Source organism: Mobula hypostoma, chromosome 21 (genome assembly GCF_963921235.1).
Source record: "Mobula hypostoma chromosome 21, sMobHyp1.1, whole genome shotgun sequence".
NCBI classification, from domain to species: Eukaryota; Metazoa; Chordata; class Chondrichthyes; order Myliobatiformes; family Myliobatidae; genus Mobula; species Mobula hypostoma.
In genome coordinates this window covers 14,044,872-14,572,199 of record NC_086117.1, presented here as the reverse complement: position 1 = coordinate 14,572,199, position 527,328 = coordinate 14,044,872, and the positions used below count along the sequence as shown (strand labels likewise).

At 41.6% G+C, this 527,328-nt stretch overlaps 5 protein-coding genes and 1 long non-coding RNA gene across 23 annotated transcripts; 4 read left to right on the top strand and 2 right to left on the bottom strand.

Annotated features, from left to right (window-relative positions):
* Positions 1 to 45,106: 45,106 nt before the first annotated feature.
* On the bottom strand, positions 45,107 to 158,459 carry LOC134359804 (gelsolin-like). Of its 5 annotated transcripts, none has more exons than XM_063073466.1 (18): positions 158,441 to 158,459; positions 118,102 to 118,304; positions 109,048 to 109,202; positions 101,931 to 102,092; positions 97,688 to 97,837; positions 95,769 to 95,858; positions 94,059 to 94,191; positions 90,772 to 90,860; positions 89,139 to 89,354; positions 86,409 to 86,542; positions 77,732 to 77,822; positions 76,101 to 76,130; positions 64,941 to 65,111; positions 58,762 to 58,936; positions 57,351 to 57,472; positions 50,968 to 51,045; positions 48,602 to 48,662; positions 45,107 to 45,452 (listed from the first exon to the last, which is right to left on the bottom strand). In XM_063073466.1, exons 2-18 carry the CDS (start codon positions 118,292 to 118,294, stop codon positions 45,280 to 45,282), a joined length of 2,223 nt encoding a protein of 740 aa, XP_062929536.1. In that variant the 5' UTR covers positions 118,295 to 118,304; positions 158,441 to 158,459; the 3' UTR covers positions 45,107 to 45,279. The 5 variants fall into 5 exon arrangements, with proteins under 5 accessions (XP_062929536.1, XP_062929538.1, XP_062929539.1 ...); XM_063073468.1 differs by lacking the exon at positions 158,441 to 158,459 and adding an exon at positions 145,801 to 145,938; XM_063073469.1 differs by lacking the exon at positions 158,441 to 158,459 and adding an exon at positions 145,787 to 145,884.
* Positions 158,460 to 179,392: 20,933 nt separating this feature from the next.
* LOC134359803 (ras-related protein Rab-14) lies at positions 179,393 to 211,577 on the top strand. 3 transcript variants are annotated; one of them, XM_063073465.1, is made up of 10 exons: positions 179,393 to 179,552; positions 180,946 to 181,039; positions 181,208 to 181,414; positions 194,847 to 194,905; positions 196,976 to 197,029; positions 201,123 to 201,300; positions 205,045 to 205,111; positions 207,269 to 207,356; positions 209,143 to 209,173; positions 209,514 to 211,577. In XM_063073465.1, exons 4-10 carry the CDS (start codon positions 194,854 to 194,856, stop codon positions 209,689 to 209,691), a joined length of 648 nt encoding a protein of 215 aa, XP_062929535.1. In that variant the 5' UTR covers positions 179,393 to 179,552; positions 180,946 to 181,039; positions 181,208 to 181,414; positions 194,847 to 194,853; the 3' UTR covers positions 209,692 to 211,577. The 3 variants fall into 3 exon arrangements, with proteins under 3 accessions (XP_062929535.1, XP_062929533.1, XP_062929534.1); XM_063073463.1 differs by lacking the exon at positions 181,208 to 181,414; XM_063073464.1 differs by lacking the exons at positions 180,946 to 181,039; positions 181,208 to 181,414 and having other exon boundaries at positions 179,396 to 179,552.
* A 22,995-nt stretch (positions 211,578 to 234,572) lies between these two features.
* Positions 234,573 to 356,257, bottom strand: cntrl (centriolin). 11 transcript variants are annotated; one of them, XM_063073454.1, is made up of 45 exons: positions 356,157 to 356,257; positions 355,842 to 355,888; positions 354,879 to 355,116; positions 346,724 to 346,857; positions 345,267 to 345,397; positions 344,844 to 344,985; positions 343,961 to 344,147; positions 341,067 to 341,260; positions 328,623 to 328,742; positions 328,184 to 328,406; positions 327,620 to 327,729; positions 326,784 to 326,978; positions 311,235 to 311,388; positions 310,814 to 311,034; positions 310,195 to 310,371; positions 308,517 to 308,651; positions 306,905 to 307,050; positions 306,609 to 306,816; positions 303,903 to 304,082; positions 302,392 to 302,571; positions 302,153 to 302,269; positions 301,017 to 301,161; positions 295,629 to 295,771; positions 294,889 to 295,081; positions 294,246 to 294,556; positions 293,851 to 294,059; positions 292,051 to 292,243; positions 288,362 to 288,492; positions 285,244 to 285,384; positions 282,791 to 282,917; positions 282,209 to 282,373; positions 281,131 to 281,290; positions 280,611 to 280,726; positions 277,975 to 278,192; positions 276,099 to 276,256; positions 270,382 to 270,455; positions 263,447 to 263,635; positions 262,609 to 262,834; positions 261,634 to 261,839; positions 260,247 to 260,387; positions 258,193 to 258,468; positions 254,322 to 254,384; positions 249,038 to 249,208; positions 242,051 to 242,150; positions 234,573 to 234,944 (listed from the first exon to the last, which is right to left on the bottom strand). In XM_063073454.1, the coding sequence occupies exons 3-45, from the start codon at positions 355,093 to 355,095 to the stop codon at positions 234,931 to 234,933; spliced, it is 7,041 nt and encodes a 2,346-aa protein (XP_062929524.1). In that variant the 5' UTR covers positions 355,096 to 355,116; positions 355,842 to 355,888; positions 356,157 to 356,257; the 3' UTR covers positions 234,573 to 234,930. The 11 variants fall into 11 exon arrangements, 9 of the variants coding, with proteins under 9 accessions (XP_062929524.1, XP_062929527.1, XP_062929526.1 ...); XM_063073457.1 differs by having other exon boundaries at positions 281,131 to 281,287; XM_063073456.1 differs by having other exon boundaries at positions 294,246 to 294,553.
* On the top strand, positions 277,878 to 304,038 carry LOC134359802 (uncharacterized). Of its 2 annotated transcripts, none has more exons than XR_010021208.1 (4): positions 277,878 to 277,924; positions 293,282 to 293,368; positions 299,527 to 299,656; positions 303,917 to 304,038. It is a non-coding gene; the product is annotated as an uncharacterized LOC134359802 (long non-coding RNA). The 2 variants fall into 2 exon arrangements; XR_010021209.1 differs by lacking the exon at positions 303,917 to 304,038 and adding an exon at positions 299,931 to 299,979.
* A 3,608-nt stretch (positions 356,258 to 359,865) lies between the features above and the next one.
* Positions 359,866 to 463,474, top strand: c5 (complement component 5). Its single transcript, XM_063073453.1, has 41 exons — positions 359,866 to 360,002; positions 361,677 to 361,869; positions 367,291 to 367,453; positions 369,922 to 369,992; positions 372,577 to 372,668; positions 373,986 to 374,068; positions 376,686 to 376,776; positions 381,544 to 381,652; positions 385,409 to 385,535; positions 386,549 to 386,664; positions 390,272 to 390,469; positions 392,797 to 392,985; positions 405,528 to 405,737; positions 407,162 to 407,311; positions 408,274 to 408,403; positions 409,828 to 409,896; positions 411,467 to 411,664; positions 414,347 to 414,437; positions 419,081 to 419,163; positions 419,255 to 419,394; positions 420,505 to 420,735; positions 427,367 to 427,427; positions 427,521 to 427,610; positions 427,861 to 428,073; positions 429,175 to 429,253; positions 431,200 to 431,359; positions 431,460 to 431,555; positions 432,793 to 432,964; positions 434,577 to 434,776; positions 437,321 to 437,473; positions 437,615 to 437,677; positions 441,254 to 441,338; positions 441,761 to 441,812; positions 444,115 to 444,217; positions 444,317 to 444,391; positions 445,658 to 445,763; positions 450,749 to 450,835; positions 451,599 to 451,688; positions 456,270 to 456,353; positions 460,902 to 461,037; positions 462,931 to 463,474. The coding sequence occupies exons 1-41, from the start codon at positions 359,938 to 359,940 to the stop codon at positions 463,067 to 463,069; spliced, it is 5,043 nt and encodes a 1,680-aa protein (XP_062929523.1). The 5' UTR covers positions 359,866 to 359,937; the 3' UTR covers positions 463,070 to 463,474.
* Positions 463,475 to 468,852: 5,378 nt separating this feature from the next.
* Positions 468,853 to 526,734, top strand: LOC134359611 (TNF receptor-associated factor 1-like). The gene is made up of 7 exons (XM_063073102.1): positions 468,853 to 468,986; positions 494,688 to 494,780; positions 505,955 to 506,020; positions 510,418 to 510,828; positions 513,323 to 513,500; positions 518,260 to 518,408; positions 523,378 to 526,734. The coding sequence occupies exons 1-7, from the start codon at positions 468,951 to 468,953 to the stop codon at positions 523,618 to 523,620; spliced, it is 1,176 nt and encodes a 391-aa protein (XP_062929172.1). The 5' UTR covers positions 468,853 to 468,950; the 3' UTR covers positions 523,621 to 526,734.
* The last annotated feature ends 594 nt before the right edge of the window (positions 526,735 to 527,328 follow it).

Below are 527,328 nucleotides of genomic sequence, written 5' to 3'. Positions count from 1 at the left end.
CCCTCTAGTTCTGGATTCACCCACCATAGGAAACATCCTCTTTCCACCCACCCTATCTAGTCCTTTCAACATTCGGTAGGTTTCAATGAAATCCTCCCACAGCCTTCTAAATTCCAGTGAGTACAGGCCAAAAGCTGCCAAATGCTCTTCATATATTAACCACTTCATTCCCTGAATCATCCTCGTGAACCTCCTCTGGACCCTCTCCATTGACAACATATCCTTTGAGATATGGGGCACAAAACTGTTGGCAGTACTCCAAGTGTGGCCTGACCAGTGCCTTATAAAGCCTCAGCATTATGTCCTTGTTTTTTATATTCTATTCCCCCTGAAATAAATGCCAACATTGCATTTGCATTCTTTACCACAGATTTAACCTGTAAATTAACCTTCTGGGAGTCTTGCACAAGGACTCCCAGGTCCCTCTGCGTGTCTGATGTTTGAACTTTCTCCCCATCTAGGAAATGGTGTGCACTATTGTTCCTTTTATCAAAATGCATTTTCATACATTTCCCAACACTGTATTCAATCTGCCTCTTTTTTGCTCATTCTTCCAATTTGTCTAAGTCCTGCTGCAATCACATTGCTTCCTTGGCACTACCCATCCCTTCACCAATCTTTGTATCTTCCGCAAACTTTGCCACAAAGTCATCAATTCCATTATCCAAATCATTGATAAACAATGTGAAAAGTAGTGGTCCCAATACTGACCCCTGAGGAACACCACTAGTCACTGGCAGCCAACCAGAAATGGCCCCCTTTATTCCCATTTGTTGCCTCCTGCTTGTCAGCCATTCCTCTATCCATACCAGTATCTTTCCTGTAATGCTATAGGATTTTTATCTTGGGAAACAGCCTCCTGCATGGCACCTTATCAAATGTCCACTGAAAATACAAGTAAGTGACAACCACCATCTCTCCTTTGTCCACCCTGCTTGTTACTTCCTCGAAGAACTCTTAACAGATTTGTCAGGCAAGATTTCCCTTTACAGAAACTATGCTGGCTTTGACTTATTTTTTCATTAGTCTCCAAGTACCCCGAAACCTCATCCTTAATAATAGACTCCAACACTTTCCCAACCACTGAGGTTAGACTACATTGTCTATAATTTCCTTTCTTTTGACTTCCTCCCTTAAAGAGTAAAGTGACATTTGCAATTTTCCAGTCCTCCAGGACCATGCCAGAATCAAGTGACTCTTGAAAGACCATGCATCAATTTTCTCTTCAGCAACCTCTCTCAGGACTCTGGAATGTAGTCCTTCTGGTCCAGGAGACTTATCCACCATAAGATACTTACTCCTTTGTAATAGCAATAGCACTCACTTCTGCTTCCTGACATTCACGGACTTCTGGCACACTGCTGGTGTCTTCCACAGTGAAGACAGATGCAAAGTACCCATTAAGTTCATCTGCCATTTCTTTGTCCCCCATTACTAGGTCACCAGCATCATTTTCCAGTGGTCCAATGTCAACACTCACCTCCCTTTTGCTCTTGATATAACTGAAAAAAAACTTTTACTATCCTGCCATTGGCTAGTTTGCACTCATATTTCATCTTTTCCCTTCTTAGAGCTTATTAGTTTCCTTTTGTTGGATTTTAAAAGCTCCCCAATCATCCAACTTCCCACTCACTTTTGCTGCCTTCTATGCCCTTTCATAGAAAACATTGGAAAAACTACAGGCCCTTCAGCCTCAATGCTGTGCCGAACATGTACTTACTTTAGAAATTACCTCAGGTTACCCATAGCCCTCTATTTTTCTAAGTTCCATGTGCCTATCCAGGACACTCTTAAGAGACCTTATTGTATTCCCCTCCACCACCGTTGCCGGCAGCCCATTCCATGCACTCACCACTCTCTGTGTTCAAAACAAACGTACCCCTGACACCTCCTCTGTACCTACTTCCAAGCACCTTATAAATGTGCCCTCTCAATTTAGCCATTTCAGCCATGGAAAAAAGCCTCTGACTATCCACACAATCAATGCTTCTCATCAGCTTATACAACTATATCAGGTCACCTCTCATCCTCCATCACTCCAAGGAGAAATGGCCAAGTTAGCTCAACCTATTCCTCATAAGGCATGTTCCCCAATCTAGGCAACATCCTTGTAAATCTCCTCTGCATCCTTTCTATAGTTTCCACATCCTTCCTGTAGTGAGGTGACCAGAACTGAGCACAGTTCTCCAAATAGGATCTGACCAGGGTCCTATATAGCTGTAACGTTACCTCTCAGCTCTTAAACTCAATCCCACGGTTAATGAAGGCCAATACACTTGTATGCCTTCTTAAACACAGAGTCAACCTGCGCAGTAGCTTTGAGTGTCCTATGGACTCAGACCCCAAGATCCCTCTGATCCTCCACACTGCCAAGAGTCTTACCATTAATACTATATTCTGCCATCATATTTGACCTACCAAAATGAACCACCTCACACTCATCTGTGTTGAACTCCATCCGCCACTTCTCAGCCCAGTTTTGCATCCTATTGATGTCCTACTGTAACCTCTGAGAGCTCTCCACACTATCCACAACACCCCCAACCCTTGTGTCATCAGCAAACTTACTAACCCATCCCTCCACTTCCTCATCCAGGTCACTTATAAAAATCACGAAGAGTAAGGGTCCCACAACAGATCCCTGAGGCACACCACAGGTCACTGACCTCCATGCAGAATATGACTTGTCTACAACCACTCTTTGCCTTCAGTGAGCATACCAATTCTGGATCCACAAAACAATGTCCCCTTGGATCCCATGCCTCCTTACTTTCTCGATAAGCCTTGCAAGGGATACCTTGTCAAACGTCCTGCTGAAATCCATATACACTACATCTAGTGCTCTACCTTCATCAATGTGTTTTGTCACATCATCAAAAAATTCAGGCTCATAAGGCACAACCTGTCTTTGACAAAGCCATGCTGACTATCCCTAATCATATTATGTTTCTCCAAATGTTCATAAATCCTGCCTCTCCGGATCCTTTCCATCAACTTACCAACACTGAAATAAGACTCACTGGTCTATAATTTCATGGGCTATCTCTACTCCCTTTCTTGAATAAGGGAACAACATCTGCAACCCTCCAATCCTCCGGAACCTCTCCTGTCCCCATTGATGATGCAAAAATCATTGCCAGAGGCTCAGCAATCTCCTCCCTCACCTCCCACAGTAGCCTGGGGTACATCTCATCTGGTCCCAGAACTTATCCCACTTGATGCTTTCCAAAAGCTCCAGACATCATCTTTCTTAATATCTTACATGCTCAAGCTTTTCAGTCCGCTGTAAGTCATCCCTACAATTGCCAAGATCTTTTTCCATAGTGAATTATGAAGCAAAGTACTAATTAAATATCTCTCAAATACGAGGAAATCTGCAGATGCTAGAAATTCAAGCAACACACACAAAATGCTGGTGGAATGCAGTAGGCCAGGCAGCATCTATAGGAAGAAGCACAGTCAATGTTTTGGGCCGAGACTCTTCGTCAGGACTAATTGAAAGAAGAGATAGTCAGAGATTTAAAAGTGGGAGTGGGAGGGGGAGATCCGAAATGATAGGAGAAGACAGGAGGGGGAGGGATGAAACCAAGAGCTGGAAAGTTGATTGGCAAAAGGGATACAAGGCTGGAGAAGGGAGAGGATCGTGGGACGGGAGACCTAGTGGAGAAAGAAAGGGGGAGGGGAGCACCAGAGGAAGATATAGTGAGAGAGACAGAAGGAGAAAAAGGGGGCAAAAAATAATAATACATAACAAAATAAGGGATGGGGTAAGAAGGGGAGGAGGGGCATTAACGACAGTTAGAGGAGTCAATATTCATGCCATCGGGTTGGAGGCTACCCAGATGGAATATGAGGTGTTGTTCCTCCAACCTGAGTGTGGCTTCATCTTGACAGCAGAGGAGGCCATGGATGGACATATCAGAATGGGAATGGGACGTGGAATTAAAATGAGTGGCCACTGGGAGATCCTGCTTTCTCTGGCGGATGGGCACAAGTGTTCAGTGAAACAGTCTCCCAGTCTGTGTCGGGTCTCACCAATATATAGAAGGCCACACCGGGAGCACCAGACGCAGTATATCACATCAGCAGACTCATAGGTGAAGTGCTGCCTCACCTGGAAGGACTGTCTGCGGAACAAGTGCTACACATGCCCTTACACTTCCTCTCTCACCACCATTCAGGGCCCCAGTGAATTGAATTGATTTATTTCTTACATCCTTCACATACATGAGGAATAAAAATGTTTATATTATGTCTCCATTTAAATGTGCCATGTGCAATCTTAGTGATTTATAATAATGTATAGTAAATAGAGCAGTCAATGTAATATAGAGCACACTCAAATCAGTATGAGTTCATCAGTCTGGTGGCCTGGTGGAAGAAGCTGTCCCAGAGCCCGTTGGTCCCGGCTTTTATGCTGCGGTACTATTTCCCGGATGGTAGCAGCTGGAACAGTTTGTGGTTGGGGTGACTCTGGTCTCCGATGATCCTTCAGGCCCTCTTTTCACACTTGTCCTTGTAAATATCCTGAATCATAGGAAGTTCACAACTACAGATGCGCTGGGCTGTCCACACCACTCTCTGTAGAGTCCTGCAATTAAGAGAGGTACAGTTCCCATACCAGGCAGTGATGCAGCCAGTCAGGGTGTTCTCAATTGTGTTCCTGTAGAAAGTTCTTAGGATCTGGGGGCCCATACCAAACTTCCTCAACCATCTGAGGTGAAAGAGGCACTGTTGTGCCTTTTTCACCACACAGCTGGTGTGTACAGACCATGTGAGGTCCTCGGTGATGAGGATGCCGAGGAACTTAAAGCTGTTTACCCTCTCAACCCCAGATCCATTGATGTCAATAGCCCATCTCCATTCCTCCTGTAATCCACAACCAGCTCCTTTGTTTTTGCGACATTGAGGGAGAGGTTGTTTTCTTGACACCACTGTGTCAGAGAGATGACTTCTTCCTGTCGGCTACCTCGTTATTGTTTGAAATAAGGCTAATCAATGTAGTGTCCTTGGCAAATTAATTAGTAGATTGGAGCTGTGGGTGGCGACACAGTCATGGGTATACAGAGAGTAAAGGAGGGGACTTAGTACACAGCCCTGAGGGGCTCCTGTGTTGAGAGTCAGAGGGGCAGAGGTGAGGGAGCCCACTGTTACAACCTGCTGGTGATCTGACAGGAAGTCCAGGATCCAGCTGCACACGGCAGAGTCAAGGCCGAGATCTCTGAGCTTCTTGTCAAGCCTGGATGGAACTATAGTTTTGGAGGCTGAACTGTAGTCCAAGATCAGCGTTCTCACATAAGCATCCTTCTTCTCCAGATGCGTAAGGATGGTATGTAGAGCAGTGGCTTTTGCGTCATCTGTCGATCGGTTGTGTTGGTAGGCAAATTGTAGAGGGTCCAGATTGGATGGTAGCAAGCTGCAGATGTAATCCTTGACCAGCCTCTCAAAACATTTGCTTATTATTGAGGTGAGTGCGACAGGACGCCAGTTGTTCAGTCACGTTACCTTGGTCCTTTTTGGTACAGGGACAAAGGTGGATAATTTGAAGCAGGAGGGCACTCTACACTGGAAGGTTAAAAATACCAGTAAACACAACTGCCAGTTGAGCTGCGCACATCCTGAGTACTGGCCCTGGGATGCCGTCCGGTCCTGCAGTCTTGCGACTGTCCACTCGTTGGAAACATCTGCATACCTCAGCAGTGTATCTCTGTGTTACATTGACTGTTCTATTTATTATAAATTACTATGATTGCACATTGCACATTTAGACGGAGACATAAATATTTTTACTCCTCATGTATGTGAAGGGTGTATGAAATAAAGTCAATTCAATTCAGTTCATTTCATAGCACTTGGCAGAGTCTCTGAACCTGCTTTGTTCTGGGCTAATTAGAGTTAAATGTTCATTCTGGCCTTATCGCCAATGATGACATCTCCTCCATCAATGGGCGAGGTGGGGGAAACACACATTTCCTAGTTTTGTCGATATTTTCATTTCCAAGCCGAACTCCTCCTCTGCCGGCAGACTGTTTCACGCTCTGAGTGATCTGTGCTGTTCCACTTATTTGTAACTAGATGCAAGTTGATCTATAAGAGCAGCACAGAGGAACTTAGTGTTCCTCTGAGCTATTTTTAGCGCACTATTCCATATATTCACATCTTGTTTCCAATATTTCAGCAAGAATATTCACCCATTTAAAAATAAATGTTAACCAGCACACAGAGATGAATTTAAACTCTTTGACCTCCTGACTTGTGTCTTTCTGATTGGTCTGGATTGAGCAGACACAGAGAGGGTGCTCCCATTAGTAGGGGAGTCTAGGATCTGAGGGCACAGCCTCAGAATAAGGGGGCGACCTTTTAGAACGGAGATAGGGAGGAATTTCTTTAGTCAGGGGGTGGTGAGTCAAACTCTGAGGGGTGTGGTGGCCAAGTAATTGGGATGTATTTAAGGCAGAGATTGATAGGATCCTTACCAGCAAAGGGGTTAATAAATTATGGGGAGAATAGAGTTGAGGAAAAAATTAGGCAGAACACTTGACGGGCTGAATGGCCTCATTCTACTCCACTGTCCTGTGATCTTCCTTCCACTACCAAGTAGCCAGTGCTTTCACAACTTGCCCAGTGGCCAGAGCAGGGGCAGTGATCCTTTCACCTGTGTAATCCAATCATCAAGGCAGCAGGACTTCCAGTTCCCATTCTGACATGTCTGTCCATGGCCTTTTCTACTGTCATGATGAGGCCAAACTCAGGTTGGAGGAGCAACACATCATACTCCATCTCATCTAGGTAGCCTCCAACCTGAAGGCATGAATATCAATTTCTTTAACTTCTGGTAATTACTCCCTCCTCTCCCCTTCTCTCTTTTTTCCATTCCCCATTCTGGTTTCCTCTTGCCTCTTCTCAGCTGCCCAACATCTCCCTCTGGTTCCCCTTTTTTTCCCTTTTATTCCATGGTCCACTATCCTCTCGTATCAGGTTCCTTCTTCAGCCCTTTTCTTCTTCTACCTTATCAACCTACCCTCCCTGTCACTTGAACTTGAACTCAACTTCCCCACCTCACCTGGGTCTCACCTATCACCTGTAACATTTGTACACCTTCTCCTCCCCCCAACGACTTATTCTAAGTCCTGCCCTCCTCCTTTCCAGTCCTGATGAAGGGTCTCAGCACAAAACGTTAACTGTTTATTCCACTCCATTGGGGTCTCTCTTCCATTCATCATAGATATTTATCAGGAGCGCTACGTACACAGGACCCTTAGCATTGTCAAAAATCCCTCTCATCCATCCAATGATCTCTTTGACACCCCCCCCCCCCCACCATCAAGCATGAGGTACCATAACGTTAGGACAAGAACAAAGATGGTAAACAGCTTCTTGACTGAACTCCTTGCCTCTACCCAGGTCTCATCACTTATGCCAGTAGCATAGAACAGCTTACTTTCAAATAGTCTTGCAAATTATTATTTGTTAATTTACTAGTAGTAATATTACTTTGTGTTTTGCATGTGAGCTAGATGTACCGTGTTGTGTATTGAATTGAATTGACTTTATTTCTTACATCCTTCACACACTTGAGGAGTAAAAATCTTTACGGTATGTCGCCGTCTAAATGTGCAATCATAGTAATTTATAATAAATATCAAGCTGTATCGGCCCTAGTGCCCTTCCCTTGGACAACATCGGTGGTGTGGAGAGGGGAGACTTGCAGCATGGGCAATTGCCGGTCTTCCATACAACCTTGACCAGGCCTGCGCCCTGGAGACCTTCCAAGGCGCAAATCCATGGTCTCACGAGACTAACAGGTGCCTATAATAAATAGAACAGTCAATGTAACATAGAAATACACTCAAATCAGCGTGAGTTAAGCAGTCTGATGGTCTGGTGGAAGAAACTGTCCTGGAGCCTGTTGGTCCTGGCTTTTATGCTGCGATATTTTTCCTGGATGGCAGCTGCTGGAATAGCTTGTGGTTGGGGTGACTCGGGTCCCCAATGATCCTTCGGGCCCCTTTTCACACCTATCCTGGTCCAGAGGAATGTTTTCTCTTTTGGCGGTATACATGTGAAAGGTTGAATGACAATGAACTTGCACTTGAACTCAAATTTAAACCTGCTGAGTGTCTCCTGCATTCGTGCGTGTTGCTCAAGACTTCCACATGGGTTAAGAGGTCCTTCCTCCTGGGGCAGAGTGTCACAGCCTCTGTGTTTGGCATGTATATTTGTGGCCCAATCATTCTGAATGGGGTGGAGACACATCTCTACCAAAGGAGGCATAGGGTACTGCTTCCCTCCGCTGGCCTGCAGCTCAGGGTCATGTGAGGTCATGGGAGCAGGTGGTGGATGGCCGTATAAGCAGCTGGTGCATTTCACAAGTCCTGATTGTGCAATCATTGACACCAGGCAGACAATCTCTGAAGAGTATTGACAATGGCTGGGGTCACCCCTCTTGTAAAGACGCTGCCCAGAAGAAGACAATGCAGACCACTTCTGTAAAATTTGCCTAGAACAATCATGGTCATAGACCATGATCACCCACATCATACGGCACAACACATAATGATGATGAATTCTGAGCAGCCGAATTATTACCGACCTTCGCCAAAGTGAACTGGACAGTCTGTACAGCTGCTGAGCAGATCTCAATGCGTCCAGGTTATGGTAAAGAACTTTCAGCAAGTTAGACAGCATCGGCGAAGGGAAACCCATTAACTGTTCTGATGGAGTTTTATCATCCTCTAATGTTAGTCTGTTTCTCCCTCCATAGATACTGCCTGACCTACTGAATGTTTTCAGCCCCTGCCTTCATCCCAAATTTCCAGCACCGCAGTGCTTTGTGCTGGAAAGCCAACTCTCCTTTTCCACCACCCTCGAATGCAGATCGGATTCAAATGTAAATTCATTTATTTATCACAAGCACATCGGAACACACAGTGAAGTGCATTGTTCGCGTCAGCAACCAACACAACCCCAACGTCAGGCAGCAGCGCTAGAGCAATTGACATTTCAGGCCAAGGCCCTTCCATCAGGAGTGGAAAGGAAAGGGGCAGAAGGTGGACCGAGAGAAAAGGAAGACATATTGGAGCTGATAGGTGACGCAAGGTTAGGTCGAAGGTGGTCAAGTGTGGAAGGGGGGGATGATGTGAGAAAATAGTGGAAGAGAGAAAAAGCTGAAGACGAAAGAATCCTGATAGGAAAGGACAGAGAACCACGGAATGAAGGGGAAGGCAGGGAACCACAGGGAGGTGATGGACAGGTCATGAGGATGGGAGAGTAGGGGTGAGAACGAAATAGGGGAGAGAAGGGTTTGGTTACCAAGAGAAATCAATGTTCATGCCATCCAGATGAAATGAAGTGTAAACACGAGAGTCTGCAGATGCTGGAAATCCAGAGCAACACATGCAAAATGCCGGGGCACTCAGCAGGCCAGGCAGCATCTATGGAAATGAATAAGCAGTTGACCCTTCTTCAGCACTGGAAAGGAAGGGGGAAGATGCCAGAATAAAAAAGGAGGAGGGTAAGGAGGATAGCTAGAAAGTGATAGGTGAAGTCAAGTGGGTAGGAAAAGTGGAAGTCTGGAGAGAAAGGGATATGACAGGAGAGAAGAGTGGACCATAGGAGAAAGGGAAGTGTTGCTTCGTCAACCTGTGTTGGGCCTCATTGTGACAACAGAGGAGCTTATGGACGGGCATATTGGTGTGGGAATGGGAAGCAGAATTGAAGTGAGTAGCACAGGCAGATCTTGGCTGTTGTGGCAGACAGAGTGAAGGTGTTTGAGATTTCCTGCAACAGTTTGCTTTTTGCCCCAGATTCCAGCATCTGCAGTCTCCTCTGTCACTAATTTGATTTAACTGTGGTAAAAGCAGAGGGATATTTTCTAATTTCCACCTGATCATTAACAGATCTTGCCAATTGCTCAATCTCTGATGAATCAAGATTCTGGGTTTCATCAGCTTCAGATGAACATGAGCAACTAGTTTGCAACTCCATGACCCCTCAGTGAGGAGCGATAAATGTTTCACAATTATTATAATACATTTAAAAATGTATACATTCTGTGCTAGGGTTGACAGCCATTCATTTTGAATATGCTGAGAAAGAAGAATATTGAAAAGCGTAGACAGAGTAGATATGGAGAAGGTATTTCCAGTAGTGGGGGAGTCTAGGAGCAGAGGGCACAGAGCCTCAGAATACAAGGACTTCCCTTTAGAACAGAGATGAGGAGGGATTTCTTTAGCCAGAGGGTGGTGAATCTGTGGAAATAATTTCCACATTCAGCAGTGGAGGCCAAGTCATTGGGTATATTTAAAGCAGAGGTGGATAGGCTCTTGATTAGTAAAGGCATCTAAAGTTATGTTGAGAAGGCAGGAGAATGGGGTTGGGGGGAAACATAAATCAGGCATGATGCAATGGTGGAACAGATTCGATGGGTCAAATGGCCTAACTCAGCTCCTAGGTCTTATTTTCTTATAGCGAGGATTAAGACAGCCCAGGTTCACTCTGCAGTAAAGAACTGGGGTTTTTGCTATCCTGAGCTGTTTATCTGCAATGGATTAGCAGCCCAGGGTCCTCCTCATGGCACAATCCCATTGCAATTTGCTTATAGCATATGGCAGTTGTGAGACTAATTTAGCGAACATTGGGGTGGGGTGAATTAGTTAAATTAGACACAGCACTGTGCTGCCTTATGTCACTTTTCAGCAAAATGTCAAATAATATCTAGTTTCCAAATAGATTAAAGTACAGCATTCTGGCAATGCTTGTATTTCAATGTCACCGATTACTACCTTTTACCTTTAGACAAGATGTTTTTAATTGTCTCTTCCTGCCCAGCAAGCTGGCAACGGATATCTTGTTCTGCTGTTAGGAACTTGGCACCTCTGCCTCTTTTCTTCAGCAATTTCAAATATGACTAAATACTGTAATTACCTTCTGCCTTTTGAAACAGGAAATGTTTCTTTTGTGTGTAAAGTGGACACATTCTATGGTTTGTTTTCACGATTAGAAGAATTCTAATTCAATGTGTGAAAAACGTGGGTGGACAGAAACGTTACTGGGTAAGGCCAAAGCCTTTCTCATTCACTTAACTGGCTAATATTGAAATGGGCGGTGGAAGGGGGATGTGATTTACCATTTATACGCAGCAAGACCCCAACAGTGGGTCTTGACCCGAAATCTCAACTCTTTGTTCCTTTCCTGGAGCTGCCCCGTGATATACGGGTGGTGTCTGACCTGCTGAGTTCCTTCAGCATTTTGATGTGTGTTACTCTGGATTTCAGCATCTGCTGAATCTCTTGTGAATTTTGAAAAGCCTAGATAGATAGGATATTGAGAAGATGTTTCCAACAGTGGGGGGAGGGGGGGTTCTAAGACCAGACGGCGCAGCCTCAGAATACAATGGTATGCCTTTAAAACAGAGACAAGGTGCAATTTCTTTAACCAGAGGGTGCAGAATCTGTGAATTCGTTATCACTGGTGGCTATGGAGAAGAAGTCATTGAGTATATTTAAAGCAGTGGTTGACAGGCTTTTGTTTAGTAAGGTCGTCAAGCATTACGTGGAGAAGACAGGATAATGGTGTTGAGGGGGATGATAAGTTAGCCATGATTGAATGGCAAAGCAGAGTTGATGGGCTGAATGGCCTAATTCTGCTCCTTCCTCTATCTTGTGGTTTTACAATGATCATAAGATATAGGAGCAGAATACGGCCACTTAGCCCATCGAGTCTGCTCTGCCATTTCATCATGACTGATCCATTTTCCCTCTCAGCACCAGTTTCCTGCCCATCCCCGTATACCTTCATGCCCCAACTAATCAACAATCTATCAACCTCTCCCTTAAATATACCCAATGTAAGCGCAGCCCTCTGTAAGAATGAATTCTACACTCTCTAGCTAAAGAATTCCTCCTCATCTCTGTTCTAAAAGGATGCCCCACTATTCTGAGGCTGTGTTCTCTGCTCCCCAATAGGAAACATACTCTTATTTCTCTTCCTTCTACCATCTGCGTGAGATGGTGGGACTTTCGAGAGACTTTGAGACTTTTTTTTACCGTGCCCATGGTCTGTTCTTCATCAAATTACGGTACTGCTTTGCACTGTTGTAGCTATATGTTATAATTGTGTGGTTTTTGTCAGTTTTTTCAGTCTTGGTCTGTCTTGTGTTTCTGTGATATCTTTCTGGAGGAACATTGTATCATTTCTTAATGCATGCATTACTAAATGACAATAAAAGAGGATTGTGTTCCTCATAATCTGATCTAATCTAATCTAATCTACTCTCCAGAACCATTCTATTGAGGCTTTTCAACATTCGATATGTTTCAATGAGGTCACCTCTCATTCCTCTGAATTCCAACAAATACAGGCCCAGAGCCATCAAATGCTCTTCATATGACAAGTCATTCATTTCTGGAATCATTTTCGTGAACCTCCTTTGAATCCTCTCCACTGTCAGCACATCCTTTCTTATATAAGGGGCCCAAAACTGCTCACAATACTCCAATACTCAACAGTGATTTATAAAGCCTCAACATTACATCCTTGCTTTTATATTCTAGTCTTCTTAAAATGAATGCGAACATCGCATTTGTCTTTCTCAGCACTGACTCAACCTGCAAATTAACCTTTAGGGAATCTTACACATGGACACCCAACTCCCTTTGCACCTCAGATTTTTGAATTTTCTTTCCAGTCAGCAAATAGTCCACCCTTTTAGTTCTTCTATTTGTATGACCATACACTTCCCAACACTGTTTTCCATCTGCCACTTCTTTACCCATTCTCCCAATTTGTTTAAGTCCTTCTGAAGTCTCCCTACTTCCTCAAAATTACTTGTCCCGCCACCTATCTTCGTATCATCCACAAATTTGGACACAACATCATCAACTCCAGCATCCAAGTCGTTGACATATAACGTAAAAGGAAGCAGTCCCAACGCAGACCACTGTGGAACACTACTAGTCACCAGCAGCCAAGCAGAAAAGGCCTCCTTTTTCTCCAGCCGATCAGCCAATGCTTTATCCATGCTAGTATCTTCCCTGTAATACCACGGGCTCTTAACTTGTTAAGCAGCCTCGTGTGCAGCAACTTAAAGAAACCATGCTGACTATGGCCTATTTTATCATGTGCCTCCAAGTACCCCAAAACCACATCCTTAACAATCGACTCCAACATCTTCCCTACCACTGAGGTCAGATTAACAGGCCTATAATTTCCCATCTTAAAGAGTGGAGTGACATTTGCAATTTTCCAGTCTTCTGGAACCATGCCCAGAATACATTGATTCTTGAAAGACCATTACTAATGCCTCCACAATCTCCTCAGCCACCTTCTTCAGAACCCTGGGGTGTACACCATCTGGTCCAGGTGACTTATCTAACTTCGGACCTTTCAGTTTCTCAAGCATCTTCTCCCTAGTTATAGCAACTTCACACAGTTCTGCGCTGTGGCACTCCTGAACCTCCAGCATACTGCTAGTGTCTTCCACAGTGAAGACGGATGCAATTGATAGGAAAGGATTGGGGCCAAATGCAGGCAAATGGGAGTAGTTTAGTTGGGAATCTTGGTCATTTTTCATGCTGAATGAATGCATGACTAGCAATAGATCAGATTGAAGTCCGGGCAGAATCTGGAAGGTGAGCAGAGCAATGTCTAGACACATGTTGTGAAGGTGGGTCAGAACGGAGGATCAGAATCAGAATCAGATTTAATGTCACTAATATATCTCATGAAATATGTTGTTCTTCACCAGCAGTACAATGCAGCACATCGTCTTAAAAAAATATAAATTACAATAACAAACAGAAGGAATATAAGTACTTGGAAAGACCAGGACTGATTAGGGAAAGTCAATATGGCTTTGTGCACGGTAAGTCATCTAACCAATCTTACAGAGTTTTTCGAGGAAGTTACTAGGAAAGTTAATGAAGGCAAGGCAGTGGATAGATAGATAGATACTTTATTGATCCCAAAGGAAATTACAGTGTCACAGTAGCATTACAAGTGCACAGATGTACAAATATACAAATATTAGAAGAGAAGTAAGAAAGAATTTTTTTAAAATGTTACCTTAAACAGTCTAACAGAGGGGGGCCATCACTTCCCCAGCGATAGGTTGACTCATTATAGAGCCTAATAGCTGAGGGTAAGAATGACCTCATATAGCACTCTTTGGAGCAGGGCAGTTGTCTTAGTCTGTTACTAAAAGTGCTCCTCTGTTCAGCCAAGGTGGCATGCAGAGGGTGAGAAACATTGTCCAGAATTGCCGGGATTTTCCGTAGAGACCTTTGTTCTACCACAGCCTCCAGTGTGTCCAGTTTGACTCCTATAACAGAGCCAACCTTTCAAATCAGTTTATTGAGCCTGTTGGCATCACCTGTGTTGATGCCATTGCCCCAGCACTCCACCACATGGAAGATTGTTCTGGCAGCAACAGACTGGTAGAATATGTGAAGGAGAGGCCTGCATACTCTAAAGGACCTCAGTCTCCTCAGGAAGTAGAGGCAACTCTGGCTCTTCTTGTATGCAGCCTCTGTGTTGGTGTTCCTCTCAAGTCTGTGATCCAGGTGCTTGTAAGTTCTCACCATATCTGTCTTTAGCAAGGCCTTTGAAAAGATCCCACATGGGAGGTTGGTCAAGAAGATTCAGTCACTTGGCATTCACGGTGACATAATAAGTTGGACTGAACATCGGCTTAGCAGAGGAAGCCAGAAAGAAGTTGTAGATGGTTCCCTCTCTGACTGGAGGCCTGAGTCTAGTGGAGTGCCGCCGGGGTCGGTGCTGTGTCCGTTATTGTTAGCCATTATATCAATGATCTGGATGATAATGTGGTCAACTGGATCAGCAAGTTTGTGGATGACACCAAGATGGGGGCGGGGGGGGTAGTGTAGTGAACAGTGAGAAAGAATATCAAAGCCTGCGGTGGGATCTGGGCCAGCTGGAAAAATGGCGGGTGGAATTTTAATGCATGCAAGTGTGAGATGTTGGGCTTCAGTAGGACCAACCAGGGTAGGTCCTACACGGTGAACAGTAGGACACTGAGGAGTGCGGTAGGACAGAGGGATCGGAGAATACAGATCCGTAATTCCTTGAAAACAGCGTCATATGTAGATAGGGTCCTAACAAAGCTTTCGACACATTGGCCTTCATAAGTCAATGTATTGAGTACAGGAATTGGGATGTTATGTTGAAATTGTATAAGACATTGGTGACACCTAATTTGGAGTATTGTGTGCAGTTCTGTTCACCTACCTACAGGCAAGCGGTAAATAAGACTGAAAGAGTGCAGAGAAAATTTCCAAGGATGTTGCCAGGACTTGAGAGCCTGTGTTTATAGGGGAAGGTTGAACAGGTTAGGACTTTTTTCTCTAGAACGTAGAAGATTGAGGGAAGATTTGATAGAGGTACACAAAATTAAGAGGGGTATAGATTGGGCCAAATGCAAGCAGGCTTTTTCCACTGAGGTTGGGTGAAACTACAACTATAGATCATGGGTTAAGGGTGAAAGATGAAATGTTTAAAGGGAACATGAGAGGAAATTTCTTCACTCAGGGAGTAGTGAGAGTGTGGAACCAACCACCAGTATAATTGGTGAATGAGGGGTTGATTTCAACATTTAATCGAAATTTGGGTAGGTACATGGATGGGAGGGGTAAGAAGGGCTATGGTCTGGGTACAGGTCAACGGGACCAGGCAGATTACTGAACAGGCTAACTGCCTCCAAGAGGATCACAAGCTTGTCATAGGGTTTGGAGGCTTGCCTACCTCAATGGCCCGGAGAGCTATGTGGCTAGAGTCACTTTGGCTCTTGGTAGGGTCACCCATGCCAGGTCAAAGGTCAAAGGTCAAAGTTAGAGGCCAGAATAGAAGTGGTTCACTGGTCCTCAACATCCAGGGGTTCGGCTCAGGGCTAACAACCCTGACTGGTAAAACAAAATTGTGACAGCAACAACGATAAAGAACCCTTCACGATCTCTGTGTTGATGTCAGCATTTACTATTGAACAAAAGCCCGAAGCTACTTCGTGATTGAGCCTGGAAAAATGATCCTTTAGTGCGCCATTGTCTGGTAAGTAAACATACACCTAGAGTCAATTATCTGAATAATACGTCACATTTTTTGTTTCTAAAATTAGCACCAAAAATCTACATGTTATTGCCACAGCCACACTCGTGACTGGTTTGTGATTCCCTTCAGTCAATGTTTGGAGCTGCAGAATCTTATTGATTAAAATTTATCATTATTTCAGATTAATGTTTAGCCTTGACTGCAATGAACACGGAGAGCGATTTAACATTTTAAAGGTGGTTAAATGGCAACTGACCCTGAGAAAAGACATGGATCATATAAATAAGCCCTACCCATATATCACAGGGAAAATGCAAGTTGTTCATTTGAATGATTTCTGAGTCAAGCCAGTGGCTGGGTAGAGAGCCAAATGTACCGGGTGGCTGGGTGTGGTTAAAGTTATTCTGCGCAGCTTGGAGTTTGTTCCTTGTAAAGGAGAGCTCTGTTATTTCTGAGTCAAGAGTAGAGAGTAGGGTAAGGGGGAGTAACCTGAGCTGGCTTACAGTGAGAAAAGGCAGAAAAGCTAAAGAGAGGACAAAGAGTTCAAATAGTAGTCTCTGAAGTTTACAAGATTCAGCGGGTGACCTTATTAAGGCATGTAAGGTCCCAAGGGGGAATGATGGATAGCTGTTGAGGTGTTATCTTGAGGAAGGGGACATACACCATGTGGTCACTTCATTAAGCACCTCCTGTATTTAATGAAGTGGCCACTGAGTGTATGTTCATGGTGTAGCCCATCCACTTCAAAGTTCGACATGTTGTGCATTCAGAGATGCTCTTCTGCACACCACTGTTGTAACATGCAGTTCTTTGAGTTATTGTCTATGGTTTGATGTACAAATAAAACTAATTTTTATATTGGCTGAGAGCAACTGGCATGGGTTAGTGATGAAAGTAGTGCAGATCAGCCATGATCATACTGATTGGCCGGGGCAGGTTTGATGGGCCAAATGCCCGTTCATGCTCCTATCTTGTGCTGGCCACAGTGTTGTAATGAATTTCTCATCTCACTAGAGGGGTCACTGTCCAAGTCGCATGTCCCAGTCACTCAGTGCATTCTACCTCTGTCACCCTGTCAATTTTGACTCAACATTCAACGTTCATACAGTCCACCACACACCTCACACACATCTCATTGGCTTTCACACAATGCCAGCTATTCAACTGTGACAGTCACATCACCCATATTACAACATAGAACATAGATGAGTACAGCACAGTGCGCACCTTTTATCTCACCTATATAAATCTACTCCACTATTTAAACCTTTCCTCCTACATAGCCAATAAACCTCCCTTTTTTTCTACGTCCACATATCTAAAAGTCTCTTAGATGTCCCCAATATATCAGCCTCTCTGGCAGTGCAATCAGACACCTACAACTCTCTGTGTAAAAAACCCACCTCTGACATCTCCCCTAAATGTCCCTCCACACACTGATATCCCCTGACATGTGAACATTGCCACCCAGCGAGAAAGGTGCTAACTGTCCACTCCGCCTATGTGTCTCATGATCTTATACTATTAATAATCTAAGAAAAAGTAGATATTGTGCAATACCTACTGCCACTTCCCTCTCTCCAACAAAACCGGGTAGAGCACAGACAGAGAGGACAGGAAGGAGATTCCCTGTCCATTATTGTTGCAGTCAGGCTGAATCATGATTTCTTCTGACTGCCCTACCACCCAGGTCATGCTCTCTTCTCGCTGCTGCCGTCAGGAAGAAGGTACAGGAGCCTCAGGACTCACACCACCAGGTTTGAGAACAGTTATTACCCCTCAACCAGGCTCCTGAACCAAAGGGGATAACTTCATTCAACTTCATTTGCCCATCATTGAATGTTCCCACAACCAATGGACTCACTTTCAAGGACTCTTCATCTCATGTTCTCAATATTTATTGATTATTTCTTCATTATTATTACACCTTTCTTTTTCTATTTGCGCAGTTCGTTGTCACGTTCACGATGGTTGAACATTCAAATTGGTGCGGTCTTTCATGGCTACTAACCTATCGATTTGGGGAGTATGCCCACAAGAAAATAAATCTCAGCGTTGTATGTCGTGACATTTTGATAATAAGTTTACTTTGAACTTTGAACTCTGACTGAATCCTCCTCCTCACAATCTCCTTTTCTTCTAATTCCTTCCAATTTGCAAGCTGCAGCTGGAGTAATCTGTAATCCTTTCCCTTCGACGTTCCTCTGGGAGGTGGCCAGCGGTGAGGGAGCATGGAGAGAAGGGGGAGCATACGGTCACTCTCTGACTCATCAAGGCGCTGAGACTGGGTGTAATTCAGAGCACAGCTTGAAGGATCAGCATCTGACAAGATGGTGGTGGCCAGGACAAGGGTGTAAGTTCAGAGCTGCTTCCAGCTGGCTGGAGAGCAAACTTCAGAGTCAGATTTACATTCATTGACTTATCGTGTGTACGTTGAAAGAGAGTGAAATGTGCCATTTGCTTGAACAGTCAGCACAACATAAGGCTGTGCTGGGGGCAGCCCGCAAGTGTGCCACACACTCTGGCATCAACATAATATGCCCACAGCGTCCAGCAGAACAACCCAAGCAGCAACAGCAGTAGAACAACGACGAACAGCAACAGCAAAACAAGCTCCTCTCCTCCCCCCACCTAACACACACACACACACACACACACACACACACACACACACACACACACACACATCCAACCCCGGGCCTCCATACTCCATCCATCCACGTACCCATCCAAATTTCTCTCAGATGTTGCCACTGAACTCAGATCCATTACTCACCACCCTCTGAATAAAGTTCCCCTTTAATAGTCTATCTTTCATCCTTAACATATGACTCTAGTTCTGTTCAAAAGGTTCAAAGGGACATCTAAACAAGCCTGATGCATTTTGGAAACAAGTCCTGTGGACTAATGAAGTTAAAATAGAACTTTTTGGCCGCAATGAGCAAAGGTATGTTTGGAGAAAAAAGGGTTCAGAATTTCATGAAATAACCCTTCTCCAACTGTTAAGCACAGGGGTGGATCGATCATGCTTTGGGCTTGTGTTGCAGCCAGTGACATGGGGAACATTTCACTGGTAGAGGGAAGAATGAATTCAATTAAATACCAGCAAATTCTGGAAGCAAACATCACACCGTCTGTAAAAAAGCTGAAGATGAAAAGAGGATGGCTTCTACAACAGGATAATGATCCTAAACACACCTCAAAATCCACAATGGACTACCTCAAGAGGCACAAGCTGAAGGTTTTGCACAGTCTCCTGACTTAAACATCATCGAGAATCTGTGGGTAGACCTCAAAAGAGCAGTGCATGCAAGGCGGCCCAAGAATCTCACAGAACTAGAAGCCTTTTGCAAGGAAGAATGGGTGAAAATCCCCCAAACAAGAATTGAAAGACTCTTAGCTGGCTACAGAAAGCATTTACAAGCTGTGATACTTGCCAAAGGGGGTGTTACTAAGTACGGACCATGCAGGGTGCCCAAACTTTTGCTTCGGGCTCTTTTCCTTTTTTGTTATTTTGAAACTGTAGAAGATGGAAATAAAAAAGTTTTCTTGCTTAAAATATTAAAGAAATGTGTCACCTTTAACTTTATGCCTTTTGGAAATCAGTTAATCTTTTACTCGCTTAGCTATTCACAGTAACAGAAATTCTGCCCAAACTTTTGCGTGCCACTGTATGTGAAACGTTACGATAAAAAAGCAGCATCCATCGTCAGAGATCCTCACAGCCCAAGCCATGCTCTTTTCTCGCTGCTGACAACAGGATTAAGGTCCGGGAGCCTTAGGCCTCACACCACCAGGTTCAGGAACATTTACTACTCCTCAACCATCAGGCTCTTGAACAAAGCTGGATAACTACACTCATTTAAGGACTCTGTTATATTGTTATTTCATGCTTGTTATTTATTGCTATTTACTTACAGCCTCTCCCCAGTTTATTCTCCCTGGCTGCCGCTGCCCCAGCTGAACTCGAGCCCAAGGCCATGTTGCTCGGCCCTTCCTTAGGCGGAGGCCTTGGCCACGGTGCACCGCCCAACTTCATCATGTCTCTTCTAACTAGATGCATAGCGTACGATTCATAGATACGTGGTGAGGCTTTAATCTTTTCCACGGAAGATGGCCGTTGGCTCACAAGGAGCTCATCCGTCCTTTATCAGGTCTTGTTGTTTTTAGTCCTGCTGGGTGTCCTCACACCCTCCTCACCAGACTAAGTCCGGTGGGGGGAGCCGGCCCAAGTTGCCGACCACTCGGCCATGGCCCCCGGCCGAGCGCCGGACGCCCACCTCCCCGCCGAATCTCTCCGAGCGTCCGGCGCCTGACCGAAAACCATGGTCTGTATGTCTCCCCAAAGAATGCATGGGTTTTCCCTGGGTGACTACTAGACATCCACCTCAATGCAAACTTTTCAAAAGGGAAGATTGTAATACAAATGTAATTACACCAAAGAGGCCACAGAGTTACAGAGTCGTAGAAGACTACAGCACAGAAACAGGGCCTTCAGCCCACCTGGTCTGGTCTAAACTAATAATTTGCTTAGTCCTGTCAACCTGCACCCAGACCATGGCTCTCCATACACCTGCCATCCATGTACCTATCCAAATTCCCCTTAAGTGTTGAAATCAGATCTGCCTCCACAACTTTTGCGGGCAGCTTGTTCCACACTCTCACTACCTTCTGAGTGATGTATTGATAAATGTTTAGATACACCCAAAAATGCGGCTTTAATATAGGTCACCTTGCAAGAAATTCTTCCTGTGACTGCACAGGTTTCCTCCGGGTGCTCTGGTTTCCTCCCACATTCCAAAGTCACATGGGTTAGCAGGTTAGCTGGTGACATGGGTAACTGGGCAGCCCAGGCTCGTTGGGCTGGAAGGGCCTATAAATTAAAATAAAAATAATTAAAGTTACTCATTCCTGTCTCTCTATTGTGTCTTCGTTGCCATGTGCACATTATCAAAATTCAAAGTGAATTTTATTACCCAAATACATATATGTCACCTGTGACGAGAATACACATAAATTAAGATGTTTGCTGGCCTGGGCTAGCACCGGTGGCATCAGCAGTTGGTCTGCCACCTGTCCTCAGGGGAGGGAGAGATAAGGCACACAATGAAGCAGCATTTGGAGATGTTAATGAAGGAGCCATCAGTCTGGGTATTGTCAAGAGCGGCTCCCCCTTTGAACCCTGAACTGTTTGAAGTGATGGACAGGCGATACCCCAGCAGGGGGATAAAAAGGGACAGGTTCGCTAAGGCAGCACACACACGACACCCGAGGTAACGAGACCCTGGAAGCGGTGCGCCTCTCACTAGTCAGTGGGAAGTACCGGGCCACAAACGCACAGGGTGGAAAGGTACGATCAGCGGGAAGCCTGGTGTGTGTCCGCCCTTGCCTGGGGTGCCAGGTTCACTGCAGAGGATCGACCGCATCTGGAGGAGGGGTCACAGTCGGTGACCTCAGGTGACATCACAAAGGACTCGCCCAAAAGCTGCTTGTGAGCAATATCGCAAGTCTGTGAGTGGAAGCCGTTCTGAATGATCAGTTGTTCCTGTTCTCTCTCTCCCACCCCCCACATTGTCCATCGCCATGGCAATGATTACTGCAAACTGAACTAAATTGAACTGGACTTTGTGTCACTTTGAAATTGGTCATTTACCCCTAGACAACGATAGAGCTTGATTGATCCTGTTATTTTAATTCTGTGCACATGTGTGTTTATCATTGCTGAACTGTTGCATTTATTATCCTTTCGATTACTGCGTTGCTTGTTTCTTTAATAAAACTTTCTTAGTTCTAGTAATCCAGACTCCAACTGAGTGATCCATTTCTGCTGGTTTGGCAACCCAGTTACGGGGTACGTAACACACCATATACAATCCTGAGATTAATTTTCCTGTGGGCATACTCAGCAAATCTATAGAACAGTAACTATAACAGGATCAATGAAAGATTAACCAGAGATGAAAGGTCAAGCAGATACCAAATAACGCCTCTCAAGATCTGGTGCAAGATTGCCCCATTACCAAGCAGTCTGCTGAACATACACAACTTCCGGGCCGTCTACTTTAGTGCTGGCGGTGAACTAACTGCAGTCTCTTGTCAGGTCAGTAGTGTTATGCACCTTGCACTTTCACCTCTGACGCCGGTGGCATTCAGAGCTCCTCTTGTGGGCGTGAGAAGCAGGAGCCTTTCCTTATCTCTGAGCAAACCGTGGGCTGAAATTCTCTATACCAACCATGCTGTGTTTGCTAACAGAGCCTGGTACATATGCCAATTTCTAAATTACAAAATAAGCTTAACTCATAATAGAAATATTCGCATGAATAAAGCATGCAGCTCCTTTTCATTCTTACATTCGTAGACATGAGGGTCAACATAGTCAGACGTTGACCTCTGAGGTTGGATGAGACTAGAACTTAGAAGTCATGGGTTAAGGGTGAAAGGTGAAATGTTTAAGGCGTAATTGATGGGGGAACATCTTCACTCAGAGGTTGGTGAGAGTATAGATCGAGCTGCCAGTGGAAGTGTGGATGAGGGTTCGAATTTAACATTTAAGAGAAGTTTGGATTGTAAATGGATGGCAGTGGTTTGGAAGGCTATGGTCCGGATGCAGGTCAATGGGACTAGGCCGCATAATAGTTCAGCATGGACTAGAAGGGCGGAAGGGCCTGCTTCTGACCTAGTGCTCCGTGACTCTATCACTCGGTGGCAATGTGTTACAGACTTACTTACTGCCTGTTAGGGCAGCAATGAAGGTCATCCATCTCTGGCAGTGTTCAAGTCTTCCTTCAGCATGTCAGCAGCTTCCCCTCGGTTTTCACTACTATCAGCCACGTAAGCCCCAGGTGAAGATTCAGAGATACCGTCACACACAGATCAAGAACGGTTCTTCATTGCTGTTTCCATAACAGTTTTGTTTGACCATTCGGGGTTGTTAGCCCTGAGCTGAACCACCCCCCACCCCCAATCTGGAGGACTGGTGGACCTCGCTTAGTCTGGCTTCTACCCTTTGACCTGTTCGGTATGGGTGACCCTACCAAGAGCCAAACCACAAAGCCCTGACTCTAGCCAACACAGCTCTCCAGGTCACTAAGGCATGCAAGCCTCCAAACCACAACAAGTTGTGGGTCCTCTTCAAGGGACAATGTGTTAAGTATTGTTAACTTACATTATAAAACTATGGAACCGTTGCCAGTCTCGTGACCTGCAAGTCGACAATTTTATTTATAACAGTCTGCTTCACATGGGCAGTGTTGCAGAAACCAGAGAAAACCAGGGTCTGGTTTCTCTGACACTGAGGACAGGGCTGCCCACCTTTCGGTAACATGACCTGAGGTTTTCGTAATTTGTGGGTTTCCATAGTCAGCTGGTTTCCGGCCAGGATGGCCCATAATGACCTGGTGACCAAGTCCTGATGCTCATAGCTGTAACCACTATCACTACCACGTGGCTGTGATCACAGATAAACTCCTTTATATTCCTCGATGTGTGTGGCCGGTAGGGGAGCAACACTTGCCAGTTAACCCCAGCACGACCGTTGCTGATTTGATAAGACCCAAACAAGGCATCTCATTGCAAGTTTTGATGTATGTGTGACAAATAAAGCTAATCTTTAAAAATAATGCAATCAAAACTTCAACTTGCCTCGCCTTAAGGCTTTGGCCTTGGAATTGGAACTGGAATTGGTTTATTGTCACATAACCGAGATACAGTAAAAAACTTGCATGCTATTCATAAAGAGCAGATTATTACACAGTGTATTGAGGTAGAAAAGTAGGATTAGAAAGGTCATGGGTCAATTGCAAGCAAAGGAGATCTCGGTGAGTTTGGACCAGTTTTGCCGAAGATCCTGTTTCTGTCCTGTACAACTATGGACTTGCAATGGAATTAGAATTAAAAGCCCAGGGTAAACCACAACATAGTGGGGCAAATCTTACTGATGCTTGCATAATAATTGGCTCTCTGTCATGTTTCAAAAAGGCATTGTCAAAAGATAATCAAATTATTCTGGCAGGTGTAGTTAAAATATTCAACTGCAGTAAACTTCTGACCAAAAGGTTTTCCAGACAATTGGATGATACTCACATACATTTATTATAAGGCCATAAAACCATAAGATATAGCTGCAGAATTAAGCCATTTGGCCCATGGATTCTGCTCCGCCATTTTGTTATGGCTGATCCATTTTTCCTCTCAGCCCCAATCTCCTACCTTTTCCCTGAATCCCTTCATGCCCTGACCAAGCAATAATCTATCAACCTCTACCTTAAATATACCCAGTGACTTGGCTTCCACAACCATCTGTGGCAAAGAATTCCACAGTCAGCACTCTCTGGCTAAAGAAATTCCTCCTCATCTCCGATCTAAATGGATGTCCTTCTATTCTGAGGCTGTGTCCTCTTGTCTTAGACTCCTCCACCATAGAAAACATCCTCTCCACGTCCACCTTTCACCATACAATAGGTTTCAACTAGGTCACCCCTCATTCTTCCGAATTCAAATGAATATAGGCTCAGAGCCATCAAACGTTGTTCACATGACAAAGCGTCCAATCCTGGAATCATTTCTGTGAACCTCTTTTGAACCCTCTCCAATATCAGCACATCCTTTCTAAGATAATCTAAGGCCATCAAACCTTGCAGCTCCTCCCGTGGAGGGTCAGACACCCTGAGTCAATAGGCTGGTCCTGCGCTTATTTCCATCTGGCATAGTTTGCATTTTGTTGTTTGATTGTTTGTGGTTTTGGTATTGCTATATTTATGCTCTATTCTTGGTTGGTGCGGCTGTAATGAAACTCAATTTCCCTCGGGATCAATGAAGTATATCTATCTATCTATCTATCAATAAGGGGCCCAAAACTGCTCACAATACTCCAAGTGAGACCTCACCAGTGCTTCATAAACTCCCAACATTACATCCTTGCTTTTACACTCTAGTCCTCTTGAAATAAATGCTGACATCGCATTTGCTTTCCTCATCACAGACTCAATCTGCAATTTAACCTTTAGGGAATCTTGCACAAGGACTCCCAAGTCCCTTTGTGCCTCAAATTTTTGAATTTTCTTCTCCTTTTAGAAAATAGTTAACCCTTTAATTTCTTCTACCAAAGTAAATTACCATACACTTCCCGACGCTGTATTCCATAGTAAACACAAAATATTCTGCAGATGCTGGGGTCAAAGCAACACTCACAACACGTTGAAGGAACTCAGCAGGCGGGCAGAATCCGTGGAAATGATCAGTCAACGTTTCAGGCCGGAACCCTTCATCGTTTCCACGGATGCTGCCCGACCCGCTGAGTTCCTCCAGCATGTTGTTAGTATTACTGTATTCCATCTGCCATTTCTTTGCCCATTCTCCTAATCTGTCCATCCTTCTGTAGCCTCTCTACCTGACCCTCCAGCTATCTTCATATCATCTGCAAATTTTGTAACAAAGCCATCAATTCTGTCATCCAAATCGTTGACATATAATGTAAAAAGAATCGGTCCCAACACAGACTCATGTGGAACATCTCTAGTCACCGACAGCCAGTCTGAAACGGCTCCCTTTAATCCCACTCTGCCTCCTCCAAAACAGCCACTGCTTTATCCATGCTGGAATCTTTCCTGTAATATCATGGGCTCATAGCTTGTTAAGCAGCCTCATGTGTGGCACCTTGTCAAAGACTTTCTGAATATCCAAGTATACAACATCTACTGATTCCCCTTCGTCTATCCGGCTTGTTACTTCCTCAAAGAATTCCAACAGATTTGTGAAGCAAAATTTTTTCTCTTGAGGAAACCATGTTGACTATGTCCTATTTTATCATGTGCCTCCAAGTACCCTGAAACGGTATCTTTAACAATTGACCCCAACATCTTCCCAACCACTGAGGTCAGGCTAACTGGCCTATAATTTCCTTTCTTCTACTTGTCTTCCTTCTTGAAGAGTGGAGTGACATTTGTATTTTTCCATTCCTCTAGAACCATGCCAGAATCAATTGATTCTTGAAAGATCATTACTAATGCCTCCACAATCTCTTCAGCCCCCTTTTTCAGAAACCCTATGTCATGGTCCAGTCCGAAATCCGCATTCCGGTTCATGGTCCGGTCCACGGATTCCGGACTCCGGGTCTTCTGGCTGTCCTTGGTTTCCCTTGGACTTAACAATAAGCACCTGATGCTCATCTTGGGGCTGGGAATATAAGTGGCCCTGGGAGTGAGTGTGGTTGCTGGTCTTGTCAGTGTCCCCTTGGAGCAACCTACTGGTGGAAGGTTAGTGCAGTCATTGAGATATGGATTTGGCTGTTCTGTAGCCTGCTGAGGTGATTGGCTGCCTTGAGTCTTGGAGCCACCCTAGACCTAGCTCCCTTCCTGTCCCTTGCCTCTGTTGGGTAAGCCAGGCTGTTTCCCATTACCCTGTAGTTGGGTCTATCCCTCCCTGTCCTTGCCTCTGTGGGGTGGAGTCATGATTTTGCCTGGCCTCCAAGGACTGGAGCCTTGCTGTGTCTTTGCCTGGTTTTGGGGTCTGAGCTGGAGTCAAGACCCAGGTTCTCTCCAGTCTCTGGCTTGGAGTCCATGCCCAGGCTCCTTGTTCCCAGTATCTTATCCTGGTTCTGCTTCCCTAGCCTAGTCTGTGTTCCTGTCCCTACTCCTAGACTGTGTCCTGTGCTGTCATTTAGTTTTGTCTGTTACTGTTCCTAGTACTTCAGTGTCTGTGTCTTGCATTTGGGTCTGTTCCCAAAGCCCCCCCCCCCCATGACACCCTAGGATGTACACCATTTGATCCAGGTGACTTATCTACCTTCAGACCTTTCAGTTTCCCAAAGACCTTCTTTCTAGTTGTGGTAACTTCACACTTCATGAACCCTGACAACTGGAACTTCCACCATGATGCTAATGTCTTCCATTGTGAAGACTGATGCAAAATATTTTTTTGGTTCATCTACCATTTTGTTGTCTGCTGTTACTACCCCTCCAACATCACTTTCCAGTGGTCCAATACCCACTCTCACCTCTTTTACACTTCATGTATCTGAAGAAACTTTTAGTATCCTCTTTAGAATTACTGGCTTGCTTACTTTTGTATTCTGTCTTTACCTTAATAATGTTTTTAGTTGCTTTCTGTTGGTTTTTAAAAGCTTCCCAATCCTCTAACTTCCCACTAACTTTTGCTCTATTATATACCCTTTGGCTTTTATGTTGGCTTTGACTTGTTGCCCACGGTTGTATCACCTTTCCTTTAGAATACTACTTCCTCTTTGGGATGTATATATCCTGTGCCTTCTGAATTGCTTCCAGAAATTCCAGCCATTGCTGCTGGAATTATCCCCTCTGATTCAAGATCCTGATGGCTGAGGGGTAATAACTGTTCCTGAATCTGGTGGATTAGGTCCTAAGGCTCCTGTACCTTGCTGATGGTAGCAGAAAGACGAGAGCACGAGCTAGGTGGTAGGGGTCCTTAATGATGGATGTTGCTTTCCTGTGACAATGCTCTGTGTAGATATGTTCAACGGTGGGGCGAGCTTTCCCTGTGATGGACTGGGCCATATCAACTACTTTTTGTAAGATTTTCTTAGTGTATGTATAGTTTTTTTTGTGTGTGAATTCTATTTGTATATTTTTATCCCTGCAAATGCCTGCAAGGGAATGAATCTCAAGATGGTATAGGGTAAGATGTACATAATACTGCAATAATAAACTAACTTTGAACTTTTGAATGTTGAACTGGTCCATGCTGACCAAAGTGCCCTCATCCAGGGTGCAGGGCACAGAGGAAGGTCATGGAAACATTGGAGCTGGTGGGTAAGAACAGCACTGAAGTCTGACCTTGATGCAGGCCAACAGGCATTTGAAGTAATACAGAGAGAGACAAGATAAAAGAAGATATGAAATGTTTGCTGGCATGGATTACAGACCCTCTAACGGTGGTGATGCTTATGGAGAGAGAATTAATGAAACATTATGTGATATCCATGGGGGACATTAGACCCCATGCAGGTTGGGCTAATCAAATTGGCAACTCAATGATGAGTTCGTAGCTACGTTCTGGGTATTTTTCTCAATCAATATTTCATGGAGCCCACTATGAAGACAAGCTATTTTAAAATTGGAATCGGGTTTAATATCACTGGTATATATTGTGAAATTTGTTTAACGAGGCAGCAGTACAATGCAATACAGGATAAATATAGAGAAAACAATCACTAAGTGTATATATAGGTATATTAAATAGTCAAATTAAGTAAGTAGTGTAAAAACAAAATTTTAACAAGTAGTGAGGTAGTGTTAATTGGTTCAGTGTCCATTCAGAAATCAGATGGCAGAGGGGAAGAAGCTGTTCCTGAATCATTGAGTGTGTGCCTTCAGGCTCCTGTACCTCCTCCCTGACAGTAGCAGTGAGAAGAGGGCATATCCTGGGTGGTGGGGGTACTTATTCATAGTTATACTTTATTGATCCTGGGAGAAATTAGTTTTTGTTACAGTTGCACCATAAATAATTGCATAGTAATAAGACCATAAATAATTAAATAGTAATATGTAAGTTATGCCAGGAAATAAGTCCAGTACCAGCCTATTGGCTCAGAGTGTCTGACCCTCCAAGGGAGGAGTTGTAAAGTTTGATGGCCACAGGCAGGAATGACTTCCTATGACGCTCTGTGTTGCATCTCAGTGGAATGAGTCTCTGGCTGAATGTACTCCTGTGCCCAACCAGTACATTATGTAGTGGATGGGAGACATTGTCCAAGATGGCATGCAACTTGGACAGCATCCTCTTTTCAGACACCACCGTCAGAGAGTCCAGTTTCATCCCCACAACATCACTGGCCTTACGAATGAGTTTGTTGATTCTGTTGGTGTCTGCTACCCTCAGCCTCATACTTAATGATGTCCTGGATATTATGGAGGCTCGTAGCCGTAATGGGTTCTGTTCTAGAATCATAGAGACGTACAGCATAGAAATGGGCCCTTTGGCCCATCTAGTCTATGCCAAAATCATTTAAACTGCCCACTCCCATTGACCTGCACCAGAACCATAACCGTCCATATCCCAACTATCCATTACCTAACTTTACAACTCTCTGCAGCTTACTTTGATCCTGTGCAGTAGTCCCCCCACCCCCATCCCATACCAGCCAGTGATACAGCCCATCAGAATGTTCCCCACAGTACATTTCTTCCCCTTATCTGGTGGGATCAGTCAGGAGTTACAAAGAGTAAAATGATCTCAATATGATGCAAAAATGACAAGCCACAAAACAATTTAACAATGGATACTCATAACTATTGTGTTAGTTATGAGGGTTTTGATTGACTACGGTAGATTGGGAAATTAGTTTCAAATATCGCCAGCTGATAACAATGCAAACATTCAAAGAATGCTGTTGCGAAATAATAACTCCAATGACAACAATGATTCACCCAGCTCTAACTATGATGATTCGGGACAGTGTGCAGTTGAAAGAAGAGGACTGTAATGCTGCCAAGAAGAACAGCAAGCCCGAGGAGGAGGAGGAGGAGGAGTGTTTTAGCAAGTGGGCCAAAAAAAAGGAATGGTAAAGTGGGCAATATTTCATGGGAAAGTTTGTGAGAAAACAATTGTAGGAGTTGCTACATTGTCAAATATATATAAAGAGACAGATATTATGTCCCATGGAGAAAATAATAGGTGAAACTGTAGAACAAAGAAGGCTGTGACTTTAAACAAATGGTTTGTTTTTGTCTTCACTGTAGAAGGTTACAAAAGAAATGGAGGTCAACCAAAGGTCAAATGACAGTAAGGAACATCATAGTCGCACAGGTCTACTTGACCACCTAGAAATACATTTTCACTTCTTATAAAACTATTCTGGTTCCACTTTGCCCTCCCCACAATGCTGACAACTCCCCCCACCCCCAGATTGGCTGTGCACCAGGGGTATCTTCTCAGGGTGAATTAACCTACAAACACACACCTTTGGAATGGGAACAGCGAACATACACAAGCACAGAGACCTCCACACGGCCAGTACCCAAGATCAGGAGCAAACCTGCTACCAGGTCATCTTCCCAATTATGATTAAGGATTTATCTAAATTGTGGGAAGGACCTGAAAAGTAAGTCATGAACAGGTCCAAGTTAAGTACCAGTGATGTTTACCTCGCAAAACACATTCATTTGAGACCACTCTCAGGTTGGAGGATTTTCCATCTGCGTAGCTTCCAACCTAATGCATGAACATTGATTTCCCTAAATTCCAATCATTTCTGCCCCCCCCCGTTCTTCTTTCCATTCCCCATTCTGACTCCCTCTCACCCCTCTTTTTCTTGCCAGAAATTCTGGAGGACCTCCTTACCTTTCTTCCATGGTCCACCGTCCCCTCCTATCAGAGTGCTTCATCTTCATCCCTTCACATCTTCCACCTATCACCTCCCAGCTTATTACTTCATTCTACCTTCCCCCTCACCTGGTTACACCTGCAACCTGCACTCCATCCCCTCCCCACACATTCTTATTCTGACTTCTTCTGTCTTCCTTTCCAGTCCAGGTGAAGGGTCTTAGCCCACAACAGACAGTGGTTATTCCTCTCTATAGTTGCTGCTGCATCCACAGAATCTCTTGTGTTTAATATTTACCTTGCAGTAACTTGGAATTAAGACCATAAGATATAGGAGCAGAATTAGGCCATTTGGCCCATTGAGTCTGTTCTGCCATTTCATTACGACTGATCCATTTTTCCCCTCAGCCCCAATCTCCTGCCTTCTCCCTGTATTCCTTCACACCCTGATCAATCAATAACCTATCAACCTCTGCCTTAAAAATACCCAATGACTTGGCCTCCATGGCCACGTGTGGCAATAAATTCCACAGATTCGCCACTCTCTGGCCTAAGAAATTCTTCCTCCTCTCTGTTCTAAATGTCCTCTATTCTGAGGCTGTGTCCTCTTGTCTTAGACTCCTCCACCACAGAAAACATCCTCTCCACGTCCACTCTGTTGAGGCTTTTCAACATTCAAAGTTGCTGGCCGACCTATTGTCTCAGCTTGCTCCTGCCCCACCGAACTTGTTTCTGCATACCTCGACACTGTTTTATCACCCCTTGTTCAATCCCTTCCGACCTATGTTCGTGACACTTCTCACGCTCTTAAACTTTTCGATGATTTTAAGTTCCCTGGCCCCCACCGCTTTATTTTCACCATGGATGTCCAGTCCTTGTATACTTCCATCCCCCATCAGGAAGGTCTCAAAGCTCTACGCTTTTTGGATTCCAGACCTAATCAGTTCCCCTCTACCACCACTCTGCTCCGTCTAGCGGAATTAGTCCTTACTCTTAATAATTTCTCCTTTTGCTCCTCCCATTTCCTCCAAACTAAAGGTGTAGCTATGGGCACCCGTATGGGTCCTAGCTATGCCTGCCTTTTTGTTGGGTTTGTGGAACAATCTATGTTCCGTGCCTATTCTGGTATCTGTCCCCCACTTTTCCTTCGCTACATCGACGACTGCATTGGCGCTGCTTCCTGCACGCATGCAGAACTCGTTGACTTTATTAACTTTGCCTTCAACTTTCACCCTGCCCTCAAGTTTACCTGGTCCATTTCCGACACCTCCCTCCCCTTTCTAGATCTTTCTGTCTCTGTCTCTGGAGACAGCTTGTCCACTGATGTCTACTATAAGCCTACTGACTCTCACAGCTATCTGGACTATTCCTCTTCTCACCCTGTCTCTTGCAAAAACGCCATCCCCTTCTCGCAATTCCTCCATCTCCGCCGCATCTGCTCTCAGGATGAGGCTTTTCATTCTAGGACGAGGGAGATGTCTTCCTTTTTTAAAGAAAGGGGCTTCCCTTCCTCCACTATCAACTCTGCTCTTAAACGCATCTCCCCCATTTCACGTACATCTGCTCTCACTCCATCCTCCCGCCACCCCACTAGGAATAGGGTTCCCCTGGTCCTCACCTACCACCCCACCAGCCTCCGGGTCCAACATATTATTCTCCGTAACTTCCGCCACCTCCAACGGGATCCCACCACTAAGCACATCTTTCCCTCCCCCCTCTCTCTGCATTCCGCAGGGATCGCTCCCTACACAACTCCCTTGTCCATTCGTCCCCCCCATCCCTCCCCACTGATCTCCCTCCTGGCACTTATCCGTGTAAGCGGAACAAGTGCTACACATGCCCTTACACTTCCTCCCTTACCACCATTCAGGGCCCCAAACAGTCCTTCCAGGTGAGGCATCACTTCACCTGTGTGTCAACTGGGGTGATATACTGCGTCCGGTGCTCCCGATGTGGCCTTTTATATATTAGTGAGACCCGACGCAGACTGGGAGACCGCTTTGCTGAACATCTACGCTCTGTCCGCCAGAGAAAGCAGGATCTCCCAGTGGCCACACATTTTAATTCCACATCCCATTCCCATTCTGACATGTCTATCCACGACCTCCTCTACTGTAAAGATGAAGCCACACTCAGGTTGGAGGAACAACACCTTATATTCCGTCTGGGTAGCCTCCAACCTGATGGCATGAACATTGACTTCTCTAACTTCCGCTAAGGCCCCACCTCCCCCTCGTACCCCATCTGTTACTCATTTTTATGCACACATTCTTTCTCTCTCTCCTTTTTCTCCCTCTGTCCCTCTGAATATACCTCTTGCCCATCCTCTGGGTCACCCCCCCCCGTCTTTCTTCCCGGACCTCCTGTCCCATGATCCTCTCATATCCCCTTTTGCCTATCACCTGTCCAGCTCGTGGCTCTATCCCTCCCCCTCCTGTCTTCTCCTATCATTTTGCATCTCCCCCTCCCCCTCCAGCTTTCAAATCCCTTACTCACTCTTCCTTCAGTTAGTCCTGACGAAGGGTCTCTGCCTGAAACGTCGACTGCGCCTCTTCCTATAGATGCTGCCTGGCCTGCTGCGTTCACCAGCAACTTTGATGTGTGTTGCTTGAATTTCCAGCATCTGCAGAATTCCTGTTGTTTGCTTTTCAACATTCGACAGGTTTCAATGATGTCATAGAAACATAGAAAACCTACAGCACAATACAGGCCCTTAGGCCCACAGGGTTGTGCCGAGCATGTCCCTACCTTAGAAATTACTAGGCTTACCTATAGCCCTCTATTTTGCCAAGCTCCATGTACCTATCTAAAAGTCTCCTAAAAGACCCTATCGTATCTGCCTCCATTGCCGGCAGCCCATTCCACGCACTCACCACTCTCTGAGGAGAGAAAAAAACTTACCCCTGACATCTCCTCTGCATCTACTCCCCAGCACCTTAAACCTGTGTCCTCTTGTGGCAACCACTTCAACCCTGGGGGAAAAAGCCTCTGACTATCCACACGATCAATGCCTCTCATCTTGTACACCTCTATCAGGTCACCTCTCATCCTCCGTCGCTCCAGGGAGAAAAGGCCGAGTTCACTCAACCTGTTTTCATAAGGCATGCTCCCCAATCCAGGCAACATCCTTGTAAATCTCCTCTGCACCCTTTCTATGGCTTCCATATCCTTCCTGTAGTGAGGCGACCAGAACTGAGCACAGTACTCCAAGTGGGGTCTGACCAGGGTCCTATATAGCTGCAACATTACCTCTCGGCTCCTAAATTCAATTCCACAATTGATGAAGACCAATACACTGTACGCCGCCTTAACCACAGAGTCAACCTGCGCAGCTGCTTTGAGCGTCCTATGGATTCAGACCCCAAGATCCCTCTGATCCTCCACACTGCCAAGAGTCTTACCATTAATACTATATTCTGCCATCATATTTGACCTACCAAAATGAACCACTTCATGCTTATCTGGATTGAACTCCATCCGCCACTTCTCAGCCCAGTTTTGCATCCTATCAATGTCCTGCTGTAACCTCTGACAGCCCTCCACACTATCCACAACACCTCCAACCTTTGTGTCATCAACAGACTTACTAACCCATCCCTTCACTTCCTCATCCAGGTCATTTATAAAAATCACGAAGAGTAAGAGTCCCAGAACAGATCCCTGAGGCACTCCACTGGTGACTGGCCTCCATGTAGATTATGACCTGTCTACAACCACTCTTCGCCTTCTGTGGGCAAGCCAGTTCTGGATCCACAAAGCAATGTCCCCTTGGATCCCATGCCTCCTTACTTTCTCAATAAGCCTGGCATGGGGTACCTTATCAAATGCCTTGCTGAAAAAATGTCACCCCTCATTCTTCTTAATTCCAGTCAGCAGAGGCCCAGAACTCTTCATATGACAAGCCTTTCAATCCCAGAAGCATTTTCGTGAACCTCCTTTGAACCCTCTCCAATGTCAGCACATCCTTTCTTAGATAAGGAGCCCAAAACACCTCAGTCCTCCAAGTGAGGCCTCACCAGTCCTTTATAAAGTCTCAACATCACATCCTTGTTTTTATATTCTAGTCCTTTTGAAATGAATGCTAACATCGCAATTTCCTTTCTCACCACCTACTCAATCTGCAAATTAACCCTCAGGGAATCCTGCACGAGAGCTCCCAAGTCCCTTTGGAGCTGGGCTCACAAGAAGTGTCACACAACATTTATTAGTGGGAAACATAACCTACTGTTCATTCTTTTTTGCTAACGTTCATTAAGCACTTCACTCTTACACCCATGTCCCTTGGTGTACTGAAGTTCAATGCCGAGTGAGTGGGGCTTTTCTCTTGGCAGAGGAGGATGAGAGGCAACTTAATAGATGTATATAAATGATAAGAGGCAGAGGATAACCAGCGCCTTCTTCCCTGGGCAGCAATACAAGAGGCCACACTTTAAAGGTGATTGGAGGAAAGTATAGGGGTGATGTCAGAGGCAGGGACACACTGGCAGGGGTGATGGTAGAATCCGATACATTAGGGACATCTAAGAGACTCTTAGTTCAAGTTCAAAGTAAATTTATTATCAAATTACATACATGTCACCATATACAACCCTGAGGTTCATTTTCCTGTGGGCATTCACAGTAAGTACAAGAAACACAATAGAATCAATGAAAGACTTAACTTGACAGGACAGACAAACAACCAAGGACACGATAAAAGGCCTGTTTGGTTGACGTGGTTGAAATCATTTTCACAAATTTTTGAAGCAAGTTGGGGAGTTTTGTAGATTGTCATGTTTCTGCACTTACAGCATCAGCACTACCCTTCTCGCCGTATGCTTTCTTGAATCTAGTGATTGGCCTTGGAATAGGTTAAAAGGCTGTCATAACATTGTGGGCTGAAGGGCCTGTGTTGTGTTGTGGAGTTCTACGTTCTGAGCCGCAGCTCATTAAGGTGAGGGGTGAAGTATGGGACTGGGGACAAAGCGACGCTGCAGATTGTAACATTGAAACAGCGAGCTGTTGGTCCCCCTCTCACTGAGGCAGGAGCGATGGCTCCCTCTCTGACGTTAGTGAGAGAGACAACCTGTGGGTGCCGAAGTGCTGGAATAGACGGTGGCTTTTTTTTTGATGGTCTTTAGATCATAGTCTCTTTGGAGGGTTTTGCTATTGCCTGCATGGTGGGTGTTTGGGGAGGTGGGGTGGCTGATCCTTTTGCTCAGGCAGGTGGGGGGAAGGTTAATGCTTTTCCTGAGGCAGGTGAGGGGAAGGTTAATGCTTTTCCTGCGGTTTGTGCATGGGAGTGGAAGAACGCTTTCCTGTCTTTCATTCTTTGCTGGTTTTGTTCTGTTTCCTGAGGATGTTTGTGGAGACTACGAATTTCAGGTTGTAGACTGCATATATTCTCTGACATTAAATGGAACTGTTGAAGCACCAAGCCACTGCTCTGGCAATCTATATTACAGGGTGGCATTCACTGTCCAGATCTCCCTGGTTTCTGCGGTATTGGCCGATTTGGAAGATATCAAATGCAGCAGAGTTACTGTATGCCAGAGAAAATCCCTGGGGAAATAATAAAGCAATAGGAGAAGCTGGGAAATTTTTAACAGGTGATGAGAGGGTTTAAATGCCGGTGGACAGGAGCTTAAAGTGATACTTCATGAGGTGCAGGAAGCAAGCAATGCAGAGGGCACTTGATGTCCACAACTCATTTTTCAGATTCTTCCTGAGATCATAATCCTTAAGCAGTGTTGTACTTCCTAACCAGATAGTCAGGATACACAACCGTTCCTCCCTCCCCATCATCCTCGACACAGAGCTGTGTGCTGAGCCCACTGCTCTACACGACTTACACGACAGTGGTGGGGCTCATCACCAACAACGATGAGATGGCCTGCAGAGAGGAGGTGGAGGAGCTCGAGGCCTGGTGTCAGGCAAACAATCCCTTAATATCAACAAGATAAAGGAGATGGTTATCGAGAACTCATACCACTGTCACCCCATCTCTCCTTTACATCAGTGGCACAGCAATGGAAACTGCAAAGAGTTTCAAACTCCTGGGAGTGCACATCTCACACAATCTCTCATGGTCCCAGAACACATCCTACACAGTCAAGAAAGCTCACCGATTCCTCTATTTTCTGAGGAGACTGAAGACAGCTGGACTTTGCACATCCAGACACAGTAGAGAGCATCCCAACAAGATGCATCACTGCACTGTGGTAGACAGGAAGGCTTTTCAACGGGTAATCCAAGCTGCCCAAGGCATCAGGGCACCTACCTACCTGCTATCAAGGGCATATGTACTGAGTGAGGCCTTCATCAGTCAGGGTCAACCATGATACGCAAACCTGGGCAGTACAATATGGAGAGCAAGCTGCTGTCCATGTAGCAAGCTCCCCCTCTCCACGCATCTAGTGAACACAAAGGAACAGCAGACACCAATACAGTTTGGTACCAGCAGCATTGCAGGAGTTGCCAGTCAGCGTTGAACTCAGTGCAGGACTGCCTTAGGGATTCCAGCTCTGGATTTACCCCTCAGGTTTTACTCCCAAAACCTTCCCCATGAGTGGGTACAGCAGCAAGGCAGCAGAGGTTTGAGATCAGAGTTTTCCTTCTAGATGAGCTGCCAACCACAGCTGATGAGCCCCATCTGCCCAAAGTGACTAGTTTTAAGGTGCCAGTAATCTGTTTTCTCCTTCCATTGTCAGTAGAAACGTGAAGACCAGGAGCTGGACTTGATTGTCAGAGGCTATTTGAGGCGCACACCACTGGGAGCATTTAATAGGTTGTGGGAGCTTGTCCCTGTTACCACCCCAGGCTATTAAAAAAACTTTAAGGAACCAAGGTGTCAGAAAAGGGCCAATGACATCATGAGGGATCCCACTCACATCAGGGAGGAGGCTATGTAGCATCCACACCAGGACCATTAGACTCCAAAACAGTCACTTTCCCCAAGCAGTAAGGCTGATCAACACCTCCACCCACTAACCCACCCCTGCACACTCCCAACCACCACTACTTTATCATTTCCTGTCAGTCACCTCCTGTCACTCCAGTGCCTAGTGTCACTTTATGGACAGACAACGTATACAAGTGATTGTATGTATTTATATTTATTGTGTGTGTGTTTTTTATTATTGTGTTCTTTATCCTATTGTGTTTTATTTGTGCTGCATCAGATCCAGGGTAACAATTATTTCATTCTCCTTGACACTTGTGTCCTGGAAATGACATTAAACCATCTTGAATCTTGAAAAGATGATCTGATAGCACTTTAATGCTGACCTTGACCTTGGGTGCTGTCGGTGTGGAACTCCCCATTTGGACTACAAATATTAAACTATATTTAGAGTACCATGTGTGGTATGTGTCCTTAAATAAAGGGTATAAAGACATTCTGAAGGTTTTGAACCATCTGGAAAACTTATCTCGATATCTGGATGATATCTGAAACCTATAGAACATTGAAAGGCCTAGATAGAGTGGATACAGAAAGGATGTTTCCTATAGTGGGGGGGGTGTCCAGGTGTCTAGGACCAGAGGCCACAGCCTCAAATAAAAGAGTGTCCCTTTAGAACAGAGATGAGGAGGAATTTCTTTAGCCAGAGGGTGGAGAATCAGTGGAATTCTTTGCCACAGACGGCTGTGGAGGCCAAGTCATTGGGTACATTTAGAGCGAAGGTTCATGATTAGTCAGGGTGTCAAAGGTTCTGGGGAGAAAGCTGGAGAATGGAGTTGAGAAGGATAATAAATCAGCCTTAAAGTAATGATGGAAAAGACTTGATGGGCCAAATGGCCTAATTCTGCTTCTATGTCTCAGGGATGACATGTTCCACCTCCTGCAAGAAATCATCCTTTGCTTGACATGGTAAAGTGAACATCACATAGAGACTAGCTGATGATCTTCTCACCTTTCATTGGGTTGGTGAAGTGGATACCCTCATCTCTCCCCATAACATAGAACACTTCAGCCCAGTACAGACCCTTTGGCCCACAGCATTGTGCCAACTGTTTAACTTACTCTTAAAATCGATCTACTCTAATCCAAAGTCTTCCATTCCGGTACCATATGCCAAACGCTTCATTGAAAGTGCCCCAAATTCCCAGGCAGGACGTAGATGTCAACAGTCCACCTTGAATTGGTCTCAAGTGGCGTAACGGCCCACCACAAAAGACAACCAAGGCAACTGCAGTGTTACAGGTCTGAAGCACCAGTTTCTGGAGCTACAAACTAGAACTCTGGGGAAGGGTCTCAGACAGAAAATATTAATTGTGTCCATCAATAGGTACTACATGACCTACTGAATATTTACCTTATAATGTCAGGAGGTCCACTATGTGCAGTGTTGATATTCCCCCCCCCCCACCCCTCCCAGAGTTTCACTGCCCACCACATGTGAATGTGAAGGCCAAACATTGAGTGTGGACCATAAGACCCATAGCAACTTCAAATCAGAAATGGAGCGAATGGGCAATTTCAAATTCTAGGGTGTCAATATCACTGACAATCTAACCTGGACCCAACATATCGATGCAGATACAAAGAAGGCACAACAGCGGCTGTATTTCATTAGGAGCTTGGGAGGATTTGGTATGTCTCCAAAAACACTCAAATTTCTACGATGTGCTGTGGAGAGCATTCTGGCTGGCTGCATCACCGTCTGGTATGGTAAGGGGGGGCTACTACACACGATCGAAATAAGCTTGCAGACAGTTGTTAACTTAGTCAGCTCTATCATGCGCACCATCAGAATCAGCTTTATTATCACCGGCATGTGACATGAAATCTGCTAACGTCAGATCCAGGACATCTTCAGGGAGCGGTGCCTCAGAAATGCAGAGTCCACCGTTGAGGACACATCACCCAGGACGTGCCCTGTTCTCATTGTGACTGTCAGGGAGGGAGGGAGGTGCAGGAGCCCGAAGGCACACACTCAATGATCCAGGAACAGCTTCTTCCCCTCTGCCATCTGATTTCTGAATGGACACTGAACCCAGGAAAACTACCTCACTACTTTATTTCTATTTTTGCATTACTTGTTTAAATTTTATATGCTGGTGATAATAAACCTGATTTTAAGAAGTGGAATTGGGCTATTCAGCCCATTGAATCTACTCCACTATTTGATCAGGCCTGATTTATTTTCCCACTCAACCCCACTCTCCTGTCTTCTCTCTCTAACCTTCGACATCCTTACTAACCAAGAGCATATCAACCTCCCCTTCTGATGAATGTTCTCAGCCCAGAATATCGGCTGTTCATTCTTCTCAATAGATGCTGCCTGACCTGCTGTGTTCCTCGAGCATCTTGTGTGTGCTGCTCTGGATTTCCAGCATCTGCAGAATCTCCTGTGCTTGTGACTTGCTGCTCCACTGTAAATATACCCAACGACTTGGCCTCCACAGCCATCTGTGGCAATGGATTCCACAGATTCACCAACCATTAGCAGAACTTCTATAGATGTGTGGTGGAGAGTATATTGATTGACTGCATCACAGCCTGGTATGGAAACACCGATGCCATTGAATGGGAAATCCTACAAAAATGTGGTGGATGCAGCCCAGTGCATCATGGGTAAAGCCCTTCCCACCACTCAGTACATTTACGTGGAGCGTTGTCACAGGAAAGCAGCTTCCATTATCAGGGACCCCCACCACCCAGGCCGTGCTCTCTTCTCACTGCTGCAACCAGGAAGGAGGTACAGGAGCCTCAGGGCTCACACCACCAGGTTCAGGAACAGTTACCACCCCTCAACCACCAGGCTCTTGAACCAGAGAGGATGACTACACTCAACTTCATTCGCTCCATCACTGAACTATTCCCACAACCTATGGAAACACTTTCATGGACTCTGCATCTCATGTTCTCAAATTTTATTGCTTATTTGCTTACTGAGTGATTGATTGTATTTGCACAGTTGATTCTTTTGCACATTCATTATTTGTCCATCCTGTTGGGTGTGGTCTTTCACTAAATCAACTATCCTTCTTGGATTTACTGTATGCCTGCAAGAAAATGAATCTTGGGGTCGTACATGGTGACATATATCCACTTTGATAATACATTTACTTTGAACTATTGTATCTCATTGTGGAGATTGGCCACTGCTTGATTGGCAAGTACACCAAAAAGAGACTGACAATAAGCCATTCTAGCCTCCCAACTCAAAAACTCAGGAGAATTTCAGGTTTTGCAGTGCCAAACACCTCTTGCCATCTGGGACATTGCTCACCCAAGCAGCTGAGCCTAGTTTGGTGGATTGGACTTGTTTATTCCTTCACCACTCACGGTGTCAGCTGAGGCTCAGTGGCTAACAGTCCAACTTTGGGTTGAGGTCCCGAGACACCAGTGCATTATGGGCCAACGCCCTGGCGCAGCACTGAGGGAGAGCCACATGGTTGTTATCGTCGCATTTGGCTGATGCATTAAATTATTGCCCTCTGGAGAAAAAAAAATCCCACTGCAATTCCACCACCTGTTAACAGTGAACGTTTAAGTCCTCGCTCAAAAACAGATTACTTCATCTTTGTTTGTGAATGGCAATTGGCAGTCCCAGTAGTGATGCTTCTTCAAAAAATACTCCAGCCATTGTTGGGGTTCATTTTTATGATCTAGGGGGTATGCCTGATGAAGCGAGCTGGGGCTTTTCTCTTTGGAATGAGGGAGAATGAGAGGTAACTTGATAGACGTGGACAGGACGATGTGAAGATTAGTTAGAAAGGATAGTCAGAGACTTTCCCGGGGTAGAAATAGCTAAATACAAGGGGGTATAATGTTAAGGTGATTGGAGGAAAGTATGGCCAACATCAGATGAAACAGAGATTGGGGGGTTTATGAACACCCTGCCAGGGATGGTTGCAGAGACAGATACATAAAGGGGATTTAGATGGCCACGTATAAGATAGAAAAATGGATGGTTATGTAGATCAAGACCAGGTTTAATTGTCATTCAACCATAAATGAATGCAGCCAAATGAAACAGCATTCCTCTGGGACCAAGATACAAAACACAGTACCAACAGTCATACACATCACAAGGCACATCTCAGATAGCAGTAAACATACAATCACACAAAAAAAACATATATATCCCAATTCCCTGAGTAACATGTCCTGTAAATTATTGATGGTGCTTGGGCATTATCAGCAAGAACTAGCAGTTCTCAGACGAATGCACGCATGCATGTTTTCAATCCAGCTTGTCATTCCATCAATCAAACACTGGATGGCACTACCAACAGGAAGCACCCAGCCCCTAACCCAGCATGGACGCCGTGCTACACTGCCTCCGGCATCTCCTCTCCTGGACTGCTGCAACAAGCAAGCCCACGGCTTGAGGCCTAGTCCTCCCTACAGCTGAGGCCGTGCAGCTTCCCTGCCGCCTGTCGCACCAATAAACAGGGGAAATGGACTTGCAGCACTTTACATTGCCAATGTCCAACAGGGTCTTGCAGTCACAAAAGAAACATCCGAGGTAATCACTCGCTGGACTGCACACCACCTTCACACACCGACTCTGATGCTTTCCTGTAGCAGGCAGTAACATGGTCTGCACCGTCCAGCTCCTGCACCTAAAAGCAACTCGCAGCTGGGGTAGGCCTGCTCTACTTAAAGTTCTTAATGTCCTGCAGTGCCTTGCGATCTTTAAAAAAAGATACACATTTAAAAAAGATAAAAGCACCTCTGGATGGCCCCTGTGAGGTTGCTCAACCCAGACATGCTGCTATCTTACCGTGAGGAGGGAAGGGTTAAATTAATTTTAGAGTCATTTAAAAGGTCGTGACAACATCGTGGGCTGAAGGGCTTGTACTGTAATATGTTCTTTGACGTTATGGAAAGCATTATTATGGATTAACAGAAATGAGAACTAATCTTCTGGAAATAAGTTAGGATTAGAATGTATTTAAATCTTGCAACGTGAGGGAGTAAAACTCTTTGCGTTATGCCTCCTTTGCAATGTACAGGCATTTGAATTTAAAAGTCTAATGGCTTGTGGAAGGAAGCTGTCTAGTAGCCTTTTGGTCCTGGCTTTAATACTGCGGTTGTGATTGTGGGGCGACTGGTGTCGCCGGTGATCTTCCAGGCCTTCTTTCTGCACCTGCTGCTGTAAGTGTCCTCAATGGAGGGAAGTTCACATCCACAGATGCACTGGGCTGTCCGTACCACTCTCTGCAGTGCCCAGTGATCAAGGACCAGGTGGTGATACAGCTCCCAATGGTGCCCCTGTAAGAAGGTCTGGATTTGGGGGCCTATGCCGAATTTCTTCAGTCGCCTGAGGTGGAAGAGATGCTGTTGTGCTCTTTTGCCGCAAAGCCAGTGGGTACATTCCAGGTGAGACCTTTGGTGATCTTCGGTTTCTTCGAAACATGGGCAACTGGGATTGGCTGGATGGGCCCCATGTTCAGCCTGGATGGTGGGCCCACAGACCTGTTACATTTCTGACTCTAAAACCCGCACACAATTTAACTTCCAACTGATGCTTTGCGACTATTGAAACCAATCAGTGATCCCAGGCACAAAAAGGTTAACATACCAGGAGCATTTGATGGCCCTGCCTGTACTCCTTGGAGCTCAGAAGAAGGGGGAGGGCTGGAGGGAATCTCATTGAAACCTATGAAATACTGAGAGGCCTAGAATAAGAGTGGGCATGGAGAGGACATTTCCTACAGAGGAGGGAGTCTCAGACCAGAGGGCATAGCCTCAGAATAAACAGATGCTCCTTCAGAACAGAGATGAGGTGAAATTTCTTCAGCCAGGTGGTGGTGAATCAGTGGAATTCGCGGCCACCGGCGGCTGTGGAGGCCAAGCTATTGGGTACATTTAAAGCAGAGATTGACAGGTTCTTGATTAGTATAGTATAGGTGTCAAAGGTTACGGGGAATAGTAAGTCAGCCATGATGGAATGGCAGGGCAAACTCGATGGGCCAAATGGTTTAATTCTGCTCCTATGTCTATGTAGGTGTGGGCCATTCTGATTCTGTCCCACTACAACTATGTAGGGAGAGGCATTTGATGAGTGTTCCTGTCATTAGCACATTGTGAAAGGTGTACTGTATTCCTGCCACTTAAGGCACAGTTCAAGACAGAGCTTTTTCAGTCATAGTCATACTTTATTGATCCTGGGGGAAATTGGTTTTCACTACAGTGGCACCATAAATAATAAATAGTAATAAAACCAAATAGTCAAATAGTAATATGTAAATTATGCCAGGAAATAAGTCCAGGACCAGCATATTGGCTCAGGGTGTCTGACCCTCCAAGGGAGGAGTTGTAAAGTTTGATGGCCACAGGCAGGAATGACTTCCTATGACGCTCTGTGTTGTATCTCGGTGGAATGAGTCTCTGGCTGAATGTACTCCTGTGCCCACCCAGTACATTATGTAGTGGATGGGAGACATTGTCCAAGATGGCATGCAACTTGGACAGCATCCTCTTTTCAGACACCACCGTCAGAGAGTCCAGTTCCATCCCCACAACTCACAGGCCTTACGAATGAGTTTGTTGATTCTGTTGGTGTCTGCTACCCTCAGCCTGCTGCCCCAGCACACAACAGCAAACATGATCGCACTGGCCACCACAGACTTGTAGAACATCCTCAGCATCGTCCGGCAGATGTTAAAGGACCTTAGTCTCCTCAGGAAGTAGAGATGGCTCTGACCCTTCTTGTAGACAGCCTCAGTGTTCTTTGACCAGTACAGTTTGTCAATTTGTATCCCCAGGTATTTGTAATCCTCCACCATGTCCACACTGACCCCCTGGATGGAAATAGTGGTCACCGGTACCTTAGCTCTCCTCAGGTCTACCACCAGCTCCTTAGTCTTTTTCACATTAAGCTGCAGATAATTCTGCTCACACCATGTGCCAAAGTTTCCTACTGTAGCCCTGTACTCAGCCTCATCTCCCTTGCTGATGCATCCAACTATGGCAGAGTCATCAGAAAATTTCTGAAGATGATAAGACTCTGTGCAGTAGTTGAAGTCCGAGGTGTAAATGGTGAAGAGAAAGGGAGACAAGACAGTTCCCTGTGGAGCCCCAGTGCTGCTGATCACTCTGTCGGACACACAGTGTTGCAAGCACACGTACTGTGGTCTGCCAGTCAGGTAATCACTTAACCTTCTGCTTCGTAGCGTATCCTTCGACACTGAACAAAAGGGGGTGTATTTTAGGTGTCTGGCTTTTGGAACAGACAGCTGTGTTGAATACTCTCTGCTAGTAGGAAGTGCTGCCATTGTAAATACATAATTCTGTACATTTATCTGACTACATTCAAAACGTTAAAGTACAAGTAGGTGAACAGAGCAACTGAAGCTGTCGTTTATTGTCATCTTAGAGTTGAAAAAATACAAAAAACATTGTGTTCAGAGAGTGAGATTCTCTTGCATTCTCCTGGAGGTCTGCTCTATGAATAAACACTTAAAATTCACAGCTACAGCTTTTGTGCGGCTCAGCTTTAGTCAGACGCAACAGCCATAATGATTTCAGACATTCCAAAATTTTATTGAACATATAGCCTTCATTCAACCAATAGCACTCGATGTTCCTGTTTGCTGCTGTTGATGTCTTACATTTCATAAGTTAGCTGGCCCGTTTCCTGCATTATTGCAATAACACAAACATCACCGGGCAGAAAGTGCTTTAGAATGTTACAAGTAAGAGTTATGCATTTTTCTTTGGCAGAACTACCACTGACACATTAATGTCAAACTCAAATCAACCCAACAGAAACAAGATCCCAATCTGCTCCAAACTTTGCAACCTTTATTCGGGAAGCATAAGATGCTGTTTAACAAGTGCCCGTGCGTGGCCTAAATATTGCACAGCAAATTTCTTTAAAAATGTGAGGAATAAGCAGTGCTGTTGGCTGACAAAACCTTTGTCCGCATCCAAAGCCGCCCAAAGCGAGAATGAAAGTGTGAAGTACGGACAATGCAGCTGGCAAGTTATGACACTTCAAGGTCCGCCATGGCCCGCTCAAGAGGATCCACGCTCCAGTAATCATAATCCCAGCCGAGGAACCAGCCTGTAAATGACGGAGGCTCAAAGCCCTGCTTGACAATCACAATGGGTGTCCGCCGATCCCTGTTGGCTGGATCAGTCTCGATATAAACTTTAGCTGCAAGAAAGGGGGGAAAAAAATAGAACATCAGTCTAATCCAGTCTAATCGCGGCCCCCCCCCCCCCCGCGGTCTCAGCTCACTAAGACACGCCAGTGAGCACATCTACAAGGAGCGGTTTCACAAGAAAGCAGCTTCCGCCATCGAGAACCCCCACAATCCAGGCCCTGCTCTCTTCTCGCTGCTGCCATTTGGGGGGAGGTACAGGAGCCCTAAGTACCACACCGCCAGGTTCAGGAACAGTTATTACCCCTCAACCAGTGTGGACAACTACACTCTCCACAACTCCGAGCACAACCTATGGACTCACTTACAAGGACCCTACAAACGTGTAGACCCTACAACGCGTGTTCTCAGTTTATTTTATCTACTATTCAGTTATTGTAATTATTGTTTCTTGTGCTTGCAGTTTGTCTTTCGCACATTGTTTGTTTGTAGTCTGTATGTAGCTCTCCCCCTCTCCCCCATTGACTCTATTGCATTTCCTTGTTCTACTGTGAATGCCTGCAAGTAAGTGAATCTCAGGGCTGTATATGGTGACACAGAAATCTAAAGCACATTACAGGTGCTTCTGCCCACAACGTTGTGCTGCCCATGTAACCGACTTTAGAAGCTGCCTAGAAGTTCCCTGCCCTATAGTCCTCCATTTTCATATGCTCCATGTACTTATCCAAGAGTCTCTTAAAATAGGGTCTTAAAAGACCCTGCTGTGTCACACATGTACTTTGAACAAGCTGGATTGAACAACAGAGAACGAGATTGCAACCAGTGGGATCTTCTCCAATTTACACTTAGCTGCAGCAGGAGATTTTTATCTGCCTATTGGCCGGAAGCGAAGGACAGGGAGCTGTGCAGACGTGCTCCATTTCCACTCCCAACTCTTCCGTTACATCTCAGTTTTACAGCATCTAACATACGGCTTGCGGAACAATGCTGCGCTCACAGTGAGCGGCTAACCAACTTCTGTGGTTACCGAGGGGATTCCCGAAGCAGAGACTCTTTTACAAGGGACTTGAGTGCTACCTTGCACACACCAAGGGAGTCACCAGTGGTAAGGGAAATGAGGCCTCACAACACACAGGTCAGTTATTTACCGCTGCAGTGTCGAATTGAGCAGGTGGGTATTAATGGGCAGAGGAAGATAATAAATTACAGGGAAACAAATAGAGGACTGGGGTTGTTGTGTGTCACATTTTGAACCCCATGGCTCAGATGGACTCCAGCATTACCAGGTAACAATGCAAAGTGAAAGCAGCTGACGGGAGTTGTGGATGGTGCAGAAGATTGCCAAGTGGTACAGCAGGAAGCAGATCAGAAGTTTAATCTGGCTTAATGTGAAATGTTGCACTTTGGGAGATCAAACGTAAATGACAGCATAATGTTAATGAGCAGAGGGACCTTGGGGCCCGAATTCCACAGCTCCCCGAAAGTAACTGCACAGGTCGACCGTGGTTAGGAGTGGCATACGACACAGTTGCCTTCATTAGTCAAGGCATTGAGTTCAAAGGTCAGGAAGCTATGTTGTAGCTTTATAAAATTCTGGGTGAGGTCACATCTGGAGTGTTGTATTCCTTTCTGGCCATTCCATTATAGGACGGATGTGGAGGCTTTGGAGGAGTATGGAGGAAGTTTCCTAGCATGCTGCCTGGATCAGGAGGCTGGACAAACTTGGGGTTGTTTTCTCTAGAATGACGGGGCTGAAAGGAGACCCAATAGAATGGTACAAGCAACACAAATCGGGTAGACTGCTGGCTTCCTTCTCATGGGGGTGAAATGTCTAATACTAGGGTAGAGGGCATGTTCTTAAGTCTGGGGGCAGGCTTGAAGGAGATGAGTTGGGCAAGTTTGTTTTATTAACAGTGTTGGGAGCCTGGAATGTACTGACAAAGGTGGTAACAGAGGTGTAATAAGATGGAGGTGTACGAGAGGCTCTTTGATAGACACACAAATGTGTAGAGAATGGAAAGATATGGACACTGTACATTGTTAAGTGTTTGATTACAAGCTTCACACATTCAGCACAACATTGAGGCAAAGGGCCTACTCCCATACTCTGTTCTAGAGACAACGTGCACACAGAGGCCACACTGGGATGTAGTAACCCGTCTGATCCATCCTTGGCGAGACAAGTGGGTTTCTGGTCTGTGCAAGGGCTACATACAAATACAATGCCTCTCACACCACCAACCACAATGTTTCACAAAGGTTTAATGGTCTTCAAGGTTACAGAACCACGTATCATTTCGAAATACCCCAGGTCTCAGGGGGCCATTGTGGGAAGTAGTGAGAGCTAAGTGTTTGCAGACGTGTACTGGTCGATCGGCTGAAGTGTTCCAACCCACAAGGTCCTTGTGCAAGAAAAAGCCACACTGTCCACCAAGACCATATTTAGTGCTCAGCCTGCCCTTTTTATATATACATGAAAAGACAAAGTGCCTGAAGGTTCTTCCACCCACATTAGGAGGTAGCAAGACTCAGGATGTGACCACCAGCCATGGGGGCTGAAGCAGGTCTCCTTTCATTGGCATGGGAAGTACCATACCGCACCCGACTTGGCACTATTCAACACTGAAAGAGAGACTCCCTACCCAAGTCGTGAGAAAAACTCCAAAAAAAAAATCATCATATTTAATAGATGCTACAATAGCTATTTATCAAATATTTATCAGGAGCACTACGTACCCATAGCATTGTCAATGATCCCTCCCACATCTGTTCTACGTTAATGTGCGAACTCCACACAAACAACTCAAATCTCTAGAGCAGGGGTTCCCAACTTGGATTCCACAGACTCCTCATTTAACGGTAATGGTACGTGGCATTAAAAAAAAGAGTTGGGAACCCCTGTTCTAGATTAACCCATTGGAACTGGCTGCATATTTCCAAGCAGAGAGATTTTGCTGTGGCTGAACTCGTATCTCCTTCAACACCCTTCTAAGTAGGGAACATTCAGAGCAGACCACAGTCTCACCGCTTCCCAGATGCACATCGTCTTCTCCACAGCAACCATTTTACCCCCTGTGAATTCAATCAGGCCGTCGCCCAGCAACTTGGCCTCCACCTGATCACATGACCTCAACCCCTCATTCCACTAGGGCTGCGCCAAGAGATGGACACGAGGGAAATCAAGTGATCCCAAAGTCCTCACCTGATGCCAGAGCCTCCGACTTTTCCTCTTCCTGTGCATCATTACCAATCCAGACGAAGACCTGGAGAAGAGAAAATGTAGGTTAAAAAGTTGGCATGACATCATGGGCCAAAGGGCTCGTATTTGGCTGTACTTTTCTATGGCCTAACACTTGTTAATCGGTCCCCACCATCAAATATCAGAGCCCATTGAAACAAACAAAAAAAGAATGCTACCTCAGGTACCAGGAGGGAGATAAACAAAGAATAAGACAGACTGCAATGTAACAGGCCCTTCAGCATATCGAGTCACAAAAGCTTTCAGTTCGACTTGGTCTTTTGGACCTAAAAATGCAATTAGTTGCAATTTAAAAGGATGTTCTACGAGTCTGTGGTGGCCAGTGCGATCATGTTTGCTGTTGTGTGCTGGGGCAGCAGGCTGAGGGTAGCAGACACCAACAGAATCAACAAACTCATTCGTAAGGCCTGTGATGTTGTAAGGATGGAACTGGACTCTCTCACGGTGGTGTCTGAAAAGAGGATGCTGTCCAAGTTGCATGCCATCTTGGACAATGTCTCCCATCCACTACATAATGTACTGGTTAGGCACAGGAGTACATTCAGCCAGAGACTCATTCCACCGAGATGCAACACAGAGCGTCATAGGAAGTCATTCCTGCCTGTGGCCATCAAACTTTACAACTCTTCCCTTGGAGAGTCAGACACCCTGAGCCGATAGGCTGGTCCTGGACTTATTTCCTGGCATAATTTACATATTACTATTTAACTATTACTATTTTATTATTTATGGTGCAACTGTAACGAAAACCAATTTCCCCCGGGATCAATAAATTATGACTATGACTACTATGAAAAGGTGCCCCACCTGTAGTCCAACCATTTGCTCTGGAGATAGGTCACCTTGAACTTGGGGGAAAAAAAGCAATACAGACAATGTTGGTTCTTGCAACATGATCTTCTCTAGAAGTTTAACTGAGATATTTCATTGCAACATTCACATTGAATGTACAGTCAATTTTCTTCATCACCTCAATAATGAAGTGTGGTCCTCGTAGGAGACCAACCCTTTGGAACAGAAATATAGCACTGCAACTAAAGCAAGTTATTTTATTTGTGGGCAGGATTTAAATTGGTGATAGGAGATCTGTTCTGTTATTGTACATCTTTCCCAATTTGGGTGAATGACATCAGATATTACGCCACAAAGGACAAGTTATAGTTTATGGACTGTCAGCACCATTGGCTCCAAATAGAACAGCCCTCACCTTCCCTCTCCAACATCTCATCTATCCAATTGTTTCCTTGAGTGGAAATGTCGAGGACCAGAGGGCACAGCTTCAGAACATAAGGACATCCCTTTAGAACAGACATGAGGCGCAATTTCTTTAGCTACAGGGTGGTGAATCTGTGGAATTCATTGTCACAGACTGCTGTAGAGACCAAGTCACTGGGCATATTTAAAGTAGAGGCTAATAGGTCCTTGATCAGTAAGGAGCCTCAAAGGTCATGGGGAGAAGGCAGGAGAATGGGGTTGAGAGAGATAATAAATCAGCCATGATGGAATGGTAGAGCAGATTCAATGGGCCAGGTGGCCTAATTCTGTTCCTGTGCCTTATGGTTTTAATTTCATTGATCTTGACCACTTCCATTTCCACCAATGCCTTCCTGGTCCAAGTCACAGTGATGAGTGAAAGAGGTTCCTCCTCATATCTCATGTTGGATACACCCCACCCCTGCTACTAAAGTTTCAAACCTCCATTAGCTACTTGTTGAACTCTACACTGGGGAGATTTTCCCCTCTTCATCTTCCAGTCCTGATCTCTACTTCAACCAGATGTTCCTCTTTAGGGGGACAATCCCTGTTTCCCCACAATAATCCTACAGCTGAAATCGCTCATCCCCGAAACCTCTGCAGTCAATGTTGAGAAAACATAGTAGTTAACAACATGACCTATTGAATTCTAGGCAGATACGAACCCCACATGCCACTGAACTTTAAGCAGATGATCCTTTTATGTTAAAATGCATAAGCTATACAATGGATTTTTTGAGGCAAGTACTCGAGTAACCAACCTGTGTTACTCCTCAATGCAAACAGATCCTCCTGATTTAATCAATATCCGATATATTGCTTTTAAAATTTCTTGCATTGCCAGAACAGGGCAGTCTGTGACAGGGGCAGATCCAGTGTTGACAGGGGATCAGATCTTGTTTGCTCCAAGTTCACAGTTGGTGCCCCATTTGACCCAGAGAGCAAATCCGAAGCTTTTCGCTTCTGAAGGACCTTTCAAAGTCTGCCCCATGTAGGGGGAGGGGGGGCGGGGGGGGGGCATATGAACAAGTCCACAAGTCAACATTTAACCTCACCTGGTCCCACGTGTCAAGGATCATGACGTCATCAGTGGCCAAGTCGTCTTGTGTCTGCTCACCAGGAACCTCCTCGATCTAAGAGAGTGCACAAAGAGACTGAGAAATTACAGACCATTTCCAGACAGACCCCTTCAATATTTTAGGAACAGCTTCTTCTTCTCTACCATCAGATTTCTGAATAGCTATGAACACAACTTTGTTATTTTTTTTCCTCTTTTTGCACATAGATTTTATAGAAACATAGAAAACCTACAGCACGCTACAGGCCCTTCGGCCCACAAAGCTGTGCCAAACATGTCCCTACCTTAGAAATTACCTAGGGTTACCCATAGCCCTCTATTTTTCTGAGCTCCATGTAGCTGTCCAGGAGTCTCTTAAATGATCCTATCGTACCTGCCTCCACCACTGTCGCTGGCAGCCCATCCTACGCACTCACCACTCTGCATAAAAAACTTACCCCTGATATCTCCTCTGTACCTGCTTCCAAGCACCTTAAAACTGTGCCCTCTCGTGCTAGCCATTTCAGCCCTGGAAAAAGCCTCTGACTATCCACACGATCAATGCCTCTCACTATCTTGTATACCTCTATCAGGTCACCTCTCATCCTCCATCACTCTAAGGAAAAAAGGCCAAGTTCACTCAACCTATTCTCATGAGGCATGCTCCCCAATCCAGGCAACATCCTTGTAAATCTCCTCTGCACCCTTTCTATGGTTTCCACATCCTTCCTGCAGTGAGGCGACCAGAACTGAGCACAGTACTCCAAGTGGGGTCTGACCAGGGTCCAATATAGCTGCAACATTACCTCTCAGCTCCTAAACTCAATCCCACGATTGATGAAGGCCAATGAACCGTATGCTTTCTTAACCACAGAGTCAACCTGCACAGCAGCTTTGAGTGTCCATGGACTCAGACCCCAAGATCCCTCTGATCCTCCATACCGCCAAGAGTCTTACCATTAATACTATATTCTGCCATCATATTTCTACCAAACTGAACCACCTGTTATGTTTTATGTATTGCACCGTTCTGCTGCCACAAAACTTTTAGGTTTGTAGGGATGGTTTAGGGGACCAAGAGGAGTTAGTAGTCAGATTAGGGATTAAATTAAATTAGATTATGAGGACATGCAGTCCTCTTTTATTGTCATTTAGTAATGCATGCATTAAGAAATGATACAATGTTCCTCCAGTGTGATATCACAGAAACACAAGACAGACCAAGACTGAAAAACTGACAAAAACCACATAATTATAACATATAGTTACAACAGTGCAAGCAATACCGTAATTTGATAAAGAACAGACTATGGGCACGGTAAAAAAAAAGTCTCAAAGTCTCTCGAAAGTCCCATCATCTCACGCAGACGGTAGAAGGAAGAAAACTCTCCCTGCCATGAGCTTCCAGCGCCGCAAACTTGCCGATGCAGCATCCTGGAAGCACCCGACCACATTAGGATCAAAGATGTGGAGGCCTCCGCTCTGCACTCGAAATCCAGTGACACGGACAGGTGAAGGACAGACGGGGTCCGGCAACGTGGACGAGTGACGAAGGTGATCCACAGTCCAGGCATCTGCTCTGCGCTCGAAGGCCAGTGACGGGAAAAGATGACGAAAGACATCCAAAGTTACGGCCTCCGCTAGGTGCTCAAAGGCCAGCGACATGGATAGGTGAGGAAGGGCGTCAGGGTGCCCCAGGATCGGACATCTGTGTGAGCAGGCGGCAGAAGGGCTGGTCGGTCAGCGCGCCTGGAGTTGGAGTCTAGGGTTCAGCATCCCATTGTCAGCTAGTCCAGGGGTGGATACTGAAGATCGGAACCCAAGGGTTGATTGGAAGTTTGAAGTCGAGGCCTGGGAGGTGGAGCCCTGTACGCGTACGTGGGTGGGTGGGAGGGAGGAACAGGGGCTTGTTTTGCTGTTACTGTTTTGTTGCTTGTTGTGTTCTGCCGAGCTTTGTGGGCATGCTACGTTGGTGGCAGTATGAGTGGTGACACTCGCAGGCTGCCCCCAACACATCCCAAGATTGAGTTGATCGTTAAGGCAAGTGACAAGTTTCACTGCATTTTGATACATGTGACAAATTTAAATCTGAATGACCAGCATGTAAACTGTACTAAAGTCAACACCACCCTTCCTGTTCAGGAAGATTATCGTCATGGGAACATGCTGTAATCACAACACACTTTCATCACTCTAGTTTACTGCAAGTCATGACAGAGACCATATTCTCCTTTCCAGCCAAACTGGTGTGAGTTACTGTTAAACTACAGCGTGAAGTGGAATAAACCCTTCAAACCACGCCGCCCAGAAAACTCCCAATTTAATCCCAGCCTAATCATGGTACAACTTACAGTGACCAATTAACTTACCAATCAGTATGCCTTGTGACAGTGGGAGGAAAGTGGAGTGCAGAGGAACTTAAGCCCGATTTATACTTCTGCGTCGCCACAAACCCTACGCAAAGCCGACGCGGATCCCTACACCAGAGCCTGCATTGCTGCAACGCGCACCTCTCCCAGAATGTAACCGCGCGTCGCGGCAATGCAGAACGCAACAGCTATGATTGGTCCGCTTGGTAGCATCGCATTTCATCCTACGCTGCAATAGCTTCCCATTGGGTGACTGAAGGGCAGGGAAGGAACTCTGGATGCAATGCTTTCCATAAAGCTTTACAGACCTCCGAAATTATGGAGGACACATCTCGCTTTCATGAAAAAGATGTTCGCTGCTTGTTTACCCCGAGAAAGACTACCATGACCATGAAGCCTTGCACGGGCAGGTGTGTGCGCATGCGTAACCTGTGCGAATTGCAGAGGGACACAGACACACCAACGCACAAGTATAAATGCTCACAACGCACAAGTATAAATGCTCACAACGCACGTAAGTCACTTGCGTAGGTTATAGCGTCAAGTTAACGCAGAAGTATAAATCAGACCTTACAGGCAGTGCCAGGAATTGAACCCTGATCGCCTGTACTGTAAAGCATTGTGGTAACCACTACAATACCGTGCCACACTAAGTTTACACACAGTCACCAGAACTGAATCATCCCAGTAACAAATCCTTGCCCCATATCTCTCGAAGGATGCAGCCCCAAATGTACCACCTTTACTAATTACGATGGAATGCGCCTCTTTCTGAAACGTCACCAGACCAGAGACGTAGTCAATATCTAGCAAACAGAAAAGCACCTACAAATTACCTCAATGATTCCACTACTGACGTCAGGTAATTAGGCCCGGCCCGTGTCTCGGCGGAGTTCCAGCCTAGGGTTTGCCTCTCCTCCAACTTGTTCAGACAACGAATCAGCTCAAATTAACACACGCAAAATATTGGAGGAGCTCAGCAGGTCGGGCAGCCTCTGTGGAAGGAAATAAACAGTCGACATTTTCTGCTGGGGCCCTTCATCAGGACTGGAAAGGAACCCTTCTTTTTCTCGGCCCAATACATCAACTGTTCATTCCTCTCCACGGATGCTGCCTGACCTGCTGAGATCCTCCAGCATTTGGTGTGTTGCTCAAGATTTCCATCACCTACAGAATCTCAGTCCAACAGCCCCTTTTTTTTTAAATTTCCAAAATAAACTTTTGCTTTTTTTTAAAAAATGAATAAACAGCATTTCTTTCTTTTTTTATGAGAGGTAACATCATTTTGTAAAAACCACACCACTGCCACCTGGGATGATAAATCACTTCAACCTTCCCCACTCAGCCCCTTCATGGGCAGTGGAAGGAGACAGACTGGGGTCCTTAGCCATGGAGCCTTTGCTTTGGCTACGCAGCGTTTCAGTGGGTCCATCAGCACGTCCTCCTGTAGTCTGGACCGTGCCAGCCAACGGCATTTCCTTACGGGCATCTCAACGTGCAGGAAGACCATCAAGTTCCGAGCAGGTGAAGGGAGCCTTTCACTGAGTCGAGGGTCTTTGTGTGACCCCGGGAACAGCCCACAGATTGGAGTCCTCTGTCCCACAGTTGCTTGGGACGAACCAAGGCGAAAAGGACCCTCACATTCTTCTCCACGCCCTTCTAGCTAATCCACAGTCCGGAAAGAGGTGGGTGACCACCGCCTCCCCAAGGGGGTTGCTATTCCATCCGGACTTCTCTTCAGTAATGGCGGGCAGGCTCAGTGCTCACAGGCGTACGGAGGGTAACTTACAGCTTGCCCCACCAGACTGGATAGGCTCACCTGCCAAAAGGTAGGCTTCCCACCTATACTGATCTACCTGTGCATCCGGCAGCCGCAAGATAAATTCCACCCCCCCCCACCCAAAGCTTTATCTCCCTTAGCCGCATTTAATATTCACTCTACGTGCTTGAAGCCACTACCTTCCTGCACACCATGGGAACCAGCCTCTCCACTACAGACTCTGTCTATACTTCTCGCTGCCTCTGCAAAGCAGGCAGCATCATGAAATATCCCACCCTCCCATCGGGCAGAAGACACAACAGTCTGAAGGGACGACCACCGAGGTCAAGCTCAGCTTCTGTCCCACTGTTATCAGACTCTTGTTCCATAAGGTGGGGTCTTGGCCTCAGACTCCTGTGTGACAAGTTGGACTCTTGGCCTCACGATCTACCCCACTATGACCTTGCACTTTATCCTTTACCTGCACTGCACACTTTTGGTGGGTTTTACGCTTTCTTCTGCAGTGTTATTGTTTTACCTTTTTCTAGCTCAATGCACTGTTACTCTAGGACCAGATGCACAGCCTCAGACGAGATAAGGGGTTCCCAAGCTGGGCTCCACAGACCCTTTGATTCATGGTATTGGTTCACGGCATTAAAAAAGGTTGGGAACCCCTGGACTAGAAAGACTTCCATTTACAACAGAGACGGGGAGGAATTTCTTTAGCCGGGGGTGGGGGGAGGAAATGAATCTGAGGAATTCTTTGTCACAGTCGGCTGTGGAGGCCAGGTCTTTGAGTATATTTAAAGTGGAGGCTGGTAAGTTCTTGATTACTCAGAACATCAAAGGTTACGGGGAGAAGGCAGGAGAATGGAATTGAGAAGGAAAATGGCAGAAGACTTACATAGAACATAGAACATAGAACAGTACAGGCCCTTCGGCCCTCAATGTTGTGCCGACCCTTAAACCCTGCCTCCCATATAACCCCTCACCTTAAATTCCTCCATATACCTGTCCAGTAGTCTCTTGATGGGCTGAAAGACCATATGGTCTTATGGTTTGATTTGTATGGACAGATTGCAGAACAAGTTTTCCAATGTATAATAAACTGATGTGACAAAAATAAACCAATATCTGTGCTTCATTTCCTCTTACCTCACCTGAATTCATGTACCATCTGACCTTGGGACTTTGTCCTGCTCTGCTATTTCCTACTGCACCCTTCGTCCTGGCACCCAAGTTATGCTTGATTACCATACTGCCTCCTTAACTGAATTCCCAAAAATTGCCACAGACTCCAGGCCGGAAGACGGGAACAACAGTCGGCGATCCGAATGCAGCTGGGGGAGAAGCAATAAGCCCGAGCTACTTAGGCCGACCTTACATGGAAGTGAGGGGCTTCTCCCATCCACACTGCCTTGGGTTTGAACTGAAGTAGTTCCAGATGGCACCAAGCTGTAGTTGCCATCAGGCCATGGCTTCGACTTAGCTGCTTTTTCAAGCTTGTAGGGATAGTTTTGGGAACAGAGGGGGGGAAATCAGGGGTCATGTAAGGGTTTACGTACAGGGATGCGGAGGAAGTTAGAGGTCAGGCCTCCGCTCCACACTCAAAGTCCAGCAACGTGGGTCTAGGGCTATCCCAGGCTGGTGGTTCCCAGGATCGGCTGTCCACACGAGCAGGAGGCAGGAGGAGGCCCAAGGACCAGCCAGAGTTCGAGCCTGGAGTCTGGGGTCCCCATCATCGGCTAGTCCAGGAGTCAGTACCGAAGATCTAAGCCTGAAGGTCAATCAGAAGTCCGGAAGTCAAAGCCCAAGGACTGGAGGCACAGAGGCCTGCCCTGGTGTTGGAAGACTGTCCAGCTGTCTGGGAGGTTGAGAAGAATGCGGCTTGTTGATTGTGTTCTGATTTGCACGTGTGGGCTGCCCCCAGTATATCAATAGTTTGTGTTGGTTAACACAAATGACACATTTCACTGTAAATGTGATCAATAAATTTGAATCTGAACCATTATGTCAATGCCTCAGGCCTATGACGGGCAGTGTGCACAGGGAACAGTGGACAGCTATCTGCTACATGTCATATATAATAAAAATTTGGATGAGAACACTTGGTCTGATTAGCAAGTTTGCGGACAACGACAAAAATCGGAGGCCCAATGAAGAATGAAGATTGGCTGTTACCATAGTTACTACGGCATCACACGGGCAACTATCAACAGAAACCCCAAGAAGCGGAACGCAGGTCAAACTCACAATGAAACGGCCCGTTTTGTTGGAGCAGGCAAAGAGACGAGGGGGATGAACGTCCATCTTGTTCTTCAGTCTTGGTGACGTGCGATACTCAGCCTTTCCTCCCAGGATGTCCCAGAACTCACCTGCCATCAATCACAGGAAAACCAAGAGTGAGAGACCCGGGGAATCAACACACCCGGCACACGGACTGCACATTGGAAGCCGTGAAGCACTAGGAAATAACCAAAATAAAACACAGGGCATCGAACATACACCATAACAGCACAGTACAGATCCTTTGGCCCACAATGCTGCTCTGACAACTTAACCTACTCCAAGATCAATCTAACAAGATGATCGACGTTACAAATATATAAACACTTGCATCTCATGGCAAATTCATGGGCATGTAGGTGGGGAAGGTCAGAAGAACAAAATGAATTGGGTTTGTAGTAAAATTGAAGGGTGATACAGGTTAAAAAAGGCTTAAGGTTTATTTCAGCTTCCTGCTCACAAAGTATAACAGACAGTATACAGTATTATACAATGTTATTTCCATAAATAAACATCCAGGCTTTTTCCAAGTTCCTGAGTGTCAATATCTCTGAAAAGGTTTTCCAGGCCCAACGTACTGATTCAATTACAAAGAGGGCAACCCAGCTGCTGTATTGTGTGAGGAGTTTGAGGAGATTTGGCACGTCTCCAAAGACATGCCAGCAAGTTTCTACAGGTACACTGTGAGAGCATTCTAACTGGTCGCATCGCCGTCTGGTCGCTGCACAGGACTGGAAAAAGCTGCAGAGAGCCGTAAACTCAGCCAGCTCTATCAGGGGCACTTGCCTCCCCGGTGTCTCAGACAGGCAGCATCCATCATTAAGGACCCTCATCACCCAGGACAAGCCCTCTCCTCATTGCTACTTCAACTCTGAACTGACTCCGCAACCTATAGGTTCACTTTCAAAGACTCTACAACTCATGGTCTCAATATTGTTTACTGATTGCGTTTTTGTTTGTATTCACACAGTTCGTCTTCTTTTGCACATTGGTTGTTTGTCAGTGTTTCTGTGTAGATGTTCAATGATTCTGTTCTATTTCTTCGTCCTACTGCAAGAAAATTAATCTCAGGGTAGTATATGGTAACATATGTGTACTTTGTTAATAAATTTACCTAGAACTCTATTATAATTTTTAGGTCTTGTACTGTACTGCTGCCTCAAAACAAACTTGACAACATATGTCAGGGATAATAAATCTGATTCTGGAGTAAGTTTTCTTCATCACCTTCTATTGGGAATGATTGGTTTGATTCCCCCGCCCTTCATCGTCCTGCCTCGAGTTCTGGCAGGGGAAGACATTGGAAATAAAATGGCCATCCATCAGGGTGAAGGGCCCCGGTTGGACAAGCCACGGGACCCACGCGCTCTTCACCTACCTGGCTCGCTCCCCTCGGCCACCTCCGACGCGCTGACTCCCAGGATGTCGAGGAGCTGCTGCGCCCCCTGCTTCTCGGCGTCACTGGCTCCCTGGCCCACCCACACATAGGAAGAGCCGGGGGTCTTCAGGACAAAGACGTCGTTCGAGTTCAGGTTGGAGGCGGCAGCATCGACCTGCAGGGGGACAGAAGTCGTTCATAGGATCACCATAAACTCAGGCGCAGTAAACACACACACACACACACACTTACTTCAACTCCAAAATCTTTGGCCTCGAGACAGCTAGCCCTCGTTGAATTCAGGAACTTCCGAGCTCTTCCCCATTCCCATGATAACTGCATTTCCACTCAACGCAAGGGCTGCTCCACGTAACCAAAACCCTTTCATACACCCCGAGGACTCAATCCTCAGGGTGAGGGTGGATGCTAGTGGGCTTAAAACGTAATCCAAGTGGAATGGAGCTGATAGTGAAGGAACAGGATTGGGCTGAAGGCAGGACAGTAATTTTGGGTAGCCAGTTGAAAACTGGTTAGCATCCCCCAAGATGTGAGAATTGGGGGCTGATGGGGGAGGGGTGGCAGTGAAAGACACAGGATTGTGACCACTTTTCAATACAGTTGGCAACCGCTGTCCTGTAGACGGGGACCTAGATAGCTGACCACACCTTCTATTTAAATTTACACGACGTGTCCCTGGCCTGGTGACCCCCACACTTCTATTGTCCTCAGAGGCAGGCAAGGTGTGACAACATCCAACCAACAGCGGAGCTATTGCGAGACGGAGAAAGAGTGAGCGGGGGGCTCACACATATGAGAAAGGACAAAATGCCTTTCACCCGAGGAGTCATTGGTCATTGCGTGGCAGCGGTCCCAACTGGAGGGTGGAGTTCTGTTTTGGGGAAGTAGCTGGAACTGACTCTTAAAGAACTTCCTTCCTCCACTGGTCAACTATCCCATGCAGTTCCACCAGGGAAACAAAGACGTTACTAGCCTGTGTGATCTACAAGGAAGGGCCATTAGGGACCTCCAGCACCCAGGCCAAGCTCTCTTCTCGCTGCTGCCATCGGGAAAGAGGTACAGGAGTCTCAGGATTCACACCACCAGGTTCAGGAACAGTTACCACCCCCCAACCATCAGACAGCTGAAACAAGGTGGGTAACTTCACTCTGAGCTGACTGCACAAGCTATGGACTCACTTCCAAGAACCTCCAACTCATGTTCCCCATGTTATTTATTTACTTGTTATGGTTGTTTGCACAGGTTGTCTTCTTTCGCACATTGGTTGTCTGTCAGTCTTTGTGTCATTTCCCATTGATTCTATTGTATTTATTTGTCTTACTGTGAATGCCCGCAAGAAAATGAATCTCGGGTTAGTATATGGTGACATATACGTTCTTTGATAATAAATTTACTTTGGACTTCCAGGATATGCTGTCTGTTCAAACTTGACTTTAGAATTTAACTCCTAACTAAACATTTCAGGAAGAACCTAACTTGGATTCAACACACCCTTGGATGTATCACATGACCTCCCCCCCCCCCCCATTAACCCAATCACCTGTCCCGACTTTGGTTGGTTTCTTTACCTGCTCCTCCAATGGAAGGCCTGCTTCAGGGCGCTGTTACCTACTTATGTCCAATGAAAAGCAAGACTCCAGCAAAAGCCCAGAGTCACTCTCGGTCCCAGCCCCTTCCTGGAGATTAGTGTCTTAGCAACCCCTGAGTCATCATGGTCAACACAAACTGTGCCTTAAAAACAAAACCACCAACGCCTGATGCCCCCCAAGCTATTCAGAAAAATAATTACTTTAATTCTCTCGGCCTGAAGGCTCTCACTAAAGAGCAAAGAGTCATGTGCAGCAGAGGGAGAGCAGTGAGACTTCCAGCGATTTCTTCCCTTCTCTCAGCCATTCTCCATTCGGGCTCCCCTCTCACCCCTTCTCTTTTCCTCGGCTGCCCATCACCTCCCTCTGGTGCTCCTCCTCCTTCCCCTTCTCCACTCTCCTCTCCTATCAGATTCCTTCTCCCTCAGCCCTTCAGCCAATCATCTCCTTCCCCTTCTCCACTCTCCTCTCCTATCAGATTCCTTCTCCCTCAGCCCTTCAACCAATCATCTCCTTCCCCTTCTCCACTCTCCTCTCCTATCAGATTCCTTCTCCCTCAGCCCTTCAACCAATCATCTCCTTCCCCTTCTCCACTCTCCTCTCCTATCAGATTCCTTCTCCCTCAGCTCTTCAACCAATCATCTCCCAGCTTCTCACATCATTCACCACCCCAGCCAACCACCTCCCCACCCCCCCCAACCTGGTTTCACTCCTCCTCCTCCCCCTACTTTCTTACTCTGGCTTCTTCACCCTCCCTTTCCAGTCACAATGAAGAACCCTGGCCCAAAAGGTTGTCTATTTATTTCCCCTGCTGGCCTGCTGAGTTCCTCCAGCATTTTGTGTGTGCTGTGAATTACTTAGAAATAATTATTCATTCTCGATGCCCAACTCACTGTCTGCAATAAGGGGGAGCTGGCAGGAGGGATGGGAAGGGAGGTGGGGAGTGGACTGCCATAGTTCTCCTAATCCCTTTTTAAGGTGGAGGGAAGCAGGATTTGAGACTAGAGTTGGCAAGTAGGTAACAGGAAGCAACCTCCTCCATCCAGGATTAAAAAGGGAGCATTGTTGAATCTACTGTTTGGACCAAGAAGATCAAAAGACATAGGAACTGAATTAGGCCATTCAGCACAGAATCTGCTCTGCCATTCGATCATGGCTGATTTATTTTCCCTCTCAACCCCATTCTTCTGCCTTCTCCCATAAACTTTGACGCTCTTACTCATCAAGAATCTAACCACCTATGCCCCAGTGACTTGGCAATGAATTCCACAGACACATCACTCTATGCCTAAAGAAATCCCTCCTCAATGACTTGGCCTCCACAGTTATCTGCCACTTCCGCGGCGGGGATCCCAGCAGAGTAGAGTGGACCTGAAGTTTCTGCGAGGGATTTCACTCAGCGTGTCAGATTACGCTGAAGCCCAGGCCCACAGGTGTAAGGGAGCCAAGTGCAAACCAGCAACAACGACAAAAAGCCGGGCTCTTCTGGGACACCAGCTACAACAAACAGCTGCCTCCCCATTCTCTTTTGGGATTCGGAAAGGAGATGGGAAGTTATGACTCGGTTATGTGGAAAACAGGGAAGCTGTGACAGGAAGGCCACAACCTATTCTGCCATGGGGAAGGTGTGGCTCGCCAGCCGGGTCAACCAAGGAGTCTACAAACATGGACACACAAGAGATTGTGCAGAGGCCGGAAACCTCGAGCAGCACACAAAGTGCTGGAGGAACGCGGTCGATCAGGCGACATCTACGGAGGGAAATGAACAGTTGACATTTCGGGCCGAGGTCATTCATCAGGACCAGAAAGGTAGGGAGCAGGAAGACGTACAAATTGACAAGTGATAGGTGAGAACAGGTGAGGCACAAGGTGGATGATGTGAAAAAGCTGGGAAGTGATAGTAGGAAGAAGTAAAGGGTTGAAGACCATAAGATATACAAACAGAATTGGGCCATTCAGCTCAAAGCCTGCTCTGCCATCCCATCATGGCTGATTCATTATCCCTCTCAACCCCTTTCTCCTGCCTTCTCCCTGGAACCTTTGACGCCCTGACTCATCAAGAACCTCTCAACCTCTGCTTTAAACATACCCAAAGACTTGGCTCCCACAGCCACCTGCGACAATGAATTCCACAGATTTGTCACTCAAAGGCTAAAGAAATTCCTCCTCAGCTCTAAGGAATGTGACAGGAGAGGACAGTAGACCATGGGGGGGGGGGGAGAAAGCCAAGGAGGTGGGGAACCAGGTGGATCGATCAATATGGATAAAGACCTGCATTTAGTTCGCTCTCTCCAGAGCTCTGCAGTCAAGCACAGAAACACTGGACCCAGTTTGCACTTCGAAAGCTTCGATGGAGAAGAACACATTAATCAGATTGGTTATTCCGTCATACTGGCAAAGGGTTAAGACAGTGTCACAAAGTAAGATTCAGCCAAGAGCTTAGAGTTCCCAGTCTGAAGCAAGCTTTGACCTCTCAGACTCAGATGGGAATGCCACCCGTCAGGTTTTAAGATTGGGGAGGTGGGCTGTAGAAGAGGGGGTGAGGAATTAGAGGACGAAATGTAAAGCTCCCAGCTAGGGCGGAAGTTTGATACCCGCATATTAACAGTCAGTGCCTCTCACGTGAGAGTCAACAAGCCCAACATTACTGAAAGGTTTCTCACGAGTGTGGAATGTGTTGGAATTGAGGAAGTTGTGATCACGCTATGAAGTTGTGATTGCTGCAAGAGACTCTGATCCAGCTGATACATGGCCCAGAAACGCAAGATACGGTAAAGTTTGAGCACCACACACAGAACGCTGTAGGAGCTCAGCAAGTCAGACAGCATCTATGATGGGAAATAAACAATCGAAGTTTGGGGCAGAGACCCTTCATCAGGATCAATACAGGTCCATGCCAATGTGTAACTCCCAAACCTCTTTGAACTCTAGTGAAGATTCCAATCAATATTTATTTCACAATCCTCCAATCTGATTAGTTGAGGAGGTACACTCAGATCCAAATGCACAATTTTTTGACTGGGAGATTGCCAGTTTATTATCGAAGTATGTACATGTCACCATTCACTACCCTGAGAGTCATTTTCTTTAAGGCACTCACAGGAAAAGGAATACAGTAAAATTAGTGAAAAACTATGTATAAACCAAGACTGACAAAACAAACCAATGTGCAAAATAAGGCAAATTGCGCAAATATAAAAAAACATAAATGATACTGATAACACGAGTTATGAAATCTCTGAAAGTGAGTCAGCAGATTGTGAACTCAGTTCAGAGTTGTGGTGAGTGAAGTTACCCACGCTGGTGCAGGAGCCTGATGGCTATAGGGTAATAACTGCTCCTGAAACTGGTAGTGCAGGATCCAAGGCTCCTACACCTCCTGGCCGAAAGGAGGAATTTATATAACAATATAACATATAACAATTACAGCACGGAAACAGGCCATCTCAGCCCTTCTAGTCCGTGCCGAACTCTTACTCTCACCCAGTCTCACCGACCTGCACTCGGCCCATAACCCTCCACTCCTTTCCTGTCCATATATCTATCCAATTTAATTTTAAATGACAACATTGAACCTGCCTCAACCACTTCTGCTGGAAGCTCGTTCCACACAGCTACCACTCTCTGAGTAAAGAAGTTCCCCCTCATGTTACCCCTAAACTTTTGCCCTTTAACTCTCAACTCATGTCCTCTTGTTTGAATCTCCTCCACTCTCAATGGAAAAAGCCTATCCACATCAACTCTATCAATCCCCCTCATAATTTTAAACACCTCTATCAAGTACCCCCCCCCCAACCTTCTACGCTCCAAAGAATAAAGACCTAACTTGTTCAACCTTTCTCTGTAACTTAGGAGATGAAACCCAGGCAACATTTTAGTCAATCTCCTCTGTACTCTCTCAATTTTATTGACATCTTTCCTATAATTCAGTAACCAGAACTGTACACAATACTCCAAATTTGGCCTTACCAATGCCTTATACAATTTCAACATTACATCACAAATCCTGTACTCAATACTCTGATTAATAAAGGCCAGTGAACCAAAAGCTTTCTTCACCACCCTATCCACATGAGATTCCACCTTCAAGGAACTATGCTCCATTATTCCTAGATCCCTCTGTTCTACAGCGTTCTTCAATGCCCTACCATTTACCTTGTATGTCCTATTTAGCTTCCTGATGAAGGGTCTCAACCCAAAACGCTGACTGTTTATTCCCCTCCAAAGATGCTGCCTAGTTTGCCGACTTCCTCCAGCATTTTGTCTCCAGCCTGCTGCAGATCAGCTCATCAGTGACGCCTGCTGGCAGCAATCAGTATTGCTGCAGCTTCGGATCAGCCGAAATAATCATTTGCATCAAAACTAGTTTCAAAGTAATTCTATTATCGAAGTCTGTATGTGTCACCATATATTACCTTGAGATTAATTCAGGCATTCACAATAAAACATAGAAATATAACAGAATCAATGAAAAACTACACGCAGAGAATGACAATGTACAAAAGGCAAACAAGTGAGAGTGACCCTACCCTTAAAGATGGTCGAATTCAGGAGACGAAAAGCAAATCGACTAACCTCTACTGCTCGGGTGGAACCGGAGCTGCTGGCCCGAACTTGGAAGAGGCGGTTGTCTGCGGGTGTACTCTGGCCACCGTCCCTGGAGGTCCCGCCTTTGTAGACCACCAGTGGCTTCCCTCCGAACATACTCATCAGGTGGGCTGGCTCTTTCCCCTGGATCACGCGTATCTGGTAAGGGAGAGAAACAGTTATCGGACGCAGAGGCCAACGTGGCAATGTTCACATTTGGTCACCTTCCTGTCCAATGAAGAGACCCAACGCCCCCAAGGACAAATTTTTTAATGATTAGATTAGCTTTATTTGTCGTACATACATCAAAACATACAGTAAAAACGCATTGCTTTGAATCAATAACCAGCGTAGTCCGGAGATGTGCCAAGGGCAGCCCGCAAGTATTGCATTATTTCCAGCACCAACACAGCATGCCCTCAATTTACAAACCCTTACTACTCTGTACCTCTTTGGAACTGTGGGAGGAAACCCGAGCACCCAGAGGAAACCCACATGGTCACAGGGAGAGCGTACAGACAGCAGCGGGAATTGAGCCCGGGCCTCCGGCGCTGCCAACCGTTACACTATCCCGCTATCCACTGCGTCTCAATGCCACGGGTCGAGAATAAAAATGGGAGACTTCCGGTAGCGCTCATGGAGTGAAGTCGCGTTCTTGACTCGCTCCATTACCTCTGAGTTTTTTCTCTCTATGGTCAGCTATACTTTAATTAACTATTAAGGCATCAATTTTTACAATACTTTGAATTAAACTGAATTCTCTGACAATTGGATGATACTGAGATCGGCTATGTCTAAGAACGGGAAAGACGGCAAGGATGGTAAACCTCCGGTTAAACCGAAAGCTACGGATCTCCCTCCGACTGAATCACCGGTGACTTTGAAAGCGATATCGGAGTTAATTCAGAGGGAAATTTCAACCTCTGTTAGGGAGATGATTCGTACAGAAATTATGGGCTTTGTTAAAGACCTGATTCATACGGAAATCTCAACTAAGTTCCAGAAAATTGCCGATTTAATTGATAAGATGCAAACATGTATTGCGGAACATCAGTCGGCTATATCTGATCTTCAAAAATCCGCGCAACAAAGTGAGCTTAAGATGGGGAAAGTCGAAGAAACAATTAATGTAATGAAGAAGAAACTTGACTTTTTGACTTTTAAAAATTCTGACTTGGAATCTAGAATGCGACGGCAGAATTTACGAATGATTGGCGTCAGGGAAGCCGTGGAAGCTAACAACCCTATGAAATATTTCTCCCAACTTTTAAAAGATGCATTCCCTACTGTATTTCCTGACCAACCACCGCTACTGGATCGTGTTCACAGAATCCCATCATACTCGTCTAGGTCAGATAGACCGAGGCATGTTATCTTACGTTTTCATTACTTTCAAGACAAGGAGAGACTGTTTCGATTCGCTCGATCTAAAGGTTTCATTGATTTTTCGGATCTTAAGTTCCGATTCGTGGAAGATTTCAGTAAACCAATCTGGGACCAACGGGTCCGTTACAGATCCGTGATGTCGGAATTCTATAAGATGGATTTAAGACCAGCGCTGCTGTACCCTGCACGTCTAAGGATTCGCATGTTAGATGGAGCCCTTCGTTTTTTTGATTCTCCATCGGATGCCCAGAGTTATCTGGATCAACTTTCATCTTCAACATCTTAATTGCCTTTTTTTAAATTTTCTCCGTTGATCGGAGGCTGTGAATTGGTTGGTTTTAACTTTTCTGTGCCCTATTTGGGCAGAAAAGTTTACTTTCGATTTCTTAATATGGCTGCTAAACTTTCTTTTTAACTGCGTCATTTCTTTCTTTTCCCAGGGGATTCTGAGTGGTTACTTCCCTTTTGTCATTTTACGTATTTCCTGTGCGGCCTTAAATTTTGTAGTTTTTTTTAAATTTTATTCTGTTTTGCTTTTTATAATCATTTTATGTTAATAATCCTATTTTTTTTTTGTTGCTGTGTCTATTCATGAGTTTGAGGTTTATTGTGGTTTTTTTTTAATATATACTTTCCGGCTTTTGTTCTGTTCTGTGTGTATTTTAATTGAGCTAACTTTTTTTTACTTATTTTTTTACTGTTTTACAATTAGCTGACCCTTTTCATATTTATACCTTTTTTTTAGGGAGCGTATACCGGAAGTCATGGGGGTAGTTTTAGCGCTTGCTTCTTTCTGGCGGGTCTGCTTTAGATTTCGCCTTGGGGTCTTGGGGTGGGGGGTGGTGGGAGGGGCTTCACGTTTTAGTTTGTTTCTCTTTGGGCTATATACATTATTGAAGTATTGGTTGCGTCCTTTTCCCCGGTATCTTTTGTATGTTCTGTTTCCTCTCCGGGTTTGTGGGTCGCGCCTATTGTCAATCCTCCTTGTTATGGGTTGACTTTAGGATTTATGGAGTCTATTATTAATTTTGTCTCCTGGAATACTAATGGTCTTAATCATCCTATTAAAAGGAAAAAAGTTTTTAAAGTGTTCCGGAGACTTAAAGCACAAATTTTATTTTTACAAGAGACCCATGTACGGAGGGGGGACAGACTACGTTTTTTCAAATTCTGGAAGGGACAACAATTTCATTCGAACTCCAATGCTAAGATTCGAGGCGTCTCTATTTTTATAGACTCCTCAGTTACTTTTATACAACAGGATATTATCTCTGATCCGAATGGTAGATTTTTACTGGTTAGTGGTTTACTATTTAATAAAAAAGTAGTTTTGGTTAATGTTTATGCTCCTAATATGGATTGTCCGGAATTTTATAAATCATTGTTTGATCAGTTTCCGAATTTGAACGAGTTTTCATTGATTTGGGGCGGAGATCTTAATACCTGTTTATCTCCAGCTTTGGACCGTTCGGCTCCTTTACGGACTTTACCTAATAAATCTGCAAATTTGATTAATTTTTTCCTTTCTGATTCTGGGTCGACGGACATTTGGCGTTTTCTGCATCCTCAGGAAAAAGATTTTTCCTTCTTTTCACATGTTCATCATTCCTATTCAAGAATTGATTATTTTTTCATTGATTCTCGTCTCATTCCTTCAGTGATTAAATGTGATTATGATTCTATAACCATTTCGGATCATGCTCCACTTAAGCTTTCTATTAAAATTATGGCCAATATACCAAACAATAGACAATGGCGTTTTAATTCGCTGTTGCTTCAGGACTCGGACTTTGTTAATTTTATGAATGAACAGATTGAGCTTTTTTTTACAATTAACCATACAGAAGATATTTCGGTTAACACTCTTTGGGACACTTTTAAAGCCTATATTCGGGGTCAGATTATTTCGTATTCCGTTGCTTTGAGGAAGAAACAGAAGCAGGAGGAGATGGCAATTGTGGACAAGATTAAAGAAATTGATAAGAAATATGTTATGGCTCCTTCTGAGGAGCTATACAAACAAAGAACTGAACTTCAAATGGAACACAGTTTACTACTCTCGTCCTCGATTGTAAACCAATTAAAGAAAACAAGAAGTGATTTTTATGTTCACAGTGATAAAATTGGCAAGCTGCTGGCTAATCAATTGAAATCTAATTATGTTAAATCTCAAATCAATCAGATTTATAACCAAAATGATCGATTGATATTGGATCATGTGGGGATTAATCAAACCTTTTGTGATTTTTATTCTTCTTTATATCAATCAGAGTCTCCTCGAGATTCTAAATATATGAATGATTTTTTAGATAAGTTAGACTTCCCTCAGATTTCACAGGATATGTCTTCTTTATTAGATACTTCCATTACAATGGATGAGATTAAGAATGTTATTTTTTCTATGAATCTGGGGAAAGCTCCTGGCCCTGATGGGTTTACCGTTGAATTTTATAAATGTTTTGCTTCTTTATTGATTCCTTGGCTCTATAAGGTTTTTGAGGCTTCTTTGAAACTTGGTAAACTTCCGGAATCTTTTAATAGAGCATCAATTTCTTTAATACTAAAGAAGGATAAAGACCCTGCTCAATGTGCATCTTATAGACCAATATCTTTATTAAATGTTGATTCTAAAGTTTTTTCTAAGTTATTAGCAAATAGACTAGAAAAAGTACTTCCTTCTATTATTTCGGAAGACCAAACGGGTTTTATTAAAGGTCGTTACTCTTTTTATAATATTCGTACATTGTTAAATATCGTTTATACTCCCTCACAAAATGTTCCTGAGTGTGTTATTTCTTTAGATGCCGAGAAAGCTTTTGATAGAGTAGAATGGCCTTATTTATTTAAGGTGCTTGAAATGTTTAATTTTAGCTTGAAATTTATATCCTGGATTAAACTGTTATATCACTCCCCTGTAGCCTCGGTTCGTACTAACTCCTTAAACTCACCTTTTTTTCCTCTCTTTCGTGGTACTCGACAAGGCTGTCCTCTTAGTCCCCTATTATTTGATATTGCATTAGAACCTCTTGCAATTGCTATTCGAGAATCTTCAAATATTACTGGGATAACTCGGGGATTAAAGTCCCATAAATTATCACTCTATGCTGATGATTTACTTTTATATATTTCTAATCCTGAGAGATCCATTCCTGCTGTTTTAGAGTTATTAGCACAATTTGGTCTTTTCTCAGGTTATAAATTAAATCTTAGTAAGAGTGAACTTTTTCCGATTAATAAACATCTTCCCTTATATTATAAATTTCCATTTAAATTGATTAATAATTACTTTTCATATCTTGGGATTAAAATTACTTGTAAACATAAAGATTTATTTAAGACTAACTTTTTACCATTAATAGACCATATTACTCAACTTTCATCTAAATGGTTTCCCTTATATTTAACTTTGATTGGTCGTATTAATGCAGTTAAGATGTTTTTTTTGCCAAAATTTTTATATGTGTTTCAGGCATTACCAATTTTCGTTCCTAAATCTTTTTTTGATAAAGTTGACTCTAAAATTTCTTCATTTATTTGGCAGAATAAGAATCCGAGACTGGGTAAAATACATTTACAGAAAGCTAAGAGAGATGGAGGTTTAGCATTACCTAACTTTAGATTTTATTATTGGGCTATTAATATTCGACATATGAAATTTTGGTTACTTGACCGGGACATACTATCTATTCCTAAATGGGTAGCATTGGAATTACAATCTGTTCAGGGTTATACACTTGGTTCTATTTTAGGTTCCTCTCTTCCTTTTGATTCGAAACGCCTTAAGCAGGTCTCTAACCCGATAGTTAAATATGCTTTGCGCATTTGGTTTCAATTCAGAAAATTTTTTGATCTTAATCAATTCGGGTTAGCGATTCCTATTTTAGGCAACATATTTTTTCCTCCCTCTTTTACGGATCGCGCTTTTCAAACTTGGAAGACTAAGGGTATTTTACGGTTTTTGGATTTATTTTTAGATGGTTCCCTTATGTCTTTTGAACAATTATCTAATAAATATAACTTATCAAGAATACATTTTTTTAGATATTTACAAGTTAGAAATTTCCTAAGTACTATACTTTCTTCCTTTCCAATGCTTCCTCCTATATATATTTTAGATTCGATAATTAACCTTAATCCATGTCAGAAAGGTGCATCGGCTATGATTTATAATATTATTATGAAACTTAGGAAAGCTCCATTTGATAAGATTAGGGTAGATTGGGAACAGGAATTGGGGCTTACCATTTCTGTGGATGATTGGGGGCAGATTTTACAATTAGTTAATACTTCCTCTATTTGTGCTAAACATTCCCTAATTCAATTTAAAGTGGTTCATAGAGCACATATGTCCAAAGATAAGTTAGCGCGTTTTTACTCGCATATTAATCCTTTCTGTGATAGATGTTCGGGGCAGATAGCCTCTTTAACTCATATGTTTTGGTCTTGCCCTACTTTGGAAACTTTTTGGAGAGATATTTTCAATATTATTTCTAAGGTATTAAATATAGATATCTCTCCTCACCCTATTACTGCTATCTTTGGACTACCTAAAATTTCTAGTAATCTTTCCCCTTCAGCCCGTAGAATGATTGCATTTCTTACTTTAATGGCGAAAAGATGTATTTTACAACATTGGAAAGAGCTTAATGCTCCAACTACCTTTTTTTGGTTTTCTCAGACGATTTTATGTTTGAATCTGGAGAAAATTAGAAGTAACCTTTATGATTCTTCATTTAAATTTGAACAGATTTGGGGACCTTTTATTCGATATTTTCATTTAATGTAATATTTACCCTTCTTGTTTTTTTTTCACTGTTTTAATGGAGGTCGGGATTGAGGACGTGATTTTAAGTTTAACTCTGTTTGGTTTCAAGTTAGCCCATTGCTTTGCTTTGCTTTTAGGTAGTTGCACGGTGGGATTTTTTTGGGGGGTTTTTTTTTCTTTTTTTTTTCCATTGATATATATAAAATCTAGTATACTATTATGTTATCTTGGTTTCTTATGCTTAAATTACATTGTTTGTAGTATTTTCTTTTTGGTATTGTTATCTTTTGGAATTTTATTGTACTTTAACATTGTATTAATGTTTATATGGCTTACCTTTTTTGTATACTTACTCAATAAAAAGATTTAAAAAGAAAGAGAATAAAAATGGGCCTTGCCCCATTCCCAAAAATCTTGCTTCAAATGGCTGGCACGGGGGAAGAAAAGGTTTCGAGCCGCACATCCCTCTCAGAGGGTGCAAGCCTGGCGACAAGGACAGGAGCTGTGACCACTCTGCAGCTGGTCTCAGATATCCCAGAGAGCATCATAACCACAGCATGAAAAGGCAGATCCCCTCCACTGATGTGCAGAGCTCCTCCAGAATTGCGCGCGTGTGTAACGAACTGTCAAAGGAATTAGTTGCTTTTTATCCTCCAAAAACTCCAAAGTGGGTCCCATTTATAACACAGAATTAATTACACAGGACAGAAGCAAGCCCTTCAGCCTGGCAACTCTGGGCTGACCATTCCAACACCCATTTACACTAATCCTAGTTTTATTCTTCCCATCACCACCACCGTGCCCCGGCCCAGATTCTACGCGCTAGGGCCAATTGATGTGCCAACCCGCACACCTTTGGGCCGTGGAGGAGGGCTCGAGAATCCAGGTGGTCGGGGGAAACACGTGCAAATCCCACACAGACAGCTGTCTCGTTGGGATTGAATCTGGGTTGCCGGAACCATGAGACGGAAGTTTTATCGCTGCTGGAAAAGCCTCAGGTTTACAGATTACGGGCCGCAGTATTTTTGTAGCCAATTCAGTACATAAACCTCCTTTCGTGATCTTAAAACCAAGAGTTGGAAGCCTCCAACTTCTAAACTTTGGGATGAAAGACTTCCTGGAATACAGGAAAGTGCAACATGCTGGGAACAGTCATGGTCTACAAGTTAAAATTTTGATGGACCCTCCACCACACAGTTGGAATAAAAAACAGGAAATACAGTGGCACATATCAAAGTTGCTGGTGAACGCAGCAGGCCAGGCAGCATCTCTAGGAAGAGGTGCAGTCGACGTTTCAGGCCAAGACCCTTCGTCAGGACTAACTGAAAGAAGAGATAGTAAGAGATTAGAAAGTCGGGGGGAGGGAAGAGGGGGAGATCCAAAATGATAGGAGAAGACAGGAGGGGGAGGGATGGAGCCAAGAGCTGGACAGGTGATAGGCAAAAGGGATACGAGAGGATCATGGGACAGGAGACCCAGGGAGAAAGAAAGTGGGGGGGGGACCCAGAGGATGGGCAAGGGGTATAGTGAGAGGGACAGAGGGAGAAAAAGGAGAGAGAGAGAGAGAAAGAATATTATATAAATAAATAACGGATGGGGTATGAGGGGGAGGTGGGGCGTTAGTGGAAGTTTGAGAAGTCAATGTTCATGCCATCAGGTTGGAGGCTACCCAGATGGAATATAAGGTGTTGTTCCTCCAACCTGAGTGTGGCTTCATCTTGACAGTAGAGGAGGCCGTGGATAGACATATCAGAATGGGAATGGGACGTGGAATTAAAATGTGTGGCCACTGGGAGATTCTGCTTTCTCTGGCGGACAGAGTGTAGGTGTTCGAGGAAGAGGTACGTCGACTGTACCTCTTCCTAGAGATGCTGCCTGGCCTGCTGCGTTCACCATTAACTTTTATGTGTGTTGCTTGAAATTCCAGCATCTGCAGATTTCCTCATGTTTGTGAGGAAATACAGCAGAACATTTTTAGAATGGCGGTATGGTTCCACATTGTACTGGACCAGTTGGTGCAATCGCTTTACTGTGCCAATGATCACCGATTGGGGTTCAATTCCCATGCTGTCTCTAAGGAGTTTGTACAATCACTGCAGGAGTTTCCTCCAGGTCTTCCAGTATATTGGCGCTGGAAGCATGGCGCCATTTGCGGGCTACTCCCAGCACACTGCTCACTGATCCGACTTGGCGCAAAAGGACACGTGACTACATGTTTTGATGTATGTGTGACAAACAAAGTTATTCTAAGCTTTTAGGAATTAACCAGAGCTCTTCCCTAAAGTGGAACCCACGTTAGACATTTCTGCCCACTTGCATTTTCAAAAACAAATGCACCACCCAACATCTGAATGCATTGAGTTTAGTGAGTTTAGTGAGTCAGCAGGAGTGGGACAAGGCACGGCCCTCAAGGTAATTTTTTTCAGAGGCTCCACTGCTCCATCTAGTGGGCAAAGCCTAGAACTGCATGTGTCTCAAATCGTGCTTAAGGACATCCCAAAGTAGGATTCAACACATTACTAGTGATGCGTGTGCTCAGACAGTGTTCCTATTGGGCAATACAGCCACACATGCCTGCTTCTCAACACAACAGCCTCACAAACAAGTAGGCAGAAAAAGTTTGGAGACCTGACAAGATAATAATTAGGTGCTATTTTGAAAATACATACACTGTATTACGTGTTCTGAAGGCATGGTGCTGGTACGTAACAAAAGCCATCACTGTTAGTTCAAAAGTTGCAGAGCAGATGGTTGGCACCAGATTCCAGGCTTGCCGGTTGTCACCCAAACCCCAAAGTCAGGATGAACCAACAGGCACCAGAGGTACTTAGTAAACAAACTCATAGCAAAACTCAAATTAAATTAGCTACAGAGCTTTTAATGCAGGGATGATCACAGACTTAAAAGTTTACTCCTCCTGCCATTGCAAGAGGTGTTAATGCAATTAAAAAATAAGGAGGGAGGAGAAAATGTATTAACTCGAGATTGAGCACTGTCACTAGTTTCTTCATGCTGTGGTAGTAATCTAAACCAGTACCATCGTAGCAAATACAGAGTTAGTAACGAGGAGGGAGGGAGGGGAGGGGATTGGTATCCTTTAGCGAGCTGCCGGTGGGTTTCAACTGGAAGTTCCAAGAAACACAAGATATCGTCGCTTTTGCCAATAAAAAATACTCCACCCACGTTAACGTTTGAGGGGGCTGTATGCATGCAAGCAAGTAAAAGGGTTCAGGCGTTGACCCCCGACACGCCAACGGGCACGGAAACTTCGTACTTTGGAGCCTTTCGCAAAGCAGAATGCACCAAGGCAGCAGAGTGGAGAAGATGAACTGCAGACTGTTGTGTGAGTACCAGTGAAAAGTGTGCTGGATGCCCAGCAGATGGAGGGTGAGGAAGCAAATTCCAGGAACTGGAGTAGATCCAAAGTTTAATGTAAATCTGTTATCAAAGTATGTACTGTATACCATACACAACCTTCAGATTCATCTCCTACAGGCACCCACAAGAAATACGATAGAATCCATGGAAAACCACACGTAAATGTCTCTCTCTCTCCGCCTGGATGTGATTTATAGATCAGACTGTAGCTCAAATTTAACTCTTTCAGTTTTATATTTTTATATTCTGTGCTTTCTTCCCATTCTTTCTTAGTTTGCACAATGTGTTAGTTATTTTTGTGCGGGGGGGTGGTATGATGTTCTTATTGCTGTTTGTGCCATTTTTTTCCATTTGGGGGGTTCTGATGTTCTTGTTGCTGTTTGCATGATTTGTTTTTTGTGGGTGGGGGGGTGCATTTGATATTCTTGTTGCCGTTTGCACGATGTGAATGTTTTGAGTGGGGGGGTGGGGGTGGTTCATGTTTTTTCTTTGAACGGCCCCCATGGTTTTCCTTTGTGTTTTGTGGCTATCTGGAGAAGACAAATCTCAGAGTTGTGTACTGCATACATACTTTGATAATAAATGTACCTTGAACCTTGACTGACAAACATTCAATGTGCACGTAAATCAAAAGTACTGAGAACAGGAGTGACAGAGCCCTTGAAAGTGAATGTGTAGGCTATGGAATCTGAGCATGCCATCACGATTCCAGAATCTGAATCCGGAGGCTATGACGGTCTGGAGCCTCGAATTAGCTCTGAGCCAACTGAAGCCATTGACAATGGTCCAGGAGCCGTAGGGCAACAGCTGTTTGAGTCTGCTGGCATGGGACCCAGGAATCCTCCATCTCCCACCCAAAGGCAGTAGGAGATGGGCAGAGGCAGGCAGATGGGGTGAGCCCAGGTGAGGGATCTCGGCTGGTGTGGTGTACTGGGACTAAATCAATCAGAACAGTGCCATTAAATCCAGGAATAGCCAAGGGCCTGGACTGGGAGCACAGTGGACTGTAGAGCGGGCAATTACAGAGCCAGTGAGGGAGATTAACCCATGGAGAGTAAAGTCAGACCTTCCGGGAAAAACAAAAGGTATTGTTGAAATCAGGACTCAATACAGGTCAAGAAGTACGGGGGCTGAACAAGATCAGTGCCAGGACGTGGAGCAGGAGAGGGTAAAATGAAGGAGGTCACCAGTAATTCACAGGAAAAGACAAAACACAAGAGTTAAATGTGGGGTGACGAATGACATTCATGTACGTTAGGCTGTTCCAGGTCAGTGAGGCCTGGGATTGGATGTCTGCTCGAGCAGAGGCTTGGGAAGAGAAGGGAAGAAAGGCATTCTAGGTCTAATATTTGAGAGCAGGTGAGACAGAGGGGTGTTGGGAGGGGGTGATAGAAGCAGAGGAACTCAATAGGTTCCGAGTGAAGTGAGGCACCCAGCTACAGGCACCAGTCCCTACTCAATATTGTTGTGAGACGGCCATCCACTTTGTGCAGAGCAGGCAAAACCAAGCAGCAGCACTGGACACAATCTGGACGTACACTACTATCTTAACACACAGGCATTTCTATATTCTCTACAACGTTCTGCCTCACGCACAAAACCACGATCTACGTCAATACCTGGTTAACGATTCGGGAACCGTCAGGCCCCTGTGGGGAATTAGGAATTCAGTCAGTTAGCAAAGGAGTCTGCTTCAAGCGCAAACAATTAGACAAGATGAAATGGAAGCAGGAATAGACCAGTCAGACATCAACGCCCCCCCCCACCCCCGAAGCCTGCCCGGCTAATCGTAGAGTACTGCAGCACAGAAAAAGGCCATTCGGCCCATCTAGTCCATGCTGAGCCATTATTCCATCCATCGACGGGGGTTATGGCTGATACAACTTCCCAAGTATAATGTCTTTCCTTTCTCCCCCACCCCACAACTCTCAATTTTTAAGGATTAATATATTCCAACTTTGAACATATTTTGATGAGCCACTCTCAGTCTTGCTGGAAAGAAAAATTCCAAGGGACACAAAACACTTGAGAAGAAATTCCTCAAGTCTCAAAATGGATGCTCTGCCCCTCGATCCACGTCAGAAACACTTACCTGCTGGGAAATTCTTCCCAGCGTTTATGTCACGCTCCTGGGAAAGGCTGTTAGTGAAAGCAGGTCATTCCTAGTCTACTCAGAACAGTACAGGAAATCTGGTCATTACGAAATCTAGACTGTTGTAACAGAAAGATTAAGTGCACTGCACACTTGGAAAGGAAAAAGAAGCTACCCTGTCATAACGTTCGAGTTCCAACTGTCAACTTCCCAATTATTTTGTTCCACAAGACCTTATGGATGTTATTTACAACAATTAAATCTTTATTCCAATAAATGATGCTCGATGGTAACTGAACCTCCAAGCATATCGAGCACAAGAGTGTTAGCAGCTCACAGCCATCTTCAGTGTCAGAGAGCTACATCCACATAACCAGGGAGGAGCTGTGGACCAACGAGTGACATCCCCAGGGACTTGGTTGGTCACGACTTTGCCCACAAAGCAGAGATGTTCAACTGTTAACTGCTTCACACACCTCCCCGTTCGTAATTCCCGCAGATACACAGCTGTGAATCGAAGTGCTAAGATTCGCGAGACGGCCATGAGGGAAATGGACAGATACTCCAACTACGATGGAAGAACACCGAACTACAAATGATTGGTGGGAAAGCAAAATATTAGCCAAGATAACTCGAATCCAAACAGCAAATAGTTTAAGTGCCAGTGAGAATTCTTTTCATTCTGGAATATTCGTAATGTGAAATCAAATTACACATTAAATATATTCGACTGTGTGGTTGTAGACAGTACTGCCTTTTGCTTTTTTTTTTCAAATCAGTATTTGGCAAGTTTCATGCAAAATACCTGAGAATTAAAAAGCTGATGCCAGTACAGTCAAATAGCCAACTCTTTTGGACTGAGGGACAGGGCGACCATTCGAACCAAGAGGAGGAGTGAAGCAGCCCTTGTGATACCCGTGCCCACAAAGCCCAATCGTGCCACCGGTGCTTCACACAAACAAACAGCAAAAACTCAGGGAGCTGTTCTCGTCAAGTTGTCACCAAGGATTGCTGACACCTTCTTCCACACCAGAACAGCTGCCTGAAAATTAACAGCCCACTTTAAAAAAAAAACTCGATTTTATTAACCAAAGTGATCTGGCACCTACGTCCAGCGTTAGCTGTTCGACTCTTTGATCGAGAAGGAGGGGAGCTTACCTGGACTGGGCCACCTCCCAGCTCCTCATCCAGCTGGGCCGTCAGGATGGCCGACGCACCAACTTCATCCGGGGAGGAATCACTTCCCTGCCTGGATGGGAAGAAAAATAAAGCACCCACCAATTAACAAATTATACTCCTACTGTCCCAATAACACAGAGAGCAAAACCTCTATCAAATATTACAGACGAGATGGGAAGGCTGACATTATCACATCCCCACCCCCCATCAAAGACATCTTCAAAAGGCAATGCCTCACAAAGGTGACGTCCATTAACAAGGACCTCCTGCATCCAGAGCATGTTTTCATCCCTTTTCTCACTGCTACCATCAGGCAGGAGGTACAGAAGCCTGAAGGCACGCACTCAGTGATTCAGGAACAGCTTCTTCCCCTCTGCCATCTGATTACTAAATGGACATTGAACCTTTGGACACTACCTCACTTTTTTTAAATATACAGTATTTCTGTTTTTTGCACGAATTTTAATCTAGTCAATATACGTATACTGTAATTGATTTAATTATTATATTTTGTGTTTTTTTTCTTCTATATTATGCACTACACTGAACTGCTACTGCTAAGTTAACAAATTTCACGTCACATGCCGGTGATAATAAATGTGATTCTGATTGTCTTCTAGCTGACGGTTCAGGCTGGGACCCTGGCTGTTTATTCCTCTCCGTAGATGCAGCCTGACATGCTGAGTTCCTCCAGTATTCTGTGTGTGTGTGTGTGTGTGTGTGTGTGTGTGTGTGTGTGTGTTTATAGCACGTCCTCTTCTCATTGCTACCATGAGAGAAGTGGTACAGGGGGCATGAAGACACACACTGAATGTTTTGCGAACAGCTTTTTCCCCTCCGCCATCAGATTTCTGAACAGAAAATGACCCTGCGGACACCAGCTCACAATTTTGGCACTTTAAAAACACACACCCTCACCCTCACATTGAGTGGCCACTTTATTAGGTGGTGAGAGTGTGGAACGAGCTGCCAGCACAAGTGGTGGGTGAGATTTCGACGTCAGTGTTGAAGAGAAGTTTGGATCGGTACATGGATGGGACGGGTATGGAGGGCCACAGTCCGGGTGCAGGTCGATGGGACTAGGCAGTTTAAATGGTTCAGCATGGACTAGATGGGCTGAAGGGCCTGTTTCTGTGCTGTAAGCTCTAAGTTAATAGGAAGGTGACAGTAACTCTAATAATACATTATAAGAGTGAGGTGCAGACTCTCATCTCTGAGCGCACAACACGTCGAACCTCAACATGGATGGGCTGGAGCAGCAGGAAATCACGAACAGACCTCAGCGGCCATTTTGTTACGGACAGGAGGCTGCTCACTGGATGTTTTAATGCACTGCACTGCTGCTGCAAAACAGAATTCATGACATATGTCAGTGACAATAAACCTGACTCCGACCGATGGAAATACTCATTTACAACTGTAGAATTGCTGCTGAAAACAGCAGAAGGTTTGAGAATTCTCAGAGGAGTGTGCCCCAACGCCTCGGTCTCCCTACTGGGGTAATGTGTCTACCTTCAAACTGCCTTCATTGCAGCAGCCGATCGCTAGGCTCGCTCGGCATTGGACAGAATATGACGTCACTTTAGCCAGAGGGTGGTGAATCTGTGGAGTTCACTGATGCTGTGGAGGCCAAGTCATCGGATAAATTTAAAGTGGAGGGTGATAGGATCTTGATTAGTAAGGGTGTCAAAGGTTACGAGGAGAAGGCAGGAGAATGGGGTTGAGAAACAGAATGTAAGACCATAAGATATAGGAGCAGAAGTAGGCCATTTGGCCCATCGAGTCTGCTCCACCATTCAATCATGGGCTGATCCAATTCTTCCAGTCATCCTCACTCCCCTGCCTTCACCCCATACCCTTTGATGCCCTAGCTAATCAAGAACCTATCTATCTCTATCTTAAATACACCCAGTGACTTGGCCTCCACAGCCGCTCATGGCCACAAATTCCACAGATTTACCATCCTCTGACTAAAGTAATTTCTCCACATCTCTTCTAAATGGACGTCCTTCAATCCTGAAGTTGTGCCCTCTTGAATTCGCTACCATGAGAAATAACTTTGTCATATCTAATCTGTTCAGGCCTTTTAACATTCAGAATGTTTCTATGAGATCCCCCCTCATTCTCCTGAACTCCAGGGAATATAGCCCAAGAGCTGCCAGACGTTTCTCATATGGTAACCCTTCCATTCCTGGAATCATTCTCGTGAATCTTCTCTGAACCCTCTCCAATGTCAGTATATCCTTTCTAAAATAAGGAGCCCAAAACTGCACACAATACTCCAAATGTGGTCTCACGAGAGCCTTATAGAGCCTCAACATCACATCCCTGCTCTCATATTCTATACCTCTAGAGATGAATGCCAACATTGCATTCACCTTCTTCACCACTGACTCAACCTGGAGTTTAACGTTTAGGGTATCCTGCACAAGGACTCCCAAGTTCCTTTGCATCTCTGCATTTTGAATTCTCTCCCCATCTGCCCATTTATTTCTTCCACCAAAGTGTATGACCATACACTTTCCAACATTGTATTTCATTTGCCACTTCTTTGCCCATTCCCCCAAACTATCTAAGTCTCTCTGCAGGCTCTCTGTTTCCTCAACACTACCCGCTCCTCCACCTATCTTTGTATTATCGGCAATTTAGCCACAAATCTATAAATCCCATAGTCCAAATCACTGACATACATTGTAAAAAGCAGCGGTCCCAACACCGACCCCAGTGGAACTCCATTGGTAACCGGCAGCCAGCCAGAATAGGATCCCTTTATTCCCACTCTCTGTTTTCTGTCGACCAGCCAATGTTCCACTCATGCTTGCAACTCCCCTGTAATTCCATGGGCTCTTATCTTGCTAAGCAGCCTCATGTGCGGCACCTTGTCAAAGGCCTTCTGAAAATCCAAGTACACCACATCTACTGCATCTCCTTTGTCTACCCTGCTTGTAATTTCCTCAAAGAATTGCCATAGGTTAGTCAGGCAGGACTTTCCTTTCAGGAAACCATGCTGGCTTTGGCCTATCTTGTCGTGTGCCTCCAGGTATGCCACAATCTCATCTCTAACAATCGATTCCAACAACTTCCCCACCACTGACGTCAGGCTAACAAGTCTATAGTTTCCTTTCTGCTGCCTCCCACCCTTCTTAAATAGCAGAATAACATTTGCAATTTTTCAGTCATCCGGTACAATGCCAGAATCTATTGATTAGAGACATAGAAAACATACAGCACAATACAGGCCCTTCAGCCCACAAAGCTGTGCTGAACACGTCCCTACCTTAGAACTACCTAGGCTTTACCCATAGCCCTCTATTTTTCTAAGATCCTGTATCCATCCAGGAATCTCTTAAAAGACCCAATCATTTCCAACTCCACCGCCGCCGCCAGCAGCCCATTCCACACATTCACCACTCTCTGCGTAAAAAACTTACCCCTGACCTCTCCTCTGTACCTACTTCCAAGCACCTTAAAACTATGCCCTCTCTTGCTAGCCATTTCAGCCCTGGGGAAAAGCCTCTGACTATCCACACAAACAATGCCTCTCATTATCTTGTACACCTCTATCAAGTCACCTGTCATCCTCTGTCGCTCCAAGGAGAAAAGGCCAAGTTCACTCAACCTAATCTCATAAGGCATGCTCCCCAATCCAGGCAACATCCTTGTAAATCTTCTCTGCACCCTTTCTATGGTTTCTGCATCCTTCCTGTAGTGAGGCGACCAGAATTGAGCACAGTACTCCAAGTGGGGTCTGACCAGGGTCCTGTATAGCTGCAACATTACCTCTCGGCTCTTAAGCTCAATCCCACAATTGATGAAGGCCAATGCACTGTATGCTTTCTTAACCACAGAGTCAACCTGCGTAGCAGCTTTGAGTGTCCTATGGACTCGGACCCCAAGATCCCTCTGATCCTCCACACTGCCAAGAGTCTTACCATTAATACTATATTCCGCCATCATATTTGACCTACCAAAATGAACCACCTCACACTTACCTGGGTTGAACTCCATCTGCCACTTCTCAGCCCAGTTTTGCATCCTATCCATGTCCTGTTGTAACCTCTGACAGCCCTCCACACTATCCACAACACACCCAACCTTTGTGTCATCAGCAAATTTACTAACCCATCCCTCCACTTCCTCATCCAGGTCATTTATAAAAATCACCAAGAGTAGGGGTCCCAGAACAGATCCCTGATATACACCACTGGTCACCAGCCTCCAAGCAGAATATGACCCGTCTACAACCACTCTTTGCCTTCCGTGGGCAAGCCAGTTCTGGATTCACAAAGCAATGCCCCCTTGGGTCCCATGCCTCCTTACTTTCTCAATAAGCCTGGCATGGGATACCTTATCAAAAGCCTTGCTAAAATCCATAAACACTACATCTACAACTCTACCTTCATCAATGTGCTTAGTCACATCCTCAAAAAATTGAAAGGTCATTGTTAATGTCTCCGTAATCTCTCCAGCTACTTCCTTCAGAACCCAAGGGTGCATTCCAGTAGTTCCAGGAGATTTATCCACCCTCAGACCATTCAGCTTCCTGAGCAATAAATACACTCAAAAACTTCTATAGTTGTACTGTGGAGAGCATTCTGACAGGCTGCATCAGGGGCTACTGCACAGGACCGAAAGAAGCTGCAGAAGGTTGTAAATCTAGTCAACTCCATCTTGGGCACCAGCCTACAAAGTACCCAGGACATCTTTAGGGAGCGGTGTCTCAGAAAGGCAGCATCCATTATTAAGGACCACCAGCACCCAGGGCATGCCCTTTTCTCACTGTTACCATCAGGTAGGAGATACAGAAGCCTGAAGGCACAGACTCAGTGATTCAGGAACAGCTTCTTCCCCTCTGCCATCCGATTCCTGAATGGACATTGAAGGTTTGGACACTACCTCACTTCTTTAAAATATGCAGTATTTCTGTTTTTGTACATTTTAAAAAATCTATTCAATATACATAATTGATTTACTTATTTATTAGTTTTATTTTATTTATTATTTTTCTCTCTCTCTCTGCTAGATTATGTATTGCATTAAACTGCTGCTGCTACGTTAACAAATTTCACGTCACATGCCTTGATAATAAACCTTCTCAGCTGTAATTTTCACAGCACAAACTTCACTTCCCTGACACTCCTGACGGTCCGGTATACTGCAGATGTCTTCCATTGTGAAGACTGATGCAAAATACGCATTCAGTTCCTCTGCCATCTCTGCATTTCTCATTACAGTATCTCCAGAAAAAAAAAATGCCCAGTCCCTATATACTTCCATCCCCCATCAGGAAGGTCTCAAAGCTCTACGCTTCTTTTTGGATTCCGGACCTAATCAGTTCCCCTCTACCACCACCCTGCTCCATCTAGCGGAATTAGTCCTTACTCTTAATAATTTCTCCTTTGGCTCCTCCCACTTCCTCCAAACTAAAGGTGCAGCTATGGGCACCCGTATGGGTCCTAGCTATGCCTGCCTTTTTGTTGGCTTTGTGGAACAATCTATGTTCATGCCTATTCTGGTATCTGTCCCCCACTTTTCCTTCGCTACATCGACGACTGCATTGGCGCTGCTTCCTGCACGCATGCAGAGCTCGTTGACTTTATTAACTTTGCCTCCAACTTTCACCCTGCCCTCAAGTTTACCTGGTCCATTTCCGACACCTCCCTCCCCTTTCTAGATCTTTCTGTCTCTGTCTCTGGAGACAGCTCATCCACTGATGTCTACTATAAGCCTACTGACTCTCACAGCTATCTGGACTATTCCTCTTCTCACCCTGTCTCTTGCAAAAACGCCATCCCCCTCTCGCAATTCCTCCTTCTCTGCCGCATCTGCTCTCAGGATGAGGCTTTTCATTCTAGGATGAAGGAGATATCTTCCTTTTTTAAAGAAAGGGGCTTCCCTTCCTCCACTATCAACTCTACTCTTAAACGCATCTCCCCCATTTCACGTACATCTGCTCTCACTCCATCCTCCCGCCACCCCACTAGGAATAGGGTTCCCCGGTCCTCACCTACCACCCCACCAGCCTCCGGGTCCAACATATTATTCTCCATAACTTTCGCCACCTCCAACGGGATCCCACCACTAAGCACATCTTTCCTTCCCCCCTCTCTGCATTCCGCAGGGATCGCTCCCTACGCAACTCCCTTGTCCATTTGTCCCCCCATCCCTCCCCACTGATCTCCCTCCTGGCACCTATCCGTGTAAGCGGAACAAGTGCTACACATGCCCTTACACTTCCTCCCTTACCACCATTCAGGGCCCCAAACAGTCCTTCCAGGTGAGGCAGCACTTCACCTGTGAGTCGGCTGGGGTGATATACTGCGTCCGGTGCTCCCGATGTGGCCTTTTATATATTGGCGAGACCCGACGCAGACTGGGAGACCACTTTGCTGAACATCTACACTCTGTCCGCCAGAGAAAGCAGGATCTCCCAGTGGCCACACATTTTAATTCCACATCCCATTCCCATTCTGACATGTCTATCCACGGCCTCCTCTACAGTAAAGATGAAGCCACACTCAGGTTGGAGGAACAACACCTTATATTCCGTCTGGGTAGCCTCCAACCTGATGGCATGAACATCGACTTCTCTAACTTCCGCTAATGCCCCACCTCCCCCTCGGAGCCCATCTGTTACTTATTTTTATACACACATTCTTTCTCTCTCTCCTTTTTCTCCCTCTGTCCCTCTGACTATACCCCTTGCCCATCCTCTGGGTCCCCCCCCCGCCTTGTCTTTCTTCCCGGACCTCCTGTCCCATGATCCTCTCGTATCCCTTTTGCCTATCACCTGTCCAGCTCTTGGCTCCATCCCTCCCCCTCCTGTCTTCTCCTATCATTTTGGATCACCCCCTCCCCCTCCAACTTTCAAATCCCTTACTCACTGTTCCTTCAGTTAGTCCTGACGAAGGGTCTCGGCCTGAAACGTCGACTGCACCTCTTCCTAGAGATGCTGCCTGGCCTGCTGCATTCACCAGCAACTTTTATGTGTGTTACAGTATCTCCAGCGTCATTTTGTATTGGTCCTTCGACTCTCTTTTACCCTTATATATTTAAAAAAGCTTTTAGTATCTTCTTTGATATTAGTCACCAGCTTCCTCTCATAATTCATGTTTTCCTTCTGAATGACCTTCTTAGTTTCCTTCTGCAAGTTTTTAAAAGCTCCCCAATCCTCTGCCTTCCCACTAGCTCTGGTTTCCTTGTATGCCCTCTCTTTTGCTTTTACTTTGGCTCTGACTTCATTTGTCAGCTACGGTACTGTCCTCTTCCCTTTGAAAATTTCTTCGTATTTGGAATATATCTGTCTTGTACTTCCCTCATTTTTTGTAGAAACTCCAGCCATTGCTGCTCTGCTGTCCTTCCTGCAAATGCCCCTTTCCAGTCAACTTTGGCCAGTTCCCCTCTCATGCCATTGTAATTTCCTTTATTCCACTGAAATACCGACACATTGGATTTTATTTTTTCCCTCTCAAATTTCAATGTGAACTCTATCATATTGTGATCACTGTTCCCTAAGGGTTCCTTAACCTTAAACTCTCTTATCACCTCCGGATCATTGCACAACACTCAATCTAGCACACCCAATCTCCTAGTGGGCTCAGCAACAAGCTGTTCTAAAAAGCCATCCCTTAGACATTCTATAAATTTTCTCTCGAGGTCCAGAACTGGCCTGGTTTTCCCAATCCATTTTCATGTTAAAATCCCCAATGATTATCATGATATTGCCTTTCTGACATGCCTTTTCTATCTCCTGCTGTAATTTGTAATCTACATACCGGCTGCTGTTTGGAGGCCTGTATACAACTGCCATTAGGGTCCTTTTACCCTTGCCATTTCTTAACTCAACCCATAGAGACTCCACACCTTCCAATCCTATGTCATCTCTTTCTAATGATTTAATATTATTTCTTATACACAGAACCACACCACCTCTTCTACCTACTAACCTATCTTTCCAATATATCATATATATCCTTGGACATTCAGCTCCTAATGGCAGCCATCCTTTAGCCAAGTTTCAGAAATGGCCACAACATCGTATTTGCCAATCTGTAGCTGAATTTCAAGATTGTCCATTTTATTCCTTATGCTGTGTACATTCAGTCCAGTATTTGTTGCTTTCTGTTTTAACTGCACTATGCCTCTATTGCCCTGTAACTCATCCCAATGGCTGTGATTAAGCCTCGTCTCCTGCCTGTTCTTTCTATAATCTCTGTTGCAAGCTATCCTTGATTTATTTCTGTTTTCCCCTTCCTCATTCCCACCCCCTGCCAAATTAGTTTAAACCCTCCCTAACAGCTCTATTAAATGTGCCCACTGGGATATTGGACACCTTTGGGTTCAGGTGTAACCTGTCCTTTTTGTACAGGTTGTACAAATGTGTTTGAGAAGGATAATAAAATCAGCTGTGATGGAATAGTGGAGCAGAATCAATGGGCCGAATGGCCTAATTATACTCCTATATATTACGGTCTAAAAATGGAACACAACATTCAACTTAATTTCAACCCATCTCTGAAAGACAGTGACAATTTAAGAGCACTTTCACCAGACTAAATCTACTTCAACCTCTCACTAAGGAGAGGGAACCTCTGCAGTCACGAGGAAACCTCCAAAGCATTTGGACAATTTACAATGAAGCAGCTCAATGGCTCACCAGAAGTAGATGATGTTCCCATGCCTCCCGCCGAAGGTGTAGGCGTACAGGATAATGTAGCAATCCCCTCCGTAGAACTGACCGTGGGTGCTTGGATCCACAAGTGCTTTGTCACTGCCTTCAACGCGCCAGATCTGAAAGGGTTGGGAGGGAAAAAGAAAGCTCGTAATAGAGGCCAACCAAAAGGTTCAACTTCCCCATCCACACCAAAGGTCACCATCCAAGACATGCCATCTTCTCATGTAATAGAGGCAAACCAAAACTATACAGGTTCAACTTCCCCACCCATACCAAAGGATTTAACTTGAGGATATCACCATCCAAGGCATGCCATCTTCTCATTGCTACCACTGGGGAGAAGGCACAGGAGCCTGAAGATGCACCATTAACGTTTTAGGAACAGCTCCTTCCCCACCATCAGATTTCTAAAAGGCCCACAAATACCACCTCACTTCCTCCTTTGCACTATTTTTTATTGCAACTTACAGTAATTTTTGACTTGCACTTGACTTGACTTGACCACACAACAACACTATCCTCCTATTGAAATGGTAATTCCCTTCAGACACATAACTCAAAGGTAATAAAGGGAACTTACTTCACACATTCCTGACCACGGAGGTCACAAGGAGCTGTGATGCGTAGCTTCCCTCCCCACCAGATAGTTGTGAGAGTTTGCTAAACTGCCCACTAATTTACTCCTAGGTGTAAGCACGTGGCCAAGTGATTAAGGCATTGGACTAGCTACCTGAAGGTTGTGAGTTCGAGCCCCAGCCCAGGGAACATGTTGTGTCCTTGATCAAGGCACTTAATCACACATTGCTCTGCGATGACACTGGTGCCAAGCTGTATGGGTCCTAATGCCCTTCCCTTGGTGGCGTGGAGAGGGCAACTGCTGGTCTTCCATACAACCTTGCCCAGGCCTGCGCCCTGGAGAGTGAAGACTTTCCAGGCACAGATCCATGGTTTTGCAAGACTAACGGATGCCTTTAGGTGTAGGCAATTAGCAAAAAGACCAGAGGAACTGATGGGCATGCAAGAGAATAAATTATAGGCTGCAGGGAAAAGTAGTGAGACTAATGGAATTGTTCTTCAGCATGGACCCAACAGCCAAAACAATTGGTTATCTTATTTAGACCACAAGACATAGAAGTAGATATAGACCATTTGGCCCATCAAGTCTGACCTGCCATTCCATCGTGGCTGACATCATCCCTCTCTATCAACCCCACCCTCCTGCCTTCTCCCTGTAACTTTTGAATCAAGACCCTATCATCACCCGCTTTAAACATACCCAATGACCTGGCCTCCACAGTCATCTGTGGCAATGAATTCCACAGATTTACCACCCTCTAGTTAAAGAAATGCCTTCCTGTTGCTGTTGCAAAGGGGCACGCTTCTATTCTGAAGCTGCATCCTCAGAAGGTGCAAATAATTCTTAATTTTTAAAAAATTTATCCATCAATTAATTTTAACAGAGTGAGCCATCAGCAAGGTGTCCTGAGGCAGTCTCCTGATTCACTACCCGAGGCCTAGTACCCGAGGCTTAGCAGACATCCCACTTCTCCCGGAAGTTCCGGGAGTCTCCCACATATTAATAGTGGCTCCCTGATGCCCGCAAATTATATACAATATCACGGAAATCAATTTTTTTCAGAGCGAGCGTGAGAGAACACGCCAGAAAGAGCGAGAGAGCAAGCGCGAAACAGCGAGTGAGAGAGCGCGAGAGCAAGAAAGCAAGCGCGAGAGAGCGACAAGAGAGCGTGCGAGAGCAAGCGCGAGTGAGCGACCACAAGAGAGAGCGCAAGCGCGGGAGCGACCACGAGCAAGAGAGTGCACGCGCGAGAGAGCAAGCGAGAGCAAGAGTGTTCCAAAAAAAGAAATATGAAACGTACGTCACCCTAGACTACCGTAAAGTGTACCCCCGCCTAATAGGGGTCAAAAATAATGACAGTGTTGCTCGCTGCACTGTTTGCAACAGTGACTTTTCTATTGCCCATGGTGGGTTAAGACTGTAAAAGACATGCTGAGGTGAGTTCAAACAGGTGTCATTCATGCATTTTCATAGCTAACGTTATTTAAACTAGCTGGCTAGCTGCTAAGGAGCTACTCTATTGCAGACATCCCACCTCTCCCGGAAGTCTCCCGCAAATTGATGGTGCTCCCTCCCTGAAATGAGTTTTTGCAGGGTGGAACGTCTGGCTTAGTTGCCTCCCATTTTGTAGGGAGCAGGGTGGTCAGTGCCTGGGAACCGCGCAGGATTAGAACCACCACAGAACAGCATCAGTGGGGGAAAGCCGGGATGGGGGTTGAAATAAAGCGAAAAAAAACAGGGGGGCCGAGAAAGTGCAGCCTGCCCAGACAGTTCTCAGAACTCCAACATATTGGAGTTGGACAAACACCTACCCACAAGCAAAAAGATTTAAAAACTGCTGGAGGAACTCACAGGTAAGGCAGCATCTGGGAAGAGCGATGGGCAATCGACATGCAAGGGCAAAATTGGGCAGTGGAGGGAAGTAATTGATGAAATTCCTCCAGCGATATTTTTGTTTTGCTTCAAATCCCAGTATTTGCAGTCTGCTGTTGTCTCCATTTAACATAATCATTACCCACACCCCCCACCAAAGTTCCTCCAGGAATATCTGACTGCTTCCTACACACAGACTTGTACCTCAGATGAGTTTGTCTCAAAACAGAGATCAAAGCTGTGGCCGTGGCCGGAGTCCTTACCGTTTTCTCCCCAGATCCATCGTCCACCATTCCGTGCTGGGCAGCCATGGCGGGAGACTCGTGCAAAGTAGCAGCATCAAAGGGCACCTTCTTGATCTTGGCGATCTGCCCGGAGATATAGCAGGTGCCCATTCCCTGTGTCTGATTCAAGTCAACCCAGTTCTTGAAGAACTGCTTGAAGAGTGGTGTCTCGCCAGACTCGGGCAGAATCTGAACCTGAGGAACAACACAAGTAGAGGCTCGGCCCATGTTGCATAAGAGACCGGTTTAGTTGGCCATTTGGATTACTAATTTAATTGGTTAGGCTCAACACTGTAGGACGCAGGGCCTGCTCCTGCACTATAACCCATGTTCTATGTTCTATCCTGTTTGTAGGACCGCACAGGATTGGAAAAAGCTGCGCAGGGTTTCAGACTCAACTGGCTCCATCATGGGCACTAGCCCATGTCCACCATTGAGGACCTCTTCAAAAGACGAGGCCTCAAAAAGGCAGCATCCGTCATTAAGGACCCCCATCACCCAGGACATGCCCTCTTCACATTGCTACCATCGAGGATGATGTACAGGAGCCTGAAGACACACGCTCAATGTTCTAAGAACAGTTTCTTCCCCTCTGCCATCAGATTTCTGAACAATTACCTGCACACAATACCGCACCATTTGTACTCTTGCTTTACACTGCTTATTTTTAATATGCACATTTCTTACTGTAAAATTAAAGGTTTACGTATTGCATTGCCACAAAACAACTAATTTCATGACTGATTCTGCCTCGACCCTGCTCCAAGTTCTAAGCATGACACTCAGTGAGCAAAGCATTCTTCCTGTCCAACAGAAAACTTCACAGCCACAGATGGACAAACTCCCAATGATAAAGAAGTCTTTGCTGAATAAACTGTATTACAGTTACTAATGAGTAACTGTCTGTTGCTCCCAAGTAAATATCGCTGCCTGTAAGGAGTTTGTATGTCCTCCCTGTGACTACGTGGGTTTCCTCCCACAGTCCAAAGACATACCGGTCAGTAGGTTAATTGGTCATTGTAAATTGCCCTGTAATTAGGCTGGGGTTAAATCGAGGATGGCTGGGCCTATTTGGAAGGGCCTATTCCATACCGTATTTTAATAAAGAGGTATATTTCTAGAAATAAACAAACAAATAAATATAAAACACTTCCTTGCAGCAGAACAAATTCTCCCTAATAATATCTTTAAATGTAGAACGTTACAACACAGTACATGCCCTTGGGCCTACGATGTTGAGCCAATCTTTTCAACCTACTCCAAGATCAATCTAACCCCTGCCTCCAACATAATCCTCCATTTTTCTATCATCCATGTGCCTTTCTAAGAGTTTATTAAGTCTCCCTAGTTTATCTGCCTCTACCACCATCCCTGACAGCACATTCCACACACGCACCACTCTCTGTGCCCTCTGATAATTGGGCCTATACTTTCTTCCAATCAACTTAAATTCATGCCCTCTTATATTAGGCATCTCCCCCCTTGGGGAAATGTCTCTGGCTATCCACTTGACCTAGGCCTCAAAATCTTTAGCAAATAACATTAAGTAGTTTAGGTCCCAGAAGGTCCAAGTCCCCGCCCACATTAAATGAAGTACCCCAATACATCTTACCTGGGTGTGTTTAGGATATCCCATTTGTGAAATAAATTGTTCTGCACCTTTCAAAGCAGCTTTGCGTTCTTCCGGATCAGCTTGTTTACCTTTTACAGTTCACAAAAGAAATCAGTGACATTGAGAATTCCTTGCACATCCTCATTCTCTTTCCCCCGTGGTTCACTCTTCCCCCCCATCAGACACCTCCTTCTTCAGCACTTTACATCTCCCATCTGGTCCCTCGACACCAGCACTTTGGTCAAGAAAGCACAGCAGCATCTCCATTTCCTGAAGAGATTGAGGCTCCCCCACCCCATCCCCCATTTTAACCATTTTGTTTAGAACATCAAGAGAAACACCTTCCAGAGTGTATCCTGACCAGCTGCCTCACTGCCTGGTACGGGATTTGGAAGGCATCTAACAGCAAGTCCCTGCAAAGAATTGCAAGGATCATCGGGGTCTCTCTTCCACCCATTAGAGATATTTATCAGGAGTGCTGTGTGCACAGGACCCTTAGCATCATCAATGGTCCCTCCCATCTTTCCAACAATCTCAACGACCCCTTACCATCAGGCAGGAGATACTGTAGCATTAGAACAAGATCTGTTAGAATGGGAAGCAGCTTTCTCTGTTATATGTTATTTCATGCTCGTTATTTATTGCTATTTATTTATATCTGTATTTTGCATAGGCATCCGTTAGTCTCATGAGACCATGCATTTGCGCCTTGGAAGGTTTCCAGGACGCAGGCCTGGGCAAGGTTGTATGGAAGATCAGCAGTTGCCCATGTTGCGTCTCCCCTCTCCACGCCACCCATGTTGTCCAAGGGAAGTGCATTAGGACCCATACAGCTTGGCACCAGTGTCGTCGCAGAGCAATGTGTGATTAAGTGCCTTGCTCAAGGACACAACACGCTGCCTCAGCTGAGACTCGAACTAGTGACCTTCAGATCACTAGACCGACGCCTTAACCACTTGGCCACGCGGCAACACTAAAATATATCATTCGGGGGGCTCGTCCGGGATTTGAACCGGGGACCTCTCACATGCTCGCAAATTCAGACCCAAAGCGAGAATCATACCACTAGACCAACGAGGTGTGGGCACGTGGCCAAATGGTTAAGGCATTGGACTAGCGACCTGAAGGTTGTGAGTTCGAGCCCCAGCCGAGGTCACGTGTTGTGTCCTTGAGCAAGGCATTTAATCACACATTGCTCTGTGACGACACCAGTGCCAAGCTGTATGGGTCCTAATGCCCTTCCCTTGGACAACATTGGTGTCATGGAGAGGGAAGACTTGCAGCATGGGCAACTGCTGGTCTTTCATACAACCTTGCCCAGGCCTGCGCCCTGGAGAGTGAAGACTTTCCAAGCGCAGATCCATGGTCTCGCAAGACTAACGGATGCCTTTATTTGCATAGTTTACAGTTACTGTTCTATAGATTTGCTGATCATGCCCACCAAGTAAGATTCTCAGGGTTGTATGTGGTGACACATACATACTCTGGTAATAAAGTTTACTTTGAACTTTGTATTGTATATAACACCTTGTTATTTGTTAATTTATTTGTGGTGATATTCCCAAGAGCAGAGCCTCAGAATACAGGGACGTCCTTCTAGAACGAAGATGAGGAGGGATTCCTTTAGCCAGAGAGAGGTCAGGGCATGAAGGGATATGGGGAGAAAGCAGGAGATTGGGTCTGACCAGGAAATGGATCAGCCATGATGGAGTGATGGAATGGATTCAATGTTTCCAATGGCCTAATTTTGCTTCTATATCTTATGGCCTTTATGTGCGAGTTATGTGTACTGTGTTGTCCACCCAGATCCAGAGGAACGTAGTTTCGTTTGGTGATAAGCGTATATGTTTGAATGACAATAAACTGAACTTGAACTTCAGCGATCAGTGCAGAGGATAAACCTCGGAAGTGCTGCACGAAGGAGAAAAGAATTTGCACATAGACACACAACTTTCCAGGATGGTAATCATCCAGTAGGGACCGGAGAATAAATCAACCCATTTCACTGACAAGTTGAGTGCTTCAAGTTAAAGTTTTAGAAAGCTTTGTTTTGCCCTGCTGTCCAAATTCATCATCTTCTCCCAACCCCTCACAAAACACACCCACTCACCACGACACAAGACCTTCCGAAGTTGTCCTGAACGAAACATGTCCCAAATTTACAAGGGCAGCTTATTCACCCCAATGTTCTATCCCACCCTTACCCCGTAGAAACCTCCTCCCAACCTGTATCAGCACATCAATAAAGCAGCCATGCCTCACTGCACACAATACTTTTGGACCAGTGATACTGGCCAGACTTGCTCCATCTAACAACCAGCCATAAGTGTCTGAGATTGTGGTGCACAGACAGCAGAAAGGAGGCAGCTCAATGCAACCCAATGACTGGACAGAACTTCATCTCCTGCACAGGCCGTGGCCACAGAGGCATTAAACTGGAAGCTCCCATATTACACATTACAACTGGTCCAAGACTTTTTTTTAAATAATACTTTTTATAAGATTTAGATTTGTACTTTTTAACAAACTCGTGTATCTTTCACACTGACTGGCAGAAAGCGGTAAAGCAGCTAAACTAACAATTTATCACCTTTCTTATTTTTCATTTGCTTAGTATGAGCACATTATCCACATGATGTAATTGTTTTAATTACGCAGCCTATTAACTAATTCATCTCTAAGAAATTTCTTTATCTCATCTATAAACGTGATAGACTTTTCAGAACCGCCATCTTTATTCTTTTGTCTTACACCCCTTAGCATTAATTCCCTTCCTAGCATCATTTCTCAGATCTTTATTTAGTTTGCTTAGTACTTGCATGTTTGTTTGTACTCTAAAATAAACTGAAATCTTGGAATTCAGACTGCTTGCCAGTTTTTGACTTTCAGAAGCCCAAGGGTCAGAAATTAAACAGGGATACAACAGCAACGGTTCTACGGTCAATATTAAACTGCTCAGCCAATGTACATAAAACTCCAAGAATCTGCCACACTCCAGACTTTACCAGACTGGCAGATTTTTCCCACACTACTTGATATTATTTTCGTTAATACTGCTCTTAATTTTTATGATAATAAATTAACCAAGCAATTGGATGCAACACAACTTACATGAGGAATTTACCCTGCAAGATCCAATTTTTCTCCCAGAATTGGAATCCAGAAAGAACAGCAGACAGAGAACAATTTGATGCACATTCCCTAAAGTATTACCGTACGTTTGGGGAAAAAACCTTCACACCCACAATTAACTTCCCAGCATGACTAGTTGTGGAACTGGTTCTAACCTTTCCACACAAAGATCATCCCATTCGATCCGTTGTCCAGGATGAAGCTGTCCTCAGATTGCAACATGTCCTGTTTGAATGGGTTTTCCGCAGACACCAGGGAAATATTGACTTCTCCTGAGGCATTCGAAACCTGAAAGAGAGAAGCCCAAAAAAAAATCTGGTCAGTATCTGTCAAGTACTGCACTCCAGAGAAAGGGAAAGTTAGTTTTATGATGCAGCTTTGCTCCCTCTTTACAGGCCAAGTGAGAACAACTTTGGGTAGGAAGAAACTCTACAGAGACCATCAAAATGTTTTACGAAGGCAATGGCACACATTCCTCGGTGGGTAAGCATAGCAATCAGAGAGTTAGAATGCAGGAGGAATGGGGTTCCAGCGGTTCCATGCTGTTTTCTGTCCTACAACTATGAAGAGAGCCCACTGTAGGAGCAGATAGAGTCATGATGGTCTCACAAGGACGACCACCTGAATGCCATTCTCTCACACCAGAGAGATGGTGGAATACAAAAGCTGTAGGGCTGAAATTTAAAAGGAATGCAGAAGCAAATCAAACATCAATGCTGGTAGACTTAATTAGCTGGTCTGGTTAGTGATCAGAGCCGGGAAGATCCAAGTAAACTCGCATAAGCACCTCGCTCGGCAGCAGAGCCTACCACTAACAAACCTTTCCAACTAGGCATCTGTCCAACGTCAAAACCCCACCCACTCTGCCCAAGATCAACTTTCACATACCAAGTGCAAAGCATGACAAAATGATCTTCATGGTCAATGTGACAGAAATGGTTTAACTGCATTGCAGTGGTTGGGACACAAAATATCCATTATAAACAGTGTGACAGAAATGGTTAAACTCAGAGATTCCTAGACTTTATGACGTGGACCAATATCATGAAGCAAAGGGTCAGTGGACGCCACGTTAGAAACCCCTGGTTTAACTGCATTGCAATGGTTGGGAAATTCTGTTGCTACCGGCAACAGTATTACAGAAGAATGTGAGGTCACTACACAGAGTTGTTTGCTATGCCTCCGCTCTCACTGTGAAATGGAGACACCTCTTTCTCCCTTATTAGGGAGAGAGAGAGAGAGCCTGTGGTATGTCGAATACTGGGTGAACATGTAGTCTTTGGGGTACTGCAAATCTGTGTCTTTGCTGTTGCTTTGCTCATGCTTGAGTGCTCGGTGGCGGGTGCCGATGCTTTTTTGCCGGTGGCAGGAGGGGGGATTATTGCTTGCTGCTGCTTACGCGCAGGAAGGAGGGGAGCTGGGGGGGACTTTGGGGTTCTAACATTTAATTGTCATTCATTCTTTGGGGGCACTCCTCTGTTTTTGTGGATGGTTGTGAAGAAAAAGCATTTCAGGATGTATATTGTATACATTCCTCTGACATTAAATGTACCTTTGAAACCTTTGATTGTCTATATAAAACCTAGAGCACAGGCAATTAATTGAGAAGATCCAGGCAAAGATCTCTAAATTGCCATGCAGCTCAGAGAGTCTGAAGGCTTAGTCACTTGCCAAGAGTAAACAGTCTTGTCTAATGGGTGCTCCAGACTACCAGACTAGACAGATCACCTTGATCTTAGTGTCCCAACCCCGGAGGAATGTTTGAGACAAGGAGCTTCACAGTTCACAGGGGTGATCTACACAGACACATTTGCTTATCCCATTTCCAACAATCTTTAGGCACCTCAAAGAATTGTGCATCACACCTTGTACAATTTAGCCAGTTTTCTGTTGGATACGTCAGCCTTAAGGTCATCGTCTGTGCCTTCGGGCAGATCTGGCTTTGGTCCAAGAATCTTGAAAATAAAACAGAATAGAACTGACAGTCACAAACTGGAAACAAATGAAGCTAGAAGAGCCAATGTTAAAACACAATAGTCATGCCTCTTCATCTCAAATCTTTCCACCAACACAGATATAATGACATGATTTACCAATATCTTTCACCCTGGGGTCTCCACTCTCTGTTCCACAGGGCCCAGCCTTCCACTGAATGAAGGTGCAACCAACCTGGGCACTGTCCGTGGCACAGCTAATAGAGCCACTGCCTCATAGCATCAGAGACCCTGGTTCAATCCCGGCCTTGGGTGATGTCTACATGGAGTTTGTGGGTTTCTTCTCACATTTCAAAGATGTATGTGCCGTTAATTAAGTGCATGTGGGAGAGTGTAAATTGCAACTCTCCTCAGATTGGTGGAAACATCGGAGTTGGGCCAATGCAGGATCAGTGTAAAATGGAGGATGGTCGATGGGCTGAAGGATCTGATTTGTTGCTATATCTTGTTAATATAGAAAAGTTCAAATGGGCACAGCTTAAATGCTGTCTTTAAATTTTCTGATGATACAACCATTGTTGGCAGAATCTCAGATGGTGACGAGAGGGCGTACAGGAGCGAGATATACCAGCTAGTTGAGTGGTGTCGTAGCAACACCCTTGCACTCGATGGCAATAAGATCAAAGAGATGATTGTGCATATCAGAAAGGGTAAGATGAGGGGACACATACCAGGCCTCAGAGGGATCAGAAGTGGAGAGAGTGAGCAATTTCAGGTTCCTGGGTGTTAATATCTCTGAGGACCTAACCTGGTCCTGACAGATTGATGCAGTTACAAAGAAAGGAAGACAGCAGCTGTATTTCATTAGGAGTTTGGGAAGTTCTGATTTCTCACCTAAAACACTCAAATTTCTACAAATGTACCGTGGACAGCATTCTGACTGGCTGTATCATTGGTTTGTATGGAGAGGGGAGTGTTACTGCACAGTATCAAAGTAAGCTGCAGGAAGTTGTAAAATCAGGCAGCTCCATCATGGGCACTAGCCTCAATAGCATCCAAAACATCTTCAAGGAGCGGTGCCTCCAAAAGGCACCCCATCACCCAGGACATGCCCTCTCCTCACTGTTACCATCAATAAGGAGGTACAGAAGCCTGAAGACACACACTCAGCGATTCAGGAACAGCTTCTTCCTCTCTGCCATCAGATTTCTGAATGGACATTGAACCTATGAACACTACCTCGCTACTTTTTATTTCTGTTTTTGCACTACTTCTTTAACTACTTAATATACATATAAACTTTCTAATACAGTTTTTTCCTCTATCATGTATTGCATTGAATTGCTGCCACAGAGTTAACAAATTTCACAACATTTGCCAATGATACTAAACCTGATTCTGATACATGGTAGCAGATAGCACAATTGATTTACAGCACTAGCAATCACTGATTACAGTTCAATTCCCATCATTGTCTGTAAGAGGCTTGTATATTCTCCCTGTGACTGCAAGGGTTTCCTCTGGGTCCTCTGGTTTCCTCCCACCTTCCAAAGACGTACAAATTGGGATTAGTTACATGCTACGTTAGCACCAGGAAGGTGGTGACACTTGCGGGCTGCCTCCAGCACATCCCCGACACAAGCGGCATCTCACTGTATGCTTCAATGTTCCAGTGCACACATGACAAATAGGGTCATCTTTTTACCTGAAAAAATCTGTGACTATAACCTCCGTCAGTCAGCTGGCTGTGGTGACGTCCGCTGGCACTTTGGCAAACCCCACAGAAAAAAATTCATTTTCTTTTTACAATAGTACACAAGGTCTTTCATCTGTCAGAGCCTGATGCTCACCTCGACCAACTTTTCTGACTCCTTTCCTTCCTCCAGCACCCTCACACGGGCACGGCCGCTCCTCTCATTGTCACGAATACCCTTGGCGACGTATGTGGCCTTCAGAAGTTCAAACCTGTTGCACTTGGAGCCACACCACTGCAAGATTTCCTGAAACACAAGGAAATATATCACAAAGTGGCAAGAATCAATGTAACACATTATCCCCCATAGAGCCAATTATATTTTACATGTCACTACACCATCTTTGCCCACGGAGTGCTTGGCTTTCCAAAGGATTAATCATAGAGTTACGTTTGTTTGATTAGGGAGAGAAATTGTCAAATAAGGACAGGGAAGATGAAAGCTCATTCTTCACATCCAGCATTATTCCTGCCATCAGATCCTGCTCAAAGCCTTTCATTACCTTCCAGGACGTGGGTGTCTCTGACAAGGACATGTTGATTTCCCAATTCCACCTACACCAAGGGGCCTCAGGAATGGCTTTCGCTTCTACTAATTTGACAGATTATTCAGAATATTTTGTACTTTGAGAGCAAATTCTTTGCTCAGTGCGTGGTCCAAATAGTAGTCCACTGCCCATCTCAGCTGTCTTCTCAAAGACCAGGTCTTTGCACCACAAGCAAGTTTATTGTTCAGATGGCATTCTTTCTTGTTAAAAACTACAGCACCAGCGATCAGGGCTCAATTTCCACTGTAGGCAGTTTGCACATTTCTCCGTGGTTTCCTCCAGGTGCTCTGGTTTCCTCCCATATTCTAAAGATGTACAAGTTGGGGCAAGTAAGTTGTAGGCATGCTACATTGGCACCGGAAACAAGGTGACACTCACTCCCCAGCACATCCTCGGACTGTGTTGGTCATTGATGCAAATGCCACATGACAGGTCATTTAAACGGGCAACTTACGCCCCAGGCCAGACTGAAATGTTCAGGGTCGGAGGAGAGCGATGGGCCAGTTCAGCTTGCTGCTCTGCAGAGTTTGCTCGTCTCTGTGCTGGACCGAGAACATGACCTGCACTAGCGGACTTCAGGATCGGTTACAGTGACGCCTGGCATTGTGAACTTCAGTTCCAAATGCTATTTGCTAGCTTTTATTGTTTGCATGATTTGTTCTTTTTTCTCTCTGCACAATGTCAGTCGTCTTTTGTTTGTAATGGGTTCCATGTTCCGTGGCTGCCTGTAAGGAACTGAACCTCAAGGCTGTATAAAGTATACATACTTTGAACTTTATGTTTTTGTGTACATGTGACAAATACAGCTAATCTTTAAATCGTTTTCGCTGGGAATTCTGCTTATCCGATGCTAAGTAACTCTGATGCTGCTGGAAGAAAGTTTTCCATTTCATTTGTGCACACTTGACGATAAACCTGACTTTGACGGGCTTTGACAGTTTGGAGTGGATTTCAGGACTGGCTCCAATAACAAATGTTCAGTCCCACAGAACGATCATTGACAACGGAAGCTCAGGTGAGCGCAGACAACAGAAGTGACGACATCAGTGTCGATCCTGAGCTGGTGCTGTCCCCTGCCATATATACACACCTCAGTGGCCATTTTATAAAGTACACCTGCTCGTTAATGCAAATATCTAATCAGCCAATTGCATGGCAGCAACTCAATGCATTAAAGCATGCAGATGTGGTCAAGAGGTTCAGTTATCGTTCATATAAAACATCAGAATTGGGAAGAAATGTGATCTAAGTGACTTTGACTGTGGAATGATGCTGGTGCCAGATGGTGTGGTTTGAGTATCTCAGAAACTGCTGATCTCCTGAGACTTTCATACACAATCTCTAGAGATTAGACAGAATGGTGTGAAAAACAAAGGAAAAAAAAATCATCCAGTGTGTAGCAGTTCTGTATGCAAAAAGAAAAGGCTTATTAATGCGAGAGGTCAGGGGAGAATGGCCAACTGGTTCAAGCTGACAGGAAGGCAGCAGTACCTCAAATAACCAAGCATTACAACAGAGGTGTGCAGAAGAGCATCTCTGAACACACAACACATCGAACCTTGAAGTGGATGGGCTAAAGCAGCAGAAGACCACAAACGTTCACTCAATGGCCACTTTATTTTATTCAGGAGGTACCTAAGAAAGTGGCCACAGTGCTTCACAACTGTATTACACTTGGTTTAATTAGCAGCACCAAGAGTAACAACTGCGGATTCAGCAACTTCCCTTTGAGCTTCAGTGACTTCTTTAACACTGATACAGCAGAGGGCATTAAGCAGGCAGAGTCGCGACTGGTATGGATCCTTTTCACAACTTGGCTATCATACAGGACATGATATTCTGCAGGAGGTGACAGATTCCTGGCCCGGGGATGTCTGTCAGCCACATGGGCTCAGACAGCAGAGAAGATCACCTCCAACAAGACTAAGGCACCAGTGTTAAACAATCCAACAAACGCTAATCCGGAGACAGCTGCCGTGGCCTGGATTCACTTGAAGGCCTCCCCAAGAGGGCAGGCGACGAGGTGGGAAGTTAAAACAAAATCCCTGGCACTAACATTATTACTCAGTCGTTCAGTGCTGTAATCATGGCTTTAAAAGTTAGATTTCTGAACCACTTAGAAATGAGAAGATTGGCATTCATCAGCAAAACTCAGGAAATGTTTCCCCTCTTCCCCAAACTCATTGTCCAATTTACATTATAGCTGTTATCAGGAATGAATCAGTTATTTTGGAAACTATTTCAGACATTTAAGGAATTTTACTGTGCTTGTTAACAATGTTAAGTGATTGCAGCCTGTGTGTTTTTATGTAATGGAAATGCCACAGAACTCAGAGCAAGAGAACTTCCCTCTCCCAGCTGCTACTAGCATACATTTTAACTAACGGTTCACTCCCAGTGTCACATCTACCTTACAAGGAGATTGGGCGGGGTGGGCAGGTTAGGAGGGCATCATTTTATTGGTCTCCCACCCAAAGTGTCACACTGGGATCTTCACCAAGTCTGACACATGGCAGAACCTTCAACCTGAGACAACGCTCCTGGGCAATGTTGGTTCAAGTGCAGGAGTGGGTCAGAGCAAGACATGTGGGTGATTAAAAAGAATGGAGGGCTAAGTGGAAGAGAAGGGCTAGGCTGATCTTAGAGTAGGTTCAAATGTCAGCACAACATTGTGTGCATTTTGTTTTTACAAGAATACTTTTATTACAAATTCAGACCAGTACACTAATGTACAATCAAACAGAAGACCAGACAAATCATAACTAATATACATTAAACTAACACATTCCCATTCTCATCGAGGAAGGCATTTAACCCCCATGGTGCCCAATGGTCCCAAAACACTTCCATGTTACCTGCGGATGCAACTTGTTCGTTTTCCGACAGCTAACCAGGTACCCCTCTGAACATTGCCAGGTGGCCAGAACCCTTCACTGCCCGTCTCCAGGACACATGGATAGCTATCTTAGCCAGCCTAGGAGTAGGTTAACTAGGGCATCCTCCTCTCTCCCGTGCCCCCCCACCTTATTGGATGACCAAGGATGAAGAAGATGGGGCTAAAGTGCAGCCAGAAAGTGAGAAGTAGCCTCTTCAGATGGGCAAGTAGTGAAGGCAGCCTTATACACTCCGGGTACAGACAGTACATAGTCTCTTCCAGCCCACAGAAGCAACAGGCGGCTGGGAATTCAGTGCAGAAATGGAAAAACTTGCTGCAAGGCACTGCTCTATGCAGCACACTCCACCCCAGCTCTTCAACGTGCGAGGAGAGGCCACCCTCGTAAAAAGACCATGTGTTGCCTTGGTTACCAAGGAAATACAAGCAGTAGGCACCATACCCACTCTGCCATTCAGTAAGGGGATGACTTCTTACAAAAATCTCAGCCCCACTTTCCTGAGGTTTTGCTGTTGTTGCTCTGTTGAACATTGTGGGCACACTACGTCAGCAGTGGAAGGCGTGGCAACACTTGCAGCCTGCCCTCTGCACACCCCTGGGTTGTGTTGAACGTTAACACAACAAGGCATTTCACTGCACGATTTGATGTACTGTACATGCGATAAATGATTAATCTGAATCTGAAGAGATAGTTAAAAAGGCCCCATTAAAAAATGCAAGTTCAAGTTTAGACAGGTGAAGAGGATTCCTTGGAAACAGACATGGATTAAATGGACTAGGAATCGGTTCCCTTTCACGGCCCAGTTGCAGAACACAAATACCTACTGTGATGTCTGCTCAGATTTCTTGGCTTGGCTGCCAAACAATGTCCAGTAACCTGTCAGAGTGGCTTGACTTACATCTCCCAGGTCAACGATGAAGCAATCTCCAGAGTTGAAGCTCTCCCAAGACAAGGGGACCTCCGTCGCTCGCACTATCCGGCGGCCCTTCAGATGGAGACATCGCTGCACCGTCACCTCGTTGGGCACCACGTGAGAGAAACCAGACGCAACTCCGCCAGCCTGCAAGGGTTAGATGTGCAGAGAGAGTCAAGGAATCAAAAGTGATGAGTATGGTCAAATGTCAAAAACCCTGAACATCTGTAAACGGCACAGTACAGGCCCTTCGGTCCATGATATTGCACCAACCTTTTAACCTACTCGAAGATCAATCTAACCCTTCTCCTACATAGCCCTCCATTTTTTTAAGCATCTATATGCCTACCTAAGATACAATTGGGGCATTTAAGAGTTTCTACCACCACACCTGGAAGGGTGTTCTATGCACTCACTACTAAGTAATAGCTGACCAAAAGATCAGAAGACACAGGAACTGATCGAGACTTAGCTCTGACATCACCCCTATACTTTTCTCCAATCATTAAGTCCTTCTCTCCCCCGCACCCCCCCCCGACCTCTCCAACCCTCGTAGAAGCCATTTCCACCCTAGGAAAAAGTCTCTGGCCATCCACTGTCTCTGCCCCTCATCATCCTGACACCGCTATCAAGTCACTTCTCATCCTTCTTCACTGCAGAGAGAAAAACCCAAGCATGTTCAAGCTATTCTCAATCTCCATTTAATGGGTCAAGGAAACATCTTACACAGGTGCCATCAAATATCACAATGAATAGCCATCACTACGAACAAAAGTTACTATAATCCATTATACCTGACAAAACCCTCAAACTCTAAAGAAATCGTTTAATTTCTTTAAAGAAATACCCCACAATTCTCTTCAGGTAGAGATTGAAGTTTAAGGAAAAGCACCAAGTATGTGGCAACATGAAACTACTAGATCATGAAACCACTGGATTACCTTTTAAAAAAATACTTTAGCACATCTACAAGGAGCACTGCTACAAGAAAGCAGCATCCATCAACAAGGCAGCCTGCCCATCCTGGCTACGCTCTCCTCCACTGCTCCCTCTATGCTGTGTGGATGCACGGCCACAGAGTAACTGAAATGCTCCCACGCACATAGCCTTTGTTGCCAAGCAGGTGGAATTTTCTTTAATATAATGTTAATGTTAAAATAAGATGGCTGTCATTTTTCCATTACTGTTTTAATGAGGAATTAAGTTCTGATTCAGTACTGCAAACAGCAAGTTAATGAATATAATAATTCAAACAGCAACTACTGTCTAAATATTTTGATTAATCTACAATATCGTGTAGCATTAACTGTCCTTAAGATCTGGCATCTCTTCATAAATTCCTTCAGAAAAGCTGGTTGAACACTGCAGTACGCAAAAGCAAAATTTAACAAGTTACAGTCACAGAATCTTGGTGATACCGTTTGTTGGAATGACAAACTGAAAGATCTGCTTGCATCTACAAGTTCTGACGTTGATTATTAGCTTATTCATTCAAGGTTTGTATGATCACTTGGATAACAGAATTCCTGACAATGAGTTAAGAGAATGGCAAGCTTTTGACCCCTTTGCTATTGCAAATGCAACCAATTTTGAATTTGGAATAGAGAATGTTGTATGATTAACAAAAATAAAGGACAGCTACTATTACGGACTACGACAAAAGAGTTCCCTCAAAAATATTGCAGAAATATGGTGATTTCAATTTGTCATTTCTGAGAAAGTTAAGACTGTTTCAATTAAGATGCTCACTCTTATGTTGAACTATGAGCTTAGAAACAAAGAATCTGAAGAACTGTCAATGCTTGCTGATGTCATTGGAACATTTCAAGCTTCTAGTGCTGACTGTGAATGTGGATTCAGTCTTATGAATTCAATCAAATGTAAAGCCAGCCACAGTCTAAGAGTGGACTATTTGGATGATCTAATGAGGATTAAGATGAATTTTTCATCTGGATGTTAAATTAATCTGGACACAGTGTTTATAGACAATGGATTTGTAATAAAGAAAGATGAGAAAAAGTTTATGAAACGTGAAAGATTTTCTTTGTTGTATTGAATTTCATTATACCAATTAATAAAAAACACGTGATCTTTCTAGTTTTGTTCCAAATATTCCTAGTTTGCATATTATTTTTAAAAAAAGACATATAAGGAGGAGGAGAAGATGGTGGCGTGACGTAGCTGGCGCGGCCACTCTGGTGAATGATATCTGTAATCTGTCAAGTAGGGTGCCGTGCACAATCCTGATTTGATGGAGACAGACGTGAGAGAACGGAGGAACATCTGGAGAAACTTCTGAAATGCCTTTTTCGCTGTCACTGTCACTGTGTGATCCAGAATCTCCGGAGGGGAAGGCCCCGAATCCTCGGCTTTGCTTGTTGCCCAGCGGCCAGGACGGGGGTTGAAGTGCTCGGCAGTGATGGTGCTCGGCGCCAAAGGGCTGGTCGGAGGCGCGAAGTTTTTGGACAGACTCAAAGTCAGCTGTGGTCGGGTGCTTCCAATGCATCAACAGTTGCTGGTGCCTGGAGGTTTATGGCAGGGAGTTTCTCCCTTCTGCCGCCTGCTATCCAGGAATATCGGGAGTCGATCGGAACTTTGAGACTTTTTTTTACCGTTCCCATGGTCTGCTCTTTATCAAATTATGGTATTGCTTTGCACTGCTGTAACTATATGTTATAATTATGTGGTCTTGTCAGTGTTAGTCTTTGGTTTGTCCTGTTTTCTGTGATATCACTCTGGAGGAACATTGTATCATTTCTTAATGCATGCATGCATTTCTAAATGACAATAAACGAGGACTGAGTGTCCTCATCATCTAATCTAAAGTGCTGCACAGTTTTCAGGCTTTGTAAAAATTCTCTGCTGAGAGCAATGGTTGGTCCGTGCAGCTGTAAAGAATATTTAAAGGGAACGGTGGTCAAACTCTCCATTTCAGGTCAAAACTGTCGCCATCCAGGTCATTCTCATTTTCTTTTTTTTTCCACTCTCAGAGAGAGAGACAGAGACAGAGAGAGAAAAAAAAGCTGGTAGCTTCAGCCTGTCACAGCTGAGGCTTGGAACTCTCTTATGCCCACGAGGGTGGGTTAAACATCGGCACGGAGTGCGTCTGTCACTTTGTATAATCCCAAAGGAGTGGGTTTTTTGGGATATCCTGTGGAGACCACTTGTGTGTTAACCCTTGCCTGGTTATGTTGTGTGGTATTCCCTTGAAGACGATATCCCTGTGACAGGTCACTTTCGGTGATAACTCACATGTGGATTTGGAACAAAACAACGGACAAGATCTTCGACGACGATACTTTCGTTTACCTGGGGAATTCGACGTAACCACCTTTTCTCTACATTTCACCCTGGATTACAAATATCTCTTTCCTATCACTTATTCCGTGGGCGACTGAACTTTCCCTACTTTACCATCTTAAAACTTTAAGCTTTATTTCCTCAAGCTTAACTTAGTTTGGGAGCTATATTACACATATATACATATAACACTGTTTATCTCGGTTAAGTTACCATATTATAAGTAGATACTAATAAAGATGGTGGTTTTAACATTAAAACCCGACAGTGTGAAATCTCTTGCTGCTGGTTTATTTCTAAAACGTTACAATTCGTAACACTAGGGACTCACAAAGATTCTACAACTCATGGTCTCAGTATTATTTACTATTATTTGTACAGTTTGTTTTCTTTTGCATATTGGTTGCTTGTCAGTCTGTATAATTTTTCTTCAATTCTATTGCCCTTCTTTATTCTTCAGGTTTGTTTTGCTGCTGCATGGTGTGTTCTGTGATGTTCTGCCAGGCACTGTGGGCGTGCTATGTTGCTACGCCATGAAGACAAAAAAAAACTCTGTGGATAGGTTATTAAACAGCACAAGTCAGGAGATGGATACAAGAAAATTTCCAAGTCACTGAATATCTCTTGGAATGCAGTTAAGTCAATCAAGAAATGGAAAGAATATGGCAAAGCTGTAAATCTGCCTAGAGCAGGCTGTCCTCAAAAACTGAGTGACCGTGCAAGAAGGGGACTAGTGAGGGAGACCAGCAAGCAACCTATGACAACTTTGGAGGAATTATGAGCTTCAGTGGCTGAGATGGGAGAGACTGTGCATACAACGACTGTTGCCCATGTGCTTCATCAGTCACAGCTTTATGATAGAGTGGCAAAGAGAAAGCCACTGTTGAAAAAAAACTGACATGAAATCTCAGCTAGAGTTTGCCAGAAGGCAAGTGGGAGACTCTGAAGTCAGCTGCAAGAAGGCTCTATCGTTTGATGAAACCAAAATTGAGCTTTTTGGCCAACGGACTAACTGCTATGTTTGGCGTAAGCCAAGCACCACATATCATCAAAAACACACCATCCCTACCATGAAGCACAGCAGTGGCTGCATTATGCTGTGGGGATGCTTCACTGCAGCAGGCCCTGGAAGGCTTTTGAAGGTAGAGAGTAAAATGAATGCAGCAAAATACAGAGAAGTCCTGGAGGGAAACCTGATGCAGTCTGCAAGAGACCTGTGATTTGGGAGAAGATTTGATTTCCAGCAAGACGATGACTCCAAGCATAAAGCCAAAGCTACACAGGAATGGCTTAAAAACAAAGTTAATGTCCTGAAGTGTCCAAGTCAGAGTGAAGACCTCAATCCAATTGAGAATTTGTGGCTGAACTTGAAAAGGGCTGTTCCCTCACAATCTGCATGTAATCTGACAGCCTGAGCAGTTTTGTAAAGCAGAATGGGGAAAAATTGCAGTGTCCAGATATGCAAAGCTGATAGAGACCTATCCACACAGACTCAAGGCTGTATTTGCTGCCAAAGGTGCATCTACTAAATACTGACTAGAAGGGGAGGGGGGTGAATACTTACGCAATCAATTATTTTGTGTTTAAATTGGTAATTAATTTAGATCACTTTGTAAAGATCTGTTCCCACTTTGATGCAGTCTTTTTTTTCTTTCGATCAGTGTCAAAAATGCCAAATTAAATCCACTGTGATTCAATGTTGTAAAACAATAAAACATGAAAACTTCGGGGGTGGGGGGGAAATACTTTCGACAGGCACTATACCTTCATCCTGCCCTTGAAGTCCTGCCTCAGTCTGCTGAGTTATCTGGTTTGAGGTTTGGAGTTATCATTAGAGGTCTGAGGTTTGGAGTTATCATTAGAGGTCACATCGGATTGGCGAGAGGCTCCTCCGTCCCAGCGGCGAAGTAACCGGTCACTGCCTGGCACGTTTCTGCTCCGACTCTCCATCGCGCGTCCAGGTGGTAGCCGAGCAGGATTTATCCGGTTCTTGCACCCCTCACTGGGGCTGAACCCTACTCGGCATTTCATAGCACTGCCGTGACTAGCCAAGGAGGTGTCCTGTTAAACTATTCCAGGCAGTCCACCTCTTCCTTGCTGTTGGCTCAGATCTCACGTAAACACAGACACCCTCCCACACTGATCATTCAGCGCCTGCCAGCATCATGGAAATGGGATTTCTAGAGATTAGCTTTTTTTTGTCACAAGCATGTCGAAAATACAGTGAAATATGTAATTTGCGTCAAAACAAATCAGCGAGGATGACGCTGAGCAGTCTTCGTGTTGCTATGCTTCCAGCGCCAGTGTAGCATCCCCACACCCACGAACCCGAAGCCGTACGTCTTTGGAAAGTTAGAGGAGTCCAGAGCACCCAGAGGAAACCCACATGGTCAGAGAGAGTGTACAGCTCCTTATAGACAGTGGCAAAAATTGGCTGCAACGTCGTCTGGCATGGGAGGGGAGGGGAGGGGAGGGGAGGGGCTACTGCACAGGATCGAAGCAAGCTGCAGAGTTGTAGACTTAATCAGCTCCATCATGACACCAGCCTCCATAGCATCCAGGAAGGACGGCATCCATCATTCAGGACTCCCACCACCCAGGGCGTGCCCTCTTCTCATTACTATCATCAGGGAGGAGACACAGGAGCCTAAAGGCACACACTCAATGATTCAGGAACTCTGCCCTCCAATTTCCAAATGGACTTTGAACCCATGAACACTACCTCACTACTTTCTGTATTTCAATTTTTTTGCACTACTTATTTGTAGGCATCTGTTAGTCTCGTGAGACCATGGATTTGCACCATGGAAGGTTTCCAGGGCGCAGGCCTGGGCAAGGTTTATGGTAGACCGGCAGTTGCCCATGCTGCAAGTCTCCCCTGTCCACGCCACCAATGTTGTCCAAGGGAAGGGCGCGAAGGCGGATACAGCTTGGCACCGGTGTCGTCGCAGAGCAATGTGTGGTTAAGTGCCTTGCTCAAGGACACAACACGTTGCCTTGGCTGAGGCTCGAACTAGCAATCTTCAGATCACTAGACCAACACCTTAACCACCTGGCCATGCGCCAACACAACTACTTATTTAATTTAACTATTAAATACATACTGTAATTCACAGGTTTTTTTTCTCCACCATGTATTGCGTTGTACTGCTGCCGCAAAGTTAACAAATTTCACAACATATGTCAGAGATACTAAATCTGATTCGGATTCCTGATCTTACAGCTGGCACTGCTAAGCACCGCTCTAACCTGGGCTCCCCTACTGGTCAGCATGTATGTGTTGGGCCAAACGGCCTGCTTTTATGCTAGACAACTACATCTTCAGAAAACAGCTGGAAAACCTCATCCAACATTTACGGTTGTGAAGTTTAGCAATGCTTGGCATTGCGCCACCCTCCATCGCCCCCCCCAAATCATTTATATCAATTCCGTCAGCACGCCCATGTCTTGCTGTTGAAAAACGTAAAAAGTTCATCGACTTGAACAAGCAACAAAATATCACGGGAAGATTTGTCTTTCAGCAGTTGGCATTGGAAGGTATTCACGGGATCCAAGTGTAGCTCATCGGTAGGGTTTAAGGGAAGGGAGCTTTCCCATAATAATCAAGCTTAGGGGGCCCTCCAGAACAGCTCTAACATGACTGCCATTGTACCTGGGATCCAATCTCTCCCAATCGCATCCTGCCAGCAAACTCTACCACTGGCACAAGGAAATACAGTGACACAACAAAAACAAAAGCAGGCGCTGTAATTCTTTTATTGGTTAATGTCCAATCAAGTTATGTTCACTGACAAATCCTCACCTTGTATTTGATGCCAGACTTGAAGTTGCCCAAGAAGATGTTGGACTCATGGCCCTGCACTTCTCTGTACTGGATAGGCTTCCCCTCAAGGTAGTCATCCAACTGAACCGTGAAGATGGCAGCCGCTCCCATCTCATCTTGGGAACACGAATCTCCTGCTCAGATAAAGATTTTCCACACACAGAGGAAAACACACAAGCAATTAGGACTGAGATCACCCGTTCTTTTTCTGTGAAGTAAATAACTTATTTTAAATTCTGCTGAAACAACCGTCCAAGATATTAACAAACTTGCAAGTAGGAAGAGCAACTCACAAAAAGGCAGATCAGCATCTACTTAGGAAGTTTGGCTCATTACTGAATTAACAAACTTCGACAGTCATAAACAAAAGAATCTCTGCAGATGTTGGAAATCCAAAGCAACAAACAAAATGCTGGAAGAACTCAGCAGGCCAGGCAGCATCCAAGGGAATGAAGAGACAACATTGCGGGCTGAGATCCTTCTTCAGGACTGGAAAGGAAGGGGGAAGACACCAGAATAAAAAGGTGTGGAGGGGCGGAATGAGGATAGCTGGAAGGTGATAGGTAAAGCCAGGTGGGTGGGAAAGGTAAAGGAATCTGATAGCAGAGGACCACAGGAGAAAGGGAAGGAGGAGGGGACCCAGGGGAAGGTGATAGGCAGGTGAGAAGGGGCCAGAGTGGGGAATAGAAGAAGGGGGAGATGGAGGGAAAAGGCATGTTCTACTGAAAGGAGAGATCAATATTCATGCTATGAGGTTGGAGACTACTCATACTGACTATAAGGTGTTGCTCCTCCACTCTGAGGGCGGCCTCATTGTAGCACAAGAGGAGGCAATGGATCCACATGTCAGAACAAGAATAGGAATTAAAATGTTTGACCGCCAGGGAGTCCCACTTTTGACGGATAGAGCGGAGGTGCTAAATGAAGCCATCTCACCAATGTACAGGAGGCCGTATCAGGAGCGCCGGATATAAAAGATGACCCCAGCAGATTTGCAGGTGAAAAGTTGCCTCACCTGGAAGGACTGCTTAGGGCCCCGAATGGAGGTGAGGGAGGAGTGTAGCACTTCGGTTGCCTGCGGGGATAAGTACCAGGAGGGAGATTAGCAGGGAGGGATACAAGGACAAGGGAACTACAGAGGGAGCAAGGGAAGGCAGAGAGTGGGGTGAGGGAGGCAAAGGTGTGTTTGGTGGTAGGACCCCTCTGGAAATGGCAGAAGTTGTACAGAACGATGTGTTGGGTGTGGAGGCTCATGGGGTAGTAGCCAAGGACAAGAGGAGCGGTATCCCTGTTAAGGCAGCGGGAAGATGGGGTAAGCGCAGATGTTTGGGAAATAGAGGAAATGCAGGCGAGGGGCAACATCACTGGTGGAGGAAGGGAAACACCGTTCTTTGAAGAAAGAGAACTCCTCTGATACCCTGGGAAGGAAAACCCACCCTGGGAACAGCTGCAGCAGAGATGAAAGAACTAAGAAAAGGGAATAGCATTTTTACAGGAGATGGGGTGGGAAGAGGTTTAGTTAAGATAGCCGTGGGAATTGGGAGGTTTGTAAATGATGTCGGTGAACAGTTTCACTCCAGAGACAGCGACAGAGATCGAGAGAGGGGAGGCAGGTGTCAGAAGTAGACAACTGAATTTAAGGGCAGGGTGGAAGATGGAGGCAAAGTTGATGAAATTAACGAGCTCTGCATGGAAGCATGAAGCAGTCGTCACAGTAACACAGGAAGAATTGGGGAGCCTTACCAGGGAAGACTTGGAACATGGGCTGCTCGACATAGCTCACAAAAAGTCTAGCTAGGGCCCATGGCTACCCTGAGTCTGGAGAAAGTGGGAGGAGCTGAAGGAGAAATTTGGACCAGTTGAGGGTGAGGGCCAGTTCTGCCAGGTGGAGGAGTATTGCATGCTGGAGGGAACTGGTTGGTTCTTTTATCAAGAAAGAAGCGGAGAGCTTTAAGACATTCTTGATGGGAGATAAAAGTGTATATAAACTGGACATCCATAGCGAAAATGAAGTGGTCAGGGCTAGGGAGTGGAAAGTTAGTGTGGAGTTCAAGAGCACGAGAAGTGTAGCAGACTTGAGTGGCGTGTAGAAGGATAGAATGGAGTCAAGATATAAGAGCACGAGTTCAGTGGGGCAGGAGCAAGCAGGGACAATGGACCTACCCAGTCAGTTTTGTGGATTTTGGATGGGAGGTAGAAGCGAGCAGTGTAGAGTAAGGGAACAATGAGATTGGTGGCAGAGGATGAGAGTTCTCCAGAGTTGATGAGGTTGGTGATGACGTCAGAGACAGTTTTCTGATGGTCTGGAGTAGGGTCCTCTTCAAATGGTAGGTAAGAGTGATAATGCAGAGAGTTTGAAGTTAATAACTCATCAGGGGTGATTGATAAGTTCATGGCCTAAGGTAGAAGGAAATGAGTTATTAACTTCAAACTTTCTGCATAATCACTCAACGTGTTGAAATGCATGTGCATGTAACGAGAGCTGTATAACTCATCTCCTTCTACCTTAGGCCACTAACTTATCAATCACCCCTGCTGTGGACACTTTTTGGAGGTCCAAGATCCATATGCTCCACGACCGCTGGACTAAGTGTGCAAATGTAGGAGGGGACTATGTTGAAAAATAAATGTGCTGGTTTTCTAAACTCCTCCTACCTTAGGCCATGAACTTATCAATCACCCCTTGTATAGTTCAGTAACGCCCTGGGAAAGCGTTCACTGCTAATGTAATGGCTTCCCTGTAGCTGCAGTGTTTGGGTTATGACTAGAGATAATGGGCTTTGCAATGTGTGCTAACAAATGAGGGGAGGTATTTTTCTTTCTTATGTGCCCGAGAGAAGGGACTTCGGGTCTTTTGTCCAAGAGAAGACGGAGAGAGAAGATACCAGAACAGGGAAGTCATAGACTTCAGGACTGAGCAGACTTGGAATGGGGCCGGGAGTCGACAACGCCTGGGGGAAATTGATGGAGAACAAACAGACGGGAAAACAGTGAGCTCCAACGTGCGCATTAGACTGTTACATTAAAAGGGGCCCTTCTTCTTTTTGTTTTCTTTATTAACCCTATAGTCAAATTACGAATTATAAAGCTCAATCGTTTAATTGCATATTGTGGACTGTCTGGTATGTCATGGTACTGATTTGTAACAGGGGAACACATGGTGCAGCATCCACCCAAATGAGATTTCTCAAGTTTGGCCGGGCCAGAGGCTGTCTTCCTCAGACTAACAGCACTGGCTGATCCGGAGGGTTCCAGTTCTTTGTGTATATAGTACAGTACAATAGACAAATTATAAATTAAATATTAGATTTTGTATATATAATACACAAACACACAGTGCCTATAAAAAAGTATTTGTCCCCCCTTGGAAGTTTCCGTGTCTTATTATTTTACAACATTGAATCACAGTGGATTTAATTTGGCTTTTTTGACACTGATCAACAGAAAAAGGCTCTTTCGTGTCAAAGTGAAAACAGATCTCTACCAAGTAATCTAAATTAATTACAAAAATAAAACACACAAAATAATTGATTGCACAAGTATTCTCCCCCTTCAAGTCAGTATTTAGTAGATGCACTTTTGGCAGCAATTACAACCTTGAGTCCATGTGGATAGGTCTCTATCAGCTTTGCACATCTGGACACTGTAATTTTTCCCCATTCTTCTTTACAAAACTGCTCAAGATTTGTTAGATTGCACGGGGATTATGAGTGAACAGCCCTTCTCAAGTCCAGCCTCAAATTCTCAATTGAATTGAGGTCTGGACTCTGACTTATTAACATTGTTGTTAACAATTGTTGTTTTTAAGCCATTCCTGTGCAGCTTTGGTTTTATGCTTGGGGTTATTGTCTTGCTGGAAAACAAATTTTCTCACAAATTGCAGTTTTCTTGCAGACTGCATCAGGTTTTCCTCCAGGAATTTCCTGTATTTTGCTGCATTCATTTTACCCTCTACCTTCACAAGACTTCCAGGGCCTGCTGCAGTGAAACATCCCCACAGCATGATGCAGCCACCACCATGCTTCATGGTAGCAGACATCCCACCTCTCCCAGAAGTTCCAGGAGTCTCCCGCATATTAATAGTGGCTCCCCAATGCCCGCAAATTATATACAATGTCCAAAAATCAATTTTTTTGAGAGCGAGCAAGCGAGAGAGTGCGAGAACTAGAGAGGGCAAGTGAGAGCATGACAGTGAGCGAGAGCTCGCACTAGAGAGAGCGCGAGAGAGAACACAAGACAGCGACCACGAGATAGAGAGATAGATAGAGAGAGAGAGAGAGAGAGAGAACGCACGCGATGGGAGAGTGTTCCAAAAAAAGAAAATATAAAACGTACGTCACCCCAGACTACACTAAAGTGTACCCCTGCCTAATAGGGGTCAAAAATAATGACAGTGTTGCTCACTGCACTGTTTGCAACAGTGACTTTTCTATCGCCCATGGTGGGTTAAGACTGTGTAAAAGACATGTTGAGGTGAGTTTAACAGGTGTCATTCGTTCATTAGCATAGCTAACGTTATTTAAACTAGCTGGCTAGCTGCTAAGGAGCTACTCTATTGCAGACATCCCACCTCTCCCGGAAGTTCCGCGAGTCTCCCGCAAATTGATGGTGCTACCTCCCTGAAATGAGTTTTTGCAGGGTGGGATGTCTGTGGTAGGGATGGTGTGTTTTTGGTGATGTGCGGTGTTTGACTTATGTCAAACATAGCATTTAGTCTGAAGGGCAAGAAGCTCAATTTTGGTTGCTTCAGACCATAGAACCTCCTTTCACCTGACTTCAGAGTCTCCCACAAGCCTTCTGGCAAACTCTAGCCGAGAATTCATGGGAGTTTTTCTTTCCTCCAACAGTGGCTTTCTCTTTTCCACTCCTCCCATAAAGCTGTGACTGGTGACGCACATGAACAACAGCTGGATGCACAGTCTCTCCTATCCACTGAAGCTTGTAACTCCTCCAGAGTCATCACAGGTCTCTTGGTGGCCTCCCTCAATAGTCCCTTTCTTCCATGGTCACTCAGTTTTTGAGGACAACCTGCTCTAGGCAGATTTATAGCTGTGTGATATTTTTTCCATTTCTTAACCATTGACTTAACTATGCTCCGAGGGATATTCAGTAACTTGGAAATTTTCTTGTATCCATCTCCCAACTTATGCTTTTCAATAACCTTTTTGCAGAGTTGCTTGGCGTGTTCTTCATGGTGTAGTTTTTGCCAGGACATTGACTCACCAGCAGTTGGATCTTCCAGATACAGGTGTATTTTTACTACAATCAATTGAAACACCTTGACTGCACACAGATGATCTCCATTTAACGAATTAAGTGACTTCGAAAACCAATTGGCTGCACCAGTGATGATTTGGTGAGTCATATATACTTTTGCAATCAATTGTTTCGTGTTTTATATTTGTAATTAACTTAGATCACTTTGTAGAGATCTGTTTTCACTTTGACAGGAAGGAGTCTCTTTCTGTTGATCAGTGTCAAGAAAAAGCCAAATTAAATCTACTGTGTTCAACGTTGTAAAACAATAAAACATGAAAACTTCAAAGGGGAGTGGGGGTGAATACTTTTTATAGGCACTGTATATATGTGTGTATAAAATTCTCTCTCCTGAGTTGGGGGATCTCAAAATAAGAGCAGTGCTACAGACAGACTGTAACATCCAAACAGCAACTGTCTGACTCCCCTTCTCGATGTGGTAGGAGTGATATCTCTCTCTCCTATGTTAGCAAGAGTGAGAGCCTGAGGGATGTCAAACCATTGGGATGACCAGTAGTTTTTTATGGACTGTAGACCAGGACCTTTACTGCTGCCTGTTGGGGACTTTACTGTTGCTTGTATTGTGGGTGGTGGGAGAGCTGGTGCTTTCTGCTAGAATAAGTGGGAGGAGGGGGATGGGGGAGGGTTGATGATGCTTGCACGTGGGTGGGGGCTTTGGAGTTCTTACATTTTTTCTGTCATTCATTCTTTGGGAATTTTCTTCTGTTTTGAGGACGTCTACAGAGAGCAAGAATTTCAGGTTGTACTTTGTATATATATTAAATAGAACCATTGAATACATAAATTTATATACAAATTAAATTAACTAAGAAGCACAAATAAAGAGCAATAACAGTGAGGCAATGCTCATGGGTTGGTCCGTTGTCTGTTCAGAAATCTGATGGCAGAGGAAAAGAAACTGCTTCTGAGATATTGAGTGTGTGTCTTCAGGCTCACGTACCTCTGCCCTGATGGTAGCAATGAGAAGAGGACGTGTCCTGGGTGAGGAGGGTCCTTAATGAAGGAAAAAAAAAGGTTGTCAAACTAAGAGAGGGCAGCTGCCGCTGTCACTGGAGGTGGGCGGGAAGGTGTCAGAAAGCTTCCTGGTCAATCTAGTTTGTCCAAGGTACAGTTGAACCCTCCAAGGGGACCACAGCCTTGTCATGGTTTGGAGGCTGGCTTGCCTCAATGACCCAAAGAGCTATGCTGGCTGGAGTCAGGGAGGGCTTTAAGCTTTGCCTCTTGGCAGGGTCACCCACGTCAAACAGGTCAAAGGGTAGAGGACAAAGAGTGATCTACCGGTCCTCCGGGTTTGGCAGTTTGGCTCAGGGATATTTACCCTGACTGGTAAACAATATTGCTACAGAAACAGCAATGAAGATCCTTCTACATCTGAGTGTGACGGTATTCCTGGGTCTCCACCCGTGACTTGTGCGACTGACAGCAGTGAAAACTGACACTAAGAAAGCACTGAACACCACCAGAGACGAAGGACCTTCATTACTGCCCTAAACGTCAGTGGCGTAACAGGCAGTCCGTGTATGGTTGAATACAAGGTGCTTGGGAATACCGGCGGCAAATAGGTGCACAGGCATTGCATTCATTGCCATAGCAACATGTCAATAATCTCCATGTGACAATGCTTAATCATTGCTAAACTATCACTTACACAGAAGTCAGTCGCCACACCCAATCCGAAAGGGCAACATCCAGTAGATATACACTCCCTGGTGTTTGATGTTTAGATTAGTTTAGATTAGATTCAACTTTATTGTCATTGTGCCGAGTACAGATTCAAAGCCAATGAAATGCATTTAGCATCTGACCAGAAATGCAAACAATAGTGTTATTTACAAAATAACTGCGAATAAAAAAAGTGCTACAGCACACAAATATAAAAGTACTGGGACAGTACAATACAGATGCAATACTGCTAGTGCTGTGATGAGAGGTTCAGCAGTGTCACCGCCTCAGGGAAGAAGCTCTTGCTGTGTCTGCTGGTGTGAGAGCAGAGGCTCCTGTAGCACCTACCGGAAGGGAGGAGAGTAAAAAGTCTGTGGTTAGGGTGAGATGCATCCCTGATAATGCTTTTCGCCCTGCCCAGACAGCGTTTATGGTAGATATTCTCAATGATGGGTAATTGGGTGCCGATAATCCACTGGGCAGTTTTCACCACACACTGGAGGGCTTTGCGGTCCAACACAGGACAATTGCTATACCATACTAAGATGCAGTTGGTGAGTATGCTCTCAATGGTACAGCAGTAAAAGTCCATCAGTATCCTGGGACAGAGGTGAGCTTTCTTCATGCTCCGCAGGAAATAAAGGCACTGTTGTGCCTTTTTGATCAGGATGGAGTTGTTCAGGGACCAGGTGAGATCCTCGGAAATGTGAACACCAAGGAATTTGAAGCTTGATACACGCTCCACTACAGTTCTGTTGATATGGATGAGGACGTGAGTGTGACTCCTGGCATGCCTGAAGTCCACAATGATCTCCTTGGTCTTCTGGGTGTTAAGGGCCAGATTGTTGTCGGCACACCACGCAGCCAGGTGCTGGACCTCGTCCCTGTAGACAGTCTTGTCATCCCCTCTGATCAGACCAACCACTGTGGTGTCGTCTGCGAACTTGACTACAGAGTTAGAACCATGTACAGGAACGTAGTCAAAGTTGAAAAGGGAGTACAGAAGAGGGCTCAGCACACAGCCTTGAGGCACGCCGGTGTTAAGAGTGAGAGTGGAGGAGGAAAAGTTGTCTAACTTAACTGATTGGGGTCTGTTAGTCAGAAAGTCCAAGGTCCAATTGCAGAGGGATACACTGATACCAAGCTGGCAAAGTTTGGTGATCAGCTTGGAGGGGATAACAGTATTGAATGCCAAACTAAAGACAATGAACAGCATTCTAATGTAAGAGTTGGGGCTGTCCTGGTGGGTCAGGGCAGAGTGAAGTGCCGTAGAGATGGCGTCCTCTGTTGACCTGTTTAGGATTGGTCAGGAGAAAACACAGTGAGTATTTCGCACTGATTCTAAGAATCTCCAGGCAATGTACACGTGAGGAAGCTAAAAGGCAGGTGGTCGGTGATGCCAACACCAGCTTAATGTAGGATTTGTCAAGTGAGGATGTTCCCCTCAAAGAGTGCATTCAGAATTGACTAGAGTTTAGGGCACTCGTGTCAAACAACAGGACTATGACAGGATCAGAACAGGCCGTAGGGGGTTGTAAATTCAGCCAGCTCTCCATGGGCACTAGCCTCCCCTCCATCACAGCGACATTCAAAAGGCAATGCCTCAAAAAGGCAGCATCCATCATGACGGACCCCCACCCCCCTGGGCATGCCCTCTTCTCATCAGGGAGGTACAGGAGCTAGAAGACACACTATGTTTTAGGAATAGCTTCTTCCCTCTGCCATCAGATTTCTGAATGGACCATGAACCCATGGGCACTACCTCGTTTTTTACATTACTTTTTAATGACTTCTTATTGTAACATAGCATTTTTATGTATTTCATTGTACTGCTGCTGCAAAACAACAAACTTCACAACTTATGTCAGTGATAATAAACCTGATTTTGAATTGGGATTCAAAAAGTCTCTGAACGAGTTATGTTTCCGGCCCAATGTTTACAACAGTCCTCCAGGCGCGTCTCCAAGATTCCACCCTCAGGCTTTCAGATTAAACAGCCGATGGCACAGTCCCCGAGGGAGGAATGGCAGCTACAATACAAAGAGTAACACAGGACTGTAAATCAGCCACGGTTCTGTAGAGAGCTCAACTCACCCAGCCAGAAGTGCAGATCGTACTGAAAGTTGCCAGCCCGCTGTTGAGTCGTGCGCATCACGAGGTAGGCATCTCCCGTGAAGAAGTCGCCATAGAGGTTTTTGGGGACAGCCACAAGATCCAGCTTCTCCACTCTCCAGATCTGCAGCCCCGGCTCCTTCCCAGCCTTCTCAAATTCAGGATGGTAAACCATTGTGGAAAGCCTGAAAAAAAAAAAGTTGTTTAGAAGTACGTTCACTCAGTGGTCACTTTATTAGGTACAGGAGTGGAACCCGGTGTTGTCTTCTGCTGCTGTGGCCCATCCATGTCAAGGTTCAACGTGTTGTGTGTTTGTCTGCACACCACTGTTGTAATGAGTGGTTATTTGAGTTACTGTCACCTTCCTGTCAGCTTGAACCAGTCTGGCCATTCTCCTCTGACCTCTCTCATTAACAAGACATTGTCACCCACACAACCGTCACTCACTGGATGGTTTGTGTTTTCCACAGGATTCTCTCTAAACAGCAGGAGATCAGCAGTTTCTGAGATACTCAAACCACCCCATCTGGCACCAACAATCATTCCATGGTCAAAGTCACATTCCCTCCCCATTCTGATACTTGACCTGACCATGTCTGCATGCTTTGATACATTGAGCTGCTGCCACATGATTGGCTGATAAGCTATTTGCATTAATGAGCAGCTGTATTGCGGCCACCGTGTATATATTCTTTTACTCCCATTTGGTTAAGATAATCAGAATATTAGTCAATTCCTTAACCCACCACATCAACAGGGGTAAAATTAGCTGCTCAAAAGTTATTACAGGCTGGTTCTCCCTGCGCCCGATTGCAGAGGTTAATGATTGATGTCTGCTCCCTAACAACTTCAGCCTGTGTGATTATGACAATGCAAGGGTTAAATTTCAAATGTAATCAAATGCGAACAAAGACACAATTAGCACTCAACAGAGCCATGAGTTTTGCAATGAGGACATGAAACACGCTGAGGAGATACCAGCTGCCCGCCACATCTTCATCCAGCAACTACAGGCTCAACGTTGCAACCTGCACAAAACCACACTGCATGAAAGGTTTTAATTGGATTTAGAGATACAGCACGATAACAGGTACTTCCTGCTCAACTAGCCCAGGCCACCCAATCACACCCATGTGACCAACTAACACGTACATCTCTGGAATGCAGGAGGAACCCACACATGGTCACGGGGAGAATATACAAACTCCCTACAGCCGGTGTCGGAATTGGACCCCCAACTCCGATACCCTGACTGTAACAGTATCGCACTAACTGCTAGGCTACCGCAGCACCCACTGTATGGAACTGTCCGATACTCTGACTGATTAAAACGAAACCCCTGAGCAGCAGTGAGTGCACTCCGAGCACTGGCACTGTAACACGGTCCGCTAACAAAGCTGGAACATCCATTTTGATTTTGCTCCAGATTTCAGAACGCCATGGAGGGCAGCTCAGGACTTGGCTTCTGGTGAGTTGACAGTGCACTTCGGCTCTTGGTGGGGGTCACCCGTGCTAAACAGGTCAAGGCGGGTAGAGGCCAAACTAAGAGCGGTCCACCGGTCCTCCAGGTTTGGAGGTTCAGCTCAGGGCTAACAACCCTGACTGGGAAAACAAAAAAATGGTTATGGAAACAGCAATGAAGAATCCTTCGATACAGAGATGGAGAGTTTTCATCGCTGTCCTAACGCCAGGAGGCAAAACGGGCAGTACGAGTTGATAGTGAAAACAAGCAGAGACAGTTTTTTTAAAGTAATTTAAATCTAAAATGTACACAAAGAATGCCTCCCATTCCATCATATCCTCTGGACAGATCAGAGTGCTACAATCTTTGTGACAAGATATTGATATCAAATGTGATTCCAATGCAACAGGGAGTGACCATCGCCACCCAACAGAGGGTGGCCATCACGCCCATCAAGTGCCACACTAGCACAGCAGCCAATGCATCACTTTACAGCATCAAATGCAAGATCTGGGTTCAATTCCCACCACCGTCTATACGGAGTTTGTACGTTCTCCTCGCGGCCACGTCCGGGTACTCCTATTTCCTCCCACATTGCAGAGATTTAAGCATCAGGTCCAGTGAGTTGTGGGCATGCTACATTGGCACTCCCATGCCTGGCAGCATAACCATCGCTAACTCGATTTGACGCAAATGATGCATTTCACCGTATGAATCGCTGTACGTGACCAATAAACTTAATCGGGGGGAGGTACAGGAGCCTGAAGACCCTCATAGTCCATGCATACTAATCGTTACTCACCTTTTACATCATTTCATGTAGTTTCTAGTAATGTGCGTCTTGCACTGCAGTGCTGTCACAAAACAATACCCTTCACCATGTATGTCAGTGATACTAAAGCTGATTCTGATGAGAAGGATTGCTCTTATTTGGTAATCTCATTTTCTGTAGCAGGGTAGTACTCTCCTCTACCCAGTTTGACAATTGTGTGCATTTATTAAATAACCACACTTGAGGGAAGTGAACAGAAAAGAAAGGACCAACAACATACATCAAAGTTGCTGGTGAACGCAGCAGGCCAAGCAGCATCTATAGGAAGAGGCGCAGTCGACGTTTCAGGCCGAGACCCTTCGTCTCGGCCTGAAACGTCGACTGCGCCTCTTCCTATAGATGCTGCTTGGCCTGCTGCGTTCACCAGCAACTTTGATGTATGTTGCTTGAATTTCCAGCATCTGCAGAATTCCTGTTGTTTAGAAAAGAAAGGACCACTGCCCTTTCTGTCCCTCTTCCTTCAATGTGGCTGCAGAGATTTGCACCTGCATCTGATTGGCTGGTGCAGAGATACAAGGTAGGATCAGATACGGGCTGAGGGCAGACTAAAACTAAAGCTTACAGCTCAACTCCTGCTACTGCACACTGTTCAAGGTCACTGACAGAGGCACACAGACACACCATAACAAATCCCCTGAAAATCAGCTACTTACAGCGACACAATACGTTGCAAACACTAGATAACAAATGATAAACAAGTTCAGAATCAAGTACATCACTAACAAAAGTCAAGAAATCCATAACACATAGGAGTAGGATTAGGCCATTCAGCCCATCGAGTCTGCTCCGCCATTCCATCATGGCTTATCCCAGATCCCACTCAACTCTATACACTTGCCTCCTCACCATATCCTTTGATGCCCTGACCAATCAGGAACCTATTTTAATTTTCCATACATTGATTGGGACTCCCATACTGTTAGGGGTCTAGATGGTTTAGAGTTTGTAAAATGTGTTCAGGAAAGTTTTCTAAATTAATATATAGAGGAACCAACTAGAGGGGATGCAATATTGGATCTCCTGTTAGGAAACGAATTAGGGCAAGTGACAGAAGTCTGTGTAGGGAAGCACTTTGGTTCCAGTGATCATAACACCATTAGTTTCAATTTGATCATGGACAAGGATAGATCTGGTCCTAGGGTTGAGGTTCTGAACTGGAACAAGGCCAAATTTGAAGAAATGAGAAAGGATCTAAAAAGCGTGGATTGGGACAGGTTGTTCTCTGGCAAAGATGTGATTGGTAGGTGGGAAGCCTTCAAAGGGGAAATTTTGAGAGTGCAGAGTTTGTATGTTCCTGTCAGGATTAAAGGCAAATTGAATAGGAATAAGGAACCTTGGTTCTCAAGGGATATTGCAACTCTGATAAAGAAGAAGAGGGAGTTGTATGAAATGTATAGGAAACAGGGGGTAAATCAGGTGCTTGAGGAGTATAAGAAGTGCAAGAAAATACTTAAGAAAGAAATCAGGAGGGCTAAAAGACATGAGGTTGCCTTGGTAGTCAAAGTGAAGGATAATCCAAAGAGCTTTTACAAGTATATTAAGAGCAAAAGGATTGTAAGGGATAAAATTGGTCCTCTTGAAGATCAGAGTGGTCGGCTTTGTGCGGAACCAAAGGAAATGGGGGAGATCTTAAATAGGTTTTTTGCGTCTGTATTCACTAAAGAAGCTGGCATGAAATCTATGGAATTGAGGGAATCAAGTAGTGAGACCATGGAAACTGTACAGATTGAAAAGGAGGACGTGCTTGCTGTCTTGAGGAAAATTGAAGTGGATAAATCCCCGGGACCTGACAGGGTGTTCCCTGGGACCTTGAAGGAGACTAGTGTTGAAATTGCGGGGGCCCTGGCAGAAATATTTAAAATGTCGCTGTCAACGGGTGAAGTGCCGGAGGATTGGAGAGTGGCTCATGTTGTTCCGTTATTTAAAAAAGGATCGAAAAGTAATCCGGGAAATTATAGGCCGGTGAGTTTAACGTCAGTAGTAGGTAAGTTATTGGAGGGAGTACTAAGAGACAGAATCTACAAGCATTTGGATAGACAGGGGCTTATTAGGGAGAGTCAACATGGCTTTGTGCGTGGTAGGTCATGTTTGACCAATCTATTGGAGTTTTTCGAGGATGTTACCAGGAAAGTGGATGAAGGGAAGGCAGTGGATATTGTCTACATGGACTTCAGTAAGGCCTTTGACAAGGTCCCGCATGGGAGGTTAGTTAGGAAAATTCAGTCGCTAGGTATACATGGAGAGGTGGTAAATTGGATTAGACATTGGCTCGATGGAAGAAGCCAGAGAGTGGTGGTAGAGAATTGCTTCTCTGAGTGGAGGCCTGTGACTAGTGGTGTGCCACAGGGATCAGTGCTGGGTCCATTGATATTTGTCATCTATATCAATGATCTGGATGATAATGTGGGAAATTGGATCAGCAAGTTTGCTGATGATACAAAGATTGGAGGTGTAGTAGACAGAGAGGAAGGTTTTCAGAGCCTGCAGAGGGACTTGGACCAGCTGGAAAAATGGGCTGAAAAATGGCAGATGGAGTTTAATACTGACAAGTATGAGGTATTGCACGTTGGAAGGACAAACCAAGGTAGAACATACAGGGTTAATGGTAAGGCACTGAGGAGTGCAGTAGAACAGAGGGATCTGGGAATACAGATACAAAATTCCCTAAAAGTGTCGTCACAGGTAGATAGGGTCGTAAAGAGAGCTTTTGGTACATTGGCCTTTATTAATCAAAGTATTGAGTATAAGAGCTGGAATGTTATGATGAGGTTGTATAAGGCATTGGTGAGGCCGAATCTGGAGTATTGTGTTCAGTTTTGGTCACCAAATTACAGGAAGGATATAAATAAGGTTGAAAGAGTGCAGAGAAGGATTACAAGGATGTTGCCGGGACTTGAGAAACTCAGTTACAGAGAAAGGTTGAATAGGTTAGGACTTTATTCCCTGGAGCGTAGAAGAATGAGGGGAGATTTGATAGAGGTATATAAAATTATGATGGGTATAGATAGAGTGAATGCAAGCAGGCTTTCTCCACTGAGGCAAGGGGAGAAAAAAACCAGAGGACATGGGTTAAGGGTGAGGGGGGAAAAGTTTAAAGGGAACATTAGTGGGGGCTTCTTCACACAGAGAGTGGTGGGAGTATGGAATGAGCTGCCAGACGAGGTGGTAAATGCGGGTTCTTTTTTAACATTTAAGAATAAATTGGACAGATACATGGATGGGAGGTGTATGTAGGGATATGGTCCGTGTGCAGGTCAGTGGGACTAGGCAGAAAATGGTTCGGTATAGCCAAGAAGGGCCAAAGGGCCTGTTTCTGTGCTGTAGTTTCTATGGTTCTATCAACCTCCACTTTAAATATACCCACAGATTTCACCTCCTGAGGAAGTAAAGGCACCATCATGCTTTCTTCACAATTATATTTACATGATGGGTCCAGGACCCCTCATTCTTCTGAACTCCAAGGAAAACAGGCCTACAGCCATTGAATGCTCCTCATATGTCAGCCTCTTCATCCCCAGGATCATTCCTGTGAACCTCCTCAGGACCCTCTCCAATGCCAGCACATCCTTCCTCAGACAAGGGGCCCAAAACTGCTCACAATTCTCCAAATGCAGTCTGACCAATGCCTTATAAAATCTCAGCTTTACAAGGCAATTACAATTTCATTACAGGGAGGTACGGAGGCAGGCAATAAGACTTTCCCCACAGACACTTAAAGACCAATCCTAGGGGATCTTGATTACGCCCTCAAGATGCGGCTATGCAAGTTATTTAACGGAACTGAGGGCCATCTCAATTCATTTTGGATCTGCAGATGCCCCTTACTCCAGGCTTTCCCTTCAGATGGTCATGATCTTTGACACCCTTCCAGATACAGGGTGTAATCCCCAAGACAACTAAAATAATTGCATTTGTCCTCCGTTACCCTTTTCTAATTAATTTGTGCCAAATGCCCATTAGCGTTTCGTCCAATGCTCTCAACTACTTGTAAGTTGTAACTTTCAAACCAATTGTTATCAACATCCCAATCACTTTTTGAAGACAGTACAGTATCTTAGGATGCAGATATGATCACGAAAAGCGTCACCCATCAGGAATTTGGCCTGAGCTTCTTGCAACTTGTGTTCTTTCCAAATATGTTGAAGTCTTCTTGTACAAGCCAGTTACACAGCACCAAAATTGTTCATTTGGCTCAACAGATCCTCACTGACCAGTGGTCGTCTATCCATACTATTCCCAAATTCCTGTACGTGTCCTGCAATCTTCCCTGCCCAGAGAATCAAGTGCTGGTCTGGACACTTCACCATTGTCAGTGACTCTGCTTTCACCTCTCTCAAGCTGTATATCCCAAGTAGTCACTAATCCGGGTGCTTTGTACTCTCGCTACCAAGGGTACAAACTCATTTTCAAATCATTTTCTTACATTATTATTTGGACCCCTTAACTTAACGATGTGCTGGCACTGGACAGAGTTCAGGAGTCCACAAGAATGAACGGGTTAATTACAAACAGCATTTGATAGCTTTGGGCCTGTACTCACCAGTGTTTCGAAAATATGAGGGGGGAATCTCATTGAAACCGACCAAATATTGATAGGGTTAAAGAGAGTGGACATGCGGAGGATGTTTCTGATAGCGTTAGCGTCTGGGACCAGAGGGTACAGCTTCAGAATACAAGCACGTCCCTTTACAGCAGAGATGAGGAGGAATTTCTTTAACCTGAGAGTGGTGAATCTGTGGAATTCATTGCCACAGAAGGGAGCGGAGGTCAATTCACTGAGCATATTTAAAGTGGAGGTTGACAGTTCTTTATTAGTGAAGGTGTAAAAGGTTATGGGGAGAAGGCAGGAAAATTGGGTTGATGGAATGGCAGAGCAGACTCGATGGGCTGAATGGCCTAACTCTGCTGCTATGTTTTATGATCATTTCATTCAATAAAACATCATGTCCTGCCTTAATAATTAGCACCATCTCGAGGAAGCAGAGGTCAATAGAGTCACACAAATTAACAGCTTCTGATGCTGCCCAAGCTGAGATTCTCCTGCATTTGCTGGTTTTATTTCAGATTTCCAGCATGTACAGCTTCACTTTCATCTCCACTTCTGGAAACTACATCACGGTTCCAGGCAAAGGATTTAAAGACAGAAAGGGAGGGTGCATCTTAAAACCACACAGAAATGGACTTAAAAATCTCAGTGGTCACCATGGACAAGAACCAAAGTGAAATCCTTGAAAGGCGAAGTGGAGGCAGGTCCAAAGAGCAGCCAAGATTTAGTCACAGAACACAACAGCACAGAAACAGGCCCATCAGCCCATCTAGTCTTCTCCTAACCGAGCTACAGCCACACCTCGCTGTGTGGTCAACACCGAGGTTTACCACCTTTGCTTGGCAGTGTTGCTCTTGAGGACAGAAGGGTTATTCTGTGGTCCTGGATTAACAGGAGCATCAGAAATAGAAAGCAGCACCCTGCAAAGTCCTACCAAGGACTACCTGCCGGCAGGGTAACGTAGCGGATAGCTTAAAGCTATCACAGCACCAGCACGCAGAGTTCAATTCCGCCGCTGTCTGCAAGGAGTTCATACGTTCAGCTCTGTGATGTGCGCTTCTTTCACGTGCTCCAGTTTCTTGCCGCGTTCCGAAGGCCTGCAGGTCACTAGGTAACGTGGTCACATGGGTGTTATTGGGCTGTGTAGGCCTATTGAAACAGAAGGGCCCTGTTACCATGTGCATCTCTAAAGTTAAAAATTAAATAAATACTGTAATACCAGAGAGATTTTAACCAATCATATGCATCAAATTCTTTGTAACAGCCTGTATCTCTCAACGTATAAACCAAATAGCCAGACAGATTTCACTGTTAAGGAAATCGACGTTTCTCCCACCCGAGCTCAAATTAAGGACCAGCCTATCACAATGACTCAGCTCAACAATTAAGGGCTGAAAAATGTATTCTTTATTTTAGAAAGAAAGCAGCCACTTCATTTCTAGAATTTTGGATAAGCACATGGATTGGAGGGGTAAGGAAGGCGATGGTCTGGGTGGGACTAGACCCACCACACTGGCCAGGTAGTGCAAATTAGATGGGCTGAAGGGCCTGTTTCTGGCACTGTAGTACTCTGTGACTATTAGCAGAACTCCATCTGTCCTTCAAGGCAGACTGGGAATATTCTTCTGAATATTACACATGGACTTTAAAGTAATCAAAGCAGTACAGTACTCCCCTTCCATCTCCCACTTGGAAAACACTTCCCAATCAACAGCCAATCCTGCGTTTGGCCTCAAGTCTGCCTGCAACTCAATGCACATTGGTAATTTCAGATGCCCAAGGATAAGGCAGCTAGCAGTCTCACTTACGCCCACGGTCCTGGCAGTAGATGGACTAATCTTTTGAGCTAATTTTGGAAAGGTATTGGGGAAAGTTTTTTTTATACACAGTCAGCTGTTCACTTGCCTGGGGGTATTGTGGAGCACAAAAGAAGCTCTCCAGGCAAAGGGGAGACAATGGGAAAGTCTCACTCCTCACAGAGGAATGAATCACAACGAGACAGCTGCTCCAAGCTCGACATTCCTTCCTCACTCAACTTGTTTGTCAGACAACTGCACTGCTGATTTATGTCTTGAGGGCTCATGTGATTTGGGAGAAGTGAACAAAGAGAAAAAAATCCCAAATTGGTCTCTCTTTTGGAAGCTGGAACTCAATTTTGGTTCTGATAGTTGTTTGCATTATTGGTGTCCCCCCCCCATGCATATTGGGAGTTGGTCTTTTATTTATTTTTTTCTTTAATTGGGGCCTTTCAGGTTTCTTGCTTTGTGGCTACCTAGGAGCAATCAAATCTCAAGGTTGTATAATTTATATATTATTTGATAATAAATGTATTTTGAATCTTTTTAAATCCATGATCAGCCTGCACTAAACAGAAGTGGTTATACATCTCCGTATCAGAGGACGTTCAGATCAAGGTGGGAGAGTGGTGGTCTGGAAATCAAAGGCTTCGGGTTTCGTAGCAACAAACTTGAAGAGAGAATCAATACAAGTGTATTACAAACAAGAGAAAGTCTGCAGATACTGGAAATCCAATGGAACACACACAAAATGCTGGAGGAACGCAGCAGGCCTTCTTCCTCCTCTCCCTACCCCTTACTCTGACTTCCCTCCTTCCTTTCCAGTCTCGAAGGGTCTCGGCCCAAAACGTCGACCGCTTACTTTTTTCCACAGATGCTCCTCCAGCATCTGTGTGTGTGGCCAAGTGTGTTAGTTTGGCTTTGAGCATTGACGTTTGGTCAGAATAATGCAGAATTAAAATGCAATTGCCCAAGGCATATTACTGTAGAGGTTAATGTTCATTTTTTGCTTAAAACTGCTCAGTACAGATACAGGTTCATAAGTTGTAGACTCCCGTTTCAAAACAGCCAGACCCTGTGCATTATGGTTTCTAGAAGTCACAGTGTTCACTGGCTTCTCTCAGACCGTGTTTCAAACTAGTGGCCCCTTGTTAACTTGCAATATCGTGTTCAGTTCTGGTCGCCTCATTATGGGAAGGATGTGGAAGCTTTAGAAAGGGTGCAGAGGTGACTTACCAGGACGCTGCCTGGATTAGAAGGTAAGTGTTACGAGGATAGGTTGAGTGAGATAGGCATCTTCTCTTTGCAGCAAAGGAGAATGAGAGGTGACTTGATAGAGGTGTACAAGATGGTAAGAGGCATGGATCATGGGGATAACCAGAGACTTTTTTCCAGGGCAGAAATGGCTAATACAAGGGAACATAATTAAAAGGTAATTGGAAGAAAGTATAGTGGGAGTGGGGGGAATGTCAAAGGCAAGTTCTTTATAGAGAGTGGCAGATAAACAGAACACATTGCCAGGGGTGGTGGTAGAGGCAGGAACATTAGGGACATTTGAGAAACTCTTAGATAGGCACATGCATGATAGAAAAAATGGATTATATAGGAGGGAAGGGTTAAATTGATCTTTGAGTAGGTTAAATGGTCAGTACAAAATCGTGAGCCAAAAGGCCTGCACTGTGCTGTAATGTTCTACATTCTATGTTCGATGTCAGATAAGTCTTCCCCAAAGCATTTGCAAGGTTTACTTTGTTCCTACATTTAAACCTTTTTTAGTGCATATCTAACTCCAAACAGAAGTCATTTCAAGGCAACAGATGAACACAGGGAAAACTCTAAAATGCAGAAACAAAAATCATACAAGGGTACAAGGTTAAACAGTCTTCTGCTTCAAACTGCATTTACTTCAGAAAGGTCCCACACAGTGCGAGGCAGCTAGCAGTCTCTGCTTAAGCCCGTAGTTGTCAAAAAAAAGAGTGCGCGCGCGCGCACACGCACACACACACACACACACACACACACACACAATTTGTTCATGTGAGTCAAAGTTTCCCCCCCACACCACCAAATCAAAATCACAAGAAATTCAGCAGATGCTGGAAATCCAAAGCAACACACACAAAATGCTGAAGGAACTCAGCAGGCCAGGTAACATAAATGAAAATGAATGAACAGTCAACGTTTCAGGCTTAGATGCTTCATCCGATTAAATCGTTCGCCCTTTCACTGTTCCACTCAAACACTCCATCTACAGAGAGCAATTGAATTCGCTATTGAGTGTCCCGCTTTTTTTAACAAATGTAACCATATTGTCCATCTAGCTAATAAAACCCTTTTCATTATTTTAAGACCCACCCTCCTTTTTATAGTGAAGAGATAAAATATAACCTTTGCCTTACACAGGAAGAGTGGCTCTCTTTCATGTGTTGTATGCCAAGGGTGTTTACTCACCAGGCAAGACCTCAGCTGTCGATCTGGAGTAAAACCTGCTCCTGGAACCAGTTGTGGCGGAAAATCTTCGAGCAGCTTTGTCTTAGACTCAAACAACACCTGAGGAGAGGTCGTCAGATTGCCTCACCCTGTGGTAAACGTGCACCATCAGGGGAAAATAAGGGCAGTTTACATAAAATTCACCAGCGAATGCTCAAGTTCTCTGAGAAACCAGTAAACCATCACAACTAATTATCAGAGTACGTACATGTTGCCATCCATTTCCTTGCAGACATTTACAGGAAAAGAAAAGCAATAGAATTTATGGGGAAAAAAAACTATACATAAACAAGACTGAAAAAACAGCCAATGTGCAAATAATGAATAAAAATAAATAAGTAGTAGAGTTGTAGTGTCCTTGAAGGCGAGTCTGTAAGTTGCGGTGTCCGTTCAGCGTTGATGTGTGTGAATCTGTCCATGCTGGACGCACGCAGGGGCCCTAGGTCACACACTCAGCATCTTAAGGACAGGTTTTTCCTCTCCACCATCAGATTTCCGAACAGACAATGAACCCATGAACACCACCTCACTATTTTCACAATTTGTACACTTCTTATTGTAACCTATAGGGTATTTCAAGTATTGCGCTGTATTCTGTCATGTGTCAGTGACAATAAACCTGATTTAGATTCTGATCAAGTAAACAGCCCCAATTCCCAGATTACTGTGCACCGTCCCGGCAAATCCCAACAACAGGAAGATACTTACACAAATCCAACATGCCAGATGCCTCTGCTGTCTTAGAAGTTTGCACAGATTCAGCAAGTCTTCTAAAACTTTGCCAGACTTCTATAAATGCACAGTGGAGAGTACCCTGACTGGCTGGACCAAAGGTTGGTATAGAACACCAATGCCCTTGCATGGAAAAGCGCAGTCCATCACAGGCAAAGTGCTTCCCACCATTGAGCACATCGACAAGGAGCTCCGTAACAAGAAAGCAGCATCCACCATCAAGGAGCCCCACCATCCAGGCCACGTCCTCTTCTCACTGCCGCTATCCGGAAGGAGATAGAGGCGCATCCGATCCCACACCACCAGGTTCAGGAACAGTTATTACCCCTCAACCATCAGCATGAGCCAGTGTGGATAACTTCACTCACCTCAATGTGCTGAACTGATTCCACAACCTATAGAATGGCATTCAAGGACTCTTCAACTCATATTCCCAGTATGATCTAACCATCTATAATTTACTTTTGCACATTGTTTGGTTGTCAGTCTCTGTGTGTAGTTCCCCCCCCCCGCCCCCGTTGATTCTATTGCATTTCCTTGTTCTACTGTGAATGCCTGCAAGAAATTGAATCTCAAAGTTGTACATGGTGACCTATATGTACTTTGACAATAAATTTACTTTGAACGCAGCTGGGAATACGGGAGGTACAGCGCACGTTGGGCAGAGCGCCACTGTTTGTCAGTGAGAATTCTCCCACGTAATACCATCCGCACAGCAGAGCGAAGGCAAGCCAGTGAGGTATTCTTCCACCACCCCCCCCCCAACTCCCACAACATCCCCAGCAAGGCCAAGGGAAACGAGTCCCTGGTTTCAAGGGCCTACATGGAGCACAAGTGAGCAGGTCAGGACCGGGTCACTTGCTCAACCAACTATGACATTTATCAGTGGCAGTAATTCTCAGCATTTCTAATACCAGAAGGCATGCATTGAAGGTGAGAGGGGGTAGGTTCAAGGGGGAAGTGAGGGGCAAGTTTTTTTTTACTCAGAGTGATGGATGCCTGGCATGGTGGTAGAGGCAAATACATCAGAGGCTTTTAAGAGACGTTGGATAGGCCCATGGATGTAAGGAAGATAGAGGGATTAAGGACATGGTGTAGGTAGAAGGGATTAGTGTTTGGGTGTTCTTGATTTGTTTTTTAGCTGCTTCGGCACAACACTGTGGGCCAAATGACCTGTTCCTGTGCTGTACTCTTCTATGTTCTATGTTATATCTGCTCTGAGGCCCTGCAGCAATATAATGTGCTGAACATGCATTTGGTAACAGCAGTGCACAGACAGCCGTGGAGGCCAAGTCCCTGGGTGTATCTAAAGCAGAGGTTGACAGGTTCTTGATTAGTAAAGGTATCAAAGGTCAGGAGAATTGGGGTTGAGAGGGAAAATATAAATGGCAGAGCGGACTGGATTGGGGCAAATCCCCAATTCTGCTCCTATGCCTTATCAGACAGACCAACAGAACTGGTGTCAACGCAGGGAGGAGGGAATTGGCATACCGCTAAAGGGCAAGAAGCTAGAGGAATATAGAGATTCTGTGACAAAAATGAATATCATCTGATGTGTAGTGTGCACCAGGTCCGACCTGGCTAATCAATTGCAAACAGCTCTTGGGGACATTTCAAGCTGGCAAAGTCAGAATGGAAGGGTCACCTGTGGATACACACTGGCAGAGTTTTCCATTGAGTTAAACTACGTTTCAGAAGTCGAGCTGGGAAGCAACACAAGAGGGCTCTGCTGCTCAGAGACCAATAAATGTTGCCTCAGGAGGCTTTAAAACCCCAACCTCCTCTGTATAAATAACCACAGGCATCATGCAAGCCTCCACAAACAAAAAGGTGAAGAGCAACATCAGCCTTGAACCTGCTGAAGGCGAATCCCTCGAGCCACAGCAAAAATTTTAAACACACAAAGCCCGGAAAGGATTTGTGTCCCTCAAACATTGAAATGGTTGCATCGCCCCAGGGAGGCACCCATGTAGCAACGTGGCTATGGTTTTGAAAAAAGTTAACACTACTGAATGTGAAGTTCTGCACTTCGGTGGATTTTTTTATTATAATGAAGTTTAATTTGGAAAAAAAACTGCATTGCTTAAAAGAGGAAACATGAATGGAATTGGTGCTTTGTACAACAACGTATTGGTTTGTTCATATATTTAATACTTCAATAGTATTTGAGTAATCTTGTATATATATTGGTTGATTAAGCATTTTTAATTACGGATTATCTGTAAAAAAATACATTAATTGCATGTGCCATCACACTATCACCTGATGAGTTCGCACCTTGCTTAAAGTAAACTCAAAGTTATTCATGAACTCCCATGTTTTTCGTTGAATTAACTTAACATTTTGAAGTTACAAAACACAGTGCAGAGAAAGATGAAGTAATTAATTTCTATATTTATGGATAAAGTGTATTTTTGAAATGAAAATCTTCAGTACCTAGCTCAAATACATTTCAGAATCTATGGGGCATAATACCATGATTGCATTGGCAGATTTGTAATACAGAGGCTTGAACAAGTACTCAGGAAAAAAAGTATTCAAGTTTAAATGCAGCTAACCCAACCAAAAAGCATACAATGAAGAAAGTGGCGTCTGCAAAACAGGACAGGAACTGAAACAACATTCCATCAGAAGTCTTTGGTAAAGGTCCTTCAGGGAAGGAAGTGAGGTACCTATCTCTCCTCAATCTGCCCTACAATCACCCCCAGCAGCTGACTGGAATAACCCAGCAACTATCTCTCTACTGACCAAAACTGCCCAAGACACCAAGGCAGCAATCACTCCTCCAGGGCAGGGAGACAGCGGCATAAATGCTAATTAAGACAAGATAAATATTAGTTTTATTTGCCTCGTGTACATTGAAATATACAGTGAAATGTGTTGTTTGCATTAACAACCACAATCTGAAGATGTGCTGAGGGCAGCTTATGTGAAACCATGCATCCATTGCAAACATAGCATGCCCACAACTGACTAACTCTAACACGCATGTCTTTGGAATGTGGGAGGAAACCAGGGCACTTGGAGGAAACCAATGTGGTCATGGGGAAAATGTACAAACTCCCTACACACAGCAGTGGGAATTCAATCCTGATCTTACAAATGGCACTGTAAAGGGTTACGACAGGCACTACGCTACCATGCCCAGCCACATCACATGAATTAAACTCATGGTATGTGAAGCATTTCCACTCAGCCTATTGTCCAAGGGGATTCCTGGCACAAAAATTGGACTTGCAGTGAGAACTGACAATTAATCACAGTGTGTATGTATACCAATAACAAAATGCTGAAAACACTCCCACTAGAAAGAGATGAAGGGTTATTTGAAGCATTAAATCTGTTCCTCTCTCTTTCTATAGATGCTGCCTACCCAGCTGAGTATTTCTAGAATCTCCCATTTTGGACTTGGACTTTTGGCAACAGGAGTGATTTTGTGCAGAGGTGTGGATACAAATGCATTTCCACCTGACCACATAACGCAGAGCTGTCTGGATGGCTTTGTTCCTGCCAGGCTGTGTGCTTCAGTTGTCTTGCCGAGAGATTCAGCTTTGAAATACTGAGAGCATAACCAGTTCCCCATGAAGAGGACAAAGCTGGTGCTTACTCATTGGTTTCAGCACAGCCTGTGACAGCAATTCCAATGCACAGGAACACAACAGGGTGCAGACAGCAGTGGGCAAAGTCCAGTCTATTCCTCCCCCCGCCATCAAAAGCACCTACAGGAGATCCTGCCTCAAGGTTGCATCTACTAGCAGTGATTCCCACCTTCTCTTCTCACTACCGTGAGCCAGGAGATATAGAAACCCAAAGTCCAACACCACATGTCCAGGAATAACTACTTCTCTACAACCATCCTGTTCTTCAACTGACCCGCACAATCCTAACTTCACTTCAGCATGGAACAATGGGGATCACTTCCAGCACTACCACAACTTTTTTTTTCGGTACAAAATTTCTCCTTCACTGATAACTATCATTTATATTCAGCATTGTCTGAATCTACGTTCCCCTGATGGTGCAAACAAGCCCCCACCCCGCCCATTGTACCTGTACGTCACCGGACTTGTGCACTTAACAATAAACTCCACTGGGACAAGAAGTACATTGACTTGAAAGTTTCAATTTACTGCCAAACTCTGCCACTAAGTTAAAAACCTCGTATCCTCTTAATTGATAAGCCTCCACTTGATCCCATCAACTTGGCACTCAAATAGATGACTGGCATCAAATTAACCAAGTCCCGGAGGATATTTCATAGAGATGCTTATCTGCTTGCTTCCGATGGCCCTGAACTGATAGCCATTGGTTGTCAACATCATGAGTAGTAGGGCTGGACTATGCTGCTCTACGTTCTATGTTAAATGTCACAGGGCATTGCTTCTCCTACAGAATACAGTAGACATGGCATGGGCAAGATATCTGCTATCCTTCTATGATCAAGTGCATCCATTAGACTTCCCCCAACCCCTCTCTACATTGTGGCTTTGGAGAAAGTTCTTCCTTCTGGTGAACAAAATTTCACCCCCTCCTCCTGTTCCCCACTCTGACCCTTCACTTCTTCTCACCTGCCTATTTCTTCGCCCTAGGTCCCCTTCCTCCTAATGACCACTTTCCTCTCCTATCCAATACTTTCCCCTCCAGCCCTATACCTTTCCCACCCACCTGGCTTCACTCATCCGGCTAGCCTCTTTCCACTCTCCCCACCTTTTAATTCAGCCATCTCCGCCCCCCCCCCCCCGACTTCCCTCTCGGTCCTGAAGAAGAGTCTCGGCCCGAAACATCAACTTGTTTCATCTTTTCCATAGATGCTACCTGGCCTGCTGAGTTCTTCCAGCATTTTGTGTGTGCGCTGCTTTGGGGAAAGTTCAGTAGAATGACCCCTCCGATGGGAGACTTCTGTTGTGCAGCTGAGACCAAGACAGGGATTGTTCTCCTTTGTGCAGGTGGTGATCAAGGGGAAACTCGGAGGTTCAAAACTATTGAGCATGAAGGAGGAACTATTTCCAGTGACAGCAAGATACGATTTACAAGGTATACAGAGAAGGTCCAAGAGTGAGCCATTTCCTCATTGCACGCACCCCCCCCCCACCGCTGCCACCACCTGACTAAGGTCTGTTACTGGGAACAGAAGCAGATTCCATAACAAGAATTGAGGCTGATAAATGTGGGCAAAAAAGTAGGATTCACTGCAAGCCAGCTCATTCGGGCTCTTCCTGTGCTGTTTCCCACCCGCACCTCTTCCAGTGACAGTCCAGCAGACCAACTCAGAGCCCTCCTAGGCTATTCCACCATTACGATAACGCCTGCTCCAAGTGTAACCTCAGATACACAAAAAGTCATGCGACAGGTCTTTACCCCAATCCCACTGAACAAAATGTTACTTTCTACACAAGAACTCCTTTAAAAAAAAGATCAGTTGCGATACATGCAAGGAATTGTAATTATTTTTACATAATATTTAAGGTAATAACATTCAACATCTAACTTCTTCATCTTTATGGGCCAGATTTTGAATAAACAATAAAAATCAGCTGAAAATCTGCGCACCACTTAATGTTTATTTGCATTAAGATTTAGGAGACTCGAGCTGTAACAAGCAAATCATATGTCCTAATCTTGGGCATTAATATCAAAGTTATTCTAAATCTTCTGACACCACGTCCACCTCCTCATTCCTGAGGAGTCAGCCCAGGCCTTATTGTCTGGTTGAGCTGAGTTTCGCTGGGCCTTGTGGTCATCAGAGAGGAGATACAGGAGCCTGACACACACACAATACACTCGAGGAACAACTTCTTCCCCTCCGCCATCATATTTCTGAATAGACAGTGAACCCATGAATACTACCCCACTATTTCTGTTCTATTTATTTAAATAATTTATAATATACTCAGTGTCCACTTTATCAGGTACACCTGCCCGTTATTGCAAATATCTCATCAGCCAATCATGTGGCAGCAACTCGATGCATAAAAGCATGCAGACATGGTCTGAAGGGTGCTCAGAGCGAGCATCAGAATGGGGAAGAAATGTGATTTCAGTGACTTTGATTGTGGAATGATTGCTGTTGCCAGATGGGGTGGTTTGAGTATCTCAGAAACTGTTGATCGCCTGGGATTTTCAAGTCCAAAAGTCCCTAGAGTTTTGGAGTTCTAGTTAGGCCACATCTGGAGTATTGCATTCAGTTCTGACCACCCTATCAAGGGAAGGATGTCAAAGTTCAAAATAAATTTATTATCAAAGTACCTATATGTCACAACAGACAACCCTAAGATCAGATTTCTTGAAGGCATTTACAGGAAAGTAAAGAAATACGATGGAACTTATGAAAAACTAAAAAGCAACAAAGACTGACAAACAACTAATATGTAAAAGGCATCATGCAAATAATAATTAAAAATAAATAAATAAATAATACTGCTACAGATTCCATTAAAGTGAGCCTGCCGAGGTTTTGCAGAGGGTGCAGAAGGGGCTTTTCAGGAGGGTGCCTCATTTTGAGAAAATGTGTGAATAACAAGAGGTTGGACAACCAGTGTTGTTTTCTCTGGAGCGGTGAAGACTGAGAGGAGTCCTGATCGATTTAAAGTTATGAGAAACATCGGTAGACACCTGGTATCTTCCCCCACCCCCCCATGGGTGAAACACTCAATACCAAAGGGCAAGCTTTAAGATGAGAGGGGGCACGTTCAAAGGAGATACATCAAAATAAAAAGTTGCCTGCACACAAAGAGATGGATGTCTGGAATGTGCTGCAAGGGTTGGTGATGGATGCAAGCACAACGGAGGAGATCAAGGGGCTTTCAGATAGATACATGAATGTGCAGGAAATGAAAGGGTTAGACATTGGTTCAGATGGGCATTCAATTACTCCATTAGTTTGGCACAACATCATGGGAACTGTTCAAGATTCTAACATTGAAGGGGAGAATAAAACCACATTTATGCAAATCCCTGCAGCATCCAGTGACTCTGTGATCTCTGTCTGAGGCTGATGTCAGAACATCTTTCAAGAGGGTGAATCCCCACATGGCATCATGCCCTGATGGTGTACCTGGCAAGGCACTGAAAACCTGTGCCAACCAACTGGCAGGAGTGTTCAAAGACATCTTCAGTCTAATTACAAAGAAGGCATGACACAGCTATATTTCATTAGAAGTTTAAGGAGAATTGGGTATGTCACCAAAGGCACTCGCAAATTTCTACAGACGTACTGTGGAGAGCATTCTAACTGGCTGCATCACCATCTGGTAATGGAGGGGCCATTGCACAGGATCAGAAAAAGTTGTAAACTCAACCAGCTCCATCATGGGCGCCAGCCTCCCCAGCATTGACGGCATCTTCCAAAGGCCACGCCTCAAAGAAATGGCATGCATCGTTAAAGACCATCACCCAAGTCATGCTCTCTTCTCATTACTACCATCAGGGAGGAGGTGCAGGAGGCTGAAGACACACACACAGTGTTTCAGGAACAGTGTCTTCTCTCTGCCATAGATTTCTGAATGGACATTGAACACTTCCTCTGTATTTAAAAACGCAAACACAAGGAAATCTGCAGATGCTGGAATTTCAAGCAACAAGCATAAAAGTTGCTGGTGAACGCAGCAGGCCAGGCAGTATCTCTAGGAAGAGGTACAGTCGACGTTTCGGGCCGAGACTCTTCGAAGGTTCTCGGCCCGAAACGTCGACTGTACCTCTTCCTAGAGATGCTGCCTAGCCTGCTGCGTTCACCAGCAACTTTTATGTGTGTTACTTCCTCTGTATTTTCCTTTTGCACTACTTACTGAATTTTTTTGATATACAGTACACTTATGTAATTTATAGTTTTTAATTACTATGCATTGCATTGTACGGTTGCTGCAAAACAAATTTCACGACATTTGCCACATATTAATTCTGATTCTGATCCACTGTACTGTCAGCAAGGCTACAGCTGATGTAAACAGCACCCTACAATTGAGGGTGTAGGGGAGACTCACTTTGGATGGAACATTTCAGTTAAGGGAAGCATCTGAATACATCAAGTTGGTTTATCTTGGAAAGCGGAGGCCTTGGCGGCCATTGGAGAACCCAGCAGGAGAAATACAAAATTATAACTAACATGGATCGAGCAGATAGTCGGAACTCCTTCCGCTGTGACCAAGGAGTCTATATCCAGAGGGCAGGAGGATTAAGGATCTCAGAAAGTACTTTCTCTAGAGTGTGGTTTCAATCTAGAATCCACTGCTGCTGGCAGTGGCAGTCAGAAACTTCCAACATTTTAAGTGTCTAGATGAGCACTTGAATTGTTAAATCATTGAATAATGCGGATCAAGTGCTTGTAAATGGGGTTAGGTCAGGTGAATGCTTGATGGCCAGCATGGGAATACTGGGCTGAAGGGCCATAACTGTACTGTTTCTCCCTTGGGAGTGTTCACCCCGCCCCTTTTAACCACTAAATTCAGAAATTCGCACGAGAAACTTTAACACCAGCATTTGAGAGAGATTTTGGAATTTGTTGGAATTCAGAATGATGCACTTTCTGCCTTTTTTAAAAATTAGATTAGATTAGATTATGAGGACACGCAGTCCTCTTTTATTGTCATATAGTAATGCATGCATTAAGAAATGATACGATGTTCCTCCGATATGATATCACAGAAACACAAGACAAACCAAGACTAAAAAAACTGACAAAAACCACATAATTATAGCATATAGTTACAACAGTGCAAAGCAATACTGTAACTTGATAAAGAGCAGACCATGGGCACGGTAAAAAAAAGTCTCAAAGTCTCTCAAAAGTCCCATCATCTCACGCAGACGGTAGAAGGGAGGAACTCTCCCTGCCATGAGCCTCCAGCGCCGCAAACTTGCCGATGCATAGTCATAGTCATACTTTATTAATCCCGGGGGAGATTGGTTTTCGTTACAGTTGTTCCATAAATAATAAATAGTAATAGAACCATAAATAGTTAAATAGTAATATGTAAATTATGCCAGTAAATTATGAAATAAGTCCAGGACCAGCCTATTGGCTCAATATGTCTGCCCCTCCAGAGGAGGAGTTGTAAAGTTTGATGGCCACAGGCAGGAATGACTTCCTATGATGCTCAGTGCTGCATCTCGGTGGAATGAGTCTCTGGCTGAATGTACTCCTGTGTCCACCCAGTACATTATGTAGTGGATTGGAGACATTGACCAAGATGGCATGCAACTTAGACAGCATCCTCTTTTCAGACACCACTGAGAGAGCACCATTGGAAGCACCCGACCACAGCCGACTCTTGAGTCCGTCCGAAAACTTCGAGCCTCCGACACCGAGCACTATCCCTGCCGGGCGCTTCAACCCCGGCCCCGGCAACAGGCAATAGGCAAAGCCGAGGATTTGGGGCCTTCCCCTCCGGAGATTCTCCATCACACAGCAGTGAAGCGGGCACTTCAGAAATTTCTCCAGATGTTCCTCCGTGCTTCTCACGTCTGTTTCAATCAAATCAGGATTGTTCACGGTACCTACTTAACAAATACCAATTTAATTTCGGAGCAGCTGCGCGCGCTGCGTCGTGCCACCATCTTCTCCTCCCCTTTTGCGAGGGCACCACGGTGACGCAGTGATTAGCACGACACTATTACAGCTTGGGGCTGTCCCGCGTTTGGAGTTCAATCCTGGCACCATCCTGCAAGGAGTCTCTGTACGTCCTCCCTGTGGAATGCGTGGGTTTTCCCCGGGTGTTCACTTCAAAGGCATACCGGCTAGGTTAACTGGTCATTATAAATTATCCCGTCATGAGGTTAGGGTTAACCGGGGTTGTTTGGGCAGCTGGCTTGAAGGGACAGAAGGGCCTACTCTGTGCTCTATCACCAAGTAGATCAAAGCAACAGAACCCGATTTGGGCACCAGGCCAGATTGCAAAGGTCAGGGTGTCAGGACTGGAGACCAGGGATGGACCGGTTCTGCTCACTGCTCCGCTCTGCACCGAACTCAGGGTCTGTGGACAGGACTGCCTTTGTGGACTTCGGTTCAGAACACTATTTGCTTGTGCTCATTGTTTGCATGATTTTTTTAAAAATCTGTGCACATTGGGTGTTTGATGGTCTTTTTTTAAAAAAGAAGGGTTCTTCTGTATTTTTTTTTGTCTCGTGCTTGCCTGTTAGGAGACAAATCTCAAGGTTGTATAATGTGTACATTGTTGTTGTGTTGTTCCTTTCTGCACCTTGTGGTGCATCGGGCAGCAACCTTGTCATTTTATCAGCATTTGTCTTCTTTTTAAACAAGGCCAAGAAGCTCGACACTCAATCCAGCAGGGTCAGGAAACGTGCAAGGAGCTGGCCGAATTTGAACCTGACATCGTTCGCCTCAAAGTCTGGTGCAGATGCCTCTACACCACCAGCCAGCTAAGGCATACACACTTTGATAATAAAAGTACTTTGAACTTAAAATAAAAATAAAGCCAAATTCCTACGGAATCAGTCATTCCTTTGCCTGATTGTTCAATTAACTTTCAAATAATGGGCAAATATATTTTCTGGCAAAGTAACACAGATGGTGCTACTGTATTTAAAAGTCAACAGTTAACACCATTTGGTACAGCTAAATGTTGCAACGCGAAACAAATCGGTCATAAAGCAGAGAAATAGACTCCTGCACTGAATGAGTCCCTGCTGACCATCAAGCCCGTTTTCACTAATCCCACAGAACCCAGAGGAAAGCCATGCAGATTTTTCCCGAGATGACAATCTCCAGACAGACAGCACCCAAGATCAGGACTGAACCCAAGTTACTGGAGCTGCGATGCAGAGGCTCTCCTGTGTGATTCCACCCATTCATAGAGAGTCACTGAAGTTTGGAATAATGAACAGCTGGAAATGGGAATAGAGCTTTCTAATCCAGTACCTGAAATCTGCTGCCATACATGGTCATTTTCCATTCAACGTCCTGGCACAAATATACAGAACAGTTAAAAAAAATGCAAAAGGATTTAACTGGCCAAGAAACCAAGTTCAAAATTACTCTGTGGGTTATGTTATATTTTCCACAGGACCGCATTGTTTCTGTCAATCTAACCACACTGTACACTTCCCCCAGTTTAGAACAGATGTCAAGAGTCAATTCATGAAGTAACAGTTTTGCTTCCTCACCATCCAAGCCTAACTTCCCACAACTTCTCCTAACTTCCCACAACTTCCCCCCCCCCCATTTGTATTATACTCCTTACCTAGAATACCACCCAACCAAAACTCAACCCAGGACGACAGCAGACAGAACATTCTGCATGTTACATCGATGTCAGCCAACATATTTCATCTTAGATAAATAGTTTAGAAGAAATGATTTACAAGTGCCCTACAGTGATAGCCCAATCACTTCCCAAAGCTTACCACAAATATTTTGAGAGTGAGTGTGCAGTGTGACTCATAATCTATTCCATCACTATTACTTCACCACAAGACATAGGAGCAGAATTAAGCCTTTTGGCCCATTGAGTCTGCACCATCATTCCATCATGACTGATTTATTTTCTCTCTCAACGCCCCCATTTTCCTGCCTTCTCCCCAAAACCCTTGATGCCCTGATCAATCAAGAACCGATCTACCGCCACTTTAAATATACCCAATGACATGGCCTGCACAGCTGTCTGTGGCAAAGAATTCAATTTCTCATGGTCCCTTCTTCCCCAGATTGGCTTTGAAAGGTAATTTTCCAGCGAGGGCTTTAGCAACTGCAGTTAAAAATCTGAGCATTAGAAACAATTATGCAATTGCTCAAAAAAAGTGCTCTAACTGAATTTGAAACACAAGAGATTCTGCAGATGCTGGAAATCCAGTGCAACACACACAAAATGCTGGAAGAACTCAGCAGGTCAGACAGCATCTATGGAATCTCTTCCCTGTTGCATCACTAAGATAGTTAGAGACTTGTAAATCGATGAATACCCCACGATAACAACTTCTACGTAAAATGTTAAGAGTTTTCCCTTTTTTTTGAGAAGGAACTGAAATTAAGGAACAGATATTGAACCTGAGCGAATAACTTCCAGTAAAATCAAGCTGTTCAGGTGAAGCGGTTAAGCAGTGTACGACAAGATAATAAGGTAACAGAATGGGCTGGGAGAAAATGAGGGGACGAAGGTGTGTGGCAGTATCACAGATTGGCTATCAAAGAAAATTCTGTTAGTGAGTGAAGTTTATAGTTATAATTTACTCCATTTTGTTTTCTATTTACAAAACAGATTCTCCTGGTTTGAGAGATTCAATGTGCAATACCTGCCCTGAGCAAGTAAAAATGAGCCACTTCTTCATGCTAATGGAATGGTGGGGCTACAGCACAGGATCAAAGTAAGCTGCAGAAATTTGTAAACTTCGTCAGCTCCATCATGGACACTAGCCTCGGTAGGAACCAAGGCGTCGTCAAGGAGCGATGCTTCAAAAAGGTGGCATCCATCATTAAGGACCCTCATCACTCAGGACATGCCCCCTTCTCATTGCTACCATCAGGGAGACACAGTGATATTAAACCTGATTCTAATGGGATGGTTTAAGCACAGTACAGCCTATCTCAGTACACCGGGTGCAGCAGAAATAAACTATTCAGACATAGAAGGGTGGAAATTTGTGTTGAAAATTCCAAGATCTGGCTGGGATCATCTTTCGCACTTACTCTGTAGCCAAGTGCTTGACAAGACCCAAACTAAATCATACCCAGGCAGAATAACTTCGTTTTCCCACTGAGCTTATCCAGTTTTACAACATCTTGGAGTTGTCAGCATTTATCACCAAATGAAAGTTTTGTCCTTGGAAAAAAAATGTAAAAAATCATTAATAGAGTACACACACTTCACCATGTACAATCCTGAGATTCTTTTTCCTGCAGGAATACTCAACAAATCTATAGAATAGTGATTGTAAACAGGATCCATGAAAGAGCAAGAGCACAGAAGACAACAAACTGTGCAAATGCAAATATAAATAAATAACAAGAGCATGAAATAAGAAGTATAATAGTCTCTTAAAGCCAGTTCATTGGTTGTGGGAACATCTCAATAGATGGAATGTAGTTATCCTCTTTTGTTCAAGGGCCTGATGGTTGGGGGGGGGGGGGCGCGTAGTAACTGTTCTTGAACCTGCTGGTGCAAGTTCCAAATCAGAATCAGGTTTACTATCACTGGCATATGTGATGAAATCTGTTGTTGTTATATGGCAGTAGAATGCGATGCATAAAACGCCTATAAATTACAATATGAAGTAGAAATTTTGTATACAGTATATAAACATATAAATTAGTGCAAAAAAGAGCAAAAAGTGAAGTATTCACATCAGTGTGGTCTGGAATCTGGACTAAATTGGCAGATTTTCTCTCATCAAGGAAATTAAAGATTTTTTAAAAAATGATAATCAGTAGTTTGGTTTTATCATTACTAAATTACAACCAGAACTTTTATTAAATTACAGAATTCATTTCAGACCTGCCATTGTTAAACTTGAGCACAAACTCTGGATTAGTTACCAATTAGTCAGCAGTTTGACCACACCCATACACTGCTTTCAGCAATGAGATAACAGAGTCACAATGCAAAGAAAATACAAAATACTCTGCAGATGCTGGGGTCAAAGCAACACCCACAACACGCTGGAGGAACTCAGCGGGTCGGGCAGCATCCGTGGAAACAATGAGTCGACTCATCATTTCCACGGATGCTGCCCAACCTGCTGAGTTCCTCCAGCGTGTTGTGAGTGTCACAATGCAATGAAGACTGACACCAATCCTTAGGTCAATTGAGCTATATTTATTCAAACAACTTTTACTGAGATTCAGTTTTTGAAACAGAAATGTTAAGGAAAAATAAAGGTATGACTATCCAGCATCTTTAAAAAAAATAACAATCAGACATCACACACAAAATGCTGGAGAAACTCAGCAGGCCTGGCAGCATCTATGGAAAAGAATAAACAGTGGGTGTTTCAGGCCAAGACCCTTCATCAAGACTGGAAAAAAAAGATGAGAAGTCAGAGTAAAAAGGTGGAGGGAGGGGAGGAAGAAGTACAAGGTGGCAGGTGATAGGCGGAGCCGGGAGAGGGGGCTTGGTGAAGTAAAGAGCTGGAAAGTTGGTTGGTGAAAGAGACAATGAGCTGGACAAGGAGGAATCTGATAGGAGAGGGTAGAAGACCATGGAAGAAAGGGAAGGAGGAGCACCAGAGGGAGGTGATAGGCAGGCAAGGAAATGAGGTGAAAGAAAGAAACAGGAATGGGGAATAGTGAGGAGGGGCAATTACCAGAAGTTTGAGAAATTGATGTTCATGCAATTAGGTTGGAAGCTACAGTCAGATATATTGGGGAAAAGATGAGCCACTGTCTGTTTGCAGGTTGAAACCTCCACAGCAGAGTTTCCCATTGAAACATGAAGACCAACTGGCAAGGTATAGTTAGGAAGACAGACCAAGCATAGGCATACCCTGACATTCAAAGGATGGCAAAAGTTTTGTAGGGAAGGCAGGGATCAAAAATAACTCATTTGCAACACACAGAATTTACACTGATATGAGAAAGTTCCTTGATTCCATCCATCAAAGGTAGTACATGTATACCCTCTTACAATGCCGTCTCAATGGAGCTTCCACATCTGCTCAATGTCAGGTACAGCACCAGTACTTACTTCAACGAGTTTCTTCTTACTCTAGATTCAATTATTATACATTCTACCGTTTCTCAAAATTAACCCTTTAGAGCATAGACCAGTACAGGAACAGGCCCTTCAGACCAGTGTTGTCCCGAACCAATTAACAACCAAATGGCCGACTAAACTAATCCCCTCTGCCTACACAATGCCCATTATCATTCCATTTTCCTCATATTCATGTGCCCAATTTAAATGTCTCTTAAAAATCCCCCTCTACCACCATCCCAGGCCTTGTCTAGGCACCCGAACTGTGTACTGTAAAGGAAACTTGCCCCTCACATCTCTTTTGAATTTACCCCTTCACACCTTAAATGCATTCCCTCTGGTAATTAGACTTTCCATCCTTGCAAAAGCCTCTAACGCTACACAAACTAAACCGCAGTCCTATCTCTCTGAGGGAGATGTGCCAAGCTGATTTTGCCACCGCCGGACACACCCAAATCATTTTTGTCACATAATGAAAACTAGAATTTGGGGAGGGGGGGGAGGTGGTTTAAAGGAGCTCAGGAAATTGTACATGCATCGGCTGCAAATTAGTCATCAACAATTCTTTCGGATGACTCACAATCCGCAAACGCCCTTACAGCGATCAATACTTTTTGTTTAAAAAGGGTTTCTGCAAAAGCCTTAAATGTGATGTTTAGGTGCCTTTTGTTAATAATGGATTCAGGAATACTGGAAGGAAATATGTGTATTCTCATCGTGATAGATGGGAGTCAAGGCTAACGCCCATCTAAAGAACAGACAGTAAACTAAAAGTTACAAAATTCACTGAAATACACTTTGAAGCAGTTTTAAAACTAATTGCATTTCGGAGTAAAAAATACGTTTTTTGTTTACGAGAAGTTTACAAAAGTATCTGTAAACAAAACTAAAAAAAAAATCGCTATTGACAGATACTGGTTACTATATGTCAAATACAGCAATCAGTAGCTAACGGGTAGATACATTCCCATCTCACTGTGATCTATATGCCAAACTGGAGAAAAAGTAAAACGTCTACACATAGAGATCTCGCTTTCCGTTGCCAGATTCCGTCATGGCCAGATCAAAGAGCGTCTTTCATTCCAAGTAACTCCCGGCTCGAAAACGCACACTGAAAAGCAAGTCTAGGGTCGAGCACAAATACAATAATTTAAAAAAAAAGATACGCACGCAGCAATTCTTACCCAAGAGCTACAGTCAATGCAAAGAAGCAATTGGCACAGGGATTACACGCGCAGATCAAGACTCGGTTGTCTCGTCAAGTGGGATGTGCCTATGGAACTGCGCCTTGTCCTTCAACTCTATTCCTGCAAAAGCCAATCAGCAGACAACGCCTAGGGGGCAGTGCGGAGCGATCTGTTACTTGTACAGTACTCCGATTTCAGGCAAAACCTTCTCAGCCTCCTAAACTACATTTTTTTTCCTCTAATTAAAAACCTAATTTATGCTTTAGATTGACTTTATTGAAATATTTCAACGTTTCCTGAAATACAGTTTAATGGGGAAAAATAAAAGAATCAGTACAGGAAGTTAACAGGGTTTTAACACAAATACTTGAAGATGTTTAAAATATTGCGTTTTTCATACCCGTTCCCATTTAGAAAGTCTGCAATGGCTATTTTCATGTAAAACAACTTGTGCAAGTTGTGCTATATTGTGCAAGTCAGATTGCTGAAGATATCGGAAACAAAAATATTTCTTAAACACCCCTATTTTATGTGCAAGTTAGTATAGTCCCTCGCTGAAGTTATCCATGGAATACAGTTAAATTACGAGGATTTGGGGGATTAAAATAACAACTGGATGGGATTCCACACTGAATAGTTGACCTCCAAAGCAAAGTTAATTTCCCAGACTGATTCACGAAAAATAGATATCGGAATAACAGACTGACAGTAGTATTGGTACAGTAGTCGTATACGCAAGAACATAGCAATTTGCATTACCCACTAACCGCCCGCCTCAAATAATTGACAACTAAACTTTCCAAGTTGCTAATTAATGGAAAATGGGTTAAGAAAAATTCTCAGCCCATAGACCCCAGGTGAGGATAGCATTAATCATTGTAACAACTCACACAAAATGCTGGAGGAACTCAGCAGGCCAGGCAGCTATGGAATAAAGTACTGTCGGCTTTTCAGGCGGAGACACTTTGGCGGGACTGATAATAATAGTCATACTTTATTGATCCCGGGAGAAATTGGTTTTCGTTACAGTTGCACCATAAATAATAAATAGTAATAGTAATACTACTATTAGTAATTAGTAAATAGTAATAGTCATGGAAATCTGTGTACATACATCTACTGATGCTTCTGGACACATCTTCAGTGATGTTCCTGGAATCATCCGGTGTTTCGGGTCTTTCAACATCATACAACCTCCTCCAGGTGACCCAGCCGGGCTGATCAGACCCCAGCTTGTGTCCAGATGGCTAGCTACTTATGACTCCATGGCTCCCCTCTTTAGAGCCACAGCCATCTTGAGGCCTTCTCTATCGCATCGGTGGTACTGTGGATGGCTCTCCTCTTCCTCTCTCCCTCGATGTCCAAAATGCTGAAGGCTCTAACTAAAGAATGGGCTACCAATCCCCTACAACCAACCTCCACTGGGAGACACCTCGCTCTCCATCCAGCCTGCTGACAGCTGCTGACCAGTCCTGCGTACTTGGAGAGCTTCCTTTCAAAGGCCTCTTCTAAGCTATCTTCCCATGGGACTGTCAGCTCCAGCAGCAAAATAAATAGTAATAGAATAGTAACAGAAAAATAGTAATAAATAGTTAAATAGTAATATGTAAATTATGCCAGTAAATTATGAAATAAATCCAGGACCAGCCTATCGGCTCAGTATGTCTGCCCCTCCAAGGGAGGAGTTGTAAAGTTTGATGGCCACAGGCAGGAATGACTTCCTACGACGCTCTGTGTTGCATCTCGGTGGAATGAGTCTCTGGCTGAATGTACTCCTGTGCCCACCCAGTACATTATGTAGTGGATGGGAGACATTGTCCAAGATGGCAAGCAACTTGGACAGCACCCTCTTTTCAGACACCACCGTCAGACAGTCCAGATCCATCCCCACAACATCACTGGCCCTACGAATGAGTTTGTTGATTCTGTTGGTGTCTGCTACCCTCAGCCTGCTGCCCCAGCACACAACAGCAAACATGAAAACACTGGCCACAAATATGTTTGTTTTCTGCTTGCTTCTTAATTGTTAATTTAAAATGCTGACAATATACCCAACTATTAAAAGTATGTATCGATTTATTGTGCAATAATTTATAATTTTATTTTATAAAATAGCAAATGAACATCTACTTCAAGCAATGATTCATTTTTTTAAAATGCCACCTAAAAGGGTTATTAAACAAAAAGATTCTCATCAAATCTCGTAGGAGATATTAGGGTAGATGACTAAATCGTTGGTCAAAGTAGTAGACATTCTTCAAGAACTTTAGTGATGTTCTGTCCCTGCTCTGTTGAGCACAATGCAGGACAAACATAATAATATGGAAATAGTTAAGGTCTGCGATGCATTGACAAGGTTCATCGTGATGGTAGATTCAGTTATAATGTTCATACACAAGTACATATTTAAAGAAAAAGAATTTTCAGGGATCTGGAAAGAGGACCAAGAAGTGGATTAATTACATTGCTCTTACATTGGCCCAATTCTTTCATTTCAGGCTATTATTCCATTCATTAGGAAATATTTTCTTGATATCTCCTGTAATTACTTGAGTTATCTCATTATCACACCATTTAATCAAATCACGAATACAAGAAAATCTGCAGATGCTGGAAATCCAAGCAATACACACAAAATGCTGGAGGAACTCAACAGGCCAGGCAGCATCTGTGGAAAAAAGTACATTCAGTGTTTCAGGCTGAGACCCTTCAGCAGTACTGTAATAACATGTTTGTTTTCTGCTTCCTCCTTAATTGTCAATTGAAAGTGCTGACAATATACTATTAAAGAAGCATATAAATTTAAGTTATTGTGCAATAATTTGTAATTTTATTTTACATAATAGCAAATGAATAACTTCAAGCGACAATTCATTTAAAAACTGCCACCTAAAAGGTTATTATCAGTCCTGCCGAAGGGTCCTGGCCTGAGACGTCGACTGTATGTACTTTTTTCCATAGATGCTGCCTGGGATGCTGAGTTCCTCCAGCATTGTGTGTGTGTTAAATAAAGGTAATTACTCATAAGGTAAACTTTTAAAGGAAACTCTGCTAAGCAAGAATTGCATTTATATAAGACCATAAGACATAGAAGCTGAATTAAGCTATTTAGCCCATCAAGTTTGCTCCACCATTCCATCATGGCTGATTTATTATCCCCCTCAACCCCATTCTCCTGCCTTCTCTCTGTAACCTTTGACGTCCTTATTAAGGCTGATTGATTTATACTTGTGCATCAAATGTACGCCATAGGTGCGATCATGTTTGCTGTTGTGTGCTGGGGCAGCAGGCTGAGGGTAGCAGACACCAACAGAATCAACAAACTCATTCGTAAGGCCAGTGATGTTGTGGGGATGGAACTGGACTTTCTGACGGTGGTGTCTGAAAAGAGGATGCTGTCCAAGTTGCATGCCATCTTGGACAATGTCTCCCATCCACTACATAATGGACTGGTTGGGCACAGGAGTACATTCAGCCAGAGACTCATTCCACCGAGATGCAACACTGAGCGTCATAGGAAGTCATTCCTGCCTGTGGCCATCAAACTTTACAACTCCTCCCTTGGAGGGTCAGACACCCGGAGCCAATAGGCTGGTCCTGGACATTTCCATCTGACATAATTTACATATTATTATTTAATTATTATGGTTTTATATTGCTATATTTATATTCTATTCTTGGTTGGTATAACTGTAACGAAACCCAATTTCCCTCGGGATCAATAAAGTATGTCTATCTATCTACTGCGTACCTTACGCCGTAGGGTGACGTGCCCCTCCCCAAAAATGTAAGTGACACGTTGCGGTGACGCAGACCGCAACAGCTATGACTGGTCCGCTTGGTAACCTCGTATTTCCTCCTACGCATTTCCGGTTGCTTTTCTCTGTACACTGATGCGAAATAAATGGTTGGAGACGATGAACCAAATCATCAAATCTACCTGCCGACATCCGAAAATATTTGAAATGCATTTCCTCGTCCATGTCTCTCACAAAGAAACTCAACACAGTGGCATAGAAACCCCACCGCCAACTAGCGTTTTGGTGGTGAATTGCAGAGCGATGCAGACACAACTATGCATGCTCACTACAGCGTAGGGCTACGCAAAAGTATAAATCAGGCCTACGGCATAGCCCATACGCACAAGTACAAATCAGCCTTTGATCAAGAACCAATCAACCACTGCTCTAAGTATACTCAATGACTTGGCCTCCACAGCTGTCTGTGGCAATGAATTCCACAGATTCACCACCCTTTGGCTAAAGAAATTCCTCCTCATCCCTTATTCTAAAGAGTCATCCCTTTATTCTGAATCTGTGCTCTCCGGCCCTGTACTCTCCCACTACAGGAAACATCCTCTCCAGACCTATTTATCTAGGCCTTTATCTATCTCAGCCTTACAATATTTGACAGGTTTTAGATTCTTTTAAACTCCAGGAGACCAGGTCCAGAGCCATCAAGTGCTCCTCATGCATTGAGCCTTTAATTCCTGGGTGATGCATTTACGTGATAATCATCCTGGGTCCAACATATCCATGAAGTTACAAAGAAGGCATAACAGCGGCTATACCATAGAACCATAGAACCATAAAAACTACAGCACAGAAACAGGGCTTTTGGCCCTTCTTGGCTGTGCCGAACCATTTTCTGCCTAGTCCCACTGACCTGCACACTGACCATATCCCTCCATACACCTCCCATCCATGTATCTGTCCAATTTATTCTTAAATGTTAAAAAAGAACCCGCATTTACCACCCCATCTGGCAGCTCATTCCATACTCCCACTACTCTCTGTGTGAAGAAGCCCCCCCCCAATGTTCCCGTTAAACTTTTCCCCCCTCACCCTTAACCCATGTCCTCTGGTTTTTTCTCCCCCAGCCTCAGTGGAAAAAGCCTGCTTGCATTCACTCTATCTATACCCACCATAATTTTATATACCTCTATCAAATCTCCCCTCATTCTTCTATGCTCCAGGGAATAAAGTCCTAACCTATTCAACCTTTCTCTGTAACTGAGTGTCTCAAGTCCCGGCAACATCCTTGTAAACCTTCTCTGCACTCTTTCAACCTTATTTATATCCTTCCTGTAATTTGGTGACCAAAACTGAACACAATACTCCAGATTCGGCCTCACCAATGCCTTATACAACCTCATCATAACATTCCAGCTCTTATAGTCAATACTTTGATTAATAAAGGCCAATGTACCAAAAGCTCTCTTTATGACCCTATCTACCTGTGACGACACTTTTAGGGAATTTTGTATCTGTATTCCCAGATCCCTCTGTTCTACTGCACTCCTCAGTGCCTTACCATTAACCCTGTATGTTCTACCTTGGTTTGTCCTTCCAACATGCAATACCTCACACTTGTCTGTATTAAACTCCATCTGCCATTTTTCAGCCCATTTTTCCAGCTGGTCCAAGTCCCTCTGCAGGCTCTGAAAACCTTCCTCACTGTCTACTACACCTCCAATCTTTGTATCATCAGCAAATTTGCTGATCCAATTTCCCACATTATCATCTAGATCATTGATATAGATGACAAATAACAATGGACCCAGCACTGATCCCTGCGGCACACCACTAGTCATAGGCCTCCACTCAGAGAAGCAATTCTCTACCACCACTCTCTGGCTTCTTCCATTGAGCCAATGTCTAATCCAATTTATCACCTCTCCATGTATACCTACCGACTGAATTTTCCTAACTAACCTCCCACGCGGGACCTTGTCAAAGGCCTTACTGAAGTCCATGTAGACAATATCCACTGCCTTCCCTTCATCCACTTTCCTGGTAACCTCCTCGAAAAACTCCAATAGATTGGGCAAACATGACCTACCACGCACAAAGCCATGTTGACTCTCCCTAATAAATCCCTGTCTGTCCAAATGCTTGTAGATTCTGTCTCTTAGTACTCCCTCCAATAACTTACCTACTACCGACGTTAAATTTACTGGCCTATAATTTCCCGGATTACTTTTCGATCCTTTTTTAAACAACGGAACAACATGAGCCACTCTCCAATCCTCCGGCACCTCACCTGTAGACAGTGACATTTTAAATATTTCTGCCAGGGCCCCTGCAATTTCAACACTAGTCTCCTTCAAGGTCCGAGGGAACACCCTGTCAGGTCCCGGGGATTTATCCACTTTAATTTTCCTGAAGACAGCAAGGACCTCCTCCTTTTCAATCTGTACAGTTTCCATGATCTCACTATTTGTTTCCCTTAATTCCATAGACTTCATGCCAGTTTCCTTAGTAAATACAGACGCAAAAAACCTATTCAAGATCTCCCCCATTTCCTTTGGTTCCGCACATAGCCGACCACTCTGATCTTCAAGAGGACCAATTTTATCCCTTACAATCCTTTTGCTCTTAATATACCTGTAAAAGTTCTTTGGATTATCCTTCACTTTGACTGCCAAGGCAACCTCATGTCTTTTTTTAGCCCTCCTGATTTCTTTCTTAAGTATTTTCTTGCACTTCTTATACTCCTCAAGCACCTTATTTACTCCCTGCTTCCTATACATGTCATACAACTCCCTCTTCTTCTTTATCAGAGTTGTAATATCCCTTGAGAACCAAGGTTCCTTATTCCTATTCACTTTGCCTTTAATCCTGACAGGAACATACAAATTCTGCACTCTCAAAATTTCTCCTTTGAAGGCTACATCATTAGGAGTTTGAGGAGATATGGTATGTCACCAATGACACTCATAATCTTTTATTTTTTATTTTCTAAGGATGCTGAGATCCTTCAATGTGTGTAGCAGTATGTTGGAGACCTTTTACCAGTCTGTTGTAGCGAGTGCAGTCTTCTTTGCGACTTTATGTCGGGGGAGCTGCATCAGTGCTGGTGATGCAAAAAGATTAAACAAACGCATTAAAAAGGCTGGGTCCGTCCTTGGCCACAACCCTTTTGAGTTAGTGGTGGAGAGGAGATCCCTAAACGAACTGTTAACCATCATGGACAATCTGACACACCCTCTCCACAACCTACTGAATAAGCAGCCGAGCACCCTTTCAAACAGGTTCATTCAGCTCAGCTGTCACAAGGATCGTTACAGAAAATCTTTCCTACCAAATGCAATAAGCATATACAACAGTTCATCCCTGTGCGACAGGAGAACACATATCATAGAACAATAGTCTCTGCTTTATTATTTCGTACATTATTATTGTACATTGGTACTGTGTATATTGTGTATATTATTATTCTGTACTTTATTATTAGTTAATATTATTATTACAGCTATTATTCTTGCCAAGAGTGTTTTTAAATGTTGCTGCTGTGACCAAATAATTTTCCATTCGGGATCAATAAAGTACTTATGATTATTTCAGTTATTATGTACTGTGGATGCATTCTAACTGGCTGCATCACTGTCTATATGAAGGGGTGGGAACTGCACAACATCAAAGTGAGCTGCCATAAATCATTAACTCAGTCAGCTCTACCATAAGCACTTGCCTCCTCAGCATCCAGGACATCTTCATGGAGCAACACCTCAAAAAGGCAGTATCCATCATTAAGGATTCCCATCACCCAGGTCATCCCCTGTTCTCATTGCTACCATCTGGGAGGAGGTCCAGGAGCCTGGAGACAGACACTCAATGATTCAGGAATAACTTCTTCCCGGCTGCCATCCTATTTCTGGATGGACATTGAACCCATGAACATTACCACACTACTTTTTTTCTTCTCTTTTTGCACTACTTGTTTAATTTAGCTTTTTAAATATATATACTTCTTACTGTAGTTTACAGTTTATACCATTATGTATTGCACTGTACTGCTGCTGCAGAACAACAAATTTCACAACATATGTCAATGATTCTGACTCTGAGTAATATCAAAATATCTCAAGATCATGATCAAGTATTATACTGTATAACAACAAGCCATGTAAAAAGGATACTTGTGTTGGTGATCATGATCAATGTCAATATACATGTGAAAATTATTTTCTATTCTTTATGTTTCTGATCATTCCATGCCTTTCAGTTTAAATAGACATATTCCTTAATGATGTCTCAGCCTTTTATCTCCCAGTATTTTGGATTTTCAGATTATTATCCCTTATGCATTTGTCCCTCCCTATTAATCTCCCTCCCGGCACTTATCCCTGCAAGCAGCCAAACTGCTACACCTGCCCATTCGCCTCCTCCCTCACCTCTATTCAGGGCCCCAAACAGTCCTTCCAGGTGAGGCAACACTTCGCTTGTGAATCTGTTGGGGTCGTCTATTGTATCTGGTGCTCACGATTCAGCCTCTTCTACGTTGGTGAGAGCTGTTGCAAAATCGGGGGATTGCTACATTTACCACCTCTGCTCCATCCGCCAAATGCAGAACTTCCCAAATGCAGGTGGCCAAACGTTTTAATTCCATTTCTCATTCCTATTCCAACAAGTCAGTCCAGGGCCTCCTTTTGTGACAAGATGAGGCCACCCTCAGGGTGGAGGAGCAACACCTTATATTCCGTCTGGGTAGCCTCAAACCTGATGGCATGAATATCGATTTCTCCATCTGGTAAAAAAAGATCTCCCTTCCCGTCCCCTCTTCTTCTATTCCTCACTCTGGCCTCTTATTTCTTCTCACCAGCCTAACACCTTGTTAGAGTGAGTTTTTGGGTAGATGATTCACTCACACTTAAATGACTTTGGCCACCAGACTTCTATTTGACAAGGTACTGTGGATTGAGTCCACAACAATGTGCTTCCTAAAAAGGTGTGAATACCAGATGCTTGTGGCACCGTAGTACACAACGGCGTTGTTAGGGGGACGGCAATGCAATATGTTAGTGGACACAGGAGTATCGGTATTGATAACAGACTTACCCTTACCAACAAACAGACAGGCCAGTTATATCAGGGGTGTAGGAGGGAAAACAGTAAAAGCATAAAGAAGGGAGTCGCAAATACTAGAAATCGGGGGAGTGCAGCTTCCAGTGTATTTCTGGGTATGTCCAAATAATGAGGGCACAATCCTTGGAATAGACTCCTACGGGAAGCAGGAGCTGTTATAGATTCGGGAAAAAGAGAAATAATATGGATGAGTCAGGGGCAGCGAATGCATACAACAGAATACACAACATAGTCGCAGTTGCCCCGATCATAGGAGACTGGGGACTGGATAGGGTCTATAGGTTACCTTGTCAGCAGTTCCCAGCAGTGTGGGTTACACACAGGCAAGATTGTGAGCAGGTAGAGATAAACCCAGTTAAAATAGAGGAGGGTCTGTATAAACCCCCGAAGCAGGACCCTATACAAACTGACACACTGACCACTGTTCAGGGAACAGTGAAGGAACAAAAACACCAGGGGATACTCAGAGTGACTGCGGCCATTCCAGAACATAAAGTTTTCCAAGTTCCTCCGAGGGCAGACATTACTGTGAATAAGGAAGCAGAGGAACAAAAGGCAATTGAAATTGCAAATGTGCAAGAGGAAACGACAGAAGCCAGTTTAGTAAAATTAAATGAAGAGGTAGAGGCAGAAGAAAAGGAAAAATGGAGGCGAAAAGGAGTAAAGGAGAGACCAGGTGGGTGCTGGACACACGGGGAGGAAAGAGTCGCGGTGGCCCCACCCTGTATTAGGCAGATACTACTAAAGTTTTATCATGGGGAGATGCATCAGGGAAGGCGGAGCATGATCACAACCCTCCAGCAGGACTGGTGGTGGCCAGGGATGGGCGGGGATGTTGAAAAATTCTGCCGCCATTGTATCATTTGTGCCCAGCATAACCCTGGTAAGGGCAGAAAGCTACAGCTGGCAAATCAGCCTCGGCCGAGGGGACCCTGGGAAAACATCCAGATAGACTTCACAGGGCCCCTGCCAAAAAGCAGGGGGAAAAGCTACTGTCTAGTAATTATGGATCACTTCACCCGGTGGGTGGAGGCTTTCCCAACAAGGGACTGCACCGCCTGCACTGCTGCATGGATCCTAGTTCAGGAAATCCTCCCAAGGTGGGGAACCCCAGTTCAGGTGGATTGAGATCAGGGAGAACATTTCACGGGGAAAGTGATGAAGGAAATGTGTTGACTGCTAGGGATTTGACAATGGTTTCACGCACCCTACCACCCCCAGAGTTCAGGGATGGTAGAAGGGATGAACCGAACAATCAAAAATGCGTTAGCCAAAGCTATAGCTGAGACAGGAAAGACATGGGTTGATGTATTACCAGGAATCCTGATGAGATTGCGTGCAACCCTGAACCGCACATTGGGTTTCAGCCCCTATGAATTATTGATGGAGTGAGCAAAGCGACACCCTCATGAGGTAATTATGGATTGCGGGGAGCCTGGGGCTTACAGGGATAGAATGACACAAGACCTTTGTAACCAACTTAAAGTGTTGAAAGACCGAGCGAAACAACAGCAGCAAATCGCTGATCAGTGAGAGCCAGAGTCCTTCCACAACCCAGTGACCAAGTCATGGTGAGGGTGCTGCCGGAAAGGCCGGGGTTTGCCCCTTGGAGGATAGGACCACAGACGGTACTCTTAACCAATGATACGTGTGTCTGTGTACAGACTCGGTGAGGCAGCCAGTGGAAACCCAGGTTAAAGCATACAACTCACCCTCTTGTTGCTCCCACAGAAGGAGCGGGGAACCAAGTGTACCCAGTAACCAGGTAATTACAGAGAACCTAAGAGAGGAACACCAGCCGGCCGTGCCAGACCTGACCACAGCCGATGAAAACATACCCGGAGAAAACACAAAGGCAGAAAACACCGAGAGCGTGGCAGAAGACACTGAGAGCGTGTTGGAAAACCACGAATAGCCTGCTAAGGTGTGATGATGATGGTACTCTGTAAAGAAGGCTGGTTGCTGAAGGCAGATGATTAATTTTATAGCATGGTATAGAAAATTTATTGGGAAATAGATGGGGAGGGATTTTTGAGTTAAAGCAGAGACGGCAAGTTCCACCACTTCGATGGCATTTCAGACTGCACACGGCTTCTGAAAGCAGTCACCCCAGTCTGAGGAGCTGGGCCCTTGTCAGCAGTTGGGCCAGTGATCGACAGAACAGTTCAGAAGGGGGTGCCACCGGGGAGAAGCCCTTGTAGATATTTACATAGAGGCCACTCCAACCCCTTCCTGTACATCAATGAGAGGCCTGTGGGTGCTCCTGGAAGGAGAGTTTCAGTGATCAGAGGATGAAGGGCTGAAGACAAAGGAATGTAATTAAGCTGCAGTCAGCCTGCAGGGAAAGAGCAGGCACACCAAAGGAGCCGCATTTCTAAAGACTTGGATCAGCCTCTCTGCTTAACATTTGGTAGGTAGCAATTAGGTAATACTAGGATAGATATCGAGGTACATAAGATTGGGGGGTTAATTTCGAGACAGGGCATTTTTTGCTGCCCTATTTGAGCAGATCCTCCTAGGTTGGCCTTTCCCAATACAAATTTAATTTTTGTCCAGGAGGATCAAGAGGGGAGACGGTTAGAGTGAGTTTTTGGGTAGATGATTCATTTGCACTTAAATTACTTTGGCCACCAGACTTCTGTTTGACAAAGTACTGTGGATTGAGTCCACAACAATGCGCTTGCTAAAAAGGTGTGAATACCAGATGCTTCTGGTGCCGTAGTTTGACCAGATGCTGTAGTTTTGAAGACAGTATTATCTATACTTTATAAATATTAATTGTCTTCTATGTTAGCACGTAAAATGCCATATAAGTGTATTGTGGATTTAACTTACATTCCTAAAGGCTGTGGCTACCAACTCAGACAGGTTGGCGTCGGAAGGAAAGGATGAAGTCAGAAGGTGTGATGTTTTGTATGTAGCTTCAAAAGGAAGTATTGTCTATGCATTGTCTATAACTTTTTAGGTAGTGATTGCCTTTGTGTTTAGCATATAAATATCGAGCCCACATTGGGCTACCAGACCTTTCTACCGAAAACGTCTCCGTCCGTATGATGCCTGCTGTACCTTGTTGTGTCAAATAAAGAAGCTGCTTTGTATCTACCTGTGACTCTGTCTCTCCGGTGATTTCATCCACGCTACAACACACCTCCCCTTGGTTCTCCTCCTCCTTCCCTTTCTCCTATAGTCCACTCTCCTCTCCTATCAGATTCCTTCTTCTCCAGCCCTTTATCTTTCCTACACACCTGGCTTCACCTATCACCTTCCAGCTCTCCTCCTTCCCCTCCCCCAACCTTTTTATTCTGGTGTGTTCCCCCTTCTTTTCCCGTCCTGAAGAAGGGTCTCGGCCCAAAATGTCAACTGTTTGTTCATTTCCACAGATGCTGCCTGACCTGCTGAGTTCCTCCAGCACTTTGTGTGTGTTGCTTCTAACTGAAGAGATGTGATTGGCTGAAAACTCAACTGATCTGAGACAAAACCCTTTCACCTGAAGATTAGTCAACTGTGTAGCTGAGGGAAAAGTATTGTGAAATGGGACTGAGTGGCATTCTCTTCCACAGAACTGGGGCAGGTTGATCAGGCCAAACAGCCTTGGTTGTTTCAAGGATCTACCCTTTAATAATAATGATCAGGGAGGCACAAGGGGAATCGGTAAATACTTACAAGTACTGACAAGAACACATGAGTATATACAACCAAATACCCGTGAGCACACCTAAGTTTTCCTGATACTCCATGAACAGTCAAAGAACAGAAAAGGTAGTACGTACCAGTAAAAGGAATCTGTGCTGGCCATGTGCTCCTCATGGTCCCAGTCCAATCTCCATATGTCCATGGGGTATTCCACATCTGCAATGGTGGCTCTCTGGAGAGAGTTATCACTATTTTGCATTCAAAGCCTCTTCTTTTATACACATTCCTAACCAGTTCAAATATTGCATTGCAGTGTTATTGGCCATGGGTCAGCTGACTGACCTATAACACTTTATTACTGGTTCTGGTCCAGGCCAGCATCCACTTATTGCCCTACTTTCCACAAGTGACAACAGGTAATTTTATGGCCCTTTGTTCTAAATCAGTTACCAAACTAGTAACCAGCTCAAATCTCTCAAAGCAGATACAGATCTCACCATTCATAGACCTGCATGTTATATCATATCAAAGAACACCTCACAAATAAATTCTTATTTGAAAATTATCTCTAGTAAAGCAGATTACCTGGAGCATTGTTGTGTCTACTTTAAACCACTAATTCAGCCAAGCAATTCCAGTTCACAAAATGGAGGATGCAGAGTACTATACAAAATGGCATCCTCCATTCCTTTGAGCTCATGGTTTGTCTGTTTCCACTGTCCTTGATTCATTTGAATTCACTGATTTGTAGACTGTAGTTCTTTCTGGCCAACTATGTGTTGACAATTCCATAATTCCAAAGTATCTGAATCCTAATTTGGACTCAATCTATAGCTGACTCAGTTTTACCACAGAATATCTGCACCAATAGTCACCCTCACAAAACTCCATTCAAGCTGAGAGACTTCCCTGTCATCACTGATTAAATGGACTCTGAGAACTTGCACTTATTCCTCAATCATAATTTATCTAACTTGTGCACAAGGAAAATAGCATGGCCCCTGTCACCCCTCTGTTCCGAAGTCCCAACAGAGAAATGCCTTTTTTATACAGAATTGACCTGCAGATGTAGATATTGGCCATTTGGTGAACTGTGTATGATTGAATTCCTTACCTGCAAGATCATTCGTCTTTCACAATACAGGTGTTAAAAGTCAATAGAAACTACAAGCTGACAATTGATGATACTTTGAAGGTATTAAAGTAATTGTCCCTTAGTTGGTGTGTGCGTTTCACATCCTTCCATTACACTTCTATCTCATTTCTAGGAAGTGAAGTGACTCCAGTAACCTGCTATGCAAAGGGAAGCTTTGCTCTTCAAAGACCTTTCCTGCCTGGGCTGCAAGGCAATGCACTCAGGCTGCAGCCTACAGACAGGAAGTCAGCACCCTGACACAGTGGTGTCAAGAAAACAACCTCTCCCACAACAGCGCAAAAACAAAGGAAAACACGAGGAATTCTGCAGATGCTGGAAATTCAAGCAATGCACATCAAAGTTGCTGGTGAACACAGCAGGCCAGGCAGCATCTCTAGGAAGAGGTACAGTCGACGATTCAGGCCGAGACCCTTCATCAAGACTAACTGAAAGAAGATCTAGTAAGAGATTTGAAAGTGGGAGGGGAAAACAAAGGAGCTGGTTGTGGACTACAGGAGGAATGGAGACAGGCTAACCCATATAGACATCAATGGATCTGTGGTTGAGAGGGTGAACAGCTTTAAGTTCGTCTGCATAAACGTCACAGAGGATCTCATGTGGTCTGTACATACCGGATGTGTGGTGAAAAAAGCACAACAGCACGTCTTTCACCTCAGACAGTTGAAGAAGTTTGGTATGGCCCCCCCCAAACTCTAAGAACTTTCTATAAGGGCACGATTGAGAGCATCCTGACTGGCTGCATCACTGACTGGTATGGGGACTGTACTTCTCTCAATCGCAGGACCCTGCAGAGAGTGGTGCAGACAGCCTAGCACATCTGTAGATGTGAACTTCCCTCTATTCAGGACATTTACAAAGGCAGGTGTGTAAAAAGGGCCACAAACTGTTCCAGCTACCATCCAGGAAACAGTACCACAGCATAAAAGCCAGGACCAACAGGCTCCAGGACAGCTTCTTCCACCAGGCCATCAGACTGATTAATTCATGCTGATACAATTGTATTTCTATGTTATATTGACTGTCCTGTTGTACATATTATTTATTATAAATTACTATAATTGCACATTGCGCATTTGAACAGATATGTAACGTAAAGATTTTTACTCCTCATGTATTTGAAGGATGTAAGTAATAAAGTCAATTCAATTCAACGTCCTTGCTGGACATTATGTTAACCCTTGCCTTACTGCAACTTCCACATCCCAGTCACTGATAGGGGTTCTTCATGAATACTTCATTAATCTTCACCTCATTGTAACACCTCAATACACTGATGTGATAAAATGATCTGCAGGGATGTTTTGCAGCAAAGTCTTTCACTGTATGCAGGTACATGTGACGATAGTAAACCAATTTACCATCAGGTTCAGGAGTGGCTACCTTCCTACGACCATCATTATTTTTGAATCTACCTGAACAACTCTGACCCTCCCTCAACAATGGAACACTGCAGACCACCTCTTATAATATCAGGGACTTATCTTTGATTGTGCCTTTGCTTTTTTTTTGCACTAAGGGCTAAAAAAGTTGCAGTCCTTTTTTTCACCGTATGGTATAATTTTATGTATAATTTATGTACAATTTCTGTCTGTTGTCTGTACCTACATGCATGTGTTCCTGCTGCAAGCAAGTACTTCCCTATACCTGTACCTCAATGTACGTGTTCACATGACAATAACCTCAACTTGATTTGACCTGAGTGAGAAATCACTGTGTTCTACCACCAGAATGAGATATGGAGTCAATGAATATCTTCCTTTGTAGACCATAGAGTAGAAGAAGATCACTTGGTCTATTGATTCTATTTTGATAGTATGAAATTAAAATCTAACCCAAAGGTGACCAATTCAAACCCAACCCAGAGCAGATAACTAATTATTTTTACATACCTGACCAAGATGTAACTGCAGAAGTGTAATAAAAAAGATCTGGGACCAGTGTGCCAAGCACCAACCCAAGGTGCTTACGGAGTTCAAGAAATGCAAGAGAACACTTCAGAAAGAAATCAAGAGAGCTAAAGTAAGGGAATTAAGGGTTATGGGGAAAAGGCAGGAAGTGATGAGTCCATGGTCAGATCAGCCATGATCTTATTGAATGGCGGGGCAGGCTTGCTGGGCTGGATAGCCTACTCCTGCTCCTACTTCTTATGTTTTATGCTCTCATGTGAAAAAAGGCATGAGGTTGCCCGAGGTGACAAGGTGAAGGAGAATCCTAAGAGAATTCCACGGATATGTTAAGAACAAAAGGATTGCAAGGGACAAACTTCGTCCTTTGGCAGATCAGAAAGGTAATCCAGGTGTGTAGCTAGAAGAGAAGGTGGGGGGGAATCTTAAATAAATTTTTGGGTCTGTATTTACTCAAGAGACAAACTCAGAGACTATAGAAGTGAGGCAAAGCAGCATCAACTTGTGGACCCTATATGGATTACAAATGAGGAGGTGTTTGCTGTCCTGAGGCAAATTGAGGGTGGATAAATCCCCAGGGCCTGGTAAGGCATTCCCTCAGACCCTGTGGAAGGCAAGTGCAGAAATTGCCGTGCCCTTAGCAGAGATATTTAAATCATCCTTAGTTACAGGTGAGGTATCAGAGGATTGGAGGATGGCCAATGTTGTTCTGCTGTTCAAGAAACGCTCTGAAAATAAACCAGGGAATTATAGGCCAGTGAGTCTGATATCATTTATGGGAAAGTTATTGGAAGGTATTCCAAGGGACTGGATATATAAGTATTTGGATAGATTTGGACTGAGTAAGGATTGTCAGCATGGCTTAGTGTGTGGTAGATCATGTCTAGCCAAACTTATAGAGTTTTTTGAGGAAGTTACCAGGAAAGTTGATGAAAGCAACACAGTGGATGTTGTCTACATGGACTTTAGTAAGACATTTGACAAGGTACCACATGGGAGATTGGTCAAGAAGGTTTAATTGCTCAGCATGCGAGATGAGGTAGTAAATTGGATTAGCTATTGACTTTGTGGGAAAAGCCAGAGAGTGGTAGCAGATGGTTGCATTTCTGACTGGAGGTCCATGACTAGTGGAGTGCCACGGGGATCAGTGGTGGGTCCATTGTTGTTTGTCATCTATATTAATGATCTGGTTAACTGGATCAACAAACTTGCAGATGACACCAATATTGAGGTGTAGTGGACAGCGAGGAAGACTATCACTGCCTTCCAGCGGGATCTGGACCAGCTGGAAAAATGGGCTGAAAACTGGCAGATGGAGTTTAATGCAGACAAGTGCGAGATGTTGCACTTTGGTAGGACCAACCAGAATAGGTCTTACACAGTAAACATAGGAGTGTGGTAGAACAAAGGGATCTGGGAATACAGGTACAGAATTCATTAAAAGTGTTGTCACAGGTAAATAGGATCGTAAAGAAAGCTTTTGGTACATTGGCCTTCATAAATCAAAGTACTGAGTACAAGAGATCAGATGTTATGTTGAAGTTGTATAAGACATTGGCGAGGCCTAACTTGGAGTATTGTGTGAAGTTTTGGTCACCTACCTACAGGAATGATGTAAATAAGGTTGAAAGAGTACAGAGAAAATTTACAAGGATGTTGCCAAGTCTGGAAGACTTGAATTATAAGGAAAGATTGAATAGGTTAGGACTTTGAAAAAGGATCTTGTGCTTTTTAGGTTAGAACTTTATTCCTCGGAACATGAACGGTTGAGAGGTATACAAAATTATGAGGGGTATAGATAGGATAAATGTTATGATTAATTACATCATGAGTTTGGAAGTCTATTATACCTGTGTTATCTGAAATGTTTTCTGTATATGTTTATTAACAATAAAATTATTCCAATCTCTTTGTATCAACATTGTTATTTTGTTTATAACTTTGGAAAAATTAATAAAAAGATTTAAAAAGAAAGAACGATAGGATAAATGCAAGCAGGCTTTTTCCATTGAGGTTGGACGGGACTACAACCAGAGGTCATGGATTAAGGGTGAACAGTGAGACATAAGAAACGTGAAGGGAAGCTTGTTCACATGGGGAGTCGTGAGAGTGTGGAATGAGCTGCCAGCACATGTGGTGCATATGAGCTCAATTTCAACATTTAAGTTTGGATAGGTATATGGATGGTCAGGGTATGGAGGCTTATGGTCCTGGTGCAGGTCAATGGGAGTAGGCAGTTTAAATGACTTGGCATGGACCAGATGGACTGAAGGGTGTGCTGTAGTTTTCCATGACTCTAAAGAACTGACCCAGGCTCGTACGTGACCTGACCTGAGCACAATCAAGTCCTACTGAACTCGAGTCTGCCAGACTGGCTCTGGATACCAGCTCCTTGTCAACCAATACTGCCAGTCCCATCCCTTGCTCTTTCCCTGAAGCTCTACAGATTATCCCAGTCTCTTTCCAAGGCACAGGTAGATTTTGTTTATATTGTAGGGTAATGTAATTGGTGGAAGCCACCGATGAGCTGGGGTTCACTTTAAGAGGCTGGCATGAAATGATGAAGTAATTACATGAGTTCCTGTTACCACGCTTTGTGTTCAGTGTTTGGATTACACTAAATGAGTTTTCTTAAACATAAAACACCTCACGCCGTTTCATTTGCGAAAACGTACATCGGTGAATCTGATGCTCTAGGACGATTCCAGAGTTATTGAACATGTTGGCCAATGCAGTAACTTTGAAACTGTCGGAATTTTGGGAGCAAAATGCCTTTGCTTGGGTTGTACAAGCCGAGGCCCAATTCGCACAGCCAGAAATCTCCGCCAACTACACCAAAGTTCACTATGTGGTAGTGTCCTCAGTAACTCCACAGCTGCAAGAGTAGTAAGTCTACTGGAACACCCACCTGAACACATTAAATACCGAGAAAGGATCGAGTGCTTTTCCATCGTATACGAAAATAAACTCTTCCTGGACTTCCAGCTGGGTACAGGTATCGATTATAATTGACATTTTGATGACAAACTCTGCCATCATCTCTGATGAAGATGGAGGGAGTTCGTCATCAAAACTTTGGTTATAATTGATAACTGTACCCAGCTGGAAGCCCGAGATGAGTTTATATGATAACTACTGATTGCCGAAAACTCACCTTTTACAGACTTCTGGACTTTTGGAGTCCGAGTGTGCCAAACAGTTGCTCTGCTTGCCCGGCCTCAGCAATGCTAAGCCATCGGAGCTAATGGAGCACATGTCGCCTCTCCTGGGAAATTTTAATTTTAATTTTTAAAGAATTCTTCTTGCAGCTATTCAACAGTCTCTGATGCTGGGGATGATTGTTGCCAAAAGACATCGTTTGGAGATGGATGGCTGATATGATCTCAGTCATACAGATGGAGAAACTTAGGTTCTTGAGAACTCACTCAATTAAAAAATTTTCAGCTCTCTGGGATCCATTTCTTGCCTACTTGGACGAGGCTGGGGGCAGATGAACAATTTCCCCCCAGCTGATTTCTCACTGCCCTCATTTCAGATTTTATGTTTAGTATTTTTGAGCACTTTGTACAATAGGCATCCCGCTAATGTTATGTCCTTTTTCTTTGCTTATTTCATTTTTACACATGTCTGAGCTGGTATGTTCTTGTTGATATCATCGGTTTTTTTCCGAAAATAAAGTACTAAAAAAAAGAATTCTTCTTGCAAGCAAATGCCTGATCAAGTTTGCATAGCTCTTGCTAATACACCCCTGAAGGACCACAGGAAGCTTGCTAAACTGGCTGATAGCCTACACTCAGCCGGGCAGTGATGTATCTTTCCTCCTTCTTTCCCTGCCTCAGTAATCCCGGTCAGCAAGGCCTCCAATATAAGAATGCCTGTGGCTGCAAAACAGACAACGCCAGGTCTATGTCTTTATCACGCTCACTTCGGTACGAACGCTCGGAGATGCCAACGCCCTTGCAGCTTCAACAGGGACATCAGATGTCTACTGTTCATTAAGGGCACTCTTTCAGGGCAACGCTTCCTGTGTGACATGGGTGCTCAAGTGAGTGTGCTTCCAGCATCACCTATTGAGACAGTAAAGAGCAAAGAAACCTCACTGGAGGCTACCAACGGCAGCAAGATCCAGACTTACAGGACGTGACGGGTGACACTCTGCTTCGGTGGGTGGCGTTACACATGGGACTTTGTCCTGGTTGAAGTGGCTAGACCTCTGCTCAGTGCAGATTTCCTGTGTGCCCAAGGACTGTTAGTTAATCTTAAGAACTGCCAGCTTGTGGATGTCAAGGACTTTGGGTCATTACCCTGCTCCCCTAGGAAGCTCCCCTCAGCGACTCTGTCAAGCACATGCACCACCGTGTGTGAGTTTTCTCGACTGCTGGATGAATTCCCAGACCCCACCAAGCCCACATTCTCCAATACAATCACAAAACATGGGGTGAAGCACCACATTTCCACAACCGGCTCACCAGTCCATGCCCGTGCACAGAGACTGGACCCAAAAAAGCTGGCAACTGTGAAGGCTCATTTTGCCAACGTGGAAAGACTTTATATACTGATCAAATAGTCCCTGGGCTTTGCCCCTCCATACGATCCCTAAATCCGATGGTGTTTGCCGCCCACGTGACAACTACCAACGCCTCAATGAGGTCACCACTCCTGATTGTTAGCCGGTCCCACACATCCAAGACTTTTCGGCACGTTTAGCTGGAAAGTTAAATTTTTCCCGAAGTCAGCTTAGTTAGGGGCTACCATCCGGTGCCAGTGTGCTCGGAGGACATTCCCAAAATGGCTGTCATAACCCCATTTGGCCTCTTTTGAGTTTCTGCACGTGCCATTTGGGCTGAAAAATGCAGCACAGACTTTCCAACGGCTGTTGTTTACCTGCACGACAAACTTGTCATCAGTGCGTCCAAATCCAAACACAGATCTCATCTCCACACACTTTTCAAGTGCTTATGCCAACACGGGTTGATTATTAACCCTGCTAAGTGCCAGGTTGGGTTGTCAACCATTGACTTTCTCAGCATCATATCTCTGCAGAAGGTTGAAAGCCCTCCCATCAAAAGTAGCCGTTGTTATGGATTTCTCAGTTCCCCGCACTACTTTTTAGTCATGGTGAATTTCTTTCACCACTTCATTACACGAGCTGCTGAGCTAATGCTGTCCCTGTATAGTGCGTTTAAAGGCAATACCACTAATCGTGTGCTGGACAGGTCGGTGGACATGACCAGGGCATTTGATGATACCAAACATTGTGACCCTACTGGGACACCTGCTCCCCATTGCACCTTTCGCCATTACTACTGACACTTCAGACTAATAATGCAGTGGCTGATGGCCTCTCACGGTCAGCCATTGAGGCCGTACACATAGGTGTTGGCTCTGCCGGCATGGCAGCTGACCAAGCGACTGACCCAGAGGTCCAGTCTTACTGAACTTCAGTCACGGGCCTGCGGTAGGCTGACATTAAGCTCAGGGAAGCTGGGCTTTCTCTCCTGTGCGATGTCTCAACCAGTTGCCCTCGCCCCCATCGTACCTGCAAACTGGAGGCGGACTGTTCTTAACTCCATACATGTCCTCTCGTATCCGGGGCGGAAGGCCTCACTGACACTGGCTGCACTGAAGTCTGTGTGGCATGGCCTTTGAAAGGACATGCGTGATTGGCGAGCGTCCTGTGTGGAGTGCCAGCAGGCAAACGTTATCTGTCATGTCCAGGCACCATTTTCACCTTTTGAGGTCCCTGAGTGACTGTCTGGCCCTTTCCCCCTGTCCTGTGGTTTCACACACCTTCTTACCATGGTGGGCCGTACCACCAGGTGGCCAGAGGTCATCCCTCTAGCATCAACAATAGCTGCAGACATGGCTCGGGCATTCATCAGTAGCTGGGTTGCTCAGTTTGGCACCCTACTGATATTTCCTCTGACCGCGGTCCCCAATTAATATCAGACCTCTGGGCTGTGATGGCCCAGAACCTAGGCGTTAGGCTACATCACACCATGGCTTATCACCCGCAGTCCAACGGCCTATGTGAACGGTTTCACCGCTCCTTAAAGGCTGCTCTGAGGGCTTCCCTGACAAATGAGTGTTGGCATGATCGTCTCCCGTGGGTCCTGCTGGGGCTCAGAACATCTCCAAAAGTGGACCTGCACTCATCCGTGGCTGAGCTGGTGTATGGACAGCCGTTACGAGTGCCAGGTGACTTCATTCCTGACGCCACGACCTCCTGATTGGCCTGCCAACAGTGCTCCACCCTCCTCTGTAAACTCAATTCCTTTGTACCTATTCCTAACCTCCCATCATGGGTTCCTGTTGACCGACGTTCCACCTCGTTTGGTTTCATCCACCATGATGCACACCAACATCCCTTAAGGCCTCCTTATGATGGCCCCTTCTGCATCTTGGAATGGAGGGAAAAGACTTTTATCATGGATAAGAAGGGTAAATCTGAATGTGTTTCAGTAGATTGCCCTAAGCCGGGCCACCGAGATTTGGAGGGTTCTGCTACCATGCCCCCGCTGTCACGACATGACAATGAGCATGTCAACACTCATCTGGACGAGCCAGAGGCACTTGCTGTTGCCTCACCCATAGAACACAGGACCCGAGCCTGGAAGCCCGTCCGAGCTCCAGACAGGCTCCCAATGCCAGATTCAGTGAATTCTGTGGGAGAGAGAACTGTGTAGGGTAACGTAATTGGTGGAAATGTTCATAATTCACAACATTGTCATTGAGCTGCGGTTCACTTTAAGAGGTTGGTCTGACATGATGACATAATTGAGTGAGTGTCTACTACCCTGCCTTGTGTTCAACGTTTGGATTACAATAAATGAGTTGTTAAGGTTTTTCTTAAACATAAAATGCCCCACGCTGTTTTATTTGCGAAAACCTACAATATGATCCCTTCAGTGTATTCCTGGTCGTTATCAGTATCTGTGTATTTTCTGCCGAACTTTTAAATTTGTGCTCAGTTCTTAATGAGAACAGGCTTCTGGGAGAAGTGTGTTCCTATTCAGAACAAACACAAATTGTGACTGGTCATGATCTCTCACTCTCCTCTCCATCTTCTTTGCCGCAAAGAGATTATTCCCACCTTCCTTTTTCTACCCCGGAACTGAAATCCCCCTTCACTGGATCAATTCTATTAAATCTTCTCTGCACCGTCTCCTGGATCTTCACCTCCTTCTGAAGTAGTGATGATTAGAAATGGATGCCGGACTCTAATTGTGGCATAAATTAAACTTGAATACAGGAGCAGTAAAAGAAGGCAGGAGGCTGTTTCTAGATAACCAGATAGTATGGTGCACTGTGGAAGAAATTATGCAAAGAAGTAAATTTTGTTTATGCATATTATGCATTTAGCATTAAAATATCTCTAGATATTTCCAGTAGTGTGGTCAAATAACAACAAGCCATGTGAAAAAAAGGTACTTGTGTGCTGTTAATCATGGTCAATGTCAACATGCATGTGAAAATTATTCTCTATTCAGAAGCAGAATGAGAATCAGAATCAGGTTAAAAATCACAGGCATATGTCATGAAATTAGTTAATTTTGCAGCAGCAGTACAATGATAAATACAAAGAAAAAAATGGAATTACAGTAAGTATGTATACACACACACACACAAATATATATGTAGATAGATAGATAGAGATATATACATACATATGTATATTAAATAATTAAATTAAAATTAGTGCAAAAACAGAAATTAAAAAAGTAGTGAGATAGTGTTCATGGGTTCAATGACCATTTAGGAATTGGATGACAGAGGAGAAGAAGCTGTTCCTGAATCAAATCGCTGAGTTCTTTATATTTCTGATTTTTCCATGCCTTTCAGTTTATCAGGGGTCCCCAACCTGGGGTTCACGGACCCCTTGGTTAATGGTATGGGTCCACGGCTTAAAAATGTTTGGTAACCCCTGGTTTAGACATATCCCCAATCCTTAATAATAAACTATATTTTTCAATTCTCAGTTCTTCAACGACCTGATGGTTGGACGATTTAAACGCCAGGCCAGATGGATAGAAAAGGCAGGGTTTCGGAACCAGCAGTCAAGGTCAAACTGGTTCCGCTTGCTGTTCCGTGATGTTTACTCTGCTCTTCGCTGAACTGAGGCTGGGGCTCTCGGCCTGCTCCAGGCTTCATGTCTGAAGGCTCCACGAGGTGCTGAACTGAGGCTGGGGCTCTCGGCCTGCTCCAGGCTTCATGTCTGAAGGCTCCACGAGGTGCTGAACTGAGGCTGGGGCTCTCGGCCTGCTCCAGGCTTCATGTCTGAAGGCTCCACGAGGTGCTGAACTGAGGCTGAGGCTCTCGGCCTGCTCCAGGCTTCATGTCTGAAGGCTCCACGAGGTGCTGAACTGAGGCTGAGGCTCTCGGCCTGCTCCGGCTGCTCTGGGCTTTGTGTCTGAGGACTTGCTTTTGTTCTAGATGCTACGTATTTACTTTTATTGCTTACACAATTTGTTTCTTTTCCTCTCTCTCCGTAGATTGGGTGTTTGTCGGTCTTTCTTTTTAATGGGTTCTATTGGGTTTCTTGTTTTGTGGCTGCCTGTAAGGAGAAAAATCTTAAGGTTGGATAATATATACATACTTTGATAATAAATGTACTTTGAATTTTTGAACTTTGATCTTTGAACATTGAACTTTGTAAACCTAAAAGGGGCTTGAAATTTTTGAGTTTTGAAATGTCTTAGCGTGAATCAAAAGGTAGATACGTATACTGATAGATTTGTACGACCAGCTTTATAAGCTCAGTTAATGAACATCATCTTATAAGAAAAAGTATGGTTAGCTTTACTTGTCACATGTGCATCAAAACACACAGTGAAATGCATCATATTCTACCAAATCAAACAGCACGTGTTGGGGGCAGCCCACAAGTGTCACCACGCTTCCAGCGCCAACACTGCACACCCACGATTCATCTTAACATTTGGATTACACAAACAACGGACTGTTGATTTATTTCTCTCCTTTCCCCGTGTCCTGCCTTCCTTTCTAATTGTTTTCGGAGTGCTGAGGTACAATCCTATCCACATCCTTCACCGCTCCTATAAGGTGTTTCTGCATCCTGCGGCCATTCTTCCTTTGATGAGTTAGACAGTTTATTCAAAGCTGTTTACTGTTTATGAGCGCCCATTCCTGCAGCTGTTTATTTTACTGGGGGGGGGGCAATCCAGAAGTTCAGAAGTCAAGAATGAGACATAAAACTTCTTGCTTACTGCCATTTTATTTCTTAAAATGATTCAAAAGGTTCAAAGGTTCATTTATTATCCAAGTATCTATACAATGTACAACTCTGAAAATCTTCTTCTCCAGATAGCCAAGAAACAAAGAAAACCATGTAAGTGTTATAATGTGGCAAACCACTTTCTACACAAGCGAACCGGCTCACAAAATAGCGCGTGCGAGGGGAGAGACTTTTGTAATGCACCTCTGACGTCATTTCCGCCCGGAGAGGGCAGGAAGGGAACTGCTTAAAAGCCAGTGCCGCGAAGTTTGAATAAACGAGTCTCGAATGCGACTTACAGACTGCGTGTCGTTATTTCTAGCTCTGTGTGTAGCACATCGCTACATTGGTGACCCCGACAGTCTAAATGGGATTTGGATCAAAGATGATCAAATCTTCTTCATCTGTTCACGCAGTTTCGCTAAAACTGCCAACTTTCTGGATGCTGCGACCATGCGTGTGGTTTGACCAAGCAGAAGCCCAGTTCCAGATTCGGCAGATACCTTCGGATTCCACACATTACTATTACGTGGTGAGCTCCCTTGACCAGGAGACAGCCGCACGGGTTGGGGATTTCATACAGTCACCCCCCGAAGAAGGCATTCAAAGCGCTGCTCTTAGAGACCTTTGGTCTCTCACAGCGTGAGCGAGGTGCCCGCTTGCTGCACCTGGATGGTTTGGGAGACAGGCCGCCGTCAGCATTAATGAACGAGATGCTGGTCCTGGCTGAAGGACACAAGCCCTGCCTCATATTTGAGCAGGCGTTCCTAGAACAACTGCCCGAGGACATACATCTGCTGCGGGCTGACGCAGATTTCAGTGACCCCCGGAAAGTGGCGGCCTGGGCAGACGTGCTGTGGAAAGCCAGGAGGGAGAGCGGGGCATCCGTAGGACAGATTACCAAGCCACGCGCCCAACAGCAGGCCAGACCAGGCCTGGCAATGGAGCGCACACAACCCAGAGGCAGGAGTGAGGAAGCCAATGAACAGTGGTGTTTCTACCACCAGCGGTGGGGCACAGAAGCCCGCTGTTGTCGCCCGCACTGCAAGTTCCCGGGAAATGGCAGGGCCAGCTGCCGCTAATGGCTACAGTGGCTGGCCACCAGGACAGCTTCCTGTACATCTGGGACAAACAGTCGGGACACCGCTTCTTGGTTGACACTGGAGCGGAGATCAGCGTCTTACTCCCAACGGGGTATGACACCCGCAACAGGGCGACAGGACCCACTGTGAGGGCCGCAAACGGCAGCACGATTCGGACCTACGGCACCTGCACAGTGCACCTACAGTTCGGCGCCAGCCAGTTCATGTGGGACTTCACGCTGGCCGCCGTGGCCCAACCACTCCTGGGGGCGGACTTCTTGCGAGCCCACAGCCTGCTGGTCGACTTGCAAGGGAAAAGACTGGTCCATGCCAAGACTTTCCAGATGTTCTCCCTGGGTGAAGCCAAGTTGCCGGCCCCACACCTGGACTCCATCACGCTGTCTGACAACGAATTCACCAGAATCCTGGCGGACTTTCCATCGGTTCTGGCACCGCAGTTCACAGCAGCCATGCCCAGACACGGAGTACAGCACCACATTCCGACCCAGGGACCCCATGCCCGCGCACGAAGGCTCCCCCTGGACAAGCTCCGCCTGGCGAAGGAGGACTTCAAGAGGATGGAAGAATTGGGGATCGTACGGAGGTCCGGCAGCCCATGGGCATCCCCCTTGCACATGGTGCCCAAAGCAGCTGGGGACTGGAGACCATACGGCGACTACCGCAGACTGAACGAGGCTACAACTCCAGACCGCTACCCCGCGCCGCACATACAGGACTTTGCAGCAAATCTGCACGGAACAAGTATCTTTCCCAAAGTAGACCTCATCCGGGGGTACCATCAAATTCTGGTAGACCCTGAAGACATCCCCAAAACAGCACTCATCACCCTGTTCGGCCTGTTCAAATTCCTCCGAATGCCGTTCGGCCTGAAGAATGCCGCACAGACATTCCAGCGGCTAAAGGATGCGGTGGGACGCGACCTGGACTTTGCGTTCATCTACTTGGACGACATCCTCATAGCCAGCAGTAGTTGTCAGGAGCAACTGTCCCACCTCCGCCAGCTCTACTCCCGTCTGAGCGATTTCGGCCTCATGATCAACCCGGCCAAATGTCAGTTCGGACTCGACACCATTGGCTTCCTGGGCCACAGGATTACCAAAGATGGGGCAACACCTCTGCCTGCCAAAGTAGATGCGATCCACCACTTTGCCCGGCCCAACACAGTCAAAGGCCTGCAGGAGTTCGTTGGTATGGTGAACTTCTACCACCGCTTCCTCCCCTCAGCAGCCCGTATCATGCGCCCTTTGTTCACCCTGATGTCGGGTAAAGGCAAGGACATTACTTGGGATGAAGAGGCCACGGCCGCTTTCATTAAAGCCAAGGAAGCCTTGGCAGACGCCACAATGCTGGTGCACCCCAGAGCGGACGTTCCAACCGCCCTCACAGTGGACGCATCCAACACAGCAGTCGGTGGGGTGCTGGAGCAACTCATCGAGGGGTGCTGGCAACCCCTGGCATTCTTCAGCAGGCACCTACAGCCACCCGAACTCAAGTACAGTGCCTTCGACCGGGAGCTGTTGGCATTATATCTCGCAATCTGGCATTTCAGGTACTTCTTAGAAGGCAGGCCGTTCACCACGTGCACGGACCACAAACCGTTGACTTTCGCATTCACAAAGGTGTCTGATCCCTGGTCGGCCCGCCAGCAGCGACATCTGTCCTACATCTCCGAGTACACGACAGACATCCAGCATGTCCTGGGAAAGGACAACGTCATGGCGGACGCACTATCCAGACCAGCCATCCAGGCCCTGTCCCAGGGGGTGGACCATGCAGCACTGGTGGAGGCGCAGCAGGCAGACGACAAGATGCCCAGCTACAGGACCACAGTCTCAGGTTTGCAGCTGCAAAACTTCCTCATAGGCCCAGGTGAGAGGACCCTCTTGTGTGACGTGGCTACCGGCCAACCTTGCCCCATCGTCCCGGCAGCCTGGCGGCGGCAAGTTTTCAACTCCACACACGGCTTGGCGCACCCATCTATCAGGACAACCGTCCGGATGGTCTCCAGCAAGTTCGTGTGGCACGGACTTCGCAAACAGGTCAGCGAATGGGCCAAAACGCGCACGCAGTGCCAAACAGCCAAGATGCAGTGGCATACCAAAGCCCCGTTGCAGCAGTTCGAACTCACCTGCCGGAGGTTCGACCACATTCACGTGGATATCGTGGGGCCCCTGCCAGTGTCGCGAGGAGCGCGGTACCTCCTAACTATGATGGACCGGTTCACAAGATTGCCAGAGGCGGTCCCGCTCAGCGACACCACCGCCGATTCCTGCGCCCGAGCACTGATTGCAAACTGGGTAGCACACTTCGGGATACCGACCCACATTTTACATCCGACAGAGGCACCCAGTTCACTTCCAGCCTGTGGTCGGCTGTGGCCAGCCTGTTGGGAACACAGCTACACCACACAACTGCCTACCACCCACAGTCGAACGGACTAGTGGAATGCTTCCACCGTCACTTTAAGTCGGCTCTCATGGCCCGCCTGAAAGGGCCTAACTGGGTGGACGAGCTTCCCTGGGTCCCGCTTGGGATCCGCACGGCACCCAAAGAGGATCTGCACACCTCGTCGGCCAAGCTGGTGTACGGCACACCCCGGTCGTCCCAGGAAGTTCATACCAGCCTCAAGGGGGCAAGAGGAAGAACCCGCAGCAGTTCTGGACAGACTGCGCAAAAGGCTTGGCAACCTGGCCCCCATACCGACTTCACAGCATGGACAGATCCTGACCTGCGTACCCAAAGACCTGCAGAACTGTAAGTTTGTATTTGTACGAAGGGGTGCACACCGGGCACCACTACAGCAGCCGTATGAGGGGCCGTTCAAGGTGATCAGTAACAACGGGTCCACGTACGTTCTGGACATTGGGGAGGAAAGAGGAGGCTTTCACAGTGGACCGACTCAAACCAACTCATGTGGACTTGGTGCAGCCGGTCGAGGTCAGGCTCCACGGTGCAGAGGCAGACTGCCCAAACAGAGACTGATCCAGACTGTGGACATTGGGGGTGTATTGCCGGTTCTGTGGGGGGGGGGGTTATGTGGTGACCCACTTTCTACACAAGCGAACCAGCTCACAAAATAGCCTACGCGTGGGGAGAGACTTGTCATTTCTGCCTAGAGAGGGCTGGAATGGAACTGCTTAAAAGCCAGTGCTGCGAAGTTTGAATAAACGAGTCTCGAGAGCAACTTACAGACTGCGTGTCATTATTTCTAGCTCTGTGTGTAGCACATCGCTACAATAACAACAAAAAATAAACAAGGAATACAAGTTGAGAGGACTAAGAATTCATGGTCATTGTCTACAAAAACTAACTTCAACTATAAAGATAACAACATTCCAGTGATAAGAATGAACCTATAAGATGCCCAGAGTCAAGTGGTGTGACACCTGCTACAGAAAAACTTTCGAACTTCCAAAAAGATACAGAAACAGCATACCACAATTACTGGAAAAGTCACTGAACAATTATACATATACATATACTGAAAGTAATCATGTTAAAATGCAAGCAAGCAGAGGAATGTTAAACTACAAAAAAATACAAGAAAAGTAACGACTCTACACCCTAATCCAACATTTCTGCTGACGAGTTACCTCATTCGTGAGTCATCACAAGGACTATTTTTAGTAACATTGCTGGCTCAGTCTTGCTCTACAGTCCGTCCACTGCCACCGCCACTGACAAGAGCAAGCAGCAAAGGAGAATGCAGTGCAGCACAAGCGTTCCATCCTGGGGTCCACATCAGTTTCCAAAGGAGCTGGTCTACATTCACAGTTCTGTGGCCATCAACATGGAGGTTCATCAGTGTGTTGGTTTTCAACCAGATATTGAAGAGAAAAGTCAGATTTTGATTGCAAACCAACACAGTTTGCTGAAACGTTCTTTCCACAGCAGCCCTGTGCGACTCAATTTTTACACAGCCTGAAAACTGCGTGGCACTTTAATTTATGAATTACGAAGGGTGATTGATAAGTTTGTGGCCTAAGGTAGAAGGAGTCAATTTTAGAAAACCTAGCACAGTTATTTTTCCTACATTTACACACTTAGTCCAGTGGTCGTGGAGCATATGGATCCCTTCTTTGTAGAAGTCGGCACATTGGACCTCCAGAAGTGGTCCACAGCAGAGGCGATTGATAAGTTTGTGGCCTAAGGTAGAAGGAGATGAGTTATTAACTTCAAACTTTCTGCATTTTCACTCAAAGAATTGAACTGCACGTGCATGTAATGAGAGCTGTATAACTCATCTCCTTCTACCTTAGGCCACAAACTTATCAATCACCCCTGCTGCAGACCACTTCTACAAAGAAGGGATCCGTATGCTCCACGAACGTGTGTACATGTAGGAGGGGACTATGTTGAAAAATAAATGTTGGCGGTGGACATCTACTATAAGCCTACAGACTCTCACAGCCACCTGGACTATTCCTCTTCCCACCCTGTCTCTTGCAAAAATGCCATCCCCTTCTCGCAATTCCTCCGTCTCCGCCGCATCTGCTCTCAGGATGAGGCTTTTCATTCCAGGATGAAGGAGATGTCTTCCTTTTTTAAAGAAAGAGGCTTCCCTTCCTCCACCATCAACTCTGCTCTCAAACGCATCTCTCCCATTTCACGCACATCTGCTCTCACCCCATCCTCCCGCCACCCCACTAGTAATAGGGTTCCCTTTGTCCTAACCTACCACCCCACCAGCCTCCGGGTCCAACATATAATTCCCCGTAATGTCCACCACCTCCAACGGGATCCCACTACTAAGCACATCTTTCCCTCCCCCCCTTCTGCTTTCCACAGGAATCACTCCCTACACGACTCCCTTGCCCATTTGTCCCTCCCCCATCCCTTCCTACCGATCTCCCCTCACCAGCATTTTGTGTGTGTGCTCCTGAAAAATAAACATGCTAGGTTTTCTACAATTGACTCCTTCTACCTTAGGCCACAAACCTATCAATCACCCCTCGTATATTCATTAATACATAATTAATTTCAGACATTTAACAATTATATTAACATACAATTCAAAACTAACAAATTTTCAAAATTATTTTAACATTCTATAAAAGAAAATTCCAGCTGTGCTGCATATGCGTGTGGGAGCATTTCAGTTACTATGCAGCTGTGCACCCGCACAACGTGAAGGGATGTGCCCTTCATTAACTCTATATCCTTCGATTTCCTTTCTACTCAAAAGCATATCATGCTTTCTCTTTTGAGTAGAGGATTTTGATAAGTCCCTGTCCTCTGACTGAAGAAATTGCTGCTCATCTCTGAGACCAAGCCCTGACTGTAGACCTAGTGCCAGGGAAACATTCTTCCTTCTACCTTGCCAAGCCCCATAAAAATATTAAACAGCAAGACAAAACTGCTGATGCTAAAAATCCATACAAATATTTTTTGCTTGAGTGAGTGATTGGACAAATGAAAAACGACGGCAAAATCTGAACACTTGGGAATGATGGAGTAATAATCCCTTCCCTTCAACCATCAGCTTGGTAAATTGGTTTATTACCGTCATACTTACCGAGGCAGAGTAAATAAAAACTTCTCTTGCATACCATTCATGTAGATAAATTTATTAAATTGAGATGGTACAAGGTAGAAGAATAACTGTGCAGAATGAAGTGTTGGAGAGAATGGGTAGTGTAGACAGACAGTAACTGTGCAGAGTAAAGTGTTGGAGAGAATGGGTAGTGTAGACAGAGCAACTGTGTAGAGTAAAGTGTTGGAGAGAATGGGCAGTGCAAACAGACAGTAAGGTACAAGGTCATAAAACAAGGTGCATCGTAAAGTCAAGAGTCCCCTTCATCACACCAGGGAACCACACAGTTTTATTACAGTGGGATAGAAACTGGCCTTGATCCCGGTGGTCTGTGCTTTCAAGCTTTTGTATAATCTGCCCAGTGGTGGGGGGAGGGGGGAAATAAGAAAAAATGTCCGTGTGGGTGGGATTTTTGATTATGCTGGCTGATCTAAGAGCATACTCAAAGATCTCACCCACGCTGACTACATGATTATGCAGTTTCTAGTGGTCTTGGACAGAGCAGTTGCTGTATTTCAGTGGGGCATCAACAGGAAATTGGTGAGGGTCGAAGGGGGACACACTTTCAAGCCAAGCTTCTTGAACCAACCTGTCCGACCCGAATCACTACTTCACTATAGCAGCGTTATGGCCACTTTGAATTCAATTGAATTGACTTTATTTCTTACATCCTTCACATACGTGTGGAGTAAAAATCTTTATGTTATGTCTCTGTCTGAATGTGTAATGTGTAATTTATAGTAATTTGTAATAAATAGTATATACAGTAAGATATACCACAGAACAGTCAATATGACATAGAAATATAATTGAATCAGCATGAATTAAGCAGTCTGATGGTCTGGTGGAAGAAGTTGTCCCCGAACCTGTTGGTCCTGGCTTTAATGCTGCGGTACCATTTCCTGGATGGTAGCAGCTGGAACAGTTTGTGGTTGGGGTGACTAGGGACCCCAATGATCCTTCGGGCCATTTTTACGCACCTGTCTTTGTAAATGTCCTGAACAGTGGGAAGTTCACATCCACAGATGTGCTGGGCTGTCCACACCACTCTCTGCAGAGCCCTGTGATTGAGGGAAGTATAGTTCCATACCAGTCAGGATGTTCTCAATTGTGTGTAAAAAGTCCCTAGGATTTGGGGACTCATGCCAAACTTCTTCAATGGTCTGAGGCACTGTTGTGCTTTTTTCACCACACAGCGAATATGTACAGACCACATGAGATCCTTGGTGATGTGTATACCGAGGAACTTGAAGCTGTTCACCCTCTCAATCCTGGATCCATTGACGTCTATAGGGGTTAGTCTGTCTCCATTCCTTCTGTAGTCCACAAACAGCTCCTTTGTTTTTGCGACGTTGAGGGAGACATTGTTTTCTTGACACCACTGTGTCAGGGTGATGACTTCTTCTCTGTAGGCTGCCTCATTATTATTTGAGATAAAGCCAATCAATGTATTAACATCTGCAGATTTAATTAGCAGATTGGAGCTGTGGGTGGCAATATGGTCATGGGTATACAGAGAGTAAAGGAGGGGGCTTAGGACACAGCCCTGAGGGGCTCCTGTATTGAGAATCAGAGGTGAGGGAGCCCATTTTTACCACCTGCCGGAGATCTGACAGGAAGTCCAGGATCCAGCTACACAAGACAGGTTGAAGGCCGAGGTCTCTGAGCTTCTTGTCAAGCCTGGAGGGAATTATGGTGTTGAATGTCGAACTGTAGTCCAAGAGCAGCATTCTCACTTTTCATTCTGACGGTTTTGTTTTAATGTACTCTTTCTTTAAAAATTCTGAATAATTCATGCTTACGTGTTTCTTGTGAACGTCTCTGATGCTGTTGCAAGTAGGGGTTTTCATTGCAACTCTGCACACATATACATCAAGCGAGTGAGAATAAACTTGACTCTACAATCAATGGTAATTACATCAGAGTTGTAAATCCAGAAAGTGGATCCCTGTGTAAAATTTCAAATGAAGCTGAGCAGCTGTGGCGTAGGGGGTGGGATGCCCGGTGAGATGAAGACGGTCCGGGGTGCGGCGACCCCACCGTTGACCCTCCCGCCGCTGCAGCCACGGCCCACGGGGACCGCCCAAGCCCAGGCCCGGCCTCTGCGGGAGTGGGAGAACGGACGCTGACCCTTGACCCGCCCCTGTGACGGGCTGCAGGAAACCCCGACGGAAGTAGGCGCCATCTTGGCAGTCGCCGGGAGGGAGACTTCTGAAGAGTGGGGGGGAGGTCGTTCTCTCAGTCCTCCTTTTTTGTATATTTAAAGCGAGGGCGTGAGATTTGAAGCGAGGGTCGTTCGCAGGCGCTTGTGGAAGACGGTGAGACGCGGTGGGAGTTGTATGACGTTCGGGCGGGCGGAGGGAGGGGTAGGTGTGAATGCAGAGGCCGAGGCCCTGCCCTGGCTCCTTGCCCCCGCCCGCCGCTGGCCCTCCGTGGCTGGTTAGGTGGTAAGGGGCGTGAGTGGTGGGTTTAGCAGTTTACCGGGCCTATAAGGCCCCGCTCCGGCCTGGTTGCTTTGCGGTTGGGTGAGGCCGCTCCCCTTGCAGCCTCGTCGGCCTCTTTAGCTCCCGTCTTTCTGCTCATTATTGCCCTCACCCACCCTTTCAGTACTAGTGAAGGGAGGAGGTGGCTCTGTTTTACCTCCCCTACCTCAGTCTTCTTTCGGATATGACCGTGGTGCTGCAGAGAATCTGGCTGCTTTTGTTTTTTTGCGGAAACCACTGTCCAACTGACATTGGAAGGCTAGGTGGGGAAGTGAATTCTGTTGAAGAAGGCTGCATTGCATGGATTATGAGCTATGCTATGCGATTATAGTGTGGTTAGCACCTTAATTTGTTTTTGATTATAGATGTCAACGTATGCAGGGTAACATTTCTGCATGGTATCTGGAATATTGCAGCCCTGGTGACACTGAAACGTTGACACTTCAAAATCTACTGTGTGGTTTTAACGTTCTAGGGCTTAGTTGTTTCATACAGTATATCCTCACGACATTCCTCTGCAGTATTTGGAGGAGTCTTGTGCTCATCTATGTAACAATGGATTGATTTGTGAACTTGGATGTTGCTTCACTCGATAATGACATCACTAGTTTGCTTTACTGGACCCAATTTATTGCTCTTTATACGGATGTAATTCCTGATTAATAGTTTCATTTTTAGTTGACAGTTACTTTCTGACTAGCTCAGATGCCTAATGAAGTGGAAATGTTTTGAAATAATGTGTTATTCAGATTAGTTATTGTTTTATGTGGGAGCAAGATGTTGGTTGTATTAGTATTAAATAACTTCCTTATTTGCACAGTTTTCTATATGTAATAGACAAATTTGCAATCAGTGCCACGAAGTGTTAAACAGGAAAAATAGATATTTTTCATACGGTTGAAGAATATGCATGCTTACAGTTTAAAATTGTCTTCAATTTTAATAAAGTCTGGTTAATGTACAAAACATGGTAATGGACTTAAAGTGCAAAAAATAAAACTGCTAGATTGATGATACAGAAACTCTCTCACTTGGTACTTTTTTTCTGACGTCAAAGCACTCTGTCCCTTACCACTTAGATTTTTTTGTCATCAGACAGACTAAGTGGTGACATCTCAGAGATTGCTCATCGATGTCAAGTTAGGGCAGTTATGTTCTATGTAGCTGTTTCTCCAAATTGCATTGGGTTGAAATTTCTCAAATTGATTTCCCATTTGGATTCTTGCAGCCCGTAAGAGAAGAGTTCCATCCCATGACTCTGGTCCGGATTTGAACTGAAGTTCAGGGTGAAAGTTTGTAACCCACTCCACTAACCCTGAAAGGTATTCTTGAATCCAGCGTTATTGTTCTGCGTATTTCTTTGTCTATATTCTGTCATGTTTATCACTGAACACAGTAAGGAAGGTGTCCTTGTTATTAAATCTCACACAGGGAAGTGATGGTCCATTGTAGAACTCTGTATTCTTAACTATAATTTTCTATTTATTTAGGAATACAGTGAGGAGTAGTCCTTCCAGTCCACACATTTTATGGAGTGGATATACCGAAACTCCTTACAGAATGCACCAGAATTGAACTCAGGAACGCCTCAAGCTGTAATAGTGTCGCACTAACTGCTATGCTACCATAGTGGTCACCTCGTGTACAGACACTCCTGTGCCTAGTGTCACTTCATGGGCATGCAATCTGTGTCTTCGGTATTTATACTTGCTGTTTATTTTTAGTTATTGTGTTACTGCTTTTTTGTGCTGTATCAGATCCGGAGTAACAATTATTTTGTTCTCCTTTACACTGGAAATGACATTAAACGATCTTAAATCTTCTGATGGTACAGACATTTGCTTTGAAATCTATCAAATTATTTAGTGAAAGGAACAGCTAAGTGGAAATCTGGCATCTTATAAATTTAAGCGACTCTTTAAAAAAAATGTTTTGGGTCCTGTAATGGAAGCTGAGGTCTTTCTTTAGTGTTTTTTTTGTCTGTGTGAGCAGATTCTATTAGTTGTGTTGTTTGTATTTTCCTCCTTTTAAAAAGTAAGAATGTTAGCATCAGAGACTAGCTTCTGAGAATTCAGAATCCAAAATGGTACTTCCTGATTGCAAGGTAACTGAGGTGTCTAGTTCTAATTGTGTGGGAAGAAATTACAAAGATAATTCTCATGTAGAATAACATGGGGGGTGGGGGAAGCTCTTGTAGTTCAATAATGAATCATGGGCGTGGAGCGTCTCTAAACTCGCTTTATTGCTGGCAGCTAGAACTGAAATAAGGCGGCACTTGGAAGCTTTCACATCAATGGTAGTAGTTGTTTGTTAAATCTGGGAATGGATTGATTGAATTATGATACCTGACTTCCTGTCAGGTATTTATGGTGCTTCCATTTTATACAACAAAATCATGTACAGGTATTAGTTATTTTAACAATGGCTAGCCGCTACTCACCAATGAGGACTCTGATTTTTGGCTGTTGCATAGCATTACTGTAGCCACAATTGCTGTGAACAACTGAGTTGACAATATAAATACATTTTTAAAAGTATTTATTTTTGCAATTATTTGACCATTTTAGTTGATGTTTGAAATGAAGGCTTCATTCATTCTGCACACGGTCTCCTCCAGGGTTGCACGATGCATTGACAGCCACCTTGACTGTGTGGGTGCAGTGCAAGGTCATGCTGAGAGTTGATGTGGAGTTGCGTAGTTCTACTGTCTTGGTTTGATAGCTGCCTTTGTAAATGATCTCTCAATGCCATCCCATGCATAGAAGATTGTTTTAAAGCAATTGAAAAATTAAGTTATTGAACCAAATAAGAGCCTTTTGGTAATTATTGGAGGACTTTCATGTATGTCGCGTTTACTGCTTTGTTCTGGCATTAAATCCTTTTGTATTCAGGTCTAAGATCTTTCTATACCGCACAGACCGAAAGTGCAGTAAGATAACCTGTGTCACTGAAGGTGTGACATAAAGTCCTGGCTAAATAACTCAATTTGAAAGATTTTACTAATAAGAGAATGTTGCATGATCAGAATGTTTCATGTAAAGTACATTTGCAGGAAGAATTGTATGTTTATTTAAGTTTGGGTCATCACATTAACCTTGAATTTTGGGACCATTTCTTCTGCATTTGTGGAAAAAGCATAATGCAGATCTAATGTGCTACTGTACAGGTCTGTAGGAGTTAGTAACTCCTGTATATATAGACACATTCTATGGCTTTACTGGATAATATTGATGTTTCCACTTCTTAGTCCTTTGCTGTATTAGGGAAATTGACATGAGAGGGTGTCTGCCTAATCAGCAGTCAGTTTTTGTTTTTGGCAGTTCGGAATAATTGGTAGTGTGAAAACTATATATTTGAGAGAAGACATGTTTCATTGCATTTGTAATTATACATGAGCTGTACTCTGGTCACTGCTTTGTCTGGGATGTTGGATAAGCCACCTGTTTGCAATCTTTCTGAGCAAAATTAGGAACATGAATACTGTTTGGTATGCTACATTTTTGCAAAATGTTTTATCTGAAGTAATACTTTTGGTTATAGTATCCATGGTTACCTAAGATGTGGGATAGTTGCTGATTTGGTGAGAACAAAGCAGTTGACAAAAGCACTTGGAATATTTGAGATGCAAGTTTGGTATAAATAAAGTTGGCTGATTTAAACCAGCTTTCACTCAGTAAACACAACAACTAACTTTCCTTACCAGAATTGCATGCTTAATAGCCTCAAATATTTTCAGAAAATAAATTTCTGAAGCCAAATTGAGTTTGATGTCCAGTACAGACAGTTTGGATGAATAAAATTTGTGGTTGTGGTATTTAATTTCCTTCAGATGTATAAAATATGCTTTTGCCTTCTCCATTTTGAGCTGACTGGTATTATTGTCTAGGTGAAATATGTTTTGAGTCTCTAAAAAGAGTTTTGCTCAGCTGAACGTGGAGTGAGCTCATTATTGTATTTAAAAACTACTTCCTTGAAGCTGCTACATTAACCTGTGCAGCATTAAGGCAAGTAAGTAGGTATTGTATATTACAAGTTGTAAAGATGGTGTTCAGTATGGTAATGAATGGATAACCTTGTGATGCTCTCAGCAGTAAACACAAGTAAGGAACTGCTTTGGAGTCTGTCAGTTGCAACAGCCAGATGACGTAGTGTTGTGGAAACGTTTTACCAGCTGAATTACAGAACCATAAATGAGCCTGAAGGAAATTCAATTTCATAACGTTCCATTTTTATATTTCTGTGCTTTCCATGTCTTGATTTGGGAAGGTGGGCTTTCAAAGTACAATTAATGGTTTTACAGAAGATGTGTGTGAATCATGACATAAATTCCTTTTAGATCTAGTGTGTTGCACCTACATTTTTACATAGTTATTTAATGGTTATTTGGCCTGATCTTTTCAAAGCTTCAAATGAAATGGGCCATGAATGGGTAAAGTATGGATCCAAATTTAGTGGCTCCATAAAGTGGTCTAAATTTTGTAATTTAAATTTCTACTTTGGATTTCAAAATTTTCCTTATTCCTTTAACATACACGTGCAGTAAACTTTTTTTGTTCACTGTTTTCCCCCTGGTTTTTTGATACTAGGGCTTCGTCCACACTAGACCGGCAAAATCCGTAACCGAAGCTTTTTCTCTTCATTTTGACCCTCCGTCCACACTGAAACGGCATTTTCTTCCCCCAACAACGGAGCTTTTCTAAAATGCTCTTCAGAGTGTTTAATTCTGAAAACACCGGGTGGGTGTTGTAGTGTGTACATACAGGGTAACCGGAGGTTTTAAAAAACCTGTTGTCCCTTTCATCTGTGAAGAGACTATAGCTGTAGGAAATGTTTCCAGGTTGGCCCCTCTGGGAGTGGGGAAGATGTTGGTGGGGCCACCTGGGGGTCTGTGTGTCCGTATGTGTAGCTATTGTAGTGGCTGTGAGGCTGGTATTGTGGCAGTGAAAAGTACTGGGGGGGAGGGGGAGCCATCATATTCCTCATCATGCAAACCCCTCTGCAACAGAGTTGGTCAGTTTTTCAATGTTTGTCATCAGCCGGGTCATACTGCCCGTGAAATCCCTGTCGGTTGCCTCCATACGCTCCAGTATTTGTTTTTTTAGTTTTAAGTCCTCCTGCGCAAGAGCCAACAGCTGTCCGTCATTTGGCAATTTCCTTTTTAAGTTTTTCTAGTCTGTAACTGGACAAATGCGCACCAAGTATACCATTTCCTCTTCGCCTGTTTTCTGTAGACGTGTCCTGCGCATGCTCAGTAGGAGGAGATTTGCCCAAATACCCGTTTTAATGTGGACGGAGGTATTTTCAAAAACACCTGGTGTGGACACCTATTGTTTTTACTCAAAGCCGGCATTTTCAAAATTATCCGGTCTAGTGTGGACGTAGCCTAAGAATTCATTGTGTGTAATGCAATAAACTTGTACACAGGGCTCAAAATTCCTGCACTCTCCATTTAGTTTTTTTGAGGAGGCTGATCTTAATTTGATATATTGGAAGAGACTGATACTAATTTAGTATATTGACAGTTGCACTTGAGGTCGCAGCATGATTTGTATATATCACAAGAGAATGGGGCCAATGTACTATTGAAGTAGTTCATCTGGTGGGCGTACCTGACATCTAGACTACGCATCTGAAAAAGTTCCTGTGCAAAGTTCAAAGTAATTAACTGGTCAACTTGCAAATTGCATTAGAATGTTTTCTTGCACAGGTCAGGTGTATACAAAATTTAATAGTTGAATGCTTATCTTTAGTTCTGAGATATGGGTCTGCTGTTGCAAATTTTGTGGAATAACTGAATTAGTATTTTCAACTATGGAATTGAATAGGTGCTTTTTGAATTAAAACAACAAATCCTGTATAACGGAGTGGTCACCGAGTGTGTTCATGGTCTTTTGCTGCTCTAGCCCATCCACTTCAAGGTTCGACATGTGTGTTCAGAGATGCTGTTCTGCACACCACTGTTGTAATGTGTGGTTATATGAGTTACCAGTCTGGCCATTCTCCTGATCTCTCTCATTAGCAAGGCAGTTTTGCCAACAGAACTGATGATCGTTGTTTCTGGTGCTATTCTTTGTAAACTCGAAAGACTGAAAGTTCCAGGACATCAGCAGTTTCTGAGATACTGAAACTACCCTGTCTGGCACCAGTGATCATTCCATGGTCAAAGTCACTTAAATCACATTTCTTCTCCATTCTGATGTTAAGTCTGAAGAACAACTGAACCTCTGGACCATGTCCGCATGCATTGAGTTGTTGTTACATAATTGGCTGATTAGATATTTACAGTAATGAGCAGGTGTACATAATAAATTAGTCACTAAGTGTAGATCAAGTAGCTTGAATACAAGTAAACTGCTACAGGAAATTAGAAGCAATTATCAGGACTTTAATGGAGAGTTCATTATCTGAGTTGCAGCATTGTTCTTGTATAACTGACCACTAATTTGCTTTCATCTGAAGTTCTAGTCGTTCTGATCCTTGAAAGGAGAGCTGTCAATGGAAATGAATGACATTATCATAGCCATTTTGTAAATATAGCAAGGATTAAATGCTTTATTCTAGTGCTAGGTTTCAATTCTCTTTCTCTTTCTTCTCCCCCACCCCTAGAAGTGGTTTGTTTGTAATATTGAGAGAAATTAACATTCTTCTATAAAAATGAAAACACTAAATTTCAGAAGTCTGAAGTAAAAACAATGTTGGAGACACTTGGTGGGTCAGGCTTATTTGTCATTTAAGTGTAAAGGCCTGGTATCAGAACTAGGGAAGCAAGGAGCAAACAACACACATAAAAGTTGCTGGTGAACGCAGCAGGCCAGGCAGCATCTCTAGGAAGAGGTGCAGTCTATGTTTCAGGCCGAGACCCTTTGTCAGGACAATCAAGTTTGTTTTAAGTTGCATGGGAGGTGGGGAAAGGATGAATAGGAGAACAGAAATATGTGATGGCGTGATGTCAGGATTGCTGTGGGATAAGTTGCTGAGGTTCTTCTGGAAAATGGGTAAAAGGGCAATTAGAGTCTAAAAATACAAACTCTGGCAAGATGTGTGCTCTGATGTTTGTGATAAACGAACTGGTCAGGGTTTATGAATGAAAAGAGCCAAGCCAAGCAACATCCAGAATGATTGCTTGCTGTAGAAAGGTTGTATCCCAAATAGTGGGCACAAGGGTCGCATAGCAGTTAGCCCAATACCTTTACAGTCAGGGCTTCGGAGTTCAGAGTTCAATTCTGATGTTTGTAAGGAATTTGTACATTCCTCCCCATGAATATGTGCGTTTCCTCTGGGTGATTTGGTTTTCTCCCACATTCCAAAGACTTATCCTCCCACACCCCAAAGATGTACCGGCTAGCGGGTTAATTGGTCGTTGGAAATTGTCTTGTGATTTGGCTTCAGTTAAATAGGTGGGTTGCTGGTGGTGGTGCTGCACATTTAGCTGCAATGGTCTGTTATGCACTGTATCTTTAAAATAAATAAAATGTAAAGGCTCTGTCTCTCAGAATTGTAAATGGCATAATTTCCCAGATAAACAAAGGTAATTCTAGCTATTTTCTCGATTAATTTTTGTTCTTTAAGACTTGTCCCAAATAAGTGGCTGCCCCAATTAACCAGAGGCTACTGTATTTCTATCAGCCCTCCATTCTAGGCAAATCCTGGTGAATCTCTGTACTCCATTCAGTGCAGTTGTATACAGTTTATTTACTAAAATGCAATCTGCCTATTGATTTGTATAAATAGACTCTTCAATAATACAACTTAAAAAGTCCAAAACAAATTGCTATAGATGTAATATTTTGAGCTTTCTTTATTGTATATATTTTTTTGCCTAATTCAAATAGACTTAAAAGGTGTAATTTGAGGAGCATCATCCATCTAAATGATGAAAACTAGCGACTGCATTTACTTTTAATTTTTAGAAATTGGTTTTTTAATGTCGGATAATCATTTATTATCCTGAGTATTTTGATGCCAACAAGATGGATGAAATGCTGTACCTGGGTCTGAATCTGTCTGGAGCATGAACTGTTAATCATTTCCCTTCTATGTCCATTGACCATACTTTGGCCTCCAACTGAGAGCAGCAGATACAAAGATTTTGAGGAACTGTTCATATCCTCATTTTTGTGTAAAGCAAACAAATGACCAAGTATTTAAAATGTTAAGCCACAAAGTATATTGTAATTGGGTACTGTTGTTTATTGCTTGTTGTAAATGCAGAACTGCAGTTTCTGATATGCATGCCTTGCTTACATACAACTACTTTTAATAATGACTTTTCAACAAGATCTTCACTCTAATTTCTTCAACTGTTGACATTACCATGAAGGTCAGGGACAGGTTTTTTTTAAGATTTAGCATTATTCCAATGTTTGAGGATCTGGTAGAGGAATGGGACAAAATAAACGTCTCTCATCACTTTTAGCTTATATGATTGATCACTTCCAACGCCGTGATTTTGAAGTTGCTCAGCTGCTTTGGTTTTGTATATTTGTAAGAGGTCCATGAAACAAGGACAGTGGAGGCCAATAGACATGGTAATAAGGGAACACGAGGTCTGCTGTGTTCACCAGCAACTTTTATGTGTGTTGATGGTAATAAGGGATGTTGGTTTCAAGGATGGAGTTGTTCAGTAGTTCCATTTACTATCAGAAATGTATACAATATACATTCTGAAATTCCCTTTCTTGGTAGACATCCACCAAAATGGAAGAGTGCCCCAAAGAATGAATGACAGCAAAAACATTATAACCCCAAAGCCCCCCACTCCCTTGCCACACACAAGCAGCAGAAAAGCAACAACCCTACCCCATACCCACCCACTTCTGCAAAAATACTGAGCAAGCATGCAATAGCAAGACTTCCAGTAAAGACCATGATCTGCAGTATAACACAAACTAATTGTTCACCCAACAATCCAACATGCCACAGACTTGCTCTTTCCCTAATAAAGGGAAAAAGAGGTGTCCCCTTTCAAAGTGAGAGGGAAGACATAACAAAATAATTGGCTGATTTCCCCTGTTAAAAGTCAGTTGTGCTGCTTTTTTCCGCCCAAGTTCTGTGACTTGAGAATCAGCGACACTCTGGTCCACTGACGAGAGAGTTCGACTTGCCCTGTATAGTCTCCGACAGCCAATCTGTTATTCCTGATGTTTGGTTCTCTCCTGTGACAATTCAGTTGGTGGCAACGGCTTAGAATCAATCTGTCCCTGGAGCCACGAAACTTTGAAGGCGAGCTAGTCTTCTGGGCAGCATCCTGGGGATATTGAAAAGTGGCCAGTCATGAGCCTGAGAGCAGCCCCACCACCACAAAGAATCGAAGTGTGATTGGTACTCCAGGTCATGGTCTTTAACAAAACCCCATCTACTACCTGAAAGGGAGAGATATCTAGAGTAGAAATTAAGCTTTTTTCGTGGATGAGCACGAAGGAGTTGCAACTTAGTGCCATCCTGACTGCCTCTGTCTATCACGAGGAAATCTGCAGATGCTGGAATTTCAAGCAACACACATAAAAGTTGCTGGTGAACACAGCAGGCCAGGCAGCAGCTCTAGGAAGAGGTACAGTCGACGTTTCGGGACGAGACCCTTCGTCAGGACTAACTGAAAGAAGACCTAGTAAGAGATTTGAAAGGGGAAGGGGGAGATCCAGAATGATAGGAGAAGACAGGAGGGGGAGGGATGGAGCCGAGAGCTGGACAGTTGATTGGCAAAAGGGATATGAGAGGATTATGGGACAGGAAGCCTAGGGAGAAAGAAAAGGGGGAGGGGGGGAAAGCCCAGAGGATGGACAGGGGCTGTAGTGAGAGGGACAGAGAGAGAAAAAGAATGTGTGTATATAAATAACGGATGGGGTACGAGGGAGAGGTGGGGCATTAGCGGAAGTTTGAGAAGTCAGTGTTCATGCATGATTTCTCAAACTTCCGCTAATGCCCCACCTCCCCCTCGTATCCCATCCGTTATTTATATACACACACTCTTTTTCTCTCTCTCTCCTTTTTCTCCCTCTGTCCCTCTCAGTATACCCCCTGTCCATCCTCTGGGCTTTTTCCCTCCTCCCCCTTTTCTTTCTCCCTAGGCTTCCTGTCCCATGGTCCTCTCATATCCCTTTCTGCCAATCAACTGTCCAGCTCTTGGCTCCATCCCTCCCCCTCCTGTCTTCTCCTATCATTTTGGATCTCCCCCTTCCCCTCCCGCTTTCAAATCTCTTACTAGCTCTTCTTTCAGTTAGTCCTGACGAAGGGTCTCGGCTGGAAACCTTGACTGTACCTCTTCCTGCAGATGCTGCCTGGCCTGCTGCGTTCATCAGCAACTTTTCTGTGTGTTGCCTCTGCCTATGAGTTGTTCAGAGCCATTTGCAGTCGGGGTTCGGAGGAAGGAAGGCTATACAGTGCTCTAATGAAAGAAAAGTGCCGCTTAGAAGATAAATTTTTGTATACAGGAATGCAGAGAAAATTGTTGGACTAAGACCAAAATTATTTGTGCAGTACATTATGATACTGATTTTCAGGTGATGATCAGCAGTCCTTTATATTGAGCCTGCCTCCTTTCCCTGTGGTAGTTTTTGTATTTTTGATTTTGAATTGGCGACAAAGGAAATATATATATTAGCATGTTAATTGGGGTGGAATGGTGATGTTATTGATCTTATGGTAGTGGTAGAAATGGAAATTGCAATATTTAGTATGTTGGAGAGTACTGGTTGACTTGATACAAGGCAAGTCATTGTCAGAGTTCGGGACTTTTGGAAGCTTCAAGCAGAGTAGTGCAATTTAACAAGATAACCAGTATGTCAGTTTTGACAGGTGTCAGCTTTGGTTCCCTTGATGTTGTCATGACGTTGGTTTGGAAGCTTTAGTGAAAGTGCTCATTGCTGGATAAGTATTTGTCATACTCGAGACTGTGGAATGTTTAAAGATGAAATAACATGCACTATTCACAACTTGAACTCATTACTCCAAATAAGTTTTCACTATACCAATTTTTTAAAATAATAGCCTTTGGTTCATTGCTTCTAACAGTAAATAGTCACAGCATATTTGCTTTCTCTTCTTTCCTTACTAATGCAGTACAGTAGCAGTTCTTTTGAGCCATTTGACATAAGTCTTGCTTAATGCCAGTGCTATTGCCCCAATGCACTTGGGATTTTCTTTGCCCTTCTGAGACATGCAGTTGACAGTACAACAGAAGGGATCTACCTCCACACTAGATGAGATGGCAGGCTTTATAACCTCACCCACCTCAGAGCTAAAACCAAAGTGTGCATGTCTGTGATCAGAAACATGCTGTTTGCAGTCGCATCCCGCATTCTGCAGCACCTTCAGAGCTTGATGGATCGTTTCTTCCAAGCCTGCTGGGAATTTGGTCTATCAGCCTGAAAAAGACACATGTCTTGGGTCAAGATGTGGAGGCACCACCAGTCATTACCATTGAAAAGTACAAATTGGTTGTTGTTCAGCAGTTCAGATACATCTTACATCTTCGGATGTAGAAATTGACAAGTGCATCGAGAAGGCTGCAACAACTCTTGCCTGTCTCACCGCATGAGTATGGGAGAACTCCAAACTCTCCATCAAAAAAAGAGATGGCAATGTATAATGCTTGGTTCACCAGTACACTGCTGTACAATAGTGAGACCTGGACAACATACAGCAGGAGAGAAGGCTCAATACCTTCCATTTAAGGTACCTTCGCATCTTGGACATCTGGAGAAAGAGAGAGTACCCAATGCTGAAGTCCTCTCTTGTGCTGGCCTCCCTAGCATGTATACCCTGCTCAGGCAGGCATCCTCTATGGTGAGCTAGCTTCAGGCAAGGGAATCGTTGGCAACCCACAACTGCGCTACAAGGATGTCTGCAAGTGGGACATGAAGGTGCTGGACATCAACACTGAGTCCTGGGAGGAACTTGCAGCCGACTGCTCCAGATGGAGGAGCACTCTGAAACAATGCCTTGAGTCAGTTGAGGAAGAATTCCTGCTAAAGACAAACAGGCCCATTGAAAGAAATGCTGCATTTCCAGCAGAGCTGAGGTCACTTACTGATGCAACCTTTGCAACAGAGACTGCCACCCTCGCATTAGTGTGTTGTCAGCCACAAACGGTGCTGCACCAAAAATGTTGATAGCTGGAACACAACATCCGTGATCAACTTCGACCAATGGATGGCCACACCTCCATTTCCTTCAAAGCATTCTCATTCTCATATGTTGGTAGCATAGTGGTTAGCACAACACCTTACAGTACTAGTGACGCAGGTTCAATTCCTGGCGCTCCCTGTAAGGAGTTTGAACGTTCTCCCTGTGACTGCATGGGTTTCCTCCTGGTGTTCCAGTTTCCTCCCACGGTCCAGAGTCGTACTGATTGGTCGGTTAATTGATCATTGTAAGTTGTCACATGATTGGGTAGGATTAAATTCGGGGATTGCTGGGCGACGTGCCTTGAAGGGCCTATTCTGCGCTGCATATCAGTGAATAAATAAATTTGGTTTAACTTGGGGTTTTTGCCATGAGCCACTATATTAGGCTGAACTGCAGGCAGTTTTAAAATACATCCGCAAGCATCCATTTTTCAATTCAGTGAAGCATTGAATAATTATCTTAAAATGTTATGCCAAAATACTAATTTGCATTGTAGTGGAAAACTATTCTCTTAGCTCCTTTGTATTTGACTTACATTGTGGCCTTGGATAAATACTTGGCACCTTTTCTGACTATGTCATATACTTGGGCAATTGGCATACTTGAAATATTTAAGGTGTGCACAGGATCAGAGGTGTATACAGGATCAGAAGTAAATGTAATATGTTAAGTATTTTGCTGAATGATACCAATACCTTGATGGTGATTTGATTATTCCACCGTTTTTTCGTAACTGTTTTACTGATTTTTTTAAATTGGAGATGTGGGGGAGAAATGGCAGATGGAGTTTGAACTGGCCAAATGTAAAGTGTTGCACTTAGAAGATCAAATGTAAAGGACAGTACACTGTTAATGGAAAGATTCTTAACAGTGATGTGCAGGGGGCATTTCTGCATTTAGCTTCCTGAAAATAACTACATTAGTTGATAGGTGGTAAAGAAGGCACGTGACATTCTTGCCTTTAATAGTTGAGGAATGGAGTTGAAGAGTTGAAGTTGTCTGGGGGTTTTATAAAACTCTATGATGGTGACATATAAAACCTGACAGCTCTAACACCGTCACCAACCCGCCTGCTCAAACTTTCAACCAATCCCTGTTGCTCTCCCTCAACTGAGCACTGCCACTCATCTAACAACTGAGAGATCTGCTCCGCCCTCGTCTCGCACATCTCCACCCCTCTTGGGGTGGACACTATCCCAAGTGCCAGGCGGAGCCTGCCAGAGCTAAAACATATATTCGCAGACCCTACCTCCAAATCAGACCACTCTTTCCTCTCTCTCCCAACTGCATGGACAGCCCCGAGTGCCACCTTCAACTCGTCAATGCCAGCCTGAACTCGAACAAAGACTGCACCCACAACACATACAGCAATCACCAGCAAATAACCCACAGAGACACACATTACAGATTTAAACAGGGCACCCACACAGCATACCAGCAGACTCAATCCCGGACGAGCCCCCACAATGTAGCCCCCCCCCCCCCCAGCCAGCCTCAGGGTCTCAGCTCGCTGTCGTCTAAGGAAGCAGCCCTCGGCCCCGCCAAACTGGGTAATAGTTTGTGTGGATGCTGTGTGAGGTACCCCACCTCGCCCAAATAACAGACAATACACCAGATGCAATTAAATGATTTACAGTTTATAGATATTACTGGAACTATATAATTGAGAGAATAAAATATAAAAGGAAAATAAAAGGCACCACACTTATCAAAGTTCAATCTCCTTGTGCACAAAACAGTTGGAGCTCAAGGACCACCTTCTTCACCCTGCGACCCCTCGGACCACCTCGACCGGCCGCCTGGGACCAACAACGGTGGTCGACCAGAGGCTCCACACGAGTCTGAGTCCGTCTCTGTCTCCTCGCCGAACGCCCTCCTCGGGGTCTGACCCCATTAGCGGACATCACAGCACCTCGTCCATCCTTTGTCTCGCTCTTCCGCCTTCTCCCCCAAAATCCCACGCATACAGTATCTTCAAATACACCAAACCCATAACAACTATCCCAATTGGTTAATAGCACCCTCTTATCACACTCTAAACCAAAACAAGCTGCTAGCACAAACTTTCTCAGCGTTTAACACAACAAAGCTGCATTCCCCAGATTAACATAACAAAGGCGCCATTTTAATTAGCCTCCGCAGTAACATAAAAGTCGAAGCCCCCTTACATCTAGTTAGGCCTCTCCTGGAATGTTGCATTCAATTCTAATTGCCCATTTATAGGAAGAATGTGGAGACTTTGGTGAGAGTGCAAGAGAGGTTTACCAGGGTGCTGTTTGGATTAGAGAGCATGTGCTATAATGAGAGGTTGGACAAATTTGGGATGTTTTCTCTGGAGTGGCGGAGGCTGAGGGGAGATCTGATAGAAGTTAAGATTTTTGAGGGATAGGTAGACAGCTGGTATCTCTTTTCCATGGTTGAAATATCTAATAACACAGGCCATGCATGAGAAGGAGGTAATTTCAAAGGAGATGTGTTGGGCAAGTTTTATTCTCTAGAGTGTTGGGTGCCTGGAATGTGCTTCTAGGATTGGTGGTGGAGGCAAATTCATTATAGGCGTTCAAAAGGCTTTAAGATAGGTACAAGAATGTGCGTGAAATGAACAGACATGGATATTGTGTTGGCAGAAGGGATTAGTTTAATTAGGAAATAGATTACTAATTTAATTTGGCACAACATCATGGGCTAAAGGGTATATTCCTGTGCCATGCGGTACTGTTATTCTGCAAACAGTGTGATGCTGCTGTATATCATTGTCAAGTAAGAATCCCTGCCATTATCTATGGTGTGAGGCACGACATTTACTCATGTACAGCACTGGCCCTTTTGATAGCACTTGGTAACTAAGTGAAGGAAGATTCTGGTAGACTGCACCACATTGTCGTTGCTAACTTTGACAATGCACAAGACCAGAGTACATCAATAAATGCATTAATCTTCTATTGTGTTTTCAGAACAATCAGAATTTTAATTTTATTGTAGAATCTTCTTTTTTCTTTGTAGAGCCAGGATGGCCACTGCTCCATACAACTATTCATACATCTTCAAATATATTATAATTGGTAAGTACAGTTGGTTTTGAATTTTAAGTTCAAATTTGAGAGAGTGCAGTTTAATAGCTTACATGTAGAAATGAGGTAGCGTGTTCATAAAGCAAACAATGAACTTTTAAAAACAAAGTTAATGTGAGTGATTCAGCTATCAATATATCTGATTCATCTGGCAGTTTTCAAACTTCTTATCCCCTTTTAATTTCTTTCCAAATATTTTCTTGTTGTTTGCTACATGGTACTTCACGTTTTCTTTGACCATGCTAAGCTGAAATCTGAAGTGAAAATCAAATTAAAGCAAGTCTGTAAAAGTTTCTGTAACTATAAATGTTAGAAATAATGCCAAAAATGTCATGACTCTTGCTCCTAATTAGTCTTAATCAGAAAGTTATGCTCTCCAGCACTAATTCAGACTAGGCCAGTGCATTGCCGAGAGAGTATTGCACTTCCATGTATCATGTGAGCCATTCAAGCCCTGAGGTGAGCATGTTTCCCTAGAATAATTTGAGAAGCAGGGCATTTTTCCTTTTTCTTTAACAAGTTAGCATATCAGTTATCTCTTATTTGCTTTCTTTGGGATTTGTACTGTACATGAACTGTCTACAAACATAGATTATAGAATCCAACTGAATATAATGCACTTTAGTTTGCAATATGGCAAAAGTTTTGTTCTGCAGATAAACTTCAGACTTTGGATAGAATCTAGTGTACAAGTCTGATATTTAGTGTTCATTTTTAAATTTTTGAGTTCATCTCTTGGAATAGTTGAACTGGTTTTTAAATTGTTCTGTAGTAAAATGACCAAAGAGCTCAGACTTATTTTGAATGGGAAAAAGTCCTTGCAAGAAAGTCTTCGAGCAACTGTGGGTTTATGATCAAGAAGAATGCAAGTCATATGTAGTTCTTGTGTACAGTTCCATTAAGGGGTTTTTACTTGAGGGGTAACCTGCAATCCTAGTGTTTTATATTAAAAAAAATTAATTTGCTACTAATGTATTCCATATATAACAAAGCTTTACTCAACATGTCAGCACCAAACAGTTGACTAACAGAATGGTAAGATGTCTACATAAAATGATATTGTAGGACATAGAAATTGCTAAATATAATGGTGAAATTTGATATCTTAAGTTATAACATCCTCTTTAAGTGCTTTATACTATGTTATTAAATCCAAAGATAATTATCCAAGGTGTTTTTTTTCAAAGCAGTGCAAACTTTAAGGTTACTAAATGCGAATAAGAAATTCCAAGTGGTTGAAGTGGGAGGAAAAAGTTGTGGGTCAATTGCAAAATATGTTTTAGGATGTCAGCTGTCTATACTCGATAACCAACTTTACTGAATTTGGTTATGTGGATCACTTGCCCTCAATTTTTTTTGGACCAGACGAGATATGTTATCCCAGCAATCAATTTCTGAATTGCAATTCTGCTACTTTTGCTTTGCAGGAGATTTAAACAAATGCACACCATGAACCATTACCTTTTTAAAAATTTGTATCATGGTTTTAGTATTACTTCCATTGTGTGGAGATGTCTTCTAAACATTTGATCCTGTCCTCTGTCAATTCAAATTCACTGTGAGAGTCTTTTGCAAAGGAAGAATATTGTAATTTGGTTAGTGTAAATCCACTCTAGTAAGTTTGTTTTAAAAATACCATTATAAGGTCTTTGTGTGGTCAAGTAATAAGAAAACATAACTAATCGGAAATAGAACTGAGAAATTGGCACAGATTCATTTTTTGTGAAGGGAAGCCTATAAATTTTGCACCTATTTGTTTCTATGGTAATGGTGCATGACATTTTTAACTTCAAGTGCATCATGTGAAACATTTGTACTGAAATCAAAGACTGTCTTGTAGGACAGGAACTTAATCAGAGTCTCTACATTTTGTTCAATAGATAGAGCAATATATATTAGCAGATGAATTTGAAATTTGGAAGGAAGATTGGTTTCCAGGAAAGATATTTTGGTTTGAAACTAAAGGTTATGAAGAGTGATAGCTAAATGTGCTATATTTTTAAAATTGTCTATGACCTTAATCCTTGTTATGACCGACCTGAAGGTTTCTTTTTATTATAGGAGACATGGGTGTAGGGAAGTCATGTTTGCTTCATCAGTTTACAGAAAAGAAATGTAAGTAAATATCATTAAAATCAATTTTCAAGCCTTAACTACAAATGTTACTGAACAATAGGTACTGAGTTTTAGCTCTGCTTTAGTCCGATACATTTGTTCCAACTTGTGTTAGTAAAATACAGAAATATGCCTTCAAACCGAAAGGAAATAATTCTACACTCACACTCTACATGAAGCTATCAGTGGGTTTTCAATACATGTTCTTTAGACTCTAATATGACACAGTGCATGCAAAGGTGTGCTTGTTTAGATTGTATAATACAGGTGCTTGTTGTTATGCTACTATTTTAATTGCATGTGTTAATCCCATGCTTTTCTACTCTTTTCCCCTCGAAATACTATGTCCAGCAATTGAAATGCTAAATCTCTATTGAATTGGAAATTATTGTCTTTTTTAAAAAAATGAGCTTGTAAAGAACTTTTGGCAAAGTCAGCTTTAAAAGGAGAGAGTGAGAACTTTTTTTCCAGATATTCACTTGGCTTGGCACTAAGTTCAACGTGCTTAATTCACGTTTGTCTAGAATTGGAGCACATTATCTTGGTTGTTGGTTAACAGTCATTGCCAATTAAATATGATCGAGTCTGATAAAGTAGGGTTGAACACTTCTCCAACACCTGACTTTGCCGACGTTCGTTTCTCTTCTAGAGTCACCAGTATGTTGAATGAAATCCCTTTTGAACAGAGGAGGAATTTCTTTAGCCCAAGGGTTGTGAATCTGTGGAGTACATTGAAAACAGATGGATGTGGAATCCAAGTCATTAGGTATATTTAAAGCAAAGATTGATAGGTTCTGGATTTGTAAGTTTTTCAAAGGTTACAGGGAGGAGCAAGAGAATGGGGTTGAGAAGGAAAATAAATCAGTCTTGATGGAATGGGCCAAATGGACTAATTGTACTCCTATGTTTTATGGTCTGGATAAGGTAACCAATTATTTTGACACAGAATGTGGCCATTAGGTCCATACTGAACACCCTGCAGAACAATTCTCTATAATTCATTCTCTTGTATGCCCATCAGTTCCTCTGGTCTTTTTGCCACTTGCTTACATCGAGTAAGTTAGTGGGCAGTTAGCAAACTCACCCAACTATGTGGTGACATCCATGGTCAGGGGTGACCTTGATCTCTGAAGCTGTTATACCATTGGACTGACTGCTGTGTTTCTTCTTACTGTTTTGATGCCTTAATAGGAATTAGCTTAATTTTTGTCGCAGGCGTTGACATGGCTTTAAATGTGGCCACCAATACAAAAACTTTTATAATACTGTAACAGCCAGTGCTATAAGATTGAATGACATTCCCAGGATAGTCACTTAACTAACAAATTTTTGGTTGATTCCTGCTCTCTTCTACATTTTAAGTAGGGATTTAATAACTTCCAAATTTTGGAAATTAATCTAACGATGAAATGTTTTGCCTCCTGTTTTAAGACCTAATAATGCTTAATCCAGGGTATTAAAATCTTCTAATTATAGATGCCTTTAGAGTTCTCTACTCTGCAATATCAGCCCACTATGTCCACGTAGCAGAAGTTTTATATTCTAGCAATTGTTTCACCATCACTGTAATCTAACTTCCATTTTTGGCCTCAGCTAACACGTCAGCCATGATCTCAGAATGGCGGTGCAAGCTCGAAGGGCCGAATGGTCTACTTCTGCACCTGTTGTCTATTGTCTATTAGAGTATGGTAATGAGAAAGGATGATCAATATTACACGTTCTACTCTTCTTTGACCTTCCTGTTTAGACAGATTTTCGGATTTAATAGTGGTTGACAATTAATTGCCATTGGAATGATGCTTAAAACGGATCTCTGTAGTGTTGAGGAGCTGGTCTTCATTAGCCATGAATGCCTAGAAGCAGAAGTTTCGAATTTATGTAAATCAGTGTAGGTGCAGTAATTAGGGCAAATGCCATGTAAGCCCTTACACAATTTGAATAGAGGAGTTATGAAGATGTACTGAAATTATATAAGGCACTAGTAATAACATACTAGGGGTATTTTGTAGTTTTAGTCTTGTCTGAAAGGATGTGCTTATTGTAGGTGTACAGTGAAGATTCGCAAGACCCATGCTAGAGAGGTGGTTGTGTGAAGAGTGTTTGTGTCAATTGAGACTCTAGTCTTCAGAATTTTGGAGCACAAGAGGTATCAATGAAGCTGCAAGATTCTTAAAAGGCTTGACAAGATAGATGCAGGGAGGATGTGGCTGAGGAGTCTTGGACCAGGAGCGCAGTCTTAGTTAGAACAAGGCATAGGGAAGGCAGAAGAATGGGGTTGAGAGGTAAAATAAATCAGCCATGATCAAATAGTGGAGTAGACTTGATGAGTTGAATGGCCTTAATCAACTACCACATCTTGTGGTCTTAGAGGCTGCTTGGGACTGAGAAATTAGTTTGTACGTGGTGGTGAACCTTTGGAGTTCTTGTCAGTGTTTATCCTTTTATTAAAAAAAAATAAATTGATATATCACTGGGCTTTATAGTGATAATGTTGGAAAATAGCACAGAAATAGAAGAATATCAATGATCAATTAATTATTGTCGGCTCGAAGGGCTGAATTACCAACAGTTGATATTTTTGTTCAGTTGATTCTAAACTTACTGATCCTGCATCCTCTTGGCAGCTAAGCAAACTTGTTTCTGGTGGTTGGCTCTCTCTGGAGCAACTGATGCTACCTGGATGTCTTCCCTGAACTCTAACTACAGTGGGATTTATTGTATCTAAAGTGATTCGGTAGCACGATAGTGGACATTATTCTTGACACCACATTGAGGTATAAAACGAAAAAGAATTTGGAAACATATTTCTGTTTAAACAAAGTCATTTAAGCTTAGTTCTGAGCAGCCAGATGCAGCAAATGTTTTTCACTGATCTAAATTTCCTGCTTTCTATTTAATCCACTGCCACAGACTTGATATCTTTATTTCTTTCTCACTAGTTGTTAAATTAACAGTTTAACCATTTGTTTTATACTTAATTCCTTGTTTAAAACTCTTTGACTAGCTATGCAGAGTTGCAGATTGTGACATTTTGCTATGGATTTCACCCACTTCAGACAGTTTTCCAAGATGAGTATGATAGACTATTTTGGTATAAATTCCTTTTAATCTGGTTCCACATAATAGGTGATTTTTCAATGTGTTCCAAGAACCTGATTTGAAAAGTATTAACTTTTTAAGTTTTCAGAAGCAGTCCTAGGATACCCTTTTATGTAATTCAACATTCAGAGGCAGTTACAGTTTGGAGGTGTCCCATTATCAGAAGTTCCATAGCCACAGTTTGTTGCATATATCAGATGATGGCTTGGGGAGTTCTTGTATGAAAATATTGGTGTGCTCCCAAATCAAGATAATGCATGCCAGAACTAAAAGGGCAGGTCTTCTTTGTGCAGTACACTGCTGGGGTAACCCAGCAAGTCGGGTAGCATTTATGGAGAGGAATAGAATTGCCATTTCAAGCCAATGTACTTCGTCAGGGTTGGAAAGGAAAGTGGAAGAACCCAGATTAAGAAGGTGGGGGGAGTACAGTCTGGCAGGTGATAGGTGGACCAGTTGAAGGGGAAGTGGTGGGTGGGGTGAAGTGAGAAGCTGGAAGGTGATGGGCTGCAGAAGAAGAAATCTGATAGGACAGGAGGACAAGTTGACCATGCAAGAAAGCGAGGGAGCAGGGGTACCAGGTAATGCGCAAGTGAGGAGAAAAACAGTGAAAGGGCAACCAGAATGAAGAATGGAAAAAGTTGAAGGGAGAGGGAGGAGAAATTACTGGAAGTTAGAGAACTTGTTTTTTTTTTCAGTGGAGTTGGAGGCTACCCAGACAGATTATAAGTTGCTGCTCTCACAACCTGAGTGTGGCATCGTGGCAGTAAAGGATGCCGTGGATTGATGTCAGAATGGGAAGTTGAACTGAAGTGGATGGCCACAGGGATATCCTGCCTTTTGTGGTGGAATGAACGAAGATGCTTTTCTTAATGATTAATTGAGATGTGTGGTATAAATATTTAAAAGTTGTCATTTTGTGTAAATACATAAAAGGCAATTTGCTCCAAAAATAAGCCATATTGCCTATAACTTTAAATGTTTCCTTCTATTTAAGTTATGGCTGACTGTCCCCATACAATTGGGGTAGAATTTGGAACCAGAATAATTGAAGTTAGTGGTCAGAAGATCAAACTTCAGATCTGGGACACTGCTGGCCAAGAACGATTTAGGGCTGTTACACGAAGCTATTACAGAGGGGCTGCTGGTGCGCTCATGGTCTATGATATCACCAGGTAATTATGGACATTTGAACTTCAGCTGATGACATTGTTGAGTTTTTTAGCTTCACCAAAATTTGCGTTCTTCATCTAGCTGATGGGCTAGTTTCATATCCAATCTTAATTTTTTTTGACCACTCACACAACAGTATAAGCTTATAAGCAGTAATTTTAGAGTCGTAGAACACTACATCATTGAAACAGGCCCTTCAGCCCATCTAGTCCATGCTGAATTATTAATCTGCCTTGTCCCATTGACTTGCACCCAGACTATAGCCCTCCCATCGATGTACCTATCCAGATTTCTCTTCTGCTGGCAGCTTGTTCCACACCCACACCACTCTCTGAGTGAAGAAGTTCCCCCTCATGTCCTCCTCAAACATTGCGCCTTTCACTCTTAATCCATGACCTAGTCTCACCCAACCTCAGTGGGGGAAAAAAACTTGCTTGCATTAACTCTCTATAGTCCTCAATTTTGTTTCCCTCTATCAAATCCCTACTCATTCTTCTATGCTCTAAGGAATGAAGCCCTAACCTGTACAACCTTTCCCTATAACTCAGGACTTCAAGTCCTGGCAACATTCTTGTAAATTTTCTCTGCAAATTTTCAATCTTTTTGACATCTTTCCTATTGGTAGGTGACCAAAACTGCACACAGTACTCCAAATTTGGCCTCACTAGCATCTTATATAATTTCAACATAACATCCCAACTCTTGTACTCAGATTTATGAACACCAGTGTCCCAAAAGCTTTCTTTACGATCCTATCTACCTCTGATGATACTTTCAATAAATTTTAGATCTGTACTTGCAGGTTCCTCTGTTCTACCACGCAATTTGGTGCCCTACTATTCACTGTCAAGTACAAATGCTAAAGAACACTTCACAGACCCCAGTTTGTCTGCCCAAAGTGCAACACTTCACACTTGTATGCATTAAATTCCATTGCCATCTTCAGCTAATTTTTCCAGATGGTCCAGATCTCGCTGCATGCCTTGATAGTCTTCGCTGTCCACGATACTCCCAAGCTTGATATCATTTGCTGGTCTGGTTTCCCACATTATCCAGATGACCACTCGTCACAGGTAGCCTGTGACATGGCAATCAAAGGCAGCCATCTACTGCCACTCTCTGGCTTCTCCCCCAAAGCCATTGTCTAATCTGGTCCCTTAGAATAAAGGGAAAGGTACGTTGCATCCGGAGTTTCTCCAGTTAGCGGACAATTTCCCTCCATGCCTCTCTGACGTAGTGGGGAACCACGTACGAGGCAAGTTACAGCAGTGGTTTGCCATTGCCTTCTGCCGGGTGAGTTTCCAAAGAGATCACCAGCTCGCAACCCAGCACGGATGGAAAGCATGCAGGAGAGCAAGCTGGATTCAAACCACTACTGATTTCAGACTCATCGGCCTATAAATTCCTGGCTTATTCTTAGAGCCTTTCTTAAACAACAGAACAACAGACAACATTAACTATCCTCCAGCTCTTCACTTATGGTGGCTAAGGACATTTTAAGTATCACAGCTAGAGTCCTTGAAATTTCTGCACTGGCCTACCACAGGGTCTGAGGGAACACCTTGTCAGACCCTGGGGATTTATCCATTCTGATTTGCCTCAGACAGCAAACACCATCTGCTTTATAATATGTATACAGTTAATAACTTCGCTGCTCCCTTGCTTTACTTCAATAGATTCTGTGTCCATCTCCTGAGTAAATACAGATGCAAATAGTCCATTTAAGATCTCCGCCCCATCTCTTTCAGCTTTATGCATAGATGACCACTGTGATCATCCAGAGAACCAGTTTTGTCCCTTGCTATCCTTTTGCTCTTAATATATCTGTAGAAGCCTTTGCAATTCTCTTTTGCCTTGTCTGCAACAGCACCCTCATGTTGTCTTTTTGCTCTCCTGATTTCCTTGACTGTTCTTTTGCATTTGTACTCGGCCCCATTTGCTTGTTCTGTCTCTACCTGTTATGCATCTCCTCGTTAATCAGGGGCTCAATATCTCTCGTAAGCCAAGGTTTCCAGAACCTGTTAGCCTTGCTTTTTTATTCTGACAGAAACATGGAACCTCTGTACTCTCAAAATTTCACTTTTGAAAGCCTCCTACTTACCAAGTACATCTTTGTCAGAAAGCTTGTCCCAATCCACATTAGCCAGATCCTTTCTGATGCCATCAAAATTGGCCTTTCTCCAACTTAGAATCTCAGCCTAAGGACCAGACCTATCCTTCTCCATAATTATTTTTGAAACTAATGGCATTATGATCACTAGATGCAACGTGTTCCCCTACACACACTTCTGTTGCTTGCCCTGTCTCATTCCCTAATAGGAGATTAGTATTGCGCTCTCTTCAGTTTGGACCTGTGAATTGATTAAGGAAACTTTAACACATTTAACAAATTCTATCCCATCCAGCTGTTTTACAGTATGGGCATCCCAGGCAATATGTAGAAAGTTAAAATTACCTACTATCACAACTTTATTTTTACAAATTTCTTTCTCTAAATCCTGCTGACTGTTGGCTGGTCTGTAATATAATCCCAATAATACGGTTATCCTTTCTCACTTCATTCCAATCATATGGCTTCAGTAGATGAGCTCTCCAGCCTATGATGTCGAGCACTGTCATGACATTTTTCCTGAATAGTAATAACATTGCTCCCCCTTTAATCCCTCCTGCTGTATTACATCTAAAACAATGAAACCCTGGAACATTGAGCTGTTTGTTTTGCCCCTCCTGCAGCCAAGTCTCACTAATGTTATAATACCATGTACTGATCCATGCCCGAAACTCATCCACCTTTCCTACATTAATCCTTGCATTGAAATATACACAACTCTGAACATCAGTCCCACTATGCTCAACCTTTCGATTTCTGTCTTAGTAGCCTTAATAACATCTTTCCCCACAACCAGTCCACTATCTGTTCTGACAGTCTGGTTCCCATCCCCATGCACTCTAGTTTAACACCCCCCCCCCCCCCAATCCCTGTGTAGAACTGGCAAACATTTCTGCAAGGATATTAGACTGCTCCAGTTCAGTTGCAAACTATCTTGTCTGTACAGATCCCACCTTTCCTGGAAGGGAGCCCATAATCCAGACATCTGAGGCCCTCCCTCTTGCATCTTCTCCTTGGCTGCATGTTAAACTTTATGATCTTAGTTGGTTTCTTTTTCCAGAATTGTAATGTTGCCTCACCCTGCCTGAACTAACTAAGTAGCAAATGCATTCTAAGATGCTATTTTATAAACTGAGCACTATGGCAATATGATTGTAAATAAGTAGAGAATAACTAGGTCTCTAATGTAGACAATATTTTATTTGAGGTACAGCATGGTAACAAGCCATTCCAGCCCAATGAACTTGCACCACCCAGTTACACCCATGTGAACAATTAACGTACTCTAATCTGTACGTCTTTAGAATATGGGAGGAAACCTATGTGGTCACGGGAAAATGTACAAACTGTTTACAGTTGGCAGTGGAATTGAACCTGGGTCGCTGGTGCTGTAAAGCGTTATGCTAACTGCTACGTTAGGGTAATTAACTTGGTTTAAGAAGACCTTTTATATTTCCAAATGTACTGCGTGCAAGGCAAATTATGATGGTAACGTTCACTATCTCAAGTCCACAGGTTTCATGTGTGTCACTGTTTAGTCGGAGACCTTATAGTGATTTAAATTTGAATTATTTATGGCTGCATAATACTTGAAGAATAAATTTGAATATACTTGTGTGAATTGTGTTTTCTCTAGGCGAAGTACTTACAACCACCTTAGTAGCTGGCTTACAGATGCAAGAAACTTGACTAATCCAAATACTGTAAGTGAATGTTTTGTAGAAGAAATGACGAATAGTTTTGAATGACTTCACTGCAGCTCTGCAAGTTTTCCGGAGTAATTATCTGGAAACTTGCACCATTTTAAGTGTTGCTTCGGACTCAAGGATGATTGGCTAATTTAGCAGGAACATGATTAGAACTTGGGAGGGGGAGAGGGTGGGAAGAGTTTTCGCCCATGTCTGCTGGTGTGGAAAGATGCATGTCAAAAGGAATGACTTCATCCAGTTTAAAACTGTGCTGAATTGATTTGTATCTCTATTTAAGAGATAAGGATTGCCACCAGATCATGAGACTATTAGTGTGCTGCTGATGCAGCTAGGCAGCAATTTCATTGATATCTTTGTGACTAACTCAGATGAATCTCATTTATACAAACCTTGAATTTGCCCTGCAATGAAACAGTGATGCAAAAGTCATTTTTATATTTAAATACATATTTTCAGCGACCTGTTTTCAGTACTATGCTTTAACTAAAATAAATTTTATGGACATTCTTAAGTCCAACACTGACTAAAAAATGGAGTATTAGGGGTTATCTCCTGCAATCTGAATTGAAAGAAACCAAAAGTAGATCAAGAGTACTTTGCAATCTGAAAGATAAACCCAGCTTATTCCTTGTGGTCACAGTATGGCTCCAAATCTCCTGCTAGTGGCAATATGAGGGGTGATAAGTTCGTAGTCTAAGGTAGAAGGAGTCAATTTTAGAAAACCTAGCACATTTATTTTTCAGCATAGTCCCCTCCTACATTTGCACACTTAGTCCAGCGGTTGTGGAGCATACAGATCCCTTCTTTGTAGAAGTCGGCGTCTTGGACCTCCAGAAAGAGGTCCACAGCAGGGGTGATTGATAAGGTCGTGGCCTAAGGTGGAAAGAGATGAGTTATTAACTTCAAATTTTCTGCATAATCACTCAGAGTTGAACTGCACGTGCATATAACGAGAGCTGTATAATTCATAGACCGCTGGACTAAGTGTGTAAATGTAGGAGGGGACTATATTGAAAAATAAATGCTAGATTTTCTAAAATTGACTCCTTCTACCTTAGGCCACAAACTTATCAATCACCCCTCGGAAGAGGCAGAAGCAAAGTTCTAATGCACAGAATAATCAGAGGTGTTTTGAAATCGTGAATGCATCTTAAAATAATTCCAAAACTGTGGGGGAAAATCTGTCAGTAATTAAAAGTTAGTGTTTTTAAAAATGCTAGTCTAGAGTAGGTCAGCAATACAGTCAAGTCAATGAAACTTGAAGATAAGCCAGTGTAAAGCTGAGAGGCCAAATAAGAAACAAGGTATGTAGTGCCCAAGTCCAGTGGCAGGATGAGGGGTCAGATGTGTCTCTGCCTGACCTTGAGCACTTCCTTACCTTTGGACTCAATTGGACAGGTGCAGAAGTCATCAGAAGGCATGCGAGTGTGGGGTAAAAATTACTTCAGCTGAGAAACTGGCTGAGCTCATTGAATCCTAATGTCACATTTCAGGCAGTCAGACATAACTGTCTTTCATCTGTGTAAGGCATCCATATTGGTTGGGTTGCTGAATTGTCTGTTTTTAAATGGGACTTAAAGCAAATGGGGTTGTTCAGTATTGATTGTTAATCAATAAATATGTGAAGACTTAACGTGGTTATAAAAATTGTCCCTTAGTATTGTGCATCTAAATAGTTGGTAAATGAATATAAATTTGGTCTGCTTGCTTTTTGTTCCTGTGAAACAGATTGTCACTCTATACTTGTCTGATTTCTTTTTTTATATAATTTAGCTGCAGTATAACTTTTTTAATAAACTGAACCTGTTTCAGATAACCTAAATGAAGCTTAATTGTTGTCAAACAAACCTTTAGTTTGCGGTAAGGGCAGATTTGTTTTATGCATGAAACTTAACTTCCCTGTCTGCTGATAACCGGACAGGATAAGTTCTGCAGTATTTAAAACAAAACCAGAAGACAATGGAAATTTTCAGCAGGTCAAACTGCATTTGTGGGAATAGAAATAGTGTCAATGTTGACTCCATTTCTCTTTCCATGGATGTGGCCTAACTTGAGTATTTTCGGCATTTGCTGTTCGGGTATAGATGGACTGCACCTGCAGTTTTGACTGTTTTTTCCCTCTAGTAATTACTTTAATTTCTGTTCACACAGGTGATTATTCTTATAGGAAATAAGGCAGATCTTGAAGCCCAACGAGATGTAACGTATGAAGAAGCCAAACAATTTGCTGAAGAAAATGGTATGTTTGCTGCTGCACGTGTAGAGCTATCCTCAATTTAGAAACAAGTTTTCTGGGCAAGGAAGATTATCCTAAATTGTTACATAACTCCTTAATCTCATCCAAAGGAGATCTGGAAAAGTTAATACTTTGTCTTTAGATGTTATCTTTTGGAGGTGCTTATCATAAAATCATTTTCATTGATATTAGTCAGTTTTGTATGTTTAACTGTTCCTGCTGTACCAGAGGACAACAACTAAACATAATGTTGGCCATGCAGTGGATAGGAATCCAAATGATACAAATTTGTGATTCTAATTTAGCTCTGTAATCCCCATGCTTCTTAAACCCACTCCCTGCCCAAATGAAGATTTAAAAACTGCTGAAATCTTGGAAGTTGTGGCAAGAGTGAAAGTTGTAAGAATTGATTTTAGGGGCTTCTTATTGTGGCACTCATGTTAGAACAAGTTTATCCATTGGCACTGTAAAAATAAATGTCCAAGAAGTGATTTTTAGAAGTTGGCTGCAGAAATTGTACCATCTGCTGAGATCGCTGCACACCAAGAGATTCCATTGTAAGCAGTAAAAGTTTGGATAAATGCCATTCTCCAGCACAGCATCACTTCTCCAAGATCTGGTTGTAATTAAGCTCAGGTCATGCAGTACGGTTGGTGATCAGTAAATGCTTAGGATGAGCGTCTTATTAAAACGTTACATTTTATCAAGCCAGAGAATGTTTAATGACGGCTTTAACTCTGAGAGACTAGCACTTTGTATTTGGCAGCTCCCTTACTGGAGCGATTTCAAAACTGATTTTAAATCTTACTTTAAATATTTATCTATTTTTGGAAACAAAAATGCATTGGTTCCCACTAAGCCTTTCCATGTTTTCATCAGCCCTTTCTCAGCAAGATTTCTTTTTACTGGCTTTTGGAAGAACCCTTATTGATTCCAAACCAGAGCAAGATAAACTTCTTACCCACATGTTTGTGTAATTTTAAAATGTAGTTGAATCTTCTCTTGGCCTTGCTTTGACCTAGTATTTAAAGTTTCTCCATTACAACAGTTACAGCAGAGGTTGACCAAGATTAGGCTGGTGTCTTTTAGAAGAAATCTGTTGCAACATGAGATGCCCAGGACTGGATTGAATACTTGACCAGCATTTATTACAATTATCATTTATTCTTAAACATTGGCCATGAAATTTAAAAAAAATGTTGACCTTTTGGCTTTGACTACTTGACACTTACTCACATCTGTTGTTTCTTTTCTGGTTGTGTCTTCTGTATAAATTTTAGTGTTAAACTATTGCTGAAATTTGAATTTAACTTGGATTTGTGTAGTTTATACAGTTAAACCTTATACAGTTTAGTTTGTGCTATCAATCTTTTTGCCATACTAAATTGATCCATTTGCGGTTGTGAGGTGGTGGGTGAGGAGAATAGCAGCACTACATTTTGCTAGTTTATATTTCGTAAATGAGGTTATAAGGTAGCATGTTACTGTTGCTTTCTGTTTTGCTGGAAATAGTAGACCAAATTAAAATCCAGTCCATAACCCCACAGCTTTGTATTCCAGCTCACCTGTTGATTGGATTTGATTTTTGTACTAATGAGTTTAGATTTTATGTTGCCTAAGTGTGAAGTTCCTTACATGTCATGGCCTTTGTAAAATGTAGCTTTAAGTTTACTTATTTTATGATCCCGGATATGTCTTGTGAAATATTTTGTGGTTAAAGCTGTTTAATTTTGGCTTTTGAACAGACTTGCGAATTATTTCTGCCACTAAGTTTTGAATTTTGTTACAGGTCTGTTATTCCTTGAAGCAAGTGCAAAAACGTAAGTGTGCTGCTTGATACAAGTCACTAGAAAAATCTTTGAATAGTATAGTGGCTGTCTTGTCATCAATAAAATCCTTTCTCAATTTGTATGGAATAGGTGATTTGTTCTTTAGAGTGTTTCCACTTTGGAGTGAATTTTATTCCTGGCAGCAGATGCAGTTTTTGTGTTTGGGTTTTTGTAAAATCAGAAAGCATTCCCCACACATGACTCTATGGTAGATGATGCTTTGAGAACTAAATGTAAGAAGCAAGTGTATGGATTTATTTTGCCTTGGGGAAATGGTTTTTAGCCTGGCCTCCTTGTGACTGTAAATAAGAGACTCTTCCTTTGTTCCTAGAGGTGAGAATGTTGAGGATGCATTCCTGGAGGCAGCCAAGAAAATCTACCAGAATATTCAGGATGGCAGCCTGGATCTCAACGCAGCGGAGTCTGGAGTACAGCATAAACCGTCTGCTCCACAGGGTGGTCGACTAATCAGTGAGCCCCAGCCCCAGAGAGAAGGCTGTGGCTGCTAGTAATCTTCAGCTAGTGAACCTCTTGACCTTCCATATCCTACTCTTCTGTCTTTTGTCAAAGCAGTATTTCTCGCTGCTTCCTTGTCTGCTGATAATCTGACAGGATAAATTTTGCTGCTGTGACAAGTTTAACACAATGATAAAAAGGCCTCTCGCTAAACCACCGTAGATGTTTATCAGGTTACAAGGAAAATGAGTAGAGTAATAAATCCTCTCATGCATGGAATTTAGAATTGAAATATTTTCTTACTTGTTCTTGTGGTAGTTCATCATCCCTCAATCTGTGATCCAATTTCAATGCTTGTCAGCTAAATAAATATGCTGACGTTGTATAGTTCCATCTTGCCACCATGGGGGGGGGGTGGGTTATAGACATAACCTCACTATCCATTCAAAAAGATTCTTGTACAGTAAAAACCTTCTTACCCATACAACTGTTGTCTGTGCGGTTCAAAGTTACTGAGGTTCTTTGACTGTGAACTGACATCCAGCTCAAACTACAGGATGTCTGTAACATGTAGAGTATGCTTGTTGCTGTTCATAAGTTCCCCACCCAGTTACAAGTCTTCATGGGGTTCTAATTCCAGCTCTTGTCTTAACCTTGCATGGGGAAATGGCTATTACTCATCTTTCCCTCTTTAAAATGCAAAAGAAGGCTTTGGTGTGCTTTTTGTCATTTTATTCTTTATTAACACGTAAATATGTATAAAATTTGAAGGAACTGAACTAACATTTAAATACATCTGTATGTATATGATTTTAATGAAGATACAAATTGATCGCTGGCACTGAGTACCAGTTTGTACAGTACAATCTAAGTGACCCTTTAGCACTAGAATGGATATAATCACATTTTAAAGGAAAAATATGAGCAGTACTTTTAACACTAGTTGGTTGGGTTTCATATTCTCTTGTTATCTGGTTCCATCATTGCACTTGTGGAAAACCTGTACCATTTAATAATACTGTGCTTGTGCAGTCAAACCATGTAATGTTCTCTGTAGATGTTCCTGCATTTCTGGCTGTATTTATTGCAGTACTTCATTCAAGAAAATAACTGGGTTAATGTATGCTTTTTACTCAATACATTTAGGTGCAATTGCCCTCAATGAATTAAATAGCCAAATTTCATTCCAAAAGCAGACTTAAAGGAGATTTGTTTTATATTTTACACATTCACTGTATGAAATACTTCGGGGTAGGGTGATTTGGATTTTTATTTCAAGGGGTGAAAGCTTGAATTTCAGCGGTGATTCGGCACGTTGCCTTGGGCGGCATAAATGTGGTTAAATGCTAATTAATAATATGCATCTTTAGTTGTGTATGAAATGGGGCTGCACTGCTTGGTTTACTTTTGATAGAAATGATGCTTAATGTTCAAAATACCCACTGACCAGGTGGAAAACCTTCACTCCTGTAGAAAAATGGGATCCTGTACAGAAATGCTTTTGGAAGGCCAAACTGGAATCTGCAATATATTGGAAAATTTGTCAATTTGTGCAATGTCCCTTGTTTGTAGAGTCTTGCTATTAATTTTAAGAATGTGAGCCTTTATGTTGAATATACAGGAGTGTTGTCAAAGGCAGTGTGGTTAGAAGTCTGTTGTCTTCGTTATGTTGTTTAGCCTTTGCTTTAGTGAGGTGTTGCCCAGGGACCATGGCCTTGTGTGTACAACATGCAGGGATTTAGCAAGGTATTTCATTCTAAGTTTGCTAAAGTTTGCTTTAGTCATTAGGTGGTATGAGATCTGGACTACTCCTGAACAGCTTACAGTAGATCTTGTTTATATGTGACAGAAAAAGACTTTGAACTGCTGTAACTTTCATTTGATGAAACAAATGCTATTAATCTGAATATTTGTAAATAAAGTACCTGTATCTAGTTAATCTGTCCTTGTACTTATTACTTCAAATTTAACTATGGCTGGCTCTTCCTAACTGTGAGCTTGGTCAATTGATATTCCTCATTATGGCAGTAGGGGATGACATGTATTCTCTGCTTGGCCATGCAGTGTAGACTTAAACTAGGATGAGAAAGGAAATGGCTGCTCTGAATTAACATTACAGAGGGATTTGAAAATTTTTTAAAGTACTATATTACATTTCAATGTGTACTTTGGGATGATGGAGGATGGATATTTAACAAAAAAAAACAGCAACAATGTTTTGGAGAAACAGTTGGTCCTTAAGTTTCTGAAACGGATTTTTCTTCATTCTCCTAATAGTTGAATCTCAGTACTATTTCTCATGGCAGAAGCGCCTTTCACCTGCCTCTCAACTGATTATTTATAATTTTTTTTAACAAGAATACCAGCCTGTGGATAGTTGCTGTTGACCCTTCAGCCTTGTATCCAAGGCTCTGAACCCTCGCAGGAGTACATATTTTGCAGTTTAAAACAGTAATATCATGAGGTCCACTTTGTTTCCATAAGTTGAACCAAAATCTTGCCGCACAGCTCCTCCAGTTTGTGAAGCAGGGTGCTTTTCCTATGGGTATTTTTTTGCCTTCTCATTTGTACAATCCTGACTTCTTTTTCAACAGCTGTTTCTTCTATGTTCTACCACCCTTTCAGCTGAAGTTGATGAATTCTATTCCACAATTCAGTTTAGCTTTTCCACCAATGTTGATTTTAGCCAGAACTATGTGGTTCTACTTGTGCACATCCCAATCCAACGTCTGCAGTTCACCTGCCAATCCATGGCCTTGGTTTAGCTTACACGGTACAGGAGGATACTAGTTGAAGTGTTTAAGCTAAGGTAACTGGCTTTACTGCTCCATTTCTACTTTTAGATTATTACATGAGTCCCATCATGTCAATGGATTTCCAACGTTAAAACTAACATTTTGGGTATTCTGTTCAATACCAACTTTTAAAACTTTTATTATCCATGACTCGTGAAACAAAAATGTGCAAAGAGCAATGCCTCAAATTTCTTCCTGTTTCTGACTTGATGGTATTGCTGAATGAGCTAATAACATTGCTAAGTCAACATTTCTCTAGGCCTAATCTATCACATGAACATCCAGCCACTCAGTGATCTCTGCCCTGGTTTGTACCTGAAGGGTTGAACAGTCGCTAGCTAATCTGATATTTTTTTTCTGCTCACTGTTCATAGCATTTTTTTTGGAAAGGCCTACAATTGTTCTGGGCCTACACTACACCTCCAGCATTGAATTTTAACTTCCTTAATACAAAAGGACTTTAAACTAGCAACATTTTTGACGATCTTATGTCACACATTTCTCTGGTGCTGTGCAAGTTTGCAACTTTGAAGGCACTGTACTAATAAGAGTGCACCATTTGTATAGTATCCTCACTAAAACTGGAAAGCATGATAAACTGAATGCAAGATGTTCAACCTGGGATTTTAACATTGTCCCATTTCCTGCCAGGGCAAAATATTTAGTAATTTAAAGATAGTAAAATGATCTAAAATTTGAACTGTTAATTTGAGCACTGCTTTAGAAGAACCTTAACCAGCGGAGCTGTGCGTACATTTATTGAAGTGATGTATGTGATTAGATTTATTTGTCACATGTACAGTGAAATGTGTCGAATGAATGAGGACAGTGCTGGGCAGCTCAGGTGTTACCATGCTTCTGCCATCAACATGGCATGCCTTCAACTCCAACCCCAGCTGTAGGTCTTTGGAATATGGGAGGAAACTGGAGCACCCAGAGGAAGCCCATGGAGTCACAGAAAAAACGTGCAAATTCTTCACAGACAGTGGCTGGGAGTTGAACCCAGTTCGGTGATCACTACTGCTGTAAAGCAATGTACTAATCACTATGCTACTGTGCTGCTCATGTGGGAATGCTCCTAAACACGACCTTTGTTCGGCCTGCTTTTGTTTAGTCCTGCTGTTGAGAATTTAACCATATATTTATCTTTTATTGATTATAGCTCAGCATCCAATACCATCATCCCTTCTAAACTAATCAATATTTCCAAGATAATGGCCTCGTAACTCTTAGTGCAATTGGATTCCGGATTTCCTCACTTGCAGATGCCAATCAGTTTGGATTGGCTACAACTTTGCCACTATTTCCATCAGCTTAGGTGCACCACAAGGCTGTGTGCTTATCTCTTGCTTTACTCACTTTACAGTTATGGCTGTGTGGCTAAGCACAGCTCCAATGCCGTATTCAAACTGGGATGGGCTAAGGGGCCAATTTACATGCTGTATTTCTGAAGATGAAAGCAAGAGAAGGCCCATCAGTCTCTTCTCCCTTTCTGTCATTTATGACTCATGATTCTATTTAACAAGGTCACTGTTAATCTTTTACTAATTCCAATAACCTTATTTCATTGTAATATCTAAAAATCTCTTAATATCTTTAATATACTCAGCAAATTTTAAGAATTCACCGCCTCTAGGAGAAATAAAATATCTAGCCATTTCTATCTTGAGTAGTGAGCCTTATTTTGGAGCTGGGACCCCCACACAATTCTAGGCATTCTGGTCAGAGGTATCTACTCTCAACTTTACCAAGCTCTAAGAATCAAGATGACTCGAACTTATAAGCGTGCTTGTATCTGGGGTGGGGGAAGAGGAGGTCTAGTCTATTTAATTTTTCCTTGTACAAGAAATATTCCATCACAGTAATCTTGTGAACCTTCATGTTAGGTACATTTTTCCATAGGTAGGTGGGGGCACCAGGGCTCTATGATTGGAACAAGAGGTCTCAGTTGTTCTATGCAAATCTTTTGCCAGAAGTCAATCTTCCATTTGCATTTGTAATTATCTCCCAACCTGCACATTAACTTTGACTTGGATGCAAGGTCGCGCAAGTCCATCTGCACTCCAACACCTTTCACTGTCACATGATTTTAAAAAATACTTCTCTTTTCCTATCAAAGTGGATTTTTACTATCCCTTCACTTAACTATATCAACACACAAAATGCTGGAGGAATTCAGCAGACCAGACAGTATCAATGGAAAAGAGTACAGTCAACATTTCTGGCTGAGACCCTTCAAGCACGCCTGAAGTGTCAACAGTACTCTTTTCCGTAGATGCTGCCTGCCCTGCTGAGTTCCTCCAGCACTTTGTGTGTGTTGCTCGGATTCTGAAATCTGCAGAATTGCACTGGGAACCCTGTCTAATGAACCTGTGCCATGCACAAATCATGCAATTTAATTCATCTGAATGGAGAGGAACACTGCAAGTTAGAGAGGTATGGCAGAGGTGATTTTTTATCCTTTGACTTACTGAATTAATTTAAATGTATTAAGATTTTCTGTTGCTTCACTTTTCAAGTTTTTTTAAACTAGTGTGATTAAGTTGTAATAGTTTTCGGCCATGCAAGTTTCTGTTCTGAAATTTCATTTCTCACGTCTGCCCATTTCACCAGTTGAAGCATCCTCCTGTAGTTTGTTATTATTGTCTTTATTGTTTATTTTTATTTCTAATTTTTCTGTTTAATTGTCTAATCTGAAGTAAGTGGAGGTTGCACTGGACAACATTTTTTTTTAACGTGTTGCTTCCTCAGTTTTTTATTATAGACTGAAGTTAAAGACTAATAATTAGCTAAAAATGATTTGATGATTTTCATTTGTACTCTTGTCTGAGGCTTCTTGCTCAAGTGTCCAACAATAATCAGCCAGCGTTGATGGATTCCAGTTGCCGTGATACTGTTTCTTCATGACCGCAATGTCCTGGTGAAACCTTTCACTATGCTTGTCACTAATAAGATTTGTCAGGGAAGAGGTCTAAATAGGAATCTTAAGTGACATGTTGCACTTCATGGTTTTGAATGCTTGAAACATGTTATCAACCAGCTGCATGTGGTTTGGTGCTCTGTGGTTGCCAAGAAAATTCTCAACAACAATCTTCCATGTGTTTTTCTGCAGTTTCACCAGAAGTTCTTTGAATTGCCTGTCATTGATGACCTGTTTGATTTGTGGACTAACAAAACTTCCTTCCTTAATCTTGGCATCAGTTATTCTGACTTGAATTATGAACTGAAATAACAAATTTGGGTGGTTTTGAAAAATGGCGCATAACGGGATATTTCATGGCGATTCTCATGATTAGCAGCCCAAAATCCATAAGGTACAGCCAAAAGTATTGGGGAAACAAAATCTTTGTTGTCCAGCGTTATTCATCCGGCAGAGATTTCTGATGGAGTAACAGTCAATGGATCAAATGTGGTTGATATAATGGGGATCATGAAGATCGAGATCTATGGCATAAAAACATAGCAGCGACAATAGAAAATTGACCAAATAATGGGGGAAAGAATAAAAGGGAGGATTGGAAAGAAATGCTGAGTGAAGCTTTCAAGAGATGTTACTGATTCTGACTGGTTGCATCGATGTCTGGCATGGAAGTACAAGTGCACAGGATTGGAAAAAGCTGCAGAGGGTTGTAAACTCAGCCAGCTCCATTGTGGGCTCTGGCCTCTCCACACTGAGGACATCTTCAAAAGGTGATCCAGCATTAATCCACCTGTACAGAAAACCTACGGCACAATACAGGCCCTTCAGCCCACAATGCTGTGCCGAACATGTACGTACTTTAGAAATTACCTAAGGTTACCTATAGCCCTGTATTTTCCTAAGCTCCATGTACCCTATTTTTCTAAGCCTCTTAAAAGACCCTATTGTATTCGCTCCCACCACAATTGCCGGTAACCTATTCCATGCACTCACCACTCTGTGAAAAATAACTTAACCCTGTCATCCCCTCTGTACCTAGTTCCAAGCACCTAAAAATTGTGCCCTCTCATGTTAACCATTTCAGCCCTGGGAAAAAGCCTGTCTATCCACACGATCAATGCCTCTCGTCATCTTATACACCTCTACCAGGTCACCTCTCAAGCCCTGTTGGCCAAGTTCACTCAACCTATTCTCATAAGGCATGGTCCCCAATCCAGACAACATCCTTGTAAATCTCCTCTGCACCCTTTCTATGGTTTCCACATCCTTCCTATAGTGAGGTGACCAGAACTGAGCACAGTACTCCAAGTGAGGTCTGAACAGGGTTCTTTACAGCTGTAACATTATCTCTCGGCTCTTGAATTTAATCCCATGGTTGATGAAGGCCAATGCACCGTATGCCTTCTTAACCACATAGTCAACATGTGCAGCAGCTTTGAGTATCCTATGGACATGGACTCCAAGATCCCTCTGATCCTCCACACTGCCAAGAGTTTTACCATTAATACTATATTCTGCCATCATATTTGATTTACCAAAATGAACCATCTCACACTTACCTGGGTTGAACTCCATCTGCCAAGTCTCAGCCCAGTTTTGCATCCTATCAATGTCCCGCTCTGACAGCCCTCCACACTGTCCACAACACCCCCACCTTTGTGTCATCAGCAAATTTACTAACCCATCCCTTCACTTCTTTTTATAAAAATTATGAAGAGAAGAGGTCCCAGAACAGATCCCTGAGGGACACCACTGGTCACCAACCTCCATGCACTGGTCACATCCTCAAAAACTTCAATCAGGTTAGTAAGGCTGATAATTTCCTGGGCTATCTCTACTCCCTTTCTTGAATAAGGGAACAGTATCTGCAACCCTCCAATCCTCTGGAACCTCTGCCGTCCCCATTGATGATGCAAAGATCATTGGCAGATCCTCAGCAATCCCCTCCCTCGCCTCCCACAGTAGCCTGGAGTATTTCTTCATCCGGTTCTGGTAACTTACCCAACTTGATGCTTTCCAAAAGCTCCAGCATATTTTCTTTCTTAATGTTTACATGCTCAAGCTTTTCAGTCCGCTGTAAGTCATCCCTACAATCGCTAAGGTCCTTTTCCATAGTGAATACTGAAGCAAAGTATTCATTAAGTAACTGTTATCTCCTCTGGTTCCGTACACACTTCTCCACTGTCACACTTGATTGGTCCTATTCTATCATGTCTTATCCTCTTGCTCTTCACATGCTTGTAAAGTGCTTTGGGGTTTTCCGTAATCCTGCTCGCCAAAGCCTTCTCATGGCCCCTTCTGGCTCTCCTAATTTCATTCTTAAGCTCCTTCCTGCTAGCCTTATAATCTTCTAGGTCTCTATCATTATGTAGTTTTTTGAACCTTTTGAAAGCTTTTCTTCTTGACTAGATTTTCAACAGCCTTTGTACACCATAGTTCCTGTACCCTACCAACCTTTCCCTGTCCCATTGGAACGTACCTATGTAGAACATCACGTAAACATCCTCTGAACATTTGCCACATTTCTGCCGTACATTTCCCTGAGAACATCTGTTCCCTATTTATGCTTCCAAGTTCCTACCTAATAGCTTCATATTTCCCCTTACTCCAATTACACACTTTCCTAACTTGTCTGTTCCTATCCCTCTCCAATGCCATGGTAAAGGAGATAGAATTGTGATCACTATCTCCAAAATGCGCTCCCACTGAGAGACCTGACACCTGACCAGGTTCATTTCCCAATACCAGATCAAGTACAGCCTCTCCTCTTGTAGGCTTATCAACATATTGTGTTAGGAAACCTTCCTGAATACACCTAACAAACTCCACCCCATCTACTTTACTTTATACTTTATTGTCACCAAAGAATTGATACTAGAGCGTACAATCATCACAACGATATTTGATTCTGCGCTTCATGCTCCTTGGAGTACAAATCGATAGTAAATATTAAAAATTTTAATTATAAATCATAAATAGAAAAGAGAAAAATGGAAAGTAAGGTAGTGCAAAAAAAAAACCGAGAGGCAGGTCCGGATATTTGGAGGGTACGGCCCAGATCCGGGTCAGGATCCGTTCAGCAGTCATATCACAGTTGGAAAGAAGCTCTTCCCAAATAAACCCCTTGCCAATCAATATTGGGGAAATTAAAATCTTCCACCACGACAACCCTGTTATTATTACACCTTTCCAGAATCTGTCTCCCTATCTGCTCCTCGATGTCCCTGTTACTATTGGGTGGTCTGTAAAAAATACCCAGTAGAGTATTGACCCCTTCCTGTTCCTAACTTCCACCCAGAGACTCAGTGGACAATCCCTCCATGGCTTCCTCCTTTTGTGCAGCTGTGACACTATCTCTGATCAGCAGTGCCACACCCTCACCTCGTATGAGTATCATGGACTCACATGATCCAGGAGATACCCTCTTCTCGTTACTACCATCAGGGAGGCGGTACAGGAGCCTGACGTCACATACTCATCATTTACGAACAGCTTCTTCCCCTCCGCCATCAGATTCCTGAATGGTTCATTAACCCATGAACACTACCTCACTTTTTTGCTGTTTCAGCACTATTTTTAAAAGTATTTCTTATTGTAACTTGTAGTTTGATTAGGTGTTGCACTGTACTGATTTTGCAAAACAGCAATTTTAATGATGTATGCCAGTGCTAATAAGCCTGGTCTGATTCTGTTTAGGAGCAATTTTTCTCTGGACGTGTAGCCATGCTGACCTTTGAGGAGAATAGACTTTGCAAAGGTATGGAGACAGATAGTGGCAAATGAAATTTAAAGCTGCGAAATGTGATGAGATTGAGAAGGGGTAATATAAACCAGAGGGCACAATTCCAGAATGGACAGTACCAAGGGTTCAAGCTATCTGCAGTTTGTTGAAGGTGATGGGTGAAGCCAGGCAGGTGGAAAAGGTGAAAAGGGCTGGAGAAGAAGGTGGTGACACGCTTGGTTGCAGTGGCCTCTCTGGGTCCAACAACTGCTGCAGATGTGTGTCTTCAATGTTTTTCTTGTGATCGCAAGCCCCTGTTGGACATTGGTAATATAAAATAGTGCAAGTTTGCTCTGTTGATGAGTCCGATAGCAGGGGAGCTGCGTGGCCTTGGTTGTTGTACAGACCCGACCCTCATTCCATGGCATCGCCTGTTACAGCCACCCAGGGGAGGAGAGAACAGAGGTGCGGCAGACGCTCTGGAACCTGTTCTGGGTTGGGGGCTTGCCTCTCCTGTTGGTGCTGCTCTCTGGTGTTCGCTCCCTGGAAGAAAGGCCCGATTGGCTGACCCAGCACGAGGCAGGTTTATTTACCTCTTGTCTGCTGAACTAGCATGAGATGAGGAACTGCTGCATACCTGTTCATGCAGAAAAGTGGCTACAGGACAATATCCCAAACACCATCACTCTTCAGGCCATGCCATGCAGGGATTTATGTTAGTATCATTTTGTGAGCATATGGGCTATGATAATTATATGTGCTGTGTGTGACCGTATGGACTGTGTTTTGCGCCTTGGTCCCAGAGGAACACTGTTTCATTTAGGTATATAAATGTGGATGGTTGAATGACAATTAGACTTGAACTTTAAGATCATATGCGATCTGGGCCTCATAAGTACAAGAGTGAAGGTTACAATGAACCTTCATAAATCAATAGTTCAGCCACAAGGTGGAGAAATGAGTCCAATTCTGGTCTACTTTTTCGAGATTCAAAAGATTCAAAAAACTTTATTGACATTCTAACCATACATCAGCTCTGCAGGGCAGAATGAGACAGCGTTTCCCAGGAGCAGTGCAATCATAACATAACAAATGCAACACTAAATAATAAACATAATAATAAATAGTAAAACACAACAGCCACATGTCAGTTAAAATCAAGTTATAAGTGTCCAGTGCAAGTTAAAAGTGTCCAAAGCAGAGTCAGGTGGAGCAGCTATTTAGCAGTCTGACTGCCTGTGGGAGGAAGCTGTTTAGTAGCCTTGTGGTTTTAGTTTTGATGCTCCTGTGATGTTTGCCTGATGGCAGAAGAACAAACAGTTCATGGAGAGGGTGTGAGGGGTCTTTAATGATGTACAAAGATGTGAAAGCTTTAGAAAGTGTGGAGAGATTTACCAAAATGATTCCAGAGAAAGGAAACTTCAGAGAAGTTCCTTCAAAGAGGACTTAACTTGGTGGAGATATTTAAAATCATAAAGGGTATAGACTCCATAGATGGATAGAACATGATTCCATTGTCAGAGGAATTATGAAGGAGGGGACATGGAGTGAACACAATTGGCAAATGAACCAAAAATGACAGAGGATTCTTTTACTCTGAGTTGCTGAGGTCAAGAATACACCACTGATTGTGCCAGGATCAAAAAGGGAGTATCTGAAAGGAGAGAGTAGGACTAGACAACCTGCTAGAGCAGTTTGCCATGTTAAAGGTGCTCCTATAGATGCACAGTGGAGAGTATCCTGACTGCCTGTATCATGGTCTGGTATGGAAGCACCAGTGCCCAAGTGTTGGCTACAGCCCAGTCCATCTCAGGCAATGTCCTCACCATTGGGCACATCTACAAGGAGCACTGCCCCAAGAAAACAGCATCCATTAAGAAGAACCCCCACCATCCAGGCCATGCTCTCTTCTGGCTGCTGCATTCTGGAAGGAGATTCCGGAGCGTTAGGTCCCACACCACCAGGATCAGGAACACTTATTACCCGTCAGCCATCAGGCTAATAAACCAGTGTGGATAACTTCATTCATGTCAACACTGAACTGATTTCCCAACCTATAGATTCACTTTCAAGGACTCTACAACTCAGCTATTTATTTGTTTGTTTGTTTTTTTGTACAGTACTTGCAATTTGTATTTTGCACATGTATTGTCTATCAGTCTTTATGTATCTTTTCTCATTGATTCTATTGCATTTCTTTGCTCTACTGTGAATGTCTGCAAGAAAATGAATCTCATGGTTGTATATGGCAACGTATGTACTTCAATAATAAATTTACTTTGAACTTTAAAGGTGCTATGGGAATGTAAACTGTCACTTAAGAGGGAAGATGGTCAAGAAAATCAAATGGAAAGATTCTGCTTTTGAAAATTCAAAGGTTGTAAAGCTTATAGTGTTCCAACTGAATCAAATTATTTATTGGATAACTTGATACGCTACAATCAAAATCTAAAATAAAATTCTATATAAATATTGTGCATGATGAATAATATCCAAGAAATATGCCCCATGTAACAACACTACAAAGTGAGACTGTGAGGTCCAGCATTGAAAAAGTATTTGTGCATGAATCTCACATTGCCTCACCATAAACCTTCTTGCACTTTTAAAGTCTGGAGATTTGATCTAAATATTAAGAAGATATGGGGAGGAGCTAGAGCTGAGAACGGAATATCGTAAACAGTTTGAGAGGCTTTATTTAATGTGAATTTGTAACCAATGGGAGCCTCTCCCGTTCCTTTCCTCCAGTAACAAAGCACTGCCAACACATTCCTGGCGCTTGTTTTTTTTCCATGTCATCACAACTCAAGTACACTGCAATGGAAGTGAGAATTGTTCTTAAAACAGCAGAGCAGTTGGTCCTATATGAAAAGTAATGCCAAAATGATAGTTGACTGTATGCAGCCCGCTGTAGAAATAAGGAATATCTTTTAAAGAATTAAATGATTCATTCCTTCTAAAAGGCATTTTAATTAACAAGTTTGGTAGTGATTTCTATCCAGTCTTTAACTTGGTAAACACTCAGTGGCCACTTTATAAGGTACCTCTTGACCCTTATAAAGTGGCCACTGAGTATGTGTTCATGGGCTCTGCTACGGTAGCCCATCCAGTTTGAGGGTACACTTGTGTGTTCTAAGATGCTGTTCTGCACACCATTGTGGTTATGCATGGCTATATGAGTTACTGTCGCCTTCCTGTCAGCTCAGGTTTAATTGTCATTCAACCAGACATGAATACTGCCAAATGAAACAGTCTTGCTCTGGAGCCAAGGTGCAAAACACAGTGCCAACAAGCATACACAGCAGAAGACACATAGAGCGTATATAAGGTAGCAAGCACATATAAGATATCAGTAAAATGCAGTCGCACAACAAAAGAATATAGTCCAAGACTGTAAGTCCATGAAAGTTGCAGCATCCAGCAGTCGAACTCAATATGGCTTGTCTTCTGACAAGTGAACACTGGGGGGCAGCACTGCTTCCAGCTTCCAACACTGGCGGAGTGCACTGACTCCAAAGCCCCACAGTAAACCAGCAACTCCACCGCTTGAACCTAGTCCTTGCTATGACCGAGGCCACGCAATCCCCTCCCCTCTGCCAATAAATTAGTGAATTGGACTTTTAGTATTACAAATTAACAATGTCCACCGTCCTGCGATCACAAGAAAAGCAACTGAGGCAATCATTCGCGGTTAGACTGCGCACCGCATTCGCACACCAACTCCTCTAATGCCTCTCCGATGCAGGCCACAGCACGATCTGCACCAGCTGCAGATCCTTCGGTTTCTCAGCCAATGAGCAACGCACTGATGGGTAGATCCACAGTACTTCAAGTTCCTAATGTCAAGCAGGGTCTTGAGATCATAAAAATAATGTTTACAAAAGATAATAACGCTGTTGGTTGACTGCATGGAATCCACTGTGTCTGAGCATGCTGCCATCTTACCAGAAGAAGCTTGAACTAGTCTGGCCATTCTCCTCTGACCTCTCTCATTAACAAGGCATTTTCAACCACATTAATTTTTTTTTGCACCATTCTCTGTAACTCTAGAGACTGTTGTGAAAATCCCAGAAGAACAGCAGTTTCTAAGAATCTCAAACCACCCCATCCTACACCAAAGTCAAAATCACTTATTCTACAGTCAGAGTCACTTTAATCACATTTCTTCCCCATTCTGATGTTTGGTCTGAACAACACCTGAACCTCTTGACCATGTCTGCATGCTTTTATGCATCGAGTTGGCTGATTAGATATTTGCATTAACAAGCAGGTGTACTTACTAAAGTGGCCACTGATTGTATACTGGACAAGATGTTGTAGATTTAAATAGCCTTATTGCTTATAAATTGAAATACTTTATCTATTAAATACCTTTTATTTGTTACTGAAGGCTTCAATCAAGAATCCAGTAGATGGCAGTCTTTGACTGCACATTGCTCTCAGAGCCAAAATATTAATTTTCACTCATTATTCTTTTATCAGATTGATAGCAAAAGTAATTTGTCATGAAATAGTATAAAATATATTTTCATTCCATCAGACTTTGATTTGCAACGTTCAATGTAGCCGTATGTTATTGAAGTATATTAGGGGGATGTTATCCAAAGTTCAAAGCAAATTTATTAACCAAGTACCTGTATGTCACCATATACTACCCCGAGATTCATTTTCTTTCAGGTACTTACAGGAAAAGATATACAATAGAAGTTCATGAAAATTCATACATAAACAAAACTGACAACCAGTGTGCGATAGAAGACAAACTGCAAATAAAAAAACCCATCATATTTGAGAACAAGAGTTGTAAAGAGTCCTTGAGAGTGAGTCTGTAGGTTCAGGAACCTGATGGTTGTATGGAAATAAATGTTCCTGAACCTGGTGGTGTGGGACCTGAGCCTTCTGTACTTCCTACCTGAAGAGGGCATGGCCTGGATGGTGGGGGTCTTTGATGGTGGGGGTCTTTGATAGAGGATGCTGCTTTCTTGTGGCAGTGCTCCATGTAAGTGTACTCAGTGATGGGAAGGGCTTTCAATATGATGGACTGGGCTGCGTCCACCACTCTCTGTAGCTTTTTTTTACATTCTTGGACATTGGTATTTCTATACCAGGTCATGATGCAACCAGCTAAGATACTCTCCACTGCCCTCCTGTAGAAGATTGTCAAAGTTTTTGGTCGGGTGCCAAATCTACGCAAATTTCTAACAAAATAGATGCACTGTTGTGTCATCTATGCGATGACACTTGTGTTCTGGTCCTAGGACAGAGTTGCTAATTTAACACCTAGGAATTTTAAACCAGTGACCCTCTCCACATGCAGCCAGACTCAAGGACCTCTGTTTCTCCCTCCTGTAACTGACTATCTGCTCTTTGGTTTTGCTGGTATTGAATGAGAGGTTGCTGTGACAGCACTCAACCAGATTTTCAGATTCATCACCACCTTTGATTCAGCCAACAACAGTAGTGCCATCAGCAAACGTGAATACGGTTTTGGAGCAGTACTTAGCCACACAGTCATAAGAATAAAGTGAGTGGAGCACGGGGGTAAGCTCACAGCCCTGTGGTGCATTGTGTTGATGGTGAGTGTGGAGGAGGAGGTGTTGTTGCCAATCTGTACGAACTGGCGTCTGCTAGTGAGAAAATCAGGGATCCAGTTGTACAGGGAGGTATGGAAGGCCAGATCTTAAAGCTTAGTGATGAGTTTCATGGGGCTCGATGGTGTTGAATGCTGAACTGTAGTCAATGAAGACCATCCTAACATAAGCATCTTCATTGTCCAGGTATTCCAGAGCAGAGTGCAGAGCAAATGTAATGGCGGCTGCTGTAGGGCAGATCCCAGTTGTTCCTCACGCAGGGGTTGATATGTTTCACGACCAATCTCTCACATTACTTCATTATAGTGGGTGTATGTGCTACCAGATGATTATCATTGAGACAGGCTAACATGTTCTTCTTGGACACCAGTCTGATCGATTTCTACTTGAAGCAGGTGGCTCTATTCAAGACTACTGAAGTGAGAGGCTGAAGATTTTTATAAACACTCCAGCCAGTTGCTTAACATAGGTATTCAAAACTTCACAAGCTGCACCATTTGGTCCGGATGCTTTCTGTGGACTGACTCTCTTGATAGATGCTCTCACAACAGCCTCAAAGACTCTAGAACTCAATGATATTAGAGGCAATTTTGAAAAAAAGATCATCATTTTGAATATAATTACTCACTGGAGAAAACATGCATTGTAAAATAATCAATATCCCATCTCAAACCATTCAGTTCAGCTGGAATCGATTTCACATGAAACCCTCTCACCTTCCTGCACCATCTTTTTCTGCATGACCTGCTGTTCTATTTTGTAGAATCTTTTGCTGTCAAAAAAACTATTTGATCCTTCTTTTTAAGTACTGCCTCAACAACAAATGGCTTCTTTATTCACAGAACCTTTAACATTAAGTATTAACTAAATTTTGTTAAAATGCCCTTTCTCCTAAAGGTAATTTATTATTTGAACAATTCTGCAGTCTGCTCCTTTGATTCCAGTATCTTTAAGATATTTAGTGGTCTAGCAATTTTCTTTTTCAAAGCAATTCCACGTGAGGTCCTCGGTGATGTGGATGCCAAGAAATTTGAAGCTGTTTAGCCTCTCATCACCAGATCCATTGATGTGAATAGGGGTTAGCCTGTCTCCATTCCCCCTGTAATCCACAACTAGCTCCTTTGTTTTTGCGACATTGAGGGAGAGGTTGTTTTCTTGACACCACTGCGTTAGGGTGATGACTTCTTCCCTGTACGCCACCTCGCTATTGTTTGAGATCAGGCCAATCAATGTAGTGTCATCAGCAAATTTAATTAGCTGATTGCAGCTGTGGGTGGCAATACAGTCATGGGTATACAGGAAGTAAAAGCAGAGACTTAGTGACTTAGTACACAGCCCTGATGGGCTCCTGTGTTGAGTCAGAGGGGTGGAGGTGAGGGAGCCCATTCTTACCACCTGCCAGTGATCTGACGGGAAGTCCAGGATCCAGCTGCACAAGGCAGGGTCAAGGCCAAGGTCTCTGAGCTTCTTGTCGAGCCTGGATGGAACTATGGTGTTGAATGCTGAACTGTAGTCCAAGAACAGTGTTCTCACATAAGCATCCTTCTTCTCCAGATGTGTAAGGACAGTATGTAGAACAGTGGCTATTGTGTCATCTGTCAATCAGTTGTGTCAGTAGGCTAATTGTAGGGGAGTCCAGTGCGGGTGGTAGCAAGCTGCAGATGTAATCCTTGACCAGCCTCTCAAAGCAGTTGCTTATTATTGAGGTGAGTGCAACAGGGCGCCAGTCGTTCAGATATGCTACCTTGGTCTGTTTTGGTACGGTGACAAAGGTGGATAATTTGAAGCAGGAGGGCACTCTACACTGGGAGAGGGAGAGATTAAAAATATCTGTAAACACACCTACCATTTGTGCTGCACACATCCTGAGTACTCACCCTGGGATGCCGTCCAATCCTGCAGCCTTGCGAATGTCCACTCGTTGGAAACATCTGCGTACCTCAGCCTCAGAGCTGACCAGGTTGCAGGTTGTAGCGGTGGCTTTCCTCGGAGGCTCAGAGTTAGCGACATCGAACTGAGAGTAAAAGTGATTGAGCTCATTTGGAAGATGTAGCTATGGATTGCTAATGAGCCTTGAAAACAACCTCCCACCCCTACTCTTTATATATCAGAAGAAATCTTCAGTATCCTCTTTAATTTTATTGACCTGCTTACCTTTGTATTTTCCCTCAATATGATTTTTTTAAATAGCCTTCCACTGGTTTTTAAGAGCTTCCCAATCCTCTAATTTCTCTCTATTTTTTACTCTATTATACGCCCTCTCTTTGGCTTTGACTTCTCTTATTAGCCATGGTTGTGTTATCCTTCCTTCTGAATACTTCTTCGTCTTTGGGATGTATATATCCTGCACCTTCTCAATTGTTTCCAGAAGTTCCAGCCATTGCTGCTCTGTCATCATCCCTGCCAGTGTTCTTATCCAATCAATAGTGGCCCGCCTGTCTTTTTGATACAATGTGTACGCTTGGACATCAAGCTCCGAGCTATAATCTTTCAGCCATGATTCAGTGATGCCTACAACGACATACATGCCAAACTCTAACTGTGCCACAAGTTCATCTACCTTATTCCATATACTGTGGGCATTCAAATATAACAGCCTCAGTCCTGTATTCACCCTTTTGCAGTGCAACTCATTCTGTTGACTGCAGTTTTGCCCCATCATCAGCCTGTTCTTGCTAACAGTCTCACTACACTCTGCCTGTTTGTAAACCAACTGCCCCATCCTCAGCACCACCACTTTGGTTCCCATCCCCCTGCCAAATTAGCTTAAACCCTTCCAAACAGCTCCAGCAAACCTGCCCGCAGGGATATTGGTCCCAATCAGGTTCAGGTGTAACGCTTCCCCAGAAGGGATCCCAAGATCTAAAAATCTGAACCCTTGTCCCCTGCACCAGTTCTTCGGCAATCCAGAGATTATGACCCTGGAAGTCCTGCCTATCAGCTTGCTACCCAGCTCCCTAAAATCTCTCTTTTAGGACCTCCTTGCCTTTCCTACCCATGCTATTGCTGCCAACATGTCCCAAAAATTTGGCTGCTCACCCATCCCCTGTATAATGCCATTGACCCAATCTGAGACATCCCTGACCCTGACCCCTGGGATGCAACAAACCAGCTGGATGTCTCTATTGCATCCACAGAATTGAGTCTATTCCTCAAACTATGGAATCTCCTATCACTACTGCAGTCCTCCTCACCTCTCTTCTCTTCTGAGCCACAGCATCAGATTCAGTGCCAGAGACCGGGTCACTGAAGCTCCTCCCTGGTAGGTGTTCCCTTCAACAGTATCAAAATGGTACACTTATTATTGAGGGGAATGGCCACTGTATTGGTTGCCCATTTCCCTTTCTTTTCCTGACAGTCACCTACTTGCCCGCTTCCTGCAACCTAGGGGTGACTACCTCCCCATAGCTATAACCCTCAGTCTCCCAAATGAGTTGAAGGTCATTGAGCTGCACCTCCGGTTCCTTAACACGTTCTCTGAGGAGCTGCAGCTTGGTGCACCTGGTGCAGATGTGGTTAGCCGGGAGGCTGGAGGTCTCACAGAATTCTCACTTATCACAAAAAGTACACAACACATCCCCTAGAGCTATTTTTCACTGCACTGTGCCCTAACAGACAAGGAATGAATAAAGAAGAAACTTAACAGATACCCACCTTTGCCCAAGCCTGAACTTGTCCAAACCTGATGAGCCAAAGCCTTCCCACTCTAACACTGGCCCACTCCAACAATGGCCATTCTGCTTGCCCCGCCTTATTTTTATTCACCCTTGCTAATGAATCCCTTTCACTGATTGGGTGCAGTTCAAACATCGAAAACTACCACAAAGTGCTTTTTTTAATCTTCAATCTCAGACCAGTGTGAAGTTACCTCTTCTTCTCATACTCCCGTTCATTGATTGGGCACAGTTCAAACTCACAAACTTGCAAATCATGGACTGGGCTAGAGCATGTCCTGGACAAGGATGGTGGTGTTTCTTTCTATATAGCTATCAAATCATAAGACACTGCAGCAGAATTCAATTACATCCCACCCACCCCCCACCACCCCCAAAGGTAAAGATCATGAAATATCACACAAAAGCAATTTTATTTAATCCAGAACTAGAGGGCATAATTTCAGAATAAAGGGTTTCCCATTTAAGATGGACATAAGAAATGGCTGCAGGACCAGGCCATCCAGCCCATTGAGTCCACACTGCTATTCAATAAGATCATGACTGATCAGACAGTAGACTCAGTTCCACCTTCCTGCCTTTTCCCCATAATCCACCTGCTATGCAAAAATATACTGTATCTAACTGTGACTACTAATATTTTAGAACATAGGACAGTACAGGCCCCTTGGCCCACAATGCTGTACTAATCAATCTAAACCTATCCATGATCAATTTAACTTTTCCCTCCCACATAGCCTATAACTCTCTATACCTCTTCCATCCATGTCTCAGGGTCTCTAAGATATCCCTAAAATGTATGTCTGACATCTCCCCGATACTTCTCTCTACTCACTTTAAAAGAATGTCTTTGGTAATATCATTGGCCGTCCACTCCATCTATGCCTTTTTTCACCTTATACACCTCTATCAAGTTGCCTTTCATCTTCATTCACTCCAAACAGAAAAGACCTCACTCATTCATCTTTCCCTCATAAATCTCTGCACCCTCTCTAAAGCTTCCACATCCTTCTTATAATGAGGCAACCAGAATCGAACACAATAACCTAAGTGTGGTCTGACCAGAGATTGAGATGCAAAAATTCCTCACACTTGAACAATCTCCTAACTAATGAAGTCCAACACACCATATCCCATCTTAACCACCCTATCAACTTGCTCCTGATGTCAGACTCACTGGTCTATAATTCCCAGGGTAATCCCTATTGCCCTTCTTGAACAAAGGTACAGCGTTTGCCATGTTCTAATTGTCTGATACCACTGCTATGGCCAGTGAGGGTACAAAGATAGTCTATGCCCCCAATTTCATACCTCCCTTCCTGGGGTAATAACCAGGGTTATATTCCATTTGGCCCTGGGAACCTATCTATACTAATGTTTTTCAAAAGCCCCAACAATGCCCCTTTCTTAACTTCAACATTAGCCTGTCCTATGCTGACCTCACATTTGTCAAGGGCACTCTCGCTGGTGAATGCTAAAGCAAAATATTCATTAAGGACTCGCTTACCTCTTCCGACTCTAGGCACGTTTCCCCCTTTATCCTTGATCAATCCTACCCTCACTCTAGTCATCCCATTCTTCATGTGTGTTCAAAATAAAGTCCAAAGTAAAATTTATTATCGAAGTACATATAGTATATGTCACTACATACAATCCTGAGATTCATTTTCTTGTGGGTAGACAACAAATCTATAGAATAACTGTTCCAGAATCAATGAAAAACTGCCCAATTAGGGCATTCAACCCAAGTGTAGAACACAACAAACTGAGCAAATGCAAAGACACAATAATATAAATAAATAGCAATAAATATTGAGAACATGAGATGAATAGTCCTTGAAATTGTGTCCATTGGTTTTGGAAACATTTCAATGACTGGGCAAATGAAGTTGTGGTTCAAGAGTCTGATGCTTAAGGGGTAGTAAGTATTCCTGAACCTGGTGATGCCAGTCCCGAGGCTCTTATACCTTCTTTCTGATGGCAGCAGCAAGAAGAGAGCATGTCTTGGGTGGTGATGGGGGGTGGGGGGGGAACCCTAATGATAGATGCTCCTTTCCTGATGACAGTGTTTCACGTACTATAGATGTGCTCAATGGTTGGAAGGGCATTACCTGTGATGGACTGGGCCATATCCACTACTTTTTTGTAGGATTTTCTGCTCAAGGGCATTGGCATTTCCATTCCAGGCTGTGATGCAGCCAGTCAATATACTCTCCATTACACATCTATGGAAGTTTGATTTAGACGTCTTGCCGAATCTCCGCAATTACAGGTGCTGCCGTGCTTTCTTTGCAAGTGCTGGGCCCAGGACAGGTCCTCTGAAATAGTAACACCTGGGAATTTAAAGTTGCTAACCCTCTCCTCCTCATGAACCTCTGGTTTCCTTCTCCTTAAAGTCTATATCAGTTCCTTGGTCTTGCAGACATAGAGGGTGAGGTTATGATGACACCACTCAGCCAGATCTTCAATCTCCCTCCTATATGCTATTCATCACCACCTTTGATTCAGCCCATGACAGTGGTGTCATCAGCAAACTTGAATATAGCATTGGAGCTGTGCTGAGCCACATAGTAAGAAGCGTAAAGTGATTAAAGCTAGGGGCTATGCACACAGCTTAGTGGTGCACCTGTGCTGATGGAGATTTGGAGATGTTGTTGCCAATCTGAACTGACTGCTGTCTGCAAGTGAAGAAATCCAGGATCCAATTGCACGAGGAAGTATTGAGGCCAATGTCTTGGAGCTTATTGATTAGTTTTGAGGGGATGATGGTATTGAATACTGAGCAGTAATTGATAAAAAGCATCCTGGTGTATGCATCTTTGAAGTCCAGATGTTCCAGGGGTGAGGGAAGAACAATGAGATGGCATCTGCTGTGGAGCTGTTGCTCCAGCAGGAAAACAGGAGTGGATCTAAGTCGCGTCTAAGGCAGGAACTGATATGTTTAATTACCACTCTCTCATATCCACTATGATAAAGTGTTCTAAGTGCTACTGGGAGATAATCATTGAGGCAAGTCACATGCTCTTCTTTGGACTGGTACAATTGAAACCTGCTTGAAGCAGGGTGTATGTACCACACAGCTGAAGTGAGAGCTTAAAGATCTCAGTAAACACACCAACCAGTTGATCAGTGCACATCTTTAGTACATGGCCAGGTACCCCGTCTGGGTTGAATGCTTTTCATTGGTTCTCTCTCCTGAAGGCAGCTCACGCATCAGCTTCAGAGATTGTAATCACAGGATCAATGGGGGGGGATGTGGGAGTTTGTGATGGTTCCTCCATATTTTGACAGTCAAAGTGAGCACAGAAGGCATTGTGCTCAACTGGAAGCAAAGCCCTATTGTCACCTGTCACTTGCTTTAACTATATAAGAAGTGATAGCATCCAGGCCATGCCACACTGTTGAACATCCTTTGTTGATCCATGTTTAGTCCGGAATTGCCACTTTGGCTAGATGTCTTTCCGATTGTACCTAGACCTAGAAACATAGAAAACCTACAGCACAAGCCCTTCAGCCCACAAAGCTGTGCCAAACATGGCCTTACCTAAGAAATACTTAGGCTTACTCATAGCTCTCTATTTTTCTAAGCTCCATGTATCCATCCAGAAATCTCTTAAAAGACCCTATCATTTCTGCCTCCACCACCGCTGCCAGCAGCCCATTCCATGCACTCACCACCCTCTGTGTAAAAAACTTACCCAACATCTCCTCTGTACCTACTTCCAAGCACCTGAAAACTATGCCTTCTCGTGCTAGCCATTTCAGCCCTAGGGAAAAGCCTCTATCCACACATTCAATGCCCCTCATTATCTTGTACACTTTTATCAGTTGAGGAGTTGTTACCTGTTGAAACTTTCTTGGTCATCAGACTTAAATACCTCTGATCTGGCTCTCAGCAGATTTCAGATCTCATGACTCTTCAAGAGCTTCTAATTGGGGAAGACTCTGAATGATTTAGTGGGGACACACTCATCTTCAGCTGTTTTAATAAAGCCCATTACAGCCATGGTGTATTCATTCAGATCCCTAGATGAGTGATTGTACACTGACCCGAAGCAATCGCAGAGCCGCTCCTCTGCTTTCTGCAAGCACCTCTTTGTTGTCCTAATCTCTGGAACTTTGCTCTTTAGCTTCTGCTTGTATGCAGGTAGAAGGGCAGCCAGGTAATCCAATTTACTGAAATGCGGTCTAGGCAAGGAACAGTGGGCAACTTATCTTAATGTAACAGTGGTCTAATATGTTGGGTCCTCTGATGCTACAGGTTATATGCTGGTAATAATTGGGCAGGATTTTCTTCACACAAGCCTGGTTGAAGTTCCCGACTATGACATATGTGGAACACCTTGGAGTTTTCCTTAATTCTATTTGCAAAGGCTTTCTCATATCCCATTCTAGCTCTCCCAAGTCCCTTATTAAGTTCTTTCATGGCTTATAATTCAAGAACCTTGTCGGATCTTTGCTTCTTAAAATTTAAGTATGCTTCCTGCTCTTACCATCTCAATGGGACAAACTTATTCAGAACCTCTTCATGTGCTCCCTAAACAATCTACTCATTTCTGCTGTGCACAATTATACTTAGCATAAACATTCAAAAGCAGTACTGTATATTCTCAGGTATTAGAAATAACTTCAGTAATATCCTGTACTTTAAATCTAGTACATAGATCAGATAGCACTTATTTTCTTTAGCATCCAAAATCCTTCAACATTTTTTTTTCGGTTGAAACTTCAAACAATTGGGGAAAAATTCCTTTTACTAGTTTCTCAGAACCAAAATCTAAGTCTGTTTTACTTATCAATTAATCAAAAGTAAATGGATCAGTTACTTAACTAAGCTACATCAGTTACTGAGATAATCAGTTCAAAATTGCAAAGCAATACAACTGGATCCTTAGGGACATTTGCATTTTACCATATCCTTAAGTAACACATTATACAGTTACAATGCTTTGATCCATATAGCAATGCTCTCAATAGACAAGTAAAAACCATGTTTGTGTGCATCACATTTCAGATCAATTCTCAAAATTTCAAAAGTATCTAGAAAATTCAGGATGTATTCTTGAACTTCTTTTGATATTTGAAATTAAGACAGCTTCCCTAAATGTAGGTGCAGATGATTTTTAACAGAAATCCCAAAGCAATTATCTTTGACTGGCCAAAGTGATATGAATATTTAGATACATTTCCTGAGATTGGAAAGTGGTAGTAGCAGCATATCTCTCAGCATTAACCCCACAACTATATTCTACTATATAACCATTGTGACGCCAAACCAAGTTATCAGACGATTGATGCTGATGAGAGAGATAAGGGAGACAATGGAGAAATGTTCAAAATGTTAATGAGAGAGGAGAGAGAGAGAGATAACGGAAAAGAAACAATTCAGAATATTGACAGACCGGTTGCTTTGAACCTGAACTGTTTGAAGTTTGATGGACAGGTGATTCCCCAGCAGGGGGATAAAAAGAACAGGTTTGCTAGACACACACCATGAGATCACGAGATAACAAGACCCCTGGAAAGAGCGGTGTGCCCCCACAAGTGGTGGGAGTTTGGAGGTCCAGTTCGCGGGAACCAACCATAGGCTCACAGGGTGAAAAGGTACGATCGGTGGGAACCTGGTGTGTGTGTCCGTCTTTGCCTGGGTGTCGGGTTCACCGCAGAAGAATGGTCGTATCCGGAACGGAGGGGTCACAGTCGGTGACCACAGCGGGATAGAAGACATAAAAGGGTCCGCACGAAACCACCTGTGAACATCAAAGGTCTGCCTGAATCAAATTTGCATCTCTCTCTCTCTCCAACGGCACAACAGCAATTACTGCGAACTGTACTAAGCTGAACTGAACTCTGCATCACTTAAGACTGATCATTTTACCCCTAGACTGCGATAGAGCTTGGTTGATTCCTATTACCCTAGTTCTGTGTACATGTGTGTTTTATCATTGCTAACCTGTTGCATTTATATCCTTATGATTAGAGTACTGTGTTACTTATTTCTTTAATAAAACTTTATTAGTTTCTAGTAAACAAGACTCCAACTAGTGGTCCATTTCTGCTGGTTTGGCAACCCAGTTACGGGGTATGTAACACCATCTTAATACAGTAAAACATCACTATACTCCACCTATGAATGAGTGATAGATTTGCTAACTTGTACTGAAATAAGATATGACAGTATTTAGATTAATCTTTATTAATGAAAAAGATAAAATGCAAAATTTACAGACATGTACATATACAATATTTATATAAAAACAATGTACAAACATACTGTGCAGATATGAAACAAGACTGTGTAATTGCATAAAAATAATGCTAAATTTAAATATCCAAATTTTAAAACAGTAGCTGGGATAAATTCTTTAAAAAAAAATCCCAAAATACCTGCAATGGTCTGCTTGATGAACAATATGGCACCTGGTACTTTAATAACAATTGTAATAAAACGGAAACAGTATGCACAAGGCCACACTCTGTAGCTTTGCTAAATGAGGATCCACAAGAGATTGAAATAATTGAGGTAGATCAGTTTCCTTGTCTACTTTGTGGCTGGTGAAGTCCCTTCATTGTTCAAACTGCCCTGCAATACTACCAACTGTCTTCTGTAAAACATAAAATGAAAATCATAATTTATCACACATATCAAACTAAATGTACTATTTATGAAGCCCCTCCTCCATGGACTCTGCTACACTTCTCACTGCCTCAGTAAAGAAGCCAATATAATCAAAGACCCTTGTGTACCTTGGGCATTCTCTCTTCTACCACTCCTCCTTCTACATAAGACAGAAAATACAGAAGTCTGAAAGGACGCACAGTAGGCTCAAAGACAGCTCCTATCCTGCAGTCATAAGACAGGCTTCCCCGATATAAGGTGGACTCTTGACTTCATAATCTACCTTGTCATGGCCTTGCACTTTATTGTCTGTCTGCATTGAACTTTCTGTACAACTAACACAATATTCTGTGCCTTTCACTTGTACTACCTCAATATGATGAAATGATCCGTATGGCATGAAAACAAAGTTTTTCCACTATATTTCAATACATGCGACAATTATAAACCAATTTACCAAATTTTATGAAGTGCTATAATTTAGACAAATGCCACATCCATGTAACAAACTGCTATGTCCCATCAACGAGAAGGAAAATGTTTCTCTTCTAAGTGATATTTAGTTGAAGGATTAACGGCTTTCATATCATGAGCACTCCAATATCGTCTTTCACAATGCCTGTATCACTGAATAGGCATTAGTTTAATGCCTCATTGAAGATACCCATTGGATATGATACATAGTATGCACAGGTTCATTTAACCCCAGTAAGGTGCTACCCACCTGGAAGTTCAGGGGACCTATGCAGCGATCCCACACATGACCCAAAAACAGGTGCAGATCAAACTACAGCACTGTTGCAAAGTGGCTTGTGAATGAAAGCAACATGCTCCACACATACTGTGCTTCAATACCACCATAAATGTGATTGTTAGTTTTAAATTTCTAATTCTAAAGTTCAAACATTTTTGAGAAAAAAGGTGATGTAAAATTATTTCATGTTGATTGCATGTTTTCTAAATACTTTAAAGCAAATTACTCTTTAATAATTGTAAAATGTATTCATAAAACACACCAACAAAAACTTAAATCAAACTGCTCTAAAACTTATGGTCAAAATTCCAATTAGAAGTGAGGTACGAGTCAAAATGTGTCTCTGTAATATTGATTAGTGCTACTTGGTGCTAGTGTTTAGATAGTCTTTAGATTTATTATTAATATTGTATTTTCTAGTGAATGCCATATGCTTTAATCATTACTAGACTAAAATACTTCCCAGAATTGGTTTCATCACATCGACTGCATTTACCGAAAGGTGCGTATGTTGTCAACTACTGATAGTACTGTAATTGATTCTAGATAAGACTTAATAATCCTACACATTGGCACACTTGCATCAAGCTCAGCTACTATATTAAACACCTCAATTCTATTTTTGTGCTGAAATATTAAACTATTCAATTTCACACATTGTTACATGCAACTCCAAGTTATAGTCATTTGAGTAATGCAAATTCGCCCTGAAATGAATTCACATACCATTATACAAAAGTTTTGAGATATGGATTAAATTTCACCCTTATGGTATCTGCATCTCTATGTGAAGATAAAATATATGAACACAGTGCAAAAAAGAAAGAACAAAATTTTAGTTACATTTGCAGTGACAGATGCCTCAGACTGCGAAGCATTTTCTCTGACATGGGCAACAGACCTGGATATGAATGTGGGGTGTCAGAAAAAATGCTTTGCATTCTGAGACATCTGTTGAGTTGTCCTCATACTGGAGAAGGTGTGGCAAAGTAGAGACTCAGCTGTCATGACGTCCATTGGGCAAACAGTGACAGCTGAATCTGTCCTTTGTCACACCTTCTCCAGTCTAAAGACAACTCAACAGATGCCTCAGAGTACAACGCATTTTCTCTGACGGGAGCCACAGTAGCCGTGGTCAGATCCTTGAAGTAATCCTTGGGCCTTTACTCCACTGCCACTAAGTCACCACACTTTAACCAATTACACCCCTGAACTCCTTTTGCATTACTTTTCTCACAGGAAACTGATCTTTGAACACCAATCCTTTCTTTGATATCCACACTTCCTAAACCCCCTCCTAATCCAAGAGCCATGCACGGAGAAAAAGCCTTGCAGATGAAGAGCATGGCAGCACTGTACAGGTGTCCCCTGCTTTTTGAACGTTCGCTTTATGAAACCTCACTGTTACGAAAGACCTACATTAATTCCCTGCTTTCACTAACAGAAGGTGTTTTCACTGTTACGAAAAAAAAACAGTGCGCGATAAAAGACAGCGTGCACCCCGAGCAGCCGCTCTTTCCCGGATTCAGAACGGCATTGCTTAAACACGTGCCTGTGAGCAGCTGTTTGCAAGATGAGTTCTGAGGTATCAGAAAAGCCTACAAGAGCTCATAAGGGTGTTACACTCAGCGTAAAACTAGACATAATTAAGCCTTTTGATCATGGTGAACGAAGTAAGGACAACATGAGTTTGGCTGGTGGAAGCTGATGAAGATGATGTTGAAGAGGTTTTGCATCCCATGACCAAGAACTGATAGATGAAGAGCTGATGCAATTGGAAGAGGAAAGGATAACAATCAAAACCGAATGCAGCAGCGAACTGAACGTGAAGCAACTGCGTGAGATTTTTGCTGCAATGATAAAGTACGACTTTAATTTTGAAAGGGTACGTAGGTTTAGGGGATATTTGCAGGATGGTTTGAGTGCTTACAAAGAACTGTATGATAGAAAGTTGCACGAGGCTCAGCAGTCAAGCAAACCTTCCACATCAGCCACAGCAGACGATGAACCTTGACCTTCGACATCGAGGTAGGCAGTCATAAGAGAAGATGAGCTGCCTGCCCTAATGGAAACAGACGATGACGAGATGACACCCCAGTGTCCCACCACCCCAACCTCCAGGCCGCGGACAGATACCGATTCGTGGAGAATGCAGCGGTAGCCGTGAGGCACACAGTGCATCTTTCAGAAAAAAGCCGAAATAAACATGCTAATTAATTAGGTGCCGCCCAACATGTGATTGTCGGCCCAGATCAGAGGCGATGCAATTGGCAATCACCTCTGATCTGGGCCAACAATTACGTGCCGGGCGGCACCTAATTAATTAGCTTGTTTATTTCCGCTTTTTTCTTAAAATGTGCTGTGTGCCTCCCGGCTACCGCTGTACCGCTGCATGCTTCGTGAATCGGTATCGGGTCGCTGCCCGGAGGGTGGGGGCCGCTGCACCACCCAAACTCCGACGACTGTCTAACACACCATCATCAGTGTGCTCAGCAAGCTGTCTTCCAGATTCCCGTAAGTGATACTACACTGTACATACATTATTTCCACTTTATATAGGCTGTGTATTTTTACATGTTATTTAGTATGATTTGGCAGCTTCATAGAAGCATAGAAAATAGGTACAGGAGTAGGCCATTCGGCCCTTCGAGCCTGCACCACCATTCAGTATGATCATGGCTGATCATCCAACTCAGAACCATGTACCTGCCTTCTCTCCGTACCCCCTGATCCCTTTAGCCACAAGGGCCGTATCTAACTCCCTCTTAAATATAGCCAATGAATTGGCCTCAACTGTTTCCTGTGGCAGAGAATTCCACAGATTCACCACTCTGTGTGGAGAAGTTTTTCCTCATCTCCGTCCTAAAAGGCTTCCCCGCTTCCCCTTTATCCTCAAACTGTGACCCCTCGTTCTGAACTTCCCCAACATCAGGAACAATCTTCCTGCATCTAACCTGTCCAATCCCTTTAGGATTTTATACGTTTCAATCAGATCCCCCCCTCAGTCTTCTAAATTCCAGAGAGTACAAGCCTGGTCGATCCAATCTTTCATCATATGAAAGTCCTGCCATCCCAGGAATCAATCTGGTGAAGCTTCTTTGTACTCCCTCTATGGCAAGAATGTCTTTCCTCAGATCAGGGGACCAAAGCTGCACACAATACTCCAGGTGTGGTCTCACCAAGGCCTTGTACAACTGCAGTAGTACCTCCCTGCTCCTGTACTCGAATCTTCTTGCTATGAATGCCAGCATACCATTTGCCTTTTTCACCGCCTGCTGCACCTGCATGCCCACTTTCAATGACTGGTGTATAATGACACCCAGGTCTCATTACACCTCCCCTTTTCCTAATCGGCCACCATTCAGATAATAATGTTTTCCTGTTCTTGCCACCAAAGTGGATAACCTCACATTTATCCACATTAAATTGCATCTGCCATGAATTTGCCCACTCACCTAACCTATCCAAGTCACCCTGCATCCACTTAGCATCCTCCTCAGAGCTAACACTGCCGCCCAGCTTCGTGTCATCTGCAAACTTGGAGATGCTGCATTTAATTCCCTCATGTCATTAATATATATTGTAAACAACTGGGATCCCAGCACTGAGCCTTGAGGTACCCCACTAGTCACTGCCTGCCATTCTGAAAAGGTCCCGTTTATTCCCACTATTTGCTTCCTGTCTGCCAACCAATTCTCTATCCACATCAATACCATACCCCCTATACCGTGTGCTTTAAGTTTGCACACTAATCTCCCGTGTGGGACCTTGTCAAAAGCCTTTTAAAAATCCAAATATACCACATCCACTGGTTCTCCCCTATCCACTCTACTAGTTACATCCTCAAAAAATTCTGAGATTCGTCAGACATGATTTTCCTTTCACAAATCCATGCTGACTTTGTCCGATAATTTCACCACTTTCCAAATGTGCTGTTATCACATCTTTGATAACTGACTCTAGCATTTTCCCCACCACCGATGGCAGGCTTAGCGGTCTATAATTCCTTGGTTTCTCTCTCCCTCCTTTTTTCATAGTTTAAAGGTTACTGGAGGAGTGTTTTTGCCAACAGCGCTTGCGTGAGATTTTCCACCGAGAGCGCTTGCGCCGTGTTTTTGCTGACGGCACTTGCATGAGATTTTCGCTACGGACAACAGTGCAGGCAATGATTGTGGGAAAGTATTTCTACTTTATATAGGCTGTGTATTTATCATATCATTCATGCTTTTACTATATGTTACTGTTATTTTAAGTCTTATGTGCTATTTGGCATGATTTGGTAGGTTATTTTTGGGTCTGCGAACGCTCACAACATTTTCCCATAATAAATAAATGGTAATTGCTTCTTCGCTTTACGACATTCCGGCTCACAAACTGTTTCATAGGAACGCTTTACCTTCGGATGGCGGGGGAAACCTGTATTTCAATCTCTGTTCACATGGCAACCTAATCAATGTGGTGGCACCACATCCAAATCTTAAATCTCTAACAGGACTGAGAGACTAAAGATAAAAACTGTCAAAAGGAGTACAAAGAAGGTTCACCAGATTGATTCCTGGGATGGCAGGACTTTCATATGATGAAAGACTGGATCGGCTAGGCTTATACTCTCTGGAATTTAGAAGATTGAGGGGGGATCTGATTGAAACGTATAAAATTCTAAAGGGATTGGACAGGCTAGATGCAGGAAGATTGTTCCCGACGTTGGGGAAGTTCAGAACGAGGGGTCACAGTTTGAGGATAAAGGGGAAGCCTTTTAGGACCGACATGAGGAAAAACTTCTTCACACAGAGAGTGGTGAGTCTGTGGAACTGTCTGCCACAGGAAACAGTTGAGGCCAGTTCACTGGCTATATTTAAGAGGGAGTTAGATAAGGCCCTTGTGGCTAAAGGGATCGGGGGTATGGAGAGAAGGCAGGTACAGGGTTCTGAGTTGGATGATCAGCCATGATCGTACTGAATGGCGGTGCAGGCTCGAAGGGCCAAATGGCCTACTCCTGCACCTATTTTCTATGTTTCTATGTTCCTATGTAAAATTTGTTGTTCCTTCCGCATGGGCCTTTTTATTCCACCCCACACCAACCTCCACCCCACCCCCCCCTCCACCGAGTCTAATGTTGGCATCAATTGTTAATTAATGGAAGTGGGTCACTTTGTTACTGCTGAAAAAAATGGCTTAAATATGAAAGAAAACATCCTGGAGGAAAAGATCACCTCTCACAGTATGAGATTCCATCAGAAAAGGAGATATGCTTTACAGAAAATTGTGATACAGACTGTTTCTAAGAAAACTCAAACATTATTTTTATTTAAATTAAATAACTGAAAATTGTGCTGACTTTAAAAGTTGAAATGTTTTTTCAGCAGTGTTGAACTTTATTCAAGGTTAATGAGCCTACCAGAAATCTATCAGATCATCCAAATATTTACTGAAATTTCTGTCTGCCAATGTTACCCTGCTATTAAACATGTAACAAATGTAACAAAATACCTTTAAACCACTTTCCTGTGGTCTGCTTCCTGCTTTAATAATAATGATACCATGTCATTCAGCCCATCAGGTCCCAATCCCCTCTTCTGATCAGAGTTTTGCCAATTGTCAATCCCACTGATAGGTTTTGAGGATTAGTTGGAGTAGAATCAAGTGTAATCAAAAGGTTTATTAAGAATAATTATCATTAAGTTAAAGCACAAGACAAGGGTAGTTAATTTAAGATCTAAATTATCTGTAACTTACTTATTTTCTGTGCAGTAGAATCTCTCCATGAAAATATAAATGGGAGTAACTGAACCTGTTCAAAAGGTAAACTCTCCAACCTGAATGCTGAGAAACAACAAACATTTGTGCTCCGTAGTAGTGTTCAATATCTGATTGCAGGTGCACAATGATGACAGGCATCTCTACGGAAGTTAGGGACATCCATGTTTGCAAAAGCAGACAGGATATTTAGATGTAAGAAACTAGGAATGGTTGCCAGTCAAGGAACATGGCAAAATAAAAAAAAAAGAGCTGGAAACTGGGAAGAGATCAAATGAAGTGACGTGGTGGAGCTGTAACTTTACAGATTAAATATGCACAGTCACAGGGCAGAAAGTTCAGTTCTGGGTGCAGATAATTTTTTTTAATAGAAATATAGGCTACTGTTGTATCAAGCATCTTTATTGGTACAAATTATATGACTAAAAATTTAATCTGGATAAAAATTTCCCTTGAAATAAATATTTCTAGTTACATCTTTTATTGCTGTAGAATCTCATTTAAATGTCAGTCAGATTTTGTGTAGAAAGGCAACTGGGAAAGTGGGTATTGAAAAAATACATAACTCATCCCTTGTTTACCTGAAACTTGTTCAGTACCAAGCAAATGGGAATGCTTTCCCTGTAAAAATCTTTCGGCTGGTCTCCTGGATGGCGACTGGGATATTCTGTGGAGTGAAACCTGAAAGACAAGAATACTTGAATTTATACAGCTCTATCAACATTGCAAAATGTATGACATGTATACAAAATGCTGAACAAACTCAGCAAGTCAGGCAGCATCTACAGAGGGGAATAAACAATCAATGCTTTGGGCTGGGGCTCTTCATCAGGACCTGATGTTGACTGTTTATTCCCCCTCCATAGCCCCTCCAGCATTTTGTGTTGCTCAAGATTTCCAGAATCTGTTGTGTGTATAGAAACATAGAAAATAGGTGCAGGAGTAGGCCATTCGGCCCTTCGAGCCTGCACCGCCATTTATTATGATCATGGCTGATCATCCAACTTAGAACCCCACCTCAGCCTTCCCTCCATACCCCCTGACCCCCGTAGCCACAAGGGCCATATCTAACTCCCTCTTAAATATAGCCAATGAACTGGCCTCAACTGTTTCCTGTGGCAGAGAATTCCACAGATTCACCACTCTCTGTGTGAAGAAGTTTTTCCTAATCTCGGTCCTAAAAGGCTTCCCCTCTATCCTCAAACTGTGGTCCCTCGTTCTGGACTTCCCCAACATCGGGAACAAACTTCCTGCATCTAGCCTGTCCAATCCCTTTAGAATCTTATATGTTTCAATCAGATCCCCCCTCAATCTTCTAAATTCCAACGAGTACAAGCCCAGTTCATCCAGTCTTTCTTCATATGATGCTTCACAGAAACAATATGAAATGGTACTTAGCTATGCCATATGAGGAGATATTAATAGATGAACAAAACTTCAGCAATAGCTTAAACAAAGTGGTGAGTTTTAAGAGTGGTATATGCAGAGAGGCATAGGAAGGGAATACTGGAGTCCAGACTCAAAATTTGATTTTGAGTTTGATGAACAATACTAACACATCACCACCCATCCCGAGTGTCATGGCAAAGGCAGTCTTGATAGAGATTAAAATCATGGATGTGCAGTAGAAATGAAGGTATATAGAGATCTTGGATGTTTGTAAGGCTGGAGCTATTTGCACTGTAAGGCAACGGAAAGCATATATTAGATTTTAAAATTTCAAGTTGAAATTTTGCTGTACTGAGTTAGTATAAGTCAGCAAACACAGGGAAAAGGGTGAATAGGTTTGGATCAAGTTAGCAAAAGGGAGCAAATCCTTCAATGAGATAAAATTTATGAAGGATGAAGGAGATCCATCAGAAGAGCAAAAATCACCTCTACAGGTAGCATGGGCAAGTGGGTTTCAGAGACAGATAGATGGTTCATATATTAAAACAGGACGTCAGTCTTGTATTCTGTCAGCCAAATACGACCACAAATTGGTCCAAGTACCCAGGCTTTGGTCTTCCATATATTTAGATATAAGAAACTACTGGTCCACTAGGAATGGTTGCCAGTCAAGGAACATGGCAAAAATCAGAGAATATGAGTTAGAAACTGGGAAGAGATCAAATGAAGTAACGTGGTGAAGCTATAACTTTACAGATTGAATATGTAAAGCAAAAAGCAAAAAAAAATTCTGTAAGTACAAAATTAAAACAGAAATGCTGGGAACACTCAGCATGTCAAACAACTTTTAAGGAAAGAAGAAGTGAGTTAATGTTTCAGATTGATAACCCTGCAACTCTGTTTCTCTCTCCACAACTGCTGTCTCACCTGATGAGAATCTCAAGCCTTTTCTGCTTTTAACTAGTTCCCAGGGTTATGCAAACTCTTAGGTCAATTGGTTGTTGTAAATCGCTCATGGTGTAATTGATTTAATTGACTGGTGGGGTTATTGCTGGTTTGGGTGTGTTTAAGAGACATCATTCCCACAATCCTGATTGAGAAGTTGCAGAACCCGGGCCTCTGTACCTCCCTCTACAATTGGATCCTTAACTTCCTAACCAGAAGACCACAGTCTGTGCGGATTGGTGATAACATGTCCTCCTCGCTGACGATCAACACTGGCGCACCTCAGGGGTGTGGCTTAGCCCGCTGCTCTACTCGCCCTATACACATGACTGTGTGGCTAGGCATAGCTCAAATAGCATCTATAAATTTGCTGACGATACAACCATTGTTGGTAGAATCTCAGGTGGCAACGAGAGGGCGTACAGGAGTGAAATCTGCCAACTAGTGGAGTGGTGCCGCAGCAACAACCTGGCACTCAACGTCAGTAAGACGAAAGAGCTGATTGTCGACTTCGGGAAGGGTAAGATGAAGGAACACATACCAGTCCTCAGAAGGATCAGAAGTGGAGAGAGTGAGCAGCTTCAAGTTCCTGGGCGTCTAGATCTCTGAGGATCTAACCTGGTCCCAGCATATTGATGTAGTCATAAAGAAGACAAGACAGCACTATACTTCATTAGGAGTTTGAAGAGATTTGGCATGTCAACAAATACACTCATAAACTTCTATAGTTGTACAGTGGAGAGCATCCTGACAGGCTGCATCACTGTCTGGTATGGAGGAGCTACTGCACAGGACCAAAAGAAGCTGCAGAAGGTTGTAAATGTAGTCAGCTCCATCTTGGGCACTAGCCTACAAAGTACCCAGGACATCTTTGGGGTGTGGTGCCTGAAGGCACACGCAGCGATTCAGGAACAGCTTCTTCCCCTCTGCCATCTGATTCCTAAGTGGACATTGAAGCTTTGGACACTACCTCACTTTTTAAAAAAATATACAGTATTTCTGTTTTTGCACATTAAAAAAATTATTCAACATAAGTAATTGATTTACTTGTTTATTTATTATGTTTGTTGTGTACATCCCTCCCTCTGCCAACCCGACGTCGGCGTGTAACATCATTTACACCGTCATAGCCAGATTACAAACCCAGCACCTGAGTGCCCTTATTACCATCTCGGGTGACTTCAACCATGTTACCATGGCTAGAACACTGCCCAACTTCACGCAGTATGTGAGCTGTACAACCAGAGGGGAGAGGACTCTGGATTTGATGTACACTAACGTTAAGGATGCATACAGCTCCTCTCCCCTCCCCCCACTGGGAAGGTCAGATCACAACCTGGTGCATCTAAAACCCTGCTACGTGCCTCTGGTGAAGAGTAAACCTGCAACCTCGAGGACAGTGAGAAAATGGTCGGAGGGGGCTTATGAGGTGCTCCAGGGTTGTTTTGAGGTGACAGACTGGCAGGCACTCTGTGAACCACATGGAGAGGATATTGATGGGCTCACAGAGTGCATCACTGATTACACCAACTTCTGTGTGGACTGCAATGTTCTGACAAGAACTGTCCTTTGTTATTCAAATAACAAGCCATGGGTAACAAAGGACATTAAGGACATCCTGAACGCTAAAAAGAGGGCGTTTAGAGATGGAAATAGGGAGGAGCTGAAGGCAATACAGAGAGACCCGAAAGTCAGGATCAGGGAGGCTAAAGACAGGTACAGGAGGAAGCTTGAGTGGAAACTCCAGCAGAACAAAATGAGAGAGGCCTGAAGAGGGATGAGGACTATCACTGGGTTCTGGCAAACTAGCAACAGAGGAGCTGAAGGCAGTGTGGACAGGGTCACGAACTTAACCTGTTCTTTAACAGATTTGACATTGTGGCCCCTGCCCATCCCCCACATGAGCCATCTGTTGTCGGCCCCCAATCAACATATATTCCACTCCCCCCTCCTATGCCTCCTCACAGTCCCCCACCCTGCTCTCATGACCATACCCCTTCCCCACATGAAACCACCACAGTGGGCTTCACAGCTGAACAGGTGAGAAGACAGCTGAAATGTCTCAACCTAAGCAAGGCTGCAGGACCGGATGGTGTCAGTACCAGGGTGCACAAAGCCTGTGCCCCTCAGCTATGTGGAGTACTTCGTCATGTATTCAACCTGAGCCTGAGGCTCCGGAGGGTTCCTGTGCTGTGGAAGACGTCCTGCCTCATCCCTGTGCCAAAGACGCCATGCCCCAGCGGCCTCAATGACTACAGACCGATGGCATTGACCTCCCACATCATGAAGACCCTGGAGAGACTTGTTCTGGAGCTGCTCCGGCCTATGGTCAGGCCACACTTAGATCCCCTCCAGTTCCCCTACCAGCCCCGACTAGGAGTTGAGGATGCCATCGTCTACTTGCTGAACCGTGTCTATGCCCACCTGGGCAAGCCAACGAGCACTGTGAGGGTCATGTTTTGTGACTTCTCCAGTGTGTTCAACACCATCTGCCCTGCCCTGCTGGGGGAGAAGCTGACAGCAATGCAGGTGGATGCTTTCCTGGTATCATGGATTCTTGATTACCTGACTGGCAGACCACAGTACGTGTGCTTGCAATACTGTGTGTCCGACAGAGTGATCAGCAGCACTTGGGCTCCACAGGGGACTGACTTGTCTCCCTTTCTCTTCATCATTTACACCTCGGACTTCAACTACTGCATAGAGTCTTGTCATCTTCAGAAGTTTTCTGATGGCTCTGCCATAGTTGGATGCATCAGCAAGGGAGATGAGGCTGAGTACAGGGCTACGGTAGGAAACTTTGTCACATGGTGTGAGCAGAATTATCTGCAGCTTAATGTGTAAAAGACTAAGGAGCTGGTGGTAGACCTGAGGAGAGCTAAGGTACCGGTGACCCCTGTTTCCATCCAGGGGGTCAGTGTGGACATGGTGGAGGATTACAAATACCCGAGGATACGAATTGACAATAAACTGGACTGGTCTAAGAACAGTAAGGCTGTCTGCAAGAAGGGTCAGAGCCGTCTCTATTTCCTGAGGAGACAGAGGTCCTTTGATATCTGTTGGACGATGCTGAGGATGTTCTATGAGTCTGTGGTGGCTAATCCTATCATGTTTGCTGTTGTGTGCTGGGGCAGCAGGCTGAGGGTAGCAGACACCAACAGAATCAACAAACTCATTCATAAGGCCAGTGATGTTGTGGGGATGGAACTGGACTCTCTGATGGTGGTGTCTGAAAAGAGGATGCTGTCCAAGTTGCATGCCATCTTGGACAATGTCTCCCATCCACTACATAATGTACTGGGTGGGCACAGGAGTACATTCAGCCAGAGACTCATTCCACCGAGATGCAACACAGAGCGTCATAGGAAGTCATTCCTGCCTGTGGCCATCAAACTTTACAACTCCTCCCTTGGAGGGTCAGACCACCCTGAGCCAATAGGCTGGTACTGGACTTATTTTCTGGCACAATTTACATATTACTATTTAACTATTTATGGTTTTATTACTATTTATTATTTATGGTGCAACTGTAACGAAAACCAATTTCCCCCGGGATCAATAAAGTATGACTATGACTATGAAACTACTATGTTTTATTTTATTTATTAATATTATTATTATTTCTCTCTCTGCTAGATTATGTATTGCATTGAACTGCTGCTGCTAAGCTAACAAATTTCATGTCACATACCGGTGATAATAAACCCAATTCTGATTCTGATGTGAGAGAATAGGTTACAGGGAAATCACTGGAGGAATGGGATTGTTCTGAGTCGGGCAGTAATTGGCTGAATGCACCCCTTCTGTGTTTATCGATTATCACAGTCATACAGAATGTAATTTGTAACTTAATCAAGAACATTTTCAGTACTGTTGCAGAAATGAAAATGTGAATAGGAGAAATTACAAAGAAAGTGGTCATAACAGAAATAATGCTTTTTTAAAAAATTAATTATTTATGTAGCACTAATATTTGTTGAATAACCGACATTTCCACAGACAGCCACTCGGTATTTTTCAAGACTGTTTTGGCTTAGCTCGTTACTACAAAATGTCTATTTGTTTTTTTTTTCCATTTAGGTAATTACAATGAGTTATAATGATGGTAAAAAAACAAAGGGAACCCATGCATGCTGCATATATGAAAATGTACACAATTACTCAAACATTTAACAGATCAACATATAGAACAGCAGAACTAGAAGGAAAAAGCTCCCAGAGATAAAGCAAAGATAGGAGTCAAAAGAAGTGGTCAAAAGGTTTAAGAATATAAATGATGAAGATGAGGAAAAAAGTGATTTGTGATTTAATGTTTTGTATATTTTTTTAAAAACATAACAGGTATCTTCAACAAGACTTTGATGCAAGAAATGAACATTAAAAGAGGGGAAAATTGAATCCAAAATGTCAAAATGGGATTTTTTGCCAGTGGCTGATATAAAAGACGAAGTTTTTTGTAGTTTCATCAACATAAATCAAAAACACGTTTCAAAATGTTTACTGTGCCTATCAAGCTAGTTACGGAAAGTACATGTCTGGATTGTTTTATAATTTTATATACGAGCATACCCCTAAATCAACACAAGGTATCATTCAAGAAATTTCTCAGGGATGTGTCCTTGGCCTAACTATCTTCAACCATTTCATCAATAATCTTTCCTTCATCATAATTTAATGAGGTCATTTGCTGCAGATTCAAGAGCATTTAGCTCCATTCTGAACATATTGAAGCAGCCTGTTGCAGGCTCTGTATAACTCATCAGGACTGCAAAAGAATTCTCACCAAATGGATTAATGTAGCCACAGTGACATCAAGAAGAAAAGAGGACATTTGATTTGTGCTCCTTTTACTGAAGTACTTTCATCATCAGGACAACACAGTTGCAATATGTCATGCAGGATGTACTCAAACAACTTAAAGTTTGTTTAACTTGACTGGCACCTCTCAAACTTCACCACTCAGAAGGACAAAAGTAGCAATGTCCTAACATCATCGTCTTCAAATAACATCTTGAAATGGGATTGGTGAATCACATTTCCATTGCTGCTTGATTCACATTCCTGAATTCCTAAAACTACTATTGTAGTGTTATAGTTTATTAGTTGAAGACAGATCATTGGACACGACTGTTTCTCCCTTCAATAAAACCTTGAGTCGATCTTTCATTGCTTTTTCTTGCTAATATAGCCTTAGTTAGTTTGCAAGTCTTTCATTGCTACATTTTGCTACCTACCTTACTTGTGCCATCAGTCTGATAATGATGAGATGAGTTTACACTCATGCTGGTAACAAGTTCATCCAGGGCATCCACTCGCCTTCTCAGGTTTGTCAGATTACCCTGTGTCTGCTGCCTTCGTTTACAGAGTGCTTCAGCTTGTTCTGACATGCACTGACGAATCTGTGCCTAAACAACAGAAAAACTGATTAACAATGACAAACCGACTTATTAAAAGTAGATGTTCTTAAGATCAGTAATATAAAACTTTGTTAAATTACTTTTCAGTGTACATTGCAGTCAGCAGAAAAGGTCACTGGCTGCAGCTTACCATCACTGCAGGACTTGTGTGCATCTGGGACAAAGGAGGAGGCAGGGGAAAAAAAAATCATAGCAGACTCTACCCATCCAGCAAACTGCTTTTTCCAAAAGATCCCTTCTGAAAAGCTCTATAGGGCTATTAAACCAAAAACTTCATGCCATTTTAGAAGTTTCATCTCTAGGCAGTTAATCTGATCAACAATTTTAATTACCCCTCACCCTTCTCTATCTATTACCCCTGTCACGACATTGCAAACACTTTAAACCACTCTTTATAATGCTGTTTACATTGTAAATGCAAGCTGGTATTTATGCCCATTTTATTCTATACATGTACTTTAACTTTCTATTTACATATAATTCTTCATATGAAGAACTATATGTAAATACTGAAGAATTATATGTAATTCTGAAGAGCTGAATGCTGTTGCTCTTTGTTACATGTCAAACGCTGACCAACACACCACAGCAGACGTAAATATATATGGCAAGTAAAGTTGATCATTGATCCTTGATTCTGGTGCAATTTCTGCTTTCTTGGGCTTCCCTGACAATCACACCAATTGTGATTAAGCACATCCCATTGTATGAGGTGCTTAATATGATACTCGATAATCAGAAGTTTCAAGAGGAATGGTCTTTTCAAAAATGTTTCCTGATGATTAAAAAGGGACATGGAAACATGCAAGTATATTTTTAAATTGACTTAATGAACTACAGATATCACGATCTTCTGAAGTACTTGGAAGTAATTCTCAAGCAAGCAAGTGGACAAAGGTTCATCACCATGGCCAGAAGTAAGGCGGGGGGGTGGGGGCGGACTCCAAGCCAGACAGAAATATAGAGGAATGAGTCTCCCTCTACCCAACTCCTTGTCAGCAAATATGCAGTCATTGGAGAACAACATTGAGGACCTGAGGGCAAGATTGTTATATCAAAGAGAAATGAGAGATTGTTGTGTTCTATGTTTAACCAAGACATGGATTGCTGCCAGCATGCCAGATCTGGGAATCAGACCTAAAGGCTTCTCAATTTACAGGATGGACTGAACTGCTAATTCGTTAAAGACAAAAGCTGAAGGTATGTGTTTCATAATAAATTCTTGATGGTGCTACAATGTAGTGGTTTTGTTGAACTCGTGTTCCCAACCTTGAACACCTAATAGTCAAATGTCTATTCTATTTACCTAGGGAGCTCTCCTCCATAATCCTGACAGTGTACATACCACCAGTGGCCAACTACAATGAAGCACTTGAGATGCTACATGATGCCGACACTAAACAAGAAACATTCCATCCCGACGTATTTCAAATCATAGTCAGGGACTTCAACCAAACTTGTTTGAAGGAATCCCTGCCCAATTACCATCAGCATATAACTTGTAGCATCAGAGGTTCCAAAACACTAGATCATTGATATACTAAGATAAGGAATGCCTACATTTCCATGCCTAGACTGCATTTTGGGAAATCTGATTACTTGACTGTCCTCCTCCTACCTGCATACAGGCAGAGCCTAAAGAGCAAGGCTCCAGCGATAAGCATAACAAAGAGGTGGCACTGGAGGAAGAGCAGCGGTCTTGGGGTTGCTTCAAATTGGTGGACCAGGCTGTATTCAAGGATTCATCTGTGGACTTATAAAAACAATTGTAAATGAGTGTGTCTCCACAAAATCAACCAGAAGCCCTCGATGATCCGCAATCTGCTGAGGGCCAGATCAAAGACATTCAAATCTCATAATCAAGAAAGCTACAAGAGGTCCAGGTATGATCTCTGGAAAGTCATCTCATGAGTGAAGTGGAAATTCTTGTCTAAACTTGAGTCAATGAAGGATGCTCAACAGTTGTGGCAGGGCCTGAATGCTATCACTTCTTATAAAGGTAAATCAAGCAACATAGACCCCAACAGGGTTTCACTTCCAGATCAGCCCAAAGCCTTCTATGCCCGCTTTGGCCATCAAAACATGGAGAAACCATCACAAACTCCCATTGCTCCCAAAGATCCTGTAATTTCAATCTCTGAGGTTGATGTATGAGCAGCCTTCAGTCAGGCGAATCCATAAAAAGCATTGGGTCCAGACAGGGCACCTGGCCAAGTACTAAAGACCCATGCTAATCAACTGGCTTGAGTGTTCACTGAGATCTTTAATCTCTTGCTTCGACAGTCTTAGGTAACCACCAGACTCAATGACTATTTGTCCAGTAGCACTTACATCCACAGTGATAAAGTGTTTTTGAGAGGTTGGTGATTAAACACATCAACTCCTGCCTGAGAAGCGACTTGGATCCTCTCCTACTGGCGCAACAGGTCCACAGCAGATGCCATTTCATTGGCTCTTCACTCAATCCTGGAACACCTACACAGCAAAGATGCATACATCAGGATGCTCTTTATTGACCACACTCGACATTCAATACTATCATCCGCTCAAAATTAATCAACAAGCTTCAAGATATGGGCCTCAATACTGCCTTCTGTAAGTTTGCTGACAAGACCACTGTCATTGCCGAATCAGAGGTAGGGATGAATCAGCATAGAGTAGGGAGATTGAAATTCTGGCTGAATGGTACCACAACACCACTCTCTTACTCAATGTCAGCAAACCTAAAGAGCTGATTATTAACTTCAAGAGGATGAACCTGAGGTCTGTGAGTCTGTGCACATCAGAGGTGGAGAGGGTCAGTAACTTTAAATTCCTCGGTGTTATCATTTCAGAGGACCTGTCCTGGGTCCAGCATGTAACTTTCAATTACAAAGAAAGCACAGCAGCACCTCTGCTTCCTTAGAAGTTTGCAAAGATTCAGTATGACATCTATAACTTTGACAAACCTCTATAGATGTGCGGTGGAGAGTATATTAACTGGCTGCATCACATCTTGGTACAGAAACACCAATGCCCCTGAACAGAAAATTCTACAAGAAGTAGTCATAGTCCTATTTTATTGATCCTGGGGGAAATTGGTTTTCGTTACAGTTGCACCATAAATAATAAATAGTAATAAAACCATAAATAGTTAAATAGTAATATGTAAATTGTGCCAGGAAATAAATCCAGTACCAGCCTATTGGCTCAGGGTGTCTGACCCTCCAAGGGAGGAGTTGTAAAGTTTGATAGTCACAGGCAGGAATGACTTCCTATGACGCTCTGTGTTGCATCTCGGTGGAATGAGTCTCTGGCTGAATGTACTCCTGTGCCCACCCAGTACATTATGTAGTGGATGGGAGACATTGTCCAAGATGGCATGCAACTTGGACAGCATCCTCTTTTCAGACACCACCATCAGAGAGTCCAGTTCCATCCCCACAACATCACTGGCCTTATGAATGAGTTTGTTGATTCTGTTGGTGTCTGCTACCCTCAGCCTGCTGCCCCAGCACACAACAGCAAACATGATAGGATTAGCCACCACAGACTCATAGAACATCCTCAGCATCGTCCAACAGATATCAAAGGACCTCTGTCTCCTCAGGAAATAGAGACGGCTCTGACCCTTCTTGCAGACAGCCTTACTGTTCTTAGACCAGTCCAGTTTATTGTCAATTCGTATCCCCGGGTATTTGTAATCCTCCACCATGTCCACACTGACCCCCTGGATGGAAACAGGGGTCACCGGTACCTTAGCTCTCCTCAGGTCTACCACCAGCTCCTTAGTCTTTTTCACATTGAGCTGCAGATAATTCTGCTCACACCATGTGACAAAGTTTCCTACCATAGCCCTGTACTCAACCTCATCTCCCTTGCTGATGCATCCAACTATGGCAGAGTCATCCGAAAACTTCTGAAGATGACAAGACTCTGTGCAGTAGTTGAAGTCCGAGGTGTAAATGGTGAAGAGAAAGGGAGACAAGACAGTCCCCTGTGGAGCCCCAGTGCTGCTGATCACTCTGTCGGACACACAGTGTTGCAGGCACTCGTACTGTGGTCTGCCAGTCAGGTAATCAAGAATCCATGATACCATGGAAGCATCCACCTGCATTGCTGTCAGCTTCTCCCCCAGCAGAGCAGGACGGATGGTGTTGAACGCACTGGAGAAGTCAAAAAACATGACCCTCACGGTGCTCGCTGGCTTGTCCAGGTGGGCGTAGACACGATTCAGCAGGTAGACGATGGCATCCTCAACTCCTAGTAGTGGTTATGGCAAAGCCCATCACAGTAAAGCCCTCCCCACCACTGAGCACATCTACCGAAAATGCTGTCACAGGAAAGCAGCACCCAGCATCAGGGATCCCTACCACCTGGGTTATGCTTTCATCTTGTTGCTGCCATCAAGGAGGTGGTACAGGATCCTCAGAATCCGCACAGCCAAGTTCAGGAACAGTATTTACTCCTCAACCATCGAGCTCTTAAACCATAGGGGATAAACTTCACTTGCCCCATTACCAAAATGTTCCCACAACCTGCAGACTCACTTTCAAAGTCTAGTCATCTCATGTTCTCAATGTTTATTGTTTATTTATATATAGTTATTTCTTTCTTTTTGTATTTGCACAGTTTGTTGTCTTTTGCACACTGGTTGAAAGACTTATTGGTACAGTCATGCATTAATTCTATCATGGTTATTATTCTTTTATGGATTTATTCAGTATGCCTGCAAGAAAATAAATTTCAGGGTAGTATATGGTGATATATATGCAATTTGATAATAAATTTATTTTGAACTTAAGTGAAAATCATCAATGTAAGCTCCTGATGTTCAGTTTCTCGTTATTCTTCTCAGCATTTTCACTTTCAAAGATAATTCATTATTTTTAACACTGAAGATGGAAGAACATTTATGAAATTATGACTATTCTCAGATGGAATGGAAACAAGAGAAAGCAAATTATCAGTAATGAACTTCAACCCCTGAAAGTACTGTTTTGAAGATTAGTGATACACATCTCAAAAATGAATTTAGATATTTGAAGTTATCATTGTTTACAAATACTAGCAGTATTGTCATTATTATATAAAAATAATTTTACCATAGACATTTACCAACCTTTAGCCGATCTTCTTGTTGTCGTAAGTTTTCTCTTAGCACTTCTCCACGCCACTGTTCATCCTGGATAAGGAAAGAATAAAGGTTCCTCTAACACTTGTCCCTTACAGGATGTTTATATGAGCACGCAGGAAGACGACCCAATTCTAGCACCCCTTATTTTCTCTTGTAATAACTTGAGAAAGGCCATTGAATAAACAGTTAAGGCGCATTTTCAAGACAGTGCTGGTGAACCACAGGAACATGTTAAAATCTGCAGTGCAAAATTTCCCTTTAAGCAAGATACTTTGAGCTAGCATTTACACGATCTTCTGCAGGACTCGGCAGACTTAACTCTCAAAGCAAGTAGGTATTGCACCTTTAAACAGACAAAGGTACATTGCCATGGCCAGAAGGGAGGACTCCAAGCCAGACTGAAGGGCCGATCATTTAAAGTTCCTCTACCCAGCATCTTGTTAGCAAATGTATAGCCACTGAAGAATAAAACTAAAAACCCAAGGACAAGATTGTTGTATCAGAGGGAAATAAGGAATTGCTACGTTCTGTGGTTCATGGAGACACGACTCACTCTGGTCATGCCAGATATGTCGGTAAGACCTGAAGGCTTTGGATACACAGGATGAACTGGATGGCTGATTTGGAGAAGGAAAAGGTGGGGGGTCTGTGTTTCATGATAAACACTTGGTGGTGCTCGAATGTGGTGGCTTGGTTGCACTCTTGTTCCTCCCACCTGAAGCATCTAACCATTCGATTGAGCATGTAGATATTAAGAAAGAGGATGTGCTGGAACTTTTGGAAAGCATCAAGTTGGATAAGTCACAGAGACCAGATGAGATGTACCCCAGGCTACTGTGGGAGGTGACAGCGAAGATTGCTGAGTCTCTGGCGATGATCTTTGCATCATCAATGGGGACAGGTGAGGTTCCAGAGGATTGGAGGGTTGCGGATGTTGTTCCTTTATTCTAGAAAGGGAGTAGAGATAGCCCATGAAATTATAGACCAGTGAGTCTTACTTCAGTGGTTGGTAAGTTGATGGAGAAGATCCTGAGAGGCAGGATTTATGAACATTTGGAGAGGTATAATATGATTAGGAATAGTCAGCATGGCTTTGTCAAGGGCAGGTTGTGTCTTACGAGCCTGATTGAATTTTTTGAGGATGTGACTAAACACACTGATGAAAGAAGAGCAGTAGATGTAGTGTGTATGGATTTCAGCAAGGCATTTGATAAGGTACCCCATGCAGGGCTTATTGAGAAAGTAAGGAGGTATGGGATCCAAGGGGACGTTGCTTTGTGGATCCAGAACTGGCATGCCCACAGAAGGCAAAGTGGTCGTAGACGGATCATATTCTGCATGGAGGTCGGTGACCAGTGGTGTGCCTCAGGGAACTGTTCTGGGACCCTTACTCTTTGTGATTTTTATAAATGACCTGGATGAGGAAGTGGAGGGATGGGCTAATAAAGTTTGCTGATGACACAAAGGTTGGAGATGTTGTGGATCGTGTATCAGAGGTTACAGCGGGACATTGATAGGATGCAAAACTGGGCTGAGAAGTGGCAGATGGAGTTCACCCCAGATAAGTGTGAAGTGGTTCATTTTGGTAGGTCAAATATGATGGCAGAATATAGTATTAATGGTAAGACTCTTGACAGTGTGGAGGATCAGAGAGATCTTGGGGTCTGAGTCCATAGGACGCTCAAAGCAGCTGCGCAGGTTGACTCTGTGGTTAAGGCGGCATATGGTGCAATTGCCTTCATTAATTGTGGAATTGAATTTAGGAGCTGAGAGATAATGCTGCAGCTATATAGGACCCTGTTCAGACCCCACTTGGAGTACTGTGCTCAGTTCTGGTCACCTCACTACAGGAAGGATGTGGAAGCCATAGAAAGGGTGCAGAGGAGATTTACAAGGATGTTGCCTGGACTGGGGAACATGCCTTATGAAAACAGGTTGAATGAACTTGGCCTTTCCTCCTTGGAGCGACGGCGGATGAAAGGTGACCTGATAGAGGTGTATAAGATGATGAGAGGCATCGATCGTGTGGATAGTCAGAGTCTTTTTCCCGGGGCTGAAATGGCTAACACAAGAGGGCACAGGTTTAAGGTGCTGGGGAGTAGGTACAGAGGAGATGTCGGGGGTAAGTTTTTTAGGCAGAGGGTGGTGAGTGAGTGGAATGGGCTGCTGGCAATGTTGGTGGTGGTGGATACGATGGAGTCTTTTAAGACACTTTGGATAGGTACATGGAGCTTAGAAAAATAGAGGGCTATGGGTAAGCCTAGTAATTGCTAAGGTAGGGACATGTTTGGTACAACTTTGTGGGCTGAAGGGCCTGTATTGTGCTGTAGGTTTTCTATGTAAAGCGATGACTGTTCTACTTACAAAGAGTTCTCATCCGTGTTTCTGACTGCAGTTTACAAACTGCCAAAAGCCGAAATTAATCAGGTACTCGAGATATTAAATACTGTCACCACTAAACAAGAAGCAGCCCACCCCGAAGCATTTCAAATCATAGTTGGGAACTGCAGACAGCCTTGTTTAAAGAAATCTCTGCCCAATTATCATCAGCATATAACTGGCAACACCAGGGGTTCTAACACACTTGACCACTAAGGAATGCCTAGACTGCATTTCGAGAAATCTGATCACTTGACTGTCTTCTTCCTACCTGCATAGAAGCAAAGACTAAACTATTATGTGCAGTTTTGGTCACCAAATTACGGGAAGGATATTAATAAGGTTGAAAGAGTGCAGAGAAGGTTTACAAGGATGTTGCCGGGACTTCAGAAAGTGAGCTACAGAGAAAGATTGAATAGGTTAGGACTTTATTCCCTGGAGCGTAGAAGAATGAGGGGAGATTTGATAGAGGTATATAAAATTATGATGGATGTAGATAGAGTGAATGCAAGTAGGCTTTTCCCATTGAGGCTAGGGAAGAAAAAAACCAGAGGACATGGATTAAGGGGGAAAAATTTAAAGGGAACGTTGGGGGGGGGCTTCTTCACACAGAGAGTGGTGGGAGTGTGGAATGAGCTGCCAGATGAAATGGTAAATGTGGGCTCACTTCTAATATTTAATAAAAACTTGGACAGGTACATGGATGAGAGGTGTATGGAGGGATATGGTCCAGGTGCAGGCCAGTGGGAATAGGCAGAAAAATGGTTCGGCACAGCCAAGAAGGGCCAAAAGGCCTGTTTCTGTGCTGTAATGTTCTATGGTTCTAAACAGCAAGGCTCCAGTGATTACGACAACAAAGGGGTAGTTGCAGGTGACAGAGGAAGATAGCTATATCAGGATGCTCTTTATCGATTACAGCTTGGCATTCAAAACTATCACCCCTGAAAACTAATCAATAAACTTCAAGACATTGGCCTTCATACCTCCTTATGCAATTAGATCATCGATTTCCTCACTTTTCAATTTTCTGCAGCTTTTTCCAATCTTCTAAATATGATATGGTGTCATTTAAAGAAAATAACGGTGACATGAAAGATCAACCATAATGCAGCAAGCATGTGGGGTCACATGGCTTTCTCTTGTTTCTACCTCATTGCAATGTTTCAGGGGTATTTAGACAAACACAAGGCCAGAACACGGAAAGATATAAACAATGTATGGGCAGATGGGATTAGTTTGAATTGGCATCATGGTTGGCACAGAAATCATAGGCTGTATATATTCTACCAATGAACCTACTGTCAAGATTTCTTTTCAGGAATTTGAGATGGTACAAATGTATTGTAAAATTAGAAAATGAATTGTAAAAGGAAAAAAAAAACACATGTAGATACGAGATCCAGGTACCCAGATATTCAAAGAATTATGAATCTATAAATTTATCACAACACAAGAATTACTTGCAAAGAAATATCACCTTAAAATTGAATTTTGTTAGCCTTAACCTCTCATCGAAATTTGGGTGACTTCTGTCAATGGCAGCAAAGGGAAAATTCTCCTTCAGGCTCTCTTTTTCACACTGAAGTGTTTCTTCCTCTTCCAAAGTAACATTCAGATCACTCTTTGGTTCAACAGAAGACCGATCTAATTCTTTTAAACTATTGCCAATTTCTGCTTTAACGTCTGACCGAAGTATTCTTATTGCTTCCTTTATCTCCTTCTGCCGTTGTTCCATTTGTTCTTGATTTCTCAGCTAAACGATTTATTAAATATCAAAGACAGAAGTAGATGATATATCAAAAGTTCATGAACACACAAAGCTAGTCCAGTCATAATTATTATTAAATATATACTCTGCTTCAACACACACTCCTCATTTCTTATTTATACAATTATTCGCCATTATAAAAATCTAGTTTATAGGCAAATTTCTTCTGCACTCTGGTTGATCTTTCATTGATCCTGTTATAGTTACTATTCTATAGATTTACTGAGTATGCCTGCAGGAAAATAAATCTCAGGGTTGTATGTGGTGACACAAATGTACTTCGATAAAATTTACTTTGAACTTTGAAATTCATTACTATCAACTATTGTGCCACAATAATCACACAGAGTAATAAACATAGTCTATATGCTATTATCTGAACCTACTTTATGACATTATAACATATGACAACATACTTTATCAAACATTAGAATACTAAACGAAACTATGAAAATGGACATGGGAAAGCCAGTGGATGTAGTGTACCTGGACTTTCAGAAAGCCTTTGATAAGGTCTCACATAGGAGGTTAGTGCGCAAAATTAGAGCAAATGGTATTGGGGGTAGGGTACTGACATAGATAGAAAATTGGTTGGCAGACAAGAAACAAAGAGTAGGGATTAATGGGTCCTTTTCAGAAAGACAGGCAGTGACTAGTGGGGTACCACAAGGCTCGGTGCTGGGACCGCAGCTATTTACAATATACATTAATGATTTAGATGAAGGGATTAAAAGTAACATTAGCAAATTTGCAGATGACACAAAGCTGGGTGGCAGTGTGAAATGTGAGGAGGATGTTATGAGAATGCAGGGTGACTTGGACAGGTTGTGTGAGTGGGCAGATGCAGTTTAATGTGAATAAATGTGAGGTTATCCACTTGCGTGGCAAGAACAGGAAGGCAGCTTACTATCTGAAAGGTGTCAAGTTAGGAAAAGGGGAAGTACAACGAGATCTAGGCGTCCTTGTGCATCAGTCACTGAAAGTAAGCATGCAGGTACAGCAGGCAGTGAAGAAAGCTAATGGCATGCTGACCTTCATAACAAGGGGAATTGAGTATAGGACCAAAAAGGTCCTTCTGCAGTTGTATAGTGCCCTGGTGAGACAACACCTGGAATATTGTGTACAGTTTTGGTCTCCAAATTTGAGGAAGGACATTCTAGCTATTGAGGGAGTGCAGCGTAGGTTCATGAGGTTAATTCCCGGAATGGAGGGACTGTCATATGTTGAAAGATTGGAGCGACTGGGGCTGTATACACTGGAATTTAGAAGGATGAGAGGGGATCTGATTGAAACATACAAGATTATTAAGGGATTGGACACGCTAGAGGAAGGAAACATGTTCCCGGTGTTGGGGGAGTCCAGAACCAGAGGCCACAGTTTAAGAATAAGGGGTAATTTAGAACGGAGTTGAGGAAAAACTTTTTCACACAGAGGGTTGTGGTTCTGTGGAATGCTCTGCCTCAGAAGGCAGTGGAGGCCAATTCTCTGGATTCTTTCAAAAAAGAGTTAGAGCTCTTAAAGATAGCGGAGAGAAGGGATATGGGGAGAAGGCAGGAAAAGGGTACTGATTGTGGATTATCAGTCATGATCACAGTGAATGGTGGTGCTGGCTCGAAGGGCTGAATGGCCTACTCCTGCACCTATTGTCTAAATAACTACATGAGAAATAAATATTCAAAAACTGAAACCAGAAACTCATGAAAAAAGAACAAACTTTGTTTAGTTTCACTAAATGAGAAAATTAGTGGGGTTTTATTATGTACCTGTTGTTTAAGTTCAAAATATTTCTGTCTCATCTCATTTAATTCACTCATGACACTCTCAACTTGGGCATGGTTATCACGTGCAACCTGGTCGATTGAAGATAATTCCTTCTGCAGTCTGCTATTTTCATGCTTTTGTTCCTATGTTGAGAACAATAACATCAGAAATTACTTCAGATTTTTGTTGGACTGCATTGGAAATCTGAGCCTTGCAGATTTCTACATTATAAGGACATATTTAAAAATATCAATTTTACACCTTTAGTGAATGTTCTTATTTGACTTTTCATGAATGATAGATACACAAAGTGGCAAGTGAACAGTCATACTTCCAGAATCAGAATCAGGTTTATTATTACTGGCATGTGACGTGAAATTTGTTAACTTAGCAGCAGCAGTTCAATGCAATACTTAATAAAGAAGAGAAAAAATAAATGAAATAAAAAAATAATAAGTAAATCAATTACAGTATATACATATTGAATAGATTAAAAAACATACAAAAAACAGAAATACTGTATATTTAAAAAAGTGAGGTAGTGTCCAAAGATTCAATGTCCATTTAGGAATCGGATGGCAGAAGGGAAGAAGCTGTTCCTGAATCTCTGAGTGTGTACCTTCAGGCTTCTGTATGTCCTACCTGATGGTAACAGTGATTAGTGAGAAAAGGGCATGTCCTGGGTGCTGGAGGTCCTTAATAATGGACGCTACCTTTCTGAGACACCGCTCCCTGAAGATGTCCTGGGTACTTTGTAGACTAGTACCCAAGGTGGAGCCAACTAGATTTACAACCCTCTGTTGGTCCTGTGCAGTAGCACCCCCCAATCCACCGCCGACAGTGATGTAGCCTGTCAGAATGCTCTCCAAGCTACAACTATAGAAAGCTTTTCAGTGTATTTGCTGACATGCTATATCTCTTCAAACTCCTAATAAAGTATACCTGCCGTCTTGCCTTCCTTTATAACTACATTGATATGTTGGCACCAGGTTAGATCCTCAGAGATCTTGACACCCAGGAACTTGAAACTGCTCACACTCTCCACTTCTGATCCCTCTATGAGGATTGGTATGTGTTCCTTTGTCTTACCCTTCCTGAAGTCCACAATCAGCTCTTTCGCACCACTCCACTAGTTGGCATATTTCACTCCCGTACGCCCTCTCATCACCACCTGAGATTCTATCAACAATGGTTGTATCATCAGCAAATTTATAGATAGCACTTGAGCTATGCCAAGCCACACAGTCATATGTATATAGAGGATAGAGCAGTGGGCTAAGCACACACCCCTGAGGTGCGCCAGTGAGTCCAGTCTGACCAGTTTGTTTACTTGAACTGATGAAATAAATCGTACTTCTACATAATGTAATTGTGGGGAATGCAACTTACATTAAAAGCCTTCTCTAGCTGAGCTCTTTGAGCTTTGGACTCTTCTGTGATGACTGCAACTTGCTTCTCTGCCTTTTTTCTCTCTGAATGAAGCCACTCTTGAAGATGGGTTACATTGTTTTTTGAGAACTGAATTTCTCTTTGAAGAAATGCCAGTTCATCCATTGTTTCCTGGTGTTGTTGCTCTCGATCAGATAGCTGACGTGCTGCAACAAAACAGTGTACCCAGTAAACATATTTTGATCTTGCAATAAAAACAAATCCTTCACATTTGGAAGATAAAGTTCAAGGGAGGTTTAACAGCACAGCTTAGTGCCGTCTGCTTCCTAGATTAGGGAGACTTTAAAAAATTTTCTTCAAATGATTCAGGCACACCCTGGGGATAGCACATCGCCTTGCTTTAGTGTTAACAGCGGCACTAGTAAAGATTAATGTAGTAACTAACTTTTATGTCTTAAATATTCTGAATCAGGCTACTTTCAGTAAACACAGTGCAAGAACAGCTGTGCTCATCAAAATAATTAGTTTTGTGGTTGTGCATGATCTTATAAATAATCAAAGAGATAGGTATTTGATTAAATGTTACATAAAATGTCTAGCTTTACACCAGTGAAAGTAAATTTACTTGACAGTTCCCTACCTTACCAATTTTTCTTTGGTTACATTTCAGAGCAGCCTTATTGACTTGCCATTGTTCATATGCCAGACTTGTCAGTTGTAAGTTCTTCCAATGATATACCCAAAAATTCACACCAGCCACCTCTCTATCATAAAGCATAGTGCATTGTGACCAAATGCCAGAACTCAGCCACTTTCCATTAATGTGGCCAAAGCACCCAGTCAGATTAGCTAGGTCAAAATAGACTTGTCATTTTATCTGCAATGTCTCTCTCGATGATTCAGCTATTTAGTAAAGAAATTCACCAAGCATGGGAGTGACTGAACTATTATTTTTAAATCAAACTCTAGACTTACTCAGGGTCACGATCTGATTCTCCAAGATAATGCACTGTTCTTCATTGTGCTGCACTTTCCTTGATCGATCTTCCATCAAGTTCACCTTTGTAACCACCTGCTCAAGTTCAATTTTTTTGTCTGACAGTTCAGCCTCCAAGGCGTGGATCTGGTCTTTTAATTTAGTTGCAGACTGCTCCAATTTTGTCTCTTCAGATTTAACATCCTTTTTGATAGACTGCAGCATCTAAATGGAATAAATGAGAAATCTGAATAAAGTTTTCCTGCATCACACAAGGTGAAGTAGCGCATGCCAACTCTACCTCTGTCCTCACAGTGCAATTCTATCATGCTCATATGAGTTTCAATCATCTGCATTAAGATAAGGAATTACATCCAGGATTGCATATCAACTCCAAGTTCCTGCTTGGGCATCGAGAAGGTGCTCAGAGATGGTAGTAGGGAGAAAATGGATAAAAAGAAATAAAGTAAAAATATCAGAGGACGAATATAGTCAGTTGTGATAAATAATATGGTAAAAAATAGGAAAATATTTAAATAAATTTGAATGATTTTAAAAAGGATTTTAATCATTCAAAGTAGACACACAAATAGATGAAAGTCACTATATAACAATGATGATGTATATTGTGGAAATACAGAATCAACGTAAAATAATATAAAATTGGAGCATTTAAATTCAAGGAAGTAAATTTTAAAATCTTTCCTATTCTTAAGGTTACTTATAATGTCCCTATCTCTATTGCTAACATCCTCATTTTCATTATCTTTGCTAATTTTTGGTTTATTAATTGGTTTAGGTGGCTTTTATGATAACACTATTTACGAGCTCACATACATTTTGCTGTTCTGCGAGTTCGTGTTGCTTTTCTTCAATTTGTTGCTGAATTCTCAGTAACTCCTGTTCTTTCTTTTTTTCATTCTCCAGATAGGATTTGTATTTACTTGCACTTTGATTAACATTTTCCTTCAAAGTCACCTGCTCCACTTTTAACATGTCACGTTTCTTAGTGACATTCTGAAGATCCTGAGACAAGAATGACATAAAAATGACATTTTGACATCAACTTCATTCAGCTGAACATACAATATAAATTCTACAAAATATCATGGTATAGTTAATCTCAAAATTAAACATCTGAGGTCCTTTGGCCTCTCCTTCACATGTTCTAACAGTCTGTTGTCATCAGTACAATCTTTTACACAGTGGTGTGCTGGGGCAATGGCTCAATAAACTGAGTAAAAGGTTGGCCCTGTTATAGGAGTCAAACTGGACATACTGGAGGCAGTGGTAGAACAAAAGATCCTCTGGAAAATCCTGGCAAATCTGGACAACATTTCTCACTCTCAACATGCCACCTTGGCTGAACGAGGAGCACTTTCAGTAATAGATTAAGACAGGGGTCCCCAACCTTTTTTGCACCTTGACAATATTCTTGCGGACCAGCCGACAGGGCGGGGGGGGGGTGTTCAAGTTCAACAGTGCGTGACAGGGAATGAGGAAAGGTGCAGCTGACTCATATCGTTTCATATCACCAAATCATATCGTTTCCTCGCGGCCTGGTAGCACATGCTTTGCGGCCCGGTGGTTGGGGGACCACTGGATTAAGACAACTGCGCTGCTCCAAAGAGCGCTACACAAGGTCATTCTTATCCTTGGCCATTAGGCTCTATATGATTCAACATATAGGTGGGGAAGTGATGATCTCCTCCTGCTAGACTGTTATTAACCTCTGTTTACTACACCCTGCCACTGCAGACATACTGTGCAATACTACCATCAATTTCATCTGGATGGTGTGAATGTGCATCCATTACTGTATAATATTATGGTAATTTTTGCACTACCATCTTATCAGTGTGAACTTGTAAATTTTGTAATCTTTGATTTGTAGTGTTGGCGCATGGCCAAGTGGTTAAGGCATTCGTCTAGTGATCTGAAGGTTGTTAGTTCAAGCCTTGGCTGAGGCAGCGTGTGTGTCCTTGAGCAAGGCACTTAACCACACATTGCTCTGCGACGACATCAATGCCAAGCTGTATGGGTCCTAATGTCCTTCCCTTGGACAACATCAGCGGCGTGGAGAGGGGAGACTTGCAGCATGGGCAACCGCCGGTCTTCCATACAACCTTGCCCAGGCCTGCGCCCTGGAAACCTTCCAAGGCTGGTAAATCTTGTACATCTTATTTTTAAGGTAACTTTTTAATGCTCTCTTACTTCTCTTCTAATATTTGTATATCTGTGCACTTGCACTGTTACTGTGAGACAGTAATTTCCTTTGGGATCAATAAAGTATCTCAGTGTTTTTAATCAGATTTTTGAGAATTAAACAATAGTTTTGAGATTTGTAGCCCATGTATATGCTATTAGAGATCAATTGGACAAATTCAATTTTGTATGAAAACATACTTATCAAGTACTTTAGGATATTTTAGTGGGTGTTTTCTTAGAGGGCTCAATAAGGCACATGTAGAGAGGTTGTTTCCCAGGCTAAAAGAGTTGAGAACTGCAGATCACTGTCTCAAAATAAGGGGTGACATGAGGAAAAAATTTTTCACTGATGAGGTCTTGGAATTTTCTTCTCTGGGGTTCTGTGGAGGCTCAGTAACTTACAGTGTTTAAAACATCAATAAATACCTTAACATTAACGGAATCAAGGAATATGGGAATAAGTAAAATGATGTTTAAGGTAGAAGATTATCCATGACCGTGCTGAATTTCTCAGCAGGCTTGGGCAAGAATACAGCCTACTCCTGCACCTACATTAACAGTGATATAAAAGGAAAGGCGTTGTTGCAAAAAACTAAATGAATAGTTAGTTGCAAGAAAAAGTTTGCAAAACCCTTTGCAATTATCTGGTTTTCTGCATTAATTACTCATAAAATGTGGTCTGATCTTCAACTAAGTCACAAGAATAGACAAACACAATCTACCTAAACTAATAACAAAAAATTGTACTACTTCTCTTCAATATCGAATACACCAGTTAAACAATCACAGTCTAGGGCAAAAAGTATGTGAACCTCTGGGGTAGTGCCTGCTACAAAAGCTATTTGGAGTCAGGTGTTCCGATCAATGAGATGAGACTGGAGGGGTGGGTTGTAGAGGTGCCCTGCCCTATAAAAAAAGATACACAAAGTCAGGTTACTGACTGCCTGCTCTTCTCAAGATCTGTTTATATGCACCATGCCTTAATCAAACCAACTTTCAAAGGACCTTAGAAGAAGAACTGTAGAGATTCATGAAGCTGCTAAAGGCAACAAAAGTATTTCTAAGGACCTGAGTGTTCATCAGTCCACAGCAAGATAAATTGTCTACAAATGGAGGAAATTCAGTACTGTTGCTACTCCCCACAGGAGTGGCCGTCCTGCAACAATCACGCCAAGAGCACATGTGCAATGCTGAAGGAGGTTAAGAAGAACCCCTGGCTTTTATCTCTCTTATGGCTAGAAGGGCGCTTTTGTTTAAATGGAAGGATGCTGTTCCGCCTAATCATGTTCAGTGGTTACGGGATGTTATGACATGCCTAAACTTAGAAAAGATTTGTTGTTCAATTTCTGAATCTAACCAAGATTTTCAAAATTTGTGGGGGCCATTTTAAAATTATTTTCATAATCTTTGACTTCTTGTTAAAGTACAGAAGTTGGTTAATAGTATTTTTATTATCTGATAGGTTTTTTTTCTTTTTTTCCCCCTTTTCCCCAAACAGCTTCGACTTTGGTAGTGGGTGTAGATCCTTTTTTTTACATAAAAATTGTTTATATTCTAATATACAAATTAATCTAATCCATATGAATATAGAGTAAGGAGTTTGTTAATGTGATTCAATATACTGTATCTGGTATTATTATATTTTTTCTTTGCTTTATAATATGTATTCTCTTGAACTCTGTATTCTTCTATGTAGAAATCAATAAAAAATATTGGAAAAGAAAAGAAGAACCCAAGGGTTAACAGCAAAAGACCTGCTGAAACCTCTAGAACTTGCTAAAGTTTCTGTTCACGTGTCCACTATAAGGAAAACACTGAACAAGAATGGTGTTCATGGAAGGACACCACAGAGGAAACCACTGCTCTCCAAAAAAAAACACACTGGCTACACATCTCAAGTTTGCAGAAGACCACCCGGATATTCCACAATGCTTAACCATATAACCATATAACAATTACAGTATGGAAACAGGCTATCTCGGCCCTTCTAATCCGTGCCGAACCAAACTGAAGAGATGGAGGAAGGGGCAGCTGGCTCACAAATAGAGAAAGCTTGGAGACAGTGCGAGAGGGAAGATAGGCAGGCGATAGAGAAGGGATATGCACAGACTGATAGTTTCAGATGTGTCTATTTTAACGCAAGAAGCATCATGAACAAAGCGGATGAACTTAAGAGCATGGATCAGTACTTGGAGCTATGATGTTGTGACCATTACAGAGACTTGGAAGGCTCAGGGGCAGGAATGGTGCCAGGCTTTTGATGTTTCAGAAAGGACAGGGAAGGAGGCAAAAGAGGTGGGCATGGCACTGCTGATCAGAGATAGTGTCATGGCTGCAGAAAAAGAGGAAGTCATGGGGTGATTTACTACTGAGTCTCTGTGGGTGGAAGTAAGAAACAGGAAGGGTTCAATAACTTCCTGTTCAAAAACTGGTTGTTTTTTTTATATATAGACCACCCAATAGTAACAGGGACGTTGAGGAGATAGGAAGACAGATTCTGGAAAGGTGTAATAATAACAGGGTTGTCATGGTGGGAGATTTTAATTTCCCAAATATTGATTGGCATCTCCCTCGAGCAAAGGGTTTAGATGGGGTGGAGTTTATTAGGTGTGTTCAGGAAGGTTTCCTGACACAATATGTAGATAACCCTACAAGGGGAGAGACTGTACTTGATCTGGTATTGGGAAATGAACCTGGTCAGGTGTCAGGTCTCTCAGTGGGAGAGCAGTTTTGGAGATGGTGATCACAATTCTATCTCCTCTACCATAGCATTGGAGAAGGATAGGAACAGACAAGTTAGGAAAGTGTGTAATTGGAGTAAGGGGAAATATGAAACTATCAGGCAGGAACTTGGAAGCATAAATTGGGAACAGAGGTTCTTAGGGAAATGTACGGTAGAAATATGGCAAACGTTCAGGGGATATTTGCGTGGCGTTCTGCATAGGTACGTTCCAATGAAACAGGGAAAGGATGGTAGGGTACAGGAACCGTGGGGTACAAAGGCTATTGAAAGTCTAGTCAAGAAGAAAAGAAAAGCTTACGAAAAGTTCAAAAAGCTAGGTAATGATAGAGATCTAGGGGATTTAAGGCTAGCAGGAAGGAGCTTTAGAATGAAATTAGGAGAGCCAGAAGGGGCCACGAGAAGGCCTTGGAGAGCAGGATTAAAGAAAACCCCAAGGCATTCTACAAGTATGTGAAGAGCAAGAGGATAAGATGTGAGAGAATAGGACCAATCAAGTGTGACAGTGGAGAAGTATGTATGGAACCAGAAGAGATAGCAGAGGTACTTAATGAATACTTTGCTTCAGTATTCACTATGGAAAAGGATCTTGGCAATTGTAGGGATGATTTACAGTGGATTGAAAAGCTTGAGCATATAGATATTAAGAAAGAAGATGTGCTGGAGCTGTTAGAAAGCATCAAGTTGGATAAGTCTCCGGGACTAGACAAGATGTACCCCCGGCTACTGTGGGAATTAAGAGAGAGGAGATTGCTGAGCCTCTGACAATGATCTTTGTATCATCAATGGGGACAGGAGAGGTTCCGGAGAATTGGAGGGTTGCGGATGTTGTTCCCTTATTCAAGAAAGGGAGTAGAGATAGCCCAGGAAATTATAGACCAGTGAGTCTTACTTCAGTGATTGGTAAGTTGATGGAAAATATCCTGAGAGGCAGGATTTATGAACATTTGGAGAAGCATATCATTAGGAATAGTCAGCATGGCTTTGTCAAGGGCAGGTCATGCCTTACAAGCCTGATTGAATTTTTTGAGGATGAGACTAAACACGTTGATGACGGGAGAGTAGTAGATGTAGTGTATATGGATTTCAGCAAGGCATTTGATAAGGTACCCCATGCAAGGCTTATTGAGAAAGTAAGGAAGCATGGGATCCAAGGGGACTTTGCTTTGTGGATCCAGAATTGGCTTGCCCACAGAAGGCAAAGAGTGGCTGAAGATGGGTCATATTCTGCATGGAGGTCAGTGATCAGTGGTGTGCCTCAAGGATATGTTCTGGGACCCCTCCTCTTCGTGATTTTTATAAATGACCTGGATGAAGAAGTGGAGGGATAGGTTAGTAAATTTGCTGATGACACAAAGGTTGGAGATGTTGTGGATAGTCTAGAGGGCTGTGAGAGGTTACACTGGGACATCAATTGGATGCATACTGGGCTGAGAAGTGGCAGATGGAGTTCAATCCAGGTAAGCGTGAGGTGGTTCATTTTGGTCGGTCAAATATGATGGCAGAATATAGTATTAATGGTAAGACTCTTGGCAGTGTGGAGGATCAGAGGGATCTTGAGGTCCGAGTCCATAGGACACACAAAGCTGTTATGCAGGTTGACTCTGGTTAAGAGGGCATATGGTGCATTAGCCTTCATCAACCATGGGATTGAGTTTAAGAGCCAAGAGGTAATGTTGTAGCTATATAGGACCCTGGTCAGACCCCACTTGGAGTACTGTGGTCAATTCTGGCCACCTCCCTACAGGAAGGATGTGGAAACTCTAGAAAGGGTGCAGAGGAGATTTACAAGGATGTTGCCTGGTTTGTGGAGCATGCCTTATGAGAATAGGTTGAGTGAACTCAGCCTTTTCTCCTTAGAGCGGCGGAGGATGAGAGGTGACCTGATAGAGGTATATAAGATGATGAGAGGCATTGATCGTGTGGATAGTCAGAGGCTTTTTCCCAGGGCTGAAATGGCTAATACGAGAGGGCACAGTTTTAAGATGCTTGGAAGTAGGTACAGAGGAGATGTCGGGGTAATTTTTTTTTACGCAGAGGGTGGTGAGGGCATGGAATGGGCTGCCGGCGACGGTGGTGGAGGCAGGTATGATAGTGTCTTTTAAGAGACCCCTGGATTGGTATATGAAGCTTCGAAAAATAGCGGGGTATGGGTAACCCTTGGTAATTCCTAAAGTAAGTAAATGTTCAGCACAGCATCAGGCCGAAGAGCCTGTACTGTGCTGTAGGTTTTCTATGTTTCTAACTGTACATGCCTTTTCAAGTATTCTTTATTTCAATGCTGGCAATCAATACTCATTCCTAATTGTCCATTAAATGGTGGAAGCCACATCTGTGCCAACTGTGTGATGATGGTATTTCCTTTGCCCTGTCAGCAAATTTTATGTTCTGCACCCCCCCCCCCCACAACCCCACGACAAAAAGAAGTGATTCCAGATCCTTCCCACCTCTGGGTGAGATATAAAAATAATCTCCTCTCTAATCTCTCTTATCAGTTATTTTAAACCGGTCCCGAGTTTTTGATCTCTCTACTGTGGATAGTTTCACCTCCTTTATTCCTGCAATAATTTAATTTATCTCATTTCTGCTTTTCTCCTTCTCTATTACTGACATTAATCCCTCCCACCATTCAACAGTTAAATACACATGAAGAATTCAATAGTAATGACTCAAAAAAGTTAATCTGAATTCTAATTCTAAAGGTGCTATTTAGCATTTCAAGTTGGGTAAACATTGCTTGTGTCCCTTTCTACTTCATCTGAGTTCTTAAAACTGACAATAAAATCAAAGTTTGCATATTCAAGCTAAAAATAAAATAACATACCTGTTCTGCTAACTGCAGCTGATCTTTTGTAGTTTGAATGTTATCCATCACCTTCTCCAGCTCTGCCTTTTCCTCTGTTCAACAAAAATATTTTTCATAAATAATTATTGTTTTCACAGCTCTCTATATAGTTTCCTCTTTGCGGGTTATTTCAAAAATCAACTCACAAAACTTAACCTCCAAAACTAAGTTAGGTATGGGCCCCAAATCCAAAGAACTTTCTACAGGAGCACAGTTGAGAGCATTCTGACTGGCTACATCACTGCCTGGTACAGGAACTGTACTTCCCTTGATCACAGGACTCTGCAGAGTGATGGGGACAGCCCAGCGCATCTGTAGATGTGAACTTCCCACTAGTCGGGAGATTTACAAAGGCAGGTGTGTGAAAAGGATAACTGGGGACCAGAGTCACCCCAACCACAAACTGTTCCAGCTACCGTCCAGGAAACGGTATCGCAGCATAAAAGCCAGGACCAACAGGCTCCGGGACAGTTTCTTCCACCAGACCATCAGACTGATTAATTCATGCTGATACAATTGTATTTCTGTGTTATATTGACTGTCCTGTTGTACATACTATTTATTAAAAATGATTATAAATTGCACATTGCACATTTAGATGGAGACGTAATCTGAAGATTTTTACTCCTCATATATATGAAGGATGTAAGAAATAAAGTCAATTCAATTACTGAACGTGTAAAGGTACAAGATTTCTGCCCATCTCATGATACAGAAACCTTGTGATCTGCTCAATTTAATATTAATAATTATGAATATTAATTAAGAGCAGCAATAGACAACTTGGACTCTCATGCTTGTTCCATCAATATATATCATGACTGATCTGACTGCAAACCCAATTCAAATCAAATCAAATTTAATTATCATTCAACCATACATGGATACAGTCGAATATACCTCTGTTCCTCTGGGGCCAAAGTGCAAAACATACACAGCACATACAAATCAGTGCGAAAAAAAAGTCATGCAACAACATATACTGTATATAGTCTAAGATCTTGAGCGATATGTCCCACAAATTGATGGTACTGTTCCCAGCAAAATCAGCCTGTTGTTCCACCAGCTGAACATAGGAGGGCAGCACTGATGGAAGAAGCCAGCCCCCCTCAACTGAGCACGGACGCCAGGCTAAACAACCCCCGCCATCTCCCCAACTGGACTGCAGCAGCAGGCAAGCCCGCGGCAATAACGGAGACTACACAGCTCCCACACTGTCTGTCTCACCAGCAAACAAAAGAAACCGGCCTGCGGCAACTTATAATATCAATGTTCAACGGGGTCTTGCTTTTGCAAGAGCAACGTCCAATTCTGGCTCATCTCTGTCTTAAATGGACAACTATTTTTAAACTATAGCCCTTATTCTGCAGAAGACAGTGAACACGGCACAGCACAACACACAAACCAATCTTCCGACTTTGGACTCACTTTACACCGCACGCTGTCAGAGCAGTGCTGCCAAGATAATCAAGGACATGACCCACCCAGCCAACACACTTTTCATCCCTCTTCCCTCCGGGAGAAGGTTCAGGAGCTTGAAGACTCGTACGGCCAGATTTGGGAACAGCTTCTTTCCAACTGTGATAAGACTGCTGAACAGATCCTGACCCGGATCTGGGCCGTACCCTCCAAATATCCGGACCTGCCTCTCGGTTTTTTTGCACTACCTTACTTTCCATTTTTCTATTTTCTATTTATGATTTATAATTTAAATTTTTAATATTTACTATCGATTTGTAATCCAGAGAGCGGGAAGCGCAGAATCAAATATCGCTGTGATGATTGTACATTCTAGTATCAATTGTTTGGCAACAATAAAGTATTCTAGATCCTCTATAAAGAGATAACATTCAGAAGATACCAAAGCTTAGCCTGTGTAATGTTTTCTCATGGAAACCTGCCCACTCCAGAAATTGGTATAGTAAATCATTTCTGAATAGTTTCTAATGTTTTTATACCCTTCCTTAAATATGGAAGCCAATACTTTGCACAGTACTCCAGATGTGGTTTCACAAAACCCTTAGATTGAAAATCTATGATCCAGTATTTCCTGTGGTCCAGTGTGTTTTGAATCTGGAATACAAATTAGTACTAATTATGCAGTTCCAACTGAGATCTAAAGTTAACTTAAATCTGTACTAATCTTCTTTTTTTATTAAATGCAATCGTGAACAATAGCCAGATCAGAAATGCTGATCAAGTCAACTAGTTCCCAGAGAGAACTCCGATAGGCCAATCAGATGGGTCACTGCTGCTCAGCAATAGAAAACAAAAAAATCATGTGTACAATTAAGAAACATTAAAAAATAGTAAAATACTGGAGTCATGATGATCATGATGAAGTCTGCTGGAGAGAGACATTTATACACATGCTGTCCTCCATAATTCAAAGAGATTGAAGGGTAAGTTTGCAGGGTGACAAAACATGGCAGGACAAAACGTGACAAAATCTGTAGCTAATTAAACCATCATTGCAATTCTTCAGTTGACAGCATTCCCAACTTAGGGAAACTTTGGGCTACAGACAATTCCCAGAACCCTTAAGTAACCCAGGGAGTGCCTATACTTAAAAAGAACAGTTCTGTTCTGGGGAGTTGGGCAATTACTGTGGTCAGGCATCAGTCAGGTGCCAAGGGTTCTGGATTTGAGTTTCAACCTGTAAAAGTAAAGCATAAACTGCCTACTTTTGTAATAAAATCCCTTTGACAGTAAAAAAAATTCTGTCAGCTTAATGATATAAGAATATAAAGTAAGAGTGTGGGAGCACGCCAACTGGCCCTCTGGGCTTACTCCACCATTTTGGAAGATCATGGCAGATCTAATCTTGGCCTAAACACCATCTTCCTGTTCTCCCCATTACTCATTGCTCTTAATGACTGTCAATTTCTGTCTTCAGTATATTCAATGTCGCTGTCTCTACAGCTTCCTTGGGTAGAGGATTTCAAAGATTTACTACAGGCTGAGAAAATGAATTTCTCTCTTCTCTATCAAAATAGTGATCCTTCTTATGAAACTATGATCCCTTGTTCTAAGTACCGCTACCTTGGGAAGCATCTCCCTCAGAATCTAATAAGCCTAGTAAGACCACCTTTCTAGATTTCTCTAAGTATAGGACCAAACTCTCAACCAATAAATTGCTTAGTCCTTATACTGCAATCACTGCTTCTCACACTAGGAGAATGTGATGGAAATTTCTAATTCCATGAAGACAAGGATCACATCTGAAGTATTCCTCATTGCTTTCTACAGTGGAGATTCAATATGCTACAAAACTCTGCAACTTCACAATTCTATCTCCTTTACCATAGCATTGGAGAGGGATAAGAACAGACAAGTTAGGGAAACATTTAATTGGAGTAAGGGGAAACATGAGGCTATAAGGCAGGAACTTGGAAGCATAAATTGGAAACACATGTTCTCAGGGAAACATACAGAAGAAATGTGGCAAATGTTCAGGGGATATTTGCGTGGGGTTCTGCGTAGATACGTTCCAGTGAGACAGGGAAAGGATGGTAGGGTACAGGAACCGTGGTGTACAAAGGTTGTTGTAAATCTAGTCAAAAAGAAAAGAGCTTACGAAAGGTTCAAAAAACTAGGTAATGATAGAGATCTAGAAGATTATAAGGCTAGCATGAAGGAGCTTAAGAATGAAATTAGGAGAGCCAGAAGGGGCCATGAGAAGGCCTTGGCAGACAAGATTAAGGAAAACCCCAAGGCATTCGACAAGTATGTGAAGAGCAAGAGGATAAGACGTGAGAGAATAGGACCAATCAAGTGTGACAGTGGGAAAGTGTGCATGGAAACAGAGGAGATAGCAGATGTACTTAATGAGTATTCACTACGGAGAAGGATCTTGGCGATTGTAGGGATGACTTGCAGTGGACTGAAAAGCTTGAGCATGTAGATATTAAGAGCATGTGCTGGGGCTTTTGGAAAGCATCAAGTTGGAAAAGTCACCAGAACCGGACAGGATGTACCCCAGGCTACTGTGGGAAGCAAGGGAGGAGATTGCTGAGCCTCTGGCGATGATCTTTGCACCATCAATGAGGACGGGAGAGGTTCCGGAGAATTGGAGGGTTGCGGATGTTGTTCCCTTATTCTAGAAAGGGAGTAGGGATAGCCCAGGAAATTACAGACTAGTGAGTCTTACTTCAGTGGTTGGTAAGTTGATGAAGATGATCCTGAGAGGCAGGATTTATGAACATTTGGAAAGGCATAATATGATTAGGAATAGTCAGCATGGCTTTGTCAAAGGCAGGTCGTGCCCTACGAACCTGATTGAATTTTTTGAGGATGTGACTAAACACAATGATGAAGGTAGAGCTGTAGATGTAGTGTATATGAACTTTAGCAAGGCATTTGATAAGGTACCCCATGCAAGGCTTATTAAAGTAAGGAGGCATGGGATCCAAGGGGACATTGCTTTGTGAATCCAGAAAAGGCTTGCCCACAGAAGGCAAAGAGTGGTTGTAGACAAGTCATATTCTGCATGGAGGTCGGTGACCAGTGGTGTGCCTCAGGGATCTGTTCTAGGACCCCTCTTCTTCGTGATTTTTATAAATGACCTGGATGAGGAAGTGGAGGGATGGGTTAGTAAATTTGCTGATGACACAAAGGTTGGGGGTATTATGGATAGTGTGGAGGGCTGTCAGAGGTTACAGCGGGACATTGATAGGATGCAAAACTGGGCTGAGCATTGGCAGATGGAGTTCAACCCAGATAAGTATGAGTATAGCATTAATGGCAAGACTCTTGGCGGTATGGAGGATCAGAGGGATCTTGGGGTCCGAGTCCATAGGACACTCAAAGCTGCTACGCAGCTTGACTCTGTAGTTAAGAAGGCATACGGTGCATTGGTCTTCATCAACCATGGGATTGAGTTTAAGAGCCGAGAGGTAATGTTACAGTTATATAGGACCTTGGTCAGACTTGTTGGAGTACTGGGCTCAATTCTGGTCGCCTCACTACAGGAAGGACGTGGAAACCATAGAAAGGGTGCAGAGGAGATTTACAAGGATGTTGCCTGGATTGGGGAGCATGCTTTATGAGAAAAGGTTGAGTGAACTTGGCCTTTTCTCCTTGGAGTGACTAAGGATGAGAGGTGACCTGACAGAGGTGTACAAGATAATGAGAGGCATTGATCATGTGGATAGTGAGAGGCTTTTTCCCAGGGCTGAAATGGCAGCACGAGAGGCATAGTGTTAAGGTGCTTGGAAGTAGGTACAGCGGAGATGTCAGGGGTAAGTTGTTTTTTTTAAAATGCAGAGTTGTGTGTGCATGGAATGGGCTGCCAGCAGCAGTGGTGTAGGTGGAAACAATAGGGTCTTTTAAGAGACTCCTGGATGGATACCTGGAGCTTAGAAAAATAGAGGGCCATGGGTAAGCCTAGGTAGTTCTAAGGTAAGGACATGTTTGGCACAGCTTTGCGGGCCAAAAGGCCTGTATTGTGCTGTATGTTGCTATGTTTCAACATTTATTTTGTCTTAATTGCTTCCTTTCTTATGCAACTATTTCCACACAATGGTTAATGGCTAGTAGCTTCTGGTTTTATTTTCCTTAGTTATCAGACCAGTAAAAAGCAAACCTTCAAAAGTCAAGGTAGATAAAGGTCATCTCCATTTAGTTATCTACAGTGTAATGCATGGAAAGGTTTCCCAGCTTCAGCCCGTTATACCATACACAATTAACTGTTATACCTTGTAGAAAGTTTTGTGTGTATGCCATTTTCTGATTTAACTCTTCCTTCTGGATCTTAATTTGATTTATTTCCTGATTCAGCTCACTCATCTCTGTTTGTAGTTGCTGCAGTTTAGACAGAGCCCTTCTGTTATTGTCTTCAGTGACTTCAACAGCTCTGGAATAACACAGAAGTAAATCACAACTTAAAACATCTAAAATGCATTTTTAAGTATTTTAAGATATCAAAACTTATTCAGAGAATTGTGAAGTATTTCAGTGAAATTACAAGCAAGGTAGTCACAGGAGATGTAGTAGGTGTGGTGTACTTGGATTTTCAGAAGGCCTTTGACAAGGTTTCGCACGAGGCTGCTTAGCAAGATAAGATCTCATGGAATTACAGGGGAGTTACTAGCATGGGTGGAGCGTTAGCTGATCGGCAGAAAACAGAGAGTGGGAATAAAAGGATCCTATTCTGGCTGGCTGCTGGTTACCACTGGAGTTCCACAGGGGCCTTTTTACAATGTATGTCAATGATTTGGACTATGGGATTAGTGGATTTGTGGCTACATTTGCCAATGATACAAAGATAGGTGGAGGAGCGGGTAGTGTTGAGGAAACAGAGAGCCTGCAGACAGACTTAGATAGTTTAGGGGAATGGGCAATGAAGTGGCAGATGAAATACAATGTTGGAAAATGTATGGTCATGCACTTTGGTGGAAGAAATAAATGGGCAGACTATTATTTAGATGGGGAGAGAATTCAAAATGCAGAGATGCAAAGGGACTTGGGAGTCCTTGTGCAGGATACCCTAAAGGTTAACCTCCAGGTTGGGTCAGTGGTGAAGAAGGTGAATGCAATGTTGGCATTCTTTTCTAGAGGTATAGAATATAAGAGCAGGGATGTGATGTTGAGGCTCTATAAGGCACTCGTGAGACCACACTTAGAGTATTGTGTACAGTTTTGGGTTCTTTATTTTAGAAAGGATATACTGACATTGGAGAAGGTTCAGAGAAGATTCACGAGAATGATTCCAGGAATGCAAGGGTTACCGTATGAGGAACGTTTGGCAGCTCTTGGGCTGTATTTCCTGGAGTTCAGGAGAATGAGGGGGGAGCTCATAGAAACATTCCAAATGTTAAAAAGCCCGAACAGATTGGATATGGCAAAGATATTTCCTAAGGTAGGGGAGTCTAGGGCAAGAGGGCATGACTTCAGGATTGAAGGACGTCCACTTAGAACAGAGATGTGGAGAAATTTCTTTAGTCAGAGGGTGTTAAATCTGTGGAATTTGTTGCCAAGAGCAGCTGTGGAGGCCAAGTCATTGGGAGCATTTAAGGCAGAGATAGATAGGTTATTGATTAGCCAGGGCATCAAAGGGTACAGGGAGAAGGCAGGGAGTGGGGATGACCAGAAGAATTGAATCAGCTGATGATTGAATAGCGGAGCAGACTCGATGGGCCGAATGGCCCGCTTCTGCTCCTACATCTTATGGTCTTATTGGTGATGTTTGTATTGCATCACAAAAACAGCACCTCAAATAATTCAACACTCCCTCAGTACTGACTGGTCTAGAAAGTTAAAGAGTGTTAAATGTGGCCCTGCCAACAAACATACAAGTTCATTTTTCTACTGAGAGATATTGATTCAGCACTTCAAGCTGGCTTCTGTTCTAGATTTGGTCTTCTGGGTTTCTTTAAGGTTCATCGTGATTTAGCATAATGGATGAGACCAAACAATTAATCATTGCCATGATAGATAATGTTTAATTAGCCCAACACTCTAAGCTCAAGGATTTGCAACAGTAAACGTTACTTGAACAACTAGGCAATCTGGAATATTTATGGTAAGCATTATTGAAAATTATCTAGACTGATAACTTGCCCACTTCCTTACCTCTTTCTTTGAGAAAGTTTGTTCTCCAGCACAAGGCAATTCTCCCCAATGTGTTTTTTCTCTTTATCGAGAGAGTCAATACTGTGCTGAAGGGAATTTTTCTTTGTGGTCAGCTGGTCTACCTCTTGCTGCTCCTTCTCAATACTCTGTTTCTGATGTTCTATTTCTGCTTGTTGATTCTGCGAGATACGCTGCAAATTTTCCAGTTCACTCTTCTCCTGCAGTACAATTGCATTTAATATGCATGGTGAAACTGAATGTGGTAACCAAGGTAGAGCAAAGTCCTACTTAATCTGAGTATCTTTTAGTTAAACGTAGCATTACACACGGGTTATTTCAAAGAATATGCATATATTTTGTATCTTATTTTGTAATTATTTTTAAATCAATTAAGTGGCTATTTGGGAATAAAAATTAAATATTTTAAAGACAACACCTATAGTAACATCAACTACTACAAACTACTGGAGGAGAGGATAACTTGTTTTATGCATAACACTAACATTTGACCTAAAGATGTTGAGCACTGGCACTCCCCAGGGATGTTCACACTGCTAATACATGACTGCCTCACAGGATTCAGCTCAAACCGTATTATTGAGATGCAGATGACACAACAATGGTCGGCCTCATCAACAAAGATAAGTTCAGAGAAGAACTGGAGCGGTTGGTGGACTGGTGTGAGAACAACAACCTAAGGCTGAACGCGGAGAAGACCAAGGAAATGATTGTGGATTTTAGGAACGTGCAGATGAACCATGCCCTCTCTGCTCATACAAGGATCCTCTGTAGAGGGAGTTAAGTGCACCAAGTTTCTGCGAGCTCACATCACGGATGGCCTCACCTAGTACCTCAATATCTTCTCCCTGAATAAGGCGGCACAGTAGTGCCTCCACTTCCTGAGGAGATTGAGGCAAGCGAGGCTTCCCTCCAACCCCATTTTAATGGAATTTTACAGAAGCACCATTGAGGGCTCTTGAGAAGCTGCATCTCCATCCAGTATGGGAGTAGCAGAGCATCAGACCAGAAGTCCCTACAAAGGATTGTGAGAATGGCCAAGAGGATTATAGGGGTCTCCCTAACATTCATCAGGGACTTGTCAGGAGTACTACGTATGCAGGGCCCTTAGTATTATCAATGATCCCACCTAACCATCCAACATCCTCTTTGACTTTCTACCATCAGGCAGAAGACTGTGTTGCATAAAGACAAGCTTCTTCCTTCAGGCTATGAGGCATCTGAATTCCTTGTCACATCTCATTTGAAGTGTCACCAAATAATTTGTACTGTACCTTACAATATTTAATTTATGCACTTTGTTTATCTATGCGCAATTCATTTGTAGATTTAATTCTTGCTTTCCTAAATTATGGCGTTTGTGTGTACTACTGGGCTTTACACCCCAGTCCAGAGAAACATCTTGTTTAATGGTAGACATGTACATAATTAAATGACCATTCACTTGAAAGACCTAAAATAAGCAATATGCAACTGTGAGCACCTCAATTTTTTCATGTAGATATAAATTTAAGACTTGAATTTATAAGACACATCTTTTGCGCTAATTAGAAGTGCAATTGCACAAAAATAATTATCTATTAAAACTGACTTTGCAGGTCCCATGAAACAACTAAAGCAAAAAGAAAATGTTGTCTCCACAGACACTTTAACTAATATCAGTTATCACAAAAAGAACTAGCATAAAAGCAAACCTGTTAAGTCTTTAATTATACTAAAAAAGGCATTACTCAGAGCTGCCTGTGCTAAAAAGACAGAAGAGAATACGTCGCAGGAGTACAGGACAATAAGTAAGGGTGGTGGGAAGGTGGGAGGAGAAGTGGACCAAAGGAACCGATTCCTTGGGAACGGGCATGGACTTAGTGGCTGAACAGTCTTCTTCCACTTTATAGATAAAGGTTTGATAGGATCTTGACAATTTCATGAAAAAAAAGCAGTAGGACAGCTCAACAAGAATAAATATACTTAAAAGAGGTTGTTCGGGCTCAGAAAAGTCACTAGAGGGATGTATCCTAGTTTACTGAACCTGCAGTGGCTTTGTTTACAAAATTCCACTTCTTTTGAGATATGGAGCTTACACCAAATAAACTGCAAATGGTGCACACTTGTTCAAAAATGTTACATACCCAGTAACCACAGGAGTATCTGTATAACATAGATGGTAGCAAAACACTTAAGTCAAAAATCCAGGACTAAATTAATTGACACTTAGAAAAAAGAATAAACAAAAGCCAGCAGAGTTCACCAATGAGGCAATGGTTTCAATTATTGCAGTGTTTCAGAAGTAATCTGGCAAATGCCACAAAACATACATTAGCCAAAGTACAGTAATCGGGAGGGGATGAATATTGACCATGGAGACATTAAAGTGGTTAAAAGATAGGAAGCAGATAGAGGTAAATGGGAAGTGTTCAGAGGTTTCCTGTAGGGATTCAGATAGGAACCTCAGCATGTTCTTTATCATACAGCAAACTTCCCAATAGGCTTGTTGGCTCTTAGTACAACTCATAAGACATATTCCAAAAGGCTGCACTTATGATGTTGCTACACAAGGAGAATTCTTTTTTTTTTATATATAGTTAATGAATACAACAAATTCTGTAATGCAGACTACATACCCCCTGCAGTACTGCTTGTGTCCTCTCCAGTTCCATGATTTTCTTTTCATGCCGCTGTTTCAATCCCAAAAGTGCATCATTTTCTAATTGTACCATTTCCACAACATGTACAAGTTCTGGAGTAAAAATTATACAAATCAAAATTTAATTAGACAGACTCAAGGAAAACTATGGACATATAAACGCACAAATGAACATTCCTTAAGATTATTTTAACACTGACTTTAAATTTTGAGTTATTATCTCTCTCTTATGGACGCTTCACTCAAGTGAAGACTTGAAAATTACCTCTTTTACTGTTTTTCTATTTGCACAATCTATAAATAATATGGAAGAAAGCTGCCTTTATTTCTACTTTTCCAACAATTAAAATTTTAAAAATAATCCATTATGCAAACCTTATTGCATCACACAATGGAAATCAGGGCTTATTCAAGAACATTTTCAGGTTCAAATATTGTCTAAAGTTTCCAAATTAGTACAAGCACTTTAGTATCTGCTTAATCTTGGGAAATCTAACCTGTCTTTTGCTTATTTATCTGTACTTGGATGCTCTGGAGCTTGTCTTCCTCGTTTTTCACTTCTTGTTTTGTTAAGGAGAGGCGTGAATTCTTTTCAGTAATCTGAGCATTCAGCTCTCCTTTCCGTGCACTCATCTCCTCAAGCAATGCCTTCAGCTGCTGTGTAGCAAGATTTTTTGTTTACTAGTCATTAAAAACATTCAAGATTTTTTTTCCAACATACACACACACACATCAAAAAAGAAAAAGTGCAATAATCTCAGATAAATCAACATTCATGGAAAGACAAACAACATCTCATATTTTAGATTTAATTATTAATCAAGAACACTGGTTTAAAATTCATATCCTTTGGATATAGTCACAGTAGTTCATTGCACCATACTTCAAAAATTGAGTCCCAATTAAATCAATGGAACCAAATTCAGCTGAAGAGTACCACCGTAGACAGGCTAGCATTTCTGGACATTACACTTTTGGTTAGCATGAATAATTCTGGAGAGGAATGAAAGTCCAGCAATGTTTGCCCTGATATTTGGAAGTAACTTCCTAAATTTACCATGCGATTTTATGGACAAATTGCAGTATCTGTTTTGTTTCTTCATCAATGTTGATTTGTCCCTAGAGTAATTTCATCAACCTTAATGGAGGCTAGAAGATCACATTTACTGGCAAGATTGCTCAAGCGCAGCTTGATCTGAGGGACGTAAACTATTGGCAGGGTCTGTGAACTTCGCAAGTTTTCGACGAACAGACAGCTTACACCAGCTCACAGGGCTGTCCAAAAGTGGAATGGAGACACCTTTAGTCAAAACTAAATGCAATGAATAAAATCCATCCAAAAGCAGCAGGCCAGCAAGCTGGGTTATCCGATAATCAAATATTATGTAACAACTTAAAATACCAAATCTACACTCTTATTGAGCTGTCTTATCATCTTGAAATTGGTACAAGTGTGCTGAAACAGAAATGTACATAAACAACTGTTCATTTGAAGAAAAACACTACTTCAGAAATATAGTATATAGAAAAGTATTCCATTAAAATTGCTTTTACCAACCAAATACACATACTGACCTGAATTTGACATTGCTTATCGACCTTCTCTGCCTCGCCTTCCAAAAGAACCTCTGAGAGGCTTGCTTTTCTCTTGTCAATGTCACTCTGAAGGAAGTTAAGCTCCTCTTTTTTTTTACCTGAACATTTGTCCAACATCATTAATTCTTCCCTCAGCACTTTAACCTAATAGCAAAGGAACAAAACACACCATATCACTGCAGAAAATCCTCTAATAAATTGCTTTTAGTCGTTGATCTAAGTTTAAAACATGGCATATAATTAAGTCTGCTTTGCATGTACCATGTTTACTTATCACCCCCCCCCAAAGCTTTTGTCCCCCCTCAGGTGATTATCTATCCACAAAACCTTCCCATTTCACAAAGGGGATACACAGGTGATCAGCTTTCAAATCTTCAACGATACCAATCTGCTACCAGACATAATGAAGTGAGTTGTTTTTCTTCAAAAATCATTTCAGAATATCCCAACTTCTTGCATCTCAATGTCTTAAGAATAACTATTGCTATTATTTTAACTAGATCAACTAATATCCTGATTAAACTCACCCCTGGCAACTGAAATTAGATTATGCACAATTACCTTGCTATTTAGTGTTTCCAATTCACTCTTTTTATCCTCTAGCAACATTGCTGCTTCTTCCAAAGTCTCCAGGTGCTGTTTCTCTTTAGTTTCTGCTGAAAGAATCTCTGCTTGCAGTTTTTCTAGACTGAATGATAAAAAGGCCAATTAGTAAACTTAGTGACAAAATATAGCATGTCAGTTATGCTAATAAATTAATTATCAACTGCTATTAACCCAAGAATAAGCAAGACTTCAAATTATTAAATTGTTACTGGACTCAAATTTTTAAATTAATCATTTTTTCTGAAACTGTAATAAGTGATCTGCTGAAGGAACTCAATGGGTCAAGCAGCATCTGTGGAAGAAAAGGAATTGTTAATGCTTTTGGTTAAAATCCCGCAAAAAAGTCTCAAGCAGGTATTTTGTTGCTTCAAATTCTTGTATCTGCAGTTTCTTGTCTCCAAGTTTCTTTTAAACCTTGAACAGAGTTCTTAATTTATATGCAAAAAACTAAGACGTTTAACTACTGCCTGTGTGCTCAAACATCGGGTTTCTCTTCAGTAATTAGGAACAATGCATGCTGCAGCTGAAAAATAATTTTCTTGAATGCCTGCAACAATGTAAGTAACCTTCTTCAACAACGGAAGTGTGAGAAACTCAGATTCTATATTAAGTAGTCCTTGAATGCTGCTATTCTTGTTCTAATCTCTCATATAAAAGTCTCAATTTCCCTTGGTGTCTTAGCATCACCCTACCCAGGCTGGAATCTTACCCCAATTGCCCAAGAACCACAACATCCAGTTTTCCAGTGCAATCTATTGGTCACTAATCTTTCCAAGATCTTAAAGCTTTTGAGTTTCTAGGCTAATGAGTTGAATATTTTGGTTTTGATGCTAGGTTTATTTTGCAAATCAAATCAAAAACACATTAAATCTCTGCTTTCCAGGATACTGAAGACAAAAATGTGGCCAACAGAAACACCAACATTTCAGGGACCTGCTTATTAATCTAATTAGAAGGAACTGTCTCATTGAGTTTTCAGAATTGCAGGGAGCACTCGGTTTGGCCAGGAATTAATATATTTCATGGTGTTGCCTGTTTATTGGGCAGGGAAATGGACATAGAAAGATACCTAAAAACAATAATTATCTCTTAAAGAGAAGGTTCACTCATTTGAAAACTTTGAAAGATTCTACATTGGAAAATTCACTGAAAACTTCATTCACACTCCTATAATCTTTACACCACACCACTCCATCTGCTTTGCAATAAACATTTCACCTCATCTCACATAATGCCTATGAACCATTCTAATATGACAGGTACATCTTCTTTTGTAAAATAAAACCTCAAAAATATCATCAACACGCTTGCACCTTCCATACATACTTTGACTATAAGGTTGCCTCTGCAAGGAAGGAAAAACAGCCTGGACGCTTCATGAATCGAGGCAAATGGAAATTCATGATCTTAAGATGAGAAAACCTGCAAATGCTGGAATCTAAGCAACACACACAAAATGCTGGAGGGACTCAGCAGGCCAGGCAGCATCAATGGAAAAGAGTAAACAGTTGACGTTTTGGACTGAGACTCTTCATTCATGACCTTAATAAGTGGCAGTGCTGGAGGAGCTATTGCACTGTAGAGGTCGGCTATATAGATTAGCCTGACGTGACTAGGTTGTAAACACGAGGAAATCTGCAGATGCTGGAATTTCAAGCAACACACATAAAAGTTGCTGGTGAACGCAGCAGGCCAGGCAGCATCTCTAGGACTAGAGATGCTGCCTGGCCTACTGCGTTCACCAGCAACTTTTATGTGACTAGATTGTATCTGTAGTTTTAGAATGTATGCACAATCTGATAAATCCTGCTGGCTTGGATAAGGTTAGGTGCTGTGCTGGCCCAGCTCAGTGCTTTTTCCAGACCAGGATCATTTGCATACTGAGAAAGTAATTTTCAGAAAGTTAAGATTTTTAAGTGCATTTGTTTGTATATCTAACCTTAATAAAATCAATAGCATGTCTGAGATTGTTACATTAATGGCAAGAGTCAGGTTCGGTAAGGAAACCATCAGATCCCAGGTTCTGGTCAGGTATTAACTTTTAAATCTGATACATCTCTCCTTATTTAATAGTTCCTTTCTTATTTCTACTTTACTCTGCATGACAAACCAGTTAATTTCACTGGCCTTTACATTAAGCTAACCCAATTCCATTTTGCATATACATTACTGTGCAGATTAGAAGAGCATGGTGAAGCACCAGCATGCCAGGACTAGCATCATTTATACAGTAGGTGTTGGAGGCAAGCATCACGTACCAGATCTGATGCGGTGGAGTTAAAACCAGACACTAAAAGGATCAAGGTATTGAAGTTGACTAAGAGGCTTACGAATCCAGTAACTTCTAACAGAACCCTAGCTGAAAACTGAAGGGTGAAAAATATCGTTTTCCAGTTTTAATCACATACCTTTCAGTCATGTTTTCCATATTTTGTACAAGTGTCTGCAATTCTAAATTTCCTGTGGATACTTCTTTGTTAATTTTGTTCAGCATACTCTCTTGTTCAGCTTTTTGTTGTTCCAGGTCTTTCAAGTCATTCTTCATTAATCTACGAAAAACTTGCTGTATTACTATAAAGGGTTTACCTTTTGCATATCTGACCTCAGCTGCTTGAGCTCATGGAAATCTTAATAAATGAAATTAAATACTTGCTCCATAGTGACAACTTCCAAGTATTAGCAAAATAAGTATAGTTGATGTGACTAAGGCATACTTAATTCTTATGAGCTCTCAGAGGAAGAGGACTATAACACCTGCTGGAATCTCATGAGATATTGATTAGGATAGCCAGCAGCAGTAATACTTGGGAATATTAATATGCAGGTACAGCAGGCGGTGAAAAAGGCGAATGGTATGCTGGCATTTATAGCGAGAGGATTCGAGTACAGGAGCAGGGAGGTACTACTGCAGTTGTACAAGGCCTTGGTGAGACCACACCTGGAGTATTGTGTGCAGTTTTAGTCCCCTAATCTGAGGAAAGACATCCTTGCCATAGAGGGAGTACAAAGAAGGTTCACCAGATTGATTCCTGGGATGGCAGGACTTTCATATGAAGAAAGACTGGATGAACTGGGCTTGTGCTCGATGGAATTCAGAAGATTGAGGGGGGATCTGATTGAAACGTATAAAATCCTAAAGGGATTGGACAGGCTAGATGCAGGAAGATTGTTCCCGATGTTGGGGAAGTCCAGAACAAGGGGTCACAGTTTGAGGATACAGGGGAAGCCTTTTAGGACTGAGATTAGGAAAAACTTCTTCACACAGAGAGTGGTGAATCTGTGGAATTCTCTGCCACAGGAAACAGTTGAGGCCAGTTCATTGGCTATATTTAAGAGGAAGTTAGATATGGCCCTTGTGGCTACGGGGATCAGGGGGTATGGAGGGAAGGCTGGGGCGGGGTTCTGAGTTGGATGATCAGCCATGATCATAATAAATGGCGGTGCAGGCTCGAAGGGCCGAATGGCCTACTCCTGCACCTATTTTCTATGTTTCTATGTTTCTATTACAGAAGGAAAATTCTGCATATATTGGAAGTCTGGAATAAAAATATAATGTTCTGTAAGACCGTAAGAGATGGGAGTAAAATTAGGCCATTCAGCCCATCAAGTTTGCTCTGCCAATTATTATCCCTCTCAACCCAATTCTCCTGCTTCTCCCAGTAACCTTTAGTACCCTGATGAATAAAGAACCTGTCAACCTCCACTTTAAATATACCCAATGACTTGGCATCCACAGCATCTGTGGCAATGGTTTCCAGGTTCACTACCCAATGACCAAAGAAATTCTTCCCCATCTCTGTTCTAAATGGACATCCCCCTGGTCCTAGACTCACCCTGTATAGGAAATATTCTCTCTACATCCACTCTATCTAGGCCTTTCAATAGTTGATAGGCTTCAATGAGATCCCACTCATTCTTCTAAAATCCAGTGAGTATAGGCCCAGAACTGTCAAATGCTCCAGATTTATTAACCCTTTCATTCCTGGAATCATGCTCTTGAACCTCCTCTGGACATTCTTCAATGCTAGCAGATTTTTTTTTTTAGGTAAAGGAACCAAAACTGCTCACAGTACTACAAGTACTGTAAGCACTCAGGCAACCAGAAAACATCTGTTTTGAGACAATTAAATACTAGATTGAAACATGGCCTAATGATACATAACAATGTTTATGAGCAATGCATGATACAATTCTTATTAGAAAAATTAGGAAGCTCTTGTGAGGTAAACAAAGATAATGATTTTCTTTCAAGTGTCCTCGTTAAACTGTTAAGACTTGCATTCATGGAGATACCTGGACATGGAGAGGGAGGGGCTTGTTGGAAATACAATAGCATATAATCGATGCTTGGATGTCACTTCCATTATTTTGGTTCCTGCATCTGTGTCCTGTGGACAGGGTGGGTCATTCATGCAGCCTAGTGCAGGAAATACTTCAGGTAAAATACTCAGATCCATGGAAGAATCTAGTCTCATGTGGTAGAATTATGCAGCAATAAGACCCTGAATAAAATGATCACCGATGCACTATATTGTTGAATAAATTACCTTACCACCGTTCAGACAATTTTTAGCTCAAAAAATTTGATGTAAAGCTGCGGGGTGGAGGGCAGAGGAAGCACATAATCATAAAAAGGAAGATCTGTGTTAGGATGGACAGCAGGAGAGATTACTCAAAAGCATGATGATTCAGGCAAAATGGAAGAATGAAACAAGTATATGGAATAACAGATGTGTAAAAGAACTAAGTGGAAGAAAAACAGGTTTTTTTGAAATTTGAACTCAAATGTTCATCTTAAAAGTTTGTAAGATGTCTATCTGAAAAATGTGGTGTTGTTGGAGCTATAGAGCTTCACTGGAACCAAGTAGAAAACTGAAAACAGAGGCTAGAAGATTGCTGGAGGAAATGAAATCAATGACCCAGTTTCAGAGATAACGACTTGACATTTCAGGAGAGGTATGATGTGTTAGAAGATTGTCATTCAGCTGTCAAAAAGTAAGAGCAAACAAAACCAGTTCTATCCTCGACAGCAAATTTGATGGTAACATTTGTAAAGTTAATCAAAAATACAACAAATTAAAATAAATCTAAATGCTTCAAGGGGATATGGCATCCTGATGATACATTCTACATTTCATTCAACTGGTGAAAAAAACACTTCTAAAAACTTGCATTTTATTATTTCAATATAGTGTCATATGCATTGACATGCTACTTTACGTGAGCACAGGGACCCAGCAAAATGTTTTAAACTCCTTTTGTGAACATCTGATTTTCCTAAAGTTATTAACATTACATAATCTCAGCTTTCCTGAATATTCTGAATCCCAATTAAATTTACCTCTTCTGCATTTAAGACTAAAATCAATATCCACCCACTCAATATTAATAAGAGGATATAACTGAAGCTCTTCATTTTCATCCCCAGAATCTATTTAGTTATTTACCACCACTATTGAGGATTTCACGCAATCTGTTTAAATTATTCAAAGTATCTGTGATACAATTTGGAACTCTATTTTGTACCTGAGTTGCTTGTCAGCCATAACTAGTTTAACTGCAGTGTCATGCGCTCTTTGCTCCAACTCTTCTGCATCTTTCTCAGTGTCTACCAAGCGTTTACTGGCATCATCGCATCGCTGGATTATTTCTTTTGACTGTAAAAATAATCAAAAAACTGATCTGGTGTCTAATTGGCATAGAAATAATTTAATGAGTTAAGATAAAAGCAAACTGTAAGCAAGTAGACTGAAGTTCTTGAATTCAACAAAAATCAAACTTCAGATGTCCAACAAAATGCCAAAAACACTCACTTGATTAAACATAGAAATATAGAAAACCTACAACACAATATAGGCTCTTCGGCCCATAAAGCTAAGTCGAACATGTCCTGATCTTAGAAATTACCTAGGGTTACCCATAGCCCTCTACATTTCTAAGCTCCATGTACCTATCCAGGAGTCTCTTAAAAGACCCCATTGTATCCGCATCCATCACTGTCGCCGGAAGCTCATTCCACGCACTCACCACTCTCTACGTAAAAAACCTACTCCTGACATCCCCTCTGTACGTACTTCCAAGCACCTTAAAATTGTGCCCTCTTGTACTAGCTGTGTCAACCCTGGGAAAAAGCCTCTGACTATCCACATGATCAATGTCTCTCATCATCTTGTACACCTCTGCAAGGTCACCTCTCATCCTCTATCGCCCCAAGGAGAAAAGGCCGAGTTTACTCAACCCATTCTCATAAGGCATGCTCCTCAATCCAGGCAACATCCTTGTAAATCTCCTCTGTATCCTTTCTATGGTTTCTACATCCTTCCTGTAGTAAGGTGACCAAAACCGAGCACAGTACTCCAAGTGGGGTCTGACCAGGGTCCGATATAGCCGCAACCTTACCTCTCGGTTCTTAAACTCAATCCCACGATTGATGAAGGCCAATGCACTGTATGCCTTCTTAACCACAGAGTCAATCTGCACAGCAGCTTTGAGTGTCCCATGGACTCGTACCACAAGATCCCTCTGATCTTCCACACTGCCAAGAATCCTACCATTAATGCTATTTTCTGCCATTATATTTGACCTACCAAAATGAACCACCTCACATTTCTCTGGGTTGAACTCCATCTGCCACTTCTCAGCCCAGTTTTGCATCCTATCAATGTCCCGCTGTAACCTGACAGCCCTCCACACTATCCACAACACCCCCAACTTTTATGTCATCAGCAAATTTACTAACCTATCCTTCCACTTCCTCATCCAGGTCATTTATAAAAATCACAAACAGTAGGGCTGCCAGAATAAATCCCTGTGGCACCCCACTGGTCACTGACCTACATGCAGAATATGACCCGCCTATAACCACTCTTTGCCTTCTGTGGGCAAGCCAGTTCTGGATCCACAAAGCAATGTCCCCTTGGATCCCATGCCTCCTTACTTTCTCTACAACATCTGCAACCCTCCAATTCTCCGGAACCTCTCCTGTCCCCACTGATGATGCAGAGATCATTGCCAGAGGCTCAGCAATATCCTCCCTCACCTCCCACAGTAGCCTGGAGTACATCTCGTCCTGTACCAGTGACTTATCCAACTTGATGCTTTCCAAAAGCTCTAGCACATCCTCTTTCTTAATATCTATATGCTCAAGCTTTTCAGTCCACTGTAAGTCATCCCTACAATCACCAAGGTCCTTCTCCGTAATGAATACTTTGCTTCAGTATTCACTAAGTACCTCTGCCATCTCCTCCAGTTCCATACACACTTTTCCACTGTCACACTTGATTGGTCCTATTCTCTCACGTCTTATCCTCTTGCTCTTCACATACTTGCAGAATGCCTTGGGGTTTTCCTTAATCCTGTCCGCCTGGGCCTTCTCATGGCCCCCTCTGGCTCTCCTAATTTCATTCTTAAGCTTCTTCCAGCTAGCCTTATAATCTTCTAGATCTCTATCATTACCTAGTTTTTCTGAATCTTTTGTAAGCTCTTTTTTTCGTCTTGACTCGATTGGTTCCTGTACCCTACCATCCTTTCCCTGTCTCATTAGAACGTACTTATGCAGAACTCCACGTAAATATCCCCTGAACATTTTGCCACATTTCTTCCGTACGTTTCTCTGAGAACATCTGTTTCCAATTTATGCTTCCAAGTTCCTGCCTGACAGCCTCATATTTCCTCTTACATCAATTAAACGCTTCTCTAACTTGTCTGTTCCTATCCCTCTCCAATGCAAATGGTAAAGGAGATAGAATTGTGATCACTATCTCCAAAATGCTCTCCCACTGAGAGATCTGACAAGGTTCATTTCCCAATACCAGATTAAGTACAACCTCTATTCTTGTAGGCTTATCTACATACTATGTCAAGAAACCTTCCTGAACACACTTAACAAACTCCACCCCATCTAAACCCTTTGCTCTAGGGAGATGCCAATCAATATTTGGGAAATTAAAATCTCCCACCACAATAACCCTGTTATTATTACCTTTCCAGAATCTGTCTCCCTACTTGATCCTATTGGGTGGTCTATAAAAACATCCAGTAGAGTTATTGACACCTTCCTGTTCCTAACTTCCACCCACAGAGACTCCGTAGACAATCCCTCCATGACTTCCTCCTTTTCGGCAGCCATGACGTTATCTCTGATCAACAGTGTCATGACCCCACCTCTTTTGTCTCCTTCCCTGTCCTTTCTGAAACATCAAAGGCCTGGCACTCTAAGTAACCATTCCTGCCCGAGTCTTCCAAGTCTCTGTAATGGCCACAACATCATAGCTCCAAGTACCGATCCACGCTCTAAGCTCATCGGCTCTGTTCATAAAACTCCTTGCATTAAAATAGACACATTTCAAACCATCGGTCTGAGTGTGTCCCTTCTCTATCACCTCTTAGGTCCCTATGAAATGCTCAGAGGGGAAGGGAACATATATCTGACGATGGAATATCATTAAAGGTGGTAGAAACTACGAAGGATAATCTTTTGATGCAGGGGCCGATGGGGTGGAAAGTGAAGACTAGAGGAACTTTTTCCTAGGAGCATCTGGAATATAAGGGCGAGAGCAGACCAGCAGTTATGAAAGGAATACCTCTTTACTTCACCATTCCCTCTTTCCACTAACATAGCCTGACCTGCTGGGTAATTCATGAAGATCTTCTTTTAACAGCTTTTATCTTCATCTGGTTGTTTTCTCTCTCAGTTGCCCTCATTTTACTGCTTCATGGTCCTTCATTACATGTCTTACTCTTTAACTGCTCTCAACCAAATAACTTTATCACCAGCTTATCCTCTGACAACACTGAGCTTACCTTATCAAAGATATTCTGTGTCTCCTATCTATTCCACCCTACCTTCTCTACAATTTAAAACTAACCCATTTTCTCCCTTTCTCAGTTCTGATGAAATATTAACTCTTCCACTTTCCAAAGATGCCTACTGAGTGTTTCCTACATTTCCTTTGAATATCTGGATGCTTCTCAGTGACCAAGGCAACAGTTCGAGTCATAAGCTATTTAACAATAACTTATTTGGTAAGAAGTTAATTCCTAATCTACAAGAACTGATATATTTTGGCATAATATTTATTATTCAAGAACTTGCATTAGTGCCAATGGCCTAAGCTCAGAGAAAAGCAAAGCTCTCAAACCACTTTAGCCAAACGAAATATATGTTTATCTGTTTGCATTGCTACGAATACAAAACAAAATGAAAGCAGACTTGCCTTTTCCCTTGTACTTTTGAGATCTGCCTCAGCATCCATTAATAATCTGTCTGCTTCTCGTAGCTCTGCCCTCCGCTTTGAGAGAGTCATTTCCACACATTCAATTTCATCAACAACATCATCATGCTTCTTTAGAGATTTTTCCACTTCGAGTTCATTCATGAGCAGATCTATGTGTCCATCTAAAAAGTCTCTGTGAAAAAAGTACTGACATTTTAAAGAAATGCAATTATTTCTCAATCCAGTACTACTAATAATATGCATATTTTCATGTTTACTCATAATTCTCTGAATGAACCCATCCCAAATGAAAGTAATTTATGTAGGAAGCAATGGGGATTATTTGAATTAAAGTCTATATGATTCAATGCCGTGTATTAATCCACAATCCTCGAATTTTATAATGTTACGACAATGCAAAGACAACATTAGTTCATCAAGTTAATGTATTTGGTATCTCATTTTGAGGTTGATTCAACAGATCTTGAAGTTGTGATATGACATATAGAGATTTTGTGATGGATTATTTTAATACAAGACAATTCTGAAAATAACATTTTAGGTCTAAGAAGACACGCAACCTTGATATTTTGCAGCTTAATACTTCAAAGTTTATCATAGCTGGCATAAAATGTAATGAATTTAAAAACATTGCAGATGCGGGAAGTCTGAAGTATAAACAAAAATTGCTGAAAACACTCAGTGGGTCATGCAGCACCTGTGCAAAGAGAAACACGATTAATGTTCGAGTTTAAAATCCCTTCATCCGAACATAAAGCAACATTAGAATGGCACATGTAAACCCACACATGGACCGAGAGACAGCCTATGCAAAATCCAAGTAACAGGATTATGTATCACAGATATATAGATCAAAATACATACAAAATTAATTGTAGTTAGAAACACTCAGAAGTGATTCAACAGAACTGAATACATTTACATTAATTTGTTTAAATTTAAAGTCATTGCCTCCTTTTGCACTTGTTATTCCAGTTAAAGTGACTGAGTCCATTTGTCACAGGTAGTTCACATTAGTAGCAGAATCATACAGGCTAAATGCCTAAGCAGCTTTCCTAAGTTGCCCGTGGTATATTCGTGGATAGGTCCATGGACATAGATGAAAAATAAGGAAAATATTTCTACTGAATTTCTGTGAACTTTCTGCAAAATTTACAGTGGTAGTGCTTCAGAAATTCAAAATTAAAAGCTCACAGTTTGTTCATCATAGAATCAAGAAACAGATTTCCCAACATCTAAGGAAATGTGTCTGAACTACTTGCGTCTAATGGACATTGCTGTGACTAGAAGAAACAAGGTAAGTTATTTCAGCTGAATATATCCAACTGCTTTTAATCACTTTCTATTGGTTCTAAGAACAATTATCTTTTTAAATAGTGTTTGGGTTTCAAAGCAATTCATGGAGCAGCTTCCCAATAAAGACGCTTGCACCTGATGACCTGGGTCAGTTTTGGTGGCTGTCTAATCAAAAGATGATCCAGGCCATTATGTTTAATTTTCAAATATATTTGTGCCATTTTTCCTTATTGCATTTACTAGAAGACAAATTGATGGAATAGTATTTAGATCTTGGCAAAAAAAAAGTCAGAATATTTTTCATGTTTGCTAAAATGGACCTGAATAATATGGTTTTAGTTTTTTGAAGCACCTGTTCAAATATTATTTGTATTGTTCTCAAAGATAAGCAGCAATTCCTATGAATCTTAAGAATGAATCTGAAGCATTTGCACTTGATTAACAAACTTCTGAACCTTTCCTTTAGTGATTTAAGTTTCTTACTTTTGATTGGTGCGCTTATGGACCACTTTGTGCAATTCCTCAACTTCATGCTCCAATTCTTCTCTCTCCTGCAGTAGCTCATAGATGTCATTACGAAGTTGTTCTATCTGCTCATGATGACGATCTATAGAAGCAGCTGTTTTTGAATGTTTGGATTTATGAGATCTTAAGTGTGCTATAATATCTTCTAGTTTACTGACTTCATTCTCCTATAGGATAGAGACATTAACATATAGTTGTGTCATGCACATCATTTTAAAAATGCATAAATCTAGGTGAAAGACTGCTTATTATGTTGCAACATTTTGCCTATTTTCAGTATTTTGTTCACATAAGGTTTTTAATCTGTTACAACTACAAGCCACGGGCAACACAGCACAGAAAATAATTCTTACCAGGTCATGGTGCTCCTGTACATTGCAGTGAAGATCACCTTCAGGAATAAGAGGGATGGTAAAGTTGACAGGGGGAGGTCCATAAACAACTTGTGTTCCAGGTGGTGGTGGTCCATAAAGAACTGTGCCTGGAGGGACAGGACTAACATTGGCTGGTTGTGCAGGTGCAGGTCCATACACTACAGTCCCTTGAGGCAACGGAGTACCATCAGGGTACATGGTATAAATGACTGAACCGGGTGGAGCAATAAATGTTTGCTTAGCTGTGCCATTTCCATCACTTTCGGTCCCACTATCTTCATCATCAGCTGCTGATACAAAAAAAATGTACAATCTATAAAACATCTATACCATTATTTTCTTTATCAGTATTGCATCTGTCATTTTTGATGAAATCTAATTATTTTTATATTAACATGTAATCATAATTTTGTTATTTGGGTATCTGATATTTTCAAATTCTAGATTATAAATATTTTTTGCATTTAGACAAAAAGTACTATCCAAAATACTTAAGAACAATATTATTACTTCCTTTCTAGTATGTTTCATAGCTTTCTTTAATATCAATCACAGAAAATATTTTTCATAATATATTATCCTAAACAAATGGGAACTTGCTTCCTTCTGCTATGTTTCATACCTCTCTGGGTACGAGTCCATTGTGAGGTACGTCTTATTGGTGAATAGACCCAATAACCACCTGGAACTGATGTACATTCTTCCTTGCCTCCTCTTCTAGGAATTGATCCCTGACTTGGGGATGGTGGAACTTGATGGAGGGAGCTAAATCCAGAATCTTTTGTGTGGCTGTTTTGAGATCTCAGGCTTGGTGGCTAAAATAAATGTGAAAGGGAAACAATTCAGTAACCCTGTCTACATACAGAATTCAACTGAATCTACACACCAATTAGCAGACTAATGAGTGCCCCATTGCCAATTCAGGATTAAATTCCATTCAACAATTCTTATGACCTTAAAGTCAAAGATTACCATACCAAGCTACAATAAACAAGTTAAGCATTGATTTCTCGTACAACTTTGCTTTAGGTTCTAGGGACTTTCACTCATAGCCCTTGACGAAATGATATGACTGCATATGCAAATAAAACCATGTAACAAAGTGACCTGACTGTAATCATGTAAAACGCCAAAACACTTCAAAATGCCGCTAATCCAAAACACAATTAAACAAAAGACATAACTCTCAAAATTGAGAATAGCAAAAGTGTTTATATTCGGGTGAGCAGGAAAGCCAAAAATTAAATCCATATTGTTAGAAATAAAATTTAAAATGAAATGCTTTTTACTTACTGGTTTGGTACAGACTAAAACCATATAAAGAATTGACAAAATGTACTGATAGCTTTGTATTTGCCTTACTTTTGGTGAAGATGGCATGAAGTACCAGTAACCCCTTCTTTTAAATGGATCCATCATACTGTTAATGTAGTCATTCTGATTGCTAAGGACATTTCTGAGAGCAGAGATTTCATTCATTAACTCTTCCATTTCACTTAAGTTACCTGAGAGACAAAACAAAACATTCATTGGTACAATGTAACCAGATAAGCTAAGAGGAGCCATCAAAAAGCTATCCTTTTGACTCAGAATGCATTGTTAATTACAGAACCGAGGCCTGGAGTGAACAAAGCAAGCAGCACATCGAGTAAGATATGTAATTGTACAACAAATAGAAAAGTCATTCCATCATACATCTTCCAGGATTGATTATTTTTTTATTGATAGCCCAATGATTCCATCAGTTCGATCCTGTGAATATAAAGAGATTGCTGTCTCAGATTACGCTCCTGTGCTCCTATCTTTAAATTTCCCTGGTCTTCTTCAAACAAATAGGTTTTGGCAATTTAATTTAACGTTGTTATCTGATAAAGATTTTTTAAGGTTTATGAAGAGACAAATTACTTTTTTTTGAACAGAATACATTAGAGGAGACTTCTAGTCTTATCAGATGAGATGCCTTTAAGGTGTATATTAGAGGACAAATTATTTCTTATACTCTAAGTATTAAGAAAAAAGCTAATAAAGAGAGAAGTGATTTAACTAATCAGCTGAAACAATTAGACCAAGAGTATGCCTTGGCTCCAGAGCCTGCCTTATATAAAAGACGTGTTGAAACTAAAACTAAATATGATCTCCTTTTAACCTATCCAATTGAAATCCAACTCCTAAAAGATAAAAGTTAATTTTATATTTATGGAGATAAAACAGGTAAATTATTGGCTGATCAAATTAAAACCTTTATAGCTAAACAGCAGATTAAAGAAATATGCAATGCTAATGGTGATAGGACAACTGATTATTTAGAAATAAATGATACTTCTAGAGAATTTTATTCTAAATTCTATAGTTCTGAATCTTCTAAGGATAACACTGTAGTTAACAACTTTTTAGACCAGCTAAACATTTCTACAATTTCTGCCGACAACAGAAAGTCGTTGGAACAACCTATTTCTTTTGAGGAAATTGTTGAGGCTGTGCACTCATTACATTTGAGGAAAGCTCCGGGTCCAGATGAATTTTCTGGAGAGTTTTACAAGATCTTTTCCTTACTGCTTATATCTCAGTTACGTTCAGTTTTTTTGGATTCATTCAACTGGGCAGACTCTCTCAATCTTTTTATGAGGATTTCATTTTCCTTATCCTTAAAAAGAATAAGGATCCAACTGAATGTTTTTCTTATAGACCAATTTCTTTGCTTAATATTGATACTAAGATCCTATCTAAAGTTTTGGCCCATAGGATTGAAAATATTTTACCATCTGTTAGATCTGATAACCAAACTGGATTTATCAAAAATCGATATTCTCACTTTAATATTCATCGGTTATTAAATGTTATTTATTCTCCTTCTAACATGATATTGGAATGTGTGGTATCCCTAGATGCTGAGAAAGCTTTCGACAGAGTTGAATAGAATTATTTATTTAAAACATTTAGAAAAATTCAATTTTGGACCCGTTTTCATTCAATGGATTAAATTACTTTATTTAGCTCCTTCCGCTACAGTTATCACTAATTCTCATAATTCCAAACCATTTAAGCTTCAACGTGGCACTAGACAAGGCTGTCCGTTGAGCCTTTTGCTTTTTGATCTAGCCTTAGAACCTTTAGCCATTGCCTTTCGAGAATCTAATGATATCATCGGTATTTTAAGGAGAGACACTATTCGCAAAGTCTCGCTGTATGCTGATGATCATTTCTAATGTTGAGACTTCATTACCCCATGTGCTTTCTTTACTCTCCTGTTTTAGCCAGTTCTCAGGTTATAAATTAAACCTACATAAAAGTGAACTTTTCCCTTTGAATAATTTGATACCAACAAATTGTAACCTTCCTTTTAAGATGTAAGAAACCAATTTACCTACTTAGGTGTAACAATTACTAAAAACTATGAGCGTCTATTTAAAGAAAATTTTCTTACCCTATTGAACCACGTAAAAAGGATACTATCAAATTGGTCGCCTCTTTCGTTATCGCTGACTGGCCGAATTAACTCTATTAAAATGAATATATTACCTAAATTTATACATCTTTTTCAGGCATTGCCTGTTTTTATTCCTAAATCTTTCTTTGATTCTCTTGACTCTATTATATCTCATTATATATGGAAGAATAAGCATTCTAGATTAAATAAAATTCATCTTCAGAAAGATAAAAAGAATGGAGGATTAGCCTTACCAAACTTTAGATTTTATTATTGGGCAGTTAATATAAGAAATCTTACATTTTGGTTACATTACATTAATCTTGAGGACTGCCCGATGTGGGTTTTTTTTTTAGAAGCTAACTCTGTCAATAAATTTTCTATTATTTCTCTTCTTGGATCCTCATTTCCTTTTTGTCTGAGTAAGTTAACTGATAATCTGGTAGTTAAACACACTATGAGAATTTGGATACAATTCCGAAAATACTTTGGCTTATTGAGACTTTCTCTTTCGAGTCCCATTTTTTCTAATTTTTTTTAAACCCTCTATGATTGATGTGGGTTTTAAAGAATGGGATAGATTAGGTAGTAAATGCCTTCAGGACTTGTTTGTAGAGGGAAGTCTTTTTTCATTTGAACAACTGTCAGCTAAATATGGTCTACCCAAAACTCATTTTTTCCAATACCTACAAAATAAGAGATTTTTTACGGTCTCAAATAAGTACATTTCCTAAAAGTCCTGATAAGAATCTACTAGATGTAATTTTTAATTTGAAACCTTTTTATAATGGATCTATATCTAATATTTATAATATGCTGTTGGGAATGAGCAGTATTCCTTCAGATAAAATTAAAAATCTTTGGGAACAAGATTTACAGACTTCAATTTCAGAGAAAATTTTTAAATTGGTTAACACTTCATCGTTATGTACCCGCCACTCTCTCCTACAATTTAAAGTGGTCCATAGGGCCCATATGACCAAGGATAAGTTGTCTTGTTTTTATTTAGCTATATCTCCATATTGTGATAAATGTAATAATGGAGAAGCTTCACTCATTCATATGTTTTGGAAATGCCCGAGTCTTGGAAAATATTGGAAAGAAGTATTTCAAACTTTCTCGATACTTTTCAAAGTAAACTTTAAGCCTAATCCTTTGACTGCTTTATTTGGTATTGTTGGAGGAAAGGATATTATTTTGGAATCATCTGACTTGCATATTTTGGCTTTTATTTCTCTTATGGCCAGAAGGACGCTCTTGCTTAAATGGAAAGATGCGGCCCCTCCTATCCATGCTCAATGGTTACGTGATGTGATGTCATGTTTAAATTTAGAGAAGACTCGATGTTCAATCTCTGAATCTAGCCAAGACTTTCAAACATTGTGGGGACCTTTTTTTTTGAATTATTTTCAAAACCTTTGATTTGCTGTTAAAGCACAGATGATGACTAATAATTTTTTTTTAAAACGCAAACAACAGGAATTCTGCAGATGCTGGAAATTCAAGCAACACACATCAAAGTTGCTGGTGAACGCAGCAGGCCAGGCAGCATCTCTAGGAAAAGGTACAGTCGACGTTTCAGGCTGAGACCCCTCTTCCTAGAGATGCTGCCTGGCCTGCTGCGTTCACCAGGAACTTTGATGTGTGTTGCTGTAATAATTTTTTTCCCCTTTTTTTCTTTACTAATCAGTTTCGGTCTTGGTAGTGGGTTAGATATATTTTATATAATAAAATTACTAAATTTCAATGTTACAAATTAATCTCTATGAATTAATTAAGTTATGGTATTCTTGCACTGTTGTAACTATATGTTATAATATGTGGTTTTGTCAGTTTTTTTCAGTCTTGGTCTGTCCTGTGTTTTGTGATAATCACACCGGAGGAAATATTGCATCATTTCTTAATGCATGCATTACTAAATGACAATAAAAAAGGACTGCGTGTCTTCATAATCTAATATAGGGTAAGGAGTCTTTATATGCGATTTAGTATAATCTATTGATATATCTTCTTGTACTCTATTTTTATATGTAAGATTAATAATAAAAATATTGGAAAGAAAAGTCATTTGTCATTCTCTAAACTTGAACAATTACTTCATACTTTGTCTTCAGTGATATTGTGCTTTTTGTATAAAATTAAAATATAATTGTGCTGACTAGATAAATACACAGAGAAATAAAATAGATCTTTTAATTAATATTAAAAGAGACTAACATTTTTAACTTGCTTCATAGGCATGTAGTTGGTGGTATGGAGCCACCTTAACTGCGAAAGCATAAATCAGGGAGTCTCTATGAAGATATTAGTCTGCCAGGTCAGCAAATTTATTACCCACATCTTTAAAAGGTTCTTGCAAAAGTTTATGTAAACTAAGTTACAATGTCTAAACACAGTAGAAATTTAATACACTTTAAAACTTACAAGTCTCAGACAAAAGTAAATTATTGGTAATTTTACAATACGTGGAATTAAATTACCTATAAAGTCTGCCCAATCAATAATTTAAAAAATTACCATAATTAAAACCCACTAGTCTTTTTCACACAAAGAAAAATGGCGGGAGGAGAAAATGGCGACGCGCCTGCGTATGCGCAGCCCTCCGGTGAAAGATGATATCGTATCTGTTAAGTAGGGGCCGTGGACAATTCTGATTTGATGGAGAATGGACATGAAAGCACAGAGGAACATCCGGAGAAACTTCTGAAAGCCCGTTTACTGCTGTCGTTACTGTGTGGTCGGGAATTTTTCGGAGGGTAGGCCTCAAAATCCCCGGCCTTGTCTACTTTTGGCGACCGAGAAGGAGGTCGAATCATTCGGACAGAGATGGTGCTCAGTACTCGGTGATGGAGAGCTGATCAGAGCTCGAAGTTTTCGGATGACTCAGAGTCGGATTGTGGTCGGCATGGCAGGGGGAGTTTTTCTTCCTTCTCCCGTCTGCGTGAGATGTGGGACATTTGAGAAACTTTCAACTTTACTGTGCTCATGGACTTCTTCATCAAGTTATGGTATTATTGCACTGTTGTAACTATATGTTATAATTATGTGGTTTTGTCAGTTTTTTCAGTCTTGGTCTGTACTGTATTTTGTGATATCACACCGGAGGAAATAATGTATCATTTCTTAATGCATGCATTACTAAATGACAATAAAAGAGGACTACGTGTCTACATAATCTAATTTACAAAGGAGAAAATATTTTGCTGTTATGTTCATTGCAATATTGAAAATTTTAGCACTTGCGAACATATGTGCATATGTAAAAACACATACACAAACTTAATCACAAAGTAAAATAAAAATCAAATTTATTTGCAACTTACCTTCTCTCATATGATTGAGATGATCCTGAAGACACTTCACTTCTGCACTTTGTCGATTTAGAGCTCGACCTAGTCTCTCAATTTCTAGCTGTTGGGCATTCACACTATTTGCTCCAAAATCAAATCCCTGGACTTCATCTAGAATCTAAAACAGTTGTTAATATCCATAGATACATAATGTCATAAAAATTAGGTCACTACATTCTTTAAAAGTCTTGCTGCTTGCAAATACATTTAACATTCTCCATGCACTTATTTAATCAACTTCAATGAAACATAACCAAAACAAAGGAATAAAAATTGCGGGTGGAGGAGAGGGAGAAAAGAGTATTAGCAGTAGTTCTTTGAAATTTAAAATGATAGTTCTTTTGCAACAATAGTCAGTTACCTGAAAAAGTCCTATTTGCCATTGATGGCTGAAATACAAGCCTTACTGAATTAAAATATTGCTAAATTCCAATGATTCACTTTAGAACAGGAAAACAAGACAGTTTAGTAATATACTGTATATATTTTCCACTTCCAGTATTGCAATTCAAATCCTGTTCGGATGAATGACTAATTTCTATAATTTCAACTGGCTGGTTATTTGATAGGTGACCTTTTGAGCATTAATTTATTTTTCCAAAGGTCAAGAGTACAACAGGATTACACACTGAATATACCCTTCAGTGCAAGGACACAGGATATACAAATACTTACTATAAAGAACCACATTGGGCTCTTTATTTGGCTGCCTCTATTAAAATAAAAAAAAATCAAATAGCACATTGTCTCAAATCATAATTTTGAAAATATATTAATTGCATTAAATAATAACACAGAAAGTGAATCCAGACCAATAGATTTGTACTGACGTTAATAATAATCCTATAGACTATTTAGTTATCAGTAAATACTAATGACAACTACTCATACCACCGGGCCCAGACTTCCAAGGTCAAGAGAGTGACATGCACCAGTGCAATGGCTTTTCTATTTTAAAAACTCACCAGCACAGGTTTAAAATTCTGTCATCATTGATTATGACAAGACAACCAATCAATAATAATTTCACAGATTCCTTCTATCCTACTTTCATATAAACCTCAAACAACAAAAGATGGATACTCTTTATATTCATCCTTTGCCCTCACCTGGTTTTCTTTGTCCTTTAATAGACTTTGCAGCAGCTCAATTTCAGCCTCTGCTTTGGCAAGACCTCGAGCTGCCCGAGTTGCCTCAGCCCGGAATTTTTCTGCTACCTCCGTTTCCTAGAATGAAAAGTGTGATCCAAAGCAAAACAAAGTCATAGTAAATATGCTTTGATGGAACATTTAGATAAATTTGAAAAAAGAATTCCTGAATGGGAAAAATATTCTGCAAAGACTGTCACCTCTGTCCTTTCTTGGTTCAGTTTGTGAACAGTTCCCTGAAAAGCTTTCAGGTGGTCCCTGGCGGTGGAAAGTTGTCTGGCAGCCATCTTGTCAGAAGCAGCCATGGTTGCTTTCAAGTCTTTCACCTCTTTCTCAAGATTACATAACTTCAAATGAGTTCTTGCATCCTCCATTTTACTCTTCAATTAAAAGTAAAACAATGTGAATCAAACAAAGCTTTTTCTAAAGAATCAATAGACTAAAAAAAAATTCACTAATTCTACAAGAAATACAACTACTTTTAAAAAATCAGAATAGACAGTGGAGACACATATGGCTGCTGGAATCTGGAACAGCTCAAGTAACTTAGTGGGTGAAGCTGTATCTGTGGGGAAGAAGGAATTGTTGAATCCATATAGGTGCAGTGTTTACATGGGGTTGCTAGATGTCCACATTCATTTACACTATAAATCTATTTCTACTTTGAGCAGAATTCCCAGCAAAAACATCCTGAATAAAGCCAGCTCCAGTTTATTGAAGTAATTTCAGACCGTTCATTGTTTAATTAAAGGGCACTATAAATGTTAGGGCAATCTTTATCAGACAATGATCCAGTAATTTGAATTTTGCAATTTTACCCATTGTCCATACGTCTACAGTGTGTGACATCCCTCAAATGTAGTAGCCAGATAAATGACCAAACTCAGATCAACGATGGCAATAATTTGCCGGTCTTTGTAACATTGTACTTTTCACTACTTGCATTGCCATAAATAATATTGGTATTTCCTTCATCACTAAATAACAGATTGAACTTTCCCTTGTGGCTCTGATTCTGTCTTTTTATCTTTATGCATTCATAACATGTGAAGGTAGATATCACAATTAGCATTTATTACCCATCTCTATTTGCTCTCAAGAAGATGGTGATCAGCTCATGCATAATCTTCTGCAATCCACATGCTGACTGGAACAACACAATATTGCGACTGTAGAGAATTCTAGAACAATAACCTCTCCAAGTCATGACTGAACGTGATCTGGAATACTTGCAGACTGTGGAATTTTAATGTCCCTGCTTTTCTCATCCTTCTCAAAAGAGGTTTCAAGTTTGAGAGATGCTGATAAAACACTTGACAGGGTTCTGTAGTGAATTTTGTGGATGGTGTACGATAAATTCACCAAGGCAGTGGATCACTTTCAATCTGACTTACAAACTGTATTTGGCAAGAATTTGGAAATGTGTCACTGCAGAGTAGACACTGTACTCTCAGATGTATAGCTTTTGTGTTCCTGGTATAGTTAAGTTTCTGGTCAAATACAAACACTAGTATGTTAATAGTAACAGCTTCAACAATGATGTCAAGGTTTGTAAAGGAGTGAGGGTTGATTGACACTTCACAAAATGAGCTTTGCTTGTCATATTGTTAAGAGCTGTTCAATCAAAAGTGTCTGTGGCTTTTTTTTGATGGATGTAATTTAAAGTTATCATGTTTGGTTTTAAATCACATAAACTAAGTAAAATTATTACCTTATTTTCTTTAGCTTCGAGTTCTTGTAGAAGTTTATCCCGATTTTCATCTGCCTCCTGGAGCTGCTCGTCAGCAAGAGCCTGTAACTCTTGCATGTTTCTCAGTCGCTCCTGGAGACCTGCTATCTTATTCTTCAGCTGCTGTGCTTGAGCTTGACTGATCTCTTTCTCAGATTTTATCTGTCACAGAAACCACAACTATTGTAAGGAAAGGAACCTTATAAAATATAGGATCATTTGAATCCAATTACCACAGCAGAGAAAGCAGTGTTTTGGAAAAAGATCAATGCTTACCTAAATAAAAATATTAAATAACATGAAAACAATAAATAGTGGTGCAATTTTTTTTCTTCGCATTTAATGTTAGTAAATGTAACTAAACACATTTTGCTTTTTGAAATATGTCTGAATACTGCCAACCTCCCTTATTTTACAGAAAACATTTCCAAACCTGGACTATTGGGATCAGTGTAGTAAAATTTGTTAATGGATGCCTGTAATTTAATGTGCTTCTAAAGTTCTCAACCCCTTGGGTTTTATTGCTACACACTAAAAAATATTGCTGTCATTTTGTTTCTTAGGCATCAAGATGGAATAGAAGAGTATTTGCAGGTCAAGCAGTAGCAAATCAAGGCAACTGGACGTTTCGCCATTCATCCGAGAAGTTTCTTCAGTTCTGATCCATGGTGCACAGTTTTCTGGCTTATACACTCTGAGTTGTTTAAAGGTATAGCAATCACCTGAGGATCATTAAGAGTTGTAGAGGTAATGAGAGGATCATTAGTCTTATCTTTGTAATGAATGGAAGTGTGACCTGTGTGGAGACACCGGAGCAGAGATGTTAGATCTGCACTGGAGGTAGCTGATAGGTGGTGTCGTACTACACCCCCTTTATTCAGGTATGGGTTTTTCGATTTGACAAAGATGGCTTCTTTAACTCCTCTTTCAAATCACTTGTCCTCCCTGCCCAAAATGTGCATATTGTTATCAAGGAGTGTCCCTTGTCCTCTAAGTGTAGATATATAGCCAGGTCTTGACCTGAGGTGTTAGCCCTCCTATGTTAGGCCATCTGTTTGTGAAGTGGTTGTTTTGTCTCACCAAAATACAAATCTGTGCAGTTCTCATTGCATTGGATAGTATATACAGTATTGCTCTGTTTATGTTTGGATGTAGGATCCTTGGGGTGGACAAGTTTCTGTCTGAATTTGTTTGTAGGTTTGAAAAACGCAGCAACAAAAGCCAGGAAGGACAGACAGAGGTAAGGATCAAAGCAAACAGAGAAAAAACATAGTTATCTCATATGTAGCTCGAGTTTCAGAGAAACTCAGAAGGATTTTCAACAAACACCAAATCCCTGTGTTTTTCAAATAATGTGCACATTTTGGATTGGGAGGACAGGTGGTTTGAAAGAGGAATTAAAGAAGCCATCTTTGCCAAATGGGAAAACCCATCCCTGAACAAAGGCAGTGAGGTATAACATCACCTATTAGTTACTTATAATGCAGTTCTAACACCTCTACCCTGGCGTCTCCAGCACAGTTTACACTTCCGTTCATGCAAAAATAAGACTAATAAACCCCCATTACCTCTATGACTCCTAACAACCTTCATATGATTGCTATACCTTTAAACAATTCAAGAGTTTACAAGCCAGAAAACTGCCCACCATGGATCAGAACCAAAGAAGCCTCTCAGATGAGGGACGAAATGTCTTCTAAACAACACAGTTGCCTTGATTTACTACTGCTTGATATACAATGACCTGGATGACTGAGAACCTTCATAGACAGTATTTGCAGGATCTCTTCATAAAGAAACAAGTAAAACCATTGGCATTAGATACAATTGCTCCATTTGCTATCATACAAAAAACACTGAATGGACAGGAGTTTCCTTGAGGTTGCCATAGCTGGGGTAAGTAGTGGGGATAAGATCCCAATTAAATACTCCCAATGGCTTGCATCTCAAATAGCTTTTGACAACTAATTCCATCTTCTGGCCACGTCTGGCTTAGCTACTAAACCTGGTAGATCCATTTCTACTGGCAGAAGGAGCAAAGATGGGTTACTAGTATCTTAAAACTAGTCACTTCAAGCAGATGGTTGGCCATCCATGATCAGTAGCTCACGTAGGAGAAGGAAAACTCTGATCTCAAGCCAAAGTTGCCTTACGGCTATACCCAATCATGGGGAAGGCTTTGTGAGTAAACCGTGAGGGAAAAATCTGGAGCTGGGAGTTCAACACTGACTGGCAATCCCTGTGATGTCACTGCTGCCAAATGTATCAGTCTTTACTGTTCCTTAAAATTAATCAGCTGCATGGGTAACAGCTTAGTCTCCGTATCATACTGCCCTGGCTTGCGTATCACGTAGATAACTACGACACAATATCTATGGTCAATTCCAACCATGGAGGGCCTCAATAAAATGGACAGGAGTTAAAGAAAATAATTCTACTTATTGTATCTCAGTCACTCCAAAAATACATCAGGATGGAAATAGGTCTTATGGCCTTACCACAATGTTATATACCATGCAGGATGATAATTATACCTTATATAAAACATTTCTAGTGATCATTAATACATTAGTTGAAATATTTATTATTTTTTGCAATTATTCACACATTCATAGCTTTGACAATGTTGTACAGTATATTGATTGAGCTATGTTATTAATGACTTTTCCCCCAAGCACATATAATTACCAGTGTCTCTGCTGCTTTTTCATATGCTGCCTTAGAATCCTCCTGAGTATTCCTCAGTTCTTCTTGTAATGTCATAATTTCCTGTTCTAATCTCTTACAATGACATAATACTTCCTCTTTTTCTTGTTGTGAATGCTTTAATGTTTCATTCAACTGCTTCTGCAATTCAGCAAGGTTCTTTCCCAAAGTGTCTCCCTGGTTGTAAGGCCTAAAAATAAGCAAATTTATTTTCCATTGGGAAAATCATAGATAAGCATTGTAATTCCAAATTTATAATGTAGACCAAATATTCTTACCTGATCTCCTGAATACCAGAACCCAGTTTTCTTCTAAGTTCAGAAACGCGAGCGGACACTTCCTCTGGATGAATCATGGTCTTTATCGTTTGATTCATGTGTGTCTGTAACTCTTTAAGCTGTTCTTTCAACAAGGAGTTATCAACCTGGAAAGAATGCAACTACCTTGTAACAAATATCTTTAGTATTAAAGTATCTTTACTCCTGACTGTTTAATGCAGCCTTTAAATTTAAAGTATACATTGTTACTGGTCATAAAGACACCTGTCATGAAGGGACACTGATCACATTAAAAATGTTACGTCCCCAAAAAGAAACTAAATTATTAATGGTGCTCATGAAAGTCAGAGACAGGAATAGCACTACAGGAGGAAATGTAATAGTAATTATCCCTCTCTGACACCTTGTGTAAGCATTTAGCAATAGTGGGTACAAGAAAGTATGGACCCAAAAACAAAATAAAACTTCTTCCATTCTGTCAGCATCAACGTTCAATTGCTATTTACAAACAATGGTGATGTGGACCTGCAACTAAAGGAAGAGATTTTTATCTTAATTGAAGGCAATCTTTCACTTGTAGAACTTCAATTTGAAAGCTAACTCACCAAACTACAAAATCATACTAATTTAACCTGTGCTTCTAAATATAAATTCAATGGACATTATGAGCACAGTAGCTTAGAAAATTGAATTTGACAAAATAGCTTTATTTTAGCAACACTAGTATTTTTTTTTGAAATAAAGAAATTTGAACAGCCGGAACAGTAGTTCAAATAACTGATGTTGATAATATCATCAATAAATTTTATAAAAGTAGCATCCTCTTTGAATATCAAGCATGCCCATTCCATAATTCATAATAAAACAACAGCAAAGATTTCAGAAACAATAATTGCGGATAAATTGTTGACTATGGATGATGATAAATGGATAATAAGTGATTTGCATTACTCTATTATTTCCATTTCATGCTTTATTACATGCAAGATAACTCATCTGCTGCACCTTGATATTGACTATTATAAGGAATCAGAACAAATATGAAATTGCTAAACCAAATTTACAACTAAATTTACAAAACAATTGGAATCAATTTTCTATCACTGCAGTGCCTCATCCAAAAATTTTATCAGCATGGCCAAACACGTTTTCCCCTTCACAAACCCATGTAGGCTTGCTTTCATTTCCTTAGGGTACATTTATTTTGTCCCCAGTCAACAGTTTGAAAAATTAGAGTGGCACAGTAGTGTAGCAGTTAGCACAATGCTTTACAGTACAGGCAACCCGGGTTCAATTCCCACCACTGCCTGTAAGGAGTTTGTACATTCTCCCCATGACTGCATAGGTTTCCTCTGGGTACTGTGCAAAAGTCTTAGGTACAGACTTTTGCAGTACTGTATTTTGCAATAAATATATTTTGAGTTCTGAAGCTTACAAAATGCTTATTTCAAAATAAATTTACCATTTTTTCAGAAACCAAACAGCACACCAAATATCAATTTCAGAGCTAATTTGTTAGAAGAATTACAACTGTACTCTATACATGGATATAACTGTATTTTTATAAGGTTAGAGTCCAGCAAATGTGTAACTTCGTTAAAAAACTACTTACCTGTAGATTTTTTAGCTGCGCAACTAATTTCTTGTTTTCATGCTCCTTTTCAGCCACTAATTGAGCCTTTGCTAAAGCGTTTTCCAGTGCTTGTCTTTCCTTTGCCAGTTCCGCTTGCAGAGCAGATTGTTCCATCTAAAAATATAAACATCAGCAAACAACTAATATTTGATCAGAAATGGCATTCCATGGAGAGGATGTAAATACATGGCTCCTTATTAAACAGCCTAAGGTGTAACATGCATGCTGAAACTGATCGCCATCTCCAGTTGTAGGAAACAGCCAAAGGGAATGATGAGCAGCCACACATGATTTTAAGTTGTAAATTAATCAAACAGAGTGCTGAACATGTCCTTTTCAAATTCAAAGTCAAGTGATTTTGAACTGTAACTACAGGCAGAGGACCTTATAAAGCCTTGATGAGTTCCAGTAAATCCCGTCAATCAATTTTTGTTGAACCAATATCACAATTAGCACTTAAAAGTTGGGGAATCTGATTTAAAATTGCTTTTGAATAACTGTAACTGGCACTACGTATTGAAAAAAATACAATGTTTGATTATAATCACTCCTGGGATGAACAACTAACCAACTGACTGCTAACATCTGCATTTAATACTCAGGCAATGGACACTTGGGTAATTATCAGATAGCATCCTTTTCTCCAGCTCATGGTTACCAGCTTGGTAAACTCAAAAATTGACATTCAAATCAAATACAAAAAGCATTCGTCTACATCTTCAAAACCAATTTCACATGACCTGAAAGATTCTCATACCAAGGCAAGAAATTAACTTATGTTTCGAGAGTTTTTAAAACATTATCATTCTGGCTTTAGATTTTGACATTAGCCTGAGGGTGGTGAATTTGTGGAATTCACTGCCACTGATGCTGTGGACTCATTGGGTGTACTTAAAGCAGAGGTTGATAGGTTCTTAATTAGTAAGAAAGTCAAAAGATTATGGGGAGAAGACAAGAGAATGGGATTGAAAAAGATAATAAATCAGCAATGATGGAAAGCTGGAGCATTCAACGGGCCAAATGGCCTAATTCTGTTCCTATTATCTTATGGAAGTCATGCAAGGATTGGTGATAGCAATTTACTAAAATGTCAGAATGGCTGAATGCCCATGCTGTCGTCACACTCCACTTCCAAACACAACATCACTTAAAATGTAAAGAGGGCACCAGAAGTATTTTTTTTTAAAAAGGTACATTTACCAAAATTTTGAAACAAAAGAGACAAATAAACTAATGCCATATATTAAAATTACACGAGACACTTACATTCAACAAGATACTTTTCACTTGTAAATGTACAATGACTAATTTTTGTTTGGTGCTACCCTAACTGAAAGTTGATTAAATTGACTTGACTGTACTGGTATAGCAAGTTAATTAACGAAAAGAGAAAGAATCACTGAAAATACACTTTGGCCAGTTTAAAGTTATTCTTTAACAACATGACACAATAAAAACATAGATATCTTAATTGATATCCAAGGATAACATTAACAAAAAGTTATAAAGATGAAGTTACTTATGAGTGGATTTAGGCAACTACGCAGTGTCACCAATCCCAATTCTCAACAATATTTAAATTCAACACTTTAGTTATTTATATCAGTTACTTGCCAAATACGTCCTCAGGCTTCTTCACACTCAAAATAGTACTTACTTGACTGAGCTTTCGCAGTCGCTCCAGTTCCTCTCTAAGTTGATTTGCTTCACTGTCCCTTGCTTGTAGCTGAGACTCCAATTCAGCTTCATACTCGCTGAGATCACCTTGAGCTTGGTGCAGCGATTCGTTCAATTCTTGCTGTTCTTGTAAAGAACGTTCCATGTCAGACAATTCCTGCAATGAAAAGTAATGGGCTCTATAAATCTCAATATTAAAAGGGTGTTATGCACAAATGCATTTACCTAAATAAATATATTCTTTACTAGAGATTGAAGTACATTTTGAATGGTGCAATATAATAATAAATACATCTTACTTCCAAAATGTCATTATATAATAGAATTAGTGAATGTATAAAATGTTTTGCCCTGAATTTAGCTTGCTACAATACCCTATATAATACTAGATTATTACATTTGTTCCTGTTATGAACAGTTGTCAATTGGATAAAATATCAGAGTCCAATTGTAGTTCATTAGTCCTTTACACAATATTGTCATAACTTAGATGATTTCATATGATAATACAATTGAATTGTAAATTATTTTTAATAATTAAACACTGATTAAATTTCCAGTGTAACACCTTAAGAATTCTAAGCCATTCAAATACAGACTTTTCTCAAGTTATCCGCATCCATGGCAACAATTTCCAGTTGATTCTTCTCTTGTTCCAGATCAGACAGTTGATGTAATAGTGTCTGCTTTTCCTTCTGCAGCTCTGTGCATTCCTCCCGAGCTTGCTTTGCCTGTCCCTTTACACTCTCCAAGTACTCTTGCAACCCAGCAATAATGCTCTCCAAGTCTCGTTTCAGTGCCTCATTAGCTGCTATCTGACCTATCAAAATATATTTTTAATAAGTTAAGCCTCAATGCACTGGTGACATCATTTATTGTACAGAGCACCATTAATTTCATATTTATTCACCAAGTTGTTTCAAATGCTGCAATCCAATTAATATCACAGTTCTTTCTTATTCTCCCAGATTCCCCTCCATCCTCAGAGGAAAAAATACACTATAAATTCTCAGGAGCTACCTTCAGTCAGTTGTTCTTCCAGATCTTTGATGCTCTCAGTTTCCTTGGCAATCCTGGAGAGCATTTCATCTAAGCGTTTCTCTAACTGCTTGTATTGCTTGGACATTGTGTCAAACTGTTGAGTTTTATTTACCATTTGAGCTTTCAAATGTGCCTGAAAAAAAAGATTCTATTGAATTGAGGTGTTGAAAATAACCAGTGCAATATATTTGATAAATTTTTAATTTCAAGTACAATTGAGTTTTACAAAGTGTTAAAATAAATGAAATCTAATGTAAGCATGGTAATGCTTTATTTTCACAATCAATTTTGGAAACACACAAAATATACATTACCAATTGTTTATTTATTTTAATTCCATTAATAAAAGTTTTGGGCAAACCATAAGCCTTACATATTGTGGTAACAGAATACTAGAAAGCATGTTGCTGACAGGATGGAGCGAATCATAGAATTCTTTTATTAATTGGAGGCAGAAAATATTTAAGGACCAACTGTTGCTTCTGGACATTCAGCATTTTGAAGTTCTTCTGTATGAAAACTATCAGGTCTTCTCCAATTCAACTACTATCCGAGAAACAGTAACCATTTAATGGAAAGGTTTTACTCCACTATCACTGTATGCCCAAAATGTCAATCACATTAGACTGGATTTAGGAACCTATTCATCTTTAATAAGACCGATTACAAGTAGCAGTGTACAAATTAAAGTCTGCATATTCTGTTCTTTAAAGGTTAGCTGGAGTTTATATATGACAATAAAATAACATTCTCCTTATTATTCGCAGGCACTTGAAACTGTGCAGCAATTTCACTAGTTAATTACTAGTTAGGTCATTATGCCAGGGTACTTTGTAATAATAAGGAGAAATAACCGCTTTGTCATCATTTCATTATGCTTCCAGATCATCGATCAAATATGGAGGTTGAAGTCTGATACTAATCCATCAATTGGCTCTAAACATGGTTTCTATACCGTTCAAAATTGCAGAACTTTGCCTGTAGACTTTAGAATGTGTGAAATATACTTTAAGTTATCATGAAGGCTACCTATGTTACACTGAACAATCAGCAAACTAATAGAAAACTGAAAGAATGAACATGCACTCACTTATCAAATCGATCTGAATAGTTGGTGCTACCCTAATTGAATTACCTCGCTGTTACACAAAAAGAAGGCAGAATCAAATTACTTGTGCTTGCTTTCTCTATGCATATGATTGTCCTAATTTTCCGGTGACACAGGAAAAGTAGTATCCTATTTTAGAGCTGAAGAAAACTTATAAACTACACTTAGACTGATTCATTTTCACTGATTCATTTTCAGGTCAATTTAGTTCTAAAATATCACAGTAAAAGCTCACACAATTCAAATGAACAAGATCTATATTAAATGTAATGGAAACTTAGGTTTGAAAGTTGCAAATGAAATTACTGGCACATATTTCAAACATCTATACATTTATAAACAGCTGCACATGAAAAGTAAAATTTGTGAGCAAATTGCATTTCTACCGCTATCACTCCATCTATACTCCAGATATCACTAACAATACCATAGCCAATGATTACTTCCTGTCAGCAAATATTCCTGTTTCATATTCATAATAATTAAACACCTAAGAGTCATAAAATAAATAATTGGTAGAAGATAGGTTAACATGACCTGATAAATGAATTACATGCATACAATGAAGTAAGCTCATCTCACATACGCAAATCTACCATAAACCAGTTTTCAGAGATTCAATCAAATGAAGACTGAAGGAAAATGAGGAACGATATAATTTTTAAAGTGACTATAGTGGGTGTATATTTACATTATTCATAATTAATCCCACTATTTTGTATTCCTTAATATGCTTTATCCTCAGAGTCGTTGTTTCTTTTCCCTATCAACTCCCAAAATGGCAGGGAATAAAAAAAATTAAAACAATATATGCGCTTCCATTAGACTGATGCATTCAGTCATATATTTAGCTTTCGCTGTGCTTGGAACCAGAGCTTCAAATTGCTCATTAAAATACAGTTAAAGTTTAGAGTTCAAATTCATGTAATTAAAACATGGCTCTTTCAGCACATCAATATGGATCTATATTTTCTTTTCATGGATTAATAACCTCATCTGTCAAAAATCAGTGAAGCAACATCTGGGTGGCTATACTCAGTGATTCACTTCAAAAGGTGACAATCATGTTTGAATCCACCATAATTAATAAGTAGAAACAGGTCTATCAGGGTCTGTCTAGAAATGCCTTTCATCTTCAAAAGCTAGATCAGCACATCACCGGCCAACTCTCTGAACAGTTTTCTTGCAGAGGCAACTGTTAAACCTAATACAGAAGGTTCATGAATAATTTTGGGATGCTGATCTTAGGGCAGCATTGCATTATTAAAGCGATCACTGTTGTCTGCAAAGATCCCATGTAATTCTCAAATCAACACCAGGTAAGTCAAACTAGCAGATTGAGAGCAAATGCAGTCTAGCAGAGCAGCCATCGTAAACCAGAGTTGATCTGACCTCTACATACAGCTTATAGACAATCCAAAAGCTACCAATCAGTCTTGGGTATCAGCCTTGATGTTGTTATGTATTTAATATATCAGTAATATTGTAAATATATTGTTTGAGTAAGCATTCTTCATTGTTTAAATAATTCATTATGGTTATATGTACGAAGTACTGTATGTGAATGGTATACGTCACCACACCATCACATCATAAGCACATGCCTCGCTAAAGTAAAAATGGAGCACACACTTTTTTCTCCTGGCTCCTTGTTCTGCTTTCAATTAGTTTTTATGTTTTGGAGTTTTGTAACTCTATCAATTTTATCAATGGTAAAATTGCAATCGACTGCTAAATGCCTACAAATAGGTATTGCTGTGGTCCTAAGCTAACATGGTCAAGCAAATTCAGTCAATTATCTAAATACAGTGAATTCTGATTAATTGGGCCATTGGTTAAATAGGACAGCCACTAATTTGGGACAACTCTTAAAGAACAAAAACTAATTGAGAAAATAACCAGGATTCCCTTCATTTATTTGGGGCACTATTGTGCTTAATTGGGACAGAAGACTTTTGCCACACAGTTTCTAACTAGTGCCAGTCATGTGCACTTGTGTAGCAGTTTTCTCTATACTGTGCTTAGATAGAACCATTTTTAAAGAGCAAAAGCAAAAGCAGTGATTTTTGTCAGTGATAGTTGATGAGAAACAAGCACCAAGATAATTCAGAACCATTTTGTTCACTGTGGTTTCAAGCATTCAGGCTTGGAGATGCCAGAAACAGCTGTTAAGACATTACTGAGCAGTTTTTAAATAGTGTCAGTTGCATGTGTTATATTATCCATTTGGGCCAATGGATGTCGATTCAAAAAGGCAGTGTTTTTGATAATTATGTTTTTATTTTGACTTCATGCAGAATGGCAATAAAGGTAGTCCATTATCTGAACTAGGTTACTCCGCTGATTTTGTTCATTTACAGTCAAGCAAAAGAACATGGCAACAATGAATTCTTCCATCAATAATTATTAGGAATTGATACACAGTTTTATAATACTGTAGTAGTATTGGTAGTGTTTTAGTTTGCTCTGCATTTTATTTAAATGCATAATTTATTACCGAGTTAAACAGTGGCTTGTCTTATGCCTTTTAACTATTTCTATGAAACTTCAGCTAATTGGGGCAGTTGCTTAGACCATAAGAGGTAGGAGCAAAATTAGGCCATTTGGCCCATCAAGTCTTGTCCACCATTTAATCATTGCTGATCCATTTTCCCTTTCAACCTCTTTCTCCTGGTTCTCCCAATCTGTCATGTTCAGACTAATCAAGAACCTATCAACTTCTGCCTTAAATGCAATCAATAACCTGACCTCCACAGCTGCTGGTGGCAATGAACTCCACAGATTCACCACCCCCTGGCTAAAGAAATTCCTTTTCATCTCCATTCTAAATGGGATGTCCCTCTATTCCAAGGCTGCGCCCACTGGTCCTGGACTCCCCCACTTTGGGAAATATCCTCTCTACATCTACTCTATCTAGGCCTTTCAACATTCAATAGGTTTCAGTAAGATCCCCCCACCTCCCCCATGCTTCTAAATTCGAGCGAGTACAGGCCGAGAGCCAAACACTACTCATACAACAACCCTTTCATTCCTGGAATCATTCTCATGAATCCTCTCCAATGTCAGCATATCCTTTCTTAGATAAGGGGCGCAAAACTTCTCACAATACTCCAAGTGAGACCTCCTGCTTTCTCAATACTACCTGCCCCTCCACTTATCTTCGTATTATCTGGAAACTTAGCCACAAAACCATCAATTCAGTCTTCCAAACCATGGACATATAACATAAAAAGAAGTGGTCCAAACACCAATCCTTGTGGAACACCACTAGTAGCCAGCAACCAAACAGAAAAGTCTCCCTTTATTCCCTCTCTTTGCGTCCTACCAATCAGCCAATCCTCTATCCATGCTAATATCTTTCCTGTAATACCATGAGTTTTTATCTTGTTAAACAGCCTTGTGTACAGCACCTCATCAAAAGCCTTCTGAAAATCCAAGTACACAACATACACCGACTTTTCTTTGTCTATCTTGCTTGTTATTTCCTCAAAGAGTTCTAACGGATTTGTCAGGCAAGATTTTCCCTTAATGGAATCATGCTACCTTTAGCATATTTTATCATGTGCCTCCAAGTCCCCGAGACCTCATCCTTAACAATCGATTCCACATCTTCACTGAGTTGAGGTTAATTGGCCTACAATTTCCTTTCTTCTGTTTCCCTTCCTGAAGAGTGGAATGTCATTTACAATTTACCAGTCCTCTGAAACCATGCCAGAATCTAGCGAATCTTGCAAGATCATTACTAATGCCTCCACAGTCTCTTCAGCTACCTCTTTTCAGAACCCTAGGGTGTAATCCATCTGGGCTAGGTGACTTATCTACCTTCAGACCTTTCAACTTTCCATGCAACTTCTTCCCAGTAATAGCAATTACACTCGTTTCTGCCCGACACTCTCAGACTTCCGGGATATTGCTCGTGTCTTCCACAGTGAAGACAAAGGTAAAATACTTATTTAATTTGTCCATCATTTCTCCCATATTACTGCCTTTCCAGCAGTCCAATGTCCACTCTCGTCTTTCTTTTACTCTTTATATATCTGAAAAAACTTTTGGTATCCTCTTTGATATTACTGGGTAGCTTGCCTTCCTATTTAATTTTTCTCTCCTTATGATTTTTAGTTGCCTTCTGTTTTTTTTAAAAACTTCACAATTTTCTAATATTTCACTAATCACCCATCACTACCATACATTGCCTTTTTTACATGCCTTTTCTATCCCCCACTGTATTAGTAGCCCACATCCTGGCTACTATTCAGAGGCCTGTATATAATTCCCATCAGGGTCTTTTTTCTCTTGCAGTTTCTTAACTCTACCCACAAAATTCTACATCTTCTGATCAATCCAATGTCAGGATTTGATTTCATTTTTTAATCAACAGAGCCACACCCCCTCTGCCTACCTGCTTGTCCTTTTGATACAATGTGTATCCTTGGATGTTAAACTCCCAACAGCCATTGCCTTTCAGCCAGGACTCAGTGATGCCCACATTATACCTACCAATCTCTAACTGCATTACAATCTCTCATCTGCCTTATTCTGTATAATGCATGCATTCAAATACAACACCATCAATCCTGTATTCATCACCCTTTTCAATTTTGTCCTCATGTTACACTGCAACTCATCCCACTGACTGCCATTTTGCCCTATCATCTGCCTGCCTTCCTGACAGTTTCCCTGAAAATTGCATTTAGTTGTACAGTACTGTGCAAAAGTCTCAGGCACATATTCATACTTAAGGTGCCTAAGACTTTTGCATAGTATTGTAATAATTTTATGTATTGCACTGTACTGCTGTTGCAAAAAAAAAAATTCACAACATATGTGAGTGATGATAAACCTGATGCTGATATGGGTCTCTATTGTGTACTGAGAGTGGGCAGGGGGTAGGGAAAGGGGAATCATGGTTGGGAAAAGGGGAAGAGGAAAGGGAGGAAGCACGAAGGACTAGAGAGACATTATGTTATGATCAATATACCAATTGTTTGGAATCAAGTGACCTTGCCTGGGGTCTCAGGACTAGGTGTGTCTGCACCCATGCCACCTCCCATCCCCCACCCCGGTACTCCTTCTCTACCACTTGTTCCACACCCCTTCTGCACCATTCCCAACATCCTTTGCTCCTGCCAGATTTAAAAAAGTCATATATATATATATATATATATATATATATATATATATAATATATATACATACAAACACACACACACCCCTAAGACTTTGACACAGTACTGTATACCAACTGCCCCATCCTATCATTTTGATTCCCATGCCCCTGCAAAATAGACTTAAACCCTTCCCCACAGCTCTAGTAAATCTATCCACAAGGATATTCAAGTGTAAGCCGTGCCTTGCCTTTTATACAGGTCATACTGTCCCCAAAAGAGACCCCAATGATCTAAAAATCTGAAGCCCTGCCCCTTGCACCAGTTCCTTAGGCACACATTTATCTGCCAAATCATCCTATTCTTATCCTCGCTGGCGTGCGACACATACAGCAATTCAGAGATTACTACCTGCTATTCAGCCTTCTACCCAACTCCCTAAATTCTCTCTTCAGGAGCTCCTCCCTTTTCCTACCTACGTCATTGGTGCCAATTTGTACCAAGAATTCTGGCTGCTCACCCACCCCCCTTTTAGAATGCCATGAACCCAATCCGAGATGTCCCTAGCCCTGGCATCTGGGAGGCAACATACCATCCAGATGTCTCTTTCACATCCACAGAATCTCATGTCTACTACTCCAACTATGGAATCTCCTATCACTACTGCACTTCTCTTCTGAGCCACAGTGCCAAAGACCCGCTTAACTGGGCCAAAATGTACTAGTCCCAAAGTGTCCCAATAAACCGGAACCCACGGTAATTGCTGGAACAATGCATTTGTGTGCAATATTTTAATGGATAAAAATAAAATAATTCCTATGACACGAGGTACGTCGACTGTACCTCTTCCTAGAGATGCTGCCTGGCCTGCTGCGTTCACCAGCAACTTTGCTCATAATTCCTATGAATTATCTTTATAAAAGATCAATTCTGCAACATTGAACTGAAATATTCCATCTTCTGCAGACTGAGTTAGAAATAGAAGGAACATTGTCTCTCTAATCTGCTCTGCCACTCAGTAAGACCCTGGCTGAACTGATTCTTGCTTTACCTCTGTTCTTCTCTCTGTTAATCTCTAGTCTAGAATTGATTTTCTCTCTGAATATACATTAAGTCATAGTGTACAAGCTGAACTTGCTCAACCTTTCTTAAAAATATTTAAAAAAATTTAATGTCTTGTTCAGAGAAGTTGAAATTACTATTTACATCTGCACTTAAATTCATAATTTCCCTACATTAGAAAATCATAATCTTTCTTCTAAAAGAGCAATAAATAACCAAGACAATTTGGAAGCCACTATCAGCATCAGAAAGGTTAAAATGGCACTGGTTTGTGTTACCATTTGCTTATTCATTTGAACATTCAAATAAAGAGCATAATTTACTACTTTGACAACAAAGCATTCAGCTAATATTACTATAATTAATGGCACAATAAAAAACAAACAAATTCAGTGTGCTATGAATGTCACATAAAACACTAAATGGCTTGGGACTTGTTGAACAAAGATAGCAATTAAATACATAGAACGTAAACAGGAAAATGCATTCTTGTGATTAGGGAATGGATGTTAAACTTAATTCAGGACTTGCCCGTTAAACCGAGCTCTATGATTCCACTGCAAATACATTTATGAAGTTTGTGAAGAGATAAAAAGTAAAATCTTTGAATAAGTAAGAAGCTAAGTGTTACAGTCAGCCCTCTTCCTTTCAAACTTCCTGTTCTCATTACTCACATTGATCTTACCGACTTTCAGCCATTACATCTTTAGGGCACTTCTTAAAACTTTGGTTAGTGTATCAGTCTTCACTTCTTTTGCAACCATACCACACGAGAGGGATACGCCGTTTGTTTTCCGGAGAACTGTAATTGTGCCTCATGCTTCAAATCACAACACGGGAAGTGCTTTCTGTAGCCAATCAAAAGCAGCTGACCTAACTGCCTCTCTAATCTCTCCCCAAAGGCAGAACTCTCGGTTGTGAAATGTCACAGCCCACATTACTACTGACAGCCTGTCACAACAAAATTCCAGATACGAGATTAGCCGAAATCCTATTCATGTCTGTGCAGCTTTAAAGCACAAGATAAATCATCGGCATACAACATTATACAGAAAATGAATACTATATTTAATCAATTAATATGTAGACCAGCTTATCCTAAGTTCTACATATGACTTGGCACAATTCCATGGAATACTTGGATTTTGTGAACTGCCAAAATCAGGGTCTAAACTGTAAGCATTAACATACACATTCAATTCAACAGTTACTCCTCCAGAAAGAAAACTTTTTAAAACTATTGATAACATTCTGCACATTAGATTGGATTAATAAGGAACCAGCTGCATTACACTCTTAAATTCTAAGCACTTAGAACATAACAATACTTTGAGCAGATAAACAAACAAAAAGCCCAAATCTCTCAAGTTTATTTTGCAATATTTGCATTCAAATATTGACAAGTTGTGACCATCTAGTTTTCAGAAACATAGAAAACCTACAGCACAGTACAGGCCCTTCGGCCCACAAAGCTATGCCAAACATGTCCTTACCTTAGAAATTACCCAGAGTTACCCATAGCCCTCTATTTTTCTGAGCTCCGTGTACTTGTCCAGGAGTCTCTTAAAAGACCCTATTGTATCCGCCTCCACCACCATCACTGGCAGCCCATTCCACGCACTCACCACTCTCTGCGTAAAAAACTTACCCCTGACATCTCCTCTGTACCTACTTCTTGACACAGATTTCGTGACCATTTTCTAAACTGTTGTAATTTCTTTTTAAGATCTCAAATCAATAAATACACCATCAGAATAATTATACAGCTACTATGCAAACTGTACGCCAGTACATCACTATTGAATCTATGATGAACTAAGAAAATAATAATATCTGATTATTTATAACGATATTTTTGTTAATTAAGGCAGTATATTTCTGTGGTATTGTTTCTAATGATGTGAAAAACTGTCCTCTTGTAATATGTGAAGTTAAATACAAAAAACCACTGCATTTTTCAATAAATGGTGTGAACGTTCATAGTGGAAGTAATGCATTATTCCTGCAGCTAATGGAAAGTATGAGTATAGAATTCCAAGTCATTAAATGGGAAGGATTTAAGCCAAGGTGAAAAGGATGAATTGCAACAAAAATAAGGTCTCATCATATATGACTGCTTTCAATTTTTTAAAAAAACAAGTTAGCACATCAAAGCAATTATTCACAAAATATGAACTGCCATATCAACAGCAGTAAATGTATATTATTTCTTAGTAATTATAACTATGGAGTACATACAACAGAAGAGTACAATACAGGTCCTTCAGGCCACACTGTGGTGCTGACCTTTTAACGTATTCTAAAAATAAAACTAATGCTTTCCTCCCACATAGCCTTCCATTTTTCTTTCATCCATGTGCCTACCTAAGTGCCTCTTAAATGTCCCTAACGTATCTGCTATTACCACCACTCCCCAGCAGTGCATTCCATTCCTTACCACTTAAAAGACTGGTAACTCTGTAACTTATCACTTACTGCTGCTAATCATGGCCAATTTTCTATCCCGGTGCCACTTTCCTATACCTTTCCCATATCCCTCGATTTCCTTAATTCAAAATTCCTTCAATATACTCAATGATAGAACCAACACAGTCCTCCTGGATACAGAGTTCAAAAAATTCACTACTCCCTAAGTGAAGAAATTTCCTCTTCCCCTACAATCAAACTCTTTTCCCAATAAATTTTACTGACAGGAGGCACAACCCTTCAAACAACTTCAGTTCTGAGAGACATTTCCTTTCCAATAATATTAACTGACCAGGATTCTTTCCTTGCCCTCTTTAAATTATGCCAAAGCTCTTCTACACTTTCCTCACCTTTTCAACATGGTAAATGGGCTTCCCTCTCATCTCATTTGCTCTCAGGTTCTCCATCCTCTCTTCACATCGAGAACCACTCTTTGGGTTTCCTTCAAGTCTCTCCAATAACCTGCCCTCTCAACTGCTCAAGATGAGTGTTTCCACTATAGCTACTGCTTTAACTCTGAATACTACTGGAACCACAATGAGATCTGATTACACAAATTATTTCACTACAGAATTTTTAAAAAAATGTGTAAAACTTCAATATCTGGTATTTAAACATTAGTTCAATTATGCGAAAAAAGATCAGGAAAACATTAACTGGACCACGTTCAAAGTTCATGTTTATGACACTAATATATTCAGGTCAAATGACACATTAAAACCGTACAGTAATTTTGATTCACACTGACAACTGCATTTAATGTTATTCAGTTACAAAAACACTCCAGCCAGATTAAGTCATTATCTTCTCAGGCATTCCTTCCGGGTTAAGTACGATTTACTTCCATTAAATTTAGTGGGTTCTGAGATGACTAATGAGCTCTATGCTCATTAATCATCTCAGATTTGCAGTCTGCCACAGATGGGAGAGGTGGAGCTTAACAAGGTGGGCGATTTGTTGTTTGAATTACACTGAACAGATCAGCCTCCAAATGTCTCCAAATAGATGTGAAATGTTCAGTGTCTTCCTTGCTGCTTCAAAGTCCATGTTCAAAAGTTCAAACACATTTCCTTTTCCACTAGTCTGCGTTAGTGAGGATATTACATTATTTTTCATGGAAAAAAAAACTATTGGAGATAAGGGAATTGGTGTAGTAGTCAGGCAGACTGACCTCTACCTTGCTGAAGCCCAGTGACACCATCTTTTATTTACCCCTCAAACAGGATCCCACACCATCACCTACCTTATTAACTCTGGAAATCTCCCTGCTCCTTCAACCTGACGGTGGCCTCATCTTGCCATAAGAGGAAACCGTTATCCACTGCCACTAACCTCATGGTTCCCTCACCCCACACCTCTCGTTTCTACTCACTACCCAAAATCCATAAACCTGCCTGTCCAGTTAGACCAATTGTTTCAGCTTGTTCCTGTCCCACTGAACTCATATCTCATACCTTGATTCAGTTTTATCCCCCGGTTCAGTCCCTTCCCCCTTACATCCGTGACATTTCACATGCTCTAGACCTTTTCAATGATTTCAAGTTCCCTGGCACCAAGCATCTTATTTTCACCATGGATGTCCAGTCTCTATACACCTCCATCCTTCACCAGGAAGGCCTCAAGCTCTCCGTTTCTTTCTGGACACCAGGCCCAACCAGTTCCCCTCCACCACAACTCTTTTCCATCTAGTGGAACTTGCCCTCACTCTCAATAATTTCTCCTTTGGCTCCTCCCACTTCCTCCAACAAAAGGTGTAGTGATGGGTACTCGCATGGGTCCCAGCTATGCCTGCTTTTTTGTTGGCTATGTGGAACAGTCTATGTTCTGAGCCTACACTGGTGTCACTCCCCCACTTTTCCTACTCTACATCGACGACTGCATTGGTGCTGCTTCCTACACCCATGCCAAACTCGTTGACTCCATCAACTTTACCTCCAACTTCCACCCTGCCCTCAAATTTATCTGGTCCATTTCTAACACCTCCCTCCCCCTTCTCGATCTCTCTGTCTTTATCTCTGGAGACAACTTATTCACTGATGTCTATTACAAACCTACTGACTCTCACAGTTACCTGGACTATACCTCTTCCTCCCCATTGCCATCTTCTCTTAATTCTTCCATCTCTGCCGCACCTCCTCTCAGGATGAGGCTTTTCATTCCAAAACGAAGGAAATGTCCTCCTTCAAAGAAAGGGGCTTCCTTTCCTCCACGATCACCACTACCCTCAAATGCATCTCTTCCATCTTGCGCACATCTGCCCTCATCCCATCCTCCCACCACCCCATCAGGGATAAGGTTCCTCGTCCTCACCAGCCTCCACATGCAGCACATAATTCTCTGTAACTTCCGCCATCTCTAACGGGATCCACCACCAAACGCATCTTTCCTGCACCCCCCCCCCCCACTTTCTATGTTCTGCAGAGATCACTCCCTACATGACTCCCAGTGTGGCCTCTTGTGTATCGGTGAGACCCAACGTAGACTGGGAGATCACTTTGCCGAGCCCCTATGCTCTGTCTGCCATAAAAAGTGAGATCTCCCAGTGACCACCCATTTTAATTCCACTTCCCATCCCCATATGTCCATCCATGGCCTCCTTTACTGTCACGATGAGGCCATACTCAGGTTGAAGGAGCAACACCTTATATTCCGCCTGGATAGTCTCCAACCTAATGGCATGAACATCAAATTCTCGCACTTCCAGTAATGGCCCTACCTCCTTCTCTATTCCCATCCCCTTTTCCCTCTCCCACCTTATCTCCTTGCCTGGCCGTCTCCTCCCTCTGGTGTTTCTCCTCCCTTTTCTTTCCCCAATGGCCTTCTGTACTCTCCTATTAGATTCCTTCTTCTCCAAACCTGTATCTCTTTCACCAATCAACTTCCCAGGTCTTTACTTCATTCTTCCCCCACTCCCAGTTTCACCTATCTCCTTGAGTTTCTTCCTCCTCCCCCCACCCCACTTTCTAAATCTGACTCATCTTTTCTTCCTCCAGTCATGCTGAAGAGTCTCGGCCCGAAACATCAACTGTACTTTTTTCCATAGATGCTGCCTAGTCTGCTAAGTTCCTCCAGCATTTTATTTGTGTTGGTTGGATTTCCAACATCTGCAGATTTTCCTCTTGTTTTTAACTATTGGAGGAACTCAGTGGGTCAGTCAGTATCAGTACTGGGACTGTCAATGCTTTGAATTGAGACTCTTCATTCGTATTGAATACGTAGAGGGGTGAAAGGCGATAAAGAATTGATGGGAAGAGTTGGGGTAAGTGCTGGCAAACAATAGGGGTGTCCGAGGAAGGAGGGACAAGTGACAAATGGAGGGGGGAAGAGTGGAAATAGTCTTTGGAGGCTGGGAGGTGATACATAGTCATACTTTATTGATCCCGGGGGAAATTGGTTTTCATTACAGTTGCACCATAGATAATAAATAGTAATAGAACCATAAATAGTTAAATAGTAATATGTAAATTATGCCAGTAAATTATGAAATAAGTCCAGGACCAGCCTATTGGCTCAGGGTGTCTGACCCTCCAAGGGAGGAGTTGTAAAGTTTGATGGCCACAGGCAGGAATGACTTCCTATGACGCTCTGTGCTGCATCTCGGAGGAATGAGTCTCTGGCTGAATGTAGTCCTGTGCCCACCCAGTACATTATGTAGTGGATGGAAGACATTGACCAAGATGGCATGCAACTTAGACAGCATCCTCTTTTCAGACACCACCGTGAGAGAGTCCAGTTCCATCCCCACAACATCACTGGCCTTACGAATGAGAGAGGCAACAAAAGGCTGCAGATAACAGAAACTGATAGAAAAGTGGAGCATGGGACCAAGTAAGGGAGACAGGGTGGACAGATGGGAACAGTATGGGGAGGATACCCAATGAGTCAAGTTGAGGACGATGGGTAGATGTAGTAGGTGGAGTGATGAAAATATCAGCGATAAGGGGCTGTGGGTGGGGTGGGTTGTATGTTGGTAGACTAGGAGAAGAGAGAAAAATTTAGAGGGGGAGCAGATTACCTAAGGTTGAAGAATTTGATGTTCATGGCAATGGGCTGTAGATTACCCAGACAGAAAACAAAGTGCTTTCTGATAGATTGTGTTTAGCCTCACCCCAGTAATGCAGAGGCAGAGGACAAAGTCAATGGGGGAATGGACAGCGGAATTAAAATGGCTTGCAACCAAAAGCCACAGATTGCTTTGTGAAGACCTTAAATCAATTTCCATATATTCCCGCAAATCACTTATGCTGATTGAGTTCTTGTATTTGGAGGCTAGTAATTTACAACCACCACACTATAAAAGAGTTTTCAAACTATTATGATACACGTCACTGAGTTAAAAACATAATTATGCTTTCTGTAATGATGTTCACCCATTGACCAGCATTACATATCCCAAATTATTTTATTGTTTTAATTGTGAATGCATCAAATATTTATTCAAAATTAACCATTTTAACAAAATACCATTTTTCAGGAAGAGTCTGAATATGCATGTCATAAACACAAGAGATTCTGCAGATGATGGAAATCCAGAGCAATACACACAAAATACTGGAGAAATTTAACAGGTCAGGCAGCATCTAGTCAACATATCAGGTTGAGATCCTTCATCAGGACTGGAAAGGACGCCAGAATAAATAAATCAGAGGAGGAGAAGGAGAAGGAGAACCAGCTAGGTGATGAGTGAAACCGATGGATAGGAAAGGTTTTTTTAAAAATCTATTGAGATACAGCACAGAATAGGCCATTCCAGCTGCCCAGCAATCCCCCAATATGGGATAGTTTAATATGACCAATTAACCTACCACTGGTACGTTTTTGGACTGTGGGAAGAAACCAGAGCATCTGGAAGAAACTCACGCAGTCACAGGGAGAAGGTACAAACTCCTTACGGACAATGGCAGGAATTGAATCCTGGTTGCCTGTACTGTAAAGCATTGTGCTAACCACTACACTACCTGAAAGGCTGGGAGAAGAAGGAATCTGTATGCTTCTTTGATACAGGTATTTTAGGCAAAAGTTATTAAATCTGCACTTTACTATTCACTTAATGAATTTACCTTCAAAATAATGTTTCTAAAATTTGAGTATTAAAGTAGAATTTCTTTTTAAAAATGGTCTTATCAGCATTCCCTTAATAAAACTGCTTCAAACTTCATAAATGAAGATTGAAAATAACATAGGTTTAAATTATGGAATTTGCATTTTAGCTACTTTAATATATATACTCTTACAGACAACCATTGCATTACAAGTTGCATTCTACAAATTAGTATTGAGAGTTTCCATAACATGAGGCGCATCATCTTCACATGCATCAAGAAATGGGAAGTATTAAAAAAATTAAAATTTTGTGATGATTTATTTACTACTTTTCTTCACATAAATTCCAAGAGTGTGAACTTTATTCTGTATTTCAAAGTTTTGTGTCGTGATTTGAGAGTTCTGCAAGGGCGAATTTCTCAAACAGCTATAACATGGGGCTCATTTGTATTTGTATTTTGGCTCTACTTAATTGAATTTACAAATTTTTAATTAGTTAGGTGACCAGGGTTAGATTATGTGGTACACATTCCTCAGAGTGAAAATTTAGAACTGAAATTACAATGAGCTTTATTAACTACTGGCTTGTAATTGGAGCTTCTGCATCTAGAACAGAAGGTGGTTCAGCCTCTGTGTCAATTATTTCTCCAGTTCCCTTATCCCCTCCGACAAACCAAATGAAAGCAGAGGGAGTGCAAAGTCCGATTCACAGTTAAGAGAATTTCTCAGTTTAATTCTACTCACATATTGAGGATCTTTAGGATCAATAGATCTTAAATTATTTTCGAGATCAAGAATCTCATGCTGTTTTTTTTCCATTTCTCTCCACTTTCTTTCCATTTGCTGCTCCAGTTCCTCAGTCTCCTGACGCAAATGGTTAATCAGCTGGATCTTCTGTGCAAAATGCCGTTTGAGCTTTTCTTTTTCAATTACTGAGATCTGTGTTAAGCAGAAAGAATGACAGTTAACTATAGAGAGAAAAACAAAATCAATATAATTTTCAGGCCAATTCCAAATACAAATTCATTTAAAAAAAAACTCCATTTTGTTTTGATAATAATTTTCTCCATTATACTGATTACTCGCAAACTACCACTTTTTTTTTGTTTGCCCTCACCCCACAATATTAAATTGTTTCTTCTTCCATTTAAATTTTCATGCATCATTCCCAAGTAAAAGGTTGGCAGCAACTGGCCCCATGTTTTCTGCCAAGATGTGCAGTACAGCAGGCCAAGTCTATTCAGATTCAGATGCAACTTCCTTCTTTTTGTGTAGAGAAACACTATACTTTCTATAAACCTATATAACTACATTTGTTTAGAGCATTTTAGCATTTTAATCTGTAACAGTACATTCACAGCGACTCCACTATGAATTATGCAACAGTAGAAAAGCTATAATTGTCATTTAATAGATTACCCTCAACTACAGATTTTTTTTTCTCTCATTTGACCAACTAAGCTTAAACTATGCCCACTATCCCAGTTCCATTAAGTTTATGTGGGAAAAGCATGACTGATGACATCATTTCTGTCAGCTTGTAGGACAAGACAGAGAAATCTTTGTTTAGCTATACACACCTGTTTTTGAGCCGTTAACTCTTCCAGATTTTTTAGCTCTTTAACTGTTCTCAAAACTTGCTGTTCTGCCTTTTCTTTTTCACCCTGAAATTGTCTCAGTGACTCTTCAGCTGTGGAAAAAAGACAATTTATGTGAAGATAATGCAACATTATTGTTTAGGTTTTAAGAAACCAAAAAGTTCAATTACATTGGAATATTTAGTTTGTACAATGATTATCTTGATTGGTATTTTTTTTAAAAAGCAGTTACTCTCAATTTTTGATTAGATAGTGAACTCTGAAATTCACCACTGGGCAATATTACACAGAGCCTGATTCATACCATGGACAAAAAAAAAACCCTCCCAAAACATCAATGGATAGCAATCCATCATAGAAATTATTGCTGACTTATCATTCTTTGACCAGCTATTCCAAAGCGGATTTTAAATGTTCTCACCTGTGGTCAAAACCAGTCAGTGTGATCTAAACAAATTTTCCTGGTTTGAAAACTTATTTTTCATACTTCTAAAGATCTTCAAACATTAATAAAAAAAATTTAAGAGCACAATTCAGTGCCTTTACCTTTCTGGATTTTCTTTTCCTTGTCTTCAAGCTGAACATCCATTGCCTGATTAAGATTTGTTCTCATTTTATTTTTTCCCTCATCATCCGCATCAAACTGAATTTTTCCAACTTTTCCATGCTGCACTGGATTAATGGTATGTTCTTGAATATATTGATTTCTTTTGTACCTGGCTTTCCCAATGTAAGGACTCTCATTTGGAATTTCTTGCAAATCGAAGTTCTGTAAAATGGTTCAATTCAAAATACATTTATACAAAACTATTAGGCTTAAGATTGTGATGTGTGAAACTATGTTTTACATTTGCTCTATTGGGGTCTAAATAGGTTGTTAGTTCAACAATTTATGCAACAGCCTCTGCATTCTCTCTTTTTAACTGATCAGAATATTTCATCTTTGATTGGTTGATTAACATCCCAAAAAAAGGTAATGTATTACTTCAGTTGGAATATGATGAAGTGGTTCAAACTTGGCATCAATCTTGTAAAATGCCAATTCCTGCTCCAGCTGATATTGCTTATGACAAGCCCGTGTTAGTTCCACTGTCTTCTGCTTCAGCTGTAACAGGGGGAAAAAAAAATTAGCAAACATTCACCACATCTAGGAAAAGTAATTATACTTTTCAAAAAATCATCACTTCTCTGAATGCCTTCTCTTTTCTCCCATTAATTTCCTGAAGTTAAATATTTAATTCCTCAGAAGACATAAGAGTAGATGATCAACTGATTACATAGGCAGTAAAACAATAACAAAGATAATGACTATAAAGTCTCTTTCAATTATGTTGGTTCTGGGATAAATATTGCTCAAGCAAAGAAGAATTCTTTTGGCCATTGATTAAAGTGATTGTTTACAGTATCTGAAAAAATAGACAAAAGTTTGGTTTAAGTTTTCATTTTAAAGATGGAACTACCAATAGGATGCCATCGCCAGATTCTGACACTGAAAGATCAGTCCAGATTATGCTTAAGCTCTGGTCTCAGGCTACAACTTCTAACCATAGTCTTTGAATGATAAGGCTTGCAATTTATGGAACCAAGTATTTCTGCTGAATGGAATAGTCTACTCATAATCTCCATTTCATTTGTTAGTATTAGTACAAATTTGATTCTCTCTCTTTATTGACCCACCTACTCAAGTGAGCAGCAAAAAAAAAGTTTAAAGTGAGTAAATCTTGGCCTATTGCATCTGCCGTTGTACATATTATTTGCATTACACTAAGCCCTCTTTATCCATGAGGGACAGGGACACAGATTTCCTGTGCGAAAAAAATAAAAGATAAAAAAGATAAAACAGACGTTTACCACCAAGACCTCTCCTTTGATTCCAATAAATGCTCTAAATAAAGATAAATCATGTTCTGAAGGCATTCATGTACTAAAAAACACATTAAATTGTTTAAATATCCGAAAGTAAATGATACTGGTTAGTGAACTACTTTCACTGAATTCACTGATATAGACAGCAGTGATCAGATTTGAAATTACAAGGTGTAACTATGTAAATGAAGGCCAATCTTTATCAGAATTGCACAATGTATAGAGTCATATGATACAAGTAGTCTGGAAACTAATCACTGCACTTATGCAGACAGGGACTGGTTCTTCAAAGATATACATATTTATTGGGAAAAAAATTCAAGATGAGGCCTGAAGCTGACCTCATGAGTATACAAATTTATGGATAGGGAGTCAGCAGAAAAGGAGGATGAAGTTTAAAGACATTATCCTAAATATCTTAGAGGATTATACATTTAGAGCTTTATTTTTAAAAATAGTTCAATAATAAACATGGAGCATAGGAGAATGATGGCACCTAACGGCCACTCCTTTGGTTGCATCTTCGGAAACAGCTCTATTTCTATCTTTGATATCTCTTTTCCCCCTTTCAAAGTTCTTTTGAAGACCCTGACCTGGAGTTACACGCTGACTTCAGTTCTTCGTGGAAATGGGACCCGCTCTCGGGGGCTCACGACTGGCTGCTTTTCAATATGCCAAGGATGCAGCTTGGAAGACTAGCGCACCTTCAGGGTGCCAGATTTTCGTGGCTCTGGAGGCGGGCAGATTCAAGGCTGGTGCCATCACCTGATGTGTCATGGTTGACAGAAGATCGTAAGCAGCAAGCTGGCTGCTGGCTAGTGCCCAGAGACCCGAGTTCTTTGGCCACACAGCTTGGAAAAAGTGACACAACAGACTTCTGACACCATAAATCAGTGAGTTGCTCTATGTCTCTCAATTCTCCGTGAAATGAGGACACCTCTTTTTCCCTTATTAGGGAGAGAGAGAGAGAGAGAGAGCGCCTGTGGTATGTTGAGTTACTGGGTGAACTAGTCGCCTTTGGGGTACTGCAAGTCTGTGTCTTTACTGATGCTTTGCTACACGCTTATGTGCTCGGTGGAGGGTGTCATTGCTTTTTTGCTCATGGGTGGGGGGAGGTTGTTGCTTTGCTGCTGCTTATGCATGGGAAGGCAGAGTTGGGGGGCCGGTTTTGGGGTTCTAACATTTAACTGTCATTCATTCTTTGGGGTCACTCTTTTCATGGATGTTTGCGAAGAAAAAGAATTTCAGGATGTATATTGTAAACATTTTTCTGACATTAAATGTACCTATTGAAACCTATTGGATCGTCTTTATTCAAGTAAAGAATAGTACACTGGCTTTTGAACATCCTATAACTTGCATGAAATTATTAACAATTTGCAGCTATCACAGTTATCCCTTAGAAGAAAACATTTTTATTTAAACATTTCAATTTCTTAGAAAAAAAATACTGTCACTGATTATTGTAGCTATGAAGACAAGCAAAGGACAATCACCTAAGATGAGCAAAATCTAATGTATTAAAGTTCTTTCGAAAGACAAAGTGATCTTTAAAGTTGTTTATAAACTGCTCCTGGGTGTTTGTAAAAATGCTGCTTTTCATGAAGCACTCACTAACCAACAAATTCCCTGTACTATATGTGCATTTATCATTTAGATATTGAAGAGCTTCACTGACATTAGCTCAAGTTTCGCCATCAGCATAGTACAAGCTGCCGGAGAAATTTAGTGGTCAGGCAGTATCATTTGCATTCTCCCGTGTCTTCACAAGTTTTGTTGTGTGTGCAAACATGCATGTACACATATACACATACACGCACATACCACAGCAAAATTTAGCAACTCAAAGATCACACCTGGGAGACTTTTGAAGGCATTGTCATTTTTAAAAGTACTTCACTGAAGAAACACAAATCTTATGTAGTTCAGCACTGAATTCGACTTTTATTTTAGAGGAAAATTAGCTTTATTTGTCACATGCACATCGAAAAATACAGGGAAATATGTAATTTGCATAAGCAATCTACACAGGATGTCCTGGAGGCAGCCCACAAGTATTGCCATGCTTCTGGCACCAACATCGCATGCTCACAACTTACTAACCCTAACCTGTATGTCTTTGGAATGTGGGAGGAAACCCACAAGGCTGTAAAGCATTACACTAACTGCTACACTACCATGCCACCCCACTACTAGTCATAAAGACAGAAAATAACAGTACAGAAACAGACCCTTTGGTCCATTAAGCCCGAACCAACCATTAGGTACCCCTTTCTACGAGGGGTGATTGATAAGTTCGTGGCCTAAGGTAGAAGGAGTCAATTTTAGAAAACGTAGCACATTTATTTTTCAACATAGTCCCCTCCTACATGTACACACTTAGTCCAGTAGTCAGGGAGCATACAGATCCCTTCTTTGTAGAAGTGGTCCATAGCAGGGGTGATTGATAAGTTCGTGGCCTAAGATAGAAGGAGATGAGTTATTAACTTCAAACTTTATGCATTATCACTCAAACAGTTGAACTGCACGTGCATGTAATGAGAGCATCTTGGACCTCCAGGTGATTGATAAATTTGCGGCCTTTGGTAGAAGGAGATGAGTTATACAGCTCTGGTTACATGCACATGCAGTTCAACTCTGAGTGAAAATGCAGAAAGTTTGAAGTTAATAACTCATCTCTTTCTACCTTAGACCACGAACTTATCAATCACCCCTGCTGTGGACCACTTTCTGGAGGCCCAATGTGCCGACTTCGACAAAGAAGGGATCCATATGCTCCACGACCGCTGGACTAAGTGTGTAAATGTAGGAAAAATAAATGTGCTAGGTTTTCTAAAATTGACTCCTTCTACCTTAGGCCACAAACTTATCAATCACCCCTCGTACATTAATTCTAACCAAATACATTTTATTCTTTTCACATTTCATTAATTTCCCCCATTTCCCCAAGATTCTTCCACTAACTTGCACACTAGGGACAAATTAGAGGGGCCAATTAACCTACCAATTGCACACACGATATGGAAGGAAACCAGAGCACCTGGGACAGCCCACATGGTCACAGAGGACTGCGTAAATTTTAAGTAGATAGCATTAGAACTCAGAATTGAAACTCAGCTGGTGAAGCTGACCTCCAAAGACAACTCAGCCATCACCTGTCTCCTTAAAAAATCTATTTACTTGCTAGTTTTTAAATTTAAATTCCTCCAGTCTTAATCTTATTTCTGATTTTCCACAACTGGACCTTATTCAATGGTCACAAACAACAGGAATTCTGCAGATGCTGGAAATTCAAGCAACACACATAAAAGTTGCTGGTGAACGCAGCAGGCCAGGCAGCATCTGTAGGAAGAGGTGCAGTCGACGTTTCAGGCCGAGACCCTTCGTCCTGACGTTGACTGCACCTCTTTCTAGAGATGCTGCCTGGCCTGCTGCGTTCACCAGCAACTTTTATGTGTGTTCCTATTCAATGGTCAATAGTTCTTTCTGCCAAATCAGCAAGGTACATTGGTTGGAAGACATATAGTTTTAATAAATGAATATATTTTCAATGCAGCTAAACTCTAGTTAACTACCAGATCTGACTGAAGAGCATGAATGTAGCTCCAATTTTTCCAACAGCATTTCGATCACTCCTTTCTTGGTGATTTAACAATTTCCAAATTTTGCTCCAGGCCCTTTGTGCATATCCGGCATACCTGCAGAGGGGCTGCCAGGACAGCAATGATTAACAGTGATCGGCAGATAACAGTGCGCGAGACACTATTTTAGCAAACTTTATTTCCTCACCATTGGCCCACTATTTGCAGAGATTAATCACAGAAGAGAAGGGTTAACGAGAAAGTTGATGGCTGCTTTCATAAAACTTGAGACCAGCCTCACCTGATCTACATTCACAGTACAAAGTACAAAACCTCAATCAAGTAGGTCCTACTTCAAGATTTCTTATGTTCCCAATACCACGATTTGCTCATTTTCCTTTGCTGACAATGTAATTTGGGTTCCCAAACTGCACTTCTAATCCCAACACAAATGATCGAGTGATACCTCCATTTGCAAAAGCCATACTGTTGCTGCCCCTGGTGATTTAACTTTTAACAGATCTAAGCAACACCAATCCATCCTATTTCCCCCCACCTGCCACCCATACCATATCCTTTCAACATTTATAGCCTACATATTTTCCTCTGTTACCTTCTAATACTTCAGACCCTGGGTGCATTAGAATATTGTTGCTAATGGATGAAGGTAATATCAGTGCAGACCAACTATCCAGCAGTTTAACACTCAATTTTCAATATTAAAGAATTTTTATGTCATAATTTATTTTCCTGTAACATCATTTATATGTTCCAAATACGGTTTGGATTAACTATCTCATAGATCCCTTGTGTGATCTCTGTTGCATGCAACATAAATGCTACATGCTTCAGATACCTGAAGGCAAGTGTGCAGCAATGCTTCAATAGAGAGCCGCAGGAAACACTGAAGAAAAGCGACAGGTTAAGAGACAACGAGTAAAATGAAACATGTAACACAAGTTTTTAGAATGACACTAATAGATACCATGGTTTTAGAAAAACCTTCAATTAAAACACACAGCTTAAAAATGAGATAAAATAATCTTGCAGCTGTCTTTATATATGATCACTGCAACAAGACAGGAAGCTCAGTACTCATTTGTTTAAACAAGATACCATTCAGTTCATTGTGCAAATAGGTCAGCTGATAATGAAAACAAAAGAGCTTTAATTTGTTAAAAAAAAGCTAACTTCATTATTAAACAAAGGCTGCAGTATCCATTGAGAAAGATTTTGTGAATAGCTGAGGAAAGAAAAACAAGCACAGTTGTCAACAAACTGTAAAAATCTTTTAAGGTGTAAAAACATAAGAAACACATTTCCTTCAAAAAAATGAATGCAATTTTGTTTTATTCCTCATTAGTGTCTATACTATGGAGTACCTCAAAGCCACTGATTACGGACAATTTATTAAACAGCAGCATATTCATGCAAAAACATTCATCTGAGATGAAAGTCTCAGGCGTATACGAGATGTATTATCTGGAACTCTCAACTGCATTTCAAGCTTAGGTTTTAATTTTAATGGACCATCATTTTATTCTGAAGATTTCCTATTTTACTGTATATAGAACATAAAACACTATTACACAATTCAGCCCTTTAGCCCAGGATACTGTGCTGATGCTTGTACTTCCTATCTTAATTCAACTTTTAACTTAATTATGCTATCAAGGTTACCATTAAGAGCAGGCCTGTTGGGGAGAAAGACTCACAACATGCTGGAGGAACTCAGCAGGTCGGGCAGCATCCGTGGAAACGATCAGACAGTCCTGACGAAGGGTTCTGGCCCGAAACGTCGACTGATCATTTCCACGGATGCTGCCCGACCTGCTGAGTTCCTCCAGCGTGTTGTGAGTGTTGCTTTGACCCCAGCATCTGCAGATTATTTTGTGTTTACTGTTGGGGAGAAACATTTCCTGATTGGATACTCTCCTAATATCAGCAGTTTACTGATATGCCCAGTAAGAAAACTAATCTGTTCATCTTTATCATTATGTTAATTTGGGCAACATGTCTCGTGGTGTCAGTAAGACATCGTTAAAACCTAAAATACTCGGAGCCTGCTTTTCAGATTTACATCTTTAATAAATGTAATCTTATATCTAAGGAAGCTGGTCAGGAATTCTCATCCATGAAAGTTGCTTTGCCATTAGTGTATGGACACTGACCCTGCAACATCTGGACAGGAAAGATGTATACATCAGGATGCTCTTTATTAATTACAGCTCAGCATTCAATACTAACATCCCCTCAAAACTAATCAACAAGCTTAAGACCTAAACCTCAGTACCTCCTTGTGTAATTGGATCCTCGATTTCTTCACTTGCAGACCCCAGTCATTTCAGATTGGCAACAACATCTCCACAATCTTCATCAGTACAGGTGCACCACAGGCTGTGTGTTTAGCCCCCCGCTCTACTCACTTTTCATTTATGACTGTAGTTTACCTTTGAATGGAAAATCCTACAAAAAGTAGTGAATACAGCACAGCTCCAATGCCATATTTGGCAGAATCAAAGGAGGGTAGCAAATCAGCATATAGTAGGGAGATTGAAAATCTGGCCAAGTGGTGCCACTACAACATCTTACTCAATGTCAGCAAGACCAAGGAGCTGATTATTTTCTTCAGTAGGAGACCAGGGGCCAGTCCTCATTGCAGGATTAGAGGTGGAGAGGGTCAGCAACTTTAATTCCCTCAGTGTTATCATTTCAGAGGACTTGTCCTGGGCCCAGCACCCAAGTGCAATTATGAAGAAAGCACGACAGTGCTTCTACTTCCTTAGAAATTTGCAAAGATTCGGCATGACATCTAAAACTTTGACAAACTTCTATAGATGTCTGGTGGAGGGTATACTGACTAGCTTGCCCCTGAATGGAAAATCCTACAAAAAGTAGTGAATACAGCCCAGTCCAGCATGGTTAAAGCCCTCACCACCTCTGAGCACATCTACACGGAGCGTTGTTGCAGGAAAGCAGCATGTATCATCAGGGACCCTTGCCACCCAGGTAATGCTTTCTTCGTCCTGACGAAGGGTCTCGGCCTGAAACGTCGACTGTACCTCTTCCTAGAGATGCTGCCTGGCCTGCTGCGTTCACCAACTTTGATATGTGTTACTTGAATTTCCAGCATCTGCAGAATTCCTGTGGTTTAATGCTTTCTTCTCGCTGCTACCAGGAAGAGGTGGTACAGGAGTCTCAGAAATCACACCAGCAAGTTCAGGAACAGTTATTACCCTTCAACCATCAGGTCCTTGAACCAGAGGGGATAGCTTCACTCAACTTCACTTGCCCCATCACTGAACTGTTCCCACAACCTATAGACTCACTTTCAAGGACTCTTCAACTCATGTTCTTGATATTTATTTTTTATGTATTTATTATTATTTATTTTTTCTTTTGTATTTGCACAGCTTAGTGTATTTTGCCCACTGATTGTCCGCCCTGTTGGGTGCAGTCTTTCATTGATTCATTACGATTACTGGATTTATTAAGTATGCCTACAAGAAAACAAATCTCATGGTTGTATATAGCCATAGTCATACTTCATTGATCCCGGGGGAAATTGGTTTTCGTTACAGTTGCACCATAAATAATAAAGAGTAATAGAACCATAAATAGTTAAATAGTAATATGTAAATTACACCAGTAAATTATGAAATAAGTCCAGGACCAGCCTATCGGCTCAGGGTGTCTGACCCTCCAAGGGAGGAGTTGTAAAGTTTGATGGCCACAGGCAGGAATGACTTCCTATGACGCTCTGTGCTGCATCTCGGAGGAATGAGTCTCTGGCTGAATGTACTCCTGTGCCCACCCAGTACATTATGTAGTGGTTGGGAGACATTAACCAAGATGGCATGCAACTTAGACAGCATCCTCTTTTCAGACACCACCGTGAGAGAGTCCAGTTCCATCCCTACAACATCACTGGCCTTACGAATGAGCTTGTTGATTCTGTTGGTGTCTGCCACCCTCAGCTTGCTGCCCCAGCACACAACAGCAAACATGATAGCACTGGCCACCACAGACTCGTAGAACATCCTCAGCATCGTCCAGCAGATGTTAAAGGACCTCAGTCTCCTCAGGAAATAGAGACGGCTCTGACCCTTCTTGTAGACAGCCTCAGTGTTCTTAGACCAGTCCAGTTTATTGTCAATTCGTATCCCCAGGTATTTGTAATCCTCCACCATGTCCACACTGACCCCCTGGATGGAAACAGGGGTCACCGGTACCTTAGCTCTCCTCAGGTCTACCACCAGCTCCTTAGTCTTTTTCACATTAAGCTGCAGATAATTCTGCTCACACCATGTGACAAAGTTTCTTACCGTAGCCCTGTACTCAACCTCATCTCCCTTGCTGATGCATCCAACTATGGCAGAGTCATCAGAAAACTTCTGAAGATGACAAGACTCTGTGCAGTAGTTGAAGTCCGAGGTGTAAATGGTGAAGAGAAAGGGAGACAAGACAGTTCCCTGTGGAGCCCCAGTGCTGCTGATCACTCGGTTGGACACACAGTGTTGCAAGCACACGTACTGTGGTCTGCCAGTCAGGTAATCAAGAATCCATGATACCAGCGAAGCATCCACCTGCATCGCTGTCAGCTTCTCCACCAGTAGAGCAGGGCGGATGGTGTTGAACGCACTGAAGTCAAAAGACATGACCCTCACAGTGCTCGCTGGCTTGTCCAGGTGTCCATAGTATTTTGATAATAAATTTACTTTGATGCATTCATACTTTTCCACATTAATAGTTGACTATTGCAAGGATTGGTGCCCAACTGTTCACAATTTAGATCATAGCTTTGGATGATGGGATCAAGTTTATGTTTCCAAGTTTGTTTAAAACACAAAACTAAGAGGCAGTATGTCCAGCGAGAAGGATGCAGAGGGGCTTCCCAGGAATATGGGCAGGGTAAATGAATGAGGAAGAGCATGGCAAATATAATGTGAGAAAATACAAACTCTTCCATTTTGGCAGAGAAAATAGAAAAGCAACACAATTGAGAGAATGTCATGAAATCCAAAAGACAAAGAGACATTTGTATTCAGAGGGACTTGTACGTGAACCATTGAAAGTTGGTGGGCAGGTTCAGAAAGCAGTAAGGAGAGCAGATGGTATGCTGGCCTTTATTGTAAAAGGATTTGAACACAATAATATGGAGACCTGGTGAGACTACATCTAGAACATTGTGCAAAGGTCTGGTCTCCCTACCCAAGAAAAGAAAAACTTGCAATAGTTCGGCAAATATTAACCACAGTGATTCCCAGAGTGGAGGTTTGTCTAATTGAGATTATGAAGACCAGGTCTGTACTCTCATGAGTTTATAAGAATGAGAAGTGATCACCTTGAAGTGTGCAATATACTTAAGAGACTTGGCAGGGTTAATGTGGAGTTGATGTTTTCCCTGGCTGGGGTGTCTAGAACAGGGACATCACAGCCCCTTCACAAGAGATTGCCATACAGAAGAGATGAGAAGAAAGAGTTTTGAACATCTGTAGTATATTACACAGAGTACTGTGTAGACTCAGTCATTGAGTATATTCAAAACAAAGAATGAAAGGCATTTAACTATTTAGGAAATCAAGGAATATGGGGTCAATGCACTTAACTGGAACCAAGGTAAAAGATCAGTCAAAAACAAAAGAGTGGCGATCAGCCGCCACCTTCTTATTTTAGTTTCCAGCAAAGTCATCTCAGTAGTTTAGGAGTCCTGAACTTTGTGCTTGTAATTAACTCTAATCTATGTACATTCAGCATTGGTGCTGTAAGTGTAAGCTTACAGCTACTGTTGTTTCTCCATTATTACACAGAAGCTTAAATTTGTTAGGGTCACATTCAAGATTCAAAGATTCAAAAAACTTTATTGTCATTCTAACCATACATCAGCTCTGCAGGGCAGAATGAGACAGCGTTCCTCAGGGGCAGTGCAATCATAACATAACAAACGCAACACTAAATGATAAACATAACAATAAATAGTAAAACACAACAGCCACGTGTCAGTTAAATCAGTTATAAGTGTCCAGTGCAAGTTAAAAGTGTCCAAAGCAGAGTCAGGTGGAGCAGCTATTTAGCAGTCTGACTGCCTGTGGGAGGAAGCTGTTTAGTAGCCTTGTGGTTTTAGTTTTGATGCTCCTGTAACGTTTGCCTGGTGGCAGAAGAACAAACAGTTCATGGAGAGGGTGTGAGGGGTCTTTAATGATGTACCGTGTCTTCTGGAGGCATCGACTCTGAAAGAGGTCTTGGACAGAAGGCAGGGAGACCCCAATAACCTTCTCTGCTCCCCTAACCACCGTCTGCAAGGCTTTTTTGTCGACAGCACTGCAGCTGGAGTACCAGGTTGTGATGCAAAAGATCAGCACACTCTCAACCACGCCTCTGTAGAATGTAATTAAGATGTTAGTGGGGAATGATGCTTGTTTAAGCTTTCAGAAAGTGCCATCTCTGCTGGGCCCATTTCACAGTCCTAGTGGTGTTCCTGAACCAGGTGAGATTGTCCGAGATCTGTACCCCAAGGAACTTGACGTTTTCCACTCTCTCCACTGCGGAGCCGCTAATGCTGAGGGGTATGTGCTCAGGCTGAGACCATCTGAAATCGATGATCATTTCCTTGGTTTTGGTGACATTAAGCATCAAGTTGTTATCCCTGCACCAGCTCTCTAGGTGCTTGACCTCCTCCCTGTACATACTTTCATCATTTTTGCTGATGAGCCCCACCACTGTGGTATCGTCTGCAAATTTAATGATCAGGTTCTCCTTGAATCTGGCTGCACAGTCATGTGTTAGCAGTGTAAACAGCAACGGGCTAAGCACACAGCCTTGTGGGGATCCAGAACTCAGTGTGATGGAGTCAGAGATGTTCCTGCTAACACGGACTGACTGTGGTCTCTGTCAAGAAATCCAGAATCCAGCGACACATGGCAGTGCTAAGGCCAAGCAGCGACAGTTTCTCCACTAGTCTCTGCGGGATGACGGTATTGAACGCTGAACTGAAATCAATGTACAAGATTCTGGCATAAGTGTCTTTGTTGTCCAAGTGAGAGAGAACTATGTGCAGTGTGGTGGATATTGCGTCCTCCGTAGAGCGATTTGGACGATAAGCAAACTGTAGAGGATCCAACGATGAGGGGAGGCTGGCTGTGATATGAGGCTTGACAAGCCGTTCAAATCATTTCATCACTATGGGGGTCAGGGCAACGGAACGGTAATCATTCAGACAGGCTACAACTGATTTCTTTGCTACAGGGATGATTGTGGAGGTTTTGAAGCATCTGGGGACAATAGCTTGACTAAGGGAGATGTTGAAAATGTCTGTCAGGACATCTGCTAATACATCAGCACATTCCTTGAGCACACGTCCAGGGATGTTGTTGGGACCTCTTGCTTTTCGTGGGTTGGCCCTGGCAAGGGTCCTCCGTGTTTGCTCTGGATCAATGATATTGGTGTGAGACCAGTATAAATTGGTTGCACAAACACTTTTTTTAAAATCAAGAGTGCAGCCAATTTACACAGGTTCTTACATCATACTTTTCTAAACCTTTGCAGGATATTTGTGGTCCGTGCATTTGAGTTCTGTATTGCCCACCTATAACATTTTGTAAATTGCATAAAAATCAAGGAATGTCATCACCAGTAATTACTTAATCTATTTTGCTTCTATAAGTTCTACTACAATCAATGTCGTTTTCATTAGAGCAGTGGTCCCAAACCACCGGGCCACAAAGCATGTGCTACCAGGCCGCGAGGAAACAATATGATTTGGCAATATGAAATGATACGAGTCAACTGCACCTTTCCTTATTTCGTCACACACTGTTGAATTTGAACATTCCCCACCACCCCCCACCCCGTCGGCCGGTCCGCAAGAATATTGTCATGATTAAACCGGTCCGTGGTGCAAAAATGGTTGGGGACCCCTGTATTACAGTACATTTCCTTTTCAATTACTACCAGTTTAAGTTTTATTTTTAACACAAACATACCAGCTCATTCTTGGTCTCCACCTCTCTCTCCAGTTTTTTGCAGTTGTTCTTCTGTTGTTGATGTTCCAATTCAAGTGTCCTATTCCGTTGTTCTTGGCTTCTGATGTCATCCATTGCCTTGAAGTGCTTCTGTTCTAACAACTCAATCTCTTTCATCTTCTTTGCAAGTTCCTTCTCAAGGTTCTCTAGTTCTTCTGCAATGACATAACAAAGATAAAAGAGTTATTACATACCACCAAATACATTTTCTCTGGCTCACTGATGGCCAATCCTGATATAGGATGGCTGTATTGACATTTTTGGAAGGTAATTTTATATGCTGCTCAAAGTGCAGATTCATCATACCATGCTGAATTGGGAAGGAATGGTGCCGATGAGGTTGAGAGTCTGCACATCTATTGCTATCTTCACTTTTCTCTTCTCAACTTGCTCATTCTTATCACTTTCTTGGTTATTCACATACCTTGTTTTTATTGTGATTATCTCAAAACGTAATAAAGCTTAAAAAGCCTACTGAAACAATTACAATAATAAAAATAATGTCTACGTGCACTAACAATTTAGCTCCCTGAAAACTTTGTGATATCAGAATTTCCATTCTAAGCAATTCAAAAACAAATCATAAAGAATTCATACAAGTCATTTAACTCCTAAAAGGTTGAAAGTTGAAATATAAACTCAAGAACACATCGAGTCAACTAGTATCACATCTTTGTAACTCTAATATAGAAGGCTGGAATTTCTCCTGAGAACCATGAATTAAACGTGACATTTTAAAAAAATGCATATTTTACTCTACTTCCAAAATTTGGTTTAAGTGAATGTATAAATTGTGCAAAAAGAGGGAAAATTACTGAGTAAGTGTTCATGGATTCATTGTCTATTCAGAAATCTGATGGTGGAGCAGAAGAAACTGTTTCTGAAATATTGAGTGCATGTCTTCAGGCTCCTGTATCACCACTTTGATGGCAGCAATAAGGGGGATGTCCTGGGTAATGGGGATCTTTAATGATGGATGCCGATTTTGAGGCATCGCCTTTTAAAGATGTCCTTGATGCTGGGGAGGTTAGTGTCCATGACGGAGCTGACTGAGTTTACAATTGTCTTCAGCTTTTTCCAAACCTGTGCAGTGGCCCCTCCTCGCCTAGCGTTGATGCAACTGGTTAGATGCATTCCATGGTAGTTGGATAAGTTTCTGCCCATCATTTACTTTAACCAGATTTAAATTCTTAATTATGGGATAGAGCAGTGTATTGTTTACATAGGGGCTTCCCTGATTATGGATGACTTAACACAAATTTTAACACATTTTTAAAGCATTTTTCAAACCAGTACTGATACTGAGGAGAGGAGAAGATGGCGACACAACGCAGCTTGCAGCAGCCACTCCGGTGGTGATGTCTGTTGTTTGTCAAGTAGGGTGCCGTGCACAATCCTGATTTGATGGAGACGGACGTGAGAGCATGGAGGAACATCTGGTGAAACTTCTGAAATGCCTGTTTCGCTACTGCTGCTACTGAGTGGTCCGAAATCTCTGGAGGGGAAGGCGCCGAGTCCTCAGCTTGCTTTGCTTGTTGCTCGACGGCCGGGGCGGGGTCGAAGCGCTCGGCAGAGGATGGTGCTCGGAGAGGCTGTGTCGAAGGGCTGGTCAGAGGCTCAAAGTTTTCGGGTGGACTCAGAGTCCGCTGTGGTCGGGTGCTTCCAATGGTGCTGCATCGACAAGTTTGCGGTGCTTGGAGGTTCATGGCACGGACAGTTTCTCCCTTCTACCGCCTGCGTGAGATGATGAGGCTATCAGAACTTTGAGACTTTTTTTTTTTATCGTGCCCATGGTCTGCTCTTTATCAAATTATGATATTGATTTACACTAATGTAACTATATGTTATAATTATGTGGTTTTGTCAGTTTTAGTCTTGGTTTGTCCTATGTTTCTTGTGATATCATTCTGGAGGAACATTGTATCATTTTTTAATGCATGCATTTCTAAATGACAATAAACGAGGACTGAGTGTCCTCATAATCTAATCTAATAATAAAAAGTTTTGTGGAATTTATTAATGGCTGGATACAGTAATATATTCCATTAGTTTAATTATGAGCAGCATTGGGGCAAATATCAAATAAAATGAAAGAGTTATAGCAGGTGTACATGGAGTGTTACAGTCAGGATGGCTTTAGAAAATGGACATTTCTGACATGGAGAATTTGGCTTACAGTAGTTCTCAGGAGTGGGGACTCCCTGTATAGTTAAAAATAATACGCAACACCTAGAGTTCCGTTCCCACAAGAACTGGTTGAAATAAATTTGCAATTTTAAGAACAGCTAATATCAGGAATTATTTGGTGCGTGGCCTAGTGGTTAAGACGCTCGTCTAGTGATCTGAAGGTCGCTAGTTCCAGCCTTGGCTGAGGCAGCGTGTTGTGTCCTTGAGCAAGGCACTTAACCACACATTGCTCTGCAACGACACCGATGCCAAGCTGTATGGGTCCTAATGCCCTTCCGGACAACATCGGTGGCGTGGAGAGGGGAGACTTGCAGCATGGGCAACTGCTGGTCTTCCATACAACCTTGCCCAGGCCTGCGCCCTGGAAACCTTCCAAGGTGCAAATCCATGGTCTCACGGGACTAACGGATGCCTATAAAAAATATCAGGAATGGTCACCATGAAAAACATTGGATTACTATAAAACTCTATTATCTTCAAGGACATCTGCTATCTTACAACTCAAGACCACCAATGCAGTTGCTTCCTAATGTCTTTTCAGTTCTGGGATAAATTAGGGATGGACAATAGCATATTAGCATTTTTAGTGGCATTCCTACCCCACAAACAATTTAAAACTTGAACAGAACCTCCATCAGCATTAAATAATATCTCCTTGCTTCTTTTACCTAAATGAAATCGTTCATGAGCCTCTTGCCTTTCCTGGAGAGTTACTGGCCATCCATCCAAGCTATTCAAAGAGCGTAAATGATAAATGATGTACAGTCGATAATGTGGAAGACTGGCTAAAGGATTATCTGCCAGGTTTAGTGAAGTCAACTCTCTCAAAGACTTCAGTTTAGATACATCATGAAGCTAAGACAAAACAGAAAACTTATTAGATTGTCCACAGGAATGACATAAAATTCAGAACTTATAATTAATAAATTATATTTTGTCTAAACAGAAACATGTTTGCACCAAAAGAATTTGTAATAGATGGAGATTAATATAATTTTAGCATATAGTGAACTGAATGAGTATCCAAATGGAGAAAGAAATTCACCCATTCCCTTGCCCTTTTCAATAAGGCTTTTAAATGGCAGGGAGAGTTTCTCAATTCCACCGTCCGCGTGAGATGATGGGGCTATCAGGACTTGAGACTTTTTTTTTTACCGTGACCATAGTCTGCTCTTTATCAAATTACGGTATTGCTTTGCACTGTTGTAAATGTATGTTATGTTATGTGGCTTTGTCAGTTTTAGTCTTGGGTTTGTCCTGTGTTTCTGTGATATCTTTCTGGAGGAACATTGTATCATTTTTTAATGCAAGCATTTCTAAATGACAATAAACGAGGGCTGAGTGTCCTCATAATCTAATCTAAATGGAATTCAAATTACAGTGGTCTGACAGAAAAAGATCTCTTGATGAATTATGTCACCACAAGATAAAGTTCTTGGTGTTCATGATGCACAAAATGTGTCTTTTAGTTTATTTTTCTTCTCATAGATACAAATTATCACAATCAATTTTCTTTCACTATTTTGACGTACATAACTGAAATTAACATACCGAAGTAATATTGTTCTGTTTGAGGTTGAGAACACGTAGGGATCGCAACTTCTTTCCAACCCATGAAGGAATTTGTTCAATATAATTTCCAGCTAGCACCAGATTCTGAAGGTTCACCATGTGCCCCAGACCTTCAATTTTACTAAATGCAGGGAAAAATAGGCCCATTTTAACTTGGAAAGAGTCAAAAAATGCATCTTCTGTTCTGGCATGTAAAGACTTTCAACATTATTCACATAACAATAAAACTATGATTCAAATTATTAAGAACAATTCTTTTAATTTAATTTACTCATCATATCATCAACAATTATTACTATTTGTTAATAATATACAACTGATTCATTCAATCACAGGTTTAATTTTGTTTCTCTAATCACTTTAACACTGGATACACATGTGCACACTTCTCGAGTTACTCACCAAATTCGGTTGTATGAAAGGCTAAGTTCCCGCAGCTTTAATTGTTTTTCCAGTTTTTCTATTTTCTCAATCACATTGTTGCTCAAATTCAGGACAAGTAAATGGTCACATTTTTCAAGGTTTTCTATAAACTAAATATAAAATTTTAATATGACTTAGACACAAGAGGTACTGCAGAGCAATACACACAATGTGCTGGATAAGTTCAGCAGGTCAGGCAGCATCTCTGGATGGGAATAAACAGTCGACATTTTGGGCCAAGACCCTTCATTAGGACTTATTCATGAATATGACTTGTTTAGCTAACAGTCCCAGGATATTGGCATTTTCACTTCGGTGAAGACATTGATGAAACTTTACACAAATAAATTCTTTAGAATATGTAAATCTTCTACTGAGTTATGATAAGTTTGAGCTCTGTTTGACATGAACATTTAAATTCAGCAGAAAATTTTAGAACAACATTTATATATTCTTTTACGCAGCAAGATAGAGCTGTCTGAAAAATTTAATACCTACCTTATATTGCATGTTGTATGTTATTAGCATTTATTGGTCAATATGTGCCATTTAATGAGACTAGGCACAATTAACCTCAGCTTTTTCCCTCAATCTCTTGAAGCTTCAGTTTTCAAGATCACTTGTGTCATAGGTTAGAAAGTAAATGTCCAATTACTAACCTTAAATGAAGTAGAATTGAATCTGAAGTAAAAGACACAGCTTACATTTCTCTTTTCTATCACTGAACAAGGATGGGTTAAAATTAAATGATAAAACACGCAGAGAATGCTAATGGTGACATAGTACTCCAGAGAAAGTGGTCATTTCTGACTTACAGGCCCTTGAGTTGTGGAAACTGAATTATATGGAGCAATTGGAAATTATGGACAAAGAACTGAATAATTTATACTAATTTCTAACATCACAGAATACTACCTAAATAGACCAATAATAAATAGCTCACATATTTTCATGTTCTTTACTATTTCACAGGCATTGATAAGAAAGAATAAAACTTTATTTTCAAATGCGTTTCTGCAAACTAGAAATTTTTTTTTAGAATCATGGATTTGAACAGCTCAGAAAGTCTATGCCTTCAAAGTCCATCTACACCAATCCAATTTTCCTGAAGAACGTTATTTTTCAATGCCTTTCTATTTTGATGTTAAACCCTACCAACTGGAACACAGTCTAGATAAGTGTGCCAGAGACCTGTAGCATCTGTATGGAACATTAATATGCAAACCAAATCTGAAGAAAATTAAATAGAACTGGGCAATGTGTAAAATGTTGGTGCCCTAAAGCTAGAAAGTACTGGCTACATTATACAAACTTCTGAGCTGTGCTAATATCGTGATCATATAGACCTTCAAATAAAATATAATTTATATTTTTCAGCAACCTAGTTCAGATTACATTTGAATAATTATATCAATGCACTTAATCTTATGTATTACCTTAAACTTCTTCCCTGCTGCTTTTGACAAGCAAAGATTGAGGGATTGTATGGAACCCAATTGTTCTTGTTTTGATAGTTTTTTGATCAGGTCTTCAGTGATGTATCGGATTCCAGGGCTCTGTTTAACTGTATCTGAAAATAAAAGAAATCCAAAATCTTCATTAATCAATACTATTTTTTGCCCACAAACAAGCTGTCCAAAAATTAAGTATGTGGTCATGTTCCTGAAATGTTGAGTGTGCATCTCAGTGAAGAATGCTGCCTTTTTGAGGCACTGCATCTTTAAGATACCCTTGATGGCAAGGAGAATTGTGCCTGTGATGGGGCCAGCTGAGTCTACAACCCTCTGTAGCCTTTTTCAATCCTGTGCATTGGTGCCTCCATACCAGGCTGTGGTATGATCTGTCAGGATGCTCTGTGTTGTCCAGTGCATTGAAAAAGTATTCAGAGCCCACAATTATTTTCACACTTTACTGTCTCATTTTCTAAATTTAAAATATAACTGAAGTAGCATTTTTGAGCTGATCTACAAAACATTATGAATCATGTCAAATCAAAAGAAAAATTCCAAAACCTGTCAACAACTTCGTAAAAATTAAAAACCTTAAATTGTGAGGCTGAAAAAGTAATCATCCTTTTTGTAATTACTATGCTAACTTGCCTGGTTAGAATAATGTATATTACCTTAGCAACTTACCCAATTTGTTGATGTAGAATATTGGAGGATCATTTGTTTTCAATAAATTCATAAGAATATATACCCCCATTCTCTTGTAAGGTCCAACGGTATGGTAGATTTTCAACAAACCAAACCAAAATGAAGACAAAAGAGCATTCAAGACAAGTTAGGGATAACAGAGAAGCACAAATATGGGTAAGGGTACAAGACCATCTCAAAGATACTGAAAGACTTCTGGTTTAAGATGGCACTACTGAATGTCATAGTCATACTTTATTGATCCCGGGGGAAATTGGTTTTTGTTACAGTTGCACCATAAATAATAAATAGTAATAGAACCATAAATAGTTAAATAGTAATATATAAATTATGCCAGTAAATTATGAAATAAGTCCAGGACCAGCCTATTGGCTCAGGGTGTCTGACCCTCCAAGGGAGGAGTTGTAAAGTTTGATGGCCACAGGCAGGAATGACTTCCTATGATGCTCTGTGTTGCATCTCGGTGGAATGAGTCTCTGGCTGAATGTACTCCTGTGCCCACCCAGTACATTATGTAGTGGATGGGAGACATTGACCAAGATGGCATGCAACTTAGACAGCATCCTCTTTTCAGACACCACTGTGAGAGAGTCCAGAATGTGGATGACAACTGACTGGTAGTCCTTAAAGCAAGATATTCAACTAAATACTCTATTAGTAACACTTTTTATATGGAAAATTTTGGTAAACGATCACTGCAAACAATGAAGAAGCAAGAGAAGGCGAGGCTGATCTGAGGGTTGAGGCATGCAGGTGCGAGACGGAGCCGGAGGGAGGTTGAGGCGTGTTCCAAGAGAAGATGGAGTCAGAATCGAAGACATAGTCGGAGTGTGCAGAGTGAAGAAAAGCTGAAGCAGAGCAGTTTTGGAGCCCATTTACGAAAACTAGGAGTGAGGTTTGATCCACCTAAGCGCTGCGTCGATTTGGAAAGGTCAAGTATGGGCCAGAAATGGCCCAGAGTGCATTGATGCAGCAGGGCCCGGGCCAGATTTTGGGTGGACGATCCAGTGCTCGGACAATTTAAACGTGGGCCAGATAAACTGAAAAGGTAGGGTTTTGGGATGGAGGCAAGGGTCAAGCTGGTTTTGCTCTGCAACATTTTACTCCTCTCTCCTCGACGCTGAGGCTGAGGCTGTGTCGTGCCCTCGCTGTTGTGGGTTTAGTGTCAGCAAGCCCAGCAATTTGCCTCTGTGTGATAGACTGAGACTATGTGCTGACTATGGCTGCTCCTGGTTTTGGGTTTATGGGCTCAACTTTTTCCCTCTGTGCATTGGGTATTGGTCTTTTTTCTTAAATTGTGCTCTCTCAGGTATCTTGTTTTGTGGCTGCCTGTAAGCAGAAGGATCTGAAGGTTGTAGGAGTTCAAAGTAAATTTATTATCAAAGTATATATATGTACCATATACAACCCCCAGATGCTTTTTCTTGCTGGCATACTTAATAAATCTATAGTAGAATAATAACCATAATAGAATCAATGAAATACCATACCAACTTGGGCGTTCAACCAAAAGACTACAAACTGTGCAAAATAAATAAATAAATAAATAAACCAGCAATTTAATACTGAACACATAAGATGAATTCCTACCACCCAGGATATATCCTCTTCACACTGTTACCATTGGGAAGGAGGACAGAAGCCTGAAGGCACATACTCAATAATTCAGGAACAGCTTTTTCCCCTCTGCCATCTGATTTTTAAATGGACATTGAATGCTTGAACACTACCTCACTACATTTTATTTCTGTTATTTTGCACTATTTATTTTAACTTAACTATTATATATATATACACACACACACACACATAATGCAATTCAGTTATTTTCATTGTGTTGTTGCCATAAAGTTAACAAATTTCACAACATATGCTGGAGATAGTAAATCTGATTCCGAAGAGTCTTTGAAAGTGAGCCCATAGGTTGGGAACATGTCAATGAATGGGCAAGTGAAGTTGAGTGATTTATTAATTAGTTTTGAGGGAATGATGGCATTGATTGCCGAGCTGTAGCGATAAAGAGCATCCTGAGGTATTCAACTTTGCTGTCCAGATGTTCCAGGGTTGAGCGAAGAACCAACAAGAAGGCATCTGCTGTGACCTGTTGCTCCTGGAGGCAAACTGGAGTGGATCCAAGTTGCCTCTCAGGCAGTTTATATGTTGCTTACCAACTTTACAAAACGCTTCATCTCCGTGGATGTAAGTGCTTCTGGACAATAATCACTGAGGCAGGTTACCACGTTCTTCTTAGGCACCACTATAAGTGGAGTTTACTTGAAGCAGCTAAGTACCTCAGACTGCCGAAGCGAGAGGTCAAAGATCTCAGTGAACCCTCCAACCAGTTGCCCAGCACAGTTCTCTAGCACTTGGTCAGGTACCTCATCTGGGCCAGATGCTTTTCATGGGTTCAGCCTCCTAAAAGCTGTTTACACATGGCTCTCGGAGACTGAAATCAAAGGGTCATCGGGGGTTGTGGGAGTTCGTAATGATTCCTCCATGTTTTGATGATCGAAGTGAGCATAGAAGCATTGATTCATTTGGAAGTGAAGCCCTGCTGTCACCTATGTAACTTTATAAAAGGTGATAGCATTCAAGCCCTGCCATAATTATTGAGCATCCTTCATTGATTCAAGTTTAGTCCAGAATTGCCACTTCACCCATGAGAAAGCTTTCTTGGAGATCTTACCTGGACCTCCTGTAACTTTCTTGGTCACCAGATTTCAATGCCTTTGATCTGGCCCTCAGCAGATTATGGTTCTGGCTAGGGAAGACTCCGAATGATTTTATGGGGACACACTCGTCTGTGACTATTGTTATAAAATCCATAAAGACGATGATGTACACATTCAGATCCACAGATGAGTTCTTGAATACGGCCCAGTCCATGAACTCAAAGCAATCCCCAAGCTGCTTCTCTGTCTTCCATGACCACCTCTTTATTGTCTTAATATCTGGCACTTTGCTCTTTAGCCTCTGCCTGCATGCAGGTAGGACAGCAAAATCATCAAATTTCCTGAAAGGTGGTCTGGGCATGGAACGGTAGGCATTCCTTATCTTAGTGTAACAGTGGTCTAGTGTGTTGGGACCTCTGCTGCTACAGGTTATATGCTGATGGTAATTGGGCATGGTTTTCTTCAAACAAGCCTGGTTGAAGTCCCCAACTATGATATGAAATGTGTTAGGGTGGACTGTTTCTTGTTTGATGACAGTATCAGGCAGTATCTTAAGTATACTGATGGTATGTAAACCAAAATCAGGATTATGGATGAGAACTCCCTAGGATAGCATTTGACCATTCAATGTTCAAGGTTTAGGAGCAACACAAGCTTGCAAAACTGCGACATTGGAGCACTACTGAGAGTTTATTATGAAACATGAAACACACAAACCTTCACCTCCAAATCAGCAGTTTGATTCATCTTCTGATTGTGGAGCTTTCGGATCTGATCACCTTACCTGGCACGCTGGGAGTAAGCTATGTCTCGATTATATATAGAACAATCTCTTATTTCCCTCCAATATAGCAATCTTGTCCTCTGGTCCTCAATTTTGTTCTCCAATCCTGAACAAAAACCTGCTAGTCCCTGGCAGAAAGCTTAAACTGGGGAGGAAGTTAATTTTTCAGTAGGACAACGACCCAAAGCACACTGCCAAAGCAACCATGGAATGATTTCAAATGAGAAAAAAATTATGTCCTCGAGCGGCCCAGAGTCCTGACCTTAACCCAATCATATAACTCTAGCAAGACCTCAAGATTGCTGTCTACCACCACTCCTCAACTAACCTAGCACAGCTTAAGCAATTTTGCAAAGAGAAATGGACAGATCTTATTCCATCACATTGTGCAAAGCTAACAGACATCCAAAAAGACTACTGGCAGTAATAGCTGCGAGAGGTGGTTCAACTAAGTATGGAGCAAAGGGGAATGAATACTTTTGAACTGCTAACATTTCAGTTTGTCTTGCTTTGCAATTTTCTCTGTTCTTTGGGCTCTAGGGTGTAAAAAAAAAGGAGCATGCGATTCACAACTAAAAACTCTCAGTTAAATCAATCAAAATTCCTGGTTGTGATACTCATCAATGTGAACAAAAGGTTGGCAGTTGAATACCTTTATAAGTCACTGTACATATATGGAAATTTGGAAGTCTCTTTGGTGACATACCGAACATTTGTTCCATCCGCAACCATTCCTATTCTGACAGGTCGGTTTATGGCCCCCTCTACTGGTACTCTTATATCAGAGGAACAACACCTCATATTCCTTCTAGGTAGCCTCCAACCTGACAACATGAACATTGATTTCTCCAGCTTTCAGTAATATCTCCCCCTACCACTTCTCCCTTTTTTCATTCTCTATTCTGGCTCCCCTCTTTTCTTCTTACCTATCACCTCCCTCTGGTGTCTCTCCTCCTCTTTTTTCTTCCCCATGGTCTACTCTACTCTTCTATCAGATTCCTCCTTCTTATTGTGACACCACTTAATTAGCCGATCTATCCCACTCCTGTATGCCTCCTTGTTGCCATCTGAAATTCAGCCACACTCATTGTGACAAAGACATAGGTGAGAGCACACCTGGAATATTTTGTGTAGTTCAGGTCGCCGTACTGTAAGAAGGTTGTGATTAAGCTAAAGATGATGCAGAAAAGTTTCACAAGGATGCTGCTGGGACAGAAAGGCTTGTGTTATGATGACCGACTGGATATATTTGTTTTTTTCTACCCTGAAGCAGCAGAGGATAAGGAGTGATCTTATAGAGGTTTATAAAATCATGAGGGGTGTGATAAGGTGGATGTTCAGTCTTTTTCCCCCAGAGTATGGGGAAGAAGACTGTGACCATATAAAACCAGAGGGCATTTATTTAAGATTTAAAGTTAATTTTAAAGGAGAAGGTTTCTCATAAAGAGACGCACACTTTGAAAAGTTACCAGAGAAAGTGGCAGAGGCAGGTACAATTACAACTTTTAAAAGACATTCGACTAGGTTCGTGGTTAGGAAAGTTTTTGAGGAATATGAGCCAAACTAGCTCAGGAAAGGACCTCAGTCAGCATGCATGATTTGGGTCAAAGGACCTGTTTCTATGCTATAGCTCTATGACCTGGTTTTATATACTTTCTCAAGCATCTATTTGTATTCACATACACAGTCCAGACTTCCCTACAACACCAAATTCAGTGATGTATACAAGAGGAGTCAGGCAAGGTCGTTTCTTTTCGCCGGACTTATTCAACCCGTATAGTGAAAATATCTTGAGAAGTATCAAAGACATCAAAGGATTCACAATTGGAGGCCATAATATAAATAACATCAGATATGCTGATGACATCGTACTAATAGCTGACTCAGAAACAAACCTTCAAGAACTACTCACTATAGCGGCAGCAGAAAGTAATCGCAGAGGCCTCTCAATCAACAACAAGACAGAAAGCATGGTCATCTCCAGAAAGACAAACATCCCACAATGTGTAATCAAGATCGGAAATACAAACAGCAAACAAGTCAACAAATTCAAATATCTTGGCAGCCTAGTAACAAGTAATGGCAGGTGCGACACAGATATCAAATACAGAATAGCAATGGCGAAAGAAGCTTTCCAAAAAATGAGACCATATTAACAGACAGAAAGATGAGCATGTACACTAAAAACAGAATACTGCGGTGCTACATTTATTCTATCCTGACTCATGGAAGTGAATGCTGGACCATTTCTCCAGCAATGGAAAAGAGACTAGAAGCAGCTGAATTATGGTTCTACAGGAGAATGTTAAAAATATCATGGACCATACACACATCAAATGAAGAAGTTCTCAGAAGAGTCCAAACAGTTCGATCACTCATACCAACAATAAGAGAAAGACAACTCAGATTCCTCGGACACATCATGTAGAAAGATGAACTAGAAAAACTCATACTCTCTGGAAAGATTGAGGGGAGCAAACCTAGAGGAAGACCTCGGATTATGTACATTAAAAACATAGCCAGGCGGCTACACATCGAGGAAATGGAAGTCATCCAAAAAACGAAGGACAGATCTATACGGAAAACCATGGTCACCAAAGTCCGCATCGGATTTGGTACCTAAACAGACAGACATACAAAATATATCTTCCACACTGAATTTAAGCTATTAAGTTTTTCAAAACTTTCCTATATATGTTACAACAATACACCACTGAGAAAGGCAGTGAACTGGAAATAATGCAGCATTTTTTGTCTGCAGTTCCATGAATATTTAAACTGGCTAGCCATTTGTAGTATTTCACAATCCTCTTTTAGATCAACTCCATAGCATGGCACTTTTCCAAACTTCCACATGAAAAATTAATTCCCAATGAAATCTGTTCTTCCATTCACTCCATATTGTGTATTTATATACGGAGATTCCATTGGGGGTTAGAGAATATTTGTTAGCATCAGAGCAGCTCACAATTACAAAAACATTTAAAATTAATTTACTATAAAAATCCACTAGCATTAAAACATGCCACAGCAACATGAAAAATTGATGACAATCTAGCCATCATAATTGTCATTGTAATCAACGCAATGAAAGTATCAGCAGAAAATATGAACATGATAAGTATTGGCACATATAAAGACAAGAAAATATGAACAAACGTGGGTTTTAAAGCAGGGCTTACCAACCTGGAGTCCACGGACTCCTCAGTTAATGGTAAGGCTCCAACGCATAAAAAAGATTTGGAAACACTGTCTTAAATGATGCAACACACATCAAAGTTGCTGGTGAACGCAGCAGGCCAGGCAGCATCTCTAGGAAGAGGTACAGTAGACGTTTCGGGCCGAGACCTTTCGTCAGGACTAACTGAAGGAAGAGCTAGTAAGAGATTTGAAAGTGGGAGGGGGAGGGGAGATCCAAAATGATAGAAGACGGGGGGGGGGGGCGGCGGGGAGAGATGGAGCCAAGAGCTGGACAGTTGATTGGCAAAAGGGATATGAGAGGATCATGGGACAGGAGGCCCAGGGAGAAGGAAAAGGGTGGGGGGGGGAATCCAGAGGATGGGCAAGGGGTATAGTCAGAGGGGCAGAGGGAGAAAAAGGACAGAGAGAGAAAGAATGTGTGTATATAAATAAATAACGGATGGGGTATGAGGGGGAGGTGGGGCATTAACGGAAGTTTGAGAAGTCAATGTTCATGCCATCAGGTTGGAGGCTACCCAGACGGAATATAAGGTGTTATTCCTCCAACCTGAGAGTGGCTTCATCTTTGCAGTAGAGGTGGCCGTGGATAGACATATCAGAATGGGAATGGGATGCAATGTTTTACACTCTAGAATCTAGAGACACAAAAGATGCTGGAATCTGGAACAGAAAATGAGCTGCTTGAAGAACTCAGCAAGGTGAGCAGCATCTGCTTGATGATGCCTGACTTATTAAACTCCCCCAGTAGTTCATTTTATGCAAACTTCCAAATGCTTACCCTTTCCGGTGTAATAAGTAATGGCAGATCCACTTTCATCACTGATATCAAGTTGCTGTTCACCAAAATCCGAGGGGTTGTATGAATCTGGAGAGAGAAGCCTGCTGGTTGGGGATGGTGATCTGGTGCTTGGATTTAAAACAGAGGAGACTGGGCTTTGTGTTTCACTTTTTGATCCTTGTGTTCTGATTACCAGTTGTGGACTCTGCTTCCTCATGGTGTTGGCAGTACACAAGCACTGTTGGTAGGGGGGGAAAAAGTGCTAAAAATATGGGTAAAATCTGCCTAAATATTTGAACAATTTCTCACAGTCCATAACATTTTAATAAAAATTTTCTGAAAACAAAATAAACACATAAAATCTAATAATAAAACATTAAAATCTGTGGCACATCATCCTATACATTGCAACTTCAAACTCCACAAGATTATCCTTCCAGGAAACAGGACACCAGATGAAGAACTGTTATACCAGGGTGACGAGTAAATTATCCTTAGAGCTCCTCGAACTTTTCAGGTCATCTGACTGGACACGGCTCTCCACCGTCAGATAAACTCATGTAGTGTTTCGGTTGGCTGGGCCAAAATGGAAACTAGGATGCAAGTAAGGAACCAGCCATACCTAGTCAGGATCATGGTAGTCAAATAAAGCTGAACAAATAATAACAAATGCAATAATTAACCACAGAACCGCCATACCATATTTATCTTGTTTTAAATGGGCAACCTACAGACACAATTTTAAGACTTTAAATGAGCTTATTAATGATCTTTCTCCGTGTAAAAATATTTATGTTAAGATATTAAACAGGAATTCCATTGCAACAACATTCGCATTCAAAAGCATAAGATGGCTTGTGCCGAATGCAGAACGTGCAAGTGATAAATCGGTTGATCATTATCGACCTCCAGCTATTCTTCATTGTTTTTAATTTAATTAATGTGTCGATAAAATTAACTCACCCACGTTGGAATTCCGACGCGTCACCGATTCCCAACTAAGCTTTTTGCTACAAAAATAATTTCAAAGATTAGGGCAATTCATTCTTCATATTTCAGATTACTTTCCCCCAATTAACATTCTTTATAATGTACCATCCCGAACTGCTTGTTCAGCCAAGAGGCTTTTTTTTGGAGGAATTTGTATTGGTGATCTGTTGACATGGTAACGCTTCTTCGCTTCCCTCCCTCTTTTAATTCCGAAATACAACCATTATAAACGTCGATATTATAAAGTATGTGTGTGTGTGTTTTTTTTTGTATTCCTGGCGAGTGTACCTATGCTGACGGGTTAGAGTCGGCTTAGTGGGTGATTGTACCGCAGGTGGGGAGATTCAGGGACACGCAACCGTTGGGCGACGCCATGTTAGTGAGGCGAGGGACAACGGCGGCGCGCGCTCCCCCGCGCTTCTTCCTTCCGCCACGCGCCTCCCGCCTCCCGCCTCCCGCCTCGGCTTTCAATGCCTGGTCCATGCGTCATGAAGTAAACAAAGGTCATCGTTTACAGTGGGGGAATATTAATAGCATACTTTAGCATGGATATTTATAAATGCCAGGAGCGGCGAGCCATTGCACTATGTGGTATTTGGACTGAAATCCAGAGGTCCTTTTTAAGTGAGGGGTTCGAATCCCACCACGCGGCCGTGGAATTAAAATTCAACCACAAGCGAGAGAAAGTCTGCAAATGCTGAAAATCCGAGCCGCACGCACACACAAGATGCCGAAGGAACTCAAGCACGCCAGGCAGCATCTAGGAAAATAGTATGGTGGACGTTTCGGGCCGAAACCCTTCGGCAGGACTCCAGCATTTGTGTGAATTAAAATTCAAGTCACTGAATAAATGTGCTCTGAAAAGCTAGCATTCATAATGATGGCCTGTAATACTGGGTCATTATGTATAATTTAAAACATATTCCTGCAATAACAAGGCGTGGGATTTGTGGCTCTGTGAGGATAACGTTACTAAATTAGTTTTGACTTTTGATCAAACTTATACGTTTAAAGTATTATGGGAGATGGACAGTAACTGCTAGCTAGCCTCATCAGTCACATCCACTTTGTCCTAATAAACACAAAAAAAAACCTGAATCGAGAAATTCTGCAGATGTTGGAAATCCAAAGCAACACTTAGTGGGTACCAAATGCTGGAGCAGGTCAGGTAGCATCTATGGAAATGAATAAATAGTCGACTTTTCGGGCTGGGACCCTTCAGGAATGGAAAGGAAGGGGGAATACAACAAAATAAAAAGATTAAATATTACCCTATTAAGAATAAATATGATAAGGATAATAAAATATTTAAGCAAGACATATGAGGAGAAACTAGCAAAAATATCTTGAGCCTGCTCCATCTCTCAGTGTAATAACTGGAGCCTGCCATTCTGTTCCATAAGACCACAGCTGACCAGACTTTAAACTTGGTAAACTGCAAAAGCAAAAGGAGCTGATGAAAATTTCAAGGACTACAGGTACACAGTTTAAAGTAATATGTCAACAAAGTAATGGAAGAAAAATGACAAATATGACAATTCAGTGTGAAAAAACTAATAAATAGGGACAATATTTAAACAAGACATACTAGGAAAAATTAGCATTTTATGGTGCCTTCTGCAAGCAATAATTTTCCACATCCTATTGGAAATTATTACACACAGGATCCTATTCCAAGCAATTTGAAATTAACCAATCTCTTAGATGTGTAATGGCAGATGCAGTTTAATGTGGATAAATGTGAGGTTATCCACTTTGGTGGTAAGAACGGGAAGGCAGATTATTATCTAAATGGAGACAAGTTAGGAAGAGGGGAAGCACAAGATCTAGGTGTTCTTGTACATCAGTCACTGAAGGCAAGCATGCAAGTACAGCAGGCAGTGAAGAAAGCTAATGGCATGCTGGCCTTCATAACAAGCGGAATTGAGTATAAGAGCAAAGAGGTCCTTCTGCAGCTGTGCAGGGTCCTGGTGAGACCACACCTGGAGTACTGTGTGCAGTTTTGGTCTCCAAATTTGAGGAGGGACATTCTTGCTATTGAGGGAGTGCAGCGTAGGTTCACAAGGTTAATTCCCGGGATGGCGGGACTGTCATATGTGGAAAGGTTGGAGCGACTGGGCTTGTATACTCTGGAATTTAGAAGGCTGAGAGGGGATCTTATTGAAACATATAAGATTATTAAGGGATTGGACACGCTGCAGGCAAGAAGCATGTTCCCGCTGATGGGTGAGTCCAGAACCAGAGGCCACGGTTTAAGAATAAGGGGTAGGCCATTTAGAACAGAGTTGAGGAAAAATTTTTTCACCCAGAGCGTGGTGGATATATGGAATGCTCTGTCCCAGAAGGCTGTGGAGGCCAAGTCTCTGGATGCTTTCAAGAAAGAGATGGATAGAGTTCTTAAAGATAGCGGAATCAAAGGTTATGGGGATAAAGCGGGAACTGGATACTGATCGTGGATGATCAGCCATGATCACAGTGAATGGCGGTGCTGGCTCGAAGGGCTGAATGGCCTACTCCTGCACCTATTGTCTATTGTCTATTGTAATAGATCTTTTTGAGAAGCGCAATGACAGAAAGTAAAAATGAATATCCAAATGACTTCATCTTTTGCTGTGACCTATGTAACTTATGAGTGACCACAGTAATTTCCTCCTTGCTAAGTGGAAGATGTTTAAATGGATACAACAGACAGGCTAAGGTCAGATTTATAGAGCTGCCTCAAACTCATAATTCACAGGTTTTGCTGGGATTGTGTTTTGAAGGGTGTAATAATTTAAAGAATTCCAATATCCCAGCCCCTCTGCACCTCAGCTGTCCATCAACCAGTCAGCAATTCATCAATGTCAGGGAATGTGTAGCAGGATAGTTCTCTGTATCCCTGGAAATTAAAACAAAAATCTCCTGCATACTGTTGAAAACAGATCAGGTGATGATGTTACGATACTGTATGAGAAATTGTGTTAAACCTTTTAATTTAAAGATTATCTGTCTTATATTCATTACAAAACTGTTGGAAGTATGATTACCATATCAAGTGATTTTGTGCATTTTCTGATTTAGGGCAAAATGATTTAAGGATGTCTGTAAAAATGGAACTTGATCACTACCTGATCACGTCAGGTATGCATGTTCAGAATGTGTAATGGAATGGTGGTGCAACGCAAAGTATTTGTAAATAAGAACAAAGCCAGGACACAATGTATTGGAGATGCTGGAGATCTAAAGATCACAAAGGAACTGGAGGAAATCAGTTTGTCAGGCAGCATCTATAGAGGGAAATTAACTGAATGATTTGGGTTGAAATCCTTCATCAGGACAGGAAAGAAGGAGGGCAAATAGTCAATATAACAAGGTGGGTGGAAGGGGTGGAGCAAGAGCTAGTAGGTAAAAGGTGGATCCAGGTGAGAGGGGTGATAGGCAGGTGAGGGAAGGAGGAGAGTGGGAATAATGTAAGAATTGCCAGCATTAAAAGGTGGTGAGAAGAAGAGGAGGAAGAGCTGGTAAGTTATAGGTATCAGTAGCTCAGATTTCTTAAAAGGTCCACCTGAACAAATATGTATTGTTATGTAAACAGTGAATCAACTCTTCTGGAATCAGCACAATGCAAGTTATCATCAAGATTAGAAGAATAAATGGAAAATGCAGTGAATGATTCAGCTAACTGCAATTCAGAGACCACATTCAAAAAGCGACATTTACATTCCTGCCAGAGAAAAAAATAAACTGGTTGTATGATAACAGTGGATTGGACGTGTAGAGCATCTTTAATGTAGTGAAATATCCCAAGTTGCTGGAGCAATTTAACATCAAGAAAATACTGAGACTGGTTCTACAGCACAAACTCCCTCCTTTTACAACATTTTGTAAAGTTAAGAGAAGAATATTTACATTTAATTATTTACAGAAAGTCTTTCTCAATCCCCAATGTTAACATTACCAGCTTAATATATTATTAACCTAAAATAAATAACCGCTCTTAAACCTAGATAAGTTGGTCTGTAGCTGCAATATTTAACTTAGCCAGCTGTTTTTTTAATCAATCTAGTGGTGATTTGGAAAGTCTTTGAATATGAAATTACTTTTCATTATTATTTTTGTGGGTTTCTTTCAAAGCAATACTGGGCAAGAACACACGTAAGCACTTAAATTTTGTTTGGAATGTGTTATTATTCAGTAAATATGTACCCTAAACTAGTAATGATAATAAATACTTTTGCTGATTGGTATTAATATAAAATCTAAATTTCTAATATTCCTTTAACTATATAAAGTACTTCTTGACTAGAGAACCACTGCTTGGACAGAAAACAAAATGAAATTCTGGAATTTAAATTAATTTTCATATTGGTCAACATAGTTTGCTTTTATTCTAATCGGTGTCACTGAATCTTTTGGATCAACCCAAGAAAGCCTTGGTACAGCTTATGAAAATTAGCTCTTTGTATATCGCAGCATCCTTCCCCCCAAACCCCCAACCCCAGTATTGCTCAGGACTGTTGTTTTAGATTTTTGTGCTTCAGTGCCCCAAGTGAGATTTGAACCCAAACTCTTTTCACTTGTGTGAGAGCACACTCCACTAGAGCCACAGCTAACTCAAAGGCATATATAGTGTGTTCTGAAATGCAAATATTTTAAATAATGTTCCTTTCCCCTGAGCATAATGAATGTGTTTAATTTTTGGATCAACTTGGAGATGTTGTGTAATTTTCCCAAATGTTTGATAAAATAAGGATGAACATCCTTTCCTGTAAATGAGTTTGAATGATGTGTATCACAGGTGTAGAATTTATCCTTTACTGCATATTATACTATAAAAGTGTATTTCACTTGCATTATGGTAGAAACAGTTGTCACAAAAACAGAAAATGCAGGAAACAGCTGGCTAGACAACATCTGCAAAAGGATAATGTATTAACATTTCAGGTAAACTACTCTTCATCGGATCTGAGATTAGTTTTAAAGTTGTAGAGAGGGCAAGGGAGGAATGGTTAGGGCTTTAAATCATAAAGGGAAGCTATAGCCATATGTTTTGTGATATTACCTTTGAGTTCTTAAACAGTTTAATCATTTATTACTTTATAGCAACCTAAAAATAAAAATATCAGATGCGATCATCCTCTGAAACAGTGGGGCTAGAGTTGTCAAGGTAATAATCTGCTGATGAAACCATATGGTTTATGGATTAATGAGGGTGTTTATAAAGAGTAAGTAAACAAAGGGATCTGTAGATTGGAAATGCTCCCATTCTAACCTATCTGTAGCTCCCTATACTGTTCTAAAGAGGCCTAATGTAAGCCTGCGGAACAACTCCTTATATTCCATTTGGGAATGTCATACCCTTCTGAATTCAATACGTAATTCCTGATAACTTAATTTCTTTTGAGTTTCTCTCTGAACTCACCAGTAGGTTATCCATCTGTAATATATGCTCAGTTTTTCTCTGTCTATTGACACTACTGAGCATTTCTTACACCACTCTTTCCAGCTGCCCTAGCTAATTATCAACCAGATATCTTCATTAACAGCTCATTGCCATAACTGGCTCCATCCCATCAGAGATATTTCCTTTGTCCTCTCCATCCCTCCTACACTCTCTCTACAACTTAAAACTTATCTTTTTTTTAACCTCCTTCCCAAATTTGATGAAGTACTCTCAATCTGAAAAGTTAACGCTATTTCCCTTCCCATAGATGCTGCCTGATCAGTTGAGTGTTCCCACCACTTTCTACTTTATTGCAGATTTCCAGCATTTGCGTTTTTTGAATTTGCCATGTTTATGTTTACTGTACAACTTGGGTACTTTTATAGGTACTTGATTACAGCACCCAAGGTACTTCGAGTTGGTGCATCTGAGACTGTTGTGCTTCAATCATATGGATATACCAAACCATTAAACGTCAGAATTAGTCTCAAAACCTGCCCCGACAGACAAAAGGTTTTAGCTGAAGAAGAGGTTTCAATAAATGAAGAAAATGGATTTCAAGCATCTGTGAAGCTGACTGTAAGTTGGCTTAATTATTATTTTGAATCATAAAGGAAAGCTATAAATATGTTTTGTGATACTATCTTTAAATTCTTCCATAGAGTAATAATTTATTACTTTATAGCAGCCCAAAAATGGCAATATCAGTTGAGATCATCCTGAATTAAATATGACTACAAATAAATTTACAATAAAATACCTCATGTTGAATGATAAAAAGGGTACCTTTGGCATGTTACATTTATGTGTCTATGTTGGTAATTTTTTATTTTGCACATCCTTTCCACTTTAGTTCATCATTTCAGTTTCTTCTTTTGTCCTAATATTTGCAGTCCCTCCTTTCCAACTGTCAAGGATTTTTGAGTATCATTGATGCAGGTATTATGCATGATATTAATTCAGTCCATTAATTTACCTATTTACCTACTATTTTTTACTTCATGTCACTTTAATAAGGTTAGTGATATTTTTTCCAGCTATTGTAACATTTAAAGTTAAAATTTTGAATAAAAACTTGAATAAAATCAACCACTTTACACTATTCACAAACAGGAGAAAATCTGCAGGTCCAAGCAACTTGCACAAAATGCTACAGCAACTCAGCAGGCCAGGCAGCATCTATGGAAAAGAATACAGATGACATTTTGGGCCAACAGGTGTTTACACTATTAACCTGTTTGGTTTACTAAAATTAATGGAGGAGGAAGTGCAATTCAAGTGGCATGACAGAATCGAACTTCATACATCAGCTTAACTGTGCTCAGCTGAAATCATATTATCTAAAATGAAAAATATTCATCAGCATTATTTAAACTGATGATAAAGTAATACCAGTGTTCTTGCAGGACTATTCCTTCTGTTTCCTGCTTATAATTTTTTGATGCATTCCAATGTGTGCCTAAACTTTTGAATCACCTGCTCAGAATGTGAGAGGTTGTGTTGAAATACATTTTCTCTTCATTTAAAAAGTTTTCTCAGCATTGGAAACCAAAGACTGTTCAACAGAAAACAATGCTATCCAAAAGCAGCACACAACATTGCTCTGGATTTTCAGCACTTGTAGAATTTCTTGTATTTATGATTTGCCATCCAAAGGCTATGGATCTAATGCAGATAAACTGGATAAGTGAGGCTTGATGTGTTGGCTGAAATGCCATTTTCTGTGCTGTAATGACTCAATAGATCTATGACATTCAGGACATGATAAACTTTATAACTCCATTCTGGAACTTGACCAAATGAACAGCAAACTATCCCATGGAATTTTAATATGATGTGAGATGAACTATCTCATGTAATTTTAATACAGTGCATCATTGATGTTCCTATATAATTAACTCTTTAGAATTGTATTCAGCTGAACAGATTTCATGATTTGTACTTAAATGCTGCATGCTAAACATTTATGAGCACGGCCGGACTTTAGGCAGGGCTAGGCAGGGCTGCAGCCCAGGGGCCAGAGCTGCAGAGGGGCCCAAAATTGGTAGCTATCATCATGGTGGACAAAAAAAAATACGAGAGTGGAGCACAGAAAAGAAAAAAAGAAACAAGAAAAAGAGGACCGTGAGAAAGAAGCATTAAAAAAGACATTGAAATTTACAGCATTTTTTAAACCTGTTCTCAATGATGCTGCAGTACCATTGCTCTTGTCACAGTCTGAGACCGGTGGACAAATGGAGACTTGTTCAACAGCTAGCGCTAGCACCAGGATTAACACAGGACCACTGTCCTTGCCACAGTCAGCAGCTAACGTTGAAGAGGCAGAGAGCATGACTTTGGGATTCCTGACCACAGAGGCCTCCGAAAACCAAGTTGGGCTGCCATTAATGTTAATGTTACCGCTACTGAGGATCCTTACAGCACTGATCCTGCTCGCTGGGGAAAGGAAACGTTAAATGATTCAGTCCGAGCACACTGGGCTAAGAAAGGGCCGGAGTCCTGCCAGAATAAGGATGTGGATATCAAAGCTTCGGAACAAGTATACAAACAGCAGAGACGTTTTTTCTCCAAATTTCACTTCAAATGTAAGCTCGTAAATGATGAGTACATATCAAGGCAATGGCTCTTATATTCCCCTTCCACCGGCTCTGTGATTTGTTTTGCATGCCGCATCTTCAGTGATGATAACTGTCAGTCCATCTTTGAATCTGGCTTTAGCGACTGGAAACATGCCGCTGAGCGCATAGGAGAGCATGAAAATAGCGAACACCACAGGAAAACGACACTGACCTACATTACACTAGCGTCTGACAGCGGAAGAATAGATACAGAAATGCAAAAACAGTTCGAGTCAGAGTGTGTCTACTAATAAGTGGTCTTTACTCTGCAAGCCACACAGCACAGCAATAGGTTAGTATGTGCTAGATCCAATTTTTCAAAAAGATTGTTGGAGTATTGTCAAGTTTCCTACTTTGCCATAGTGCCATCTCTCTTGGCCTTTTGGTCTTTCATTTCCATTTTACTTTCTCAGAACACACGGTTGAGAAAAATACCCAGATAAAAATGCTTTGGCATTGTTTGAGAAATAAGGCCCATGATATGTGCAGCAATAGCTAAATAAAGATTTAAGATTGGATACATCATACTTCATCTCCCTCATAACTTTACTAAGCCAACTAAGCCTAGGTCAATTTTTGAGTGCTTTGGATGCTGTCCTTCAAACTAAGAATCTGCGTTACTTTCTGTCCTCCCTCTTAAGGCCTGTAAGTTTATAGCCTACGTATTGTACTAAACCAATGTCTTGGTCCACAGCTTTGACATTTAGACCAGTACAACCTTTGTTCTTGTTCTTGCCTTTTTTTGCTTGGTACAGCAGCATTTTACAGCGTCCAGCCCAGGGGCCCCAGCCCTGATTATGAGGGCATGATTCTTGTCACCACCTATTGGGAAAACAACTAAAAAGAAAAAAGAAATAAAAGGGAAGTATGTGCAAGAATAGTAAGTGCAACACAAAAAGAAAGAGAATTACACATGTAGACTTCAGCTCAAGCTCTCCATGATCAGATTGTTTATGACCAAAATCAGTGATCTCAAGCACATCTTCATTTGATGAGATTGTAGTTATTGCTATTTTGTAGTAGTTTTTTATTGCCACATATACCAAGATACAATGAAAAGCTTATCTTGCATACTATCATACAGATCAAGTCATTGAATTGTGCATTTAGATAGAACAAGGTAAAACGATAACAATGCAGAATAAAGTGTAAAAGCTCCAGCGAAAGTGCAGAACAGGTAAGCAATAAAGTGAAAGATTGTAACTATATGGATTGTGAGGTCCATTCAAGAGTTTGTTAACACCAGGATGCAAGCTGACCTTGCTCTTCATGATACATGCTTTCAAGTTTTTATATCTCATGGAACTGAGTAGAAAAGAGAAACTCTGAAGGATGTGGGGTCTTTGATTTTGCTGGCTGCTTTAATGAGACTGCAAGAAGTGTAGAAAGAGTTCATGGGAAGTAATCTTGAGCAGCTCTGGGCATAGATAACTAGGCTTTAAACAATGCTGTCAGCTTAGCTGTAACAGTCTGGGATCCTTGCATCAATTAAGAGTGAGATGAAATATTGTTATTGTGATAGTTGGTAGCACTTTTTTAAATCCATGGAGTTGCTGTTAATTCCCAAGGTCATAGCCTGCTCTGTGAAGAACACACAAATGATCTACTAATTCATATTTAAAGTTCCTTTGAATATCAATATCTGATTTCCTGTCCACTACCTTTCCCTCAGTCGTCATCATTAAAATGGATAATTTGGTCATTGACATGTTTGTGGGAGTTTATTGTTGCTCAAAATTGCTGCTATGTTATCTTTCAAACAAGACAATACTTCATCTTATGTTTGCAGACAGCAGATCGGATACTAGGATTCAGCATATGTTAACAGTTTGGTTCCATAACAACTAGGCTCCTGGTTCCTGCAATGATACGCACATGATCACAAATGAGAAACAAAATCATATCACAACAGTTAGAGAAGGAGTAAGGTAAAGATGAAGCACTGTGCTCACTGGAGGGCATAGTACACACTAGTTACAGTATAGAGCTATCGGAAAAGAAAATCATTGACATATCTGGGTATACATAATTAAATGCTTGGTGCCTAATGGAAAGCTATGCTTAATGTCAAGCAAGATGAAGGAATCTAGTATGACATGGCATACATCCTTTGCAATATGACGTCAGTAATCACCTCTATAAGCACATCTTTAAAACAACACACTACAGTCTCTGGTGGTCAACTTCAAAGATTTCAGTGCAAAGAAGTTGTTTGGACAAGAGGAGGCTTTTGTACCATCAAGTTCATACTCAGTCTCTATAGATTTCCTTTGAAATCGTTGATTATCTCTCTTTCCACCACTTCCATAAGCAACAGGATGTAGGTATAGCCATTCATTCCATTGAAAAAGTTGTTTCTCACATCCCTGTGCATTTTCTACAAGGCCTCTTGCCCCTGCATACACTGAAGGGCACTAGTACTTTCACATCTTCCACCAAAATCCTCAGTGAATTGTCTGAAAATGATCATACTTGTTTTCATATAAGTTCAACCCGTTGCTCTAATTAGTATTACAGCCAAGAATGAGTTGTGAAGAATTGGCCACCAATCCTGGTAGTCAGGATGCACCACAACTTTATGAACCGCAGGCAATCTTTAAGTAGTGATTGGAGCTTGAAATATTTGGTCCCAGCTCAGGTGTATAGCCAACTATGCGAATGCCACTGCTTGCATTTTAAAAATCAATTATAAGAAATGGCAAGCATATTTCATTTACTATCTATACATATTATCTTCAATTTTGCCATTTAATCCCTAGCATGAGGAATTCTTCATCCTTTTTTTGAAGATGGCCTAGTTGCACTGATACAATTCATTAGCATAGGTAATTCTTCAAGTACCACAACCAGGATTTGTATCAAGTAATAGCAGAGATGGATGAAGTCATGAAACCTCAATATCATTACACTGTGTTAATAGTTAAATAATTAAATAGTTCGTAATTATTTACACCCTAGTTCACAGATAAAAACTTGTGAAGATACACAAGATTGCCAGTATTCATAAAAATGCCTCAAGTATTATTGGAAGGAAAAGGAGAATATTTGAGGGAAAGAAAATAACATCTAATATTGTAATTGCAAAGATTATTAGTTAAAATGTATAGAAATTTTTTCTATTACTTCGTGTTTGTAATCATTCTAATGAGTTGAATTGGAAATAGTGATTACAAAATTGGAAGCACAAAAAAAGCAAAGTTTGAACATGTATTTGCTCACCATTCAATCTTGTACTATTATTACATATTAAATATAAAAATATTATGAATTACTTCTTAATATTAGCCACAGTTATAAATAATAATTATTGGTTATTCATTAAAATAAAAATCTGAAGCAATATCTGTGTGCATGCCTGCAAAAATTATTTCCTTTTTTACAGATCTCACCAAAAGATTTACCTAGAAAAAAGGATGAAAAACAGTGTGTGTACTTAATAGCGTATTCTTCAATATTTACTCAAGAGGAAGAGGTGCTGGTGTCTTATAAGAATGGATTACTCTTTATCCAGACTGACAAACCTGTTTACACGCCTGATCAGTCAGGTATCAGTCTTAATCTTATTTTTCTATTGTTTTTGAATGTTCTAATTTAGCTATTGACTCTTGTCCACACTTCTGGGGTAATGTCTTCATCTTCATTATCAGGATAATATGAGATCCTGCTGGATTATCATCCTTTTGATTTCAGATACTGTAGATACAAGTGAACTCTTCCAGGTGTGTAAAGGCTCAAGACAGAGGACAGAGGGTGGGTGAAAAGGGAACAGATTACAGGACAAGGAAGCAGCTTGGACCTATAAAGAAAAATTACTGCTTAGGTGTGAGTTTCCAGTTAATAAGCCAAGTAGGTATCTGACAGGTGTCCTTGGTGGCAATCATCCATCAACTCCAACTGCAATATGTGAGATTCAAAGGAAATGTATTAGTATTAATTAAATATAAGTATAACTGCTGGTCTCACAGTGAGTTTTTTTTGTATTTGGTTCATTTACTGAAAGGAACACTTCTAAATAATGACTCTTTCTTTGACATGAATAGTTTTGACTCCACAGCAAACTTTCCACACCAACTTTGTCACCACCCCTGACTAACAAGGAATCAAGCAAAATAAAACCTTCTAATACATAAGGAATAACAAAGCCTTGGAGATAGCTGGTAGCTGAAGTTAGTTCTAAACTTTACAGAAAGGAGCTTCTTTCATAAATTCTCAGCCTTACCTCCCCAATTTGGAAAGAGGAAGACATGCCAGAAGACCTCAGAAATGCTATACTTGTGGCAATCTTCAAGAAAAGAAACAAATCTGATAATGACAACTGGATAGAAGTTTCCTCACTGTCTGTCACAAGGAAATATATTAACCACCCCAACATTTCCTTTGAGTGACTGAACAGCAGACTCTCAAATAACTGTGGTTTCCCTCCATCTACAGGCGCAATGAACAGGAAAATGTCAGAATAATGCAGGCAGTAGCATAAACGGTTAATGTTCACATAAAAACATTGATCCTTCTTACATTTGGCTGGCCACAGGAAATCATTTTCATCTTATTCCATTTCGTAATGGCATACAAGCTATGATTATAACTAATATGTTCACAACAGACCCACTCTCAGTGCAAACTGATGTCAAGCAAAATTGTATCATTGCTTCAATGCTGCACCTTGCCTCCAAAAGCTTCCTGCTGGAGTGGAGATAATAAACAGGGCAAATAGATAATTATTGGACATACTCAATCTCCATTTCGGATCCAAGATCACCCAACAGCTTCATCAAACTACAGAAGTTAATTTAGGCTTGCATATGCATACATTCAACGACTGATCTTCAAGTTATTCTTAACAGGTTCACTATCAGAATGGATCTTACACTTCTAAGATGCGGAAAACAAAGGCTCTCTACCAACCTGACCTGATGTACAACACTGCTTTCTGACAATAAAAGTCAATGACCAAATGCTGGAAAACATGGACAACTCCTCAAATGGTCCTTAGCCTATTCTCAGTGAAGACAGTATAAATGATGACATTCATCTTGGCCTTAAGTGCATCTGCACTGCCCTTTGGCAACATGAGGAAAAATATTTAAAGATCAAAACCTCAAACATGGCACAAGACTCCTTGCAGATAAGCAATTGCTGCTGTCCTACACACTTCTGAAATGTTGACTATCCACAACAGATACCTTAATTCATTTGATGGCATCAACACTACCTCTGCAAAATCTTCTGAGTTCATTGCAGGATAAGCAAACCAAAGTCATTGTCCTTTCCCAAGCCAAGATCTCCCAACAATGAAGTACTAATTACATTCAGTTGTCTCCCATGGACAAAATATACTATTTGCATGCCTGATGCCCAACTCTTGAAATAGACACTGTATTCTAAGCTCTGTAATGGCAAAAGATTTCCAAATCAACATAAGGGAAAATTCATGGATGTTCTCTAGCCTACTTGAAAAATATAATATATATATTCCTTCTAACTAATGGAAATTGATGGCCTTCAGCTACTCAAAACAGAAAAGGAGTATTGGGTATGACTCATGTTGGGAGTATGTGGAAGATTAGCATAAGTAAAAGCATTGCACTACTTCCTAAACTACCCACTTGTCTGCTCCATCAAAGCACATCCTGTCTCGTCTCTGGAGAGTGAAGTTTCCACTATGCCTTTGTTTGCCATCTTAGAGTTGACAGAACAGGAGCAGAACTCCGCTCAATCCCAGGTTACTGCTGAATAAGAATAGGAAAGTGCTTGCTGACCGTAACTAAGATGTATGTGAGAAAGTGAATACCTTTGCAAAAGAATCAGGGAAGATTGTCTGATTTACAGTAATTGTTAAACTTGAAAACTATGTTTTCATTATCTCTAACGAGAGAAAATCTGCAGATGCTGGAAATCCAAGCAACACAGACAAAATGCTGGAGGAACTCAGCAAGCCAGGCAGCATTTTGTGTGTGTTGTTTTCATTACCTCTGTTTATTCAAAAAGTTTTCTGTTTTTTTTTAATCTGTAGTGAAATTACGAATTTATTCTCTGAATGAAGAACTCAAACCAGCCAGAAGACCTATTGCCATTACATTTAAGGTGAGTTGTTTAAATTTAGAGCATAATATCATCATTATGCCAGTTATAGATATGCATTTGTAAACATTCTATATTAAAATATAATACAATGGTAAAATATATTCCTCATAAGATAACTGTAAAGCTACCGGGAGCAAATTTCAGACACGTGACCGTAAGTTATTATGAGAGCTGTTTCAGTTAAGATTGACAATTAATGACCATAGGCACATTTGAATCATCTGGCACAATTGTATCATATTAATGAGGGCATTAGTATACCTGTAGCTAATGGCTACTGAGTTTGCACAGATCATGCAGGTCATCACTTCAGTCAGAAATAATTGTTTTTATGACATTTGGAGCTTAACACTCAAGCCAATGCTCTCCCAGCTGCTTAGCTGTAAATGAAATCTACTGTTGAATATGCTGTCAAGAACAGGTAGGATTCCTTCCAGCTATGGATGACAATTGTTTGACGCTTATGAAGCTGCAGCATTCCACCCTTGCTTTTGTATTCTAGTCATCCTGAAATGAATGTTAACATTGCATTTGGCTTCCTTACCACTGACTCAACCACCAAATTTAGCTTTAGGGAATCCTGCACAAGGGCTTCCAGCTATGCACCTCTGATTTTTTAATTTTCTCCCCATTTAGAAAATAATCCGGTCCCTTATTCCTTCTACCAAAATGCATGACTATGCACTTCCCTGCACTATATTCCATCTGCCACTTTTTTGCCCATTCTGCCAAAATGTAAGTTCTACAGGCACCCTGCTTCCTCAACACTACCTCCACTATTTTTGTATTGTCTGCAAACTTGGCCAGAAAGCCATCCATTCCTTTGTACAAATCATTGACATATAATGTGAAAGGAAGTAGCCCCAGCACTGATTCCTGCAGCACACCACTAGTCATCGGCAGTCAATCAGAAAAGATACTTTTATTCCCATCATTTCCTCCTGCAGCCAGCAATCTTTGATCCGTGCCAGTACCTTTTCTGTAATACCTTGGGCTATTATGTTGTTAAGCAGCCTCATGCACGCACCTTCTGATATCCAAATAAACATCATCCATTGGCTATCCTGCTTGTTATTTCCTCAAAGAATTCCAACAGATTTGTCAGGCAAGATTTCCCCAAAACTTAACTTTCAGAATAGATTCCAACATCTTTCCAACCACCGAAGTCAAGCTAACTGGCTTTCCTTAGTTTATACCTTACTTTCTTCTGCCTGCTTCCCTTCTTAAGGAGTGGAGTGACACTTGCAATTTTCCAGTCCTCTGGAACCATTCCAGAACCTAAGGTTCTTGAAAGATCATTATTAATGTGTCAACAATCTCTTCAGCTATCTCTTTCAGAAACCTGGAGTATAGTCCATCTGGACTAGGTTATTTATTTACCTTCCAACTTTTCAGCTTCCCAAGCACCTTCTTAGTAATAGTAACGATACTTACATCTGCCCCCAACACTCTTGCATTCTGATAGTGTCTTCCACAGTGATGACTAATACAAAATACTTATTAAGCTCCTCTGCCATTTCTTTGTTCCACATTACTACCTCTCCAGTATCATTTTCCAGCAGACCATTATCCACTCTCACCTCTCCTTTTCCCTCGTATATCTGAAAATATTTTGGTATGCTCTTTTATATTATTGGTGAGCTTACCTTCATATCTTTTCTTTCTTCATGGCTTTTTTAGTTGCCTTCTGTTGATTTTTAAAAGTTCCCAATCCTCAACCTTCTCACTAATCTCTGCAATATTGTATGCCCTCTCTTTTGCTTTTATGCTGTCTTTGACTTCCCTTGTCAGCCATGTTTGTCTCAACCCCTCTTTAGAATAATTTTTCATCTTTGGAATGTATCTTTCCTGCACCTTCTGAATTTCATCCAGAAACACAAACATTGCTGTTCCACTATCATCCCTGCCAGAGTCCCCTTCCAATCAACTTTGACCAGCTCCTCTCTCCTGCTCTATAATTCCCTTTACTCCACTGTAGTACTGATACATTTGACTTTAACTTCTCTTTCTCAGTTTGCAGTGTTAAGTCTATACTATTACGATCACTGCCTCCTAAGGGTTTATTTCCTTTAAGATCCCGGAATCAAATCTGGGTCATTACATAACACCCTATCCAGAATTGCCATTCCCCTGGTGGGCTTAACTAAAAGCTGCTCTGGCCATTCTACAAATTCCATTCTAGGGATCCTAAGATTTTCCCAATCTACCTGCATATTGAAATCCGCCAAGATTATCAAAACATTGCCCTTTTGACATGTCTTTTTTTTTATCCCGTTGTAATTTTGTACCCCATATCTTGGCTACTGTTCAGAGGCCTACATATTACTGCTATCAGGGAGTTTTCACCCGTGTAGTTTTTTATCTCCATCCACAAGGATTCTACATCTTCTGAACCTATGTCACCTCTTTCTATGGATTTGATTTCATTTTTTGCCAACAGAGCCACCCCAACCCCTCTGCCTACCTGCCTGTTTTTTTTTATAAGAATTATTATAATGCATCTTCTATAAAGAATGTTGTGACAAATTATCTGATTCTTAAAGCAAATTAAAAATATAGTAATTATGTTTGTTTTGCAAACAAGGATCCAGAGGAAGTTAAAATTGACTATGTAGAATATGAAGATCTCACCGGAATAATCTCAATACCTGACTTCAAGATTCCATCTAATCCCAAGTAAATTACTATTGTTCTTGCTGTTAAACAATGTATATAAATGCAAATGAAATAGTTTCTTTTCTGGGAATTCACAATTCTTAATAATTAATTAGAGATGTTGAAATTGAATTTGAGAGAAACTGCATATTTAAAAAGTCTTAGGATTACTTTCATGTCAGCTTGTTTTGGAATATGTGAAGTACAAGGCCAGGTGAAATTTTAACTGTCATGCTAGTACCTAGCACCCTGGCTTTCTATTATCCATAGGCTGTCTTGCTGTGTTGAGAGAGATCAGGCAAACTGAGCTTATTTATTATAAATAGAGATTCCTGGAAAATCACAGCAGTTCAGTTAACATCAGTAAATAGATTTCAGGACTAAAATTCTCTGCCAGAATGGAAAAAGAAAGAAACAGGAATTAATCTGACTGGATTAAGCAATTCTGACTGCTAAGGGGCAATAAAACTTCTTTGTTTTTGTAATGTGTTGCTTGTGTTGTGATACATACCCAGCAGGCCACAGTATGCAAATGAAAGAGAAAGGAAGAGAGGGAGAGCAGGCAAAGATTGCGAGTTCTGATACTAACAGAAAGAAAGGATGAGTTCATCCAAAGACTATGAATCCAGTAAAGAATCTTGAAGGCTGCAGTTGGCCCAGATGAATGATGAGAGATTGTGGTCATCTTTGCCTGACATTGCTTTCTTCCTTTTTCTTTCATTTGTAAACTCTGGCCTACTGGACATGTTCCAGTAACTGGTCATCAATGTTGGGAACAGCTCTAGTTACCAGGGTATGATCCGGATCTTGGATGTTGACTATATAGAGTATTCTTATGTATTCTCACGAATCCATATGTTTTCCTGATTGCTTTGGTTTCCTTCCACATCCCAAAGACATATTAATTACTTCATGTAAATTATCTCTCATGGTGTAGAGAAGTGGCAAAAGAGTCAAAGATTAGGCTTTTTCTCTCTCTCAAAGTTGCAAGGTTACAAGGAAATTGGAGAGGCATATAATTTCTCTGATAGTACTCTGACAGGTTGAATGGCTCTCTGTTTCACAATAGGTGAATGGCCATTCAATGCATTCATGTATTCGCATCTGACTTCCAGTGCATTCATTACTTCCACACTACAGTACAGAAGTCCAGAATGTTAGCTAACTGGAAACTCGGTATGAACCTGCAGCACATTGCCAGTTTGAAAATGAATGGATTTTAGCTTCAGAAATATTTCTGTCAATGGCCTTCTGAATATTCAAGTGCACAACATCAAATATTAATAATTATTAATATTGTTATCTATCTTACATTTAAATTACACTAATTTTTTTCAGGTATGGTATATGGACAGTAGAAGCTTCTTATAAAAATGACTTCACAACTACTACTTCAACGCATTTTGAGATCAAAGAATATGGTAGATCTATACTTTATATTCTGTCACTAGAATAAACTAACAATTATGAACTTGAGTTGTGCAAATATACAAATTCCTAATTATTTATGCATTTAGGAAAAATAAAGCTTGACTAGAAATATGAGTACAATCAAACTCTTAAATAACTTTTTTTTTGTAGAACAATGTGTACAAAACCAGTTCCTCTTTAAGTTAGACCAAGTCAGAAGTATTGGGCAGAGTCAGTGTTACACACACACAATGCTGGAGGAACTCAGCAGGTTAGTCAGCATCAATGGAAATGAATAAACAGTTACACACATCAAAGTTGCTGGTGAACGCAGCAGGCCAGGCAGCATCTCTGGGAAGAGGTACAGTCGACGTTTCGGGCCGAGACCCTTCGTCAGGACTAACTGAAAGAAGAGCTAGTAAGAGATTTGAAAGTGGGAGGGGGAGGGGATGATCCAAAATGATAGGAGAAGACAGGAGGGAGAGGGATGGAGCCAAGAGCTGGACAGGTGATTGGCAAAAGGGATATGAGAGGATCATGGGACAGGAGGCCCAGGGAGAAAGAAAAGGGGGAGGGGGGAAACCCAGAGGATGGGCAAGGGGTATAGTGAGAGGGACAGAGGGAGAAAAAGGAGAGAGAGAAAAAGAATGTGTGTACATAAATAAATAATGGGTGGGGCACGAGGGGGAGGTGGGGCATTAGCGGAAGTTTGAGAAGTCAATGTTCATGCCATCAGGTTGGAGGCTACCCAGACGGAACCAGCTCTTGACTCCAACCCTCCCCCTCCTGTCTTCTCCTATCATTTTGGATCTCCCCCTCCCCCTCCTACTTTCAAATCTCTTACTAGCTCTTCTTTCAGTTAGTCCTGACAAAGGGTCTCGGCCCGAAACGTTGACTGTACTTCTTCCTAGAGATGCTGCCTGGCCTGCTGCGTTCACCAGCAACTTTGATGTGTGTTGCTTGAATTTCCAGCATCTGCAGAATTCCTCGTGTTTGCGTGAATAAACAGTTGATGTTTCATGCTGATACCCTTCTTTAAAAGTGGAAAGGAAGGTGGAAGATGCCAGAATAAGCAGGTGGGGTTAGGGGTGGGGAAGGAGGATAGCTAGAAGGTGATTGGTGAAACCAAATGGGTAGGAAAGATAAAGGGTTGGAGAGAAAGGAATCTGATAGGAGAGGGACCCAGGGGAGCTGAAATTGTCAGGTCGCATTGGAACTGTAGGCATTCAGCCATTGAAGTTTCATTGGTTTTAGATTTTCATGCATGCACTTCCAAACTTGGAATGAAGGGTGGCATTAAGAAGATAAATTGTTTTCAGTTGTTCTTCTATTTTGATGGTTTTAATTGTTTCTAAGTGTTCATGTGCTTCTAATTTAATATTAATTAAAATTTTAATAATCTTCAATTTTCAATAATTCACTTCAATTTTAATAATTTTCATATAGTCAGAAATACTAAAAAACTAAAAAAACCTCTGAATTTTGGCAAGAGATTTAAGCTTCACCTTCTCTCAAAGTATATCAAGGGCATTTGGGGAAGGACATTTTGACTGAGCCAACTGAGGCCCAGTCATGACTGGAGCTAGCCGGTTGAGGTGAGTACCAACATGGTGGGACTACATGTTGTAGTTCTAGATGATAGGCTGGCTTCAAGATGATCTAGCTCATTTATTCTTCTTTACTGGAATAAAAATTAATTATTTTGGTATCTCATATTCCTCTTTTGTCTTGAAAATTGATTACACTATTCTGCAAAGTGGTGTCTTATTACACTATTCTCCAAAGTGGTATATTAAAGCTGAGCTATAATATACTTTAACATTGTTGCTACACTCAAGCTAGGGATTTAACTGAACATATAAAATGATCTCATAATTTTCATCATTTAATAGAAATCTGCAGTAATAATTAAGTCCAAAGGAAAGAAAAACACCTTTGTAAACATTAATTTTCAGTTCAGGATGTGTTGCCTATTATCAAGTTTATTATAAAGAACATTTATTATAAAGTATTACTGATTGAATATAGAAAAGCCCAAGCATTGTCTGACACTGTTAGTGCATATTAGAACACTGATTTCACATCTTTCATTTGATTCATCATAAAGTACTTTGGTGCGATAATGAAGTAACACAGTTTCTATATAAGTAGGACAGCGGTTTCCTCATTCAAATACAGTGGCAGAGCTGCTGATTTACTATTCAATGAGCACTGATAGCATATTTAAAGCCTTGTTTTTTTAAAGTAGTAATTGATGTTGAGAAGGGGAAGTGAATAAAAAGAAAATTAAGGAAATCAAGAAATACTTGATGGTGAATAAGTAATATTTAAACAATTTTTATTGGTCCATCATTTACAGTGAGAAATATTTTAGTACTTATTACAAAGTGGATAACAACATTTGACAATCCAAGGCAAATTTTATACTTGCGACTAGTTTCTTTAACAAAATCAGAACAGTTCTTAACTCTAATTGATGCAAATCATATTCATAACATTAAATGTAGTTCATAATCTCCAAATATTAGAAAATGGAATCTTTCTAATTAATCCTATGAGACAGTAGGTAGATAACGTCAGACAGAATGAATGAAACATTATTTGGTAACATATTTTATATCTTTTTAGTGTTACCAACCTTCCTGATCTCTATCAAGCCAGAAAAGCACTACATTTCTTTTGAGGAATTTGAAAGATTTACAATAACCATAACAGCAAGGTAATCATTTACACCTTTTTTTCCTTTTGTGATATTTAAATTTTATTTTAATTCATTTTTTGATATTTATGTTATCAACATAATTGCAAAATTTCAAAGTTCAAAGTACATTCATTATCAGAATATGTATAAAGTATATAATCTTGAGATTCATCTTATTGCAGATAGCCACAAAACAAAGAAACAAAATAGAACTCCATTCAAAGAAAACTCCCACACAACCAGATCATCAGACATGCGAAAAAAGAACAAATTGTGCCAACAGCAAAAAGCTAACAAATAGCACACAAAACATTAAATATCAAACCATAGTCCTCAAAAATTAGTCCAAAATGCCACTATTATCATACAGTCTGGACATTGAAAGCAGTTTATATTAAGGCTGTCAGTAATTTGAATGTAATTTCTTTAGCTTGCTAACATGTAGCTTTATCTTTTAATACATAAACAATGGCACTACTTGGAACTTTTGTGGAAATAAATTAGCTTGGTGGCCACTGTCCCAAAATAAAGTTCTTAAATGATGGCTAATTCAGTTAAGTTATCAGATTGTTCTAATGTGGTAAAGCACAGATACTTTTTTATTTATAGTACAATGCAAAAGTCTTAAGGCCCATATATATAGCTAGGGTGGCTAAGACTTTTGCACAGTACTGTATGTTATGTCTTTCCAGTTACCAAGTAACATTTAATACTATTGAGTTAATACAAAGTTAAGAACTGTTATTTCTGTTTCCCAGCTATATACCCCATATACAGTACCTAAGACTAATGCATAGTACTATATATTGGTACTTGAATTTTAATGAACATTAACAGAATCTAAAAGTAAACAAGATGAGAAGGCACCTAATTAATTATCTGGAGATGGCATTTTTCTTATATCATGTGACCATTACGGCTTCGGGTGCAAATGTGTGAAATGAGTTCTGTTTTCATGGCTAGAGTAACTGTGTTATAGCCACTATTAGTTATCTGTTTCATAAGATGAATTAAACATTTAATAGACATTCTGTTTATCAGATCTGAGATTTTTTTTAAATGCCAGAAACATTACAAACTAATGGCAGAGGCATTTTAATTTTAACGGAAACTGTAACAACTCTTTTATTGCCAACCAAACACAGAACATAAAGCGCGGTGAAAACTTCACGTCATTACATCATCACGTCAGACCAGCCTCTTAAAGTGAACCTCAACTTAATGTTGAGATTGTGAATTATGTGTATGTTTCTACCCCTTACGTTACCCCACAATATTACTGTAATAGTTTGATGTTACAGATATGACAACTTCAAAATATTTCTTCAATTTCCATCATATAAATGATTTTATTTTTGACTGTTGCTTTTATTGTACCATGAAAATTAACTTAATTGTGAGTTGCATTTATATAAATACAGAGAACTTGAATTCATGGAGATATACAGCACAGAAACAGTCTCTTTGGCCCAACTCATCCATTCCAACCAAGTGTCGGCATTTAGATTAGATTAGATTATGAGGACTGTCATGTACCCCGTGACGGGGATAAAGAAACCAGCAGAAATAGAAACCACTTTGGAGTCTCGTATTGCTATAAACTACTAATATTTATTAGTAATTACGCAATACAGTAATATCAATGTAAATAAATCACACAGGTTAGCATGAATATATACAAAAGTACGTAAATCAGTAAGTGTGGAAATGTATGTATGATAACCAAGCTTCTTTAAGTCTAGGGGTAAAAAGATACAGTCTTACGATGTTGAGTAAAGTTCAGTTCATGGTATTTAGTTGAGCAGCGATGGGGGGGGGAGAGAGAGAGGGAGAGAGAGAGGGAGAGTTGAGTCGTCAGGTGAGCTGATGCCGTCGGTCTTCTCGTTGTCCTCCGAAATCCTTTACAAGTCACTGACTGTGACTTTAACCGGGGGACCGGTTTCCCTGTGGTGGAGCTATCACCCCGGCAAGGGTGGACACATAGACAACTCCCCACCAGTCAACCCCTTCTCCTGAAACTGGAATAGCAATTTGGATCGATCCGCCTGTTCGATCCTCCAACACCCATTTTCTCTGTGGGCACAACAATGCTCATTCAGTGTCCAGATCAAGTGTCCTGAGGTCTGTATCATCTGACCTCCCATTTATTTCACCAGGCTGAGCATCACCTGCCATTCAAGGAGTCCCTCCTTCCTTTGTCTGTAAAGAAATGCAAGCGGGCAACCTGTCCTTGAAGAAATGTCAACAACCTGCTGAAAATCATAACATCGAGTGTCCATTAAATAACACCGCCTTCGGTTACCATAGCAACTTACGAGCTGCTTGGTGCTGTCTCCAACTCCAAACTCAGTAAAAATCCAAAGTTACTTACAATGCCTTAAAGTGACAGTCCAACCGTTAATCTTCGTCCGTCTCTCTCTCTCTCTCTCTCTCTCCTTTCCAAACAAACCATCCACGATGAATGTCTCTCTCTGTCTTTCTTCAAACAGTTAATAGGGGCGCTCCTGGATCCCCTCACAGAACACTCAGTCCTTGTTTATTGTCATTTAGAAATGCATGCATTAAAAAATGATACAATGTTTCTCTGGTATGCTATCACAGAAACACAAGACAGATCAAGACTAAAACTGACAAAAACCACATAATTATAACATATAGTTACAACAGTGCAAAGCAGTACCGTAATTTGATAAGAGCAGACCATGGGCACGGTAAAAAAGAGTCTCAAAGTCCTGATAGCCCCAACATCTCACACAGACGGTAGAAGAAAGAAACTCTCCCTGCCATGAGCTTCCAGCGCCGCAAACTTGCCAATACAGCATCCTGGAAGCACCCGACCACAGTCCGACTCTGAGTCCCTCCGAAAACTTTGAGCCTCCGACACCGAGCACCAAGCACCATCTCTGCCGAGCACTTCGACCCCGTCCCTGGCCACCAAGCAACAGGCAAAGCTGAGGATTCGGGGCCTTCCCCTCTGGAGATTCTGGATCACACAGTAGCAGCGGCAGCGAAACAGGCATTTCAGAAGTTTCACCAGATGTTCCTCCGTGCTCTCACGTCTGCCTCCATCAAATCAGAATTGGGCACGACATCCTACTTGACAGATTACAGATATTCATCACCGGAGAGGCTGCGCGCGCTGCGTCGCGTCGCCATCTTCTCCTCCTCCCGGATTTGTCCCATATCCCTCAAAATCAGGGGTACCCAACCTTTTTTTATGCCATGAACCAGCACCATTAAGCAAGGGGTCCATTGACCCCAGGTTGGAAATCCTTGCTCTAAACCTTTCCTATCATGTATCTGTCAAAATATAGTTATACCTGCCTGTACCACCTACTATGGTAGCTTGAACGATATATCCACCACCATCTGTGTATAAACTTGCCCCTCAGACCCCCTTTATAAGTATCTTTCTCCCCTCACCTTAAACCTAAGTTTTCAAGTTTTCCCCCGGGGAAAATATTGTGACTATCTCTCCTATTAATGTCTCTCATAATTGGATATAAGGAGGATGGAGGGATATGGACGTGGTGTTGGTACAAGGGATTATTGTTTGGGTATCTTTGATTTGCTTTTTAGCTGGTTCAGCACAGTATTGTGGGCTGAATGGCCTGTTCCTGTGCTGTTTTCTTCTATGATCTATAATTAAATGCAGTAAACCTCTATAAGATGATCCCTTGCCCCTTCTCCTTTAGGTGACTGTGTCCTACTACTCAAAATCTCACTTTCAGTAATACTCCTCAGCATTCTGCCTTTCATTTTTGATGTCCAGGCCTGGTTTAACTTCCCAAAATATATCACTGTGAACCTGTCTGTTAAATTTCATCTGCCATTTCCTTGCTGACTTTCCCAGTTGTCTGAGAACTGGTTGTAACATTAGACAAAATTTTTATTCTCCACTATATCACCAATTGGCAAATTTACTACTCATGTTACCAGCATTTCAAATGATTAAAGTCAATGATAAACAATAAAGGACTCAGCACCATTCCCTGTCGCACTGACTGCTTATAGCTCCCCAATGTGGAAAAACAGCTCTTGACTACCACCCTCTGTCTCTTATCACCAAGCCTATTTTGTATCGATTTTACTATCTCACATAGATTCTTGCCCACTGGAGTAGCTGACCATGAGGGACCTCGTCAAAGGACTTGCTAGATTCCAGATAAACAATTTCCACCTCCCTGAACTTGTTCAAATCTCTTGATTATCTCCTCAAAATACTCGGTCAAATTTGGGAGACAAGATCTCCCATGAATAAGCCAAAATGACTATCCCTGATCAGCTGACAAGAAAATCTTCAGATGCTGGAATTCCTAGCAACACACACAAAATGCTGGAGGAACTCAGCAGGTCAGGCAGCATCGATAGAAAAGAGTAAACAGTTGATGTTTCAGGCCAAGTAACTTCTTCAGTCCTGATGAAGAGTCTCACCGCAAAACGGTCGATGGTTTACTCTTTTCCAAAGATGCTGCTTGACCTGCTGAGTTCTTCCAGCATTTTGTGTGTATCCTAATCAGTTGTTGTTTTTCCAAATGCAAGTAGATTCTCGCTTCACTGAAGCAAGGCCTGTAGTTCCTAGCTTTTCCTTGTATCCTTCTTTAGGTAAAAGCACAACTCCAGTTTTCTGGTATCTCACCATGGCTTATGAAGATATAAAAATCTCTGCTGGACTCTTATTACTTTCTCCATCTTGAGATGAAAATGAACTGTTAAAATTGTTATTTTTGTAAACTGCATTACTTCGGTTCACAATTAACTGAATTTTTTTTTGCAATTTTACAGATATTTTTATAAAAAAATAGTATCATCTGCATCTGTCTTTGTGCGTTTTGGAATTATTGACAAACACGGTACAAAGCAACTAATGCCACTTGCAGCACAGCATGTTCTGGTAAGAGAAACAAATTATGATAAACACTAAATTGTCATATATGTTTGTTTGTTTTTGGCAAAATTTCACTGACAGAAATATTATGCAGGTGCTTATGACATGTCAGTGTAGAGAATGGCACCTCATTTAGTTTTGCAGTGCAAACTTTTCATAAAAGCACACGATATAGGGCAAAAGAAGTGTAGACAGAGATGCGATAAGTAATGAGAAAAATTATATATAGTGTACATAGAGCAAATATTCTGGAAACCCCAGTTCATATTATTTGCATTACTTATTACACTGACTTGGGATTTGAAAAAAATAGAATCATTTTAATTATTTACCTCAGTTTATCTCAACCCCGGAAGCCTATGCCTTTAATTTGAAGAATGTTATCTTTCTGGTTTCAGAGAAAAAAATATTGTAAACAGTATAGTTATGTAGGAAATTGGGAACAAGGGAATGAATCAAGATACATCTCCTCATATGAGGTTAAATACATACAAATCTAGTGCTGTGCACTTCAAAACATGGCCACTTATAACCAAGAAAACCAAAGACAATTGATTCATAGGAGAATCATCATATGGAAATTCCCATCAGAGCAGACACTATCCAGCATTGTCATGGGCAAATTCGTGTAATTCTCTACCTCACAAAACAATAGGTATTCCCTTACAGTAATTCAAAAACACCAACACTCTTTCAAAGGCATTTTTGACAACCAGTAAATCCTGCTTTTAAGCATGAACAGCAACACTTGTGTTTTATCTTTGAGTAAATGAAAACCGTGCTTTTTGTAAATTCTTGACTATTGATACTTTTTGTCTTTCCTCATCAATCCTTATAACCACACACGTATATGTTAAAGAGGTTCCCCGTGTAAACCTCATATTTATAATTGCATCCTCACCTTTATGGTAGCTTTGTTCCTCCCTGTTTCCAGGTATGCAGTGCTCCTGCTTTCCAAACTGCTTGAAGGCATACTATTTGACTGTGAAACCAAATAATGTGAAATGAATGTGTATTCTAACAATAAGGTTGGAATATATTAATTAAACTGAAAATTGGATGATTCCTGCACATTGATCAAATTATTCCTGCTCCCAGTTGTGTTCATTGATCCAGATCTGCTATACTTCAAGAATCCACATGGCTTCAATTCCTTGTGACCAATAATAAGGGCGATCTACTTGTTTTTATATTAAATTGGTGTTTATAGTGAATACTTCCTGGTCACTTTAATTTCTATTACAATCTTAAATTCTATTTTGTATGTTAATATTTTATAATAGTAAAACTGTAAATTTGACATTTTCTCATCAGACCAAGTGGCAGAGTTGCATTTCTATTGCTCAGCTCCTCATTTTTTATTGGACATCAAAGCCTCTGTCGCAGCTATGCCTACTTTGGCTATTTGTCAATTCTGCCACAACTTTTAGATCCTACAGTTTCTGACTCTGAACTGGCAACTGAAGCTACCCAGAATGGCTGGAAGACCAAGATTTTCCCTGTAGAAGTGGGATGCAGGGGATTCGTTGCTACATCTACGACCAGTCTATTGAAGAAGATGGGGGTGAGGGGTTACTCCCTCCAACAAGCAATCAAGTCCTTGTCAAATGCAGCAGAAGAAAGCAGCAATTGGATTTGGATTAAAAGGAAAGACAACAACTGGGCTGCAAGATGAAGACAGGAGAGTATGGAACTGAGGGGGGTGTATCTGGGACACCAGGTTGCACCGTTGAGCCCTCTGGAGACATCGTGGGCTTGTCAATGAAATGTCAAAGAAGGAGGGTGCCCACCTGATGAGCCTGAAGACGTACCTACCCTCCCTCCTTGTCACCACTCCAAACCCACTGCCAACATCGAGAGTGCCAACTTACCATAGGGATTGAAACATCAAGTCCTAGTAGCTCTACTACTGTGGCCTGCTACTGTTTCTTCTTTTTGCCTGCCAAATGGGGGATTTTGGGAAGCCAGTACCAGGTTGTTTGTTTTTGGATTGTAGACTTAAGGAGAGGGAAACCTAAGGTCCTCATCGGAGAATCAGAGATGGAGAAAGTTAGCAACTTTAAATTCCTGGGTGTAACTATTTCAGAGGACCTGCCCTGGAATCAGCAGACAAATGCAATTACGGTGAAAGCTCAGTAGCACCTCTACTTCCTTAGGAGTCTGCAGAGATTCAGCATGGCATCAAAAACTTTGCCAAACTTTTATAGATATGTACTGGAGAGTGTACTGTCTGGCTGCAGCACAGCCTGGTATGGCCTGGTATAACCAATGCTTTTGAACATCCTACAAAATGTAGTGGATTTGGCCCTGTACATCACAGGTAAAGCCCTCCAAGTCCAAACTATTGAGCACATCTACATGAAATGCTGTCGTAGGAAAGCAGCATCCATTATCAAGGACCTCACCACCCAGGCCATCTTCTATTCTCACCGCTACCTTCAGGTAGAAGATACAAGAGCCTCAGGACTTGCACCACCAGCTTCAGGAACAGTTACTTCCCCTCTACTATCAGGCTCTTGAACAAAAGGGGATAACTACACTCACTTGTCCATCCATTGAGATATTCCCACAATCAATTACCTTAATTTAAGGATTTTTTATCTTGTTATTTCATGTTCTCATTATTCATTGCTATCTATTTGCATTTGCACAGTTGATTGTCTCCTGCACATTACAGGACCTTTCATTGATCATGTTATAGTTACTATTATATAGATTTGCTAAGTATGCCATCAGGAAGGTGAATCTCAGGGTTGTATTGTGAAGGACCCCACACACCCCTCATACAAACTCTTCTCCCACCTGCCATCTGGGAAAAGGTACCAAAGCATTCGGGCTCTCACGACCAGACTGTGCAACAGTTTCTTCCCCCAAGCCATCACACTCCTTAATACTCTGAGACTAGACTGACATCTACACCATTTATTATTATATTGTAATTTGTCCTCTATTCTGCCTATTGTCTTGTTTATTATTTATTGTACTGCCCTGCACTGTTTTGTGCACGTTATGTAGTCCTGTGTAGGTCTGTAGTCTAGTGTAGTTTTTGTGTTGTCTTACGTAGTCTAGTGTAGCCTTGTGTTGTCTCACTTAGTCTAGTGTAGTTTTGTGTTGTTTCATGTAGCACCATGGTCCTGGAGGAACGTTGTTTCGGTTTTACTGTGTACTGTACCAGCAGTTTATGGTTGAAATGACAATAAAAAGCAACTTGACTTGTATGTGGTGACATATATGTACTCTGATAATAAAATTTACCTTGAGCTTTGAAGTTTGATTTCAAGGCAATGGAGCCAAGCCAAAAGCAGCACTAAGGCAATGGGGCTCCAAATATTTCATCTCCTGTTCTTGCTTTCAGGCCTTGTCCAAACATTCTCACACTGTGATCTCATATTCCTTCTCCTTTCTCTCCCTTAATGTTTCTCCCCTGACTTGCCTTCTGATTTTGAGTTCTGCTTCCATGCAAACCCCTACTGCTTTTACGATATTTTAGCCACTATAACCCTTTTTTACCATCTTCCCTTGAATCTAATCACTCATCATTTATATATTCATATTTTTAATTTGGATGAATGTACATCCAATGAACTGTTATCCTATTTGTCGTCCTTGATTTGCAAAAACAAGTACATGATCAATGTTTGCATTCAGTCAGTCACAAGATTGCATTGTTCAGGACAATCAAAGTCAGAATTACAGTTTAGTTTTTTTTTGGAGACTTAGGTACAGTATTAAATAAAATTAACAAATTTTTATTCTTATCAGATGTTCAATGGAGTAACAACTATAACATTCAACCCTAAAGCTGCAACTGAATTAATTAACCGATATGGTATTGAAGATCTTCATGAAGATTTTTTGTACATTGGAGTGACAGTTCAAGATTCATCAGGTATAAGATAATAATTCTTTTATAAAGAGCTAAAAAAAAGTTCATGTATATTCCACATACTGCTGCACTGAAAGAGTGAGTGAGACAGACTGAGAAGCTATGTGAATCTGATGTTTCTTACAATGAGAAAGGCCTTGCCACCTTGATACTGTGATCCATCACGTTGTATTCATCAGTCTGTAGACTGGAGTTTAGAGCTCACTTATCCTGCTTCTTTTTACCAAATTTCTGTCATATCTTTTTAAAGTTCCAACAAAGTCTTGTAGCCCCAGGTGATTACTTCTGTAATGTCAAGGATCTGACAGGAAATGCAGAGGAGACTTGACCCAAAAGCAGAGCAGTGGAAACAATTTTTGCAGTAAACAATACTTTACTAATAATCTGCCAAGTAGCAAGCCATGAGGGGCACAAAACAAGAGAGACCAGATATTTAACACGACAAAGCAACAAGATAACCAAAGGCCAGGAGCAAATGGTTGGGCTAGCTGGTTTGATAGATGAATACGTGACTGTGGCTGAGGGCTGGGTTTAAATAGGCTGCAGGTAATGAGTTGGAAACAAGTAGCAGGTGACTCTTGTTAGCTGAGAAGAGACTGGAAGGTGCCTGCCTGTGTAGGCCTAACAGGATCTGCAAACCCTTCAATAGCTTATTAATCTTGTTCATACTTCATCCAGCCATGGTTCCAAAGTCAGAAACTTATATGAAGAAGCAAACACATAACATTCCAAAAATGTCTGTCTTGTTTTAGTTACACATTTGAATGTTAATATCCTTGTATGATAATCATTCTCAAAAAAACTGCAGGGGTCTTTCAACCTGAAAGGGCTTTAACAATGTTGCATGCATCCTAAAAATAAGTCCCAAAGATGTCTGCTGTTGGTTGATGTGAAATTATTTTGATAACTGTCAACTCAGTAGTTCTCTTAAAAATGTAAAGTATTAAATTTTCTGACAGGCCGGCCAGCAATTGCTCCAGTCAGAAATAATCTGTTTTTGTTGCATTTACTGTTAGCTGGAATATCTGAAGATGCTGAATATAGCGAAGTTAAATTTACTGTCTCGCCGTATTTAATTAACCTGGTGGGAACTCCACTTTTTGTAAAACCTGGGCTTCCATACAACGTCATAGTAAGTAAAAAAGAGTTGCATTTTCGGTTTCTGCAGCATGAATCTGACCTGTTTGGTGGATTTCTTTGTTCTTCCAACTTATGTAAAGTTGTAAATGATATTCAAATCATCACAATCCCTTTGGTGCAGGGGTTCCCAATCTTTTTTTTTATGCCATGATCCAATACCATTAAGCAACGGGTCTGTAGATCCCAGATTGGGAACCCCTGCTTCGGAGCAACCCATTTGGAAGCACCAATTTCATCAAATTCTCTTGTGTAGACGTGGATGAAGTGGACAAATCTAAAAGTCCTGTGTTTTTAGTAATTTTGCAAAGGTGCAAGCAAGACAACAGATGTTGATAACTTACTTCAAATTGTTATTGTGAATAAAATGGGAACTTAATTTCTTTCATAATTAAAAACATGGGAGAAATTTTACCCTAAATAAGTCATTTATTTCATTTGCCAAAAATTGCTGTAATATTTTAAATTTTAAGAATTTATATTGTTTTTAAATATAAATAAATCAATGTTTATGAGTGGGTTACTTTAAGGAGTGCAGTTCTGAAGGTGATTTCTCACTTTTGAGCATTATAAGAAGCATAACATTGGGTATATGGATATTGGTGTTAGTGGCACTATATTGCTAACTTGGCATGTTAGAAGGTCTTTGTTTGGTGGCACAGTGGTACTGCTAGTATCCGTCCTTCCACACAGTTGCAGTAATACACGCTCAATCCTGACCCCTGTGTACCCCCTGCAAATGTGTGGGTCTTCTTCAGAAGCTCCAGTCTCCTCCCATAACTCAAAGACATTGTAGGTTAGAAGGTTAGTTAGCACTGGTGGGAGTGAGTGGAGATGGTGGGAATTTGGAGAGAATAAAAAGGGATTAGCATCGAGCAAATGTAAGAGGGTGCTTGATTGTCTGTGTTGTCTTTGAGGGTCAAGGGCCAGTTAGTATGCTGGATGATTCTATCTGAGATAATTTTTACAACTTCATTTTAACCCTGAAGCTTATTTTAATTTATTAACAATTAAATCTATAATGTATTCGTTGTTTTAGATAGATAGATAGATAGATATACTTTATTAATCCCGAGGGAAATTGGGTTTCGTTACAGCCGCTCCAACCAAGAATAGAGCATAAATATAGCAATACAAGAACCACAAACAATCAAACGACAATATGCAAACTATGCCAGATGGAAGTAAGTCCAGGACCAGCCTATTGGCTCAGGGTTTCTGACCCTCCATTTTGATGGTAAAATTGATGACACCGTTGTATTATGCACCATGTGATGATTGGCAATGTGGTGGCACGGTAGCATAGCAGGATTTGGGATGCAATGTTGAAGTTGTACAAGATATTGGTGAGGCTGAATTTGGAATATGGTGTTCATTCTTCTAAGGGAAAAATGCCATTAAGCTAGAATCAGAAACATGTTTATTATCACTGACATGTCAAAGTGTGTTGTTTTATGGCAACAGTGCAATGCAAGTCAAAAAATTACTATACATTACAATAAAAATAATAAGTATAATTGTATATATAAATAAATAATGCAAAAGAGAAATAGCAAGGTAATGTTTGTGGGCTCATGGACAATTAAGAAATCTGATAGCAGGTGGATGAGGTTACTCCTCAAAGGCTGAGTGTGCCTTCCCTGAGCCTCCACCCTGATGAAGTAATAAGATGAGGGCATGTCCCAGATGGTGATGGTTCTTCATGATGGATGCCGCCTTCTTGAGGCACTGCCTTATGAAGATGTCCTCGATGGTGAGGAGGCTTGAGCCCATGTTGGAACTGGCTGAGTCTATATCCCTCTTTTTTTTGATCCTGTGTATTTGAGCCACCATACTAGGCAGTGATGCAACCAATCAGAATGCTCTCCGAGGTGCATCTGTAGAAATTTGCTAGGGTCTTGGGTGACATACCAGATCTCTACAATCCTTGGTGAAGTATAGCCACTGATGTCTCTTCTTCATAATTCCATTAATATGTTGGGCCCAGTATATATCCTCAGATGTTGACATCCAGGAACTTGAAGCTGTTCACCCTTTCCACAGCTGACTCCTCATTAAGGACTAGTGGACACTCTCCTGTCTTCGCCTTCCTGATGTCCACAATTCTTGGCCTTGCTTATATTGAGTGCAGGGTTGCTAGTGCAACACCACTCATCAGATAATCTATCTCATTTCTGTACACTTCTTTTGTCACCTTCTGAGATTCTGACAACAGTGGTGTCATCACTGAATTAATAGGTGGTCTTTGTCTAGCCACACATTCATGAGAGTTGAGGAGTGGGCTAAGTATGCATCCTTGAGGTGTGCCTGTGTTGATTGTCAGAAAGGAGGACATGTTATTACTGATCAGCACTGACTGTGATCTCCCAACAAGAAAGTCAAGGATCTAGTTGCAGAGGGCGGTACAGAGCCCCAGGTTTTGAAGCTTGTTGATTGTATTACTGATACTGTTAAACACTAAGCTGTAATTGATAAACAGCAACTTGACATAGGTATTGTTCTTGCCAGGTGGTCCAAGGTTATATGTAGAACCAGTAAGGTTGTGTCTGCACTAGATCTTTAATGGTAATTGCAGTGGGTTCAGGTCCTTGCTCAGGCAGGAATTAATTCCATCCATGATCAATTTCTCAAAGCACTTCATCACAGTAGATGTATGACTGGACGATAGTTGTTGAAGCAGCTCATCTTGCTCTTTTGAAGCAGGTAGGAACCTACGATTGCAGCTGTGAAAGAATGCAGAGGAGATTTGTGAGGATATTGCCGGGACTGAGTTATGGAGAGAGGTTGGGTGGATTGGGACTTTTTTCATTGGAGCCTAGGAGAATGAGAGGTGATCTAATAGAGGTGTATAAGATCATGAGAGGCATAGATAAAGTGAATGCACAGTCTTTTTTTCCTGGGTTGGGGAACCAAGAACTAGAGGATATAGGTTTAAGGTGAAAGAGAGCAACTTAGTAGAAACCTGAAGGGCGACATTTTTCACCCAAAGTGTGGTCAGTATATAGAAGAGCTGCCGGAAGAAGTTTAGATAGGTACTTTAACAACATTTAAAAGGTGTCTGGACAGGTATAGTACATGGGTAAGAAAGGTTCAGAGTGATACAGTCCAAATGCTTTGATGGGAATCTTGGTCGGTATGGACCAGTTTACTGAAGGACCTGTTTCTATGCTGTATGACTCTGAATGAATCTAAACAAAAAGCACAGCCTCCAAACAAGGAGTTGGTCATTCTGGATAGAAATGGGAAGAACTTTCTCTACCCAGAGGTAATAAATCTTGGAATTTACTCTGCAAACAGGCTGTGGAGGTTCAGTAGACTGTATTCTAGACAGAGATTGACGGATTATTTGATAGTAAGTGAATCAAGGGATATGAAATGCACAAGAAAGTAGCACTGAGTTAAAAGATCAGCCAGTATCTTTACCTTAGCTATGTTTAAGCAGGCACATAGAGCCATATTTCCTATTCTTGTTTTCATTTTATTTGTTCTTATGGATGCTGAGAATGAAATCTCTGTAGTAATTTAATCTTGTATCTATAGGAATTCTTTATATACTGTAATATATTGGATTCTATTTCACCTCATATTAACTTTTTTAACAGGTCCAAGTAAAAGACATTTTGGGATATCCAGCTGGAAATGTTGCAGTTACATTTTCTGCAAAGGCAGTTTTTGAAGAGGGTGAAAGACAAGACATATATCTATCAGAGTCAAATGGCAGAAAGATAACCAAAAGAGATGATGGAACTGCACTGTTTATTATCAATCTTCCAGCTGGACTTCAAGAATTAGAATTTAAGGTCAGTTGACAAAAACAGGAGATCCTAATCAAGACATGAGCGCAAATTGCAGTCTACGGTATAAAGATTAGATTAATAAAGGTGATCTGAGATATACAATGGGCACTGAATGCAAATACTGTTTATTTTTTTCAATCCAGAAGAAAGAATCATTTTGCAAGCATAACTTATAGGATAAGAAGTAATAGGATGTGGAACATGAACAATGTCATCAAATATAAATAAAAGCAACTGCTTTTTTGAGATATTTTACACTGTCAGAGTTTTAATATTTATGTGCATTATATTTAATAAGAATTCCTCATTTTGATTCCCTTTCTGTTAAATTCTTCACTCAATGAATAAGCTGATAACTAGTAATTGTACTGCGCTGATAATCAGGATGAAAGTTATGAGAGTAGCTGAGGTTAACTTGCCATCATATCTTTCTTGAAAGATACATAAATAGCATTAATTTCTCTCCTGCATTTCTGATTGAAATTTTGTCTTGCATTCAAAATTGAAAACTCATTAATATATGGAACTTCAGCAATGCATTCACGGCCTACCATTTTATGAGATGAGTATTGGGATAACAAAGAGAATGTTGAGAAAAAGTGGTTTTGATTTTGAAGTCTAAATACACATTACTGTAACCCAAGAAACATCAGTCTGATAATACAGGCGCTTAACTTGATTGCATAACTAAATTAAAATTTCAAAATAACCAGAAGTGCAAGAACTAAATCTAAAGTAATTTTTTAAAATTAGAAAATACTGGAGATACTCAGTAGGTCAGTCAACATCTGTGAACAAAGACATAGAGTCAAAATTTTAGGACATGGAAACAGTAAAGATTTTAAAATGTGCAAAAATGGGGAGATGAAGGAGCAGCTCAGAAATGGAGCCATTTAAATCCATCCAAACACCTTTGAAACTGGGCAGGAATAAGCATGAGACCCTTGCACTGCTTAAAGGGTATCTGCTATACAAGGAAGAGTTTTCCGAGTAAGAGGGGCCTTGAAGGCAATAAAAGGAGACCCTTTTCTGTGTCCCATCCATACAATGGAAGGAAAAGCACTTTCTTGGCTTGTTTTGATCTAATTTTCTCATTCAGTTGACCTGGTAACAAACTAGCAGTTGTTAAATTACTTAGTTAGCAATTAGAATGATGAATCATTGATTCAGGGACATGAGTTTGAATCCCATGAGTGTCAGTAGTAATAAACCATGGAACTTTTAATTTTTAATCAGAATCCCAGGTGTTTAATTAATGTCCTTCAGAGAAGAAACTGTGTCATTCTAAAGTGGTGTGGTTCATATGTGACACCAGATTCATAAATATGGTTGGCTCATAACTCTTTCTTCAGTACAGAAACAGTAATATGGACAGTACATACTACAATGCACAAATGGATTTAAAAATGTATTTTTCCAGTAGAAGCCTGGGCAAATATGCCCAGATGTGCAAAAATACACTTGGCCTCCATTTTATTACATACCTGCTGTGCATATTAAAGTAGCCACTGAGTGTATGTTTGTGGTCTTCTGCTGATGTGCCCATCTTCTTCAAGGTTCGATGTATTATGCTTTCAGAGATACTCTTCTGCACACCCCTGTTGTAATGTCACCTTCCTGTCAGCTTGAACCAGTCTGGCCATTCTCCTCTGACCTCTCCCATTAACAAGGCATTTTTGCCTACAGAACTCATGCTCACTGGATGTTTTTTGTTTCTTGCACAATTTTCTGTAAACTCTAGAGACTGTTGTGCATAAAAATCCCAGGAGATCAGCAGTTTCTGAGATACTTAAACCAACCTGTCTAGCACCAACAATTATTCACTTAATTACATTTCTTCCCCATTATGATATTTAGCCTGAACAACAACTGAACCTCCTGTCCAAGTCTGCGTGCTTTTATGCAATGAGTTTCTGCCACATGATTGGCTAATTAGATATTTGCATTAACGAGCAGGTGTACAGGTGTACCTAATAAAGTGGCCATTAAATGTAAATGTGTAACTAAATTTAGAATGATATTATTACTTACTGTATATGTTCAAGAGAGCAGTTAAGATTGTAAACAAAGGAATTCTAGTGCTTGTAAGACCATTTTAACAGTTTTCCGACTGTTTCTGTTAGATGCATGTCTTAAAATGAAATCTGTCCTATTTTTCAAAGTTTTCTGGTTATTATTGTCAGTGGACACAGTAGGTTTTCACCCTACAAAAAGATACTGCTGCTAGGTTTTTATGTTAATACTGTTACCAGAATTGAGTTGGAAGCTAATCATTTATCTGTGCTAAATATGTACATAATCTAAATTTATTTTACTTTTTTTTAATGTAGACTACCCTCGATACTGAAAACCCCTACTCCAAGGAATTCAGAGCAAAGGCTTATCATTCAAGATCCAAAAGCTACTTGTATATTACTTGGGTAGCCACTTTCCAAACATTCCGGGTTGGACAACACCTTAGTGTGAACCTTGTTGCAAGTAGTCCATACCTGAATAAAATAAGACATTTCCACTACCAGGTAAAAATAATTTACTATTGATATTTGGTATCTCATAGGCATTCACATGAATGCCTTTTATTTAGTAGGTATAAAAATATTTGACATTGGTTTGTAGATTTGTGATATGTTGCTGAAAATAGAATGCATGCAAGGTACAGTATTTCTGTCCACCACACTTCTGATGAAGCTCTAAAACAGGTCACAATACCATATTTGAATCAATATTCATGTAGTATAAAACTTACTGAGAGTAGTACTGTAAACAAACACAATGTCTCACATGCAACTTAGATCACAAATGGGATATGTGAAACCATCTGCTATTAATCAGGAGAAAATCAAAAAAATTGCAGCTGCTGAAAATTTAAGACAAAATGAGAAAATGGTGGGAATACTCAGCAGGTCAGTTGCATCTGTTGGAAGAGAAACAGTGAATATTTCAGGATGGAGGTTCTTTATCAGAAATGAGAAGGAGATGAAAAAAACATGTAAATCTGCTGGGAAGATAGGGAAAGAACTAATACCAGAGTGACTTGGAGTGAGACTGTGGGTGGGAAAGAGAACAAGTTTTACAGCTGGTGAAGGGTCTCGGCCCGAAATATTGACTGTTTACTCTTTTCCACAGATGCTGCCTGGGCTGCTGAGTTCCCCCAGCATTTTGTGTGTATTACTTTGATTTCCAGCATCTGCAGATTTTCTCCTGTTTGTGATTCGGCAACTATACTGCAAAGTCTATTCCAGGGATGCCTACCCTAAAGAAGTTTAAATCTTCCCCTCAACTGGAGTTCAGTAAAACTCCCTCTCACTGCTCCCCCTCTGTGATCTCTGACTCTTTGACCATGTGCTCACCCAGACCCACTATCACAGCTATCCTTCCTGGGAACATGTCTTCACTGCGGTCTTGTGCTACATGGCTTCTAGATCAGTTTTCAAGTTCCTTGATTCGTACCCGCTGAAGACCCCAGCTACTCATATTCAATAGACTGCTTCTCCCACCACGTTCTATCTGCCACGCTTTCTGTCCTAAGGAGGTACCTGGGGACACTATCCCAGTTACTTCACAACTCTGGGATTCTCTCTTCGCTACCTGCGATGGTTTTTTTTTTCAGTCCTTATGAAAGGTCTTGGCCCAAAACTTCAACTGTCCAGCCTGCTGAGTTCCTCCAGCATTTTGTGTGTATTACTTTGATTTCCAGCATCTGCAGATTTTCTTTTGTTTGTTACACCAGTTGTACTCAGTTTTTAGTAACAATGCCCTGAACGCTCTGTCTCCATTTTGAGTGGTCACACTCATCAGCCAGGGATCCCCAAGAGTACAGGGAGAATTTGCATTGTTTCAAGGAGTCTTTGAACACATTCTTGAATCTTATCTTCTGACTGCCACATTCTGTAATCTCTTCTGAAGCCTGAGCTCAGAATAGAATGCCTATTTATGGAACAACATACATCAAAGTTGCTGGTGAACGCAGCAGGCCAGGCAGCATCTATAGGAAGAGGCGCAGTCGACGTTTCAGGCCGAGACCCTTCGTCAGGACTAACTGAAGGAAGAGTGAGTAAGGGATTTGAAAGCTGGAGGGGGAGAGGGAGATGCAAAATGATAGGAGAAGACAGGAGGGGGAGGGATGGAGCTGAGAGCTGGACAGGTGATAGGCAGAAGGGGATACGAGAGGATCATGGGACAGGAGGTCCGGGAAGAAAGACGGTGGGGGGTGACCCAGAGGATGGGCAAGAGGTATATTCAGAGGGACAGAGGGAGAAAAAGGAGAGTGAGAGAAAGAATGTGTACATTAAAAAGAGTAACAGATGGGGTACGAGGGGGAGGTAGGGCCTAGCGGAAGTTAGAGAAGTCAATGTTCATGCCATCAGGTTGGAGGCTACCCAGACGGAATATAAGGTGTTGTTCCTCCAACCTGAGTGTGGCTTCATCTTTACAGTAGAGGAGGCCGTGGATAGACATGTCAGAATGGGAATGGGATGTGGAATTAAAATGTGTGGCCACTGGGAGATCCTGCTTTCTCTGGCGGACAGAGCGTAGATGTTCAGCAAAGCGGTCTCCCAGTCTGCGTCGGGTCTCACCAATATATAAAAGGCCACATCGGGAGCACCGGACGCAGTATATCACCCCAGTCGACTCACAGGTGAAGTGATGCCTCACCTGGAAGGACTGTTTGGGGCCCTGAATGGTGGTAAGGGAGGAAGTGTAAGGGCATGTGTAGCACTTGTTCTGCTTACACGGATAAGTGCCAGGAGGGAGATCAGTGGGGAGGGATGGGGGGGACGAATGGACAAGGGAGTTGTGTAGGGAGCGATCCCTGCGGAATGCAGAGAGAGGCGGGGAGGGAAAGATATGCTTAGTGGTGGGATCCCGTTGGAGGTGGCGGAAGTTACGGAGAATAATATGTTGGACCCGGAGGCTGGTGGGGTGGTAGGTGAGGACCAGGGGAACCCTATTCCTAGTGGGGTGGTGGGAGGATGGAGTGAGAGCAGATGTACGTGAAATGGGGGAGATGCGTTTAAGAGCAGAGTTGATAGTGGAGGAAGGGAAGCCCCTTTCTTTAAAAAATGAAGACATCTCCCTCGTCCTAGAATGAAAAGCCTCATCCTGAGAGCAGATGCGGCGGAGACGGAGGAATTGCGAGAAGGGGATGGCGTTTTTGCAAGAGACAGGGTGAGAAGAGGAATAGTCCAGATAGTTGTGAGAGTCAGTAGGCTTATAGTAGACATCAGTGGATAAGCTATCTCCAGAGACAGAGACAGAAAGATCTAGAAAGGGGAGGGAGGTGTCAGAAATGGACCAGGTAAACTTGAGGGCAGGGTGAAAGTTGGAGGCAAAGTTAATAAAGTCAACGAGTTCTGCATGCGTGCAGGAAGCAGCGCCAATGCAGTCGTCGATGTAGCGAAGGAAAAGTGGGGGACAGATACCAGAATAGGCACGGAACATAGATTGTTCCACAAACCCAACAAAAAGGCAGGCATAGCTAGGACCCATACGGGTGCCCATAGCTACACCTTTAGTTTGGAGGAAATGGGAGGAGCAAAAGGAGAAATTATTAAGAGTAAGGACTAATTCTGCTAGACGGAGCAGAGTGGTGGTAGAGGGGAACTGATTAGGTCTGGAATCCAAAAAGAAGCGTAGAGCTTTGAGACCTTCCTGATGGGGGATGGAAGTATATAGGGACTGGACATCCAAGGTGAAAATAAAGCGGTGGGGGCCAGGGAACTTAAAATCATCGAAAAGTTTAAGAGCGTGAGAAGTGTCACGAACATAGGTCGGAAGGGATTGAACAAGGGGTGATAAAACAGTGTCGAGGTATGCAGAAACGAGTTCGGTGGGGCAGGAGCAAGCTGAGACAATAGGTCGGCCAGGACAGGCAGGTTTGTGGATCTTGGGTAGGAGGTAGAAACGGGAAGTGCGGGGTGTGGGAACTATAAGGTTGGTAGCAGTGGATGGGAGATCCCCTGAGCGGATAAAGTCGTTGATAGTGTGGGAGACAATGGCCTGGTGCTCCTTAGTGGGGTCACGATCGAGGGGTAAATAAGAGGAGGTATCCGCGAGTTGTCGCTGTGCCTCGGCAAGGTAGAGGTCAGTACGCCAGACTACAACAGCACCCCCCTTATCAGCGGGTTTAATAATAATGTTAGGATTAGTGTGGAGGGAGTGGAGAGCAGAGCGTTCCGAAGGAGTGAGGTTGGAATGGGGACAAGGTGCGGTGAAGTCGAGACGGTTGATGTCCCGTCGGCAGTTGGCAATAAAGAGATCCAGAGCAGGCTGTGAGACCGCTTTGCTGAACATCTACGCTCTGTCCGCCAGAGAAAGCAGGATCTCCCAGTGGCCACACATTTTAATTCCACATCCCATTCCCATTCTGACATGTCTATCCACGGCCTCCTCTACTGTAAAGATGAAGCCACACTCAGGTTGGAGGAACAACACCTTATATTCCGTCTGGGTAGCCTCCAACCTGATGGCATGAACATTGACTTCTCTAACTTCCGCTAGGCCCTACCTCCCCCTCGTACCCCATCTGTTACTCTTTTTAATGCACACATTCTTTCTCTCACTCTCCTTTTTCTCCCTCTGTCCCTCTGAATATACCTCTTGCCCATCCTCTGGGTCACCCCCCCCCGTCTTTCTTCCCGGACCTCCTGTCCCATGATCCTCTCGTATCCCCTTCTGCCTATCACCTGTCCAGCTCTCGGCTCCATCCCTCCCCCTCCTGTCTTCTCCTATCATTTTGCATCTCCCCCTCCCCCTCCAGCTTTCAAATTCCTTACTCACTCTTCCTTCAGTTAGTCCTGACGAAGGGTCTCGGCCTGAAACGTCGACTGCGCCTCTTCCTATAGATGCTGCCTGGCCTGCTGCGTTCACCAGCAACTTTGATGTATGTTGCTTGAATTTCCAGCATCTGCAGAATTCCTGTTGTTTGCGTTTAAATTCACTACTGCGAAGCCTCTTCCGGTGATGCCTACACCGAAGAAGTTTAGATCCTCTCTTCGACGGGAGTTCAGTGAAACCATCTCTCACTGCTCCCCATCTGTGATTTCTTCGGCTCTTCAACTTTTCGACCAGACTTTGACTCAAACTCGCTATCACTGCCATGTATCCTTTCTTGGAAAGTGCCTCCGTCGCCAACTTACTCCAGTTGGCTTTAGGATTCGTTTCCAAGCCTCTCAATTTGGACCTTCTGAGGATCCCAGGTACTCACATTTCATTGACTCTGCCTCTCGCCGCTTCTCCCGTCAAGCTCTGAAGGCGACGCTCTCCGCCATGAGGAGGTACTTGGTGTCCCTATCCCAGACCCTTCCACACCTTCGGGACACTTTCTTCGCCGTCTGTAATGGTCCTACCCGCTATTTCATCCTCCGTCGGATCCACGCCTGCAATCGCCGTTTCTTTGACTTTGTCATGTTAGGCAAAGATCGCAAGATCTTACATCTACGGACTGCAGAGCCTGCCGGCCCCGACGCTAGCAGGCATGAACTTTCGGTTGCGGCCCTTGCCGTTGGTCTCGGCAGCTCCAACACCTCAGGACATATTCAAAACCCGGACTCCAGCAACGACCATGGAGACATTCAAAGCGATCGCGCAACCACCAACTGCGACTCCAGCCTTGAACTCCAGGCCGGGTCTTTATGTGCTGCTGTTGTGACTCCCGTCTCCCCTTCCCCCACCACCACTCCGCAGCCCCGTCTTCCTCAGATCCCACCGTCAACTCCTGGGCCCTCAGAGGTTCCATCTTCCTCTCACCCCAACCCTCCCCTCTCCACTGACACCCCCAGCCTCCCCCTTCCCCCCTCTGATCCCAGCTCCCATCCGTGCCGGGTCTTTACCATCCCCTCCGACCTTCAACTGTCGGAGGCAGAGCGCTCTGTCCTCAGTAAGGGCCTCACGTTTGTCCCCCTTCGCCCACACCTCAGCGAGTTCCGTGTTCGCCATGATGCGGAACTTTTCTTCCACCGTCTCCGTCTCCGAGCCTACTTCTTCGGCAAGGACTCTTCCACCCCCACCGATGACCCCTTCTCCCGTCTTCAACCCTCCTCTTCTTCATGGACACCCCGCTCTGGTCTTCTGCCTGCTCTGGATCTCTTTATTGCCAACTGCCGACGGGACATCAACCGTCTCGACTTCACCGCACCTTGTCCCCATTCCAACCTCACTCCTTCGGAACGCTCTGCTCTCCACTCCCTCCGCACTAATCCTAACCTTATTATTAAACCCGCTGATAAGGGGGGTGCTGTTGTAGTCTGGCGTACTGACCTCTACCTTGCCAAGGCACAGCGACAACTCGCGGATACCTCCTCTTATTTACCCCTCGATCGTGACCCCACTAAGGAGCACCAGGCCATTGTCTCCCACACTATCAACGACTTTATCCGCTCAGGGGATCTCCCATCCACTGCTACCAACCTTATAGTTCCCACACCCCGCACTTCCCGTTTCTACCTCCTACCCAAGATCCACAAACCTGCCTGTCCTGGCCGACCTATTGTCTCAGCTTGCTCCTGCCCCACCGAACTCGTTTCTGCATACCTCGACACTGTTTTATCACCCCTTGTTCAATCCCTTCCGACCTATGTTCGTGACACTTCTCACGCTCTTAAACTTTTCGATGATTTTAAGTTCCCTGGCCCCCACCGCTTTATTTTCACCTTGGATGTCCAGTCCCTATATACTTCCATCCCCCATCAGGAAGGTCTCAAAGCTCTACGCTTCTTTTTGGATTCCAGACCTAATCAGTTCCCCTCTACCACCACTCTGCTCCGTCTAGCAGAATTAGTCCTTACTCTTAATAATTTCTCCTTTTGCTCCTCCCATTTCCTCCAAACTAAAGGTGTAGCTATGGGCACCCGTATGGGTCCTAGCTATGCCTGCCTTTTTGTTGGGTTTGTGGAACAATCTATGTTCCGTGCCTATTCTGGTATCTGTCCCCCACTTTTCCTTCGCTACATCGACGACTGCATTGGCGCTGCTTCCTGCACGCATGCAGAACTCGTTGACTTTATTAACTTTGCCTCCAACTTTCACCCTGCCCTCAAGTTTACCTGGTCCATTTCTGACACCTCCCTCCCCTTTCTAGATCTTTCTGTCTCTGTCTCTGGAGATAGCTTATCCACTGATGTCTACTATAAGCCTACTGACTCTCACAACTATCTGGACTATTCCTCTTCTCACCCTGTCTCTTGCAAAAACGCCATCCCCTTCTCGCAATTCCTCCGTCTCCGCCGCATCTGCTCTCAGGATGAGGCTTTTCATTCTAGGACGAGGGAGATGTCTTCATTTTTTAAAGAAAGGGGCTTCCCTTCCTCCACTATCAACTCTGCTCTTAAACGCATCTCCCCCATTTCACATACATCTGCTCTCACTCCATCCTCCCACCACCCCACTAGGAATAGGGTTCCCCTGGTCCTCACCTACCACCCCACCAGCCTCCGGGTCCAACATATTATTCTCCGTAACTTCCGCCACCTCCAACGGGATCCCACCACTAAGCATATCTTTCCCTCCCCGCCTCTCTCTGCATTCCGCAGGGATCGCTCCCTACACAACTCCCTTGTCCATTCGTCCCCCCCATCCCACCCCACTGATCTCCCTCCTGGCACTTATCCGTGTAAGCGGAACAAGTGCTACACATGCCCTTACACTTCCTCCCTTACCACCATTCAGGGCCCCAAACAGTCCTTCCAGGTGAGGCATCACTTCACCTGTGAGTCGACTGGGGTGATATACTGCGTCCGGTGCTCCCGATGTGGCCTTTTATATATTGGTGAGACCCGACGCAGACTGGGAGACAGCTTTGCTGAACATCTACGCTCTGTCCGCCAGAGAAAGCAGGATCTCCCAGTGGCCACACATTTTAATTCCACATCCCATTCCCATTCTGACATGTCTAACCACGGCCTCCTCTACTGTAAAGATGAAGCCACACTCAGGTTGGAGGAACAACACCTTATATTCCGTCTGGGTAGCCTCCAACCTGATGGCATGAACATTGACTTCTCTAACTTCCGCTAGGCCCTACCTCCCCCTCGTACCCCATCTGTTACTCTTTTTAATGCACACATTCTTTCTCTCACTCTCCTTTTTCTCCCTCTGTCCCTCTGAATATACCTCTTGCCCATCCTCTGGGTCCCCCCCCACTTGTCTTTCTTCCCGGACCTCCTGTCCCATGATCCTCTCGTATCCCCTTCTGCCTATCACCTGTCCAGCTCTCGGCTCCATCCCTCCCCCTCCTGTCTTCTCCTATCATTTTGCATCTCCCCCTCCCCCTCCAGCTTTCAAATCCCTTACTCACTCTTCCTTCAGTTAGTCCTGACGAAGGGTCTCGGCCTGAAACGTCGACTGCGCCTCTTCCTATAGATGCTGCCTGGCCTGCTGCGTTCACCAGCAACTTTGATGTATGTTGCTTGAATTTCCAGCATCTGCAGAATTCCTGTTGTTTGCCTATTTATGGAGTCTGGTATCAAGAATGCAAAAATGTGGTCTACCTAACAGAACTGATTAAGCAAAAACAAAGGTCTCATTGATGAGGGATTTGGCCTGGGTGAGGACATTGACATTGATTCACTTATCCTTCCAGTAAGTTTGGAGGGTTTTGCAGTGACAGCAGAGGTGGTGTCACTCCAGTACCTCGACCAACTGGCTGCAAGTAGTCCAGGTCTCTGAAGCATGAAGGAGGGCAAAGATCATTACTGCCTCATAAGCCATACATTGTGCTAGGTCTGAAGTCTAGTTCTTCAAACATATTTTTCTTCAATTGACCATGCTCGCAAATTGAAAGTGATCAGTTTCATTATTGATACCTGAGAATTGACTCCCAAGATATAGACAGTAGTTTTCAAGGGTCTTGTCATGAATCTTTGTTGTTGAAGGCCAGTGTTGTACAATGGAGACAAGTTTGGTGGAAGTCAATTGTCTTGTGGACTTTGAATGTAAAGCCTATCCCCTCAAAAACTTTAGTGAGCATGTTCAGTGAGCTTGGAGATCAGCCTCGGAATGCATACAAACCATTGACTGCAAACTGGGGCTTGCCCACTGAGGCTCAGCTGACTTTGATTTTGGAGGACAGCTTTCGGAGGTTGATCAATTTTCCATTATTTCTATTGATTAACTTTGCTTTTGTGGAAAGATTGTTAGAGATCAGCATTGTGGTGAAAAATTCTGGAAATAAGAAAGAGTTTAAAAATCTCTTGTCAGAACTGGGAAAGTGGAAAAAAAATAGTTTGTTCTAACTTGCTATGAATGTGGGGGAGTGATGGATAAGACAAAGGGAATATCCCATCGGAATATCATATAGCTGTCATCTGTTCAAGGGGCTAATGAGAAACAGTTAGAAATTGAGAATACAAAAAATGCAGCAAAGGCAGGCCTGATTGCAGCTAAGAAGGTTGTAGTTCAGCGTTGGAAACCTCCCCATGATATTTCAAATACTCATTGGCTTCGGAGCTTTTTGGACATTTCTTACCTGGAACTTTCATCAGCAAGAGTAAATGATGCACGACCAAACACAACCTTAATGTGGACAAATTTGATATCTAACTTAAAAGATCTTTTGTTAAAATAGGAATGCTTTGTCTGTGTATGCACTACTATTCAATTGGTTGGTGGAGGTGAGAGGGATGGGGGAGAGAGAGAGGGGTGGAGGGGGGATGGTGATGAAGGTTGGGGGGGTGGCTGGGTTAAACAGTCAAAATGTAATTGGCAATTGGTTGTATTGAATATAATTTGTTGGTGTTGCAATAAAAAATTAGTTAAAAAAATGCAGCAAAGAAATTGTAAAATGCAGGGCTGTAGGACATGTCCAGAAAGTCATGCTGTGCAAATGGAGGGGGAAAAAAAATGAATGGGCATCACAAATGGGTGGCTTACACCAGAATTCACTAGAGGAAAAAAATCCAAGAAAAGTTATGACACAGAAGCAGGCCATTCAGCCAGTTCTGAAATGGACAGAGAAGAAGAGTTACAAAGGTGTAAACTTCAGTGTTGAGTCTGGAAGGCTGCAAAATGGCCAGAGAGAAGATAAGATGCTAATATTGTGTGGGAGGCCATAGACAGATGCATCAGGCTAGCAAGTGAAGACTTTAGCGTTGTCCCAATGGTATGCAAGTATTCAATGAAACAGATGTCCAGTGTGCATTTGGTTTCTCCATTCTATTTAGTAATTTAAATTGGAAAAAGTATAAATAAACTGTTTCTTCACAAGGAGAGAAGTGAAAGGACAGGTAGTAAATCTCCTGGAGTTGCCTGGGGAAGTGCTTTGAGAAGGGCAATAGGTGTACATTTTTGTTCATAATTCTATAAGAAGGATGTGGTGGCTTAGAAAGAATGCAGGGGAATTTCACCAGGATATTGACTGAACTACTGGTCTTTTGTTATGGAGGGAGATTGGGGTAGGCTGTGCTTGTTTTATTTACAATAGAAGTTGAGGGATGACCATTTAGAGGTATATAAAATTATAAGAGTCATAGATAGGTTGATAGTCGGAATATTTTTCCATAATGTGGATATCAAAAACAAGAGAGTATAGGTTTAAAGTGAGAGGAATAAGTTTTAAGGGGAATCTGAGGGGAAGTTATTCATTTGGATATAGGAATTGTATCTGATGCTACCTGCTCTTAAAGCTTTGTTTTTTTTTCAGTAGGGAAGTGGGAATTCTGACATTTTGTTGGGAAAGAGTGGCAAGGCTAGACCAAATAGGCTTCTGTGGAGTGGAGTCAAGGATAGAGTCTTGGCTGAATAAGTCTTAAGTCTTAAAAAATGTTCCTTCAAGAAGGCAATGACTGTCTCATGGTTCTTGATAAGTCAATCTGAGGAAACTCAAAATATCTGCATTATACAAAGTATAAAAGTACAAAGTAAATTTATTATTAAAGTACATATTTGTCACCATACACTAACCTGACATTCATTTTCTTATCAGCTACATTCAACTAAAAATAAAAAATTCTGCACAGGGGCAAAGTATTCAGTGTCATGAAAAATTATCCTAAACAATATTTTGTTTGTGGGCATTCACAGTAAATGTGAAGAAACATAATAAAATCAATGAAAAATTACACACAAACAAAGATGGACGCGCAACCAAAGTGCATAAGAAGACAAGCTGCAATTACAAAATAAATCATTATAAAAGTAAATAAGTAAGAGATAAATAAGATTGAGAACATAAGTCGCAGAGTCTTATAAAGTGAGTCCATAGAAAGTGGAATAGTTCAGTGTTAAGGTGAGTGAAGTTACTCATGCCTGTTCAGGAGCCTGATGGTTGATTGTACCTGGTGATTTGGGACCTAAGGCTCCTATACGTTCTTCCCAATGACAGCAGCAAGAAGAGAGCATGGCCTGGATGATGGGGGTCCATGATGATGAATATTGCTTTCTTGTGGCAGTGCTCCTTGTAGATGTGCCCAATGGTGGGGAAGGCTTTTCCATTCATGGGCATTAGTGTTTCCGTACCAGGCCATGATGCAACCAAAGTTCAAAGTGCATTTATTATCAAAATATGTATACTATATACAACGTTGAGAGTCGTCTCCTGACAGGCAGCACAAAACAAAGAAACCTAACAGAACCCATTTAAAAAAAAGTCTGTCAAACACCCAATGTGGAAAAAAAGAACAAATCGTGAAAACAATAAAAAATAAGCAAATAACATTCAGAACTGAACTTTACAAAAGTGAGTTCACAGCTGGTCCAGGAGCCCATTAGTTGCAGGTCACAGCCTCAGTTCAGCACAGAGATGAGCTGACTCAATTCTGCCTCACCTCGGTCCTGCTGCTTCAAATTGACTCCAAGTCCGCTTCAGCAATGACCAAATATTGGCTCATCCTTGCTCTCAGGCACATCCTGCACCTTCGAGACTTCAGTTTACCCAGCAAAAATGCCAGGTTATACAGGCGGTTCAAAAGCTCAATTCCAAATGGGAAGTTGCAGATTACTGATAGCAGTGATCTTTTCCAGAAAATGTATGATTAGTAGAATAGTTAGTAGTTTTGTTTACTGCCAGTAAAGCATCACTGTGTCTTACCAGCACCATCTTAAATTGGAAGTCAGCATGCTCTTCACTGTGTATCTACAGAAGTTTGTCAGAGTATTAGATGACAAGTCAAATCTGTTATTCTGTGCCAAGACAGCTAACTGATGACTGCCAGATCAATTAATGGCAAATTCATTTTATTATTTCCATTAACATAACCTCAAAATGTATGTCAAAAGAACACCTGCTGCAAGATCAGTATTGAAGTTATCAAGGACCTCATAAAGATAGCTGTTTTCAAGCAGTGCCTTGTATATAATTTGATAACTCCTGTTCAATAGGAATCTCAGTGTCCACAGCTTATGGGTTATCCTGAAGTCTATTGTAATTGACACCAGTAAAGAGATTTATGGCTTCTTTACCAAGAAGAATCAGAACTGACTGAAGAGTATAGCAGGCGATTGAAGAATTAATTAACCATACACTTAAGTTGTCTGTGGACTGGAACCTCCACTATTCTTCATAGGAAAAGACACAGTTCTATAGATGCCTGAAGGCAGAGATCCAATGGAAAACCAGTGACTAGATGGTGGATGGGAAGAACACAGATGGACTGAGGAGACGAGTTTAGCATGACATATGTGGGTTCCTCAATGCAATTATGGCTACAGCCCAATACCCAAGCACATTCTACACTGAGATCTAAATGTATACATGTGATGAATAGTACAGAATGAAATTACAGAAGTAGATATTGAAGATGATTCCTTCGTAACCAAGTATTTTCTACTTTTTGGGCAAGACCTAGTTTTGATGTGAAAAGTAGTTCCACTATGACAACACAATGTATTCTCAATACTGCCATCTACATTCAACTAAAAATAAAAATGCTGCACAGAGGCATTATATTCAGTATCAGAACAAGTATCCCAGACAATATTTTGCTTGCATCAAATTTTGACTTAATTTTATTTTGTAAATTGAATTATTGTTGTGTTCTCTCAAAAGATTCCAGTATCTCTGCACAGTAATTGTATTTTCATTTATTTTGTATCAGATTCTTTACCGTGAATTTTTGTCTTAATCTAGGTGGTATCAAAAGGAAAAATAATTTCATTTGGGACAAAGTTACGTTCAGCTGGCACCCAGATTTTCAATCTGAATATTCCTATCATTGCAGAAATGATCCCTTCTGCACGCTTGATTGCATATTATATTGTAACTGGAGAAAATGCTGCTGAACTGGTTGTTGATTCTATATGGTTTGAGGTAGAAGAGAATTGTGTAAACAATCAACAGGTATGTTCTGATGGAGTTTCTAGTACAAATAGAATATATGTCATTTAAATCATGATTATTTTAGTAGTACTTAATTGAAGACTGCACAAAAATTTATGAGTGGTAAGTTCTTCTTAATGCAATTGTCTAACTTTTATTTATTTATCAATCAATTGATTGGGATACAGTGCGGGCTAGGCCCTTACAGCTCTTCGAGCCAAGCTGCCCAGTAATCCCCCAATTTAATCCTAGCCTAATCATAGGACAATTTACAATGACCAATTAACCTACCAACTGGTACATCTTTGCACTGTGGGAGGAAACCAGAGTACTCAAAGGGAACTCACACAGTCACAGGGAGAACTCCTTACAGGCAGCAACTGAACTGAACCCGGGTGCCTGTACTGTAAAGCATTGTGCTAACCACTACACTATGCTGTCTTCCTTCTGAACTTGAATGGCCTTTTCTTAAACTCTGTTTCTTGAGATAGAATCATCCTTTTGGGAATTTTTATAGTTACCAGCTATTCTTTATTAAGTCTAAGTTTGTTTCATAATATAGGTGACTTCCATGTTATGGTGTTTGGGATAATGTAAATTTGTTTTTATAGATTCACAAATTACTACCTAAAAATTCGCTCTCACAGAACTTATCTGAAGAAAAGTAAATAAATAAACACAATTTTATTTTCAATGTGCATTTTTAACATATGCACAGATGATGCATATCTGTGCTTATGTCAAGAAATGCAACCCCCCTTCCCCCATCCATTATGCAGGGGTTGCCTGTAGACTTTTTTTTGTATTTTTTGAAGTTCAAGGTAAATTCATTATCAAAGTACATACTGTCTGTTGAATGTCACCATATTAGAGATTCATTTTCTTGTGGACATTCACAGTAAATGCAAAGAAACACAATAAAAAAAACTATACGCTGACAAAGGCAGACAAGCAAAAGACAATATGCAAAAGACAATAAATTGTGCAAATACCAAAAGAAAAACAGAATAATAATAATAATAGAAAAGTAAGTATTAAATAATACTGAAAACAAGAATTGTAGAGTCCTTGAAAGTGAGTCCCGATGTTGTGTAATCAGCTCATTGTTGGGGCGAATGAAGTTATCCACTCTGGTTCATGAGCCTGATGGTTAGGAGGTAATAACTGTTCCTGAACCTGGTGGCATTGGACCTAAAGCTCCTGTATCTCCTTCCTAATGGCAACAGCAATAAGAGAGCATGGCCTGGATCGTGAGAGTCCTTGATGATGAATGCTGCTCTCCTGTGACAGTCCTCCTTGTAAATGTGCTCAATGTGGGGAAGGCTTTAAGATGTATTTTTGTTAAACATAATTAATATTATACATGTATTACTGATATAAAAGAAAGTTCTTACAATACGAGATTTTTAGCAGAAATTTTGAATACTTTCCTTTTATATTTACAGATTCAGTTAGACGCTGATTCTGATCTATATGAGCCTGGAAATCCAATGACTTTAAGAATCAGTGCTGATCCTAATTCACTTGTTGCATTATCTTCCATTGACACCGCTGTGTATACAGTCAGAAGCGGAAGCAAAGTATCAATCAAAAAAGTTAAGTGGATTTTATATTTGATTAAGTAACATAAACAACTCTGATTTAGATGTTTTGAAAATCAGTTAACTACTTGAATAGATGGATTCCTTATGAGGCCAGGGTTAATGAATAAAATTATTTGGTGACATTGCTAAAGAAACAACATATAAATAATGCAATACCGACCAGAGGAATGATATCTCATATTCCGATTGAGTAGTCTACAGTCTAATGGTATGAACACTGAACTTTCCAATTTCAGGAAACCCTTAGCTCCAGTCTTCCCTTCTCTCTCTCCTTCCAATCCACCTGTAGTCCTTTCATCTTTATTCCTTTTACCATTTCTTCTTACCAGCTGCCATCACCCACATACATTTACCTCCATCCTGCTACTACCCACACATTTTACCCATTGTATCCCCTCCCCCATATGGTTTCATAAGGTGAGGTGCTGCAGGACTGAAGGATAGCTTATGTTGTTCCATTGTTTAATAAGGGTTCTAAGAATAAACCAGGAAATTATAGGCTGGAGAACCTGAAGTCAATCGTGGATAAATTATTGGAAGGTATTTTAAGGGAGAGTTGCTTGGTTAGCAATAGTCAACATGGCTTTGTGTGTGACAGATCATGTTTAACTAAAGTTGTTTGAGCAAGTTATCAAGAAGGTTGATGAAGGAAAGGCAGGTACAATTACAACATTTAAGAGGCATTTGGATAGGTATACGGAGGGGAGGGTCTTGGACGGTAATGGACCAAACACCAGCAACTAGCAGGGATGATCTTGTGGTCATCGTGGACCAGTTGGACCGAAGGGCCTGTTTCCATGCTGTATTACTCTATGATTCGATGACAATGAAATTTACAGAGGGTTGAATGTGGGAAGCCAATCATTAATTGACAGCCCTGTTGTATCTGCATCTCTGTACAATAGAAGAAAAGTAATATTCACATTTAATAAGTTTTGTCATTCTTTGCACAGGTGCTACTTGATGCTGAGCAGCATGATCTTGGATGTGGCGCTGGAGGGGGAGCGAACAATGCAGATGTGTTCAGGAAAGCAGGATTGATGTTTTTAACCAATGCCAATGCTAAAACTTTGCCAGTTACAGGTAACTAAACAAGGAATAATGTATAAATAAAAATGCAAGCACAATATGTACAAGCATTCTCGGAGGTGTGTGGTCTAGGTATCAATATTCAATGATATAAGACAGAGATATGTCTAGGTATAAAACAAGAACAATGCACTACAATATGTAAATGTAACACATACTAAATGCTGGAGGAACTCAGTAGGCCAGGCAGCAGCTATAGCAAAGAGTCCTGATGAAGGATCTCGGCCTGAAACATTGACTGTTTACTTTCTTCCACAGATGCTGCCTGACCTGCTGATTTCTTCCAGCATTTTGTGTGTGTTGTTTTCAATTTCCAGAATCTGCAGAATCTCTTGTGCTTATGAAATGTTTACACTTACATATTGTAAAATTACTATACATAGTCCTTGAAAATCACTGAATTGTTCCTAGATCTTATATGCATATGGTGCACTTTGCACAGATACAACTACACAAGTGTGGTCTTATCTAATAGCAGTTACAAAGCAAAATACATTAATATTTGCATGGGCATCTGATGGTGTGGGGAACTTGTACACTATCAGTTCTTAATAATAAATATCCTTTCACATTTTTTTTAAAGTCTGAGGTTGTGGAGTCCAGAGCTTGGAACAATCCTCTAAACAGATTGGAACAGGTTTCTTTAAAGTCCTTGTGGCACAAAAAGATGAAAGGATTCTGTGTAAAATGTTTCAAAGTGTGTAAGGTCTGATTTATTTGCTCATAGTGCATTAGGCATTGGAAGCAAGAAAATTTTGCACCTTGGAGATCATGGCTGAAAAGTGCATTGGACCATTGCTTACTGAGCTTTTCCCAGTGCAGAACTTCCTGAGTCTGTAATTGTTATAGGTTCTGAAATTGTTCCTTATAATTGTTGGCAGTAGGATTCACATACCTGGTAGAAGTCAAGGCTAACATTCAGAGACACTTAAATGATATTATAAAACAGAAAAATAAATTATAAAATGCTGTTAATTTAAAAATAGATAAAATCTTAAATATATTTAGAAATGTTACACTGAAGTAAAATACTTCAAAGAATATATTTAATTTCTCCGGGATTGCCTCCTGCACTAGCCTAAAATTACTGTTAAATTGAATATGGATATCAATCCTACACTGGATATAACAGCAAGAATAGATTGTACTACTGAACTCATGTGGAGTCAGTCCCACAACAGAGTGCAATAGCAGAGCAGCACATTCTGTCAGTCAGTAAGTTTCTTATTATTTCTAGATTCACCAGTGTAATTGTCAGAAGTTTCAATGGCTGAAGTCAAAGTTGAGAATGTTGAGTATTACTAATGACATTCATTATTCATATTCTTCCTAATGATCTGACATGTTGGTTTACTTGGTATAATTTTATTTGCTAAATAAATGTTTTGGTACTGAAGTTCTGTTTTTAATTTTTACAGAAGCAAAATGTGATGCTATATTGCGAACAAAGCGAAATCTGATACTGGGGAGTGAAATACAAAAGAAAAGTAAGGTTCTTGTAAAAGGATAAATTAAAACAAACTTTACTTCAGTGATTAAAAATAATTGTCTCTTTCTTTTAGTAAATCTAAATTTTAATTGCCTTCTCTAATGAAGCTACTGATTCATGTTGATATTTAAAAGAATATGCATTGGCAGTCTTCCAAAACCCCACCTCAGCATTAAAATGATATCTGCTTCCACAATAAGGGAAAAAGCTACATGATCAATTACAACCTTGTAGCCCTCATCCCTACCCCAGTTTTTCAGAGGCTGCTCCTATCTATGCAGGCATGGCAGGACCTAATTCTGACTAAGTTCCTCTCCCTCCTCCCATTCCCACTTGACTTACAATTAGTTCCCAAGTTCTTCCTTTTGAGGGGAGCAACAGAACATAAATACATAAACATCTCCCTTTAGGAGGAAACATTTTCCAATTTCATCTCAAGACTTGCCTTTTGTCCTCTTGACTGACCCCTTAAGTAGTTCAACTGTATTGTTCCTATTATAGCATCATCTGTGATAAACACATTCTTAAAAGATCCTACTAATCTGCATGTTTCACTGCCTTAATGGTCAGTGCAGAGGACAGATGAGAATTTTTACCATAGTTTATAATTGAAGACTATTTAAAAGAATAGGATGTCAATGGATAAATCCAGTGGGCAGTTTTATCTGCCTGTCCACTTTCTAATTAAGGGTAGGGTTAAAATAATATTTGTTTTGGAGATTTAGAAAACATTATGAATGTATTTGGAAAAGTTTACTCCAGCAGTTCCAGGTCAAACATCTTCATTCCTTATTCCCGCATCCACATTTTCTCATCCACTATAAACTAAAAGCCTCTTCCTTCTTTTAGTCCATAAGACATAGGAGCGGAATTAAGCCGCTCAGTCCACTAAGTTCGTTTTGCCATTCCATCTTGGCTGATGTATTTTCCCTCACAACACCAGTCTCCTCCCTTCTCCCAGTAACCTTTGACATCTTTACTAATCAAGAACCTATCAACCTCCACTTTAAATATACCCAGCGACTTGGCCTTCACAGCATCCGTGGCAATGAATTCCACAGATGCACCTTCCTCTGGCTAAAGAAACTCCTCCTCAACTCTGTTCTAAAGTGATGTCCCTGTATTCTGAGGCTGTGCCCTCTGGTCCTAGACTCCCTAGCTATAAGAAATGTCCTCTCCACGTACTCTCTATCTAGGCCTTTTAATATTCAGTAGGTTTGAATAAGATTCCCTATCATTCTTCTAAACTCCAGCAAGTACAGGCCCAGAGCCATCAAACACTCCTCATATGTTAACCCTTTCATTCCTGCATTTGTTTCATTTCTTTTGCTAGCTCAGCAGTAACAGAGCCTTGTATACATGTGTGTAAGATTAACATTGGCCTTATATGCAAACAGGATCTTCCCAGTGGGAGAATCTCATATAAAATTGGACTGGGTTTCTGTACATTGCCACTTTAATCCTCTTTTGCTGGAATGCGAGATTTAAGTTGGTTAGCTTTATGTGAATTATTTTAGAAATGATGTGATCATGTCAATAATATTTCAATCATACTTTTATATTTCCAGTTGCCAGCTTTACTAATGCCATTGAACAGAAGTGCTGCATAGATGGAATGAGGGACTACCCTCTAAAGCAGTCTTGCACTGTAAGAGCAAGTAGAATCAAGTTACCTGAACCATGCAGACATATATTCTTAGAATGCTGCAATTATGCAGAGGAGCTGAAGTCAAAGTCTTTAGATACTTTGACATTAGGAAGAATGGGTAAGTCTTGGAACCATAAAGATTGTTTTCCCTGCACACCTAGTTAAATTAAGAGATAAGTCACAGATCCTAGTGGTAGGAAATACTTTCTTCAAGATTTTCAAGGTTTATTTAGAAACCAGCAAATAAATAACACGCAGAAAGCAATGCAATGCATTTACAACTGCTGCCAAGGGCTATTTTTGATAAATGATGGGTGTCAACTAGTAATGTCCCTGTCCTGATTAGACAAAGCTTTTACATTGATTGACTGAAAACCTATTGATATCTGTAAACTCTTCCCCATCAAAACAAATTCTCTGCAGTAAAACTTAGATAATCTACTGATTATTAAGAAATCCTGCCAGTTCAAGATCTGTTTCCCAGGTTCCCTTAAACTCACAGGTGCCCCTTTTAACTCGTGCCTCATTTCTTGTGATTCCTTCAAATGTCACAGGAGCCCCATTTCCAATACTTCTTTAAACTTGCTGCAAACACTGGAAATTTTATTATAGTACTGCACAAACTTACATATAAAAAAAGAATTTAAAATGTATTTAAATGGAAAGCATTCAGTAATCTGGAAATATGTCTATCTGGAACCACAAAAGACCTTAATGTTACAGGTTAATACAGTTATATTGTCTTAACTGTATCTACTTATTTGAGGACAATAACTAAAGAAATGTATCCATCACTCTGAACCAGACACCAATAATTTGATTGCTATTCCAGAAGCCTCACACAGCATTTTAGGGCATGTATTCACAGCAAGTTTTTTCATCTTTGCCACTACTATCAAGAGAAAAAACAAGGCACTTTGAAATGCCTCTCTATTTCAAAGTTCAAAGCAAATTTATTATCAAAGTATGTATATATTACCATATACAACCCTGACGTTCATTTTCAGGGAGAAACACAATAGAATCAGTGAAAGACCACACCGAACAGGACGGACAAACAACCAAAGTGCAAATATAAATTAAAATAATAATAATAATAATAATAAATAAGCAATAAACATCGATAACATGAGATTACAAGCCCTTGAAAGTGAGTCCATACATTGTGGAAACAGATCAGTGATGGGGTGAATGAAGTTCAGTGAAGGTGTCCCCTCTGGTTTAAGGCCGGATGGTTGAGGGGTAATAACTGTTTCTGTATCTGGTGGTGTGGGTCCTGAGGCTCCTGTACATACAAGGCAGCAGTAAGAAGAGAACATAGTTTAAATAGTGGGTCCTTGATGATGGATGCTGCTTTCCTGCAACAGCAATCAATGGTGGGGTGGGCTTTACCTATATGGACAGGGCCACCTCCACTACATATTGTAGGATTCAAGGGCATTTGCATTTCCATACCAGGACGTGATGCAAACAGTCAGTATACTCTCCACCATACATCTGTACAAGTTTGTCAAAGTTTTAGATGTCATGCAAAATTTGTAAGCTTCTAAGAAATTTGAGGCACTGCCATGCTTTCTTCTTAAAGGCACTTGCATGCTGGACCCAGGACAGATCCTCTGAAATTATAACAATGAAGAATTTCAAGTTACTGACCCTCTTCACCTCCATGGTCCTCCAGTTTCCTCTTCCTGAAGTCAATAGTCAGTTCCTTGGTCTTATTGACATTGAATGAGAGTTTGTTGTTGTGGCACCACTCAGCCAGATTTTCAGTCTCCTATATGCTGATTTATCACCACCTTTGATACGGCTACATCAGTAGTATCATTAGCAAACTAATTGGAACTGTGCTTAGCTTCACAGTCATGAGTATAAAGCTAAGTGAGTAGAGCAAGTGCTAAACACACAATCTCATGGTACACCTGTGCTGATGAAGATTGTGGAGACAAAGTTGTTGCCAATCCAAACTGACTGGGGTCTGCAAGTGAGGAAATGAAGGCTCCAGTTGCATTAAGAGGTATTGGAAAGATGCAAGAAAGTGATGGTGAGTTGGAGGTATGCTGTGGTTGAAGACATGAAGATAGATAATATTTCAGAAAGTTGAAAGAAAATGCCATTAGGCAGAGAGGCAATGACTGATTTTTTTTTGTCTTCAGTGAAAGTAGGGAGATCAGGATTAAGAAATAACCATGAATCTAGAGAAGAAAATGAATGTGTAGACTGGGATAAATAGCTATATAGGATGGACTGTAGTTGCAGTCAATGATAAGGATAAGCATGGACATGGGTAAGGATAGTGTGGGAGTGAAAGTTTAAAAACAGAATATTTCTCTGTCATAGGTGTGTATTTATGTTGTAGTGTTCTTTTTTAGTGGAACATAAGACTAGAAAAAGGTACCTTATCTTGTTGAGACATTTTAGGTATCTTGTCAAATATGGTAGATCTGTCCTTTGGTTCCATTTTATTGTTCTTGTTGAATGTATTGTGTTACTATAACACAAAATAAAAATCAATCTTAGCTTTAAAATTGTTAACTGACTGAACACACACAGGCTTTTGAAGGTGCAATTTCCAAGTGTCCTGTGCTTGTTGTGTGCAAAAAAAGCTTCCTATTTCATCTTTAAATGAGTGAAGTCCATTTGTTATATATGGAACCATGTTAGTATTCCTTACTCGATTAAATTGTTTTTATTTGATTGTATGTGGGGCTTAGACATCTGAAGAATAATGCTGGTCAGACTTCCAAAATGTAAGTTCTATCTGTTACTCACATTTTCATTACTTGTTTTAATCACAAACCAGAACTGAACAATGCATTTGAATTGGAGGCACCAAAGATCCGTAGTTATTTTCCAGAAAGTTGGCTATGGGAGGTCCATGAAATTTCAGAAAGGTAATTTCTGCAGTACACTTTCTTAATGATATGGTACCACACAAATTATAAATGTTCTGCTGATGCAAAAACTTATGACATATTTTACATAGACATTACACCAAACATAAATTTAATATCTTCTCTCAAGACAGGGTGTTTTCAGGTTAGAGCGATTTTTTAAAAAAGCTTTATTTGAAGAAGGAAATCTAAAATTATACTGAATTTTAAATTGTTATGTATCTTTAATTTATCTTGCCTGTCTTTCTTTATAAAATGTGTTTCTCTTCATTGATGCTCCACCATATGGTTTTCTATTTTCAATCTTTTATCTTATAGCTTCTACATTCCCTTTTTGACTTCTCTTTCCTTCAACAACTTGTATATCTTTGATCAGGTAACTTTCTGATCTTACATCTGTAGTCAGGAAGATGCTTGAAGCTGTCATTAAGGAAGAAATAGTGAAACATTTAGAAAGGAGGGGTTCTATTAGACAGATGCAGCACAGATTCAGAAAGGGCAGGTCCTGTTTGACAAACTTACTGGAGTTCTTTGAGGACATAATGGGTGCAGTGGATAGAGGGGAACAGGTGGATTTTATATACTTGGATTTCCAGAAGGCGTTCGATAAGGTGCCACACAAGAGTCTTATAAATAAGATACAGATTCACGGAGTTGGAGAAAGTGTATTGGGATGGTTAGTGGATTGGTTATCCAATAGAAGGCAAAGAGTTGGTATAAATGGGTGTTTCTCCAGTTGGCAGTCAGTGGTGAGTGGGGTGCTGCAGGGGTCAGTGCTGGGCCCGCAGCTGTTTACCATTTACATTGATGATTTAGAAGAGGGGACTGAGTGTAGCATAGCAAAATTTGCTGATGACACGAAACTGAGTGGAAAAGCAAATTGTACAGAGGATGTGGAGAGTATGCAGAGGGATATAGATAGGTTAAGTGAGTGGGCCAAGGTCTGGCAGATGGAATACAATGTTGGTAAATACAAGTTCATCCACTTTGGAAGGAATAATAGAAGAGCAAATTATTATTTAAATGGTGAAAGATTGCAACATGCTGTTGTGCAGAGGGACTTGGGAGTGCTTGTTCATGAATCGCAAAAAAGTTGGCTTGCAGGTACAACAGGTTATTAAGAAGGCAGACGGAATGTTGGCCTCTATTGCTAGAGGGATTGAATTCAGGAGCAGGGAGATCATGCTGCAACTATACAGAGTACTGGCGAGGCCATACCTAGAGTACTGTGTGCAGTTCTGGTCTCCATATTTGAGGAAGGATATGCTGGCTTTGCAGTGCAGAGGCAGTGCAGAGGAGGTTCACCAGGTTGATTCCAGAGATGAAGGGGTTAACCTATGAGGAGAGATTGAGTCGCCTGGGACTATACTCTCTGGAATTCAGAAGAATGAGAAGGGATCTTATAGAAACATACAAAATTTTGAAAGGAATAGATAAGATAGAAGTAGGAAAGTTGTTTCCATTGGTAGGTGAGACTAGAACTGGAGGACATTGCCTCAAGATTCAGGGGAGAAGATTTAAGACAGAGATGAGGAGAAACTGTTTTTCCCAGAGAGTGGTGAATCTGTGGAATTCTCTGCCCAGGGAAGCAGTTGAGGCTTCTTCACTAGATAAGATACAGTTAGATAGATTTTTACATAGTAGGGGAATTAAGGGTTATGGGGAAAAGGCAGGTAGATGGAGCTGAGTTTACGGACATATCAGCCATGATCTTATTGAATGGCAGGGCAGGCTCGATGGGTTGGATGGCCTACTCCTGCTCCTATTTCTTATGTTCTTGTGTTCTCTAATGTACTCTTTCACCTTGTTTCTTGCTGCCTAATGAACAGGAAACGACTGACAGGTTGCAAGAGACCACAGTTGTTCACTGATAAATGTGAAGAGAAATATGAAAAAAACAAAGCTTTTTTGTCTAGTGTGCATTATGGTGCCATCGTTTTATTTCTGTCACAATACATCTGAGAACAAATATCAAGCTCAGTCAGAAAATAGCCTTTGTTTTCAATATAACATTGAAAGGAAATGTACATGCTAAAATTTAAATGAAAAATTTACCGCACAGGCAACAGAGACCTTAGTTCTATAGCACAACCTAGAAAATTGTCCATTTCTGAGAATAGGTAAGTGGAAAGATAAACCTATTCTATTCATATAGAAACATTCTATATAAAAACTGATGTACTGGAAAAATATTCAGCAGGTCAAGAAGCATCTATGGAAAGAAGATCAGTTAATCTTTCAGATTTGAAACAGGTGGTACCTATCCTGCTAAATATTTCCAGTATTTTCTGTTTTTATTTCATATTTTCAACATTTACATTTTAAAAAAATTTTACAATAATTCTGTATGCCTTGTTTGAAATAAACTCCAGCAACACATACAAAATGCTGACCTGAAATACCGAGTGTACTGTTTTCCTAGATGCTGCCTGGCCTGCTGAGCTCCTCCAGCATTTTGTGTGTGTTGCTCTGATTTCCAGCATCTGCAGATTTTCTCTTGTTTGTGATTGAAATAAACTCTCTTAATTTTGACACACAAATTGCCTTTATTGTAGAAGAACTTTTTCAATTCGATAGTTCATCTCTACCCAAGATGATGTGATCAATGCATAACATCAAGTACATTACATTAATACTACATGATCAATAGACTTGTCCACTTCATGTCACAATTAAGACTATTTCATTCAATACAGGATAACTATACAAATTATCTGCAGCCAAATTCCTAAAAACCTAGCAGATCGGATTTTTGACAGGGTGGAATGTAGACAATAATATTATAGAAGTTCAAATAGTGTTTTTTAAATATAACTTGTACATCATATTCCAAAATATAAAGGTTGATATGCTGTAGGTGTGTAATTTTAATTTTTAAAGGGCATCTGTTTAATTTATTTATTGCATTTGTTTACATCAGTGAAAATTTCTTCAAGAGTTACTTTTCTCATGAACTTTTCTGATGTTTTAATGTCTATTTGAAATCTAAATGATATCATTAAATTATATTTATTCAATCATCCTTTCACAATATAAAGACAATATATATGATGCAGCTTTTATGGTTGAAAAATGCAATTACAGGGAATGACACACATTACTCTGTTTGAGTGGTGGAATCAAATTTCCAATTAATTCTTAGGCTGTCTAACATTTTATTACATATTTGAAATTTGAAAAATAAAATATATATGGTACTGTGCAAAAGTCACAGATATATAGCTGGACTGCCCAAGACTTTTGCACAGTACTTACTGTATTTGTCAATGTGAACCAGACGCGAGTTTGTAAATCTGACAGGAGGAAAGGGTGTTGGGAATGGCAAGGGTGGGGTGTGGGACTAGTGGCAGAGGAGGAGTGCTGGAGGAGGGGAAGGCGCTGGTGTAGACACACCCGGCCCTGAGACACCAGGCAAGGTCATTTGATTCCAAACAATTGGTTTATTGATCATTACAGAATGTTGCTCTAGCGTTTCCTACTCCCTCCCCTCTCCTTTCCCACTTTCCCAACCATAATTCCCCTCCCACTGTCCCTTTCCCACTCTCAATCTACAAATGTCAAAATCAGGTATACCATTATTCACATATATCATAAAATTTGTTTTTTTTCCCACAGCAGTAGTGCAGTGTAATACATAAAGTGACCTCAGTACTGTGCCATATATATGAGCCAAAGACTTTTGCACAGTACTGTGCATAAAAAGATATGCATCAGAACTAGCTAATGAAGACATTCCTGTGTAATAATGCAAGATGGATAACCTGAGTAAACTACGTCAGATATAAACAAATAAAAATTACAATCTTGTGTCTTTTTTAATGTTTTGTTGAATCCCGGAAGTTTTAGCTATTGAGTTGCTATTTTCCAGTGGCTGGGCTCAGAGCATCAGGTACAATACTTGTCAAGAATAACGCAGTTAAACATTCATCTGAAGAGTTTTACAACTTTGAGCTAGTACCAACAATCTGTAAAGTCTTGAAGCAGATGAAGCAGGCAGTTTTCAGACCTAATTATGTAAAACATAGATGCTTGGTAACAACATATTGTATGTTTAAAAAAAAGATCTAGTGTTTTCTTGGTGTATATGATGAATAAACTCTTTGTTTTGAAATGTTGGTAATAATCGATACCTATACCCAGCTGGAAGCTCAAGAAGAGTTTATTTGTCATACTGTATGTACTTACAATCTCAGTTCTTTTACCACAGGTATCCATAGTAAGTACTAGACTTGATGAAATGAAAATGAATTCAACAGTTGAATAACAACATTCATTTAAAAGAAATTTTATTTATTTCTTTAATCCCTTTTTGTTCACTAATTTGTTAAGGTGTAATGGTCAAATATAAAGTAAATTTAAGAAAAACAGCAGAAACTTCAAAATAATATTCTACAGATTTGCTTGGTATTCTTCAAATAATCTGTCTGTATTCACAAATAAAATATTTGTTCTGTATCTATCTATCTACCCCCATGGTTAGATATTTAATTCGCTTCTCAATATTCTAGATTTTAGATGATTACGCAATAAACTAGATTGATAAATTCATGGATTTATGCTGTTTCCATATATAGTGAATATACAATTCAGACTTTATAAATACTGTACATTGATACTGCTTTTTGTGCTCTGCATATGTTTAGTTCAGGTATTAAGGAGCTGATCAAAAATTTGCCTGATTCACTGACTACTTGGGAAGTGCAAGGAGTTGGAATGTCTGAGGCTGGTAGGTTAACAACTGGACAATTTTAGAGGTTGTCAATATTAAGTACCTTATTCAATTTAACCAAAATGCTTGATTCTTCTCTTTTATGCAGGTGTATGTGTTGCTGAACCAATAAAGATGACAGTTTATCAAGATGTGATTCTAAAAGCAAAAATACCTTATTCTGTTGTGCGAGGGGAACAAGTTCAACTACGAGCCTCTGTGTATAATTATAAGTCGGAGAGCATATTGGTACATCTTAAATGTTCATCATTTTTTCATGACTTCTTTATTAGGAAAATACAGTACTATGCTATTGGCTATATGTTGAGAGGAGTCTGACAGCACAGGCTTAGTTCCTCCCTTACTTTGCTTAAGTAAATTCATTTTTTATCCAAGTGTTCATTTAAAGTTCAAGATGAAAACAAAGATCTTAGTATCTTAATAACAGTGCTAGGTAAATGGATCACACAGCCAGGCCAGGGCTGGTGGTGGAAGCAGATACAATATGATATTCAACAGGTTTTTAGCTAGATGAGTGAACATGCAGGGAGTGGAAGGATATGAATCATGTTCAGGCAGAAGTAATTAGGTAATTTGGCATCCTGCTTGGCACAGATGTCATGGATCTCTATTCTGTGCTGTATTTTTTCTATGTTCTAATATAAAGTTGCATAAATATGCCCTAAAGAATGTGGCATTGGTTGTTCATATAACTGAAATAAAACAGTCCTATGGAGTTCAAAATTTAGTTTGACTAAAATCAATGTAATTTTGTGCACATCTTTATATTGGAAGCAATTTAGAGAAGGTCTGCCGGACTGAAAACTAGATGGCATAGTTTACTTACGAGAAAATATTGGTCAGCCTTGCTTATATAGAAATTTGATTAAAACATTTGAGGTCCTGAAGAGAGTTAATATACTGGACATAGAGAGGGCATTTCCTATTATTGAAGTAAGAAAACTGTGATTACTGTTTAAAAATAAGGTGAGGTGGATTTTTTTTCTCACACAGATGATTGTGAATCTTTGGAACCTTTCCTCAAAGTGTAAACTAAGTCTTTGTATATTTTTAAGGGAAAGGTGGATAGATTATTGATAGGCAAATAATTGAAAGATTACTATAGTAAGCTATAATGTGGAGTTGAGGTTACAGTCAAATCAGCTACAATCATATTGAATAAAGGGTCATGGACTACTCCTGTACCTAATTAAAATGGTGTGTATTTGCACCTACATTGCACACAATACACATTATGGAAGTTGAAGTTGGAACTTTGCCTTATAGGTGACAATGATACCAGTTAAGTGCATGAGTATTCCTCTCTCCAGCAACTAATTAACATCGTTTTGTTTAAAGGTTTGTGTACAAATGAGTACAGAAGAGGGAACGTGTTTATTCAAAGGCTCTCGTACAAGTGCTGAAGGAAAACAGAAAACTGCTTGCCAAAGGAAAGCCTTGGAAGGTTTCTCAGCACTCCCATTCACATTCACTATATTGCCCCTGAAAATAGGTGTTCACAGCATAAATTTCACACTGAATACTGAATATACTATAAATGAAGTTACAGTGCTTAAGTTGCGTGTGGTGGTATGTAACTACTTTTCAATTTATTATCTTCTTTCTAAAAAAAAGGAAGTAACATAAAAGGACAAATTTAAATTAAACTGTGAATCCTGTTTTATGACATTACACAAATGGAAATTAGAGACTGACAATGTTCATATTTGTCGTAGTAAATCTAAAGTGGTACAAATGAAGGTTCATTAGGTTTATTTCAAGAGTCACTAAGCTGCGCAGGACAGACCACCAAAATGATTTCTGCTAGGACAACAATAGGACTACAAATAGATTGAAATTTTGATCACTAACTGCACTGTAAATAAGTATGTGTGGAATTCTGTGAAGCCAATTGTATACATTGTAAAACTTGTCCAAACTTCTGGCAGAAGTAGGACCAAATGGCCATAAGACATTGGAGCAGAATTACTGTACAGTAAATGCACTAAATGGTACTATTAGATTGAAAAGAATTCCCAAGCATATCACAGACTGAAATTAAAGTAACTGGTGGTGTGAAACAGCTGAGAGCAATTTCAAAGTTTCTGCAGAAATTAAATTTTATGAAAATGAAAGTTATTAGGAAAATGGATGTAATGAACAGATTGAGGAATGAATCATAGTGTTAAAAGAGTAAAGACTCAAAGGGATTTTAAAACTGCTGTTTTCAGGAGATATTGGGCAGAAATTCAATCTCATAACTCTTAAATAACTGGGATGCTTGTTGAAAATTGACTTAACCAAGGATGGAATAATTATATAATTATTCCACCCTTAATTATTAATATAATAATTATAATTTTTAACTTTACTGGTTCCATCCTTGGTTAAGTCAATTTTTAACAAGCATCCCAGTTCATTTAAGAGTTGTGTGATTGAATTTCTGCCCAATATCTCCTGGAAACAGTAGTTTTAAAATCCCTTTGCATCTTTACAGTACTTAGTTTTTACTATTCTAGTTTTATCTGATACCATCCTGTTTAAAGGGCCAACTCTCAAACTGCATTTTTGCCTTCTCTGATTTTCTACAGCCTTCAGTACAGCATAATGCAGCATGGATAGAGCAATGGATGATTGGCAGGAAGCAAAGAGTGGGAATTGTCATGGTCTGGTCTGTGAAGTCCGCATTCCAGTTCATGGTCTGGTCCATTGATCCGTATTCCAGGTTTTCCAGTTTTCCCTTGTCCTGTTGTGTGCCTTAATTGAGGCACATGATTCTGATTTTGGGCTGGCTACATAAATAGCTCCTGGGTTCAGCTTTAGTTGCTGGACTGTTCCCTTCCCTTCACCTTCCTCCTAAAGCCTCTGCATGAAGCCTTGCCTGCAACCTCACCTATGTCCTTGTCTGTATCACTGTCAAGTTCTACTGCTGGAGCAAGACCAGAGCCTTGCTGTGTCTAGATAAGGAACTATCTATTGTTGTTTGGAACTGTCTCTGTGTCCACGCCTTTGCTAGGTAGGTCCGGCTGTTTGCCGTTACCTTATGTTGGGAACCGACTCTGTGTCCACGCATTCGCTAGGTAGGTCTGGCCGTTTACCGCTACCTTGTGTTGGGAACTGTCTCTCTGTGTTGTGTGTATGAGTCCCAGCCCTACATCCTGTTCCCAAGGAGGGATCCCGGCTCTGTGTTCCATGTTCCTGTTTCCCTCGACCAAGGCTCTGTGTTCCTGTCTCCCTTGACCAAGTCAAGGCTTTGTGTTCTCTTCCTTTCCATGTACCTCGCCCAGCCTAGTACTGGGGTTCCCTCGTCCTGTCCAGGAGTCTCTCATCCTGTCCAAGCCACATCCAAGAACCTCGTCCTGTCCAAGTCAAGGCTTTGTGTTTCTGTCATAAGGGGGTGCTGGGAACGGGCCCAAATGCAAGACACAGGCCCTGAAGTACTAGTCCAGGCTCCTTGTTCCTAGTTTCTTGTCCGGGTTCCGTGTTTCTTGTCCATGTCCTAGCCCAGGCCCTACATCCTAGTCTCGTCCAGGGCCTGTGTCAATGTCCAGCGTCCTTTCTTCCCCACTTCCCTTGCTTTTTTGAGACTCCAAGTCCTGTTCCTAGTACTTCAGGGTCTGTGTCTCACATTTGGATTTGCTCCCAGTGCCCCCTTATGACAGGAATAAAGGGAGCCTTTTCTGATTGGCTGCAGGTGACTAGTGTTCCACAGGGATCTGTGTTGGGATCACTTCTTCTTATGTTATATTTCAGTGATTCAGATGACAGAATTGATGGCTTTGAGGTCGTGTTTGCGGACAATGCAAAGATAGGTGGAGGAATAGATAGTGTTGAAGAAGTAGGGAGGCTATAGAAGGACTTTGACAGATTAGGAGAATGGACAAAGAAGTGGCAGATGGAAAACAGAGTCAGGAAGTGTATGGTTATGCACTTTGTAGAAGAACTAAAAGTGTAGACTTTTTTTATATGGAGAGAAAATTAAAAAATCTGAGATGCAAAAGAACTTGGGAGTCCTTGTGCAGGATTCCCTAAAGGTTAATCTGCAGGTTGAGTTGGTGGTGAGGAAGGCAAATGCAATGTTAGCATTCATTTTGAAAGGACTAGAATTTAACAGCATGGATGTAATGTTGAAGCATTATAAGGCGCTAGTAAGGCCTCCCCTGGAGAATTGTGAGCAGTTTTAGGCCCCTTATCTAAGAAAGGATGTGCTGACATTGGAGAAGGTTCATGAGAATGATTCCGGGAATGAAATACGAGGAGCAGTTAATGGCTCTGGGCCCTTATTCACTGGAGTTCAGAAGAATGAGGGGGATCTTATTGAAACCTATTGAATGTTGAAAACGCAAACACGAGGAAATCTGCAGATGCTGGAATCTCAAGTAACACACATAAAAATTGCTGGTGAATGCAGCAGGCCAGGCAGCATCTCTAGGAAGAGGTACAGTCGTCGTTTCGGGCCGAGACCCTTCATCAGGACTAGCTGAAAGAAGAGATAGTAAGAGATTTGAGAGGGGGAGGGGGAGATCCAAAATGATAGGAGGAGACAGGAGGGGAGGGGTGGCTCTAAGAGCTGGAGAAGGGAGAGGATCATGGGACGGGAAGCCTGGGGAGAAAGAGAATGGGGGAGGGGAGCCTGGAGGGTGGAGAGCAGGCAAGGAGTTATAGTGAGAGGGACAGAGGGAGAAAAAAGAGAGAGAGGGAAAAAAGGGGGGAAAATAAAAAAATATTAAAAATATATTAATTAAATAAATAAGGGATGGGGTGTGAAGGGGAGGAGGGGCATTAACAGAAGTTAGAGAAGTCAACATTCATGCCATCAGGTTGGAGGCTACCCAGATGGAATATAAGGTGTTGATCCTCCAACCTGAGTGAGGCTTCATCTTGACAGTAGAGGAGGCCGTGGATAGACATATCAGAATGGGAATGGGATGTGGAATTAAAATGTGTGGCCACTGAGAGATCTTGCTTTCTCTGGTGGACAGAGTGTAGGTGTTCAGCGAAATGGTCTCCCAGCCTGCGTCGGGTCTCGCCAATATATAGAAGGCCGCACCGGGAGCACCGGACGCAGTATATCACCCCAGCTGACTCATAGGTGAAGTGTCGCCTCACCTGGAAGGACTGTCTGGGGTCCTGAATGGTGGTGAGGGAGGAAGTGTAAGGGCATGTGTAGCACTTGTTCCGCTTACAAGGATAAGTGCCGGGAGGGAGATCGGTGGGAAGGGATGGGGGGGATGAATGGACAAGGGAGTCGGGTAGGGAGCGATCCCTGCGGAAAGCAGAGGGGAGGGAGGGAAAGATGTGCTTAGTGGTGGGATCCCGTTGGAGGTGGCGGAAGTTACAGAGAATAATATGTTGGATCCGGAGGCTGGTGGGGTGGTAGGTGAGGACAAGGGGAACCCTATTCCTAGTGGGGTGGCGGCAGGATGGGGTGAGAGCAGATGTGCGTGAAATGGGGGAGATGTGTTTGAGAGCAGAGTTGATGGTGGAGGAAGGGAAGCCCCTTTCTTTAAAAATGGAGGACATCTCCTTCGTCCTGGAATGAAAAGCCTCATCCTGAGAGCAGATGCGGCGGAGACAGAGGAATTGCGAGAAGGGGATGGCATTTTTGCAAGAGACAGGGTGAGAAGAGGAATAGTCCAGGTAGCTGTGAGAGTCCATAGGCTTATAGTACACAATGTCCCATCTCCCCTTCGTACCCCATCCATTATTTATTTAATTTTTATTATTATTAATTTTTTTCCTTTTCTCTCTCTCTCTCTCTCTCTCTCTCTCTCTCTCTCCTTTTTCTCCCTCTGTCCCTCTCACTATACTCCTTGCCCATCCTCTGGGCTTCCTCCCTCCCCCTTTCTTTCTCCCTAGGCCTCCCGTCCCATGATCCTCTCATATCTCTTTTGCCAATCAACTTTCCAGCTCTTAGCTCCATTCCTTCCCCCTCCTGTCTTCTCCTATCATTTCGGATCTCCCCTCCCCCTCCCACTTTCAAATCTCTTACTACCTCTTCTTTCAGTTGTCCTGACGAAGGGTCTCGGCCCGAAACGTCGGCTGTACCTCTTCCTATAGATGCTGCCTGGCCTGCTGCGTTCACCAGCAATTTTTATGTGTGTTGCTTGAATGTTGAAAAGCCTTGGTAGAGTGGATGTGGAGAGGATGTTTCCTCTGGTAGGGGAGTCTAGGACCAGAGGGGACAGACTCAGAATAGATGAATGAACATTTAGAATGGAGATAAAGAGGAATTTCTTTAGCCAGAGAGAAATTCTGTGGAATTCATTCCCACAGGAGGCTGTGAAGGCCAAGTCATGGACATATTTAAGGCAGAGGTAGATAGATTCTTGATTATTCAGGGCATGAAGGGATACCGGAGGAATGCAGGAGATTGGGGCTGAGAGGGAAATGTATCTGCCATAATGAAATGGCGAGCAGATTTCGATGGGCCAAATGGCCTAATTCTACTCCTGTATCTTGTGGTCTTATTAAGACTATATGTTCCCTATTACTTTGTCTGTGGTGCTGCAGTTACACTGTTCACCATTGGCTTCCTTGCTTTAAGATCTTTCCAGCCTTCAATCGCTTCCCTCCAGCACTTCTCGTAGTTGGCTGCTTGCAGATGCTTTAGAAACTCTTTCAAACCCTGTTCTTAAGGATCGAAGACTTCATCTACCTTCTGTTCATACCAGAGGTGGAGTGGGCACAGGCAATTGCCAGGATTGCTAACTTTTCCAGCATAGGTTTCGGAACGACATGAATATAGTCTCCTTGGCAAAACTTTTGTCCAGTCCATGGCAATAGCATGAAGGGCTACTTAATTAAAACTTGCTGGGCTGCATTCTAATAACTGTGAGGATTAACAATACACCAATAAATGATGGCTGAAATTGGTAATATCAATTTCAGAGCATCATTACCCAAAGAAAACTGACAATACTGTTCTGTGAATCATTCTGTTAGAAGCTTTGTTCTTTATGTGATTTTCACAAACAGTATTAGAGTAGTTTGCAATACTATTAAATAACAATGAAACAGGGCAAAGTACTTTCTTGCTGCAGATGTCAATAGAGATTGGCAGGAATTATGGCATTAGTGGAACAGGATTTTATTCAGGATTTGTTGTGAGTGACTAAATTTTGAATGTATAGGAGCTTATGCAAAGTGGTTATTGAAGGAGAGGGCTTAAAATTGGTAATATTTGAAAAGACTAAAGTTCAAAAAAAATATGGGTACAAAATTAAATGGCATTAAGGATTGAGGATGAGATAGGCATTCAGTGATTTTGGAGCCTAAGTCAGTGAAAGAATCTGAATTCTCAACTCAGGGGTGAGTTGCCAATGGTGCTATCTCATTAAATCAATAAATTCAGTCTGTATTGATTTTTGAAGCTCAGATCTTTGCTACATCACACCATTAATTTAATTATTTAACTTCTTGAGGTGTTGTGGAACTATTGTAAAAGATTTTAAAGTTTCTAAGTTCATGAGTGCATTTCAGAAAACCTATAGGCCAGGTGTACCCAACCTGGGATCCACGGACCCTTGGTTACTGGTAGAGGTCCATGGCATAACAAAGGTTGGGAAGTCCTGCTATAGATTAATGTGTTAATCATTTTCATAAAGTTTAGCCGTAGTTGCACACTGACACAGACTGTCACCATGCCAAACTGACCATTAATTGTAACTAGTTTGATGAGATTTACAAATGTCAATATAGGAATTCATGTTAATACAATGAAGTTGAAAAAGTAGGTTTGAAAACAGAGTCAGATATACATTTACACATCATAGTGCATTGTCCTTGTTTTATACCTAGACATATCTCTGTCTGATAACATTGAATATTGATAGGTTTAATTTAAGCATATACACTGTTGAAGTTAGCTCCCATGTATTAGTTGTTGATTATTGGTAAATCATTGGTCCTTGCATTTATCACAGTTTAACATGGTGGCATTTAGCATCCATTATCACTACTCCAGAACAAAAAAGTGAATCCAAGAAGAAATAAAAAATCTTTAATGTAAATATTGCTGTTGAAGTTACACCTTATAATTAAAATGATGTTAATGCCTTGAATCAAACTGATAGATTAATTTTGAACCTCTCAGTGAAGCAGTGTCTTCTCTTCACAGTTACTCTTGGTTACTAAGTAAATGTCAGATATTCTTTATTAACAGGCATTATTTTGTGCTTTGGTGTTGATGTTCATGGTTAATTTCTGATTTATTCTGCAGCCTGAAGGAATTAAGAAAGAGAAGAACTATGCCTACATATTGGATCCAGCCAATGTCTTGGGTCTGTTTTTTATTGTTTCCAACTTAATATTTAATATAATGTTTCATTTTAAGAACTATTCTGACTAATGTTTATATTTTCATTTTCTTTTAGGCACTTTAGTGAGAAGGGTTGAAATTCCATTAAGAACACCATTAAATATTCTCCCAAATATAGTACCACAAAATGTGCTAACAGTGCAAGGTATTATTGCGGCTCTTTGATTAGTCAAGGAATTGTAAAATAAAGTTTTCTATTAAATATATTGAAATATGTGGTGACTTATATCCCAACAAAAATGTGAATTATTTTGTGTATAAGCCTTGATCTGAGCAAAGATGTGTTTATATCTAAATTTCCCTTTCAGGTGCTTTCTATCTTGTTCATTTCTGGCAATTTGTTTAATACAGTAGATGTCAGTAATGCTGAACTGTGCTTTACTGAAATTTTACAGGTGACATCATTGGTGAAGCAATGTCTATAGCTTTAGATCCTCAGGGTGTTCACAAACTAATCGATCTACCCTATGGCTCGGCTGAATCAGAGGTATTTAATGTTGCCCCAGTCTACTTCATTTATAACTACCTGGAGAAGACCAATAATTGGAATGTGATGGGATCAAACTACAGGTTGACACAGCTGAAAATGAAGAAAAAAATGAGAGAGGGTGTGTACTATTTTATACACAACTTTTTCAGATAAGGAACATATTCAGTTTTTCCCTATGGCTCAATAGGTAAAAACTGGATGTTACATTATTGAAGAACAACAGAACAAAGAGTTCTGTTTGACTGTCTACTAACATTGAACTTCAGAGGAATACAGATTATGTGATAAGTGGAATCCCCCAGCACTCTGTTTTGAGTTCCTAACTATTCCTTCATTTCCTTCCTCATCTGGAAGAGGACAGCAATGTAACTAATTTGAAAATGATGCAAAGATGTACATAAACACAGAAAAATACAGCAAGAATAAACACGGTCCCCTTTTTCCTGTGCCCACCATTCATCATTTTTCTAGTGATATAGGAGGCCTTCAAGTCTATATAAACTTGTAGAACAATCCTTTTATCGACCTATAACCTGTTCTCTGCCTGTCAGTTCCCCTTCCTCTTTGATTCTACTACCAATGTGTATAATCTATTGTAACTAATGGGATGTGGGAGGCAACTGGAGAATCTAGGGAAATTCAATATAGTCACTGATTGAATATAGAAATGCCACACAGAGAGTTCAGGTGGTCAAGCTCAATCCTGAATCACTGGAGCTGCTAGGCAACAGCACTACATGGGAGCAGGGAGCAAAACAGGAAATAAACTCGAAATAGGTTAGTAATAATTTGCTGAAATCTCATAAAGAAAAGTGGAGAAAAAAGACTCTGTGTAGGAAATATGCCAAGGCAAATAATGTGTAAAGCTAATTAATTATGAGGATTTAAAAAATAACCTTGTTCCTGTTCATGACTTTTAAATTTGCTTTTATGTTGATAAAAAGGAACTGATGTTATCCATGCAAAGAAGCAATCTGTAGTTAATCATAAGATTATTGTAAATCCACTCTATTTATAATGGTGTGGTGGAGGAGGATTTAATGGTCCAACAAAGGGAGTCTCCATTGCTTTTGATATGGTAAAATTGCTAAATCGCACATACTGATTACAAGTTAATTAAGGAAATGTATGCAGCCCCCATATATAATCAAATATATCTATCATACATTCTTTCTTTTATTTGATATCAATCTGTGTATTTCTTTTTGATTGTGTAAAGGTATTACAAATATCATGTCTTTCTACATCAAAAATGTTCACTCATATAGCTTGTGGAAGGGTCGAGAGTCCAGCACATGGTAAGTTCTACTGAGTAAAATTCCTTTTTTCCATATGGCACTTGGATTATCTTAATTGCAAAATAATATCTTAAATAACTGTTTAAAGCATATCTGAACTAGATTAAAATTTAAAAATGTTAATTAAATGTGTTGGTTTAGAATCTTATTGTTCAAAGATATTTTCACTTCCAACTTTAAATTATTCTGCCGAATCAAAACAAAATCCCCCATTTTTAGAATTTGCCTTTCTGCTGTCAATTTGGTTTAATCCTGAGAGTATTTTAAATAGCATTCAATACGTTTTCCTGAAATAAATCCAGTTTTTAAAGTTAAGTGAATGAAATGTAGTCAGTCAAAATTAACAAATTAATGATTTTAGAAATAGCACAATTAAAACAAAAACAAAGTCCATTTTAGTGCAAAGTGATCTAAGTGGTTATAGTATTGTAGTGATTATAGTTGTGCCAGTTAGTTCAAGAAACGAATGGTTGAAGGGAAGTAGCTGTCCTTAAACTTGGTGGTGTTTAAGGCCAGTGATGTTGTGGGGATGGAACTGGACTCTCTGATGGTGGTGTCTGAAAAGAGGATGCTGTCCAAGTTGCATGCCATCTTGGACAATGTCTCCCATCCACTACATATTGTACTGGTTGGGCACAGGAGTACATTCAGCCAGAGACTCATTCCTCCGAGATGCAGCACTGAGCGTCATAGGAAGTCATTCCTGCCTGTGGCCATCAAACTTTACAACTCCTCCCTTGGAGGGTCAGACACCCTGAGCCAATAGGCTGGTCCTGGACTTATTTCCTGGCATAATTTGCATATTACTATTTAACTATTTATGGTTTTATTACTATTTAATTATTTATTGTGCGACTGTAACGAAAACCAATCTCCCCCCGGGATCAATAAAGTATGACTATGACTATGACTATGGCTATGTGTGGGACTTCAAGTTACTTAATCTTCTGCCTAATGGTAGCTATGAGAAGATGGCATACTGTAGATGATGGGAATCTTTGATGATGGATGTTTTCTTTAGATTAGGCACCTCCTGTGGACACTACCAATGGTGGGGAGAGGTGTGCCTTTCGTGTATTGGGTGGAGTTCACTATCCTCTGTGGCTTCTTACATTTTTGTGCATTCAAATTGCCCAGCCAGAGCATGATGCAACCAGTCAGGATACTTTCAGCAATACATCTGCAGAAGATTGTTGGAGTGCTCATTAACAAGCCGATCCTCGTTAACCTCCTAAGAAAGTAAAGACCATAAGACATAAGAGAAGAATGAGACCATTCGGCCCATCAAGTCTGCTCTGCCATTCTATCATGGCTGATTCATTATTCCTTTCAACCGCATTCTCCTGCCTTCTTCTGGTAAAGATGCTGGCATTTTCATTGTGGCTGCATCTATGGCTGGGGCCCAAGACAGGTCATCTGATATGTTAAAACCCAAGAATTTAAAGCAGAGTGTATCCTTGTATACTTAAAGTATGTGTCTGTTAAGTCCACATTTCTGTATGTTTGAAGCCTGGTTTCCAGTCATCTTGGATCTGATTGCCTTCAGACCAGGCTCTATACTATGTCAATATCATGTGTTACCTAATGTGCAATGACCATGTCACATTAAACACCTTCTGCTCCTTCGGAATGAAGTCATTGTCAATCTTGAGGAACTGCCTAAGACAGAGTAGCTTTCTGCTATATCATTATAAACCTTTACAATTTAAGACATCACAGTATTGCAAATACAAAGATTCTGACTGGTAGCTTGTACCCTACTTTTAATTGAAAACTTTAAATTTACTAAGACTGCAATTTATGTAAACTTATACATTTCTGTTCATACTTATAGATGAGATATATTCACTGTTATCATAGTAGTGTTATTTTTTCATGGCTTTGCATGCCATTAAATTCTGCCATATTTTGCATTAATCAAAATAGCCTGTTTCTTTATTTCTCAGGTTAACAGCTTTTGTATTAAGGGTGATTGCACAAGTCAGTGAATACCTCTCACTGGATAAACAATTAATATGTAAAACAGTATTTTGGCTCATCCGTAACTGCCAAAACTCTGATGGATCCTTCAGAGATAGTTACAGTTATATTCCAATACAATTACAGGTTAGTGCAGAACTGAGCTTGAGTTTTAATGAGAAATCTCACTCATGATCCACAGAAGATATTTACAGTGGTAATTTTATACCCAATATGTTTATTACAGGGTTCACTGAAGGAAAAATCTTTGGATAAAACAATGTTTCTGACTGCATTTACCAATATTGCCATTCAGAAAGCATTTCCCTTCTGTAGTACTGAAGTAAGTGAAAATAAAACCATGCACAGTGTAATCCTCTTTGCATGATAATTGATACAAGATATAATATCAATGAATTATTCAGTGAATGTACTCTAATCTTATTTCAAATATTTGGTACAACTGTAAGAAAACTATCACCCACTTCAAGCAGAATTTTATTTAAATCTTAGGTTCTGTTAAAATGTTGAGGTGTTATTTTTATGTATATATCAGAAAGTAACTTGGTGAAATGTAATTTGGATGCAATAACATAAAGATATACAATTATTCATTAATGAAGTATTGATCTTGTAGATGTGTCAATTGTACTGCTTGGCAAGTTGTTCAGTCATAACAAGGTGCAGGCTTTATTTTAATACATAAACAAATAACTACTTACACTGTGGAAGTATGCTGGAAATTCACAGCAGGTCAGGTAGCATCTGTGGAGAGAGAAACTGGAATCCGAATCAGGTTTAGTATCACAGGGATATTTCGTGAAATTTATTGGTTATGCAGCAGCTGTACACTGAAGTACATAAAAAAACTGTAAATTGCAGTAAGTTTTTAATATATATTTAAAAAGTTAAATTATATAAGTAGTGGAAAAAGAGGGGGGAAAAGTAGTGATGTAGTGTCATGGGTTCAATGTCCATTCAGAAATCTGATAGTAGAGGGGAAGAAGCTGTTCCTGAATCATTGAGTGTGTGTCTTTAGGCTCTGTACCTCCTCCCTAATGGTAGCAATGAGAAGAGGGCATGTCCTGGGTGATGGGGGTCCTGGGTGATGGATGCTGCCTTCTTGAGGCATCAGTTCTTGAAGATGTCCTGAATGCTGGAGATGCTGTTTCCTATGATGGAGCTGACTGAGTTAACAACTTTCTGCAGCTTATTTCGATCCTGTGCACTGCCCCCCACCCTCCCGTAGTAGACATTGATGCAGCCAGTTAGAATACGTTTCATAGTACATCTGCAGAGGTTTGCAGGTGTCTTTGGTGAGATACCAAATCCCCTCAAACTCCTAATGAAATATAGCCACTGCCTTTCTTTGTAATTGCATCGAATTTTGTTTTCATTATGTTTTTTTTTATTGTTTGGATTGAGTCACCAGGAAATACAGCAGAATGGGAAACTTTATGAAAGTAAATGAGTCATTGCGCACTGAGCTGGGTGGGTCAAGATAGGAGAGAAATAAAAATTGAGCCAATTGTCCAGTTTTCTAAAATGTTCTCCAAATATTTTAACTGATTCATTTTTAGGGAGTTAATAAAGCCATATATAAAGCCAATGAATACTTATCAAACAATCTGGATAATGTGAAGAGTACACTTGTATTGGCTATAACTGCATATGCACTGGCATTGAAAGACCATCGATCACGCTCTTCTTATCGAGCCTTGGAAAAACTGAAGTTTGAAGCTTTTGTAATAGGTAATCATAACTATTACATATATAGTATTATATATCAAAAGAATTTAATGAACCCTATTATTTATGCTAATATTTAAATAAGTACAAACACAAAACAGAGGGTAAATTGAAAGCAACACACGCAAAATGCTGGAGGAACTCAGCAGGCCAGGCAGCATCTATGGAAAAGAGTAAACATCTAAGGTAAATTGAAAGTATTGTTTCACAGGATCAGTGCCAGTTTTACCAGTGTTAACCACTTCCATTAAAATTTTAAGTGTAGTAATTAGAAGTATTATTTCTAAATCTGTTGATGGTACTAAATTTGAAATATAAATAGTAAAGAAAATTGTAGTAAATACAAGAAGACATTAATAAACTTTTAGAAAGGAATGATAAATTAAAGTTCAGTACATTTAAGTGAGAATTTTGGTTGGAAGGAAGGAAGCCATATTTTGCTTGTATAAAAGGAGTCTCAAGTAAGTGGATGAGCAGAGAGATCTTGGTGTACAGACATACAAAACACTAAAACGGAAACACTGGATGCTCCTTCACAGTGGAAGACACAAGTTTTGCAGGGGTAAAGGAGAAACAAAGATCTAGTGAAAGCAGAGGAAATTCAGATCTTTAATATCACTCACTGAAATGTATTGAAAAAAATCCAAGGATGCTAAAGATGGTTACCAACACACTCATGATGGCCTTCCAAAATGCCGTAGATTCTGATATAATCCAGCAAATGTAACAGCTACTTTTAAGTGCTGCTGGCAAACTATGTTTGCTGTTCACTGCTTTTGTGCTTTGTGTCTATATGACATACAATAGGCCCTTCAATTTACTGAGTCTGTGTCAACCATCAATCACTCATTTACACCAATGCTACATAAATTCCATTTTCCATTCTCTCCATATCCCCATTAACTCTTCCCAGATTCTATCACTGTCCTGCATACTTAAGGCAATCTTCTAACAGTGGGGTATGGGAGGAAATGGAAGCAGCTTGAAAACAGCCAGGTGGTTGCAAGGAGAACTTGTAACTTCCACACAAATAGTCTCAGTCATCATACTGTGAAGCAATGATAATATTAGCCGTGCCTTTGTGCCACTGTGATAATTTGATGATTTTTCAACATTTCTACGTTCATACCTCATGCTTCGATCCCAGCTGACATTTAAATAGAACCTATCTGGAAATGCCCTTTTGATATTTCAAGCATTTTTGTACTCCTTTTTAAATAGCATGAAAGGGGAACTGCATATATTACATACAAGTACTGCATAAAACTTAATTTTGAAATATAACAATTCACGTATATGCTTCAAGGATTCTTTTTGAAATTACTGTACTTAACTTATACAGTAGCTGGGAGGCAGTAGTGCTAATACTGGAAACCGGTCACATTTCTCTCCATGAAGAGTACAAAGCAAATCCTCTATACTCGTTGTATATATGAGATTTCACAAATACAAAAATGTGAAATATAATGAAATGAAACATGCCCAAAAAATTCTTAATGCATTGCAAAGTGTGAAGATTCCATTCACTTTTATAAGGTGCAGATGCAAAACTGAATAATTGCAAGTGTTTTCTTAAGAAGTGTGCAACTTATGCTTCATATTTACAATTCTACAGGTCAGCCCCCTGTACGTCGTTACTGGAAAGACACTCCAAAACTTGGGACTTCTACCAGTGAAGTAACAGCACAAGTGGTGCAAACAACATCATATGCTCTTCTGGCTGTGTTGCTTTCCACTGATAAGAGATATGGAAACCCCATTGTTAAATGGCTTACTGAACAACAGCGTTACGGTGGTGGATTTCTTTCAACACAAGTAAATACAACAGTTACTATAAAGTCATTAGCAGTCAAACCGATAAAAATTATGTATAACATTTAAGTACTATCACTATTAGCACCTGTTAAAAATACAACAGTTACAACTAGGTGGGATAGAAATTTGTGCGTACTCCTGTAACCTAAACATCTAATACAATAGTGATTAATCGCTGTACAATTAATCTTCTGAAACTCAGTTCCACTGCAGTCAATGAAAAACAGAATTCTGGAACAGAAGCACAACATGAAACCACCATTATCTTGTGTGTTTAGCAGATGGGACTGATTACAAGAATCTTCCCTTATATTTAAATAAACAGTTTTTGATTCAGTTAATTAAATCTATTGAAGTTTTAATTGTCACCTCTGGCATTATTCACAAGTCAGGGTATTTTGAAAGTTTATTTATGGTATGTTGAGAGATGATGAACTACATACAGTATTAGGGTTTTTTTTTGTGTGCCATACTCTGCCAGAGCCTCGGCGACCACTTATTTTTTCAAGTGGTTGTCTTGGAGGAAAGATTCTGCGAGTGGTCCCCCACGTCCTTCTCACAGCGCAGTGTTTTTTTTTTACGAGGCCGAGTTGCGAGCTCGTCACTCAACCCGGTACGGATGGAAAGTGTATCCGGGAATGGCCTGACTGGATTCGAACACGGGATCCTTCGCTCTGGTGTCCAGCGCTGATGTCACTGTGCCACCAGCCAGACCATTTAATTTAAAATTTCCAGGAACCAACCAAAAACAGTGTATTTGTGCTTGAGACATACTTAAAAATTAAGTAACAAGTAACATATTATTAACTTTTTTTGCTTAAACCTTGAAATTCCTTATCAACATAATACTATTTTAAAGAATTACACTTTCTATTGCAGTGTTCACAAAATATTTTGTTAGGTTCCCTACTGTGCTGTGTCATTTTCAGTGTAGACACTTTTGGCTTGATCTTTTGCAGTGTTGCACAGCTGCCAGCTCTTAGCCTTATGGTTTCAACCTCAGCAGTCATATCTTTAAAGGAACACAGCTTCATAAGCAACTTTTACTCCAATTGCTGGGGAAAGCAAGTTCAAGAACAGCTGCGGCAAAGTTGACAGAGGAAAGGGAGAGTGCTCCTAGGGTCTCAGTAATGAGCCTGTCCAGACCACTGGAGAACATTTTCTGTAGGAGGAAATTTCCACAGAGACCCTCAAGAGTTCCAGCTGAATGTTCTTGTCAGGAGGTTGCCTGGAAGGTCTCTAGGAGGGATAACATCACAGGCATGAAAGGCCTAATTTGCAGAAAGAACGGCAACTGTATGCCCTTTCTTTGCCCATTCATATGAGCTGTAAGAAAAGTAGATGAAGTGTTCTCTCCCTCAGTATGAGGCTTAGTGACCCTTCGAAAAGTAGTTGTCAACAGCAGATTGTAAAATGTGGGACAGATCAGCAGCAACAGCAGCCTGAAAAGATCCTGAGGCTAGGAAGCTGAGAATAACAGTAAGCCTGTCTTTTACTACAGAGCATTCCAATAACGCATGAGCCTATATTTAGGTTGCAGGAAGTCACGGATCCCACTGCCTGTAAACATTGTTCCTCAGAGAAGTCCAGCCATGAGCATGTGACATTGTAAACTTTAGGTTGATAGGGCTTCAGATGAGAAGCCTTTCAATTCATCCTCTCAATGATCCATGTGACAATCTCCAGTGCCTGTGCCATCCAGCATGAGAAGCATTGGATGGAGCTAAGTCCCTCTGGCAATAGGATTGAAACAGAAAAATTACTGAAGGTGAGAAGTAAGCTCAATTGTAAGTGTTCAAAGTAAATTTATTATCTAAGTGCTTACATATTATTGTACACTACTCTGACATTCATTTTCTTGCAGGCATTGACAGTAGAACAAATAAATACAATAGAATCAATGAATTACTACACACAAACACTGACAACCAATGTGCAAAAGGAAACAAACTCTGCAAATACAAAAATACCTTAATAATAAATAAATAATACTGAGAATATGAGTTGTAGAGTCCTTGAAAGTGAGTCCATAGGCTGTGGATAACATTTAAAAAGAAGGCAATGAGACTATGGCATGGTGCAGGGTAGCCTGATACCTGGTAAAGAATGCTGTTTCAGTGGTGGCCATTTAGTTAAAATGGTTTCAGATTAAACTGCATTAGTAAGACTGGTTGTACTACGAATAAACAAGAACTTTTTTTTCAGAAGTGTGAGGTTAGAAATTGCACTAGAAGTGAAAATTAAATGATGCACTATTGTTTGGATCTTATGGCAAGATTACTTTTCCAGAGTTAATAACATTGTTTCTGGAAGATCATGAATCAAATTTCGTACCAGACATGAAGGGCCTGTTTACAATTTTGTTTAAAACCAGGCTACACCTATTTTCAACAGTATGGCATGACTTTTACAGTGAAAATTAATTTATAGACCTTCATATATTGCACTCTTTTCTTTCTTGACATCCAGGAGTGAAAGACTTGTTTGATTTCAATGAGTTTCCATACACTACATTCTAAATGTTTAACTTTTTTTTATCAACAGGACACTGTAACAGCCCTTGAAGCTCTCACAGAGTATGTTATTAATATGAAACATTCTAAGCTGGATATGTCACTATCAGTTAACTACAAAAAGCTTGGCAATATACTTAATTTGGAACTGAATGAACAAAAGGCATTTTCAAGACCAATAGAGGCAAGTTACATTTGTGCTTTGGTTTGCTTTTACTGAAGTTTGGAAACTGGAATACCAAGGTTGCAAGATGCTTCATTATACCATTGCTTTTCATTGTAATAATATTGATAGGATTATGTAAACTTGTCTGATATTTTGCAGATTGAAAAAAATGATGATGTAGTTGTTGTAACCAGGGGCAGGACTGGCACAGCTCTTGTTAATGTAAGTAACAAATTTTTGTCATGACCTTATTTAAGAGAACAAAGGTGAACTCAAATAGTTACGGTTTGGAATCTAGATGGTTAAAATTATCCTGATTAGAAATCATTTGCTTTACTTACACTATGTTCAGGAATCAAATACACAAGGAAGAATTCAAATCCTTCATTATATTCTCTATGGAATGATAGGCTTCACTTTATTAAATTCTGATATACTGCATGTTCCATCAACTTGAGGAAGATCGATGATCATGACACGTGTCTGATCATCAAACTTCATTGATCAGAGGCAAAAATGCACATAGTTGGTCCATGACAAATTTACTTTTAATCCAAAATTCCAATTCTTGATCTTCCATGAGTTAATTACTTTCTTCGCATCATTGCCGTCTCTGTATTATAATAACCTATAGATGTGTGGCATCGATCACAAAGTGACTGATTTAGTGATACCTGCTCAATCTCCCACATAAAAAAAAGCTTTCAGAGGGAGAGAATCAGAATTAGGTTTAATATCACCGGCATATGTTGTGAAATTTGTTAATTTTGTGGCAGCAGTACAATGCAATACATGATAAATATAGAAAAAAACCTGAATCTCAGTGAGTATATATGTATTTTAAATAGTTAAGTTAAAATAAGTAGTACTAAAACAGATAACTAAAAAAAATAGTGAGGTAGTGTTCATGGGTTCAATGTCCATTTAGAAATTGGATGGCAGAGGGGTAAAAACTGTTCCTAAATTGCTGAGTGTGTGCCTTCAAGCTTCTGTACCTCCTTCCTGATGGTAACAATGAGAAGAGGGCATGTCCTGGGTGGAGGGCATCCTTAATGATGGACGTCACCTTCCTGAGGCATGACTCCTTGAATATGTCTTGGATACTACAGAGGCTGGTACTCATGATGGGGCTGACTAATTTTGCAAGTTTCTGCAACTTACTTTGATCTTGTGCAGTAGCAGCCCCCACCCCATATCAGACAGTGATGCAGCCAGTTAGAATGCTCTCCACAGTACATCTGCAGAAATTTTCGAGTGCTTTAGGTGACAAACCTAATCTCCTCAAAGTCCTAATAAAATATAGCTGCTGTCTTGCCTTCTTTATAGCTGTATCAATATGTTGCAACCAGCTTAGGTCCTCAGAGATATTGACACCCAGGAATTTGAAATTGCTCACTTTGTCCACTTCTTCTAGTTATGATAGATAAAAATAATGACACAATCAATATGAATTACTATACAATAAAACTGCTAAATAGTTTTGTGAGATCCACTCACCAAAAATTTGAGTGATCTTAGAGTCTGTGCTTCACAATGACCTAGTCATCATCTTCACAACAATTTTGGTAATATATATTAACATTGATAACTTGCAATGTCCAGATTCCAATTCTTTTTTCCCTGTTTTTGATAAAGCACTATTGTTACACCCAAAAGGATTTTTATCATATTCTCATTTTATTCAATCACAAACAAGAGAAAATCTGCAGATGCTGGAAATCTAAACAACACACACAAAATGCTGGAGAACTCAGCAGGCCAGGTAGCATCTATGGAAAAGAGTACAGTCGATCTTTCAGGCCGAGACCCATTTTGTGTGTGGAACTTTGTCTTTGCTACTTCTTTGCACCTTTTGTATTAATAGAGTATATGCTTCACCTTTCCAACATCTATGATAGATCATTGCACAACTAAACATACTGTGGAAAGCTCATTTGTAGATTTTGAAGCTTCGACTTTTATTTATAAGATCTCAGAGCAGAAGAAAAAGAGACAGTGGAGAACCAATACTCTTACAATTATACTTGACATTTTCAATTTACATTGAACTATATTAACTTATTACAGAACTAGTAATTGGTTTAGTGCACCCCCTAATTACAGATCAAATAAACTTGTATAACTTTAAAATTTTTCTAGGATAAATATATATCGCATGCCAATTTAGACTCAGTGGCCTCTTTATTATGTACTTCCTGTACCTACAGAGTAGCCACTTGGTGTATGTTTGTGGCCTTCTACTGCCAAAGCCCATCCACTTCAAAGTCCAACACATTGTGCATTCAGATATGCCCTTCTGCACACCACTGTAGTAATGTGCAGTTATTTGAGTTACTGTCACCTTTCTGTCAGCTTGAACCAGTCTGGCCATTCTCCTGTGACCTCTGTCATTCACAAAGTATTTTCACTCACAGAACTGCTGCTCACTGGATGTTTTTTGCTTCTTGCACTGTTCTCTGTAAGCTCTAGAGACTGTTGTGTGTGAAAACCCCAGGAGATTGGCAGTTTCTGAGATACTCAAACCACCCCATCTGGCACCAACAATCATTCCACAGTCAAAATCACTTAGATCACATTTCTATCCTATTCAAATGTTTGGTCTGAACAACAACTAAATCTCTTGACCACGTCTGCATGCTTGTATGCATTGAGTTGCTTCTACATGATAGGCTGATTAGATATGTACATTAACAAGCATGTGTACAGGTGTAGCTAATAAAGTGGTCACTGAGTGTATATTATAAGAAACTGGTTTGGTCCCAGTTGGGACTTTGCACCTCTTTTTATTCTACTTTAGGAAAACAATTAAAGTCTGGAAAGGATGCATATAAGATATACTAGAATGGTACTAGAGTCTGTGTAAATATTTGTGAACAGACTGAAAAGGTAAGTGTAAATCAAAAGCAAATTGCAGACGCAGGACGTCTGAAATGTAAACCGAAAATGCTGAAGACACCCAGCAGGTCAGGCAGCATCTGTGGAAAGAGGAACAGAATTTTGGATCAAAGATTCTTTATCAGAACTGGGAAAGAGAAAGCAGTTGGTGAAGTTAACTATTTACTTTCTCTCTTAAAGGAAGGGATTGAACCATGGTTAAAATTATCCATATACTTGTAGCACTGTAGTTAAGTTCTTGTCATTTTTTAGATCAATAGAAAATGAGCAGTGACCTGAGTTTGAGGCTAAGCAAGCACCAACATTAGAATTGAAGCCAATTTAGTCCTCAACCAACATTGCAATATTCAAGCCGTAGGGGTTTCTAATTAATTTTGATGTAACTAATTTTTGTTTACCATGACCGAGCGAGAAGCGAGAACAAAAAGTAAACTGTACTATTTGTAGCACTATTGTATGATTGACTAATTTTATGTAAACCAAAAAATAGAACAGCATTTTTGCTTAATAGATTATTGTAAAGTATGGGTCATCTACAAAACTCATATCTATTATCTGATCACAAACAAGGAAAATCTGCAGATTCTGGAAATCTGAGCAACACACACAAAATGCTGGAGGAACTCAGCAGGACGAAATGTCAACTGTATTTTTTTCCATAGATGCTGCCTGGCTTGCTGAGTTCCGCCAGCCTTTTGTGTGTGTTGATCTATTATCTGATTAATTTTATTCCCATGCTGAGTTAGAATAGATGGACCAAAAGAATTTGTGTATAACTTGCTGGGTTAAACCCCTTCAATCTACTACAATATTCAGCAAGAACTGTAAGTTAGAAGATCACATACTTAGATTTTGTTTTCATAAAGCTCGGATAAATAAGATTGGATCTTATTTCTTGCACAGATGAGAAGGGTATATTATGTCAGGGGCACATCCAGTGAAACTTGTCACTTCTCTCTAAAAATGGAAGCCAAAAGAATTATTTCAAGTGAGTATACACATATTATGGCAAATCATTTTCATATATTTTAATATGTTTAAGGTTCACCTGATACCTGGCCTTGAGCCTTGTTTTCATTAAACTGGCCAACAGCTTGCCGGTGAAGATCATCAGAATCGTGGCACTGCCTTCCTTGCGGGTCTGGGAAGGAAGCAGAATGTAATCGGAGTGTGCATCAAAAGAGTTACCATTGATTGGGAGATTGGGGAAGCAGGGGAAACCTCTAAATACTAGCAGGCTTTTTTTAAAATGCTTCAATATAGTTTCAACCATGTAATTTCCACTGGAACTACAGTTTGATTGTAAGCCAAATGTTATCTGTCTGTTATTGCTATTATTTTCAAAAATATATTTATTCATGATTCAGTTCACTCAGATTTAATAATAACAGCGGTGGTCTTTATTTTCAGGTAAAAGACCTGCAGGAGTGGAGAAAGCTTATCGCCTGGAAGCTTGTGTGAAGTAAGTGTTGGGTGAGTGGAGTAGTGAGGGAAGTGGTATGGTGGTAGGCAGAGGTCTAAGTAAAGTAGGCTAACTGCTAATTGTAGAATTGCAGCATTAACATAAAGTTCTGGAAAGGTGCACTATTTGTGGCAAAAAAACATACTTTGAAGAAGGATGCACCTGGAATGTCAACTTATCTGGTATTTTCACAGAGGTTGCTGACTGCTGTTTGAAGCATGTCCTGTTTTGGTTTAAGCTTTCCAGCATTTGTCAGTTCAAGGTTTTCATTTGTGGTCTTAGAGTATATTTTAAAACTGTCTCTGAATAGTCCCCTCTGTATGAATTATCATAATGATTTTAGCTTTCAACTGCAATCTACTGAGATACTGTACAGCTGAAATAAGCATCACTATAAGGATGCAAGAAGATGAGGCTCCTTCACCAAGCATAATAGAGAAAAACATAAAGGGTGGAAACTGGCAAGTCCTGATTCTAGGAATTGCAATACTGTACCCATCAGTATTAGGCCACAGTAGTAACTAACCTTCAACATCCCAATCCATCAAAATTATTGTCCCACTTCTATAACATGCAATACACTCAGTGGCTACTTTATTAGGAACCACCTGTACCTCTCTTAATAACAAGGCATTTTTGCCCACAGAACTGCCAATCACTGAATTTTTTTTCTATTTTTTGCACCATTCTCTGTAAATTCTAGAGACGGTTGTGTGTGGGAAAACTCAGGAGATCAGCAGTTTCTGAGATACTCAAACCACCTTGTCTGGCACCAACAATCATTCCATATTCAAAGTCACTTAGATCTTATTTCTACCCCATTCTAGTCTGAACAATTGAGGCTCTTGACTATGTCTGCATCCTTTTATGCATTGATTTGCTGCCACATGATTGGCTGATTAGATATTTCCATTAACAAGCAGGTCTACAGGTCTACCTAATAAAGTGACTATTGAGTGTATATCTTCACAGTAATAGCAATAATAGTGATAGGTAATATTTATGTACTCACAAATAGAAAATTTCTTAGTATTACTTCTATGAGACAGTACAATAGCATACTGGTTGGTGTAACACTTCACAGCACCAGCTGTAAGATCAGAGTTTGATTCCTACTACTTTCTTTAATTTCTCCCTGTGATCGCGTGGGTTACCTCCAGGTGCTCCAGTTTTCTCCCACATCTTAAAAAGTAGGTTAGGGTTCGTGAGTTGTGAGCACGCTATGTTGGCACGGAAACCGTGATGTCACTTGCAGGCTGTCCAACACAATCCTTGCTGATTTGATTTGACACAAATGATGTACTCCACTCTGTTTCAATGTACATGTGACAAATAAAACTAATCTTTTTCCATTTCTAACCAAAATACTTGGAAATAAAAACACCTCATTTGTCAGAATAAGCTCATATACACAGCAGCTGTTAATCTTAGTTCCATTATAACACAGCCCAATGCTTACTTCTATTATAGAAATAGGCTCAATATTTATAATAGGAAAATCCTTTCTATTAGTCTATTAGCGTATAGGTTGCTTCTATGGCTAAAGAATACATTTGCTTTTCTATTGCTAACAAATAAAGGCAAGGAATTGTTCTATTAGAACTATATTGTTCTTTGGAGTCTGTACACTAGGAACTAAGTAAAATACTGAAATCACTTAATATAACAGATTTCAGCATGATTTGACCATTAAACCAATTCCCCAGGTACAGTCAAGCCCAAATCTTAGGGGGTAAATAGCTGGTGCCTTTGATGGATTTCATCATTAAGCCAAGGAGCGAGTATTTTGAACTAACGTAAGCAAAGAACTTAAACAGAGTTGCTATTCCCACACTTTTAGATTTGGTCTCCAAAGAATTTGGAGGAAGTTTTATTTCGTGAATCATTTTCTGATGAATTAAGTTAGTTTTAGATATGATAACTAATAGGTAGATACTTCATTGATCCCAAAGGGAATGACAGTGTCACAGTAGCATTACCAGTGCACAGATATACAAATATTAGGAGAGAAGTAAGAAAGAATAAAAAATAAGTTACCTCAAACAGTCTAACAGGAGGAGGTCATCACTTCCCTGGCTATAGATTGACTCATTATAGAGCCTAATGACCGAGGGTAGAATGACCTCATATAGTGCTCACTGGGGAGTCAATAGATGTAACCTAAAGATTTTTACTCATGTATATGAAGGATGTAAGAAATAAAGTCAATTCAATTCAATGTCAAAGTCAAATTTATTATCAAACTACATGTATGTTACCATGTACTACCCTGTTGACTTATTTTTTAAATTCTTGTTTCTAGATATGAACCAAGATCTGAAGATGATGCTTTGGAATCAGACCATTCTGTAATGGAGATAACCCTGAACACAGGCCTCTTGCCAGATGACGATGATTTAAAAACAGTTAAGCACTTATAAATACATAGCTTCTTATTTAAATTTCAATACAGTAATATAAATTATTTGATGATGAAATGTTTTGTTTTGTTTTCATTTTCATAGTTATTAAATGGAGTTGACAGTCTTATTGTGGACTACAGAATATCAGATAGAAGTGTCATTCTTCAAGTGGAAGCAGTAAGAAATATAAGAATTAATTTATTGTTTTCTTCTCTGTTAGAAGATAGAACATAGTACAGTACAAAAACAAACTGTTCTGCCTTCAATATTGTGCCAAATTAATGATTGCTAAGGACACCTAATTAAATAAATCCCTTCTGCCTGGACACATCCATATCTCTCTGTTCTCTGCATGTTCATATGCCTACCTTCAAGGCTCTTAAATGGTTGTATTATACCTTCTCTCTACCTCTACTCCTGATACTACATTCCAGGTACCCACGATTCTTTGTGTTTAAAAAAAAAACTTGCTTCATACACCTCCTTTGAATTTCCCCCCCTCACCTACAAGATTTGTTATGTGCCGTGTCGTATTGACTTGGGCAGTCTTGGCAAATTTTTCAACAGAAGTGGTTTGCCATTGCCTTCTTCTGGGAAGTGTCTTTACAAGACAGATGACCCCAGTAACGATCAATTTTTTTAATAGCTTTTCTGCCTGGTTTCAGTGGTCGCATAACCAGGACATGTGATCTGCATCAGCTGTTCATACGACCATCCACCACCTGCACCGATGGCTTCACGTGACCCCGATCGGGACAAAGTGGGTGCTACACCTTGCACAAGGGTGACCTGCAGGCTAGCAGAGGGAAGGAGCACCTTACACCTCCTTTGGTAGAGACATATCTCCACCCGGCAACATAGCTACATGCCCTCTAAAGTAAAACATTTCTATCCTGAGAAAACGATACTGGCTGTCTGATATGCTTCTCATAATTTGATAAACCTCTATCAGATCTCCCCTCAGACTTCAGCACTCCAGAGAAAACAATTCCAGTTTATCCACCCTCTCCTTATAGCATATGTCCTCTAATCCAGTTAGCATCCTGGTAAACCTCTTCTGTACTTTCTCTAAAACTTTCACATCCTTCCTGTAATGGCGTGACTAGAACTGAATGCAATGCATCAGATGCTGCCAAACTAGAGTTTAATACAGCTGTAACAGAACTTATGGGCTTTTGAACTAATTGTCTCAACTAATAAAGGCAATCATGGCATATGCCTTCTTTATCATCCTATTAACTTGTGCAACCACTTCCAAGGAGCTCGGAGTGTGGACAGCAAGACTCCTTATTCATCAATACTGTTAAATGTCTTGCTAAAAGAAAGACTTTCATTTACATTATACTTTTCAAGACAACAAAATGTCCCAAAGAATTTCCCTTACACTGAGTCCGGAAAAAAATGGTCTTAAATTTTCAGCTAGTTGCTTTCTTTTTCCTTTAGATTCCATCAGAATACGACTTCTGTGTTGCATTCCGTGCCTTTCAAATTATTGAAGTTGGAATGGTAACCCCATCTCCTTTCACAGTTTACAGCTATCATTCACCAGGTAACATTATTCTCTGTTGTGCCAAATGCAGTGAATATCAGACAATTATTTTTAAATCCAGTCTACCTCATAAATGAGTATAAAGTGGGCAAAATGATTGAATTGATTGAATGAATGATGCAAAGTGATTGAATACTGCAATTTGAGAAGGAGAAGCCTAAATCAGATGTAGCAGTATCACAGTGGAATAAAGGGAATTACAGAGGCCTGAGAGAGGAGCTTGCCCAGGTGGATTGGAGGAGCAGAGATGGCTGAAGTTTCTGGGAATAGTTCACCAGGTACAGGATAGGTATGTCCCACAGAAAAAGAAGGCCTCAAATGGCAGGGGTAGGCAACTGTGGCTGCCAAGGGAAGTTAAGGATGGTATAAAAGCCAAGGAAAGGGCATATAAGATAGCAAAAGTGAGTGGGAAGTTGGATGATTGGGAAGCTTTTAAAATCCAACAAAAGGCAACTATAAAATCTATAATAAATATGCGAGCAGACTAGCCAATAAAATAAAGCAGGATACCAATTTTTTTCAGTTATATAGATTAAAAGGGAGGTGAGAGTTGATATTGGACCACTGGAAGATGATGCTGGTGAGGTAGTAATGGGGGACAAAGAAATGGCAGATGAACTTAATGGGTACTTTACATCTGTCTTCACTGTGGAAGACACTAGCAGTGTACCAGAGGTCCGTGAGTGTCAGGGAGCAAGAGTGAGTGTCATTGTTATTACAAAGGAAAAAGTGCTAGGAAAATTCAAAGGTCTTAAGGTGGATAAATCACCTGGAACAGATAGACTACATCCCAGAGTCCTGAGAGAGGTTGCTGAAGAGATGATGGATGCATTGGTCATGATCTTTCAATAATCACTTGAATCTGGTATGGTCCTGGAGGACTGGAATATTGCAAATGTCACTCCACTCTTTAAGAAGGGAAGAAGGCAAAAGAAAGGAAATTATAGGCCAGTTAGCCTAATCTCAGTGGTTGGGAAAGTTGGAGTCTATTATTTAGGATGAGGTTTTGGGGTACTTGGAGACTAATGATAAGATAAGTCAAAGTCAGCATGGTTTCTGTCAAGGGAAATCTTGCCTGACAGATCTGTTGGAGTTTTTTGAGGAAGTAACAAGCAGGCTGGACCAAAGGAGAGGCAGTGGATGTCATTTACTTGGATTTTCAGAAGGCATCTGATATGGTGCCATATATGAGGCCGCTTAACAAGATAAAATACTATGGTGTTACAGGAAAGATACTGGCATGGATAATGGAATGGCTGACAGGCATGAGGCAGCGAGTGGGTATAAAGAGGGCTTTTTCTGGTTGGCTGCCAGTGACTAGTGGTGTTTCTCAGGGGTCAGGATTGGGACCGCTACTTTTCATATTGTTTGTCAATGATTTAGATAATGGAATTGATGTCTTTGTGACAAAGTTTGCAGATGATACGAAGATAGGTGGAGGGATAGGTAGTCCAGAGAAAGCAATGTGATTGCAGCAGGACTTAAACTTAGCAGGAATGGGCAAAACAGTGGCAGTTGGAATACAGCGTTAAGAAATGTATGATAATGCATTTTGATAAAAGGAATAATAGTGCAAACTGTTATCTAAATGGGGAGAAAACTCAAACATCAAAGAGGCAAGGGGAGTTAGAAGTCCTCATGCAAGACTCCCAGAAGGTTAATTTACAGGTTGAGTCTGTGGTAAAGAAGGCAAATGCAAGGTTGGCATTTATTTCAAGAGAAAGAGAATATAAAAACAAGGAGATAATGCTGAGGCTTTTAAGACACCGGTCAGGCCGCACTTGGAGTATTGTCAGCAGATTTGGGCTCCATTTCTCAGAAAGAATATATTGCCATTGGATAGAGTCCAGAGGAGGTTCACAAGGATGATTCTGGGAATGAAGTAGTTAACATATGAGGAGCATTTGGCAACTCTGAGCCTGTACTCAGTGGAATTTCGAAGAATGTGGGGGGATCTTATTGAAACCCACTGAATGTTGAAAGGACTAGGAAGGGTGGATGTAGACAGGACGTTTCCTATGGTAGGGGTATTCAGAACTAGAGGGCACAGCCTCAAAATTGAGGGGCAGCTTTTAGAACAGAGGTAAGGAGGAATTTGTTTAGCCAGAGAGCAGTGAACCTGTGGTATGCTGTGCCACAGACTGCGGAGAAGGCCAAGTCCGTGGGTATATTTAAAGTGGAAATTGATAGTTTCCTGATTGGTCAGGGCATTAAAGGATACGGTAAGATGGCAGGTGTATAGGGATGAGTGGGATCCGGGATCTGCCATGATGGAATGGCGGAGCAGACTCGATGGGCTGAATGGCCTAATTCTGCACCTATATCTTATGGTCAAAAATTATTCAAAAAGGTGAAGAGGTCCTGATTCACAAACCTATTTCTTATTTCACATTTTGTGTGAAATAAAAGTATGTTTTCCTTACTTTTTTTTGGGAGGGCCAAAAGACTTGCTTATTCACACTGGCTTTACATATTTCATATATCTTTCCAAATAAACTATTGAAGCTGTACTCTAAAAGTAGATTTCAAGAAGCTGTTGTTGTTTCTACTTGTATTTCTCTACCCTTATCAGATAACATACAAATCCAGAGTCAATTGTGTAGCCATAGCTATTTTAGTCAGCACCATGGAGAATACGTCAATGTGAATCTCTTATACCTTTTTGGGGAAAGATGGGCACAATGAATGAATGAATGCTGGGCAAATCAGGTTGTACTTGAGACAGAAACACATTTTATTTCTGTAGAAGCTGCAATTTACAAGGAAGGATTCAGAATAAGGTTTAATATCACTGGCATATGTCGTGAAATGTGGTGTTTTGTATCAGCAGTACATTGCAATACATGATAATGGTAACTGTAAATTACAATAAGAAATACATATCTTATAAGCAAATTTTAAAAGTACTTTAAAAAGAATGCAAAAAATATTGAGGTAGTATATATGGCTTCATTGTCCATTCAGAAATCTGATAGTGGATGGGAAGAAGCTGTTCCTAAAGCATGACTGTGTGTCTTCTGGCTGCTCTACCTCTTTCTTGATGGTAGCAATGAGAAGAGGGCATGTTCTAAATGATGGATGCTACTTTTTTGAGGCATTGCCTTTTAAAGATGTCCTTATTGCTGGGGAGACTAATCCCCATGATGGAGCTGTCTGAGTTTGCAATTTTCTGCAGCTTTTACTGATCCTGTGCAGTTGCCCTCCATATCAGATGGAGAATGCTGTCCACAGTACATCTATAGAAGTTTGCAAGAGTTTTCAGTGTCATACCAAGCCTCGTCAAACTCTTGATGCCACTGTCATGTCTTCTTTGAAAATGCATCAATATGTTGGGCCCAGGATAGATCTTCAGATGTCGTCACCCAGTAACCTGAAACTGCACATCCTTTCCACTGCTGACCCCTCAATGAGGAATGGTGTGTGTTTCCTTGTCCTCCCTTTCCTGAAGTCCACAACCAATTCCTTGGCCTTACTGATGTTGAATATAAGGTTGTTGTTATGATATCATTCAACCAACTGACCTATCTCGCTCCTGTACATCTCCTTGTCACCATCTGAAATTCTACCAACAATAGTTCTGTCATTGGCAAATTTATAGATGGCATTTGAGCTGTGTCTAGCCATACAGCTGTAAGTGTAGAGAGAGTAGAGCAGTGGGTTAAGTGTAGAGAGAGTAGAGCAGTGGGTTAAGTGTAGAGAGAGTAGAGCAGTGAGTTAAGTGTAGAGAGAGTAGAGCAGTGAGTTAAGTGTACAGAGAGTAGAGTAGTGGGTTAAGCACACATCCTTGAGGTGCACCAGTGTTCCCTGTTGGCAGAGAGGCGATATTATTTCCAATCTATATTGACTGTGGTCTCCCGAAGAGGAAGTCAAGGATCCAGTTGCAGAGGGAGATACGGAGGTGGTGGTTTTGGAGCTTATTGATTTTTACTGAGGGTATGATGGTGTTGAACACTGAGCTGTAGTCAATAAACAGCAGCCTGTAGGTACTGCTAATGCCCAGGTGATCCAAGGCCAGGTGGAGTGCAGTGAGATTGCATCTGCTGTAGACCCATTGTGATGATTAGCAAATTGCAGTGGGTCCAGGTCCTTGCTTGAGCAGGAGTTGATTCAGACCACGACCAACTTCTAAAAACACTCCATCACAGTAGATGTGAGTGCAAATGGTTGACAGTCATTGAGGCAGCTCAACATGCTCTTCTTGAGCACTGGTATGATTGTTGCCCTTTTGAAACAGGTGGGAACCTCCAATATAGGATAATGTATGGAGCATACTCCATTCTTCAGGAAAATTATTAATATCTCACCTGTGTAATCAAGCAATTATATGTCACTTATCAACTTTTAGCATTGTTGTTAAGAACTAATGTTTTAATAGGATTTTAAAGAATATTGCATGTCTGGAAGATTAAAGACTGGGAAGACATGATTTGATATCTGCTATGACATGAACCAATTTTCAAAGGAGGAATTTATCTGTTGTATTTCCTTTCATGTTTTCTACCAGTGCAACTCACTCTACAGTGACTGAAGATTGGCTGACATTTTTTTTAACAGTCACAGTGAAATTGTGAGTTTCAGATGAACGTCACAGGGATAACTTTGCAGAACATTTCTGAGAGTTTCCCTGATTTTAACAAATGAGAGAGAAGCATGATTTAACTAAGATATGTACTTCAATTTTCAGACAGCCAGACAGGCTTTCAGGAAAATCAGCAGCCCTGAATGTTATCATTATATGGTATTGTTTCTGTGATCCAAACCCAACACGTGAAATTAATTTACTCATTAATCTCAGAACTCCATTTTTCACTTATTCTTGACTTCTTTTAACTCTAGTTTTGGTGACCAAGTGGCTTGAAAGAGAATGGTATATATTTAATGACTTGTCAAAATGAAATTAAATTATTAATGCAAAATCTCATTTCAGTCAAATGAGGATTATTTGGAATTGATGTATTATATAAAAATCTCATTTTTTTCTGCAGACAAAAGGTGCACTATCTTTTATAACACAGTAGAAGATAATAAGCTTTTAAAACTGTGCAGAGGGGACGAGTGCAAATGTATGAAAGGTAAAACAATAAATCTTTTATTGTTCACTTTAGGGTTTCTGTTAATGAGTATTATATAGGAAGCATTGGCAACTAATAGCACATAGTGATATTGCTATGACATGAAATAAATTGACATTTATATTTCTTATGAATATAATTTAATAGTTTTACTGGTTGGGTTGAGTTGTTCTCTGATCTTGGCAATTCATTTGCAAATGTTACATCACCATACGAGGAGACATCATCAGTGCACTGTAATTTTGTGGTGTGTCCTCTGAATGCTTGGCCTTTATATACTTATCAATCAGCTGATTGATCACCATTACAGAAACTCAATTCTGATGTAGGGAGATGTCGTCACTTATTGGTTGTGTGGCAAACTCCATGCGTTGTGGCATGGAATTTTGCCCACATTGGCTCATAAATAGAATCGAGGTCTACTTGTCCATTTACAGAATTGTTTGCAGAAAACTATGCTTCTTGGAATTTGCCACTGATGATGAATTAACAGTGCACTGACGATGTCTTCTCATATGATGAAAGGTTCGCAAATGAATTGCCAAGATCGGAGAACAGCGCAACCCAACCATCAACCACCCAAGCTACACGTTTTTTAGATTATGAGAACATTATTATTTCCAATAGTTTTAATGCTATAACCAACTATAATCATTGATATAAACTAGAAAGATGTATGTTACCTACCATAGATAGCTATACTTATTTAGTGTGTGTTTTGAGTTAACTCTCAAGTTAAAAACAAAATTCTTCTATTGTTCAGCGGAGTGCAGTGAAATGCAGCCACCAATAAATACAACCCTTACTGGACGTGAAAGATATGAAGCTGTGTGCAGTAAAAACCCAGTTTATGGTGAGTACTTTATAATCTTGGAGTTTGCTATTTACTCCTACTTTCTGAAATAAATTCACTACTGAGCATAATTAATATATTACAAAACTACACTGCACTAACCCCAAAGCTATCCTAGGTCACAGATCACTTAACTACGTGATCAAGTGATCACCACTTCAACAAAATGTTTTTTTTTTCCTTTCCTTAAGATACCAGAGGTCACAAATTCCGACAATTCTTCAATTCTAGTTGTCCTTCACTGTTCTCAGGGCTTGGTGAGGTGGCACAGAAGTGATATAACATTTAATGCTACTACCTTACAACTCAAATCATCCTGATTGTATGGAGTTTGCATGTTCTCCTCGTGTCTACATAGGATTCCCTTAGCAACACACACAAAATGCTGGAGGAACTCAGCAGGCTATTGTGGAAGGAAACCGGAGCACCCAGGGTTCCCTCACTATTACACTGAACAATTTCTCCTTCAACACCACTAATTTTCTCCAATTCAAACCTGTAGCCGTAGAAATCACAACAGCCCAGCTACATCTATTCTTTCATTGCCTGTTTCAGTCCTACTCAGGACATCCCTGCAAATCTTGCTCTATTGCATCAACAAATATATTGATGCTGATTAAAACTCAAAAAAATTATGAAAATCAAGAAGAGAATCATTCAACATATCTGGACTGTGCCCCTTCATCAGAACTGGGAAATAAAGAGAGGCAAGTAGGTTTTCAGTAGAAGGTGGGAGGGATGATTGGAACAAAGGTGTTTTTTGTGATAGGATGATTTGAAATATTGTCATTTAAAGTAAACTTGGATAGCTATATGGACAGGAAAGGGTTATGGGCTGAGTGCAGGTTGGTGGGACTAGATGAGAGTAAGCATTCAGCACTGACTAGAAGGGCCGAGATGGCCTGTTTCCATGCTGTAATTGTTATATGGTTATATGGAAATGGCAGTTATTAGCACATCAGATTACTGAACTTATATCACATGTTGCTAATGGTAAGTTAGCGGAACAACATCACAAGAGTATGTATAGATGAAATCCTGAAGGGATCATTCAGCGAAGTCATATGGATAGAATTTAAGAATAAGGTAGTGGCAATTACTTTGCTGGATTTATACAATAGGTCTCCCAATAATCAGCAGAAAGTACAGGAATATATAGGTAAACAAATCACAGAAAGGTGTAAAAACTAAAGGGTTGTAGTAGTGGTAGATTTTAACTTTCCCATAAATAACTGAGCTTATCTTAGTGCAAAAGGTTTAGGCAAGCTGGAATTTGTTTACTGCATCCAAAAATGTTTTTGAAACAGGATGTAGATCATCCTGTCACTGAAGGAGCTCCACTTCAATCTATCTTTGGATGTGAAATGGGGCAAGTGTCAATTGTGGAACGGTTACAGTGACATATTCCTGTAGGTTTCAAGTAATAATAGAAAGGGAAAAGTGTTGCCCTCAATTTAAGATCCGAAATTCAGAGAAGACATCTAGCACAAATCAGGATTTGGCACAGTTTTAAGGTGCTTGGAAGTATATAAAGAGGAGATGTCAGGGGTAAGTTTTTTACACAGAGAGTGGTGATTGCATGGAATGGGCCGCCAGTGACGGTGGTGGAGGCGAATACAATAGGGTCTTTTAAGAGACGCTTGGATAGGTACATGGAGCTTAGAAAAGTAGAGGACTATGGGTAACCCTAGGTAATTTCTAAAGTAAGTATGTGTTCAGCACAACATTGTGGGCCGAAGGGCTGGTATTGTGCTGTAGGTTTTCTATGTTTCTATGTTCTATATGTCAATTGGGAGGGGATGCTGCAGGTAAAACAACATCTGACAGGTGGGACTTTTTTTATGATAGTTAACAGGACTGACATGACTCTGTAAGGGTGAAAGGCAAAGATGGCAAGATTAGAGGACTTAGGATGACAAAGTTCGTTGGAGATTTGATCTGAGAAAAAAAGAGGCATTTGACAGATATAGGCAATGACAATCAGGTGACTTCCTTGAGGAATACCAAGGGTGTAGGAGGGTATTTAGTAAAGGAATTTGCAGGATAAACAGAAATCAGGAAATATCCTTCACAGACAAGAGAAAATCTGCAGATGCTGGAAATCAAAGTAATACACACAAAATGCTTCAGGAACCCAGCAGGCCGGGCAGCATTTATGGAAAAGAGTAAAGAGTCGATGTGTCAGGTTGAAACCTTATCCTTTACAGATAAGATGAGGAGAAACTTAAATCAGGAGCAAGATAATAGCTAAGGCATAAAAAGGCATAAATCTATAGGTAGAGCCAAGGGGTGAGGGTGAGGTCCTGAATGAATATTTCTCATCTGTTTTCACCATGGAGAAGAATGTAGTGGACAGTGAGTACAGGGAAGGATACATTGATAGTCTGGAGCATGCCAATATTAAGCAAGTAGAAGTGCTAAATGTCTTGGAATGCATAAGAGTAGATAAATTCTCAGAGTTAGATTAAATCTATCCCAGGGTGCTATGGGAAGTAAGAGAGTACTAGAGCCTTGATGGAAAGTTCCTCAACTTTATTTACCACGAGTGAGGTACCGGAAAACTGGATGATAGCTAACATTGTTCCTTTATTTATGTGGTGGGCATATGTCTGGTTGCTGCAGGCCAGTGAGCTTTAGGTCAATGGTAAGGAAATTAGTTGAGAAAATTCTAAGAGATGGGTTTCATGAAAAGCAAGGGCTGATGGTGAAAGGGATGGTTAAAACAAAGGTGTTTTTTTGTGATAGGATGATTTTTGTGATAGAGGTGGTCAATATTCTGTCTTATAATTTGATGGAGATTTTTGAAGATATAAGAGAGATGAATGAACCCAGGTCAGTAGCTGTTGTCTATATGGACTTAAGTAAGGCTTTTGAAAAGCCGCCACATTTTAGGCCTTTCCAGAAGTCTAAGATACATTAAAATCAAGGTGATCTAGCCAATTGGATTCAAAATTGATTTGGTTATAGGAAGCGAGCATGATGGTGCAAGGATGCTTTTTGATGAGAGATCTGTAACTATTGGAGTACTGCAAGGATTGGTGCTGGGAGCTTCACTGTTACTGATATGTATTAAAACCCTGGATATGAATGCAGGACGTATATTGGTAAATCTGTGCATGGCATGAAAATTGATGGTCTGTAAGGCTACAAGAGGATATAGATCACTTGGAAGACTGGGCAAAAAAAATTGGCAGATGGAATTTAATCCCAACAAATGTGAGGAGGTCAAATGAGGATAGGATATATACAACAAATAGCAAAGCATTAAGGAATATTGATAAACAGAGAAACTTAGGGATCCCATAGTTTCCTGAAAACAGCAACATGGCAATAGAATGGTGAAGAAGGCATATTGCATGCTTCATAGGTGTGTGGGGGGGTATAGAATATAAAAGCTGGGACATTATTTTCAGCTTTTCATAACTCTGGATAGGCTGTACTTGGAGTACTGTGTACAGCTCTGGTTGCCACACTACAGGAAGGATGTAATTGTGGTGGAAACACTGCAGGGGAGATTCTCCAAAGTGTTGGGAAGAGATTGGAAAGGCTTGATTTGTTTTGGCCTGGAGTGAAAGAGGTTGAGGGGTGACTTGACAGAAGTGTATAAGATTATGAGAGGCATAGATAAGCATAAATAGCCAAAACCTTTTGTTTCCTCTTGGTAGTGGTACTAAAAACAACAGGGCATGGGTTAAGGTGAGAGGAAAGATTTTTAAAGTGGATCTGCATGGTCATTTATTTTTCATAGGGTGGTTGATGTCTGGAACATGGTGCCAGAGGCAGTGGATTCAAACAAAATTACTATGTTTAAAAGGCATTTAGACAAGCACTTAATCAGACAAGATGTAGATAGATGCAACTTTATTGTAGCAGACATCCCACCCTGATAAAACTCATTTCAGGGAGGTAGCACCATCAATTTGTGGGAGACTTCCGGGAGAGGTGGATGTCTGCAATAGAGTAGCTCCTTAGCAGCTAGCCAGCTAGTTTAAATAATGTTAGCTATGTTAATGAACGAATGACACCTGTTAAACTCACCTCAACATGTCTTTTACAGTCTTAACCCACCATGGGCAATAGAAAAGTCACTGTTGTAAACAGTGCAGCGAGCAACACTGTCATTATTTTGACCCCTATTAGGCAGGGGTACACTTTAGTGTAGTCTGGGGTGACGTACGTTTTATATTTTCTTTTTTTGGAACACTCTGCCACTCTGACTTTTTTGGAACTCTGTCACTCTTTCTCTCGTTCGTGGTCCCTCTCACTTGTGCTCGCTTTCTCGCGCTTGCTTTCTCGCTCTTGCTCTCACCCTCACGCTCTCTCTTGTGGACGCGCTCTCTCGCGCTTGCTTTCTTGCTCTTGTGCTCGCTCTCTCGCTCTTTCTCGTGCGTTCTCTCATGCTTGCTCTCAAAAAAATCAATTTCCGGGACATTGTATATAATTTGCGGGCATCAGGGAGCCACTATTAATATGCGGGAGACTCCCAGAACTTCGGGGAGAGGTTGGATGTCCGCACATACATGTCCAGGCTCCATCTTTTTGTTATCTTTAGAATTTTAACTTTTTAAAAATTTTATACAGCCTACAGGTTGCAAATTTTGTCTTCCGAGGAGCAGATCAATTTCATCAAGTACAACGCCACTATTCAGGAAATATATATGACAGGTTTGTTCTAATTTGAATAATATTGCACTGAATTCTTTAGATGTTCTGTACTCCAGAACAAGAAATAACATGTTTTTTTTTATGGATCAGCTAGCTTATTTACTTGTTGTACACTCATATCTACCAGTCACTGGCAGATACGATGGACTTGAGTTGATGACTAATCCAAAAAGAAATATTAAATAAAGCAAAGTAAAATGATGCTGATGCTGGAAATATGAAATAAAAACAGAGAATGTTGTAAATACTTAACCAGTTAAGCAGCAACTCTGGAATGCCAAAAAAAAGCCAATGTCTCAAGTTGTTGAAACTTCTTCAGAGCCAAGAAATACAGAAAACGTGTTTGTGAAGACAGCAGAACAGAGCAAGGAGTCTCAAAGTAATTCCTTCAGTATATTAAAATGGGGAGGGAAAAATCTGTAATGGTGTTAGAAGCTCATTGAAAGTGGCATGAAATGATGATCTGTTGGATAAGAATTTATTTCTTCCTATCTCAAATCCATGCCTCCTCCCTAGTTAAGAAACTTCACAGATACAATGTGACACCTCTGATGTCCTATGAGGCAGTTTCCCAGACCTAACAAGGGACATGCAATCTCTGTACCTTCATCTCACACCAGAATGGAATGGGGACTGCCCGTTGCTCCCTCAAACAGAGTCCAAACCAGTTCCCATTCATCTATACATCATTCACCTGGCTGAATTTATTTTTGCATTTGGCAACTTCTCCTTCAACTCTACACATTTTCTCCAGGTCAAAGATGTAACAATGAAAACAGACATGGAAAAGTTCATGTTTCAATCCTACTCAACCCCCCAGTTGTTTCAGGCAGATGGGGCTTGTCAGCTTGTCTAGGAGAAGGAAAACTCTGATCTCAAACCACCACTGCCTCCATTTATGTGAAAGGCTTCAGGAGTAAACCACGAGGAAAAATCCAGAGCTGTTAGTGCCTAAGGCAGTCCTAGGTTTAGTTCAGTGCTGACTGGCAACTCCTGCAACACTGCTAGTGCTGGACTTTATCAATAGCTGCTGTTCTTTTGGATTCATCAGCTGCGTGGAAAGTGTGGACAACAGCTTGTTCACCATATCAAACTGCCCTGGCTTGTGTTTCATATATGCAGCTGGGTTGCAACATCTATGGTTGATCCCAACCAACAAAGGGCCTCAAGCCCTCTCTCTCTCTATTTTTTAATCTGCCATACTGGTGACAATATTACTGCTGCTTCCTGGATGCATAAAAAATTGTAAGTTCATTTACTTCCACTGATAATTTCCACCTTAAACAGATGCTGGAAATCCAGAGTAATATACACAAGATGCTGGAGGAACTCAGCAAATCAGGTAGCATCTATAGAGAAGAATAAACAATTGATGTTTCAGACCAAGACCCTTCATCAGTACTGGAAAGGAAGGAGAGAGCAACGAGAATTAATTTCCTCCTTGCTCTCACTTTTGCATGGTCCATCCCTGATGTTTCCCTCCCCTGTCTGAATGGCTCTGCCTCCATCTCAAGTAGGTTAGTAACAAACATGCATTACAACCTCACAGCTATATCGACCTTACTTCCTCCCATCCTGTCTCCTGTATGAACACCATTCCATTCTCCCCTTTACTCTGCTCTGGCACACTCATTTCCTTGATGAGAAATCTCGGAGATTTCCTCCAATTAAACCAAATTTTCCATCCACATTTGTTAATAGGACCCTTGACCAAATCCTATTTATTCCCCATACTTCTTATTTCCCCTCTCTTAAACAGTGCAAGCACAGAGTTTGTTCAGAAGTTCTGCTGTAGGATATATGTATATCAGTAATATTAACTCAGTTTTTTTCTCTCTCCACTGTCACAGCCTGACCTGTTTTACATTTCTGACAGCCCTGAGCTGAATTTCACAACTTTTACAAGGCCTCTTGTTTGTTTTTCCTCCCTCTATCCTCATTAATCTATGAACCAAATGGCTTCATTAGAAGAATGAGAGGGGATCTTATAGAAACATACAAAATTTTGAAAGGGATATATAAGATAGAAAGTTGTTTCCATTGGTAGATGAGACTAGAACTAGGGGACATTGCCTCAAGATTCAGGAGAGAAGATTTAGGACGGAGATGAGGAGAAACTGTTTTTCCCAGAGAGTGGTGAATCTGTGGAATTCTCTGCCCAGGGAAGCAGTTGAGGCTTCCTCATTAAATTTATTTAAGGAATAGATAGGTTTTACATAGTAAGGGAATTACGGGTTATGGGGAAAAGGCAAGTAGATGGAGCTGAGTTTACGGACAGATCAGCCACGATCTTATTAAATGGCGGGGCAGGCTCGATGGGCCAGATGGCCTACTCCTGCTCCTATTTCTTATGTTCTTGTGTTCTTATTTTCACCATGAAAACATGGCCTTTGCTATTTAAAATTTTATCTCTTTCCGAGTCTTTGATCTAACACCATAACCATTTCATTTTCCACAGATGCTGCCTCACTAAAACTTGCAAAAACAGAAATACTGTAAAAAAAAAGCATCCGTTGGTCTCATGAGACCATGGATTTGCGCCTTGGAAGGTTTCCATGGCGCAGGCCTGGTCAAGGTTGTATGGAAGACCGGCAGTTGCCCATGCTGCAAGTCTCCCCTCTCCATGCCACCGATGTTGTCCAAGGGAAGGGCACTAGGGCCGATACAGCTTGGCACTGGTGTCGTCGCAGAGCCATGTGTGGTTAAGTGCCTTGCTCAAGGACACAACACGTGGCCTCAGCTGAGGCTCGAACTAGCGACCTTCAGGTCACTAGACCGACTCCTTAACCACTTGGCCACGTACCAACACAGAGATACTGTATATATAAAATAAATACGAGGTGAGGCAGTGTCCAAAGATTCAATGTCCATTTAGGAATCGGATGGCAGAGGGGAAGAGGCTGTTCCTGAATCGCTGAGTGTGTGCCTTCAGGCTTCTGTACTTTCTACCTGATGGTAACAGTGAGAAAAGAGCATGCCCTGGGTGCTGGAAGTCTTTAATAACGGACACTGCCTCTCTGAGACATTGCTCCCTAAAGATGTCCTGGGTACTTGGTAGGCTAGTACCCAAGATGGAGCTGACTAGATTTATGACCTTCTGCAGCTTCTTTTGGTCCTGTGTGATAGCCCCCCCCATACCAGACAGTGATGCAGCCTGTCAGGATGCTCTCCACGGTACAACTGTAGAGGTTTTTGAGTGTATTTGTTGACATCCCAAATCTCTTCAAACTCCTAATAAAGTATAGCCGCTGCTTTGCCTTCTTTATAACTACATCGATATGTTGGGGCCAAGTTAGATCCTCAGAGATCTTGACACCCAAGGACTTGAAGCTGCTCACTCTCTCCACTTCTGATCCTTCTATGAGGATCAGTATGTGTTCCTTCGTCTTACCCTTCCTGAAGTCCACAATCAGCTCTTTCGTCTTACTGACGTTGAGTGCCAGGTTGTTGCTGTGGCACCATTCCACTAGTTGGCATATCTCACTCCTGTACACCCTCTCATCACCACCTGATATTCTATCAACAATGGTTGTATCATCAACAAATTTATAGATGGTATTTGAGCTATGCCTAGCCACACAGTCATGTGTATATAGAGAGTAGGGCAGTGGGCTAAGCACACACCCCTGAGGTGCGCCAGTGTTGATCGTCAGCGAGGAGGATATGTTATCACCAATCTGCACAAATTATGGTCTTCCGATTAGGAAGTTGAGGATCCAATTGCAGAGGAAGGTACAGAGGCCCAGGTTCTGCAACTTTTCAATCAGGATTGTGGGAATGATGGTATTAAATGCTGAGCTATAGTTGATGAACAGCATACTGACGTAAGTGTTTGTGTTGTCGAGATAGCCTAAAGCCATGTGGAAAGCCGTTAAGATTGCATCTGCCATTGACCTATTGTGGCGATAGGCAAATTGCAATGGGTCCAGGTCCTTGCTGAGGCAGGAGTTCAGTCTAGTCATGACTAACCACTCAAAGCATTTTATTACCGTCAATGTGAGTGCTACTGGGCGATAGTCCACGTTATTCTTCTTAGGCACTGGTAATTGCTGCCTTTTTGAAGCAAGTGGGAACTTCCGCCCGTTGCAGTGAGAGGTTGAAAATGTCCTTGAATACCCCCGCTAGTTGGCTGGCACAGGTTTTCAGAGCCTTACCAGGTACTCCATCGGGACCTCCTGCCTTGTGAGGCTTCTCTCTCTTTAAAGACAGCCTAACATCAGCCTCTGAGATGGAGATCACAGGGTCATCAGGGGCAGAAATATAGAAAAATATTTTTTATTTTATTTCAGATTTTCAGCATCTACAGTTTTTGATTTTCATTATTTGTCTCAATCTCCACAGGTGCTGCCCAACTGGCTGAGTATTTAGTATTCTGTCCTTAAGTTACATAAACATGTCAAAGGAAAGTGTGCATTTTGTAATCATTGTGACAGCAATAGCTTGCATTAAATAAAATGTATTTCAACATTCTTAACTTATTCTAAATAACAAAACTTCTTCTCCAGGTATTAAAATGCCTGACTAAATTGATGTGCATTTTTGTTATAGCTGAAAGAATTCAACAAAACTCATTAATAACTCTAATCAAAAAAGACACTTGCCTTGGTGTTACCTTAACGCAAGGACAAACGTATTTGATTGTGGGGAAAACTAGCCTAAAATTTAGTTCATCAAGAAGATTTATGTAAGTATTTGATTATCATTTCCTGAGGTATACAATATTCTCCTCTCTGATCTTAGTAGGGCTCTCCTAAATGAGACATTTTTCAAATTGTACCTTAACGCTATATTTTATCCTTCTACAATTATTTATTTTTACCAAATTCTAATTGTAATGATTCCATTCAAGATAAGTACTAATATTTTAAATAAACTAAAAATCTGAGATCACTTTACCAATATTTTGGTCTAATATTGAAAATCATTTTTGTGTAGAGTGATGCAGTAGTGCTTTAGTCACAATCGGATGGTTTTATCTATACTATTTGATTTTTATCGAAATATCAATGGTTTGAATTAATTAATAGAAAAGGACTTTTATATAAATAATGTGGAATAATAAATTGAACTTTTGGCCTGCAATTAGTATATTTTATTATTCCTATTTAGAAAGCTTTCTTTATTCACTTGCTAATGTTGATCACAGTCAACGACAGCATTTAATCTCAATTCCTAATTTGTTTTGAATGGAATGTTTCAAAGGAAATTATGAACAGATTTAGGCCATTTCAGTGGTAAGTTAGGAGTGAACCATATTAAATTCAGGACAGCAGATTTCTTTCCCCAATGGATATTAGCAAATCACTTGTATTTTAATGACAGTTTCCTCATTCTATGGTTAACTTTATTTCCCTTAGTAATAATGATCAGGGAGGCACAGAGAGAATTTGTAATCATTGACAAGTTATTGTCTCAGCAGAAGAACACATGAACTTATACAATCAAATACCAGTCTGCACACCTGTTAAGTTTTTCTGACCTTTCATGAATAATCAAAAAAATAGACAAGGCAATACCAGTAAAATGGAGTCTCTGCTGGCCATGTGTTCCTCGTAGTTCTGTTCCAAATCTCCACGTAACATGTCCATGGGGCACTCCTCATCCACGATATTTGGTCTCGGGTAGCTGAAGAGTTATGGCTACCTTGTGTCTGAAAACCTCTGCTTTTTTTTACTTACTTCTTAGCAGTTCAAATGTTACCTTTCAGTGTTACTGGCTATGGGTCATTTGACTGACATTTAACACCTTATTGGTGCTGGTCCAAGCCAGCATCCATTTATTGCCCTGTTTTCCACAAGTGACAATGAGTAATTTATGGCTCTTTGTTTAAAAACAGTTACAAAACAGCAACCATTTTGAATCACTCAGGGTAGACACACAGACCCCAACAGTCACAAACCAGCATGTTATATCTAACCAAAGAGCACCTCACAAATAACATTTATTTGGAAATTATCTCTAGTCCAGCCTCCTTTAAAACTCTGATCAAGCCAAGCAACTTCAGTTCACAAAATGGAGGACAGAGTCATTCCTTTGACCTCTGGCAAGAACATAGACAATTGGTCTGTCAGCTTCCACTGTCCTCGACTCATTTGAGTTTGACGTTTCCTTCCATATTTTAATTCTGCCATGGCCAACATCTTTAAAGATGCATTAAAAAGTAGTATTTCAATGTCTAGCAGCCATAAAGGGAGTTGAACTCAAGATCATTGCCCTAACTTTTGAATTGCTGTACCATAATTTACGATGGTTTCATTCTCTAAATCAAAAGACCCTATTAATATAATCTCATTGTTCCATTAGCTCATATGAAGATGATTAAAGTTATGCTAAAGCCTCAAATTATTATCATATATGTTAGGACCTCACACTTTGGGTAAATGAACAAAAATAATGCTTTTTACTGGGTTATTGTAAATTAATTGGGGAATAAAAAATGGAGTGACCAGTGACAGACCTAAGCTATATTTGTCTTTTTGATGACCAGCAAGAAGATGTACCAACATCATTGTGAATGGTGTCATAGATGATATGTCCTCATTGGTGTGCTTTATAACATTTTTGTTTTTTATATTAGATACGAATTTCCCTTGGATTCATCCAGTTGGATTGAAGAGTGGCCTTCTGCAAATGAATGCTCAGAGAATAAATGTGAAGAATTCCTCCAGCAAATGGCAGATTTTTCACTTGAACTCTTAATTAATGGATGTTCATAGAAGATGAACTGGACCACATTTGAATCTTAAAATTCTTCTTTTTGTTACTTTGGTAATAGTAGTTTACTGATTTTCTTTTGAATAAGGTAGAAGTTTATAATAATAATGTTTCACATCTTTTGGATACAGTAAAATAAAATATTTGCTAAACTTCATGGAGCTATCTTTCAAGCTACAGTTTGATCAAAATAGATTTTCCCAAAAATAAACATCTTTATTCATATTCATAATGTAAGCATGAATATCTTTATCAACCTCTTCTTGTGACTGACCTTGAAAATTATCTTAGAAGTTAAAATGTGAATGTTTATGGTGTCTGTTTGAGTGTTAAATGACTAAAATTTGTATGTTTATTACATTGAAATGTATTTAATCCCTCATTCACTATTACTTCCAATTAAATATGAATGATTAAATGTTGTCTTTTATTTTATTCCATATAAAATGGTTTTTCTCTAGAATGTATTTGTTTGCAATTGGTTTAATTTGTCAGTAAAAACAATGACAATGTTTTATTTCTTAGTGCTTCAGCCTGAGTGCAAAATGAGGGAAACAAATTGCACTACTTTTGTTGAGTCGTTGACCATATGTCACTTCCCACCTTCTGAATTTATATCCAATTGTTTTTGACCAGTCATAGGACTCTTATGATCTTCTAGTTTCCTTGAAGTTACCTGATTTCTCAATAACCATACTCTTAAATATGTGTGCAGGGTGAAACAGAGTTTATGGTCCAGGTCAATAACCATTTATCAGATTACCTGAAATGATGGCTCTGTTTCTCTCAAAACCGATGCTGCCTGACTTGTTCATCGTTTCCACATTTTGCACTTTTGCTTCTTATTACTTTTCAATATTACGTAACACCCCCTCACCAGGCTCGTAGGTAAACTTGGCTGCTTTGCTAACAGCCACATGACTCAGCAGTGAGAAAGCCACCCTTCACAAACCATACACATCCAGGGTCAGTATGATTTGAGGTTCAACCAAACAGGAATGTCGTGTTGTTCCGACCAAAGAAATCTCAATATGAGAGAATGCTGTGTAAATACTGCCCATACAATTGTCGGTCAGTAAGAAATAACAGATCATACACCACTTAAAATTACAAAGATAGTATATTTACAAATTGCAGCTTTATAGAACAGTTGGTAAGATAGAAAAAAAAGGGCCCATTACAGTCAAACCAGTCCAATATGCACGTAAAGTTGGAGCTCATCCTGGAGTTGTCTCTTTACTCAAGCATTGGACCTACCGTCTGCATGCAAACACACACCACATTCCAAACTTTGCTCGAAATCCAAACGGGCTCTGGCTTGAGAGTATTGACCCTTCCTCCTTGGAGCCATTCATCTGCATAAAGCACTTCATGCAACGGGGATGCTCCTTCCCATGGCATTCTCAGGCATCTGTCCTCTCCGCAGCTCCTGCCAAAAAAAAGACCCGCGAACCACACTGTCTGTTGCTTAAAACTCTCTCTGCCTCACTCTCTCTAGAATTTTCTCCCAAATCCATCAGCCTGATTGGCTGACACAGCATTGGTTGAAACCAAAACATACTACCAGCAGAACACATGGTTTTTGCGGAAGACTCCTGAAATGAAATACCTACAGCATAGCAGTATAATAAATCTTAACCACTACAATTATTATCTGAAGATACAAGACTTCATTATTTTGGTCATTTTAGAATGTTCTGTACTTAAGTGACAGTTCTGTCCCAAAGTGGCTCAAAATACCCATACCTTGATGCTTTTACAAATTCTGATGTAAGCCCACAGGATCTTATTTAAATAGGGGAGAAGATTGTAATGGCTGGAAACAACTCATTGCTTTATTTGTAATGATTGGAAACAACTTTAATAATTTTATTGTTTTCTTTTAACTGGAATAATAAAACTTTTATTGCTCTTACCAACATTTCAACCGTGAACACTGAGAACAAATTAGCCCAAGGGAGTGAGAGTGAGGGTCTACACAACAGTGCAGAAAATTTTGATTGCAGCTTTTTATTTAATCATTAAGACAGACGACTTCCCTTGAAGATGTTAGAATATTTTGATAACGATTGCCTGGTGGAAACCACATTGTACTACCCCAAAGGTGTTGCAATGTGACCTATTGCATTATTTATATGAAGGTATAGCAGATATTACCTTCCAACAGATGCCAAAACGATCACACCAATCAGGCAAGAGAAGTACTTGAGATACTTGTTTACTTGAAGGCTGGAAATAACAGGAAGTGGTTACATCAAGATAGGGCTGACTCTTGGGTATTACTTATCATATTCTGCAAAGAAGTCACTTCCTGAGCAAGCTAAAAGTCACAAACCTAAACTAGGGAATAAGATGAGATTCCACTTTCTATGGATACCTTCTGACCTGCTTAATTATACTAACATTTTCTATTTTATGTTCTAACATCATGTTATCTCAGTTTTCTTATTCTACTCCCATAAGTCTAGCCTGCTGGATAGGTCCCTCCACCTTACAATTAACAACTCAGTGCACAGTCCCTCTCCTTTTAAAATGTCCTGCCTGATCACAACACATTTACACAATAAATTAAATAGTCAATATTTTCACTCAACCTTCTATCCTTTCTCTTACCAACTCATCCATAACCTAGACTTCTACTCCCATTCTGTGCTGCCAGGCCCTCAAACAGGCTCATGGAGTGGTCCCCTAAAATAGTGTTACTCTTCAAAACAAACTACAAATCCCATGGCCAATGGTTTCCTGTTAATAGACAATAGACAATAGGTGCAGGAGTAGGCCATTTGGCCCTTCGAGCCAGCAACGCCATTCACTGTGATCATGGCTGATCATCCACTATCAGTATCCAGTCCCTGCCTTATCCCCATAACCTTTGATTCCACTATCTTTAAGAGCTCTATCCATCTCTTTTTTGAAAGCATCCAGAGACTTGGCCTCCGCAGCCTCCTGGGGCAGAGCATTCCATATATCTACCACTCTCTGGGTGAAAAAGTTTTTCCTCAACTCCGTTCTAAATGGCCTACCCCTAATTCTTAAACTGTGGTCTCTGGTTCTGGACTCACCTATCAGCGGGAACATGCTTCCTGCCTGCAGCATGTCCAATCCCTTAATAATCTTCTATGTTTCAATAAGATCCCCTCTCAGCCTTCTAAATTCCAGAGTATACAAGCCCAGTGGCTCCAGTCTTTCGACATATGACAGTTCTGCCATCCCGGGAATTAACCTTGTTGACCTGCGCTGCACTCCCTCAATAGCAAGAATGTCCTTCCTCAAATTTGGAGGCCAAAACTGCACACAGTACTCACCAGTGTGGTGTCACCAGGGCCCTGTACAGCTGCAGAAGGACCTCTTTGCTCTTATACTCAATTCCCCTTGTTATGAAGGCCAGCATGCCATTAGCTTTCTTAAGAAATCCTGGTATTTAACATTTTTTTTTGGAGGTAAACCCGTGTGTCTGAAAAATCTGAAGTTGAAATTCATACATACTTTTTAAAAAGGGAAATGCAGTAACACAGAATAACAATAACATGTTTTCTAAAAGAAACATCTACTCTTTATGTCTTTATATGTTACTGTAAACCCTGTATCACTTTATTACCAAGTCTTTCAGATTTGAAGAAGATATCTAGTCTTCTGACTTTAATTAAACAAACTGAACTGGTGAATTTCAGTCCATTCATACTTAGCTGATTCTTCAGTTGGTTGGCACAGTAGGGCTGATGATGTAGCTAAATCAGGAATGAACTGGCCACAGTAACTGATGGATTCAGGCAAAATACAAATGAAATTTAATGTTAGGTCTGGAGTATTAACAACAGTGTGACCTTCTGTGGATCCAGTATATCACTGGAGAAATGATGCTATGTTCTTTGTTGTAAATTTTTGGAGACAACATTATTAAGATGTTGAAATTTAGTTAATGGATTAGCTGGTAAGAGGAAGGTCAGAAAGGTTGATTAAAAATATTGACTACATAATTTACTGTGTAAATTTGCTGTGATTTGAAGGAACTTCTACAAGGAAAGGAAGAACTGCTGGTTGTATTCTTTATTTTTATTCTCTCAGTGGAACTCGGAAAACAAAAGGTTTTGTCCCTAGTCCTCTGGAGAAGGAAAGTAAATGTGCCAAGCTGACCGGGATAGAGATAAGGAAAGGGAGACCTTGTTAACCATAGCAGAAACGACAGTCAAGTCAATAGTGTTGGAACCATTAGAATGGGCTTAGTGGAAGGAGCTGTCTAAATGGAATGCACCAGGACCACATGAATGAAACCAGTGATGAGGAAGAATCACAGCTATGTCACTTAGTCACTGAGAAATTGATTAGGTTATTTGTTCCAACATGATGGCGGGGAAGCATCAAGAACACCTTCATAAAATGATGACTCAAGAAAGCGGCATCCACCATTAAGGACCCTCCTTAATGGACTATCCTATTAAAAATAGTGATGGTAGGGGGTTTTTGCTGAACGTTTTTAAAAAATGACTGCAGATGCTGGAACCTGGAGAAAGATGGAAAATGCTAGAGGACCTCAGCAGGTCAGGCCCCTCAACTATGGATATATATATTATATATGTTAGTTAAATTAAATAAATAGTGCAAAGAAGGTAGTGAGGGAGTGTTCATAGGTTCAATGTCCCTTCAGAAATACGCTGGCAGAGGGCAAGAAGCTGTTCCTGAACTGCTGAATCCTGCACCTCTCCCCTGATGGTAGCAGTGAGAAGAGGGCATGTCCTGGGTGATGGGGGTCCTTCATTATGGATGCTGCCTTTTTGACGCATCACTCCCTGACGACGTCCTGGATGCCACGGAGGTTAGTGCCCATGATGGGGCTGACTGAGTTCACAACTTCTGCAGCTTCTTTCTATCCTGTGCAGTAGCCCCCCACACCCACTCCCCCCCCCCCACCATACCAAACAGTGATGCAGCTCGTGAGAGTGACCTGTGTGACATCTTTGGTCATATCACTGATCTTTAATTTTGGAAGGAAAGCATGCCATTTGTCTCCTCACTTACTGCGTGAAAGATGTTGTGTTATACGTCTCTTTCCAAAGAGACACACCGTTTACTTCTCTCAAAATGCCTAGCAGGTCACTCAATGTAAGCACTCTCCAGCTGTCTGTGTGAGCACCCACAGTGGGAGTTATCCTTGAAAAGTGAGTATAAGCTCTCACACTTGAAACCAGCAATTCAACAGTTTCTTACTTATCTGCTGGATCCTGGGATGTGCTGCTTCAGACTTGGTCAGAATAATGGGTGTCAATCACAAATACAACAGATGCCAGAAATCTGAAATAAAATCACGAAATGCTTGAAACACTTAATAAGTCAAACACCCACCATCAAAAATTCTCTGCCAGGCTTGCTGCGTGTTTCCAGCATTTTTATATATTTTTTTATGGGTGTTCTCTAATTTCTAAGCAACTCATGTATGTGAGATGTTTGCTGGCAGGTGAAATCCCACAGCAGGTGAGATGACCCCGAAAATTCTAATAGATTTGGCTTAAGGAACATTGAGACTAATTCCAAACATATTGGCACAAACCTAGGGTAGGTCATGAAAAATATTTTTAAAAATACATTATTAATAATGTGTTTAAACAGATTTGCTTTTATTAGACATCTAGTATTGTTGTAGCTTGAGTGATATACAAAGAGTCTTTACAAACTTTCCCATAGCTACGTTGTGTTCATTACTCATGGTGCTGGCAGGTAAATGAACAGTCTGCTGTTATTTCATTAACCAGTAGAGTCTTTGCCATTGCAATGGAGACATGTGATGTAGGGGAATTCCAAGAGCTGCAGCTAAAATTCTTTTAGCAAAGTGCATGTCAATTTCACCATAGTGGTTTTCACAGATAAAAATAAGTTTTAAGAAAGAGAATGGCTGAATATAACTACAGGAGGTTTGAAAAACTGGTAAGTTGAATTCTTAGGGAATAATTCTGTATATTCTGTAAAAATATGTTGACAGCTTTACTCTTGCTCTTTGTTTTGTTTCATTTCAGTGAGTAATGTTTCTGTGCAGATCTGAAAAATAGTGCGTTTATACTTAATAAATAACCGGCACCAATATTTCACCAGTGATCAGATCAACAATAAGAACCGCAAACAAGTATTTGTGATAGTTTTTGAACTTTAAGGTCATAATTTAATCTTGATATTCTTCTACAGAAAGTTGATGTTAATACATACTGCAACGTTCTTAGATGCAAGGTTATATCCTCAACCACAACTGCTGCCATTGATGTTCAATATGAGTACTCCATTTCATCAATTCATCGTTCCTAAAACTCAAAGATCTAGAATTAAGAAGTGCCCTGTACCTGTATTAGTACAGAGCAGGAGTCAACAGACCCCTTGCTGAATGGTAGGGGTCCATGGCATAAAAAAAGATCAGGAACTCCTGGAACAGCGTGATCATTGCTTATTTCAGCTCGATCACTCTGAGATATATAATAATCACTCTGTAGTAATATACATTAATTTCAAAAGCATGTTTGTACTTGCCTTGGCCATTTCTGTTGTTCAAAGTCTTCCTTTTGTGGCTTGTTTATACTCTGTAATACCATGAAGGTACTTTCTTATGCCTGTTATTAACTGAAATATTATTTTTCTGAGCTCAGTGTTAATTTCTTGGACTACATAAGTAGCGGGTCTCTCTCTCCTGTTTCTTGTTCACTGACCTCTTACACAATTAATTTCTCTTACACTGACCAGTGGAACATTTTGGCATCAGTCCATATCCCTGTCTGGGCTGTCACTAGTGTTTTGTAAATTGAGCAAGATTGTTGCAGATTACTTTTTAGAAAAAAATGTATTTGCATAAAGTCTGGTTTTATAATATTGGTAATGTGATATGTAATAAGGTGATGATATTTCTGCCCCCACTTTTTCCATATCCCTGTATCATTCAATCCCAAACCTCAGAGAAATTACAGGGAAGCTTTGAGTCAAAACTATTTGCTTTCACCACGGATGGACACAGCTTCTTTCATTGTCAGCTGATGAATATTTATAGTGCCAAACTGAGGTTTTAAAAGATGTTCAAAATTAACATTCTGATACACAATACAAAAATATCTTTGTCAGCAAATAGATCTAATAAAAATTATATTAGCTCTACAAGAGTGTTGAATGCAACCATTATAAAATTAATTATATAAAATTATTTTCTTATTTATAGTTGAAGTTAACTTCCTCTGTGTTTAATTTACATTGAGATTCTACATAAACTCCTAATTATTTAATTAATGTATCTTTTAAAGTTGGTGATCATCAGCAAATATTTGGTCATCCTTTAAAATAGCATTGGTTGTGCAACATTCTGGGTGGGGATGTGGTCGACCCATTTCTAATGACCAGTATTGTTTATTGTTCTTGTGTTAAAATGCTTTTGTGGGATTACGGTGGGAAGTTCCAGTTTGTTTATTGTTACATTTTAGTTTGGGTTATATAGTTATTTGCTTGTGTATTTGTGGGTCACCCTAACTGTAACCGGGGTGTGTTATGGTCTCCTCCCCCATCGGTGTGAAACTGGTTCGGTTCACTCCCCGGGTCACAGTGTCTGGGCTGTTTTGTGTCTATCACAATAAATCCGTTGTTGAGCTAAAGAGCTTCCTCATCTGACATTATGGACCAAATGCTCGCCACAGCTGGTTGGGGCTTTACGGTGCTTCTTCTCACTGTTGTCATCAGGAAGGAGGTACAGGAGCCTCAGGTCCCACACCACCAGGTTGAGGAACAGTTATTACCCTTTAACCATCAGAATCCTGAACCAGGGTGGATAGCTTCACTCACCTCAACACTGAATTGATTCCACAATAATCAGACTTGCTTTCAAAGACGCTACAACACATCTTTTCAGTATTTATTTACTTATTTATCATTCGGTAAAGAAGGTGCCTGTGTACAACGCTCCTTTGGTCAACATCTTCTAGATAGATAATGTAACCATATATTTCACTTCATTTATGTCTATTACGCTTGATTTTCACCTTGAATGTGATTCTGGAATTGTTGGAGCCTGTGATTTGCAGTTTGGAGATCGCCTGGGTGTTTCAGAGTTCTCCAGTCTCCAACGGGATTCCAGGAGGTAGAGGCAGCGTGCGGGAGCCTCATGGCGAGAAGACTGTGAGCCGATATTTCATTCCATTTTGCTGATGAAAGCTTCCATTGTTCACTGATTAAAGCAACGAGGGAGATTGAAATGCTGGCTGCCAACCTTTTCATCGCTGTGAGATTGCTCTGCTGCTAAAGAGGGGCAACTGCCTTTTTATTGCTGGTGAAATCATTCTGCTACGGAAAGAAAGATGCCTTTTTATCTCTGGTGAAATCACTTTGCTACGGAAAGAGAGGTTGCTCTGCTATGGAGAAGGAGAATTTTGCTCAGGTTTTCTGCATTTTGGATTGGACTTGGACTGTGGACTTTCTTTCAGTCTTATGATTTTTTTTGTGTGTACATGGTAGGGCAATTTAAGGGTCAGTGTGCCTATTCCACATTTGTTCATTTTTTGTCTAGGGTGGATGATCATGCTACCATTCTTTTTTTTCTTGGTTTCGTGGCTATCTGGAGAAAAAGAGTTTCAGAGTTGTATACGTTGATAACAAATGAAACTTTGACCTTATTATTTATTTTTATTTGTATTTACACAATTTGTCTTCTTTTGCACATGGATTGTTTGTCAGTCTTTGCGTGTAGTTTTTAAAAAAATAATTCTATTGTATTTCTTTATTCTACTGTTAATAGAAACATAGAAACATAGAAAACCTACAGCACAATATAGGCCCTTTAGCCCAAATGCTGTGCTGAACATGTACTTACTTTAGAAATTACCTCGGGTTACCCATAGTCCTCTATTTTTCTAAGCTCCATGTACCTATTGAAGAGTCTGTTAAAAGACCCCATTGTATCTGCCTCCACCACCATCGCTGGCAGCCCATTCCACACACCTACCGCCCTCTGCATAAAAAACTTACCCTTGACATCTCCTCTGTACCTACTTCCAAGCACCTTAAAACTGTGCCCTTTCGTGTTAGCTATAAATGGACAGTGCACCCACCCCACAGACAGTTGATGCCTGCAAGAATATTAATGTCAGGGTGACTTGGTACTACGGTCCTAACTTTTCTTTGAACTCTTCATGTTATAAAACCTTGGCTCAGTCATCTGATTAAGGATAGATGTCAATCAGAGCAATGAGATTTAAAAAAATCAACACTACAAAATCCTATAGCTGACTAATTAACATTAAGATCTTCCTATTCTGCATATTTCCTCTGGATTAGGTAGATAGATAGAGACTTTATTGATCTCAAAGAAAATGACAGTGTCACAGTAGCATTACAAATACACAGATATACAATGTACAAATATTAGATGAGAAGTAAGAAAGAATAAGAAATAAGTTACCTCAAACAGTCTAACAGGAGGGGTCATCACTTCCCTTGCTATGGGTTGACTCATTATAGAGCCTAATGGCCGAGGGTAAGAATGACCTCATATAGCGCTCTGTGGAGCAGTGCAGTTGTCCTAGAATATTACTGAAAGTGCTCCTCTGTTCAGCCAAAGTCACATGCAGAGAGTGAGAAACATTTTTCAGAATTGCCAGGATTTTCCAAAGGGTCCTTTGTTCTCCCACAGCCTCCAGTGTGTCGAGTTTGACTCCTATAACAGAGCCAGCCTTTCTAATCAGTTTATGGAGCCTGTTGGCATCACCCGTGTTGATGCCATCGCCCCAGCACACCACCACATAGAAGATTGTACTAGCAACAACAGACTGGTAGAAACATGTGAAGGAGAGGCCTGCACACTCCAAAGGACCTCGGTCTCCTCAGGAAGCAGAGGTGACTCTGACCCTTCTTGTACATAGCCTCTGTGTTGATCCTCCAATCAAGTGTCATCCAGGTGCACCCCCAGGTACTTGTAGGTCCTCACCACATCCAGGTCCTCACCATCAATACTAACAGAGAGCAGTGCAGGCTTAGTATTCCTAAAGTCTATCACCATCTCCTTTGTCTGACTGATGTTGAGCAGCAGATGATTCAGCTTTCACCATTTGACAAAGTCCTCCACCAGGGCTCTGTATTCATCCTCCCATCCTCTCTTTATATACCCGACTATTGCTGAGTCGTCAGAGAATTTCTGCAGATGACATGACACAGTGTTGAACCTGAAGTTTGAGGTATACAGGGTAAACAGGAAGGGAGCCGATATGGTCCTCCGTGGGGTCCCAGTGCTGCTTATAGCCCTGTCTGACACATAGCTCTGAAGCCGCACAAACTGTGGTCTGCCAGTCAGGTAGTCCATTATCCAGGATACAGTGGAGGTGCCAACCTGCATTAAATGGAGCTTTTCCCCCAGTAACGTGTTGTATGGTATTGAAGGCAAATCAAAAAATCACAAGCACTAAAAATGAATGTGACTGAGTCAAATTTCACTATTTTAATCTCTTTCTTGCAGTTGAAGCCTCGCCACGTGCTGAAGGTAGTTCCCACCTCGCTCCATTCCTTGTCTTTCCACACTGAGGTTGGAAAGTTGGCTTGCAATTGAGATTGGAATTTGTGATTTTCACAAAATTACGATTGTGACCACCCAACCATAACGATGTTCTGAAGCAACTGATTGCAATAGGCTGTGGCACGAGGGTAGGAGAGGAGTGATTTGATAAATAATTGTCCACATCGGTACAACACATGTGTTTTGCAATCCATTATTTTTCAGTATCTATACAACATATTAAAGGATTGGTTTTAGAAGAATTACTGGTTTGCAAAGATTTGTTTTTTTTTTCTGTGGATATATACTAGACCACAGCTGACCAGAAAGATTTAACAGAAGTCCTTTATGAAGAACTTCAGGCCTGATCTATTGTCCCATGGTACAGCATACTGATTTCTAATCACACAAGCACTAGCTGCAATGCTTTCACAGAACCTTCTGCAGAAATTTCAGAAGTAATGTGGTTTACAATATGCGGAACACAGAAATGGTACTTGTACAAATTTTTAACTTTAAAATTTGTTTTTAGAGATACAGTGTGGAACAGGGCCTCACGGCCCAACAAGCTCGCCACACGCAACCCACCTATTTAACACTAGCCTCATCATCAGCAGTTTACAATTACTGTACCAAGTAATCTACTAACTGGTACATCTTTGGACTGTGGAAGGAAACTGGAGCACCTAGAGGAAACTCACACAGTCACGGGGAAAATGTACAAACTCCTTAGAGATGCTGCCTGAATTGAACTCTGAACTCTGAACTCCCGAGCTGTAATAGCGTTGTGCTAACTGCTATGCCACTGTAGTGCCTTAACTTGGTCAAGATTTAAGTTTGTTAACTGTGCCTTCATTCATATACCAGCTTTGGACAATGTTTGCTAGCAAATTCATTGAACTCTGATTTAATGAGTGGGTATTGCTGTTCTGTGAGAAACTGAAGAGGAAATTGCTACAATCAGTGGCCACTTTATTAGGTACACCTGCACACCTGCTCGTAAATGCAAATATCTAATCAGCTAATCATGTGGTAGCAACTCAATGCATAAAAGCATGCAGACGTGGTCAAGAGGTTCAGTTGGACTTCGCATTTGGAAAGAGTTGAGAAGGCTGAATTGGGGAGAGGCGAATTGAACGAATAGCGCCAAATTGTGGAGTACCGAGCCTGCACATTGCGGGCAGCGAGGAACGGAGGGCGACAATGTCACTTGTTTTCATCACCGATTCGAGCCAGACCAGAGTGCCGATCGTGGGCAGAACTGCTGAAGAGGAGACATGTAGAGAGGCCACATCTACTGAGTTGATAAAGAGAATATCCCGCAGGATGAACTGCTGGTTGACGGATAGTGGAAGTGAGTTAGAGATGGACGTTGCGAGAAAGAGGAATGGAGTGGAAAGAGTAAGAAAAGAAAACAGAGGTATGAGATGTCAAACTCTGAGGAGTCAGGGGACAAACAAAATAGGATAGCAAAACAACGGAAAGAAGATGAGATTAAAGCGAGAATAACACTGAGCGAAGACGGAGCGTCTTTTGGTGAATGGAACCCGATTCGTTTGACGAAGATAATCAACAAACTTATGGGTGGAATCAAAAGAGCAAAGATTTTACGAAATGGATCACTATTAGTGATTTGTCGGTTTAGTACTCAGCAAGGCAAAGTGATAAGATTAAGTAAAATAGATGGCAAAGAAGTACAATGCTCAATACCCGACAATAGAAAGTGGACTAGAGGAGTTATTTCGGGGATACCAACAAAAGTTACTATGGATGAGATTAAACAGAACATAAAAGGAGCAAAAATTATTGAGGCCAAACGTTTGAAAGCTACAAGAAACAGGAAAAAGTGTGATAGTTTATCGGTTATAATTAACTTTGATGAAGGGAGATTGCTGACTAAAGTTTATTTAGGGTATATTGTGTTATGAGGTCAGAATATATATACCACCGCCTTTAAGATGGTTTAAATGTCAGAAATTCGGGCAGATTGCGGCGGTCTGCAGAGGGAAACAGAGATGTGGAAGGTGCGCTGGAGAATATGAATACGGGAAATGTGAGGCGGGAGCTAGGCTGAAATGCTGCAATTGTGGCGAGGAACACAGTGCAGCTTATCAAGGGTGCGTTATTAGCAAAAAAGAAGCTGAGATACAATATGTAAAAGTAACCCAAGGGATCAGTTACGTAGAGGCAGTGAAAGCATTTGCTGGAGAAGAGAAGGCTATCAAGCAAACAAATTCAGGGAATAATAAACCGGTGAATTGTGAGGGCTGTAATATGATAAATAAGGATTCACTAATTATGAGTAAGAAGGATTTTGTACTGTTTATGGTAGATGCAATTAACTGTTCAGCACAAACAGACAAAAGAACCGAAAAAATTAAAATTATAGTCAAGTCTGCAGAAAAATATCTTGGTATTACAGGGTTTAGGCGGGAAGCAGTCAAAGATATGCTGAATGGAGGATCAAACAGTTCACAGGCAGGAGAGGCAGGAAATGAATGGCTGTATATATTTTTTATACATATATATATATATCTCACAAAGGAATGCAAGGAGTCTTATCGCAAATGATCAAGAATTTATGAAGTATGTATCAGAATTTAAGGGAAAAACCTCAGATTTTATGTTTACAAGAAACATGGTTGAAACCCAGGGTAAATGTGCAGAACTCCATCAACAAATAGAAGTACTCAATAAGAACAACTGTGAGTTGGAAAGAGATCGGACGAAACAGTACTGCATTTAAAGGAGACGGTTTCTGAAAAAGATGCTTGTTGTCAAAATTCAGTGACATGGAAAACAGATTAAAAATGGAGGAACTTATTCCAAAGTTACAAAAGGAAAAAAGGAATTTGTAGCAAAGTGAATTATCTACATTCAGATCATAAAATGGAAACATGGAAACAACTGAGGAAGAACTTCAAGATCTCAATAAGCAACTACAGGCTTTGATTCAAGAAAAGGAAAACTTGGAAATAGCAAATAGACTTGGAAAACAGCAATTTTAAATGATAAGCATGCGATAATAAATATTCTCAAACAAGAAGCTTTTAGTTTTACAAATGATTCAAATAAAATTAATGTGATTTGAGGAAATGCAATTATTTGGAAACCACGTGACAGTTTATACGTGAGACTAGGTTATATTTGAGAATTTGAGTTCCTTGAAATTCTATAATTAATTATACATCCTGTGGAGGGCAGTAACATGCCTAGATGCGTCTAAACTGCTGGAAATAGAAATAGAAGAAGAAGAGGTTCAGCTGTTGATCAGGCCAAACATTTGACCATGGAATGATTGTTGGTGCTAGATGGGGTGGTTTGAGTATCTCGGAAACTGCTGATTTCCAGGGATTTTCACGCACAACAGTCTCTAGAGTTTACAGAGAACGGTGCAAAAAACAAAAAGAACACTCATTGGTTGGCAGTACTGTAGGTGAAAACACCTTGTTGATGAGAGGTCAGAAAAAGAATGGCCAGGCTGGTAGAAGCTGACAGGAAGGTGACAGGAACCCAAGTAACTACATGTTACAACAGTGGTGTGCAGAAGAGCATGTCTGAATGCAGGACACATCAACCTTTGAAGTGGACGTGCTACAGTGGCAGAAGCCCATGAACCTGCACTCAGTGGCCACTTTATTAGGTACAGGAGGTAAAAGTGAAGAGAGACTGGTGATAGGTTTGCTGTGAGTATGGTTCTGAGAACGGGTGGCAATGGGATGCGTGTTGGATTGGGAGAAGCACATCGATGCACCGTCCATAATTGTTTTCACGGCTTTAATCAATTTAACTTTACAGATGAGTGGTGGTTTAGCTACAGAAAACTGGTTTGTGGTTACATGTAAAGATGTAGCACTTTTATCTGAAGTAATTAGGGTTTTGTCAGTCATAAAGTAGCTTGATAATTTTTTAAATGCCATCCACTAATTACCCAACATACGGTGATGTTTTAAACATCATTGTCTGAGTTAATGGCCTGGTCGCATGTGTATTATGTTATCCCACGGCACAGCAGAGCACAGTGCTTTAATTTCTCAGCACTATCCAACGAGATGTGATTTATCATTGATTTATTATTGTCTTTGATTCCTCGGGAGTAGTCATGGATGCAGATTATCAGTGGATTCTGTACAAGACTGAATTAATCATAGCTGAAGTTTCTACACAATCAGAGACAGTATCATTTGATGTTAATACTTCTCCCACGAACAGCTCTCCTCTACTGATGAACCGGGGCGATAATGTTCTGAAAAAACAGAACATTATCTGCTATCTCAGGATGTAATGCTGAGGCTTTATAAGGCATTCGTCAGACAGCACTTGGAGTACGTTGATCAGCTTTGGGTCCATTATATAAGAAAGGATGCACTGGCATTGGAGAAGATCCAGGGAAGGTTCACAGGAATGATTTCAGGAATCAAAGGTTAATGTATGAGGAGCGTTTGATGCCTCTGGGCCTATACCTGCTGGAGTTTAGAAGAACGGAGGGGGGAGGGGAGGATCTCATTGAAACCTATTGAATATTGAAAGCTCTAGATAGAATAGACTTGGAGAAGATGATTCCTATAGTAGAGGAGTCTAGAACCAGAGCACAGAGCCTCAGGATAGAGGGACATCCATTTAGAACAGAGATGAGGGAGAATTTCATTAGCCAGAATGTAGTGAGACTGTGGAATTCTTTGCCCCAGAAGGTTGTGGAGGCCAAGTCATCTAGCATATTTAAATTGGAGGTTGATACGTTCCTAATTAGCGCAGACATCAAAGTTTATGGAGAGAAGGCAGGAGAATAGGGTAAGGGGGATAATATGTCAGCCATGATAGAATGACAGAGCAGATTTGATGGGCTGAATGGCCTAATGCTATTCCTCTGCCTAATGGTTTAATTTGTGTCAGGAGCTACTGAAGTACCTAATACAACGCTCTCTCAGTTGACATCTTCCAGATAGCTCACAAAAATGTCTTTTTTACTTCTTTTGTGTTCATTTGTCACCTTAAATGTGTTTTTGGGACTGTTAGAGCCTGCAGTTTTACAGTTTGGAGATGAATTGAGTGATCTAGTGATCTGCTGTTTCCAAGAAGATACCGGGAAGTGAGTATGTACAAGGACGGCCTCGATGCAAAGAAACTTAGAGATGGGATGCAAGCCAATGCTCAAATCTATGTTGCAGATTGAAATGCCCACTAATCACCGATTTAAAGCATTGAGCAAGATTGAGACGTTGAAGCAAATGCGAAAGGCCAGGGAGAATTCAGTGCTGACTGCCTGCCTTGTCCGTGAGCGGCCTATCGTTGTGTGGTTCGCTGTGGTAGGCCAGTAGGCCTCTGCCATGTGTAGTGTCCCTCTTTTTCGATGAACGTCAGTGATATCGAAGGATGATATTCTGGTTCTGCGTTTATAGATTGTGGACTTTTCCAGACTTATGGATTTTATATTCTGTGGGTTTCTTTTGCCCATTCCTTTTCTGTTTTGTTGTGCGAGGGGAGGGTGTCTGGGGGTTGATGTTCTGTTGGATTTTTTGTGTGGGTGAAGGTTTTTTTTGGGGGGGGGATCGATCGATGTTCCTGTTCCTTTTTGTGTGTCGGGGAGGGAGATTTGGGGGGGGTGTGGTTGATGATCAGGATGCTGTTCTCTTTTGTGGGGGAGGCGGTGGGTTTGATGTTTCTCTCTGAACAACTCTCACATTCTTTCTTTGTTCTGTGGCTATCTGGAGAAGACAAATCTCAGAGTTGTACATGGATACACACTTTGATAGTAAATGAACCTCTGAAGACGCATAACCGTATGGCTCCTATCCAGTTCCTGTTGGAGTATGTAAATGATAAGAAAATAGGTGAATGGCACTCTATTAATCAAATCAAAATAGAAAATGCTGAAATCACTCAACAGGTTAAGCAGCATCAATGAATGGAGAGAGTCATCATCTGAGGTCTAATGACTTTTGTCAGTGCAGTATTTTACTTAAATCTTGTAATGAATGCAACTGAAACAATTTTGATCCTACACTAAATCGTTGAGAGGATTGGTTTTCCAATGCAAGAATTTGTCTGCATCTGAAAAGAGGGATTAATGAGTTGAATGCGAGCCCTGTATTCTCATCAGGCCAGAAATTGCTTTTCAGATGCCATCATATTTCCTGTGTATTGCAACATTTCCTTTTTCTTTCAGACCTAAAGCATCTCCAGCTTAAAATTACCTCTGTAGATCTATTTTAAAATGGTTCCGTATTTCTTCACCTATTTTGCAAATTGAAATGCAAGTTTTTGCAGCAGAAGGAGTGTTAGTGAAGATAATAAATATTATTGTCCCTGACCTGATAAACGAGAAAATAGTTTTTAGATTTAACTGAAGTCCTTTTTTAAACTCTTGAGTCCCAGTGGAAATCTCCACTTATTTTAGCTCATGTTTGTGCAGCATTTATATAAGGTACTGTATATTTTAGGCCATCTTAGTGCAGTTATATAAATGTTATCTAGATAAATAAACGTTATCTAGGTAACATAAGATTACTTTCTACTTTTGCAAATGTATGGAGAAAGGACCAGAGGATGTAACTAGAATTTTACTCTAGTAGAGAGACAGTGCAGACATGATGGGCTGAATGGCCCCTTCTAATCAGGAACCATTCTGTGCATCTTCCAACTGTTACTGCAGCATTAAGTGTAAATGACATAATTAATCACTTCCAATGTTCTGCTCAAGAGTCCCAGAACTGAAACATAATTGGTCAGGCTGCATCTATGGAGAGGAATAAACAGTCAACATTTCAGATCGAGACTCTTCGTCATTTCTGATGGATCTAACCTGAAATATTGACTGCTCATTCCTCTCCATAGGTGCAGCCTGACCTACTGAGTTCCTCCAGCTTCCCCCAAAATCCTCCAGCATTTTATGTTGTTTATGATACATTTACTCTCAGCAGTTTTTTCTGATCTTGAGAAAAACTGAAAGTAGAGCACAGACAGACATTACATGAAATCCAACCCCAAGCACGACGTCTTGATACTGCATTGTAAGTTACTGGATGTAAATCAGGATTTTCTGTCCATAGTTTGTAGATTTAACAGCCTTCCTGCTCTCCCATTTCAACATCAAGCTCTCTTTTTGATAGTTGAAATGTTTCTTACTCTTTCTAATTATTTCAAACATTTAAAATACCTTGACATATACAGATTTTGCTATCAGTTTACAACATTTTTCTGTAGTTTAAATTTATACCCTTTGATCCTGCTTCCTAGACTTTGTTGTTACATATTCTGGATTCAACACACGCAAACATCTGATATTTTGTGTAATTCTTAAGTATTGAACTGCAGGTGCTGGAATCTGAAGCAGAAAATGTTGGAAACACCCAACAGGTCAGGTAACAGAAGAATGAAAGTTAATCTCTCATCAGAACTTGGAAGAGCTAGAAGGTGAAAAACTGTTTAAAGATCCAATAAAAAATGGGGAAGAGGAGAGAGAACGAAAGGGAAGGTTTCTGAAATGATGGAGGATGGCAAGGGTTCTGTTATAAAAGGGATGGTGGAGGCAGGTAATATTCAACGAATAACAAAAAGAGGAGGTTATCAGCAAAGAAGGGACACTGGAAATGTGAGATACACAGCCTGCAATAATTAGTTCACAATAAGTTGGAATACCAAGCAGGTAAGGTAACACCTATGGAGGCAATGAACAGCTGATGTTTCGGGCTGAGTTGCTTCACGTAGATAAGAGTCTCGACCTTTCGGTCCAGTTGAAATGTTGACTGCCCACATTGCCCTCCATAGATGCTGCCCAATCTACTGAGTTCCTCCAGCTGTTTGTAACTTTGTCCTGGATTCCAGCATTTGCAGTCTCTAGTGCCTATTTATTTCATTATCTGAAACCGAATTCAGCAACAAGTCAAGACCCACCTCAAGACCAGGAGTTATTCCTTCAGCTTGCATCAGGCTTGGTCAGAGCAGTGGAGGAATCAGAATGGGAGAATTGAACTTAAGGCCACTCTCAGGATGGAGGAGCAACACCTCATATTCCCTTGGCTAGCTCCAACCTGACAGCGTGAAAATCAATTTCTCTAACTTCTGGTAATTTCTCCCCTCCTCCCCTTCTCTCTTCTTCCTATCCCCATTCTGGCTCCTGTTTCACCCCTTCTCCCTACCTGCTTATCACCTCCCTCTGGTGCCCCTCCTCCTTCCCTTCCTCCCATGGTCCACTCCCCTGTCAGATACCTTCTTCAGCCATTTGCCTTTTCCACCTATCACCTCCAGCTTTCCAATTCAGCCCCCACCTTCCCCACCAACCTATCACACAACTTCACCTATCAGCTCCCAGCTTGTACTCCTTCCCCTCCCTCACCTTCTCATTCTGGCTCTTACCCCTTTCTTCCTGGTCCTGAAACAATGATTCTTTATTCCTTCCTTTAGATGGTGCCCAATCTGCTGAGTTCTTTCAGCATTCCGTATGTGTTACATTGGAGAATTAAACTGACAGTAACAGAAGGTGTGGACTCATATGTACAGACACAGAGCTGTTCAGAGAAGTTCTCAGTACAGTCATTATGTGACTTTCCACTTTCTTTGCTTCTTTAAACATATTTTATATACTTTGAGCAGAACACTTCCCCATTAACCTTGGAGGCACAAGAGAATGCAGATGCTGGAATCTGTTGGAGTAAGCAAGCTGTTGAAGGAACTTAGCGGGCCGAGCAGCATCCGTGTGGAGAGAGAGTTGTTTGTCTGCCTTTGTCGTGTGTGGTTTTTCATTGATCCTGTTATGCTTCTTTGTATCTACTGTGATAACCCACAAGAAAATGAAGCTTGGGGTAGTATACAGTATGGCAACATAATGTACTCCGATAATAAATTTACTTTGAATCGTTCACATTTCAGATTGAGCTAAAACGTCATTCCCCCTCCCCTTACAGATGCTGTTCGACCCACCGAGTACCTCCAGCAGCTTGTTTCTTCCTCCATCTTAACATTCCTCCTCAAACAGTCTCCTTTAAAATTCGGAATAGATTGAGCAGGGTAGAGGTGGAATGGGGGTCCTGTTGGATGCTGACTTTTCTGGTCCGAAGTTCTTCAGAGACCAAGAATGAGGCATAAAACTTGTAGCTTTCAATCATTTATTAATCATTACAAGAACAAAGGAGATGAATTGGAGGGGAGGGGAGAGAGTGGGAGGGAAGGGGAGAGAGAGAGACAGACAGAGAATAATGCAGACAAAAGAAGAAGAGTTTATGTGGTCTGGCCTTCTTATACCATTTTTCTAATTAGCAATAAAGTCCATTCAAATTCTGTTGCTTGGATCAATCAATAAGATAAACCCCATTCAAGTAATGCTATACCCAACAAGCTTCCAGAATAATATAGAAAAACTGTAACCTTTAGGAAACACATTGAACACAGGTAACTATATAAAAATACAAACAATCATAAGAAAGTTAAGCTACAAATAACAATTACACAGTCTAATCCAACATTCCCCTACCTTTGATTCTAAATCACACATTTAGAATCATTACATCTGAAAATTTAAAGACAGAATAACTTGTGGTACCTATGCTAAGTATAAAATAATGTAAAAATTCTGTGTTATGGAAATATCAAGGGGTATTCATAAGATTATGTCATTGTTAGGTAAATTGTTTTGTCAGTAGGTACACTTGCGTGAGTTTGAACTGCTTTATTAATGATTGACCTTGTAGAAGTAAAAAAAAACCTGTCATTTATGATGATACATATCAGGCCAAATATTATGACTCATAACATTGAGTAACCCCAGCTTCCTAGACGTAAATAAATCCAGTCAAAGAAATCCCATGGCTGCTCTCTTAGGGTTAATCCAAAACAACGGGCAATAAATATGAGACATCTTCTAACAAGTTCAACAGGGAATTGCTGGAAGATGTATTCATACAGTTCATGGTTTAAAATTTAGAATTCAGTAGTACAGAATGTGCTTGAGCGAGCTAAGAGGAACAGTGACTTACACTGAAGGGTTGGGAAGGAGCAGATGGATGGTGGGGCATTTCTGTCGAGTGTCCATGGCATGATTACTGCATTGGGCTTCATGGTCTGTTTCCACGGTAGTGTAACAATTAGCGTAACACGTTACAGCACCGGCTGTAAGACAGGGGTTCAATTCCTGCTGGTGCCTGTAAGGAGTTTGTACATTCCCCCTGTGGCTGCGTGTGTTCCAGCATCCTCTCAAATCCCAGAGACGTAGGTTAGGGTTAGTGAGTTGTGAGCATGCAAGGTTGGTGCCGGCAACACTCGTCCCCAGCACCTCTTGGAATGTCATGGATATTGACACAAACAACATATTTCACTGTATGTTACAAAGGACCACTGGACATGTGACAAATAAAGCTAATCTTTTCTTCTTTCTATTCTGTGGAATGTACATTCTATTCAATTACAAGCACGAGTTTCATTATTTATAATTAGTCTTGTTGCTTTTCTTTGTTTGTGACATGGTGAATATATTGATTTGGGATGATTAATAGACCTTTCAGAGTTTTTTTTTTTGCTTTCTGTTAGTTATTGTTATTCCCTAAGGGAAGTTGCTTATTAACAGAAAGGAAACATGGTTCAATAAGTCCTAGGAAGTGTGTTCTGGGATTTTGAAGCTTTTACATTCAGCAATGAGGCCAAAATCTGCAGTGAGATTCACAATGGTATTAATCATAAAAGAAACCAAAGGGGAAGCAAGGGGGGACGGATGCTTCAATGATTAAAGTGAATTTATTATCGAAGTGTGTATGTATGTATGTGTATATATATATATATATATATATATATATATATATATATATTACCATATACTACCCTGACATTCAGTTTATTGTGGGCATTCACGTTAGATGCAAAGAAACAATAGAATCAAACAAACAACCAATGTGCAAAAGATGAAAGTATCAATAAATAAATAAATAGTATTGAGAAGATGAATTGTAGAGTCCTTGCAGCAGGCTATCAAGAAGGTGAATGAAATGTTGGCTTTCATTGCCAGAGGGATTGAATTTAAGAGCAGGGAGGTTATGCTGCAACGGTACAGGATACTGGTGCGGCCGCAACTGGAGTACTGCATGCAGTCCTGGTCTCCTTACTTGAGGAAGGATATACTGGCTTAGGAGGCAGTGCACGGGAGGTTCATCAGGTTGATTCCAGAGATGAGGGGGTTGGACTATGAGGAGAGATTGAGCTGGAATTCAGAAGGATGAGAGGAGATCTTATAGAAACATATAAGGTTATGAAAGGGATAGATAGAGGCAGAGAAGTTGTTTTCACTAGTAGGTGAGACTAGAACTAGGGGACATAGCCTCAAGATTTGGGGGAGTAAATTTAGGAAGGAAATGAGGAGGAACTGCTTTTCCCAGAGAGTGGTGAATCTGGGGAATTCTCTGCCCAATGAAGCAGTGGAGGCTACCTCAGTAAATATATTTAAGACAAGGTTGCAACACACATCAAAGTTGCTGGTGAACGCGTTCACCAGCAACTTTGATGTGTGTTGCTTGAATTTCCCGCATCTGCAGAATTCCTGTGTTTAAGACAAGGTTGGATAGATTTTTGCATAGTAGGGGAATTAAGGGTTATGGGAAAAAGGCAGGTAGATGGAGATGAGTCCATGGCCAGATCGGCCTTGATCTTATTGAATGGTGGAGCAGGCTCGATGGGCCAGATGACCAACTTCTGCTCCTACTTCTTATGTTCTTATGAAAGCACCTAAGTCCATAGGTTATGGAATCAGTTCATTGTTGAGATGAGTGAAGTTATCCTCGCTGGTTCAGGAGCCTGATGGTCAAAGAGTAATAACTGTTCCTGAACCTGGTGGTGTGGGTGTTAAAGCTCTTTTAGCTCTTTCCTGATGGCAGCAGTGAGAAGAGAGCATGGCCTGGATGAAGAGAATCCTTGAAGATGGATGCTGCCTTCTTGTGGATATGCTCAAAGGTAGGGAGGGCTTTTTCCCGAGGGCTTCACAACTCCAGCAGCAGTTTCTGTCCAGACCTCTGGTGCTGTCTATGTGGAGCTTGCATGCTCATCCAGTGACTGCAAAATACAATGGTTTCCTCCGGTGCTCTCAGTCCCAAATCTGTGTGGGCTGGGAGGTTCTCTGGTCACTGTAAATGATCTCTGGGGTAGGTGAGTGGTGGAATTGGAGAGGGGTGTGGAACTTGTTGGAAGTATAAGGTGATGGGATCATGTGCTGTAAGTGAGTGCTGAGTCCAGTGTATGAACTTTGCTGGAGCAAGCGGTGGGGGGGGGGAACGCGCGGGGAGGGTTGATTCTTTTGCTGCTGCTTGCATGTGGGAGGGAGGGCGGAACTTTGGGGGTCTAACATTTTCTTTCATTCATTCTTTGGGTTTTTTTTCTTTCTGTTTCGTGGACGTCTGTGAAGAGTAAGAATTTCAGGTTGTATACATTCTCTGACATTAAATTGAACCACTGATTCACGGTACAATCTATTAAATTTAGCCGTCCCCTCCATCCATACAATGTTCCAAACAGCTGGAGTTTAATCCACGAATTCAATCTGTAACAATGAAGGTGCCTTTTCAGATTCTCTCTGTGGCTGCCAGCACAGACTGTGATTGTGTCCCATCACAGGGTACGTATATAATGTCAGCAGTCTGAACATGGATATAAAAGGTTACACCATAACTAGGAAACAAATATTCTCAAAGTGTTAACAAAGATGTTGCTGGCTTTTGAGGACCTGAACAACAGGACAAGGTTGAATAGGAGAGGACTTTATCCCCCGGAGCGTAGGAGAACGAGTGGAGATTTGATAGAGGTACACAAAATTATGAAAGGTATAGATAAGAAAAACACAAGCAGGCTTTTTCTACTGAGGTTGGGTGAGAACAGAACTAGGGGTCATAGGTTAAGGGTGAAAGGGGACATTTTTAAGGGGAATCTCTTCACTCAAATGACAGTGCGAGTGTGGATTGAGCTGACAGAAGTGGTGGATGTGGATTTATTTGATTGCAGCATGTAAGAGAGATTTGAGTAAGTAATTGAATAGGAGGGTTATGGAGAGCTATGGTCCAGGTGTAGGTCGATGGGACGATGTAGAATAACAGTATGATACGGACTCGAAGGGCCGAGGAGCCTGTTTCTGTGCTGTAGTGCTCTATGACTGTAACAAATTTGAACTTTCACACAGTGTGTAGTTGCTCAGAAATTGAACCTGTGTGGTACTCAGTAATGATTAATCCCTACGAGCATGTTATTGACCTGAGCATACCCAGTACCTGTACAATATCCACTGAGGTACCCCAAGCACTTGTCTCACATCAGTCAAACAGGCTAATAAGGTCTTACATCATCTGACACACAATTCCTTCATTGCCAGCACATTTCCCTTCATCTGCATGGCAGCTATTTTTCCTTTTGGGCTCTAGCTGTCAGGAAGAGAGTTCTCTAAGCATTGCCTGGGCTTCCTGTGGTCAGCCCAGCGAACAATGTAGCAGCTGTGAGCTCAGCATCGACGTCCCAATGGGAACTCCCTGAGATTTCGTGCAGGCGTTAGATTAGATTAGCTTTATTTGTCACACGGGCGTCGGAACGGTGAAATGCGTTGTTTGTGTCAAATCAAGTCAGCGAGCATTCTGCTGGGGGCAAGTGTAGCCACGTTCCCAGTGCCACGTCCACGACTCACTAACCCTATCACCTGTGCGGGATAAAACCGGAGCACCCGGAGGAAACCGCTGTGGTCACGGGGAGAATGAACAGACTTCGTACAGGCAGCAGCAGGAATCGAACTCACTGACACAGTGAAGCGGTTGCACTAGCCACTACACCCAATCTGTGAGATCCATATCTTCACCACGTACCTCTGGATAACTACGTGGATTTTTTTTCCCTGGAAGACTGGAGTGGGTGCAAGCACAATATTCTTTTTAATGCTCTGTGCAACAGAAGGGCGTGAATTCCAATTTCCAAGCAGATGCATCAAATAGACATCAAATACTTTTACTTTCATTTGCACCACTGCGAAGTTCATGACAGGGTGAAACAACAAAGTGATTAAACTGTTTAATTATCACAATACCACACATCCCCAGTTTAGGGAAACTAGTCTCATAATAAACATAAGAAAGCCCCACGCTACTACATCCCTTAACCCTGCACAGTAGGAACTCATTGTCACAATTTAGCTAAATTCATTAATACAAAATAACTGCTTTAATAGTGTTTGAACATTTATATAACATGTAAATGGGGCAAATGACATAACCTTTATTTTCTACATGAATCATGTAACAGCAAGAAAATAGATTTGTCACTATAATTTAGTTTGCCGGGTGCTGACTTCAGTGCAAGAATGTGGAGCATTATCGTGCCTAACTGTGAGTATAAATGAATGTAGATGGCTCTATTCATCTCATTAAATTCTTCAAAGGGCGCCTGGTGTAAGGTATGTTTTTCACTTGTGCCGAGAACAAAAGACTTTGGCCCGAAACTGCCACGCATGTTAGAGTCAGTATACTACTTCACTGAGGTTCATTGATAGAACTCCAACATGGACAATGCTCTTCTGCCAGATTTTTTGTTTGCTCCACTTTTTCTTTCTCTCGTTCCTTTTCTTCTCTCTCACCCATCCAATGTACACATTTCTCATTTCTCTCAATCCACCATTTCTCCCTAAATTTATAAAGAAAATAGCCTTTGTCATGGACAAGCACAGCACAGAAACAGGCCCTTCAGCCCATCTAGTCCATGCTGATCCATTTAAACTGCCTCCTCCCATCAACCTGCTGGTACCAGGGGCAGTAGGCCTCCATACCACTACTATCCATGTATACCTATCCAAACTTCTCCTAATCGTTGAAAACAAGCTTGCACACACCTCTTGTACTGGCAGCTCATTCCACGCTCTCACAACCCTCTGAATGAGGAATTTTCTGCCCATGTTCTCCTTAAACTTCTCACCTTTTACCCTTAACCCATGACCTCTGGTTGTAGTCCCATCAACCGCAATGAAAAAAAACCTGCTTACATTTACCGTATCTATACCCCTCATATTTATATATACCTATATCAAATCTCCTCTCAATCTTCTATGTTCTAAAGAACACAGTCCTAACCTATTCAATAACTCAGGAACTCCAGACCTGACAACATGCTTGTAAATTTTCCCTGTACTCTTTCAACCTTGTTTACATCTTTGCTGTTGGTAGGTGACCAAAACTGCACACAATACTCCAAATTAGGCCTCGCCAACAGCTTGTACAACTTCAACATAACATCCCATCTCCTGTACTCAATACATTGATTTCTGAAGACCAATGTACTGAAAGCTTTCTTTACAACCTTTGGTAAATATACTCAGTAACCACTTTATCAGGTACAGGTGAGGTCTTATGATGCTGTAGCCCATCCACTTCAAAGTCCGACATGTTAGGTATTCAGAGATGCTCCTCTGTGCACCACTGTTGTAATGCACGGTTATTTGAGTTATTATCCCCTTCCTGTCAGCTTGAACCAGTCTGGCTATTCTCCTCTGATCCCTCTCATTAACAAGACATTTTCACCCACACAATTGCCACTCACTGGATTTTTTTTTTTGCACCATTCTCTGTAAACTCTTGAGACTGTTGTAAATGATAATCCCAAGAGAGGAACAGTTTCTGAGATACTCAAACCACCCCATCTGGCACCAACAATCATTCCACAGTCAAAGTCGCTTAGATCACATTTCTTCCCCTTCCTGATATTTAGTCTGAACAACAACTGAATGTCTTGATCATGTCTGCATGCTTTTATACACTGAGTTGCTGTTACATGATTGGCCGATTAGATATTTGCCCTAACAAACAGGGCTACAGGTGTACCTAATAAAGTGGCTACTGAGAATAAATCTACAGGACTTCTCCTAGATATTTGTAGAATTGCAATACAGTACTTATGAACATCACCAGTAATAGTTTATCAATCACATTTCACACAGAGATTATTTCACCTCATTTACCATCGAATGTTACTATAAGCTAAAATAATTAGGGAGTTTGCAATTGTGTCTTTAACTGCTTTAACACATCAACAAAGCAAAGTAAATGAAAACGGATTTCTAAATATTCTCGGTTCAAATTGACCTAAAATGTTAACTATTTATCTCCCCAGTCTTCTGAGTTTTGCACCATTTCCTGTTTTAAAATTATTTGAGGTATGAATGAAGGTTCCACATTTAGTCTATTCTTGGGTCCGAATAGCCCTGTAGAACTAGTGTCAGGTGGTGGTTTCAAGTCTTGTCAGGCCTAGAAGATGCAGCAACCACACAGTGAGGAATTAGCCTACAATCATCAGGCTCCTAAAATACAATTACCACTACCCTGAACTGAGTCTATGTCCCACGCACTCACTTTCAGGACCTCTTTACAACTCATGTTCTCCGTATTACTTTTTGCTTGTACAGTTTATCTTCTTTTGCGCATTGGTTGTTTGTCAGTCTTTGTTTATGTAACACACACAAAATGCTGGAGGAACTCCATTGGTCAGGTTACCATCTATGGAGAGGATAAACAATTGATGATTTTGGCCACCAACTGTTTATTCGTTTCTATAGATGCTGCCTGACCTGTTGAGTTCCTTCAGCACTTTGAATGTGTTATTTTGGATTTCCAGCATTTGCAGAATCTCATAGAACATAGAAATCTACAGCACATTTAGATTAGATTAGATTAGATTATGAGGACACACAGTCCTCGTTTATTATCATTTAGTAATGCATGCATTAAGAAATGATACAATTTGTTCCTCCAGAGTGATATCACAGAAACACAAGACAAATCAAAACTAAAAAAAACTGACAAAAAACACATAATTATAACATATAGCTACAACAGTGCAAACCAATACTGTAATTTGATGAGGAACAGACCATGGGCACGGTAAAAAAAAGTCTCAAAGTCTCTCGAAAGTCCCATCATCTCATGTAGACGGTTGAAGGGAGAACCTCTCCCTGCCTTGAGCTTCCAGCGCTGCAAACTTGCCAATGCAGCATCCTGGAAGCACCTGACCTCAGTCCGACTCTGAGTCTGTCCGAAAACTTCGGGCCTCCGACCAGCCCTCCGACACTGAGCACCGAGCACCATCTCTGCCGAGCACTTCGACCCCCGCCCCGGCAACAGGCAATAGGCAAAGCCGAGGATTCGGGGCCTTCCCCTCCGGAGATTCTCAATCGCACAGTAGCAGCGGCAGCGAAACAGGCATTTCAGAAGTTTCTCCAGATGTTCCTCCATGCTTCTCACGTCCGTCTCCATCAAATCAGGATTGTGCACGGCCCCTATTTAACAAATACGATATCAATTCAGAGCGGCCACGCATGCTGCATTGCGCCGCCATCTTCTCCTCCCCTCCCCTCCCCTTCGGCCCACAATGTCGTGCCGACCATGTAACCTACCCTAGAGACTGCCTAGAATTTCCCTACCGCATTGCCCTCCATTTTACCAAGCTCCGTGTACCTATCTAATAGTCTCTTAAAAGACCCTATTGTATCCGTTTCCACCACCACCACCGGCAGTGCATTCCATGCACTCACCGCTCTCTGTGTGAAAAACTCACCCCTGACATCCTCTGGGTACCTATTTCCAAGCACCTTAAAACTATGCCCCCTCGTGTTAGCCATTTCAGCCCTGGGGAAAAGCCTCTGGCTATCCACACGATCAATGCCTCTCATCTCTAGTGTTCATGATTTGTCTGTGTATGTACAATTTTTGTAAATTCTATTGTATTTCTTTCATTTTCCCTATAAATCCTTGCAAGAACTGAATATCAAGGTAGTATAAAGTAACATATATCACTTTGATATATAAAAAAATACTTTGAACTGTGAATGATGCATCATCAGAATTTCTTGAGATGACATGTTAAACCCAGATCCTGCTTGTCTCGATCACATAAAAGGTTAGCACTGCTTTGAAGAAGAACAAGGGAGGAGTCCTTACTGAAATTTATCTCCCAACCACTATCATTAAATAACATCACCTTGTCATTAAGTCACTGTTTGCGGTTATAACCTTAGAAATTTTCCACTGGCTGTAACACACTTTGGGTTCCCCTGCGACCACAAGAGGTCTTAAAATTTTCAGAAGTCAAAGCATTTTTTGAAATTGATGGTATTTTACTTCATGGCCATTTCCTCTGCCGCCGTTTGTCAGTCGAAGTGTCTGGGGAAAATTCCACCGGCGCACTTCCTGTTTGCAAAGTGAACCAACCCAGCCAACATTGCTGCAGTTCCCATTAATAACCACCAGATGGCGAGTGAGTGCTTAATTTTCTCCAGGCCTTCAAAGAGCACGCCAGAAAGTTTATCCCCTTTTGCCTATCAGTCTAACTTCCGCTAAGGCCCCACCTCCCCCTCGTACCCCATCTGTTACTTATTTTTATGCACACATTCTTTCTCTCACTCTCCTTTTTCTCCCTCTGTCCCTCTGAATATACCTCTTGCCCATCCTCTGGGTCACCTCCCCCTCCTTGTCTTTCTTCCCGGACCTCCTGTCCCATGATCCTCTCGTATCCCCTTTTGCCTATCACCTGTCCAGCTCTCGGCTCTATCCCTCCCCCTCCTGTCTTCTCCTATCATTTTGCATCTCCCCCTCCCCCTCCAGCTTTCAAATCCCTTACTCACTCTTCCTTCAGTTAGTCCTGACGAAGGGTCTCGGCCTGAAACGTCGACTGCGCCTCTTCCTATAGATGCTGCCTGGCCTGCTGCGTTCACCAGCAACTTTGATGTGTGTTGCTTGAATTTCCAGCATCTGCAGAATTCCTGTTGTTTGCGCCAGAAAGTTTATTTTGTTCATTGTTTGTGGAATAATAATGAGATGGAAATAGTTTGAGCGAACTTCTCTCACAGCTGCTGGACGGGGCACAAGCCAATGTTCGACTCCATTTCACCGATTAAAGCGTCCAGGGCGACTGAGACATTGAGGTGAATGTGAAAGGTGAGCACCGGCTGCCTGCCTTTTGATTGCTAATGGGGTCGCTCTGCTACCGGAGAGAGGAGCCTACCTTCTGACCACTGGTGGGACTGCACTGCTACAGAGAGGGGAGACTGCCTTTTGATCACTGGTGGGATCATTCTGGTATCGGAGAGGGGAGACTGCCTTTTGATCGCTGGTGGGATCATTCTGGTATCGGAGAGGGAAGACTGCCTTTTGATCGCCGGTGGGATCGCCTTACTGCCGGAGAGGGAAAGCTCTGCTGTTGTGGCCGGAGAATGTTACCCAGCTTTTCTGCATTTTGGATACGGACTTGGACTAGAGACATCTTTTCAGTCTTATAGTTTTTTTATATTCTGTGTTTTGCGCCCGATCTTTCTCATTTTCTGTGCGCAGGGGAGGAGGATTTGGGGGTCGATGTGGCTGGTCCATATTTGCTCGTTTTTTTATGCAGGGAGGAGCGATTTGGGGGTTGGTGATCGTGCTGCCATTCTTTTCTTGGTTTCGTGACTATCTGGAGAAGAAGAATTTCAGAGTTGTATACTTTGATAATAAATGAATCTTTGAACCTTTGAATTGTGACATTTCTCTTGGAGCTGGTTACTGTCCTTCCTTCCCTTTTACTCACCTTGGATTGCTGCAAGATTTACAGCAGGCAGATGTGCTTTGCAACAAGGAGATACAAGAGATGTCAGATGCTGGAATTGGTGGGGGGGGGCAGCATCTGTGGAGGTAAAGGAATTTCCCCCCTCAGGGTGCTGCTTGACATGTAAGCTTGAAGACCAACATCTAATTATCGCTCTGTATTACAGCCTCTGTACTCAGTAATGAATTCTCCACTTACCACTTCAGTTAATATCAGAACTGGACACAATTACCTATCATTGTTGTCTACAGTATAATCTGTCCTATTGGACCCACTACTAACAACACATTTCACAGCTGAAGGAGAACGTGCTTCGGAATGCTACATTAACTCCTTAGGTTTCACCCTATCAGACATATTCCCATCTCTTCCCCACTCTATCCCCATTGAAAAATGACTTTTTTTCAACCATAAGGCCTAGGAGCAGAATTAGGCCATTCAGACCATCGTGTCTGCTCTGCCATTCAACGTTGACTGGTTTATTTTCCCCCTCAGCCCCATTCTCCCTGTAATCTTTGATGACCTTACTAACCAAGAACCTATCAACCTCTGCTTTAAATATACTGAATGACTTGACCTTCACAGGAGTCTGTGGCAATGAATTCCACAGATTCACCACCCTCGGGGCTACAGCAATTCCTTCTGATCTCTGTTCTAAAGGATATCCTTTTATTCTGAGTCTGTGCCTTCTGGTCCTAGACTCTCCCACTATTGGAAACATCCTCTCCATATCCACTCTATCTAGACCTTTTAATCTTTTTCTCTCTTTTCCAGTCCTGAAAAGGGGTGCCAGGACCTGAAACGTTAACTACTTCTCCTTTCGCAGATGCACTCTGACCTGCCGTGTTCCCAGCATCTTCTCTTTCATTTCAGAGCACCAATCCCATTTTGCACTGGCGAGCGAAATGTTCTTCTCAAATCCCGTAGGCGCACGGCTTGGTTATTTAATTGTCCACTGTAAGTCATCCTTTGTGTGTGAGTGAGTGGCAGAATCTGAGGGGATTGATGGGAATGTAGAGAGAATAGGTGACAATCAGAAGTCAGTGGAGAAGAGGAGTATACAATCTACGGGCAGAGACTTGATGGGCTTCATATACACTGTAAGGAAATGTATTATTAATTAATTTATTTATTGAGGTACATCGTGGAACAGACCCATCCAGCACTTCAAGTTGCACCGCCCAGCAATCCCCCAATTTAATCCAAATTTGAGCCTAATCACGGGACAATTCAAATAACCAATGAACTTCCCAATCAGTATGTCTTCAGACCGTGAGAGGAAACCAGAGCACCCGGAGGAAACCCACGCAGTCACGGGGAGAATGTCCAAACTCCTCAGAGGTGGTGGCAGGAATTGAACCTGGGTCACTGGTTCTGTAAAGTGTTGTGCTAACCACCGGAGGTGTGACACCATTCAGCTGGTGGCTTCCTTGGAATTCCAGTCAAAGCCTGCTTGAATGAGATCACCTGAACAACGAGGCTGTGGATGTTTTCTCTGTCAGGAAATCACCTATAAACTGGTCACTCCTCTGACAGTGCCTTTGTGCCCACAGGATCACACAGCAGATGTGCACACAGGATTCGAGAATCAGGAAGCAAAGATGAATACGGGGATGTCAGGAAAGTTGAAAACATCAAATGAGAAGGTATTTATGTAGAATTTAATATAATATTATAAGTACTAGACTGAATCAGTTACTTGAATTCACAGAATACAATGGACAGAGAGAGAATCAGAGGGATATTAGGACCACGCGTGTCCTTGGTTTCACGGAATTCTGGTTAATCCCTCCTGTACCGGATGCAGCGATCCAGATCAATGGGTTTACCATACACTGTCAGGATACAGGATGATCTGCAGAGTCTCTCAAAAGCAGAGGTGGAGGAGGATCAACTCTTCTTGGTGCACAAATATATCAGTGCTGTCCCAATTCTGTTCACCAGACCTGGACTATCCAGCAGTAAAGTGCCGTCCTTTTTACCTACCACGGGAGTTCTCTGGGGTCATTTTGGTAGCAGTTTACATTCCACCTCAGGCCAATGTCCAGCAGGCTTTAGATGATCTGAGCAATGGGATCAACATGCACGAAACAGCGCACCCCGCTTTGGGCAATTTTAACCAGGCCAGTCTGCAAAAATCACTATGTAATTACCATCAACAGATCACTTGCAATACCAGAGGGAACAACACACTGGACCATTGCTACACCACCATCAAGAATGTTTACCATGATATTCCACACCCTCACTTCAGGAAGTCTGATCACCTGGCTGTACTTCTACTCCCTGATTATAGGCAGAGACTGAAGACTGCAGCACCAGCAGTGAGGACCAAGAAGGTTTGGACAAGGGAAGCACAGGAGCACCAACAGGACTGCTTTGAATCGGTGGATGGACTGTATTCAGGGATTCATCTTCGAACCTTGATGAGTGTGCTGCAGTTGTTACCGACTTCATTAAAACCCCTGTGGATGAGTGTGTGCCTACAAAGACTTACTGTACATTCCCAAACCAAAAGCCGTGGATGAACCAGGAGGTACGTTGTCTGCTGAAGGCTAGATCTGTGGCATTCAAGTCTGACAACCCAGGCCTGTACAAGAAAACTAGGTATGATTTGCAGAGGGCTATTTCAAGGGCACAGACACAATTTCGAATGAGGTTGGAGGTGACATCAGATGCACGGCAACTCTGGCAGGGTCTGCAAGACATTACTTCCTACAAAGTGAAACCCAATAGCATGAATGGCAGCGATGCTTCATTACCAGATGAACTCAACGCCTTCTATGCACGCTTTGAAAGGGAGAACACAACTACAGCTGTGAAGATCCTTGCTGCACCTGATGACCCTGTGATCTCTGTCTCAGAGGCCGATGTTAGACTATCTTTAAAGAGAGTGAACCCTCGCAAGGCAGAAGGTCCCGATGGAGTACCTGATAAGGCTCTGAAAACCTGTGCCAACCATCTAGCGGGACAATTCAAGGACATTTTCAACCTCTCACTGCTACAGGCGGAAGTTCCCACTTGCTTCAAAAAGGCAACAATTATACCAGTGCCTAAGAAGAATAATGTGGGCTGCCTTAATGACTATCGCCTGGTAGCACTCACATCGACAGTGATGAAATGTTTTGAGAGGTTGGTCATGACTAGTCTGAACTCCTGCCTCAGCAAGGACACGAACCCATTGCAGTTTGCCTATTGCCACAATAGGTCAACAGCAGACGCAATCTCATTGGCTCTCCACACGGCTTTAGACCACCTGGACAACACAAATACCTATGTCAGGATGCTGCTCATCGACTATAGCTCAGTTTTTAATACCATCATTCCCACAATCCTGATTGAGAAGTTGCAGAACCTGGGCTTCTGTATCTTCCTCTGCAATTGGATCCTTGACTTCCTAATCAGAAGACCACAAGCTGTGTGAGTTGGTGATAACACATCCTCCTCACTGACGATCAACACTGGTGCACCTCAGGGGTGTGTGCTAAGCCCGTTGCTCTACTCAGCAGTGTATCTAAGGTATGGCAGGTATGGCACGTGCCCTGGGCGCCACTTGAAGGGGGGCGCCACTGAGCAGTTTCTATTAAAGTCAGATAAGCCATCCTCGGATAGTGCAAAAAGAATTTTCTTCAGATGTATGATCTATCTTTGATTATCACGGGTGAGAAGCATTAGGATGGCCTTATTTCAGAGCATTGTGTAAGAAGACCATGAAACTTTTCTTCACGAAGAAGGAAAGTGGAGCTAAAGGACGGAAGAGACGAAAGTTGGAGGCAGAGGAAGCCAAGAAGTCCGGCAAGTTCTTCATGCCCTTCTTTAAAAAGCCCAGAACAAGTAGTTTGACAAGTTCCATGGAGTCGCCTGCACCTGCTGCAAGTTTTCTCGGGGGGTTTTTGCACTACCTTACTTCCCATTTTTCTATGTTCTATTTATAATTTATAATTTAAATTTTTAATATTTACTAATTTTAACTATTTTTAATATTTTTAATATTTAATATTTGTAATCCAGGGAGTGGGAAGCGCAGAATCAAATATCGCTGTGATGATTGTACATTCTAGTACCAATTGTTTGGCGACAATAAAGTATAAAGTATAAAGTTTGTTAGAATCCAAAGGTGCATCAAGTACAAAGGCGTCACAAGCCGAGGAGGAAGTCAAGTCAGATAAATCCAGGTATGACGAGATTAAGAGTGAGGCTCGTGGACATGACAGGAGGGGAAGACAATGGTGGAGGTGATGTTGAGTTTATTGACGTGATTTTACCTGATGAGATTGAACCTGACGACACTGAACCTAGTGAACTGGATGGTGTCAAAGAGCCTCGAACAGTCATACCAGAAGTGATTGAACAGCATGACATTGGACTTCTGAAGTTCGATAAGGATACTGGAAAAGCAATTCTGCCTGATGCGCTGAGAACAGAAATAATAAAGCTGGGTTCGAAGTATTTCCAGAACAGTGAGAGGGGCTTTTCCTACCAACAAATAACCGCTCAATGAACAAAACTTGGTTCAAGAGGAAATTGGGAAATGGACGTGATGAGGAAATGACTCGCGGTGAGGAAGTGACTCGCTCATGGCTGGTCTATTCCCCTTCTGGGAAGTCTGCATTTTGTATCTGTTATCTTCTCTATTTCCGGTCAGACCATCAATCCTCATTGGAGCAGGAAAGTGGATTCAACCAGTGGAAAGCACCTGAAAGGATTAGTGTTCATGAAAATGCCAAGAATCATTGGGAATGCTTCACACAGTGGAAAGAAATGGAAAGAAATTTAGCTGGAAACAGAGGAGTTAGTGACATGGTATTTCAGTCACAGATTGAGGAGGAAAAGCAGAAGTGGCGTGATATCTTGACGAGAATCCTTCACTGCATAAAATTCCTTGCAACTCAGAACTTGGCTTTGCGAGGACACGGAGTCACTTCAGCTAGACGATGACTCCAATGTGGGAAATTTCCTTGGCTTACTGAAACTACTGGCCATCTTTGACTCTGTCATAAAAGAACACCTTACTCATTTGGAAAGTCATCCTGGATCCACGTCTTATCTCTCACCGGGTGTCCAGAACGAATTCATCCACATGATGGCATCCACTGTTTGCCAGAATTTTTTTTTAGATTATGAGGACACTCAGTCCTCGCTTATCGTCATTTAGAAATGCAAGTGTTAAAAAATGATACAATGTTCCTCCAGAATGATATCACAAGAAAACACAGGACAAACCAAGATTAAAACTGACAAAACCACATAATTATAACATTGTCATGGTCTGGTCCATGAAGTCCGTATTCCGGTTCACGGTCCGGTCCATCGACCCTTGCTCCAGGTTTTCCTGTCTACCCTGTTTCTGTTCCTGTTGAGCACTAATTGAGGCAGCTGATTCTCGTTGGGGCTGGCTGCATAAATACCTCCAGAGACAAGGGCGTGGCTGCTGGATTGTTCTTGTCCTTACTCCTTGTATCCCTTCCCCGCCTTCTGTTTCTTCGCCTGAAGCCTTGCCTTGTCTTGCCGGTAACTCTCGCCTCCAAGTTCTCGTTTCGCCTTGCATTGCCTGAAGCCTTGCCTGGTTTTGCTGGTAACTCTCACCTCGTCTCACCTTCAGTCTTGTCTTGGAGCCACTCCGTACCTAGTTCCATTCCTGCCCCTTGCCTCCGCTGGGTGAGTCAGGCTGTCTTGCCATTACCCTGCGGCCGGTTCTGTCCATTCCTGTCCCTAGCTTCCATCGGGTAAGTCAGGCCGTCTTGCCATTACCTGCAGTTGGTTCTGTCCCTTCCTGTCCCTTGCCTCCATCAGGTGGTGATCCGCACCCTGCCCAGGAGTAGACTCCGGCCTCCTGCCAAGCCTCGCCTCAAGTCTCTGGCCTCCGGCCTCAAGCCTGAAGACTCCAGCCTCCTGCCAAGCCTCACCTCAAGTCTCTAGCCTCTAGCCTCAAGCTTTAAGACTCCAGCCTCATCCTGCCTGCCAGCCAAGCCTCGTCCTTGCCTAGTTCTGGTGTCCGAGCCAGAGGCAAGACCCAGGTACTGGGTCCTTGTCCAGTCTCTGGCTCGGAGTCCAAGCCCGGGCTCCTAGCTCTCTTGTCCAGTCCTGTTCCAGGTTCCCAGTTTTCGTGTCCATGTCCTTACCCTCAACCTGTATCCTAGTCCTGTTCCTAGTACTTCAGTGTCTGTGTCTTGCACTTGGGTCCATTCCTAGCCACCTCCTTATGTCAAACATATAGTTACAACAGTGCAAAGCAATACCATAATTTGATTAAGAGCAGACCATAGGCACTGTAAAAAAAAGTCTCAAAGTCCCGATAGACTCATCATCTCATGCAGGTGGCAGAAGGGAGAAACTCTCCCCGCCATGAACCTCCAAGTGCAGTCAACTTGCTGATGCAGCACCATCGGAAGCACCCGACCGCAGCGGACTCTGAGTCCGTCTGAAAACTTCGAGCCTCCGACCAGCCCCTCCAACATAGCCTCTCCGAGCACCATCCTCTGCCGAACGCTTCAACCCCACCCCGGCCGCCCAGCAACAAGCAAAGCCAAGGACTCAAGGCCTTCTCCTCCGGAGATTCTGGACCACACAGTAGCAGCAGCAGCGAAGCAGGCATTTCAGAAGTTTCACCAGATGTTCCTCCGTGCTCTCACGTCTGTCTCCATCAAATCAGGATTGTGCACGGCACCCTACTTGACTAATAATGGACATCACCACCGGAGTGGCTGCTGCGAGCTGTGTCGCGCCGCCATCTTCTCCTCCCACCAGAAGCATTCATAAAGCCAAGTACTATGGTCTCATGTTCGTCTCGACTCCTGATCAGGCACACAGTGAGCAGATGTCAGAAGTAGTGAGGTACGTGAAAGTTGATTCTGAGAGAAAAACAGTCCGTGTTAGAGAGTCCTTCCTTGGTTTTATCCAGATAAGCCAGAAGGATGCTGAGAGCTTGGTTGAAGACATCTTGAAACAGCTAGAGAAGGACGAAATGGAGCTACGAGATTGTCAGTCACAGTGCTATGACCACGTTGCTGTGATGGCTGGACGCAGAAGTGGTGTTCGTCGATGAATAAGTGAGAAAATTTCCAGGATTCTGTGATGATGAAGGAACAGAGGCCACTTTATTAGGTACACCTATACACTTGCTCATTAATGGAAATATTTAATCAGCCAATCATGTGGCAGCATCTCAATACACGCAATACCTCCTGTACCTAATAAAGTGGCCACTGAGCGTATGTTCGTGGTCTTGCTGCAAGGTTCAATGTATTGTGCTTTCAGAGATGCCCTTCTGAACACCACTGTTGTAATGCATGGACATTTGAGTTACCGCCGCATTTCTGTCAGCTTGAACCAGTCTGTCCATTCTCCTCCGACCTCTCTCAATAACAAGGTGTTTTCACCCACAGAACTTGCAAACCCCAAACACCCCCAACCCCTCCCTCACACTAAAACTAACAGATCACCCAAGCCCCCAGCCCACCAATCGGCAACAAGAATGGGCAAGAACACGACAAAACGTAGAACTGAAAGAGGCTGATATGAGCTACAGCCCAGTCCATAAATCTCAGAATTTTGATAACAGTTCAGAGGGAAGCGACTCGAACCAGCGGCCCCTCTGAGGGAAGCGACTCGAATCAGCAGCCCTTCCAAGGGAAGCAACTTGAACTATTGGCCTCTCCGAGGATTTTTTTTTACTTCTTAGTAAGCCCCTCTCCCCCCCCCCGTTATTATTTTATCCTCCACGAATGCAGACCCAGTCCATTTGGCCCCTCTTGATAGGACAACAATCTTTTGGTTCAGCATTCAATTCACATTCTGGTCTCCAGCCCTGCCCTAGTGTAAACACAAGAGATTCAGCAGAGACTGGAAATCCAGAGCAATACACACAAAGTGCTGGAGGAACTCAGCAGGCCAGGCAGCATCTATGGAGGAGAATTAAACAACCAACATTTTGGAGCAAGAGCGGTCCCAGCCCAAAACGGCGACTGTTTACTGCCCTACTGTCATGGACAATCACTCTCACCTTACCCCTGAAACTGACACCTTGGTCCATGTTTGGACTTACGGACACCCATAAGTATGAGTGGGCTCCTATTATTAACTTCAAAAGTACAACATACATTCCTATGATTATATGTTCACGCCAATGAACAGCAGAACTGGTTTCCTCCCTCTCCAGTTTTAGTAATTGTTCTTTATTATCGGTCTTTTGCTTTTGTTGCCATTCATTACAAAACGTTGGAGGCATGGTTACCAGAGTAAGAGGTTTTGTGTATTCGCTGATTTGTTGGACAAACTTGACTTATGGTCAGAGTCAGAAACAAGAATCAGGTTGATTATTACTGATGTATGTCACAAAATTTTGCTGCAGCAGAATAGAACAATTTTTTAAAAATTCTATGCTACAATAAATAGTGCAAAAAAGAGAGCAAAAAATATTGAGACAGTGTTCATAGACCATTCGGAAATCTGATGGCAGAGGGGAAGAGGCTGTTCCTGAAATGTTGAGTGTGGGTCTTCAGGCTCCTGCCCCTCCTCTCTGATGGTCGGAATGAGAGGAGGCCACGTCCTGGGTGGTCGGGATCCTTAGTGATTGACGCCACCTTCTTAAGGCATCAGCTTTTGAAAATGTACTCAATGGTGTCCTCTCATGATGGAGCTGGTCAAGTTCACTGAGGCGTCTGTCAAACAGAACCTGTTCATTATACAGGCATGTCCCATACTGTGTCCTCTGTTCAAGCTCTCCCATCAGTAAAAACATCTTAAAATCCATCCTGTCTGCTCCCCCAGGATCTTTTATTTCTCAATAAGGTCATCCCTTATTCTTTTATTCATTTCACAAATGCAGACCCATCCTGTCTTGCCTTTCTTGATTGGACAATAATCTTTACTTCAGTATTCACATTCTGTTTCGCCTTTCTTGATAGGACAATAATCTTTAAATGTGGTTCTGGTACTGCCGGAGCCTGTGATCTACAAACCCCACTTCCAGAAAAGTTGGGATATTTTCCAAAATGCAATAAAAACAAAAATCTGTGATATGTTAATTCACGTGAACCTTTATTTAACTGACAAAAGTACAAAGAAAAGATTTTCAATAGTTTTACTGACGAACTTAATTGTATTATGTAAATATACACAAATTTAGAATTTGATGGCTGGAACACACTCAACAAAAGTTGGGACAGAGTTAAAATAAGATTGAAAAGTGCACAGAATATTCAAGTAACACCGGTTTGGAAGACTCCACATTAAGCAGGCTAATTGGTAGCAGGTGAGGTATCATGACTGTGTATAAAAGTAGCGTCCATCAAAGGCTCAGTCTTTGCAAGCCAGGATGGGTCATGGCTCACCCCTTTGTGCCAAAATTCATGAGAGAATTGTTAGTCAGTTGAAAAGGAACATTTCTCAACGCAAGATTGCAGAGAATTTACGTCTTTCAACATCTACAGTACATAATATTGTGGAAAGATTCAGAGAATTCAGAGACATCTCAGTGCGTAAAGGGCAAGGTCAGAAACCACTGTTGAATGCGTGTGATCTTTGAGCCCTCAGGTGGCACTGCCTAAGAAACCGTCATGCTACTGTGACAATTATAGCCACCTGGGCTTGGGAGTACTTCGGAAAACCATTGTCACTCAACACAGTCCGTCACTGCATCCAGAAATGCAACTTGAAACTGTATTACGCAAGGAGGAAGCCATACATCAACTCTATGCAGAAATGCCAGCGAGTTCTCTGGGCCCGAGCTCATCTCAGATGGACCGAAAGACTGTGGAACCATGTGCTGTGGTCAGGTGAGTCCACATTTCAGCTAGTTTTCGGAAAAAACGGGCATCGAGTTCTCCGTGCCAAAGATGAAAACGACCATCCAGATTGTTATCAGCGAAAGGTGCAAAAGCCAGCATCTGTGATGGTATGGGGGTGCATCAGTGCCCACGGCATGGGTGAGTTGCATGTATGTGAAGGTACCATTGACTCTGAAAATGAATGGCGCATCATGAAGAGGAGAATCAGACAACGGGGACCACAGACTGTTGAGCAGCTGAAGTCTTACATCAAGCAAGAATGGACAAAATTTCCAATTGCAAATCTACTACAATTAGTATCCTCAGTTCCAAAATGATTAAAAAATGTTATTAAAAGGAAAGGTGATGTAACACAACGTTAAACATGACTCTGTCCCAACTTTTGTTGACTGTGTTGCAGCCATCAAATTCTAAATTTGTGTAGGTTTACAAAATACAATTAAGTTGGTCAGTAAAACTATTGAAAATCTTTTCTTTGTACTTTTGTCAGTTAAATAAAGGTTCATGTGAATTAACATATCACAGATTTTTGTTTTTATTGCATTTTGGAAAATATCCCAACTTTTCTGGAAATGGGGTTTGTATGTTTGCTTGTGTGTTTTTGGACTGACTGAGCAACCTGGTGCTTTGCTGTCTCCAAGAAGGTTCAGGGAGGTGAGCAGCCTCGAGGCCAAGGAGCTCAGAGACGGTGCAAGCCCGTGACCGACTCCATTTCTCACCAGTCTCACTCATTAAAGCATCGAGGAAGATTGAAATTGTCAAGGCGAGTGAGTGTTCAGTGCTGTCTACCTGTCTCTCTCTCGCTCACTGCTGGAATAAGGTGTCTCTGTGTGATGGTCTCACTCTCCCTCTTGCTCGCTGCTCTCGAGGGAAGGTCCCTGAGTTCGAATGGTCCCTCTCTCCTTCGATGCTGTCCGAGGATGGTACCGAAGCTCTGGGTCTGCGGTTTGTGGATTGGACTGTAGTTTCTGGTCACTCCTTTCTCTGTTCTATTTTGGGCGACTTTGAATCGGGGCAGCCTGCAGATAACGAACACTGAGCTGAACTCAATATGGACTCGTTCGATTTTGTGTTTTATTTTCTGCATTTTCGCTCATTCTTTCTTGTTGTCATTTGCGAGATTAGTTTTTTGCATGCAAGGGGTTTGATGTTCTTGTTGCTGTTTGCATGATTTGTTTTTTTGCACGTGGGGAGGGTTGATGTTTTTGTTTGAACGGATCCCATGGTTTGTTTTGTGGCTGTCTATGGGGAAGACAAATCTCAGGGTTGTATACAACATGCATACTTTGTTAATAAATGTAAGTTAACCTTTGAATCTTTTGGCAGCGTAGTGGTTAGCATAACACTATTACAGCACTAGTGACCTGGGTTCAATTCCCACTGCTGTCTGTACAGAGTTTGTTTGTTTATTTATTTACTGTTACAACAGTTAATCTTCGTTTACACATTGGTTTATTTGTCAGTCTTTGTGAGTAATTTTTAATTGATTTTATTGTATTTCTTTGTTCTACTGTGAATGCCCACAAGAAAATTAATCTCAGGGTAGTATGTGATAACATATATGTACTTTGTACTTTGAACTTCGAATTTGTACCTCCTCACCATGATTGTATTTCTAAATAAAATAAAACTAATGGACATAGTGTTGGCGCATGGTCAAGTGGTTAAGGCGTTCGTCTAGTGATCTGAAGGTCGCTAGTTCGAGCCTTGGCTGAGGCAGTGTGCGTGTCCTTGAGCAAGGCACTTAACCACACATTGCTCTGCGATGACACTGGTGCCAAGCTGTATGGGTCCTAATGCCCTTCTCTTGGACAACATTGGTGTCGTGGAGAGGGGAGACTTGCAGCATGGGCAACTGCTGGTCGCCCATACAACCTTGCCCAGGCCTGCGCCCTGGAAACCTTCCAAGGCACAAATCCATGGTCTCATGAGACTAACGGATGCCTAAAAAAATGGACATAGATTAAGGGTAGTGATCAAATATTTAGAAGGGACCTGGAGAATGATGAATACCTGGAGTATGCTGCCTGAGAAAATGGAGGGAGCACTTAACCGGTCTCTAATTGAGTATTGAAAATCACATGGGCAGAGAAGGCTACAGGCCCAATGCTGGAGGTGGGATTAATATAGATGGGTGCCCACTGGCCAACACAGCCAAGGTAGGCTGAATGGCCTGTTTCTTTGTTGCTGGATTCAGAACCAGCAATACATTAGAAATCCCCCATCCTCCATTTTGCTGCAAATTAAAGCTACCATGTAAAAGTGAAGATAATGGAGTGCAGGGGTTGGAGGGTTGTGTATGTGGGTGGGTAAGTAGGGGCAAGGAACGGTTGTTGCTTTGTTGTTTCTTGTGTTCTATTTTGTTGTATTCTGTCTGGATCTGTTGAACATTGCGGGCATGCTATTTCAGTGCCGGAATGTGTGGCGACAATTGCAGGCTGCCCCCAAGGTTGCGCTGGTTGTTTACACAAACCTCGCATTTCGCTGTGCTGTATGTACAGGGTAGGGTGCCCAAGACAAGACTTTGCACAGGACTGTATCTGTTAACGTGGAGCGGGGAGCGAGTTTGAAAATCTGGTGGGAGCAAAGGATGTTGGGAATGGTGAGGGTGGAGTGCCACAAGAGAGGTGTGGGACAGGTGGCAGAGAAGGAGTGTCAGGGGTGGGTACAGACACACCCAGCACTGAGACACCAGGCAAGGTCATTTAATTGCAAACAAGTGCTTTATTGATCATTACAGAATGTCCTTCTGGTGCTTCCCGCTCCCTCCCCTCTCCCTTCCTTTCTTTTCCAACCATGATTCCCTTCTCCCTGCCCCCTTTTCACTCTCAGTCCACAATAGAGACCCATATCAGAATCAGGTTTATCACCACTCACATATGTCATGAAATTTACTGTTCTGTTTTGCAGCAGGAGTACAGTGCAATACATAAAATTACCACAGTACTGTGCAAAAGTCTTAGGCACTCAAGCTATATATATGTGCCTGAGATAGATAAATAAATAAATAAATAACTCTGTTGGTTTTGCAGTGTGAAGTCAAAGGGTTCGAAGTGAAGAACCACTGCTTCTTCAGCGCAGTCGGCTGCAGGTTCAAGGTGAGCCCAGCATAAAGTCTTTCAGCGAAACCTTGCAGAAATGAGAAGGTTCAAAACCCCAATTCAACGTGTAACAACAAAAGTTTGAAGAAGTTAGGACTTCATTCTGTGGAGCGCAGGAGAACCAGTGGAGATTTTATAGTGGCATACAGAGTCATGAGGGATACAGACAGAATGAACCCTTGCAGGGATTTTCCTCTCAGATAGGGTGAGATTCGAACTAGGGACACAGGTTTAGTGTGAAAGTTGAAATATTTAAGGGGAATCTGGGAGGGACCTTCTTCACTCAAAGGGTGGTGTGAATGTGGAATGAGCTGCCAGTGGAATGGTAGATGTGGGTTCAATTGTGTCTTTTAAGAAAAGTTTGAATAGGTACATGGATAGGATGGTATATTCAGGTCACATATGGAGGGCTATGGTCTGGGTGCAGGTAGATAGAACCAGGCAGAAGACCAGGACAGCACAACTGGATGGGCTGAAGGGGCTGCTTCTGTGCTATGATCATATTGGGTGTCTTTTAAAACTATTAACCAGCTAACGGCCCCTGCATGGGCCAAGAACAAATGTTACCTCACTAAATGGCCTTGATGAAGGGTCTCAAGCCAAAACATTGACCAACCATCTCGCTCCATAGATGCCGCCAGACCCACTGAGTTCCTCCAGTATTTTGTGTGTTGCTCCAGAACTCCAGCAGTGTCTTGTGCCTCGAGAAACAGGAAACTATAGATCATCAGATTGCCGGACACCAGTGGCACGGAAAATACCGGGAACTATTACTAAGGGACGTAATCTGGGAAGTTCCGGTGGATTCCTTCCATGGAAAACGCTTGTGCGTGACTTAGTTTAACGTGGGGAGGCTGATGCACAGGCAGTCACTACATCGTCCTTGACAGATTGGGGTCAGGGTCCAGGGGCTTGGCATGCAAGACATAAACTATGCCTTAGGGTGGGGGGTTCCTAGCCTATTTTATGTCATGGACCCTACCATTAACCGAGCGGTCTGTACACCCCGGATGGGGGCTCCTGCTCTGGAGGCTCCATTCTTGAGGATATTCCAGAGCTGTATAGATATTAGGGAGAGGTTATTACCAGATGCTGGTGCTGGTGTAAAACAGAAACTATGACCTTATTGCCTTGCATAAGCAAGTGCAGCAACCATGAAAAACAGACTTTGAGACTTCTTCCATCTGCCCTGAGAATGAATGATTAACATCCTGTTTTTTGTACTTTTACAAAACATGTTTTGTTATCATAATCTGCTTCAGTCAGGGTGACATTGGAACATTTGAGGAATCACTGCTACTCACAAAAACGTCACATGATACTGAAAACCAGGCTTGCAGAGATCTGTTGCTCAAAAAATTTTTATTGTTTGACAGTATATTTTGTTCGCACATTCTACCCCATTTAACTTTCTCTCTTTGAGGCACATGCTTTCAGTGGCCACTTTATTATGTACCTCCTGTACCTAATACGGAGTTTGTGTTGGTGGTCTTCTGCTGCTTAGCCCATACACTCCACGGGTCGACGGGTTGTGCATGTAGCGATAACCACGGTTGTAATGTGTGGTTATTTGAGTTACTGGTGGCTTCCTGTCAGCTTGAAACAGTCTGGCCACTCTCCTCTGACCTCTCTCATTAACAAGGCACTTTCGCCCATAAGCTGCTGCTCACTGATGGTTTTGTTTTTCGCACCACTCTCTGTAAAACTCTAAAGACTGTTGTGTGTGAAGATCCCAAGAGATCAGCAGAATCTGAGAAACTCAGACCACCCGGTCTGGCACCAACAATCATTCCACGGTCAAAGTCACCTAGATCACATTTCTTCCCCATTTGATGTTTAGTCTGAATAAACAACTGACGTCTTGACCGTGCCCTGCATGCTTTTATGCATTGGGTTGCTGCCACGTGATTGGCTGATTCGATACTTGCATTAATGCTCAGGTGTACCTAATAAAGTGGCCACTGAATGTACATAGACTGATTGTATGTACATGAGGTGACATCAAGTGTAGGACTATCTGAACATAAGGTGAATCTGACAGGAAATGATAAAGTGACAAAGTGACGTTAGTGATGAAGAGGAACACTTCTATTTAGCAGCAGGGCACATGGAAACACAGGGCAGTGACTGTTGTAACGTGTGGTTATTTGAGTTACTGGTGGCTTCCTGTCAGGTCTAGCCATTCTCCTCTGACCTCTCTCATTAACAAGGCATTTTCACCCACAAAACTGCTGCCCACTGGATGTTTTTGTCACTTTGTCACTTTATCATTTCCTGTCAGCGTCACCTTGTGTTCAGATACTCCTGCACCTAGTGTCACTTCATGTACATACAATTAGTCTATGTACACTTGGTGGCCACTTTATTAGGTACACCTGAGCATTAATGCAAATATCTAATCAGCCAATCATGTGGCAGCAACTCAATGCATAAAAGCATGCAGGCACAGTCAAGAGGTTCAGCTGTTTTCTCAGACTAAACATCAGAATGGGGAAGAAATGTGATCTCGGTGCCTTTGACCGTGGAATGATTGTTGGTGCCAGACGGGGTGGTTTGAGTATCTCAGAAACTGCTGATCTCTTGGGATATCAATGTAGATATGTAGTCAATGTAGATATGTCAAACAGAGTGTGTTCATGTCCTAAACAGAACAGTGATTGGAAAAAGTCCAAAACACTTCAGTGGGGAGAATATAGAAGACAAGTTCAGTAATGGGAAATCTCCTTTTACATTCCCCCTATTAATCATTTCCATGGAGGGAAATTTTGAGGGAAATCCAATAAAAAATAAATTCAAGGCTTTAATCTTGAGAAAAGATATTCCCAGAAGAGCATTACTATAGTATTATTATTTGTCACCAGCTTAATCTGTGTCATAGTCCTGTAACCCAACACTCTCATACTTCACCCTTCAAAATCTCCTTTGACACTCTATACTATCTTCCTGCATCACAGCCCAAGAAATTGGCAGTGGTGGGGCTCTGTTGGAAAATTACACCAGTAGGTTGAGTGTCGCGTTCAGCAAAGCTGAATTTAGACTGGGTACAAGGGGCGGAGATACGTCTCCTCCAAAGAGGTGTAAGGTGCTTGTTTCCTCCGCGAGCCTGTAGGTCACCCTTGGGCAGGGTGTAGCACTTGCTTAGCCCCCTGAGCAGGGTCACATGAAGCCACGGGAGCAGTTATATGAGTAGTTGGTGCATATCACAAGTCCTTGGTTATGTGACCACTAACGCCAGGCAGACAATCTCTGAAGAGTATTGATAACGGCTGGGGTCACCCGTCTTGTAGAGACACTGCCCAGAAGAATGGAATGGCAAACCTCTTCAGTAGAAAAGTTTGCCAAGAACAATCACGGTCGGGGAAAGACCATGATCGCTCACGTTATACAACACGGCACATAATTAACAAATAAACAAGGGGAAATTGTATGAGGTTGGGGAGGAAAAAGTGCATTAATATTCTGGTCATTTAGATGCCAAGCTACCTTGATGTCTAACAAACCTAAGGTCTGCACCTACAACACCAGTTCTCCTTCACTAGAGTTGCATGCTGCACTCTGCCTCGGTACTTATTGACTGCAACATCTTTCCCCTGGCCTTTGCTTTCACACTCAACACATCGAATTCCTCAAACAATCAGTGGCCACTTTATTAACTACACCTGGAGAGCTGCTCGTTAATGCAAATATCTGTTCAGCCAATCATCTGGCAGCAACTCAATGCAGACATGGTCAGGAGGTCCAGTTGTTGTTCAGACCAAACATCAGAATGGGGAAGAAGTGTGATCCAAGTGACTTTGACCATGGAATGATGGTTGATACCAGGTGGGGAAGTATCTGAGGAACTGATGATCTCCTGGGATTTTCATGCACAACTAGCTCTAGAGTTTACAGAGAATGGTGCAAACACAAAAAAACATCCAGTGAGCAGTAGTTCTGTGGGCAAAAATGTCTTGTTAATGATGAGGCCAGAGGAGAATGGTTCAAACTGACAGGAAGGTGACAGTAGTTAAAATAACCACGTGTTACAACAGTGGTGTGCAGAAGAGCATCTCTGAACACACAACACATTGAACTTTGAAGTGGATGGGTACGCAGAAGACCACAATGGGTTCCACTCCTGTACCTTATAAAGTGGTCACTAAGTGTACTTCCAGTCATTATCATTTACAAGCAAATATTTTTTGGACCACATCACCCCTCTTTTGCCAATTCCAATCTGAGAGGCTCTTCAGCTGTGCTGTCTTATGCAGAACTCTCAGTCCATCATAACATAATGTTTTGTATTCCTTCCTCTTCTTGCTGCACCTGAGAATCCTTTAAATAGAAAATGCCCTCTTCTGCCATTTCCACAAAACTCAATTCGCTACACAAAGCTGATTGTTTTTTCTCCCCAGGGAGGAAGATCAAAGATTCAGGAACATGAAGCTGGATCTGTGAGACAACACCTTAACCTTCTAATGAATCAACTTGCAAAGCTCAACCAGACAGCAGCCCTTGCAAACTTGCCACCAGAAATGTCAAGAACTTTAATGCTGCTGGAAGGAGAAATCGATAAAGTACAACTGAGGGTCAAATCTCTCCAGAACGATCACCAAATAAAGGAAATCTGCAAAGAACTGCAAGAATTCTGCAAGCGCCTGGAAGCAACAGAACAGTGTGCAACAATTGTTGAGACCAAGTTCGCTGCCTTTGAAGAGAAAGTGACATCTGTGCCAAAGAAGATTAACAAATTCTCAAGGACTGTAGCTACTTTGAGTAGACAGACAGAGAGCAATGAGCAAGTATTTACTAATGTAGAAAATAAGGTTGGTAAAAATATTAATTGCTTCACTTTAAATAGATTTTTCATTAGTGAAAGCCTAAAAGAATAACTGTTGACCTTTGTTTCTTTTGTATTTGCTCTACCCAGTTCCATGTCCTTTTTGACCTGTAGCATTTAAGATAAAAATATACCAGTGGGGTACTTTCATCCCTTCATGTTTCCATCAATACAACTTCAAAAAACTCTGAGAAGGTATAATTTTAGCATCATTGTTTGGCCTCAGTTTTTGTCTCTTCTGCTGTTCCAATCACTTGCATCCAATGTACCCTGACCAAGACAGTGGGGGACATTGTAATTGATTGTCTTGCAAAGGACATTCTTTCTTAAGGTTGCAAACAAGATTTCCTTGCTGCTCAGCTTCCTTTACATGGTCCAGCCAATGGAATCTGGCTGCTGCATTGAGTGTAAAATATTAAAGTTACTGAGCACTGCATCTTGCTGCAATAGTAATTATCCAAATCCCATTTGATATTAAGTTGCTATCTCCCCTACTATTGTATGCTCCAACTGCTATGTAATTGAACTAGAAAGCAACCAAGACACTTCATCAAGTCTGTCTGTGCTCATTCACATCAAGACCCAAGATGTTTCTGGCAATGTGATTCAGTTATTGTTAGTGCAGTTAAAACTGGCAACAGTAAAGAAAGGTAATGTTGTAGTAATCAAAAGAGCTGCAAATGCCAGAAATCTGAAGCATAAACAGAAAATGCCGGAAAAATCCGGAAAGTCAGACAGCATCTGTGGGAAGAGAAACACGGTAACAGTACTATTTGTTTTTGTTTTTATTTAGTTCAGAGTGGGCCCTTCAAACCAAGTCACCCCGGCAACCCCACAACCTCAATTAACCCTAACCTAACCACGGGACAATTTACAGTGGCCAATGAACCTGCCCAGTACATTTTAGGATTGGGGGAGGAAACCGGTTAAAACCCATGCATTCCACAGGAGGATGTACAGAAACTCCCTGCAGAGAGGCGCCGTAATTAAACTCCAAAGTCCAGAATGCACCCAGATAGCGTCATGCTAACTGTTACACCACCGTAGCTTTTGCAAAGGTCGTCCGATCTTCACAGATGAGAAAAATAATTCAACCCATCCACTTTCATCCCTTCATTCAGCTTCCAGTTATTACTTTCAAAGCTTTGTAGAAGCTATACTGGTAACGAATGCACTCAATACACTGTTCAGATGAGGAAATTCCTGGGAGCAATATTGTGTTTCCTTTTGATAAGTGATACAGCTGTGCTACATCTTCTCCTACTGATTAAACTAATACTCTGGATCTCACCACTTCTCACCTTCTTTTAAGTATTTAATTTTTTTTCATGCCATTTTTCTAGTTTTCCATCGACTTTACATCTTTAGGGCTTAATAACAGCACCCAAAAAAAATGATCGTTCAGTATTCAAAAGAATTCTCATCGTTAAAGAAACAGCAGACATCCCACCCTGCAAAAACTCAATTCAGGGAGGTAGCGTCATCAATTTGCGGGAGACTTCCAGGAGAGATGGGATGTCTGCAATAGAGTAGCTCCTTAGCAGCGAGCCAGCTAGTTTAAATAACGTTAGCTATGCTAATGAACAAATGACACCTGTTAAACTCACCTCAGCATGTCTTTTACACAGTCTTAACCCACCATGGGCAATAGAAAAGTCACTGTTGCAAACAGTGCAGCGAGCAACACTGTCATCATTTTGACTCCTATTAGACAGGGGTACACTTTAGTGTAGTCTGGGGTGACGTACGTTTTATATTTTTTTTGGAACACTCTGCCATGGCGCGTTCTTGCTCGCTCACTCTCTCTCTCTCTCTCTCTCTCTCTCCCATGGTCGCTCCCGCGCTCTCAAGTGCTCTCTCTTGCTCTTTCGCTCGCTTGCTTGCTCTCGCTCTCTCTCGCTCTCGCTCTCTCTCTCTCTCTCTCTCTCTCTCTCTCTCTCTCGCTCTTTCTCGTGGTCGCTCTCGCGCTCTCTCTTGCTTTCTCTCGTTCGCTCTCAAAAAAATTGATTTCCACGATATTGTATATAATTTGCGGGCATCAGGGAGCCACTATTAATATGCGGGAGACTCCCAGAACTTCCGGGAGAGGTGGGATGTCTGAAACAGGGTGGCAGAGAGAGAACGGGGTCATAGGAGTAATTTGAACTGTCACAATGGGTTGTACTGTCTCCTTCTACTGTTCTGCTTATATTCCTTTACGACAATGGTTCCCAACCTGGGGTCCACGGACTCCTCGGTTTTTGGTAGGGATCCATGTATAAAAAAGATTGGAACTCCTGCTTTACAGATGATCCCTGACCTGACAATTCCTCCAGTTTGTTATTTTGGAAGAATTTGGTTGTTAGTGAGATCTTAAGAACTTCTAATTTATTCGCCTCTTCCGTATTACAGTAAAGCAATTAGCGTGCATTAAGAATTTTATCTGATCCAATAAACGCTTTCTTTACAAGGATCTTATTTTAAACATTGTCTCGCAAAAGGTGGCAATCCTCGAGTCGAGACTGGATCAAACAGAGCAGGCGATACAAGGCTGTACTGCAAAAATCATGGCACTGGAAACCATGACACACTGCGGCCTGTTCATCTGGAAAATCCCACAAATCACAAGAAGGCTGCAAGAAGCCATTGATGGAATAAGGCCTTACTTGGATTCCAGTGGTAAGAAATGAAGTGACGCCATCTCTGGTGTAAATGTGACGCTCCACTTTTAACAACAACTCATAAGGAGAAATTTCTTTTTTAAAAAAACCCTTAATTTTGTTTGTTTCAGTCTGGCAAATACAAAACAGAAGCAGCCATTCAGATCTTCAAGCCTGCTTCACTATTCATAGACCATAACCACACATAGGAGCAGAATTAGACCATTTGGCCCATTGAGTCCACTCCACCATTCTAGCACGGCTGATTTATAATCCCTCTCAACCCCGTTCTGCTACCTTCTCCCCTTAATTTTTCACAACCTTACTAATGATGAACCTACCAATCTTCACTTTAACTATACCCAATGACTTGACCTCCACAGCTGTCTGTGGCAATAAATTCCACAGATTCTCCACCCTCTGGGTAAAGAAATTCTTCCTCATCTCTCTTCTTAGCAGAAGAAATAGGAGCAGGAGTAAACCATCTGACCCATCAAGCCTGCACCACCATTCAATTAAATCATGGCTGATCTGGCCACGGACTCATCTCCACCTACCTGCCTTTTCCCCATAACCCTTAATTCCCCTACTTCACAAAAATCTATCCAATCTTGTCTTAAATATATTTACTGAGGTAGCCTCCACTGCTTCATTGGGCAGAGAATTCCACAGATTCACCACTCTCTGGAAAAAGCAGTTCCTCCTCATCTCCATCCTAAATCTACCCCCCTCGAACTTTGAGGCTGTGTTCCCTAGTTCTAGCCTCACCTACCAGTGGAAACAACTTTCCTGCCTCTATCTTATCTATCCCTTTCATAATTTTATATGTTTCTATAAGATCCCCTCTCATTCTTGTAAGGGATGTTCTTCTATTCTGAGGCTGTGGTCTCTGGTCCTGGACTCCCCCATTATAGGAAACATCTTCTCCATGTCCACTCTATCCATTCAATAAGATCATAGCTATTTCTTGTTACCTCAACACCGCTTTCCTCCACCAACCACATATCCATTGTTTCCCTTAATACCTAAAATACTGTATCTATTGATCTCCGTCTGTTCACCAAGTACTGGCAAATCTTCGGAATTCGCTGCCTTCAGATTTCTCAGAGGCAGTGAGTTCCAAAGATCTGCCAAGTATGGGTGAGGAGATTTCTCTTTATTGTTGTCCAGAATAATGAAACCTTAATTTACAATCTATATGTTCACAGGAGATAATCCTCTACTCATCTGAAATCTAGGCAGTGTAGATCTTTTCAATCAATATAAGAATCAATCTAATGAGCCTTCAGTAGGGCAGGAAAACCAGAATTATGCACAATATGCTGGATGTGGTCTCACTAGCTGCTCTGCTCAATTGAGCGTTGATGTAATGCTGAGGCTTTATAAAGCATTGGTAGGAACACGGTGAGCTGTTTTGGGTCCCTTATCTAAGAAAGGATTTGCTGACATTGGAGAAGGTCCAGAGGCAGTTCATGAGGATGATCTCGGGAATGAAAGAGTTAACAAATGAGGAGCGTTTGCTGGCTTTGAGCTTGTACTCACTGGAGTTTAGAAGAACGGGTGGCGGGGGAAGGTGGAATTGATTACTGCAAGGCCTACAGAGAGTGAAGATAGAGAAGATGTTTCCTATAGTGGGAGAGTCTAGGATCATGGGGTATAGCTTCAAAATCCTTTTAGAACAGAGTTCAGGAGGAATTTCTTTAGCCAGAAGGTGGTGTATCTGTGGAATTCATTGCCACTGATGCCTGTGGAGGCCAAGTCATTGACTATATTTAAAATGGGAAGTGGACAGGTTCTTGATTAGTCAGGGCGTCAATGTTTATGAGGAGAAAGCTCGAGAAAGGGGTTGAGAGAGATAATAAATCAGCCACAATGGAATGGTGGAGAAGACTCAATGGGCTGAATGGCCTAATTCTGCTCCTACATTGATTGCACATCAATCCCCTCACAATAAACATCAACAAAATATTTGCCTTTCTAACTGCTTACTGCACCAGCATGGCAATTCTCAGCAATTCATGATCAGCAATCCCGTTTGCTGCCACCCCATTCAAAAAATACTCTGCTTCTCCATTTTCAGTTATGTTTAGCCAGGCAAAATACCGATGTACTGGCGAAATGAGAAGGAACACTGTGTTCCTTTGCAGTAAAAAATACTGCAAAGTGTGTCAAAAGGATCTAATTGGTGGAAATAGAATTGAGTATTTTAGTTGCACTGATAATCTACCGTGAATGTAGATTATCTGTGATTGTTTTTCCTCTTTAGAGTACAACAACGAGGTGAATGGTGAGTAATACTTTCACAAGTGATTTCTTTACAACCATGCAGAGTTGCTCACAGTTTACAGAATTTAGCAAACCTCTCAGACTGAAACTAGAGTTAGGACGGGGTAGCACCCTTCGCCCTTCAAAATTTCCACTAGAGTACTCATCGGGACATTGTCAAGTGTCACCACGTACAATGGGGTAAAGATTTATTGAACAAAAAAAATGACAGCAGTTTAAACATCACACAGAAAACGCTGGAGGAACTATGAAGGTCAGGCAGACTAAATAGTCAATGTTTTGGGCCAAGACCCTTCACCAGGACTTTGCCTGACATGTTGACCGTTTACTCATTTCCATATACATTGCCTGACCTGCTGTGTTACTCCAACATTTTGTGCATGCTGCTTTGGATTTCCAGCATCTGCAGTCTTTGTATATTTAAAATTTTAAACATTCTTCATATAGAAGTAGAAACATGTTATTCTGCCGTCAGATGACTGGGAGGACACACTAACAATATGAATGTTAAACCACCTATTGCTCCCATCAAACCTTTACAATTCATTTCAAGAAAGGCCCCATTATTTCTACTGATACCCAGGCGATAACAAAAATATGACAAGAGTGGGTGTCAGCATACAGCATATTAATTGCACAGATGTTACTATATTAAATGTGGTTACAGTAGAAATCATCACTCTAGATAATCATCAATTGGAAATATTGAGTTAATTGTCTTCAGCTTGAATGTACATTAAAGCTAATAACTTCACAGTCTTCGACTTGCTAATTTTTAAATGAACAATGTAATTATACAGTGGGATTGTAAAAAAAAAGATGTATATGTTCTCCCCAGTAAATGAAAATCAAGTGAAAAAAAACATAAAATACTGGACAAACTCAGCAGGTCGGGCAGCACCTGTGGAGAAATTTGCTGAGCTTTTCCAGCTCATTCTGTTTTAGCTATGGTAGTTAGCTGCTTAAGATTTTCTTTAAGGGGCTGATTTATGTGACAGGTCAATGCTTCCTGTATAGTTCAATGAAAATGCAACACCATTATTTTATACCTTTTCTCTCCATTTTCATTTTCTTCTTGAAAATATATTTAAAGGAGTATTTACAAATTTAAGGAGAATTTATTTTCCTCTGTGTGTAAGAATTTAAACTGTTTCACTAATGAGCTGTGTTTTCTGTAAAATTATAATGATAATTGGAGGGTATATTTAGAGTCATAGAGCAAACAGGCCAGCGGTGGAGTGACATCCGCACCAGACGTTGAGGCCAGTGGGCCTGGGTTCGAATCCAGCTGGCTCTCTGCAAGCTTTCCATCTCTGCTGGATTGAATGGTGAAGCTAGCAACTCAGCCTCGTCAAAAAAACAGACAAGAAAAGTGATCAAGTGTTCCGCCTGATGCGCCATAACGCACGGAGAGGAACAACACACATTCAGAATGGATGCAGCCCCTTTCGCCCAACCAATCCATGCCGACCACAGTGACAATCCAGCTTGTCCTCATTTCCTATGTTCAGCCCATATCCCTCTAAGCCCTGCCCCTCCATGTACCTACCCAAGGACTTCTTAAATGATACTGTTGTAGCTACCTTAACCACTTCCTCTGGTAGCTCATTGAATGCACTCACCGCCCTTTTTATGAATAACTTGCTCCTCAGGTTTGGTGAAAAGATAGTTACCACCTAACTTATCTACACTCTGTGACCACTTGATCAGCTGCACCTGTACACCTGCTCATTAACGCAAAATCTAATCAGCCAATCATATGGCAGCAACTCAAGGCATAAAAAAGCATGTAGCCATGGTCAAGGACAAATCTCAGGGCTGCATTCTGCATACATACAATACTTTGATAACAAATGTATTTTCAATCCTTAAAGCGGTTCAGTTGTTCAGACCAAACATCAGAATTGGGAAGAAAAGTGATCAAGTGACGTTGATTATAGAATTGATTATTGGGATGGTTTGAGCATCTCAGAAACTGTTGATCTCCTGGGATTTTCACACACAACAGTCTCTAGCGTTTACAGAGGATGGTGTGAAAAACAAAAAAAAATCCAGTGAACGGCAGTTCTGTAGGTGAAAATCCCTTGTAAATGAGAGAGGTCAGAGGAGAATGGCCAGACTGGTTCAAGCTGACAGTAACTCAAATAACCACGCGTTACAACACTGGTGTGCAGAAGAACATCTCTGAATTCCACGTGTCAAACCTTGAAGTGGATGGGCTACAGCAGCAGGAGACCACAAACATGTACTCAGTGGCCACTTTATTAGATACAGGAGGTTCCTAGTAAGGTGGCTACTATGTCTCTCATAATTTTAAGCATTTCTATGAATCTGGATGAAGAGTCTCAGCCCAAAGCCTCCATTCCGCTCAAGCTGCCTAACTTGCCGAGTTCCTCCAGCATTTTGTATGTGTTGCTCTGGATTTCCAGCATCTGCAGAATCTCTCGTGTTTGGGTCTAAAATTGATTCCTTTTTCTCTGTTACTTTCACAGAATTTTACTTCTCCACATATAGTTATAAGATGTGTCTACGAATCTACCTGAATGGCCATGAAGACACGAAGGGAACGCACATTTCACTTTATTATATTTTACTCAAAGGACAATATGACGCCTTGACTCAGTGGCCTTTTAAAGAAAATGTAAGGAATTATGGAACAGTACAAGTATGTTGCTAACCTCATCTCATGCTCAAATTCCTTCATGTGCACTTTTTATTCGTTCAAACTATTAGATGGGATCCTTCCCTCTTTTAAATACTTGTCAAATAGCATTATTATGTTCTGTAATGTTACTTATGCACAAAGTAGAAACATCTTGCGCAGTGGCATGTGCTTTTAATTTGTGAATTGAAACATTTGGCACTCTGTACCTAAAAACAAAAGTTGTTGGTTTCTTGTAAATCATATGCGATCTGTCCAAATGTACTTCTGGTGAGTTAAATTTCTAGCAAAGAAGTTCTTTCTGGCTAAAAATAGGGAGATCACTCACTTGTTGGGGCGCTTTTTCCCAGGAAGTCAAGTTCACCTTAAGCACCTGTTATTTGTGTAAATGAACATTCTGTTGACACTGAGAAAGATTAAAGATAAGCTTTATTTGTTGCATGCACATCAAAATGTACAGTGAAATTCATCACTTGCATCAAATCAAGTCAGCGGAGAATGTGTTGGGCAGCTCGCAAGTGTTGCCATGCCTCCCGCACCAATGTAACATGACCACAACTTACTGACCCTAACCTGTCCAGCTCTGGAGTGTGGGAGGGAACTGGAGAAAAACTCACATGGACACAGGGAGAACATACAAACTCCTTACGGGCAGTAGTAGGGATCAAACCCTAATCTTACAGCTAGTGTTGGAAAGCATTGTAATAACCATTACGCTACCATGCAGACCTGAGGGTGATTATGAAGCTTTGCTAAAGTTCCCAGGGGTTCCCAAACTTAATGGGATCCAGATCCCTTGCTTAATGGTATTGGTCCGTGGCATAAAAAAATTTAGGAACCCCTGTTTCACAGCATCCAACTATTCAAATTTTGATTTCTATTAAAAAATACATAATCTAGCTCAGTCTAGAAGAACTTTTAATCTCACAAATAATTTTAAATTTTCAATAAAAACATCTGGTTTATACAAGGTTGACTGACCAAGTTCCTCAAAAGCTGCTGAAAGAGCCATTATTAGGAACAGAACAACAATAATTTGCATTAAGATTGCATTTTTAATATGGATAAATAATCAAAAGTATAATAGAATATTGAACATTACAACACAGTACAGGCCTTTCGGCCCACAATGCCGTGCCTACTCCAAGATCAATCCAAACCTTCCCTTCTACATAACCCTCCCTTTTTCTAATAAAACATTACAGCACAGTACATAGGGGTCAGGTATTTTAAGCAGCTAACTCCAGCTGTTTATTTCTGGCAATTCTAATTTTCAACATTTTATTCCATAGTTTGCTTGAGGCTATTGTAAACCATCCACCCCCCAAGTCCTGCTCGCATAGGACTAAACTTCTGAATGACACACTCCACAATCATTTCTGGCTACTCCAATGCACTAGTTTAGATGAAGTAAAACCTACAGGAGTTACTGCCCAACATTAATGAAAATAGTTTTTCTCCAAGAATTAAGGAACGAAACCAAATGTAGATAGAACAATAAAGAGAAGTAGTGGAACGTGTACCTTCACAGTAGCTCCTTTACCAAACCCTTCAACCTATTCGCAACATTGAGAAACACTATTTATAAACACGAGAGATTCTGCTGATGCCGCAAATCCAGAGTAACACCCACAAAATGCTGGAGGAACTCGGCATTTTGTGACCCTGATGAAGGCTCCTGGACCTAATCATCAGCTTCACAGATGCTTCCTAATCTCGGTGTGTTACTCTAGAAATATCATATTGCATGGAAAAAGGCAATGTTATCTATACTTCATTACAGCTGCACTCAAGCAGAGAAAATAGGAACGGCAGAGTCAATTTTGTACTTTACCTCAAAAGAAAAAAAAAGAGAAAAAGTTGAATACCTTGTTTGAAAGAGCAAGACCAAGACTCCATCTCTGAAAGTGAGACAAACACAGAAGGAGAAAATAGAATCGAAAGGAAAGGGCGTTTAATGGTGAGGGAAGGGTAACAATGCAAGAGAAAGGTGTGCCTACTCTGGATTTTGAGATGTGGCTGAGGATTGGGAGGTCTAGGGAATGTGAGTTAAGGGCACGAGGATGGAGGTGGCAAACTGATATAAAGATTTGTGGTAACACACATCAAAGTTGCTGGTGAACACAGCAGGCCAGGCAGCATCTCTAGGAAGAGGTACAGTCGACGTTTTGGGCCAAGACCCTTTGTCAGGACTAACTGAAGGAAGAGCTAGTAAGAGATTTGAAAGTGGGAGGGGGAGGGGGAGATCCAAAATGATAGGAGAAGACAGGAGGGGGAGGGATGGAGCCAAGAGCTGGACAGGTGATTGGCAAAAGGGATATGAGAGGATCATGGGACAGGAGGCCTAGGGAGAAGGAAAAGGTGGGGGGGGGGGAACCCAGAGGATGGGCAAGGGTTATAGTGAGAGGGACAGTGGTGTTGTGGATAATGTAAAAGATTGGATGGAAAAATGGAAAGTGGAGTTCAATCCAGTTAAATGTGAGATGTTGTGCTTTGGGCAATCAAGTGTAAAAGAGACAGTACAATGCTAGTGGCCACTGTGTTGATGTACAGGGGGATTTTGGGTTCTGCGTCCCTAGCTCCTTCCAAGTGGCTGCACAGGTTGATGGGTAGTAAAGACGATGTGACATGTTTGCCTTTGTTAGTCAAGTCCCTGAGTTCACAAGTTGGGAAGTTATGTTGCAAATTTATAAAACTTTGGTTGGCCATATCTGGAGCATTGCACTCAATTATGGGTATCCCATTAAAAAGATATTGAGGCTTGGGAGAGGGTGAAGGAGAGGTTTACCAGGATGCTGCTTGGATTAGAGAGCATCTTTTACAATCAGAATCAAAATGGGGTTTAACATAACAGGCATATGTCATGCAATTTGCTGTTTTGCAGCAGCAGTACATTGGAATACGTAATATTTTTTAAAGAAATGTATATTAAAATTAAGTAATCCAAAAAAGAGTAAAAAAAATAGTGAGGTAGTGGTCATCGGTTCATCGTCCATTCAGAAATCTAATGGCAGAGGGGAAGATACTGTTCCTGAAATGTTGAGAGTGTGTCTTCGGACTCCAGTATCTCCTCCTTGATGACGGCAATGAGAAGAGGGCAAGTCCAGGGTGATGTGGATTCTTAATGATGGATTAATGGCCTTTTTGAGGCACTGCCGCTTTTGAAGGTGTCTTCATAAGAACATAAGAAATAGGAGCAGGAGTAGGCCATTTGGCCTGTCGAGCCTGCTCAGCCACTTAAAACGATCATGGCTGATCTGACCATGCTGGACTAGTGCCCATGATGGATCTGGCTGAGTTTACAACTTTCCGATCCTGTGTAGTGGCCCCTCTATTGATGCAACCAGTTAGAATGCTCTCACGGTACATCTGTAGAAATTTGCACAAGTCTTTGGTGACATACCAAGTTTCCTCAAACTCCTAATAAAGTACAGGCACTATTGTGCCTTCTTTAAAATTACATTAACATGCTGGAGCCAGGATCAGTCTTCAGAGATGCTGACACCCAGGAACTTGAAACTGCTCACCCTTTCCACTGCTGACCCCTTCATGAGGACTGGTGTTCATTCCCTTGACTTCCCTTTCCAGAAGTCCGTAATCAATTCCTCGGTCTTACTGATGTTGTGCAAGGTTGTTGTTGTGACACCACTTTACCAGCTGATTTATCTCACTCCTGTACATCTCTTCATCACAATCTGAAATTCTGCAAACAATAGTTGTGTCATGAGCAAATTTATAGATAGCATTTAAGCTGTGTGTAGTCACACAGTGGTGGATGTAGACAGACTAGAGCAGTGGACTGAGCACACATCCCTGAGGTGTGCCAGTGTTGATCGTCAGCAAGGAGATGTTATTTCCAATCTGCACTGACTGTGGTCTCCCAGTCAAGGATCCTGTTGCAGAGGGAGGTACAGAGGCTGATGCACCATCAATAACTCCAAAAGACTGGAAGTAGAGTAAATACTGAAAGGCTTTTATTAGCAGTAAAATGTGACCTCCAGCATGCTGAGTGTCTGCCCCTGGATAGAGAGGAGGAGCAATGGCCCTTTTATTCAGGGGTCTGTGGGAGGAGCCACAGGGGCAGTCAGCAGTGGGGCGTGTCCAGACAGGTAACCCAGTTACAACATATAAATATGGTTTACCACAGCGGCCCAGGTTTTGGTGCTTGTTTATTAGCGTTGAGGGTATGATTCTGTTGAACACTGAGCTGTAATCAATCGAAAGCAGCTTGATGTAGATATTGCTATTGTCCAGGAGAGGTGCAGCAAACCTGGATGGATTTCTCAGCAGGGAGATCTGATAAAAGGTTTATAAGATTATGAGAGGCAGAGATAGAGTAGATAGCCAGTGTCATTTTCCCCAGTGCTGAAATGTCCAATACTAAAGGACATGCATTAAAAAGAGAGGGAATAGGTTCAAAGGAGATATGCAGGACAAGTTTTTTTTCCATAGAGCATGGCAGGTGACTGGACTACATTGCCTGGGGTGGTAGTGGAGGCTAATATGATATAGATGTTTAGACAGAGAAATTGAGATTATCTAAGCATAAGGATTAGTTTATTTAGTCAGTTAATTATTTGTTTTGGTAGTTCGGTACAATAGCGCGCTGGTTCCTATGCTGTACTGTTGTACATTCTGTGCCCTCTATGTCCTGAACAAAACAGGACAAGACGGAATGGATGTGGCAGGAAGAAGAGGGCTGAAGGGGAACACATTACTCAGGTGAGGGTACAACTCTCTGAAGGTGCACAGCCAATTGAAGGCCGTCATTCCATTTTTGAGCAAGGAAGAGCTGTTGTGCCGACGGGGGGGGGGGGGGGGCGGAATAAAGGAATAAATATCATTTCCTGAGGCAGCAAACTGTGATCTATCATTTAGTATGTTTGCAATAATTTAAAATCCAGCGATACAAAAGATTGAGCTGAGATTATGCCTATGTTTTTCACAGGTGAAACTTGCTATACTAAATCCAAGGGATCGACACCAGTCCATTCTGAAGATGTGCACTCCAAGTAGCCAGGATCCAGCTTTACAAAGGCCTGTGGAAAGAATGAACGCACCGCGCGGTTTCTCCATGTTTGTGACAGTGTCTGAATTCAATCAGTTCATCTCCGAGTGTGTGGACAATGATGAAATGTTTGTAGGTGCAGAGATTGTCCCTGCAGGCAGACCACAGGAATCTATACAGTAGATGAGCTAAATGCTAGGGAGATAGTTACTATTTGGCATTGTGTAATTTATACCATAGGTAGCATGTGACATAAACTCAGTAGCCACTTTACTAGGTACACCTGGCCATCAATGCAAATATCTAATTAGCCAATCAGGTGGCAGCAATTCAATGTGTAAAAACATGCAGACATGGTTAGGAGGTTCAGTTATTGTTCAGACCAAACACCAGAATGGAGAAGAAATGTAAATTAAGTGACTTTGACCGTGGAATGATTGTTGGTGTTAGACAGGGTGGTTTGAGTATCTCAAAGCTGCTGACTTCCTGGGATTTTCTCACACAACACTCTATAGTTTACAGAGAAAATGTCTTGTTAATGAGAGAGTCAGAGGAGAATGGCTAGACTAGTTGAAGCTGGTAGGGAGGCAGCAGTAACTCAAATAACCCAGCATTACAACAGTGGTGTGCAGAAGAGCAGCTCTGAATGCAGAACCTGTTGAACCTTGAAAGCAGCAACAGAAGACCATGAACGTACACTCAGAGGCCACTTTATTAGGTACAGATGGTACCCAATAAAGTGGCCTCTGAGCGTATAAATTATAGACCTTCATTGTTCTTTCTTCTGCACTGTTGGATAACAGTGAATTAGTATTCAGAACTTACATCACAGGAAATGAAATAACTAGACTACAACAGTTTATACTCTAGCAGGACCTTCCCTAACCTTTCTGATGTCAGGGACCATTTCACTGAGTCCTTGAATGTGACCTATACCAATTTCCTCTATAATTCCTGCCAATGACTATTTCATTCCAGACAACTTCAAGAGACTATTGGCGTTTGCACATGACCAGTCCCAAATATGGTCACATGTGGAAAAGCTGCTGAAATTCCAAAATCTGAAGATCTCTGAAATCCTAAATTTTTTGAGCATTGATCTGACATCACAAATGGAAAGTTCTACAAGGCGCTGAGAAGGCTCCCTGGCTACGCGCAGGTCCCTGCACACTGCAAACAACTCTGAGAAGTGACCTCACAATATGTAATGAAAGAATTTAATGAAAAATAGAAAAAATACTACATAAAGCCAAAAAAAGATCTCAATCATGTATCGAAAGAGTGGATTCATCAGCGGCATAGTGAACACACAGTATGACGCTTAACATTTCTCTAATAATTAAACAAGCAAAGATCTATCATGACAATCTGAAAATTGAAGGTAATTGTAAGCATTCAGTAGGCTGGTTGCAAAAATTTAAGAATTTAACATGAGAGGGCACAGTTTTAAGATGTTTGGAAGTAGGCACACAGGAGACGTCAGGGGTAAGTTTTTTATGCAGAGAGTGATGAGTGCGTGGAATGGGCTGCCGGCGACAATGGTGGAGATGGATACAATAGGATCTTTTAAGAGACTCCTGGATAGGTACATGGAGCTCAGAAGAATAGAGGGCTCTGTGTAACCCTAGGTAATTTCTAAGGTAAGGACATGTTCGGCACAGCTTTGTGGGCTGAAGGGCCTATATAGTGCTGTAGGTTTTCTATGTTTCTAAAAGGTGCTGTATTAAATTTTAAAAGATTTGTGGTGATAAGGCATCTGCTGATTGCGAAGGAGCAGAGAAATTCATTGATGAGTTTGCCAAGATCATTGCTGATGAAAATCTAAGACACTGAACGGCTGCATCAGTACATATGTGTAATGAACAAGTGAAAGACAAAGACTGCTTACCGGTAGCACATAAATTCTGAGTTGGAAATGATGGCGATCCCAAGCTATCTCATTATATATTTCAAAATCCAAAAAATCTGAAATCTGAAACACTTCAGGCCCCAAGCATTTTGGAGAAGAGGTACTCAACTTGTATTACCAAAACTAAATGATTATATGTCCATGACCCTACTAATTTATGATACCTATTTGTCCAAAGAATTGTTGCTCACTTCATTCATGGCATCCGCATTACCACTTGATTTAACAATTCTAATGCACTCCAGATCAGACTCTCCCATTCAACCTCTTCTGTAAATTCACTCAAAACCCATTTCCTGAAATACCAGAACCATGAAAGGAACATTCCAGCCTAAGTAACTTTAATTAAAGGGAAGTTGCAATATTTAGAACGAATAATAGGAAGTAAGAAAGATTCCCATTCTTTCAACATTAGAGTTAATATTAAAACAATTGTAGTTTTGATAAAATCAGTATTTTTAACCAGTAAGATTTCAATATGATTTCACAAGCCACCTTTTTCACTCAGAGGTTGGTGTGAATATGGAATGAGCTGCCAACAGAAGTGATAGATACGGGTTCAATTGTAACATATAGAGAAGTTTGGATAGGTACAGGGATGAGACACGTTTAGAGGGATATGATCTGGGTGCACGTGGATGTGACTAGACAAAAGATTGGTCTGCATGGACCATGATGGGCCAAATGGCCTGTTTCTGTGATGAAGTACTCTATACTCATTCACAGGATATTGCTCAGGCAGGTTAATTATATGTCTGATATAAGGCTGTGAAATTTGTTGGCTTGCAGCATTAAGAGATTTCTTTCTCATTAACCTTGTGACACCAAAGTCATCCCCTTTTGGATGTTGTTCTTGAGAAACAATCTGTAATGGAATTTCTGAACAGTTAAGCAGTATCTGTGGAGAGAAATTATAAGACCCAAGCAGATTATTTAACATCTCCCGAATTTCACCTATCACTTTCTTTTTCGATTTAGATACATCCCATTGAGGTAATTTTATATTTTCCCACCAATCATGTTTGGCTGAGCACAAATTTGCATTGACTAGAAGATAAAGAACAAAACAGCATGATGGTGTCATTCCTGATACTCCATTCTTTAGTCCCTCATGAGTCTTGAGTCAATAAAAACTCAGAAGGAGATTTCAACGTCAGCTGGGAAAAGCAGGGCCAGAATCACCTTATGTTACAGAAATGAAAGAAGTCCTGTAATAGCCAGAAACCCATTGATCTCTGTTTGAATTCAATCAATGATGAGGTTCCACAGCCCTCCGGGGTGAGAATTCCAAAGACTCATCACACTGAAATTTCTCCTCACTTCAGTATTAAATGGACTAACAAATAGAACATGGATGAGGAAGAATTTCTTTAACAACAGGAATTCTGCAGATGCTGGAAATTCAAGCAACACACATCAAAGTTGCTGGTGAACGCAGCAGGCCAGGCAGCATCTCTAGGAAGTGGTACAGTCGACGTTTCAGGTCTCGGCCTGAAATGTCGACTGTACTTCTTCCTAGAGATGCCGCCTGGCCTGCTGCGTTCACCAGCAACTTTGAAGAATTTCTTTAGCCAGGATAGTAAATCTGTGGAATTCATTACCACAGACAGCTGTGGAGGCCAAGTCATTCGGTTCAATATCCTGGGCTACATCAGCTATGTCTTCTTCTAACTGAAAGGTGGGGAAGCTGAAACCATTTCCTTTGGACCGCACGAAAATCTTATGCTCTCTAAGATCCAACACTACTCCATTCAGTGGCAACTGTCTTAAACAGCACCATACAATTTAATTCAAAATAATCCCGAGAGCAATGAAGCATATGTCTGTACCACAATCAAGTTTGTCATTTTCTTGCTCAATAACATCACATCACTGTGGTCCTTACCCAGTCTCTCATTACCACTTGATTTAACAATTCTAATGCACCACAGGTCAGCCACCCCTATTCAACCTCTTGGGCAAAATCATTCAAAACCCATTTC

Bases quoted from the DNA above. Each gene is read 5' to 3' on its own strand.
- LOC134359804 (XM_063073466.1), bottom strand. From the start codon at position 118,294: ATGGTTTACCATCCTGAATTTGAGAAGGCTGGGAAGGAGCCGGGGCTG. The intron at 109,203-118,101 runs GTGAGTTGAGCT...TTATCTGAGCAG, and splicing joins CGATCTGCACTTCTGGCTGG to GAGATTCGTGTTCCCAAGAT. The intron at 94,192-95,768 runs GTGTGATGCACA...TCTCTCTTTCAG, and splicing joins AACTGGCTAAATTGTACAAG to GTTTCGAATGCCTCAGGAGA.
- LOC134359803 (XM_063073463.1), top strand. From the start codon at position 194,854: ATGGCCACTGCTCCATACAACTATTCATACATCTTCAAATATATTATA. The intron at 207,357-209,142 runs GTATGTTTGCTG...ATTTTGTTACAG, and splicing joins ACAATTTGCTGAAGAAAATG to GTCTGTTATTCCTTGAAGCA. The intron at 209,174-209,513 runs GTAAGTGTGCTG...CTTTGTTCCTAG, and splicing joins CTTGAAGCAAGTGCAAAAAC to AGGTGAGAATGTTGAGGATG.
- cntrl (XM_063073454.1), bottom strand. From the start codon at position 355,095: ATGAGGAAGCAGAGTCCACAACTGGTAATCAGAACACAAGGATCAAAA. The intron at 341,261-343,960 runs GTAAAAGAAGCA...ATGTCATTGCAG, and splicing joins TCATGAACGATTTCATTTAG to AAGAACTAGAGAACCTTGAG. The intron at 301,162-302,152 runs GTGAGGGCAAAG...CAACTGTTTTAG, and splicing joins TAAAGGACAAAGAAAACCAG to ATTCTAGATGAAGTCCAGGG.
- c5 (XM_063073453.1), top strand. From the start codon at position 359,938: ATGAAATTACTTTTCATTATTATTTTTGTGGGTTTCTTTCAAAGCAAT. The intron at 376,777-381,543 runs GTAATCATTTAC...GCAATTTTACAG, and splicing joins ACAATAACCATAACAGCAAG to ATATTTTTATAAAAAAATAG. The intron at 445,764-450,748 runs GTAACATTATTC...TTTTTTCTGCAG, and splicing joins TTACAGCTATCATTCACCAG to ACAAAAGGTGCACTATCTTT.
- LOC134359611 (XM_063073102.1), top strand. From the start codon at position 468,951: ATGGCTGAATATAACTACAGGAGGTTTGAAAAACTG. The intron at 468,987-494,687 runs GTAAGTTGAATT...TTGTGCCCACAG, and splicing joins ACAGGAGGTTTGAAAAACTG to GATCACACAGCAGATGTGCA. The intron at 510,829-513,322 runs GTTGGTAAAAAT...GTCTCGCAAAAG, and splicing joins TTACTAATGTAGAAAATAAG to GTGGCAATCCTCGAGTCGAG.